At 42.8% G+C, this 487587-nt stretch overlaps 5 protein-coding genes across 64 annotated transcripts; 1 reads left to right on the plus strand and 4 right to left on the minus strand.

Annotated features, from left to right (window-relative positions):
• Positions 1-37632: 37632 nt before the first annotated feature.
• On the minus strand, positions 37633-57200 carry LOC135965165 (cytochrome P450 2C3-like). Of its 3 annotated transcripts, none has more exons than XM_065521166.2 (9): positions 57012-57200; positions 52720-52882; positions 51134-51283; positions 48752-48912; positions 47312-47485; positions 46234-46375; positions 45000-45187; positions 40535-40676; positions 37633-38324 (listed from the first exon to the last, which is right to left on the minus strand). In XM_065521166.2, exons 1-9 carry the CDS (start codon positions 57177-57179, stop codon positions 38143-38145), a joined length of 1470 nt encoding a protein of 489 aa, XP_065377238.1. In that variant the 5' UTR covers positions 57180-57200; the 3' UTR covers positions 37633-38142. The 3 variants fall into 3 exon arrangements, with proteins under 3 accessions (XP_065377238.1, XP_073858351.1, XP_073858352.1); XM_074002250.1 differs by having other exon boundaries at positions 52703-52882; XM_074002251.1 differs by lacking the exon at positions 52720-52882.
• Positions 57201-80972: 23772 nt separating this feature from the next.
• CYP2C76 (cytochrome P450 family 2 subfamily C member 76) lies at positions 80973-140074 on the minus strand. 8 transcript variants are annotated; one of them, XM_065521165.2, is made up of 12 exons: positions 139699-140074; positions 117106-117196; positions 115257-115357; positions 101947-102046; positions 97634-97796; positions 94457-94606; positions 92075-92235; positions 90638-90811; positions 89560-89701; positions 88326-88513; positions 83859-84000; positions 80973-81649 (listed from the first exon to the last, which is right to left on the minus strand). In XM_065521165.2, the coding sequence occupies exons 4-12, from the start codon at positions 101947-101949 to the stop codon at positions 81468-81470; spliced, it is 1305 nt and encodes a 434-aa protein (XP_065377237.1). In that variant the 5' UTR covers positions 101950-102046; positions 115257-115357; positions 117106-117196; positions 139699-140074; the 3' UTR covers positions 80973-81467. The 8 variants fall into 8 exon arrangements, with proteins under 8 accessions (XP_065377237.1, XP_045217171.2, XP_045217172.2 ...); XM_045361236.3 differs by lacking the exon at positions 117106-117196; XM_045361237.3 differs by lacking the exons at positions 115257-115357; positions 117106-117196.
• LOC102118672 (histone H3.3A-like) lies at positions 139888-143595 on the plus strand. Its single transcript, XM_074002252.1, has one exon. It carries the CDS (start codon positions 142882-142884, stop codon positions 143290-143292), a length of 411 nt encoding a protein of 136 aa, XP_073858353.1. The 5' UTR covers positions 139888-142881; the 3' UTR covers positions 143293-143595.
• A 3295-nt stretch (positions 143596-146890) lies between these two features.
• PDLIM1 (PDZ and LIM domain 1) lies at positions 146891-203647 on the minus strand. Of its 2 annotated transcripts, none has more exons than XR_012417992.1 (7): positions 203441-203647; positions 181011-181162; positions 178376-178463; positions 173410-173609; positions 156794-157019; positions 147869-147986; positions 146891-147430 (listed from the first exon to the last, which is right to left on the minus strand). XR_012417992.1 is itself a non-coding variant. In XM_005566017.4 (7 exons), exons 1-7 carry the CDS (start codon positions 203534-203536, stop codon positions 147244-147246), a joined length of 993 nt encoding a protein of 330 aa, XP_005566074.2. In that variant the 5' UTR covers positions 203537-203647; the 3' UTR covers positions 146891-147243. The 2 variants fall into 2 exon arrangements, 1 of the variants encoding a protein (XP_005566074.2); XM_005566017.4 differs by having other exon boundaries at positions 156868-157019.
• A 21121-nt stretch (positions 203648-224768) lies between these two features.
• Positions 224769-477488, minus strand: SORBS1 (sorbin and SH3 domain containing 1). 50 transcript variants are annotated; one of them, XM_065521179.1, is made up of 33 exons: positions 477435-477488; positions 405854-405939; positions 355644-355698; positions 351995-352060; positions 349125-349220; positions 346967-347095; positions 336751-336777; positions 336521-336633; positions 329334-329702; positions 325490-325634; positions 320981-321010; positions 313520-313692; positions 311711-311774; positions 309494-309568; positions 298717-298764; positions 298466-298595; positions 295991-296105; positions 290109-290192; positions 286123-286188; positions 285447-285548; positions 281770-281819; positions 271484-271656; positions 268754-268839; positions 265001-265168; positions 260123-260169; positions 255234-255348; positions 254955-255080; positions 252765-252959; positions 250150-250923; positions 236392-236451; positions 235604-235662; positions 231648-231760; positions 224769-228139 (listed from the first exon to the last, which is right to left on the minus strand). In XM_065521179.1, exons 3-33 carry the CDS (start codon positions 355651-355653, stop codon positions 228072-228074), a joined length of 3876 nt encoding a protein of 1291 aa, XP_065377251.1. In that variant the 5' UTR covers positions 355654-355698; positions 405854-405939; positions 477435-477488; the 3' UTR covers positions 224769-228071. The 50 variants fall into 50 exon arrangements, with proteins under 50 accessions (XP_065377251.1, XP_065377252.1, XP_073858354.1 ...); XM_065521180.1 differs by lacking the exon at positions 309494-309568; XM_074002253.1 differs by lacking the exons at positions 236392-236451; positions 250150-250923; positions 309494-309568.
• Between the last annotated feature and the right edge of the window lie 10099 nt (positions 477489-487587).

Below are 487587 nucleotides of genomic sequence, written 5' to 3' on the forward strand. Positions count from 1 at the left end.
ACCCAAATGTCCATCAATGATAGACTGGATAAAGAAAATGTAGCACATATAAACCATGGAATACTATGCAGCCATTAAAAAGATGAGTTCATGTCCTTTGCAGGGACGTGGATGAGGCTGGAAAACATCATTCTCAGCAGACTAACACAAGAACAGAAAACCACACACCACATGTTCTCACTCATAAGTGGGAGCTGAACATTGAGAACAGATGGATTCAAGGAGGGGAACATCACACACGGATGCCTCTCAGGGGATGGGTTATTATGGGAGGGAGAGCATTAGGAGAATTACCTAATGTAGATGATGGGTTGATCGATGCAGCAAACCACCATGGGATGGGTATACCGATTTAACAAACCTGTACTTTCTGCCCATGTATCCCAGAACTTATGGTTTAATTTTTTTAAAAAAAATTAAGTTTTAATTTTTGTGGGCACAAGTAGATATATTTTAACCAAAACAGTGTGGTATTGGTACAGAAACAGACACATAGGCCAGTGGAAAAGAATGGAGAACCCAGAAATAAAGCCACACACCTACAGTCATCTGTTCTTTGACAATGTTCACAAACCTTAAGCAATGAGAAATGTCCTCCCTATTGCATAAATTGTACTGGGACAGCTGGCTAACCATATGCAGAAAAATAAAACTAGACCACTTCCTTTCACCATGTACAAAATTAATTCAAGACAGATTAAATATTTAAATGTAACAACAGAAATTATAAGAATCCTAGGGGGAAAAAAAACCCGTAGGGAACACTATTTTAAACGTAAGTGTTGGCAAAGAATGTATGACTAAGTCCTCAAAAGTAATTGCAACAAAAAATAGACAGTGGGTCCTAAATAAACTAAAAAGATTTTGCGCAGAAAAAGAAACTATCAACAGAGTAAACACACAACCTACAAAGTGGGAGAATATGTTCATATACAACACATCTCACAATGGTCTATTATTGCAGAATCTGTAAGGAATTTAACAAGCAAAAAACAACTCATTCCATCAAAAAATATTCAAAAGACATGGGCACTTCTCAAAAGAAAACATATAAGCAGCCAATAAACATATGAAAAAGTATTCCACATCACTAATTATCAGGAAATGCAAATCAAAACCACAATGAGGTATTATCTCACACCAGTCCGAATGGCTACTATTAAAAAGTGAGAAAAAAATAACAGATGCTGGAGAAAAAACCATGCTTATACACGGCTGGGGGTGATGTAAATTTGTTCACCCACTATGGAAAGCAGTTTGGAGATTTTTCGAAGAACTTAAAACAGAACTACTATATGGCCTAGCAATCCTATTTCTGGGTATACATCCAAAATAAAACAAATCCGCTGCCAAAAGACACATGCACTCACATGTTGATCACAGCACTGGTCACAATAGCAAAGACACAGAATCAACCCAGGTGCTCGATGGTAAATTGCATAAAGAAAATATGGTACATATACACCTTGGTTATATATTATGCAGCCATAAAAAGAATGAAATCATATTCTTTGAAGAAACATGGGTACAGCTGAAGGCCATTATTCTAAGCAAACTAATGCAGGAACAGAAAACCAAACACTACATGTTCTCATTTATAAGTGGGAGCTAAACGTCACATACTAATCGACATAGAAATGGCAACAATAGAAACTGGGGACTACCAGACAGGGGAGGGAGGAAATGGGGCAAGTGTTGAGAAACTAACTACTGGGAAGTATATTCAGTACCTTGGTGATGGGATCATTTTTACTCTCAGTATCATGCAATATAGGAAACAATCCTGCATATGCACCTCCTGAATCTAAAACAAAAGGTGTGGAAAAAACAAAAAACCATTCAGGTACCAAGAAAAAACAAACAAAGAAGATATACAAATGGACAACAGATATATAAGAAAACGTTCAACATCCCTAATTATCAGAGGAACACAAATTAAAATCATAGTAAGCTATCACGTTACACATGATAGATTTGAGTATGATCAAAAAGGTGAATGACCTCAAATGTTGGTGAGAATGTGGAGAAAATAAAAACCTTGTACACTGCTGGCTGTGTTGTATATCAGTGCCAGCCATTTGAAAAACAGTGTGGAGACTCTCAAAAACCTAAAAATAGAATTAATACCTGATCCAGCATTCCTAATTCTGGTTATAAACTCAAATGAACTGAAATCAATATGTTTAAGAGATATATACACCTTTATGTTTATTGCAGTATTATTCTTATAACGATGATACAGAAACCACCTCAGTTTCCATCAATGGATGAATGTATTTTTAAAATGTGGTATATAATCCAGGTCTCTGATAAAACAGATTTTAAACCATCAAAGAGCAAAAGAGACAAAGGACGCCATTACATGACAGTGAAGGGATCAATTCATCAGGAAGAGCTATTATTTTTATATAATATATAGGATATATTTAGCTATCCTAAATATATATGCACCCAATACAGGAGCACCCAGATTCACAAAGCATGTCCTTAGAGACTTACAAAGAGACTTAGACTCCCAAGCAATAATAATGGGAGACTTTAACACCCCACTGTCAACATTAGACACATCAACCAGACAGAAAGTTAACAAGGATATCCAGGAATTGAACTCAACTCTACACCAAGCGGACTGAATAGACATCTACAGAACTCTCTGCCACAAATCAACAGAATATACATTCTTCTCAGCACCACATCACACTTATTCCAAAATTGACCACATAGTTGGAAGTAAAGCACTCCTCAGTAAATGTCAAAGAACAGAAATTATAACAAACTCTCTCTCAGACCACAGTGCAATCAAACTAGAACTCAGGACTAAGAAACTCAATCAAAACCGCTCAACTACATGGAAACTGAACAACCTGTTCCTGAATGACTACCGGGTACATAATGAAATGAAGGCAGAAACAAAGATGTTCTTTGAAACCAATGGGAGAACAAAGATACAACATACCAGAATCTCTGGGACACATTTAAAGCAGTGTGTAGAGGGAAATTTATAGCACTAAATGCCCACAAGAGAAACCAGGAAAGATCTAAAATTGACACCCTAACATCACAATTAAAAGGACTAGAGAAGCAAGAGCAAACACATTCAAAAGCTAGCAGAAGGCAAGAAGTAACTAAAATCAGAGAAGAACTGAAGGAGATAGAGACACAAAAAACCCTTCAAAAAATCTATCCAGGAGCTGTTTTTTTGAAAAGATCAACAAAATTGATAGACCACTAGCAAGAATAATAAAGAAGAAAAGAGAGAAGAATCAAATAGATGCAATCAAAAATGATAAAGGGGATATCACCACCTACCCCACAGATATACAAACTACCATCAGAGAATACTATAAACACCTCTATGCAAATAAGCTAGAAAACCTAGAAGAAATGGATAATCTCCTGGACACTTACACTCTCCCAAGGCTAAACCAGGAAGAAATTGAATCCCAGAATAGACCAATAGCAGGTTCTGAAATTGAGGCCATAATTAATAACCTACCAACCAAAAAAAGTCCAGGACCAGATGTATTCACAGCCAAATTCTACTGGAGGTTCAAGGAGGAGCTGGCACAATTCCTTCTGAAACTATTCCAATCAATAGAAAAAGAGGGAATCCTCCCTAACTCATTTTATGAAGCCAACATCATCCTGATACCAAAGCCTGGCAGAGACACAACAAGAAAAAGAGAATTTTAGACCAATATCCCTGATGAACATCCATGCAAAAATCCACAACAAAATACTGGCAAACCGAATCCAGCAGCACATCAAAAAGCTTATCCACCATGATCAAGTGGGCTTCATCCCTGGGATGCAAGGATGGTTCAATGTATACAAATCAATAAACATAATCTAGCATATAAACAGAACCAAAGACAAAAACCACATGATTATCTCAATAGATGCAGAAAAGGCCTTTGACAAAATTCAACAGCCCTTCATGATAAAAACTCTCCGTATTTATATCATATATATAATATCATATATTATATCATATAGCCAAAATTAGTTTGAACATATTTTTCTTCTTTTAATTTCTGGAATAATTTGGGAAGAGTTTGTATTAGTTCTTCTTTAAATGTTTGGCAGAATTCTCTAGTTAAGCTATCATGTCCTGGGCTGCCTTTTAATGACTACCTTTTTGTACTGATTTAATTTTCTCTATATATATTTATCTGTTATATTTTCTATTTCCTCATAGTTTAATATTAGAAAGTTGTATTCCTCCAGAAATGTTTCCATTTATTCTGTTATTCAATTTGATGACATATAGTTGTTAATAACAGCTTCTTATGATCCTTTGTATTTTTTTAATATCATCTGAAATGTCTCTTTGCTATCTCTGATTTTATTTATTTATGTCTTCTCACTTTTACATAGGTATTCTAGCTAAAAGTTCATTGACTTTTTTCTTCTTTTCAAATACCAACTCTTTTTTTATGTTTTGAATTACTTCTCAGTCTCTAGTGCATTTATTTATGTGCTGTGGTTTATTATTTTCTTCTATTAATTTTGATTTTATTATTTCTTGCTTTTAAAAAGTGAGAGTCATCATTTAGTTACAATTTTAGGTGAAACTTAAGAACTAATCAATATTAAACTAAAGTTTTGTTTTTACTTCTACTATCAGTTCAAGGTATACTAAAGATAAAAAAAATCAATCATCTAAAGTTCAAAGTCGCAGTACGTAATTGGTGAGAAGATAGCACTTGTGTTTACAAAATCTTTAGATACTTAACTTTCTTCTGCATTTTCACAGAACAGATCAATGGATTTCTATGTCATCCTGGCGATTTGTCTTTCTTGTCTGGTTCTTCTTTCTCTGTGGAATGAAAGCTATGCCAAAGGGAAGCTCCCACCTGGCCCAACTCCTCTCCCCATTATTGGAAATATTCTATAGTTACATACTAAGAACATTAGCAAATCCATAAGCATGGTAAGTATGCCTAATTTTCTTTTAGTTTTCTGCAATGAGTGAGTCAGATAACCCCATAAGTAAGCAATATATGTCCCCAGATACCAAGTTTTAAAGAGATGCCTTTATATAGATGTGTCTGTTGGACACCCAGATACGATTTTACAATGTAGGCAGATAGAAGAACATGACATCACTTCATCCAAAAGAAATGAAGAAATAAGCAAGTTCAGGGCAAATAAGTGTTTACTCCAGAATGGAGGTTTCAACTGGAAAGCAGGTATAGACTGCTTCACGTAAGAGAAATTTCACATAAGAGAAATGTTGGAGATAAATGCTTGGTGCTGCAAAGTGAAACAAGCACTCAGGCAAAATTTTCTCAGCAAGGCAATTTACGTTTTCAGAAGGGTGCTGCCTGCATCAATCAAGATCACAAGAGTACAATGAACAAAGGAGAGAAGGAATCTGTAACTCTAATGTGTAGTCTCTACTTCTGTATTACTCCCCTGATGGGCTAGGGTCAGACCACACAATCAAAGCTGACCTGATTGGCTATTTGTGAATATTTTCTTAAGAAAGGGAAGGGAGATGTGAGTTACAGTGGTGGGCCATGCAGTTGCAAAGGGAGGAATGTGTGCAGAGTGGATAACTAAGGGAACAGATGTGAGTTATTGATTGGAGGCGATGGGAAAATTGTTTACAGCAACTAGTGGCAAGGAGGCATGGAGAACAAAAAAGTTGAGTTTGAGAACAAAGAACAAGGAAGTTAGCAGGTTAAACTTTTGAAGAGAAAATTATTGTATCGTGCAAGGAATATGGGGGCTTCCATTTATATAGAAATTCATTTCGATTATATAAATTGTCGGTCAGATTACTTCATTTGTACATTAAACAAATAATGGATGATCAGTCATTAGTACAAGAGTGCATTTGCGTAAGTGAATCAGAAATAACATATACGAAGTTTCCTTCTACTGTGTATTGTTGAGAGCCTAGTTGTTGGTGAAGAAGATGGTTTTCACAATTCCTTATTGATGTCAAAGCTTATCAGAAGTCCAACATGGCAGCAGTTGCCCAAGAAGGGAGTCATTTTTGCCACCACTGGAACATTGCCAAGATTGTTGATCCATGTTATGATTGTTGACATTGCAAGGAGCAGAAATTTTTTGTTGATATTATTATTTTTTATTTTATTGTACTTTAAGTTCTAGGGTACATGTGCACAACGTGCAGGTTTGTTACATATCTATACATGAGCCATGTTGGTGTGCTGCGCCCATTAACTCGTCATTTACATTAGGTCTATCTCCTAATACTATCCCTCCCTCCGCTCCACTCCCCATGGTAGGCCCCGGTGTGTGATGTTCCCCTTCCTGTGTCCAAGTGATCTCATTGTTCAATTCCCACCTAGGAGTGAGAACATGCCGTGTTTAGTTTTCTGTTCTTGCAATAGTTTGCTGAGAATGACGGTTCCCAGCTGCATCCATGTCCCTACAAAGGATATGAACTCATCCTTTTTCATGGTTGCATAGTATTCCATGGTGTATATGAGCCACATTTTCTTAATCTAGTCTGTCACTGATGGACATTTGGGTTAATTTCAAGTCTTTCTATTGTGAATAGTGCTGCAATAAACATACGTGTGCATGTGTCTTTACAGCAGCATGATTTATAATCCTTTGGGTATATCCCCAGTAATGGGATGGCTAGGTCAAATGGTATTTCTAGTTCTAGATCCTTGAGGAATCACCACACTGTTTTCCACAATGGCTGAACTAGTTTACAGTCCGACTAACAGTGTAAAAGTGTTCCTTATTCTCCACATCCTCTCCAGCACCTGTTGTTTCCTGACTTTTTAATGATTGCCATTCTAACTGGTGTGAGATGGTATCTCATTGTGGTTTTGATTTGCATTTCTCTGATGGCCACTGATGATGAGCATTTTTTCATGTGTCTGTTGGCTGTATGAATGTCTTTTTTTGAGAAATGTCTGTTCATATCCTTTGCCCACTTTTTGATGGAGTTGTTTGTTTTTTTCTTGTAAATTTGTTTGAGTTCTTTGTAGGTTCTGGATATTAGCCCTTTGTCAGATGAGTAGATTGCAAAATTTTTCTCCCATTCTGTAGGTTGCCTGTTCACTCTGATGGTAGTTTCTTTTGCTGTGCAGAAGCTCTTTAGTTTAATGAGATCCAATTTGTCAATTTTGGCTTTTGTTGCCATTGCCTTTGGTGTTTTAGACATGAAGTCCTTGCCCATGCCTATGTCCTGAATGGTATTACCTAGGTTTTCTTCTAGGGTTTTTATGGTATTAGGTCTAACATTTCAGTCTCTAATCCATCTTGAATTAATTTTCGTATAAGGAGTAAGGAAAGGATCCAGTTTCAGCTTTCTACTTATGGCTAGCCAATTTTCCCAGCACCATTTATTAAATAGGGAATCCTTTCCCCATTTCTTGTTTTTCTCAGGTTTGTCAAAGATCAGATGGCTGTAGATGTGTGGTATTATTTCTGAGGGCTCTGTTCTGTTCCATTGGTCTATATCTCTGTTTTGGTACCAGTGGCATGGTGTTTTGGTTACTATAGCCTTGTAGTATAGTTTGAAGTCAGGTAGCATGATGCCTCCAGCTTTGTTCTGTTGACTTAGGATTGTCTTGGCAATGCGAGGTCATTTTTTGTTACATATGAACTTTAAAGCAGTTTTTCCAATTCTGTGAAGAAAGTCATTGGTAGCTTAATGGGGATGGCATTGAATCTATAAATTACCTTGGGCAGTATGGCCATTTTCACAATATTGATTCTTCCTATCCATAAGCATGGTGTATTCTTCCATTTGTTTGTGCCCTCTTTTATTTCACTGAGCAGTGGCTTGAAGTTCTCCTAGAAGAGGTCCTTTACATCCCTTGTAAGTTGGATTCCTAGGTATTTTATTCTCTTTGAAGCTATTGTGAATGGGAGTTCATTCATGAATTGGCTCTGTTTTTCTGTTACTGGTGTATAAGAATGCTTGTGATTTTTGCACATTAATTTTGTATCCTGAGACTTTGCTGAAGTTGCTTATCAGCTTAAGGAGATTTTTGACTGAGACAATAGGGTTTTCTAAATATATAATCATCTCATCTGCAAACAGGGACAATTTGACTTCTTCTTTTCCTAACTGAATACCCTTTATTTCTTTCTCTTGCACGAATGTCCTGGCCAGAACTTCCAACACTATGTTGAATAGGAGTGGTGAGAGAGGGCATCCCTGTCTTGTGCCAGTTTTCAAAGGGAATTTTTCCAGTTTTTGCCCATTCAGTATGATATTGGCTGTGGGTTTGTCATAAATAGCTCTAATTATTTTGAGATATGTTCCATCAATACCGAATTTATTGAGCGTTTTTAGCATGAAGGGCTGTTGAATTTTGCAAAGGCCTTTTCTGTATCTATTGAGATAATCATGCATCATGCTACCTGACTTCAAACTATACTACAAGGCTACAGTAACCAAAACACCATGCTACTGGTACCAAAACAGAGATATAGACCAATGGAACAGAACAGAGTCCTCAGAAATAATACCACACATCTACAGCCATCTGATCTTTGACCAACCTGAGAAAAACAAGAAATGGGGAAAGGATTCCCTATTTAATACATGGTGCTGGGAAAATTGGTTAGCCATAATTAGAAAGCTGAAACTGGATCCTTTCCTTACACCTTATACGAAAATTAATTCAAGATGGATTAGAGACTGAAATGTTAGACCTAATACCATAAAAACCCTAGAAGAAAACCTAGGTAATACCATTCAGGACATAGGCATGGGCAAGGACTTCATGTCTAAAACACCAAAGGCAATGGCAACAAAAGCCAAAATTGACAAATTGGATCTCATTAAACTAAAGAGCTTCTGCACAGCAAAAGAAACTACCATCAGAGTGAACAGGCAACCTACAGAATGGGAGAAAATTTTTGCAATCTACTCATCTGACAAAGGGCTAATATCCAGAACCTACAAAGAACTCAAACAAATTTACAAGAAAAAAACAAACAACTCCATCAAAAAGTGGGCAAAGGATATGAACAGACATTTCTCAAAAGAAGACATGCATGCAGCCAACAGACACATGAAAAAATGCTCATCATCAGTGGCCATCAGACAAATGCAAATCAAAACCACAATGAGATACCATCTCACACCAGTTAGAATGGCAATCATTAAAAAGTCAGGAAACAACAGGTGCTGGAGAGGATGTGGAGAAATAGGAACACTTTTATACTGTTGGTGGGATTGTAAACTAGTTCAACTATTGTGGAAAACAGTATGGCGATTCCTCAAGGATCCAGAACTAGAAGTACCATATGACCCAGCCATCCCATTACTGGGGATATACCCAAAGGATTATAAATCATGCTGCTATAAAGACACATGCACACGTATGTTCATTGAGGCACTATTCACAATAACAAAGACTTGGAATCAACCCAAATGCCTATCAGTGACAGACTGGATTAAGAAAATGTGGCACATATACACCATGGAATACTATGCATCCATAAAAAGGATGAGTTCGTGTCCTTTGTAGGGACATGGATGCAGCTGGAAACTATCATTCTCAGCAAACTATTGCAAGAACAGAAAACCAAACACCGCATGTTCTCACTCCTAGGTGGAACTGAACAATGAGATCACTTGGACTCGGGAAGGGGAACATAACACACCGGGGCCTATCATGGGGAGGGGGTCGGGGGAGGGATTGCATTGGGAGTTATACCTGATGTAAATGACGAGTTGATGGGTGCTGACGAGTTGACGGGCGCAGCACACCAACATGGCACAAGTATACGTATGTAACAAACCTGCACGTTATGCACATGTACCCTAGAACTTAAAGTATAATAATAATAATAAAATAATAACAATAATAATGTTGCTGTTAGAGGACAAAGAAAAAAAAAGAAAAAATACTCATCTGAAAAGGGCATATAACTACAGAGTTGAAAGTTCACAGGTGTTATAAAGAATTACACAATTGAAACTTCAAATAGCTTGCTAAAAACACTATGGCAGGAACAAAATCTCACATACAAATATTAATCTCAAATTGCAAATGGCCTAAACATCCCATCTAAAAAGTGTAGTGTGGTAGAGTTAATGAAAATAAGACACAATTATTTATTGCCTACAAAAGACACACCTAATGGCTAAAGACATCATCAGACTCAAAGGAAAAAAGTGGGAAAAGACATATCATGCAAATTGTAAGCAAATGTGAATAGAAGTATCCATTCTTATAACAGATAACACAGACTTTAAACAGACCACAGTTTATAAAGACACAAAAGGGCATTACATAATGACAAAGTTTTCAATACAAATGAAAAATTTAACTATCCTAAATATATTTGCACCCAACACTGGAGCACCAAGATTCATAAAACAAATACTAGTAGACCTAAGAAGAAAGACTGATAGACTGAGGAAAGATTACAGCCTTAAATGCCCACATCCAAAAGATAGAAAGATCCGAAATTGACAATTCAACTTGAACATCAAGCAAATAGAAAAACACAAACAAACCAAATCTAAAGATAGAAGAAGAAAAGAGATAACAAAGATTGGAGCAGAACGAAATAAGACTGAGATGAGAAAAAATAATACAAAAAATCAAAAAAATTAAGTTGGCTCTTTGAAAGAATAACAAAATGGTGAGACCCCTAAGTAGACTAACAAAAAATCAGAAGATTTAAGATAGGCTAATCAGAAATAATAAAAATGGCATTACAACTGATACCACAGAAACATAAAAGATCATCAGAGACTACTATGAACACTTCTATGGACACAAACTAGAAAACCCAGAGGGAACAGACAAATTCCTGGAAACATACAACATCCCAAGATTGAACCAGGATGAAATAGAAATCTTGACTAGACCTGTAACTAGAAATGCATGTGAATTAGTAAATGTAATTCTTAAAGAAAAAAGACCCAGGACCGGATAGATTCACAGCCAAATTTTACCAGGTGTACAAAGAAAAGCTCATGGAAATTCCTGGAAATGACTGGAAAAAATCTCCTGGAAATGACGGAAAATCTCATGGATATGACTGGAAATCTCATGAAAATGATTTTTAAAATCTCATTGAAATGACCAGAAAAAAATTGAAGAGGAGACATTCTTCCTAATTCTAAAAATCCAGTATCTCCCTGATACCCAAATCAGGAAAGGACAACCAAAGAAAGAAAACTACAGGCCAATATCCACAATGCACACATATATAAAAATTCTCAAGAAAACACTAGCAAATTGAATTCAACAACACATCACAAAGTAAATGCATCATGATCAACTGGGCTGTCTTTCAGGGATGCAAGGATGGTTCAATATATGCACATAAATAAACATGATTCACTGATTCACATAAATAGAACAAAGAACAAAATCACATGACATTCTCAATAGATGCACAAAAAGCATTCAATAAAATCTAACACTCCTTCATGATAAAAGCCCTCAACAAACTAAGAGCCATATATCATAAATACATGGCCAATTTCATATTAAATGAAAACATTTGAAAGCATTTTACCCAAGAAGCCAAACAAGACAAGGAAGTCTATGATCACCACTCTTACTCAACATAGTACTGGAAGTCTTGCCCAGAACAATCAGTCAAGAAAAATAAATATAAGTCATTCAAATTGAAAAAAGAAAGTCAAATTATCTATGTTCATTGATGACATAATTGCTAACCTGGAAAACCCTACAGACTCCTCCAACAGTCTCCTAGACGTGATAAATGACTTTAGTAACATCTCAGGACACAAAAATGAATGTACAACAATCAGTACCACTTTAATGCACCAATAACATTCAAGCTGTGAAAAACAAACAAACAAAAAGCACTCCAGTTCACAATAGCCACACAAAAAATATAATACCTAGAAATACATTTAACAAAGTAGGTGACAGATCTCCACAGGAGAAAAACAAAACTCTGATTTTAAAAAATCAGAGATGGCCTAAACAAATGGAAATAAACGTCCCACGCTTATGGTTCAGAATAATGCATATGGTTAAAATGAACATATTAATGAATTACAGATTGAGTGGAATATCAAATTACCAATGTCATTTTTCACAGAATTAGAAAAAAAATCCTTAATTCCATACAAAATCAAAAAAGCCCATATAGCCAATGCAATTCTATGGAAAAATAACAAAATTGGAGTCATCTCATTGCCTGAGTTCAAATTATACTACTAGAGTCAATAAAACAGCACAGTATTGGTACGAAAACAGACACCCAGATGAATGGGGCTCAATAGAATACTCAGAAATGAAGCCACATACCTACAACCAACTGATCTTTGGCAAAGTTGACAAAAATAAACAATGGGAAAAGGACATCCAATTCAAACAATGGTGCTGGGAATACTGGCTAAAAATAGGTTAAAAACATGAATGTGTACTCATCTCTCTCACGCTATACAAAAATTAACTCAAGAGAGATCAAAAACCTAAACATAGAACTTGAAACTCTAAGATTGCCAGAAGTAAACCTAAGAAAATCTCTTTCTGGACATTGGCAGAGGCAAATAATCCATAAAGAAAACCCCAAAGCAAATGCAATAAAAAAAAAAAAAACTAGACAAATGGGATCTAATTAAACTAAAAATACGATTCTGCACAGCAAAAGAAACTCTCAAGAGAGTACATAGACAACATACAACGTGGGAGAAACTAATTGTAAATTATTCATCTGACAAAGTAATAACATCTCGAATTCACAAGGAACATAAACAACTGAACAAGAAAAGAAACACAAAATCCCATTACAGATTGCACAAAACACATGAACAGATATTTCTCAAAAAAAGAAATACAACAGATGAGAAACACATGAAAAAATCCTCAACATTGCTAATCATCAGAGAAATGCAAATTAAATTCACAGTGACAACATTTTACACCAGTCAGAATGGCTACTAGTAATAAAATTTTTAGGAAAGAACATGTTGATGTGGATACAGAGAAAAGAGAACACCTGTACGCTGTAGGTGAGAATGAAAATTGGCTCAACCTCTATGGAAAACAGTATGAATATATTTCAAAAAAGTTAAAATAGAGCTACCATTCAATCCAGTAATCCCATTACTGGGTATCTATCCAAAGGAAAAGAAATTATTATATAAAAAAAAGACACCTGCACTTGTATATTTATTGCAGCACTGTTCACAATAGCAAAGTCATAGAAACAACCAGGGTCCATCAACAGTTGATCAAATAAAGAAAATGTAATATATATAAACCATTGAATATGAAACAGCCATAAAAATGAATGAAATCATATCCTCTGTAGCAACATAGAAGGAGCTGAGGCCATTATCCTAGGAAAACTCATTCAGAAGCAAAAAATAAAGTGTTGCATAATTTCATTTATAAGTAGAAGCTGAACAATGAGCATCCATAAAAGCAAAGATGAAAAAATAGACACTGAGGACTCCAGAAAAAGAAAGGAAGAAAGGAGGAAAGGGTGGAAAGATTAAAAATTGATACAGTGGTCATTATTTGGGGGACAGCTATACTAAAATCCCAATTTCCATTATTATACAATATACACCCAAGAAATAAATATGCACATGTACCCCCTGAATCTAAAATTAAAAAATAAGGAAAACTTCAGGCTAATATTTTTGATGAACAATTTATGCTAAAATCCTTAACTAAATACTGGCGAACTGAATCCAGTAGCATATGAAATAGCTTTCCACCACAATCAAATAGGCTTTGCTCCTGGGATGCAAGGTTGGTTCAACAGACACAAATCTACAAATGTGATTTGTCACATAAACTGCAGACAAAAACCACATGATTATCTAATAGATGCAGAAAAAAAACTGTTGATAAAATTCAACATCCTCTCATTTTAAAAATTCTAAATAAAGTAGGGATTGAAGGAATATGTTTCAAAATAGACACTGAGCCAGCTGCAGTTTTTTTGTTTTTGTTTTTGTTTTGTTTTGTTTTCATACCCCAGTGGTGCCTGGAATGGCAGCAAGACAGAACCATTCACTCCCCTGGAAAGGGGGTTGAAGCCAGGAGCCAAGTGGTCTAGCTCAGCTGATCCCACCCCCACAGAGCCCAGCAAGGTAAAATCCATTAACTTGAAATTCTTGCTGTCAGCACAGCAATCTGAAGTAGATGCAAGATGCCCAAGCTTGGTAGGGGGAAGGGCGTCCACCATTACTGAGGCTTGAGCAGGTGGTTTTCCCCTTACAGTGTAAACAAAGCTGCCAGGAACTTTGAACTGGGAGGAGCCCACTGCAGCTCAGCAAAGCCGCTGTAGCCAGACTGCCTCTCTAGACTCCTCCTCTTTGGGAAAGGCATCTCTAAAGGAAAGGCAGCAGCCCCAGGCAGGGGCTTACAAATAAAACCCTTATCTCCCTGGGACAGAGCACCTGGGGGAAAGGGCGGCAGGGGGCACATCTTCAGCAGACTTAAAAGTTCCTGCCTGCTGGCTCTGAAGAGAGCAGTGGATCTCCCAGCACAGTGCTCGAGCTCTGCTAGGGGACAGACTGCCTCTTCAAGTGGGACCCTGACCCCCATGTATCCTGACTCAGAGACACCTTCCAGCAAGGATTGACAGACACCTCATACAAGAGCTCTCTGGCTGGCATCTGGCGGGTGCCCCTCTAGGACAAAGCTTCCAAAGGATCAGGCAGCAATCTTTGCTGTTCTGTGGACTCTGCTAGTGATACAGGAAAACAGGGTCTGGAGTGGATCTCCAGCAAATTCTAGCAGACCTGTAGCAGAGGGGCCTGACTGTTAGAAGGAAAACTAACAAACAGAAAAGAATAGCATCAACATCAACCAAAAGGACATCCACACAGAAATGCCATCTGAAGCTCACCAACATCAAAGACCAAAGGTAGATAACTAAACAAAGATGAGGAAAGATCAGTGCAAAGAGGCTGAAAATTCCAAAAACCAGAACACCTCTTCTCCTCCAGACAGATAATGAGTTTGAGGAATTGACAGAAGTAGGCTCAGAAGATGGGTAATAACAAACTCCTCTGAGCTAAAGGAGCATATTTTAACCCAATGGAAGGAAACTGAGAACCTTTAAAAAAGTTAGACAAATTGCTAACTAGAATAACCAGTTTAGAGAAGAACATAAATGGCCTGATGGAGCTGAAACACACAGCACAAGAAATTCGTGAAGCATACACAAGTATCAATAGCTGAATCCATCAAGCAGAAAAAAGGATCTCAGAGATTGAAGATCAACTTAATGAAATAAAGTGTGAAGAAAAGATAACAGAAAAAAAGAACCAAAAAAAAATGAACAAAGGCTCCAAGAAATATGGGACTTTGTGAAAAGACCAAACCTACATTTGATTGGTATACCTGAAAGTGACAGGGAGAATGGAACCAAGTTGGAAAACACACTTCAAGTTATTATCCAGGAGAATTTCCTTACCTAGCGAGATGGGCCAACATTCAAATTCAGGAAATACAGACAACACCACAAAGATAGTCCTCGAGAAGAGCAACCACAAGACACATAATCATCAGATTCTAATATTCAACATTCTTAAAGAAAAGAATTTTCAACCCAGAATTTCATATCCAGCCAAACTAAGCTTCATAAGCAAAGGAGAAATAAAATCCCTTACACACAAGAAAATGCTGAGGGATTTTGTTACCATCAGACCTGCCTTACAAGAGCTCCTGAAGGAAGCACTAAACGTGGAAAGAAACAACAGGGACCAGCCACTGCAAAAACATACCAAACTGTAAAGACCATCCACACTGTGAAGAAACTGCATCAACTGATGGGCAAAATAACCAGCTAGCATCATAATGACAGGATCAAATTCACACATAACAATATTAACCTTAAATGTAAATGGCCTAAATGCCCCCAATTAAAAGACACAGACTGGGAAACTGGATAAAGCGTTAAGACCCATTGCTGTGCTGTAGCCAAGAGACCATCTCACATTTGCCAATGTGTGCAAAGACACACATTGGCTCAAAATAAAGGGAAGGAGAAATAGTTACCAAGCAAATGGAAAGCAAAAATGTAGGGGTTGCAATTCTAGTCTCTGATAAAACCGACTTTAAGCCAACAAAGATGAAAAGGGACAAAGAACAGCATTACACAATGGTAAAGGGATCACTGCAACAAGAAGAGCTAACTATCCTAAATATATATGCACCCAGTGTAGGAACACCCATGTTCATAAAGCAAGTTCTTAGAGATGTACAAAGACACTTAGACTCCCACACAATAATAGTGGGAGACTTTAACACCCCACTGACAGTATTAGATCAATGAGACAGAAAATCAACAAAGATATTCAGGAGTTGAAATCATCTCTGGACCAAGCCAACCTAATGGACTCCTACAGAACTCTATACCCCAAATCAACAGAAGATACATTCTTCTCAGCAACACAATGCACTTATTCTAAAATTGACCACATTTTGTAAGTAAAACACTCCTCAGCAAATGCAACAGAATGGAAGTCACAGCACACAGTCTCTCAGACCACAGTACAATCAAATTACAACTCAGGATTAAGAAACTCACTCAAAACCACACAACTATATGGAAACTGAACAACTTGCTCATCAATGACTACTGGGCAAATAAAGAAATTAAGGCAGAAATAAATAAGTTATTTGAAACCAATGAGAACAAAGACACAACGTGCCAGAATCTCTGGGACACAGCTAATGCAGTATTTAGAAATAAATTTATAGCACTAAATGCCCATAGGAGAAAGTGGCGAAGATCTAAAATTGACACCCTTACATTACAATTAAAAGAAGTAGAGAAGCAAGAACAAACAAATTCAAAAGCTAGCAGAAGACAAGAAATAACTAAGATCAGAGCAGAACTGAAGGAGACAGAAACATGAAAAACCCTTCAAAACATCAATGAATCCAGGAGGTGGTTTTCTGAAAAGATTAACAAAATTGATAGACTGCTAGCCAGACTAATAAAGTAGAGAAGAGAGAAGAATCAAATAGACACACAAAAAAATGATAAAGAGTATATCACCACTGATCCCACAGAAATACAAACTACCATCAGAGAATACTATTAACACCTCTATGCAAATATACTGGAAAATCTAGAAGAAATAGATAAATTCCTAAACACCCTCCCAAGACTAAATGAGGAAGAGGTTGAATCCCTGAATAGACCAATAATAAGTTCAAAAATTGAGGCAGTAATGAATAGCCTACCAAACAACAACAACAAAAAGCCCAGGACCAGACAAATTCACAGCCGAATTCTACCAGAGGTACAAAGAAGAGCTGGTACCATTCTTTCTGAAACTATTCCAAATAATAGAAAAGGAGGGATTCCTCCTTAACCCATTTTATAGCCAGCATCATCCTCATACCAAAACCTGGCAGAGACATAACAAAAATGAAAATTTTAGGCCAATATCCCTGATGAAAATTGATGTGAAAATCCTCAATGAAATACTGGCAAACCAAATCCAGAAGCACATCAAAAAGCTTATCCATCACGATCAAGTCAGTTTCATCACTAGGAGGCAAGGTCAGTTCAACATACACAAATTAATAGATGTAACCCATCACATAAAATGACAAAAACCACATGATTGTCTCAACAAATATACAAAAGGCTTTCAACAAAATTCAACCCCTCTTCATGCTAAAAACTCTCAAGAAACCAGGTATTGACAGAAGGTATCTCAAAATAGTAAAAGCTATATATGACAAACCCACAGCCAATATCATACTAAATGGGGAAAAGCTGGAAACATTCTTTTTGAAAACTGGCACAAGATGAAGATGCCCTCTTTCACTACTCCTATTCTACATAGTATTGGTAGTTCTGACCAGGGTAAACAGGCAAGTAAAAGAAATAATGGGAGCTCAAACAGGAAGAGAGGAAGTCAAATTGTCTCTGTTTGCAGATGACATGATTGTATGTTTAGAAAACCCCATCATCTCAGCCCAAAATCTCCTTAAGCTGATAAGCAGCTTCAGCAAAGTCTCAGGATACAAAATCAATGCGCAAAAATCACAAGCATTTTTATACACCAATAGTAGACAAACAGGAAACCAAATCATGAGTCAACTCACATTCACAATTGCTGCAAAGAGAATAAAATACCTAGGAGTACACCTCACAAGGAATGTGAAGGACCTCTTCAAGGAGAACTACAAACCACTGCTCAAAGAAATAAGAGAGGACACAAACAAATGGAAAAACATTCTATGTTCACGGGTAGGAAGAATCAATATTGTGAAAATGGCCATCCTGTCCAAAGTAATTAATACATTCAATGATATTGCCATCAAGCTACCACTGACTTTCTTCACAGAATTAGAAAAAGCTACTTTAAATTTCATATGGAACCAAAAAAGAGCCCACATAGCCAAGACAATCCTAAGCAAAAAAAAAAAAAAGAAAAAGAAAACGAAAGCTGGAGGCATCATGCTACCTGACTTCAATCTATACTACAAGGCCACTGTAAGTAAAACTGCATGGTACTGATGCCAAAACAGATATATATATATATACCAATGGAACAGAGCAGAGGCCTCAGAAATAGCCATCTGATCTTTGACATATCTGACAAAAACAAGCAATGAGGAAAAGATTCCCTATGTAATAAATGGTGTTGGGAAAACTGCCTAACCATATGAAGAAAACTGCCACTGGACATCTTAACTTTATACAAAAATTAACTCAAGATGGATTAAAGACTTAAATGTAAGACCTAAAACCATAAAACCCCTAGAAAAAAACCTAGGCAATACCATTCAGGACATGGGCATGGGCAAAGACTTCACGACTAAAACACCAAAAGCAAGGGCAACAAAAGCCAAAATTGACAAATGGAATCTAATTAAACAAAGAGCTTCTGCACAGAAAAAGAAACTATCATCAGAGTGAACAGGGAACCTAGAGAATGAGAGAATATTTTTGCAATCTATCCACCTGAAAAAGAGCTAATATCCAGAATCTACAAGGAACTTAAACAAATTTACAAGAAAAAAAACAACCCATGAAAAAGTAGGTGAAGGACATGAACAGACACTTCTCAAGAGAAGACATTTATGTGGCCAAAAAACTTATGAAAAAAAGCTCATCATCACTGGTTATTAGAGAAATGCAAATCAAAACCACAATGAGATACCATCTCACACCAGTTAGAATGGATCATTAAAAAGCCAGAAAACTACAGATGCTGGAGAGGATGTAGAGAAATAGCAATGCTCTTACACTGTTGGTGGGATTATTAATTAGTTCAACCATTGTGGAAGACAGTGTGGTGATTCCTCAAGGATCTAAAACCAGAAATACCACTTGACCCAGCAAACCCATTACTGGGTATATACCCAAAGGATTATAAATCATTCTACTATAAAGACATATGCATACATATGTTTAATGCAGCACTATTCACAATAGCAAAGACTTGGAACCAACCCGAATGCCCATAAATAATAGACTGGATAAAGAGAATGTGGCACATATACCCCATGGTATACTATGCAGCCATAAAAAAGAATGAGTTCGTGTCCTTTCTGAGGACATGGATGAAGCTGGGAACCATCATTCACAGAAAAGTGACACAGGAACAGAAAAGCAAACATCACATGTTCTCAATCATAAGTGGGAGTTGAACAATGAGAACACATGGACATAGGAAGGGGAACACAAAACACAGGGACCTGTTGGGAACTGGGGGCTATGGGAGGGATAGCATTAGGAGAAACACCTAATGTGCATGACGAGTTGATGGGTATAGCAAACCACCATGGCATGTGTATGTTTATATAACAAACCCGCACATTCTGCATACATATTCCAGAACTTCAAGTTAAATTTTTAAAAACAGTTTTACTTTTTGTGGGCACACAGTAGATATACAGAAACCAAAACAGTGTGGTGTTGGCACAGAAACAGACACATATGCCAGTGGAAAAGAGTGGAGAACCCAGAAATAAAGCCACACACCTACTATCATCTGATCTTTGACAAAGTTCTCAAAAATTAAGCGATGAGGAAAGGACTCCCTATTCAATAAATTGTGCTGGGACAGCTGGCTAGCCATATGCAGAAAAATAAAACTAGATCCCTTTCTTTCACCATATACAAAATTAATTCAAGATAGATTAAATGTTTAAATGTAAGAACTGAAACGATAAGAATCCTAGGGGGAAAAAAAAAAAAAAAACCCTAGGAAACACTATTGTGAATGTCAGTGTTGGCAAAGAATGTATGACTAAGTCCTCAAAAGTAATTGCAACAAAAAATTGACAAGTGACTCCTAGTTAAATCAAAAAAAATTCTTTTTCACAGCAAAAGAAAATCTCAACAGAGTAAACACACAACCTACAAAATGGCAGAATATGCTCACAAGCAACACATCTGACAAAGGTTTAGTATTCCAGAATTTATGAGGAACTGAACACGCAAAAAACTCATTCTATTAAAAAATAGGCAAAAGACACAGACACTTCTCAAAAGAAGACAGATAAGTAACCAACATATAAAAAAAACACTCCACATCACTAATTATCAGGAAATGCAAATCAAAACCACAATGAGGTATTATGTCACACCAGTCAGATTGGCTACTATTAAAAAGTCAAAAACAAAAAGACAAAAAAAACCAGATGCTTGAGAAAAAAGCATGTTTATGCACTGCTGGGTGGTAATGCAAACTAGTTCACCCGCTATGGAAAGTTCTTTGGAGATTTTTCAAAGAACTTAAAACAGAACTACTATTTAACCTAGCAATCCTATTGCTGGGTATATATCAAAAGAAAACAAATTCTCTTCCAAAAGACACATGCACTCACATGTTTATCGCAGCATGATTCACAATAGCAAAGACACGGAATCAACCCAAGTGCTCAATGTTACATTGGATTAAAAAAATATGGTACATACACACCTTGGAATATTATGCAGCTGTAAAATTAATGAAATCATGTTCTTTGAAGCAACATGGGTGCATCTGAAGGCCATGATTCTAAGCACAATAATACAGGAACAGAAAACCAAACACTACATGTTCTCATTTATAAGTGGAAGCTAAACGTCACATACTAATCGACATAGAAATGGCAAAAATAGAAGCTGGGTCTACTAGACAAGGGAGGGAGGAAATGGGCAAGTGTTGAAAACCTATTGGGAAGTATGCTCAGTACCTTGGTGATAGGATCAATTTCCCCTCAGCATCATGCAACATAAGTAACAATCCTGCACATGTACCTCTTGAATCTAAAATAAAAGTTATGGGGGGAAAAAAAAAGGATTCGAGTGCAGAGAAACAAGAAACAAAGAAGATATACAAATGGCCAATAGATACATAAGAAAATGTTCAGCATCCCTAAATATCAGAGTAACACAAATTAAAATCACAGTAAACTATCACCTTACACCTGATAGATTGGCTGTGATCAAAAAGACGAATGACCTCAAGTGTTGGTGAGAATGTGGAGTAAACAAAAAACTCGTACACTGTTGGTTGTGGGATATATCAGTGCCAGACATTTGAAAAACCATGTGGAGGCTCTCAAAAACCTAAAAATAGAATTACTATATGCTCCAGCATTCCTAATTCTGGTTATAAACTCAAATGAATTGAAATCAATATTTTTAAGAGATACATACACTTTTATGTTTATTGCAGTATTATTCTTATAACCAAGATAAAGAAACAACCTCAGTTTCCATCAATGAATGAATGTATTTTATAAATGTGGTATATATACACGATGGAATACTGTTCTGCATTTTAAAAAGACAAAATGTCCGTTTTTATGACAGAGTGGATTAACCTAGAGCACGTTATATTAAGATAAATAAGCCAAGCACAAAAGAGAAAAATACCATATAATCTCACTTACATGTGGAATCTGAAAAAGTCAAACTCATAAAAGCTTAGAGTACAATGGTGGCCCTAAAAGTCTAGAAGGGGGTGTGGATGGAGAAAGGGGAGATGTTGGTCAATGGGTACAAAGTTTCAGGTGTTAGGAGGAAAAGGTTCTGGTGTTCCACTGAACACCATAATGACTACAGTTAATAATAAGGAATCATATATTTCAAAATAGCTAAGGGAGAAAATTTTGAATGTTCTCACCACAAACAAATGATAAATATTTGAGTTAACAGATGTGCTAATTACTCTGGTTTGATCCTTTCACAATGTATACGTGTATGATAACATGACGTTGTACCCTACAAGTATATACAACTGTTATTTTTAATTACAAATATAAGATTTGCAGACACATACAACCACTGTTCTACTAAAACAATACACAGCTGACCCTTAAACAACACACATTTTAACTGTGCAGATCCACTTTTAGGCAGAGTTTTTTTTTTCAATAAAATTACACCAAGTGCCCCTGTCTCTCTTGACTTTCTATCCACCTCATCCATCTCTTCCATTTCTTCCAACCCTAGGACAACACCACCAATCTCCCCTTTTCCTCTTCCTCAGCCTACTCAATATAAACATGATGAATACAAAGACCTTTATGATGATTAACTTCCACTCAACGAATAGCAACTATATTTCCCTCATTATTTTAATAACATCGTCTTTTCTCTAGCCTACTTTATTGTAAGAATATAGTATATAAAACATATAGCATCAAAAATATAGGTTAATGAAGTGTTTATGTTATCAGTAAAGCTTCCAGTCAGTACTAAGCTATTTGCAGTTACGTTTTAGGAGAGACAAAACCTATATATAAAATGTTGACTGCACAGGCTTTGGGAGTCCCTACTGCATTATTTAAGGTCAATTGTATTTCTAAGAGATATGGATATAATTTTCTTTCTTGTAGTGTCTTTGTCTGATTTCAGTATCAGGGTAATGATGGCCTCATGCAATGAGTTTAAAACTGTTTTCTCCTCTTTAACTACTTGGAAGACTTTGAGAAGGATTTGTGCTAACTTCCCTTTACACGTTTGGTCGAATTCCTCAGAGAAGCCATCTGGCCCTAAGCTGTTTTTGGTAAGACTGTTTTTTGATTCATGTTCCAATTGCCTTATAAGTTACAGGTATATTCTAATTTTCTATTTGTTTGTGATTAGTCCTGGTAGGTTTCGTGGTTCTAGGAATTTTTCCATTTCATTGAGGTTATCCAATCTGTTGGAATACAATTTTCACCCTACTAATAAAGACATACCCAAGACAGGGTTATTTCACCCTAAGCCACTTAACAATGGCCTTACAAATACCCATTCACACATCCTGCCTATTTCACCCAAAGCTTTCTGCAAAGCAAAAGAAAAAATATTATAAGAGGCCACTCTTCTAAAGCTTTATACATAGTAATTACAGCTATCAGCACAGACTTATAGCTGCTTGCAAAGCCTAGAGACAGTTAAACGTTTGTAGAAAAAAATTAGATGCTAAGAATCATGAAGCCCTTTCACATACTGAGAAGTAAAAGTAACTGAGTGTAGGTCTAGAGAAACAGAGAGAGACAAAGGCGGCAGAGAATACGGTCAGATTATTTGAAAGATTACAGGCCGGGCGCGGTGGCTCAAGCCTGTAATCCCAGCACTTTGGGAGGCAGAGGCGGGCGGATCACGAGGTCAGGAGATCGAGACCATCCTGGCTGACACGGTGAAACCCCGTCTCTACTAAAAAATACAAAAAACTAGCCGGGCGAGGTGGCGGGCGCCTGTAGTCCCAGCTACTCGCGAGGCTGAGGCAGGAGAATGGAGTAAACCCAGGAGGCGGAGCTTGCAGTGAGCTGAGATCCGGCCACTGAACTCCAGCCTGGGCAACCGAGTGAGACTCCGTATCAAAAAAAAAAAAAGAAAGAAAGAAAGAAAGAAAGATTACAGGTGAAAAATTAAAAGTTGTCCATATTGTTTCAGGAGGAAAACTAAGACAAATGAGTAGACATTCCTAAAGGCAAGCATGTTTTGATTTTCATCTTTCCGTTACAGGAGAATAAAATAAGATATTTGTTTTCCAACTACAAGCATAGGTTTCAAATGAAGAAAGGTCGTGTTTCCTAGTTTTCATGAACCAAAGAGAAACTCTTGGGAAGTCTTGGTTAGGTCAAAGTTCTACTTTAAAGGGAATGCCTGCCATCTTGTGGCCTTTTAGGATATTGCCATGTAGAGCCTTTAACGAAAATAAAAGTGACCATAGTTTACTCAATTCCTTTATCTTACAGACGAACTTTCAAGGAATATGAAAATTTCTTTTGAAGAAGTGTACATATAAAGTAAAACTATTATGATTTTTCAGCCTGAATACTGATTTGCTATCGATCTCCATTCATTTAGATTAAAAGACCATCCTAAAAAAAGTGGAGATATTTTCAAATGTAAGATGACAGTCAGCCATTGTGTGAGTTTAAGCCCTTGCAGAGTCAAGCACCATATGGGTCATCAGAGCTGGTAGTGCGAGTTAAGTAATTACCACCAATGTTTTAACCCATTATCAACATTGCTATTGGAAGTTTGTCCTCTTCAAATCCCATGTTGACATTTAATCCCCATTGCGGCAGTGCTTGGACGTGGGGCCTTGTGGAAGGTGTTTGCCGAGTGGGGGTTAATCTCTCTGAACAGATCAATGCCACCCTGTGGAGGGAGGGGATGAGCTCCCCCTCTATTTCTTCCTAGGAGAGCTGGTTGTTAAAAAGAACCTGGCACCAAAGAACACGAACAGACACTCCTCAAAAGAAGACATTTATGCAGCCAACAAACATGAAAAAAGCTCAACATCACTGATCATTAGATAAATGCATGTCAAAACCACAATGAGATACCATCTCACGCCAGTCAGAATGGCGATTATTAAAAAGTCAAGAAACAACAGATGCTGTGGAGAAGTAGGAAAGCTTTTACACAGTTGATGGGAATGCAAATTAGTTCAACCATTGTGGAAGACAATATGGTGATTCCTCAATTTATTCCTCTATAAATTATTCTATTATAAAGCTACATGCACACATATGTTCACAATAGCAAAGACATGGAATCAACCCAAATGCCAATCAATGATAGACTGGATGAAGAAAGTGTGGTACGTATACACCATGGAACACTATGCAGCCACAAAAAGAAACGAGATCATGTCCTTTGCAGGGACATGGTTGGAGCTGGAAGCCATTATCCTCAGCAAACTAACACAGGCACAGAAAACCAAACACCACATGTTCTCATTCATAAATGGGAGCTGAACAATGAGAACACATGGACACAGGGAGGGAAACACCACAATCTGAGGTCTGTTAGGGGAGTGGGGGAGGGATAGCATCAGGATAAATAGCTGATGCATGCAGGGTTTAATACCTAGGTGAGGGACTGATAGGTGCAGCAAACCACCATGGCACATGCGTACCTATTTAACAAACATACACGTCCTCCACATGTATCCTGGAAGTTAAAATAAAGTTAATTTTAAAAAAATAGAAAAATTGCTACCTTATGGAAAATCAGAAAATTTAAATCTACATTTTAAACCCAAAAATAGCCTGGACCTCCTCCACTCTCTCATTTCCTTTCTTGCCATGTATTCTCTGCACAAGCTGTCTCCTTCCTGCCTCCAGCATGAGTGAAAGCAACCTGAGGCACTCACACCATGCAGATGCTTATGTCATGCTTCTTATGCAATCTGCAGAACTGTAAGCCAAATAAACCTTTTTTCTTTATCAATGACGCAGCCTCTGAAATTTCCTTATGGCAACATTATTGTTCTTTCCAATGAAAGCAGGTAGAATACAAAATGAAAAAATATATATAGAGAGAGAGAGAGCACCATTAAACAAACTAAGAAAATATAACTTACTTAAGATAAACAATGTTGAAAATAGAACAAAAGTATTTACAGTGAACAAAGAGGAAGCAATGATTTTAAATATACCCATTTAGTAGGTGGTATCTGTGTGAATTCCATAATTGTTCTGTGGTCTACTGTTTCTTAAAGTGTTTATGATGAAACACTAATTAATAAATAATGGAGGAAATTTATACTGTTAATTTTAATAAACTGTATGTTTAAAGAGAAACCACACTTAAAGAGAAACACTAAAAGATACTTAGACAACTAAATTCATTAAAACGTCCTTTAATTGATCCAGTTGCATCAAAGCACCATGTGGACCCAGGAAAAAAGAGTCAAATCTGTATCTGGCAATAAAAATACAGTCATATTAAGTGACAACTACATCTGTGCCTACAGTTGTTTTATATTCCATAGACACGAGATTATTTCATTCCAATAACACATGATATATTCACAGATAGCTAACACACAATTATTCTGTGAGAAAATATTGCCCTGTTACTGCTTGTGTAAATTCATTAAAATTGTTTCATCTTTGTGACATGCTGATTAAATTTTTAGAAAGCTTATTTGGGGAGAAAAATACTTGGGTCGGAATAGGACTAAAGAGTGAAATTTCACTTCTGGTTACATTGTAGATGGTCACAAAAGACCGTTGTTCCCATAGTGATATATCAAGAACACACTGGAGAGGCACCAAGATCTTAATGATCTAAAGGAGAGTTGAGGGTGCAACTCAACTCCAGAGGACGTTAAGTTCTTCCCTAGATAGGCCATTTTTACACCTAAAGAGTAAGAAGAATCAGCTGAATTTTCAATGACTGAGTGGCCTAGAGTAACAAAGAGTAATCTGTTGGGGCCCTAGACATAACACCATTCCTTACCGTCAGTGAGTTTCCCCCCAACAGACATTTACCATACACGCAGCAGAGTATAGCACACTGAGGATGGGCTGGAAGAAGAGGTCTCCTTAGTATGAAAAGCTGGAGCTCAACTGGAAAGCAAACAAAAAGCCTCAGGTGCTTATATCGCAAGCCCCGCTGAGGAAAGGGGCATGATCCTGCTCTCGTAACAATGAAGTGAATCAACTGAAACTAATTAAAATTGAATTCTAACACCAAAGGTACTCAATTTAGAATTAGTGCAAAGAGTTTAGCTTTTCATTCGGCCTGATACAGAAAAAGGTATGGCAAACCTTCAGTTTTTACTGTTGTTTTATCCAGTGTCTCTAGCATGCAATCAAAACTTATGAGGTATGAAACAAAGCAGAAAAATGTAACATATGATTCAAGTAAAAACTCGACAGAAGAAACAGACCCACAGATGATCAAGATGTTGAAATTAGCAGGAAAGGACATGAAATTATCTATTAAAAATATGTTAAAGAATTGAGAGACGGAATTGGAGACAATGAACAAATTTAGCAGAGAAAAAAGTCTAAAATAAACCAAAGAGGCATTTTAGTATTCAAAATTGCAATATCTAAAGTGAAGAATGCATTGGATGGGCATAACAGCAAATGGAACCAAGTAGAAAATGTCAACAAAAATTACGCAAATTGTGGCACAGAGAGAAAAAAGAATAAACAAAACTGAAAAGAAAAAAAGAGGACATTAGTTGACATCTGGTTTCATATTAAGCCTATATCTACTATACACCTAATTGGAGTCTCTAAAGGAGAAGAGAAGCAGAATGGAGAAAAGAAGATGTTGGAATAAATAATGTAGAAACCTTCACAAATGATTTTTAACTACATAAAATTATATACCCAAGGAAAACATTCTACAAAAGAAGGTGGCTATATAAAGAGATTTTCTGGATCCTAGTGCCCTTTCTACCCTGAAGTGCTGCTTTCTGAACCAGAGGCCTTTCTGAAAGACAGGACCCTTCTTCCAGGGTCTTTACTGTCTTTACCGTCCTAAGCTTTCAACATTTTATCCCAAATAAAAACAGGCATTTGGGTTTCCTCCCTGGATAGCCTTCTGCACGTGATGGATGTTTGGATTGAAATTTATCCTATTGTATTCAGTAAAAATTTAATTGTAAGTGCATCTTAAGAAGATAAGGAGAAACTACAAGATCTGTTGTCTCCCTCTCTTTTCTACAAAATATCAATTCTGTTCGTGGAAAGAAGACATTTACCCTAAGGGATAAAATATGTAAATATATCCCAGACTTTCATGCAACTACATATGGTCCTGTGACTAAATTGTGGTCAATAAAATGTAAATGGAAGAGTAGTGTGGCACTTCTTGGAAAGAGAAAGCTGGCTCATCTGAAATAGGGATTCCCCCAATAGCCATGTCTCCATTCCTCTTCCCTGCTTCCCTGATGCCTGGAAGTGTGTATGATTGCTGGAGCACCAGCTGTTAACTAAGACCACAAGGTAACCTTGGGAACAGAAGCCATGGGTATGGTTGCTGGAGCACACGATGGAAGGAGTCCAGATCATGATGCGCATGGAGCTGCCAACTCCATGCTCAGGTTTTTCTCTGTGAGCCTAGATGAGTTCTGCAGCACCTGTCTATGTCCTAGTTAGCTCTGCGATGAACTGACTGCCTCTCAGTGAAGGGTTTCACACCCACTCACACAGAGTGAAATAAGCTGTGGTTTCCCATATGTTTTAACAAAGCTGTCATCCTCAAGGGTTGATCCCCAAGATGTTCGGCAGGCAAAGCTAATACTGGAACTTGATACAAAGTGTGGCTCATTACTTCCCAGCTGCTCAGGTACTCCAAGCAAAGGAGGAAAGTGCTGGTAGAACAATATCATCTCAGCATGAAAGAAGCACTTTTTTCCCCTAATTTCCTATGGTTGTAAATTGCCACTCTCTCTAAAGAACCCACCCAAATAGGGAGGAAGCTCAGGTCTCAGGTGTTCGGAAAGGAACTTTCTACTCAGAAAGGGCTCCCAAGGAAGCTGAATCTTCAGCTGTGGACCGTGAGGAGGGAGTTTCTTCTTCCAGAAAGAAATAAACTCTCAGCCGACATATCAATTCCTTTACAAAGGCAGGTCTCACACACACATAATCACAAGGTGTACCCCCCACCACAGGGAGCACGAACTATCTCTTTGCAGGTGGGCCCATGAGAGAGGTAAAGAGAGCATAGAAAGCAAGACCCCTCTGAGATGCCAAGCCTCAAGAAAGGGAGAGAGTGTGGAGAGCTGGGCATCACAGAAACTAGGAAAGGATGCAAATCCAGCTGTCTGGAAAAGTCTGCCAATGAGTATCACGGGAGATGTTAATGAGGAACCACCAGGGAGGAGCAGAGCATGAGAACTGCTGATCAGGTTTATGAGCGGGGAAAAAGCATCCCTGATTCAATACATCCACCTGTCAGACTTTCTCACAATATGCCATTGTTGTTAAGTGAAGATACTTTTACTGCTATCTGCTTGAATATTATCATAATAAATATAGTGTATATACCATATACTATATACCATACACTGAGTATATGGTATATATACAGGACAGCCTCTTGAGATTTGAAACATCACAATAATAATGAAGCACCCAGTTGGTCTTGGCGATGAATGTTTCACACAATTTGTGACATTTGACATCCATAAAAATTGTAGGAGGAAGGATTTTTATCCTGATGGACAGACAAGAAAACAGGCCTCAGAAGGTTCAGAGATTTGCCTAAAGTCACATGGTAAGAACATGGCCACACTAGGGCTCTCAAGCTCTGAAGAGGACATTCCCCCAAGAGAAAAACCAAAGACATGGCCCCAGAGCAAAGTTGGCACCTGTCTTCACTGGGCACTGATTCAATCTCATTCTGCTTCTCATCACCCATGGTCTTCACCCACTCCCACTCCCACTCCTCAGCCACCACTAGAGTGTGGTTTGTGAGCTCAATCTCTCTCTTCCTCTCTCTCTCTCTCTCTCTCCCTCTCTCTCCCTTTGTTCATTTTAAAAGCCCGTGCCCTCCAAATCACACCGTGCTCTTTCCACCTAATCCAGGCTGTGTTCACCTGTTCTTCCACAATGGCTGACTCTTACACCTGACCTTGAATGACAGCCTGACTGCAGGTTTTCCAGACTCCAGAATTTCCTGCAAAGCCAGGAAAGACAGACTGTTTTCGTATCATTCAACTCCTGTTGCTTTCTCTTGAAGCATCTTGTAAAGTTCACATTCTTTGCCAATGATAAGGCTACTTGGAGGCTGAGCACGGTCTAAGTTGTAAAGAATGTTTGGAAATTCATTAGGAAATGTCTGAAGTTAGAAGAAACTTCATCAGGCACATCTTCCAGGCAAAGACATCCCTGATTCACAGGATTGACAGAAATTATCCCAATGAACAAAGCCCTATCCAAACTCAGCCACAGACCCGCCAGCACGGTGAAAATGAAGTATCTTTGAAGTTAGCTGCGTGCTGCTTCACTGCAATCGGGGGCTCTTGTTTCAAATAGCTTCAGTAATTTAATTATTGTGGCCTAACCCATCAGAATGGGAATGCATTCTTTCATTATAAATTACATAAACAATATTATGTTCTCAGAAAATTGAGAAGAAAAATGCCAACCATAACCTGTCCGCTAAAATCTCAGCTGGATCCTTTCCATTCCAGCCACATGCATTCCTTTCATGAGCAAGAATCACAGTGTTCTTCACTCCTGATTATCTCGAAGTGCTTTCTCTGTCTCTATAAATGCCTTCTAATTCTCATGACTAGGTGCTTGGGTCTCCTCACCTATAACACACAGGCAATAGTACCTTCCTTGCCTGGTTCACAGGGTTGGATGTGAGGATGGAACATGCAAGTACTTTGTGATCTGTCGATGTTCAGGCTCAGGGACTGGGCGAGCCAGGCCTTTCTTCTCACACTTTCCTTCTGTCATTCTGGGTGCTTCAGCATAGGATGAGATGTGCAGAGTGATGAGGCCTCTTTTACCCTGGGCTCCACTGTCTAAGCCATCCCATCCCTTACCAACACGGCTGACTAGCTGCCTATCTGGTTTCTTTGCTGTCATTCTTAGGCCCAGGACAGTCCTATTTTTAATCTGAAGGCAGAGTGATACTATGCTTTATTTTTTTTAATTTATTTTTTTTAGAGATGGATCTCAGTCTGGTGCCCAGGCTGGAATGCAGTGGCATGATCATGGCTCACTGCAGCCTCAAACTCCTGGGCTCAAGCAATGCTCCTGCCTCAGCCTCCCCAGTAGATAGAACTACAGGCACACACTACCATGTATCATTAATTTTTGCCATCATTTTTTGTAGAGACAGGATCTTGCTATGCTGCACAGGCTAATCTTAAACCACAGGCCTCAAGCAATTCTCCCTCCTTGGTTTCCCAAAACACTGGGATTACAGGCATGAGTAACCATGCCCAGTCCAGAGTAATATTTTAAACACACCAATCAGACCCTGTCGTGCTGTAACTCTATGTATTCTCAACTGATTTAGAATCAAATACAGTTTTAATAGCAAAATACAACTTTAATCAAATTCAACTATTTTGAAGTAAATGTTTATCACAAAATGGACAAAGGCCCTAAAGATGTGGCCTAGCTTCCGTCTCCAGAGATATCTCCTGCTATCCCTGACTCACCCTGCTCTACTTAGACTAGCCTTCCTGCTGGGCCCTGTGACAAAACAACCACATAGCTTTTGTGCTTACTGTTCCCTCGGCCTGCAATGCCCTTCCCAGGTGCTACTATGGCTCCCATGCTTCATCTAGGACTTAAAACAGTCTACCCTATCCCCATCTCTCTTTACCCCCTAGAGAAAGTGTGAGAAAGCTCACACTTCAATCAGGGCTTACCGCAGCCTCAACAGTTCCTCTCCATTAGCCTCTTGAGTAGCTTGGACTACAGGACCAAACCACCATACCTGGCTAATTTTGTCTTTTTTGTAGAGATGGAATCTCACTATCTTTCACAGGCTGGTATTGAACTCTTGGACTCAAGATATCCTCCCACCTCAGCCTCCAAAAGTGTGGGGATTAAAGGAATGAGCCACCATGACTGGCCTCCAGCCTTTCTTTGAGTTATATGTGTGACTCTTTCTTTGAGTCTTGTGTTTAGAACTTGCTTTATAGGAAGTGTAGTGCACTATTTTGATAAATCTTTTCTATTACACTTAGAACTATTTTCAAATCAAGGTCAGATCATGGAAAGTACTGGAGAAGTTTTCCTCTTCTTTGGTATAGGTTATATCTGGAACCCTTCAAGGGAACACTAAAAATCATGAAATCCAAACCACAAGGCCATCACACAGTCACCAAGCAAATGGCTTCGTAAAGTATTTCCATGCTAAAAAGAAGAAAACAATTTCTCTTTTATGTCATAAAGATATGATAATACTTTTATGCCACTGGACAATTTACAAGGCACTTTCAATATCTATTACCTACCAGATACAGCTGATTCAAAAATAACATCCTAAGAACCAAAGTCTAAGTCTTAAACATTAGACTATAAATATTGACATGACACCAGAATATATTTAAAAAGTAATTAGGACAAAAATATGAATAAAAATGGAGCAAAAATGTCTCATTTTATATTATTAAACAACAATAACAGAAATGAAAGAGTACTACGGTGCCATGGCTTCAGAAAACATAATGAACATGCTGGAGTCTCCACAGGAAAAAGTGTTGAGGGTGTAACACTGGAAGTAACACTTTCTTCTCAACACACTTTGCAAAAGTTTTAATAAGAAAATACAAGAGTTCAACCAAATACAACTCCTTTGGAGTAATGATACATTACACAAAGTGTCCTCATTCTTGTTTCTCACTTAGAGCTGATGTGTCACACTTAGAGCTGATGTGTACCAGTTTCCTAAAGGTTGAATATTTTCTCCCACTATTTTTGGCCCTGAGAGCCTGCCTCCCCAGGGATATTCTAGCCAAAACCTTCTGAGGCTGAAATAGCCAGGCAATAAGGATCCCAGTAGTCCTTAGAACATAAGAAGAAATCCTTCTTGAGCCCATCTCCCAGAGAGGGATTTTGGAGGTTGAACCTGAAGACTTTATGTGACTCTCAGGCTTGCTCCAGCCAAAAGAGCACCCAGGGTGAGGGTTAGAAGGTCAAGGACCAGGAAGTCAAGGGTGCAGTGAGCTATGATCATGCCACTGCACTCCAGCCTGGGTGATGAAGTGAGAATCTGTCTCAAAAAAAAAAAAAAAAAAAAAATAGGTCAAGAAGGACAGAAAAGAGCAAACCCATAACTCTGGGATGAGCTACTACAACCAAACAGGATGAAAGTCTACCTCCTCATAATCATAGAGTGACCAGAGTGAGGATAAAGGGTCTGTTTTTTTAACTTGAGCCATCATCTCTTGTGGAGGCAAATTTTCTGCATATAACTCCTAGCTAAACAAGAAAACCATAAAAAAAAATTTCCCACAGCTGATACAACCTTAATAGGGGCATTTTCTCTCATAGCAAATGAATTTTTATATTTTAGTAAAACTACCTATTTACTAAATAAAGATTAGTATGTTATGAAGCAAAGATTGGAACAGAAAGGGGGATGACTTGAATTATGGAAAGCATCCAGACAGGAGATGATGGTCTCTTCATAAAAATATTTTTCCCTGTTTTACTCACTCAATACAACTAAAAACCCTCAACTTTATATATAAAACAACGTGAGAAGACACTGACAGGGCAACAGAAGGCACACTGGCTAGGGACCCCGCATCCTGAGGACCATGGTGGTGAGCTCCCAGGGTGTTCCTGTTGCCTTGGACATCCCAGACCTGGAGCTGAGGGCAGCAACCTGGAAAGGGCAATGGGCACAGACGGAAAAAGTCTCAAGAGGAGCCTGCTGTCTCTGACCAAATGGCCAGAATGGGGCAGCCCAGCAAGGCAGAATACTTTGAAACAGTAACACCTTTCCCCAGCCAAATGCCTGAAAAGGCCAAGTGGGGAGTCCAGGCTTCCACACTCAAAATACTATAATGAGGTGCCCCAAATACCCTACTGAGTTGGGGACAGAAAAGGCCCAATAAGGAGCCCATATTTCATCCCTACCCAGATGTAATGAAGAAAGCCTAGTGGAGAGTCAAAGCTCTCACCACTACTCAGCAGTACGGAGGACATCCCCAGTTGTGTCCGTGGAGGCCATGTGTGGACCTAGATATCCCACCCCTGCCCAGCAGTAATGAGGAGCCCCCAATAACCTCAGATGTGAATGTAGGCTGAGTGAGCAAACTAGAGTTTTACCCCCACCTGCCAGTACTGAGGCAGCACTGCCACCTCTTCCTTGGCCATAGGGTTCTGAAAGGAAACCAGTGAAAGGAGGTTTTAGTAAGATCCAGAGTTTTATAACATCATAAAAAAATATATCCAGGATTCAACTGAAAATTACATGTCTTAGAAGAACCAGGAAGATTCAAACTGCAAATAAGACAATCAAAAGCTACCAATACCAAGATGACAAGAGATGTCAGAATTATCTGACAAAGCTATTAAAGCAGTCATCATAAAAATGTTTCAGTGAGCAATTATGAACACATTTGAAACAAATGAAAAATGTATAAAGTCTCAGCAAAGAAACAGAAAATAACAACAAATAAATAGAAGATATAAAGAATGAAATAGAAATTCTAGAATAGAGAAATAAATAACCAAAATAAAACTACAGTTGATGGGCTCAGTGGCATTAATGAAACAATGGAAAACTGACATTAATGAGACAAAGACAAAGTGAACTGGAAGACAGAACAATAGAAATAACCTAATATGAAAAACAGAGAGAAATGGACCAGAGAGAAAAAAGAAATGAGAAGAACCTCACAGACCTATGGGACTATATAAATGATCTAAAAATTATGTAAATGGAGTGCTGCCGGAAGAGAAGAAAATGTAGGGCTGAAAAAGTACCAGGAGAAATTTTGTCTGAAGATATCCCAAATTTGGAAAAAGACATAAACCTACAGATACAAGAATCATAGTGAACATCAATCTGGATAAATTTTTTGAAAATCCACACCAAACACTTCTGGGAAATTTTCCAAAAAGGAAAATAAATAATTTTCAAAGCAGCCAGAGAAAAATTACACCTTACCTAGTGGGGCAGACTTGTCATCAGCATCTACGGAGAAATAAAAATTAGCAGAGCATTTTTAAGTGCTGGATAAAAAAAATCTATCAGCCTAGCATTCTGTATCTATTGAAAGTGTTCTTCACAAATGAAGAGGAATTCAAGACATTCTTATATGAAGGGAGACAAAGATAATTTATCTCTAGCAAACCTACCATAAAATAGTGTTTAAAGAAAGTTCTCTAAAGTTCTTTTATAGGAAATTTTAAAAATTAAAAAAAACACACACACACACACAAAAAAACAAGCATGGGTAAGGACGTGGAGAAATCAGAATTCTCCTACCCTGACAGTGGGAATGTAAAGTAGTGAACCTATGGTGGAAAACAGTGTGGCAAGGTTTCTCAAAAAATTATAAGTAGAATGTCCATATGATCCAGCAATTACATTTCTGCATATATACACCAAAAAACTGAAAGCATCAAACTGATATTTGCACACCCATGTTCATTGCAGTATTATTCACAATAGCCAAAAAATGGAAGCAACCCATTTGTCCATCAGCAGATGAATGCATGAACAAAATGTGGTTTCTACAGACAACGGAATATATTCAGCCTTAAAAATGAAAGAAAAAGTTGGATACATGCTACAACATGGAAGATGGATGATCCTTGAAGATATGATGCTAAGTAAAATAAACCAGTCACAAAAGGACAAATATTTTATGATTCCTCTTCCATGTGGTACCTAGAATAGTGAAAAAAAAAAAAAAAAATCACCAAACAGAAAGTATAATGGTGGTTTCCAGGGGCTGGGAGGAGGAGGGAATGGGGAGGTAGTGTTTAATGGGTACAGACTTTCAGTTTTGCAAGGCGAAAATGTTGCTGTGCATGCTTGCTCCTGCCTGTAATCTCAGCACTTTGGGAGGCCAGATGGGAGGATTGTGTCAGGCCAGGAGTTGGAAAATAGCCTGGGCAACAAAGAGAGACCCCATCTCTGAAAAAAATTAAAAATTACTTAAGTGTGGTAGAGGCTGAAGCGGGAGAGTCATTTGAGCCCAGAAATTTGAGGCTGCAGTGAACTATGAAGATAATCATTTCCTCTGTCCATTCTGTTTCACCACCAGCAATGCAACTCCATTCAAATACACATTTGTACTCTCAGACCTAAATGACGCATTTTCACTCCAGTTTGCTTTGTGTTTTAGTGGTTTCTCTGAAATAATTCTGTAAAGTCTCTCTTCTTTCTTATGTCAGCTTAATAAAATCATTGTTCAATTAGCTTAATGCCCCACTATTAATGGGACAGAGATTTCCTTAGACATCAGAAACCAATAAATTTCCCAGTCTTTGCAAGAGGCTCTGTGTGCGTGTTGGGGAATGCCTTTAACACCTACCTGGGCACTTTAAAAATCTGCTAGCAAACTAAAAATCTTAAAAGAAGGAATTGAAAAATAAGATATTTATAGAAGGCTTTGAAGAGTGGTGACACATTTCTGGAACATAGAAGGCCACACAGGCTTAGGAAATATCTGAGAATGCCCTAAGCCCTCGCCTCTGACTAACTTTGAGGCTCTATGAGAGCGGAACATTATGTTTCTCTAGCAAAAAATGTCTGCAGAAATAAGAAAATGTATAGGAGTAGATTATTTAAAGCAAGACTATGGCCTTATAATGAGCCCTTTTCAACTGCAGGTTTATTCTAATCCTTGGTTGCAAACCTTCATATGGCCTTTAGGCTTCAACTGAAATAAAAGTGCTTACTTGGTCTTTCTCACTTGAAAAGTTCTGTACTGCATTTAATTTCCTCTAACTCTGAGAATTTGCCAGAAATTATTTCCAAATTCTAAAGTTTCTAAATGAAATTTTATAGCCAGAATTTCAGCCTTTCAGCTACTGATTTCAAATCAGCAATCATTTCAACAGATAAATTGCATAAAATATCAGGCTTGCCAAATGAATTTCCTAAACTGTCTGTTATTCTGTCTCTACAAATCTTTACAACTTTTATCAGTTTCTGTAAAAATACATATTTGCATGTCTATGTGAGAGAGAGATGGGTAACTGAGAGGAAACAGCAGAGACAGAAAGAGATATTGACAAAGATTTTCAGTAGGTGCTATTTCTTAAAACTTTTAGTTGTTACAGTGAAACATTATTTGCAGATGAAAGGATTTACTATTTGAAAACTCCATGAAAGGTAACCCAAAATTGCTAAAATTATCAAAGAATTCAATCTTCCGTATTTACACGGATTTGGGGAAATACTCTTTCTATTATACTCATGTTAGAAAAGTAAACACATATATAAGTTTAGTGAACTATATTCCAGTATTTATGAAAAGTAAAAGATTATATACATTATGGTGCAGCCATTTTTATCTATAAAACCACCTTAAAGAAATAATATAAGAATATAAGATGTATGCAGATAGCAGCACTTGTAGTAAACAACAGTTCAAAAATGATCTAAACATCATTGAAGCTGGAAATAATTCTGAAAATATGGAATAGCCATTAAATAGGACATTATGAGCTACATTTCTTTATGTTACTTTTTAAAATATCTATATGTTACTGTACAACTGTCACCTCCAAATCAGCTATATTCTACATATACACATAAACACACATACACACATATTTCTGTTTGTTTATATTCAAATACATGTTCCCCTTTTCTTTGCCTTAATATGTCTGTACATCTGTGTGTGTCCCTGTATGTGCGTATTTAACCACTGGGGGAGAAAAGAATAGATAACCTTGGACAGACTGGCTAATTCAAGTTTATATCATGTCATTCCCTTTGGCTAAAGTGACCTTCTTTTCTTTTCTAACTGCATTTATACACATGCACATACATGCTAAAATAAACACATACACAACATATATATCCAACACATGCATATATATACATGTAATTATATTTTAATAGCCACGGGGGAAAAAAGAAAGTATACAATCTAATCTGTCAAGAGATCATTTGCCTAGACAGGTAGATAGGAGTGTGAGATTAATAAAGCTCATGTTTTAATACTTTCAACATTTTTTAAAAATCTCACGCAATAATTTCTGATTTCTCATTTGAGGTAACAAAGCAAAATATGGCATTTATCGGGTGCTTTCCATTTCATATGACTACAGATAAAATGTAGCATATGATCTTAAGATTGTGTTACAAACATAATTTTATTGGAAATGAAACAATAAATTTTCTTTCATACAGAAAAAATTGGAATGGATTTTGAAGGATGCATACAATCAAAAGAGATAGGGCTCAGAGATGGCCTTCTTCCTATTAACATAGGAGGAGATAATGGTTGACACACAGGCAAGGAAACATCTGCATTTTTCACATGAGACTGAAGGACCTTGCTCTGCAATCTAGCAGCCAGACAATTCATCAGACTGGGATGAAACAAAGCTCATAGAAGGGTGGTATAGTGCCAAAGCCTTTGTGAACTGGGGTGGTGTCAATATCCTTTGGATCAACCAGAGGTTTCAAGGTAAAATTCTGCAAAATGGTGGTCAGGATTAAAAACAGCTCCATGCGGGCCAGGCCTTCTCCAGCACAAATTCTTTTTCCTAAAAATTACACACAAGATCATTACTCATTTAATTCTTTAGCTGAGTTAGTACACAGGGAGGCTGAAATTAATGTGGAATGAAGAAATATATTAATGAATGACTAATGAACCTACAACTTTTTCTATTTACACCCAAACCTGGTTTCTTTTCTATTCTTTAGTACATATTTCTGTGAATGTACTATATGAAAAAAATCTTTTCTGTCCATGCACATTGGAACTGCTGTGTTGCACCTTGCCAGTGACATCTTTACACACACACACACACACACATCTATCCCAACTGGCATGATACACAACACTGTATCTACTTCTCCATATACTTCTGACCCTGGACTTGACAAATAGATTTATTTGTCCTTATCTGGATTCTAAAGGATAATCAATCTTGCCACATATCTGCTCTAAAAAAAATAGTCAAGAGCTTATTATTCCCAGGTATAAAAAGAAATGTCACCAAGTGGCCACAGGCAATTCTTAGGGCATCATTTCTTTCCACATCTTCCATCCAGTTCCCCTCACCTCAGCCATTACTAATGATTCACCACTCCCCAAAGAGATTGGCAATTTCAAGATTCTTCTCAGATTGCAGGTATTCTTCTATCTGGAATGGCCTCCTACTCTGCTCTGCCTGCCAATAGTCCCCATATTCTTCCAGATTCAGCTCAGATGTTATTTATTCTATGCAATCTTCTTTGATACATCAGGACATACAATTCACGCTCTCATCTGTTTTCCACAATATTCATTAATGCTTCTAATACACTACATTTCACATGAACTGTAAATTATTCATCTGTTTTACAAACTGGAGTACAAACTCTTAAGGTAAACCCTTAGATCTTATAATACACACAGTAATACCCACTGTCAGGACAAAAGCTGGCCTGCAAGCCATGTGAAACAAATAGAAATGTTGAGCAGGCTCATGGTGCAATAGTGGACTCCAAAATACGAAAGGAGATAAGAAGTCATATAGCAACGGCTTTTTTGAGATTATCTCTGAGCAATGCACATAATCTTGAGAACACAACATCAAGGCTTGCTCTACACTTATTTACTTATATAATGAAACAGGAACAAATCTCTTATTTTTGTCTCTGTTTCAGTTATTTCTGTTGGAAACGTCTTCTACCCTCCTATCCTCCTCCTACTTCTTTGAAGTGTGCTGAATATTCTCCACTTCTTCCTCTTTCCAGATCCATTTTGTGTTTATCTCTTGTGCCTTTCTAGTCCCAGGAAACTGACCTCTAAGAACTGCATTAAACCAGGAGGTAGTACCTTTCTGGGTTCTGGATACATTCAGAGGCTCAAATGTTGAAAAGTTCAGAGTATTTGTTCCCTCCATCCTACCCTGTCAGGCTAGTTTAACAGTGGCAACATCCCTCTACCTAAAGACGCTTCTCTTGATGAGGAATCTGCTCATTATTCAGGTGCCAGCAACACTCTCCTTCTCTTGAATCTTTTGATCTAGGATTGTAACATCTTGCTGATGTTAGTCCTGAGTTCTTCCCCACATTTTGTTACTCCCCTTGTTTGGCCCACACCTCTCAAAACCATCTCTTTATTAAATTCTCTTTTATTAACTTTTTTGACATTGCTGCACGTCTCTTTCCAGGACCATCAAAAATTGAGGGAAGATACTCAAATGTGATTTATTGCAAGAAAATTTCACTTACTTTCCAACTATTCTGCCCCTATCCCTTTCAAATAAATCATCTGAATCTCTCTCTCTCTCTTTCTCTCTCTCTTGCTCTCGTTCTCTCTCTCTCCCTCCCTTTCTCTGGACTCCCAAAGAAACCTCAAGCATAGCATTTGGGATCTTGGAATTTCATTGCCTGTTCATTGGTTTTCCCTTCTCTTAGAGAAAAGATCTAATACTTACTCACATTTGTATGCCTGGACCTGAGCATAGCATTGCCATATATAAGGTACTCAGTGAAGTTTATTGAGTGAACTGGCTTCTCAGGGTAAATGAGAAAAGTTTTACTAGAACTGGACTTCTAGGAGGAAATTTTAATGACCTACATAGTGGACCAGGAAGCAGAATCTATGAACGCAGTCACCAATCCCATGAGAAATAACCGTCTTTGGGAGTGGTGCCTCTGACCTTATGCAAATGGCAAATTGTTCAGCCCAGAGCAGCCTCCATGCAGAGTCCTTCCTTATCTTACATGACCCCGATGTGCACATAAAAAGCTTGCTTGCCTGCTGAAAAAGCCATGAAATAATCACTCTTTTTAAAGTTGCCACTTTTGTCCAGGAAGTGGCCAGGGTCAAACTTCTCTGGATTGGGAAATTCCTTGTCATCGTACAGGACAGAAGTCAGATCTGTTAAGATTGTTGTGCCCTGAAAGAAAAAAGATAAACCAGATCAAAATACAGTGTTCATGGGATGCAAAAGCCATGGATAGGAAAGGCCAACATTTTGTATGCATGAATTCTGCAGGGCTGACTATGGGACTTGAGTATATGTGCATTTTAATATCTACAAGGAGTCCTGCAATCAATTCCCCATGAATACCAAGGGATGACTTTAAATTAAAACATGTATAAACAGACAAAGAAGGTGATCATATAACGATAAAGGGGAATTTCATCCAGTGGGTATAAAAATTATAAATGTACATGAACTCAACATCAAAGCACTTAAATATATGAAGCAAATATTAATAGACCTAAAGGAAGAAATAGACTTCAAAACAATAATAGTAGAGAACGTAATACCCTATTTTCAGCAATAGACAGATCAAACAACAAACAGTGGTGTTAAACTGTTCTTTTGACCTGACTTAGCAGGTATGCGCAGTACAGTCCACCCAACAGCTACAGAATACACATTCTTCTATACAGCATATGAAACATTCTCCAGGATAGATCGTATGGTAAGTCACCAAACAAGTTTTAACAGATTTTGAAATTTAAAATCAAATCAACTATTTTTTTCTGAAAATAGTACAATAAAACTAGCAATCATGAAGAACAGAAAATATACAAATACCTAAAAATTAATTAACATGTTTATAAAGATCCAATGAGGTAATGAAAAAATTAAGAGGAAATATTTAACAATTTCTTGCGACTAATGATAATGGAAGTACAACATACCAAAAATCTATGAAATACGGTAGAATCAGTACTAACAATGGAGTTTAAAACAATTAACCGTTACATCAAAAAAGAGAATAATCTCAATTAACAATCTAACATTGAAACTTAAGAAACTATAAAAACCAAAAACAAACCAAATCCAAAATAAGTAGCAGGACAAAAATTGTAAATATTATTGAGTAAATCAATAAAATACGAAATAGATATAGAAACTAAAATACGAAGAAGTCAATGAAAGAAAGTTTAGGTTTTCTTGAAATGATATACAAAACTGACAAGCCCTTAGCTAGACTATGAAGAAAGAGAGAAGACCAAAATAAGTAAAACGAGATATGAAAAAGAGGCCATTACAACTGTACCACAGAATTGCAAAGGATCATTAGAGACTATTATGAAGAAATATATGCTTACAAATTGGAAAATCTAGAAGGAATGGATAAATTTCTGGACTCATATAATGTCCAGATTGAATCATGAAGAAATAAAAAATCTGAAAATGATAATAGTTGAATAACAAATTAAATCAGTAATAAAAATCTCCCATCAAAGAAAAGCCAAAGACTATTATTTTTGGCTTCACTGCTGAATTCTACCAAACATTTAAAAACACTCCAAGAAAAATTCTTTTGAAATTCTTCTGAAAAATTGTAAAGGGGGAAATCCTTCCATAATCATTTTATGAGGTCATGATTCCCCTAATACCAAAGACAAAACAAGAAAAGAAAACTGCAGGCCATTATCTCTGAAGAACATAGATGCAATACAAGTAGGCCCAGGGTGGTGGCTCACGCCTGTAATCCTACCACTTTGAGAGGCCGAGGTGGATCACCTGAGGTTGGAAGTTCAAGATCAGCCTGACCAACATGGAGAAACCCCATCTCTTCTAAAATTAGCCAGGCATGGTGGTGCATGCCTGTAATCCCATCTACTCGGGAGGCTGAGCCAGGAGAGTAGCTTGAACCCAAGAGGCAGAGGTTGCAGTGAGATGAGATCATGTCATTGTACTCCAGCCTAGGTGACATAGCGAGAGTCCATCTCAAAAAAAAAAGTGACTTGGGTGCTGTTAAAGGCATTCAGTTCCAAATGCAAATGGAAAAAGTTTCAAAAATTTGCAGGCTGACAATGCAATAGAAAAGAAAATAAAGAAAATCCCATTTCTGGGGAGAAATTCAAGCTGGCTGCAGAAATTTGCATAAGTAACAAGGAGAAGAATGTTAATCACCAAGAAAATGGGGAAAATGTCTCCAGGGCATGTCAGAGATCTTTGTGGGAGCCCTTCCATCACAGGCCTGAAGGGCTAGAAGGAAAAAGTGGTTTCATGGGCTGGGCCCAGGGTCTCAGTGCTATGTGCAGCCTAGGGTCTTGATGTCCTGCATCCCACATGTGGCTGAAAGGGGTCAACATAGAACTTTGGCTATGGCTTCAGAGGGTGCAAGCCTCAAGCTTTGGAGACTTCCAAAGGGTGTTTAGCCAGAACTTCTACTAGGGCAGTGCAGAAAGGAGATGTGGGGTGGGAGTAACTATACAGAGTCCCTACTGGGGCACCAGCTAGTGGAGCTGTGAGAAGAGGGCCACCATCTTTCAGACTCCAGAATGGTAGATACACTGACAGCATGCACCATGTGCCTGGAAAAACTGCAGACACTCAACACCAGCCCATGAAGGCAGCTGGGAGGGAGACTGCACCCTGAGAAACTACAGGGGCAGAGCTGCCCAAGACTATGGGAACCTATGTTTTGCATCAGCATGACTGGAATGTGACACATGGAGTCAAAGGAGATCATTTTGGAGCCTTAAGATTTGACTGCCCTACTGGATTTCAGACTAGTGTGAGGCCTGAAGCCCTTTTGTTTTGGCCAATTTTCCCATTTGGAATGGCTGGATTTGCCCAGTGCCTGTACCCCCATTGTATCTAGGCAGTAACTAACTTGCTTTTGATTTTACAAGTTCATAGGCAAAGGGACTTGCCTTATCTCTTACGAGACTTTGGATTGTGGACTCTTGAGTTAATACTGAAATGAGTTAAGACTTTGTGGCACAGTTGGGAAGGCATGATTGCTTTTGAAATGTGAAGACATGAGATTTGGGAGGGGCCAGGGACAGAATGATATGGTTTGGCTCTGTATCCCCAGCAAAATCTCATCTTGTAGCTCCCACAATTCCCACGTTTCATGGGAGGGACCCGGTGGAAGATGACTGAATCCTGAGGGTAGGTCTTTCCCATGTTGTTTTTGTGATAGTGAGTGGGTCTCATATCTCATGGTTTTAAAAAGGAGATTCTCTGCACAAGCTTCCTCTTTGCCTGCTGCCATCCATGTAAGATGTAACTTGCTCCTCCTTGCCTTCCACCGTGATTGTGAGGCCTCTCCAGCAATGTGGAATTGTAAGTCCAATAAACCTCTTTCTTTTATAAATTGCCCAGTCTCAGGTATGTCTTTATCAGCAGCATGAAAACAGACTAATACAAATGGATTTCTAAATGCTAATAGAGAGGTTCTTGAACACTCTCATCACAAATAAATAATAAATGTTCAAAGTGATCGAGATACTAATTACCCTGATTTAATCATTACACAACTCATACATGTTTCTAAACATGATGTTCTTCTCCAAAAATATGAACAATTATTAAGTGTCAATCATAAATAAAAGAGAATTGATCATGCTCACAGGCTGATAAAAAGGAGCCAGGAAGAAGGGAGAAGATGAAGAGGAAGGAAGAAGAAATAATTACTTAAGGAGGATAATTGAAAAAGTAAGAGAGAAGGGATCCATGCCACAGTTAAAACAGCTTATAGTAGAACAAAAGAAAGCCCATCTGTCACAGCAACTGACATGAAAGAGAATCAAAGGTTGTAAATGTAGCCAAGTATGTAAATCTAATGGAAAGCATTAGAGGAGTCCACTTCCAGTGACTAATTTTTCTGTGAGATGGAAGAGCAGGTCACCTATTAAAAGTAAGATAATGAAAGGTTGAGAAGAGTTCAAGGTTGAAAGTCATTGTGGAGTATGGTGAAGCAAGTTGAGTTAGATTATAAAGCAGGATTGTTGGGTAAGATTGACAATACTTTTGGCATTGATAAAAATTAAACCACCACATTTGGCATTGATGATAACAATATCAACCTGCTGGGCTGCATGGTCCTTTCCAGCACAGGTCAGTAGCCAATAATCAGGCAGGGAGGAAGGAGACTTTTATGTTGGACTTTTCACAAGTAAGTCATAGGGACAGTAGAGAAGGGGTGGGATATAGGATACAGGTTAATTGGTAAGAGTAATAAAACATAAAATTGAAAGGAAGGGACAGGATAGCACACTGGGCTAATGGACAGGCAGGGTGTGGAGCTATCAAAGCATGGAAGATCCTGTGGGAGTCTAGGCACTATCACATTTAGAAACTTGTATCAAAAACTAGAGGGAAAGAAGAATATGGTTACAGGGTAGAATGCCTGAGTTATGAGTGTGCCATACCTGTAGAAGATTAGGCAATCTACAGTTCTACTGCTATGATATTTGATTGCCTAAGACACCTAAGGAAGGGTATAGACATAATATCTCTCACCTTTGGAATAAGATATTCTCTAAACCGAATGTCTTGAGTCACTGCATGGGGCAAACTGGTGGGGGTGAGGTCAATATATCTCTGGATCTCATGCACCACAGCATCCGTGTAGGGCATCCGGCTTCTGTCCTGCATGCAGACACTTCGGTTTTTGCCGACCACATGATCAATTTCTTCCCGCACTTTAGCTGGCAAGGCAGGAGTCAGAATTTATGAGAAGAAAAAAACTTGAAGTACCATTTGTAGGATCCCTTCATCATTGTCCCATTGTAGTTGGAGATAGGACAATGACGGAAAATTATGTGTCACTACCTCCATAAGAGAAAAAAAAGGACACACAGTTTACGTTTCTTGGGCAAACTGAAAGCGCATTAGACACAGGTATGCAGGTATGAAATACAACTGCACCATGACGTTCAATCCTCAACTTTGATTCCCTACTCTGTGTACTTTTTCTTGACAGACTCAGAGATCTGGGATCCTGAAGAATCACTGAAGACCTTGTAGTTTAACCATTTTGTGTATTTCAATTTTATCTTAAATATTTAAGTTTCAGTAATCTAAGAAGTACACAGTGCAGTTCAGGAAATGAGATATTAAATTGATTCAGCACAAAAACTTAACAAGTTAAAATTTATTCAGAAGGTATTCATAATATAGGACAGACACACTGCACTCTTCATTATATTACTTTATAATTCTTCAAAAAACTTCTATGTGGTAGGTATAATTTCATGTACTTTACAAAGAAACAAGTCCAGAGAAGTAAATAGTTTCCTAAGGATGCTCAGGGAATATGTGGTCTTTCCCATATTATCCCCCTTGAACAGATAAGGGATCACAGATATGGAGAGTAATCATGTGTCTGCAGGTCAAGCCAGCCATCTATTAGTAGAATCAGAATTCAAAACCACTGCTATTGAAGTCTACAGCTCATTGTTCAAAATAACAATGCCGCACTGCTGCATCTGTTCCAAACCAAATCAAGAATCCTATACCATCGCAGGGAGAATAATGGCCTCTGCTTTTCAAATCTCTATCATTATTTAAACATTTTATTCTCCTTTTATACTAGGAACTAATTTGAATTGAATCCACCCAGTGGTAGGTAGATGTACTAATGATGAGAAATTTTGTTGTACCTTGTGTTGGCAGGTAAACTGTGGGGTGGTTATCAGTATTTTCTGTCCGTTTCTACCTGAAATTTGATCCTGCCCATCATCTGTGATCATACCTGAGATCTCAGGGTGCTTCAGCAGGAGCAACAGTCCATATCTCATTGTGGTGCTTGTTGTCTCTGTTCCTGCACTAAACATATCCCATATAGTAGCAACCAAGTTGTCCATGGTAAATTCAGACTCTTTATTGTGTTTTTCCTAGCAATGACATGTTACAATTACTTAATAAAAAGCTTTTCAAGTAACACAATACTATTCAGTACAACATCAGTACCTGGCCAATTAAGCCAGACTTTAGAGTGTGCTATGGGTGAAGATAATATTAGGTGAACTGTTAGAATTGCTTCAAATTTAAAATAACATCGGACTCACAAATATTCAAGTACTTTCTGATTCTTCAATTTCTGACCCACTAGAGCCAGTCAGTTCCTTCGTAATTTTTTAAACATACTTTTGATTAAGTCATCACTGCTAATCACTGTCAACTCTAGCATCTATTGTCTATTTCATCATATCTAATTTTTCATTCAAGTTTCTTGAACTAATTACACCCAAACTACAGCAGTATTTACAACTCCATCAGTCATTACACCCAAGACTGCTCTTCAATTACAATCATTAGAGCCTCTTTGAAAATTTCACAAACTTGATTACTGTACTCATCATCTCCTGGATCTATTTTCTCCTCCCTGTTTAACTAAGTCAGAGTTTCTCAAACCTACCTCATCTGTAAATGAATATATCTTAGAGATTGCCCAAAAGTAAGCCTGTCTGGGTTTCTATCCATTCCTGTGTTCCCTCATTTGTTACATCTTCTCTTCATGGAACCATGATATGTTATCATCAGTCTTGAATGAATGTGTGCATGTGTGTGTTTGCATGTTTTGATCAGCCCCCAGATAAGGAATCAGCTTTAACATGGTAAACATAAAACCTAAGTCTCTTTGGGTGAGAACTTAGAAATATCCAGACACATGCAATATGGCTTACACAGGTAATATGTTGCATAAACAATTAATACACTTTAGGATATAGCATTTGTTTTCATATCTCAGTTTCACCGGGAAAATCAAAGCATATCAATGAGTCACGACACCCATAAAGATAAAGTAGCAAATCAGAATTACATTCTACCTTTTCCATTCGAATCAGAAAATAGTCAATAAAGTCTCGAGGGTTATTGATGTCCAGAGATTCCTGATGTTCTTTTACTTTCTCCAAAATAAAACTTCTTTGGAGAACAAAATTTTTAAATATCACATTATGACTTCCTGGGAGAACCCGTAAAAAGGGGAAAGCATTGTAGAGCTGAAAGGAGGAAGAATCCATCATTAATTCATTCACCAAACACTGGTCCTTATCATTTATCAGACACTGGTTATATGCTAAGTAGATAAAGATGAATAGACATGCTTCCTGCACAGGATTGCATTCTGAATCTGAAGGAGAGAGCACTGAAAAAGTAGGCAGAGACAGTATGCACAGGTTACAAAGCAACTTCAAGGCCAATCACGTTGATTTCCTAACCATAACTCTCTGAAGGAAGTCAAGAAATTACCCCTGTTGTCACCTCTCTTCAGATGAGCAAATTGAAGTTCATAAGGTTAATCAACAATTCGAAGACACCAAACTAGTGATCTCAGAGCTAATACCCTGTGTTTGCACCAGTATACACAATATATGTTTTACCAGGGGATAGTCTAAAAATTTTGAAGACTCATACTCGTTTGTTGTAATGAGGAAATAGTACATCTGAAAGATTAAGAAACTGCCCAAATCACTTAGCGTATACATATATATATAAAAAAACACAAACATACACATATACATATATATATATATAATTTAAATATTCCACCCCAAAGAATGTGCATATTTTCCTGACTCATGTTTTTGCTGGTCCTAGAGCTTACAGAACATGCTTTAATTTAGACAACACCCCAATGACCTAATACCTTTGGAACACGTCCACATAATATATTCAGGCTTGTAGCTTAAATCAAACTAGATACAGAATCAGGAATCAGGAATTCTAGATTCTAGATTTTGATGTTCATTTTCTTAGCTAGGCTATTTTGAAAAATATGCCTAATAGCTCTGGGTCAGTTTCCCATTCCAGTAAATAAGAGACATTAGACTATTTTTTCTCTAGGGTCCTTTGAAGGTATGTCACATCAGGAACTTATGATCAGTATAGAATTTTAGTTGTTAGTGATTGTAAAACATAGGTTACTGACATTTTCTGACAGTGTACTTTAATAAGAAATACATCTTAAATCACTACCCTCTATATCTGACGATCTAAAAACAAACAAAAAAAGTTTCATCTAAACAAATCTTACTATAAATGTAGCACTCTGAGATTATGTATTTTTTTTCTATTCTACCTTACTTCATGTTTTCAATTTTATTGTATCACATTAGATTGATTTGATAACTCACTAATGTGTTGCAAACGATAGTTTGATAAGCATTGCTTTGGACATTTTTAAATAGGGCAGAGAGATGGGGTAGGCATGAGCTATAGATGAGCTAGAAAACTATTACACATTCTAAAAAGAACCTTGGCCTTACCTGTATCCAGGGGCTGCTCACAGTTTCAAAGTTTTCATTAAAATACTTCATCAAGGTTAGAAATTTCTGATCCCTGTAATCAAAACGATTCTGGAAAATGATGGAGCTGATGACATTGCAGGGAACACAACCCAGAAGAAAAGTGGGATCACAGGGAGATGCTACAAACAATGCCAGTCAGAAGTTAAAACACAATTTTCATATAAATCTAAAATTGACTGCTTAAAATAATTGGAAATGATTGACTTCTAAGATCTTCTAGAAATAAAACCTACCTGGACATGCCACCATTACAATAAACTTCAAATGCTTAAAATAAAATTTGCTGTATTTATCCAAATAAAACTGTCTAATCCAGTCCATTTTATTTGATAATTTTGCCCCAAGAAGTCTCCTATTTATATCATTTTCCAAAATGTTCTAATTCACAAGAAGGAATACAAAATAAAAAGAGGCCATTTAAAATATTTTTTAATGTATGGAATTTAATTATCACTGTTGATACATCCTCATGATGCCAACAGAAAACTAAACAACTTAAAAAGAAAATCAAAATACTGAAGAAACTTGAAACACAACATGGAAAACAGAGTTGAAAAATTTGGTTGTCTTTTTTTGTAAAAGATAAAAATAATGAGAGAAATTGGAATTATAGTTACATATTTGAAAAACTACATTGTGGGTAGAAATAGACTTCGTATATGCAATAAAGAGCATGGCTCCATTTTTGGATGTTTGATTGCTAGAAGTTTTATAAGACTCACCCTGAACTCTTCCCCTTGTACCCACATCTGGAAATGCTTTAAAAAAAATATGTAACAGTTCCTTCCATTAACACAAATAGGCAGTTTAAGCCACACAAGCCCTGACCTGCACACAGGAAACTTCAACCCAGCCCTAAACCCTAATTGCCATGAAAACCTCATGCCACTATCCTCCTGCTGCTCTTTCAGTGTCATTTTGGACCTGGTTGGGTGTCAGCCTGCTCTTCATTGAAAGCAATATTATGTGAGTAATAAACCTCTCATATCCTATTGGTGTTTGTGTCGAATCTTTATTGTAATCATCTAAACCAGATTTTGGATGATAGGTAGGTCCCTCCTGCCTCTGTGTGGTGACAACCACAACACCATAACTCTAGAAGGACAATGCAAGCTCAGATCAAAAATTAGAAGTTACTATGTAAATTAGCTCTGCTCAACCTGTGGAAATAACTTCCAACTGTTAGTGTTATTAGTGATTAAATGGGCTTCCCCAAGAGTGTGAGGTCCCTACAAGGAAGTGGAATTAAGCAGATTTTGGACGACTAAAGGTCAGGGAGTTCAGAGAAGGCCATATTCGCCATGGGAAAAGTTGAACGAGTTAATAACAAGTTCTGCTTCAATACAAATTAAGGATACAAATAATTTCACAGATAATATGTGCCAAAATTCAATATTCATTGCTTGACTAATTCTATTTCCAAATTTTATTCAAAGAAAGTAGTCAGAGATTTACAATAATTAGTATGGGTTTCATTCTTGTATATTAAGAGCAGGAAAAACTAGAATCAACCTATCTGGCCAAAACAGAGGATTAGTTAAATAAACTCTGGTGTGTCCAAAATAATGGACTACTGTACTATCCAGCTAATAATGTTCTTGAAAAACATTTAGTTAAACACATAAAAATATTCATTCAATACACGACATTATAAAACCACATATATCTTATGATCTTACCCCTTGCTTGCCCTGCCTAGCCCTTTCTCTTCCACCTGCTCTCCCAGCCCTGCAGGTGCACACACACATCTACGCACCGCAGAGATCTGTGCTGCTGCAGTACCATCTCTTCATATCCACACTCCATTATGAGAGGTGAATGGCAGCCCCACACTTTGGGGGTAATTGGCAACCCCTGTATTGTTCTTAAACACTTTCCTAGAAAAGTTACCTAATTTTTTAAGTGTATGTGGCCAAGACTCATAGCTGATTGCCAAAATCCATGTTCTTTTCTTCCTGTGCACAGAGTAAACCACAGTTTCCAGCTTCTCTGGCAGTTAGGTGTGGCCTTGTTACTAAGTGGCACACATGAGAGAAGTTATGTGTGCCACTTCTATGCCTGGTCTAAAGTATTTGCTTTTTAACTTGCTCTTTTCTCCTTCCTGTATCACACAGAGATATGAACCATTGATGATATTCAAAGACATTTGCTGAAGATATCAAAGCCCAATTAACCTGGTACCTAAAAAGACTGTTATTCCAAACACTTCACCTCCTAATTCTGTTATGTGAGCAAAAAGTAAACTATGATACTTCAGCCATCATCATATTCTGTAGTCTATTTACAATACCATTTGTTCTACCCAAACTATTAGTGTTAGTTATATGAAGAAACAAACACCATTGGTTTTTTTTAATGCTTCCACCAGACACAAGGCCTCCTCTTGAATTCGGTCTTCAATTGTTTTCTTCCCCATCCCCATATTCCTCAAAACCATGAGAGAGAAACGCCGGATTTGCTTCCATCTTTCTCCATTGCTAAAAATAACTCCTATCAACACAAAAGAAAAAACAGAGAGAGAAAATATTCTTCATTGTCATGAATACGAGCTGACAGTTCTCATCTCAGGAGATGATATTGACATTTCAGCAGGGATGTAAATATAATGGTGTCAGCTTCAGGGATTCCCATTGAACTCTTCATCACACCTGCCTCCTCTTTGAACCTAAACTACTATTTAACTGTCAGGATTCTTAATTTTGCATATTGCTAAACTATTCTTAATCCACCAGCTGCACTAAACCTCAGAATAATTCTGTAAACTGAAGGCTTTGTCCTGTTTTACGGGATGCTAAAAATCATAAAGGCAAAATGCTTGCTCATGATCCTGCAGCAATAAACATGGTGAGTCCTGGTCATAGCTTAAATTTTCAGGGCTGGCTTTTCAAATTGTAAGTTAATTTTAAGAGAAATAACAAGAGGAGGGAATTATCAGGAGAATGTGAGACAGCACTTTTTCATTGGAAAATATCTCCTGGTAATCATTTCTCAGATAAGGGGTACAGTCATTAAACAGACAGCTAGTCTCATTTCAACATTTCCCCTCTATTTGTTAAATCTCTCCCATGAAATATGGAAGGAAACATCAAAGAAGTTCAATATTAGGCTGCCAGAGTCAAGACCAGATCAAGGGGAAAAAATAAGCTCATAGGAAACGTTTCCAGGGAGCCTCTTAGAGAACAGTGCAGAAGAGGTCAGGACCCCATTTAGGCCATATCTCCGTTTGCCAGAACCCTGTGATCCACCAGAAGACTTGACAGTTTAAGGCTAGCTCCAAAAACAAATAAAAGAAATTTCCAGCACTTAATCAAAAAAGCTTTTTCTAATATCAATTCTGATACATACTCATACTCTGATCATGTTTCTCCATGATCTTTTCAGAACATATGTTTACTTTATGCTTTGTCTTCTGTTGTATTCTAATAGTGCTCGTGCTTTTTTAGAATCCTATTTCAAGGGGAGGATAGAAATATTCCAAACTGATGTGGTTCCATGCACACCATTCAAGTTTCCTAAAATAATCTCTGGGTATCCATGACTAAGACCCGGCAGCAAAATATTTGGTGAATAAGATAACTCAGTAATATCCCTCCTCTCTCTCATCTCTCTATTGCTTTTCTATTTTTTTAACTGACCATAATTTATGATGAACTTCTCTTTGTAACAAATTCATAAAAAATTAGTAGCTAGATGGCTTGTTATCATTGAATTTAATGTTTAACAGGGACAGTGTGTCACTTTCACAGGTTTTAAATATAGATTATTTAAATGATCCTTTATAGAAAAATTATTCTTAGCCTCAGGTAGAAAATATGAAAAGTGTGTTTCATAAATTTTTCTAAACACTTATGATTTCTCAATTTCTTCAAATTTTTCAAGTTTTTACAACTTACAAACCCACACACATACCCTAAAGGGAAGCATACCGAATCCTTGTGTAATTTTTTCTATCACTGGAAAACTCCCTCGGCCAGAAAATACTTCTCCCTGATCAATCAGTGCTTCCTTAATTGCTTTGTATCCATGTAACACCACGGTGGGCTTCATGCCAAAATAAACAGTGAACACAGGGCCATAATATTTTGCTAGCTGCAAAAAGAATAGCAGATGCAAATAAAGTGTAAATTTCAAAAATAAAATGTAGATAGCTTAGGGAAATATTTTTAATATTGCGAGAAAGATGTTTTAATACTTATCCACCTATTATATAAAATTTAATACTTTAGAATCAATTATTTGATATGAAAAAAGTATTTGAATAGCAATTATCATCACTTTATTAGTAATAATTCTATTAGTGTTAGTATCAGCTTCAATATTTATTTCTTGTTCAGCCCCTACTATATCACAGGGGCTATATTATACATTTTGTTCCTATTATTTTATTAAATTTTTATGCCAAACTAATAATTATACCAACTTTCTCCCATCTTCTTACAATTACAGTAAATTCTGTGTTTCTTCTTTGGGTTAAGGGAAGTCCATCTACTTTGCTTCATGTGTAGTCTAATAATTGTCCCTCATTGCTCATTCTTGATCATTTTTTTTTAGCACAAGACACTGCCATATTTTTATAATGCATGATAACATAGGAGTGTGGTCATACATATTTCCCAGCTTCACTCAAAGCTACATGCAGCCATGTGACTCAGTTTCCATGAACTCATGTAAGCACAGTGTTGTGATAAAATTCGACATTTGTGCATAACAGACAATTGCTTCCCCTTCATTTCTGCCTCTGCCCATGGGTTGAAATAATAGCATGGAGATGCCCCTACTATGACTATGTAGATGAGAAAAATAGTCTAGAGGCAGAAGATACTAGAACTACAAAGATTTTAAAAAAAAACAAAACTGGTTCTCTTAATGACATCATGGAGGAGAGGCAAGCTGACAGCAAGCACCTAGACTTTCTTATGTGAGATAGAAATAATCTCCTATCTTCTTTCAGTATCATCTTCTGTAATATCAGCTAATGTGGTATCCTGAATGATATAGGACTTACAATATTTCAAATTTTCTATTGTAGAACTCCTTTTGCTGACCTAAAAATTCATACTACAAACTATAGTGACCTTTTCACAAGGAAGATGTTAACCTGACTGTCCTTTAAGCATGTTAATGGTATCACATTGCTCTTTTTTTCTTTCCATGTTTTTTGAGATGGAGTTTCACTCTTTTGCCCAGGCTGGACTGCAATGGCAGGATCTCTGCTCACTGCAACCTCCACCCCCCGAGTTCAAGCGATTCTCCTGCCTCAGTCTCCCAAGTAGCTGGGATTACAGGCATGTGCCACCATACCCTGCTAATTTTGTACTGTTAGTGGAGATGGGGTTTCTCCATGTTGGTCAGGCTGGTCTCGAACTCCCGACCTCAGGTGATCCTCCTGCCTCCACTTCCCAAAGTGCTGGGATTACAGGTGTGAGCCACCAGGCTCGGCCCATATTGATCTTATGATAAAAACAAGTGTTTTTTACATCCATGCAAGGCCTGCATGTCTTCTCCCCTGCTTCCCTCTCTACTCTCAGCTTGTACCATATTCTTACTTAGTCTCTGAACTACAAACACTTTTGTCCTCTTTTCAGGGTCTTAGGGAGAGAAGTGTAAACCAAAAATAAAATTCAAAGCACCCCTCTCACCGCCAGCTGGCCCCACTCCCTTACCACCAGCAATTTAAACAGACTTCCTCCTCTAGGCCAGGTCCCTCCAAATTTAACCTGAAAAACTGATTCATGCCATCATGGGAAGGGGGCATTGAACATGCCTCATTATGCCCTCTTCCGTTTTGGAATTCAACAAAAGCTGACCAACATTTAACATTAACACAGACCTTAACTCTGATAAGAAACAATTACCATCTATTCTCTCTGAAGACTGCTGCCTGGAAGCTTCATCTGCATGATAAAACCTTGGTCCCCACAACTCTTATCATAAACCAGACATTCCTTTCTATTAACAATAACTCTTTCAACCAATCGTCAATCACAAAATTTTAAACTCTGGATATCATGGAAGCAGCCCCTCTCCCACTGCTTCGAGTTGTCCCACCTTTCTGGGCCAAACCAATGTATATCTTAAATGTATTGACAGGAGTCTCATGTGTACATACTCAAACGTATAAATGTATAAAACCAAACTGTGCCCTGACCACCATGGGCACATATTCTCGGCGTCTCCTGACAGCTGTGTCGTGGGTCATAGTCACTCACATTTGCTCAGAATAAATCTCTTCAAGTATTTTGCAGTTTGACTCTTTTCATCAACAGAAGCAATTCTCCCCCAGATTGAAAACATGTGAAATTGGGTTTTGTTGATATCTGATATGTTTAATTCCTAATCATTCTTACGATTATCAGCTCCAACTTCAATTACTCAGAGAACCCTTTGCTGAATTCTCCTCTAACTGGTTAGTCCCTTGAAATTACATGGTCTCTTTCTACCATGTCCCTGTTACACAGTTTGTAATCATATCTTTACTTGCATTGTTGTTTCATAAATGTATTCCTATCCTCTAAACTGTAAGTTCCTTAATGATGGGGTCACTTTAAATTTTCTTTTGCCATTGAAACTCACATGCACCATGCAAGGAGGTATTTAATTACTTATAGAAAATGTGGTGTACTTAAGTAACCTGTGCAAAATCTTTCTTATTTACATCTTCAAGAAATGGAAATTAAAGCGAAGAGAGGTTTTAATCCTGCTTAAATCTGTGAATTTAAATAATCAATAGATGAGCTGGGGTGCTGACACAATCTCTTTCAATTCAAAGCCAAGGCATAGGAAGAATGAGCTTCTAGAAGCAGTATTCCAGTAACTGGCTTTCTTAAGAGAAAGACAGATTCCACATCATTCTTCAGGCTTTAGAGAGCAACTGCTATATAAACAACTTGGAGTAGAGAAGTTACTCATTTATTGAGAACTACAGTATGAAATATGAAAGATCTGAACCCTTAGTAATTCCCTTGATTTCAATTCATATATGCTTTATGAAAATGTGGTGCTGTGACACTGTAAATTAGTGCTTATTTAAAAAACTAAAAGCCGTTCCATTTTCACTAGCATTTACCAAAGAAGAGTTAAAGCAACCTGGATTACAATATCAACAAAGAATTTCTGCTCCTGGCAATGTCAACAATCATAACATGGATCAATGATCTTGGCAATGTTCCACTGGTGACAGGAATGACACATCTTGAGCAACTACTGCCATGTTGAACTGCTGATAAACTTTGATGTCAATAAGGAATTGTGAAAAACATTTTCTTCACAAACAACTGGGCTATCAACAATATACAATACAAGAAAACTTTGTATATAAGTTATATCTGATTCAAATATGCAAATGAACTCTTGTACTAATGACTGATGATGTATTGTTTAATCTACCAATGAAGAAATCTGACAATTTACATAATTGAAATGAGTTCCTATATAAATGGAAGCCCCCATATTCCTTGCATAAAATGAATTTCTCTTCAAAGGTTTAGCCTGTTAACTTCCTTGTTCTTTGTTCTCAAACTCAACTTTCTTGTTCTCCATGCCTCCTTGCCCGTAGTTACTTTCCCGTCAGCTCTAATCAATAACTCACCTCTGTTTACTTAGTTACCCACTCTGCACCCATTCCACTCTTTGAAACTTCATGGCCCACCACTGTAATTCCCATCTCCCTTCCCTTCCTTATTTAAGAAAATATTCACAAATAGCTAATCAGGTCAGCTTAGATTGTGTGGTCTGACCATAGTCCATGGGGTGAGTGATACAGAGGTAGAGACTACGTGGTAGAGATAAAACCTCCTTCTCTCCTTTGTTCAGTATACTCTTGTGATCGTGATTGATGCAGGCAGCACCCTTCTGAAGAAGTAAATTGCCTTGCTGAGAAAACTTTTTCCTGAGTGCTAGTTTCACTTTGTGGCACCAAGCATTTATCTCCAACATTTCTCTTAGGTGACACAGTCTATAATTGCTTTCCAGTTGAAACATCCGTTTGGAGTAAACACTTATTTGCCTCAAACTTGCTGATTTCTTCATTTCCTTTGGATGTACCAATTGCATGTTCTTCTATATGTCTACATTATAAAGGCATATCTGGGTGTCTAATGGACACATCTCTATAAAGGCATCTCTTTAAAACTTGGTATCTGGGGACATATATTGCTTAGTTATGGGGATATCTGACTTACTCACTGCAGAAAACTAAAGGAAAATTAGTCATACTTACCATGCTTATGGATTTGCTGATGTTCTTATTATTTAACTGTAGAATATTTCCAATAATGGGGAGAGGAGTTGGGCCAGGTGGAAGCTTCCCTTTGGCATAGCTTCGGTTCCACAGAGAAAGAAGAATCAGACAAGAAAGACAAATCACCAGGATGATGAAGAGATCCATTGCTGGGCTCTTTGAAAACGCAGTTGAAAGCTAAGAATCTAAAGATTTTGTAAACCAAAGTGCAAGCTCCTCACCAATTATGTACTAAGACTTTGAACTTTGGATGATTGATTTTTTTTATCTTTAGTACACCTTGAACTGCTGGTAGAAGTAAAAACAAAAATTAATTTAATATTGATTAGTTCTTAAGTTTAACCTAAAATTGTAACTAAATGATAACCCTCACTTCTGTAAAAGCAAGAAATAATAAAATCAAAATTAATAGAAAGAAGAAAATAATAAACCTCAGCACAGACATAAATGCAATAGAGACTGAGAAGTAATTCAAAACATAAAAAAAAAAATTGGTATTTGAAAAGAAAAAAGAAAATTGATGAACTTTTAGCAAGAATACTGAAGTAAAAAGTGAGAAGGCTCAAATAAATAAAATCAGAGGTAAAAAAGAGACATTTCAGATAATATTAAAGAAATACAAAGGATCATAAGAAGCTGTTATGAACAACTATATGTAACTAACTTTAATAAAAGAATAATTGGATAAATTTCCAGAGACATACAACCTTCTAATATTAAATTATGAGGAAATAGAAAATATAACAGATAAATATAGAGTGAGAAAATTAAATCAGTGCAGAAAGCTATTGCATCAAAAGAAAGCCTGTAAAGGATTTTATTTCTCCTTCACTTGGCTGGATGTGAAATTCTGGGTTGGAAATTCTTCTCTTTAAGAATATTGAATATTGGCCCCCACTCTCTTCTGGCTTGTAGACTGTGTGCCGAGAGATCTGCTGTTAGTCTGATAGGCTTCCCTTTGTGGGTAACCCGACCTTTCTCTCTGGCTGGCCTTAATATTTTTTCCTTCATTTCAACTTTGGTGAATCTGACAATTATGTGTGTTGGAGTTGCTATTCTCAAGGAGTATCTTTGTGGTGTTCTCTTATTTCCTGAATTTGAATGTTGGCCTGCCTTGCTAGGTTAGGGAAGTTCTTCTGGATAATATCCTGCAGAGTGTTTTCCAACTTGGTTCCATTCTTCCCGTCATTTTCAGGTACGCCAATCAGACGTAGATTTGGTCTTTTCACATAATCCCATATTTCTTGGAGGGTATGTTCATTTCTTTTTGCTTTTTTCTCTAAACTTGTCTTCTCACTTCATTTCATTCATTTGATCTTCAATCACTGATACCATTTCTTCCAGTTGATCTAGTCGGTGACTGAAGATTGTGCATTTGTCACATAGTTCTCGTGTTATGGTCTTCATCTCTATCGGGTCGTTTATGGACTTCTCTGCATTGGTTATTCTAGTTATCCATTCATCAAATCTTTTTTCAACGTTTTTAGTTTCTTTGTGCTGGGTTCATAGTTCCTCCTTTAGCTCTGAGAAGTTTGATTGTCTGAAGCCTTCTTCTCTCAACTCATCAAAGTCAGTCTCCATCCAGCTTTGATCCGTTGCTGGCAAGGGGCTGTGTTCCTTTGGATGGGGAGAGGCACTCTGATTTTTAGAATTTTTAGCTTTTCTGCACTGTTTTTTCCCCATCTTTGTTGTTTTATCTACCTTTGGTCTCTGATGATGGTGACGAACAGATGGGGTTTTGGTGAGGATGTCCTTCCTGTTTGTTAGGTTTCCTTCTAACACTCAGGACCCTCAGCTGCAGGTCTTTTGGAGTTTGCTTGCAGTCTACTCCAGACTCTCTTTGTCTGTGTATTAGTAGCAGAGGCTGCAGAAGAGAGAATATTGCTGAACAGCAAGTGTTGCTGACAGATTTTTCTTCTGGAAGCTTCAACTCAGAGGTATGCCCAGCCACGTGAGGTGTGAGGTGTCAGTCTGCCCCTAATTGGGGATGTCTCCCAGTTAGGCTACTCAGGGTCAGGGACCCACTTGAGCAGGCAGTCTGTCCCTTCTCAGATCTCAAACTCCATGCTGGGAGAATCACTACTCTTCAGAGCTGTCAGACAGGGACATTTCCATCTGCAGAGGTTTCTGCTGCTTTTTGTTTAGCTATGCCCGGTCCCCAGAGGTGGAGTCTACAGAGGCAGGCAGGCCTCCTTGAGCTGCGGTGGGCTCCACCCAGTTCGAGCTTCCAGGCTGCTTTGTTTACCTACTTAAGCCTCAGCAATGGCGGGCGCCCCTCCCTCAGCCTCGCAGCCGCCTTCCAGTTAGATCTCTAACTGCTGTGCTAGCAATGAGGGACACTGCGTGGGCATGGGACCCTCCTAGCCAGGTGTGGGATACAATCTCCTGGTGTGCCCTTTGCTAAGACCCTTGATAAAGCACAGTATTAAGGTGGGAGTTACCCGATTTTCCAGGTGTTGTGTGTCACATTTTCCCTTAGCTAGGAAAAGGAATTCCCTTCCCCCTTGCACTTCCCAGGTGAGGTGATGCCTCACCCTGCTTCGGCTCTCACTCATCGGGCTGCACCCACTGTCCTGCACTGACTGACACACCCCAGTGAGATGAACCCGGTACCTCAGTTGGAAATGCAGAAAACACCCGTCTTCTGTGTCGCTCACGCTGGGAGCTGGAGGCTGGAGCTCTTCCTATTAGGACATCTTGGCGCCCTCACCTGTATCTATTCTTTAGTGAAATTCCTGTTAAAGTCTGTTGCCCATTTCCTAATTGGATTTTCTTGCAGTTGAATTTTGAGTATTTTTCTTTTATCTATTCTAGACAGTAGGCCTTTGTCAGATAGGGGGCTTTCAGATGTTTTCTGCCATTCTGTAGCTTGTGAGGGGGAGTAGTAGAAGAATATTTCATTGCCACAAAGGATATTCAAGACATAATTTTAACAAAACACCAAATTACAAAACATGTAAAATGTGTTCGCATTCCATATGTACATATATACATACAAATATATATAATATATATACACATAGATTATATATTACACATATATTTATACATATATTATTACATATTATACATATATACACCTAACATATTGAAAGACTGCACGTCAAATATGAACTGGTTACATTTGAGTGGGGTGATAACCAGTATTATGTTTTTATTTTTGTTTATTCAAATTCCCTGTAGTGATTATTAGTTTCTTTTGAAACAAGGAAAAAGGAAATTGAAATTATGACTAAGAATATATACAAGTCCATAAGGAGCTATGAGGTCAATAGTGATTCCCATAGAAGTGTAGGACAATGGTCAAGGAAGGCTTCCAGAGGGAAAGGAAGGCACAAACTGAGGTGGTTCATGAAGGACAAGAGGACATTTGTTGTCACCGTATTTCCTCAGAGACCCTGTGACCTCAGAACACCCTAATTGGTGTTCTGCTTCTTCAGGACTCAGAGACAGAAATGCAATGTATAGGCTGGGTCCTTGAGAGGTCCTCTTGACTAGTCTTAACCTAGTGGCCTCCTGGCCTGCCCTTTGTGTATATCAAAGTGACTTTAAAAGCTTCCTTCCGCAGAAGACCCTAGAGAAGTTCACAATTCTGCATCACTAAGGGATGCATATAAAGGTGCTATGGACTGAATGCTTATTTTCCCCCAAAAGTCGTATGTTGAAGTCCTAATCCCCAATATGATGGTATTTGGAGAGGATGCTTCTGGAAAGTTTTTAGGTTTAGGTGAGGCCATGAGGGTGTAGCCCTTACAAGATTAGTGTCTTTATAAGAAGAGGATAGATTAACATCTCTCTTGTTCTATCCATCACAACTGAGGGGAAGCCACTTGCACACACAGCGAGAAGCCAGAAAGGGAGACCTTGCCAACAACAGATCTGCTGGCACCTTGATCTTGGATTTCTCAGTCTCCAGAACTGTGAAAAATACATTCCTATTGTTGAAGTCACCCAGTCTCTGGCATTTTGTTAGAGAAGCCTAAACAGACTCAGATACTAGGTGACCCCAGTGTCAGCATAAGCAATGATGTGGAGAACAGAATTCAGAGTGAAAGGAACAGGATGGATAACAAGTTCACCACTGATTAGCTGGGTGACCCTGCCTGATTCAGTGCAGTTCCGAGCTGAGATGCCTGCCTGTAAAATGGGGCAATGACTCTCTCCTAAGGCTTTTGTAAGGGACAACTGGCATAATTTTTGTGAAATTAATAAGAAAATAGGTGGGAAACGCCTTCTAGACAGTAATGATTTATAAAAGTTAACAAGTAATTGTTCCACAGAAATTCACCAGAAGGTGCAGCAGTCCAGTCCTGTCAGATGACAGAGAAGAAAGCTACAATGTAGACTCTGCCTTCAAGGGCATATCTCTACAAATCAGAAGGCCTGGACAGCAGATAATCAAATGATATTTGTAAGGATACACTGGGTAGGAAGTTACATGCTCCCAGCTCGCTCATCACAAAGAAAATCTCTCAGAGAAAGCATACTTCAACCAGAAGGGATGGACTGAAAGGAGCATCCCCCTGTGAAGCGGAAAGGAGCAGAAGGCACTTTAATACTGGGTACCCACTATGTGGTAGGAACCATATTATTTGTAATATAAGATCTTGCCAGGTAGCTATTATCACCCCCTTAGAAAGGCTCAGAGTGTTAAGTAACATGTCCAAGGTCACATAGTCAGAAAATGGCCTATCTTCACACTATGCACAGTGATTTACAGCTTACAGCAAAGCGGCTACCACCTAAAAAAGAGTTTTGTCACAGCCCCAATGGGGAGGTGGGGAGGGAACAAGGGGGAATTTCAGAAACTTTCTCAGCAACTCTACAGTAAGCCATTCTTGCACTGCTATAAAGAAATATTGGAGACTAGGTATAAGAAACGGGGTTTCATTGGCTCATGGTTCTCCAAGCTATACAAGAAATATAGTGACTTCTGCTTCTGGGGAGGCCTTAGGAAGCTTATAATCATGCTATAAGGCAAAGGGGGAGTAGGCATATTATGTAGTAAAGGCAGGAGCATGACAGAGATAGGGAGGGCCCACACACTTCTAAGCAGCCAGATCTCATAAGAACTCACTGTCATGAGGACGGCACCAAGGAGATGCTACTGGGTGAAGTGGTAAAAATAAGTACACCCTGCTGTAAAAGGGAGTCTATTATAGGTTCGATTCCACACTCCACATCTCATTACAGTGAGTACTTAGCTACCGATGGGAATGGCTTATTCCTTTTTCATGTAATGTCTACAGGTTCTGTACTCAGTACTAGTCCAACCTCATTTGCACATGAAGCCCAGAGACGAGCTGGGATATCTCTTAAGATTGTATCCTCTTTGGAGGAATAAATCAAGATGGGATTCCAAGAGAGAGAGTAGGAAGTTTGACATTTGGTCTAAAGGTAGAAAAATAAAAATACCTTCCTTATTACATTTTATGATGGAATTAAAAGTACAGAACAAGTCTCTACCTAAAAAGATTATTGGTGAGAACTTAGGAAGTAGAAAGGCATGGTGCTTGTTAAAAGGGCATAAGGGTTGAGGGGCCGAGGAGGGTGGATCATGATGTAAGGAGATCGAGACCATCCTGGCTAAGATGGTGAAATCCCATCTCTACTAAAAATACACAAAAATTAGTGAGGTATGCTGGCACACGCCTGTAGTCCCAGCTACTCAAGGGGATGAGGCAGGAGAATCACTTGAACTTGAGAGGCAGAGGTTGCAGTGAGTTAAGATCAAGCCACTGCACTCCAGCCTGGGTGACAGAGTGAGACTCTGTCTCAAAAAAAAAAAAAAAAAAAGGCATAAGGATATTGGGGTGGCTTGAGATATGTGCAATGAAATAGGTTTCCCAGAGACTCCAACAGCTTCAGTAGAATCAGAAGTGACAAGTGGAGATAACTCCTCTGAGAAAATCATACTGTTAAATCAAGTTTAGCCTAAAGCTGCCTCCTTACATATTTTAAGCTCAGCCTAAAGGTTTCTCTGTACATGGTGAACTACAACATAAGTGGACATGCAAACAGACTGTAACCTACTTCTCTGTCAATCAATGAGTTTGGCTAATCAAAGGGGGCCAATTGTTCAACCATGTTCAAATAAGCTAAATGCCAAGCTGTAACCAATTCGGCTGTTTCTGTACCTCACTTCCATTTTCTGAATGCACTTTTCTTTTTCTGTCTATAAATCTTCTTCACCACATGGCTGCACTGGAGTCTCTGAGCCTTCTCTGGCTTGGCCGACTTCTTGATTTGTGAACTGTTTTTTGCTCAATTAAACTCTGTTTAATTTAATTGGGCTATGAATTTTCTTGTATTAGATTATGTCAGAAGTGGGATTTGAAGTAGAGCTTCCAGTGACCCCCAGGAGTGCCAAGTGACCAAGCGAGGTACCTGCCAGGTCCATTGTGTTCACTGCTCTCTAGCAGCAACTGGGGATCATAGTAACTTATCTTTTAGATTCTGAAGCTCCAAGACTTGTGTTTTGAGCTCTCCAAATTTCTTCAAGCAAAGTTCTGATTGAAACTGGGTTTATAAGTCATGAGAGAAACTGGACTGGGTGCAGGATTGGGCTGGATTCAGTAGTTAATGGGCTTGGATCCAGTTACAGGCCTCTTATGTCTGACTGGATCAGAAAGAAACTGGTAATAAGTGGCAATATTACAGGGGGTATAACTTTTACGAGCCTTTTTTCATAGGTCCAGGACCTCAGCTACAGTAGTTCTGGAGCAAGCACTGTTCCAGCAAGTGAAGCAGAACCCCATATTTGGTGCATTTGGTGCCAGATTCAAAGGACTGCCAGAGATCTCCTCCAACGTCCCCTTAGTGCTTATAGGGGATCTTCAGCTGACTCTAGAAACCAAATTGACACCAAGCAGACTAACAAGAGAAAATGCATAAAAACTTTATTCGTTTTACATGTACATGGGAATCTTCATAACAGAGCTAAGTCCAAAGAAGTGGCCAAAGCAAGATGCTTTAATGGTATTTAGATAAAGAATGATAAATTTGTGAAGAAATGATTGGACAAAGGGAATCTACCTAGGGACAATCCATTTATAGGGACTCACTAGTGGATACACAATTTGCAGATAAGGAGAGATGCAGGGAATCTGGAACCCTCTATGCAGCACACATTTGTCAGTGCTCTATTTCTATAAGATGACACTGGAAATAGAATCAATATCATAGAAATGAGAAAGTTCCTAAGATAGCATGAAATCCAACTCCAGATGAAGAAACCATGGAGCACAGTAGTTAAATGATTTCTCAAAAATTACTCAGTTAATTAATAATTATTCAAAGTCCAAGGCATGTCAGGTCAGCACAGGGTAAAACTGTGATACATGGCTCTGATCCAAACACTTCCAATCATTTCAGTATTCCTAACTCAGCTAAATGGAAGCTGCCAAAGTCCTTACTTGGAGTATCCAAACTCAGACCTAGTTCAATTAAATAAGAGCAGTATCACTCACTGCAAAATTTGTACATCTCCAAAACCTAAAAGTACTTTGTTCCAGGGTGGTGCTTTCTGCTCTCCAGAGTAAAGTCAGCCACTTAGTCGGAGGACTGAGTCTCTGAAGTGTTGACTAGAGGGCAACCTCAAGGAATTGAAAGCATTTCAACAAGACCCTTCGGTCAGTGCTGACTGGTATGGGCAGTCATTTGAAAATACCACAATGCGTTACAGAAAACCAGCTAGAATACAGTGGAAAAAACCCTGCACAGGGAGCCAGTGGGCTTGCTTTATAGCCCTATTTTCTTTGCTTAGGTTCTAAGATTCTGAACAATCCTTAAAACTTTGCTTTCTATTTCTGAGAATTCCTTTCATCATCTACAAAATAAAGAATAGGACTATGTAATCACCAGGGTCTTTCCCGGATGGATGATTCTAAGCTCTAGGAAGGACTTCAGTGTTAAAACACTTGATGTCACAGATGGTCTAGGTAAATTTTAGACAAGAGCATAAATAATTGCTGAGGAAGACAGTATATTGGCCTCACATGAATTCCTGGTGAACTCAAAATCCTAATGTCTTCAGTTAATTTCTTCATCAAGTTAATAAAACGCTGATGTTTTTATTATTCTTGTGAAGGAAGTCTCACTTTGTCACATAGGCTGGAGAGCAGTGGTGCTCTTATGACTCACTGCAGCCTCAACCTCACAGAATCAAGCAATCCTCCCACCTTAGCCTCCCAGTAAGTTAGACTATCAGCATGCATCACCATATTCAGCTAATTGTTTTTTTTTTATTTTTTGTAAAGACAGCATGTTACTATGGTGCCCAGGCTTGTCTGGAGCACCTAGGATCAAGTGATTCTCCCACCTTGGCCTCCCAAAGTGCTGGGAATACAGATGCAAGCCCGTGACCCTGGCCTAAACTCTCATCTTTAAAATGAAAATGATTCTAGAAGCTATACAAGCATATCACATCGCAGGAAGCACAGCTAAGGCAGAAAGGCAGAATCAAAGAGTGAGGCTAAATGGTAGAAAATATGTTGTATTGCTTGTAATGTAGCATGTATTGCTTGCAATATAGCATATATTGCAAGTCTATCTTTGAGATTAAGGTCAAATTATCTTTGAAAAACTCTGAAGTAATATCCACCAAAAGAGTTTTACATCACCAAAAGTTACCATGTATAAAACCAGACATACCACCTTTCCTTCAAACTTGAATTAACTGTACCACCCTGAGTCACTTAACAATGGCCTTACAAATACCCATTCACACATCCTGCCTGTTTCACCCAAAGCTTTCTGTAAAGCAAAAGAAAAAATATACGAGGCTACTCTTCTAAAGCTTTATACATAGTAATTACAGCTATCAGCACAGACTGATAGCTGCTTGCAAAGCCTGGAGACAGTTAAACGTTGGTATAAAAAAGCAGGGTGCTAAGAATCATGAAACCCTTTTACATACTGAAAAGTAAAAGTAACTGAGCATAGGTCCAGAGAAACAGAGAAAGAGAAAGAGACAAAGAGGAGAGAGAATAAAGTCAGATACTTGAAAGATTACAGGTGAAAAATAAAAAGTTGTCCATATTGCTCTAGGAGAAAAACTAAGACAAATGAGTAGACATTCCTAAAGGCAAGCATGTTTTGATTTTCATCTTTGCATGAAAAGAGAATAAAAATAAGATATTTGTTTTCCAACTACAAGCATGGGTTTAAACTGAAGAAAGAAAGGTCGTGTTTCCTAGTTTTCATGAACCTAAGAGAAAATCTTGAAAGTCCTGGACATGTAGTTCAAAGTTCTACTTTAAAGGGAATGCATGCCATCTTGTGGCCTTTTAGGATATTGCCACATAGAACCTTTAACGAAAACAAAATGCATGTATTTCAAAATGTGACCATAGTTTACTCAATTCCTTTATCTTACAGATGAACTTTCAAGGAATATGAAAGTTTCTTTTGAAGAAGTGCACATGTAAAGTAAGACTATTATGATTTTCAGCCTGAATACTGATTTGCTATCGATCTCCATTCATTTAGATTAAAAGACCATCCTAAAAAAAGTGGAGACATTTTCAAATGCAAGATGACAATCAGCCATTGTGTGAGTTTAAGCCCTTGCAGAGTCAAGCACCATATGGGTCATCAGAACTGGTAGTGCGAGTTAAATAATTACCACCAATGTTTTAACCCATTATCAACATTGCTATTGGAAGTTTGTCCTCTTCAAATCTCATGTTGACATTTAATCCCCATTGCAGCAGTGTTTGGACGTGGGGCCTTGTGGAAGGTGTTTGCGGAGTGGGGGTTAATCTCTCTGAACAGATCAATGCCCACCCTGTGGAGGGAGGGGAGTGAGCTCCCCCTCTATTTCTTCCTAGGAGAGCTGCTTGTTAAAAAGAACCTGGCACCAAAGAACACGAACAGACACTCCTCAAAGGAAGACATTTATGCAGCCAACAAACATGAAAAAAGCTCAACATCACTGATCATTAGATAAATGCATGTCAAAACCACAATGAGATACCATCTCATGCCAGTCAGAATGGCGATTATTAAAAAGTCAAGAAACAACAGATGCTGTGGAGAAATAGGAAAGCTTTTACACTATTGGTAGGAATGCAAATTAGTTCAACCACTGTGGAAGACAGTGCAGTGATTCCTCAAGGCTCTAGAACCAGAAATACTATTTGACCAAGCAATCCCATTAATGGGTATATAAACAAAAGAATATAAATCATTGTATTATAAAGCACATGCACACATATGTTCACTGCAGCACTATTCACAATAGCAAAGACATGGAATCAACCCAAATGCCCATCAATGATAGAATGGATAAAGAAAACGTGGTACATATACACCATGGAATACTATGCAGCCATAAAAGGAAACGAGATCATGTCCTTTGCAGGGACAAGGTTGGAGCTGGAAGTCATTATCCTCAGTAAACGCAGGAACAGAAAACCAAACACTACATGTTCTAATTTATAAGTGGGAGCTGAACAATGAGAACACATGGACACAGGGAGGGCAACAACACACACTGGGGTCTGTCAGGGGGATGTGGACAGGGACAGCATCAGGATAAACAGCTGATGCATGCAGGGCTTAATACCTAGGTTAGGGATTGACAGGTGCAGCAAACCACCATGGTACACGTGTACCTATTTAACAAACCTGCACATCCTGCACATGCATCCTAGAAGTTAAAATAAATTTGAAAAAATAAACAATAGAAAAATTACTATGTTACAGAAAATCAGAAAATTAAAATCTACATTTTAAACCCAAAAAAAGAGCTTGGCACCTCCTCCACTCTCTCATTTCCTTTCTTGCCACGTGATCTCTGCACAAGCTGTCTCCTTCCTGCCTCCAGCATGAGTGAAAGCAACCTGAGGCATCAGGCCATGCAGATGCTAGTGTCATGCTTCTTGTGCAATCAGCAGAACTGTAAGCCAAATAAACCTTTTTTCTTTATCAATGGCGCAGCTTCTGGAATTTCTTTGTGGCAACATTATTGTTCTTTCCAATGAAAGCAGATAGAATACAAATTAAAAATATATATGTAGCAACATTGAACAAACTAAAAATATATAACTTATTTAAGATAAACAATGCTGAAAATAGAAAAAAAGTATTGACAGTGAACAAAGAGGAAGCAGTGATTGTTAAATATGTCCATTTATTTACTGGTATTTGTGTGTATTCCATAATTGTTCTGTGGTCTACTGTTTCTTAAAGGGTTTATGAAGAAACACTAATTAGTAAGTAATGGAGGAAATTTGTAGGAAATTTATATTGTTAATTTTAATAAACTATATAAAGAGTAACCACACTTAATGAAAAACGCTAAAACGTAATTAGAAAGCGAAATCCATTAAAAGGCCCTTTAATTGATCTGATGGCACCAAAGCACCACAAATATGGACCCAGGAAGAAAGAGTCAAATCTATGTCTGGCAATAAAAATACAGTCGAATTAAGCGACAAATACATCTGTGCCTATAGTTGTTTTATGTTCCATAGACACGAGATTATTTCATTCCAATAACACCTGATATATTCACAGACAGATAACACACAATTATTCTGTGAGAAAATATTGCCCTGTTGCTGATTGTGTAAATTCATTCAAATCATTTTACCTTCGTGAAATGCTGTTTAAATTTTTCGAAAGCTTATTTGGGGAGAAAAATACTTGGGTCAGAATAGGACTAAAGAGTGAAATTCACTTCTGGTTACATTGTAGATGGTCACGAAAGCCCATTGTTTCCATAGTAACATCAAGAACACACTGGAGAGGCACCATAATCTTACTGACCTAAAGGAGAGCTGAGGGGGCAACTCAACTCCAGAGGAGGTTAGATTCCTCCTAGATGGCCATTTTCACACCTAAAGAGTAAGAAGAATCAGATGAATTTTGAATGACTGAGGAGCCGAGAGTAACAAACAGTAAACTGAAGGAGCTCTAAACATAACACCATTCCTTACTGCCAGTGAGTTTCCCCCCAATAGTCATTTACCATACACACAGCAGAGTATAGCACACTGAGGATGGGCTGGAAGAAGAGGTCCCCTTAGTACAAAAAGCTAGAGCTCAGCGGCAAAGCAAACAAAAAGCCTCAGGTGCTTACATCTCAAGCCCCGCTGAGGAAAGGGGCATGATCCTGCCCTCGTAACAATGAAGTGAATCAACTGAAACCAATTAAAATTGAATTATAACACCAAAGGCACCCAACTTATGATTAATTCAAAGAGTTTAGCTTTCCATTCGGCCTGATAGGGAAAAAGGTATGGCAAACCTGCAGTTTTTACTCTTGTTTTATCCAGTGTCTTTAGCACGCAATAAAAACTTACGAGGTATGAAACAAAGCAGAAAAATGTAACACATGATTCAAAAATCCGTCAGAAGAAACAGACCCACAGATGACCAAGATGTTGAAATTAGCAGGAAAGGACATGAAATTATCTATTAAAAATATGTTAAAGAATTGAGAGATGGAATTTGAGATAATGAATAAAATTATGAACAAATTTAGCACAGAAAAAAACCCTAAAATGAACCAAATAGACATTTTAGAATTTAAAATTGCAATATCAAAAGTGAAGAATGCATTGGATGTACATAACAGCAAATGGAACCAAGTAGAAGGTGTCAATAAAAATTATACAAATTGCAGCACAGAGAGAAAAAGGAATGAACAAAATTGAAAATCAAAAAAGAGGACATTAGTTGACATCTGGTATCATATTAAGCCATCTGCTATATATCTAATTGGAGTCTCTACAGGAGAAGAGAAGCAGAATGGAGCAAAGAAAATGTTGGAAAAAATAATGTAGAAAACTTTGACAAATGATTTTTAACTACATAAAATTATATACCCAACTAAAACATTCTACAAAAGAAGTGGCTATATAAAGAGATATTCTGGATCCTAGTGCCCTTTCTACCCTGAAGTGCTGCTTTCTGAACCAGAGGCCTTTCTGAAAGACAGGACCCTTCTTCCAGGGTCTTTACTGCCTTTGCTGTCCTAAGCTTTCAACATTTTATCTCAAATAAAAACAGGCATTTGAGTTTCCTCCCTGGATAGCCTTCTGCAGGTGATGGATGTTTGGATTGAAATTTATCCTATTGTATTCAGTAAAAATTTAATTGCAAGTGCTTATTAAGAAATACAGGAGAAACTACAAGATCTGTTATCTCCCTCCTTGTTTTCAACAAAGTATCAATTCTCTTTGAGGGAAAGAAGGCATTCAGCCTAAGGGATAAAATATGTAAATATTTCCCAGACTTTCATGCAACTACATATGGTCCTGTGACTAAATTGTGGTCAATAAAATGTAAATGGAAGAGTAGTGTGGCACTTCTTGGAAGGAGAAAGCTGGCTCATCTGAAATAGGGATTCCCCCAATAGCCAGGTCTCCATTCCTCTTCCCTGCTTCCCTGATGCCTGGAAGTGTGTATGATTGCTGGAGCACCAGCTGTTAACTAAGACCACAAGGTAACCTTGGGAACAGAAGTCATGGGTATGGTTGCTGGAGCACACGATGGAAGGAGTCCAGATCATGATGCGCATGGAGCTGCCAACTCCATGCTCAGGTTTTTCTCTGTGAGCCTAGATGAGTTCTGCAGCACCTGTCTATGTCCTAGTTAGCTCTGTGATGAACTGACTGCCTCTCAGTGAAGGGTTTCACACCCACTCACACAGAGTGAAATAAGCTGTGGTTTCCCATATGTTTTAACAAAGCTGTCATCCTCAAGGGTTGATCCCCAAGATGTTCGGCAGGCAAAGCTAATACTGGAACTTGATACAAAGTGTGGCTCATTACTTCCCAGCTGCTCAGGTACTCCAAGCAAAGGAGGAAAGTGCTGGTAGAACAATATCATCTCAGCATGAAAGAAGCACTTTTTTCCCCTAATTTCCTATGGTTGTAAATTGCCACTCTCTCTAAAGAACCCACCCAAATAGGGAGGAAGCTCAGGTCTCAGGTGTTCGGAAAGGAACTTTCTACTCAGAAAGGGCTCCCAAGGAAGCTGAATCTTCAGCTGTGGACCGTGAGGAGGGAGTTTCTTCTTCCAGAAAGAAATAAACTCTCAGCCGACATATCAATTCCTTTACAAAGGCAGGTCTCACACACACATAATCACAAGGTGTACCCCCCACCACAGGGAGCACGAACTATCTCTTTGCAGGTGGGCCCATGAGAGAGGTAAAGAGAGCATAGAAAGCAAGACCCCTCTGAGATGCCAAGCCTCAAGAAAGGGAGAGAGTGTGGAGAGCTGGGCATCACAGAAACTAGGAAAGGATGCAAATCCAGCTGTCTGGAAAAGTCTGCCAATGAGTATCACGGGAGGTGTTAATGAGGAACCACCAGGGAGGAGCAGAGCATGAGAACTGCTGATCCACAGGTCAGGTTTATGAGCGGGGAAAAAGCATCCCTTCTTCAATACATCCACCTGTCAGACTTTCTCACAATATGCCATTGTTGTTAAGTGAAGATACTTTTACTGCTATCTGCTTGAATATTATCATAATAAATATATGGTATATAGTGTATATACCATATACTATATACCATACACTGAGTATATGGTATATATACAGGAGAGCCTCTTGAGATTTGAAACATCACAATAATAATGAAGCACCCAGTTGGTCTTGGTGATGGATGTTTCACACAATTTGTGACATTTGACATCCATAAAAATTGTAGGAGGAAGGATTTTTATCCTGATGGACAGACAAGAAAACAGGCCTCAGAAGGTTCAGAGATTTGCCTAAAGTCACATAGTAAGAACATGGCCACACTAGGGCTCTCAAGCTCTGAAGAGGACATTCCCCCAAGAGAAAAACCAGAGACATGGCCCCAGAGGAAAGTTGGCACCTTCTTCACTGGGCACTGATTCAATCTCATTCTGCTTCTCATCACCCATGGTCTTCACCCACTCCCACTCCCACTCCTCAGCCACCACTAGAGTGTGGTTTGTGAGCTCAATCTCTCTCTTCCTCTCTCTCTCTCTCTCTCTCTCTCTTTCTCTCCCTCTCTCTCACTTTCATTTTAAAAGCCCGTGCCCTCCAAATCACACCGTGCTCTTTCCACCTAATCCAGGCTGTGTTCACCTGTTCTTCCACAATGGCTGACTCTTACACCTGACCTTGAATGACAGCCTGACTGCAGGTTTTCCAGACTCCAGAACTTCCTGCAAAGCCAGGAAAGACAGACTGTTTTAGGAGCTCATTCAACTCCTGTTTCTCTTGAAGCATCTTGTAAAGTTCACATTCTTTGCCAATGATGAGGCTACTTGCAGGCTGAGCACGGTCTAAGTTGTAAAGAATGTTTGGAAATTCATTAGGAAATGTCTGAAGTTAGAAGACACTTCACCAGGCGCATCTTCCAGGCAAAGACATCCCTGATTCACAGGATTGACAGAAATTATCCCAATGAACGAAGCCCTATCCAAACTCAGCCACAACCTGCCAGCGTGGTGAAAATGAAGTGTCTTTGTAGTTAGCTGCGTGCTGCTTCACTGCAATCGGGGGCTCTTGTTTCAAATAGCTTCAGTAATTTAATTACTTTGTGGCCTAACCCAATAGAATGGGAATGCATTCTTTCATTAGAAATTACATAAACAACATTATGTTCACAGAAAATTGAGAAGAAAAATGCCAACCATAACCTGTCCGCTAAAATCTCAGCTGGATCCTTTCCATTCCAGCCACATGCATTCCTTTCATGAGCAAGAATCACAGTGTTCTTCACTCCTGATTATCTCGAAGTGCCTTCTCTGTCTCTATAAATGCCTTCTAATTCTCATGACTAGGTGCTTGGGTCTCCTCACCTATAACACACAGGCAATAGTACCTTCCTTGCCTGGTTCACAGGGTTGGATGTGAGGATGGAACATGTAAGTACTTTGTGATCTGTCGATGTTCAGGCTCAGGGACTGGGCGAGCCAGGCCTTGCCTCTCACACTTTCCTTCTGTCATTCTGGGTGCTTCAGCATAGGATGAGATGTGCAGAGTGATGAGGCCTCTTTTACCCTGGGCTCCACTGTCTAAGCCATCGCATCCCTTACCAACATGCTGACTAGCTGCCTATTTGGTTTTTTTGCTGTCATTCTTAGGCCCAGGACAGTCATATGTTTAATCTGAAGGCAGAGTGATACTTTATTTTTTTTTTTTTTTTTTTTTTTTTTTTTTTTTTTTTTTTTTTTGAGACGGAGTCTCACGCTGTTGCCCAGGCTGGAGTGCAGTGGCGCAATCTCGGCTCACTGCAAGCTCCGCCTCCCGGGTTCCCGCCATTCTCCTGCCTCAGCCTCCTGAGTAGCTGGGACTACAGGCGCCCGCCACCGCGCCCGGCTAATTTTTTGTATTTTTTTAGTAGAGACGGGGTTTCACTGTGGTCTCGATCTCCTGACCTTGTGATCCGCCCGCCTCGGCCTCCCAAAGTGCTGGGATTACAGGCTTGAGCCACCGCGCCCGGCCACTTTATTTTTTTTTAATTTATTTTTTTAGAGATGGAGTCTCAGTCTGGTGCCCAGGCTGGAATGCAGTGGCATGATCATGGCTCACTGCAGCCTCAAACTCCTGGGCTCAAGCAATGCTCCTGCCTCAGCCTCCCCAGTGGATAGAACTACAGGCACACACTACCATGTATCATTAATTTTGCCATCATTTTTTGTAGAGACAGGATCTTGCTATGCTGCATAGGCTAATCTTAAACCCCAGGCCTCAAGTAATTCTCCCTCCTTGGTTTCCCAAAACACTGGGATTACAGGCATGAGTAACCATGCCCAGTCCAGAGTAATATTTTAAACACACCAATCAGACCCTGTCATGCTGTAACTCTATGTATTCTCAACTGATTTAGAATCAAATACAGTTTTAATAGCAAAATACAACTTTAATCAAATTCAACTATTTTGAAGTAAATGTTTATCACAAAATGGACAAAGGCCCTAAAAGATGTGGCCTAGCTTCCGTCTCCAGAGATATCTCCTGCTATCCCTGACTCACCCTGCTCTACTTAGACTAGCCTTCCTGCTGGGCCTGTGACAAAACAACCACATAGCCTTTGTGCTTACTGTTTCCTCGGCCTGCAATGCCCTTCCCAGGTGCTACTATGGCTCCCATGCTTCATCTAGGACTTAAAACAGTCTACCCTATCCCCATCTCTCTTTACCCCCTAGAGAAAGTCTGAGAAAGCTCACACTTCAATCAGGGCTTACCGCAGCCTCAACAGTTCCTCTCCATTAGCCTCTTGAGTAGCTTGGACTACAGGACCAAACCACCATACCTGGCTAATTTTGTCTTTTTTGTAGAGATGGAATCTCACTATCTTTCACAGGCTGGTATTGAACTCTTGGACTCAAGATATCCTCCCACCTCAGCCTCCAAAAGTGTGGGGATTAAAGGAATGAGCCACCATGACTGGCCTCTAGCGTTTCTTTGAGTTATATGTGTGACTCTTTCTTTGAGTCTTATGTTTAGAACTTGCTTTATAGGAAGTGTAGTGTACTATTTTGATAAATCTTTTTTCTATTACACTTAGAACTATTTTCAAATCAAGGTCAGATCATGGAATGTACTGGAAAAATTTTCCTCTTCTTTGGTATAGGTTATATCTGGAACCCTTCAAGGGAACACCAAAAATCATGAAATCCAAACCACAAGGCCATCACACAGTCACCCAGCAAATGGCTTCGTAAAGTATTTCCATGCTAAAAAGAAGAAAACAATTTCTCTTTTATGTCATAAAGATATGACAATACTTTTACGCCACTGGACAATTTACAAGGCACTTTCAATATCTATTACCTTACCAGACGCAGCTGATTCAAAAATAACATCCTAAGAACCAAAGTCTAAGTCTTATACGTTAGACTATAAATATTGACCTGACACGAGAATATGTTTAAAAAGTAATTAGGACAAAAATATGAATGAAAAATGGAGCAAAAATGTCTCATTTTATATTATTAAATAATAATAACAACAATGAAAGAGTACTACAGTGCCATGGCTTCAGAAAACACAATGAACATGCTGGAGTCTCCACAGGAAAAAGTGTTGAGGGTGTAACACTGGAAGTAACACTTTCTTCTCAACCCACTTTGCAAAAGTTTTTGTTTTTGTTTTTGTTTTTTGAGACGGAGTCTCGCCCTGTCGCCCAAGCTGGAGTGCAGTGGCCGGATCTTAGCTCACTGCAAGCTCCGCCTCCCGGGTTCACGCCATTCTCCTGCCTCAGCCTCCTGAGTAGCTGGGACTACAGGCACCCGCCACCTTGCCCGGCTAGTTTTTTTTTTTTTTGTATTTTTTTAGTAGAGACGGGGTTTCACCATGTTAGCCAGGATGGTCTTGATCTCCTGACCTTGTTATCCGCCCATATCGGCCTCCCAAAGTGCTGGGATTACAGGCTTCAGCCACCGCGCCCGGCCCTGCAAAAGTTTTAATAAGAAAATACAAGAGTTTAACCAAATACAACTCCTTTGGAGTAAGGATACATTACACAAAGTGTCCTAGTTCTGGTTTCTCCCTGAGTCACACTTAGCGCTGATGTGTACCAGTTTCCTAAAGGTTTAATCTTTTCTCCCACTATTTTTAGCCCTGAGAGCCTGCCTCCCCAGGGATATTCCAGCCAAACCCCTCCCAGGCTGAAATAGCCAGGCAATAAGGATCCCAGTAGTCCTTAGAACGTAAGAAGAAATCCTTCTTGAGTCCATCTCCCAGAGAGGGGTTTTGGAGGCTGAACCTGCGGACTTTATGTAACTCTCAGGCTTGCTCCAGCCAAAAGAGCACCCGGGGTGAGGGTTAGAAGGTCAAGGACCAGGAAGTCAAGGGTGCAGTGAGCTATGATCATGCCACTGCACTCCAGCCTGGGTGATGAAGTGAGAATCTGTCTCAAAAAAAAAAAAAAAAATAGGTCAAGAAGGACAGAAAAGAGCAAACCCATAACTCTGGGATGAGCTACTACAACCAAACAGGATGAAAGTCTACCTCCTCATAATCATAGAGTGACCAGAGTGAGCATAAAGGGTCAGTTTTTTTTAACTTGAGCCATCATCTCTTGTGGAGGCAAATTTTCTGCATATAACTCCTAGCTAAACAAGAAAACCATAAAAAAAAAATTTCCCACAGCTGATACAACCTTAATAGGGGCATTTTCTCTCACAGTAAATGAATTTTTATATTTTAGTAAAACTACCTATTTACTAAATAAAGATTAGTATGTTATGAAGCAAAGATTGGAACAGAAAGGGGGATGACTTGAATTATGGAAAGCATCCAGACAGAAGATGGTTTCTTCATAAAAATATTTTTCAAGGCCGGGCGCGGTGGCTCAAGCCTGTAATCCCAGCACTTTGGGAGGCCGAGATGGGCGGATCACGAGGTCAGGAGATCGAGACCATCCTGGCTAACACAGTGAAACCCCGTCTCTACTAAAAATACAAAAACTTAGCCGGGCGAGGTGGCAGGCGCCTGTAGTCCCAGCTACTCGGGAGGCTGAGGCAGGAGAATGGCGTGAACCCGGGAGGCGGAGCTTGCAGTGAGCTGAGATCCGGCCACTGCACTCCAGCCTGGGTGACAGAGCGAGACTCCGTCTCAAAAAAAAAAAAAAAAAAAAAAAAAATATTTTTCCCTGTTTTACTCACTCAATACAACTAAAAACTCTCAACTTTATATATAAAACAACATGAGAAGTCTCTGACAGGGCAACAGAAGGCACACTGGCTAGGGACCCCGCAACCTGAGGACCATGGTGGTGAGCTCCCAGGGTGTTCCTGTTGCCTTGGACATCCCAGACCTGGAGCTGAGGGCAGCAACCTGGAAAGGGCAATGGGCACATACAGAAAAAGTCTCAAGAGGAGCCTGCTGTCTCTGACCAAATGGCCAGAAAGGGCAGCCCAGCAAGGCAGAATACTTTGAAACAGTAACACCTTTCCCCAGCCAAATGCCTGAAAAGGCCAAGTGGGGAGTCCAGGCTTCCACACTCAAAATACTATAATGAGGTGCCCCAAATACCCTACTGAGTTGGGGACAGAAAAGGCCCAATAAGGAGCCCATATTTCATCCCTACCCAGATGTAATGAAGAAAGCCTAGTGGAGAGTCAAAGCTCTCACCACTACTCAGCAGTACGGAGGACATCCCCAGTTGTGTCCGTGGAGGCCATGTGTGGAGCTAGATATCCCACCCCTGCCCAGCAGTAATGAGGAGCCCCCAATAACCTCAGATGTGAATGTAGGCTGAGTGAGTAAACTAGAGTTTTACCCCCACCTGCCAGTACTGAGGCAGCACTGCCACCTCTTCCTTGGCCATAGGGTTCTGAGAGGAAGCCAGTGAAAGGAGGTTTTAGTAAGATCCAGAGTTTTATAACATCATAAAAAAATATATCCAGGATTCAACTGAAAATTACATGTCTTAGAAGAACCAGGAAGATTCAAACTGCAAATAAGACAATCAAAAGCTACCAATACCAAGATGACAAGAGATGTCAGAATTATCTGACAAAGCTATTAAAGCAGTCATCATAAAAATGTTTCAGTGAGCAATTATGAACACATTTGAAACAAATGAAAAATGTATAAAGTCTCAGCAAAGAAACAGAAAATAACAAATAAATAGAAGATATAAAGAATGAAATAGAAATTCTAGAATAGAGAAATAAATAACCAAAATAAAACTACAGTTGATGGGCTCAGTGGCATTAATGAAACAATGGAAAACTGACATTAATGAGACAAAGACAAAGTGAACTGGAAGACAGAACAATAGAAATAACCTAATATGAAAAACAGAGAGAAATGGACCAGAGAGAAAAAAGAAATGAGAAGAACCTCACAGACCTATGGGACTATATAAATGATCTAAAAATTATGTAAATGGAGTGCTGCCAGAAGAGAAGAAAATGTAGGGCTGAAAAAGTACCAGGAGAAATTTTGTCTGAAGATATCCCAAATTTGGAAAAAGACATAAACCTACAGATTGAAGAATCATAGTGAACATCAATCTGGATAAATTTTTTTTAAATCCACACCGAACGCTTCTGGGAAATTTTCCAAAAAGGAAAACAAATAATTTTCAAAGCAGCCAGAGAAAAATTACACCTTACCTAGCGAGGCACTTGTCATCAGCATCCGTGGAGAAATAGGAATTAGCAGAACGTTTTTAAGTGCTGGGAAAAAAAAAATCTGCCAGCCTAGCATTCTATATCTATTAAAAAAGTATTCTTCACAAATGAAGACGAATTCAAGACATTCTTATATGAAGGGAGACAAAGATAATTTATCTCTAGCAAACCTACCATAAAATAGTGTTTAAAGAAAGTTCTCTAAAGTTCCTTTATAGGAATTTTTTTTTTTAATTTAAAAAAAAAAAAAACACAGAAAACAACACGCATGGGTACGGACGTGGAGGAATTAGAATTCTCCTACTCTGATGGTGGGAATGTAAAGTAGTGAACCTATGGTGGAAAACAGTGTGACAGAGTCTCTGAAAAAATTAAAAGTAGAATGTCCATACGATATAGCAATTACATTTCTGTGTATATACCCCAAAAAACTGAAAGCATCAAACTGATATTTGCACACCCATGTTCATTGCAATATTATTCACAATAGCCAAAAAATGGAAGCAACCCATTTGTCCATCAGCAGATGAATGCATGAACAAAATGTGGTTTCTACAGACAATGGAATATATTCAGCCTTAAAAACGAAAAAAAAAAAGTCGGATACATGCTACAACATGGAGGATGGATGAACCTTGAAGATATGATGCTAAGTACAATAAACCAGTCACAAAAGGACAAATATTTTATGATTCCTCTTCCATGTGGTACCTAGAATAGTGAAAAAAAAAAAAAATCACCAAACAGAAAGTATAATGGTGGTTTCCAGGGGCTGGGAGGAGGAGGGAATGGGGAGGTAGTGTTTAATGGGTACAGACTTTCAGTTTTGCAAGGCGAAAATGTTGCTGTGCGTGCTTGCTCCTGCCTGTAATCTCAGCACTTTGGGAGGCCAGGTGGGAGGATTGTGTCAGGCCAGGAGTTGGAAAATAGCTTGGGCAACAAAGAGAGACCCCATCTCTGAAAAACAATTAAAAATTACTTAAGTGTGGTAGAGGCTGAGGTGGGAGAGTCATTTGAGCCCAGAAGTTTGAGGCTGCAGTGAACTATGAAGATAATCATTTCCTCTGTCCATTCTGTTTCACCTCCGACAAAGCAATTCTATTCAATTATACATTTGTACTCTCAAGACCTAAATAAGGCATTTTTACTCCAGTTTGCTTTGTGTTTTAGTGGTTTCTCTGAAATAATTCTGTAAAGTCTCTCTTCTTTCTTATGTCAGCTTAATAAAGTCATTGTTCAATTAGCTTAATGCCCCACTATTAATGGGACAGAGATTTCCTTAGACATCAGAAACCAATAAATTTCCCAGTCTTTGCAAGAGGCTCTGTGTGCGTGTTGGGGAATGCCTTTAACACCTACCTGGGCAGTTTGTAAATCTGCTAGCTAACTAAAAATCTTAAAAGAAGGAATTGAAAAATAAGATGTTCATAGAAGGCTTTGAAGAGTGGTGACACATTTCTGGAACATAGAAGGCCACACAGGCTTAGGAAATATCTGAGAATGCCCTAAGCCCTCGCCTCTGACTAACTTTGAGGCTCTATGAGAGCGGAACATTACGTTTCTCTAGCGAAAAATGTCTGCAGAAATAAGAGAATGTATAGGAGTAGATTATTTAAAGCAAGACTATGGCCTTATAATGAGGCCTTTTCAACTGCAGGTTTATTCTAATCCTTGGTTGCAAACCTTCATAATGGCCTTTAGGCTTCAACTGAAATAAAAGTGCTTACTTGGTCTTTCTCACTTGAAAAGCTCTATACTCCATTTAATTTCCTCTAACTCTGAGAATTTGCCAGAAATTATTTCCCAATTCTAAAGTTTCTGAATGAAATTTTATAGCCAGAATTTCAGCCTTTCAGCTACTGATTTCAAATCAGCAATCATTTCAACAGATAAATTGCATAAAATATCAGGCTTGCCAAATGAATTTCCTAAACTGTTATGCTGTCTCCACGAATCTTTACAACTTTTATCAGTTTCTGTAAAAATACATATTTGCATGTCTATGTGAGAGACAGATGGGTAACTGAGAGGAAACAGCAGAGACAGAAAGAGATATTGACAAAGATTTGCAGTAGGTGCTATTTCTTAAAACTTCTGGTTGTTACAGTGAAACATTATTTGCAGATGAAAGGATTTACTATTTGAAAACTCCATGAAAGGTAACCCAAAATTGCTAAAATTATCAAAGAATTCAATCTTCCGTATTTACACGGATTTGGGGAAATAGTCTTTCCATTATACTCATGTTAGAAAAGTAAACACATATATAAGTTTTAGTGAACTATATTCCAGTATTTATGAAAAGTAAAAGATTATATACATTATGGTGCAGCCATTTTTATCTATAAAACCACCTTAAAGAAATAATATAAGATGTATGCAGATAGCAGCACTTGTAGTAAACAACAGTTCAAAAATAATCTAAACATCATTGAAGCTGGAAATAATTCTGAAAATATGGAATAGCCATTAAATAGGACAGTATGAGCTACATTTCTTTATGTTGCTTTTTAAAATATCTATATGTTACTATACAACTGTCGCCTCCAAATCACAGCTATATTCTACATATACACATAAACACACATATACACATATTTCTGTTTGTGTATATTCAAATACATGTTCCCCTTTTCTTTGCCTTAATATGTCTGTACATCTGTGTGTGTCCCTGTATGTGTGTATCTAACCACTGGGGGAGAAAAGAATGGATAACCTTGGACAGACTGGCTAATTCAAGTTTATATCATGTCATTCCCTTTGGCTAAAGTGACCTTTTCTTTTCTCCCTGCATTTATACACATGCATATACATGCTAAAATAAACACATATACAACATATATATCCAACACATGCATATATGTACATGTAATTATATTTTAATAGCCACGGGGGAAAAAAGAAAGTATACAAGCTAATCTGTCAAGAGATCATTTGCCTAGACAGGTAGATAGGAGTGAGAGATTAATAAAGCTCATGATTTAATACTTTCAACATTTTTTTAAAATCTCACGCAATAATTTCTGATTTCTCATTTGTGGTAGCAAAGCAAAATATGGCATTTATAGGGTGCTTTCTATTTCATATGACTACAGATAAAATGTAGCATATGATCTTAAGATTGTGTTACAAACATAATTTTATTGGAAATGAAACAATAAATTTTCTTTCATACAGGGAAAATTGGAATGGATTTTGAAGGAAGGATACAATCAAAAGAGATAGGGCTCAGAGATGGCCTTCTTCCTATTAACATAGGAGGAGATAATGGTTGACACACAGGCAAGGAAACATCTGCATTTTTCACATGGGACTGAACAGCCTTGCTCTGCAATCTAGCAGCTAGACACTTCATCAGACTGGGATGAAACAAAGCTCATAGAAGGGTGGTATAGTGCCAAAGCCTTTGTGAACTGGGGTGGTGTCAATATCCTTTGGATCAACCAGAGGTTTCAAGGTAAAATTCTGCAAAATGGTGGTCAGGATTAAAAACAGCTCCATGCGGGCCAGGCCTTCTCCAGCACAAATTCTTTTTCCTAAAAATTACACACAAGATCATTACTCATTTAATTCTTTAGCTGAGTTAGCACACAGGGAGGCTGAAATTAATGTGGAATGAAGAAATATATTAATGAATGACTAATGAACCTACAACTTTTTCTATTTACACCCAAACCTGGTTTCTTTTCTATTCTTTAGCACATATTTCTGTGAATGTACTATATGAAAAAAATCTTTTCTGTCCATGCACATTGGAACTGCTGTGTTGCAGCTTGCCAGTGACATCTTTACACACACACACACACACACACACCTATCCCAACTGGCATGATACACAACACTGTATCTACTTCTCCATATACTTCTGACCCTGGACTTGACAAATAGATTTATTTGTCCTTATCTGGATTCTAAAGGATAATCAATCTTGCCACATATCTGCTCTAAAAAAAATAGTCAAGAGCTTATTATTGCCAGGTATAAAAAGAAATGTCACCAAGTGGCCACAGGCAATTCTTAGGGCATCATTTCTTTCCACATCTTCCATCCAGTTCCCCTCACCCCAGCCATTACTAATGATTCACCACTCCCCAAAGAGATTGGCAATTTCAAGATTCCTCTCAGATTCCAGGTATTCTTCTACCTGGAATGGTCTCCTACTCTGCTTTGCCTGCCAATAGTCCCCATATTCTTTCAGATTCAGCTCAGATGTTATTTATTCTATGCAATCTTCTTTGATACATCAGGATATACAATTCACGCTCTCAAGTTTTCCACAATATTCATTAATGCTTCTAATACACTACATTTCACATGAACTGTAAATTATTCATCTGTTTTACAAACTGGAGTACAAACTCTTAAGGTAAACCCTTAGATCTGATAATGCACACAGTAATACCCACTGTCAGGACAAAAGCTGGCCTGCAAGCCATGTGAAATGAATAGAAATGTTGAGCAGGCTCATGGTACAACAGTGGACTCCAAAATATGAAAGGAGATAAGAAGTCACATAGCAACGGCTTTTTTGAGATTATCTCTGAGCAATGCACATAATCTTGAGAACACAACATCAAGGCTTGCTCTACACTTATTTTCTTATATAATTAAACAGGAACAAATCTCTTCTTTTTGTCTCTGTTTCAGTTATTTCTGTTGGAAACGTCTTCTACCCCCTTATCCGCCTCCTACTTCTTTGAAGTGTGCTGAATATTCTCCATTTCTTCCTCTTTCCAGAACCATTTTGTGTTTATCTCATGAGCCTTTCTATTCCCAGGAAACTGACCTCTCAGAACTGCATTAAACCAGGAGGTAGTTCCTTTCTGGGTTCTGGATACATTCAGAGGCTCAGATGTTGAAAAGTTCAGAGTATTTGTTCCCTCTATCCTACTCTGTCAGACTAGTTTAACAGTGCCAACATCCCTCTACCTAAAGACGCTTCTCTTGATGAGGAATCTGCTCATTATTCAGGTGCCAGCAACACTCTCCTTCTTTTGAATCTTTTGATCCAGGATTGTAACATCTTCTTGCTGATGTTAGTCCTGAGTTCTTCCCCACATTTTGTTACTCCCCTTGTTTGGCCCACACCTCTCAAAACCATCTCTTTATTAAACTCTCTTTTATTAACTTTATTGACATTGCTGCATGTTTCTTTCCAGGACTATCAAAAATTGAGGGAAGATACTCAAATGTGATTTATTGCAAGAAAATTTCACTTACTTTCCAACTATTCTGCCCCTGTCCCTCTCAAATAAATCATCTGAAGCGCTCTCTCTCTCTCTCTCTCTTGCTCACCTTCTCTCTCTCTCCCTCCCTTTCTCTGGACTCCCAAAGAAACCTCAAGCATAGCATTTGTGATCTTGGAATTTCATTGCCTCTTCATTTGTTTTCCTTTCTCTTAGAGAAAAGATCTAATACTTACTCACATTTGTATGCCTGACCTGAGCATTGCATTGCCATATGTAAGGTACTCAGTGAAGTTTATTGAGTGAACTGGCTTCTCAGGGTAAATGAGAAAAGTTTTACTAGAACTGGACTTCTAGGAGGAAATTTTAATGACCTACATAGTGGACCAGGAAGCAGAATCTATGAACGCAGTCACCAGTCCCATGAGAAATAACCGTCTTTGGGAGTGGTGCCTCTGACCTTATGCAAATGGCAAATTGTTCAGCCCAGAGCAGCCTCCATGCAGTGTCCTTCCTTATCTTACATGACCCCTGATGTGAACATAAAAAGCTTGCTTGCCTGCTGAAAAAGCCATGAAATAATCACTCTTTTTAAAGTTGCCACTTTCGTCCAGGAAGTGGCCAGGGTCAAACTTCTCTGGATTGGGAAATTCCTTGTCATCGTACAGGACAGAAGTCAGATCTGTTAAGATTGTTGTGCCCTGAAAGAAAAAAGATAAACCAGATCAAAATACAGTGTTCATGGGATGCAAAAGCCATGGATAGGAAAGGCCAACATTTTGTATGCATGAATTCTGCAGGGCTGACTATGGGACTTGAGTATATGTGCATTTTAATATCTACAAGGAGTCCTGCAACCAATTCCCCATGAATACCAAGGGATGACTTTAAATTAAAACCTGTATAAACAGACAAAGAAGGTGATCATATAACGATAAAGGGGAATTTCTTCAAGTGGGTACAAAAATTATAAATGTACATGAACTCAACATCAAAGCACTTAAATATATGAAGCAAATATTAATAGACCTAAAGGAAGAAATAGACTTCAAAACAATAATAGTAGAGAACGTAATACCCTATTTTCAGCAATAGACAGATCAAACAACAAACAGTGGTGTTAAACTGTTCTTTTGACCTGACTTAGCAGGTATGCGCAGTACAGTCCACCCAACAGCTACAGAATACACATTCTTCTATACAGCATATGAAACATTCTCCAGGATAGATCGTATGGTAAGTCACCAAACAAGTTTTAACAGAGTTTTAAACTTAAAATCAAATCAACTATTTTTTTCTGAAAATAGTACAATAAAACTAGCAATCATGAAGAACAGAAAATATACAAATACCTAAAAATTAATTAACATGCTTATAAAGATCCAATGAGGTAATGAACAAATTAAGAGGAAATATTTAACAATTTCTTGCGACTAATGATAATGGAAGTACAACATACCAAAAATCTAAGAAATACGGTAGAATCAGTACTAACAATGGAGTTTAAAACAATTAACCGTTACATCAAAAAAGAGAATAATCTCAATTAACAATCTAACATTGAAACTTAAGAAACTATAAAAACCAAAAACAAACCAAATCCAAAATAAGTAGAAGGACAAAAATTGTAAATATTATTGAATAAATCAATAAAATACGAAATAGATATAGAAACTAAAATACGAAGAAGTCAATGAAAGAAAGTTTAGGTTTTCTTGAAATGATATACAAAACTGACAAGCCCTTAGCTAGACTATGAAGAAAGAGAGAAGACCAAAATAAGTAAAACGAGATATGAAAAAGAGGCCATTACAACTGTACCACAGAATTGCAAAGGATCATTAGAGACTATTATGAAGAAATATATGCTTACAAATTGGAAAATCTAGAAGGAATGGATAAATTTCTGGACTCATATAATGTACCAAGATTGAATCATGAAGAAATAAAAAATCTGAAAATGATAATAGTTGAATAACAAATTAAATCAGTAATAAAAATCTCCCATCAAAGAAAAGCCAAAGACTATTATTTTTGGCTTCACTGCTGAATTCTACCAAACATTTAAAAACACTCCAAGAAAAATTCTTTTGAAATTCTTCTGAAAAATTGTAAAGGGGGAAATCCTTCCATAATCATTTTATGAGGTCATGATTCCCCTAATACCAAAGACAAAACAAGAAAAGAAAACTGCAGGCCATTATCTCTGAAGAACATAGATGCAATACAAGTAGGCCTAGTGTGGTGGCTCACGCCTGTAATCCTACCACTTTGAGAGGCCGAGGTGGATCACCTGAGGTTGGAAGTTCAAGATCAGCCTGACCAACATGGAGAAACCCCATCTCTTCTAAAATTAGCCAGGCATGGTGGTGCATGCCTGTAATCCCATCTACTCGGGAGGCTGAGCCAGGAGAGTAGCTTGAACCCAAGAGGCAGAGGTTGCAGTGAGCTGAGATCATGTCATTGTACTCCAGCCTAGGTGACATAGCGAGAGTCCATCTCAAAAAAAAAAGTGACTTAGGCGCTGTTAAAAGCATTCAGTTCCAAATGCAAATGGAAAAAGTTTCAAAAATTTGCAGCCTGACAATGCAATAGAAAAGAAAATAAAGAAAATCCCATTTCTGGGGAGAAATTCAAGCTGGCTGCAGAAATTTGCATAAGTAACAAGGAGAAGAATGTTAATCACCAAGAAAATGGGGAAAATGTCTCCAGGGCATGTCAGAGATCTTTGTGGGAGCCCTTCCATCACAGGCCTGAAGGGCTAGAAGGAAAAAGTGGTTTCATGGGCTGGGCCCAGGGTCTCAGTGCTATGTGCAGCCTAGGGTCTTGATGTCCTGCATCCCACATGTGGCTGAAAGGGGTCAACATAGAACTTTGGCTATGGCTTCAGAGGGTGCAAGCCTCAAGCTTTGGAGACTTCCAAAGGGTGTTTAGCCAGAACTTCTACTAGGGCAGTGAAGAAGGGAGATGTGGGGTGGGAGTAACTATACAGAGTCCCTACTGGGGCACCAGCTAGTGGAGCTGTGAGAAAAGGGCCACCATCTTTCAGACTCCAGAATGGTAGATACACTGACAGCGTGCACCATGTGCCTGGAAAAACTGCAGACACTCAACACCAGCCCATGAAGGCAGCTGGGAGGGAGACTGCACGCTGAGAAACTACAGGGGCAGAGCTGCCCAAGACTATGGGAACCTATGTTTTGCATCAGCATGACTGGAATGTGACACATGGAGTCAAAGGAGATCATTTTGGAGCCTTAAGATTTGACTGCCCTACTGGATTTCAGACTAGTGTGAGGCCTGAAGCCCTTTTGTTTTGGCCAATTTTCCCATTTGGAATGGCTGGATTTGCCCAGTGCCTGTACCCCCATTGTATCTAGGCAGTAACTAACTTGCTTTTGATTTTACAAGTTCATAGGCAAAGGGACTTGCCTTATCTCTTGCGAGACTTTGGATTGTGGACTCTTGAGTTAATACTGAAATGAGTTAAGACTTTGTGGCACAGTTGGGAAGGCATGATTGCTTTTGAAATGTGAAGACATGAGATTTGGGAGGGGCCAGGGACAGAATGATATGGTTTGGCTCTGTATCCCCAGCAAAATCTCATCTTGTAGCTCCCACAATTCCCACGTTTCATGGGAGGGACCCGGTGGAAGATGACTGAATCCTGAGGGTAGGTCTTTCCCATGTTGTTTTTGTGATAGTGAGTGGGTCTCATATCTCATGGTTTTAAAAAGGAGATTCTCTGCACAAGCTTCCTCTTTGCCTGCTGCCATCCATGTAAGATGTAACTTGCTCCTCCTTGCCTTCCACCGTGATTGTGAGGCCTCTCCAGCAATGTGGAATTGTAAGTCCAATAAACCTCTTTCTTTTACAAATTGCCCAGTCTCAGGTATGTCTTTATCAGCAGCATGAAAACAGACTAATACAAATGGATTTCAAAATGCTAACAGAGAGGTTCTTGAACACTCTCATCACAAATAAATAATAAATGTTCAAGGTGATCGAGATACTAATTACCCTGATTTAATCATTACACAACTCATACATGTTTCTAAACATGATGTTCTTCTCCAAAAATATGAACAATTATTAAGTGTCAATCATAAATAAAAGAGAATTGATCATGCTCACAGGCTGATAAAAAGGAGCCAGGAAGAAGGGAGAAGATGAAGAGGAAGGAAGAAGAAATAATTACTTAAGGAAGATAATTGAAAAAGTAAGAGAGAAGGGATCCATGCCACAGTTAAAACAGCTTATAGTAGAACAAAAGAAAGCCCATCTGTCACAGCAACTGACATGAAAGAGAATCAAAGGTTGTAAATGTAGCCACGTATGTAAATCTAATGGAAAGCATTAGAGGAGTCCACTTCCGGTGACTAATTTTTCTGTGAGATGGAAGAGCAGGTCACCTATTAAAAGTAAGATAATGAAAGGTTGAGAAGAGTTCAAGGTTGAAAGTCATTGTGGAGTATGGTGAAGCAAGTTGAGTTAGATTATAAAGCAGGATTGTTGGGTAAGATTGACAATACTTTTGGCATTGATAAAAATTAAACCACCACATTTGGCATTGATGATAACAATATCAACCTGCTGGGCTGCATGGTCCTTTCCAGCACAGGTCAGTAGCCAATAATCAGGCAGGGAGGAAGGAGACTTTTATGTTGGACTTTTCACAAGTAAGTCATAGGGACAGTAGAGAAGGGGTGGGATATAGGATACAGGTTAATTGGTAAGAGTAATAAAACATAAAATTGAAAGGAAGGGACAGGATAGCACACTGGGCTAATGGACAGGCAGAGTGTGGAGCTATCAAAGCATGGAAAATCCTGTGGGAGTCTAGGCACTATCATATTTAGAAACTTGTATCAAAAACTAGAGGGAAAGAAGAATGTGGTTACAGGGTAGAATGCCTGAGTTATGAGTGTGCCATACCTGTAGAAGATTAGGCAATCTACAGTTCTACTGCTATGATATTTGATTGCCTAAGACACCCAAGGAAGGGTATAGACATAATATCTCTCACCTTTGGAATAAGATATTCTCTAAACCGAATGTCTTGAGTCACTGCATGGGGCACACTGGTGGGGATGAGGTCAATATATCTCTGGATCTCATGCACCACAGCATCCGTGTAGGGCATCCGGCTTCTGTCCTGCATGCAGACACTTCGGTTTTTGCCGACCACATGATCAATTTCTTCCCGCACTTTAGCTGGCAAGGCAGGAGTCAGAATTTATGAGAAGAAAAAAACTTGAAGTACCATTTGTAGGATCCCTTCATCATTGTCCCATTGTAGTTGGAGATAGGACAATGACGGAAAATTATGTGTCACTACCTCCATAAGAGAAAAAAAAGGACACACAGTTTACGTTTCTTGGGCAAACTGAAAGCGCATTAGACACAGGTATGCAGGTATGAAATACAATTGCACCATGACGTTCAATCCTCAACTTTGATTCCCTACTCTGTGTACTTTTTCTTGACAGACTCAGAGATCTGGGATCCTGAAGAATCACTGAAGACCTTGTAGTTTAACCATTTTGTGTATTTCATTTTTATCTTAAATATTTAAGTTTCAGTAATCTAAGAAGTACACAGTGCAGTTCAGGAAATGAGATATTAACTTGATTCAGCACAAAAACTTAACAAGTTAAAATTTATTCAGAAGGTATTCATAATATAGGACAGACACACTGCACTCTTCATTATATTACTTTATAATTCTTCAAAAAACTTCTATGTGGTAGGTATAATTTCATGTACTTTACAAAGAAACAAGTCCAGAGAAGTAAATAGTTTCCTAAGGATGCTCAGGGAATATGTGGTCTTTCCCATATTATCCCCCTTGAACAGATAAGGGATCACAGATATGGAGAGTAATCATGTGTCTGCAGGTCAAGACAGCCACCTATTAGTAGAATCAGAATTCAAAACCACTGCTATTGAAGTCTACAGCTCATTGTTCAAAATAACAATGCCGCACTGCTGCATCTGTTCCAAACCAAATCAAGAATCCTATACCATCGCAGGGAGAATAATGGCCTCTGCTTTTCAAATCTCTATCATTATTTAAACATTTTATTCTCCTTTTATACTAGGAACTAATTTGAATTGAATCCAACCAGTAGTAGGTAGATGTACTAATGATGAGAAATTTTGTTGTACCTTGTGTTGGCAGGTAAACTGTGGGGTGGTTATCAGTATTTTCTGTCCGTTTCTACCTGAAATTTGATCCTGCCCATCATCTGTGATCATACCTGAGATCTCAGGGTGCTTCAGCAGGAGCAACAGTCCATATCTCATTGTGGTGCTTGTTGTCTCTGTTCCTGCACTAAACATATCCCATATAGTAGCAACCAAGTTGTCCATGGTAAATTCAGACTCTTTATTGTGTTTTTCCTAGCAATGACATGTTACAATTACTTAATAAAAAGCTTTTCAAGTAACACAATACTATTCAGTACAACATCAGTACCTGGCCAATTAAGCCAGACTTTAGAGTGTGCTATGGGTGAAGATAATATTAGGTGAACTGTTAGAATTGCTTCAAATTTAAAATAACATCGGACTCACAAATATTCAAGTACTTTCTGATTCTTCAATTTCTGACCCACTAGAGCCAGTCAGTTCCTTTGTAATTTTTTAAACATACTTTTGATTAAGTCATCACTGCTAATCACTGTCAACTCTAGCATCTATTGTCTATTTCATCATATCTAATTTTTCATTCAAGTTTCTTGAACTAATTACACCCAAACTACAGCAGTATTTACAACTCCATCAGTCATTACACCCAAGACTGCTCTTCAATTACAATCATTAGAGCCTCTTTGAAAATTTCACAAACTTGATTACTGTACTCATCATCTCCTGGATCTATTTTCTCCTCCCTGTTTAACTAAGTCAGAGTTTCTCAAACCTACCTCATCTGTAAATGAATATATCTTAGAGATTGCCCAAAAGTAACCCTGTCTGGGTTTCTATCCATTCCTGTGTTCCCTCATTTGTTACATCTTCTCTTCATGGAACCATGATATGTTATCATCAGTCTTGAATGAATGTGTGCATGTGTGTGTTTGCATGTTTTGATCAGCCCCCAGATAAGGAATCAGCTTTAACATGGTAAACATAAAACCTAAGTCTCTTTGGGTGAGAACTTAGAAATATCCAGACACATGCAATATGGCTTACACAGGTAATATGTTGCATAAACAATTAATACACTTTAGGATATAGCATTTGTTTTCATATCTCAGTTTCACCGGGAAAATCAAAGCATATCAATGAGTCACGACACCCATAAAGATAAAGTAGCAAATCAGAATTACATTCTACCTTTTCCATTCGAATCAGAAAATAGTCAATAAAGTCTCGAGGGTTATTGATGTCCAGAGATTCCTGATGTTCTTTTACTTTCTCCAAAATAAAACTTCTTTGGAGAGCAAAATTTTTAAATATCACATTATGACTTCCTGGGAGAACCCGTAAAAAGGGGAAAGCATTGTAGAGCTGAAAGGAGGAAGAATCCATCATTAATTCATTCACCAAACACTGGTCCTTATCATTTATCAGACACTGGTTATATGCTAAGTAGATAAAGATGAATAGACATGCTTCCTGCACAGGAATGCATTCTGAATCTGAAGGAGAGAGCACTGAAAAAGTAGGCAGAGACAGTATGCACAGGTTACAAAGCAACTTCAAGGCCAATCACGTTGATTTCCTAACCATAACTCTCTGAAGGAAGTCAAGAAATTACCCCTGTTGTCACCTCTCTTCAGATGAGCAAATTGAAGTTCATAAGGTTAATCAACAATTCGAAGACACCAAACTAGTGATCTCAGAGCTAATACCCTGTGTTTGCACCAGTATACACAATATATGTTTTACCAGGGGATAGTCTAAAAATTTTGAAGACTCATACTCGTTTGTTGTAATGAGGAAATAGTACATCTGAAAGATTAAGAAACTGCCCAAATCACTTAGCGTATACATATATATAAAAAAACACAAACATACACATATACATATATATATATATAATTTAAATATTACACCCCAAAGAATGTGCATATTTTCCTGACTCATGTTTTTGCTGGTCCTAGAGCTTACAGAACATGCTTTAATTTAGAAAACACCCCAATGACCTAATACCTTTGGAACACATCCACATAATATATTCAGGCTTGTAGCTTAAATCAAACTAGATACAGAATCAGGAATCAGGAATTCTAGATTCTAGATTTTGATGTTCATTTTCTTAGCTAGGCTATTTTGAAAAATATGCCTAATAGCTCTGCGTCAGTTTCCCATTCCAGTAAATAAGAGACATTAGACTATTTTTTCTCTAGGGTCCTTTGAAGGTATGTCACATCAGGAACTTATGATCAGTATAGAATTTTAGTTGTTAGTGATTGTAAAACATAGGTTACTGACATTTTCTGACAGTGTACTTTAATAAGAAATACATCTTAAATCACTACCCTCTATATCTGACGATCTAAAAACAAACAAAAAAAGTTTCATCTAAACAAATCTTACTATAAATGTAGCACTCTGAGATTATGTATTTTTTTCTATTCTACCTTACTTCATATTTTCAATTTTATTGTATCACATTAGATTGATTTGATAACTCACTAATGTGTTGCAAACGATAGTTTGATAAGCATTGCTTTGGACATTTTTAAATAGGGCAGAGAGATGGGGTAGGCATGAGCTATAGATGAGCTAGAAAACTATTACACATTCTAAAAAGAACCTTGGCCTTACCTGTATCCAGGGGCTGCTCACAGTTTCAAAGTTTTCATTAAAATACTTCATCAAGGTTAGAAATTTCTGATCCCTGTAATCAAAACGATTCTGGAAAATGATGGAGCTGATGACATTGCAGGGAACACAACCCAGAAGAAAAGTGGGATCACAGGGAGATGCTACAAACAATGCCAGTCAGAAGTTAAAACACAATTTTCATATAAATCTAAAATTGACTGCTTAAAATAATTGGAAATGATTGACTTCTAAGATCTTCTAGAAATAAAACCTACCTGGACATGCCACCATTACAATAAACTTCAAATGCTTAAAATAAAATTTGCTGTATTTATCCAAATAAAACTGTCTAATCCAGTCCATTTTATTTGATAATTTTGCCCCAAGAAGTCTCCTATTTATATCATTTTCCAAAATGTTCTAATTCACAAGAAGGAATACAAAATAAAAAGAGGCCATTTAAAATATTTTTTAATGTATGGAATTTAATTATCACTGTTGATACATCCTCATGATGCCAACAGAAAACTAAACAACTTAAAAAGAAAATCAAAATACTGAAGAAACTTGAAACACAACATGGAAAACAGAGTTGAAAAATTTGGTTGTCTTTTTTTGTAAAAGATAAAAATAATGAGAGAAATTGGAATTATAGTTACATATTTGAAAAACTACATTGTGGGTAGAAATAGACTTCGTATATGCAATAAAGAGCATGGCTCCATTTTTGGATGTTTGATTGCTAGAAGTTTTATAAGACTCACCCTGAACTCTTCCCCTTGTACCCACATCTGGAAATGCTTTAAAAAAAATATGTAACAGTTCCTTCCATTAACACAAATAGGCAGTTTAAGCCACACAAGCCCTGACCTGCACACAGGAAACTTCAACCCAGCCCTAAACCCTAATTGCCATGAAAACCTCATGCCACTATCCTCCTGCTGCTCTTTCAGTGTCATTTTGGACCTGGTTGGGTGTCAGCCTGATCTTCATTGAAAGCAATATTATGTGAGTAACAAACCTTTCATATCCTATTGGTGTTTGTGTGGCATCCCTATTGTAATCATCTAAACCAGATTTTGGATGATAGGTAGGTCCCTCCTGCCTCTGTGTGGTGACAACCACAACACCATAACTCTAGAAGGACAATGCAAGCTCAGATCAAAAATTAGAAGTTACTATGTAAATTAGCTCTGCTCAACCTGTGGAAATAACTTCCAACTGTTAGTGTTATTAGTGATTAAATGGGCTTCCCCAAGAGTGTGAGGTCCCTACAAGGAAGTGGAATTAAGCAGATTTTGGACGACTAAAGGTCAGGGAGTTCAGAGAAGGCCATATTCGCCATGGGAAAAGTTGAACGAGTTAATAACAAGTTCTGCTTCAATACAAATTAAGGATACAAATAATTTCACAGATAATATGTGCCAAAATTCAATATTCATTGCTTGACTAATTCTATTTCCAAATTTTATTCAAAGAAAGTAGTCAGAGATTTACAATAATTAGTATGGGTTTCATTCTTGTATATTAAGAGCAGGAAAAACTAGAATCAACCTATCTGGCCAAAACAGAGGATTCGTTAAATAAACTCTGGTGTGTCCAAAATAATGGACTACTGTACTATCCAGCTAATAATGTTCTTGAAAAACATTTAGTTAAACACATAAAAATATTCATTCAATACACGACATTATAAAACCACATATATCTTATGATCTTACCCCTTGCTTGCCCTGCCTAGCCCTTTCTCTTCCACCTGCTCTCCCAGCCCTGCAGGTGCACACACACATCTACGCACTGCAGAGATCTGTGCTGCTGCAGTACCATCTCTTCATATCCACACTCCATTATGAGAGGTGAATGGCAGCCCCACACTTTGGGGGTAATTGGCAACCCCTGTATTGTTCTTAAACACTTTCCTAGAAAAGTTACCTAATTTTTTAAGTGTATGTGGCCAAGACTCATAGCTGATTGCCAAAATCCATGTTCTTTTCTTCCTGTGCACAGAGTAAACCACAGTTTCCAGCTTCTCTGGCAGTTAGGTGTGGCCTTGTTACTAAGTGGCACACATGAGAGAAGTTATGTGTGCCACTTCTATGCCTGGTCTAAAGTATTTGCTTTTTAACTTGCTCTTTTCTCCTTCCTGTATCACACAGAGATATGAACCATTGATGATATTCAAAGACATTTGCTGAAGATATCAAAGCCCAATTAACCTGGTACCTAAAAAGACTGTTATTCCAAACACTTCACCTCCTAATTCTGTTATGTGAGCAAAAAGTAAACTATGATACTTCAGCCATCATCATATTCTGTAGTCTATTTACAATACCATTTGTTCTACCCAAACTATTAGTGTTAATTATATGAAGAAATAAACACCATTGGTTTTTTTTAATGCTTCCACCAGACACAAGGCTTCCTCTTGAATTCGGTCTTCAATTGTTTTCTTCCCCATTCCCATATTCCTCAAAACCATGAGAGAGAAACGCCGAATTTGCTTCCATCTTTCTCCATTGCTAAAAATAACTCCTATCAACACAAAAGAAAAAACAGAGAGAGAAAATATTCTTCATTGTCATGAATACGAGCTGACAGTTCTCATCTCAGGAGCTGATATTGACATTTCAGCAGGATGTAAATATAATGGTGTCAGCTTCAGTGATTCACGTTGAGCCCTTCATCACACCTGCCTCCTCTTTGAACCTAAACTACTATTTAACGGTCAGGATTCTTAATTTTGCATATTGCTAAACTATTCTTAATCCACCAGCTGCACTAAACCTCAGAATAATTCTGTAAACTGAAGGCTTTGTCCCGTTTTACGGGATGCTAAAAATCATAAAGGCAAAATGCTTGCTCATGATCCTGCAGCAATAAACATGGTGAGTCCTGGTCATAGCTTAAATTTTCAGGGCTGGCTTTTCAAATTGTAAGTTAATTTTAAGAGAAATAACAAGAAGAGGGAATTATCAGGAGAATGTGAGACAGCACTTTTTCATTGGAAGATATCTCCTGATAATCATTTCTCAGATAAGGGGTACAGTCATTAAACAGACAGCTAGTCTCATTTCAACATTTCCCCTCTATTTGTTAAATCTTACCCATGAAATATGGAAGGAAACATCAAAGAAGTTCAATATTAGGCTGCCAGAGTCAAGACCAGATCAAGGGGAAAAAATAGGCTCATAGGAAACATTTCCAGGGAGCCTCTTAGAAAACAGTGCAGAAGAACCCACATCTCCAAGACAATCCTAAGTCAAAAGAACAAAGCTGGAGGCATCACGCTACCTGACTTCAAACTATACTACAAGGCTACAGTAACCAAAACAGCATGCTACTGGTACCAAAACAGAGATATAGACCAACAGAACAGAACAGAGCCCTTAGAAATAATACCACAAATCTACAGCCATCTGATCTTTGACAAATCTGAGAGTAACAAGAAATGGGGAAAGGATTCCCTATTTAATAAATGGTGCTGGGAAAATTGGCTAGTCATAAGTAGAAAGCTGAAACTGGATCTTTTCCTTACTCCTTATATGAAAATTAATTCAAGATGGATTAGAGACTTAAATGTTAGACCTAATACCATAAAAACCCTAGAAGAAAACCTAGGTAGTACCATTCAGGACATAGGCATGGGCAAAGACTTCATGTGTAAAACACCAAAAGCAACGGCAGCAAAAGCCAAAATTGACAAATGGGATCTCATTAAACTAAAGAGCTTCTGCACAGCAAAAGAAACTACCATCAGACTGAACAGGCAACCTACAGAATAGGAGAAAATTTTTGCAATCTACTCATCTGACAAAGGGCTAATATCCAGAACCTACAAAGAACTCAATCAAATTTACAAGAAAAAAACAAACAACCCCATCAAAAAGTGGGCAAAGGATATGAACAGACATTTCTCATAAGAAGACATTCATACAGCCAACAGACACATGAAAAAATGCTCATCATCACTGGCCATCAGACAAATGCAAATCAAAACCACAATGAGATACCATCTCACACCAGTTAGAATGGCAATCATTAAAAAGTCAGGAAGCAACAGGTGCTGGAGAGGATGTGGAGAAATAGGAACACTTCTACACTGTTGGTGAGATTGTAAACTAGTTCAACCATTATGGAAAACCGTATGGCGATTCCTCAAGGATCTAGAACTAGATGTACCATATGACCCAGCCATCCCATTACTGGGTCTATACCCAAAGGATTATAAATCATGCTGCTATAAAGACACATTCACACGTATGTTTATTGCGGCACTATTCACAATAGCAAAGACGTGGAATCAACCCAAATGTCCATCAGTGACCAACTAGATGAAGAAAATGTGGCACATATACACCATGGAATACTATGCAGCCATAAAAAAGGATGAGTTTGTGTCCTTTGTAGGGACATGGATGTAGCTGGAAACCATCATTCTTAGCAAACTATCACAAGAACAGAAAACCAAACACCGCATGTTCTCACTCATAGGTGGGAACTGAACAACGAGATCACTTGGACTCGGGAAGGGGAACATCACACACCGGGGCCTATCATGGGGAGGGGGGAGGTGGGAGGGATTGCATTGGGAGTTATACCTGATGTAAATGATGAGTTGATGGGTGCTGACGAGTTGATGGGTGCAGTACACCAACGTGGCACAAGTATACATATGTAACAAACCTGTACGTTATGCACATGTACCCTAGAACTTAAAGTATAATAATAATAAAAAAATAAATAAATAAATTTAAAAATAAATAAATAAATAAAGGGGCTGACATGATTTAAAAAAAAAAGAAAGAAAAAAAAAAAGAAAACAGTTCAGAAGAAGTCAGAACCCCGTTCAGGTCATATCTCTGTTTGCCAGAACCCTGTGATCCACCAGAAGACTTGATAGTTTAAGGCTAGCTCCAAAAACAAATAAAAGAAATTTCCAGCACTTAATCAAAAAAACTTTTTCTAATATCAATTCTGATACATACTCATACTCTGATCATGTTTCTCCATGATGTTTTCAGAACATACGTTTGCTTTATGCTTTTTCTTCTGTTGTATTCTAATATTGCTCATGCTTTTTTAGAATCATATTTGAAGGTGAGGATAGAAATATTCCAAACTCATGTGGTTCCATGCACACTATTCAAGCTTCCTAAAATAATCTCTGGGTATCCATGACTAAGACCCGGCAGCAAAATATTTGGTGAATAAGATAACTAAGTAATATTCCTTCTCTCTCTCATCTCTCTATTGCTTTTCTATTTTTTCAACTGACCATAATTTATGATGAACTTCTCTTTGTAACAAATTCGTGAAAAATTAGTGACTAGATGGCTTGTTATCATGAATATAATGTTTAACAGGGACATTGTGTCACTTTCACAGATTTTAAATATAGATTAATGATCCTTTATAGAAAAATTATTCTTAGCCTCAGATAGAAAATACGAAAAGTGTGTTTCATAAATTTTTTTAATACTTACGATTTCTCAATTTCTTCAAATTTTTCAAATTTTTACAACTTACAGACCCACACACATACCCCAAAGGGAAGCATACCGAATCCTTGGGTAATTTTTTCTGCCACTGGAAAACTCCCTCGGCCAGAAAATACTTCTCCCTGATCAATCAGTGCTTCCTTAATTGCTTCGTATCCATGTAACACCACAGTTGGCTTCATGCCAAAATAAACAGTGAGCACAGGGCCATAATCTTTTGCTAGCTGCAAAAAGAATAGCAGATGCAAATAAAGTGTAAATTTCAAAAATAAAATGTAGATAGCTTAGGGAAACATTTTTAAACTTGCCAGAAAGATGTTTTAATACTTCTCCACCAAGTATATAAAATTTAATTCTTTAGAATCAATTATTTGATAAAAAGAAAGTATTTGAATAGTAATTATCATCATTTTATTAGTAACAATTCTATTAGTGTTAGTATCAGCTTCAATATTTATTTCTTGTTCAGCCCCTACTATATCACAGGGGCTATATTATACATTTTGTTCCTATTATTTTATTAAATTTTTATGCCAAATTAATAATTGTGCCAACTTTCTCCTATCTTCTTACAATTACAGTAAATTCTGTGTTTCTTCTTTGGGTTAAGAGAAGTCCATCTACTTTGCCTCATGTGTAGTCTCATAATTGTCCATCATTGTTCATTCTTGATAAATTTACTTTTAGCACAAGATACTGCCATATTTTTATAATGCATGATAACATAGCAATGTGGTCATACATATTTCCCAGCTTCACTCAAAGCTAGATGCAGCCATGTGACTCAGTTTCCATGAACTCACGTAAGCACGGTGTTGTGATAAAATTCGACATTTGTGCATAACAGACAATTGCTTCCCCTTCATTTCTGCCCCTACCCATGGGTTGAAATAATAGCATGGAGATGCCCCTACTATGACCATGCAAATGAGAAAAATAGTCTAGAGGCAGAAGATACTAGAACTACAAAGATTTAAAAAAAAACAAAACTGGTTCTCTTAATGGCATCATGGAGAGAGGCAAGCTGACAGCGAGCACCTAGAGTTTCTTGTGTGAGATAGAAATAATCTCCTATCTTCTTTCAGCATCATCTTTCTGTAATATCAGCTTATGTGGTATCCTAAATGATATAGGACTTACAATATTTCAACTTTTCTAGTGTAGAACTTTTTTTGCCAACCTAAAAATTCATTCTACAAACTATAGTGACCTTTTCACAAGGAAGATGTTAACCTGACTGTCCTTTAAGCATGTTAATGGTATCACATTGCTCTTTTTTTCTTTCCTTTTTTTTTGAGACAGAGTTTCACTCTTATTGCCCAGGCTAGACTGCAACGGTAGGATCTCTGCTCACCGCAACCTCCACCGCCCGAGTTCAAGTGATTCTCCTGTCTCAGTCTCCCAAGTAGCTGGGATTACAGGCATGTGCCACCATACCCTGCTAATTTTGTACTGTTAGTGGAGACGGGGTTTCTCCATGTTGGTCAGGCTGGTCTCGAACTCCCGACCTCAGGTGATCCTCCTGCCTCCACTTCCCAAAGTGCTGGGATTACAGGTGTGAGCCACCAGGCTCGGCCCATATTGATCTTATGACAAAAACAAGTGTTTTTTACATCCTTGCACAGCCTGCATATCTTGTCCCCTGCATCCCTCTCTACTCTCAGCTTGTACCATATTCTTACTTAGTCTCTGAACTACAAACACTTTTGTCCTCTTTTCAGGGTCTTAGGGAGAGAAGTATAAACCAAAAATAAAATTCAAAGCACCCCTCTCACCGCTAGCTGGCCCCACTCCCTTACCACCAGCAATTTAAACAGACTTCCTCTCTAGGCCAGGTCCCTCCAAATTTAACCTGAAAAACTGATTCATGCCATCATGGGAAGGGGGCATTGAACATGCCTCATTATGCCCTCTTCCCTTTTGCAATTCAGCAAAAGCTGACCAACATTTAACATTAAGGCAGACCTTAACTCTGATAAGAAACAATTACCATCTATTCTCTCTGAAGACTGCTGCCTGGAAGCTTCATCTGCATGATAAAACCTTGGTCCCCACAACTCTTATCATAAACCAGACATTCCTCTCTATTAACAATAACTCTTTCACCCAATCGTCAATCACAAAATTTTAAACTCTGGATATCATGGAAGCAACCCCTCTCCCACTGCTTCGAGTTATCCCACCTTTCTGGGCCAAACCAATGTATATCTTAAATGTATTGACAGGAGTCTCATGTGTACATACTCAAACGTATAAATGTATAAAACCAAACTGTGCCCTGACCACCATGGGCACATATTCTCGGGATCTCCTGACGGCTGTGTCATGGGTCATAGTCACTCACATTTGCTCAGAATAAATCTCTTCAAGTATTTTGCAGTTTGACTCTTTTCATCAACAGAAGCAATTCTCCCCCAGATTAAAAACATGTGAAATTGGGTTTTGTTGATATTTGATATGTTTAATTCCTAATCATTCTTACAATTATCAGCTCCAACTTCAATTACTCAGAGAACCCTTTGCTGAATGCCTGAATGCTCCTCTAACTGGTTAGTCCCTTGAAATTACATGGTCTCTTTCTACCATGTCCCTGTTACACAGTTTGTAATCATACCTTTACTTGCATTGTTGTTTCATAAATATATTCCTATCCTCTAAACTGTAAGTTCCTTAATGATGGGGTCACTTTAAATTTTCTTTTGCCATTGAAACTCACATGCACCATGCAAGGAGGTATTTAATTACTTATAGAAAATGTGGTGTACTTAAGTAACCTGTGCAAAATCTTTCTTATTTACATCTTCAAGAAATGGAAATTAAAGCGAAGAGAGGTTTTAATCCTGCTTAAATCTGTGAATTTAAATAATCAATAGATGAGCTGGGGTGCTGACACAATCTCTTTCAATTCAAAGCCAAGGCATAGGAAGAATGAGCTTCCAGAAGCAGTATTCCAGTAACTGGCTTTCTTAAGAGAAAGACAGATTCCACATCATTCTTCAGGCTTTAGAGAGCAACTGCTATGTAAACAACTTGGAGTAGAGAAGTTACTCATTTATTGAGAACTACAGTATGAAATATGAAAGATCTGAACCCTTAGTAATTCCCTTGACTTCAATTCATATATGCTTTATGAAAACGTGGTGCTGTGACACTGTAAATCGGTGCTTATTTAGAAAACTGAAAGCTGTTCCATTTTCACTAGCATTTACCAAAGAAGAGTTAAAGCAACCTGGATTACAATATTGACAAAGAATTTCTGCTCCTGGCAATGTCAACAATCATAACATGGATCAATGATCTTAGTAATGTTCCACGGGTGGCAGGAATGACTCACATCTTGAGCAACTACTGCCGTGTTGAACTGCTGATAAACTTTGACGTCAATAAGGAATTGTGAAAAACATTTTCTTCACAAATAACTGGGCTCTCAACAATATACAATACAAGAAAACTTTGTATATAAGTTACATCTGATTCAAATATGCAAATGCACTCTTGTACTAATGACTGATGATGCATTATTTGCTTAATCTACCAATGAAGAAATCTGACAATTTATATAATTGAAACGAGTTCCTATATAAATGGAAGCCCCCATATTCCTTGCATAAAATGAATTTCTCTTCAAAGGTTTAGCCTGTTAACTTCCTTGTTCTTTGTTCTCAAACTCAACTTTCTTGTTCTCCATGCCTCCTTGCCCGTAGTTACTTTCCTGTCAGCTCTAATCAATAACTCACCTCTGTTTACTTAGTTACCCACTCTGCACCCATTCCACCCTTTGAAACTTCATGGCCCACCAAAACCACTGTAATTCACATCTCCCTTCCCTTCCTTATTTAAGAAAATATTCACAAATAGCTAATCAGGTCAGCTTAGATTGTGTGGTCTGACCGTAGTCCATGGGGTGAGTGACACAGAGGTAGAGACTACATGGAAGAGATAAAACCTCCTTCTCTCCTTTGTTCACTATACTCTTGTGATCGTGATTGATGCAGGCAGCACCCCTCTGAAGAAGTAAATTGCCTTGCTGAGAAAACTTTTGCCTGAGTGCTAGTTTCACTTTGTGGCACCAAGCATTTATCTCCAACATTTCTCTTAGGTGATACAGTCTATAATTGCTTTCCAGTTGAAACATCCGTTCTGGAGTAAACACTTATTTGCCTCAAACTTGCTGATTTCTTCATTTCTTTTGGATGTACCAATTGCATGTTCTTCTATATGTCTACATTATAAAGGCATATCTGGGTGTCTAATGGACACATCTCTATAAAGGCATCTCTTTAAAACTTGGTATCTGGGGACATATATTGCTTAGTTATGGGGATATCTGACTTACTCACTGCAGAAAACTAAAGGAAAATTAGTCATACTTACCATGCTTATGGATTTGCTGATGTTCTTAGTATTTAACTGTAGAATATTTCCGATAACGGGGAGAGGAGTTGGGCCAGGTGGAAGCTTCCCTTTGGCATAGCTTCGGTTCCACAGAGAAAGAAGAATCAGACAAGAAAGACAAATCACCAGGATGATGAAGAGATCCATTGCTAGGCTCTTTGAAAACGCAGTTGAAAGCTAAGAATCTAAAGATTTTGTAAACCAAAGTGCAAGCTCCTCACCAATTATGTACTAAGACTTTGAACTTTGGATGATTGATTTTTTTTATCTTTAGTACACCTTGAACTGCTGGTAGAAGTAAAAACAAAAATTAATTTAATATTGATTAGTTCTTAAGTTTAACCTAAAATTGTAACTAAATGATAACCCTCACTTCTGTAAAAGCAAGAAATAATAAAATCAAAATTAATAGAAAGAAGAAAATAATAAACCTCAGCACAGAAATAAATGCAATAGAGACTGAGAAGCAATTCAAAACATAAAAAAAGAATTGGTATTTGAAAAGAAAAAAGAAAATTGATGAACTTTTAGCAAGAATACTGAAGTAAAAAGGGAGAACACTCAAATAAAATCAGAGGTAAAAAAGAGACATTTCAGATAATATTAAAGAAATACAAAGGATCATAAGAAGCTGTTATGAACAACTATATGTAACTAAATTTAATAAAAGAATAATTGGATAAATTTCCAGAGACATACAACCTTCTAATATTAAATTATGAGGAAATAGAAAATATAACAGATATAGAGTGAGAAGATTAAATCAGTACAGAAAGCTATTGCATCAAAAGAAAGCCCAGAATATGATAGCTTAACTACAGAATTCTGTCAAACATTTAAAGAAGAATTAATATTAACTCTACTCAAACTATTCCAGAATTAAAAGAAAAAATATTTCCAAACTAATTTTGCAAGGTTAGCATAACCTGATTCCAAAACCAAACAAGAACACACACATACACACAAACTACAGACCAATATATCTAATAAATATCGATATAAAAATCCTTAAAAGACACTAGCAAAGCAAATTCAACAACACACTGAAAAGAATATTCACTATGATCAAGGTGGATTCATGCCAGATATGCCACAATGGCTTATCATAGGGAAAAAAAATATGATACATCATACTGAAAGAAAGAAACACATATTAAAATTAAAATTAGAAAAAGACATATTAAAAGAAAGAAAGAAAGATTGCCCTAGCCAGAACTTCCAATACTATGATGAATAGGAGTGGTGAGAGAGGGCATCCTTTTCTTGTCTCAGTTTTCAAACAGAATGCTACAAGTTATTGCCCATTCAGTATGCTATTGGCTGTGTGTTTGTAATAATCAGCTCTTATTATTTTGAGATATGCTCCATCAATACCTAGTTTACTGAGTATTTTTAGCATGAAGGGCTGTTGATTTTGTCAAAGGCCTTTTCTGCATCTATTGAGATAACCTTGTGGTTTTTGTCATTTGTTCTGTTTATGTGATGGATTACGTTTATTGATTTGCATATGTTGAACCAGCCTTGCATCCCTGGGATGAAGCCAACTTGATCGTAGTGGATAAGTTTTTGACGTGCTGCTGGATTCAGTTTGCCAGTATTTTATTGAGGATTTTTACTTCAATGTTTATCAGGGATATTGGCCTATAATTCCTATTTTTTTGTTGTGTCTCTGCCAGGCTTAGGTATCAGGATGACACTAGCCTCATAAAATGAGTTAGGGAAGATTCCCTCTTTTTCTATTGATTGGAATAGTTTCAGAAGGAATGGTGCCAGCTCCTCCTTGTACCTCTGGTAGAATTCGGCTGTGAATTCATCTGATCCTGGACTTTTTCTGGTTGGTAGGCTACTAATTATTGTCTCAATTTTGGACCCTGCTATTGGTCTATTCAAAGGTTCAACTCCGGGAGTGTGCCCAAGATGGCCGAATAGGAACAGCCCCAGCCTCAAGCTCCCAGTGTGAGCGACACAGAAGACGGGAGATTTCTGCATTTTCAACTGAAGTACCGGGTTCATCTCACTGGGGCATGTCGGACAGTTGGTGCTGGTCCGCAGGTGCAGCCCAACCAGTGAGAGCTGAAGCAGGGTGAGGCATCACCTCACCTGAGAAGCACAAGGGGGAGGGGAATTCCTTTTCCTAGCCAAAGGAAATTGAGACACACAACACCTGGAAAATCGGGTAACTCCCACGCTAATATTGCACATAAGCAAGGCTCTTAGCAAATGGCACACCAGGAGATTATATCCCACACCTGGTGCAGAGAGTCCCACACCCACGGAGCCTCCCTCATTACTAGCACAGCAGTCTGTGATCTAACTGCAAGGAGCCCGCGAGGCTGGGTGATGGGCGCCTGCCATTGCTGAGGCTTAAGTAGGTAAACAAAGCAGCCTGGAAGCTCGAATTGGGTGGAGCCCACCACAGCTCAAGGAGGCCTGCCTGCCTCTGTAGACTCCACCTCTGGGGACAGGGCATAGCTAAATAAAAAGCAGGAGAAACCTCAGCAGAGGTAAATGTCCCTGTCTGACAGCTTTGAAGAGAGCAGTGGATCTCCCAGCATGGAGGTTGAGACCTGAGAACGGACACACTGCCTGCTAAGGTGGGTCCCTGACTCCTGAGTAGCCTAGCTGGGAGACATCCACCACTAGGTGCAGACTGAACCTCACACCTCACACGGCTGGGTACACCCTTGAAACGAAGCTTCCAGAGCAAGAATCAGACAGCAACACCTGCTGTTCAGCAATATTCTATCTTCTGCAGCCTCTGCTGCTGATACCCAGGCAAACAGTGTCTGGAGTGGACCTCAAGCAAACTCCAACAGACCTGAAGCTGAGGGTCCTGACTGTTAGAAGGAAAACTAACAAACAGAAAGGACACCCACACCAAAACCCCATCATATGTCACCATCATCAAAGACCAAAGGCAGATAAAACCACAAAGATGGGGAAGAAGCAGTGCAGAAAAGCTGGAAATTCAAACAATCAGAACACATCTCCTCCTCCAAAGGAATACAGCTCATCACTAGCAACAGAACAAAGCTGGATGGAGAATGACTTTGATGAGTTGACAGAAGAAGGCTTCAGTCAATTAAACTTCTCAGACCTAAAGGAGGAACTACGTAACCAGCGCAATGAAACTAAAAACCTTAAAGATTTGACAAATGGCTAACTAGAATAGCCAATGTAGAGAAGTACTTAAAAGAACTGATAGAGATGAAAATCATAACACGAGAACTATGTGACGAATGCACAAGCTTCAGTAACCAACTCGATCAACTGGAAGAAAGAGTGTCAGCGATACCAGATCAAATGAATGAAATGAAGTGAGAAGTGTAGAGAAAACAGTAAAAAGAAATGAACAAAGTCTCTAAGAAATATGGGATTATATGAAAAGACCAAACCTACATCTCATTGGTGTGCCTGAAAGTGACAGAGAAAATGGAACCAAGGTGGAAAACACTCTTCAGGATATCATCCGGGAGAACTTCCCCAACCAAGTAAGGCAGGCCAACATTCAAATTGAGGAAATACAGAGAACACCACAAAGATATTCCTCGAGAAGAGCAATTCCAAGACACATAATTGTCAGATTCACGAAAGTTGAAATGAAGGAAAAAATGTTAAGGGCAGCCAGAGAGAAAGGTCAGGTTACCCACAAAGGGAAGCCCATCAGACTAACAGCAGATCTCTCGGCAAAAACTCTCCAAGCCAGAAGAGAGTAGTGGCCAATATTCAAAATTCTTAAAGAAAAGAATTTTCAACCCAGAATTTCATATCCAGCCAAACAAAGTTGCATAAGTGAAGGAGAAATAAAATCCTTTAGAGACAAGCAAATGCTTAGCGATTTTGTCAGCACCAAGCCTGCCCTACAAGAGATCCTGAAGGAAACACTAAACATGGAAAGGAAAAATAGGTACCAGCCATTGCAAAAACATTTCAAAATGTAAAGTCCGTTGATGCTAGGAAAAAAACTGCATCAATTAACGAGCAAAATAAGCAGCTAATATCATAAAGACAGGATCAAGTTCACACTTAACAATATTAACCTTAAATGCAAATGGAATAAATGGTCCAATTAAAAGACACAGACTGGCAAATTGGATAAAGAGTCAAGACCCATCAGTTTACTGTATTCAGGAGACCCATCTCACATGCAGAGACACACATAGGCTCAAAATAAAGGGATGGAGGAAGATCTACCAAGCAAATGGAAAACAAAAAAAAAGCAGGGGTTGCAATCCTAGTCTCTGATAAAACAGACTTTAAACCATCAAAGATCAAAAGAGACAAAGAAGGCCATTACATAATGGTAAAGGGATCAATCATCAGGAAGAGCTAACTATCCTAAATATGTATGCACCCAATACAGGAGCACCCAGGTTCATAAAGCATGTCCTTAGAGACTTACAAAGAGACTTAGACCCCCATGCAATAATAATGGGAAATTTTAACACCCCACTGTCAACATTAGACAGATCAACCAGACAGAAAGATAACAAGGATATCCAGGAATTGAACTCAACTCTGTACCAAGTGGACCTAATAGACATCTACAGAACTCTCCACCCCAAATCAACAGAATATACATTCTTCTGAGCACCACATTGCACTTATTCCAAAATTGACCACATAGTTGGAAGTAAAGCACTCCTCAGCAAATGTCAAAGAACAGAAATTATAACAGACTGTCTCTCAGACCACAATGCAATCAAACTAGAACTCAGGACTAAGAAACTCAATCAAAACCGCTCAACTACATAGAAACTGAACAACCTGCTCCTGAGTGACTACTGGGTACATAACGAAATGAAGGCAGAAATAAAGATGTTCTTTGAAACCAATGAGAACAAAGATACAACATACCAGAATTTCTGGGACACATTTAAAGCAGTGTGTAGAGGGAAATTTATAGACTAAATGTCCACAAGAGAAACCAGTGAAGATCTAAAATTGACACCCTAACATCACAATTAAAAGAACTAGAAAAGCAAGAGCAAACACATTCAAAAGCTAGCAGAAGGCAAGAAATAACTAAGATCAGAGCAGAACCGAAGGAGATAGAGATACAAAAACCCTCCAAAAAAATCAATGAATCCAGGAGGTGGTTTTTTGAAAAGATCAACAAAATTGATAGATCCCTAGCAAGGCTAATAGAGATGAAAAGAGAAAAGAATCAAATAGATGCAATAAAAAATGATAAAAGGTATATCACCACTGACCCCACAGAAATACAAACTACCATCAGAGAATACTATAAACACCTCTACGCAAATAAACTAGAAAACCTAGAAGAAATGGATAATTTCCTGGACACTTACACTCTCCCAAGACTAAACAAGGAAGAAGTTGAATCCCTGAATAGACCAACAGCAGGCTCTGAAATTGAGGCAATAATGAATAGCCTACCAACCAAAAAAAGTCCAGGACCAGACGGATTCACAGCCGAATTCTACCAGAGGTACAAGGAGGAGCTGGTACCATTCCTTCTGAAACTATTTCAATCAATAGAAAAAGAGGGAATCCTCCCTAACTCATTTTACGAGGCCAACATCATTCGGATACTAAATCCTGGCAGAGATATAGCAAAAAAAGAGAATTTTAGACCAATATCCCTGATGAACATAAATGCAAACATCCTCAATAAAACACTGGCAAACTGAATTCAGCAGCACATCAAAAAGCTTATCCACCATGATCAAGTGGGCTTCATCCCTGGGATGCAAGGCTGATTCAACATATGCAAATTAATAAACATAATCCAGCATATAAACAGAACCAAAGACAAAAACCACATGATTATCTCAACAGATGCAGAAAAGGCCTTTGACAAAATCAACAGCCCTTCATGCTGAAAACTCTCAACAAACTAGGTGTTGATGGGACATATTTCAAAATAATAAGAGCTATTTATGACAAACCCACAGCCAATAGCATACTGAATGGGCAAAAACTGGAAGCATTATCTTTGAAAACTGGTACAAGACAGGGATGCCCTCTCTCACCTATTCAACATAGTGGTGGAAGTTCTGGCTAGGGCAATCAGGCAAGAGAAAGAAATCAAGGGTATTCAGTTAGGGAAAGAAGTCAAATTGTCCCTGCTTGCAGATGACATGATGGTATATTTAGAAACCCCATCGTCTCAGCCCAAAACCTCCTTAAGCTGATAAACAACTCCAGCAAAGTCTAAGGATACAAAATCAATGTGCAAAAATCACAAGCATTCTTATACTCCAATAACACACAAACAGAGAGCCAAATCACGAATGAACTCCCATTCACAATAGCTTCAAAGAGAATAAAACACCTAGGAATCCAACTTACAAGGGATATAAAAGACCTCTTCAAGGAGAACTACAAACCACTGCTCAGTGAAATAAAAGAGGACACAAACAAATGGAAGAACATTCCATGCCCATGGATAGGAAGAATCAATATTGTGAAAATGGCCATACTGCCCAAGGTAATCTATAGAGTCAATGCCATCCCTATTAAGCTACCAATGACTTTCTTCACAGAATTGGAAAAAACTGCTTTAAAGTTCATATGGAACCAAAAAAGACCCTGCATTGCTAAGACAATCCTAAGCCAAAAGAACAAAGTTGGAGGCATCATGCTACCTGACTTTAAACTATACTACAAGGCTACAGTAACCAAAACAGCATGGTACTGGTACCAAAACAGAGATATAGACCAATGCAACAGAACAGAGCCCTCAGAAATAATACCACACATCTACAGCCATCTGATCTTTGACAAATCTGACAAAAACAAGAAAAGGGGAAAGGATTCCCTATTTAATAAATGGTGCTGGGAAAAGTGGCTAGTCATAAGTAGAAAGCTGAAACTGGATCCTTTCCTTACTCCTTATACAAAAATTAATTCAAGATGGATTACAGACTTAAATGTTAGACCTAAAACCATAAAAACCCTCGAAGAAAACGTAGGCAACAACGTTCAGGACATAGGCATGGGCAAGGACTTCATGTCTAAAACACCAAAAGCAACGGCAACAAAAGCCAAAATTGCCAAATGGAGTCTAATTAAACTAAAGAGCTTCTGCACAGCAAAATAAACTACCATCAGAGTGAACAGGCAACCTACAGAATGGGAGAAAATTTTTGCAATCTACTCATCTGACAATGGGCTAATATCCAGAACCTACAAAGAACTCAATCAAATTTACCAGAAAACAACAAACAACCCCATCAAAAAGTGGGCAAAGGATAACAGACACTTCTCAAAAGAAGACATTCATACAGCCAACAGACACATGAAAAAATGCTCAGACAAATGCAAATCAAAACCACAATGAGATACCATCTCACACCAGTTAGAATGGCCATCATTAAAAAATCAGGAAACAACAGGTGCTGGAGAGGATGTGGAGAAATAGGAACACTTTTACACTGTTGGTGGGATTGTAAACTAGTTCAACCATTGTGGAAAACAGTGTGGCTATTCCTCAAGGACCTAGAACTGGAACTATCATTTGACCCAGCCATCCCATTACTGGGTATATACCCAAAGGATTATAAATCATGCTGCTATAAAGACACATTCACATGTATGTTTATTGCGGCACTATTCACAATAGCAAAGACTTGGAATCAACCCAAATGTCCATCAGTGACCGACTGGATGAAGAAAATGTGGTACATATACACCATGGAATACTATGCAACCATAAAAAGGGATGAGTTTGTGTCCTTTGTAGGGATATGGATGCAGCTGGAAACCATCATTCTTAGCAAACTATCACAAGAACAGAAAACCAAACACCGCATGTTCTCACTCAGAGGTGGGAATTGAACAATGAGATCACTTGGACACAGGAAGGGGAACATCACACACCAGGTCCTATTGTGGGGAGGGGGTAGGGGAGAGGGATATCATTAGGAGATATACCTAATGTAAATGACGAGTTAATGGGTGTAGCACACCAACATGGCACATGCATACATATGTAACAAACCTGCACGTTGTGCACATGTACCCTAGAACTTAAAGTATATTTAAAAAAAAAAAAAAAAAAAAGACTAAATGGACAACCTAAAGCATGGAAGAAACTAATTGTAAATTATTCAGCTGACAAAGTAATAACATCTAGAATCTACAAGGAACACAAACTAAACAAGAAAAGAAAGACAAAACCCCATTACAGATTGCACAAAACACATTAACAGATATTTCTCCAAAGAAATAATACAAGTAGACAAGAAACACATGAAAAAGTGCTAAACATTGCTAATTGCAGATAGATGCAAATTAAACTCACAATGACAACATTGTACACCCGTCAGAATGGCTACCCTCTTTTTTTTTTTTTTTTGAGATGGAGTCTCGATCTGTCACCCAGGCTGGAGTGCAGTGGCGCCATCTCCGCTCACTGCAAGCTCCACCTTCTGGGTCCATGCCATTCTCCTGCCTCAGCCTCCCCATTAGCTAGGACTACCAGCGCCTGACACCCCAGGCTAATTTTCTTTTGTATTTTTAGTAGAGATGGGGTTTAACTGTGTTAGCAAAGATGGTCTCCATCTCCTGACCTTGTGATCTGCCCACCTCAGCCTCCCAAAGTGCTGGGATTACAGACATGAGCCACTACACCCAGCCTGAAATGGCAACTATTAAAAAAATTTTTAATACAGATGTGATGGGGATGTAGAGAAATGAAAACACTTGTACACTATGGTGAGAATGTAAATTGGTTCAACCTCTATGGAAAACAGTATGAATATATTTCAAAAACAATTAAAATAGAGCTACCATTCAATCCAGTAATCCCACTACTGGGTATGTATCAAAAGGAAAAGAAATTATTAAATAAAAAAGACAGCTGCACTTGTATATTTGCTGCAGCACTATTCACAATAGCAAAGTCATGGAACCAACCAGGGTCCATCAACAGTTGATCAGATAAAGAAAATGGGGGTATATATACATCATGGAATACTATACAGCCATACAAACCAATGAAATCATATACTCTGTAGCAACATAGAAGAAGCTGGAGGCCATTATCCTAGGAAAACTCATTCAGGAGCAAAAAATAAAGTGTTGCATATTATTTTTAAGTAGAAGCTAAACAATGAGCATCCATAAAAATAAAAATGAAAAGCAGACACTGAGGACTCCAGAAAGGGAAAGGAAGAAAAGTGGACACAGTGAAATGATTAAAAATTGATACAGTGGTCATTATTTGGATGACAGGTACAATAGAAGCCCAATTCCCATTATTATACAATATACCCAAGAAACAAACATGCACATGTACTCCCTGAATCTAAAATTAAGCACATGTATGCTAGAACTTAAAGTATAATAATAAATAAATAAATAAATAAATAAAACAAAGAAAACTTCAGGCTAATATCTTTGATGAACAATTGATGCTAAAATTCTCAACAAAATACTGGCAAACTGAATCCAGCAGCATGTGAAATAGCTTTTCCACCACAATCAAGTAGGCTTTGTTCCTGGGACGCAAGGTTAGTTCAACATACACAAATCTATAAATGTGATTTATCACATAAACTTAACTAAAGACAAAAAATATGATTATCTCAACAGATACAAAAAAAGACCTTTGATAAAATTCAACACCCCTTCATTTTAAAAATTCTCAATAAAGCAGGTATTGAAGGATTATATTTCAAAATGATAAGAGCCAACTATAGCAAACCCACAGCCAACATTGCACTGAATGGGCAAAAACTGGAAGCATAGTCCTTGAAAACCAGCACAAGAAAAGAATGCCTTTTCTCACACTCTTATTCAACATCCGATCAAGCAGAAGAAAAAAAAGTCAACTTAAAGACAGACTACCTGAAAATACTCAAAAGAGCAGACAAAAGGGGGGGGGGGGAAGCACATACACAGGATGTAAAAAATACCTTCCAAAGGGCAAATCTAAGAGTTATTGACCTTAAAGAAAAGGGAGAGGAAGAGACAGGGGTAGAAAATTTACTCAAAAGGATATTAACAGGGAACTTTCCAAACCTAGAGAAAGATATAAATATCCAAATATAATAATGTTATAGAACACTAAGCTAATTTAACCAAAGAAGTCTACCTCAAGGAATTTCATAATCAAACTCCCCAAACTTAAGGATAAAGAAAGGATTCTAAAAGCAGCAAGATAAAAGAAACACATTGCATATAATGGAGCTCTAATACATTTCACAGCAGACTTTTCATAGGAAACCTTCCAGGCCAGAATGAGTGGCATGACATAGATAAAGTTCTGGAGGAAAAAACTTTTACCCTAAAATAGTATATCCAGCAAAAATACCCTTCAAACCTGAAGAAGAAATAAAGACTTTCTCAGGCAAACAAAAATGGAGGAATGTCATCAACACTAGACCTACCCTATAAGAAATGCTAAAGAGAGTACTTCAATCAGAAAGAAAAGTACAATGATGAGCAATAAGAAATCATCTGAAGATAGAAAACTTACTGGTAATAGTAGGTACAGAGTGAAACAGAGACTATTATAATAGTGTGAGTGTGGTATGTGAACTACTCTTATCCTGATTAGAAAGATTAAATGATAAACCTATCAAAAATAGTAACTACAGTAACTTTTCAAGTAATAATACAATAATATATAAATAGTAGCAACAAAAAGTTATAATGTGGAGAGATAAAAAGTCATAGATTATTAGGTTTTCTTTGTTTATAAAAACAGCATTAAGTGTTATCAATTAGAAAATTAGTTATAAGATAGTATTTCCAACCATCATGGTAACCTTGAACCAAATAACATACAAGGAAAAATAAAATATAATAAATAAAATTATAGCATCAGAGAAAATTACCATCACTGAAATGAAGACAGGAAGAAAAAAAAACAGAAGGAAGATAAGACCACAACACAACCACAAAGAAAAATAACAAAATGGTAGGAATTAGTCCATACTTAGCAGTAATAACATTGAATGTAAATGACTTAAACTCTCCATTGAAAAGACATGGAGCAGCTGAATGGATAAAAAAACAAGACCCAATGTTCTGTTCCCTATAAGAAACACACTTCACAGCTAAAGACACACACAGACTACAAATTAAATGATAAAAAAAAGCCCATGCCATTAAAAACCAAAAAAGAGCAGAAGTAGCCATGATAACATCAAACAAAATACATTTGAAGACAAAAACTAAATGAAGAGACAAAAAGGGTCACTATATAATGATAAAGAGGTCAATTCAGTAAGAGAATATAACAATTGTAAATATGTATGCACCCAACACTAAAGCACCAAGATATATAAAGTATATTACTCGAGCTAAAGTAAAATACAGGCCCCAATCCAATAATTGCTGGAGTCTCTTAACACTCCACACTCTAAACACTGGACAGATCTTCCAGACAGAAAATCTACAAAAAAACATCCAACTCAATCTGCACCGTAAACCAAATGGACCTACGAGATATTTACAGAATATTTCATCCAAGGGCTGCAGAATATACATTCTTTTCCTCAGCACATAATCATTCTCAATGACACACCATATGCCAGGTCACAAAACAAGTCTTAAAACATTTTTTTAATTGAAATAATATCAAGTATCCTCTCTGATCACAATGGAATAAAATTAGAAATTGACAACAAGAGGAATTTGGGAAACTATACAAATACATGGAACCTTAAAAATATGCTCCTAAATGACAAGTGGGTCAATGAAGAAATTAATAAGGAAATTGGAAAATGTCTTGAAACAAATGATAATGAAACAAAACAAACCAAAACCTATGGGATACAGCAAAAGCAGTGTTAAGAGTGAAGTTTACAGCTATAAATGATTACAAAAAAACTTCAAATAAACAACCTAATGATGAATCTTAAAGAACTAAAAAGCAAGAGCAAATCAAATCCAATATTAGTGCAGAAAACAAATAATAAAGATCAGAGAAAAATAAATGAAATTTAAATTTAAAAAAGAAAGATCAATAAAGCAGAGGTTTTTTCCTGAAAAGTTAAACAAAATTGACAAACCTTTAGCCAGAGTAACTAAAAAGGAGAGACAGAGAGACAGAGAGAGAGAGAGAGAGACTATTCAAATAAATAAAAGCAGAGATTAAAAAAAAAAAAAGACATTCCAACTGATATTGTAGAAATTTCAAAGGATTATTAGTGGTTATTATGAGCAACTATATGCCAATAAATTTGAAAATATAGAAGAAATGGACAGATTCCTAGACTCATACAACGAAACAAGATTAAACCATGAGGAAATACAAAACCTGAACAAACCAATAATGTTGTTTTCAGAATGTGGTTATAAAAATAAATAAATACATAAAGAGGCAACTAATAAGAAAAAAGAACAAAGCCATAAGAAAAATATGCCTTTGAAATAAGCTAACAAAAAACAAGAATTGTCAAATTTCTGCGAACGGGGTATCTTACTGCCAAACAAAGATTATTGATATTAATTCTCATCTTTGATTACATAGATAGATACAAACAACTACAATAGGCAATTTGTTAACTAAAAGTTTTATATATACCACCAAAACCTTAATACCTTTTTCACAGTAGAGAAAATGCAAAATTATATAAAGGAAAGTTAATCCTGAGGACAATATAAGAACATGAGCTCTAATAAGCATTAGATAAAATTCATCAGATGAGAAACTAAGATGTCTCATTTTCTGCTAAGATGAGATAAGCATTTACAGGCAGCACCTCCTGAATATACTGCTCAGTGACCACTATGGACCAAATAAAAGGAAAGACTAAAAGTAAATTCTATGTATCAAAAATTAAGTGCAAAATAACAATGACAAAAACTACAAAGTTTGGTAGAATTGACAATAGTTCTAGAAATTTCTTCATTGCTAGCGAGTATATCAATCATGTATAAATACAAAATAAATCCTTCAGAAGATTTAAGTAGCTTTATTTCATAATACAGCTACATGAAGAAATAGCACATAACCAGCATCACAATAGTAAATGAAGAAATATTTTAGTGGCTCTTTTGCACCAGTTAGGTTATATAATCCTATTAGATAGACCCTGTTAAATCACTGAATCTTTAAAAAACTGTATCTGATAGCAATGTTTACAGCTGAATTAACCTGAGAAAATTCAGATATTTCCCTAACCAAATAAGGAATAAAGCTGGAATTTGAACCCAGGAAGACACAGCTGACACAGCACATCTGCCGATTATACTTAAAGAAGCAATAGGCACCAACACAACAGCAGCAGAAAGGAAAAGGAGTCCCCAGACTAGCAGCCATGTATATGCAGAGTCCAACACAGGACTCTCAATGTTCCTTAGTCTCCTACCCTGTTTTTGAAGAGCTGTGCTCGGTGTTGCAGCAGGCAGGGGCAATCTAGAGGAAGTCAGCAGAAAAGTTTGGAGAGAATTTCCTTCACATCTTCTGTCGCTGCAGGGAAACAAGGCTAATAAGGAGTCGTCAAGTTTATAAGTTAAGAGAGGAGGGTGGGGAAATGACTAGATCAAAAATACCTCAGTCCAGAAATAATACCATGTCCAGATTCCACAGAAAAGTACATGATATATTTAGATCAGGATCTAAATGTAATAAGATAAATGTTTTTGGTTTTTGTTTTTATTTTTGTTTTTTTTACTTTTATTTCTTCAAAAAAGGGGAGGGATACATGTGCAGAACATGCAGGTTTGTTACATAGGTATATGTGTGCCATGGTGGTTTTCTGCACCTATTGAACTATACTCTAAGTTCTGTCCCCTTGCCCCCAAACCCCCAACACACCCTGGAGTGTGCTGTTTGCCTCTCTGTGTCCGTGGGTTCTCAATGTTCAGCTCCCACTTATGAGTGAGAACATATGGTGTTTGGTTTTCTGTTCCTGTGTTAGTTTGCTGAGAATGAGGGCCTCAAATTCCATCCATGTCACTGCAAATAACATAATCTCATTCCTTTTTCTGGCTGCATGGTATTCCATGGTGTATATGTACCACATTTTCTTTATCCAGTCTATCATTGATGGGTGTTTGGGTTGGTTCCATGTCTTCACTATTGTAAATAGTGCTGCAGTAACATATGTGTGCATGTGTCTTTATAGTAGAATGATTTATATTCCTTTGGGTATATACCCAGTAATGGGATTGCTTGGTCAAATGGTATTTCTGCTTCTAGATTCTTGAGTAATAACCACATTGTCTTCCACAATGGTTGAATTAATTTACATTCCCACCAACAATGTGAAAGCATTCCTATTGCTCCACAGCCTTGCCAGCATCTATTATGTCCTGACTTTTTAATAATCACCATTCTGACTAGTGTGAGATAGTATCTCACTGTGGTTTTCATTTGCATTTCTCTGATGATCAGTGATGTTGGGATTTTTTTCATATGTGCATTGGCTGTGTAAATGTCTTCTTTTAACAAGTGTCTGTTCATAGAGAGGACACAAACAAATAGAAAAACATTCCATCCTCATAGATAGGAAGAATCAATATTGTGAAAATGGGCATACTGTTCAAAGTAATTTATAGATTCGATGCTATTCCCATGAAACTACCATTGACATTCTTTACAGAATTAGAAAAAAGTATTTTAAATTTCATCTGGAATCAAAGAAGACCTTGTATAGCCAAGACAATCCTAAGTAAAAAGAACAAAGCTGGAGGCATCACGTTACCTGACTTCAAACTATACTACAAGGCTACAGTAACCAAAACAGCATGGTACTGGTACCAAAGCAGACAATATAGACCAATGGAGCAGAACAGAGACCTCAGAAATAACACCACACTTTTACAACTATCTGATCTTTGACAAGCTTGACAAAAACAAGCAATGGGGAAAGGACCTCCTATTCAGTAGCTGGTGCTGGGGAAACAAACTAACCATATACAGAAAATTGAAAGTGGACCCCTTCCTTACACCTTTAAAAAATTAACTCAAGATGGATTAAAAACTTAAATGGAAAACCCAAAACCATAAAAATCCTAGAAGAAAACCTAGGCAATACCACTCAGGAAATAGGCATGGGCAAAGAATTCATGACTAAAATGTCAAAAGCAATTGCAACAAAATCCAAAAATGACAAATGGGATCCAACTAAACTAAAGAGCTTCTGCACAGTAAAAGAAACTATCATCAGAGTAAACGGGCAACTTACATAATGAGAGAAAATTTTTGCAATCTACCTGCCATGCACATCCATGTGAAGAGACCACCAAACAGGCTTTGTGTGAGCAACATGGCTGTTTATTTCACCTTGGTGCAGGTGGGCTGAGTCTGAAAAGAGAGTCAGCGAAGGGAGATAAGGGTGGGGCCATTTTATAGGATTTGGGTAGGTAAAGGAAAATTACAGTCAAAGGGGGGTTGTTCTCTGGCGGGCAGGAGTGGGGGTCACAAGGTGCTCAGTGGCGGAGCTTTTTGAGCCAGGATGAGCCAGGAAAAGGAATTTCACAAGATAATATCATGGCAAGGACTGGCCATTTTCGCTTCTTTTGTGGTGGAATGTCATCAGTTAAGGCGGGGCAGGGCATTAGCAATTCTTTTGTGATTCATCAGTTACTTCAGGCCATCTGGGCATATACCTCAAGTCACAGAGGATTCGATGGCTTGGCTTGGGCTGAGAGGCTTGACACTACCAATCTGAAAAGGTCTAATACCCAGAATTTACAAGAAACATAAATATATTTACAAGAAAAAAATCAAACAACCTCATCAAAAAGTGGGCAAAGGATATAAAGAAAATCAAAATGCCACTCTTGATATCACTTCTGTAAGAGAACTTAATTTTATCATTATCTTCTTTAAAAGTAATATTAGGTTTTTAAATAAGTGCCTAGAATTTTAAAGTTCTTTTTAAAAAGAAAATGTTTTTCTTAGTTCAAAAACAATATTTATTTTTATTTGTAGAGTTCTGTGAAGCTTATGATGTACCTTTGTGAATACGTTATTATTTGACTCTCATAATCAGCCTATGACACAGGCAGGTAATTTTTATCCATTTTACAAAGGAGGAAAATGAGCTGATGAGATTCACCCAAATTTCTACTGCTAAGGCAGGAAAAGATACCAACTCTGGTTTAACAACTTGTGAACTCTGCATTGGGAAGAATCTCAATTCAATTACCCTCCATAAATATTTTTTGAATACCTATTATGTAACACATAGACTCACTTTGGACTTAAACAATTTATTTAAAATTGAACAATCACTAAGTCTATAACTTTTTCTACATAAATACAAATGAGAGTTCAGAAATGTTTGTCCCTTTATAATCTTTAGAATTTAGGAAAACCAAGATTCAAGGAATTGGTTTATTACAAAGAAATGCAGTGATTAGTTATCCAATTCCATACAACTGCCTCAGTACATTTATGTTGTTGAAAGAAGGGCAGATTTAAAAGTAAATGAAAAAACATATATGTGTGTGTGTGTGTGTGTATATATATATATCTATAAAAATATATAATATACTTGCTCCCTGTCTCATGTTTGGAGCAATCGCTTTGAAGTAAGAAATTAAGAAAATAACATAATAGCATAATAATAGTAAACATTATAGTAATAGTAAAAAAAAAATAACAATAGCTCATACAATGAATTGCTGTATTAACAAAGGCTAAAAAGAATTTAAGTAGCCCCTCTAAAGTTAAAGTTAAAGAGAATACTGTCTGTTTCAAGACAGATTGACCATATCTACCCTCCACATATTTTGCAAGCTCCATAAATTCCAGTTTCTTTCTTCCCTACACAGCTGCAAGGTCACAAAACAGATAAGCATAAGTTGCAAACCAAGTTTCCCAAAGATGTAAAATATGTTGCAAAAGAGACACAAAGGTCTTTGTTCTCACTTCTGCAAGCCTGCTTATTGCTTCACATAGCTCCTGCCTCAAGATGCTTAAAACGCACTGGTTTTCTTTGTTCAAGGCTCAGACTTTCAGGACGCATGTCTGCTGAGCAAGAGTATACCTAAAATAAAAGCTCTCCTGCCTCCGGATTGGTCTCTACAGTTTCTTAATTTTCTGCAACATTTTGGTGCCCAAACCTGGGACTGGGGATGGCAGGTTTCTATCTCTGCCTGTGGGACTGAGGCTCCTGGACAGGGAAGAACTGGGACGCTTGACACCAATGGGAGAGCTTCAACCCAAAAGGGGATCGGCCCTCCGTGTCCAGATGCCCTTTCTGACAGCGCAAATGGAACCAGTAAAGGGGATTGCTGGATAGTATCCGGAAACGAGAGCAGATATCTGAACCACGGTAAGGTTTGGGCCCTGAGGCACAACCGGTCCTTAAGGATGGAAGGGGAGCCTAATCACCTCCCAGGGTGTGAGGACTAATCCGACCCAGAAGGACTAGGAAAAACGGGAGTTGCTCATTGATTTGGATGAAACTTTCACCCTAACTGACAGGGCGCAAGAGAGGCTTGTGGGTCGGTCAGGAAAGGAAACTGTAAGTAGTGAGAGTGGTTCGCCCCTTTGACTAAAAGTAACCGACACAGGACAGGAGTGGCTCGCTAAGTTGGTTAGGATAAGAAACTGGAGGCGGTGAAAGTGGCTCACTGCCCCAACCAGGAAAGGGAACTAGGAGTGAGGACATGTGTGAGTGTGAGAGAGACAGTTCTGGGAAGAACCACTGCGAGGAGTCACGTGTAGGAGGCTGCAGGTTTCTTAGTAGAGGCTGTAAGCTCCCAGCAGTGTAGGACCAACCAGGTCCAATTATCCAGTGGGTCCAGAGTGAAAGGAAAGGTGAATGTGCTGCACCGTGATAGGAGAAAGAGCATCAAAACCCACCACATTAGAATTAGAATGTATGTTAACGAACTTTAAGAAAGGCTTTGCAGGAGATTAAGGAGTTAAACCCTCAGATGCTAAGAACTCTCTGTGAATTAGAATAGCCCTCTTTTAGTATTGGCTGGCCTGCCAGAGATACTATAGATAAGGAAACAATTGGGGGTGTATTTAAGGTAGTGACTGGAGTCAGAGGACAGTCAAGGCATTCAGACCAAATTTTCTTATATTGACTCATGGCTGGATGCAGTCTTGACTAGCAGCTTGTGGCAAAAATGCTCACAGCTTGAGCCAAAAGAAAGCAGCTTTGCGGGAAACCACAAAGTTAAAAAAGAAGTCCTAGATAAGTCAGCTGACTGTGCTGTCAGCTATGGAGAAAAAGAAAAGCTACAGGAAAAACCGTTTTGCAAGAACCACCAGAAGGAATGAAGACTCCTCCTCCATACTTTCCAATCTAGCCCCTTTTACCAAGGCTAACTGCCCCTGAGCAGCCAGGCTCAGATGGATATATACCCCAGGCTATAACCCAGAAGGAGAAATCTGAGCCTTCACTCCAGGAAGTTAAAGTGGAAGCTGAGACAGCCAGGCAGGCTGTCTGAAGTCTAGTCATGCCTGAGTTATGCCAATGCCTGCCTCTCAAGCAACAAGAAGACCCCCACTTCAACAGACCTTGAACTGAGGAACTATTAGAAGGAAAACTAACAAACAGAAATAGCAGAAAACTAACGAACAGAAATGTAGAATAGCATCTACATCAACAAAAAGGACATCCACAACAAAACGCCATCTGTAGGTCACCATCATCAAAGACCAAAGGTAAATAAAACCACAAAGATAAGGAGAAACCAGAGCAGAAAAGCCTAAAATTCTAAAAACCACAGCTCCTCTTCTCCTCCAAAGAATCGCAGCTCCTCACGAGCAAAGGAACAAAGCTGGACAATGAATGACTGACAAGCTGACAGAAGTAGGCTTCAGAAGGTCAGTAATAACAAACTTCTCCGAAGTAAAGGAGGTTGTTCGAACCCATCACAAGGAAGCTAAAAACCTTGAAAACAGATTAGATGAATTGCTAACTAGAATAAACAGTATAGAGAAGACCTTAAATAACCAGTTGAAGCTGAAAACCATGGCACAAGAACTACATGACACATGCACAAGCTTCAGTAGCCAATTCGATCAACTGGAAGAAAGGGTATCAGTGATTGAAAATCAAATGAATGAAATAAAGCAAGATGAGAACTTTAGGGGGAAAAAAAGTAAAAAGAAACGAACAAAGCCTCCAAGAAATACGGGACTATGTGAAAAGACCAAATCTACATTTGATTGCTGTACCTGAAAGGGACAGGGAGAATGGAACCAAGTTGGAAAACACTCTTCAGGATATTACCCAGGAGAACTTTCCCAAGGCCTCCCAACCTTGAATGTTGCCAGGCCAACATTCAAATTCAGGAAATACAGAGGACACCAAAAAGATACTCCTTGAGAAGAGCAACCCCAAGACACATAACTGTCAGATTCACCAAGGTTGAAATGAAGGAATAAATGTTAAGAGCAGCCAGAGAGAAAGGTTAGATTACCCACAAAGAGAAGCCCATCAGACTAACAGCAGATCTCTCGGCAGAAACTCTACAAGCCAGAAGAGGGGGGCCAATATTCAACATTATTAAAGAAAATAATTTTCAGCCCAGAATTTCACATCCAGCCAAATTAAGTTTCATAAATGAAGGAGAAAATCATTTACAGACAAGCAAATGCTGAGAGATTTTGTCACCACCAGGCCAACCTTTCAAGAGCTCCTGAAGGAAGCACTAAATATGGAAAGGAACAACCGGTACCAGTCACTGCAAAAACATGCAAAACTGTAAAGAACATCAATGCAAGAAAGAAATTGCATTAGCTAATGGGCAAAACAACCAGCTAGCATCATAATGACAGAATCAAATATATACACATAGCAATAATAACCTTAAATGTAAACGGGCTAAATGCCCCAATTAAAAGACAGACTGGCAAATAGGATAAAGAGTCAAGACCCATCAGTGTGCTGTATTCAGGAGACCCATCTCATGTGCAGACACACACATAGGCTCAAAAATAAACGGATGAAGGAAGATCTACCAAGCAAATGGAAAGCAAAAAAAGCAGGGGTTGCAATCCTAGTCTCTGATAAAACAGACTTTAAACCATCAAAGATCAAAAGAGACAAAGAAGGCCATTACATAATGGTAAAGGGATCAATGCAACAACAAGAGGTAACTATTCTAAATATAAATGCACCCAACACAGGAGCACCCAGATTCTTAAAGCAAGTCCTTAGAGACCCAAAAGAAACTTAGACTCCCACACAATAACAATGGGAGACTTTAACACCCCACTGTCAATATTAGATCAACGAAACAGAAGTTTAACAAGGATATCCAGGAATTGAACTCAGTTCTGAACCAAGCAGACCTAATAGACATCTATAGAACTCTCCACCCCAGATCAACAGGATATACATTCTTCTCAGCACCACATCGCACTTATTCTAAAATTGACCACATAGTTGGAAATAAAACACTCCTCAGCAAATGTAAAAGAACAGAAATCACAACAAACTGTCTCTCAGTGCAATTAGACAGTGCAATTAAATTAGAACTCAGGATTTTAAAACTCACTTAAAACCACACAACTACAGGGAAACTGAACAACATGTTCCTGAATGACTACTGGGTAAATAAAGAAATGAAGGCAGAAATAAACATGTTCTTTGAAACCAGTGAGAACAAAGACACAATGTACCAGAATCTCTGGGACACATTTAAAGCAGTGTGAAGAGGGAAATTTATAGCACTGAATGCCCACAAGAGAAAGAAGGAAATATCTAAAATCGACAACCTAACATCACAATTAGAAGAACTAGAGAAGCAAGAGCAAACACATTCAAAAGCTAACAGAAGGCAAGAAATAACTAAGATCAGAGAAGAACTGAAGGAGATAGAGACACAAAAAAAAAAACCCTTCAAAAAATCAATGAATCCAGGAGCTGGTTTTTTGAAAAGATCAACAGAATTGATAGACCGCTAGCAAGACTAGTAAGAAGAAAAGAGAGAAGAATCAAACAGACACAATAAAAAATGATATCGGGGATATCACCACTGATCCCACAGAAATACACATTACCATCAGAGAACTATAAATACCTCTACGCAAATAAACTAGAAAATCTGGAAGAAATGGATAAATTTCTGGACACAAACACCCTGCCAAGACTAAACCAGGAAGAAGCTGAATTTCTGAATAGACCAATAACAGGCTCTGGAATTAAGGCAATAATTAATAGCCTACCAACCAAAAAGAGTCCAGGACGAGAAGGAGTAACAGCCAAATTCTACCAGAGGTACAAAGAGGAACTGGTACCATTCCTTATGAAACTATTCAAATCAATAGAAAAAGAGGGAATTCTCTCTAACTCATTTTATGAGGCCAGCATCATCCTGATATCAAAGCCTGGCAGAGACACAATAAAAAAAGAGAATTTTAGACCAATATCCCTGATGCCCTGATGAACATGGATGCAAAAATCCTCAATACAATACTGGCAAATAGAATCCAGCAGCACACCAACAAGCTTATTCACCACGATCAACTCAGCTTCATCCCTGGGATGCAAGGCTGGTTCAACATACACAAATCAATAAACATAATCCACCACATAAACAGAACCATCAACAAAAACCACATGATTATCTCAATAGATGTAGAAAAGGCCTTTGACAAAATTCAACGCCCCTTCATGTTAAAAACTCTCAATAAACTAGGTACTGATGGAATGTATCTCAAAATAATACAAGCTATTTATGACAAACCCACAGCCAATATCATACTGAATGGGCAAAAACTGGAAGCATTCCTTTGAAAACTGGCACAAGATGGGGATGCCCTCTCTCAACACTCCTATTCAACATAGTGTTAGAAGTTCTGGCCAGAGCAATCAGGCAAGAGAAATAAAGGGTATTCAATTAGGAAAAGAGGAAGTCAAATTGTCCCTGTTTGCAGATGACATGATTGTATATTTAGAAAACCCTATCGTTTCAGCCCAAAATCTCCTTAAGCTGATAAGCAGCTTCAGCAAAGTCTCAGGATAAAAACCAATGGGCAAAAATCACAAGCATTCCTATATACCAATAACAGACAGAGAACCAAATCATGAGTGAACTTCCATTCACAATTGCTACAAAGAGAATGAAATAACTAGGAATTCAACTTACAAGGGATGTGAAGGACCTCTTCAAGGAGAACTACAAACCACTGCTCAAGGAAATAAAAGAGGACACAAACAAATGGAAGAACATTCCATGCTCATGGATAGGAAGAATCAATATTGTGAAAATGGCCATACTGCCCAAGGTAGTTTATAGATTCAACGCCATCCCCATCAAGCTACCACTGCCTTTCTTCACAGGATTGGGAAAAACTACTTTAAAGTTCATATGGAACCAACAAAGAGCTGGCTTTGCCAAGTCAATCCTAAGCAAAAGAAACAAAGCTGGAGGCATCATGCTACCTAACTTCAAACTATACTACAAGGCTACAGTAACCAAAACAGCATGGTACTGGTACCAAAACAGATACATAGAGCAATGGAACAGAACGGAGAAATACCACCACACAGCTACAACCATCTGATCTTTGACAAACCTGACACACAAAAGCAATGGGGAAAAGATTCCTTATTTAATAAGAATGCTTTTACACTGTTGGTGAAAGTGTAAATTAGTTCAACCATTGTGGAAGACAGTGTGGCAATTCCTAAAGGATCTAGAGCTAGAAATACCATTTGACCCAGTGATTCCATTACTGGGTATATAACCAAAGGATTATAAATCATGCTACTAGAAAGACACATGCAGCACTATTCACAATAGCAAAGACTTGGAACCAACCCAAATGTCAATCAATGATAGATTGGATTAAGAAAATGTGGCACATATACAGCATGGAGTACTATACAGCCATTAAAAAGGATGAGTTCATGTCCTTTGCAGGGACATGGATGAAGCTGGAAACCATCATCCAAATACCATCACAGTGAGTATTAGGGCTTTAGTACATACATTTTAAGGAGACACATGATACTTCCTGGAGATCAGGATCAAGGAAGGAAGAGACTGGGGGTAGGATGTAGGAGGCACTAGGGATGACAGTGGGACCTGGAGTCAAAGGAAAGATCATGAACATTATGCTGAAAGCTTTAATGGATAAGGAATGACAGAGAGGTTGGTAAATTATAACAACCAAGAGTGGTATAGGGTGGTAAAAGTAAGTGGCATGAATGTCAAAAAGACAAGGGGGTTGCACATAGCGTCAGAGAAGTAATAGTTAGAAGGTGGTATTGGGAGCTCAGAAGATGATGCCAAATCCAAGGAATATAAAAGGATCAACATCCCCCACTTGAAAAAAATAAGTAGAAACCTCTTCCCACGGAAGAGCCAGGTCTCTGGAAAGGCAACTGATGAAGACAACATCCAGTAAAGAGGATATAGATGTGGATGTAGAATAGTTCCTTAACCACTCAATTGATGTTCTATCTAGAGGGCACTGTGAAAAGTTTCTGGAGGGAGAGAAAGAGTCAGGAAACAAACAGTGCTGTTCCTGCAACATGAGGATGAGAATGCAGGAAAAGAGAAATAAGCAGAAAAGTTTACATGATGGAAACACCACAGATAGGAATGGAGAGCTGGTACCTTAGGCTGGTGGCCAAATTTTGACATGAATTGGTTTCAGTGTTTTCCAAGTAGATAGGAACAATAGAAAATAGGGAAGTGGGCCAGGAGCAGTGGCTCACGCCTGTAATCCCAGCACTTTGGGAGGCCAAGGTGGGCAAATCACAAGGTCAAGAGATCAAGACCATCCTGGCCAACATGTGAAACCCTGTATTTACTAAAAATACAAAAAATTAGCCAGGCGTGGTGGCACGCACCTGTAGTCCCAGCTATTCAGGAGGCTGAGGCAGGAGAATCACTTGAACCCAGGAGGCAGAGGTTGCAGTGAGCCGAGATCGCACCAATGCACTCCAGCCTGGCGACAGAGGGAGACTCCATCTCAAATAAAAAAAAAAAAAAAAAGAAAAGAAAGAAAAGAAAATAGGCAAGTGCTGCCTGGATTAACTGCATTCATGCTAGATGGTCCATAAAATAGGCTCTCTGAGAAGCAGAAACACAAAATATTTTTTAAAGAATTGAATATCCAATATTTTTAAAACATTCAAATAGTCAGCATGGGAAAAATAAGAATTTGGGGGTGGGGGGGCTGGCGTGTAGGGATTTCTTATATTTGTTTTATATATTACTACTGTTTTTTTGAATTATACTAAGAAGGGAATTCCATCATCTTGGTAACACCAAAGCCTTTTTATAGGACTTAGTCCTTATACTTTCAAAAGCATTCTTTGGTGACTAGGAAAACCTCAACCTGTGTGGGAGAAGATGAAACAGTCAAATTGATAGCCCAGGCTCTGGGGAGAGGTCTATAGTTTGAGGACCCTGGTGGAGCTATGTAGTTCCATACGGTTCAGGAAACACCCTCACTTAGAAAGTTAAAGAAAATTCATAACAAGGTTCAAATGTTTGAGACCTCACAGTCAAGCTCACACTTGGCAGGCAGGTTACAATTAAAAACTGTAAAAGAGGGAACTTGAGAAATGATCAAATTCTGTCTCAGAATCTGTCTATACCACACTCACAGATCCATTTAATTTCATCCAAAGAGTTGACACTTTCAGCACCCAGGACTCATTCATTGCATTATGTTTCCCCACTGATCTCAGGTTGTGAATGATTCTGTCTAGCAAGAAAACAGCACATCTTAGGCAACAATGATTTTGGCTTTATCCTTCTTTTTATGAAATACAAATATGACACTCAGAACATCTGAAATAAGCAAGGTTGATACACCAAGTTGATCTGATTCCAGCAACACTTAATAAACTTGGCATTTTTAGTCAGTTATACAGCCTGCATAGGAGAAAATGTACATCTTCCATTTAATTGTAATGTACTGGCAATAGCTAAGCAGCCTTGTGTTTTGTGAGCATTATTTAGGATGCAAGTGACAGAAACGTATTTCAAACAAGCCTGAGTGAAAGTAGAAATTATAAGTCCATTTTGCTGGGAACAGCTTCAAGGCTTATGGAATCAAGACTGGAGGGGTGAAAACGCCAGGACTAAAAAATATTAACTCCTAAAACATCAGCTCGCGCTCTCTCTCTCCCTCTCAATTGCTCCATCTGCTTTTTTCTCTGAGTTGTTCTCTGATGAGTTTCTTACACAAAGCAGACAAGAATAACACCAGTAACTCTGGAGTCATCTCTTCTTCAGACAAGGTCAAAATAGCCCTACTTCTACTTCTACTTTGGAAAATTCTTGGAACAGACTCTGATTGACCATGCTTCTGTCATATGCTTTTCCCTTGAACTGTAACTTAAGAGGCCTAACCTGAGATATTTGTTCATCCCAAAAAGTGGATCTACGGGACCATGGTTAATAGTCCCACCAGATTACATGGAAGGAAGGAGGAGTTCTTAAAGGAACCATAAAACTAGTTATCATAGTACACTAGAGAGAGATCACTATGGCCATCCTCAAAAACATTCAGAATCTGGGGGCTCCAATTTGTTAGCATGTAAACACAAGAAAATATTAAGTCTCTTTTCCGTGTTAAGACTTAGCAATAAGTACTGGAGAAATAACCATGTAGAAGACAGAAATAATTCCTGTTCTAGACTGGGAACAGTGGCTCATGCCTATAGTCCCAGCATTTTAGGGGTAAAATTTAATAAAAAAAATTTTCTCCATCCCATTACACCCATGGTTGACTCATTCAAGATCCAGTTCTCATGTCCTCCAAGGTAGACCTCTGTGCCCTCTTCGGGGTGCCCTACATGTATGCTGAAGTATTTCTCAGCATCCAACAATTACTTATTTTTGAGACATTTGTCATTGAAAATCTCAAAAGACATACAAAAATAGACAAAATTGTATATTGAATTCCCATGTATCCACTGCCCATTTCAACAATTATTACCTAATCCTGTTTTATCATTATTCCTCTTCAATCTCAAAAGCTACATTTTTTTCATAAATAGCTTTAGCATATATATCTTAAAAAAACAAGGACTCCAAAAACAAACATATTCTCCAATTACACTTAAAAGTTAACAATAATTGCCTTTTATCAACAAATTATCTACCATTGACATTTTCATCCATCATCTAAGTCATACATGTTTTCTTGCTACCGTTTGTTCCAATAAAGCTCACACATTGTGACTAGTTGATAAGTTTTTTGTATACCTTTTAATCTATGAATTCCCTCATTACCTTCTTTTTCCCTTGCAATTTCTTATTTTAAAAAACTGAGTTGTTGGTTCTTTTGAATATTTCACAGCCTGGATTTTGCTAATTGTAGTATGGTTTACATGTTCTTCTGTTCCCCTGAATTTCCTGTAAATTGATCTAGAGGTTAATTTAGTCACACTCTTGCTTGATCTTTTTTTTTTTTTTTTAATCAAGATTTTGTTAGGCTGTGTAATGTTGTTCTGTTAGGAGGCACATAATGTCTGGTTATGATCAATGACTAGATCCATTAATTTATTGCTTTTTTAAAGAAAAACTTGTCTTCATTTCTTTAAACAGGGTCTACTCTGTGCCACTTCCAAAGCAATAAAATTGAAGCCAGGCTCTCTGGGGAAGCCACTGCCACCTTATATTGTCCAGGTAGGAGATCATAGTAATGATTATGACAGCTATTATCAAGTGAGCTCTTGGAGTGGTTTATCTAAATTTCTAACATAAAGGTAGGCAACAAGGAAAGTAGAGCATTCTCTAAATGCACCCCAAGGATAATCTCACATTACTGCTTTTATTTCCCCCTCAATATCCTTTTGGAATACAGAGCCCAGACACAAGAATGAGGGAAAGAGATGGTGACAATTTTGCAGAATATCCCTTTAATGTAGTGCAAGTTTCAAACATGGAGAAAGCAAAGAAAAAAAATATTTGCTATTAGAAAGATACGTGCAAAATAAAGGCAAGTATTTTGAATGCACCATAATAAGCGTTCTGTACTTGAACTAAAAATACACTAAAGTGGGAAGTCTAAGCCACGAGTCAGCTGCTCAGGTGTTGATTATTATAAACACTGTAGTGTGATTCCCAAATGATGTAGGTGAGTCCACAGTATGGGCATAGGTAGCAATATTAAGATGATAGGGCAAATGCTGTGTCTAGGATTTTATTACATAAAAGCAGGCTCAAATTAGCAGCTGTTATAAAACTACCATTATTCATTTTAAGATAGTGCTTTGCTTTCACACCTGTCTTGCCTTTTTTTAACATTGGTCAAGAGAAAATAGTAAGTTATCCACCTGAATGAAACAAATATTAGTACTTACTTTAACTATTGTATCATTCTGAAACCGACCCAATTTTGTTAAAGATAATGTTTACTGTAGAGTTCTATTTTTTGTTCTTTGCTTGCCTATCCAGTTTTACTACATATTATTTAACAGGGTGTGGAAGTTAACCTAATACATTGAGGTCTACATGTTTGTTTTTTCCAATAATCATGAATAGGTACTACATTATATTGTGTGTTTTCTGATCCTGTTAAAAAGGTAAAACAGTTTTTCTCTATTAATATGTTAGAGTTAATTAAAGATATTTTCAAATGTTAAATTTTCGTTGCATTTCTTTCTTCTTTTTATTTTCTTGGATTGAATTTCGTAATTTTTATTTGTTTGGGCCTTTGCATTTAGAGACAAGAATAAAATGAGCATGTAATTTTCCTCTCAAAAAATAAGAAAAAATTAAAATGTTCCTTGCTTACTAAACAAAAATGAAATAAAAAAATAAAATGTTTCTTAGGATTTTCTTAGAAAAAAAATCTTCCCACAAAATCAACAAACCTTATAACTAAGAAAAACAAATAAGAAAAATACACAAAGAAATAAAATCTGGTGGCTCATGCCTGAAATCCCAACACTTTGGGAGGCCGAGGTGGGCGGATCACAAGGTCAGGAGATCGAGACCTTCCTGGCTAACACGGTGAAACCCCGACTCTACTAAAAATACAAAAAAAATTAGCCGGGCGTCGTGGCGGGCGCCTGTACTCGGGAGGCTGAGGCAGGAGAATGGCCTGAACCTGGGAGGCAGAGCTTGCAAGTGAGCCAAGATCTCGCCACTGCACTCTAGCCTGGGCAACAGAGTGACACTCAGTCTCAAAAAAAAAAAAAAAAGAAAGAAAATCAGAAGTGAAAGAGGAGACACTCCAACTCATGCCACAGAAATGTGAAGAATCCCTATAGAATCCCTACGAATAATTGCATGTCAACAAAGCCAGGTGTGGTGGCGTATGCCTGTAATCCCAGCACTTTCGGAGGCCAAGGCCGGTGGATCACTTGAGGTCAAGAGTTCAAGACCATCCTGGCCAACATGGTGAAACCCTGTCTCTACAAAAATACAAAAATTAGCCAGGCATGATGGCAAGTGCCTTTGATCTCGGCTATTCAGGAGGCTGAGGCAGAAGCATCGCTTGAACTCGGCAGGCGGGGGTTGCAGAGAGCCAAGATCATGCCACTGCACTCCAGCCTGGGTGACGAGCAAAACACCGTCTCAAAAAAAAGAAAGGAAAAAATATATATGTATCAACAAAATGGACAACTTAGAAAAAAAGGATAAAGTCCTAAAAACATACAACCTACCAGGATTGAATCATAAAAAATTAAAAAGTCTCAACACTCCAATAACTAATAAGGAGATTAATTTAGTAATCAAAAGCCTTCCAACAAAGAAAAGTCCAGCACCAAATGCCTTCACAGATGCATTCTACTAGAATGAGGGACAGAGATGACATGATAATCACAAAAGACACAGCAAAAGCATTCCACAAGATTCAACACCCTTTGATGATAAAAATTCTCAAAAAATTGGGTAGAGAAGGAATTTACCTCGACACAATAAAGGCCGTATATAAAAAACACACAGTTAACATCATACTCAATGGTCAAAAACTGAAAGCTTTTTCTCTCATATCTGGAACAAGGAAATGATGCACATTCTCACCACTTCTATCCGGCATAGTATTATAATTCCTAGCCACAGTAAGTAGAAAAGAAAAGGAAAAAAAAGTATTCAAATCAGAAAGGAAGAAGATTATCTCTGTTTGCACATTACATGATCTCATAGATGTGCAGAAAATTTTATTTCTTCACATGATACGTAGAAAATTCTAAAGATTAACCAAAAAAATTAAGATAAACAAATTTAACAAAGTTTCAGGATACAAGATCAATACACAAAAATCAGTTGTGGTTCTATACACTACAATAAATTATCAAAAAGGAAATTAAGAAAAAATCTTGGCTGGGCAAGGTGGCCCATGCCTGTAATCCCAGCACTTTGGGAGGCCAAGGCAGGTAGATCACTTGAGGCCAGGAGTTCGAGACCAGCCTGGCCAACATGGCAAAACCCCATCTCTACTAAAAATACAAAAATTAGCCAGGCATGGTGGCACACAACTGTAATCCAAGCTACTCAGGAGGCTCAGGCAGGAGAATCGCTTGAACGCGGGAGGCGCAGGTTGTAGCGAGCAGAGATCGCACCACTGCACTCCATCCTGGGCGACAGAGCAAGATCTGTCTCAAAAAAAAAAAAAAAAAGTCTAACTTATAGATCTGGAAAGTGAATTGGTGGTTGCCAGGACCTGGTGGAGAGGAGAAAACAGGAAGGTATTCACCAAGGGGTACAAAATTTCAGCTACACAGACAGTAACTGCTAGAGATCTACTGTATAGCATAATGCCAACAGTTAACAACACTGTATTACATACTTAAAATCTTGCTAAGGAGATATCTTATGTTAAGTGTTCTTATTTCCAAAATAATAATAATAATAAGTCAGAGGGTGGGAGGAAACTTTTGAAGATGATGAATAGATTTATGGCACAGATTGTGGTGACAGTTCCATGGTTGTTTACTTATCTTCAAACTCATCAAGTTGTACACATTAAATATGTATAGCTTTCTGCATGTCAACTGTACCTCATTAGAGGTTTTTTTCTTAAATTCAGGTGAGAAAGGGGGAAGGGGGAAGATGAAAGAGATATTTTTTAATTTGTCAAAATGAAGTATCATAACTTCATTCCTTACACTCCCCATCCAAAACACACATACACACACATACACACACACACACACACACACACACACACACATACACTTCCCACAAAGAAAAAGCCAGGCCCAAATGGCTTTGTGGTGAATTCTATCCAACGTTTAAGGAAGCATTAACATTAATCTTTCACAAACTCCCCAAAAACATGTAACACCAGGATTTTGGAGGCTGTGACTCAAAATGGGGTCATAGTATGAGCCAGGATCATCCTGATACCAAAACCAAAGACATCACAAGAAAAGAAAACCATAAATTAATATTTCTTATGACTATAGGTGCCAAAAAACTCAACAAAATACCAGCCAACCTAACAAGGAACATATAAATGGATTATATACCATAACCAAATGGGACTATTCCAGAAATACAAAGTTGGTTCAAACTATAAAAATCAATTAATATACTGTAAAACAAAGTACACAAATCACATGATCATCTCAACAGACACAGAAAAATCACTGACAAAATCTAACACCAACATCTATTTATGGTAACAACCCTCAACAAACTAGCAACGAAAGGGAACTTTCTCAACCTGACAAAGGGCATACAGAAACCCCACAGCTCACATCAGACTCAACAGTAAAAAACTGAAAGTGCTCCCACTAAGATCAAGACTTACAAGAATATTCACTCTTCCCACTTCTATTCAACATAGAGGTTCTATCCAAAGCAATTAGGCAAGAAAAAGAAATAGCATCCCAATTGGAAAGGAAGAAGTAAAACTATCTCTATTCAACATGACATGACCGTGTATACAGAAAATCCTAAGGAATACACACACACTATTAGAGCTAATAATTGAGGTCATTAAAGTTACAGGAAATAAGTTCAATATACAAAAAATTATTTTAATAGTATTTCTATATAGTATCAATAAACAATCAAAAGCTAAAATAGAACAATTTCATTGAAAATAAAATTTTTTAAATCTCATTTAAAAATGTATTCTCTAGATAATTCATCTAATTTACTAGACTTAGTACTAAATGCCACTTTTTTCCCCTAAAGTCTAAAGTTCATCATCAAAGTATAAAGATGTACTATCCCTGAAAACCCTCTGACCCTCAGGGCTGGTAGTTTCTACAGAAAAGTTTCAAAGTATTCAGCAAGGATAATAAATTCAAAATGAGTATGAATATTGCTTTTCAAGGTGAAAACTTAGAAGGTTGTAGCCCTCAAAATTGAGCTAGCATCTCAGTGTACTTTTTAACTCCTGTCACATTATTTCATGGTCATGCCTTCCATTTCAGGTCAATAAAGAAGCTACTCGGCTGAAATAATTCATTATTATCTTTCTTTTTTTTTTGAAACAGAGTTTTGCTCTTGTTGCCCAGGCTGGAGTGCAATGGCACAATCTCGGCCTCCCGGGTTCAAGCAATTCTCCTGCCTCAGCCTCCCGAGTAGCTGGGATTATAGGTATGCGTGACCATGCCCAGCTAATTTTGTATTTTTAGTAGAGATGGGGTTTCTCCATGTTGGTCAGGCTGGTCTCGAACTTCTGACCTCAGGTGATCTGCCCACCTCGACCTGCCAAAGTGCTGGGATTAGAGGCGTGAGCCACTGCACCCGGCCAATAACTCATTATTTTCAAACTGTATTTTATTTATTCCTAACCTGCCCTCTAATTCTTAATAGGAAAAAATAACACCACCTCCTAGACTGTTACAAAATCTGTTTTTAAATTTTCATGTTCTTTCTATTTCTTTTCTTATACATAAGATAGCTAATTAAGTTCCTTGTTTGAAAGGCCTTTCTGAGATGCTGGCTTTCTTAAAACTTTGTACTAACCAGGCAATGGAGCCCTTACCTGTATCATCTTATTTCATCCTTATAATAAAGCTGTGTAATAGGTGCATTTTTAAATCTCTGATTTTCTAGATAAGGAAACTGAGGTTCAGAGAAGTATTCAAGGTTCTCAGAGTCAGAAGGTGTCAAAGAGTGGACACGCAAACCCAAATATTTCCAGCTCTGGCACCCTCACACTGATGACTGAACCACACTGCCTCTTAGGTTGCCCAGTATCTAGGTATGCCAACCAAGCACTTTCCTGGCATCTTAAATGGGGGTAGAAAAGCTTAAGTTTAGATCTTGTGGTGTTTTAGGAAGAGCACAAATGGTTTGTAAGGAAAATTCCTTTAGTGATTATCTAATTTCAAATTGTGGATGAAAACTCAAATATCCTGCCTCCGGGGGAAGAAGGAAATATTGCAATCCGCATAAAACTAAACCAATCTGCTTCTCTGTACTGTCCACGCACGGTAAGAAAATTTTCTTTTTTCGGCCGGGCGCGGTGGCTCAAGCCTGTAATCCCAGCACTTTGGGAGGCCGAGACGGGCGGATCACGAGGTCAGGAGATCGAGACCATCCTGGCTAACACGGTGAAACCCCGTCTCTACTAAAAAGTACAAAAAACTAGCCAGGCGAGGTGGCGAGCGCCTGTAGTCCCAGCTACTCGGGAGGCTGAGCCAGGAGAATGGCATAAACCCGGGAGGCGGAGCTTGCAGTGAGCAGAGATCCGGCCACCGCACTCCAGCCTGGGTGACAGAGCGAGACTCCGTCTCAAAAAAAAAAAAAAAAAAAAAAAAAGAAAATTTTCTTTTTTCCCAAATACTTTCATTGTTGCTACTAATCATAGTGCCATTACTGTTGAGTACTTTATGATTTGCCAAATACTTTTGTCCCAACCTTTAATTTTGCAAATTTTTGAGTCTCCAAAAATGTTAAATAGTAGCACAATGAACACCTACCTGTACCTCTCTCACCTATATTCACTTCTTATTAAGATTTTGCCTCATTTACTTTATATTTGTACATTTTTGATGAGGCATTTGGGAGTAAGTGCAGACATTATGACACTTTGTCCTTAAATATTTCAGCAGCATTCTCCTAAGAATAAGGACTTTCTTCTTAAACACCACCACCATCAAATCTATGAAAATTAAAAATAATTATTTAATACTATTTAATATCTAGCCAATACTTAGTCTTTCTCAATTGTACTCAAATGTGTTCTACAGCTTTTGTAAATCCAGAATTCAATCAAGGTTCATGCATTTATTTGGTTCGCATATCTCTTTAGTTGTTTTTATCTGTAACTGTCCCACCACCACGTTTTTCATGACGTGGACATTTTGAAGAGCAGAGGACTGTTGTGTTAAAAAATGCCCCACTTTCTAGGCTTACCTATTTTGTTTCCTTATAACGAGATCCAGGATAAACATCTTTCTCAAGAATATTATGCAGATTATGTATATTTTTTATTTGCTTATAGAGGAGAAACATTAGGTTGTCTCATTTTGGGTGCTGATAATTTTGATCTTTTGATTAAGGAGGTGAGTGCCATTTCTCTCCATTATAAAGGTACATTTTCCTCTTTGTAATTAGTAATAATCTGTTGTGTAACAATTTGAGACTCTGTAATTATCCTATTCTCCAATTAACTTTCACCCAATCATTTTAGCATCCATAGATGATTCTTTTCTTTTCGGAAACAATTATTAAAATAGAGAGTGGCTGGGCACAGTGGCTCATGCCTGTAATCTCAGCACTTTGGGAAGCCAAGATGGACCAATCACTTGAGCCCAGGGGTTCAAGACTAGCCTGGGCAACATGGCAAAACGCCATCTCTACAAAAAAATATACAAAAATTATCCAGGCATGGTGGTGTGCACCTATAGTCCCAGCTACTCAGGAGGTGAGGTGGGAGGATAAACTGAGCAAAGGACGTCAAGGGTGTAATGAGCTGGGTGTGATGGCACAACTGTGCTACAGCCTGGGCAACAGAGCAATACCCTGTCTCAAAAACAAATAAATAAAATGGGGGGTGCAGAATGGTGATTTTCAAACAGCTATTTCTTATACATTAATTAGGTGGCATTATTCATAAAGATGAGCAGTCCATTTTATCTATAAAGGGGGGCTTTAATTAATTTTAAAATATTTATTTAGCCTTTCCTGATAATAAAACTCGTGTTCAATATAGACAACTTTCAAAAATATAGAAAAGACCAAAGAAAAGCGTATTAACTCATAATGCCACCATTCTTAGCCACTATTAACATGTGATGTGTATATATCCTTCATTCCTTTTCTATTTATATGTTTTTGTTTATTTGTTTTTGTTTGTTTTGAGAAGGAGTCTTGCTCTGTCGCCCAGGCTGGAGGGCAGTGGCACGATCTCGGCTCACTGCAAGCTCCGCCTCCCGGGTTCACGCCATTCTCCCACCTCAGCCTCCCCAATAGCTGGGACTATAGGCGCCCGCCACCACGCCCGGCTAATTCTTTTGTATTTTTAGTAGAAACGTGGTTTCACTGTGTTAGCCAGAATGGATGTGTATTGTTGTATAAAAGTGGGATTGTACTCTATCAGCTTTTGTGAAGCCTGTTTTTTTACTTATGATTTTCAGATATCACTGAAATCTTATATGACAACTGTTTTTTTTTTTTTTTGAGACAGGGCCTCACTCAGTCACCCAGTCTGGAGTGCAGTGACACAATCTTGGCTCACTGCAACTTCCACCTCTGGGGTTCAAGCAATTCTACTGCCTCAGCCTCATGAGTAGCTAGGATTACCAGCTGTCACCACCATGCCCAGCTAGTTTTTGTATTTTAAGTAAAGACCGGGTTTTACCATGTTGGCCAGGCTGGTCTGGAACTCCTGACTTCAAGTGATCTACCTGCCTCGGCCTCCCAAAGTGCTGACAGCCAATGCACCCACCCCTTATATGAAAACACTGTTAATAATTTTATAGAATCCTATATCAAGGAGAATGATCATGACCTATTTAACATATCTACTATTGTTACAAATTTTGGTTACTTCCAATGTTTTATATTGTAAATACTTCTTCAATGAGTATTCTTGTTAACTCTTTAAACCCTTTTTGAGTATTTCTTGTGGGGTTTTTGAGTTAAAGCCTAGGTAAAACAGTTTAAATATTTTAATATTGTGAATTTCTGTGAGAAAGTTTAGTATGTTCAAACTTTGATAAGACAACTTCAATACAGTGAGACTTTAAAATCATATTCTCACCCATAAGACAGATTCCAAAGAAGAGACCCAGATATCTCATGTACCTACTGGGATTATTGTGCTGTTTGAGAATGAGCTGCTTACACAGCATTTCACTAAAGTTTATTATAACTCTAATAAGCAGGTTGTCCATTAGATCTAAGAATCTGAACAAATTGGTGACATGGTCTCTACAGCAATGAGTCAGATGCTGTTAGAATCTGGTCAGGCGCAGTGGCTCATGCCTGTAATCCCAGCACTTTGGGAGGCCAAGGCAGGCGGATCACCTGGGGTCAGGAGTTTGAGAGCAGCCTGGCCAACATGGCGAAATCCCATCTCTACTAAAAATACAAAAAAAAATTAGCCAGGCGTGGTGGTCGGCACCTGTTATCCCAGCTACTTGGGAGGCTGAGACACAAGAATCGCTTGAACCTGGGCGGCAGATGTTGGCAGTGAGCCGAGATCATGCCACTGCACTCCAACTTGCATGACAGAGTCAGACTCTGTCTCAATAAAAAGAAAAAAAAATTATCTGTGAACACTCCACAGAACGATCCTGCAAAATGGGCCAGTCTCATGCAAAGGGACATTTTCACAATCACTCTCATTGTGTTTCTGGTGTAAGAACCTTAAGCTAAAATCACCTTTTTCTGATGGAATTTTGGTCATGGGCAGTACGAAAATTAAAGGCACAATTCAAAGACAGGGAGCGGTGACTGCATGTGATGGATGATAAGCCAGAGAAAATAGCAGCCAACAACCCTTACACATAGTGTACCTGGCCCTGTGCTAAATGCTGTGTCCATGTTGCCTCATTTAAGCCTCAGGACAAACTTCTGAGTGAAGTGCCATCATTACACCTGTTTCTAGCTGAGACAAAAAAAAAAAAAAAAAAAGTAGAAGTTAAAAGAAATGACCAAGGAAAGTTCTCCGTGTGCGTTAAGTTTTCTATGTGGGATCCCCTGGAGAGTGGGGATCCTGACTTATTTTTCTCAGTCTCCCCTGGCGCTAGCCAGAGTGCTCAATTCATATCACTAAATGATTGTGAAAGGGAAGTAAATGTAGATTTCTGGATTTTTCATTCTATCAGGTGAGCTTGGAGGAATATGCTTCAGCAAGAGGCCACATGCTTTTACCTCACAGGTGACAGAGGGATCATGCATGAAGACGGCTACTTCTGGTTGTCTGGTAGAGCTGATGATGTTGCCAATGCATTGGGTCAGAGATTGTGAATGCTGTGGTTATTGCTATTGAGCCTGGGGCTGTGGGAGTCTGGATAAGACTCTGGACTGCTTCCAATACATAGGAATATCTCTAAAGTGTAGAAAATGCAAACAACCAAAAAAAAAAAAAAAAAAAAAACCTCATCCACAATCTCATATTTTGGAGTATATTCTTCTAATCTTCTTTCTTCTTATATGTAACTTTTTTTTTTTTTTTCTTGGTAGAAGTGAGTTCAGGGAGAAATGCTCTAGCATAACTTGCCTTTTTCACTCAACGATGTAATAGAAACATTTTTCTGGGCAATTAAATATAAAAATTCACTTTTTAAATTAGTTTATCATGACCAATAAGTACACAGATCTTACATGAATAGCTCAATGGATGCCTACACACATACACACCCCTGTAACCATCTAGATCAAGATATAGGATACTTTTTGCCTCCTGGGCTCTCATTCATGTCCTCATACCTCTGTGCAAGCTATACTTCTTTCATGAACTTTGGACTGAATTTCTATGCCTAAAGACAGTTTCAGAGATTGAGAAAAGAAGACTAAATTCTAAGGAGCAATAAATTCCAAGGGCAGATGGTGGCAAGTAGATACCATGGGTCATCCTGATTCAGAGCTTGCTGACCACAAAAATCACAGGAATATTGAGAAATAGAAATCAAGATCTAGGCTTTATGGGCTCATTGCTATTACATGCCACTGCTCCTGGGACGTGAGTCAAAAAAGGTGCTTTCTCACCACTATTCCATTCTGATCCTTGACCCAATTAAACAATCCCAACTAAATTTTGCTCATGAAGTCTCTCTCCCTTGACCACTCCTTGTTGCAGCAGCAGTGAACGAAGTGCTTGCCTCTGCCTCTAACTGCTATCAATTTTTACTTTGAGCCCCTCCCCCATAAGTAGCCATTACTCTGACTTCTAAAGTGCAGGTCAAATTTGCCTGTTCCCGAACTTCATATAATGGAATCATACAGTTTGCACTCTTTTGTGTCCGTCTTCTCACAAAATAATGCCTGGACAATTCTTTTATGTTGTTGTATGGATCAACAGTCCATTCTTTTTCACTGCTATACAGAATTCCATTATATGAATACACGCAGAATTTATCCATTCTTACGTTAATGGTGACTGAGGTTGTTTCCAATTTAAGAATGCCTCCTTTGCCCAACACCGCTGCACGTGGGAAGTTAGGCATTTTCTCTCACCCTTGGGATTGAGTGTATGGGTGGTTGAGAGGCGTCGATTCCCAAGACCCTCTCACAGCTCTCACAGCAGGCGTCACAAAAGAGTTTGCACCACTCCAAACAGTCAAAACGGGTCATCCCCCCCACCCCACCCCCGCCTTCTCTGGATTTTAAAGACTGAGTAGGAGGAGAAAATGGGGACGGAGCTCCCCTGGTTAATTCATTTATCTTAAGTTCCCGTAACCAAACTAGGCCCTCAGTTGAGGCTTTTGACCCTCAAAGTTCTTTCCGCTTCGTACAGTGAGATCAGAATCCCTGAAAAGAAGCTGCTTGCCCTCCCCGGCTTACCATCCTTGGGCACTCGGCAGAGCGGGGGTGCGGCTGCCCTATTTCCCGCGTAGAAACAACTGCAGGTGGCGCCGCCCGCTGAAGAGTGCAGAACTGTGGCCCTGAGCCAAGCTGGGGCAAATATGGAAGACGCGGGATGAGAGAGGGTGGGGCAAAAGGACGCTATGAAGATTCCTGGAGGGAGGGACCAGAGCAGAGGCGGTGAGTGGCAAGAGGAGGCAAATGTTCCCGCGACCGGGAACTTTATCGAGTTGAAGTTTCCTCTGCCGTCGCCTCCTACTCGCGAGCAGAGCTGAGCCTGTTGTGCGGCCTTTCTGGAAAGCAGGTCGCCACTACCCTCGGCTTGGGACGCCGGCCCGCAAGGAGCCTCGAGGACCCACGCGTGGCCGCGCCTGAATCTGGCTACGCAGTGCGACTCTGCCGCGCATGCGCAGCTCCGTCCCCTTCAGAGGCGCGCGTGTGATCGTGGAGGGGGCGCTTCCTCCAAAAGGAAAGCCAGAGGCGCTCAGGCCGAGATTGCCTCGCCAACCCCCTGCGCCCTCTCCTACAGACTGGTGCATAGTATTTTTTAAACATCTGCGAGGACGACGTCTTTCTGCGAGCCTGAGGAAGGGGCAAAACCAGGGGAAGAGGTGAGATGTATCCAGTTAACCAGGTAGAAATTGTACCTCCGGGACTCATCAAGGCTAAATATAAAAGTTGCGTGCTTTTTTTTTTGTTTTTTTGAGACTGAGTCTCGCTATTGTCGCCCAGGCTGGAGTGTAATGGCGCAATATCGGCTCACTGCAACCTCTGCCTCCTGGGTTCAAGCGAGTCCCCTGCCTCAGCTACGATTGATTACAGGCGCCCGCCACCACGCCCGGCTTTTTTTTGTTTGTTTTTTTGTTTTTTTTAAGTAGAGATAGGGTTTCACCATGTTGGCCAGGCTGGTGTCTAACTCCAGACCTCAGGTGATCCGCCTGCCTCAGCCTCCTAAAGTGCTGGGATTACAGGCGTGAGCCACCATACCTGGCCAAAAGTTGTGTGTTTACCAGGGACAACCCTGTGCTTTGAGTTCTCCCTGAGCTGTCAATCTCCTGTTATTACTAATCTGTCTACAGATGAGAAAACTAAGGTTCAGAGAGATTACATGACTTATCCATGTTATACAGTGATCAAGAAGTGGAGCCAGGATTTGAACCCATGAAGTCCCACTCCCAATTCTTTCATATAAGTTTACACTGAAAAAAATTTAGATAAGATGTTCAGGTGCCCTCTTTCCTGCCTGCTTAAAAAAAAAAAAAAAAAAGCTGAAAGAATTTTTTAATTGTTTTTGTTTTCATAATTGATAATCGTGTGGGGAGTACTGATTCCCCAAGTGGGTCACAAGGAGTTATCCTCAGCAGGAATGCTCTTGCTGTCCCCCTTGCTCCTGTACTCAGTCTATCTCTTGAGGACACAGGACCAAGTAAATTTCACCGATTGAGTGCTCCTACGTTCTAGAAAATGGCGCTCTACACTCACAAGGGCACGTATATAAATTGGCATTTCAACTATGTCTTCAACAGGCCATACCATCGCTCTTTTATGTTGGCCATTTCTGGGTGGTGCAGAATGTGATAGATCCAGTGGACTCCGTGGTCATGTGCCCACTGCTGTGCCTCCTTTGCAGTAAAATGGGTCCTTGGTCCCACAAGGCCATGTGGGGTCCTGCGCTGGTGGATCTAAAGGTCTTTATGTCCTCAGAAAGTGTTGTGTTTGAGGCCCTGTGGACAGCAAAGGCAAACCCAACATACTATATGGGTCTATTTCTGACTAAATACATAAATCATTGCACTTTCCAAAATGGAAGGGATCCAAGCTAGTCAGCTTGCCACCAAGCGGCTTCGCTGGTGTCTTCAAAGATAGCACTGTTCAGTTGGTCATTCTTGCTGGAAGGTTAAACATTTGGCAGCAGCAATAGCTAGATTGGCCTTGAAATAGAAGCCCATCTTTACTGCAACCACGTAGAGCCTCTATCGCCGACAATCATGGCTACTCCACCCACGCACCCATTATGCCAACATAGGGGTGGCCAACAACAGGCTGGCTCATGTCCATTGGCTAATTCATTTCGTCAACCTGATCCCTTACTGTCTCTTCCATGGTTTATTCTAATGAGGGTTAACAGAGGTCCATCCACATTCCTCTACGCCAGACCTCCTCGTCCTGATCTTCTCATCTTTCCCCTCTGATCAGCCAACCACGTCATTCACCACTGTCCATAAGTCCAGACACATTTATACTGAAGCCACTCCTCTTGCCACAGAAAGTAGATCATTAGGAACACTACCGGAAGCTCTGCCCAGTGGGAGGACTTCTTTTCTTCTTACAAGGCCAGCTCAAAGAGTACAGCAGTGCAGCCACCATTTCAGCATGCCCCCACATGCCTAGCCAACTCATCCATGAATCAAGTGTGGGCTTCCTCTTCCACCATCTGCTGCTCATATGGGATCCCCTATCAGCCATGGGGAAGAGCTGAGGGAGGGGCACAGCAGTAGACAGCATGAGGATCCAGGCTTCTGTGCTCCTACAGTTCACGTATTTCCTTCAGCCCTGCTCAAGTCGTCCTTCCATCTCATGAGGGATTGCTCTTGGAGATGCCTGACCTTCTGACCTAATGAGAATGAGAGAACCCAAATCATGATGAGCAGTTCTGCCACCTGATGTCCCACGATCAGGGTTTTGTCTCTATCCAAGCTATGGAAGAATGCCAGGAGTTATTTTATGAAAAGCATAAAGTTCTGTACTGCAGATGGCAGTCTTGTTCTAGAACCCAAGGGGCTTGGGTTTTTATTCTCCCACTGGTTCACCATCTTGAAAACTCTGACATCATAGGATCTCCTAGATCATATGAACCAAGCACAGAGCCACTTCTACCACACAGCCTGCACCTGCTGCAGATCACTCTTCTGCTGTGGGCCAGATCAAAACTGGCAGCCTTGAAGGGAAGCAGAAATCCAAAATGTCTTTAAGATGAGTTTAAAGTTGTGTTGTTCAATACAGTAGCCACTACCCCCATGTGTCTACTGAGCACTTGAAATGTGGCTTATGACAAATGTTGAAATGGTAATACAATTGTGTTCGCAGCCGCCGCCGCGCTGCCTCTCGCTCCCCGAGCTCCAGCCGAAGGAGTAGGGGGGTAAGTAAGGAGGGCTCTGTACCATGGCTCGTACAAAGCAGACTGCCCGCAAATTGACCGGTGGTAAAGCACCCAGGAAGCAACTGGCTACAAAAGCCGATCGCTACTGTGCGCCCTCTACCGGAGGGGTGAAGAAACCTCATCGTTACAGCCCTGCTACTGTGGCGCTCTGTGAAATTAGACGTTATCAGAAGTCCACTGAACTTCTGATTCCCAAACTTCCCTTCCAGCGTCTGGTGCGAGAAATTGCTCAGGACTTTAAAACAGATCTGCGCTTCCAGAGCGCAGCTATGGGCACTTTGCAGGAGGCAAGTGAGGCCTATCTGGTTGGCCTTTTTGAAGACACCAACCTGTGTGCTATCCATGCCAAACGTGTAACAATTATGCCAAAAGACGTCCAGCTAGCACGCCGCATACGTGGAGAACGTGCTTAAAAATCCACTATGATAGGAAACATTTCATTCTTAAAAAAAAAAAAAAGATTTCTTCCTGTTACTGGTAGTTCTGAACGTTAGATTTTTTTTTTCCATGGGGTCAAAAGGTACCTAAGTATATGATTGCGAGTGGAAAAATAGGGGACAGAAATCAGGTATTGGCAGTTTTTCCATTTTCATTTGTGTGTGAATTTTTAATATAAATGCAGAGGCGTAAAGCATTAATGCAAGTTAAAATGTTTCAGTGAACAAGTTTCAGCGGTTCAACTTTATAATTATAAATAAACCTGTTAAATTTTTCTGGACAATGCCAGCATTTAGATTTTTTTAAAACAAGTACATTTCTTATTGACGGCAACTAAATGGTGTTTGTAGCATTTTTATCATACAGTAGATTCCATCCATTCACTATCCTTTTCTGAGTTGTCCCACATGCAAGTACATGTTTTTAATGTTGTCTGTCTTCTGTGCTGTTCCTGTAAGTTTGCTATTAAAATACTTTAAACTATAAAAAAAAAAAAGATAATACTTTGCATATATAGCATTATATAAAATGTATTATTGGCTGGGCATGGTGGCTCACACTTGTAATGTCAGCACTCTGAGAGGCTGAGGTGGGCTAATCGCTTGAGCCCAGGAGCTCAAGATCACCCTGGGCAACATAGCGAAACCCCACCTCTATTTAAAAATATAAAAATTATATTTTTTATATAATTTCCAAAATGGAAGGGATCCAAAATAAATAAAAATTATATATATTAAAAAATATATATATGTAACTGTTGAGAGCCATTTGTGATTTGGCCTATTTTTTGTGCATGTGTATAACTACAGGCATGGTGGCCTATTTTTTTTGTGCATGTGTATAACTACAGGCATGGTGGCTTGTGCCTGTAGTCCCAACTACTCAGGAGACTGAGGTGGGAGGATCACTTGAGACCAGGAGGTCAAGGAAGCCATGATTGTGCCACTGCACTCCAGCCTGGATGACAGAGCAAGACCTTGTCTCAAAAAAATAACAAAGAAAGTATTATTGGCCAGGCGTGGTGGCTCATACTTGTAATCCCAGCACTTTGGGAGGCCAAGGTGGGTGGATTACAAGGTCAGGAGTTCGAGACCAACCTGGCCAACACAGTGAAACCCCTTCCCTACTAAAAATACAAAAATTAGCTGGGCATAGTGGTGCGTGCCTGTAATCCCAGCTACTTGGGAGACTAAGGCAGGAGAATGGCTTGAACCTGGGAGGTGGAGGTTGCAGTGAGCCAAGATTGTGCCACTGTACTCCAGCCTGGGCAACAGAGCTAGATTCCATCTCAGAAAAAGAAAGTATTATTACAATTAATTTTACCTGCTTTTTTCTTTTCACAATGCTACTAGAGAATTTTAAATTACATTTATGCCTTGCATCATACTTCTATTTGACAGCAATGAAGCAGCAATCACCCATTTACAGATTTACCTAGCTTGTGGACTATCTGCCACTTGTGAGGTACTGAGCTGAGTGCCAAGGAGAAAAAGCTGAAAAAGACAAAGGATCAGCTCTCATGGAAGCTTCTTTCCTTTCAGGAGATGAGTGATTAGTGTCTTGTGTGATGCATGCCAAGAAGGAGGTGCCCCTGGGTATGGGAACATAGGAGAGTCGCATCCAAGTCATGCTGGGCAGTCAGGAAGCCTGTCTGGAGGAGGGGGTGGCTCAATCTCAAAAGACAACAGAACTTTATTAAACGTTAAGTAATCCAGAGGTGCAGGAAGAGCATACCAAGTCAGAGAAAACAGCTTGACCAAAGTCTGCATGACTCTGGCTGACTTTTTCCTTTTCAGGAAATTTTCTGAAAGCTTAGTAATTAAAGATGGCTATAGAGTTAGACTGTTCCTTCCAATCTTCTTTCCTTTTAGAGGAAGCATGAAAGGGAAACAATCAGATAAATATGGTAGGCATGAAGCACAAAAAAATAGGCCAAATCACAAATTGCTCTCAACAGTTTTTTGTGTATATATATATATACACACACATACATATACACACACACATATACACACACACACACATATATATATATATATATATTTTTTTTTTTTTTTTTTTTTTTGAGACAGAGTCTCACTCTGTTGCCCAGGCTGGAGTGCAGTGACGCGATCTCGCCTCACTGCAACCTCTACCTCCCAGGTTCAAGTGATTCTCCTGCCTCAGCCTCCGGAGTAGCTGGAACTGCAGGCATGCACCACTACGCCCAGCAAACTTTTGTATTTTTAGTAGAGACAGGGTTTCACCATGTTGGCCAAGCTGGTCTGAAACTCCTGACCTCAAGTGATCCACCCGCTTCAGCCTCCCAAAGTGCTGGGATTACAGGCGTGGGCCACCACACCTGGCAGAGCAGTAAATATTTGTATGTGCCAAATACTGGGGGCCAAAGGGAAGGGCTTCTTTGCCACATCACACAGCTTGCACTTAGGGGTGGTAATGCTGACAATTCTGTTTCATTTATTCAATCAGGAAATGAACTCCTCATACAGGCTATATTGAATAGTAATAATGGTCACCTGAAATTGTTAGTATTTGGCCTCCCCTGGAAGCCAAGATATCTGTATGAAAGACCCACACCTAAGAAGTAATACTGACAAATGTCAGACATTTGATTGGCACAGTATCTGAGGAGAGGGATTAGAGAAAGTTCTAAGAATCTATGACTCATCTATTCCATACAATCAAAATCCAAATCATAACTGTTAATGTCTTTGTAAATGAGTCAGACCTGCTGTGGTTCAGAGACTTTTCATTTTATGTTGATTTCTAAGAATTGCAAAGTTTAAGCCTCCTTGACTTTTACAAGCGTAGAAACAGATGGGGTTTAAAGAAAGAACTCATTAACTGCCAAAAAAAAAAAAAAAAATCGAGAGCTTTAACATGACATGATTTTCTGCCTGAACAGTTTAGTTCTGCTTGTTGTGGCACTAAAATGGCTCATGTGCATAAACTGTCCATCGTACATTCTGGCTTCAGAGTCTGTGGTATGAAATCCTGGTACTGATTAAAATTCTTATGCTTAGAGTATGTACCACGTTAGTGCATTCATAATTAAAGGTCATGAACGATTAGTGAGGGTGGTGGGCATGCTCAAGAATAGACGGTTGCTCCTTTGGAGGAAGGAGCGTTGCCTGGAGTACCCTGTCTGCCTCTCATATAACTTAGTCTCAGTGTCTGGAGGGATGGGGGCACCACTGTTTGCTCAACTGACCCTATGAGGGATTAGTCACCAGGAGATGAACCGTGGTGACCTCAGATCTTGACTCAGGACTCTTTCTTAGCAGCCAGGGTCCCCAGTCTCCTCTGTGAGGAGGACACAGTGGCCATGTCCTGGCCTCTCTGCTGCTGCGGGACACTTTCCTGAGGTTGCTGCCCCTCACAAAGGGGAGCAGCTGTGATGTCAGCAACCAGACTGAAGAGGGACTTACTAGGGAATGTTTCCAAGCCAACTGCTAACGCTCCCACCTATTATTTGAGAAGCAAGAAACCCAAAACAAGAAGACAGGCTTCAGAACTCTCATCAGGCTTGAGTAGGAAACGCCACACATGATCAGATAACAGACACCACACTGCTTTGGAGTCTATAAATTTATTGAGTAAAAACAAAATCAACGTCAGACACATTATATTTGATTGGGTTCAAATTTGGCTGATGTCCAAATGCAGCAGAGAAGAACAGAGGGGAGGAAGGGATATGGTGTTGCTGACAAGGGGACACTGAACAAAACAGTTTTCCTTTCATTGTAAAAGCAGGCATCGCACAGCTGGTGTGAGTCAATTAACCAAGGCGGGGAGGGAACTCAATGTTTTAGAAGCAGAGGGAAACCCAAAGTAAGCAGAGACTTTCAAGAGAGGAGAGGGCCAGAACACTGAGAGAAAAAGCTGCAGCAGAGGCCGGCTGGAGAACAGTGGCCAGATCTGCTGGGTCACTTGGGGAACACGGTGACCACTTCATAGCCCTCAGGTGGTGTGACTCGCTCCCGGGCATGCTTCTCACAGTAGATTTGATCCTCCACAAAGAAATGGCCCTTCTGTTTCAGGTTGGTGCCACAGTCAGTGCACACGTAACACTCTGGGTGGCGGTGATGGTCCCGCAGCTTCACGAACACACCGCTACAGAAGCAAGGCAGGGAAGGGACTCCATCAGTGACAAGCACCTGCAGGTGCACCCGAGCAGGTGGCACCATCCTTCCTGAGCAGGGGCCTGGGGCTTCACCCAGAAACCAGGGCCTTCCAACTGGCCTCCAATCATAAGGGACTTGCTTCTCCTTCCCAGGGTCCAGAGACATTTTTCCAAAAACCCCTCCTACTTCAACAGGGCAGCCCTGATTTTTCTCATTTTACATGTTCATAACCTAAGGGCTCCACAGTGAAGGAAAACCTTCACAACCTGGCTCTGGGACACGGGACTTTCCTGGTCTCTCTGCTGCATTTTTCTGGGACGGATTTGTCTCCTTCACAAGCAAAATGTGCAACATCCAGCACTTTCCACATTTTCATGGTTTACCCAACCTGCAGGGTCTACAAAGGCTGTGGGAAGCAGATACTCACACAATCCCAGTGCCACATTTGTCACACATAGGCAACTTCTGAGCATTTCCAATCGATGCAGCCACTTTAGTGACAGGAGCTTTAACACTTCTGAATCCTGAGGGCTTGTTGGGATCCCCTGAAATGAGGAAAACACACTCATTGGCCAGGAAGGGCAGAATTGCTTAAGTATCACTCAGCTCTTCAGAAGCAGTTATAAATATATGTTCAAGCAAGGCCATGGGAACTGGAGTGACTCTGCTGTGTGATTCTGGGCAAGTTACTTAACCTCTCTGGTCCCCAGTTTGTTTTTCTATAAAACAGGAGATTGACACCTGGCCAAAAAAAAAAAGCCCAATAAGCCAAGACAATCCTAAGCAAAAACAACAAAGCTGGAAGCATCATGCCACCCAACTTCAAACTATATTACAAGGCTACAGTAACCAAAACAACATGGTACTGATAGAAGAATAGACACGTACACCAATGGAACAGAATAGAGAACCCAGAAATGAGACCACACACCTACAACCATCTGATCTTTGACAAACCTGACAAAAAACAAGCAATGAGGAAAGGATTCCCTATTTAATAAATGGTGCTGGGAGACCTGGCTAACCATATGCAGAAAATTGAAACTGGATCCCTTCTTTACACCATATACAAAAATCAGCTCAAGATGGATTAAAGACTTAAATGTAAAGCCCAAAACTATAAAAACACTAGAAGAAAATCTAGGCAATACCATTCAGGACATGGGCATGAGCAAAGATTTCATGATGAAGACTCCAAAAGCAATTGTAACAAAAGCAAAAATTGACAAATGCGATCTAATTAAACTAAAGAGCTTCTGCACAGCAAAAGAAACTATCATCAGAATGAAGAGACAACCTACAGAATGGGAGAAAATTTTTGCAATCTATCCATCTGACAAAGATCTATTATCCAGCATCTACAAGGAACTTAAACAAATTTACAAGAAAAAAATAAGCCGGGCACAGTGGCTCACTTCTGTAATCCCAACACTTTGGGAGGCCAAGGTGGGTGGGTCACCTGAGGTCAGGAGTTTGAGAATAGCCTGGCCAACATAGTCAAACCCCCGCCTCTACTAAAATTACAAAAATTAGCCAGGTGTGGTGGCATGCACCTATAGTTCCAGCTACTCAGGAGGCTGAGGCAAGAGAATCACCCAGGAGGCGGAAGTTGCAGTGGGCCAAGATTGTGCCACTGCACTCCAGCCTGGGTGACAGGGCAAGACTCTGTCTCAAAAAAAAAAAAAAAAAAGGGCAAAGAACATGAACAGAACCCCATTAAAAAATGGGCAAAGAACAGAACTTTTCAAAAGAAGACATACATGCGGCCAACAAACATGAAAAAAAGTTCGACATCACTGATCATTAGAGAAATACAAATCAAAACCACAATGAGATACCAACTCATGCCAGTCCAAATGGCTATTATTAAAAAGTCAAAAAACAACAGATGCTGGCAAGGTTGTGGAGAAAAAAAGAACGCTTTTACACTGTTGGTGGGGTGTAAATTAGTTCAAACACTGTGGAAGACAGTGTGGTGATTCCTCCACGACCTAGAAGCACAAATACCATTCAACCCAGCAATCCCATTAATGGGTGTATACCTAAAGGAATGTAAATCATTCTATCATAAAGATATATGCCCTCTTATGTTCATCACAGCACCATTCACCATAGCAAAGACATAGAATCAACCTAAATTCCCATCAATGATAGATTGGATAAAGAAAATGTGACACATATACACCAGGGAATACTATGCAGCCATAAAAAGGAACGAGATCTTGTCCTTTGCAGGGACAAGGATGGAACTGGACGCCATTACCCTCAGCAAACTAACGCTGGAACACAAAACTATATACCACATGTTCTCACTTGCAAGTGGGGGCTGAATGATGAGAACACATGGACACATGGTCGGGGGACAAGACACACTGGGGCCTGTCAGATGGTGGGGAATAGGGGAGGGAGAGCATCTGGAAGAATGGCTGATGGATGCTGGGCTTAATATCTAGGTGATGGGATGATCTGTGCAGCAAACCATCATGGCACATCGTTACCTATGTAACAAACCTGCACATCCTGCACGTGTACCCCTGAACTTAAATGTTGGAAATTTAAAAATAAATAAAGTTTTTAAAAAAGAAAAGAAATCCACATCACAGAAAGAACAAAACCATCAGAGTACAGCATGCTACAGCAGCCAGATGACAATCATCTCCTACAGATCAGAGGAAGGAACCTTTCTGTAGACAGCCTGGTGCATGTAAAATAAGCCCCTAGTAGCTAGATGCTGAGCTGCCTAAGGCCCAGCTCATCACATCTTAGGTAACAAAGCCCTGTATCATGGTAGCTATTAATAATGGTAAAAATCACCTGGAGGCCTGGTTAACACACAGATTGCTGGGCCCCACCCCTAGAGTTTCCGATCCAGAAGGCCCAGGATGGGGCCTAAGACTTTGCATTTCCAACAAGTTCCCAGTTGCTGTTGATCCAAGAACCACTGAACAAGAGCAAAGAAACAGCTTCCTGTGCCAGGCGAGGGGATGAGGAGAGGGTCACCCTGTGACTGCAGTCACGCTGGGCAATCGTGGGGCTGACAGACAAGGGCCTTAGCTCTCTTGTCCTTTCAGAAAGAGTCCCTGTATGCTGACCAATACTTCCAAACCAAAAATTGAGACACATGTTCACACAATGGACATTTATTAATTTTTTTATTTTTACTGATTAGAGATAGCGTCTCGCTATGTTGTGTCTCAAAGTCCTGCCCTCCAGCGATCCTCCCACCACAGCTTCTCCAGTAGCTGCTGCACCTGGCAACAAGGGGTGTTTAGAATACATGGTTGACTGTATTTTGACCACAATTACCCCGCCCGTCTCTTGCCATGCTTACCTCCTGTCAGTGGTTCCCTATTGGGGGCAATTGTGTCTCCTAGAGAGCAGTTTCGATTGTCACACTGAAAGGGGGTGCCACTGGCGTCCAGTGGGCAGAGGTCAGGGATGCTGCTGAACATCCCAAAATACACAGGGCAGCCCCACAACAAGGACTCATATGGCCCAAAATGTCAATAGCACCAAGGCTGAGAAACCCTGCTGTCAATGGAGTAGACTTCCCCATCCCCAGCCTTTGGCCAGCGTGAGCACATGTGAGCTCTGTACCGGCAAAAGCACTAAGGGCTCTAGTGTGGTTTGGCCCTGTCCCCATAGAGCTATTGCCTCTGCCATGAAAACAGCAAGCACCAGAGTGCCTCTCCCTTCCCGGGGCTTGAATGAGAGGCCTCAGGGGGCCTGGTCCAGCCCTGCCAAGCCCAGCAGAGCCACAGTTGTCCGGTAGCCCTCAGAAATACAGGTTACCCACTGCTGACTAATACAATATGAGAGATGGTTTGGGGTACTTGGCTGGCTTATGGGGAACAACAAGAGGGTATATGTGAATGCAGCCTGAACTCTCAACAGCCCTATCATGGTGCCATGGCTCAGACTTAGGCTTCCCCCCTCAGAGCTGGGACTGTTCATCACTGGGAACCGATACACACAGATGTCCACCTGGCAGCACATGAGATGGGGCAGACATTAGGAGGCTCCGTAGTTTTAAGTGGTGAGCTCTACGGATGGGCTTGGGGAAGACTCAGTTCTGCCCCACCAGCAGGTGCATAAGGAGAAACCACCTTGGTACTTCTGTTCTCCCTGAGCCTAAGGCACCTTCTTGCCCTTCCCAAGCCTTCCTCCCTTCCTTTGGGAGGAGGCCAAAGCTCCAATTTTATTCATCACATATTTTACCTGTATTTTTTTTAATACTGCATTTAAATGTCGTTTTTGTCTTGATTATTGAGTTTTCCAGTGCCCCCTTAAATTCTGCACTCAAGGCCGGGCATGCTGGCTCATGCCTGTAATCCCAGCACTTTGGAAGGCCAAGGCGGGCAGATCACTTGAGGTCAGGAGTTCGAGACCAGCCTGGTCAACATGGTGAAACCCTATCTCTACTAAAAATACAAAAACTAGCCAGGCATTGTGGCACATGCCTGTAGTCCCAGCTACTTGGGAGGCTGAGGCAGGAGAATGGCTTGAACCCAGGAGGCGGAGGTTGCGGTGAGCTGAGATCACGCCACTGAACTCCAACATGGGCGACAGAGCGGCCTAAAAAAACAAAAATTTATGCACTCAAAGCAGTGCCTCCCTCACCTCACGCTGATCCTGGCCCTGCCTAAAGGGATCTCAGAAGGGCCTGGGGAGCATCTTGTCTAAGAATCATGCCTCCAGCATCCCAAACGGATTCCCTCATTTTCTGGCTGATGAAGACATCTGGCTGCCTGCCCACGACAAGAAGAAAATGGCAGCATCTCTACATACCTGGGCAGTTTGCAAAGGCACTGATTGGGCTGAGAACCAGCTCAGTGATGTGGGGCTCTCTTATCCAATGGGTTTTTTCACATTTCACACTTAAAGACCTGGAATCCACTCAATCCACAGAAAAATCACCAGGAAAGAAGAGAGGCTGCAAAAGGGTAGAATGAGAAAAAGCCAGGAGGGACATGAAATCTCCACTTGGTGGGAGAATCCACATCTGTTTCTAGAATGAAGAGACTTGACCTGGATAAAACTGAGCACAGCTGGGGCGGAGAAGGCTGCCTGCCCAACACAAGATTCACTATGGCCTGTTCAGCCCTACAGCGCCACCTGCTGGCTTCAAGGTTTTTTTCTCTCACATATCCAGCCAGCACTGCTAATCCAAAGAAATCTCTCTTCCTTTCTTCTCAACTAGCTTACAGTGAAAATACTAGCTTCCTTTGAACTCCAGGCAACTACAAAAATTTCCAAATTTCTCTTCTTCCAGTGAACGCTGTATCCCAAATATTTCTGGAAAAAAAGTGAAAATTAGCTAAATCACAGCTGTTTTTCTGTCCACTTCACTGCTCAACAACCTTGCATGGCTCCACACCCTTGCATGGCTCCACACCCTTGCATGGCTCCACACCCTTGCGTGGCTCCACACTGCCTTTAGAATCAAGTTCATGATTCTTAACCTTGCACCTGGTGGTCCCCCGTATCTAACTCGAGATCACCCAAGGATTCACCTGGAACCCTGGGCACCAGCCAAAACGAGCTTTGGTACTTGCTGAACAAGTCTCCAGCTTTCTCATCTCAGAGCCTCTGGCCACCACTGTTTTCTCAGCCTATGACTGCTCCTTCTAAACCTCCAATCATTAAAAGTCTCCTTCTATGGACACAGGAATGGATAAATAAAATGTAGTATACACAAACAATGGAATAATATTCTGCCTTAAAATGGAAAGAATTTCTGATACATGCTACATGGATGAACCTTGAGGATATTATGCTAAGTGAACTAAGCCAGGCCCAAAAGGACAACTACTGCATGACGCCACTTATATAAGAGATTTAGAGTAGTCAAATTCATAGAGACAAGCAGGAGGGTGGTTACCAGGAGTTGGGAAGAGGGAGGAGTGGGGAGATACTCTTTAATGAGAACAGTTTCAGTGTTGCAAAATAAAAGAGTTCTATGGATGGATGGTGGTGATAATAGCACAATCACATAAATGTACTTAATACCACTAAATTGTACGCTTAAAATTTGTTAAGATGGTAAATTTTATGTTAAGTATATTTCACCATTTTTTTTTTAATATAACGGCTTCTTCTGCCTGCAAGTTTTGGAATTTGATCCAGAACAAGATGAAGTTTGAGGAACCAAGAGCCCTTTATCCTAGAGGCTGAATTTTACCCAAAATGAGACAGCTGTGTTGGGTCTTCAAGGTTTATGACCAAATACTGTTGTAGCCAAGCTTCCTTCAGGGGCCTCACTCACTGTGCACCTGGCAGTTTACAGACGCGGCTTCACTTAACCCTGTAAACAATCCCGTCAGGTCCTGGCTATTAGCTTCATTGTAGCTGTGCAGAAATCACAGCAGGTCAGAGGCAGATCCTAGATGCCAGTCCTCTTTCTGCCCTGCAGCACTGCTTTCTAAACCAGAGGCCTTTCTGAATAACAGGACCCCTCATCAACTGCTTTTACTGCCTTAACCTTTCATCATTTTATCTCAAATAAAAACAGACATTTGGGGCCAGGTGCAGTGGCTCACATCTGTAATCCCAGCATTTTGGGAGGTCCAGGCGAGTGGATCACCTGAGGTCACAAGTTCAAGACCAGCCTGGCCAATATGAAGAAATCCCATCTCTACTAAAAATACAAAAATTATCTGGGCATGGTGGTGTACACCTGTAATCTCAGATACTTGGGAAGCTGAGGCAGGAGAATCGCTGCAACCTGGGAAGCAGAGGTTGTAGTGAGCCGAGATCGTGCCACTGCACTCCAGCCTGGGCAACAGAGCAAGACTCTGTCTCAAACAAACAAATAACAACAACAACAAAAAAAAACAGGCATTTGGGTTCCTTCCCCCAAGAGACTTCTGTATGTAAAGAATGTTTAGAATGGAATTTATCCTGTTACAGTCAGTAAAGATTTAATGCAGGTACACATTAAGAGATATAGGAGAAACTACAAGATTTGCTATCTCCCTCTTCCCTTCCAGCGGAATCTTGATTCTCTTTGGGACAAGAACCATCCAGACTAAGGGATAAAATTTTCTTAAAAAGAATCCTAATTCCCAGACTCTCATTTAACTAGGTGTAGCCAGGTGACTAAATCACGGTCAATAAAATTTAAATGGAAGAGTAGTGTCGAACTTCTAGGAAGGAGAAAGCTGGCTCATCTGAAATAGGGACTCCCGGTTAGCCTTATCTCCCTTCTTCCTCCCTGTCACCTGGAGGTAAGCATGATGGTTGGAACACCAGCTGCCAACCAGGACCACGAAGTAAACTTGGGAATGGAAGCCACAAATTTGGTTGCTGGCATGCAGGATAGAAGTCCAGATCTTGAAAAGCATGGAGCTTCCAAATCCATGCTCAGGTCCTTCTCTGTGAGTCCAGATGAGCCCTGCAGCATTTCTTTATTTGGGCATGGATGAACTTGACCTTGCCTCTCATTAAAGGGTTTCACATCCACATAAGAGTGAAATAAGCTGTGGTTTCCCACGTTTTAACAAAGCTGTCATCCTCAAGGGTTGGCCCCCAAGTTGTTTGTCAGGTGAAGCTAATACTGGAACTTGATACAAAGCATGGTTCACTACTTCCCAGCTGCTCAGCTACTCCAAGCAAAAGAGGAAAGCAGTGGTAGAACAGTATCATTTTAGCATAAAAGAAGCACATGCAAACACATGGCCCATGGTTTCCTGATTTCCTATGGTTGTAAATTGCCACCGTCTCTAAAGAAATCACACAAATGGGGAGGAAGCCCAGGTGTCGGGTGTGTTCAGAAGGGAACTTTCTTATCAGAAAGGGCTCCCCAGGAAGCTGAATCTTCAGCTGCGGACTTTGAGGGGGAGGTTCATCTTCCAGAGGACACTAGCCTCTCAGCCAACATGCCAATCCCTTTGCAGCCTGGCTGAGGCAGGTCCCACACTCACAATCACAAGGTGTCCCCTCACTGGGGCATCCACTGTCTCTTTGCAGATGGGTCCATGAGAGAGAGAAAGAGGGCATAGAAAGCAAGACCCCACTGAAGTGCCCAAGCCTCAAGAAAGGAAGAAAGTGTGGAGGACTGGGCATCACAGGGACTAGGAAGGGTACAAAACCCAGCTCTCTGGAAAAGGCAGCCCATGAGCATCACAGGAGGTGCTGATGAGGAACCACCCGGGAAGAAGCAGGTGTGAGGGCTGCTGATCCACAGTCACCTTTGTGAAGGGAATAAACCCTTCTTCAATACATGCACCTGTCACAATTTTTCAACGTATAGCATTGTTATTAAGTGAAGATAATTTTACAGCTATCCACTTAAACATGATCATAATAAGTATACGTTACATAATGTCTTCAGTGAGAAGCGTGTCTCCTGAGACCTGCAGAACCCTACGGGGTGACCCTGGGTGCCTCAACATCAAAGCTCACCCCAAGGACAAGAAAGCGTCTTCATGACATTTCAAACATCACAATAACTATGAAGCGAGCACTCAGTTACAATGATGGATGTTTTACACAACTTATGCCATTTCATGACTATGATAATCTTAGAGGAAAGGATTTTTATCCCTGATGGACAGATGAGAAAACAGGCCTGGGAAGGTTCAGAGATTTGCCACAGGTCACAAAGTAAGAACATGGCCACAAGGGGGTGCTCTCAGGCCCTCAAGAGGCCACCCTCCCTAGAGCAAATGCAAACACAAGCCCCCAAGCAAAGCCAGCCCCTGGCTTCACTGAGCGCTAATGCATTCTCATTCTGCTGCTCATTGCCCATGGCCTTCATCACTCGCCTTCCTCAGCCACCACCAAGGTATTGCTTCTGGGCTCAAAGCAAACGAATGGCCAAGGGACAGACCAACAGTCTCCCACAGCAGTCAGGCTCTCCCCAACCTCAGCATCCTCTTGTACATATGACAGGACACAGTTGGCCAGGCCTGGAGTTGCTTAAATACAGACCCAGATGAGAAAATGTGGTCAGCACCCTCTCTTCCTCTCTCTATCTCTTTTAAAGAATTTCAGCTTTTTTTTTTTTTTTTGAGACGGAGTCTTGCCCTGTCGCCCAGGCTGGAGTGCTGTGGCCGGATCTCAGCTCACTGCAACCTCCGCCTCCCGGGTTCACGCCATTCTCCTGCCTCAGCCTCCCGAGTAGCTGGGACTATAGGCGCCTGCCACCTCGCCCGGCTAGTTTTTTGTATTTTTTTAGTAGAGACGGGGTTTCACTGTGTTAGCCAGGATGGTCTCAATCTCCTGACCTCGTGATCCGCCCATCTCGGCCTCCCAAAGTGCTGGGATTACAGGCTTGAGCCACCGCGCCCGGCAAGAATTTCAGCATTTTAAAAGCCCATGCCCTCCAAAGCCGACTCCAGAGTGTGTTCACCTGTGCTTCCGCAATGACCGACTCTCACATCTGACCTTCAACAAGAGCCTCTGACTGCAGATGGAGCTGATTACCTTTTTCTTCAGACTCCAGGATCTCCTGCAAAACCAAGAAAGACGTGGACTGTTTCGGGGGCTCATTCAACTCCTGTTTCTCCTGAAGCATCTTGTAAACTTCAGATTCTTTGTCGATGACAAGGCTGCTTGGAGGCTGAGCATGGTCTAAGCTGTGAAGAATGTTTGAAAAATTGATTAGGACATGACAGAAGTTAAAAATAACTTCACCAGGAACCTCTTCCAGGCAAAGACACTGCTGATTTGAAGGATGGATAGAAATGATCTCAAAGCCCTCTCCTAAATCAGCCACAGACCTGCTGCCAGCGCAGTGAAACTGAGAAGTCTTTGTCGTCAGAGCTGGCTGCTGCTTCAATGCAATCAGAGGCTCTTCTTCTAAATAGCTTCAGTAGCTCAATTACTTTTGGGCCTAATCCCATGGAATGAGAATGCTCTATCTCTTTATAAATTCCATCAACAGCATTATGTCCAGAGAAAATTTAGAAGAAGAAAAAAAAAAAAAAGTCAACCACAGCCCGACCATGAAGAACTCAGCCGGGTCCCCCTTGTATGGGCCACAAACATTGCTTTCACGAGCAGGAATCACAGTGTTCTCCATTCCCGACGGTCTCACCGTGCTTTCCCTGTCTATAAATTCTTCCTAATTCTCAAGGCCAGGAGCTTGGGTCTCCTCACCTATAACACAGAGGTAACAGTACTTTCCTTGCCTGGTTCACAGGTTGGTAGTAAGGATGGGACATGTAAGTGCTTTGTGAAGTGTTCATGTTCAGGCCCAGGGACTGGGCAAGCCAGGCCTTGTCTTCCTCACCTTCCTCCTGTCATTCTGGGTGACCCAGAACAGGACAAGACAGGCAGAGCCTGCCTCTTTCCCCCGGGGCTCCACTTTCTAAGTGGTGGACGGTGACAGGACGGTAGTCTCTCATCAGCTATACCTGTAAATCTATCCTGCATCTGAGCCCTTCTCACCTCCCCCACTCCCCCAGGTCCAAGCCATGCCGTGCCTTACCAGCACAGCTGACAAGATGCGTGACTTGTCTCCGCTATCACTGATGGCCCAAGGACAGTCTTATTTTTGACTAGAGGCCAGAGTGATGGCCTGTATTCAAAATATCAGAGCGATGTTTTTCATGCTTTTTAGAGACAGGGACTCACTCTATCACCCAGGCTGGAGTACAGTGGTGCAATGAGAGATAACTGTAACCTCGAACTACTGGCCTCAATAGATAAATCCTCCTGCCTCAGCCTCCTGAGTGGCTAGGATTACAGGTGTGCCACCATCCACCGCTAATTTTGTCATTCTTTTTGTAGAGACAGGGTCTTGCTGTGTTGCCCAGGCTGGTCTCAAAGTCCTGGCCTCAAGTGATCCTCCAGCCTCAGACTCCCAAAGCGCTGGGATTAGAGGCATGGGCCAGAGTGTCTGGCCCAGAGTGATATTTTAAACATGAATCAGACTATGTCATGCTGTGGCTCAATGTATTCTCATTTGACTTAGCACAAAATATTTAGTTTTAATACTAAAATATGTTTAATCAAAATAAACTTTTTGGGAGTAAATGTTATCACAGAGGAAAAAGTCCCTCATATATGTGTCCCACGCTTCTCCTTCCATACACATACCCTGCGAGCCCTGGCTCACTTTACTGAGACCAGGCTTCCTGCTGTGCCTGGGAAACACTAGCTTCACAGCCTATGCACCTACTGTGCCCTCAGCTTGCAATGCCCTTCCCAGGTGTTGTCATGGCTCCCATGCTTCATCCAGGTCTTTGCTCAAGTGCACTCCTCAGAGAGGCCTTCCTGACCCCGACTCCAAACAGTCCGCCACATCCCCACCATCACTCTTAACTCCCTACCTGCTCTCTCCCCATGGATTCCACTTGCATTCCCTTATTTCTTTGTTGTCTGTCTCCCCCTGGAAAGTAAGCCCCAGGGGGGCAGGGACATGGCCTGTCTTGCTCCCCATCACACTCCCAGGCCTGGCTCAATGCCAGGCACAGGTCACAGTTCAGCAGGCATCAAGCAAGTGAATGTACACTGCAGAGTGGGTCCAGGGCCTCCTTCCTCCTTGCTGTGCTCCCCCTGTTCCTGTAGGCTCACAAAGTCCTCCAGGGCAGCCGGCCTCTGAGGGCTCTGCCAGGGACATGGGCAGCCACACCTCCTGGCCCCAAATCACCTCCTTCCGCACAGCCTGAGCTGCTAGGGAGGAAGGCTAGCGTGCCCAGTGGAACCAAAGAGCAAATATCAGATGGTGGGGCAATTTATTGATGCAGATGGATAGATTTGTATATAAACAAGTGATGCTTCCTGAGTAATAAAGCTATAAAGTCTCCAGCCCACCAGGCTGTCTCCCAGCTTTACAGATGCAGGCAGTGGCCAGGAGTGGTTTTATCCAGCAACTCTAACCAGTCTCTCTTTAGGGTTGGAGTCACTGAATTATATCAATTACGCTTACTCATTTCCAGGGTATATGTTTGCCCTGGGTAATTCTCTGCAAGTTACCTTTTCCTCTTCCTCTCTCCCTCTCCTTTCTTCCTTTCTCTTTTCTGAGACAACCTCTGGGGCATGTTCAGTACTCAGGTCCGCAGCTAAAGGCAGAGTCAATCACAGCAATCAAGATCCAGGTGTTTCCCTTCGACTCCAACCATGTTCTCACAATAAAGGAAAAGGCACCCAAAGAGTGACATATGCTTTGCGGCTGCCAAAGGTGGTCAGAATTTAAGTAGCAAGATTCATAGGTTGGTCACTCGGGCTGGCAGCATTTGGGGGAGGGAAAGCAGCTATCCCTGCCTGTCCTGCCCACTCCAGCTGCTCTCTGCTTGGCCTCTTCCCCCACCTGCAGGGACCTGTGGGTGCCTCCTAGGGCAGGCAATGGGGCCACCTGGGGGAGTTGTTTTAACCAAGGGTCTTTCTTTGTCTCACTTCCCAGCCCTTTCTTTGAGTTATATGCCTGACTCTTTTAGGAGTCCTGAGTTTGGAACTTGCCCCATAATAAGCATATTACATTATTTTTGGATAAATCTTTTTTCTATTACACTTAGGACTATTTTAAAATTGAGATCAGACTATGGAATGTTCTTGGGAAAGATTTTTTCCTCTTCTTTGGTGTATGTTATGTCTGGAAGCCACCAACAGAACACACCAAAAAAAATGACAGAACCCAGACCACAAGGCCATCAAATATTCTTCCAGCAAATCACCTTGTGAAGGATTTACATGATTTTTCTACTCCCACCTGTCAGTAATGAGTAATGATTAAAAAAAATAACTTACCATTTTTCCCCAATAATGATAGTATCTTTACACCATTGGATAATTTATAAAAGACTTTCTATATCTATTACCTTACTTAAGGTATTGATACACCTGAATCAAAAATAACATCCTAAGATCCAAAGTCTAAGTCTTAGACACTAGACTACAAGGTATTGACATGTTACCACAATACCTTAAAAAATAATGACAAAAATATGAAGGAGAAATGGAACAAAAAATTTCTCATTTTGATATTAATAACAGCAATGAGAGAAAGAATATTACAGTGATACGGCTTCAGAAAATATAACACACACCATTCAGTTTCCAGGAGAACAAGTTTTGAGGGTGGAACAGTGAAAATAAACACTTTCTTCTGAACCCACTCTGTACAGTTTTAATAACGAGTTTAAGGAAATTCAACTACTTTGGAGTAACAATACATTACACAAAGTTTCCTAGTTCTTGTTTCTCCCTGGGAGCTGATGTGTATCAGTTTCCTAAACGTTGAATATTTTCTCCCACTATTTTAGGACCTGACCTGAGGGCCCCAGGGTTATTCTAGCCACGCCACTCCCATCCCTGCCGAATCAGGTGGCTGACAAAGCCAGGTGTAGGAGGGTCCCAGTAGTCTTTAGAACATAAGAAGAAACTCCCCTTGAGCCCACCTCCCAGATTTTAATGTCTGCTGAGCCTGCAGACATTATGCGACTCTCACACCTGCTCCAGCCAAAAGGGCAGCTGGGGTGAGGGTCAGAAGGACAAGGAGGATGGAAAGCAGTATGTCCATGGCTGTGGAGCATGGGTCAGCACAGCAACCCTGGGATGAAAGTCTACTCCATCAGAACCATGAAGTGCCCAGAGTGAGGATATAAGGGGCTTTTTTTTTTTTTAACTTGGGCTGTCATCTGTGGCAGCAACTTAATTATCTGTATATAAATCTCAGCTAGGCCAGGCACAGTGGCTCACGCCTGTAATCCCAGAACTTTAGGAGGCCGAGGCAAGCGGATAGACTGAGCTCAGGAGTTTGAGATCAGCCTGGTCAACACGGTGAAACCCCATCTCTACTAAAATACAAAAAAAAACTAGCCAGGTGCTGTGGTGTGCGCCTGTAATCCCAGCTACTTGGGAGGCTGAGGCAGTAAAATCGCTTGAACCTAGGAGGCAGAGGTTGCTAAAACAAGACAGCCATAAGAAAAAAATCCTCACTGCTGATATAACCTTAGTAGGGTCATTTTCTCACATAGTAAGAACATTTTGATACTTTAATAAAACTGCCTGTGAGACAAAGATTGGAATAGAAAGGGGTATTACGTTAATTATTGAAAGCATCCAGACAGGAGAAGATGGTCTCCTCATAAAAATCTTTTTCCTGTCTGAGAAGATGAGGTAGACATATTTTTCCCTGTTTCACCCAGTACAACCAAAATCCCTGGGCATTACGTATAAAACAACATGAGAAGACTCTGACACGGCAACAGAAGTCAGACTGGCTAGGGACCCCGCGTCCTGAGGACCATGACGGTGAGCTCCCACGGTGTTTTTGTTTCCTTGGACATCCCAGACATGGAGCTGAGGGCAGCAACCTGGAAAGGGCAATGGGCACAGACAGAAGTCTCAAGAGGAGCCTGCTGTCTCTGACCAAATGGCCAGAGAGGGGCAGCCCAGCAAAACACAACACGTTGAAACAACAACCACTATTCTCCAGCCAAATGCCAGAAAAGGCCAAGTGGGGAGTCCAGACTTCCAGTCTCACCAGGCTATGATGTGGTTCCCCAACTACCTCACTGGGATAGGCTCAGAGAAAGCCCAATAGGGAGTCCATATTTCATCCTTACCCAGCTGTAATGAAGAAAACCTAGGAATCAGGACTCTCACCACTGCTCAGCAGTGTCTAGGCTACCACTCACCCATAAGGTGTCAGTGGAGGCCATGTGCAGAGCCAGAACTCCCACCCCATCCAGGAGTAATGAGTGGCCCCAATGACCTCAGGTGTGACATAGGCAGAGTGGGGAAATGAGACTTTCTACCCCCACCTGTCAGTAATGAGGCAACATCCCCAACCCCCTATCTGAGAGGAAGCCAGTGAAAACAGAAGGTTTTAATGAGATCCAGAATCTAATAACATAATAACAAGAATGTTCAAGAGTCAGTTGAAAAATCACATCTCTCAGAAGAATCAGGAAGATATCAAACTGTAAATAAGACAATAAAGAGATGCCAACACCAAGATGACAGAGATGTTGGGATTATCTAACAAAGATGGTAACACAGTCATCATAAAAATGTTTCAATGAACAATTATGAGCACACTTGAAACAAAAAAAGTGAAGTCTCAATAAACAGAAGATATAAAGAATGAAATGGAAATTCTAGAACTGACAAAATAACTGAAATAAAACCACAGTGGATACACTCAGCAGCAGCATGAAGAAGACGAAGGAAAGAATCAGTGAACTGGAAGGTAGAATATTAGAAATTATACAATTTCAGGAACATAGAAAAATAGAATGGGGAGGAAAAGAAAGAAATGAAGAGCCTCACAAACTTATGGGAATATATAAAAGATCAAAAATTCATGTCAATGGAGTCTTGGAAGAAGAGAAAAAAGGTGGGACTAGAAAAGTATTAGAAGAAATCATGTCTGAAGGTGTCCTAAATTTGGCAAAAGACATAAATAAGTGAAGTGAACAGGAAACAGGATAAACCTAAAAAAATCTACACCAAAACACAGCATAGTAAATTTCTGAAAACTACAACAAAGAAAGAATTTTCAAAGCAGTAAGAGAAAAATGACACCATATCTAGAGGGGAAAACCAATTCAAAGGACAGCAGATTTCTTATCAGAATCCAAAAAGAAAAGAAGGAAATAGCACAATGTTTTCAGCTGCTGAAAGAAAAAAAACTGCCAGCTTAGCATTTTGTATACAGTGGAAATATCCTTCAAGAATGAAGAAGAAATCAAGACATTCTCAGATACAGGGAAACTGAGAGCATTTATCTCTAGCAAAGCTACCCTAACAATGTTTAAAGGAAGTTATCTAAATAGACAAAAAAAAAAGAGAAGAAGGAACCAGCCAGGCACGGTGGCTCACCTGAGGTGAGGAGTTGAAGACCAGCCTGGACAACATGGCAAAAACCTGTCTCTACTAAAAATACAAAAATTAGCTGGGCGTGGAGGCGGACGCCTGTTAATTCCAGCTACTCAAGGAGCCGAGGCACGAGAATCACTTGAACCCGGGAGGTGGAGGTGGCAGTAAGCGGAGATCGCACCACGGTACTCCAGCCTGGGGGACAAGAGCGAGACTCTGTCTTTAAAAAAAAAAAAAAAAGGAACCTTGGAATATCGAGAATGAAAAAAGAACCCATAAGCAAAAACATGGGTTTAAAAACTGCTTTCCCTCTTAATGTATTCTAATTCTTGTTGACAAGTAAAGCAAAAATTGTAACACTGTCTGATGTGGTTCTAAGTGTATAAAAGGATCTGTTTTAACTATATTGTAAGCAGGGGAGGGCAAAGGTTCACAAAGAGAAGCAAAGTTTCAATACTTCTTTGAACTCCTGAAATGATGATACCAGTAAACTGTGATAAGTTATATATATATATACACAATGTAATACCCAGATAACTACTGAAAAGGTTATACAAACACATAGAATAAAAAACACTACAAATAAAAATGTTATTCTTAAAAAAAAAAAAAAAAAAAAAAAGATGTCAAATAACCCACAGGAAAGCAGGCAAAAGAAAACAGAGAAATGGAAAACAGAAAACAAAAAATAAAATACCAGACTTAAGCCCTAACATATCAATCATTGCATTAATGTTCATCATCTAAATAAACCAACTGAAAGACAGAAACCAACAGGGTAGATACAAAACAGTACATTTTAAAACATGACCCAAACATATGCTATCAACATAAAACTCATTTCCGATATTAATATATAAGCAGGCTAAAAGTAAAAGGGTAGAGAATAATATATCATGCCAATATTAATCAGAAGAAAACAGGAGTGGTTATATTATTAATAATATCTGATAAGTATACCTCTGAACAAGTAAATTTACCAGAGATGGAAAGGGACAGTATATAATCACAAAAGAGTTAACAACAGCTATAGCAATGCTAAATATGCGTGCATCAAACAACAGAGCTTCAAAATATGTAAAGCAAAAACTGACAGAACTGAAAGGAAAAGAGACACATTCACAATTTTAGCTGAAGACTTCTACACCCCTCTCTTAACAACTGATAGATCAACTAGACAGAAAATCAGAGAGGATACAGAAAAATTCAACAATACTATCATGCCAGGCACGGTGGCTCACGACTATAATCCCAGTACTTTGGGAGGTCAATGCAGGAGGATTGCTTGAGCTCAGAAGTTGGAGACCAGCCTGGGCAACATGGTGAAACCCCGTCTCTACAAAAATTACAAAAAAAATTAACCAGATATAGTGACACATACTTGTGTAGTCTCAGCTACTCAAGAAGCTGGAGTGAGAAGATCACTTGAACCCAGGAGGCAGAGGTTGCAGTGAGACACTGCACTCCAGCCTGGGCAAGAGAGACAGACTGTCTCTAAGTAAGTAAGTAAATAAATAAATAAATCAGAAATGAAAGAGACATTACAGCTGATACCACAGAAGGATAGTAAGAGACTACTATGAACAATTATATATTAACAAATTAGAAAACCTAGAAGAAATGGATAAATTCCCAAAAACACAATCTACCAAGATTGAGTCATAAAAAAAAAATTAAAAATTTCTAAACAGACCTATAACTAGTAAGGAGGTTGAATCAGTAATCAAAAACATTCCAACAAAGAAAAGCTCAGAACCAAATGGCTTCACTCGTGAATTCCATCAAACAATTTTAAAATAATTAAAACTAATGCTTCTCAAACTCTTCCAAAAAGCTGAAGAGGAGAGAATGCTTCCAAACTCATTCTATGAGGCCAGTATTACTCTGATGCCAAAACCAGACAAAGATACCACAAACAAAAAAAAAAAAACTATAGACTGATATTACTAATGAATATTGATGCAAAAATACTCAACAAAATACTAGCAAACCAAATTCAACAGCATATTAAAAGGATTAAACACCATGACCAAGTGGAATTTATTCCTGTAATGCAAGGATGTTTTAACATATAACAATCAATCAATGTAACACATCACATTAACAGAATGAAGGACAAAAACTACAGTCATCTGAATGCAGAAAAAGCATTTGACAAAATTTAACAAAGTTTCATGATAAAAATACTCAACAAAACAGGAATGGAAGGAAATTACCTCCACATAATAAAGTCCATGTATGAAAAGCCCACAGCTAACATCTCACTCAAAATGAAAAACCAAAAGCTTTTCCTCTTAAGATCAGCAGCAAGGCAAGAACGCCAACTTTTACCACCTCTTTTCAACATAGCATTGGAGGTCCTAATCAGAGACCTTAGGCAATACAAATAAATAAAAGGCATCCAAATTGGGAAGGAAGAAGTAAAATTGTATCTGTTCAAAGACGTGATGATCAAATACATAGAAAACTCTAAAGATCCCCCCACTACACACACACACATACACACACACACACACACACACACACACACACACACAAACTATTGGAACTAATAAATGAATTCACAGTTGCAAAACACAAAATCAACAAACAAAAAACAGTTGTTTCTATACACTACCAATGAATAATCCAAAAAGAAAACTAAGAAAACAATCTCATGTGTAATCATCAAAAAGAACAAAATACCTAATAAACTTAACCAAGGAGGTGAAAGACTTGTACACTGAATAGAGTACATTTTAAAATTATGAAACATTTTTAAATGTTTAAAAATATAAAACATTGTTGAAAGAAACCAAAGAATGCACAAATAAACAAAGACATCTCATGTTCATGGACTGGAAGACTTAAGATTGTTAAAATATCTGTACTACCCAAAGCATCTACATCTTCAATGCAATCACTATGAAAACCCTAATGGCATTTTTTACAGATAAAAAAACACCATTGTAAAATTATATAACATCTCCAAGGACCCTAAATAGTCAAAACAACCTTGAGAAGGAAAAGCAAAAATGGAGGCCTCATACATCCTTATTTCAAAACATTTTACAAAGCTACAGTAATCAAAACAGTATGGTACTAGCATAAGACAGATATAGAGACCAATGAAATAGAATAGAGAGCCCATGAATAAACCTTTGGACACACTGTCAAATGATCTTCGACAAGGGTGCCACAGCTATACAATGGTTAAAGAATAATTTCTTCAATGGTGTTGGGAAAACTGGATATTCACATGTAAAAGAATAAAGCTGGACCCTTACCTAACACCACATAAAAAATAATTTGGCCAGGGACCGTGGCTCATGCCTGTAATCCCAGCACTGTGGGAGGCTGAGGCAGGAGATAACTTGAGGTCAGGAATTCGAGACCAGCCTGGCCAACACAGTGAAACTCCATCTCTACCAAAAACTACAAAAAAATTAGCCGAGAGTGGCAACACAAGCCTATAGTTCTAGATACTCAGGAGGCTGAGACCGAAGAAACACTTGAACCCAGGAGGTAGAGGTTGCAGTGAGCCAAGATCATGCCACTGTACTCCAGCCCAGGCAACAGAATGAGACTTTGTCTCAATAATAATAATAATAACAATTCAAAATAGATTAAAGACCTAAACATAAGACCAGATACTATAAATATAAAACTTCTAAAAGAAAACATAGGGGGCCAGGTGCTGTGGCTGACACCTGTAATCCCAGCACTTTGGGACGCCAAGGTAAGGAGAATCACTTGAGCCCAGGAGTTCGAGACCAGCCTGAGACTCTGTCTCTATTAAAAAATAAAAATAAAGCTTCCTAACACTGAATTTGGCGATGGTTTCTTGAATATGACACAAAAACACAAGCAACAAAAGCAAAAATAAACAAATAGAACTAAAAACTTTAAAACTTCTGCACCACAAAGGAAACAACAGAGTGAAAAGGCAACTTACGAAATAGGAAAAATATTTGCAAAACATACGTATGATAAGGAATTAATATCTAGAATATATTTAAAAATCCTACAACTCAACAACAACAAAAAAATAGCTCGATTAAAAACTGATCAAATGATTTGAATAGACATTTAGCCAAAAATGATTAACAAGCATATGAAAAGATATTCAACATCACTAATCATTAAAGAAATGCAAATCAAAACCAAAATGAGATATCACCTCACATCTGTTAAGATGGCCACTATCAAAAAGACATAAAACAAATGTTGGTAAGGATGTGGAGAAATTGGAGCCCTTGCGTATTGATGGTGGGAATGTAAAATGGTACAGCTACTATGAAAACAGTATGGAGATTCCTCAAAAAATTAAAAATTTACCACATGATTCAGCAATCCCACTTTTGATTATATACAAAAGAAATGAAGAAGAATCTCAAAGAGATATTTGCACACCCACATTCATTACAGCATTACTCACAATAGCCAGGAGATGCACGCAACCTAAACATCCATAAAAACATGTGTATTAGTGAGTTTTCTTGCTGTAGATAAAGATATACCCAAGACTGGGCAATTTACAAAGAAAGAGGTTTAATTGAACTTACAGTTCCACATGGCTGGGGCAGCCTCACAATCATGGTGGAAGGAGGAGCAAGTCACATCTTACATGGATGGAGCAGGCAAAGAGAGAGAGAGAGAGCTTGTGCAGGGGAGCTCCTCTTTTTAAAACCATCAGATCTTGTGAGACTTATTCACTATCACGAGAACAACATGGGAAAGATTTGACCCCATGATTCAATTACCTCACACTGCGTCCCTCCCACAACACGTGGAATTCAAGATGGGATTTGGGTGGGGACACAGACAAACCATATCAACATGAATAAAGAAAATGCGAAAAAAAAAATGGGATACTATTCAGCCTTAAAAAAAAAAAGGAAATTCTGTCATATACTACAACATGGGAAAACCTTGAGGATATTACGCTAATTGAAAAAAGACAAATGCATGACTCCAATTATATAAGATATCTAAAGTAATCAAACTCTTAGAAAGTATTACAGTGGTTGCTAGGGGCTCAAGAGATGGAGAAAAGTGAGGTTGTTTTTTAATGGGTATAGAGTTTCAGTTTTGCAGGATAAAAAAGTTCTAGAGATGTGTTTCACAACAATGTACATACAATAAACATCACAATAGATTTAAAAACGATTAAGATCATAAATTCCATGTGTTAACACAATAAAAAAAGACAAACTCACAGAACAGAAGGAACAAACTATTGATACATAAACCTATTGATACAAAAACCTAAATAAATCTCCAATCATACTGAGTAAAAAGGCTAATCCCAGGTTACATACTGTATGATTCCATTAATATAACATTCTTGAAATAATAAAAATATAAAGAGTAGATGAGTAGGTTGCCAGGGGTTAAGGAGGGTGAGGGGACAGGAGGGAAGTGAGTGTGGCTATAAAAGAGCATCATGAGAAACCCTTGCAGAAATGGAAATGTTCAGTATCTTGAGTGTATTGATATCAATATCCTGGTTTTGTTACTATTGTGTTTTCAAGATGTTACCACTGAGGGAAATTGGTAAAGGGTATAGGGGATCTCTCTGTATTATTTCCTAAAACTGCAAGTGAATCTACAATTATCTCAAAATAAAAATTTTAATTAATTTTAAGAAATATTTTCCCCAAATGGTAGAAGTTATGTGCTAACTGGAAATAATGTAGAGGAATACTTGTTTTTTTATGTAGGTGGGGGTAAAGGAGGTAGAAGGACCCAGAAAAATCTTTCCTATCTCATATCGCAAAAAATGAAATGTCCCAGCCTGATTACCCCAATGTTCACACACAAACACCATTCTGGGAAACCCTATGTAATCATTTTCAGAAGGGAAGCCTGGCCTGTATGCTTCCTAAGTTTTGGTCTTCAAAGGCACACGTGTTGGTCCTGCAATAAGAAACCAGAGAGGTAATTGTGGGCACCAGAAAAAGAGAGAGGAACGTCCACACACCAGAGCCAGTTTTCTGTGGGTGGCAGGCAAGTTTAGCTAGAGGGGCAAGCAGCCTTCATCACAGAGGTGTACTTCTGATTCAGCTCTGAAGAAGCCAGGGTTAATATCATCCTTGTGATATCATTTGAATAGAAAATGATGCATCCCTTTATTTCCAGGGCAGCTGCTTATAAATCTCCCTCATGAGTGTTTGGGGGCAACATCTTACAACACAATTTGGAAGAGCTATTATCTAGGGCCTAGTATGTTGGTTATAGGAGCTCTCCAATCATTCCTTGAAGAGAACACCATCACCCCATCAGTAAGCTGATGAGCTGTGTGGGCTGGCTGAATTTAATGGGAAGGAAAGAAGTGTACCATAAGCCACAGCAAAGTCTTCTCCATTACATTTGTCTATGTGCTTCCACACTTCTGTAGCCGCCAGTTCTCAGAAGTGATGGGGATGGAGTTACTCATGGACACCAAAGTCAGCAATAATTAGCATTTACTGAGCACCTACCAGGGGCCAGGCACTGTGCTGAGTGTTCTGTGCATATCCCGTTGCATTGTCTCAACAATCTGGTGGTGAAGAAGTTAGTATTATTTCCACCTTAGATCTCAGGAGACTGAGTTTCAGATATGTTACATGGTTTTTCCAAGGTCACACAGCTAGTAAGAGGCAGAGCTGGAATTCAAGGCTCGGGCCCCTCTATCTACCAAGCCTTTAGGAAGTATCAGGCAGTGTCATATAAACAATGAAATCTGGGCTCTGAATTTTCTGATTTTGACCAGGTCCCCTCAACTCAATTAAAAGAGACCAGCGGAAAGGTGCTAGCTTTCTGCTGAACTGACATTTTCTTTGCCCACATGGTACACAGTAGGCACTCGATAAATGATTATTATGCTGAACTGACCTAGAGGAAAAAGGCCACTGAGGACCTCCCCCTCCACTGTGTGCACTGAGAGGAAGGGAAGCACCTGCCTTACCGGTTGGCAAGGCTATCTCTGTTCTTATCTGACTGGGACACAGCTCTGTAAAGACCTACAAGACAGATAGCCACAGACACACCATGATACCTTCAAGTGTGTAGGACAAAGAAATCCAGGGCAAGCCCCAGAGAATGGATGATGACCTCAGATGCAAAGTATGCAGTGAGCCAATTCTGGAACCTCAGCGAATTTCACAGACTAAACAGTGGGAGGGAACGAGCACTTGGGACTTGTGCTGACTGAGCAAGCAAAGTTACCGGGTGACTGCTGAGCTCACAGGAGAATCTTTCTTTGTGGGAAGGCACTAGAAATACACCAGCAAGCTGACACCCCGCCCCCCCATACAAGCAGCATGGCCAGTTAGGCAGCTCCTCTGCCTTAGGCTGTTGGTTTTCCCACTGTTTCTGGGTTCATCCTCAAAGAGTGTGGGATGGAACAGAAACGGGACCCTCTCTGCTGAGAAAACCTGCAAAGAGACAAATTTTGATACTCGGAAACTACTGCAGCCGAAGAGTCTGGGCCAGGGGCTAAAGGAAAGGCTTACACAGCCACCTGGTAGTTTCAGACTCGGGGGAGGGAGCATGCAAGGAACGTAAGAGAAGAAGAAAGACATTAATGAAGGAAAAATAGCCAAGGCCATACTAAAAATATTTCCCAGGCACATATTTCTCCCAATGCATAGCAGCTCTTTCAATTAAGGATGTGTCATTTCCTGGGTTATTAAGTCCAGGATCATGGAACATTCCACTCTGGGACAGTAAAAGAGGGTCACGTTCTCAGCCTCCCCAGCACCAAAGCAGCTAAAAACAAGGATCACAGCCCCTAGTGTTTCCACCACTCCTGAGCTGCTTGGAAGCTTCCCCTCAGGGTATGTCTGTGGAAAGCCTGGGGACCCAGTATGACACCTTTCTCAGGTGTCTCAAATGTCCCCACGGTCACCTGGAAGAGGATCATCATCTCAAGCCAGTAAGCCCTTGCAAGAACCAGAATTTGGGGAAGCAGCAGCACTGGCGGCGACTTTGCCTTGGTTACTATGATAAATGGCCAGTAACCTTTAACATCTTCTAAAGCCAAAGTCACACAGAAAAAAGTCTGCCCTACTAGACTCAAAGAAATGTTAAAAGAAATCTCAGTGTCAGCTGGGCACAGTGGCTCACACCTGTAAGCCCAGCACTTTGGGAGGCTGAGGCAGGCAGATCACCTGAGGTCGGGAGTCTGAGACCAGCCTGATCGACATGGAGAAACCCCATCTCTACTAAAAAAACAAAATTATCCGGGCATGGTGGCGCATGCCTGTAATCCCAGCTACTTGGGAGGCTAACACAGAAGAATCACTTGAACCCAGGTGGTGGAGGTTGCGGGGAGGTGGAGGTTGCGGTGAGCCGAAATCGCTCCATTGCACTCTAGCCTGGGCAACAAGAGTGAAACTCCGTCTCAAAAAAAAAAAAAAAGAAAGAAAGAAATCTTAGTGTCCTCTCAGTGTCGGGCACAGGGACGCGCATGCCATGGGTTTCCAATGACATCTGTGTCTCTGTGGGGAGGGGAGGGGTGACTATATGCACGGAATGGCCAAGGAGCCCTTGAGAGGTGTTCCAAACATTTAAGTAGTTTGGAACCGCTAGTATCTTCACATCTCTCAACCTGCATTTGAAGCCATTGGTTTGCAATTTAATTACCATAAGAGTTGAGCAGGTTCTTGTTAAAGGTGAATTGGGGAGAAACTGAATGGCAAAGCAGGCTTCAGAGGCAATACAAAAATTGAGAATTCCAAGTGGGAAAGGTTCTCAGAGCTCAGGCAAGTTTGGACCACACAGTGTTTTCCACCAAAATTTAAATGTCACCAATACTTAAAAATCAGGAGATTTCCGATAAAAAGAGGCTTTCCAACTTCTGTTTTAATGGAAATAATCAGCAGAAACGAGACCTGCATGTGGCACGCAGCTGGAGCCAAGGAGCAGCGGCCCCTCTGGACCAGGAATGCAGGCTCCAGCTGCCACCCCCAACCCCACCCCTACCCGGCACCCTTGTTTACTCAGAGCTCTGCCTCAGTTCCTCATCCTGCCTGCCACTTTTGGGTATTTGAGTGGGAAATTCCTAACCTAGTCCACCTCCTTTACACCTACGGAGAATTGGCCCCATCTCTAACCCATCCTCAAACCCAGTCCCTTTGCTGGGATTCCCAGTGTTTCTGGATTCATCCTCAAAGAGTCTGAGATGGAGCAGACTGGGCCCCTCTGCTGGGAAGATCCAGGAGACTCCAATAAAGACTCAAAGGGCTTGGTGGCTCATGCCTGTAATCCCGGAACTTTGGGAGTCTGAGGTGGGAGGATCACTTGAGCCCAGGAGTTCGAGACCAGCCTGGGCAACACAGTGAGACCCCAATCTCTACAAAACACAAAAATTAAAACTTAGCCAAGTGTGGTGGCACACACCTGTAGTACCAGATACTCAGGAGGCTGAGGCAGGAGGATCACTTGAACCCAGGAGGTTGAGGCTGCAGTGAGCCGTGATCAAACCACTGTACTCTAGCCTGAGTGACAGGGCAAAACTTTGTCTCAAAAAAAAAAAAAAAAAAAAAGACTCAAAGGCAGCTGCAGCCAAATGATCTGTGACAGAAGAGGACATACCTCCCCAGTCCCCAGCAAGGCACTTCCTCAGATACTTCTCCCCTTTCCACCTGCAGCCCTACCTCTCCCCCAGTTAAGCCTGCCTCTGTCCCCAGATCAGAACCTATTCTTAAGGACAAGCATTTATATCCTCAGGGACCTCTCTTCTTTTATGACTTCTGGTCCACTCTGGGGAAAAAGCAAATACTGCTTCACCAAAACTGTGCACCATGAAGTATTTCTCCCTTAGTTCAGATGGTGAACACAAGCACAGGCTACTCTAGATTCTCTCAAACACTCCCCGGCTAATAATACTGAAGAATTTCTCGGGAAGCAGCAGGCCTGTCAAGGAAGGACTGTGTTCAATTAGAAGATGATGATCACAGAAATCAAAACACAAATAAAAACAGTTCTGGAGGATTCACTGATTTGTTTGTGCTTGACACGATGCTGGGCATTTTACATGTTAATTCTTACTTTTACAGACACCCTATAAAGCAGGAGGTATTGCCCTCTTTGTGTAGATGAAGAAAATGAACACAGAAGTGTTCTGCTAATGTAGTCATTTTTCTCCCTGGAGTAGTGGCTCTTGCACCTGCCTGGGCAGCCCTGGGCCTGATGTGAAAGCCCCTACCAGGACCGGCTCAGAGGAGGACTACTTACGGTCTGCTGTTCGCTTCCACCCCGCTGGCAGCAGTCTTTGACTCCAGGGCATTGTTGAAGTTGGAGATATTTTCAGAAGAGTAGAGGCCAGCTGGGTTGTTGTACTGGTTTGTGATGACCCTGGCGGTAGTGCTGGAGGCAGGCGAGGCGGTAAAGGGCATGGCACTTCGGTTGTGGGCACTTCCTATGTGCAGGACCTCCTGCAGGCAGGGATCAGAGGACAAATCAAGGGGGGCATCCAATGCAAACCCCTTGATGGGCAGTGCAGGCTGAGTGCCAGGGAGAGGTGTTCCAGCTGCTAAGATGGCCCTAGTTCAACCCAAACTTTAGCTGAGGGGCACTGATACACCCACTGAGACACACGGGCAATGACTGGGGAAGTTTCCCACAATGGGCACCTTTGGGAGTTCACATCCTCTGAATCATCTCTGCCTTTTGATTCTTCCTTGAAGCCCAGCAAAGCCTGCCCTCTGGGCACCCTCGGGCCAGACAGCCCTTGATGCTTTGGGCTGTAAGATTGAAGTCAGAGCTAAAACACGCTTTCAGGGCACATACCAAAGGGATTAAAGCACTAGGTGGAGAGAAACATGCAGCCACTTTGGTCAGTGCAAAACAGGAGATGATAAAAGGTGGAGATAAATTCTCCAGAAGTGAGCAAGTTAGACAAGCAAGATAAGAGGGTGTGGTGTCACAGGGGAAGCAGCTGCTGACTAGGCAGAGATGGCCTCAGTCTCCTGCAGAACAAGGGTAAAGGGAATTAAGGATCTATCTATTGTTTCTTCTGGGAGAAAGACAAGGCTAATCAGATAGAAGGTCAGGGGATACCTGTTACAGGGGCGGTACCCAGCAGAGCTGCAGAAGAGGACTTTGAGTTCCTTGTATTCTCATTCCCCTTTCTGTAATTTGAGAAAGTTCCCTCCACCCCCACCCTAGACTTGCTAGGAGTCAGGTGAATAATTACTACAGCTACAACATCTCAGAGCTCCTTTACAAACCCCCAAAACCACTTTTGAAATGAACATTCCTGTTTTCCAAAACTACAACTTTTCTACTTTTTCTTTCCCCCCTGCCAGCATCACAGTTTTTCTGATAGCCCAGTTAGCAGGGTCTTTTCTATATGGGTGTCTGGATCAACCCATGGCTTCTAGGTGATGCATGCTCTGTGCAGCCTGCTGAACTCAAAATGTGTCTTACTGTCTGTGTTTTCCAGAAAAATCTTCCTGAACTCTAATCTCTTTCTTAAAACATGGAGGCCCAGAACAGCTGCCCCCAAAAGAGTTTCTGTCGTCTGTTGCACTTCCTTTTTTTCTCTCCTTTTTTGTTAAATCTTTAAGTATTTTATGCTTTCTTAAAAAAAAAAATATGAAAACAGGTTTATTGAGTACCTAATTTAAAATAAAATAAAACAAATTGAAAATATTTTTATGAAATTTTTTTTATGAAAATATTTTATATGAAAATATTTTTATGTTTAAGATTTCTCTTTTTGGCCAAGCGCGGTGGCTTACACCTGTAATCCCAGCACTTTGGGAGGCCGAGGTGGGTAGATCACCTGAGGTCGGGAGTTCAAGACCAGCCTGACCAATATGGAGAAACCTCATCTCTACTAAAAATACAATATTTAGCCAAGCGTGATGGCGCATATCTGTAATCCCAGCTACTCTCCTACTGAGGCAGGAGAATCTCTTGAACCCGGGAGGCGGAGGTTGAGGTGAGCCGAGATTGCACCATTGCACTCCAGCCTAGGCAACAAGAGTAGAACTCTGTCTCAAAAAAAAAAAAAAAAGATTTCTCTTTTGGCTGGGTGCAGTGGCTCATGCCTGTAATCCCAACACTTTGGGAGTCCAAAGCAGGAGGATTGCTTGAGCCCAGGAGTTCGAAACCAGTCTGGGCAACATAGTAAGACCCCAGTCCTAAAAAAAAAAAAGTTAGACAGGCATGATGGTGCATGCCTACAGACCCAGCTACTTGAGAGGGCTGAGGAAGGAGGATAGTGTAAGCCCAGGAGATGGAGGCTGCAGTGTGCCATATCGTGCCACTGCACATCAGCCTGGGTGACAGAGCAAGACTCATCTCTAAAAACACAAAACAGGCCAGGCACAGTGGCTCATTCCTGTAACTGCAGCACTTTGGGAAGCCAATGCAAGAGGATCACCTGAGGTCAGGAATTCAAGGCCACTCTGGGCAAAATGGTGAAACCTCGTTTCTACTAAAATACAAAAATTAGCTAGGCGTGGTGGCACCTGCCTGTAATCCCAGCTACTTGGAGGCTGAGGCAAGAAAATCACTTGAACTCAGGAGGCGGAGGTTGCAGTGAGCCGAGACTGCGCCACTGCATTCCAGCCTGGGCGACAGAGCAACTCTGTCTCAGAAAAAATAAAAATAAATAATAAAAAATAAAAAACACCACCACAAAATTTCAGCAGTTATCAAAGAGTAGTTAAGTAAATTTTTTGGCACAGCTACCCAAAGAAATCATATATAGTAATTAAAGGCTATGGTCATGAAGACAGGAGATTTACAGATTGGTGGCCGGGGACCCTTGCCTACATATGTCGCAGCCAGGATGGTCATGCTTTCTTCTTCTCTCCATCCCCACGCCAATTCCTAGGAGCAGCAGAGGATGCAGAGCCCCAGGGAAGGGTCTTTATTTTTCTGCCTTGGCTCAATTTTTCCCTGCAATTTCCTGTTTGGCCATGAGCAAGGAATACCCCTCTGAGCCCATTTTTCATCTTTAAAATGTAGAAGAAAAAGCCTTCTTCACAAGGATTTGTATGAGTTCCCAGAGTGTCAAGTACAGTGCCTGGCTCGTGGCACATATTCATCCAGGGTCTATTCCTTTCTCCCTCCCCAGATACACATTTCCAATTAGAATGGAAGTCAATGGAAAATTCAGGTTGAAAATTCGGATGATTTCACTTTATAAAGAATCTTTCAAGAATGCATCTGGTTTGTACATAAAAGGAATATCTCTACCCTCATCTGAATACTGACTGGTCTTTCCAGAAAGCAGGCAGATTCAGGGCTTGCCTTTTAGAAGGGATGACGTAATTGTTTGGGCTTTGTATTTATCAGTCTCCAAGGAAACTCAATAATGAGGAAATACAAACTAGGTGTGTAACTATGCTGACCTCAGATAAGCTGGGGTGTTGGTTGGCATTACATGAACCAACAGATCTTTTTATTACAGATGAACTCTGCTCTTACTCATTTATCCTCTGCTTTAGAATGGCTGAAAGTAAAAGACTTTGGAAAAATGATGGGTGGGAAGTTTTTCTTACAGTAATAAAGCATTACTGGAATCACAAGAAAAATACTAGGGTTGAAAGTATTTGAGAATTCTTGTACTCTGAAGAGAACTACCTTCAAATGATTAATACAGGTAACTAGTTTATAGATTTAAAATGAAAATTCAAATATACTACAAATGAAAACTATAACTGAAATTTACATAATTACCTTATTTACATGAAAATGAGGATTTCAGATAGACCAAGTTAAAACGAAATCATTCCTTGTGTGTTATAAAATACGTAAAAATTAAAATTTAACAGTTAAAATTTAACGTTTATGGTAAATTTAATGAAGTAGCTGAAAACTCCCAAGGAAACTGAAACTAACTGTGGCATGTTTTAAATTAGTTTGCACAACGGCCAGTGTATAGACCAAGTGCCATTTTACAAACTTTTCTGAGAGGAGTTGTAGAGAAGAATATGTTCACGTCAGTTTTGAAATGATGCAAAATGATCCTTAAAATGACTCTTGGGATTTTTAATCATTATTTTTACTATCTTAAAATGGCAAAAAATTTGTGTGACTTCATTTTTGAAATTTTAATGGATTCTATTTGAGAAAATATGACTTATATCGAACCACCCAATTAACGCACACTAATATACCAAGTGAGTTCAACGTCATACAAGTTTCTGTTTTATGTATATAAGATAGCTAGCTGTATATTGTATTTTAATTATATCTTAATTCACCATAAACACTAAATAGTATCCCCAATTTCAAAAAATAAATTAAATTTCAAATCTTCAACTTGGGTCAAATGCATAACCATCACAAACCAGTCTAAAATTTTCAAAAGGCATTATCAACATACTAGTTTATCATTACTAATTCATTAATGTATCCAACAGACACATACTTTATGACAAGTAGCATGTTGGGTGTGAGGAATTTTACAAAAGATGTTCTAAACATCTCTAAGTTTGTCTCTTATTTCAAAAACAATACCCATGCATGCAGATGTGTAGAAGACACACATAAGGCAGAAAGAAATAAAATCATCTATAATCTAACTTCTGAGAGATGTATTCACAAATATGGGATCTTAGGGCAGTCTACTGTCCTGAGAAATTCTGTCTGGGTGACAAATTGTGTACTACATACTGCTTTTTTTATATTAATTGCCACTTTGTTTTAGTAATTTTAAAGTCTCACTAGAAGTTTCACTGTAACAAAAATAGAGATTTCCACTCCATGGCTCACAGAAACATAACAGGGGCATAAGGTGGGGAGAAGCAGGGCTTCCTATTACATATCCCCCGATTTCTTCCAGGCTCTAGGCCTCCAGACCTAAACTTATTTCCATCTCTGTCATGATTCATTTGTTGCTAAAATCCATAACGAGCTGAATAGCTCCTTGACTTCACTGTGATCCTGCCAACCCTTCCCACGCAGGAAGGCTTCCACCGGCTTCCCTTATCGCCTTCCGACCCCCTGCTTCCAGCCGAGGACACAGCGTCACTGCCCTGGGATTTTCCAGCCGTTTCCTCCTGCAGTTCCCTTACGGGAAGAACTGAACAAGAGCCAGATACCAGCAGTGACAGTGCAGGGCTCTCCCTGCGGTCTCATCCTCAGGTCTCCAGGGCAGGAAAAACAGGAATGTGCTGAGCAGTGTCAGAAATGGCAAACTGCTGGGTGGTGAGAGTAGTGGCAGTGGTGAGCAAGAACTTACCTGGGGTTCAGAGGCTAAATTCATCTTGTATGGATGACGCTTCCCCCCTTCCTCCGTCACCAGAGGAGACCAGACTTTATGTTCAGATCTACAACAGATTAACAAAGCTGCTGTTTCACTCATGCAAAATAAATAATACATACCAAAGACAAACTGGAAAAATGCCCCCTCTTTCCTGCACCAGACTCTGAACTAGCACCCTCCCATCAGCCCTACCTTCCATTTGCCACCTGGTTGATCTTTTAAACACCCCCATCTGATAACATTCATAGCTGATGCCTCCCAACACTTTGAGAGGCCAAGGTGGGTGAATCACTTGAGGTCTGGAGTTCGACATCAGCCCGGCCAACATGGTGAAACCCCATCTCCACTAAAAATACAAAAATTAGCCGGGTGTGGTGGCATTAGCCTGTAATCCCAGCTACTCGGGAGGCTGAAGCAGGAGAATCGCTTAAACCCAGGAGGCAGAGGTTGCAGTGAGCCCAGAGAGTGCTACTGCACTTCAGCCTGAGTGACAGAGCGACTCCATCTCAAAAAAGAAAAAAAAAAAAAAAAAAAAAAAAGAGAGAGAGAAGAATGCCCCTCTTTTGTGCTTATAGACAATTTTCTTTGTACCAATCACAGAGCAATGATTTTACTTTAGTCTCAGTTTTCATTAGTGTAGTTGTTTCCTCTCTTGCAGGTAGAAAATATTTATACTTATCTTTACTTATTTTATTTTATTTATTAATTAATTTATTTATTTATTTATTTATTTTTTGAGACAGAGTCTCGCTCTGTCGCCCAGGCTGGAGTGCAATGAATGGCATGATCTCAACTAACTGCACCTCCCAGGCTCAAGCAATTCTCCCACCTCAGCCTCCCGAGTAGCTGGGATTATAGACACCTGCCATCATCCCTGGCTAATTTTTTTGTATTTTTGTAGAAACAGGGTTTCACCATGTTGGTCAGGCTGGTCTTGAACTCCTGACCTCAGGTGATCCACTCGCCTTGGCCTCCCAAAGTGCTGGGATTACAGGCATGAGCCACCACACCTGGCCATACTTAACTTTATATTTGTCACAATGTCTGTGCCAGATATATGCAAGATGTCCCTGTTTAACATGTCAGCAAATAAATTTAAAAATCAGTTAATCAATCAATGAAAGAATATCCTGAACTCAGGCTTGAAGGAGAAGATTTGGACTAAGATAGAAACGGAGATGAGAATGAAGGGCAGATGTGCTTTGGAGGGGGTAGTAATAACACGGTGTACCTTTCATGGGGTAGGTCTCTGAAATGTACAAAATATTTTGAGATACCAGTCCTGTGCCACAAGGCAAAAAAAAAAAAAAAAAAAAGCAAAAAACATACTTCACAGATGAGAATGTAAGCAAAGGGTTCATGACAAAGAGCTATGGCAGCTAAGGTTAGTGAAATAACAGATGATCAGAATGAAACATCTGAATCTGATGCAGTAGAAAATAGGGAGCCACTGAGGGTTGAACCAAATCACTTCTGAAATCCTGCCTTTGCAGGGCATGTTCCAAGGCTAAATGAAAGAAGAATGGAAATTCTACCCTAATTACAGCTCCCGAGGTACTGTCCTCACTCATCCTTTTATCCCCAGCACTCCCTGCTTGTCGTGTACTTAAAGTTACACTCAGCACTCTGCTGCTAATGTGTTGAAGCTTTTCTCTGTTATAGAAATCTCCTGGCATGGTACCCACTGCTCACTGCTCAGTACAGTGCAGTAGGAGCAGCATCCTAAGGACATTTTTTTTTTTCTTGAGACAGAGTTTCGCTCTGTTGCCCAGGCTGGAGTGCAGTGGTGCCATCTCGGCTCACTGCAACCTCCGCCTCCTGGGTTCAAGTGATTCTCCTGCCTCAGCCACCCAAGTAGCTGGAACTACAGGCGCCTGCCACCACGCCCTGCTAATTTTCTAATTTTTAGTGGAGATACGGTTTCACCGTGTTGACCAGGCTGGTCTCAAACTCCAAACCTCAAGTGATCTGCCTGCCTTGGCCTCCCAAAGTGCTGGAATTACAGGCAGAGCCACCGCACCTGGCCAGGACATTTTACTTACTCAAAATTTTGGTTAGTTAAGTTGAATCAAATGAAAATGCAGATATCTTACTGAAAGAAGCCCACATCATAAGAAGCACTGTGAAAATTAGAGGTGGGCTGGGCATGGTGGCTCACACCTGTAATTCTAGCACTTTGGGAGGCCAAGTCAGGTGGATCACCTGAGGTCAGGAGTTTGAGGCCAGCCTGGCCAACATGGTGAAACTCCATCTCTACAAAAAATACAAAAATTAGCTGGCTGTGGTGGTGCAACTCCATAATCCCAGCTACTCGGGAGGCTAAGGCAGGAGAATCACTTGAACCCGGGAGGCAGAGGTTGCAGTGAGCCGAGATTGCACCACTGCACTCCAGCCTGGGCAACAGAGTAAGAATCCGTCTCAAAAAAAAAAAAAAAAAGAGGGGAAATAAACAATCTGAAGTTCAAATTCCACAGATCTTTTGGCATGCCTATAGTATATACACAGCACTGAGCTAGAAGGTCTGGGGGATTCTGAGATAGGAAAAACAGTCCCTGCCCACAAACAGCTTCTACTCAATCAGAAATGAACAAAACGTTTCCATAGGCTTCACCTGGCGACAGTGAGAGTCATGTTGTCTGTGCAGCCTTTGATTCTGTTCTGAGCTTCCAAGTGCGTCATATTGCTAGTACTTTCCCCATCAATGGCTGTGATTACATCTCCGATACATAAATTAGCTAGAGCCGCCTTGCTTCCAGGAGTGACCTAGAAAAAAGGGGAGAGCAGGCTAGTTACTATTTGTCTCCAAACCACTAAGTTATCACCAACTATTCACTGATATGGAGCAAAGCCCTGAAAAACAAAAGAGGGCTGAAATCATAAGCTTAAATAATAACAATCATTTATATTATGTTATCATTGACAAAGAGTGCTTTTCTAATGTGATCTCATTGTATCCTTATAGCAACCTCGTGAGAAAGGAGGACAAATAGCAGTCCCCATTTCCGAGACAAGGAACTGAGGCTTAGAAAGACCTATGGCTTACCCAGGATCACCCAACTAGTATATTATTATATTACTAGTCCTCCGATTAGTGTATTACTGAGCCAGGACACAAACCCTGAACAGATCTGATGTCCTTCCCACTGAACCATGTTTGCTTCCTTAAAATTAGTTAACAATTACATTTTTAAAAAACCACAATTTAGAGAACATTATATACTATAACACCGTTTCTTTAAAAATCTTAATGTTATATATACAAAAGAAAGTAGAAACACTGCACACTAAATTGTTCACAGTTATACAGTTTTGCAATGTTTTTTACAATAATATTGAATTACTTTTTAATTTAAAAAATTATTGGCCAGGCATGGTGGCTCACACCTGTAATCCCCAGCACTTTGGGAGGCCAAGGCAGGCGGATCACCTGAGGTCGGGAGCTCAAGACCAGCCTGGCCAACATGGTGAAACCCTGTCTCTACCAAAAATACAAAAAAATTAGCCAGGTGTGATCTCAGCTACTCAGGAGGCTGAGGCAGGAGGATCGCTTGAACCCGGAAGGTGGAAGTTGCAGTGAGCCAAGATCACACCTCTGTACTCCAGCATGGGCAACAGAGTGAGATTTTGTCTCAAAAAATAATAATAAAATAAAAATTAAAAAAATAAAAAATTGTTAAAAGCAATCAAGGATATCCTAAAGTATGGTAGTATAGGTTTATACTGGTTTAATCTCCCAAAATGACCAGGGTCATTCCATATAGGCAGCTGGTTTTCTGCAGACTGATGCTTCTAAAACCAGTGGTTCCAAACTGACAGATCACTGATGCTTGGGGGAAGCCAATCAATTACTGCAATAGGTCCTTAAATTCACCTGCCTACAGAGCAATACATGTGGACTCAATACATATCACATCTCCTACACTGATGGACAACTATTTTTCAAGTGAATATAGATGCTATTAAAATGAACAAGATCCAAACTCATTTTGAAATAGTACTCACAGACCAATGGAACAGAACAGAGGCCTCAGAAATAATACCACACATCTACAGCCATCTGATCTTTGACAAACCTGAGAGAAACAAGAAATGGGGAAAGGATTCCCTATTTAATAAATGGTGCTGGGAAAATTGGCTAGTCATAAGTAGAAAGCTGAGACTGGATCCTTTCCTTACTCCTTATACGAAAATTAATTCAAGATGGATTAGAGACTTAAATGTTAGACCTAATACCATAAAAACCCTAGAGGAAAACCTAGGTAGTACCATTCAGGACATAGGCATGGGCAAAGACTTCATGTCTAAAACACCAAAAGCAACGGCAGCAAAAGCCAAAATTCACAAATGGGATCTCATTAAACTAAAGAGCTTCTGCACAGCAAAAGAAACTACCATCAGAGTGAACAGGCAACCTACAGAATAGGAGAAAATTTTTGCAATCTACTCATCTGACAAAGGGCTAATATCCAGAACCTACAAAGAACTCAATCAAATTTACAAGAAAAAAACAAACAACCCCATCAAAAAGTGGGCAAAGGATATGAACAGACATTTCTCATAAGAAGACATTCATACAGCCAACAGATACATGAAAAAATGCTCATCATCACTGGCCATCAGACAAATGCAAATCAAAACCACAATGAGATACCATCTCACACCAGTTAGAATGGCAATCATTAAAAAGTCAGGAAGCAACAGGTGCTGGAGAGGATGTGGAGAAATAGGAACACTTCTACACTGTTGGTGGGATTGTAAACTAGTTCAACCATTATGGAAAACCGTATGGCGATTCCTCAAGGATCTAGAACTAGATGTACCATATGACCCAGCCATCCCATTACTGGGTATATACCCAAAGGATTATAAATCATGCTGCTATAAAGACACATGCACACGTATGTTTATTACGGCACTATTCACAATAGCAAAGACTTGGAATCAACCCAAATGTCCATCAGTGACAGACTGGATTAAGAAAATGTGGCACATATACACCATGGAATACTATGCAGCCATAAAAAAGGATGAGTTTGTGTCCTTTGTAGGGACATGGATGCAGCTGGAAACCATCATTCTTAGCAAACTATCACAAGAACAGAAAACCAAACACCGCATGTTCTCACTCATAGGTGGGAACTGAACAATGAGATCACCTGGACTCGGGAAGGGGGACATCACACACCAGGGCCTATCATGGGGAGGGGGGAGGGGGGAGGGATTGCATTGGGAGTTATACCTGATGTAAATGACGAGTTGATGGGTGCTGACGAGTTGATGGGTGCAGCACAGCAACATCGCACAAGTATACATATGTAACAAACCTGCACGTTATGCACATGTACCCTAGAACTTAAAGTATAACAATAATAATAAATTAATTTAGGCCGGGCGCGGTGGCTCAAGCCTGTAATCCCAGCACTTTGGGAGGCCGAGGCGGGTGGATCACGAGGTCAGGAGATCGAGACTATCCTGGCTAACATGGTGAAACCCCGTCTCTACTAAAAATACAAAAAACTAGCCGGGCGTGGTGGCGGGCGCCTGTAGTCTCAGCTACTTGGGAGGCTGAGGCGGGAGAATGGCGTGAACCCGGGAGGCAGAGCTTGCAGTGAGCCGAGATCACGCCACTGCACTCCAGCCTGGGAGACACAGCGAGACTGTCTCAAAAAAAAAAAAAAAAAAAATTAATTAATTAATTTAAAAAAAAAAAAAAAAAAAGCCGGGCGCGGTGGCTCAAGCCTGTAATCCCAGCACTTTGGGAGGCCGAGACGGGCGGATCACAAGGTCAGGAGATCGAGACCATCCTGGCTAACATGGTGAAACCCCGTCTCTACTAAAAATACAAAAAACTAGCCGGGCGAGGTGGCGGGCGCCTGTAGTCCCAGCTACTCGGGAGGCTGAGGCAGGAGAATGGCGTGAACCCGGGAGGCGGAGCTTGCAGTGAGCTGAGATCCGGCCACTGCACTCCAGCCTGGGCGGCAGAGCGAGACTCCGTCTCAAAAAAAAAAAAAAAAAAAAAAAAAGAAATAGTACTCACCTCGGAGTACTATTTCTAACCAAGGTATTTGGTTAGATTTTCTAAACTAAGGTATACTAAAAATATTACTGTCATCATCCCAGGGTAAGTCCACAACTTTTTTTTTCCACATTACAAGACCTTCCTGGATGGGAATTCCAAGCCCGCAGGAGCAGGGTGGCAGTAACACCCCAGGCTCCCAGTGCCCACAGGGCTCTGGCCACCCTTTGGAGAAGGCCCTTGACTCTCGGGATCCAGTTGAGAAAGATCTTATGAACACCTGGGTGTCTCCTTATGGCTGAACCACAGGTAACAGGTTCTTCAAGGCACCAAACCAGGACACACAAGTTAGGCCCTAAACCTCAGTATCTGATGCAGTTTTTAGCAGCTACAGTTTCCAATTAGCCCTCAGCGCAGCTAGTGTGGTGCCGCTATTATGGTGCATTCCCCATCAGCACCCTGACCCCATAAAATGAGGACAAGACAAGCTGATCCTTGAGGTCCCTTCTGGCCCGCACATTCTATGACTTTATCAGGCAAAACTCTCCTGGAATGTGGCAGGATATGGAAACCAGTACCGAGATCCTGACCTCCTAACCTTCCTTTCTGGCTTTCCCATCATTTGTTTACCAGAGATCTGGGTTTTAGGAAATGAAAGCAGCCTCTTGATTCAAGGTTGAGATCTTCCCCTCATCCAGCCACTGGGACAGGACTTTTTTTTTTTTTTTTTTTTTTTTTTTTTTTTGAGACGGAGTCTCGCTCTGCCGCCCAGGCTGGAGTGCAGTGGCCGGATCTCAGCTCACTGCAAGCTCCGCCTCCCGGGTTCACGCCATTCTCCTGCCTCAGCCTCCCGAGTAGTTGGGACTACAGGCGCCCGCCACCTCGCCCGGCTAGTTTTTTGTATTTTTAGTAGAGACGGGGTTTCACCGGGTTAGCCAGGATGGTCTCGATCCCCTGACTTCGTGATCCGCCCGTCTCGGCCTCCCAAAGTGCTGGGATTACAGGCTTGAGCCACCGCGCCCGGCGGGACAGGACTTTTTATCCAGGCAAGCACAGGCCGCTCTCATTTCAGTGAACAATGGAGAGTTAGCTTCTGAGTCATCCAGTGCGTGCAAAAAAAAAAAAAAAAAAAAAATCCTCCATTTTCTGACCTATTGTCCTGAGAAGATTGATCTGGTGCATCCTCATATACATTTCACTGTTACTAAAGGACAACGTTGGCTTATTTTTTAAATGGCCCTAAGCATCACTTTATTTGGGATTGGCAAGGGTTCTTGACGGGCAAACTCTAACTCCAAGGAGAGTAACCTGAATCAAGGAGAATAATGCCTGATGGAACTCACTTATCATGGCTAAATCTAGCAGTTTCAAAGAGCAGTCCCCTTAGGACGAAATCCAAAATCTTTAACAAGGCCGCTAAAGCCAGTGCCTCCCTCCCCAGCCGCATCATGCCTCTTCCCCACTGGGCTCCAGCTACAGGGTCTCAGGACTTTCACACCTGCTTTTACCTCGGCCTGATTAACTTCTCATCTTCCAGGTGTCTGTGTAAACAACCCTTCTTCTCAAAGAGGCCTTCCCTCAACGTCCAATCTAAGCTATACCCGCACAGTCTTTTTTTTTTTTTTTTTTTTTTTTTGAGACTGAGTTTCATTCTTGTTGCCAGGCTGGAGTGCAGTGGCGCAATCTCAGCTCACTGCAACCTCCACCTCCCGGGTTCAAGCGATTCTCCTGTCTCAGCCTCCTGAGTAGCTGGCATTACAGGCTACGCCACCATGCCCAGCTAATTTTTTACATTTTTAGAAGAGATGGGGTTTTTCCACCATGTTGGCCAGGCTGGTCTCAAACTCCTGACCTCAGGTGATCCACCTGCCTAGGCCTCCCAAGTGCCGATATTACAGGCATGAGCCACCACTCCCAGTCATCCTTTTAATATACTTGGTTCTTCCTCATGGCACTGGTCACTTTATGTTTCCAAACCTCCTTGGTGGGTTAGTTTGTTTAATGTTGAAAGGCCTACTCAGCAGTAAGGAGCATGAGGACAGGATTTTGTCTGCCTTCTGTGCTGTGATATTGCAAAAATTTTAACAGTGAGAAAATTATGACAGTGAAAGAGATCTGGCCTAAGCAACTCCATCTTGCCTTTAATCTCCAAACTGTCCTTGATCATTCCTGGGCATCAGCAAAGCTAACTTTGGGAGAAATTTTAGTGTATAGTTTAAATGATGGTAGCACTTTCCAAAACTAAACTGTCTTTGAAAAACTAATGAAAGGCCACCAGGTTAGGAGGACGAGAGGGGCCTGAATTCTGCTAAGATGTAGGTATAGTTAAATGATTACCAGCCATTATTCCAGAGCTCACAATATTTGCAACTTCCCCAGTTACTCCTGTAAATAACACCCCTATTGTAGAACCTAAGACTGGCCTTTCACGATGTCCTTTCAGGCTTGTGCATTTCTGACTACCAGATGCCCCCCACCAACATGCAAACTCAACACACCATTTTCCATACCCCGGTGATGGCATGCCCAACCAATCAGCATTGACGTTCCCTAGCCCCCTGCCTGCCGAACTCCTAGCCTTCAACTTTCGTGGAGGCTGATTTGAGTAATAATAAAACTCAAGTCTTCCATTTAGTCAGCTCTATGTGTATTAAACTTTCTGTATCGCAAATCCTCTGTCTTGATAAATCAGCTCTATCTGGGCAATGGGCAAGAACCCATTGGGCAGTTACAGTATCCTCAGCACCCAATAACTGGAACATAGTAGGTGCTCAATAAATATCTGTATAATAAACAACTGGCTCTAAAACACTTAGTGTTGTTAAATATGTAATCAGGCTGCTTCTTTTTATCTTTAAAACGAGTTATTTCAAAAACATCAAAAATATTTTTATTTCAAAAATCAAATAATCATTTCCCTCTACATTGCTATCCTGAAGCATGACCACTCACAAAACTCAAATAATGAGATTGGAACTGGAGAGGTTGAGAAGATGAAAAAAAAGGTTCCTTTCACTTTTTTACACTGAACTGCTGAGAAGTCCAGAATGTCCAGCATTTGGTTCCAACTGTTTTGTGGGAGAGACATTTCTGCTAAGTATATCCCAACAGGTCCTGGACAAGCTAGAACCAGTCTTAGGAGCCCCAAGCCTGAGTAATTGAGGTCTGGTCATCCTATCTTTCAGTCTAATTTCTTTGTTGCTTTTTTTTTTAAAGCCAAACTGGTAAGATGCCAAAGGAAATCTCAGAAAGTCACAAGCAACATCAGATAGGACTTGAAAGAAATTACACATACAGATTAAGTTCACATTCTTTTATGAGATATCTTTTTTGGAGGAAAAAGTGGATTTAAACAAATTATGGGATTTGCCTTTCCAAAGCCCTTTCATATACAATCTCCTATTTGAGATAATAATATGATTACCTCACCACCAACATATTAGATAAACTTTACCATTGAGAAAATTGAGATTCAGAGAGATTATGAGGGGTTCAAGTTCACACAGCTAAAAGCTAAGTCTGAACTTGAAAGGCTCTCTCATTGCAAATTCCATTCCTTTTTGCTTTAGCACACCGCCACAAGCAGAGGCTCCAAACTCAACTGTCAAAGCCAAAAAAAAAAAAAAAGTCCAGGAGACTCATCTGCAGTGGCCTTCTACATAGGACCTGGAGTGTCACAAAGTCCTGCTGCTGGCTGAGTGCCTCCCCACCACGGGACAGTCACTCCCCCACCCTGTACTGATCTGGGGCCCAGTAACCCCACCCATTATAAAATTAACAAATCCTAACACAGAGTGACAAAGGTTACGAGACAGAAGGCCTGTGCCTCTAACACTGGATAGTTCCTGTCTTGAATGGTGGATTCCAATCCTTGCCAAACACTATAATCACAATCATAATCATAACAACAGCCATCAGTTAATGAGCGTTTAGGTACCAAGCATGACAAAGTCTTTAGCAAGGGTTAACTCACCAATATTCACGTGATGCTACCAGACAGGCAATGTTATCTGCATCATTACAGAAGAGGAAATGGAGGAACAGGGGTTAAGCAGTTTGCCTGAGGTTGCACAGCTGGTGAGCGGCAGGCCACAGCAGGCTCCAGAGTCCACCCACTTAACCAACTAGGCCACATTATCTGTTCTAATTTCCTTCTGACCATCAAGTTCATCAGAACCAGCTCCTAATGGAGTCAGCTTCAATTTCTTAAAAAAAAAAAAAACTTCGGGACCAGACATGGTGGCTCATGACTATAATCCCAGCACTGTGGAAGACCAAGGTAAGTGGCTCGCCTTGAGCTCAGGAGTTCGAGACCAGCCTGGGCGACACGGCAAAACGCTGTCGCTACAAAATACAAAAAAATTTTGAGGGAGTGGTGGCACATGCCGGTAGTCCCAGCTACTCAGGAGGCTGAGGTGGGAGGATGGCTTGTGCCCAGGAGGTAGAGGCTGCAGCGAGCTGAGACTGTGTCACTGAACTCCAGCCTGGGTGATAGAGTGAGACTTTGTCTCAGAAAAAGAAAAAAAGCCGGGCGCGGTGGCTCAAACCTGTAATCCCAGCACTTTGGGAGGCCAAGGCGGGTGGATCACGAGGTCAGGAGATCGAGACTATCCTGGCTAACATGGTGAAACCCCGTCTCTACTAAAAATACAAAAAACTAGCCGGGCGTCGTGGCGGGCGCCTGTAGTCTCAGCTACTTGGGAGGCTGAGGCGGGAGAATGGCGTGAACCCAGGAGGCGGAGCTTGCAGTGAGCCGAGATCACGCCACTGCACTCCAGCCTGGGAGACACAGCGAGACTCCGTCTCAAAAAAAAAAAAAAAATTGTATACTCACCCCCATTTGTTCAATGAACATGCCATTCATTGCCAGCCTTCTTCGCCAGAGACCATACAACTAGATCACACAACTCTTGCTGCATAAGAATAAATGGGGACAGGAATGGTGGCTCAGGCCTGTAATCCTAGCACTTTGGGAGGCCAAGCACTTTTGGGAGGTCAGATGGCCAGATGGCAGGCAGATCACATGAGCTCAGGAGTTCAAGACCAGCCTGGCCAACATGGTGAAACCCCGTCTCTACTAAAAATACAAAAATTAGCCAGCTGTGGTGATGCACACCACCTGTAATCCCAATTACGCAGGGAGCTGAGACAGCAGAATTGCTTGAACCCGGGAGGCGGAAGTTGCCGTGAACCAAGATCGCACCACTGCACTCCAGCCTGGGAGACAGAGTAAGACTGTCTAAAAAAAAAAAAGAGCAAATGGGTTTAGGCACAATTTCCACTAATGAACAATCTACCATTTTCTGCTCAATTCATTCTTGTGTCCCTCACTTTTTGTCCCCACCAGCACCCCCAGGTAGATACTGCTTGTTTAGAGGCCAACACGTTCTCTACTCCAAGTTCATAATGCATCTTTAAGACCTGTCCACTGCTGCCAGTCCTGAGCACATAAGAAGGCTTTTGAAGTTTAATTGCACTTCTAACTGGTGTAAATAAAATAGGATGACGATGTAGCTCTCCCACTTTCTTCAACTTACATTTAAATAACTGCATACCTAAATGACACTACTATCATACAGAACTGGATGCATACCCATGACAAATAAAAAGATAACTCTCCTCCTCCATGATAATGGCATGTTTCCACTTCATCCATCCCCTGTTCCCTCCTTCTCTCTCTGTTCATTCACTTATCAGACATCCTTATGCACATTCTGAAAGACAGTGTAACTTGTTCATTAAGATGTGGTTTCTGGAGTCAGACGGTCAGGGTTCAAGTCCTGCCTCGCTTGTGAGCTAAGTGTCCTTGGGCAGGATATTTTATCTCTGTATAAACAAGGATGCACCAAGGATGAAAAGAATAGCTTTGACATCAGAAGCCTGTTGCAAGGATTACATGAGGCAATGCAGGCAGAGCCCCCACTGTCAGGGCTCCAGAAATGTAAGCTATTGTTTGTAGATTCCAGGAACCACACAAGGCACTGGAATGCAGCTGTGAAAAGGGTGGTGCCTGCCATCAAGAAGCTCACAATCTCCTGGGGGAGACAAGCATGTACAACAGCTGATGAGTGTTGTGCTAGAACCAACAAGGCAGTAGGAGCCTAAAGGTGGAATCACGGAACACTCCCTGGAGCAGGTGCTGCTTAAAACTGTGTAAAGCCACAAAAGGAAAAAAGCAAAAGGAAAGAGCATGCCAAGTCTCAAGAAAGAAAGAAAAGAAAGAAAGAAAAGAAAGAAATGTAGCAAGTGAAGGGAGAGGACGGGGATGAGGCTGGAGATGTAAACACAGACTAGGAGACCAACAAAGAAGTTGAAATATAGCATCTGACATTGACTGCCCAGTTAACTGCCAAGAAACAACCACTGAGCCTTAGCTCTGCTGAGATTAAGCTGACTGCATTTGACAGATGCTCTCTAACAGCGGCTCAAAGCAGCAAACCCATTCAAGGGATCACCCGTTCGGCCTCTAGGTCAGCCATTCTGTGGCTGGCTTTCCCTAGTGGGTCTTTCAGAAGGCAGTCCTACTTAAAAATCACATGTTCTACTGACAGCTAGATGGGGTTCCTTTAACTCACTGGCTCAAGATTGAAACCTAGAGGCCCATGAAATGAACGCAGCCCGCAGTCTTGTTTTTTTCTTACATTTAAATTACATGCCAATATTCATATATCAGCAAATTTCACTCAAACCCCTAGATTCTCAGCTTCTTTTGAAAAATCAGAAAATCTGGCAATTCTGGGCCTAGATTCCCATATGGCAACAATCAGCACCAAATGAGGAGCCTCTGATCCTCTATATGAGACACATGCTCTCCATTTAGCCATAGGCTCTACTATGCTCTACTACCCCAGCCACAGAAACCCAGTACCTGTTAACATTTATCATCATTCTTGCAGCTATTAATTTTCTGACTACCTCACCTACTCAAAACTCACTTATTATGGTATATAAGTTTCTAGACATTTTTTCCCATTCTAATATATACATATGATTATACTTTATACCACCATATAACTACCTTCTTGACTCTTCTAATACAGTATGAGGAAAAAATAATTGAGTAGAGCTTGCTGGGTGAGGCAATTCAAACCTCAACTCTAATGCTTTTCCTCTCCACTGCCTTAAAGGATGTTAGTTTTTAGGGGAAACCATTTTGGAGGTCTGGTCCATCATCATTTGTTGATTCAACCAACATGCTGAGCTCTGTATGCTACACACTGGGCAGAGTCAGAGTTCACTGTGATTATTCAGGGGAGCAAAACATTGTCCCTGTGCTAAAAACGGTTTGGACTAGGGATTATAAGTTGCCTTCTGTAAAATTACTAAAGCAGAAATGAATGCAGCAAGAAAATATGATTCTAAAACAAGCCAAGCAACATTCTTATTTAATTCTCATAAGCAAAGAAACAGTGTTGGTGGGCAAAGACAAGACAGCAGAGATCCCATTGGGGGCCCACTGGGATTCAGAGATGAGGAAAAATATTATTTACCAGGCAACTTCCTGCTGCAAACAGGCCATATGCTTCAATTCTAGGCAACATAAACCCAATGCCAGCTTTTTTTTTTTTTTTTTTTGAGACAAAGTCTCGCTCTGTCACCGAGGCTGGAGTGCGGTGGCGTGATCTCGGCTCACTGCAACCTCCGCCTTCCAGATTCAAGCAATTCTCTATCTCAGCCTCCCGAGTAGCTGGGATTATAGGCAAGTGCCACCATGCCCGGCTAATTTTTGTATTTTTAGTAGAGACAGGGTTTCACCATCTTGGCCAGGCTGGTCTTGAACTCCTGACCTGTGACCCACCTGCCTCAGCCTCCCAAAGTGCTAGGATTACAGGCGTGAGCCACTGCGCCCGGCCCCAGCTTCTTAAAAGTTGCATTTTTTAAAATGTTCTTTTACATATATAACATACAGAATTTAACAAAAATGAGTAAGTATGAGCATATTAGTCCTTTTTAGTAAATTTTCTTTTAAAAAAAACAAATTTTAGGCCAGGCATGGTGGCTCACACCTGTAATCCCAGCTCTTTGGGAGGCCAGGGTGGGTGGATCACTAGAGGTCAGGAGCTCAAGACCAGCCTGGCCAACATGGCAAAACCCCATCTCTACTAAAAATACAAAAAATTAGCCGGGTGGTGGCAGGTGCCTGTAATCCCAGCTACTCATGAGGCTGAGGCAGGAGAATCACTTGAACCTGGGAGGCAGAGGTTACAATGAGCCACAATCACCCCACTGCACTCTAGCCTGGGCAACAGAGCGAGATTCCATCTCCAAAAAAAAAAAAAAAATTTAAAAAAAAACTCTTAGATTGCCTCCTAGCCCCTTGATACAAATGAGTTTGTGACCACTGACTCAGTTTAAAAGTTATAGAAAGCAGGATTATATGTAGAAATACTTTATGACTAGGATTACCAAACACCCTGATTTGCCCAAAACAGCAACCTATTTTCCCAGCTTAACTATCAAGACCACCCCATTTCATTCTCAGAAGTACTCCAGCCTGGATGATAAATGGTACTGCTGCCTTTTTGACAGAGGTGGGGGTTTTAACCAAATACTTGTCAAATGGTTTAAATGGTTCTAAGGCAGAGGTTTTTGTTTTATTTTTTTCTTTTTCTTGAGGGAAAAGCCGTGTCTATTCAGAAGGTTTATTTGTGGACAGGTCTACAGGTCAATTTCCTGACTCTTCATGGAACATTGTTAACCTTGCCCCTTGGAGTTGGCATCTAAACCTCATGCCAGAAATCAACCCCGCTCACTAACACTCAGCCAACTGTGATATTTGCAAGGATGAGGCAATGGTTTCCAAACAGGTTGGTGTTCAGATCCCATGGGGGCAGGGATTAAAAATATAGATAGAGCTCTACACCCCATCTCAGATCCACCAAAGATAGCCTATACAGTGAAATCCAAGAACCCATATATTTTTAAAGCTTCCCAGAAAATGTTAATGCTCATCAGGTTTGGAAACACCAAGGGAGATGATGACTATCTTTTCCCCTTAAACTCTCTCCCTGAGTGAATGTTAAAGTCAACAGGTAGACAAAAAGTAATTAGACCCTAAAATCTGAGCTCCTCCAGAAACGCCTTCAAGGGCAGAACTTATACTCCTATAAAATACATAGAAAGTCCTTGAAAGGAGTATCCATTAGAACAGTATTTATCTATCTCGTACCAAAACAGACTTAAAAAAAAAAAAAATAGGCCAGGCAGGGGTGGCTCATGCCCGTAATCCCAGCACTTTGGGAGGCCACAGCAGGAAGATTGCCTAAGCCCAGGAACTTGAAACTAGCCTGGGCAACATAGTGGGACCCTGTCTCTAAATAAATTAAAAATTAGCCAGGCATGCAGTCACAGCTACTCGAGGAGACTGAGGTGGGAGGATCGCTTAAGCTGGGAGGAGGTCGAGACTGCAGTTAGCTATGAGCACCACTACACTCCAGCTTGGGCGACAGAGCAGGACGCTGTCTCAAACAAAAAAATACAGCCCCTGTAATGTTGGTTAACACCCCTGAAAGTGCTATGCAAATGGAGCATTATATAAGTCATTTTGCTTTGTTTTTTTATTAAACAGAGATGGGGGTCTCGCTGTGTTGGCCAGGGTGGTCTTGAACTCCTGGCCTCAAGCAATCCTCACACCTCGGCCTTCCAAAGTGTTAGTTTCACAGGCATGAGCCACTGCGTCCATCCAGTAGAAGTATAATTAACTCCAAACAAGATTCTAAATAACTCGACGTGGGTCCTATTTTCCCTTGGCCAGAAAACTCACAGCTAAATGTAGTGTGCAATTACAGAACCAACTGATTCAAAGTTCCTGGCACTTCTCTCTCTTTCCTCTTCTATGTTCCAATTTTTTGTTAAATCTTATGTGTGTTCTTGTGTTTTAAATATTGTAAATATGTAAGTAAGTGAAAGACAAGCCTAAGACAAGCCTGCAAGTAAGTGAAAGAGACAGCCTAAATAATGATAGTATCAATAATAATAATATACAACTGGGATAGAGAAATGTGAGATTCAAGTTCAATCTCAATGCTACAAGCCTTTAAGCATAATCTCCACTGATTTAATAGTTGTGTCGAGGTATCTGGGTACAAATTTAACAGTTTCTAAACTGGGGATAAAGCAGGACCCAGCCCTGTAGGATGCCATTTAGATGTGGAATTTGAACTCTCTTTAGTCAGAATCTTCTGACGCAGTATGTTTGTAGGCCGAGGCTGTGGCACAGACTTCACAGTCACATTATAGCTGCAGAAGCTGTATGCACTTATACAGGGTGACCTGAAAACATAAGACTGTTTCAAAATGTTCTTGGTTAGTCTATGACCATTTTCTCAGGGAAGTGAGGCAATAAAATAGGGTAGGTGCTTGTAGATAAGTTGTGCCTTAATCCAGCTTCACACTGTGCATGATGCAAAAAGAAGTTATTAGTGCTAAGGGGTGACAGTTCAAAGAGATGTGCTCCTCTCTCAGTCTGAAAGACCAACAACCATTTCTCAGATAGGAATACAATAAAACAGGTAGCCAAATAGAATACCCTGACTAAATTCTTAAGAAGTCATCGAAGCCAGGCGCGGTGGCTCATGCCGGTAATCCCAGCACTTTGGGAGGCTAAGATGGGCGGATCACTTGAAGTCAGGAGTTCAAGGCCTGTTCACCAACATGGTGAAACTCCATCTCTACTAAAAACACAAAAATTAGTCAGGTATGATGGCGCATGCTTGTAATCCCAGCTACTTGGGAGGCTGAGGTGGAAGGATCACTTGAACCCAGGAGATGGAGGTTGCAATGAGCCGAGATCATGCCACTGCACTCCAGCCCAGGCGACAGAGCGAGACTCCATCATGAAGTCATCAAGTTCCTCAAAAGTTTCCAAACAAGCTCCTATGAGCCCTATGTGCTTTTAAATAGCTCCAACAGCTACCACCCATAACCCAAAGCCTAAACACTCACTAAACCTTGAGGGAATTACTCTCTCTGACTCAGTATCTTCATTTGTCAAATGAAATTCATAATACATCAACCTCATCAGGTTGTTGGAAGGGTTAAATGAGACTGCGTTTGTAAAGAGTTCAGAACAATGCCTGGCATGTAATAAACACTCAATATACAGTAGCTACCATTAATATTTGTTTAATAGTACCACTAGGCTCTCTCTATATATCATATTAATCCTCACCACAACCTTTGAAGACAAGAGCTATTATTCCTACATTGCAAATGAGGACACTGAATTTTCAGGGGTTAACCTGTCCAAGAACATACAAGCTAGTAAATGGACAAGATAAGGTTTGAGCCAGATCTAGCAGGTATCAAAAATGTATTTTTCCCTTGACATTAAGATATCTTTAATTCTTGATTTGTTACAGTAAAAATAAGGCAGAAAGCACAAAGCAATGAAGTCCAAATAGTTCACTGCGATATAGTAATTTGGTTTTAGAAATGCTATGTGTATGGAAAAAGTCTGGAAATGTTTGCAGCCAGCTGTTCACTGTGTTTACCTCTGTAAAGTAAGATTGGGAAAGCCTTTTACCTTATGCTTTCTGTAGGTTTATATTGTCCGATCTTTTAAACAATTACACGGGCTTCTATGTAACCTTTACTGAAGGATGACATGTATACAGCACAAATGCTAACTATACAGCTGATTGAATTCTCACATACAGAACACACCCAAGGAAACAGCATGAGATAAAGAAACAGAACATTACCTGAACTGCTAAACCTCCCTGTGCCCGCTTTCTGTCACTGACCTCCTAGCAAAGGTCTGCCACGATCCTGACTGCTAACACTGTAGATTAATTCTGTCTAATTTTATGTAACTGGAATCACACAGTATTCACTCTTTACTCTTAGGTATGGCCTTTTTCTCTCAATGTGTGTGTGTATGTGTGTGTGTGTGTGTGTGTGTGTCTCCTCCGTGTCACTGTGCATAGTTGTAATTTCTTCATTCTTGTTGCTGTGATGTTTTATATTATATTATTACACCCACTACTTATCTATTCTATTGCTGTTAGACATGTGAATCGTTTCAAATTTGGGGCTATTATGAAAAGTGTTGCTTGGAAAATTCTCAAACTTGTCCTTTAGCACTCATGTGGACCCAGTTTCTATTGAGTATTTAACTAGGAGAACTGTTGGGTTATATGGTATGGGTATGTTCAGCTTCAGAAGCATAAGGATTTTTTATTTTTTTTTTTAAAGAAATGAGTGCAAACTATTTGCTGTATCAACCACATTTAATCTATCTGTATTTTTTTTTTTTTTTAAGATGGAGTTTCGCTCTTGTTGCCCAGGCTGGAGTGCAGTGGCATGATTTCAGCTTACTGGAACCTCCACCTCCTGGGTTCAAGCGATTCTCCTGCCTCAGCCTCTTGAGCAGCTGGGACTACAGGTGCCTGCCACCACGCCCAGCTAATTTTTGAATTTTTAGTACAGACGGGGTTTCATCATGTTGGCCAGGCTGGCCTCAAACTCCTGACCTCAGGTGATTCGCCCACCTTGGCCTCCCCAAGTGTTGGGATTACAGGCATGAGCCACCGTGCCTGGCCTCCGTATGCACTTTCAATATCTTTATCCAAACTAGGTCCTATCTATGTTCTTATTGTGTTATTTGATATGAATGGTCACGTCTGTAAAAAGTAGTCCCTGAGTCTTCAGTCAGGAATCTGGCCTCCTACAAGACCACTGTGTTCTTCAGAAAATCATTTTTAGTATTTATGGCATCTACCAAGGAGACAGTGTACTACATATGGGAAAGTACACCACAGAACTCAGCCACGGATGAGCAGCCTGATTTACCCAGGATGAGACTAACAACAGTATCCATAATCACACAGGGTGCTAACAGCCATACAATATTCCTTTTTTGTCTTAGGTTTCATGGGTATATTCGGTTTTGGACTTAGCTTGGCTACCGGCAGGTGGAACTGTTCCCTGCCTGGTCATCTTCATCTACCATAAGAACCGTTCCCAAATGCCCTCCTACCCGCCAAAAACCGGTCTTTCTCTAGCCAATCCTTCCACTCCTCTGCTCTTCTGTTCTTCACTGTCCAAGTGGGCATGGAACCTCATAACTGGACTATAAATTCTCCCAGGTGGGGCCATGACTTCCAGCTTTTCAGGGGGTGCAGCGAAGGGAGGTGCTGCTTTGTGAGGTGCTCTGAGCTGAGGTTCTAAGGCAACCGGAGAGCTACCGCAGACAACCTCAGGGGCATGAGAGGCTCCAGGGTGTGGAGCCCAGGAGTGTCTCATCCCTCATGTTGAAGCCTGCACCACCCTTAGCACTTTTCAAAGCCGTGTGCTGGATTAACACCGTTAGCAATGAAATCTTGACAGTCATGGCTTATTAGGAGGCAGAACATAGTGGTTAAAGCTGGCCTGGAAGTGAGTCTGCCTGACTTCACTTCCCCGCTCTGCAATTGTCTAACTTTGTTTTCTGTGTCCCTCTGTGATGGGTTGTAGGGAATACAGAAGATAATGTAAGTGCATGCTTAGCACAGAGCAGGCACTCAAAAAATGTTAGCTGCTATTAATATATTACTATGGCATAGAGATTAAGACTACAGGCTTGGAAGCCGGACTCCCCAGCCAAACTCCAGCTCTACCACTCACTGGTATATGATGCAGGCTGTGTACTTAATGTCTCCACGCCTCAGTTCCCTCATCTGTAAAACGGGGATCTGAATCCTACCTCACAAAATACATGTGAAGATCACTGAATATATTATGGTCTTAGAATGGTGCCTGGCATATTAAAAGTCCTGTATATGTTTTAACTATGGTTATTATTGCAAGCAGATCAAATAAATATTTCTCACACAAATCTTTCAAATGTAAATGGATGCTGCTGTGATTAACAGAACACAAATTCATCTGAAACACTCCTGAATTCATAGTGTTTTCTAAATCAACTTATGACTGAAGGTACAACTAATGCCATGAGAGACTAGGACACTCTAACAATAAAAAAAAAGTGGGCTCTTGGTTCATGCCTGTAATCCCAGCACTTTGGGAGACCAAGGTGGCAGGTCACTTGAGGCCAGGAGTTTGAGACCAGCCTGGTCAACATGGCGAAACCCCATCTCTACTAAAAATACAAAAATTAGCCACGCGTGGTGGCCCATGCCTGTGATCCCAGCTACTCAGGAGGCTGAGGCACAAGAATTGCTTGAACCCGGGAGGTGGAGGTTGCAGTGAGCCAAGATCACACCACTGCACTCTAGCCTGGGCGACAGAGTGAGACCCTGTCTCAAAAAAAAAAAAAAAAAAAAGTACACTGTCATATTCAAAGGGTATGAAAACCTCTGGGTTTGCTTGCTTGTTTATTATTTTATCTTTACAGGGAATATTATTTTATCTTTATAGGGAACTGAACCCAAGAGAAGACATATGATTTTCCCACGATCACTCACCGAGGTGCTCAGGACTAGAACTCAGCTTGAGTCCCTGCCTTGGACATTGTACCAGGCCGCCAATTAAAGTCCTGGAAGCTTCCCCCAGGCTTTCCTCTGAGACCTACTGGAAGTAAAATAATCCTTTAAAAGTTAGTTTTCTAACACAACCACTTTTGCTCCAGTCTCTACTCTATCCTTTACAAGGAAGTTGAGTAGTAAGTTGGCCAGTGAGAAATTATGTAAATTCAAACAAATTACCTAACCTGTGGGCACCTGAGCTTTCCTATTTGCAAAAGGCAAAGAATGCTAGCTTTCCTCTCCTCTGTGGAGCAAGAGTAAGGCATGGCCTAAGAATGTGCCACTCCTATCCTGGTCCCAGCACACAGCAATTCCTTGGTGCTTTTCCCAGTCCTGGTCAGCCTAGGAGAATATGACCCAGATGGTTAGACGACACTGTCCTCTCAGTCATCTGCCTGGCTGCAATACCCTAAAGCCATTGTTCTTCCCTCTTACCTCCTCAAACAAACCAGCAAGGTTGGCATCAGGAGTTTGGGGAGGGGAGAGTATCTGGTCAGAGGGTGATAACGCAGTATGGGCTCAGGCATTCTCTTTGATTTGTCCTCTTCCCCCTCTCTCCTTAAGTCAACTGTGAGCAGCTGAAGTCGCTAATATTTCCCAGGTATCAACTTCACAGACTAAGGGCATGCAGCACAATGGCCATTAAAACATAATGAGCCTTTTTGGACATTTCTTGCTTTTCATAATTTGAGAGACAAACCCTTCTATCTTTAGGACATGATGTAAAATCTATCTGAATCCGGAAATACCACTCTTAAAAATCAGAAATGACCCTCTGGCCACAGCATCCATTATTAAGCACCCCTTGGGATACTTGAGAAAAGGCATAAGCATTGCATGTGCCACAAAACCGCTCAGTTCTTAGCAAAGGGTTCCCCAGGACTCCAGAGACAAATGAGCAACTCCTCCAACTAAGGGCATCCCTTGATCTTGGCCTCACCCCTTCCTGTCTTTTATCAGTTGCTGGGAGAGAAAAAGTCAACATAAACTGAGTTGCAATGTTGGCCTGAGTATTTCTCTGAAGGATTCCCTTGAAAGTAACTAGAGGGAATAAGAAATAGGCATGGAAAATTTTTTTAATTAAAAAAAAAAAACACCTCAAGGAAATGGGCAAGTGTTGATTTGAAGCAGGAATTGACAGAAAAAAATATCAGAGAACAGTAGCAAATGTGTGGCCAGATCATCAGGGAACACAAGGCAAGAGCACTAAACAAGAGTATGGGTAAAAGAAGAAAGCTAGCCTATGTCCACTTAAAGTTGGAAATCTAGATTGAAATTTTAAGTTGATCACGATACTAGATGAAAACATTAAGGAGCTAAAGAAGCTGTTCACAGACACACACACACACACACACACACACACACGTTCTGTATGAGTCTGTTCAGAAACAGGCAAAATTAAGCTATGGTATTTGGGATACCTCATTTAGGTGGTAAAACTAAGAAGAAAAGCAAGGATTACCATAGGTCAGGATAGCGTTACATTTAGGGAACTTTTGGTGCTACAATACTCTATTTCTTGACTTGGGTAGTGACTATACAGATGCTTGCTTTTTTTTTTTTTTTTTTTTTTTTTTTTGTTGTTGTTGAGACAGAGTCTCGCTTTGTCGCCCAGACTGGAGTGCAGTGGCCGGATCTCAGCTCACTGCAAGCTCCGCCTCCCGGGTTCACACCATTCTCCTGCCTCAGCCTCCCGAGTAGCTGGGACTACAGACGCCCGCCACCTCGCCCGGCTAGGTTTTTGTATTTTTTAGTAGAGACGGGGTTTCACCGTGTTAGCCAGGATGGTCTCGATCTCCTGACCTTGTGATCCACCCGTCTCGGCCTCCCAAAGTGCTGGGATTACAGGCTTGAGCCACCGCGCCCGGCCCACAGATGCTTGCTTTATAATCATTTGCTATGCATTTGTATTTTATGATATTTTTATTCCACAATAAAAAATAAGTTAAAAAATAAAAAAATTTCAAGTACATAAGATTAGCATTATATTAAGAAACTTTAGCAGTTTAGCAAAAGACTGGAGCCAATACCAGAATAATTCATGCAAGAGAAAGCAAACATGGTCATTTAAATAAAAGGCACTCCTCTCCAAGCCTAATTTTATGGTTTGCTTTGGTGTGGAGGCTCAAAGTCTATCATATACAAAATCATACCAGCAAACTGCCCAGGATGATAAATAATGTAGCATACCTACCAATCAGAAAGTGTGTACAGCTCTTTGTCAATGCTCACATTTCCTCACTATCACTATTTATGGAGCACTGTCACATACCTTAACTCACAGCCAGCGGCTGGTGCTATCCACACTGCAGAGATATTTTTTTTTTTTTTTTTTTTTTTAAGTAGCCTCAGACAGTGGAAGATTCACCCCAGGTACAGCTCAAGCAAGCAGACACTGGACCAGCACCAGATCTCAGATGGCCATCCCAGGGTCCCTTTATAACAATGACTTTCCCATTCCCATGAGGTGAACAGGCTCACAATTTTTCCATGTGTTAATAAGAAGCTGAAGAGAAACAAGTAAATTACTGTCAGTATGAAAAGGTTACCTCTTCTGAGTCACTTTCACTTTTCAATTAAAGCACCTGCCAAGGGCATTATAAAGATTAGCTTCCCTCACTAGACCATGAACACCTTGAGAATGGAGCTGTGCCCTCTCATTTCTGAAGAGTTTGTGTGGTTTCTGGAATATGATACCTGCTCATTAAACACGTGCACACGCCATCAATAAATAATATAAATAATAAATGAATTCATTAATATATGAAGGCAAAAACTGATGAATTCACAGTGTGGTGTTTTCCACCCCATTCCATCATTCATTCATGCATTAAGACTTTTAAAAGCAGCTAAAATGAAAGGCAGTAACTGCCCTTTTAACAGATTGCCAATACATCCTCCACTACTTAAAAAAGGGTTTCATGTCATATATAAATCTCAGAAGTGGAGAGGGCTGACAGGTTAATTATAGACACAAAGAACAGGGACAAATGGACTATGAGGTAAGCGAGTTGAAATGTGCAGAGGCAATGTCCTCCCTAGACAAGCATTTATTAATAAGCCTGCAAGGATTTACCCAGCCCGGCCAGGCACAGGTCTGCACCAAGCTTGGGGGCAATTTGGGGAACGCACAGTTCCTGCGCTTGAGGAATTAGGCTGGTGGCTGGAAAGTCAGTGTGTACCTTTGAGAATAATCAGAGATCTCTGTGGGACGAGGCAAACAGGTGGAAGACAAGGCCCAAAAACCGACCTGCCTACTCTTTTAGGGGGGTGAGATAGTCAGAGAAGATCTCCTCACTGGGCCAGGCCAACCGGGAAAGAAGCATGGGTAGGACTGTGGCTGGCAGACAAGTCAAGAGGAGGCCACCAATTCTTCTCCTGCAACTCCCACCAAACTCCTTCAGCTGCTGGAGGCAGGGGCTTGAGTCAAAAGGATCCATAAGGATCATTCCCTTCCTTCTCCACCCTTCCCCCAACCCCAAGCAAAAAGAAGGATGTTTAGAAGGCCTGGGAGACAAGCTGAAGGGCCCAAGAATGGAATGTGCCGCCTACAGGCAAGGAGTGGCCATGGTTGGAGAAAAAGGGGACTTCTTTTTCTCCCTTTCCTCATTCGAGGAACTTATTGAGTCTCTTCTTGGTGCCCAAGCACTGAATGTGACATTTCTCAGTGGGACATCAACCTGTGTTTGGCCAGATTAAATGGCCAAAGCCCAGACCTCTGAACACTGAGTCTGGGTCTCCCTGGGGGTTTCACTTTATCAGGGGGGCAATGGTTCTGGTGGCCCCTGATACAACGTAAGTCCCTCTAAAGATCCGAGGCCCCTCTAAGATTTCAAGCACCACCACCCCACCCCAGGTGGAAACCCCATCCCAGTATCTACTCATGCCCTGAGAAAAAAGGGCTGGTGTGGGGAGGGGAAGGAGATAATCTGGGAATGCTAGGAAGAATGACGGCGGGGCCACGTTCCGCAGAGGGGAGAAGAATGAACAAGAGGGTTTACTTGAGTTTGTTTGTTGTGTTTATTTCCCAAATCCAGCACATTCTTCAAAAGGCATTCAAGGGGCGAGCCTCGGCCGTGGATCAAGTCCAAAGAGCGTGTTTCGGTTGTTTTTTTTTTTAGGTTAACCCCACTTATCCCCCACCCCAGTAAACTTCCCACCCACCCCACCTCACTTTCCAGGTCTTTCCTGTTGCGTTCGGCTGCACTGCGATTTGGGAAGAAGTGCCATCTCCCAGCGCCCCGGTCCCCTCGCTGGTCGACAAAGAACTAACACCCGCCCCGCCGCGCTTCCGGGGCCAAGGAACGAAAACTGCCTTCTTTTTTCTGGCATACACGGAGCGCGCCCGCAGCTGGTCGGCCAGCCCGGGAGCGCAGCCTCCGCGAAGGTGCGGCGGGGAGCGGCGGGGCCCGGGCGCTAGGAGAGCGCTCAACGAACAGCGCACCTGGACGCGCCCCGCGGCGGTCCCGACTCCGTCCCCGACAGCGCCAGCGGGGCCCCAGTCTCCGCACATCCCCTCCCAGAGCGCCCCGCTTCCACGCGCGTCCCAGCTGCTCTTACCCGGGAAATGGCGAGAGGCTGCTCGAAGTCCTTGCCGCCCACGAGGCGGAAGCCCCACGGCCCCGGGCCCTGGAGGACGATCTGCTGGGTGGTCATGGCGCGGCTGTGGCGGGCGACTACCTGCGGGGACAGACGGGCAGGACGCGCGGCACGGCTTACAGGGCTCCACCGGCAGCTGTCGTAGAAAGAGAAGCGCGGCGCGGGCCCGGGTAGCCTGGGGCTGGCGGGGGCAGGGCAACCGCTAGGGCCAGGGCGGGGTGGGCTCCGCCCAGGCCGCGTAGCCGCCCGCCGCCCTCCGCCCCGCCCGTCCTCCCGCCCGCAGCCGCTCCCCGCCCTGCGCGCCTGCCTAGGGGCCCCGGCCCAGAGTCCCGCCAAGAGAACGCGAGTCAGATGCGGGGCCGGGGCTCTCGGCAGCTCTGCCGGGGACCCCACAGCGCCTCCCTCCCTCCTGTACGCACGGCCGCACCGCGGCTCTCAGGCCCGGGGCGGGTGCTAGGTGAGAGGGAAGCAGGTCCCAACAGCGAGACAAACTCGCGCCTGGTGCTTTGTAAAACGAGAACTTTTGAAGTGCTGTGCCAAATCAGCCCTCAGAGGTCAGCTCCGGCTTCCCATTTGCTTTTTGTAATCGGTAATGATGTTTAAAAGGTGCTTTCGAATGATCTCATTTGATGCTGAGGCAACCCGGGCGTTTAGTCCCATTTTACAGATGAAGTAACTGAGTCTGCTCAGTAGATGGGAAGACTTGCCCGAGGCTACACCACTCGTCAGCATCTGGACCACTGCCAGGTCCCAGTGCTACAGAACCCCATCCTGGAACTTTTATAATGCTAATGAGACCATCACACAGGTTATAACTGAACTTCAAGACCTTCCTAGAAATCTTTCCTCCAGGCTGGATGGAGTTCGTGGGTAGGTTCTAACCTCAACAGTTCAAACCTCAAGTTTGGGGCGGGCCAAGGGCTAAGTGCAAAAAAAGAGCTGAGTGCGGAGACCTGGATTCCCAGCCTCCCATCAGCCTCCTAGGCAGGCTCCCTGACGCTCTCCCGGTCGAGTGCATTCTCCATGCCGGACCAGATCATGTCTTATGCTGTCCATGGCGTCCCCACCTCACCACGGGTAAAAACCCAGATCCTTACAATGCCAACAGGGCCACACCTAGAATGGCCCCAACTCCCTCTCTGACCCCAACTCCTCCTGCCCTTTCCTCACCTGCCCGCCACTCTGCCAGGCTGTGCTCCTTGCTCCTGACTCAGGGCCTTGCCTCAGGACCCTGTCTGCAATGCTCTTCTACCAGACATCCCCACCACTCTCTGTGTTCACATGTCATTTTCTAGGGGCTGGACACGTGGCTCCAGCCTGGAATCCCAGCACTTTGGAAGGCTGAGGCAGGAGGATCAGTTGAGCCCAGGAATTCTAGACCAGCCCCAGCAACATGGCAAGACCCTGTCTCTACAAGAAAATTAAAACATTAAAATTAGCCGGGTTTGGTGGCGCACACCTGTCCCAGCTACTCGTGAGACTGAGGTGGGAGGATGGCTTGAGCCAGAGAGGTCAAGGCTGCAGTGAGCTGTGGTCGTGCAACTGTACTCCAGCCTGGGTGACAGAGTGAGACCCTATTTCAAAAAAATAAAAAATAAAAAAACATGCAAATGTGATTTTCTGAGGTCATCTCTAAGCATCATTTAAGATATCCTCTCTAGAATGCTCTATTACCTTCCCCTGCCTTATTTTTTTCCTTTGTATGTATCACCATCTGGCATACTCTACATTTTGCATATGTATTTGTTCCACCCCACTCTTAAGCATTAATTCCATGAGGACAGGGGTTTTTATCTGTTTAAATCATTGCTGTGCCCCAGTGCCTACAATAGTGCCTGGCACGTAGTACTTAATGGATGTAACACATTGGCCATCCTCAGGAGCACTCACTCTCTCTGGGCCCAGTTTCTTCGCAGTTTTCTTGGCACCCATTCATCCTGGCACCCAGGCCCCAGCACAGTGCTTGGCATAGAGCTCATGCTCCATGAGTTTGTTCAGTGCACAGCTCTGTCTCCCTGTGATCCTGGCCTACCTACTGAGGAGCCCTGTATACAGATTTACACATAAAAAGATTATCTTGCTCGTCCAATTGTGTGACAGCACAAATGCCTATGTTTGGGAATAGTTTGTTTGCTTTTAGAAATCAAAGTGGAGGGCCGGGCACAGTGGCTCACACCTGTAATCCCAACACTTTGGGAGGTGGAGGCGGGAGGATCACCTGAGGTCTGGAATTTGAGACCAGCCTAACCAACATAGAGAAACCCCATCTCTACTGAAAATACCAAAAATTAGTTGGGCGTGGTGGCACATGCCTGTAATCCCAGCTGCTCGGGAGGCTGAGGCAGAAGAATCACTTGAACCAGGGAGGTGGAGGTTGTGGTGAGCCTAGATCGTGCCATTACACTACAGCCTGTGCAACAAGAGCGAAACTCGGTCTCAAAAAAAAAAAAAAAAAGGAAATCAAAGTGGAGCTATATCATTATACATCCCTCTCAACCTCTTGCATCCTGATATTCTTTCCTGAACCTGAGACAAAGGAATGGTGTTATAGGTGTTATAGCCAGTAACCAGCCACCTGCTTTATGAACACCAAAAATACATTCTCTTTGTTCAAGACTCTGTTGATTAGAAAGCATGACTGTGTTTCAAGTCCCTGCAGAATTTGCAGGAATCACCAAATTCTGAATCTGTCCCTAGATGTGTAACCATCTTGAATATTTTCTGTCCTAGAAGGAGAAAAGGGTTGAAAAGCCACAGTTTCTGTGCTTCTGAGGGCAGAGACTGCCTTTCATTCATTCCAAGTGCCCTGCTAGCATGGACCTCAATCATAGTAGGTGTCGATAAGTGTTTATTCCATACAATAGTCTATACAGACATAGTGCACTAGTGTGTTAGCAAAATGTCTGTGAGACTTGAGTCCTCAGTTGCTTTGTTGTTAAATGTTCTCGGTTGTAGTCTAGCTCTACATAGCAAGAGCTATAAAACAGTCAACCCTTTGACCCAGTCATCCACTTTCTGGGCAACAATTCCAAGGACATAATTTTTAAAAAGAAAAATGCTATATGTATACAGATATTTATAGCTGCATTATTTATAATGACAAAAAACTGGAATCAACCAGTAAGAGAAAAGTGGCTAAATATGGTATGGCTGTAAGAGGGAAGAGTATGCAGCATGAAAATAACCATGAAAACTATGAAGAGACAGGGAAATGTGTTTTCAAAATATATAAAAAGAGTGCAACAAAATTATTTGTATACCATGTTAAAAAAAATAAAAGCTTATATACCTATTGAAATTAAGAGAAAGTAGGAAAACTACTGGCAGACAGAATGAGAATTTTTTTAATAATTGCCTCTAATGATGCAAAATTTTCATAATAAACATCAAAATGGTCCCAGCTCCTTGGATGGAGACTAAATGCTAGTCTTTCTCAGGATAGAGACCTGATCATTTAACTTTTTTTTTTTAGACAGAGTCTCACTCTATTGCCCAGGCTGGAGTGCAGTGCAGTGGCACCATCTCTGCTCACTGCAACCTCTGTCACCCAGGTTCAAGCGATTCTCCTGCCTCAGCCTTCCAAGTAGCTGGGATTACAGGCTCCTGCCACCACGCCTGGCTAATTTTTGGTTTTTTAGTAGAGATGGGGTTTCACCATGTTGGCTAGGCTGGTCTCAAACTCCTGACCTCAAGTGATCCACCCACCTCGGCCTCTGGAAGTGCTGGAATTGCAGGCGTGAGCTACCGCGCCCGGCCTCCATTTATCTTTTTTATCTCCTCTTCTCTCCCCCAGCCAGCTAGCTCTGAACTGGGCACATAGCATATAAACTCAGAAAATACCCAGAAACAGATTGACGGCTCTCACCCCAAAACGTAAACAATCTTCCCTTACTTTAAACACCATTACTTACTTATTCATGCTTTCCAGTTCCCTCAGACCCTCCACTCCTGCCCAGTGCTAGTTGAATGGCCTTAAGCAACCTCTCTGAACTTCAGTTTGCCTTATTTTTATTATTATAACACATTCCATGAAAGTTTGTTGACCTAAACAGCCTCCATTCAACATCTGGGTGTTCTAGGGCAGGCAGGGAGAATGAGAAGAGGAGGCAAGGCGGGTGGAAAATGCAAGGGTGGGACAGTGGTCTCTCCAGCTGTCAGTCCAGTTTTACAATGTGACGTGGGTGGGAAATGGTTGCTGACCTGGCTCCCCCAGCCTGGCCTCTGCAGAGCTGGCAACCCCCACACCCAGGGTGCAATTGCCAGGACCTTTTAGAGCCACTGTGTGGAGACTGCTTCCTGGAACAACAGCCCCATTTCTTAAAGGCAGTAAGTCTAAGATTGTGCTCAGCTTTACAGTAAGTCTCGTTGACTTTGCAGAACAAGTCCTGGACTTGCCCAGCTAACTCAAGAGCCCTCTGTGGGGCTAGGCTTCTAGCTGGGACCAAGCGAAAGCGAGTGACTCCTGACTGGGAGGTCCGCTCTGGTCTGTAAGTGAGGCCAGGCTCTGCGCAGCCAACCAAAGAACCGCCGGAAGCTCTGGTTTCACCGCGGCTGAGTGCAGATCGCGCACCGGTTCTCACGTCTCCAAAGTGGTGCAACTGGCTGCCGCGGGCGCCCTGATCAAACAAGCAACTTGCTTCTCTTTGCTGTGAAAAGAACCGAAACTCAGGCTCAGAGCCTCGCAAAACAAAGACATCTTTACCCGCCCGGAGCTATCCTGTGTCACCCCTGACTCAGGGTCTGCGCGTCTTTGATGGAGCCCCACGCGCAACTCGTCGCGGCGCTGCTCCAGGCAGCTGGCTGCGTGCGAGACCCGGCGGGCAGAGGCTCTCCCGGCGGCGCTAGCGACTGGACGGGGAATTGAGCTCCCAATCCTTTTCTCCCGCTTTCTGCTCCAGCTCGGGAAATCTTGAAGTGTCCACTGGCAATTGGGTGCCTCTCGGATTCCAGTTGCACAAAGCATGCTCCGTGGGCTTCTGGATATAAAGACCCCTACCTGGGCACAGACCTGGCTGGCGTTCCCTCGGGGCTGGTGAGGTGTGAGCAGATGAACTGCCAGATCTGAGGCCTGCCGAGTGCCTAGTAAACAAAGAACTGAGGGACGAGCCCAGGGACCACAGCTATGTCACCCACCTGCCTCGTGGTTCCCATTCCACCTGGACAGGTGGCACTAGTGTTCTCAAAAGCAGAGAGAAACTTGGGCGATAATGTCTCAAGCATCCTTGAATATCAAAACGAGAAGAAGAAATTCCAAAACAGGGTCATAAATACGGTGGCTCATATTAAATGTTTATATTGAAAAATTAAAACAAAAAGACAATGTAATATGTTAGTATTAATGAATTAGACGAGGCACGGTGGCTTACACCTGTAATCCCAACACGTTGGGAAGCCGAGGCAGGAGGATCGCTTGAGCTCTAGAGTTCGAGACCAGCCAGCACAACATAGCAAGACCCTGTTTCTACAAAAAATACAAAAGTAGCTGGGTGTGGTGGCACATGACCTTCTTTAAATAACATCCTGCCTGATAAACTGTCTCTGGGACCAGGGAATTCAGCCTGCAACAGATCCAGAGAGACTAAGAGACTTCCCTAAAATCACTCAGTAACCAAGGAACAGGGCAAAGGAGGCAGGAAAAGGGCTAGAGAGGCAGGCGAAGAGCTTTTGGATGTGAAGGGCCTTGTTAACAGGGCAGAAGGTTATTCAGAGGTTCCTGGTACCCCAGGAGACCCTTCAGGTCCACAATTCATGGAGTTCCAAAGAGCTAAATCTTCCTCCTGTGCTAACAGGGATGCCCACAGCCCAAGTGTCAGCATCTAGGAACTAGACTAGATCCTTTCAGGGATGGATTTTTCAGTTTCCTCCACGGAAGAAGTGGAATTTGAAACATACTTTAAAAGTACAAGCAACTATGGAGTCAGAAAGGCCATATGGGCAGCAGGGACAGAATGAACAAGGTAATGGGAAGGGAGTGGGATGGCCTGGTGGAATAACGTTATTGATGATACGCAGGCTGGAAATTTTGCTGGGGAGGGCTCTGAATGTCAGTGATCTGATGTGGATGCGGTGGGAACAGGCAAAGGCTTCCCGTCAGCCCCTCTCATTCCACCCATACACTCTGTCTCTATAACTCCATCCTCCCCCACCAATCCATTTCCTCTCAGGATTTGCCTGTGCTGCTGGCCTGGTCTGGCCATAGCTGATACTGAAGCTGACTATTTATAGTATTTGAGGACAGATAGAATGGCAGCGCCAGTTTCCATGACACCAGGGCTCCTAGAGGGCGACTTCCTCTCTGCTGGGTCCCCACCCACCTCCTCTAGGTCCACCTTCTCTGCAGTTACCTCCTACACTGCTTCCAGTGTCATTCCTTGGGTAGCATCAGGGCTGCTGCTAGGTGAGAACACAGCAGAAGACCAGCTAGCAGTGACAATGCTGGCTCCAGGTACCACCACCATTTCCCCCTCTCCTCCCGTCTTCACATTAGGGCACATACCAGGCTGGGGCTTAGCCATTACTACTGGGTAATGTGGGCCTGGGGTCCTCTTCTTCTACCCCCAGGCCTGCCCACTTAGCCTCTGCCTTCAACTCCTACCTACTGACCACCTGAAGTTATAAATCCCAGAGGGTAGGAAGAGAAGATACAAATGACAGAGGTCTGGAGATAGAAGAGGACAGAAAAACAATAATGGTGGGAAAATCACAATGAAGATTATCTGTTAATACTATCCTAGCCAAATTTAGCTCCTATTTGGAGTCTTCGAAGCATGGTTATAAAAAAAAGAGTTCTTCCATTTGTCAGCTATGAGGATTTGACAAGTCTTTCAGCCTACTAGAGCTGTTTCTTTATTGTCTTTTAGTCAACAACTATTTATTGAATTGGCTATACACTGTTCTATGTATTAGAATATCAACAGCAAACAACACTAACCAAAATGTCCTCCGTTGTGGAGCTGACATCTTAGTGTAAGGGGACACAATAAAATAAATAAGTAAACTATATGGTATGTTTTGTATATGTATGTTTATGTACGTGTGTATTTATATATGTATGTACATGAATATACATATGTATAGGTACTTGTATTTGCATGGATATGTTTTTCTGCCCCAAAGGCCTAAAAGCAAAAATACTCCAGAGCAATATACACACCCAGTACCCACACCTTGGTTTCTAAATGAAAAGGAACCATGATCCCTCAGAGAAATTCCAGAATAGGTTGCTGTGGCAGGATAGGTATAAGATGAGCCTGGAATAGCTTATTATGCATAAAGTAAAAAAGAACTTAAAAAAGTAAAAAGTGATGGGGGCATGTTAAAGGACACAGAAGCCTGCTTCAGGAGCTCCCACTGGCCACATGAGTGGCAATTTGAGCACTAAAATAATAAAGAATTGGCCGGGCGCGGTGGCTCACACCTGTAATCCCAGCACTTTGAGAGGCCAAGGCAGGCAGATCACCTGAGGTCAGGAGTTTGAGACCAGCCTGGTCAACATGGTGAAATCCTGTCTCTACCAAAAATACAAAAATTAGCTGGGTGTGGTGGGGCATGCCTGTAATTCCAGCTACTCGAGAAGCTGAGGCAAGAGAATTGCTTGAACCCTGGTTGGCAGAGGTTGCAGTGAGCGGAAATCATGCCACTGCACTCCAGCCTGGGCAACAGAGTGAGACTCCATCTCAAATAATAATAAGAACAACAAGAAGAAATTATAACCCATTGGAGAAAATAAGAATCCACAAGTCCACACAGATAATAAGTCAATGGATGGATGGATGAGTGAAAAGCAAGGGTTCTTGATTATAGTAGAACTAATATGCCAACTAATAAATGTAGGGGAGTGCAGGAGTTTCAAAAACATCATTCTGCAACCATAATAGTAAAGATTATTTAGGCAAGAATCATCACTGGATGCAAAATCTAGGGCGAGAGTTTGATGATGAGCCAGACTCTTATAAGTCTTAAATATCTCCCTGCAGACTGCTTATTCGATGCAAAGGAAAAAACAACAATGATGTGTCTTAGTCTGTTGGGGCTGCTCTAACAAAAATACCACAGACTCTTTAGCTTATAAACAAAAGAAATTTATTTTTCACAGTTCTGGAGGCTGAGAAGTCCAAGATCAAGGCACTAGGGGATTATCATGTAAGGGTTCCCTTTCTCATAGATAGCATCTTCTTGCTGTGTCCTCAAATGGTGGAAGAGGCAAACAAGCTCCCTTGGGCCTCTTTTACCAGGGCACTAATTCCATTATAAGGATGGAGCTGCCAGGCACGGTGGCTCACACCTGTAATCCCAGCACTTTCAGAGGCAGAAGCAGGCGGATCACGAGGTCAGGAGTTTGAGATCAACCTGACCAACATGGTGAAACCCCATCTCTACTAAAAATCCAAAAATTAGCCAGGTGTGGTGGTGCACACCTGTAATCCCAGCTCAGGAGGCTGAAGCAGGAGAATCGTTTAGACCCGGGAGATGGAGGTTGCAGTGAGCCGAGATCGTGCCACTGCACTCTAGCCTGGGCGACAGAGCGAGACTCCGTCTCAAAAAAAAAAAAAAGGCCAGGCGCGGTGGCTCAAGCCTGTAATCCCAGCACTTTGGGAGGCCGAGACGGGCAGATGAGGAGGTCAGGAGATCGAGACCATCCTGGCTAACACGGTGAAACCCTGTCTCTACTAAAAAATACAAAAAAAACTAGCCGGGCATGGTGGTGGGCGCCTGTAGTCCTAGCTATTCGGGAGGCTGAGGCAGGAGAATGGCGTAAACCCGGGAGGCAGAGCTTGCAGTGAGCTGAGATCCAGCCACTGCACTCCAGCCTGGGTGGCAGAGCGAGACTCCGTCTCAAAAAAAAAAAAAAAAAAAAAAATGGATGGAGCCTTTACAATCTAATCATCTCCCAAAGGCCCCACTTTGGGGGTTAGATTTCAACATATGTAATCTTTGAGGGGGGACACAAACATTCTTTCTTAATTTGTTTGTACTGCTATAGCACAATACCTGAGACTAGGTAATTTATAAAGAACAGACATTTATTTTCTCACAGTTCTGAAGGCTGAGGGGGAGAAACACTATGTCCTTACATGGCAGAAGGCCAAGAGAACCACACGCTGTGTGAAGCCTCTTTTATAATGGCCTTAATCTCATTGATGAGGGAAGGCTCCTCATAACCTAATCACTTCTTAAAGGCCCCATCTCTTAATACTATCACACTGGCCGTTAAGTTTTAACACCTGAATTTGGAAGGGGACACATTCAAACCATAGCATGGACTATAGCATGATACATGGCAAATTCCAACAATACCTTACCAGGAGATCAAAATTAACATCCCCGGTGAGGGGCAGAAGAACATTGTATAACTCAGATATGATACTTTGATAAGGACACACCTCATACATTACCTTCCAGGAAGGAATGCATAACCTGAATCTAATCATAGGGAAACATCACACAACCCCCTATTAAGAAAACTGAATGTGAGTGGAACTATGTCTTCAAAAAGGCAATATCCTAAGACAAAGAAAGGCTGTAGCTACGTTTCAGATTAAAGGAGAATAGGCTGGGCATAGTGGCTTAGGCCCGTGATCCCAGCACTTTGGGAGGCCAAGGCAAGCAGATCACTTGAGCCCAGGAGTTCAAGGCCAACCTGACCAACATGGCAAAACCCCATCTCCACTAAAAATACAAAAATTAGCTGAGTGTGGTGGCGCACACCTGTAGTCCCAGCTACTCAGGAGGCTGGGATGGGAGGATCACTTGAGCCTAGGAGGTTGAGGCAGCAATGAGCAGAAATCATGCCAAGGATTGCTTGAGGTCAAGAGTTTGAGACCAGCCTGGCCAACATGATGAAACCCTGACTCTACTGAAAAAACAAAAATTAGTTGGGCGTGGTAACAGGGGCTGTAATCCTGGCTACTCAGGAAGCTGAGGCAGGAGAATTGCTTGAACCTGTGAGATGGAGGTTGCAGTGAGCTGAGATCTCCCAACTGCACTCCAGCCTGGGTGACAGAGTGAGACTCCATCTCAAAAAAACAAAAACAAAAACAAAAACAAAAAAAGACAATATTGGATCAACTGATGAAATTGGATACAGATGGTGGATTAGATAAAAGTATTGTATCAATGTTAAATTTACTGGTTGATAACTGGACTGTGGTTATGTAAGATAGTATCTTTATCCTTAGGAAATGCACACGGAAGTATTTAGAGATAAAGTGCCACAATATGTATAATTTATTCTCAAATGGTTCAGAAAAATGTTATGTGTATGTGAGTGTGTGTGTTGAGGTCAGGACGGCTATAGGGAGTAAAAGAAGCAAATGGTATAAAATGTTAACAAAAGGGGGATCTGGGTAAAGGACATATGGATGCCCTTTGTACTGTCCTTATTCTTTGTTTTTTTTTTTTTTGTTTTTTGTTTTTTTGAGACGGAGTCTCGCTCTGTCGCCCAGGCTGGAGTGCTGTGGCCGGATCTCAGCTCACTGCAAGCTCCACCCTCCCGGGTTCACGCCATTCTCCTGCCTCAGCCTCCCTAGTAGCTGGGACTATAGACGCCCGCCACCTCGCCCGGCTAGTTTTTTGTATTTTTAGTAGAGACGGGGTTTCACCGTGTTAGCCAGGATGGTCTCGATCTCCTGACCTCGTGATCCGCCCGTCTCGGCCTCCCAAAGTGCTGGGATTACAGGCTTGAGCCACCGCGCCCGGCCTTGTACTGTCCTTATTCTTGTAACTTTTATGTAGTTTTGAATTTATTCCCAAACAAAATGTTTTTTATTATTTTTTATTTTTTTGAGGCACAGTCTCACTCTCTCCCATGCTGGAGTGCAGTGGTACAATCTCGGCTTACTGCAACCTCCACTTCCCAGGTTCAAGTAATTCTCATGCCTCAGCCTCCCAAGTAGCTGGGACCTACAGGTGTACACCACACCGCCTGGCTAATTTTTGTATTTTTAGTAGAGATAAGGTTTTGCCATGTTGGCCAGGCTGGCCTTGAACTCCTGACCTCAAGTGATCCACCTGCCTCATAGACACTGCGCCCAGCCCATTATTTATATACATATATATAATTATGAAAGGAATTATAACCCACTGGAGAAAATAAAAATGCACAATCCATACAGATAATAATAAATATATAGGCTAGGAGCGGTGGCTCACGCCTGTAATCCCAGCACTTTGGGAGGCCGAAGCAGGTGAATCACAAGGTCAGGAGATCGAGACCGAGACCATCCTGGCTAACATGATGAAACCCCGTCTCTACTAAAAATACAAAAAAATTAGCTGGGCGTGGTGCAACTCTGGAGGCTGAGGCAGGAGAATCACTTGAACCTGTGAGATGGAGGTTGCAGTGAGCCGAGATCATGCCACTGCACTCTAGCCTGGGTGACAGGGCAAGACTGTGTCTCAAAAAATATAAATAAATAAATAAATGGATGGATGCATGAGTGGGTGGATGGACGGTTGGATGGGTGGGAAGCAAGGGTTCTTGCTTACAGTAGAATTATAAATACCAACTGATAAATGTAAGGGAAGTGCAGCAGTCTCAAAAATACCATTTTGCAACCATGATACATTTATATATAATATATATTAAGTATACAATATATATGTATTGTATGGTATATGTTTTTATATATTTATATAATATACATTATATATAATATAGTTATAAAAGGAATTATATATAATATAATTATGAAAGGAATTATAACCCATTGGAGAAAATAAAAATCCACAATCCATACAGATAATAAATATTATTTACAGATAATACATATATATAAATATATATTTATATTTTTTATTTATATATATTTATATATATTTATTATATATTTATATAAATATATAAAAATATATTTATATATTATATATATTTATTATACATATTTATATATTTTATATATATATTTTTGAGACCGAGTCTCTCTCTGTTTCCCAGGCTGGAGTGTAGTGGCACAATCTTGGCTCACTGCAACCTCCGCCTCCCGGGTTCAAGCGATTCTGCTGCCTCAGCCTCCCAAGTAACTGGGATTACAGGCAAGTACCACCACGCCTAGCTAATTTTTGTAATTTTAGTAAAGACAGGGTTTCACCATATTGGTCAGGCTGCTCTCAAACTCCTGACCTCAGGTGATCCACCCGCTTTGGCCTCTTCCAAAGTGCTGAGATTACAGGCATGAGACACAGCGCTTGGTCAGTTTTATATATATATATATATTATATATAAAACATATACAATATTATATATAATTATTAGAGACAGAGTCTAGCTGTGTCACCCAGGCTGGATTGGCACAATCTTGGCTCGCTGCAGCTGCAGCCTCAACCTCCTAGGCTCAAGTGATCCTCCTGCCCCAGGTAGGACTGCAGGTGCATGCCACCATGCCTGGCTCAAATAAAATGTTTTCTAAAACAAACAACTCTGTGTGTGTGTATGTATGTGTGTGTGTGTGTGTGTATAAAACTATATGCATATATATATATGGTACAATAGATGCTGTTGTGTTCTACAGAAGCAGGGCCAAAAATAAAACAAATGCCAACAGTAAGAGTAATGAAAGAAGACTTCTCTGGGAAAGTGAATTGAGGAAAGTCTGAACAAGGCGAATGAGCAATCCATGGAGATATCTGGAGGACAAGCAGTCCATGTGCAGGAAATAATACACTCAAAGACAGGAACAAGCCTGGAGCGTTCACCGGCAAGATGGCCAGTGGGGCTGGAGCTGAGGGAGTGAGGGAAAGAGTGGGGAAGATGAAGTCAGAGAAATAACAGGGAGTCTGACTGGACAGCACCTCGTGGACATTTGAGAAGCACCAGGAGTAGGAGGGAAGGTCATGAGGGCTTTGTGCAGAAGATGAACATGGCCTGACTTATGTTTTCAGCACTCTGATTGCTGTGTTGAAAACAGATGGAGGAGGCAAGCCGCAGAAGCAGGGGAGCAGTAACCAGCTGTTGTTATCGTCCAGGCGAGAGCTGATGACTGGCTTGGGCCCAGGGTGGGAGTCGAGGAGTTTGTAGCAGCGCTTAGATTCTGGCTACATTTTAAAGCATCTGCTGAGAGATAGGAAGTAAGGTATAGGAGGGATGTTTGAGGATGAGTCATGTTTTTTGGCCTGAACAGCAGCTACAGGATGGAATTGCCATTAACTGAAAAGGGGAAGCAGCAGCTTTTGGGGATACTGCTGAGTTTAGGAATTTAGTTTTGGATATATTTAAGTTTCAGACACCCGTGAGATATTTCAGTGGAGATGTAAAGCAGGCAGTTGTATATAGGAGTCTGGATTCCAGGGGAGGGTCCAGGCAAGAGATCAGCATATAGAAGATATTCAGACGCAAGTGTGGATGAGGGCACCAGGGAGTAGGAAAGAAGATGGAGGCCAAGGATGGAGCCTGGGAAATGAGGAGGAACTAACAAAGGACACTGAGAAGGAGCAGGGAGAATCTAGAGAGGGTGCATCTGCAAGCAGGTGAAGAAAGCCTCTGCAGGAGGCAGGAAAGCTCAAGCATCCTAAATGCTGTTGAAAAGTCAAGGAAATTGAGAACTGAAAGTCAAGCATGGGGTTTAATACTGGGAAGGTCATTGAGGGTCCTAAGAGAATGGTTTTGTTAAGGCAAGAGGTCAAAATCCTAAACAGAGTGGTTCAAGAGAGGATGAGAGGACCAGAATTGGAGGTAGCAAGCATCCATAGCTTTTTTGAGGTGTTTTACCTTAAAGGGAACGAGAGAAATGAGGCAGGAGCTGGAGGAGGAGCAGGAACGAGAGAGGTTTTTCCTTAATTGAAAAAGAGGGGTATAGGCCTTCTCAGCAGGGTCATAGAAAGGCTGCTGTAATTGTATACAGGGCCCTTCATTGTTCTTAGGTAAATGGGGCACTATTGTTACTCTCCTTTCTGGTCTGACCCTGCCCTGGGTTGACCTTTCAATGCCCAGTGGATTAAAGCTTAACTTCCTACCTGTCACGTTTCTTTTTGCAGCTCTTCTGGAAAGCTTCTCTCTCTTCCTTGATTCCCCTTTCCCTGGTTCCATCTGGCCTTTTTCTGCCGTAATTTGCTAAGCACGCCCCCTTTACCACAGCTGCCTTCCTTGACTCCCAATGCCCTGTGTTAAGGACCCCCTCTTCAGTTCTCTGGAAACTTTTCAAAAATACTAAAGTCTGGTTCACCTGCAATTGGACTCCCAAACTGAAGGTGACAAGGGCACCTCTAAGTCCACAACCATTTTGTGGGTAGGAAGCATTTTATCATAGAAGAAGAGATTTCAGGCAATGGTACGAGTTGAGGTACGGTGTAAGGTGATGATTATTAGAGACAGAGAGGAAGGACAAACCCAAGATAATTTAAAAGGAAGAACCGACAGGTCTTGTCAACAGTCAGATGACAAATATGTACGTGTCGAAATTCTTAAATACAGCATACCCTTTGATCTAGCAATTCCACTCTAGGAATTTATCCAGAAAAAAGTAGCCATTCAAGGTGTCAAGAGTATGGAAAAGGATGTTCATTATAGAATTCTCCATAATTACAAAATACTGAAAACATCCCAAGTATCAATTATAGAGGGTTGCATGTTCATACTACAGAATATCATGTAACCATTACAGTGATGATGCAGACATGAATATATATTGTCAAGAAAGGACTTTTTAATCTAGTAAGTAAAAAAAGCAGTTTATACACATATCACCTATATATATATTTGGTAGAGCACTTTAAAGAGGTTATGTCTCAGCAGTGGTGATTATACAATTTATTTATTTATTTATTAGATGGAGTCTCACTGTCACCCAGGCTAGAGTGCAGTGGCACGATCTCAGCTCACTGCAACCTCTGCCTCCCAGGTTCAAGTGATTCTCCTATCTCAGCTTCCCGAATATCTGGGATTACAGACACGTGCCACCACACCCGGCTCATTTTTGTATTTTTAGTGGAGATGGGGTTTCACCGTGTTGGCCAGGCTGGTCTCAAACTCCTGACCTTAAGCGATCCACCCGCCTCGGCCTCCCAAAGTGCTGTGATTACAGACGTGAGCCCCCGCGCCCGGCTGATTATACAAGTTTTCGGTTTGTTTTACTTCTTAAAGTTTAGCTAACAACTTTGTTTTATTTAATTTAAAAAGTGGAAACAAGTAGTTTGCCGAGGGGTGATATTTGAAACAAAGGGAATAGATAAGATTGCCCAACTAACAGATTACAGAGAAAAACTTGGAAACATTCATATTTAGGGAATGAGAAGAAGGTGAGAAGCCAGGAAAGAACTCAAAGAAACTGAGGGAAAAGGCAGGAAGATCTCACAGAAACCTAAGAAAAAGATACAGCTCCCAAAAAGGGCTTGCTTACAAAACCCCCCCTGGTTGGCTACTTCAAGGCCACTCCCAGTCCTCTCTGCCTTGTCCACTTCCTGGAAGCAATTTCTTCGTAGTTAGGAGTAGCCACATGGTCACTTCTAGCCAATGAGATGCTGGGTGGGTTGCGGGGGGTGTGGACGGGCTGCTTTTGGAAAAGATTTTTCTTCCCCGATGAGGGAAACATGCAAAGAGAAAACGTCTGTCCTGTGTTGTTGCTCCCTGCTTCCAACCTTCAAACGCAGTTGTATGAGGATGTGATGCTTGGAGCTGCCATGGTAGCCAGACTGCCATTATGAGAGAAAGGCCAAGGGACGTACTAACCCAGAGCCGTCTTCTTTTCCACAAGATAATGAGACATATCTGCATCACATAAGCTGGCATTCGTTGGGCCGTATGTTATTGCAGCTGGAGTTATTCTTAATTGATACAGAAAATAAGAGTGCAAGTTTTTGTCCACTTTTAGCTTTGCAGATCTATTAACACCACATATGGGAGCTACAGTGCAGGTGACAAAGAGTTCAGACTGGTGGTCAGGAAATACAGGTTCGAGGCTGGACCACACTTCTGAGAGGTTTGTGAGTGCTGGAGAGTAAGATGACATGAAATTGGCAGATTTCTTCTATGCCATTACTGCTGTCTCGGCTCTGGCAGAAGACTGACTGAGGAGGGACATACACCTTTAATGCAACTTTCAGTGTTCAAGCACATAGTAGGCGCTCATCAAATGGTTATCACTATTATTCAGTGAGGTAGCTTTTGAAGATGTTATAGTCTTTTGGTAAAGTTTAGGTGATCCAGAGGTATACTGGTCCACAGTCTTGTCCCAGCTCTGTGCCTTGCAGGCAGTAGAGTGTGATCAATGGAAAGGACACTGGCTTTGGAGTCAGACTGAAGCCATGTACTTGCACATATACCCTGGGGCTGAACTCCTTTGAGTCTCAGTTCCCTCACCTGTCAATGGAGATAGGAATACTTTCCTCACCGAGGTGGTATTAAAAGATAATGCATGGAAAGTGCTGGTATACAGTAGGCAATAGAAGATTGGGGAGCTCCGATGTGGACATTGCAGGTTGCCTTCCAAATTTCCTTTTCTTCCTCCTTCCTAGAAGAACCTCACTTTGGTCCAGGCATCTTTCCCTCCTAAATGAAAAAACTCAGACTCAGACAGCCTATGTGGCATTTCTGAGGTCTCACAAAGTAGGTAAGCCTAAGAGGTCTTTGAACTCACGTCTTCAGACTGCCAGCCCATTGTTCTTTCCAATACCTCTCCTTTTTTCAAGAATTCGTGCGTTTATCCAAAACAACAAAATACCAGAACTTAGAAGTTCTATTTTTTTTTTTGAGACGGAATCTCTCTTTGTCGTCCAGGCTAGAGTGCAGTGGCACGATCTCGGCTCACTGCAAGCTCCACTTCCCGGGTTCACGCCATTCTCCTGCCTCTGCCTCCCAAGTAGCTGGGACTACAGGTGCCCGCCACCACACCCGGCTAATTTTTTGTATTTTTAGTAGAGACAGGGTTTAACCGTGTTAGCCAGGATGGTCTCGATCTCCTGACCTCATGATCTGCCTGCCTCGGCCTCCCAAAGTGCTAGGATTACAGGCGTGAGCCACCGCGCCCGGCCAGAAGTTCTAAACTGTAGTCCACTCCTCCCCAAGTGAGTGATCCAAGCATGAGACAAAAGCCACAAAGGTTTTTCTTTTTTCTTTTTTTCAGTGGCACAATCTCGGCTCACTGCAACCTCTGCCTCCAGGTTCAGGCGATTTTCCTGCCTCAGCCTCCCAAGTAGCTGGGATTACAGGCGCCCAACCACCATGCCCGGCTAATTTTTGTCTTTTTAGTAGAGACAGGTTTTCACCATGTTGGCCAGGCTGGTCTCGAACTCCTGACCTTGGGTGATCCACCCACCTTGGCCTCCCAGAGTGCTGGGATTACAGGCATGAGTCACCATGCCTGGCCAAAAGCCACAAAGGATTTTACAACCTTACCTTGGAAGTTGCACTTTTCTGCGACCTTCTACTGGTCACACAGACCAATCCTGATAGAATGGAGAAGGGGACCACACAAGGGCCTGAATACCAGGAGGTTACGGTGACTGGAGGCATCTTTGGACACTGACTACCACAAGTACCTTCACATGATTTGAAAATAGTTTTGACATTATGAATCTCTCAAAAGGGCTTGGAGATTCCAAAGGGACCATGAACCATGCTTTGAGATCATCAATTTACATTATGCTACTATTGAAGATGATTTGATCTCCCTTTTGCAGATTGGTCTGTTTGTCAGATATTACTTGAAAAACAAGTAAACCCTAAGGGTAGAGAGACTCTTAATCTACTCAGTATTTTGCCCCTGACAAGGCCAGAGTGAGGGTCCTGGAAGACCAGTGCAGTGGTCCTCCGGGACAGACTTCATAGTGTCACACGGTGGTTCACAACTTCTCATTATGGATTTTTGCATCTATGGATTTATCTTAAATGTTCTATAATATTTTCAATCTGAACCACTTTGTTGGCTAATTTGTTCCAAAAATTACCTGTATTAAGTGATAAGTTCTTTGATTTGTCCTAAAAGACCTTGGTTAAGTGTTCCTGAGACAGGTGTGGTGGTGTCTATGTGCTAAGACTTGGAAAAATACTCCCATGTACAACTCATCCAAACATCCTCTGTGACTTCTGAGACATTAACTTGGTTCCCTTCCATTAGAGTCCTGATATTTTTAGCATGAGATACGGTTGTGCTGTGCACCCCTGGTCACATTGGCCGCCTCCTCTGGGATTTCTCCTCCCACTCTATTCTTGTCAAGACCCTGGCTAGCAAAACTTCAGCACATAGCCTGCTTTCAGCTACACTGTAGTTTATACTGGGACAGGACAATAGTGTTCCATTTTCAAAGTGTGTTACAATAACTCTCCAAGTCCAGTGGACAATTGAGTTCTCTCTCCGGCTTCCTTTTCCCCTTCTTAGAGCAGACACCCCCTCCCCCGGCCATTCCTCTCCCTCATTCTTTGAGGTTTTGGTTGAGCTGCCAATCTACCCATCTCGGCCTCCCAGAGTGCTGGGATTACAGGTGTGAGTTGCCATGCCGAGCCAAAAGCCACAAAGGTTTTTACAACTAAAGTTGCCTCTTTAGTCAAAGTGATTGGTCTAGGGAAGGGTAAATATCCAGACTGGGCCTGCCAGCATCTGGAGTTGTTTTCAGGGAAAGCCAAATAGGAAAGTACTTTTGCCTTGAGAATTTGGAGTCAGAGAGCTGGAAGAAGGAGGCTGGAGCAGCCTGCAACCATGTTTCCCACTGGGGCATTCAGTAGGTGAAAATGTAGCCAAACAAAACGCCAAGAATAAGACAAATACTGATGAGAGTTTGAGTCTCTGGATTAACCCCTGACTGAGGCTAGTTCCAGCGCCTTTTGGTATGTCTCAGCCAATGCAGTAGTGTTAGGTTTTTGTTTTTTTGAGATGGAATGCAGTGGCGCGATCTCAGCTCACTGCAACCTTGGTTTTTGTTTTTTTGAGATGGAATGCAGTGGCGCGATCTCAGCTCACTGCAACCTTTGCCTCGTGGGTTCCTGCAATTCTGCCTTAGCCTCCCGAGTAGCTGGGATTACAGGCGCACAACCATGGCCGGCTAATTTTAGTATTTTTAGTAGAGATAGGTTTCACCATATTGGTCAGGCTGGTCTCGAACTCCTGACCTCAGGTGATCCACCTACCTCGGCCTCCCAGTGTTGAGATTACAGGAGTGAGCCACCATGCCCAGCCTAGGCGTCTACCATTTAATCACTGAAAGGGCCTTCCCACAATTGACTCTTTGGGCCATAATTATATTGGGAGAGATCTGCTCTCCGCAGGAGCATGTATTGAGAGAAAATAACAGAGGGCTGAGAATGCAGTGAAGATCTAGAAAGAGGATGAAGAAGGGGCTGGCCAGCCAAAAGCAGGTGAACCAAGGAGCAGCAATTCATGGAAGCAGACAATGTAGGAGTTTTAACTGGGTGGTGGGAAACACAGTTCCATGGACTTGATGGGAATATAATTGGAACTTTTGGGAAGGCAATTTGGAAATCTCTTAAGGTTTGAAATGTTCCTGCTCTATGAGCCAATAATTCTACTCAAAGCAGCATTGTTTGTTGTGGTAAAAAGCTGGCAATAACCTCAAATACTTGCATCATCAATAGAGGATGGGTTACGTAAGTTATGGAAATACATCCAAGTTCTACCAAAGGAAAGTAAAAGTGTATGAGACTACATAAAGCATTTTAGAGACATGTGTGTTTAGTATGTGTAGAGAAGCAAGCTGGGAGGACCATATATTGGAGTGATCTCTGTGAGGAGTGTTATTACGCAGAACTTTCACTTTCTATGTTTGTATGAAACCAGCATAATATGAAAGATTAATTCGTTGTTTCTGCCACTGTAAGAAAATGGTTTCCCTTCTTTCATTGTTGGTAGAACATATTCTGAGTTCTAGGATCTCTGGTCTCAAGGGCTTCTTTATCCGTTTGTTTGATCAACAAAGGATTGAGTGCCACATTAGACTCTCTTCTTGGTGCCAGGCATATATTAGCAAAGCAGAGTCACTAATCCCACCAAATTTACAGGATTGCTTGTGAAGACAAATCTCAGATGGTGGTAAGTGTTATGGAGAAACAGAGCAGGAAGAGGGGGATGGAACGCAGTGGGTGGGGACACTAGTTTCCTAAATGTATGTAAAGTAGTCACAGAAAGCCCCATTGAGAAGACAACAGGAAGACCTAAAGGAGGAAGAAAACCATGCAGCTCTTGGGGAAAGGGCCTTCCAGGGGATTGCAAACATGAAGACCCTAAACCTCAAATGTGCTTAATGAGTCTGAGGCCACAAAGAGGGCGGTGTGGCTGGAATGAAGGAGATAATTCAGGGGTCAGGGGGAGGGGAGGAGCAGTATGTCTACAGACTTGCCATTGTACCACATTAGCGAGATGAGAAGCCCCTAGAGGGTTTTGGACCAACATTTAGATGATCACTCTGGTTGCTCTGTCTAGACAAGACTAGAGGGGGCAAGAGCAGAAGCAGGGAAGCCAGTTAGAAAGTTATTGCAATGATCCAGGTGAGAGAAAACGGCTTGGGCTATGATGGTAGAAGTGGTTGGCTTCTAAAAGTAGTTAGGAGGTAAGCTGACGGATTTGTTGGAGACAAGGGTTCATAGGGCCTGTGATTCAGGGCCTAGTGTTAAAGACTGTCAGACCCTTGAAAGAAGAGACTGTTAGGCCCCTCTCCTACACATGTTTGAGGCCCAGGTACACCGAGTTACTCCAGAGGCAGCATTGCAAACTGGTGCATTTAGTTGGAGGTGGAGGACAGAACCCAGGGAGAGAGGGTAGAGGTGTGAGCTTTCCTATTAGGGGACAGATCCGTGCCTCATGTACAGCAGACCCCATCCCAGACTAAGATGGCGGTAGTTGTAGCCATGGGATGCCAGGGGAGACTGCATGCCTAGTGCCTTAACATATTTGGTTTGGAGGAGAAAAAGGACAGATTGCATTTTCGCCCACCCATACCAAGAGAGGACTCACAGCCAGATTAATTTTATTTAGAAAAACAAAGTGCTATGTCATTTCCCATACCCATGTTTTACACAGCAAATCTAGACCCGTTATACATATTTTATAATGTTTTACTTTTGTTTTTAAAGACATTTGTGCATTACTTTTGTTATCAGAACAAATACAAACATATTTTAGAAATAATGGCAAAATGGTCAACAGTAATCAATTAATTCAGAGGGTCAGGAGTTTGGTTATTCAGAAAAAAGGTAAGAAGTGGTGTCTTCAAGGAGGTGGCAGAAGGCAGATGGTAAATGATTAAGAATGGAAAGGACGGTATGAGAAATTGAAGCAGTGAATTTAAGCCTCATTTGAGAAGCTTGGCAAAGGAAGGAAAGAAACAATGAATGGCCAGAACAAACATATGCCACGCAATTCTGAATAAAGTTTATTAAATAATATGTACAGCAAATGTAGTAATTCAACACATCTATTTATCAAATCAATCCACTGCAATGAAGAAAAATAAACGAACAGAAAAATCTATGTCTGCATAGGACATGCTCTCAGTGTGTAATTTAAATGGCAATACTTTAAATTAATTGGTTATATATGTCAGTTATTTTTCTTTCAGAATATAATCTTTTTTGTAGTAACCTATTCTAGCAATAGGACTTAATATGACTGCAGATAAATAGGACTGCAAAAACCAAAAAACCAAAATAATGAAATTAAAAAGGAAAAAAAACTATAACTGAGATCATAGTTACCTTCCCTCCCCAATAGAATAATTATCATAAATTTTAACACTTTACAATGGCTATTTTTGTGCTAAAAATCTGTAGGTGGGTTATTTGGAATTCCTTCATTTAAATAAAAATGCAAAAAACTTCATGACTTCCTTACTTTACCCCCTTCCATTCAAATTTTTAAAATTATTTTTCTATACAAGGTAGGTACATGGGCTATACAAAGTTAAATATACATATTTACAGTCCCACTTCTTAAGCACATGATGTTTTTTTTTTTTCTTTTACTGATCCCAGAGAGACTGCAAAAGATAAGGAGTTTGGGGCTTGCCTTTACCCGGAAGCATGGCTAATATATCAAAATGTGTTGCAAGGCATGCCGCCAGTTAGTAGCACTTGCTATTAATAAACCTGTATAAACATTTCAGCATAAAAATAGGTACTTTATATTACTAAATGTCTGAAGACAAAAGAGCAATTGGAAACCTCTGTTCCTTGTTTCATCATACATAGGAAGGCGACGTGATGCAAATTTTAACACATGATTTCATTAAAGACGGGCAAATTGGTGAGGCATACCTGAATTTCTGGAGATATACAAATGCGTGAGGCTGGCATCATATGCAAATGTGGCTTTACGAATTGGTTTTATTTTCTAGCTGTATTTAAAGAGGTGTTCAAAATTACCTACTTAATCAAGAAGCACCCCTCAAAAAACTATTAGATAAGATAGTGTTATTAATCGTTTGCATCTAAAGACCAGGAAATACATTAGCCAATACATTCCAAAATCGGTGAAATGCTGCCGTGCAAATTGCACGTGCATATGCATTTTTACTATATTCCCTCAGAGACAGTAAAAAAAAAAAACACAACAACAACAACAACAAAAAACCAGTGCTCTTAGATGGTGGAGCAGACCTTCCAAAGCAAGACGTCTTACTCTTACTGGGTCTTAAGGAAAATCAGGACGTCTCCTTCTACCCAGAAAGCTCACCCCCTCCAGTGCCATAGCCTTTTCCCTTGGGATTAAGGCCCTGCTCTGTCATACTTAAAAACAAATGTCTGTGGGAAGAGGTAACTCATTCCTATTATCAATCACTTACACTTTAGTGTGAATGAATTAGTGGCAGTTTCTTTCCTGAGAACAGGATTTGAAAGAACAATAGGGAGAAAGTGAGGGTACTGCGGCTGTCTGGTGGAGGGTGGGAAGCTGGTGGGATCCTAAGATGGGTATTTGTGACAGCAGCTGAGCCACAGGCATTGAAAACAAATTTTGCCTACCTGTAAAGACTTTAGACTTTGGGACAATGGTCCTGGGGTAATTCTGAGCTATATGCAGACAGCCAGGGCTTCCTGTATACAACCCTACCACCTATAATTGTTACTCCTATTTGTGAGCTTGGATGTGTATCTGTGGGGGGAGATGACAGTTTGGAGACTCTGGAAAATATTCCAGGTATTTCCAGCTATGAACTACCCTCAGACAAAGGTTCTTCCAGCACCCTAGTTGTTTAAAAGTGAGCTAATGGAGATGGAAATATGACAATGCTTTCTAGGATTCCTCCAGGGAAAATTCATCTCTTCCTCCCTCACGCCCTTCTCAGCACTTATCACGGTCTCTCTTGATTAAGTTCATTTTCCTGTGTCTGTCTCCCCAATCACCTCGAGTTCCTGGTGGGCAGGGAATGGGTCATTTCTGCATTTGTCTCACTCGGGGGTCTAAGAGAGGCCGATAAACGTCCTTGAGTTGGACAGAGCTGTGACCACGCACCCCAGATGTCACAGGGGCCTCTCTCTTCTGATCTGGCCCCCACAAAGAACAGACGTCCTGGTTGCCGCTGGTAGTGGCAGAATTGCTGCTTCAGTCTGAAGAGAAGCCTTGCCAGGGTGTACTCAGATTCACAACCCTGGTTACTACATTTTGTGTGATCCTTGAACTCCTACAGGGAGTAGATCTGGAGCCACAGCAAACCCTGGGCATGTCTTGCTTTTGGTTGTCCCCCCAGCAGCCAGCGTATATTGCTGTATGTTAAATGAATGAATGAACATCATTTTTGGTTTTCTATGAGAATAGGCCTTCCAATTCCAAACTGTCCCAGGCAAACACAAGCCAGAAAAGAAAGGTTAGCAACAGTGCTCTGAAAAATGCAGCTGCGCTGTCCTGAAGGTAACCATTTCTAAAAGCCAAGGATATGGGAAAAGAATGAACCACAAGTGGCCTCCAGAGCCACAGGGCTTCCTGACTTCATCACTCAGAAAACAGACATAACCTATCTGCTTGGCCATCTGCTCCCCAGTTCTCATGGGCAAACCTTGTGTGCTTTTCTGTCTGAACACCAGGGCAGTCAACGGCACTGCTACACAGCAGGCTGAATGCATTGGGCGCCTAAGTTTTGCCTCCGTTTCCCCATCCACACCTCAGCAGGTTGAGTGAGGGATTTGGTCTTGGGGCAGTTTGGGGGACTCCACCTTTGTCTAGGGGACAGTATTGGCAGCCCAGACTGACCTCCAGCAGTTAGAGGATCAGCTGGCTCCAGGGGAGCTGGGAAATGTAGGTTGGGGGTCTTGGTGCATCCTTGGGCTTGAAGCCTTCAGGATCAATGATTCCTTTGAGATGGGAGCTCTCTAAGGCTGGGGCAGGAGGAGGCATTTCTGGCTAACTCTGATCCCAGACTATGCTTCAGGTCAGATTACCCAAGAGGTGGAGGGGAGGGGAAAGGCTGGAGTGGCTCCCAGAAGCGGCTAAGTAAATACAATTTGTCTCAATTCTTTTTGTTCAGCACACTAGTTCAGCCCTGTCTAATACACAGTAACCTTAGACAGGCTTGGGTTTTAAACACAACACTTCTCTGCCCCTGTCTTTTGCTTCTTACTTTATCCACTGTATTAATTTTCCTACTGACTCAACTAAAAAGATCGGTTCATGAATGATGCTTCATCCTCCAATAAAAATAATCTCCATGGTTTTCAGTCTTCTTATAGATACAAAGGTTTTACATAGTTGCCTGGAAAAGTACCAAACTGCCTTGTCCTTCTTGAAGTACCTACAAAAAAGCACACACATACGAAACGTGAGAAGACCCACTCACTTGAGTTGAGATAGCACGCTGCAGGGATGTCTGCTCAAACGCCCCTTGTTAACAGTCCTGCAGCTTAGAGAACACCATATGGTTTCCAAAGTCCTTTCCCCTACCTTATCTCACTTAGGCTGCCAAATAATGCTGGGTGGTAAGCAATGTAGGCATTTCTAGTACTCCTGTTTTTCAGAAGAAGGAACCCAGGTTCAGAGAGTGGAAGTAACATGTCTGAGGTTCCACCGCTTAGTAAGTATCAGAGGCAGAATCTGAACCGAGGTCTTCTGACTCCCAGTCCATTGCTCTTTCTAACACTTCTGCTTTCTGGAGGAATTCACACATTTATCTGACACAAGAAGATACCTGGGATTTAGATTTTCTAGACCATGCAGTTTCTGAAAGCCCACTGACTATGGCCACCCATCAAAAGGAAATTCCTATCAAGCTTGTGCCTAAGACCCCAGTTGAGTCCCCATCTTTGGTACTAACCTTGTTAGGGCTCCTGCTAAGCCAGGAGCACTGAGCCATCTGGGAACAAAGCCCTTCCTGGGCTGCTCCACAGGCAGCACTGCTGATCCTTAATCTAGTTCCTTCCCTTGGGATTCTCTCTCTAAAGCAGGAGTGGCAGATATATGTTGTGTCATCATTATCCTCTCTTTAGCAGACATCCCAATTTGATAATTGCACCCTTATCACAATTGGCTTAGATTTGGCTTCGGAATCCTGTTGCACACAACATCTCAAGCAGCCACTACCAGTGGGTTGGAATTAGTACCCAAAGTGAAACTTCTAAGCTAAAAAAAAATATATTAAAGCTTAGGACACCTAAAACATCTAGTTGAACTCCTACGGAGAATGGCTAAGAAGGCTAGAGAACTGAGATGGTAAGGTCCAGAGATAATAAGAAACTTGCCTAGGGCCACATAGCTAGTTAGCATCTTCCCTTATGGATGAGAAAAATGAGTTCCGCTAGGCTACTTTATTTGTAGTTTGAAAACGCTACTTTTCGAAGTGACCAAGGAGGCTGGGCATGGTGGCTCACGCCTACAATCCCAGCACTTTGGGAGGTTGAGGCAGGCAGATCACTTGAGGTCAGGAGTTTGAGACCAGCCTGGCCAAGATGGTAAAACCCCATCTCCATTAAAAATATAAAAATTAGCTAGGCGTGGTGATGCTGACCTGTAGTCCCAGCTACTTGGGAGGCTGACCCAGGAGAATCGCTTGAACCTGGGAGGCAGAGCCTGCAGTGAGCCAAGTTCATGCCACTGTACTTGAGCCTGGGTGACAAACCAAGACTCTATCTCAAAAAAAAAAAAAAAAAAAAAAAAAAAAAAAAAAAATAGTGAAGAGTTCAAGGATGCAAGGAAGATACTCATCCCAAAATACTTCCTTTACCCAGCTGCCTGGCAGGCCTTTGTTAGAGAACTGGTGCTCCTTCCCACACCTAAGTTCTCATAAAAAAAACATACTGCTGAACGAGTTTAACAGCTAGTGCTTACTAGCGCTGCACTCTCTAAAATGATAGCCATGTGTGACTACTGAGCACTTGAAATGCAGCTAGTCTGAAACGAGCGGCGCTGTTAACTATAAAATACACATTGGGTTTCAAAGACTTAGTATGAAAAGATGTCTGTAAAATAACTCACTAACAATTTTTAATATTGATTACATGTTCAGATGATAGCATTTTGAACGCACTGGGTTTACAAAATACATTAGAATTAATTTCACTGGTTTCTTTTTACTCTTTTCCATGGGGCTTCTAGAACATTTTAAATTTCATACACAGCTTACACTGTGTTTCTATTGGATTGTGCTGCCCTGGAGTGGTCATTGACTTCTCAGACCTGATTTCTTTTTTTTTTTTGAGACGGAGTCTCGCTTTGCCACCCAGGCTGGAGTGCAGCTGCGCGATCTTGGCTCACTGCAAGCTCCACCTCCCGGGTTCACGCCATTCTCCTGCCTCAGCCTCCCAGTAGCTGGGACTACAGGCGCCCGCCACCACGCCCGGCTAATTTTTTGTATTTTTAATAGAGACGGGGTTTCACCGTGTTAGCCAGGATGGTCTCAATCTCCTGACCTCGTGATCCACCCGCCTCGGCCTCCCAAAGTGCTGGGATTACAGGCTTGAGCCACCGCGCCCGGCCTCAGACCTGATTTCTAATGAACAGACGACTCAAGGTAGTGAGGGCTGTGGGCTTCTGTGGACCTTGGGAGGATGGGGTAGTTCTCTAAGAGGCTGGTGAGCACAAAGTAAATCTTTCTGACTTCTCATTCATGTTGAGGTCTTGCTGTCCTCACCACCCCAGTCCTGATACTACTTTGCTTTAACAAAGCTTTGCCAGAAAAATCAGGGAAGGGCTGGTCTTTGGAAAGAAGATGAAGGTAAAGTCACTTCTATGGGGAGAAACTGAGGCAAAGAGTGGGTCAATATCTCCCAACATTATATGCATGCCTGAGCAGAAAGAACACAGATTTTAGGAGAGATGGGTGGCCTGAGTTCAAATCCTGGCCCCACTATTTGCTACCTTGGTGATCTTCTTGTTCGGGCCTCAGTTTTCGAATCTGATAAATGAAGATAATTCTTATCTTACTGGGCTGTTTGTTGAGAGAACGTCAATAAAAGCATAACAAACACAGTGTCTGGTTTGTAACAGAATCTCAATAAGTTTGATCTCTCTCCTTCTTATACAGGCAAATCCTTTAATTAAGCAGGCTGCTTTGATTAATACTACTGAAAGCCTGGAGGAAACAAGGTCTTTAGAATGTCTACACATATGCCTGAGTTTCATGGTGGAGACACAGGGTCAGTCAAAAATTTTCTTGTGTTATTTCACAAGGGTTTTAAAGATAAAATTTCCAGATGCAAAATAGACACATGCACAATATAAATGTAAGTGGAAACTAGGGCCAGGCACAGTGGCTTACGCCTGTAATCCCAACACTTCGGGAGGTCGAGGCGGGTGGATCACCTGAGATCAGGAGTTCAAGACCAGCCTGACCAACAAGGTGAAACCCCATCTCTATCAAAAATACAAAAATTAGCCAGGCGTGGTAGCAGGTGCCTGTAGTCCCAGCTATTTGGGAGACTAAGACAGGAGAATTGCTTGAACCTGGGAGGCAGAGGTTGCAGTGAGCCAAGATCACGCCACTGCACTCCAGCCTGGGCGACAGAGCGAGATTCTGTCTCAATAAATAAATAAATAAAAATAAAAAAAATAAAACATAAATGGAAACCCAATTAATAAATTTGACTACTGCTCTTCTGTGCAGCAGATTTGGTTTCAGGTTCAACATAAGCAACATCCACACCATCCTAATAGCAACACAGACTGGTGGCCCAGAATTCCCAAGGTTGTAAAAAGCTCAGAAGGCTCTTCTTTCTGTGCAGAGAAGATTGCTTTGCTTTTTGCATGGCTCTTCGCCCCGTTATTCCCTCAATACACAACTAGTAAGAAAAGCATGATGAGATTCTTACCAACAAACCATCCATCGTCACATTTTTCCATGACATCAACGATATCTCCATCGCGGAGTTCCAACTCATCATCATTCTGTGGTATATAGCTATATAATGCTTGATAGCTAAATCTATACATGAAAAAAATGAATAGTAAGTGACTCAAATGTTGACAGGATTAAATAATGAATTTTTAAACTCCATTTCAAGTTCAATCAACATTTCAGTAGTGTTTCCTACTTATCAGTAGGGATAAAAGCATTTTATTGACTATTTCCCTAATAACTTAGCATTTGCGGAGATGCATTCCACATATAAGTTAATTAAGGCTGAAGGATGGAGAACTTCTGACAAGCAAGCCATGATCAGTCCTCTTACTTAGCTTCATTTGGTCACCACAGCCAAGCCTTTTTATCTAGAGCACCTCCCACTCTACCCCGACCTCTGCCTTTTTTTTTTTTTTTTTTGAGACGGAGTCTGGCTCTGTCGCCCAGGCTGGAGTGCAGTGGGCGATCTCGGCTCACTGCAAGCTCCGCCTCCCAGGTTCACGCCATTCTCCTGCCTCAGCCTCCCGAGTAGCTAGGACTACAGGCGCCCGCCACCTCGCCTGGCTAAGTTTTTGTATTTTTAGTAGAGACGGGGTTTCACGATGTTAGCCAAGATGGTCTTGATCTCCTGACCTCGTGATCCGCCCGCCTCGGCCTCCCAAAGTGCTGGGATTACAGGCGTGAGCCACCATGCCCGGCCGACCTCTGCCTTTAAAGCAGTGGTCCCCAACCTTTTAGGCACCAGGGACTGGTTTCGTGGGAGACAATTTTTCGACAGACGGGGTGAGGTCTGGGGGATGGTTTGGGGATGAAACTATCGGGACATTAGTTAGATTCTCATAAGGAGGGCATAACCTGGATCCCTCACATGTGCAGTTCACAATAGGGTTCATGCTCCTGTGAGAATCTAATGCACTGCTGATCTGACAGGAGGCAGAACTCAGGTGCTAATGCCTGGGGATTGGGGACCCCTGCTTTAAAGTAAACCAAGCCTTTTCCTTAACATAGGATAATCTATGTAGATTATGAAGCACAATCAGAAGTTATTTGGGCCCAGAGACATTACATTCTGGTCATACAAATGGAGAACATAAAACATTTGTTTTTTAAAAATGTGTGTGTGTATAATAGCCATATATAATACATATAATAGCTATATATATGCTATTAAAAGTACATTCCAATTGCTTCACTGCTTAGCAAAACCATCTTGAGTTTCTTTACATGCCTGAACACATTTCATTCACTGCTTTTAAATGTGGATGTCATTTTTCTGAAACCCTTGAAAGCTTTTTTTCTTTTTTCTATCCCAGTGAGCATTGAGGGCAAGATTTTTATTTACTTGCTAGTTGGCCTGAGGCATTGGGTCTATGCTGTTTTGTCTGTTCTAACAGCCACTGCTTGTGGTGAAATCTGATCCTTGCTTTGGCATCAAGGAAAAGCTTTGTTTTTATTTATTTCTTCAACAAATACATAAGAGGCACCTACTATGCACCAACTTCACAACTCTGTTTATTATTTTGAGACACAACAGTAGCAGGCAAAACTGTAAATGGGCCAATCATCTACCATTTCCAGTAGATGTCAATGAATTCCAGTGTGCGAGCAAGAAAGACTAGAAACAAGCAAGTGGAGTCACTTCCCAGGAATGAGAGGTTCATTCTTCTCTGCTAAAACCAAAGGGACAACTTTACTTTCCATATTTATCCAAACGTATTGATAATTTGGTGGATGGATCTGGTTGCCAGAAGGAAGGTCTCAAATGAGGAATTAAGAGATGAAGATCAATTTCCAATTGGTAAATACTTTTTTTTTTTTTTTCATGTTTCTGTATTTGCCTGCTGTCTCCTACTCAATTTGGAGTCCCCTACTGGCCTCCCAAAACATGCTCTTGCCAGTTTCTTAGAATGCCTGGGCCCTTTAACTCCCACCATGGCTGCTTTGCCAGCCTCAGCCCTGGGAAATAACTCCAATATCTGCTTCTCTGTTTTCACTCCCAGACAGTGGAGACTGGCTGGACAAAGTCCCACACTCTTGTTGCTTGGGTCCCCCAGTCAGTTCTAATTTGGGATGAACCTCATACTCCTCAGAACATTGTCCCATGGGGTCCTTCCCCCAGCTCTCCTGCCAATCCTGGTGTCCCCAGCTCAGCCAAGAGCTCTCACTCTACACCCACTTCTCGAGTTGGAAGCTTGCTGTGCGCAGCACCTTAATCCTCCTCCCCTCCAGATTTAAGTCTCTGTGCCTCCACTCACCTTCCTGCCTCTGCTCCCACACATGAGGAAAGAAAGGTCCCTTCTCCAAGCCATGTTGAACCCCCTTCCTGGGCTCTTCCTTCACTTACTTCTTTTTTTTTTCCTTTTTGTTTTAGACAGAGTCTTGATCTATCTCTAGGCTGGAGTGCAATGGTGCAATCTCAGCTCACTGCAACCTCTGCCTCCCGAGTTCAAGCGATTCTCCTGCCTCAGCCTCCGGAGTAGCTGGGACTACAGGCGCGCACCACCACGCCCAGCTAATTTTTGTATTTTTAGTAGAGACAGGGTTTCACCATGTTGGCCAGGACAGTCTCGATCTCTTGTCCTCGTGATCCACCCACCTTGTCCGCCCAAAGTGCTGGGATTACAGCTGTGAGCACCTGGCCTCACTTAGATCTTATTTGCGTTAATTGGCATTTTACTCTGGTACAAATGTGCTTGTCTCTGCACCCTAAAAACACCTCCCCTGCCTCTGCTATTCCCTTGATCTACAGCCCCCCGCCTTCCACTCACCATCGACCCTTCCTAACACAGCACCTGCTGCCACCCCTACTAACACCAACCCTGCCCTATCAGAGGTCACCAGGGATTTTTCCAATTGCCATGGAAAATGCCTGGTGGAAATTTCTCATTTCCCACTCTTGGCCTCTCTGGGCAGGTGACACTGCTGACCAGATGCTGCAGCTGTTCTGTGAAAGCGAACGTCTTTAGACCCTCACTGGCATCTCCTGTTGCCCCTTCTCTGTCTCTGTGGCTGGCTAGGCTTCTTCACCTGTATCTCTGTTGGTAATCATACTCACTTCGATGGTTACAAAATGCCCACTGTGTCCTGGCTCAGGCCCTCATGGCTTCTTAGCTGGATTGATGTCTTCTAACAAACATCTTTGTCCCTGGTCTATGAAATCTACCTTCCACTCTGTTGCCAGAGTTATCTCCCTAAAACAAAATATGATCAATATGTTCCTTACTTCAAAAACCTTCAGTGGCTCCCTAGTACCTACAGAATAAAATCCAAACTTACTTCAACTGCATTCTGGAATCTACCATCTGGTCCCATCCCACCTCTGAGCTTCATCTCTATCTCTTCCATGAAGCATATGCTGCAGCTACACGGGCTCTTTCAAGTTCTCCAAATACACCCACTCTATGCCCTTGCACATGTGGTCCTCACCTCTGGGAAGATATTTTCCTCCCTTTTCTAGCTCTCAGAAACCAATTTGTCTTTCAGTGCTTGGTCCAAATCTCTCTTTCTCTGTGCACAGAGTTTTCTCCTATGTGCTTAAAACATAGGAGGTATCCGATAATTTTTTATGAATGAATGAATGAAGCAACCCTTTCATTCATGGCTGGTCAGAATTAACCATTCCTTCCTCTAACTTCCTGCTACACTAGCACTGAAATCAGTCAGCACAGCTCTCATTTGCCATTCTACAGCAGTTAATCTTTACCTGTCTCTCTCCCCCAGCAGTCTATGATGGCCTTTATTTACCTGCCACCTGTTTTTACCTCGGCTGATGCGGAACATGTCCTTCACTAGAAATCCTTAGGAGAGAACCTGGGAGTAATTCACTCATTTCTGCAAACAACTGCCCCATATTCAGCCAGTGACCCGCTTTCTAAGACCAACAGTCCTCTGGGAACATGAGAACTGAAGTTCACCAGGAGTACTTACAAATCTTGTGAGGTTTGACTCCTGTCGGGGGTGACTCTTCGCTGCTGGGCTTGAGGTTGCTGAGAAATGATTAAAGATGATTTATTGTCAGAAGGGGATACCTTGTGATGAAAGTCAAGGGGATGAGAAACAGTGCCGCAGTAATGAACAGATTTTTCGGCAATGTTTATGATCTCATTGCAAACCGCTTCCTGTGAGGTGGCCCCAAGATATCCAGAAACCCCAATAAAACAGTCAACATGGGGACAAAAAAAAAGAAAGAGAGGAAGAGATGTAACATTCCAGACGAAGCACATAAGTCCAGGGAGAAAACAGAGTTGAAGATCCAGGTTAAAAAAATAGATATTCCAGTAGTGGAGTGCAGGAGGGATCCAGGCGTAAGCATGGAAAAACAGGTAAGATACAGAAGAATTTGGAATTTAGTAAGAATATTAAAAAAAAAAAAAAAAAAGGAAGCAGCATAAAAGCCTGTAATTAGTGAGTAACTGTTACAAATGGAATACTTTAGGGTAGAAATGCAAGTATGTATCCCCGATCATGCACTAATACATTAATTTAATCCCACATATAGGCAAAGTAGAAATATTGTCTCTAAATTCCTCTGCTCTTTACCAGGGGCTGGGGGTAAGGGAGTGGCCTAACATCTCGTTCTACTATAATAGCCACAGAATTCTTGTAAATAATGTTTCTGTGGGTTAACCAGGCATCATTCTAGTCTAGATTCCAAAAGCAGGATCAGTAAAAATTCTCTTTGGAAAGGCTGCAGTCTTATTCAACAGGCATCTTACCACATAGCTCTTTTCAGATTCTGTGAGATCAGGTCCTGCTCTCAATGAATGATGAGAAAGCTGTGATCACCAAGCAAATTATAAGGGAGACATTTTAGCAGATGTCACATTGGAAAGGATTCAAAATAAAAGCATGAGCAAATCCACGTACCACACCATCACGCTTGGATGACACCGGATACTGGCGGCCTATGGCCACCAAGTCTCCACAACAACACGGTGGGTGCACAGAAGAAAATGCAAATGTAGAGTTAGAAGCAAGCATCCGGGAAATGAAATGGGAAACTGGAAACATGGCTGCAGTGAGGTGAGGATGAACAACACAGGGTCCCCAGACTGGTAGGAGAGAGACTCAGAAAGGCCATCTTAGCCATGTCCCTTCACACATATTGGTCCCCTCACGCTCGGCTAGTAAGTATCTAGGGAAGGCTGCTGAACCCAAAGCCAGTTTTGGTTATTTTGTTGACAGGAAGGCCCCTCTAGCAGAGCAGGCCCGTAGAACCATCAGGTCTGCTGTATTTCAGAAACTTAGAAAAGGGAATAACATTTTGAAAACTTCCTTGGTAAGATTTGAAGTATCAACCAAGATCATTCCCCTGGAAAAATCTGCAAATGACACACTCCGGTGAGGTATGAGATGAGTTCAGATAGCTTGTAGGACAGAGCTTGCTTCCAGAAATAGGACTGTGTGTGACAAAACTGTCACTCTTCACTTACCAACCCAGGTACCACATGCTGACACAGAAACACATGGTCAAGCAGACCCGCCTTTTGAGTGGGGCTTCCATTGCAGGGGCCAGGCCTTCACTAGAAGAGTGTTTAGAACCATGTCCCCCAGAGAGGATTCAATTCTAAGCTCTAGGAAGTTTTTCTAAGTAAATACCCTGAAGAGCCAACCTTGAAAAAATCCTCCAGGTAACATGCAATAATAGCAACAGGCCAGCCAGGCATGGTGGCTCACGCCTGTAATCCCAGCACTTTGGGAGGACAAGGCAGGAGGACTGCTTGAGCCTGGGAGTTGGAGACCAGCCTGGGCAACAAAGCAAAACCCCGTCTCTACGAAAAAAATACAAAAATTAGCCAGGTGTGGCAGCATATACCTGTAGTCCCAGCTGCTTGGGATCAACTGAGCCAGGGAGATTCAGGCTGCAGTGAGCCATGATTGCAATACTGCACTCCAGCCTGGGTGACAAAGCAAGACCCTGTCTCAAAAAAAAAAAGCAATAGGCCACAATTCCAGGGCCTTCTAGACGCACACTTAGAAATCTTTTGTGTATGACCCACTTGTTTCACAGAGAGACAGAGAGAGTGAGAGCCTCCCCTGAGGTTACACAGCAAGTCAGTGGTAGGCTTTTCTCCTGGCTTCATCTATTGTCCCATCTGACCTTGTCTTTCATCCTTAGACCATCTTCTACTTTATAGAGTGTGCTCATTGACCTCATCTTCAGTGAGTCCCTCAGAAACCCTGGAGTCAGGAAAGACAGGGTTTGTCATTGTTTTCTTTAAAAACCAAGTAAGCTGATGCTCAAAGGGGTTTCGTGCATTCCTCAATATCACACAGCAAGTAAGAGGTAAAGTGGCTTGGCTGCTCTTTCCCCTCCACCAGACCACCCCCTCCTGTTCACCTCCACTGGAAATGTCTTCATCCGTTAGCAAGCCCTGCAGGACTAACTTCCATTGCAGGCATCATTTCAATACCACTGTCCTTTCAGGAAGCCTCTTCAAGTTCTCCAAACCCCCTCTAAACTGCAACCACTCAAACCAGTCACCCTGCACTCTGACAGGAGCAAAGGAAGAGGCACAACTAAAGGGGCCATGTCATGCTCCTTCTGCAATGACTCTGGATGTTAGGTCTTTGCCAGGTGACTGGGAGCCGACCTCGTGTGGCTCCACTTACCACCCACACTCCACTCACCGCCTCTGGATTAAGGTGTCCGTATCACAAAGGAAAGAAATGGACATTTCCAAGTAACTTCTATGTGGGCTTTCAGAAGAATGAAACTTACTCGGGGCACCTTGAGTGGGTGATAATGATATGCAGATTTTAACATGACAGAAGGGAGAACTTCCAAACAATCCAACAATACAAGGGGCTGCCACAAGAGGAAATGAGTTGGCTGCCATGGCAGCTGTTTAAGCTGAGGCTGCTGTGGACTATAACTAATTGGGATATTGTAGAGCCATCCTTCTTAAACTTTAATGTATATATACATATCACTTGGGACCCTGTTAAAATGTAGACTCTGACTTGATACACCTGGACTGTATTGTGAAATTCTGCATTTCTACTTGGTAGTACTGACGCTGCTGGTTCACAGACCAACTTTAGGCAGCAAGGGTGCAGAGGACCTCAACTGCCCTACACTGAGATTCTTTGGCTACAGTATGCCAAGACCGGTGGTCTGGGTCACACCTCATGAAAACAAAAGTTCTCATAAAAAATAAAATATTTCCAAATTCCAGCTGGTGGCCTCATGACCTCAGGTCAAATGCAGTACAAAAAAAAAAGAGAGGATATAGACAATCTCTTGGCAAGATCTCCATAGCTTACAGAAACCTAGCATCCTTCCACTCAGCTTCACTCATCCCAAAGGAGTGACTGGAATCAATTATCTGGCAAACAATTTGGTGCTGAAAAGAGGATCAGTGAATCAAATACAGTAAAAAGAACCTGATATTTTACAAGGATATATAGGTCCTTTACATACCTGACTTTTGTACTAACCCTCTGACTTGAGGAGTGCAGAATAAGGAATTTAAGGCTCAGAGGAGTTCCATCCCAGGCACTACTTTTTTTTTTTTTTTTTTGAGACGGAGTTTCACTCTGTCACCCAGGTGCAATCTGGGCTCACTGTAACCTCTGTTTCCCAGGTTCAAGCAATTCTCTTGCCTCAGCCTCCCAAGTAGCTGGGATTACAGGCATGGGCCACCACAGTCAGCTAATTTTTTTGTATTTTTAGTAGAGATGGTGTTTCACCATGTTAGTCAGGCTGGTCTCGAACCCCTGACCTCAAATGACCCACCTACCTCGGCCTCCCAAGGTGCTGGGATTACAGGCGTGAGCCACTGTGCCCGGCCCCACTTCTATACTCTTGTCCTTTTCGGAAGAGTCTTTGAGTTCGCTAAACTCCTTCTAAACTGCAGTCACTCAAACAAGTCACCTCAGACTCTGACAGAAGTAAAGGAAGGGATAAAATGAAAGGGGCCATTTCATGCTTCTTCTACAATGTCTCAGGACATTAAGGCCTTTGCCAGGTGGCTGGGACCTGACCTTGTGAGGTTTGCACAAAGTAGTGTGAGAGCTGAGCCCTTTGACGTCTAATCTCCATATACCACCTGCCACCTCCCTCTTGAATCATGATTCGATTGCTTGTGTAACTATGATAGCAATACCCAATTTCTGCCTTGTCTGAAAACAGGCACTATCTATCATTTCTCTTCTTGAATACTTTTTACTCTAGGTGTTCAAAGACATTTCCTTATATAAAAGATACGGTGTATGGCAATAGCATCCAATCATTAATTGTGAACTATAGTACTGAAAGGGATATTGATGGCCCACCTTGTACCTTCCTTGGTCTCAGGCCATACCCCAAGCTAAGGATAATCATCATCATAGCTTTAACATCTGTATAGTACAAACTTAACCCCATTCCTAAGAGGTAGGGATGACTGAGTGCCTCACTTAGCGTTTATTGAATAAATGAAGGAAGAAGTCAAGATAAACATTTATTCTATCAGCTAAGACTCAATTTCTCTCTGTTTAGATTTAAGTGAAATAGCTTACATAACTGAAATGTAAACCAGTTTTGTTTTGTTTTTTTTCAGGGGACGGAGACATGGCATGGGGGTAGACCCTCAGTGGAAACGGAAACCATCACTATCCATCACAAGAATCAGCCCTTCATTTTGCAGGCTGTTTATCCTCAGATTTTTTTTTCCCCTCTAGGTATGTTTTTTTTTTTTCCTGTCCCCATTTTCTAACCACTTTACAGCTTTGCATTGTGCTTCTTCTGGACCTGTCCTGTCCAAGATGGTAGCCAGTAGCCACAGGTGGCTGTTGGACACTTGAGATGTAGCAAGTATGAAGTGAAACGTGTTATGTGTAAAAATAGACACTGGATTTCAAAAACTTAGTACAAAATAAAGAATGTAAAATCTCAGTAATAATTTTTAGTTAAAATTTCAGTTGTTCCATTTTACTGTGTCTACTAGAACATTTTAAAATCACACATGTGGCTCACATTATATTTCTACTAGACAATGCTGCTCTGAACCCTCCCCAGGTCCTCAGGGTCTGCCCTTATTTAAGCCTAAAAGAAGATACAAATTCTAACAAGGACTTCATTAGGGTTAAGAATAAAGGGAGTATATCTCATGCGAAGGACATTGCCGACTCTGGCGATGGCATTCTAGTTTTTCACTTGTTTACAAAACAACGAGCCCAGCACATGCGCGCGCGCACACACTGCACTTCCCTCCTTTCCCCCATTAATAGTAAGCAGATGATAGTCCGTGATCTAGAAACTGCTTTCTTCTGTATTTGTACACAAGTCGCCTCTCCCGGCCTGGAGTGCTTGCTTCATTCTCCCCAGTTGGGTGAACCTGCATGCGTCCTTGCTGTTGCCCTTCTACTTTCAGTTCACAGAAATCCCCCAGAAATCAGATCTTAGCCTCCCTGGAGCTGTTAATCCCTTTGGATCCACAGAACACCTGGCGCTACTGTGGAGTTACTAAGCATCCGCTTCCAGCTTTGGGTGTGCGCCAAGGCCTTGTGGACCCAAATCAATTGCACACAGGCTACAGAACAGCAGGAAGTCCTGACGATGTGGACAGGACAGAGAAACTCAACTGCTCCCGGCCCCAAATCCCCTCTAGAAACAGCGCGAGGCTCTGCTGCTCCCCTAATCTGCCCAAGTCTCACAGAGACGGCACTCCTCTAGTCGTCTCACGTCCCAAGTCTTCTCAGACCCCACCCCACCTTTCTCATGACCTACCCTGACCTCCCAGTGGGACAGTGAGAAAATCCGGGTTCCAGGCCATGCTCTGTACTAACTGATTGTCTTGTGAACAAAATGCTTAATGTCTTAGGACTTCGAGTTCTAAAATACTTAAGAGGATTGGACATAATTTACATAAATGTCCTTTTTGGCTTTAACGCTCCATGATTGCAATGTGCCTGTCCTATGGGTTAAGAAGTAGGAGTGGCCAGGGGCTGAGCTGGCTTAAGGGAGGCAGCACTCTACTCATTGCTTACTGAAGACTGGCAGGGGGAAGGCTTTTGACTACAGCCTCCAGATATGGCTGGAGTGCTCACTTCTGGAAGCATCCCAAGTGACTGCCCCAGAATAGTCATAGAAGATTTGCACCTACTGGAACATCATGGGCAAACTCTTCCAGGGGAGTAGAAAGGCCCGAATGATTCAGTCTCCTGGGTTTGAGCTTCAGGAAATCACCAGAGCACCCTCTAAACAGCCTCTGACTCCACTGAGTTATCTTATTAAGTTTACTGAGAAAAAGATCACAGCTTAAATACAAAATGAATTACAAACAACTAGTTCAATTGCTTACCACCTAGATTTTATCTCCTTGCTAATCGCTCAATAGACAACACATTTACTTTGTTGTAATTTGAATCTGATTACAACACTAAACTTACATGCTCAGTAAATATTCACCCAGTGCTCAGACTTCTCTTCATAGACTATCATACAGTCTTCTCTTTCTTTCATAAGACAGTTAGGGGAGTAATGGCAGATACATACTCAAGTGTAAAGAAACCAAAGGCTTTCCAAGAATAGCTTATGCCTTTATACTGAAGGTAGAAGAAACTAATTTGGGGAGCACAAATTCCAAATTTTCTAAATTCTCGATTTGTGTAACCCAAAGTAAAATGATTTTCCCATTCTCTATTTTCTTCTCTTCCCCCCACCGTCCCCCGCCACCATTTTCTCTCTTAGGTGGAACAGGGTAAGGTGGATAAAGTAAACTACTTTTGTTTCATTTCCGTGGTACCTTGACATCACACAACAGGTTATTTATGATTCCATTACAGGCTCTGCGCTAGCTGCTTTCATCTCTATTATATTTCATTTAATTCTCATAGTAACCCAAGAAGGTGCTCAACATTGACCTCATTTTACAAATGAGAAAACGAAGACCTGCCATGTCTGAGTTGGGAATGTGAACAGTTAGTATTGGAACATCTGTCTCTCAGACTCCAAGTTCTGCACACTCCACCACACCCCAACCTTCGAGGTTTGTGTTCTGCCAGAGGAAGATATCAGAAGAGCTAGAGAGGGATGCTGACCAACAGGTCACCTTAATTTGTCCAGTACCCTGTGGCTGGCACTTTCTACTGACATGCCCCATTCTCCTAACACTTTCATAAGGGTACACACTTTAGCTTTGGGTCTTAGTCCCTTACCCTTTTTTTTTTTTTTTCCTGTTGTTCAGGTTAGACTGCAGTGGTGTGATCATGGCTCACTGTAGCCTTGACCTCCCAGACCCAAGCATTCTTTCCATCTCAGCTTCCCAAGTAACTGGAACCACAGGTACTCGCCACCACTCCTGGCTAATGTTTTTATTTTTGTAGAGACGTAGTCTCCCTGTGCTGCTCAGGCTGGTCTCGAACTCCTGAGCTTAAGAGATCTTCCTGTGTTGGCCCCCGAAAGTGTGAGCCACCATGCCCGGCCAGTTCCCTAACATTAGTGTTGAGAGAATACCTGCTGCTTATTTTTGTAAGTACTGCAGCCAACGTCTCTCCCCATCCCGTAAGCTGTTAAATGCCCTCTATTTAGAGATTTCCCTTCTGAGTGAGTCAAAGGAAAATGTCTCCTATATTTACTTGAGTATCTTAACATTTAAATTTTCTTTTTTCTTGCAGGTTACATCACAGCTTCCTCTTCTATTTCTGATTTCCATCCTCAAGGCAGGCCTATGCCTCTGTTCTTATCTTTCTGGGAATGAACTTAGTTTCCTTGTGTTGAGAAGTGTTCCCTCTGAAGTCACATCTTTCTGTCTTGAGTCACTTTGCCTCCTTCTCCCTTCTCTAAGCCTATAGTTTGTTCTCATGCTTCTCAGACAGATGCTTTGAGGACACACAGCTTTCCTGTATATTGAGATTTTATTTGATTAGCTTCCTTCCCTTTAGGAACCAAACTAACATCACAAAAGTTTTGTCACTTTCCTCAGGCCTTGGTTTTCTCATCTCATTGTAAAAGACTGGAGGCTCTTAACCTACTGGTCTGTCACAGATGGACTTGGGTGTGGGCCTCTTGAAACGATGCAAAACTGTGTGTCACTCTCCTCCCCAAACTACTGGCCTACAGTCCTCAGCTGATCTCAGATTCTCAAAGGTTCTTGATCTAGAAAAAGTTATCAGTTACTGGAGTAGATGGTCTCTAAATATTCTTTTTAATTCAAAAGTTCTAGGAGGTACTCTCACACATTGTAAAAACTCTTAAAAACCAAGGCTGGATGCCAGTCAACAAATAGTGCTTCTGTCATGGAGAAACTCCGTAAATATTTGATCATGCAAGTGATAGGCTTTTTCAAGATGATCTTCCCTTTGCTTTCTTTTTCTATTTTTTAGTGGAACAACCAATTTGATCTGTAACTGACTGTGAACAATGAATTGAGATAACTCACTACCATCAGACCTGTGCCCCTTACTTTCTTTTCCTTTGTTTACTTTTTAAAGTTTTTTTGAAGTAGAGTCTTGCTCTGTCACCCAGGCTGGAGTGCAGTGGCATGCTCTCAGCTCACTGCAACCTCCACCTCCTGGGTTCAAGCAATTCTCATGCCTCAGCCTCCCGAGTAGCTTGGATTACAGATGTCTACCACCATGCCTGGCTAATTTTTCTATTTTTAGTAGAGACAGGGTTTCGCCATGTTGGCCAGGCTGGTCTTAAACTCCTGGCCTCAAGTGATCTGCCTGCCTCGGCCTCCCAAGTGCTGGGATTACAGGCACGAGCCACCATGCCCAGCGTACCTTCTTGATTGTTCCAAATGTTGTTGGCCAAAATTGCGCTCAAGAAAATCCAAGAACTTCGGTGATAATTCTGAATGCTTGGGCATTTTGTATGCACATTTTTCATCCAATAAGTTGTCTCTCAAAAATTAAAAGGAAGAGCTTCTATTTTTCCATTGTGAAGGTCTGTAAATTGATTATAAACCCCTGACTTAAACTTTTGTATGTGTTCTTCTTTCTCATTTCAACTAAAATTCATGCAGGATTTTTACCTAATCAAAGGATATCAAAGCTAAAAGGAATGGCATTTTTCTTGTCTGAATCTTTTGTTTATGGACAGAGTAGCTGCCAGGAAAGAGAAGTGACTCAACCAAAGATACCTGGCAAACCAATGGCAGAGCTAGAGCTAGAACTTGGAACCCTGACTCTCAATCCAGTGCTCTTCCCACCCCTTCCTGATGTCCCTGAAGACCCTTGCATTCATTTCACTCACTCTCTTCTGCTGTTCAGATAAAAAACACACCTAAAAACATGGGCAACTGACCCAGTGTAAACCAGTTTAGGAGGGAAAAGTCAAACCATTTCACACGAAGTGTCCACACATTTGCAGAGTTGAAGGAGGTGGGCAGGTGACTGATTCAAAGGGTCACCGTGACTCCTGACGTAGGTTCTGGTCCCAGCCCCTTCTCCAGAAATCCCCTTTTCTATTCACATGTGGACACCAGAAGCCTCACCCAAACCAGGAATGCATCATTCTCCATGCATACCTTTCATGGTCCTACCTCTGGGCCTTTGCTTGAGCTATTTGCCTTGAGTCCCACCCTCCTGTTGTACACCTGTGAGAAAAACTCTTATTCTTTAAGGCTCAGATTAAATGCTACTTTTTTGAGGAGAGCAAAATCACCTGGTGACCATCCAGCAGGCCCCAGAGGCAAAAACTCCTTATCTGAGGAATTTAGAAGGGAGCAATGACCACCTGGTGACCATCAAACAGGCCAAATTCTTTATCTGGGAAAATCAGAAGTAATTAGACTTCCCTATCATTTAAAGCAGGCATCTGGTCCCAGATTTCTTTCCCTCCAAATTTATAAGTAACTAGAATTTCTACACATCTCTGGAATGGCATGCTGAAACTCATTGTGCAACCCTTGCTGACATTAAGGCACCAAAACATCTACAGATGTAATCATTTATGACCTATGTGGCCAGTATGGTCCAAATTGCCCCTAAGCTTCCGCCTTAAGGTCCATAAACACTCCTGAAGAAAATCCACCACAGTGCGCTCAGTCCTCTCTCACTGAGTGCCCTGCTGCACCCTTTTGCAGTATTCTTTCTTTCTAATAAACTTTCCTTCTTCAAACCTATACTGTTATCAGTCAATTTTTCTTACCAACACTCAAGTCAACCACCTCCTCGTGCTGGGGCTCTGACATCCTGCCCAGCATTTTTTTTCCTGAGGTTTCCAGACAACCACCTTCCTCCCTTGTTATTATTTCTCCCCATCTTGATCTTCCAGGGGGTGTAGTTTGTGACTCTCTTTCCTTATTTGCATTATAATTATTTGGGAACAGATCTTACTCCCCTGTTGGAGATCCTAAACTCCTTTAGTTGGGGTCAGTCATTGTTTGTCTTTTCTTTCTTTCTTCCTTTCTTTCTTTCTTTCTTTCTTTCTTTCTTTTTTTTTTTTTTGAGACGGGGTCTTGCTCTGTCACCCAGGCTGGAGTGCAGTGGCCCTATCTCTGCTCACTGCAATCTCTGCTTCCTGAGTTCAAGTGATTCTCCCACCTCAGCCTACCAAGTAGCTGGGATTACAGGCATGCACCACCACGCCCAGCTGATTTTTTTTATTTTTTAGAAGAGATTTTTGTATTTTTAGAAGAGATGGGGTTTCCCTATGCTGGCTGGTCTCAAACTCCTGACCTCAAGAGATCCGCCTGCCTCAGGCTCCCGAAGTGCTGGGATTACAGGTGTAAGCCACCTGTAATCCCAGATTACAGGTGTCTGGCTTGCCTTTTCTTTCATTCAACAAATATTCACTGAGTGCCTTCCATACATCAGGTATCATGGTCTTGCCCTTGGAGCACTGATACTTGATGGGAACACAGGGAAGCAAAGGGGGCTGAGAGAGGCTCACTCACTCAGACCATTGCAGGGGCTGTGGCAGCACAAAGTCAGAGCACTGAATCCACTCATGCAGGGGTGGGGGAGGCTGTCAGGAAAGGTGTTAAAGGAAATCAGAATATTTTACTCCAAAATATATTTTTTGACATATTTTGGGATGGCTGTCAGAGAGCCAGCAAAAACAGGTAGCTCTGCAAAGCTGTCTTTTGTGCAGGAGATTTGTATTTATAGAGAAAAATCTGCATTGATGCAGCCAGGTTTTCTCTGAGGCTTTCCCTTGTCTAGATCTAGAAAAGATGAACTGACAGGCTGACACCTTTAAAGGCCTAAAAGAAACATTTACCATCTATTCTCTCTGAGGCTGCTACCTGTGAGCTTTCATCTAAATAACAAGACCCCCTTTGCTAGCCAAGCCTTACTTTTCTCCCTCCCATAACGTGTCTTGCTGCTTAAAATCTGATTTACCACCATAACCTGTCTTTGGCCATCCTCTGAGCCCCCATTCTTCTGTAACCTCAAGATGGTATAAGCTTCTGCACTCCATTGGGGGATTGGGTCTTCATTCTGAAGGCTCCTATGTCACATAAAACTGTATGCCTTTTCTCCTATTAATTTGCTTCTTGGCCGGGTGTGGTGGCTCATGCCTGTAATCCAAGGAGGCCAAGGCGGGAGGATCACTTGAGGTCAGGAGTCTGAGACCAGCCTGACCAACATGGTGAAACCCCGTCTCTACCAAACAAAACAAAAATTACCTGGACATGGTGGCATGTGCCTGTAGTCCCAGCTACTCGAGGAGGCTGAGGTAGAAGAAGTCTTGAATCTGGGGGCAGAGGTTGCAATGAGATTGTGCCATTGCACTCCAGCCTGGATGACAGAGTGAGACCTTGACTCAAAAAAAAAAAAAAAAAAGAAAAAAAAAAGGAAAGAAAAGAAAAAAATTTTTTTGCTTCTTATCAGTAATTTTTAGGGAAACTTCAAAGGACAAAAGGGAAACTTTCCCTTGGCCCCAACAGCTTCCTAGAAGTTACATCTAAATGGAAGCCCTGATGATGTTCACCCCGCTCTGTCTCTTGCAGCAAACTGCCTGAAATATCCCAAATGCTTCAAAGAGTAAATGATCATAACATTTCAGAATGTCTTTTCATTTAAGGTTCTCAGGTAAAATTCCCTCTCATTGGTCAGATTCTCAACCTACCTCCCCAATACCTATAATAAAAGTGAACTTTTGTTTCAGCTCTTTAGTTCAGCAAGGATCATAATGGCTGACAGTTCTCTTGATACGCAAACTGGTCCGGAATGCATTTTTCCAAATAAGCAACAGCCTGTGGTCACGTCATTCTGATGGGGCTGCCAGAGAACGGTTGTCATATAAGTCCTTTCCATTTTTAGCATGTGTGTCACCCAAAGGGGGCCCAAGACACAGGAGCCTCTTCCGAAGGACCCCGTTTCCAGAGTTGTCAGCTCCTGCTCCAGCCACAGGAGGGGAAAGTGAGGTGGCTAAAGGGGAGGTGTGGGCGCAGCCCTTTTCACACAAATGCCAGCTCTCAAGGGGGAGCGAGCCCCAGGCCACAGCCTGGGCACACCCATGGAAAAGGGGCTTGTGCCAGGAGGTCAGAAGGAAGGGAGGGGACAGGAAGTGGTACACTTGGGGTCTGGAGGCCCACCAAGAAAGGAACACCAAGTTTCAACAAGCCTGACTTTCCAATCAACATAATCTTCAGTGTTGCCAGCTACTCCACTCCTATCCTGCCTTAGGAAGCAGGAAGCGTATACTCCTAACCTTACTCGGAGATCCGGCACCGTGCGCACTTCCTATACACACAGGATCTTGGAATTGGGCCGGGATGATGACTCAACACTGACGATAAGGATGTCCTCGGGTGCCTTGGGTTGACTTAGAACATTTATAGAATTATTCCTGTGTCAGAGACGTTTAATTCTTTTCAGCTAGCCACTTTACCACCTCTTCTATTTTTTCCTCAACCTGTTCCAGGGCCAGGCAAAGCCTTTGCCAGGTATTGCTGCTTTCCTACGGCCCCACACAGCAGCGGGAGATCCCACATATGGAGCCTTGGCACGTGCCAAGCACCAACTTCCATTAATTACCTCATTGAATCCTTGCCCTACAAGCGATGGACTGCCTCCACTCCTGTTTTGCATGTGAGAGGTTAAGTGGCTTTCTAGCAAAAGACTAAGCCTCATTTCTTATAAACTACCCCATCCTGGCTCACCCTCAGTGATCCCTACTCCTGATGTGCTGGCCCACCCATGGGCCCACATGTGCTTGGCTGGAGCTGGAAGTCTGGCCTAGTGTGTCTCAAGCCTCTGTGCTCCTGTGTCCCCCAAGCATGCCTCTATTATTGCCCTGGTGGTATTGCTATGTTTGTAGGCTCCTCCTTGTTTTGAGGAGGCTTGAACTTAGGGTCCTCAAGAGGAGAGACAAATGACCCTTGTATTCTGCCCAGAGGCTGGTACCTGCAGGTCTTATTCATAGACGGAATAACTACAGCCTCAAAGGGAAACTGAGGTTGCAAGCCTAAGGGTTAAGCACTATTTACTGTGGACATCATACATACTAGATACTTAATAAATGGCTTGCAGACATCTTCAGGAACTCGATCTGGGTCTAAGGCGGTTCTAAGAATATTCTCAGTTCTAGAAGCAGTTCTAGATCACCCAAGATGGTGGCTCTATAGCTTCCATTTATAAAGTGCTGACCATGTTCCCAGGATCATAAGCCCTTGTACTCAACCACTCTTTGACATAGGTGCTATCATCTCCATTTTACAGATGAGGAAACTGAGTCTCAGAGAGGGGAAGTAACTCCCAAGTCACTAGACAGTAAGAGGTGGAGCTGGCATTCAAACCTGGTTGCTTCAGAGGAGTTGCTTAAGTCTTTGACTTTAGCAGTAGTAAACAGCATAGCCAAAATCAGAATTGTGATTTGTTTAGTTGCTAATTTCATGTCTCCAAAAAAATTTTCAGGTCTCAAAACACCCTAAGGCTACCTTTGCCCAAATGCTGCACTCTTTGTAGCTGACCCAGAGAGAAGATGGGACACTCACCCAAAAACCTGGCATGCCTACTCAAGGATACCCCATGCCAGTCAGGGCCCCAGGAGGCCTGCATTCTCCTCTCCAGAACCAAAACACCTTTGTTGCGTGGCAAACAAAGGCCCCGCGTGCCCACACAAACACGAGACAGGACAAAGACCTGACAGAACCGAGCACTAGCAGAGCACCATGGGTTATGGAAACAAAGTGCATCTTACATAAAAGCAAACCACACCACCACACCAAAGCCTGGTGTTCTCAGCTGTATTAGTCAAAGCAAACCGAGGGTCATCTCCAAGGCATACATGGGACGTGAGGAAGGTCTGCCTTCTCAGAGGCCCTTGCAGCAGGCCAGGAGGCATTCAAAGTAGAGATAACTTCCGAATGACCTCAAGTGGTCAGATACAGCCTGTCCTTTCCCTCCAACTGTATCCAGCCCTGGCACCTGAATTCATGTCCCCCCATTCCCTCCGGGGCCATCTCTTTGCTCCCGAGGCAAGCAAATGGTCTCACCAGCATTCACTTGGCCTCCGTAGATGGACCGGGGCGAGACGTGCAGCCCACCCTGCCAAGTGAGACGCCAAGTGCACACGCGGCATGCTGCAGGCCTACCTGGCTCCCACCTCTCCGAGCAGCTTTCCTCCCCGCCTGCTCGCCACCTCTATGCCGCTCTGTCTGCTCAGCCTCACTTCCTGGAAAAGCGCTACCCAGGGGCTTGCCGGGCCGGCTCTCCTCAGGGGTGTTGAGATCTGAGAGTCTGTGTTCAGTACTCAGGCACCTGACCACGTCTGAAGGCTTCAAGCAGCTCTTCTTAGAGATCTCGGGTCCGCCAGGGCCTCTCTGGCCTGCCTCCCTCTCTGCTTTCCTCTCATATTGTCCACTCTCTTCGCGCCATGGCTGCCTCTTGCTCTGGCTGCTAAAGGCATCACTAAGCTGGGAGATGACACTATCAGAGCTCCCCAGTGGCAGCTGCGAGAAGCTATCTTGGTGGATGCCTGAAGATGGCGTGTGGACACCACCGTCTCCATTCATGTGAAGGGAGGCCTGGGAAGCGGGTGCTAGGGCGTAGGTTTTGTGTGGGGAAGGTAGGGCCAGTGGAGAAGCTACTGACCGTGGGGTGGGACGATCTGACCAACTCAAATGGGGGAGGCTGAGAGACAGGGAGGGACCGGCCCTTGGTGACAAGGCGAGGTGGTCAGTGTTATAGACAGAAGCCTCTGGCAGAGGAGGCAAGGGTGGGGTCAGGGCCAGAGAACGCCTGCCTGGGACCCCCACAGTCAGCGAGATCCACTCAGAGGTGACGGCGTGCATCTCGGGGGACAGGGCTCGGCGGGAGTGGGGCAGAGATGAGGGTGCTGGCGTGATGAGCTTGCTGTGACTGGAAAACTTAAAAAGAAGAAGAGAGAGGAAAACAAAAGAAAGAAGCAAAAGGTACAAGTGTCAGCATAAAGGAAAAAGAAGGAAAATAATCACAAGGGGTATATAAAGAGGAATGAAATGGAGAGGATGCGCAAGGACACTCTGGTGTCCAAAAAGGAAATCCTTGGGTTACATCTGGGGAGAAACCAGGATGGGTGAGTGTGCATGTGAGCATGTGCGAACATGAGCCTGATGTGTGCAGGCAGTGGGTGGAGGAAGCAGCCACAGGTGTGGAGATGGAGAGAGGTTCCCGTCAGAGTAGTGACGGATGAGGCCGGCCTGCTTTGCAGAATTGGAGTTTCAAAGGGACCCACTGGAAGCTCCCTATCCCAGCCCCCCAGCCCCTGTGCATCCAGATCCCTGACCCGGAACCATGGGGAAAGGTGGCCCCGCACTGCCATGGCCCTTCCCTGAGGTTTTATTTTCTCTGGGAGCTCAGCAGAGTCTTCCAGAGAGGAGTATGAGTAGTGTACTAGTTTTGTTTTACAATCATTCTTGGCTACAGTCAAGTGAAAAACGTAGCTGAGTTCTCTGCATCCTTACAAAGCAGAATGTCCCGCCCCAGTCACACACCCTGTCCTATAAGACAACAGGATGCGGCTGTCACTGTGCAGGAAGCCCTGGGTAAGCCTGTTTAATGCTTTCTGCCAAGAACCCTCTACTGGGGTCAGTGATGAGCAGGTGTCAGAGGAGGAAACAATTAGAGGACTAGACAAGAGGCATCGTCTCAGGGTCAACCTGGGCCCCCAGGTCCTACTCTTGTTCCTCTGCCAACCTCCTTACAACATACATGGTGGTTTGGCTGGACTTTTTCACAGGATGTCACCCCCACCATATCACCCTGAACTCAAGGTTCTGACATTTTCTTGGCTTTGGGAAAGTGGGGATCAGTTTGGAATAGTTTATATTTCTAAACAAGTTTATTCATAATTAATGTTTGGGAGAGCCAACATCTTACCATGCCTATAAACCTACATCCTTTCAGCCCACTGAGACTGAGATGCTATAAGTTACTTGTTCCAGTCAACCTGGTTCCGGTGAATGCAAACACTTTGGACCTGGTCTACGTGGCTGACAAGAAGAAGGTGTAAGTCTCTCTTTCAGCCTTTGTCTTCTGCAGGCCAACTTTGGCCAAGATGACTGAGGACCACATTTGGACCATGGGATTTATGACACAGTGGTGGTCCCCACACCAACAGCTTCACCCAGGAGGGACCAACTGATAGAGGCTCTTGTTTCTCTTTCCCTAGTCACTTTATTCCCAGAGCAATTATCTGACTCTTTCTTTTCCTCTGAGATAATATATCTTCAACCAAGCACTGGAAAAGGCCATTTGTATGCATGAAGACAAAGTCCAGTGTACAGTCTGCTTTCCTGCAGTTTTTTTTTTTTTTTTTTTTTTTTGAGACAGAGTCTCACTCTGTCGCCCAGGCTAGAGTGCAGTGGCGTGATCTCAGCTCACTGCAACCTCCGCCTCCCGGGTTCAAGCAATTCTCCTGCCTCAGCCTCCCGAGTAGCTGGGACTACGGGCGCCCGCCATCTTTTTTTGATTTTTGAATTTTTAGTAGAGACAGGGTTTCACCATGTTGGCCAGGCTGATCTCGAACTCCTGACCTCAGGTGATTCACCCACCTCAGCCTCCCAAAGTGCTGGGATTACAGGTGTGAGCTACCACACCCGGCCTCCTGCAGACAGTTTTTAATTGCAGTGCTCAAAAACCTCCCCAGAGAGGCTGTGTGCCAACAGCACTGTTGACTAAGAAAACTCACACGCTGAGTATGAAAACCAGTGACGAGAAGCTTAGATACCTGAGGGCTTGCAGTGGCACTGCGACTTGGGGAGGCAGAGAAAGGCAGGTCCATGTAATCCACAGGGTTTTTCACCAGTGGCCGCTTGATCACATCCACGTAGGTGATGGGGAAGATGCCTTGTCGGGATGTCCCTGGGATCCTCCCTTCGTACCAGTTCTCATCTACCTGCCGGAGCAGTGTTATCCTCTCACCCTGGAAGACACAGCAAAGACAGGGTCCTTGTCCTAGCATGCCTCTGCATGCCTGGGGCCTCTGCCTGCATGCTTCAATGTCCTGCATTGTTTACCACATTCTTAGCTCAGCAAAAACATTCCCTGCTGAACCCGAGGGAATTACCACCACTGGGATGAGGATGCTAATGGCAGAGGAGCTACCTTGATGCTGGGAAGTTTACCTTGGTTCTTTAAGTATTTTAGTAAAGGAGAACATCAGATTTGTGCCCCTAAGCCAGGGAACAAATATAGTGTTTTTGACTCATTTAATGTGAAACAGATATCCAATCTTCATCTCTAAGGCAAAGATTTTGGGGGGTTTCTCTTTTTCTTTCTTTTGTAGAATTATAAATACTTATAATGTATCATTATAGAAAAATCAGAACACAAACATAAAGCAGAAAACAATCTTCATCCATCACATAGTCATTTGGGGATAAACACTATTAATATTTGGCATATGGACTTCCCAGATTTACTTCTACGCATGTGAATTAAACCTCACATATTTTTTCTTATAAAAATTGAGTATAAACTGTATTTCCATACTTTTCCAACTTGCTTTTTAAAAAATACTTAATAGTACATAGTAAACCTCCTTCTTTATCAAAAAATAGAATTCTAGATTTTTAATGGCATTGCACAGCTTAATGGACCACTGCAGGGTATTCTGTTGCACACACATATAATGATTTAATTACTGATCCCCTGCTGTAGGGCAAATTGGGTTGCTTCCAGTGTTACATAAGATGGTTCATCTTTTTCTAACCCATGTGCTCACTTCCCTCAATCCTCAATAAAATCAGTAACTTAGTAACTTTAGGAAGCCAGAGAATTTTGCCAGGTAGAGTGTTTGGATTCTGGAAAGAAGAACTTCTCTGCACAGTGTAATTGCGTCTGAATAAGCATGACGGTGATGATAATGATACTGGCATCTCCTGTTTACTAAGCACAAACCAGATACCATGTGTCATGCTGGGGGCTTCACATAAGCTGTTTCACCTAAGTCTCTTACAACCACCTAGGGGAGAGCCATCTATCTTCATTATTTTCTATAAGAAAATGGTGGCTTGGAAAAAGTATTTAACTCCCACATTCTGCACAGCTGGTTTGTGCCTTTTGGGTTCAAAGCTTTTCAAACTTCTCCTGGTATCAATGCACCTGTTTCTTCCACTAGATCACACCAATATATTGTAAAACCCAGTCCCCAACACAGTGCATTATCACATCATTAGTTGGTAAGTGTTGGTTGAAAACAGCTTATAAAAGATGTCTAAGACTCCAGAAATACTATCTTTAATCAGTGAGCTCAATACAGTTAAACCCTGACATTAGCCTAGGGTTTATTTTAAAAATACCTTACCTCAGAAAATTCTCCAATTGCCCTTAATGCAATTCTTTTAGCTTTTTTCTTCAATAGAGATGGGGTCTTGCTATGTTGCTCAGGCTGGTCTTGAACCCCTGGCCTTAAGTGAGCCTCCTATCTTGGTTTCCCAAAGTGCTGGGATTACAAGCCTTAATGCAATTCTTTTTTTTTTTTTTTTTTTTTTTTGAGATAGAGTCTCACCCTATTGCCCAGGTTGGAGAGCAGTGGAGTAATCTCAGCTCACTGCAACCTCTGTCTCCCAGGTTCAAACGATTCTCCTGCCTCAGCCTCCTGAGTAGCTGGGATTACAGGAACCCACTACCATGCCCAGCTAATTTTTGTATTTTTAGTAGAGACGGGGTTTCACCGTGTTGGCCAGGCTAGTCTCAAACTGACCTCAAGTGATCTAACCACTTCGGCCTCCCAAAGTGCTGGGATTACAGGCGTGAGCCACCGTGCCCAGCCCTTAATGCAATTATTGATTAGCATACTTCTCTTAAGGGTACAGATAGCACCCCCAGACTGGGATGTGATAGCAACACCACACTTCCCCACATAGCTGTGCCATCCAAGAGAGCCCCAAAGCAAGGCATGAGAAGGGCAGCTTACCTTTCTGAAGGACATTTCTACCTGTGTATCACCATTAAAGTTAAACTTAGCAATAGCTTCTCCATATTCCAAAACCTGCACTGGTGTCAACTTTTTGGGCTGAGCCTTCTCAGCAGGAGGAAGAAGCTGAGAAAGGGAAACAGGTAAAAGAGAACAAGGGAAGAGAAGAAAGCAGGGAAACAAGAGGAAAAGGAGGAAACAAAACATAAGCATTTAGTAAATAAATGGTGCTTTGGGCACAGTCAGGCTTTTCCTTAGAAAGAAAAGGGGCTGCGGTACCTCAATATAGGTGCGTGGGAAGATTCCCACCCGGCCGTGGTGTTCTCCTTCATACCAGTTCTGATCAATTTGCTTATAAATGTAAACAATATCTCCCTTCTGCAGAGGAAGCTCCCTGTCGACAGAGGGTCAACGGCATTTTAGCAGATGTTTCAGTATGTGTAAGATTAAGACACTTCAGTTTTGTAGCAAAAGAAGACTTTTAAGTGGGGTCAAAGGGTACAAATTCCAGAGAGGGGACTCCATATTTGGAAGTAAGAACCCCACTATTCAGGAAATTACATCACGTTTGGCATTTTTCCAGTCTTTTGCAGGATGGATGTTAACATTCAAATTGACTAGCCCTTGAAAGTGCTCAGAGGCCTTATTAATTTGTTGTGGTTTTCTAAATGCATTTTTTGTGAATGCTGTCTTATGCTCAGAATATTTATGCAACACACAACAATGCACTCAGCTGCCTTAACTGATGTTTATTAAACGAAGAAAAGCGTCTCCTTCTGGATACCTTCACTATCCTCTACTATGCCCTAGCAGGACATGCTTTCGTTGCTTTAAATTGCCCTCAAATTATTTGTGATATATTGGCATCCTTCTATCATTCCATCAATTTCACCATTTGTCCACCCATCCATTTTACCATCCGTCTTTGTATCATCATGCAGTAGAAAGGTTCTGAAGTTAGGCAGATCTGGTCCAAAACCCAGTTCTGAAATTTAGTAGCTCTGGGACCAGGGACACAATACTTAATCTGAGACACTGTTTCTTTAGCTGAACTTGGAGCTAACTCAGAGTTGCTGGAGAATGCTTCAACAAACTAAAAATAAACAGCTAGGATGGTGCCTGTTGTACAGGTAGGTAACACTCAATAAATAAATGTTAATTCCATTACTTTTTTTCATGAGACAAGGTCTCATTCTGCTGCCCAGGCTGGAGTGCAAGTGGCATGATCACGGCTCATTGCAGCCTCAACCTCCTGGGCGCAAGTGATCCTCCTACTTCAGCCTCCTGAGTAGCTGGGACTACAGGCATGCACCACCATGCCTGGCCAATTGTTACATATATATTTTCGTAGAGATGGGGTTTTGCCATGCTGCCCGGGCTGGTCTTGAACTCCTGGGCTCAAGTGATCCTCCTGCCTCAGTCTCCCCCAAAATGCTGAGATTACAGGCATGTAGTCACTGCGCCCGGCCTAATTCCTTTGCTTTTTAACATGGAAAAGTGATGTTGGAAAGAAAAGTAGATTTTCCTTCAAATGCTCTTTGTGCCCCTTTGCAACTTTTCCATATCCATTCTTTTGTTTGCCTTAATAATGATGATGTTATTATTATTATTATTATTTTTTTTTTTGAGACAGTGTCTCACTCTGTCACCAGGCTGGAGTACAGTGGTGCAATCTCAGCTCACTGCAACCTCCACCTCCCAGGTTCAAGCAATTCTCCTGCCTTAGCTTCCCGAGCAGCTGGGACTACAGGCATGTACCACCATGCCCGGCTAATTTTTTTTTTGTAGAGACGGGGTTTCACCATGTTGGTCAGGCTGGTCTTGAACTCCTGACCTCATGATCCACTTGCCTTGACCTCCCAAAGTGCTGGGATTACAGGCGTGAGCCACCGCGCCTGGCCCAGATGATGTTAATTTTTAACCAGGACTCTTTTTTTAAAAAAGTTAGACAAAGGCAAATTTTAAACAAAATGAAAACTTAAGGATAAAAATTAGAACGTTTTCTTTTTTTTTTTTTTTTTTGAGACAAGAATTTTGCTCTTGTTGCCCAGGCTGGAGTGCAATGGTGTGATCTCAGCTCACGGCAACCTCTGCCTCCCGGGTTCAAGCTATTCTTCTGCCTCAGCCTCCCCAGTAGCTGGGATTACAGACATGGGCCACGAGGCCCAGTTAATTTTGTATTTTTAGTAGAGATGGGGTTTCTCCAAGTTGGTCAGGCTGGTCTCGAACTCCCAACCTGAGGTGATCTGCCCGCCTCGGCCTCCCAAAGTGCTGGGATTACAGGCGTGAGCTACTGCGCCTGGCCCTTACAACTTTTTCTTGAATTAAATAATTTTAAAATTGTAACATTTTCTTGAATTAAAAAAAATGACCTAGATCTTTTTCATTTGTGTCAAACCAATAGGATGGAAAAGTCTCCAATTGTAACTTGGAAGGGGTGTGCTCACTTTGCAGGATGCCAGGAAGTCCCATGGTATGTGAGGGGTGCTGGCCGAACAATGAGGGCACATCTGGAAAACTATAGAAAGTCAATTCTGTGCTGAATAAAAGCACAAGGCAGCCTTTGTGGGTCTCACATTAGCAGACAGGATTCTAACCCTCAAGAGGTCTGTAAAGGGGATGTGGGCATTTGTCTCTGTGAGAAGGAATGTCTCGGGCCACATTTTTGCCACAGCCCTCTTTGGGGGGCATTATGAATTCCCTCTTCCTTTACCCCCAACCACAGGCACATAGATGAGCAAGACCCTCAGCATATTCACTGCTGTGGAGACCTGCAGGCTCCTGACTCTACTATACTAAGTATCTTGCAGCTGTGGAGGGGGGCGGGAGCATAATGGTCCTACTGTTAAGCAAAGGATACACTTGTGTGTGAGAGAGGAACTGAGGGGTCAGTAGTTGTGGCTGATGGAAGTCTACCATGGGAAACCTGGGGCCCTATTCTGCCACTACTGTGGACTATACTCCTAGCTCCCAAAGAACCATGCGACCAGGTCTGCTGGTGAGAGGGTTTGAGAAATATGATTCGCTTTAGATCTTTTTTTGAGCATCACAGTGTACATCAGCACAGCAGAGGCTCTGAGAAGACCCAGGGGAAAGAAACTTGTTTAACTTTGTTGAACCAAGTATTCCATAACATGCTTTTTATTTTTTTTATTTTTTTTATTTGTTAAAATTTTTTAGACGGAGTCTTACTCTGTTCCCCAGGCTGGAATGCAGTGGCGTGATCTTAGCTTACCGCAACCTCCACCTCCTGGGTTCAAGCAATTCTCATGCCTTAGACTCTTGAGTAGCTGGAATTACAGGCACTTGCCACCACGCCCCGACTAATTTTTGTATTTTTTGGTAGAGACAGGGTTTTGTCATGTTGGTCAGGCTGGTCTTGAATTCCTGACCTCAAGTGATCTGCCAGCCTCGGCCTTCCAAAGTGCTGGGATTACAGGCATGAGCCACTACGCCTGGCCCCGGCAGCATGCTTTTTTGAGTAACTGACTGTGGGGAAATGTAAAACCAAGTGACTGAAGGGCTTAAAAGACCATGGAGCTAGAATTTACTTTTTTCACTAAATTTTGTGGACTTTTTTTGGAGGCAGCATGTCATGATGAAAACACGGAATCAGAAGGAAGGAAACCTCTCTCCGGCATTAGCAATGTTGATAAAAGGTGACAATTTCTGTGGATCTAAGCTTTCTCACCTGTTCTATTTGACGGGGTTGCTCTAAAAAAAAGTTGTTTTAAGACTCTTTATGAAATCTGGGAAAATGTACTATTATCATCACTAGACCATTTAATAAATCTTACATAGACCTTTCTCAATTCAAAGAAAAAGTGTATTAATTAAATTGCAAATTAATTTATATATCTCTGTTATCTTGTCTGGTTTAAAAAAAGGGGGGTAAGAGGATAACATATTTTGAGCACTAAATTTTGGTACACTACGCAAAATGTTTTACAGGTATTACCCCAGCTTCCCTGAAAGAGAGGCATTTTTACCCGTATCTTGCAGATAAAGAAAATTGAGTGGGGGAAAAGTTGATAACTTGACTACACTCACAGAGATAGTAAGTGGCATAGTCAGGATTTGAACACAGGACTTCCTGACTCTAAAGCTCGCAATCTTTGCAGTATGGTACGCAGCCACCTCCTTTAGCTGACCAACTAAAGGACTGGAGTAATACACACAAACCCAACTATACCAGATTTGTGCCTAGGTTCTAGACACTGTGGCCTGGTCACTCATTTTGTGGGATAGAGCAGATCAGAACCATGGTTGGTTAGCTCCACATAGCATTTCCCAGCATCTAAGGACAGGGAGCTCTCCCTCTGATCACCAGATGCATGACCGTCCATCTGCAGGACAATGGGGTGGCCACTGTCCATTGTACTTTTAGCTGCCAATGAGAACTCATGGACTATTTAAATCCATAATTAGATAAAAAGCCAGCTGTTTCCTTATGGAACCCAGTCTTTGGTAGCATTTCCCAAATCGTGTTTCAGGTTCTTTTCTTGAAAGACTTCTGGAGCTATTAACATGCCATCAACAAAGTATTTCTTCAAAGTGGGTGGGAGGTATAGATATAGCATGCACTGTTTCCCAACTCATTCTACAACAGAACTCCCTTTTTGAGAAAAATCTTATAGGGCTAGCACTCTGAGGAACACACTTAGAGAAACGCTAGTCTCTGGTGGGTTCATGTAAGCCTTTAATCTCTTGGGATGTTGTAGCAAAATGGGTAAAGTTATCTCCCTAGAGACTGGTCTAGATCCTTCCACAGAAAAGATGGGTCAGATCAAGCCACCACTTAAGCAAATAGAGCCCCTACATAGGAGGAGGCAGGGTGGGACAGGGTATAAGAGCCCAACCTCTGCCTAGGTTTGAATTCCAACTCTCTCACACCAGCTTGAGCAGGTTCCTTAACCTTATAGTCCCTTGGCCTTTTCATTTGAACAGTGGGGATCATCACAGCACCCACTCCATAATGAGTTAACATATGCAAAGTACTCTGAATAGTGTTTGGCACATAGCAAACTCTATGAACTACTGTTTTGTTCTTTTTTTTTTTTAACAACAATTTTGATAATTGTTATTTCTCCAACTCTTCTCTACAAACAAACTGTTGTGTTTCAAAGAGACAGCTAAAAAGACAAATAAATATAACTGGTAGCACTTACTTTAGTGTCTGAGCTTTAAAGTCAAATTTGGCTCTGGCAGGTCTCATCTGAACATAAGAAACAATGACAAGTTAAAATCAGGATTCAGGTACAACAAGGACACATTTTCACAAATTTCTAGAAAGCAAAGCAGAGAAATTCACTCTAGCCAGTTTGTTCTAGTGTAGAAATCTGGGCAAAATTGCATTTGTCTGACCTTAGTAGAATACTAGATAAATGTTTAGTTAACTATGTATGTCATGCATGAGAATCCCCTAAAAACAACCAGATCTGGGGAAGAGATGGTTAGAAAGGTCCCAAAGCTGAGGTACCAGTTCCTCAAAACATGCAGACCATGGCTATTAAAAAAACAAACAAACAAAAGACAAAGTCAGCCAGAAGTCCTAAGATGTTCCTTATCTACTGTCTTATTCCTTAGGTACATTTATTTGCTTAAATTATGATATGCAAGTAGATGAAACGCCGACTCACTTCTCACATCATCTCCAACTCCATATATTTCTTACGGTCTGTGACCTCATCCAAAAAGCCAGATAAAGTGGTCCCTGAGCTCAAATGACTCCTGCCAAGACTTCCAATCCTGTTGGGTAGTCCTCTCTTCCCAGATGCCCAGGTCCGAGTCAGCCTCCGCCCCTTCTCCACTTCCTGATCAAGTGTGTCATTAAGTCAGGAGGGACCTCCCTCCACACCTCCATCCCTCCGCAACCCTGTTGCTCAAAGCTGACGCCTAGTTTCCATTGACACAAAGCTTCCTTTGATTTCACATTCTCTTCACTCTAATCTGTCACCCGGGAGCACAAATAACATTCCTAACATTCTTCCTCACATCTCTTCCTTGCTTTGAAGTTGGCTGCTGCTCTCAACTTTCCCTCAGTTCAAATCTCAATTCCTGCCATAGGTGAAGGCCTCTGGGTAGTTTCTCCCTACTCTTAACCGAATTGCCTTTATCTCTACTACACTGTTCCTGTTCCAGTCAAATCTATTTGCTACACCTCAACTGAACCCCCTCCTATCCCCTCCTCTCTCTGAAATTTCTTTTTTCTTTTCTTTTTTTCCTTTTTTTTGAGACAGGGTCTTGCTCTGTCTCCCAGGCTGGAGTACAGTGGCACGGTCTCAGCAACCTCTGCCTCCCAGGTTCAAGCAATTCTTCTGCCTCAGCCTCCTGAGCAGCTGGGACTACAAGCATGTGCCACCATGTCTGGCTAACTTTTGTATTTCTCAGTAGAGACTGGGTTTTACCATGTTGGCCAGGGAGGTCTCTAACTCCTGGCCTCAAGTGATCCGCCCACTTTGGCCTCCCAAAGTACTGGGATTACAGGCGTGAGCCACTACGCCTGGCTGTGGAATTTCTTTCTTTTTTTTGAGACAGCATCTTGCCGTGTTGCCCAGGCTGGAGTGCAGTGGCACAATCATGGCTCACTGCAGTCTTGACTCCCCAGGCTCAGATGATCCTACCACCTCAGCCTCCTGAGTAGCCTGGACTACAGGCACACACCACCAAGCCTGGGTAATTTTTGTACAGATAGGGTCCACGATGTTGCCCAAGCTGGTCTCAGATTCCTGGGTTCAAGCAGTTCTCCTGCCTTGGCCTCCCAAAGTGCTGGGATTACAGGTGTGAGCCACTGTGCCTAGCCTTCCGCAGGTATTTTTAAAGTTTGCATTTTCACATTGATGTTTCCATCTATCTACCTATCTATACCATACATACTGGGGCCACACGAATGATCACCTTATAATCAAGTTAAAGCCACACAATTTCAATACCTGTGTTTGTGTCTGTAACCAAAGGGCATAATTTCACAGTTGCAGGTGAACAAGAAAAGAACGGATGTGGGGTTAATGATAAATGACAAGTTTACAAGAGAAAACTAAATGACCGAAATTATAAGGATACGAATTTTACAGTGATTCCAATAGAAAAACACAAGGAAGTAGGTTACCTCATGTCACCCAGCTGTAGAGCTGTGTGAACTTTAAAAAATTTATACCAAAGCAGCACCACATTCACACTCTGGTAACTGAGTTCTGTCAAAACAGTATCTCCTATCAATTAAATCAATATAATTATATAGATTTGTAGTTTATGATTAATTTGTAAGTGGACTTGGGTTAATAATGGGGGGTGGTGAGATTTTTTTCACTGAAGGCCTGTTAAAATTCACTGATTCCATTAAACTCTTGAGACGTGTATGTGAGTCACTGGTAGTTATACAAAGCAGCATCCTCTCCCTCTTTATCTCCCTGTAGCTCCAAGACTGAATCCATCTTTCCCTCCTCTGGCTTTCACAGTATTGTATTACTTACTATAGGACAGAGATAACTGTGTAAGAGGGAGACTCTTCCACTATCAGCTCCCCAAGGGCACACAGACAGAGTTCTTTCTGCCTCCCATAGGGTCTTACACAGAACCAGTGGTCACCCCAGTCCTACTGAATGGGACTGAAGTGCCTTGACACAGTGTGGTGCACCTGGGATGTGTTGGTCTCTACTTTTTCAAGTCCATCAGTCAACTTCTAGGGCAGTAATTCTCAAAATGTGATCTCTAAACTGGTATCACCAATATCACCTGGGAAACTGTTAAAAATGTAAATTTTCAGGCCCCACCGCAGAATCAGAAACTTTGCAGATAGGATCCAGGGTTTGTATTTTACCAAGCCCTCCGGGGGATGCTAACGCACTTGTCAGAGTTTGCTCTAGAAGGGAGGCAGGCTCACTGAGCAGAGTTTGCCTGCCTCTGTCCACGGTTATTCCACCCATGGTGCATTTCTGTTTGCATGTATCAAGTACATGTGTAAGTGTGCAGCCCTAGCGCCTTTACCTGTTCCCATCTTCTTCTACCTACAAGCAGGCAGGACTATCGGTGAGGACAAACCATGCTCAGAGCCTTCTGAGAAGGGCCATTTTGAGGAGGAGCTGGAACGTTGAGGACTCAAGGGCTATCTTTCCCTTGCAATTAACACTTGCTAACTTTTGCTTCTTCCTTGATAGATTTTCTTTTTCTCCATCACTTTAGAGTCTCCTTCTCTTCCCCAGCTTTCCTTTTTCTTTTAATTTGAGACAGGCTCAAATTTCTTTTAATTTGAGACAGGATCTTACTCTGCCACCCAGGTTGGAGGGATGTGTTCATAGCTCATTGCAGTCTTGAACTTTTGGGGTCAAGTGATCCTCCCACCTCAGCCTCCCAAGTGGCTATGACTACAGGCATGCACCACCAAGCCTGGCTAATTTTTCTATATATTTTATATATACATAAAATACAATATTATATATATTATAATATGTATATTATATGTATACACACATATTTTTAACTGTAAAGATGAGGTCTCCCTATGATGTGTAGGCTAGTTTCGAACTCCTGGCCGTGAGTGATCACCCTGGCTCAGCTTCTTATAGTGCTGGGACTATAGACTTGAGCCACTAAACCCAGCCAGCCTTCTTTCTTTTAATTTGGTTCCCTCTTTTCACTATCTCTTCTTCCCAGACACTTTTTTTTTTTTTTTTTGAGACAGGGTCTTGCTCCGTTGCTCAGGCTGGAGTGCAGTGGCATGACCGTGACTCACTGCCTTGACCTCCCAGGCTCAAGCAACCCTCTTGCCTCAGCCTCCCCAGTAGTTTGGACTACAGACACGTGCCATCACATCTGGCTATCTACCAATCTATCTACCTACTTAATTAATTAGAGATGGAGGTCTCACTATGTTGCCCAAGCTGGTCTCGAACTCCTGGGCTCAAGCAATTCTCCCACCCTGACTTCCCAAAGTACTGGGATTACAGGTGTAAGCCACTATGCCCAGTCATATTTCCAAAAAAAAAAAAAAAAAAAAAAGATGACTAGGCAATGATGCTTCTAGAGAGAAAAATAAAAATTAAAAAATAAATAAATAAACATAAATATTAAGCTACTGTATTGAAAGGATATAAAACAGTACATACTTTGGGTGTTATTCCCCCATTTCCCTAGCTCCCACCCCAAATCCCAGACACGCCCATTTTCCCTAAAAGAGATCATCTTCAGTGGGGCTACTTAAGGGTTACATGGCAAAGCATAAACTCTTACGCAAGATCCAGCATTTGGCTAGCATGAGAATTTCAACATGTTGACCTTAGTGTAGGAGGCCAAGATCTGGATAAAAATCACTTCAAAGTTTGTTCTTCTCTTTCCTTTTATAATATTAAGCTTTCATAACCTAGGCTTGGAAATGTCAAAACTAAAAGAACAAATGAAACATCCCTTGGAGAACTCTCTTACTCTCTGTGGGTTTATCCTAACTGCGAAAGTCTTTGGGCTTCCAAATTCTTCAGTGAGGCGCACTACTGCAGCACTACTGAACACTTCACACAGTTCATCCACCTACACGTGAGCAGCAGCATTGTTCTCTATTTCAAAATTAATGGCACTAAATTTGGAGGCCTTCGTAAATGGTACAAAGTATTGTTAAGCTAACTTTTGTAAAGTTTCATTAACCATCTCTTCAAAGAAGAATTGTGTAACTGTCCACACCATAGCTACCAATGCATATGGACTCAGGTATCAGGTTTCTAAGCAGAACGCACAGGCAACACAGTAGCATGATAAAATGCAGGATGTGGAGGGCTGGACTCACGAAGGCAGCCAATGCTCTAAGGCATGCAACAGGGGCATGTGCCAGCAGACCCCGGTCCCCCAGCCAGGCATGCTTGAACATACAGAGCACAGGACATAATGAGGTCATGTCTATTTACCAGCCACAAGAAGCCAAAGCAAGCCTAAGGGAGGCCAGGATGACAAATGCTGTTTGGAGAACTAAATTGGCCTACAGAGGGCAATGCTGAGGGGAGGCAAATAGGCAAATATTGCTTTGGGTCAAGCAGCAGATTGAGGTGACCAGAACAGACCTCTGACCCAGATTTCCTTTTGGCGGTATCGTCTATATTGAGGAGGTCCCCAAAGCGCTCATTAGTGATAAACTGATGGTGCGTCGGAATGACGCCTGTGTGGCGTCGAGCTGCAATATCAGCCTCTTCTTGCTCGCGCTTAAGTCGTCTCTGGTCCGCTAAAAGTTTCTGCCATAAAATTGCATAAAATGGGCAGTGAATCATCTGTTCCAGCGTATTAGAAAACTGCCAACAAAAGTAATTAGGGAAGGAGGTGCTGGGTGAATGGGGCAGAGGCTTTAAGGGTCAGCTGTCACAAGGGCCTTAGAGCCACAGCTACTACACTCCCATCGTAACCACCCTCCGAGCACTATAGAAAGGAGGCGGCACTTCACTGGGAAAGCCGGGATAGGGGAAGGATGGTTCCACATGATTACACTGTCCAGCAAACTACCTACCCCCAGCGCAGTCCAAAGCCTCCTGCTCCTGGCAGCGAAAGGCCAGGTGAGCCAGGGGCATTCCCATCCAGGGCATCTCCAACCATGCTGGGCTGGCAGCGGGAGGCTGGAAGTGCCATCTCTACCGTGTTTTTAGGCAAGGATATATTCCCACAGCATATTCCCCTGGCAGGACCAGGGCTGGCCAATTCCTGCTGCCCATCTCAGGCCTATTAAACCTGCTACAAGCTTTTGCTAGTGAAGTCTATGGCACCAGGTCGTTTTTGTGATTCCTGTATCTATTACTCTAATATGCTCTTGACAGAGTGGAGCAGCCCATTTTAGAAAAGATGAAGCCCCTTCTAGACAGCCAAGTCTTCCCCTAGGCACAATTTTTAGAAGGCCTTAGGATATACACCACAGGCTAATTATGTGGCTGACAGAGAGCATCAGTTGCTTTCTTACTGAATGATTTCTTCACTGGGTGAAATGAAGCTGAGTTAAAGGGAATGACAAAGAATATAAATATAAAAAAAAAAACCCTAAGAATAAAGGTACCTGAGATTAGAAGAAATATTCTCTCTTAGAGTAAGGAAAAAGTCATCTATTTCTATTTTTAAAGGCTTCTCTGAAAAATCAAACAATGTTGCTTTTTATCAAATGCCCTATTAAAATGACCCCATGGAACAGAATTTTAAATGTGTTTTCTGATACTAGACAATCTTAATTTCCTGGGATTAACTTTCCTTATAGGAAAGCATGAATTAGAACTGATTCTTAGCATTGGAAAACAGTAGGCTTCTTCCAGCAGGCAATTAAATGCCTCATGTGACATGCAACCCCAAAGGAGGGTGGGTCGATTCTCCAGAGACTACAAATAACAAAGTGACAACTCATCAAATGGCTGTGGGATTTCCAGTACTCAAGTAAGTTGTAAAGATAAATGAGAAAAGACATGAGAAAGTCCTCTGAGAAGCCCAGTGCTATAGAAAGAGTGCTGGTCCAGGCATCTGGAGCCCTGGTTTCTAGCTCTGCTATTGGTATAGGTTAACTTACTATGCAGCCCTGGGCAAGCTACTACCTTGCTGTGGTCCTTTCCTGGACTAAACCAGGGGCTTGGCTACATGACCACTAATGTTCCTGCCAAGTCTGATATGTTCTCATTTTCTGAAAATCCATGTTAATGATAAAGCATTTGCAATGGGGAGGGCCTGACTGACATCCCGCGAGCTGGGAAGTGTGAGCTGCTTCTGTAGCCATGGGAATGGAGTGATGCTTGAGACTGCCACAGTTCTTACTCACGGCCCCTTGTGTTCTGGCTGGAGTTAAACATAATCAGTGGAAGTGGACATCAAATGGGGCAAAGCTCCCAATCCAGTACTTTAATCTGACCTTAGTAAGTCCCTCAGCACTGTAGTTTAACCAGATAAGCCAAAAACCATGGATAAAGACACAAAACTTTTAAGGATCTATGAGCCAGTGTTATTCAGGAGACAACTGCTCGCCTTCTTATGTAACTTCTAATATATCCATTGCTAAGCCACTAGATAAACTACACCTCCCATGTGGTAGGCAAGAATTGTCCCATAGAACCTTCTAGGTCAGAGACTAGGGCTTATATTACTAACATGGAATTTCATCTTCCTTCATCATAGCAGCCCCGGCCTACATACATGGGAATCTTGTATCTTGTGGCAGGAAATATTTAACAAAGAGCTATAGAAATGAATCTGCTCTATGGCCTGATGGATACTCATCATTAGTGAGTTATTACAATAATAACTGTACATCAGATGCTTTATCTTGTTTCTTTCCATGGACAGGTGCAAGTTTCTTATTGAATACTGTTCAATTGTGCCCGGAGATGGGGAGAGGTACAGCGGTTTAACTTTCTTTCTTTCTTTTTTTTTTTTGTTGAGACAGAGTCTCGCACTGTCGCCTGGGCTGGTGCCCAGTGGTGCGATCTCAGCTCACTGCAACCTGTGCCTCCCGGATTCAAGCGATTCTCCTGCCTCAGCCTCCTGAGTAGCTAGGATTACAGGCGCCCGCCACCACGCCCGGCTAATTTTTTTGTATTTTTTTAGTGGAGATGGGGTTTCACCGTTTTGGCCAGGATGGTCTCAAACTCCTGCCCAAGTGATCCACCTGCCTTGGCCTCCCAAAGTGCTGGGATTACAGGCATGAGCCACCGCGCCTGGCCATGGTGCTTTTATTTTTGTCTTTTGTTTCGCCATCTGGTGGCAATAATTATCATCATCCCACTGGTCCCCAAGTCAGCCTTATCCTAAATCCTTCAGGAAACCCCACCTAAACTCTGGAACTACTCAACAAGGCATAACAACAGAGAAAAAGGGCTTCAGACTTGAACGTGAATGGGACAGAGTTGTGTACACATGCACTCCCTCCCCGACTCCTACCAGGTCAATGTGATTTTTCCATCTCTTAATTCATTTCAGGAATATGGGCTCGGGAGCTTGTTTAATCTCTAGGACTCTTTTTCTTGGGGATGTGAGGCCCAGAAAGCATGTATCATCACAATGCTTTATCCCAGCAGAAGCTTGTGATTTTGCCCATTTGACTGATACAAAGAATCACCTCTTCCCAAATCCCCGAGAAAAGGGGCTCTTTCCCAGGCCCTGCCAGTCACCCCATGGCAGGACAGGCATTTCAGTAGCTACCAGAAAATATCCACATTTTGAAGTTCTTGGCTGGGGTTTTCCAGCATTTCTTGGTGTATCTGCCTTCTTCTGAATTGAAGGCAACAGAGTTATAGGCAACTTCCTCAAATTGTTTTATAAAATGTATCAAGGTCATTACTATTTTTCATTTTCCTTTCTCCTATTGCACCCTTCTCAATTTGAACAATGCTTTGTGCCAACAGAGGGGTGGGCAGTATTGGAGAAATATGCAGGCGGATTTCCTTAGGGATTATCAAGCGTGGGGTTGAGGGGGGATGAAAGAGCGAACTCTGGTTTCCAGCTTACAGGGCATTAAGTACAGCAGTGGACAATCTCTTTCTGTATCTCCCATGCAGCAGTGCTGGCTGGACTTGGCACTTATAACCTAGTGCCTGTGGGGAAATCAGTCCTACTTTTTGGAAAAGTCGACCAAAAAAAAAATAATAATAATAATAAGTTGACAAAAATTGAGGCTTTCACAAGTGATTTTTTTTATATGACATTGAGCCTATGTCATATAAAAAAAATCACTTGTGAAAGCCTCAATTTTTGTCTCCAATTGCTAGACCATGTCACCTCTCTGACAGATGTCTAGAATCTTTATTTTCTTCATACATTTTTCCAAGCAAAAGCTAAGAGATTTAAAAGATGGGATTTACCTCTTTATCATCATGACGTCTTCGAATAAATTCTTCTGTGGATTCCAAGTAATCAGCTGGTATAAAATGTCTTGGCGATTCTGAATCTTTAAAACAATAAAGTAGAGTTAAAACAGGCAAAGATTTCGCTGGAAACCAGCTTGGGAAAATAGTTCACCTTTCATCTATTATAAATATCAAAATTTTAAAGTCATTCTTGATCAATGATCAATGGTCGAATTCTGAAGGAAAAAAAAAATTCCACCCCCTGCCCCATTTTTTGGATTTATTTGTCAACTACTTCAATGCAAAGAAAACTACTCAGAAGGCAAAAGGTGAGCAAAATGAGAGAACTTTCTTTGTAAAGTTTCCCTAACAAAGAGGCGTGCAGGACCTTATAGGGACAAGGCACACACTCACACACATATAGGGCCATTGAGAGAGGCTGCCTCTCAAAAAACCACGGGATATGTTGGGGATTGGTACAAACAGCAAGGGGTTCAAGAGTTCAAATGAACACATTTCTCAGTTGAGCTAAACGGCCAATTTTTCTTTCGAAACACAGTTTGGTGGTTAGTCTAAATGACATGGGGGCTTTGTTTTTAAAGAAGTGCAGCCACTATGAGCCATGATTAATTGCCAAGCAAAACAAACAGAAAACAAAGGACAGACCAGAAAATGAGCACCAAGGGCACAGAGGAGGAAGGGATAATGCAAGCAAAGTGGAGGGACGGGCAGGTGAGACTAGGCAAACACACAAAATGCCACCTCCGCGGGATGGTGCCAGTTCACTTTGTGGGTTGTTGTTCCTGTCCAGGCTGTGGTCTGAGTATGGCACGGAGTTTCCATTATTAACGGCCCTTGGGTAGTCCTCCAGGGCCGTGGGTCTCTCCTGAGAGGGCTCTGAGATGCGGCTAAGCCTGGCCATGGTGTGTCGGGAAGACAGGCGTGTGGGAACCACGGGCTTCCCCCCAGAAGGGGGCCGGTCCTGATGGGGCTGACTGGGGAGGTCTGGCTTCTGGCCTACCAGGAGGCCTGAGGAGTCACCAGGAGAAGGTTGTCTGGGGTGGTGGTGGAGGGGCTTTTTCAGCCGGAAAGGAAGGGGGCTCATTAGGTAGATGTTCCTGAGGAGGGTGCTCTTGTCCCCTCTGGAATCCAGGCGCCACTCGGGCTGTCTAGAGGTCTGCTGCTGCTCATGCTTCCGGATGGTGGTGAAGCGAGTGTATGAGGCCGGGCAGGTGCCCTTGCACTTGTTGAGGCGATGTTTGGGGAAATCTCCGTGAACGCTGCTGCTACTGCCTTCTCTGCTGTCAGTGGAGATATTTGAACAGCGGTCCAGGTCATCAGAGCAGGTGGAGAGGGGCTCAGAAGGCACAAGGCCCCTGAAGCTCAAGGCATGGTGCGCCATATTGCTACATGTTGGGGAGGCATAGACCCCACTGGAGTTCATCCCATCCATCTCCTTGGGACGGAGCTTGGTTGACTCAAGGAGGGACTCGGCCGAGCGGGCTGAGGTCAGGTTGCCCCGGGACAGCACAGGTGTGGGAGACTTGCTCAGCCTGCCGGACAGGTCCAGGGATGGCATGGAACGGGACCGCTGAATCAGCTGCTCAAAAGCGGTGATGCGGGAAGAGACGGTGTGCTTGGGGATGTGTTCCGAGCCCTCCTGGCTGGGGCCCAGCTCACCCCTGGACAATGCCAGGCTACTCTTTTCAAAGTGGGAGGCAAGATCCCGCACACTCGAGGAGGAGGAGATGGAGCCCAGGAAGAGGCCAGCTCGGTTGATCTGGTGCATGTCCCGATAAAGCATCGTGAACTGCATCCCAGCCTTTCTTGAGAGAGGGCAGGGCCTCCTGCCACTGGTGCTGTACTCCTGGAGGCTCATGGTACTGCTCGACTTGCTGTCATAATCCCGTCGGGAGCGCATGAGCAGGTTCTCAATGCTCCCTCCCACTTGGAGCGGGAGGCCTCTTTTGGAATCATTCAAAGAACCGGAAACACAAAGGTTCTCACAGCTTTGAGCCTTCTCTGAGGGCAAGAGGATACTCTTTTGTTCCTGCAAAAGAGTGCTGGGAGCCGAGAGCCTGGGTTTGAATTTGGAAGGAAGGATTTCCGAAATGCAGGCTTTCGCCGCTGACAGGGGCTTCTTGTGCTTACACACAGGGCCTAACGCATTGCTAGTGTTAAACGTTCGGCTATGGACTGAAGATGAAGAAATCATGTGAGCATTCCCACCTTTACGATCCACTGGTAAGCATGCAGAATAAAATAAATAGACCCATTAGGTTAAAGCTGAAAGCTGCTAAAAAGAAAAAGGAAAGGTAACATGCTCATTTGTCATAAGGGCTTTTAAAAAATTTCCAGTCGATGTCCGGAAGCAAAATAATCTGTGCTGCAAAGCAGGTGCAAGGATGCAACAACAAAAAATGCCTACCCTGCTAGAGTTAGGAATGGCTAAAGCTCAGCTAATTTCTAAGAAAAGGTAATTAGAATGAGAGAGAGAAACAGAGAGAGAGAAATCTTCAAGGAGAGCAAGGTTGGGGGTGTCAAAGGAACAGAAACTATTAAAACCAGAAAGAAAAATGGCCGGTAAGAAAATAGGGGAGGGAATTTAAGAGGGCTCTGAGGCCTGGATGTGGGTCTGAACAAGGCACGACTAATCCCCATTGCTGGAGGTTCACCACGGCCGACGCTCAGTGAATGGAGGTGGATGGGAGATGGAGGCCTTGCAGGCTTCACCCAGTTAATTACCTTTAGTGGAAGCCGAGCTGGATGGTCGCTTGAGCCCACTCAGGCCCTGAAGAGGGATGTCGCCACCTTCCAAGACACTTTTATAAATTTGTCTCTCATTCTCCAAGCTAGTGAGATCCCCAGGAGCCCCATCTGATTCCCTCTTCACTGCATGGAAGTTGGAAGAATATATACTATGAACAGGTAATTTTGAAAGAAAGAGAGAAAAGGGAAAAAATAAAGGTAAGAATAGGAGTTAGTGCTTTTAACATTTTTCAAACAGCACATTACCTGCTGAGGACAAGAAATACAGCCGGCATCCTAATCAACAACTGTCCTTTCTAAAGAGTGCTCTTTTTAGACACACATTTCTACAGACAGGCCCATGGAGCCCCGAATGCTCAGGAATCTTGCCCAAATAGCAAAGTTCTCTAACTGAAATGGCTGCATTTGCGCTTTAAAAGAAAAATTCTGTGGAACGCCGCCGCCTGGGGAAAAAGGGTTGGAGGAAGGATAGGGAAGAACAGGGGGAAGATCACACACAGGGGAGTGCAGGAGGACCCAATGGCTGCACGCAAGATGGTGCAGTCGAGGACATGAGGGGTGCCTCTGTCATGTAGCCAGGCAGTGCCAGCTACTCCAAGTCCACTACCTGGATTATTTTTCTGGGTTATTCTTCGTAAGCATTTGGAATATTAAAATCATCAATGAAAGGGGGAGGCCCAACTGTCTTGGGTATCCAGGAAAATCAGTGACCAAGTGAAATTGGAACCTGGGATTCTATGGGCTCTTAGTGTCACGGCCACATTTGCACTCACTTCTTTCAAAGTTTGTGTTCAGAAGATTATGACATGACATGCAGTATGAACATAAATGATTGCTCATTTATAGCCTCCATTTATTTTTATCTTGTTAAAATCAAGGTATTTCTGCAAGTTACCACAAATTCCTTTTGGAATGAGGTGAGGCACAGAAAAAAAAAATTAAGGGTACTTACTCACCGAGTCCCTCCCTTCTCCTAATCCCACTTTTCTATGCCTGCCACTAACACACTGTCATTCACACACACACACGCACACAAACAGACACGTACATGCACAGACATGCACATGCATACACACATACACACACACACACACACACACACACACACACACACACACACATATATTTCTCAGTTAAGTGAATGACTCCTGTCCCAGAGAACCACATAGGCTTCTGCTGGGCTTCTTTTATTCCTACTGAACTCAGGTTACTGGTATCAAAATAGATTTTTCAGCTCTGAAGACCCATTGCTAGGTGGAATTCCTTCATCCCTCTGTTTCATTGTGAACATCAACTAACATATAGAACAGCTTAAAGAATTACAGAGTGGCCGGGCGCGGTGGCTCAAGCCTGTAATCCCAGCACTTTGGGAGGCCGAGGCGGGCGGATCACAAGGTCAGGAGATCGAGACCACAGTGAAACCCCGTCTCTACTAAAAATACAAAAAATTAGCCGGGCGCGGTGGCGGGCGCCTGTAGTCCCAGCTACTCAGGAGGCTGAGGCAGGAGAATGGCGGGAACCCGGGAGGCGGAGCTTGCAGTGAGCCGAGATCGCGCCACTGCACTCCAGCCTGGGCAACAGCGTGAGACTCCGTCTCAAAAAAAAAAAAAAAAAAAAAAAAAAAAGAATTACAGAGTGAACACCCATATTCCCGCCACCTAGCTTCTACAGGGGCCACAAACTGTGACTGCTCGATCACACATCTGTCCAGCTATATTTCCCTCTACTCATCCAGCAATGATGAATAATGTGATGCTTTTACATTTCGGGAAACTGGCCTTTCTTTCTGTGCATAACTGCAGCCTCTGAGTCCCCATGGTCACTGATAATGACAACAAAAACAACTCTACACGCCTCTTGGTGAGCATCCTACATGGCAGGCACTGTGCCTATTGGTCATTCTCACTTCAATCCTAACAATCCTACTTCTGCCATTTTTCAGATGAGGAAACATGGCACTGAGAGATTCAGTAACGTATCAAAGTAGGCAGGTTAGCAGGATGGCAGGGCTGGAACTTGAACCAGGCCATTGAGTACTACACAGATAATATTCTCTCTCAGCTCCTGTTTTATTTCACTGCTTATTAATTTATTTTTTTGTAGGGACAGGGTCTCGCTATGTTGCCCAGGCTGGTCTTGAACTCCTAGCCTCAAGTGATCCTCCCACCTTGCCCTCCGAAAGTGCTGGGATTACAGGCATGAGCCACTGGGCCCAACCTTCAGCTCCTGTTTTATTGATAGATACAACATTTCCCTACAACTAAGAAGGCAGTGGCTTGCACACTACGGGAACCAGAGGGGAGCTGAGGGATGCGCCAGCTCCCTATACACCGTCACCGCTGAGTGTTACTCACCATATATACACCCCTAAGATGAGTGGCACCAGATGCAGAAGTCAGCAACGGAAACGAGGTGGGGACTCTGGTAGAATACCACATCTCCACCTTAGAATAATAAAGTTCCCTGAGCACTACTATTGCTTCTGGCACTGACAATCTCCTCACAGAGCTGCCACTTACTGAGTCTCACCTTGTACCCACCTCGGGCTTAGGGCTTTACCCACCCTATTTCAAGGGACTGCAGAGGATGGGGGTCAGGGCTCCCCCAGGGCCCTCTTCATTCACTCTGGCCTAGATGTGGGGGTCAAATGCTTTTCCTCTTTACTTAGAGGAGTTGGAAGAACCTGAGGGTAGCTTGCAAGGCTGCGGCACCATATGCCAATTTAAATAAATGTGAGTTGATTTAAACTGGCTTATAATTTTGAATTTCCTAATTAAAAATAAATATGTCCCTTTTCTAAATTTCCTATTCATTATCCACCCTCTTCCCTTTGGTTGCATTTTCTGATTTTGCCCTTCAGTTTAATGCTATGTTTCCTCTTTTTGTATAACCCCAACAGCAAAAACATCCATGAATAGATGTCCTTTATCCTTGCTGACCAACAGTTGTGGTGACTGAGGTCTCTTTTGAAGGTACGGTGTCTGAAGCCCCGCCCACCCTGGTTTGGGGCTACCACACCTCCTTCAGCATTGGAGAGCAGTAAACTAAAATGGGCTTGAGGCTGCCTCCATACTTTGAGTTCCTATTCTTCTGCAACCTAACTATGTAAACAAACTACAATCTAAAAGTATGCTCTTATAACAAGTAGCTGAGTCTCAGCCAATCACAGCAGCCAAGCTTCAGCCAATCCCAGGCTACCAACTGATCAGCCCATGTCTATATAAATGCCCAAACAGGCAACTGTGGAGCTGCAACCAATCCAGCTGTAGCTGTACTCACTGTCTTTTGTTGTTTATAAATGCTGCCTGCCCATGTTGCTGGGTGAAGCTCTCTGAACTGCCCCTGGTTCTGAGGGCTGCTGGAACATAAATCCTTCTATACCTTAAATAAATCTGCTAAATTTAATTTGTCTAAAGTTTTTCTTTTAACAGAGTGACTGACAACAGCTTCCATTCTGCTGTGCCTGCTATCCTTTGAATTGCCTCAGCTTTGGCCAGAACTTTTTTTTTGAGACAGAGTCTCACTCTGTCGCCCAGGCTGGAGTGCAGTTGCACCATCTTGGCTCACTACAACCTCTGCCTCCTGGGTTCAAGTGATTCTCCTGCCTCAGCCTCCCGAGTAGCTGGGACTACAGGCGTGCGCCACCACGCCCGGCTAATTTTTGTATTTTTAGTAGAGACGGGGTTTCGCCATGTTGGTCAGGCTGGTCTTGAACTCCTAACCTCAGGTGATCCACCCACCTCAACTTCCCAAAGTGCTGGGATTACAGGAGTGAGCCACCACACCTGGCCTGGCCAGAACTTCTAAGTCATCTTCCTAAGTTCCTAATAACTTTGTTCTGTCATGACTCTTGGCCATAACTGGCTGCCTGACCTCATACCTCTGCTCTACTTCACCAATGGTCAGATCTCACCCTACCCCAACCCCTCAGCCACCTCACTCTCTGGCCTTATTCCACCCATTATCACCATTTTTCCCTGCTTCCTACCAGAACGATAAACCAGCACTCAGGAAATCTCTCAGAATGGATTTGCCACAGCCAATTGTTTTTCTGATACCAAAGCTAACAAAACATGCTTTTTCCAGATGTGCAACATTTTGAAACCGAGGCACTCCTCATTTAAAAACAATACCTAAGAGCTCTACAACAATGCTGTGTCGCCCAGGCTGGAGTGCAGTAGCGTGATCTCGGCTCACTGCAACCTCTGCCTTCCGGGTTCAAGTGATTCTCCTGCCTCAGCCTCCCAAGTAGCTGGGACTACAGGCGCCTGCCACCACACCCGGCTAATTTTTTTTTTTTTTTTTTTTTTGTATTTTTAGTAGAGACGGGGTTTCATTATGTTGGCCAGGCTGGTCTTGAGCTCCTGACCTCATGATCTGCCCACCTTGGCCTCCCAAAGTGCTGGGATTACAGGCGTGAGCCACCGTGCCCGGCCACAACAATGTTTTTAAGTGTATCATATCCATCAGCACTTCTAATGTTGAAGAGAGACCATTTGTTTCGCCGTACAAAAGGGGAAACTGAAGACTAGAGTGTCAAAGTCATTTGCCCAAGGTCACAGAGTACTTGCTCTGTTCAAGGGTACCAGAGAGGATGAGAGAAGCCGCCTTATCCCCTCAGCTGGTTGAGAAAGGCCCAACCAGGAATAGCAGCTGAGTACTTAACCAAACAAGTTAAGTTCAGAAGCTCAGCTCTGAGCAGCCTTGATTAAGCCAGATTTTGGTTCAGGAAGAGCAAGCAAGAAGAGCTAGCACAGAGAATTCAGCCTCTGGCTAAGATGCAGAGCTGGCTGCTGAGTTTCAAGGGGATTCAACAAAAACACACTTGCTGGAAGAATAAAGTGAGAGAACAGAGCAATTATCCTAGGGCCAACTATTTCCAATTGTGCTAATGGGCAGGCTCTGGAGGCAGTGGACAGAGTCCTGGAGACTGGGATTCCCACTTGACTCCAGCAAGGAATGTGGATCAGTGGAGGCAAACCCATTCTTGTTGAAAAACTTGCAGTCTGTTTCTCTTGGCCTCAATTTCTTTCACTTGCAAAACTAATAGGCATGGGGAGATTGTACAAAAATCCACCTGCAAATCTGTTATGTACACAGACACTTCTTTTGAGCTCTAGACACATACATTCAACTGCCTTCTAGACATCCATCTGAATGTTTCTCAGGTATCCTAAACTCAACATGTCCCAAACCATCATCCATCGCCTAACCCAGAAAGCTCAGGAAATCGGTCCCCTTCTCCCTCTCCTTGCTCCTTAAGCCTAATCAGTTATCAAGTCCTGCTTCTTCCCTGTCCTGGACCCAGCTCACATTAATCCCTTTGCCCTCCACCTCCCGCCTTATCATCGCTCACCTACAACTGTACAACAAACACACATTGCTCCCCGAGTCTGCAGCCCTGACGCCCTCCAGTCATCTCTGTCTAGAAAAGATCTCATCATGTCATTCTACTGCTCATTTATTTGGTCAACAAATATTTACTGAGCATAAACAGGCAACAGAACAGACACAAAGTTCCAGCCTCACAAAGCTTACATTCACCATTCAAAATTATTTACTTATTTCAAGAAGAAGAAAAAAAAACCTAACTGTTGTTAACGGTGGCTTTGCAGGAGGGAGTCTAGATAATCCTCTAGAAGTTTCATTTTATAGTCTTTTGTACTGCATGAAAAACATTATATTTATGATGATATTGTTATTCACATTTGATTTGCAGCTTCTCTATAAAGTTTAACCTTTCTCCCTCCACAGAACAATAGGTGCTCACTCCTCCCTCCTGGGCTCCATCATTGCATTTACCCCACTGGACTCTGGTTATTTACAAATCTGTCTCCCCTATTACACCTGGAACCCCTTGAGGGCAGGAAGTTTATCTGCTTAATCTTTGCATGTCTGGTGCCTTGCGTGGTTGTTCAATAAATATTAGTAGAATAAATGATTCTATAAAATTAAATGCCTACATGCATACAGATTTCTGACACATTTGTAAAGAGCAGGAGGACCTCTGCTGTTTCATACAGTTCTTCAGGTTATTATCTGTGTTTTGTTCTCAAATCAGATTAAAGGGAAAAAGTGTTTGCTAGTCTACCCTCACCATGTAAAGAACTGCTTGTTCTTGAGTGCCACCTGCTGGTCAAATGGAGTAAAGCTCTTTGGTTAGGCAAAGAAGTTAACGCTGAAATACATTGAAATGAAAATAATGAGTAGTTAAGACTACTGATTTATAGATCTGAAATACTAGGAAAATAAAGTACAAAACTGGACACACACTGTGATGTTAACTATAAAAAATATATATATAGAAGGCAAGGACTTGTAGTTGTATTAGGATACTGGGACTATGGGTGAATTCCTCTCCATTCCCAGTTCTTTTAATATTATCATATGTAATCAGGGTTAATTAATAAAATTCTCAACTGAAGTCTGTCCAAGATATTAAAGTGGACTTAAAACAACGCCATCACTTCTCCAGTTGCCACAAAACGGTGAACCTGGGCCACCTGTGACTACTCCTTCTTCATTCTTTGGGTTAAGGTCAAGTCCTGCCAATGTTTCTGCCTACCCATCATTCCTGTCCAACCAGTGAAAACGGCTACATTCAACTTACAAGCTGCCTGCCTCAGTGCTAACCAAGTTGGATTTCGGTTAATTAAGATTTATAGATCCATCCATTCATTGAGCAAACATTTACTGTAAGCTTTCCTTTTTGTCAGGCGCCCCACTTAGGCTGGTTCCTCACCAATTTCAGATATAAGAAAATCTTACTCATTTGGATAAACTGGGGGAAAACCAAGCCCGATTACTGAAAAATCCCCAAATGGGAGAATAGTAGAAGGAAAAAACTCATTTATTCCTGCCAAGTATTTCATGAGAGCTGAAAAACAGAGACTTTGAAGACCTATTTTCAGTGATATAAATAAGAATTCTTGGTAAATTAACAGATTGAATGTCTTCATGCACATTCAGAGTGTCTGAAAACAATTTGCTCTTTTAATCAGCTTACATTAGTACCCTCCAATCCTGCTAACTCAATGTCATAAATAGTTTCTTAAATTGTTGGCAGGGGTTAAGGTTGTTTTTTGTTTCTTCTTGAGACAGAGTCTCACTCTATCACTCAGACTGGAGTGCAGTGGTGTGATCTTGGCTCACTGCAACCTCCGCTTCCCGGGCAAGCAGTCCTCCAGCTCGGCCTCCCGAGTAGCTGGGACTACAGGCATGCACCACAAAGCCCAGCTAATTTTTAAAGTATTTTTTGTAAAGAGGAAGTTTTGCCATGTTGCCCAGACTGGTCTTGAACTCTTGGCCTCAAGTGATCCCCCCACCCTGGCCTCCCAAAGTGTTGGGATTACAAGTGTGAGCCACCATGCCAGGTCTAAATTGTTTTTTAATAGCTCAAAAACATCAAACCTTAGTATATCTTCCGCTAACTTATTACCAAATTTTGAATCAGTATGGAGCACATGAGAGTTTACTGTCAACCCCAGTGCCTTGGTCTAGAGCTTCACTGTTCCTAACCTGGATATGGCTCTGCCCTGAACCTGCTGAGGAACTACGGCATTACACTGCTTTGATGTGCCTATTTCCTCATCTATAAAATGGGGATTAAAAATAATGCCTCATCTTGGAATGTTCAGAAGATTAAATGAGGTAAGGTAGATAAAATACCAAGCACAGGACCTGGCACATAGTAAATGCCTGATAAATTGTTAAAATGGTGTTATTCAACGCCTGTGCTCCTTTCTCCTGACTGCCTGTGGTAGCATTTGCCACTCTGCCTTTTCATTTACTAACCTTACTTGTGTGTGTGTGTGTTTTATCCCAAAACTATTAAGGGACTATATCTACATTCCTATTAGAATGCAGAGCTTAGTGCCTTGGATCCAGTAGAGCTAGGGAATTCCCTCAGCCAGCTGTCCCATGAAGCCCTTTCTGTCTTGTGTAGTTTTGGGGGATGGAGGTGAGGAGGTAAAGGAGGGGAGCAGGCAGCAGGGTTAATACAGGCAGTCGGGACTGCCAAAGTGACAAGCTGAGGACAAAGAGGTGGCCTGGGGGGACCAAGGAGAGTTTGCTTGGAGCTGTGGCCTTGAGGACATCCTTTATCTGCAGGTAGCCTAGGGTCATCTGGTGGGCTTCACCTCTGAAGGCACATCTCTAGGACCTAGAGGACCTGTGACTTATTGTCATTTTTAGAGCTGAAGGCCCGGCTCAATTGGAAGCTCTTTAAAAGGGAGCAAGCTGCAGAGCCAGAGTGGGGGACATGGGTCCCGATGCTACACATGAGCCCTGACACCTGTCATATTGGTGACTTAGTCACCAACCCCACAGTGAATGCAAGAGACTTTACACCAGTCCTTCTTCAAGGCGGGAACTGTCCCCTAAGGCAGTGCTTCTCTAGCTGCTATCTTAATATGTCTTCTTAATTTCTTCTTACGCTCCTGGGTATATTAATCATGAAACATACATATTTATAGAAGAAAAATTAACATGATGGATCTAGCTAGAGCTTTTGATCACTACCCTAAAAAGATGAGAGTTTTTCCATTTTTCCACCCAAATACCCAAATCCCTGCTGACTTTCAAATGAAACTCTTCCTGTAAAGCACGTTCTCCAGCAATGTAGGTAGGATATGTCCCAGAGACCACAGTATCTGTCAAAAAAAACTTAGACACTCAGCAACTCTGCTCATTGTGGATTTATCCAACCCTACTAGAATAGGTAATAGGGGTGTCTTCCCCTCACTGTCATATTTCAAAGAACAAGACACAGATGTGATGGTGACAAAACAAGAAAAGCTCCTACCAGAACAAGCTCCTTTCCTAAATTCATTGGGTGCACCAGGCACTGTGAAGACTGGGGCCTTGCCCTTGAGGAGTTTATAATACACTAGCAATTATAAAAATACAAGAGTATAACTCAGGTATACAGCAACAGAAGTAAGGGCCATAGAGGGACTAACGTGAGCCTGGGTACAGGAAGGCTCCACGAGGGCTTATCTATACAAGCTAAAATGTTTGCTATTTAACACGTGTAGAACAGGAGGTGAGGGTAGCACTGAACATTTTCAGCTGGGATAACAGCTTCATAGCAAAATGCTGAGAAAGGCTACAGGATTCTCTTCCTACTATAGGATTCAGGATGGTTTGGCAGGGGGAAGAGGCTGGTGGCACCCCACGAAGGAGCGGGGTATGCATGCATCATCCAGACAGAGTCCTAAGAACTGACACAGGAAAACAGATGCCCGTCTATGTGAGAATCAGGTAAATTAGCCCCCTCTCGGCCCCCTCTTGGCCCCTCCCTCCCCTGGTCTTTTTTTTTTTTTTTTTTTTTTAGATGGAATCTCACTCTGTCACCCAGGCTGGGGTGCAGTGGCGCAATCTTGGCTCACTGCAACTTCCGCCTCCCAGGTTCAAGTGATTCTCCTGCCTCAGCCTCCTGAGTAGCTGGGACCATGCCTGGCTAATTTTGGTATTTTTAGTAGACAGGGTTTCACCATGTTGGCCAGGCTGGTCTCAAACTCCCGACCTCAGGTGATCCACTTGCCTCGGCCTCCCAAAATGCTGGGATTACAGGAGTGAGCCACTGCACCTGGCCCCCTCCCCCAGTCTTTACACCAGATGTGGCCTGTCTCAGTCACTCACCTCCCCACAAGAACCAGCAAATGAGATTTTTTTTTCTTTCTTTTTTGGGACACAGTCTAGCTCTTTCACTCAGACTGGAGTGCAGTGGTACGATCTCAGCTCACTGCAGCCTCAATGATCCTCCTGCCTCAGCCTCCTAAGTAGCTGGAACTACAGGTGCATACCACCATATCCAGCTTTTTTTTTTTTTTTTTTTTTTTTGGTACAGACAGCGTCTATGTTGCCCAGGCTGGTCTTGAACTCCTGGGCTCAAGTGATCCTCCTGCCTTAACCTCCCAAAGTGCTGAGATTACAGGCATGAGCCACCATGCCAGGCAAGAACTTTGATTCTAAACTTAGACAAATAAACTCCCATTCTAAAGGTAAAGATGCCGAAATGGGGAAAGTTCATGAAAGGTAATATAAATCATCACAAAATTAATTTGGAAGAGGAGAGAACAGAAGAAAAATAATTTGAAGACTACTATTAGATCTCTTCTTATCACCAAACTGTACATCATTCAGAGCCATTAGGCTGATACAAACAAAACACACTTTGGGTCCAAAACATAAGCTTCTCTCTTCCCATTTCTGACATTTAACATAGTAAGCAATGTAAACAAAATAAAATAGCAACTTACTATCCAGGAGTCTCTGAAGAAATTTCCGGAGTGGGGCTGATGGCTGAGCTCTGTAAATGTCCAAAAAAGAAAAAAAAGAAGAAAAAATAATAATGTAGATGATTTATTTTGACTCATATGTTTCAAGTCAAGAGGAAAAAGAGAGAGGTCAATTTATTTTCCTAGTTTAGATCAGGATCTCTGGAAGTCACGGGGGCTGGATGGAAAAGGTCTTCAGTGCTGGTGGAGGGTGGTGCTCTTTCTCTGGGAGGAGACTGTATGGGCAGGTGGACCTTCCTAATTTTTTGCCTTCCAGTGGATGCAGCCAAGGCCCTCTGGGTGGGTCAGGAGAAGGCCTCCTGGCTCATACTTATCTTCCGTCACAGGTCACTAGGTGACGGCCCACCGTGGGCCAACATGCTTTAGTGACATGGACAGCACATCCTCCACCAGCTTCTCCACAGCCCTCAGACCCCCCTCTGAGCCCACTGCAGATCCCTTCATGCACCCCAAATGCCACATCCAGAGAGAGGGTCACCCAACACTTTAGGTCCAGAATGTACAAAAGTGTATTTTAAAATACCACGCTGTATTTAGATAACTTGTGTATGCCTGCAAATTTAGGAGTGCAGAAATGGGGAGATTTGCAATTTCACCAACCCTATTAATGACCATTTCGGCATGAATAAGGGAATGTTTTATAAAATTACCAGGCACCACGCAAAACGAAGAAAACAACCAAGAGCTACATGCAGAGAAAAAGCAACATAATTCTGTAGTTTAGGGTTTCTGTTGTCTTTGAGAGAAAAATGCAAAGGCTTTGACATGCTTGTTTTTAAAAATAAGGTAGTAGTTGAATAAATCAATGCAAAGGTTAATTTTAAAGATACTTCTACCTTAAATAATGCCCTTATCTCTAATAATGACCATTTTAAGAAAAACTATTTGGAGAAGAGACATTTAAGGAAAGGAGAGAAAGAAAAGGAAGAGATTGTGAAAGAGAGAAAAGGAAATGACAGGGAAGAACAGGCAAACTCACCCACTAGCCCCCTGCCTGCTGAAACCTGGTGGGCTTGTGTGCTTTCATTTCTGAGGGCACCTCTGCTCCGCGATGAGGACTGTACCCCACGCCACCCCCATTATTCCTCAGAAAGCACACCCCTCTTACCTCCACATCCATCCTCCAGCCCTCATGGCTGCACTGTCTTGCCTGCCCATCCTCTCCTTCTTGAGTCTCCTACCTCTGAACACCTGTCCTGTCTGGTCTTCCACCTTGAAAAAACTTTGACCCTGTAGAATCCTCTGGGAACACTCCCCTCCCCTCCTTCCTCCCATGGCCACATCTTTTCACTCAGTGCTATACCTCTGCAGGCTCCCGATTCTTTGCCGTATACTCTAACTGCCATGAACTACTCACCCAGCAACCTCCAAAGCCTTTGGAAACATCTTAGTCAGCACATCCACTGACCTTCCTGGGAGTCCACCTTTCTGGATCTCTGGGAAGATCTCACACTTTCTCCTCTTGCTCCACCACTCGCTTTTCCCTCTGCTTCTGGGAACTCTCCTTTCTCTCCCTCTCCCCTTCTACTGTTCCACGTCACCCAACGTCCCCATGGGTAGTCCTTGGTTTCACATCCTTTCTCTCAACACAATTCCCTCTTCAGTCTTTCATCTACTCCATCTACTCCCTAGTTGGGTGTCTTCTTCTACTCCCAGAGTTTAACCATCGCCTCTCCTCAGGTGACTCCAATCCCCATCTTAAGCCCATGCCTCCTGCAAGAACCCCAGTCTTAAAGTTCCAACTGCCTACCGGATATTCCCTACATGTCACCCAACCAACACCTCAAAGGTCATTACCTAAAGCCAACTCCCTCACCTTGCCTCTGCCCTGATCTTCTTCCCGGCTTTCCTCTGTGACGTGCTCACATCCTCATTCTTCCAGCTGCCTGGCCAAAACCCTAACGTTGTCTTCGTCTGAATCCCATCCCTCAATTCTTTGCTCTTCACACCAGTTAAACTGTCCCACTGCAACATCCTCAGTGACCTGGCCTGCATCTGTCCGCCTCACTGCACGCTGGCACACCCAGCATGGGCTCTCACCACAGCCACAGTCACTATTCTCACTCCAGGACTAGTTGTGATCTCTTCTCACCTGGGACTTTCAGTTCCACAGTGGCTAATCTGGTCCCTTCACCCTAATTGGAAACTCAGCCCCTAACCCTCCCCCGCCGCCTGCCCCACCCATCACCTGTCTGCTTCACCCATGTGTGCAGTGCCTCTGGTGGCTCCTTCAAGTGCTGAGGGAGAGTATGAGCCTAACCCCTGGCCCTGCTGGCTTCCTCACGCTCTGCTGTCTCTGGATTCCCAATTCCTAACACCCTCAAGCAACCTGCAGCTCCTTGGCTCCTGACTCTCTTATCCCAGACCCCTTGGCCAAATCCCCGGTCTCTTCACCCCTTCCCTGGTTTGAGTCTCTGATGCTCTCATGACTTCTTTTGTGCCCAAGTCACTGGGGCTGGAGATCTGACTCCCCTCGTCTCCGTTCTGCTTAAGTGTGGTATGGGTCCATCAGCAGTTTCCACTTTTCCTGTCATGGTTTGTGGACCTTCCTGGCCTCCTCAGCTCCATATTCCTTCTGTATCTTTTTTTTTTGAGACAGAGTCTTGCTCTGTCACCCAGGCTGGAGTGCAGAGATGTGATCTCAGCTCACTGCAACCTCTGCCTCCCGAATTCAAGCGATTCTCCTGCCTCAGCCTCCCAAATAGCTGGGAATACAGGGGCCCGCCACCATGCCTGTCTAGTTTTTGTATTTTTAGTAGAGACAGGGTTTCACCATGTTGGCCAGGCTGGTCTCGAACTCCTGACCTCAAGTGATCCACTTGCCTCGGCCTCCCAAATTGCTGGCGTTGCAGGCGAAGCCACCTCCTTTTGTATCTTCTCTAAAGATATCTTTTCCTTTTAAGAGTCTCTTTTGTTTTGTCAGGGAGCCCTCCAGGCAATTCTATGAACATTTGGTTTTTTCCTGTTTGGAAACCTACTTGCCATGGTGTCTTTTTCTCTCTCTCTTACTCTGTCTCATATACCCTTTAATAAACCACATTTTGACATAGCTCCCTTTAAAATATCAATGCAGGCTCAGTTTCAAACACTCTTTTTGTGTGTCCAGGCCATCTGACCTCTGAGTGCATTTTTCATTGACAACTTTCTGACCTTTAAAATAACAAACACTACTACTCTGACAGCGCCATGCACAGAAAGGGTACCCAAAGCACTGCTGCTGAGTTTTTGAAACTGATCTCTGAGGTTGGTATCTCCCAGGGCTGCAAAAAAGACAAGGAAACTGCCAAAAATGGCTCCCTGAAAATTCAGAGAAGGCAGAGAGAGGCGAAGGAAGGGAACTTAAAAGGTCGCCCCTGGAAAGCAGAGGAAGAGAGTAAGGTAGAGTAGTTTAGCAGCCTCTCTGCATATATTTGAAGAATCCCCTTTAAGGAAGATGCCAAGCTCAAAAGAAAACCAAGCAAAAATGAACTGGGTAGGGGTGGGGGAAGGAGTCTAAAACAGGAGTCAGAAAGCCATGCAGCCTAAAATAGCCAGCATCACTGTCCGTCACCTCAACTACATCAACAACCATAGAACAAAGAAGAAAACAAAGCACAGCTTGAAAAGGAACTGATGGCATGAGAAAAACTAGGAAATACCTGTGGCACGTTTGCACTGGGTGCTTTATTAAGCGTCTCCATTTTTTCTAAATCTGCCTCTAACTCTGTCTGGCAGAGGCTGAGATCTTTGTCTAGATTAGTCTGGTTCAAGAAAGAAAAGATGGGAAAGAAGGTTTTAGTTTAGACGAAAGGGAGAAAGAATGGAAGGTTAAGTTAGAAAAAATGAATTTTTTTCTTAGTGTTATACTTTCATATGGCCAAGATAGCATGACTAAAACACGAGAGCTCACTGGAAATTAGTTGAAGACATGAAAACAGAGAATGTAACATTAGGCATATAAAACGGAAATCCTGAAGTCATCAGAGCTTCAAAAAGCCATTCTACTTGCCAAAGAGAACTATAAAAACCTACCTTTAAGGAAATGCCTATTTTCTCTTTTTTCAGAGTGTGGTGATGGTGACAAATACTATTGGTCAGAAGAACACATAATTGCTTTAAAAACCTCTAAACATTAGTATATGTCTTAGAGAATTTGTTAAAAGTTTTATTACCAAACCAAAAAAAAAAAAAAAAAAAAAAAAAGCATCAAGTTTTTAAAAAAGTGATTTAAGAAAAAAACAAAAACAAAAACCAAAAAACAAACCCACAACACACTCACACTAACCAAGGCTAGAGAGCACACACAGTCCAACGGAGGAGGCACAGCGGAATTACCTTTCTATCCTCTCTAGGAAGGATAGAGCAGTCTCCAGGAGTATAATCCCATATCTTTTTGGGAGGCTGACGGGAAGCAGAGGAGGAAATGAAGAAATGAGCATAAAGACATAAAGACAAACATGGAGACTGGCTCAAACAAGGAGGGGCACACTAGGAGAACTGTATCAACACAGAAAGGTGAACTCAAAAGTAAGGGGAGTGGGTGCTGCCTACAGACACAAGGCTGCCTGCTGGAGCGGAAGCCTGAGGACTTGGGAGCTGGGACCATGACCTAGGAAGTCTGTTTCTATGTCTACGTTTCAAGAGCAAATCATCATTGGATTCTAAATATTGAAAACTTAAAAAAAGAAAAGAAGGGGGAAAGAAAAGCATTAACACACATTTGAACAAAAATAGAAACTTTTAAATTCCTCATTGTTCTTTTCAAACTAAGATTGACACTGAAGATTCTACATTTTTGAGGCAGTCTTCTGCTGTAAAATTCATTGTGTATTAACACGTATGTGAATCTATGATCACTGGATTGATCAATGGACTGAACCAAATGTACTTTCCGTGGTTTGTAGCAACGAAATCCACGTATAAAATGAGTGTTAAATAGTGCACTAGGCAATTTCATACCAGTAGTTTTAAAATCTCCTTTTACAATTTAACTAGACCTTGATAGTGGTGGAGACATACTTTTCATCCCCTCTTAGAGAACAGAGTTTAAACCCAGAATTTAAAGAGGGGACTATAAGGTTATTTTTGTTTTGTCTTTTAACTCTTCAAGTCAGATTTAGAGCTGCATTCCTAAGACAGAAATTTGCCAAAAGATTGTTGTAAGTTTAATGAGGGAGGAGTCCAGAGGGTGGAACATTCAGAGGTTACAGGTGACTTTTAACTCTGGATCCTCTCTTCCACTTTTCTGCCTATTTAGACTTGAGTTTTCTTACATAATGACCTCTAGGGGGATAAGAAATAGGAGATCACTAACAGCTCCTAAACTTTTGTGCAAATTTCATTATAGCCAACTCTATGGAAGCATTCAAATTGGTTCACATTATGAAATTCTGACTTGCTCTTACATATAGAAATAACGTCAATTTCTATAGAAACTAGAGGAAAGCAACTTAGAAGAAAAAGCTGATTCCCAGGCTCTTTGTAATACATCTGCAAATGAGAAGTAATCTGATTCCAAGGTGTGTTCACCACTGACAGCAACAGGTCAGTAATGTCATCTCTGCACATGTATATTCTGCATTTCGTCAAGTAAGTGATATTAGCAATTACCATTCATCTTTAAGCACTTGATACACTTGGACTGTTCATCTGCAGAAGCAGACTTTTTAAAGTCTAATGACTTATGATCATTTCTTTCTTTACTGCAATAAACAGGACAGTGTTTACAAATTAAACTGGTTTTAAATAATCCATCCAAAAATGGTCCCTGGAGTCTTGAACTATTTGCTATTCTAACAACTTGTTGGAGCTAAAAAGGTATCTTTTTAGTGAGAATCCTGCTGAAATTTCAGTTCGTTTTGGGTGGTTTAAGCGAAGGGGTGGAGGAAGCAAGGAGTTCAGGGTAAATGTCTAGTGTCAAAGTTCTGACAGGCTTTACTGGGGGAAAGTGGTTCCCAGTTGGTGTGACAAAAAAAAAAAAAAGTAGAAATGCTAATTCCCATGATCTGGTAGTTTTGATTCTGCTTCTGAATGGCTGAAAAACTTTCCAAAACAACTTCCATGGTTTATGCCACTTTATTTATTTATGTCTCTTATTCTTTTGTGGCAGAGTGGTTTGAGTAGTAAGTGAAGAAAAAATTTTTCCTTACCACACCTTCCTCCCAAACCCTGTTGGTTCAACTAGGTCATAAGCCCACCATTAGGATGCCTCAGACCATAAAGAGCTGTTCATTTCAGGGCTATTCCTCAGGATATGGGCATTGATTTAGTTAATTTGGCAAGTCTTCACAAGTATTACCTTTTAAAATAAGACCTACACAAAAAGGAACAGTCTCATTAGAAGAACTCTGAGGCCTGTGCAAAGAATGCATGTGGCTTCAGAGAAAATGCTATTTTGAAAAAGCATCTCTGAGTCTTTAAATAATTAAGAGGCAATTAGAGCAATGGGGTAGGGATACAAGCTAGAGGAAGGCCCCAGTATACAACTGGACTGTGTTCTCAACATTTGTTTGAAGTTAGATGTGTGGTACCTGGAGTGAAGTTTTTGGCAGCAATACTGTTAATTTATCAAGCTATGCATGGAGACTATTTAATGTATGCTGGCATCAAAATACTATATATTATCCTCAAAAATTATTTGTAATGATAGATTTAGTAAAACATTCACAACTAATTAGGAAAAAGTTCCACCATGTTTCCTGAAAGCTAACATTTTAGACAAACCTGATTTAGCTGTTTGGCAGATGAGATAGGCAGAAATTTGTGGATTCTGAAACAGACTTCAAAAAGCAATGACATGGACTCTATGAAATGTAATTTAATAGCTTTTGCTCTCCTTGATTAAAGTGTGGAATTATTGTTTCATATACCAATCATGGTCTGTTTTGGGGGTGGGGAGACAACTACACATAGCAAAAGCTTTTCTTGGTGACATAATTGACCAGGTTTTAAGAAAAAGAAGAAAAGAGAAAGGGTTAGGAGACTGTTAAATACTGCACATGGAAAAGATTTCCTGAGGTAGACTTAACTGATGTCTGAATGGTGAACAGCAGAGGGGGGAAAAAAAGGAGAGGAAGGAGAAGAAATGAGGTGTGCACCAATGCTTTGGGAAGGGGAGAAGGAGGGTGCAGACTTTGGGTCAGATGCGTCCCTCTCCACTGGTCACTAGGTGGCGCTGTTCATCCAGGACAGCTCAGCTGCTATCGGGAGACAGTGTCTAGGAGGGACCAGAAGAGAGGAACAAGCAGGCTGTTTGCAAGACTGGTGCTCTTAACTCAGAAGATGCCTGAACTTTCAAAGCTCAGCACCGCCAAATCAAAGAGCAATTCCTAAGCACCAGCTTAATTTCTCTTTGTCTTTGTTTTAATAAAAAATCTTAAGACATTTTACTGAACTATAAAATTCATTCCTGTCTGCAAATAAAACTATCATCCAGACCATAGAAACTCAAAAGCTGGATCCAATGCTTAAAGTCTCATACAATCATTGAATAAAATGTGTTTATACACTTAACTCCTCTACCTGTAAATTCTTTTTGCAGCTATAATAATTAAGACTTTAAAGTAACTAGAGTTTTAAAGTCAGTTTCCAGTTATCTCTAGAGGAAGGATGAGCTCAATTCTCCCTTCTATTTTATATTCCTTTGGGTGCAAGGCTAAGAAAATCCTCCTTTAAGTGCCAAAAGTCAATTTGTACCAGAGCCGATTCAGAGAGATCATGGGGCAAGAGTAGGCTGAATACTAAATATGCTCAAATTTCTTACTCTCATTTCAAACTTTGGGAAATAGAAATCATCCCCTAAAAGTCACCTATAATGGGGTTGCATTTGTGGGTCACATCTGTGTAAAGAGGTCCTTGTTGGCCTGTTCTGGGACTTCATTTACATATGTGCTTTTACAAATGCTATTTAAAGCAGAGACAATGCTGGTCTTCTCAGTGTGTAATGCATTTTCAGCTTGTCTTTCACAGGCCATAAAGACTTTGGTCAAGGAAGTGAACCAATGACTGAAATAATGCCATCCACAAGGCATGTGATACTTGTTGTTAGTCGGGGGAGGTCTAAGACAAGCAATGATTATTATTTGTGTTTCTCTGGGATATTCCAGCAAGATATACTTCCAGAGCTCACTATCCTTTCTCAGTGAAGTAAGGCAAAGGAAAGCTTAGAGGTTGTAGTGAGAATAGACAATCCCACTACGGACAACTAACATGACTGCTCCCTGCTTTCTGAATTCCTTACAAACATCTGATTCTTTAGCAGCAACAATGCATCCACAGCATTAGTTTAAAAGGTGTATAACCACTGAAGCTATTAAACTTACCGGTTTCCCAAACTCCAATTCCGAAAAGAATTTATACCAAGGTTCATTCTTTAAATCTATCTCTTCTGGGCTTATATCCCGACTCTATAGGGGTTGGTGATAGGGAAATGGAAGAAAGAGAAGGATAACATTATGCAAAGATTACATAGGAACAGGCCAGTAGAGATGCAGTGGTTTCCAGGTATATACAGCAGCTGCATTCAACAGCAGCAATCATCTGTTTTTACTGACAACAGCAAAAACAGGAGGGAGAGGACAGGTTTACAAAAACAGGGAAATTGAGGCAGGGGACAGTGAGTGAATCATTCTCAGCCCTAAGGCAGAAGAAAATGGACTACAGATGGACAACTCTGTACCACACTGCTGCCTACACAACAAGTCTGAATCTGGGCATAACAGCATTCCGCAATAATCTTCAGTAATGTCGAAGAAAAGAAAGCCCTTTACAAAGAACTATTAGTTATGAGCAAATTACCTGGTGAGCACACCAAACATTTAGCCATCTATGCCAGTTGAGTAGAGCAGATTTTTATGGGCTAGTACAACTTTAGTACTTATTTGCAAAGCCACCTTAAGGTTTTCGAAATAAACGCAAATATTGACACTTTATAAAAGCCAATTGGTTAATACTGCATCTTTAATGGCACATGAGTAGGTAGGAAACCATGTCCCATACATAGTAAAGTGAAAGTGAAAAATGATATAAGTAAAGACAGAGGACACAGTGAAAAAAACATTTTAAACAAGCATCCATGGTGGATGAATACAGACAGAATATACTTCGTATTTTAACAAATAAATGTTAAAGAATTGGGAAAAAATAAAGTAAAAGAAAAGCTAGACAAGACAGATAACAGAACAAAGGGGAAAAAACTTCTGAGTTATGTGACAAAAATAAGTTAGATTTCTCACTTTATATAACACTATGAGGTATCAATAGACTGATAATTTGATTCCATGGGATATAATATTTAACCAAATAAAGTTCTGGCACCTATTTCATGGAGTAACACGTGTTTCTGGAAGAAACTCGTTGGAAAACGAACACGTGCAAAGCAAATCAGGTTTTCCCCTTAATAAATTGGAGAAATGTTTACATCAGGCAAAAGTGTTTGAGGTTCATGACTAATTAAATATGTATATATGTTTCAAAAAAGTTTGGTAATCACGAAAAGAGAGTTGGGGTGATTTTCTACAATAACCTGAAATATAAAATGCATACACTTTCTACTGAGATTGAAAACACTGCACAACAAACTTCACTACTTCTGGGCTATAACATCTGAGGTAGGGGGTTGCCATGTCTGGTGTGCAGGTCTTTAATGCTAGTGCTTCACAAACCAGCTCTTCTTGACTATACTTTTCTCACAACATAGTTAGCATCCCCTTTGCAGCTTGTAGAAATGGCTGCTAACTTTCTTAGTGACCTTTACCAATCCCTTTTTCTAAGATCTTTAAAAGAATCTTTAGCATTACTTTCACTTTTGCTACAGGTAGAGGATGATATGGACATACAGCAGGGAACCTTCCTTTAACTGAAATCAAGCTAGGTTGAAATCGGAGGGAAATACATACTGAAACACAAGGCCTGTCCTCCTGCATGCAGATAAAACCTCCTCCAGTTGTCTTTAGGGACTTAGGGTTTAAATCCTGAAGGAGAAGGCTTGCTCTCTCTGTAGTAAATGGATTCTATATTTATTCAATTCAGCGAAAGGAGGTATGATATGTACAAAAACACAACTATTCAGGAGTGGCAATTTAGACACTGGGACTTTCTAGATCCTACTATGATGGGGTTTCATGAAATCTATTTCATGTTTGTTATTTTTACAAAGATTATTTATAAACTGCCCTCTGGGGATGGTTAGGCTTTTTTTCTCTTTTCTTAAATAAAATGTACCAACTCTTTTGGGAAACTGCCTGAAAGTTTTGGTACTCATGATCCCGAAGTAATTAACTCATTTTATTCCCAAAGGTTGTCTGCAGATTGTTTTACTGTGGAGGTTAATGCTGTGCCCATAATAGAATCAGGAGGTTATGTCAAACAGCGATGGGTGAGAGCAACCAGCCTCAGTCCTTTGAGCTGCCCAGAGATAAAGCTAAAAAGGTGATACCACACAGCCCTCACATCTGCATTTGATTCTGCCAAGTATAGCTCAGCTGTGGATCCTGTTATGGAACAGACCAATAGAAAAACATCCTTCTGGACACAGAGCAGGAACTCTGGCCTGGCAGACAAGGAAAATTCCATAACGCCTGGGGAAGTTCCTTAGTACCACAGGCTATTCTCCCAGCTCAAAAAAAAAAAAAAAAAAAAAAAAATCCTTGGAAAAGGGCAGGTAACTCACCAGAAAATTGCCAGCTTCTCCTCAAAGACAGTTTTGCTTCTTGAATAGAAGCCAGAGACCAGCTTCAAATTCCAATTAAATAAATCACCTGAATGTGGTATGTCTGTGTAGTACTTTATTAATATTCATAGTTACTGTACCCATGTTATCACATTTGACCCACCCGATCTTCCAATTCCTAGTCCAGTGTTCTTTACACTATACCACATTCCCCTTTTCATATTCCACATCACAGGGGGACAGGCCCACTAAGTTTGCGATGACACCAAGCTAAAGCAGGGCTAAATGACCACGCTGAAAAGTCAGGGAAGGAACTCAAAGTGAGGGTGAACTGGGAAGAAACCAAGCTGCATAAATCCCCTTGTTTTACACTTCCAAATGTATACTGTGTCTGTAATCACTCTTTTAATATCTATCTGTCCTACTACACACACACACACACACACGTATATATATATATGTATTTAACTGAGCTGAACTTCTGTAAGAGACTTAGAGGAAGGTATGATGAAGAATGAGTCCTGAAAAAGGTCATTTTTAACAAAGCAAGGACTGACCAATAGATCTCCAATTCCAAGGCTAGAAGAGAAAAAGGTATCCTACTATGATAAGAGGGGACCAAGCAGAGATAAAGACCCTCATACGTGCCAGGCTTGGTGGCTCAAGTCTATAGTCCCAGCATTTTGGGAGGCCAAGAGGGGTAGATTGCTTGAGCCGAGGAGTTTGAGACCAGCCTGGACAACATGGTGAGACCCCATCTCTACCAAAAAAAAAAAAAATTAGCTGGGGCCAGGCACGGTGGCTCACGGCTGTAATCCCACATTTTGGGAGGCAGAGGTGGGCGGATCATTTGAGGCCAGGAGTTTAAGACCAGCCTGGCCAACATGGTGAAACCTCATCTCTACTAAAAATACAAAAATTAGCCGGGCGTGGTGGTGCATGCCTGTAATCCCATCTACTCGGGAGGCTGAGGCAGGAGAATAGCATGAACCCGGGATGCAGAGATTGCAGTAAGCTGAGATTACACCACTGCACTCCAACCTGGGCAACAGGGCGAGACTCCGTCTCAAAAAAACAAAGAAAGAAATTAGCTGGGGATGGTGGTGCATGCCTGTAGCCCCGGCTGCTTGGGAGGCTGAGAGTGAGAGGATTGCCTGAGCCTGGGAGGTCAAGGCTTCAGTGAGCCATGATCACATCACTGCACTCCAGCCTGGGTGATAGAGTGAGACCCTATAGCAAAAAAAAAAAAAAAAAAAAAAGACCTTCATATGAGTCTTTCAAATAGATGACTAGGTCATCAAGGTTGTAAGTCTTCTGTAGGGAGTTTTGAAGGCAGTACAGTGTTTCTTCCATCTTTCTGGAATGATTTGAGTATGCTCCAGGGGCAAGGTGAGCTCCAGGGCAACCTCTCCTGCTAACCATGCATAGATGTGCCTATGAAGTCACAATTTAAATTGCCAGAGTCAAGCAGACATCAGTACCTCAAATGGAAAAAGCAGTTTTTCTCCCAAAATGAGGTAGTGCGTATCTGAGAGCAGGCTTAGATTCTACATCTGTCACTAGTGAGTATACTTACCCACAGTTAACAATGCAAGTGTGTGTTTTGGGGGCGTATGCTCAGATTCTGGCAAACCAGATACTAGATACCAAAAGCCAAGACTCGCATGCTGAAACTCACACTTCACCTTTTCTGTCCATGTGATAAAAATAGCAGGAAATGAAATCAAACATAAAGGATGAATTCGACTACTGTGAAGGGCAGACTGTCAAAAGATTAAGATTCAACTAAAACTTCTCTTTGGAGGAACAGAGCTAAATTGGGTGAAACTATTGGACATTCCTACTCCGCCCTGGCCTGCCTTTGGTGTTCAAGCCCCATTAGTGGCTTGGCCTAGGGCTTGGTACTACACAGAGCAGCTTTGCAATCCATGTGCATGCTCACCACCATTCTCCAAGAGGGCCCCGTGGGGCACTATGTGTTACTTTTCAGGGTCTGTAAAAACAACGTAAATGATCCCAAGAAGTGTGGTATGGAAGATTCTCATAAACTACTGCAGTATCAATGAGAAAAACAAAACTATGTTGTCTTTCCTAGTTCTCAGTAGTGGTTAAATGACTAAGAACCAGGGAAAGGAGCTGGAAACAAAGGAGAAATTGAGAAAAGGGAGCCTTCAGTAAGAGCCATGAAAAACTATAAACGGTGATACTGCCAAGACAAAAACACCCAAAGGTCTACAGAGTCCCTGAAATCATTTAAATGTATTCATATGTAATGGTGGGTCCCAGACTTATTATTAATGTTGGAAATAAACCCAAGGAGCATGACTTTCTTTGCAGGGGCACCTGGGTGCAAGGTTACCTTCCACGTTTCTTACGTACGGTATCTTCTAACAGCAGAGAACCTCCAAAGAAGGGCAGTGGTAAAATTCTGTGCTCCTCTCTGAACTTTCTGCTTGAAATAACTGTGGTGGATGGTGAACGCTACAGAACGACAACTCCAAGTATGTCTGTGACCTGTTGACCTTTTTTCCTAATTAAAATGAGTTATCGTTCAGTTCTTTTAGAGATGTCACATTTTTATCTCAGTAGAAGTCAAATCGATTCTTCTTTCAAAACATGTAGAGCCGAAGAGGCAAAGGGAACATAATTGGAGCCTGCATTCCAGAGGCCTGATTATTCTGCACACATTGTGGTGACCATATTTTAATAAAAACCAACCCCCAGCATAATAATTCCATCCTGCTGTCCCGCTGGAGGACTGCAATGTTTATGAAGCTTCGGAGAACCCCTTAACTAGGATCACAATTCCAAACCAGCTTTTCCTAAGGAAGGGTGAATAAAAGGACGCGTGATTGGCAGGTATGAAACTACTGAATGTGTAAGAATTCTCCCTGCTTCACAGAAGAGGCTGCTTTTCCAGGGGGGTCTGCTATATGCATACACACCATTTCCCCCACTCAAAATTGCTTAGGGATGTGAACTGTTATAGGGAATCATAAACCAGGTCGAATATGAAATTAGTCCGCAATATCGCACTTGTCAGAAAAGGAAGACCTAAAAGATAGATTCTAACAGCCTGGGGCCTTTTTTCCAAGTCACAACATCCTATTAGTTATGTAGCTTTTAATGATGTTCTAGCAACTTGTACAAAATTTATGCCTGTTCAGAGTCACTTAAAAAAAACTGGACTTCAGTCCACTTAATGACAAGCCTGATAAATGAACACTTAGACATTTAAAAAAAGACAGCAGCAAAATCAATCTTTATGTTAGTAGAAAAATTAATATTAGTTAAAACCATGCACAAAAAGAGCAACAGAGCCACAGTAAGAGGATTTTTTAAAAGCAGACTCGCGGGACTTGTTTTATGAACACCTGCAAAAATGAAAATGGTAAAAGTATTTCATTTTTGTCATTATCTTCAAAACAAAGCAAGTCTGTCTCAAGGGGGAAAGAATGTAATCCAACTGCACAATGCATTCTGATTAAAGAACATGGGCAAGGTGAGACAAAAGAACTTTAATATGCACATTACCATCTTTTCGTTGGTCAAAACGGAAGACTTGCCCGGCTGATATTCGTAAATGCTTTTGGGCTCTGCACGGTATTTTCTTGTATCTACTTTCTTATCTGGGGGTTCCCAGTCATTTCTGTAGAAAGAAAATTCTATTAGAGCTATTTTCATGACAACTGGCATTCGCTTCTGACACAGTCTGACTTTGGATGGCTGCAGTGTAATCAAAGAACTTTATATCCAAAGCATAAAATCGGAGTCAGGGTGAACAATTTAGTTGTGCTGGTTTGCTTCTCAAAACAACCAGTTAAACTTTGGTGTTCGCTTCACAAAAGGTTTGAGATGTCCTGTGCTCAAAACCAGGCACCAGGAAGGGGAGAGGAGAAAGCAACAGGAAAGGAGGTGGCAGCAGCATCAAAGCTGGCTCTGGAAAAATCTTTCACCTTGCTTCACTCTCATGGGCTTTTCATTCCACAGACATGCCTGTACTTCCCACTCACACTAGCGCAGTGAGAAAGAACACAGGTCCTGGAGCCAGTTGACTGTGGTTCAAATCCTGCCACACCCCTTGCTAGCGAGGTGATCTTAGACAAGTATTTCACCTCTTGGTATCTCAGTTTCCTCATCTGAAAAATGGGGTTGTTGTAAAGACTAAACAATTTACATGAGACAGCGCATGTAAATCACTGGGCAGAGTACCAGGCCCATGGTAACCACACAATAAATGTTAGCTGCTACCATAACTGCATTCTTCCCTGTTCCATACTGGAATAGGGAAGAGGTAACTGGGTTACCTCTTCACATTGTTGACTGTATCCTTGGCTGTACAAACACTTTTTAACTTGATATGATCCCATCTGTCCATTTTTGCTTTGGTTGCCTGTGCTTGTGAAGTATTACTCAGGAGATTTTTGCCCAGACCAATGTCCTGGAGATTTTCCCTAATGTTTTCTCATAGCAGTTTCATAGTTTGAGACCTTAGATTCAAGTCAGTAACCGATTTTGATATATGGTGAGAGACGGGGGTCTAGCTTCAGTCTTCTGCATAGCCAGTTTTCCCAGCACCACTTACTGAAGGGACTGTCTCTCCCCCAGTGTGTGTTCTTGGCACCTTTGTGGAAAATGAGTTCACAATAAGTGTGTGGATTTGTTCCTGGGTTCTCTATTCTGTTCCATTGGTCTACATGTCTGCTTTTATGCTAGTACCAAGCTGTTTTGGTTACTATAAGCTCTATTTTGCAAATTTTTTATTTGTGCATTACTGTATTTGCTCTGTGATTATATTAAGTTTTTCATGCAAGGCTGTAAACTTCTTGAAGGCAGATAATGATTTTTATATACCTATATCCTTCCATAATACATCTGCAGAGAACACACCCAGTGGGTTCCGGATGAAGGCACCTATAAGGGATTTGCAGGTATACCCAGCTTTCTTTTCAAATTAATTATCAAACCCCTCAGGCAGATGCCACTTAAGTTTGTGTGGTGCTTTTAAAACAGCCATTAATTTGTCTATGAGATTGGAAAAGGTACAGAGGTATGAAATTGGATGTGTATTTAAGGAAGAAGTAAATAATTTTGTTTGGCCAGAGCCCTTTGTGAGTTGAGAAGTGGTGTAAGTTGGGGCTGGAATATGCATGGAACACCTGTCCAAATAGCATGAGAAAGTTGCTTCAGAGGGCATTTTTAGGGATAAGAACTCAAGTCAGGTGTTTGGGACCAGCATAGCCAACATGGTGAAACCCTGTCTCTACTAAAAAAACACAAAAATTAACCGCAAGTGGTGGTGCCCACCTGTAGTCCCAGCTACTTGGGAGCCTGAGGCATGAGAACTGCTCGAACCCAGGAGGCAGAGTGTTGCAGTGAGCAGAGATCGCACCACTGTACTCCAGCCTGGGCAACACAGCAAAACTCCATCTCAAAAAAAAAAAAACCAAACAAACAAACAAGCAAAAAAAACTCAAGAAAAAGAAAACTGTGTTGTTTGGTGCTGGTGTTTTAAGAGATTTATTAATGTCGCCACTAGAACAAGTCCAAGGCTTATGTCTCAATAATACATGTTGTATGAGTAAATGGACATTAAAAAGTGTGGCTTCTTTTTAAAGTTATAGTCATTGCTATGAATATGTGAACACAGTATGCACAAAGAATGTGACAACATGTGACAAATCTTGCAGTTAAGATTTCTCTTGTGAAAATGTAAAAAGTGATGATAATGATAGTCAATATTAATTAAGCCCATACTCTGAGCCAAGGGCTACCAGGAATGTTTACATGCATTATCTCATTTTATCCTCGCACTATCCTTACTAGGAACCACGCTATTTTTATCCCCATTTGACAGAGGAGGACATTGAGGCTAAGAAATAAGAAGTAACTGCTACAGGTGACAGGGGACAGACTCAAATTCCACATTCCTAAGAATGGAGGCTCCTAGGTCTCAATGAACACTGACGAGGCCCAGGCTGGATGAATGAGAGACAAGCGGGCACTTACCTTTCTGGGCTTGACTTCAGTGAGGAAGAGCGGGCTGGGAGGGGTAGCGTGGCCGACCTCTTGACTACCTTCTCACCATCAATGTAGCTCATCTCACTTTTTGAGCGAGGCACAGAAAGGGGAGATTTTGCTGGAGAAAGAGTGCAGATAAAAGACTTAAAACTCACGAAAACTGAAAACAGGGTGATTATCTTCCTTCATCCACCACTTTCCCTTCCTCCCCCACAACCAGGTTATTCGAAGTCACTTACTGTCTTCAGAAAACGAGTATCTGGGAGAGTACAGATCTGAATCATCATCTATTGAACAAAACAAAACGTAATCAGGAGAAGTCTGGCGAAGGTAAGAGAACCAAGTTGTATGTTCCCCATTTCCACAGTCCGGTACAAGCATCCAGCCCCACTAGGGATCCCAGCAGAGAGAGGTAGAGTGAAGCGCCGGAAGCTACACCACGGCAGCGCACGTTTGAGAGGAGCAAGGTTTGTAGAGCACATCCAACCAAACCTGTAGTCCAGGCAGGGCAGTCACAACTGGCGGATGCTGCTGCCTGACATCAAGAAATGCATGGGGACAAACAGCCAAGGGTCCTCCTCCAGAGGATCCACACAACCAAGCTGGAATGCAGGGTCTGGGTCTGGCTGAATGGGAAGTAGGGGCTGAGATGGATCCCCAGCTGCGCCAGCTCAGTGTATGGTTAAGCCCACCAAGTTCAACAATGTCTTGAAAGGCCTCTTAGCAGGGCCTCGGGCTGCTACTGGATGGGAAGGAGATGCCCAGAGGGTGGGTTTTCTAGCTCCTTGCCTCAGCTTTGACCTGTTTTATATGGTAAGCTTTCATACACATCATTAACAAAGAAGTTCTGCAGCTAAGGGAAGAATTTAAGAAAATCCTCATCAAAATTTGTTTTGATTCCACCTCAATCTGGTTCCCTGAGTAGATTTGTTTCCTTGGAACACAAGAGACCCATGGTTAAACGGCTTCCTCTGCAAAGGTACTACTCAGAGTGAGTATCTAAACTGCAACTCTGGAACAAATCAAACTCACACGTGTCTCTATGGTGGGAGGTGGCTCTCCAAAGGCATGACACACATCCCTATGTAGGCTTGACACTGGGTTCTAAAACTTGCAGAATGTATAAAGATCTGAACCCCTTGTGGAAGTGGTTGTACTTTCTGAACTAAAAATCAGACCACAGGCACATCGATGGGAACAGGTTTTTAAAGTGGGACTGTCCCGAAAATGCATTCTATCTAGTCACTACATCCATGATGATCCCTCCAAAGCACTACTCCAAAATGAGTTAGTCTGAAATAGCCTTTCCCGTGTTCTAACATCTTGCTAATCTGGATTCAAAATTCACATACATGGAATGAAGACCCAACTCCTTCCCTAAAGTTCATGACAACTTTAGCAAAGCACATGAACTAACCCGCAAAGACAAGTCAAAGAGTTCACTGTATGGAGGTGACTTCGTGTTAATCAAGTCCTTGTTTCTATACAAATCATTTGAAGTTTCAGAAGAGACAAGGCCAGAATATTTTGTAAAATATAAATAAGCTAACATTGCTATTAGTTCAGACAGCCTCTCTAACAATCACTACTTCTTGTCCCCTCTTTTCCCCATTTTTATTTGTCTCAGGTCTCCCTTGGCCCAAATAAGGGACAGGCATCAGGTACCAAAGTGCCTTTTCCCCTACTTCCTTCCCTCACTTTTAAGAATTTATCAATATCAAGGTTGAACAGGGCTTAAGGTTTTTTTCCTACCAATAAGCCTTTCACTATTTTAAAGTGAGTGTGTAAGCTTATTTATCTTCTAAAAATAGAACAGGGGAAGGAGATAAAGTGGGATCCAGAAAAAGATTTTTTGAAAGATTATTCTGAAAAATTGTGTGTTTCCAGTTTTTTGTTTTTTTAAACAGAACGTCTGATTATACTGACAAAATGCCATGATGTCAAAGAAAACTAAAAATGAGCTTTGATTACAGGGACTTGATTAGAAAAAGTGCTGTAATGAAAATGCCCGAATGAAAAGTTAGCTTAGTTAGAAGCTGATGTATGCACTGCTTAAAATGTAGCCTAGCATTTTAGCTCAAAACCCTGCACATCTCACGGAGAAATTACAGCTTATTAGTAGATGATGAGATGAAGGTTAATTTATAACTATTACCTGGTTCATGAAGTAAGAATCAAAGTTTTCACTGGGTGGAGAGGAGTGGCATTTAAATATTCAGAGGTTTTTTTTTCGTCGTTTTGTTTTTTAAGCCTGAGCTCTTTAAAAAATGTTTCTCTCTAGAGCTTTCTAACGTGGAACTCTAGAAGGTTTATTAGAAGAAAATAAGAAATACTGGTTGAGTGTGGTGGCACACGCCTGTAACCCCAGCACTTTGGGAGGCTGAGGTGGGTGTATTGCTTGAGGTCAGGAGTTTGAGATCAGCCTGCCCAACATGGTAAAACCCCATCTCTATTACAAATACAAAAATTAGCCAGGCGTGGTGGCATGCGCCTGTAGTCCCAGCTACTTGGGAGGCTGAGGCAGAAGAATTGCTTGAACCCCAGAGGCGGAGGCTGGGGTGAGCCAAGATCATGCCCCTGCACTCCAGCCTGGGTGATGGAGTGAGATTCTCTCTCAAAAAGAAAAAAACAAAAAAAAAAGGATGAAGAAAATGAGAAATAGTTCTTGTAAGATGGGGAAAAAAATAGCACTACTTGGGAAGTTTAACAGTGTATGTACTTTGAAAAGGAGAAGGAGAAGCAGGAAAGTTGGAGTTGGGGGATGCAGGTAACAGAGGCGTCTGAAGAACTGAATGGGCTTAAAGCTCCTTTCTTGGACGGGACTGGTGGCTCACACCTGTAACCCCAATGCTTTGGGAAGCTGGGGAGGGAGGATGTCTTGAGGCCAGAAATCCAAGACCAGCCTGGGCAACATAGCGAGATCCCATCTCTACAAAAAATTTTTAAAAATTAGCCACGCATGGTGGCGCACAGCTGCAGTCCTAGCTACTTGGGATGCTGAGGTGGGAAGATGGCTTGAGTCTAGGAGTTTGAGGCTGCAGTGAGCTACGACTGTACCATTGCACTCCAGCCTGGGTGACATGACAGAGCAAGAGTTTCTCTCTAAAAAAAAAAAAAAAAAAGCCACTTGTTTCTTATTCAGTGTCGGTAGAGAAATCTTACCCACGCCAGGTTAAAACGGAGCAGGGGAGTCTCTGTGAACAAGTTTTCATTTCTCTCAAAGATCCACAGGTTCTGATATGTGGATTTCAGCTCATGAACTTTTAACAGGACAAACTGAAGTCATATAGATTCATCTGAACAACTATAACGCAGGACAAGTTCTAGGGCATGTAAAATCTATTCTTTTAATTTTTGATGCTTGTCTTGTAAATCTAATGCAAGAATATTTTACCTCAGCTTATGAATAAAAATAATAATTATAGCTCCCATTGTTAAGTGACTAACAATGGCTGGTAATTTACTAATGTCATCTCACTTAAACCTTGCAAAAAACTCAAAGTTCCTCATTTTACAGACAAGGAAACTAAAGCCCAAGTAGGTTGTGAAGATTTGCCCTTGGCTGCAGGGTGAGAAAGACAAAGTAGAAATGGATTCAAGGTCTTTCAGATTCCACTTCCCTATGTCATCTCGTAGCTCCGGGACAGAGATGCCCACTGTGTTCTTTCACCCCAGCTTCATCTGCCCAATCCTGGGAAAACTGAAAGACTGGCTACTCTATTACCATGTTCTTATAGAAGAGGTAGAGAAAGATGCTGTCTTGAAACTCAAGGCATGCACTGCACTGTTGGCTGAGCCAATTTCCGGCCCCTGAAGCCTTTGCCCGATTTTTGCATCCCCCCCGCCCTCAGTGATGTTTAAGCAAGTTTTCTGAGTTGCCTCACATTTCTAGTTTTCCTCTTGCTGGTCTCCAGGGACAATGGGTAACACTGAGTCACTCTTGCTACATCTGTTTCTTTTTTTTTTTTTTTTTTTTTGAGACAGAGTCTTGCTCTGCTGCCCAGGCTGGTGGGCAGTGGCGCGATCTTGGCTCACTGCAAGCTCCGCCTCCTGGGTTTAAGCAGTTCTCCTGTCGCAGCCTCCCAAGTAGCTGGGACTACAAGCGCCCGCCACCATGCCCAGCTAATTTTTGCATTTTTAGTAGAGACAGGGTTTCACCATATTGGTCAGGCTGGTCTCGAACTCCTGACCTCAGGTGATCCACCTGCCTCAGCCTCCCAAAGTGCTGGGATTACAGGCATGAGCTACCGCACCTGGCCTGTACACCTTTTATTAATAGTTGCTGCTCCTTGCTGCCTTTTCCTGGGAGGCTAAGTCCACAATGGGGAAGATGGGTATGCAGTTAGAAATACCAAGGAATGGGAAAACAGTGTAAGGAGCATGTCTGCATTTCTCCACACTAGAGCCAGCCAAATGAGACAAGTGTGCTTAACATAGTTAAGACACGTTAAATGAAATGTTTCTCAAATTGTCTATTACCTAGCACCTGAAGCTCTGCCTTCAGTATTTCTCCAAGGGCCTTTAAAACAATGCCAGAGTGGGCTCAGCTGTGCAGAAATCTTGTGGTTCCTGCTCATGGTGGAACCACGTGCTAATTGTGCTCCTCAGAGCTCCAGGCAGCAGACATCAAACCTTGGCAGCAACACTTGGACCTTCCTATGCCAGTGATTTCCAGGAAGCTGTAACACTGCATGGGATTTACACAGGGCAAACAACTCACTTAGGCCTCTGAAGGTCCTGCTGGGCTCTAATGTTTACACAATGATTCTTCTCTGGGCTTTGGCAATCTGTCCTTGGTAGCTCAATTTGGGGACAGCCACTCTCCTACAACTGCCAGGAGCCACATAATTGCTTTTTCAAGCACAGTGACTTTAAATGAGCTTCCAAATCACTTTTTTTTTCTGTTGCTTTTTCTTTAATTTATAAAAATCTCAAAGACAACTGAAGAAAGTACTGGTTGAAAGTTGTTCTGAAAAACTACATAACTAACTAAAATGGGAGGATGGACAAAAATCATTTGCATAACCACTTGCCTGTATCAATTAAATTTCAATTTTATGCATTTCTCAGGCTTTTAAACTTAAAACAATTTTCCAAATATTAATGGCTCATTTTTGACACAATCTTTCTTCCACTGCTCAACTTAAATCCTCCTCTGGCTTTACCCCTCACACTTAGGAAGAGAAAGGATAAAAGGGTAAAGATAGTCATACATGACCCCCATGAACAAAAATAGTAGTCAAGGGAAAAGACACAGATGTAGAGTTGGGTACTGAGTCTGGGTGGGGTGGGAAGGGAAGAACAAACAAAAGGGCAAGGACGTCAGGAAGCCCAGCTTGGGGGAAAGCGTTACAAAGCTGTCTACATTTTAGCTAAAGGCCATCAAGTTATTTTCTTTTTCTTTCTTTTTTTTTTTTTTTTTAAGAGACAGGGTTTCGCTTTGTCGCCCAGACTGGAGGGAGTAACTCACTGCAGCCTCAAAATCCTGGGCTCAGGGGGTCCCCCTGCCCTGACCTCCTGAGTAGCTGGGATTACAGATGTGGCATCAAGTTCTAAAGAATGCAAAAAAAGATCAGGCTAGGGTGTACAGTAGTTATAGAAGACATAGTCAGAGAAAAAACAGAACTCTGAAGAAGAGAATGAGGTGGAGCAAAAAATAAGTTAAAGGAGAAAGTTTGGGAGAACCATAGGGTTAGAAGAAGACTCACCGTCTTCATCTGCTATTGAACTCCTGGGCTGTGAAGGTGCAAAGGGAGTAACTGCTACGTTTCTTAACTATCCCGCAGGCCAGTCAATGGCTTTTGCACTTGCTAGGCAGAGATCTCCCGGGAGGCTCTCGTTAGGAGAGCAACTCGGCCCCTCCCCTGGGCAGTACTGGCTGGAGTCTGGGGCAGGAGGCACAGATCCTGGCCAAGCATCTTCACAATAGAATTATTTGCTTGAAATCAAGCAAAACAAAACTATTCTTGCAAATCCTGTAAGGCCAGTAGAGAATTATTTTAACTCAACTACAGCTGTGCCTAAGAAGATGAGCATCTTTAAATCATTGCCTTAGTGCAATCTCTTCTAGGAATGAGGAAGAAGCACTGAGACAGACCATTTTGACACCACAACCTGGGGATGCCTAGAGGTGGTGTCTTGAGGGACATCACTGAGAGGTGGCAGTGGCCACCACCAGCCAGAAGTGGTAGAAGAGGGATCCGAAAGCACAGGAAAAAAGCTGGTCTCGGGGCTTCACCCGGACTCACCTTCTTGCTGACATGGTCCAGCGGGTCCTCACAGGCCGTGGAAAGTCAGGAGAGACCACGGACCATGAAGTAACATACCAGTTATTTGGTTTTGCTGCAAATTCTGAGCCATTATTTGAAAATATTTTCCCTCTTCTTGACATCAAATGTGCCAAGTGAGCCAACATCATTTGGGCATGTTCAGAGTAGGGGGCGCTAATTCTTTAAAATCTGCATTCTCCATTCTCATCCTATATCCATATTCCCAAAATTGCATCTGGCCAATTTTCTTCACCTCTTTTTGCGGGCTGGGAAAGACTAGTATTTCCCCATCCCCGTGGTTCTCAATCCTGTCTGTCAATCACTTGGGGAGTTTTCCTAACTATATATTCTTTCTTTCTTTCTTTCTTTTTTTTTTTTTTGAGACAGAGACTCACTCTGTCGCCCATGGTGGAGTGCAGTGGTGCAATCTTGGCTCACTGCAACCTCTGCATCCCAGATTCAAGTGATTCTCTTGCCTCGGCCTCCCAAGTAGCTAGGATTACAGGCGCCTGCCACCACACACACTGGCTAATTTTTTTTTTTATTTTTTAGTAAAGACAGGGTTTCACTATGTTGGCCAGGCTAGTCTCGAACTCCTGACCTCAGGTGATCCGCCCACCTCAGCCTCCCAAAGTGCTGAGATTACAGGCATGAGCCACTGTGCCTGGTCCCTATTTATAAATTCCCGGGCACCATGTGGGAGGTACTGGCTTAGCAGACTGAGGCAGGACTGACTCAGGGGAAGCTGAATGCCTGTAGTCGGGTACCAGAGAGCCTCTGGGCAAGAAGAGGACAACCAAGAACACAGAGTCAGGAGGGGGAAAGGAATCCGCAGGGCAGTATAGCAGCGTGAGTAAAAGCCTATGTTTATAGAGCCCCAAACACCTAGGTTTGAATCCTGGTTCTGCTACTTACTGTGTAATCTTGCATATATTACTTAATCTCTCTGAGCCTAATACTCCTCATTGATAAAATGAAGAGTTACTTCATGGGGCTGCTGGGAGAATGAAAATGAGATAACAATAGTGATATATTCAGCAGAGAACCTTGTATGTGGCAAGGGCTCAATTAATGACAGCCACATAGTCACTGAGGTGGTGGTGATGTCATTATAAGACTATTATTATTAACAGGATTACCACTCTGGGCTGCTGAGATGTTGGCCACCACACTGCTGTTCCTTAAAGCAGCAGGGGAGAAGGTAGGGGCTGCATTTCTGAAGCTGTTTCTGCACAGTTTGCCCCTCTGCCTTCTGCTAACATCTCTTCCATCCCACAGACAACAGTCTCCAAGATTACAAAATGACTAAAAGTGACTGCCCCTTCTTGGAATTTACAGTTTTCTTTTTTAAAAAAGAACAGTTCAACCCTCATTGACTGAGACATGATAACTCTATTTATAGTCTAAAAGTCTGGCCAGAAGTTTGCTTTTTCACTGTAGCTGGGGGAAAAAAGAAGGTTGCTAAGCCAGCATAAACAAACTTTCACACGGTCGCTTACTACTGAGGAGAATCAGCTTCAAGATCTTCAGAAATGTGTTTTATACCGCATAAACAACTAGAATTTAGACAGGGAGGGCAGCCCTTAGGCTAGGCTTTGATAGGTCTATCATAAATAATTCTAGTTCCAAATCCTGAATTAAAACCAAACAAACAAACAAAAAACCCAGCGGTAAAAACAAACTTCTCCCCAGGAGAGACACTCTGGAATGATGGCTCAGATTTCTCAGTAACGTTGTTTCTTAATGCACATTAACATCTATGGGTAGAGCCTCCACTCGGTGCCAATCTGTCTTGAATGGCTTTCTTTGAAAGGCATACATCTTTCCTATGTTAAGAAGGATGTGCACAGAGCGCAGGGCCACCTACTGAGGAGCACAGGGCTGGAGCAGCACCACGGACAGGGCTGATGAGGACCTGCCGGAGCTCACAGACAACATGAAAACCACAAATCAAGGATTAAGAAATCCAGAGACTCTCTTGAAATGGTTTAAAAAAAAAAAAAAAAAAACCCTCAAAACCAAAACCCTGTGATTATTTAAAATGATCTAGCTCAAATGTTTCCTTCACTTGTAAGAAGCCTTGATCTAATTGAACACATCAGTGATCTATGCCTGGATATGTCATCTAGGCAGGAGTGGGGGCGTGAGATGGAATTTACCCTATTTTTAAAAGATCTCCAGGGAGGATGTCTTTTTAGAAACTTGTGTTAAAGTCTAATCATCTTTGCTATTAATTTTTTTATGTTCAATCTAATTTTTTCCTTTTTATTTTTTAAGACTATTTCTTCCTTTCGGTCTCTGCAAATTAAAAAATAGTAAGGTTTGCTTCTAAATTATATGTGACAAGTTATCATGACATCCCTTACTGTTTATGCCTCTATGAAAAGAAATTCAGTTCCTTCATATGCTGGACTCGATGCATGCCAAAAATCAGACACGATCATCAGCAGCGGTTACTAGGTGTGGTGGCTGATGACACGGGAGCTCTGGCTGTGCAGCCATGAAACCTTGTCTTTGGACCAACAGCCAAGCTGACTGTGGAAGCTGTGGGTGCTGCCTGTGGCAGGCCTAAGGCAGTCTTCTAGTCCGATGGGAGCCACTGCTCCCTTCCACAGGACTTCTTCAAGTGGGCCTTCCTTTGCCTGTGTCCGTGGGATACTGTGCCTTCTGCATGCTCTGTGCTTTTTGCCTTAAACGAAACTCTTATCTTACGAGTTTGGCTGGGTTCACAAGTCCAAATGAAGCACAAATCAAAAACTGCAACTAGTCAAAATTATTCTGAAAAAACTCCCTAACTCAACTCAGTCAGTTGTTTTTTCACCAATGCTTGTGTGTGGTAATCAGTACCATGAGACAGAAAGACTGGGCTCTCTACACCAAATAGACTCTTCTTGGCCTTGAGGAAGTCACTGATCAGAATTAAATTATCAGCTTTTAGTTCTGCAAGTCTGGGTTTATTTGGTAGACCTTTCTTTTCATTCAAAATAGGCCCCAGGCATGCAATGGTTGGAAACCAATTACTGGGGCATATGAGAGACCAAAAATGGACTATGGTATTTTAACTGTATCCAACACATCCCAGTGTGTCATCTCATATATGACTGATCAATAAGAGTTTGGTGAATGATCAAATGAATAACTTTACCAATGATGAGAAGGGCTGAGAGGGATGGTCTGCTGAGCTGATCAGAGTGGAGAAGTATCAAGATTATGGCACCAGCATTCATCCCTAAGAAAGAACTCTGGCTCCATAGTCCAGAGCCTTCACTCATCAGTGTTTCCAGGTATTACTGAGGACCCACTGTGTGCCGGCAAGGTTTTCTGTGGCATTCTGGACACATGCTGTCACAACTGCCCCCACACTGGACACAGTAAGCTGAAGTGGCCTTGCTGAACTCTCTACCAGATGGGAACTTCTGAGGACAGGGTACCTGTCCTATTCATGGCATTACTTCCAACGACAGCGCCTGGCACACAGCAAGTGTTCAATACTACTTGAATGAATGAAGTTCAGAGCACTCAATGTCTCATCCTAGAACAGTATTTAACAAAACTTCCTCCTCCATACCATATCTATTCACCCTGTTCTGGGTTACTCATCCAAAGATCAGATAAGCCCTGCTATTAGGATAATTCTTAAGATGTTGCCCCTAACTCACCTTTTAGAAACTTCCTTGACACTTAGACTTTTTGCCCCCAAAATAATATTTCTTAGACACAAATGTGGCTGTCTTCTCCAGCAGGTACAAATTCCCATCCAGCTCTTTCATAAAATGTTTTCCAGCTTAGCTAAAACCCTTGTTTTCAAGAAATGTCATCTCCCACTATGACTGAATCTTATACCTGGATACCTCTTTAGGAATTCCCTACCAAAGAGACATACCCTGAGGGCCCATGAAAAGAGGGCCCCAGCAATGAGTTAGTTGCAGGCATGAGAACCGGGTAATTTTCCTGTTGATGGTTGCCGATCTACCTCCTGCCCACCCACTATAATGACTCAGCTTCCCTGAGTCACTGCTCAACCACCAGCATCAGGTGACCACCTCAGGTACAAAGCCGTGGGTAGTTGGGTAAAGGCAGCTTTTACCAGAGCCCCACATGTTCAAAGCGTTATAACTAAGCTAACACTGGCTACCCTGTTAATCATGTAAACCCTAAGGGAATAGGACTAAAATACCATCTGGATAGACACCGGTGATACAGTCAGCAAGGAGTGAGACAACACCACAAAACACAAGGTTAGAGGGAAGCAAATGACTGAGAAGCAGCCCTTAGCCACCAGAAAAAACCCCAAGGTAAAAAAGAAAGTAGCAGCACCAGTACAAAGAGAGGCACACAGTTTTCCTTTAATTACCTTCGGACTTAGGACTAGGAGTAGATGCAGGAAACTGGTAGGTGGGAGTGTAAGGATTGTCCTCTGTAGCAGAGAAAAGCAGTGGATTTTGAAACTATCCACCAGGAAGTAGAGGAAGTGACAAATCCCAATCGACTCTTTTGAATGACTGATTACCTAATATTTTAGTGTTATTAAAGCACACGGGCATCACACTTAAAAACAGATTAATGAATTAGGAAGGATTTAGTTATTTTCACATAGCACATCATGCAAATGAGTGAAATAAAATTTTCACCAGCCAAAAACGACTATGAAAACAAAATCTAAAAGCCCAAATCTTATGCCTACAATGGAACTATAAGAATTAATTTAAAGCTCGGACAACAGATATGCTGTCTAAGTTTATGGTACCTTCAGAAGTTTGCCGGATTTCAGGAAGTTCAGGGAATTTGTACGTAGGGAAATAAGGGTTTTCTTCAGGAGTGTCTAGGCAGAGGAGCAGGTTTGGGAGAGAGAATAGAGGAAGATACAAATGGAGAGAATAAACGAGTAGGAATCCACATACAAGTTAGGCTCCTTGAATTCTGGAACGTACTAAGCTTCACTAGTGATATGAAAGAAATTCAAACTGCTTTTAAAAATCCAGTCCTTTTGCCTGAATTACCAAGACACATCGAAAGAGACAATACCATTACTCTTCTTGGACAAAGAATTCCCATGAACAGGCTCCAATGGGCAAGAAACATTTAACATAAAGCTTCAGGTTCTTACTTTTGATAGGCAAGAAATATTAAGTATGATAATAAATAGTATGTAATAAACAAGCTATCCTAAAACGTTTTTTTAAATCAAAGCTTGTGTTGTGGACATTCGGCAAACAAGTAGATCATTAATTTTTCAAATACCTCTGCCTACCATTAAGGCACGTAGTTTTGTTTAGCACCTACAATTTAGATTAAGAACTATAACATGAGAAGACCAAAGCTGCCTGTGGGGCAAAATTACATATTTTGTACATTTACATGCATTCATGTCTCTGCAATTAGGCTTCCAAAGCAGGGTCTAAAGGTGAGAGAGTCACAGATTGCAAGAGGAAATGGGCAGTGACTGCAGGAAGTGATGAGTGGAGATGACCCCATCTGATCACAGAAATCCAAGCATTTAGTTTCACCACTGTGACCACGCTCATCCACCCAACCACAGTGGATTTACTCTTGACTTGGAAATGCTAAACGCCTCAATATTTGGAGCACTTCGATATTGAGAAATAGTTTGAACAGGGGCACACCCAGGTTCACTTTGAACCCAGAGGGAGTTAATTAACAGTGATGTTAGCTGGCATCTGCAGCTCATCAGACAGACTGGGCTTAGGTGGGAACACTGACCAGAACATTTCTCTTTGCCTTCATGTGTCATCCATGCCAGGCAGCCAGACTGGATTTGGGTAAGGGGAAGGGCAGGATGCCCTGCCCGTGGGAGGAGTGGTACCCTTCCCATGGTGCAGGTACATCCCGCCTATCAGCTGACTGGCGGCACAGGCAGCGATGGGAGCCGGTAGGGTCATGTCCTGCCCAAGCACTGGCCTGCGATTCTCCATGCTGGGTCACCTGCTGATAGCCCAGCCGGCATCTGATTTGGAAGCGCTGCTCTTTCAGCTTGAGCGGGCTCTGGTGTGTCAGCTCCTGACTGACTCTCAGGGCTACCTGCCAAAGGCTGGCTCTCAGCTGGGGAAGATTGTTGTTCATATGAACACAGCCTGAGAAGCGTACTATAAATTCTACCTCATAAGGCCAAATGTGTTCTCCTTTAGACCCTGTGACATCCTCTGGAGGAAGGGAAGCAGAACAAACACAGAAAGGTACATGATTGGTCCAAGGTTACCTGAGTGCTTGGGGAACTCAATCCAGGGGAGAACTTTTTTTTTTTTTTTTGAGACAGTTTCACTCTTGTTGCCTAGGCTGGAGTGCAATGGCGCGATCTTGGCTCACCGCAACCTCCGCCTCCTGGGTTCAAGTGATTCTCCTGCCTCAGTCTCCAAATAGCTGGGATTACAGGCATGCGCCACCACGCCTGGCTAATTTTGTATTTTTAGTCGAGATAGGGTTTCTCCATGTTGGTCAGACTGGTCTCAAACTCCCAACCTCAGGTGATCCACCCGCCTCAGCCTCCCAAAGTGCTGGGATTACAGGCTTGAGCCACCGCGCCCGGCCAGAGAACAGTGTTCTTAATTCCCAGTTTGGTGCGTTCTCAACTCACTCTGCCCACAAGGCAGTCATGGGCTGACACAGGGAGATGTACCTAAAGCTGGAAGCAGGTGGGAGATGGAGCTGCTCACATCCCAGGCAGACAGATGCTGGAGCACAGGCACAGTGCTGGGCTCAGTCTGCTGCACTCCACATCTGGGAGGGAGGATTTGAGAGCAGATCTCAAATTCCAGCTCTGAGGCAGGCACACAAGTGCTTCCTCCCTGCGCTCTGAAGGTGCATGGCTGGGCTCAGGCAGACCAGCACCTAATGAGGTCCAACTGCAGGACCCAGTCTTCTGGGATCCTAGCAAAGTGAGTTCAGGCCCACAAAACAGTGTCTTGGCACATAGCACAGCACAGCTTCTACAAATGAAAATCAGTACCTCTGTTTAGTTTGTGGATCTGTTTAAACATAGTCTTGTACCAGTCTTTTGATCTCTCAGTGTTCTGTAGAAAAATAAAGGCAAAGAGAAAAAGTAAATGAATATCTTGACACATTTCAGACCTCCTATGATTTCAAAATCAAAATGGAAAGTAATGATATCTGAATTCAAAACTCAGCCACATTTATCTTTTTTAAAAAGGCAAAACTTTTTAGAAAGAGAAAACCAAGCGTCCCAAACCTCAGTCTACAGAGTAATATTTGACTGAAAGGATACAGAGTGTGAAAACAGTGGATGAGGATACACTTGAAAGGTATCCATTTTTAAATTTTTTAAATTTCATTTTTAGAGAGAATCTCGCTATATATAGACTGTGCTAAACTGAAGGAAAGTCTCCTAGAAATATAAGAGACAAAGGATATTTGCTCATCATGCTGTGCCCCCACCCATTCTAGATTATTCAATAGCAACGTATCCGAGTCACCTTGCATAGGGCCAGATTTAGAATGCATACATTAAAACATAACTCATTACAGCATCCACTGCCAGAGTTTTCACCCTAACCACAAAGTTGGAATGGCTGGGTTTTTTTGTTCTTCTTTTTTAAGATAAAAATAAAACAAGGAAGGTGACAGACAGGTGGCTAGATATTTTCACTCCCACTTTACAGAAGAGAAAATGAGATACAGAATGACAAAGCAAACTGCCCAAAGTCACAGAGCTAATGAGAAGGTGAGTGGAAGGGCCATCCAACACGATGGTTAGTGGGTAAGGGTTTGGGAGTCAGACAGACCATTCTGTCACCCACAAGCTGTGTAATCTTGGATGAGTAACAAATCCCTCTGAGTCCCTGTTTCCTCATCTATAAGATGGAAATGATATTAGTATCCATTATTCACTCGGGTGAGTGATGCTTAAATGAGATAATGTACTCAGCAAATGGTAGCTGCGATTTCTCTTAGGAATAACTCTCCTTCTATATTACTGCTTAGGACCAGAGAAGAGTTATTTTGAGGCTTAGCCCAGTGTGGTTTCTATTGGCCTCCTCCAAAAGGACACATTTATTAAATGGAATTCACAGCGGAACATATTGCAGGCAATGGTCTGATAGACACACGGAAAAGAACGGAATTCACCCAAATCCAGTTCCAAAAGTTGCCCAGCTTTAGGTTAAATGTTTCTTGCCCATCGGAGCCTGTTCCCTGGAATTCCTTAGGGCCTGCAGGACTGGCAGGCCTGTGTTACTGGGGAGAGCTGGGTCAGGGATGCCACGAGACCTGCTCTGTCCTGGAGGCTTGGCTGGTGGAATCCATTCTGAGGTTCCCTTAGTGTTCCCTACTCACTAGGGATGACACGTGATCTCCCATCCAGGGAGATCTTCTTCCTGAACCTGTCAATAGGGACCTTGGGCCTCCCACTCTCCCCAGGACTGTCTAACCCTAGACCAGGAATTTCTCAACATACATCACACAAAACAATAATGAAGGAAGACTGCCCATAACATTGTCCCTAGAACACTCAGATATTCAAAGCCTCTGAAAAGTTCTATAGCAGAGAAATCTCTCTGACTTGGTCCCACTCAGCTTTTCCTCACATTTACTTGACCACGAAATGCTTTATTCATAGGACTTATAACATCCAACACCCACTTTGGGAAAAGCTGTTGTACACCAAGTCTGGAGCACAGCTCCTGGGGGCTCTGGCACTCATGGGGCTTATAGAGATGATGGTGTGATGGGGTTCACATGTACTCAGGGTGTACACTTGTCACAGCTTAAGATGAAGCCTAAGAAGGACCTCTAAGTGTACCCGGAGTGGGATGCCCACTTCATCCATGGAAACATCACTTAGGTCCTGAGCGCTCTTCACCACCCGCCTACTGTCATCCTTTGCTCTTTTTTCAGCAGCCCTGCCAGGTGAGGTGGGTTTTTCCTGGGTTGGTGCTGAGTCCTGCTCTCCCACTCTTCTTTCTGAGACAGGATCTGGAAATGAAAAGCAATTGTTAGCTGAAGCTCTTTTGGTAGCGGCAAAGCAAAACACTCCTGAACAGGCTAGCTGGGGGGAAGTGTATCTGCTAATTCTCAACTGGAATTAGTTCTGCTTAGAGCAGGGGTCAGCAAACTTTGGCCCATGGGCTGGTTTTACTGGAACATAACCATGCCGATTCCCTTACATATTATTTATGGATGCTTTTGCACTACTATGGCCGAGCTGAGTAGCTGTGACAGAAACCATATGGCCTGCAAAGTCTAAAATATTTATTATCTGGTCCTTTAAAAAAAAAAAAAAAAAAAAAAGGCTTGCCAACAGTGTGATCAGAGCTTTGCAGAGAAGTATGCACGTCGTGCTCTGGTCAACTGAGTAGTTCTGACTGTTCTAGAAATTCAGGAACAGGTAGAACCACAGGAGGGGGCTAAACATTACTTGAAAGTTTTTGATTCCTCTTGAGGAAGTCACTTAACTTTTCTGTGCCTCAGTTTTCCCATCCAAAAACAGGGATAATACTTCTATTGGCAAACTCACAGCAATGTGGTGAGAGGAGTTATCAGGGTAACTTATGCCAAAGTGTTCAGGAAGCTGTACATTTCTAAGTGTATATTATAGATTATTTTTGTTCAAGATTGGAAGTTATAGAGCACTAATAAAGATACCAGATATGATCTACAGATTATAAAATTACTTAATAGAATCTGGCTTCCAAGCTATGACATTTATTTATTGGGCAGACATTGCGCTCTGCCTTGTGGACATGAAGGTGAGCATTCCAGAATCTTAGCCTCAGGGAGCTTACAGTCTAGTGGGCAGAAAACCAAGGGAGCCAGCAATGAGAATGCAAGGGTGACAAGGCCTGACTCTCAGAAGAGAAGCCAACCAGACCCACAGGAAATGAAGGGTGCTCCAGAGGAACAGCTTAAATAAATGCTTGAGGGCCTCTGGACTACTGGGCTAATTATGTGCCAAGCAATGCACTAAACTCTTCATAGACATTCTCTCATTTTATCCTCCCAAAGATCCATGAGGAAGAAACTATTACACCTCTTTTTTTTTTTTTTTTTTTTTTTAAATAATTAAAGGATCAATACACAGAGAAGTTAAAGTACCCTGCCTGGGGCCACATAACCAGCTCGTGGCCAAGCTGTGATGTGGCCTAATGTCCACCTGACTCTAGCAGTCCTCTCTGAACCACATCCTGTCTTGCCTCCTTCAAAGATAGTACCAAGGTTTCAAGTCTGGGAGCCTGGCCTAATTCAAGGAGAAGTTAGAATTGGGTTGGGAAAGGGAGGGAGAAATGGCTGCTTCCATTTGGACCATGGTAACTCTGAGAAGACAGCAAGATACTCAAGTAGGAATGCCCTAGAGACCCCTAGAGGAAATATGGAGGGGCCCAGGTGAGACACCCTGACAGCAGTACAACTTTGGAGGCATCAGCCCAAAAGTGATGGCTGATGCCAGGGAGATGGCAGAGCTCAGCGGGGGACAGAAGCAAGGGCAGAATGAAGCGCTAAAGTCATGCATGGAAGGACACCACAGTTACAGCTGCAAGGCAAAACAATCCCCAAAGGGATGCAAAGTCATCCGAGGGACAGGAGATGAACCAGGAAAGTACACAAGGTACCAGTGAACCAGGAAAGACAGAACTCCAAGAAGTGGGTGGTTAAATGTCTCAAAAAAAAAAAAAAAAAAAAAACCCAGAAATTGAAGCAGAGGAGGAGGCGGCATTAGATTAGGCAAGAGAGAAGTCACAGGAACACTCAGAGAGAGCAACTTCAGGAGGGCAGTGGGGGTGGGTGCCAGATTGCAGGGAAAGGGTTGAAGGTATGAGCAGGAAGTTGGGGGAGTGAGTGGGGAGTTCAGCACAGAGGAAGGAGTGTGCTAGATGGTAATTCAAGAGTTCAAAAGATTAGGGGCAAAAAGGTTTAAGCCGGCTGGGTGCCGTGGCTCATGCCTCTCAACACATTGGGAGGCTAAGGCAGGAGGATTCCTTGAACCTAGGAGTTCAAGACCAACCTGGGTAACATAGCGAGACCCCATCACTACAAAAAATTAAAAAATTAGCGAGGCACATGCCTGTTGTTCCAGTTCTTGGGAGGCTGAGTTGGGAGGATCTCCTGAGCCTGGGAGTTCGAAGCTGCAGTAAGCCATGATCATGCCACTACACTCCAGCCTCAGCAATAAAGCAAGACTCTGTCTCAAAAATAAATAATAATAAAAAAGTTTAGGCCAAGGGAGCCTAAAATCCTATCAGTGAGAGTGAGGCCCATGAGGTAGGGATGAAGGGCATCAAGACGTGCTGTGGCAATTAGTAAGTGCTCAGTTAAAACCTGCTTATTGATTGACTGCGGACAGGTTCTCATCTTTGAAAAAGGAAAAGGTGCAGACTGCTGACTGGGGGGACTACACTTGGGTGAAAAGGAAGAACATGAGGACACAGGCAAAGCTGTGAGAAAGTCAGATGTCTGTGAGTGGAGGAGACGCTGGAGAAGTGGGGGAAACAATGACTTCAGTATGCTAAGGTTTTACAACTTTCAGTCTCCTCCATGGGGAGACTGCCTACAGCCAAATGATTTCTAAGCTTAGTAAGTGCTTCAGAAAGCCTGATCCCTGGCATTATCACCGTCAATGTCAAACGATGTTAAGACCAGATTGGCTTTATGGAATGAATTCTCATGCTCCCAGAAAATTCCAACGTGAAGCCAAGGATTTGGCAGGAAGCCTGGAAGTGTAGAGGGATTTCAAGTCACCCAAGTCTACCCTTAATACGGCTCTGCTGAGCATTCTCCTCCCACCTGGAAGGGCCTTCTGTTGAACGTGAGCAGAAAAGAGGCTGAGTTCAAGCTCAATCTTACATGGTGATTCAAGATCATGGTGAGGATCACAGACATGCCATTCTCAGGGTCAGGGCAGGTGGCTCTAATAACAATCACATTTGAGTGCAAAAATCAGGCTGATAGTTCATGGATTTCTCCTAAAGCTGTCAGAGTCCTTTTGATCTACAAAATTTAGCCCTGAATTGTTTTACTTGAGAAGCTTGTGGTCATGTGACTCATCATTGAGTGGATTTCAATATACAGAGAGTCCCTGAAGAAAAAGTGTCACTTTATATCATGAAAACCCAAAGTGACACTTAACTGTACCATGCAGGTGACAGGATCAGGCGTTGCCATCCGTATTACAATGAGGGCTTGCTGTTTTCTCAGTAGGAAAATGCCGATCCTTCACATGACATCCTGGGGGCATTTCCTTCTAGTCTTTTTTTTTTTTCTAATTACACAGGGTCTTGTTCTCTTACCCAGGCTGAAGTGCAGTGACATGATCACGGCTCACTGCAGCCTCGACCTCCCTGAGCTCAGGTGATCCTCCCACCTTTGCCTCCCAAGTAGCTGGGACTACAGGTGTGCACCACCACACCTGGCTAGTATTTTGTGTTTTTTTGTGGAGACGAGGTTTTGCCATATTGCCCAGGCTGGTCTCAAACTCCTGGGCTCAAGGAATCTGCCCATCTCTGCCTCCTAACTGCCCACCTCTGCCTCCAGAAGTGTTGGGATTACACATATGAGTCACTGCACCTGGCCCCAGCTAATTTTTTGTATTTTTTTTTTTTTTTTTTGAGATGGAGTCTTGCTCTGTCACCCAGGCTGGAGTGCAGTGGCGCAATCTCGGCTCACTGCAAGCTCTGCCCCCCGGGTTCACGCCATTCTCCTGCCTCAGCCTCCCAAGTAGCTGGGACTACAGGTGCCCAACACCACACCCGGCTAGTTTTTTGTATTTTTTTAGTAGAGACGGGTTTTCACGGTGTTAGCCAGGATGGTCTCGATCTCCTGACCTTGTGATCCGCCCGCCTCGGCCTCCCAAAGTGCTGGGATTACAGGCTTGAGCCACCGCGCCCGGCCTGTATTTTTTTTTTTTATAGAGACGGGGTTTCACCATGTTGCCCAGGCTGGTCTCAAACTCCTGAGCTCAGGCAATCTGCCCACCTTGGCCTCCCAAAATGTTAGGATTACAGGTGTGAGGCACTGCAAATCTAGCCTCCTTCTAGGTTTATACTGTGCTTTAAAAAGGAAGGTTCTAGGCCACTAAATAAATGACAATACTGACAACCTCAGATGGGGCCTCTGTTTGTAGGAGGTGGGATAGCCTCCCTTTTCTTCACGCTGAGAGCTGATGACTGAAGATTATAGCAATGTTCATACTTCTCTGCAGAAGAATCATGGCCTCTCTACACCCTACGCCAGCCTCTCTCTCCTAGCCCTTATCTTATTATCCCATCTGTCTCCCCAAGGGGACGGAGAGGTACCTGAGAACACCATGTAGGCTTCATTCCCAGATGACTCTCCCTGAACATCAAGCCCCATGGAGCCTCAACAAAAATCTGCTACAGAGAGGGAGGCTGGCAGCCCTGGAGTCCCATCCCCGCAGGTGATGGCTAAGCCTTACTTGATCTAAGAGACTAGAGAGTGCCAACCCAGCCAGCCCTCTCTCTTTCAGGAGCTCCTGAACACAGCAGTACTACTTCTTTTAAAGCATAAACTAATATTTAGTGAGCACCTACTTTAGGCCCTACTCTTTCAAACATCATCAGTGGATCTGTCCCAAAACTCAGGGAAAGCGATGGCATCAGGCTTGTTTTAGAGCCAAGGAATAAGCCTGAGCTACCAGCACAGTGGAGCCACCCTGGTTTTTTTTTTGTTTGTTTTGAGACAGAGTCTCACTCTGTCACCAGGCAGGGGTGTAGTGGCGCGATCTCAGCTCACTGCAACCGCTGCCTCCTGGGTTCAAGCAATTCTCCTGCCTCAGCCTCCTGAGTAGCTGGGACTACAGGTGCGCACCACCACACCCGGCTAATTTTTGTATTTTTAGTAGAGATGGGTTTTCACCATGTTGGCCAGGATGGTCTCCATCTCTTGACCTCATGATCCACCCGCCTCAGCCTCCCTAAGTGCTGGGATTACAGGCGTGAGCCACTGTGTCCGGCCCACCCTCACATTTTTACTGTCTTTTCTCAATGCACAAAACATCCTCCCACTTCCTATCACAATAACACCTCCTCCAGGCTGAGCAAAGGATTACCACCCTTGTTTCCCATATGAGGAAACTGGCTTAGAGGGATGAAGTCACTCACACAGACACACAGCTCCAAGAAGAAGGAGCTAGGACCAAACTCTGTATCTCCCAATGTGTGGCTGGAGGCCTTTTTCAGCTATTCTACCCTTCTTTCAAATTCCCACCAGCAGGAAGGAGCCCACAGGAGCCACCTTTTTTTTTTATTTTTTTTCAGAGCCACCACTCTTAGCACCTTGGCTGGGACCAAGGAATGAAGTGGGCTGGAGAGTGGCAGCTGAAGGAGGGGCAGCCAAGGACACCTTGAGGTCAACCACAGACTGTCTTGGTCTCACAGCCAAGTCCTGACAAGGCTGCGAGGTGTGAGAACCCCATGTCCTCCCCATCCAGGCTGGCCACCAATCACAGAACAGCAGTGGCATGAAGTTGCACAGAAACCATGTAGCAGCTGTTCAGAAAACAGTAGCTCTTGTTATCTACCAATCAGGGATTCTTAACCCTGAAGTTCATGAGTGTGTGCAAATCCATAGAAATCATGTGCACATGTTTACATGTGTGTGGCTTTTTTTTTTTTTTTTTTTTTTTTTTTTTTGAGAATCAATCTATTGCCTTCAATAGTTTCTCTCAAAGAGTCCATTAACAAAGAAAAGTTACACCACACTATTAGCAGCTCAAGGGCAGCACAGTTCCCTGATGTAGCCTCAGAGTCCGGGGCAGTGCAGGATACAAAGGAGGCCCTGAATACAAGGGTAAGTGAACCCACAGAGCGCCGCCTGGTAACAGGAATGCACACCTATTAAGCCACGCATCTATTAAGCAGCAGCTCAGGGCTGAGCTGTTAATGAGCAGAATCTCATTTGATCATCATACAACCTGGGAGGCACTGCTGCTTTCCTCACTTGACAGTAAGAAAATTGAAGCCCAGAGACATTAGATAACCTGCATGAGGCAGCACCAGACCCAGGATTCAAAGCAGAATGGCTACAGGAAGCCACAAGGAAATAGCTACACATTCCCCTTCCTGGGTTCCCTCCCCGCTCTGACATGGTCCCAATCCTCCACACTTTATCAAGGGTGAGCTAATTATATTTGTATATGTCTGATTATATTTGCAGTCACTCCCCACCGTCGACTCTTGCCACCTGCCACATTCTAGTGTGGTCAGCACAGAGGGCAGCACTGGCATCACCAGGGAGCTGGGCAGAAATGCACATTCTCTTGGCTAGGCACAGTAGCTGGTGCCTGTAATCCCAGAACTTTAGGAGGCTGAGGGGGGAGGATTGCTTGAGGTCAGGATTTGAGACCAGCCTTGGCAACATAGTGAGACTCCAGCTCTACTAAAAAAAAAGAAACTTTAAAAAAACTAGCTTGGCATGGTGGAGCACACCTGTAGTCCCAGCTACTCAGGAGGCTGAGGTAGGAGGATCGCATGAGCCCAGGAGTTCAAGACTGCAGTAAGCTATGACTATGCCACTGCACTCCAGCCTGGGTGACAGAGCAAGACCCTGTATCTACAAAAAAAAAAAAAAAAAAAAAAAAGAAAAAGAAAGAAAGAAAAGGAAAGGAAAGGAAAGGAAAAGAAATGCAAATTCTTACCCATACCCATTAAATCCAAATCTCTAGGGGGATGGCCCAGGAATCTGAGTTTTGACAAGCTCTCCAGGAATTTCTGTATGCCAGATCAAGCTCAAGAAGCAGTTTTCTCACACTGTCTTCTGGGCACTGCTGGTCTAAAGGTTCTCACCTGGACCCACCACCCCATGGGCATCTACTGGCATTTGGGCTTGGCACCCAAAAAGGAGAGAACTTGCCCACATCTCCTAACCCCTGACTCCTCACATCCCAGAAGGGAGATAGAAGCAGCAGAAAGATGACCTCTTCAGAGAGGCCTGCCATGAACACTGCATCTAAAGCTGGACTCCTGGTTCTTTTTAACCCAGAACATCCTGTTCTTACCCATCAAGGCTCTTATCACAGTTCCATGGGACATGTTTATTAGTGTGGCTCACTGGTCTGGTCTGTCCACCACCCTGCAAGCTCCAGGGAGGCAGGAACTATGCCTATTTTCATCATCTTGGTAGTCCATCAACAAAGAGTCTCCCAAGACATCAGAGGATCTCGGAAGATATTGCTGATTGAACATCGGGCGGTGACCGGAAGACGATTTCAACAGGAATGGGGTTAACACATAAATAAATATTTCTCACCTACCTGAAAGGCTACTGAGTCGTTTTTGCTGTTCTGTGATAAAAGAACACACAGTATAAGTAAGATTTATACAGCACATAGTAAGACCAAGAAGCCCTGGCATAACTCGTTAGGATCTCAACCCTGAGTCCTCACTGTCCTCTGGACTTAGATGGTACAATGTGCATGCAGCCAGCTGACTGCTGGGGTATTAGTGTGGCTCCCATTATGCCAGTGTGGTGTCTCCCAGCCCGCCCCGCTTCCAGATCTGCACCAGGATTCAGGGGACTGCCACAATTTTCTAGTTGTTTACATATTTCAAGAGGATTCCATAATAGAAGGGAATCCACCCAACCCTCCAACTTCAAGTGAGCAAGACCTTATATGACCCCAGTCTTCGTACCTTTTGAGGGAAATGTAATTATAAACACAACCATGGCAGTGACTGTCTCCTGAGAGCTTGCTAAATGCCAGACGCTGTTTTAGGGCTTTTACAAATAACACTTGTAAACTTTGCAACAACTCTAGTCGTTGGGTACGATTATTCTTTCCCATTGTACAGAGGAGGAAACGAAGGCCTAGCCTTAGTCACGATAGTAATCTGGCTTGTCCAGAGTATAAGAGAAGTCCTTAAAAAATCAGCAATGGCCAAGAAACTTCAGATGAGGGGCACAAATCGCCCAAGAGAACACTGAAAATCAGTTGGATCTAGAACCTGGGTCCCTGACTCCTAGTCCACAGTTCATTCCAATTCTAGTCATCAAGACCTTGCTGGTCCTTGGCATTGAAGGGCTATTGGTTTCTCGCCATCCTGGGCACTCGCATGGAAGGTAAGCCACTATCTCCTTTGTGGAGTCCTATGTGTACGTGCTATGAGATGACAGCACAAAAATGACCTTTACCTTCCACAGCTGCTAAATATAAAGCAGCCACATAGATAAAAATAGAACGCTTGCCAACCCACGGGTACTGTCATCATTCCCCTTGGCTACATTTCCACCCTCCTGCTACAATCAGTGTGAACCAGAAGTAAACAGCGGACAGCCCAGGAGCTCACAGCCTGGGAAGCGGTGCCTGGCCACCTCTGCCATGTGGATGAGGTTCGTACTAGCTGAATATGCAGAAGCCCAGTGCAGCTCTGGCCTCAGCTCTGCCAGCAACTTTCAGATGACAATGGTCAATCCACTAAATCTCTCGGCCTCAGTTTCCTTGTGTTATGTCAAAGGGCCGTATTGGTACTAAGGGAACCTATGGTTCCCACACACTATTCTGAAGGCTGCTGAGCTCCAGCTGGCAGAAGTGAATGTACTCCACTTAAAAGACCATGTTGCCAACACAGCGAAACCCCATTTCTACTAAAAAATACAAAAATTAGCCAGGCGTGGTGGCACACACCTGTAATCCCAGCTACTCCAGAGGCTGAGGCACAAGAATTACCTGAACCTGGGAGGCAGAGGTTGCAGTGAGCCAAGATCGTGCCACTGAACTCCAGCCTGGGTGACAGAGAAAGACTTTGTCTCAAAAAAAAATAAATGAATGAATGAAAAAGACCACGTTGGCCAGGCATGGTGGCTCATGCCTGTAATCCCAGCAATTTGGGAGGCTGAGGCAGGCAGATCCCTTGAGCCCAGGGGTTCAGGACTAGCCTAGGCAACATGGTAAAACCCCGTCTCTACAAAAAATATTTAAAAATTAGCCAGGTGTGTTGGTACACGCCTGTGGTCCCAGCTACTGGCATCGAGAGGCTGAGATGGGAAAATCACCTGAACCTGGGAGGTTGAGGATGCAGTGAGCCATGACTGCACCACTGCACTCTAGCCTCAACAACAGAGTGAGACCTTGTCTCAAAAAAAAAAAAAAAAAAAAAAAAAAAAGACTATGTTGTCTCCAGTTTTGAGGTGTGAAACGGCCTTTCTTTCATAGCATGACACGCAACACAGATAACAGTAGCCACTTTCCAGTGGTGTTATTTTAAAGCATTAGAATGAAAAGCCCTAGGGTGATCCCTAGACTGCTTCATGTATCCATAAGTCTGGGAACCTCTGAGCTCTAGTTCTCAAAGTGGTTTGTGGGCCGATGGCACTGGCTTGCCCAGCAAGCTCGCTGAAAACGTAGAATCTCGTCTCCTCCACCCCAAACCTCTTGAGGTTGAACCTGCAGGTTAACAAGACTCTCAGGATCCGATGCACATAGACGGAGAAGCCCTAAGCAAGGGGACCCATGCACCTCTTTTCATCCTGACAGCTTTCCGATTCAAAGCCTCCCTCCCAGACAGATGGTAAGTGACTGGCCTTCAAACCCATGCGGTGTGAAAACTCAGGAAAGAGGGGGAAAGGGCTGTGTTGTTCACAACCATGAGCGCCAGGCCAGAGGCTCAGTGCCCCTCTGTTTCCAGCAGGGGGAAGCTGGCCGGGAAAGACAGGATTATTGCCACACTATGCCCTGGGACAGTCTAGGCAAAAAAAAAAAAAAAAAAAAAAAAAAAAAAAAAAAGGGCAGGGAGGGAGGCATTTTTTAGGATGACAAAACTAGAATTCCAGAAGTGGAGTAAAGTTATTCCCTCAGGAGACTTTGCAATAGTTAAGAAATTATTTTTATGGGGACTGTTTATGAAGCAAAGCAGAGCTGCCAGGTTAGGCAAATTCCAAAGCAATGCCAAAAACACTTGACCTAAACCCCATTTATGATTAGTAATACAGGGCTGGGCCAGTGAGGCTCTCCTATTCTTCTCGACTCTTCCTGCCCTACCTGCTTAGTGAACATATGGTTTTGCTCTTTATGGAAATCTATCATTTAATTCCAAAAAATGAATGCCATTACTTGTATCCTTTTCTGAAGGATGTGTGTCTCAGGCTGCACAATTCTGATTTTTAAACCCAAGGGCAGGACTTGGACAAAAGAGAAAGGCAAGAACCAAAGGCATTTGGGTAAATAAAAGGTATCCATCTATTCAAGGAAGAAACAAAAAGGAACTATAGGCATTTCTGTGCCCAAAGATGTCTCACTAGGTGTCATCAGAGGGGAACCAGCTGACATTACACTTGGCATTTCCCAAAAACCAAGTTGCCTTGAGAATAAATCCCATTTTTAAAGAAACTGCCTGTCCTTCTGGGAACTAACTTAATTCTGTTTGACTGAATTTTTTTTTTTCAAATATGAGTCACAAGGAAGTTCAGAGAAACAAAATTTCACTTTGTCCCGCATTACAGACACTTTCTGGGCAAGGAGAGCCACTGCCAGGAAGGGGCATGGCACCGCTGAAGCAGAATGGGCTCCTGCATGGTTCCGTGTGGGAGCTGGGACCCTTTTTTTCTTTTCAAGAACCCAAATTCATGCGTGAAAATTAATGCAGGAGCCATACATAGTGAAAAAAATAACAAAACTACTAAAACAACCTTAAGATTTTAGTGGAAAGATCTGAAGTGAAAGAAAATGTTTTATTCATCTGCTTTTCAAGTTAGAAGCAGGAAACAGAAAAACTCTATTTAGTATGGAAAACAATTAAAAATAGACTCCAGTCCCATTCTCATTCAAATTAATGCAGAGAGGAAGGAGGAGGGGGGAGGAGTGGAGGAAAACTATGAAGTCAGAGAGCACAGTGTCAAAAGGAAGATGTGAGCTCTGAACAAAATAATTAAACCTCCACTGTTATCGGAAATTCAGACAAACGAGCCCTTTCTACGTGAGGAAACAGCTTGAAAACCTTACACTTCATGCTGCAAAGGACTTTTGTAAAGAGAAAATTTATTCCTGTATGGAATTCCAAAAAGGAAAGCTTGGGATTTAGAATCATCATCTGGAATTTTAAAGCAGAAGAGTCAATATATACCCAAAGAACTTCCGCTTCACCCCACCTCAAAGCTTCTCTGCTTTTCAGAGAAGCAGAAAAACCAACCGGAAGCAGTCAGACGCTACAGAAAACAAACGCGAAAACTCTAAGCAGGGCTGCCTAGAGCCACATAGTACAGAGACAAACAGCTGGCAAGAATGAAGGCCAGTGAGTCGTCAAGAAAAATTCAATAGTCTCTGTTTTCAAGGCACAAAAACATGTTTTACATTCCACAAAATTTTCTACACAATATGTTTTCTTTTCTAAATTTGATACTAAAAATTCTGCTCTCTCTAAATTTCATGTCAAAAAACTAAATCATTTAAGATACTACTTAAAAGAGGTATTATTGTACCTAGATTTTCGAAGCTAAATCTCTATTACCATCAAGAGACCAAACTTTTTCCTTTCTTCTTTTTTTGGTGTTACGATTTGAAGAAGACAACCATGAACACCCAAGGAGTGGAACGAACCCAGCTTACTTATTCAGACCCCTAACATCACCTCAAATCAGGGGCCTCTGTCTGTCTGCTGGGGTTTATTTTAGGGGCCACGAGAGTGAGTAAATGGGGGCAAATGACCTTGGGAAACAATGGGATTTGTGAACATTTCTGTGAAATAACAGAATTTTTGACCCAGACAGATGTCATGGAAGAGCTATGTTGATTCCAGTGGGCTGGGAGTGGGGCACAAGCCTCTCTTACCTCGATTGTGCTGCAAGAGCACAATAGTCGGATTGACAATCGTGGTGGAGGGATAGGCGGACGAAGGCTTGCTAACTGGTGGAAAGGCTTGGGAATCAGTTCCAATAAGGGAAGAAGAAACTTCGTTTAGTAGAGGACTGGAATCCTGAAACGAACAAACAAACAATGTAACTAACTGTAAATATAAAAAGCTAGTGCTAATGTTTTTTAAAAAGAAGAAATTTAAAGCTTTACAATGATCTTAATTATAAAAAGAAATGCAATCAATGAGATATATCATATCATTAATTCCAGTTAGAAGGTTCAGTTGGAATGCTTATTCTCTTTGTTGGTATTAGTATGGGGCGGAGGAGAGAGGGAAGGTGAATGTTACTGCAAGTCTCAGCAACATCATTCATTAGGTCCACCTGCTAACAGTTGTGGGTCAATCCGGTTACTGAAAAAACAAATTCAAATCCAAGTAGAATAACATGCAAAAACCATGCAATTCCAAATGCGATCCAAGAACAAGAGCTGGTTTAATTGGGAAAAATCAGGGAAGTTTAGTACTCTGTACAGAGAAATGTAAGACAATGTGAGGACAAGAAGACATCAAGTAAGAACAGGGAGGAGTTGAGCAACAGTTTTTTCAGAAAGCTACCCTTAGCATCAGCATCACTGAGCAATTTTACTGATGTTTGCTTCTGAGATTTGGATATTATCCTATCCTACTGTGACATTTTTTCACTCTCATATTAAAGTGACAAAGATCCCTAAGACTTGTGAGAATCCTGACTTTAAAAACCTGAGATCTCTGCCAGAAATACCAATAAAATTATTAATACTAAAATTATAAGCTGCATATTGGGGATAATACCAGTCTTTTAAAACAAAATAAGACCCCAAAAGGTACTAGGGATATTTAGATAGTTTCCTTCATGATATTTATACATTTCTATTTTTGAATTTATAACTCGTAAATTGAGGATGCTTTTCTTAAAGGGCTTTAAGAACAAGATTTTGATAGTTACTTTTAAAGCAATAATTATCTGGAAGCAATAATCAGAGATCAACTCCTGTGAACATACCCACAGGATGAGGGCCACCCCCTCATTCACACCTAGCTCAATGCCCTGCAGATAGCAGGTGCTAGTAAATGCTACGTGAATGACAGGCGGCATCTTTCAGCAATGGTGTGTCTGAGCAAATGTTTGTAGCAAGAAAACAAATGCTTATCAAAAGAGGATATAGGCATCAGCACCCAGGACAGCTCCTGACACACAGTAGGAACTTCACAACACTGCCTAGGTCAGTCTATCTCTTCTGATAGTCTGCTAAATAGCCGCCACTATTTAGTTATGAGGGGCAGCTCAATTTCATGAATAAAACCTTTTCTCAAGACTTGAGAAGCACAGTATGATTTTATACAAAAGTGCCTCACCTTGATTCCTCCATTTAGAAAGTGGAAAATAATTACACTTTTCCTAATTTATCTCCAAAGTGATATAATTATGATAAATGACATATCATTAAAAACTGCCTGAATGCATCCAAGAAACACAAAATATCAGGCATACAGCTCTTTAAAGTATAAATGCCTAATGTGATGTTTGGGTGGATCATAGGAGCATTAAGCTCTTTACAAATTTTACTTTGTGTCTTATTTCTGGAACATCACAAAAACAGCTATTGACTAAAATAACTCAAATCAATTAACATGACTTTTATTCTTCCTTCTTTCTCTCAACTAGCTACAGATGGAGCAGGCATCAGCTCACAGCTCAGACACCATCCACAGGGGTTCCTCCTCTGTCAAGAGGAATCCAAGGAGTTTCCTTTTTCACCTCTGTTTCCCAGGGCCAAACCCGAAGCTATCAGGCCAACTGAGGTCCTTCTGGGAGCTCTACAACAGGCTGATTAGTCAGGTTTGAGACATCGAGGACACTGTCCCAACTAATCTGTCCTGGTACACCTAAAACCAACTTGATATGAAAACCTAGGTCTACACAAATGATAAATTATAGGATACACAATTAAACTATTCACAACGGTCTATGAAGACACTAAACATAAGACTCACTTTACCCTACTCCAGACAAACATAATCCATGTCAAAGGGAAGATGCCTGCAGTCCCCAAAACAAGAATGGCTTCTAAATTCTAAGTTTGGCTGAAGGTAGAGGGGAATAGATCAGGGAACAATCTAGCATTTTTCTCCAATGGGGCTGAGCTGCAAAATTCAAAGCTAGAAGGATATCCAAGCCCATGGGCCACACTGGGCCTGGTGCTGACCTAACTACATTGCACAGCACTAGAGATTTCAGAACAGGCCGCAGCTCAGGACCTAACAGTTCCCAGCTTTGATGTGCTTGATGCCTCATTATAATTTATCTAATAAGCCAAATAAAAAGTTTCCTTCCTGCTTTCTGCATGACTGGCTTCAGCTTAACAAGCCATTTGGAACAGTTTTGCAGGCATCCATCTTTACACGAAGGGATGTCAGTAAACGCTTAGTTCCATCAGCCAATTAATTGCATGACCCACTAGATGACTGTATCTCAAAGTGTAGTGTGTGGACCCCAGCATCTGAAAGCCCTGAGCACTTGCTCCCAAGAGAGATTCCCAGGCTCTTCTCTAGACCCACTCAGTCAGAAATTCTAGGAGTATAACCTGAGGGTGACGATTTAAACAAGCCTCCCTGACCCTCAGATGATCCCATGTACGCAAAGCTTGAGAAGTGACCTCCTACTCCAAAAATTCCTTTGGAACAAGGCCCTGACTCATGGTTGTGCCCGGGTACTTAGCAGAATGCCTAGACCACGGTAGAAACTCAATGATGAACTGTTAACTAACCAGTTACTTGCTTTTGAGTGACCCTGGCCCTCATTTGCCAGGGCAAGTCCTCAGCAACATAGCTAACATTCACTAGGCACCTTCTCTATGTCAAGCCCCATAACAGGAACTTTTACTACTCGGTCCCACTGAACCCGCAGCCCTGTGAGTAGATTCACGTATCCCCATATTACAACTCGCACTGAAGTTCTCAGATTCTCTCAATTCCCAGGGCTCCTAAGGAAAAAAGAGACCCAAGCACTTTGACTCAGCTTTTACTCTAAAGCAGCTGGGCTTTCTTGGCTGTGACGGGAACTCATTCCCTCACCCGCAGGATGGGACCTGAGGCATCAGGGCCCTTTGACTTCCTGGGGCCACTGGTGCACTGTTTTGCCACAAAGGCTCCTGGGGCCTCCTCCTCAGGGGCCCTAGCAATTGCCTGCCTTTTGAGGTAAAAGTCCTAACATCTGTACAGGGCTTTCAGACCCACTTGCTCACTTAAACCCAACTCTCTCACTTAAAAAAAAAAAAAAAAAAAAAATCTAGTCTCTGTCATTTCTGCATAGTACAGAGAGTTTATTTGTTTATTTACTCACTAGGTCAACATAAGAATCTCTTCCTCCCGAGATCTCCCCACTCCCTGGCAAGTAGCACCCACCACACCTGCCGTTCCTTTTCCCCATAATTCTTCAGCTTTCCTCAGCTCTCTACATGACCCCCCGACCTGGCCTGTGGAGAGCATGGCCAGTCAACATAAAGGCCACAGATGTTGTCTTCAGAGGGAGAAAGATGTGCATTCCCAACAGGACAGAGCAGACGAGGCACTGCAGAGATGGGGAACAACCCGAGAGACCCAGGGAAGACACACGGGAAGCATGCACGCTAGTGACAGGGGACACGGCTCCAGTCATCACGCAGGCACAGCGGCAGCCAGTGCTGTCCTCAGAGCTCAGAGCTTCAGTGAGAAAGGGAATGTGACTGCTGGGAGGAGACATTCAGAAAAGCCGTGAGGAGGGGAGTCCGGCAAGCTTACGGTACTCGAAACAGCTCCCGTGAGGTCAGGCTCCGAGACTCTGCGGAGGTCCTCCGGGGCAGGAGGGACCAGTGGAGGTGGTGGTGAGAAGGATGGTGGCGTCTGGCTAATGGGGGCAAAGGAGCCAGAGGCGCGGGCTGGCTGGCTGTGGTGGGACCACCTCTGCAGATGAGGGGGAATGAAATCATCTAGAGTCGGGAAGGTCAGAGGTGAGGCGGCAGAGGCGGTCGCTGGGATTGTGGGGACGCAGCCAAGAGGCCCCAGAGGTGCTGGAGGTCTGGCAGTGCCTTCTTGCCCTCTGTCAGTATTAACCAGGTAGAGAGGGACAACTATTACCTCCGGCTGGGCTGCACTGGAGGAAGTGGCACCCTGTGGAAATAAGTGGGTCGTTATGGAAAGGGGTATGATACGAGGAAAGAATTCCATATTTAAACGGTTGAGAGTGGGCATGCAGTGAGGTACTCTGAGAAACATTTAATCAGTGCCCTTTCCTCAGAGTACATGAGACAGTTGGAGCTGGCCAGCTGGCCTTCTGACACTCCATGACACAGAGAGAACCCCATCCAACTCCGCTTTTCATCCATCTATTTTTGAATCCTTTTAACACTTTATGAGAGAGAAAGAGAGAACAACAGAACAGGCAGGCAGGCTGTGTTTAACCCCACAACACCACCATAGAGCCTGAAAGCTTGGAAGTAAATACAATTTCTTTGGCACCTTGTAATAAAACATGAACAATGAGTATCTCACCATGTTATTAGTCTCTGGATTCCACGCTCCGGCATACTTACACATTTACAGAAAAGAGAGACAGACAAAGAGAGTACTGTGCTGAGAGGTTCAGACTGAAGAATTCAGGATTCAAGCCACAACAATATTAATGAGGAAAGGGAGGGTAGGGCAGCCCAGTGAACAATGAGCTGCTCGCAACAGTTTTGAAAGAGACAGTGGAGAAGACACACAAACATTCCTAATTTCTTGCCTTGGCTGGATAACTCGGCTGCAAAAGGTAAGATTCTTTGCTCTTCCGGTTTTCGGGATCAGAGGTAACCCGGGGGCCTAGCACAGGTGGTCTCACATCTGGGAACGAAGCCCGAGTCCCCAGGGAAGGACTCTCGCCACGGTTAACGGCATCTTTACGGATGTCAAAGAATAGCTTGGGAGGGTCAGGAGGAGGAGCAGGGGGTGGTTTTCCTGTGCCGGCTGTGCGGGAGACAAGGCTGGGAGCCGGTGCTCGGGTGCCCGCAGCCTCCGAGGGAGTGCCTTTGGCAGGGTCACGTGCAACACGAGAGGAGTTTTCTGACGCCGCCAGGCAAATGTTATTGGATAAACAAGGTACATATAAGCTGCTGACCTTTTTAATCCCAACTGCCTCATGACATGGGTTAGAGCTCACATTCTTATGATAAACTGTCCTGGTGGCTGCATAGCGCTGCTGGGGTTGGGATGAAGCACTGGGGAACGTGGAGTCCGGAAGCAAGGAACCAGGGCACACCACACCTTTGGGAGCCGATCCAGCTGCCAGGAGGACAGAGATGGGCTGGGGTTGTGAGGGGTTCTGCTGGCTGGGGGTGCTGAGTGGGACGTAAGGCTTTGGTGAGCTCAGGTAGAGGGAATCCTTGTAGGTATTGTGGATGGTGGGGGACTGCCATGCAAAGCGGTCCTTTTGAGGGAGAGGAGGGCGTGGGGGAGAGAAAACCTTTAGCAATATTTTCAAGATATGTTATCAAACAGGGAAAAAAGAAAGAGGAGGGAAATGGAAAGAAGGACGATCATTAGAAACGACAGCATAACATGATCTAAGCAAAAACAATTCTTAACACGTTTTTCAGCACATCCTCAGGTTAGACTCCTCCTAGTATCCACAGTTCTCTCTGAGCGAAGCCAAAGACTGAATCCCACTCACCTGGAGAGGTAGGCCTGACTCTCCTTTGCATCCAGGGAGGCTGAGCCTAGCCCATAGCAGGCCACATGCTACATCAATTTTGACACCAATCCTTGGCTGACTGCATCTTTATGAGACGTCCTGACTCAAGAAGGGCGCCAAGTGAACTAAACACCAGTGGGAGAGGCCCCAAAGCCCCCAACTCCCTCTCAAACCTCCTTCCCTCAAGATTTATCTTTGAGCCTTTGGCCTTAGAAGTTTATGTTCACTGGAACTCTTTTGAGTGCCTTTCATTCTTTTCCCTTAGGAAAAGGAGAATTGGAAGAGCCATCCTTATTTGTGTTCACAGGAGACAGATGTCTTAACTGAGTCACTGAGATTTAGCACTCAATTCCGTAAGCATAACAAATTAAAGCGCCCTAAGAAGAGAATGCCAAGGATTTTTGAATACACATGTGCTCTTTTCTCAGAGGAAAGAATCTGATGAAGCTAATTATTAGAAGGAAGACAAGCATGAGATTAAAAGCACACAGTCTCCCATTTTTGATGTACACAAAAGAGGGGACCAGGCAATGAAGGACTGAATTGGCCTTTACCAGATTGGACTGTGCCTAGTTTATCAAAATCCAGCCCCATGCCCATCTCACCCAGCCCACCACCACACAAAGGGAATCAGCCCCAGAGGTCAATGATCAGCCTCAGATTCACAGCTTAAGCCCAAAGCTCTGGTTGCAGGTCCAGAGGCTCACATAGCATCCCTCTCTTCTCAACACTGCTCCCCTTTGGGTCTCAGTGGAGAAGAGGGTCAGGAAATGGGATAACCCTCTAGTCTGATCCTCACATCAACAAGAGTCATCTGCCAACCTGTGGCTCAACTGGGAATTAGACTATAAGATGAGGAAACTTCATTTTGCTAGATTTTCTTTTTTGTTTTGTTTTGTTTCGAGATGGAGTCTCGCTCTGTCGCCCAGGCTGGAGCGCAGTGATGTGACCTCAGCTCACTGCAACCTCTGCCTCCTGGGTTCAAGTGATTCTCCTGTCTCAGCCTCCCAAGTAGCTGGGACTACAGGCACAAGACACCACACCCGGCCAATTTTTTGTATTTTTAGTAGAGACGGGGTTTCACCACGTTAGCCAGGATGGTCTCATTTTTCCTGACTTCGTGATCTGCCCACCTCGGCCTCCCAAAGTGCTGGGATTACAGACATGAGCCACTGCACACGGCCTAGATTTTCTTTAACGGCTCCTTTTTTTTTTTTTTTTTTTGAGATGGAGTCTCACTCTGTCGCCCAGGCTGGAGTGCAGTGGCATGATCTCGGCTAACTGCAGCCTCCGCCTCCCAGGTATAAGCAATTCTCCTGCCTCAGCCTCCCAAGTAGCTGGGACTAAAAGCACATGCCACCTCACCTGGCTAATTTTTTGTATTTTTAGTAGAGACGGGGTTTCACCATGTTGGCCAGGATGGTCTCAAGCTCCTGGCTTTGTGATCCACCTGCCCTGGCCTCCCAAAGTGCTGGGATTACAGACGTGAGTGGCTCCTATTTTTAAAGATATCCCAATTCTAGAAGAAAACCAGAACTTTCCTTCAAATTACACAAGTGAAGTATATTAGAGTTTGGTCAATATCTGGTAAGTGAATTTTGACCAAAAATGAGGAGGGTGCAAGACCTGGGTCTATTTTGATTTTATTTTTAATTTTATTTCATTCTTTTTTTTTTTCTTTTTTGAGACACAGTCTCGCCCTGTTGCCCAGGCTGGAGTGCAATGGTGTGATCTCAGCTCACTGCAACCTCCACCTCCTGGGTTCAAGCGATTCTCCTGCTTCAGCCTCCTGAGTAGCTAGGATTATAGGTGCCTGCCATCACAACTGGCTAATTTTTGTATTTTTTTTTAGTAAAGACAGGGTTTCACCATGTTGGCCAGACTGGTCTCAAACTCCTGACCTCCGGCGATCCACCCACCTCAGCCTCCCAAAGTGCTGGAATTACAGGCATGAGCCACTGTGTCTGGCCTATTTCATTCTTATATTTGTGGCATACAGGTGGCAAAAAGAAAGAATGTTAGAAAGGGTGAATAGGTGAAAAATATTTAAAAGTTTTATGGGTTGGGCACTGTGGCTTAAGCCTGTAATCCCAGCACTTTGGAAAACCAAGGCAGAAGGACCACTTGAGCTCAGGAGTTTGAGACCAGCCTGGGCAATACAGTGAGACTCTGTCTCTACAAAACATTTAAAAAAGAAATAGCCAGGTGTGGTGGCACACACCTGTAGCCCCAGCTACTAAGGAGGCTGAGGAGGGAGGATTGCTTGAGCCCAGGAGGTCAAGGCTGCAGTGAGCTGTGATGGCACCTCTGCACTCCAGCCTAGGTGACAGAGCAAGACTATCAAAAAAAAAAAAAAAAAAAAGTTTTTGAGTGCGGATTAGACCATCAACCCAGAAACAGTAAATAACCTGTTCCTTAAACTCAGTTTTCAAGGTACAAATAAGCTCATTGGAGAAGCAGCTCACTTGGATACCCTTGGCTAATCCAATGCCTATCCTTTCCACAGGGCACCCATGGCAGTGCTAGTGAATATGTACCAGACAAAAAAAACAAAATGAATAGCCCCTCTCTAGTAGTAAGCAACAGCAAAAACTTTCAGGTGAACTCACTTGGTTTCAGTGAACATGTTTACAGACTAAACGATTCTAGAAACAAAACACTGGAGCTAGCACGCACCAAAGGGACTGGCGGGTATGCTGATAATGGCAGTAGGGAGGTAAGCAAAAGACCATTTTGATTTGAGCTCAGATTTACTTTTACTTTCAGCTCAAATGTCCCATATGTGATTTCTTGTTGTCCAAAGATAGAAATCAGCTTCAGTGAGTTTCTAACTTATTTCGGCTCTCACCATATATGGTGCCAGGGATGCATTACATCAGGCATGAGCCTTCCCAGGGCTTTGACCCTGTAGAGAGGACGCTTCCCCAGAGCATCAACAGTGCACTCAGATCCAAAGGTCTCCTGCCCTGGGGCTTCTTTTAGTCCTGAAGAAGAAAGGGGATAGGCACAGTGACTTTACATGCAGGGAACTACTTTTTGTTGTAAACATTGTAGGAACCACACAGGCAGTCTGCATTCTGCCCAGTTGGCTACAAATGAAATTCTATTTATCTTTTTAGAAGGTGGGTCAGTAAAAATATGAGGCTTCTGGAAAATCATGGTATGTTTATAGTTTATACAGTTCTGTAAACTACCAATTCCCTTGTCTAAGCCACTGCATACTTAAAGCTTTGGCAATCACTATACAGACAAGAAGTCACGTTTCCATTTAGAAAACACATCTAAGAGGTAATGCGTGACCTAAAGATCCCTGAAATTTGAATGGCTGATTTTACATTGAATATGCAGGATAAAAACCTCTTTATCAACAATTTACCAGGTTCCCTTAAAGGGAACCCCAATAAAAGGAAAATTCTTGGATAGTGACAGATAAGAAAACATACTTTGTAAAAGATATTATAGGGTGTTCACCCTTATCAACCTCTTGAGGGCAATGCTTTACACAGTGATCTGAACACCACGGAGATGCTCAATAAAGCTGTGTTAAATAAATCTATTTTAAAAGAATTTTTATTTACTTCACATGCTTTTAAAATTATCTTTTCAAAAGAGCTGCTTAAGAAGCCAAAAAGAATTACTGAGTTACCCTTTGAACTAAGTCACTGATAGTAGAAGAGGACATGCTTCCACATTTGCTCTGAATTAATCAGCACTGTTTCTCAATCTGCATAGAGCTGATGGCATCCGTTCTTGAGATGGTTGAAAAGTAGTATGTCTGCCACAGGCAGCACATTTATACACCGTGAGAGGGTTTAGGAATGGGAAAACCATGGCAAGTCCTTTACCGGACAAGTGACCTCCCCAGTCCCTGTGTCTAATGAGGACTTCAAAAAGCCAGGCTCATTTACAGCTCCTGGTTCTAACCGGTGACCTAGGATGCATATGGCTGTACCTAGAGAGGCAAGTGATGGCAGGTGGCAGAAAGGCTAAATGTGTTTGTTGCTCAGCATACAAGGCAGATAGTTAAGCAACCAATTCCACGCTGGGGAAGATAAGCATCTGTAGGGAGGGAGAAAAACATCATCTCTGATTCTGCTTCATTTCAGCAGCAAATGCAATTTTACATCCTCAGGAGCAGGAACCAGAGGATCATTGGAGAAGTGGGGTGGGAACTAGGAAGGACCTGCAGAATTTCCAGACCCCTTGTGAGTTCAGGGAACACCTTCACAGAAGGAAGGCACAGGGAAGTGGACCACATAAGGAACACATTTCTGCAATAGTTTTTGAGCAGTACAGCTTCCTTTAAGAGAAAAGACTAGGCTAGGTGTGGTGTCTCACACCTGTAATCCCAACACTTTGGGAAGCCAAGGTGGGAGAATGGCTTGAGGCCAGCCATCGGAGGCTTCAGTGAGCTACGATGACACCATTGCACTCTGGCCTGGGCAACAGATAGAGACCCTGACTCCAAAAAAGAGAGAGGAAGACAGAAAGAGAGAGAGGGGAGACAGAGAGAGAGAGAGAAAGGAGTAGTAGTCAATTCCACAGATGTGGCTCCTGTATGCAAAAATGTTCATCACAGATCACCTAAATTAAAACATAGTCTATTCCCTTTATCAAAATGACAAAGTAACAACAGGAGAGGGAAGGAAGAAAGATCAAGAAAGCCACCTAGGGGGAAAGACTTAAGCAAAAGTATCCTTATTCCAATTTGTACAGCTTTGGGGGATTTTCTTTTGTAGGATACAGCTGGGCTGTACTGTCATTTTGCCTGTTCCTGGGTTGCTGGACTTAGAGCCTGGCCACAGCTACCTGATCTTAATCTGTAAGGATACTGTTGCTGGAGTTCTTACAGCCCCATCTCCAGAAAACAATTGGAATAAACACAAGATGCATTCTTCTCTCAAATATTACACTCTAAAGAATTAAAAAAAAAAAAAAAATCTCAGACCTTTTTCCTACGTATCCAAGGCTAAATGAATTCCCTCTTTCAGAACACTTCTACATACATAACAAACCTAAATAGGCATCAAGGCCTATTTCCAACACCCAGGTACAGACCAACCTCATTCCATGCCTCTGCTTCCCTTGACCCCAACTTTCCCTTAGCTCGGTCCTTGCAGAGCTTATCTGGAGTTGTCCGAAAGCTTGAAACCTACTCCATTATCCAGTTGGGGAAGCAGGAAGTCACCAGTCTAAGTTAAGAGACTCAAGAACAGGTACCACTCACCAGTCCCCACCCTGCCCTTGGGCACATTCCTACCTGGGACTTGTCGGAAGGAAGATTGGGATGCACACTCCTGTAGCCCTTGGCAGCAAGTGAAGATGGCTGGGCATTTCCATTGGCATCAGCACTGGAAGAAAGCCTCCACTCATCTGAGAAATAGGGAGGAAAAAAAGCTCTCACTCACAGGGAATAACTCCCTGGTTCCCCTGTAACTCCGGGGTCCTTAGTAGAAGGCCAGAAAGGTGAGAATGCAAGAGAAGCCATACCTGCTGAAGAAGGCTCTGGCTCCAGACCTACACGTGGTGCAGAAAGGATGGAAACAAGAAAAGGGGAAAAACAGAAATGGTTACATTTGCAGGAAACAAGCATGAACTGCATAGAAGGTTGAAAATCCAGCACCCCGTTGTCTGACACAAAATGCCCTCAGTCACGATGGCCTGATTACCATAGGAACCCACTCAAAACCATGATGTGCTCACAGGCACTGACCTTTGAAAACACAAGGCTCACATTCACAGGGATGAAGAAACAATTGTTACTTGACATTCTTATTTTACAGACAAAAAGGCAACAGAATTCTCTACTGTCCAGTCCCTCCTCACTGCCTCTCATTCCCCTTCCTCGAGCCTGCTGTGGGCTCAGAATGACCACTGCCAACCAACTAACAAGCCCAGGAGAGAGAGAAGTGTATCAACACTTTTTCCAGGGGTGAAGGTGCTGGGCTAAGGGACAGAACATGACTTAAGCCAGGAGGTATCTGCTGCGATAAAGACTTTTTTCTCCCTGCCTGCTTTTCTTCTTTCCATTAAATGAGCCACATAAACATTTCAAAATCTAATCACCCTTCTTGAGTGTTCATCACATCACAAAGCACCCTTGTCTCCCTTCAGCCTTCCCAGCCACTGCCTGATGCATTTCAGAGACCCTAAACTTCTCCTAGTTTGATCCACATAGCACATAGCACCATAAGGCAGCAGACTGCAGTGGTTACGAACCTGACTGGAAAGGCAGCTGGGCCTCAATTCATATCCTGGGTCTACCACCTAAGGGTTCTATGACCCTGAGCAAGTTATAAGCCTCAGTTTGCCCATCTGAAAAATGGAGATAATGATATGCCTGTTTTATAAGTGTTGTTAATAAGAATATATATGCATGCGAAATGCTTACCACAGTGCCTGGCAAAGTTCAGAAAATGTTTGCTATTTATCATCTACTGTATCATCTCTTGTCTCTACTCTCTATCCTTGATCTAACCCAGGGGTCCAGAGACTTTTTTCTATAGAGGACCAGATAGTAAATATTTTAGGTTTTATGGGCCATATGGTCTCAGATGCAACTACTTGGCTCTGCTATTGTAGGACAAAGGCAGCCACAGATGATATGTAAATGAATGAGCATGGCTGTGTTCCAATAAACCTTTATTTATGGACACTAAAATCTGAATTTCATAAAATTTTCATGTGGCATACAATACCATTCTTCTTTTGATTTTTCTTTCAACCATTAAAAAATGTAAAAGCCATTCTTAGCTCGAGGGCTGTACAAAAAAAGGCACAGGCCAGATTCCGCTCACAGCCATGGTTTGCCAATCCCTAATCTAGCCAAGCCTTAACCCCTTCCTCTCCCAGGCTGTCTCCTCTTGCCTTATCATGTAGAAAAAGAGGGACTAATACTGCAGTCTCACTGCCCAAGCCTCCATTTCAATGTGGGTCCCTCAGGGGCTAGACACGGGCTTTCCAGATGCCAAGTTAAGATTTACAGACATTTACTGAACACCTCTCTAAGTGCCACTGTGAGTCACTGTTACCCCCACTTAGTTTTAGTTCAGTGTACACAACAACTCTGTGAAGTAGGTAATCACTCTCCTTCATGGATGAGGAAACAGAGAGGCCAACTGACTTGCCCAAAGTCACACAGCCAGGAAGTGACAAAGCAGTCAGCCCAAGTCTCCAGAATCCAAACCTAGCACCCTGCCTACCACCTCCACAGCCACCAGCCTCCCCATCAGCCAGGAAGAGGATGCTATGCTTCAGAGAGGTGGTGGGAGCCAAAAACAGCTGGAGCAAAAGGCAAGGTAGGGTAAAGGTTCTGAGTGATTGGCATTCACATATAGCAGTGGTGTGGCTGCATCAGGGCTTGCTGAAACACAGGTGGCTGGGCCTGGCTCCCGCAGCTTCTGATGCAGTAAGTGTGAGGTGAGGCCCAAGAATTTGCATTTCCAACAAGTTTGCAGGTGATGCTGAGACTGCCAGTCCATAACCTACACCAGGAGAACCACCGATGAGAGGTACACTCAAAAACTTCCTTATTCTGGAAAACTAGCTGTATCCATTTTATTTTTCCGCCTTTAAAACAGTTTTTAAATTCAGCTACATATTCTTTTAGCAAGTTGCCTGTTACATTTCTGCCACTTCCTTATGGACAATTCACTGCTATTTGTCTTCTCCACCCCACAAAAACCGCATGCGGTCGGCCCTCGATACCCACGGATTCCACATCTGTGAATTCAACCAACTGTGGATCAAATATTGGCGGAGAAAACAAAGAATAAGAAAACAATAATAATATAACATTAAAAAATACAGAATAACAACTATTTACATAGCACTTACATTATATTAGGTGTTATAAGTAATCTAGAGATTATTTAAAATATACAGGAGAATGTGCATAGGTTATATACAAATACAATGTCATTTTATATAAGGGACTTGAGCATCCTCAGATTTTGGTACCTGTGAAGGTCCTGGAACCAATCACTGGCAGATACCGAGGGACAACCATAGTTGGGAAAGGTACAGGACATATGTTTTGCTCACATACTGCAATGTACCGGCTTGTATGACCAGGAGCAAGTTCACCAGCCATGCTAAATTTTACTTTTCTCATCTACAAAATGTAATCCTTACCCCATACTCCTCACAGGGAGTATGATTCTTTGATTCTCTACAATCGAAGAACTGGAGAATCTTTGAGAATCAAAGATCAGGTTCGTGAAAGTACCTCTGAGGGCACCACACTCCCTGTCGCATCCAGACGGCTCCCTGGCCCAGAGCTCCCCTCACACCTGGCAGGCCCTTAAACACCTGGTGACATGCCGTGACAATGGTCCACTTCCTCCCTCACAGCTATCACTTGTACTGTTCCACCTTCTTTTCTAAGTTGCTATTTCTAGTCCACCTTTGTCAAATAAGTCTATCAAATTTATTAGATTTTTGCATATACTAACATCAACAGGTTTTGAATGAAGGGCTATCTAATGAAGCATGTAAACTTTGTACATGGAACTGGGGACACATTATTTTGCCCACTTTCTGGTTCTCAGTTGGGTTGGTTCTATTCAAGTGATGCTAGCAAACAGCTATGCCATGGAAAGCTGAGATGTGAACTATTCTTCCAAACCTCCAGGTATCACTGTGACATCAGATTGCCTAGTTTCAGCCCTGAGTCTCTATCTTGCTAATTGCATATCCTGTGGCAAATGACCTGGCCACATCTGTGAAATGGAGATAATATCTACCTCTTTTGAATCAAGAGGACTAAATGAAAGTATCTGGCATAAAGCATGTGCTTTGCAAAATCAGAATTCAAAGCATAAGGGGGGAAAATAACCATGGACAAGAATGAGCATTGTTGATCTCTGCCATGTGACAAATAGCTTTAAGAACATAAGATCCTTACGGATACATCCACTTTTTCCTCTCACTCCAAGTCTTTAAAACTGTTCCCCTTCCCCTATCCCAAAAAGGCAGTTCCCAGGACCTCTTAAATGTTCCTTTCTTCCTTGTTAAAGGAGAGCTGTATTTCTGACATCTTACTATCCTTCATCTATTACCTCATCTTCTGAACCTGGAAGGTTGGTAGCAGCCTGGGGCCATCTGTGCCAGTGTGCAGCAGTATGAAATTTTGCACACACAGTCATCCATTATTAACTCCTGATTGAAGAGACTGTCAAAATGCTGCTTTCAATAAATGTTACCTTACAGCTCCCAAGGTGGGGGGAGTGCCTTGGAAAGTTGGATCCTAGAGAGCTTTCGCAGTCCTGAGAGATCTACCCCTTCTGCAAGACGCATAATTTACTTTGCCTTATCTTTTCCTCCAGCTGTTCTTTATTTCAATCTTTTCTGGCCTGTGGCTGTAGCCTCCTGATATTTTATTTTATCTCATTCTATGCTAATTTCATTTTGACCTGTTTTAAAGTCTTTTGCTGATCAGTCAATTCTTCTCGGGATCTTAGGATAATTTTCACTGACTGAGTCTTGATGTGTTCTGGTAAGAGTATTTAAGAGGTAGATGATAGATGTTAATAGTGAGTCTAAGGGTGTTCCAAATCTTATTTGTGTTTATTTTGTATTCATGCTGTATAGCAGAGAATTTCACTTTATCCAAAAGGAAGTCTGGCCGTGGCCCTCAGCTTCTGGGATGTAATCTCTGAGCTCCTGGGAAGTCCTGCCTGATAGGAGTGATTTTGTTTATCTGGGACTTTGAGTCACACCAACTATGTGACTTGGGGTGGGGCCTTTGAGCCACTAGGAGCTCGATCGATTAGGAAGTTGGACTGGAGACTGAGATCTGCCCTGTGGGCAGTGGATCATGCCTATGTAATGGAGCCACGGTAAAAATGCTGAACACAAAGGCTCGGGTACATTTCCTGGTCGAAAATGCTCTGAGAACACTGTCACACATCACTGCTGGGAAATAATATGTCCTGACTCCACGCAGAGTGGGCAACAGAAGCTCCGCATTTGGTACCTTTTCCAGACTCCACCCTATGTGCATCTTCTCTTGCCTTTTAAAATCTGCATCCTTTCCCTATAAATAAACCATAACCCGGAGCGTAGCAGCTTTCAATACGTTATGTGAGTCCCTCTAGCATTGCACCAAATCTGATAGTTGTTTTGGGAATCCCCTGAACTTGCAATTGGCGTCAGAAGGGAGGGTGCACTCTCGTGAGGACTTTTCCCTCCAACTTCTCAGTTGGCCCTAATGTTCACACGTGTACTCATCAAAAACACTCAAATTTAATGGAGGTATGGGGTACCTTTAACTGCTTCAATGTTAACCTTCCTATGGTACCTTTTTGCTGCTGCCATTTCTGGAGAGCAAATGTGAGAGTCAAACCAGAGGAAATAATTTGAATGTGGGTCCAAGAATCTTTATGTCCAAAGCTAACTTTGCATTCAAGAATCAGGCAGTAAGGACTGGAGCCAACTGGTACAGAATTAACAAAATATAAGGGCTGAACTGGACCCTGGCACCTAAGTCAGAACACAGGAATTGATACATCAAGCCACAAGATCTTTAGACTATACCAAACAGGAAGCTTGGTATCACACCCACCACCAGCTCAGGCTCCCTGTCTGGAGTGAAAACACCCTGACCTGGGACATGATCAAGTCACTCTGAACCAATATGGCCAACGCTCAGACCTGGTGTGGCAATGAGGTCAGGAGGCAGGGATAAGGTGATGAGGTTTCTCCTGGGGGCAGGGAGTCGGTACTAAGATTACTGCTATTCCTTTCAGATGGTTCTGATCCAGAATCCAAGGTCCACATTCAGAGATGAGGAGGCTGATCAGGAAGCTGTGGTCAGGGATCTTGAGTTAAGCCACCACTTGAATGGAGGAGTCTGGAGAATGAGTGTCAACTGGGCAATTTCCAGGGCTCTCTCTGTCACTCCACCCCCAAGAATGTCTCCATTCTCTCAAAGTTCACGTGGATGCAGATGGCTTCCAAATCCACACACTAGACTCCAAATTTCCAAATTCCCATTAGAAACATTCTCCTGGAAGTCCTTCCCTTGCCAAGAAACTCAACATGTCAAAAGATGGAATTCAACATTCTTTTCAGCACTCTTCACAAATCCCTCCATCTCCATGAGTGCCACAGTTACTCTCCTAGACAACCAGGGAAGACATCTCCTGGGCCACATGGAGTCTTACTCTCTGTGGTCCGTAAATACACCACAAGGAGCCCTGCTCATTTCATTCTCCAAAAGGCACTTTGATCCTCAGCCTCTGCTCTTCACTCCCATTGACACCATGCTAGGGTAAGACCCTCATGACTTCAAACTGAACGCATTTCAAATCTTTAACAAGCCTCTTGACCTGCAGGAACTAGAATGGTTACCCTTAAAGAGCACTTGCTTTGGGCCTGTGCCAAATGCTTGACATGAAAGAGCTCATTTAGCTGGGTGCAGTGGCTCATGCCTGTAATCCCAGCATTTTGGGAGGCCAAGGCAGGTGGATCATGAGGTCAGGAGTTTGAGACCAGCCTGGTCAACATAGTGAAACCCCATCTCTACTAAAAATACAAAAAAAAAAAAAAAAAAAAAAAAAAGGTAGCCAGGTGTGGTGGCGGGCGCCTGTAGTCCCAGCTACTTGGGAGGCTGAGACAAAAGAATCGTTTGAACCCAGGAGGCAGAGGTTGCAGTGAGCTGAGATCGTACCACTGCACTCCAGCCTGGGTGACAGAGTGAGACTCCATCTCAAAAAAAAAAAAAAAAAAAAAGAGCTCATTTAATCTCAACAACTCTGTTATGGTCATCTCCAATTTATAAATAAGGCAACTGAAGCCCTGTAAGGTGGAGTAATTTGTCCATATCACAAAGACAGTAAGTGGCAGTGCTCAGCCTCAGTAGAGAACTGTGTGAAACCAAAACTATATCAACTCTCCCAGGTGAGGGGGTTGGGACAAGGACTAGAAATAGGGGGCACTGCTGAAATGTGGGTATCAGAGGGCCAGGTAGGGACTAGAGCTTCCAGTCCAGGCAAATAATCAGCAACCTGGACACCTATAGGCATTGAAGAAGGTAGCAAACAGGGAGCAAGTCAGTGAGGAAGCAGAGAGAGCAGCTGGGGGACAAATGCTGTCCCTGGTGAGAAAGGAGGGAGCCAGACGCCATCTGACATTAGCTATCCGCAAAGGCATTGGGAGTAGGAAGCAATCCTTGGCAAGAGCCATCCACCGCCTCACACTTGGGCTCCCAGTCCAGACTGGGCATGGCTGTCTGCAAATACTGCTGAAAACTGTTATAATGAAGCCAGGGAAGGCCCAGGAGCTCCCAGGCCCCAGGATGGGATAATAGACTGGTATAGGCCAGCAAGTTGTCAATCTGGAGGTTGACATGGACACTGTCACAGTCAAGAGCCAGCAGGATGCTAGCCAATAGGTAGCATAGTAAGGGGACAAGATTTCCATTCCTGAATTGTCTATACTCACATTCTCTCTTTTTTTTTTTTTTTTCTTTTTGAGATAGAATCGTGCTCTGTCTTCCAGGTTGGAGTGCAGTGGCGTGATCTCACTCACTGCAACTTTGCCTCCTAGGTTCAAGCAATTCTTCTGCCTCAGCCTCCCGAGTAGCTGGGATTACAGGCATGCACCACCATGCTTGGCTGATTTTTGTATTTTTAGTAGAGATGGGGTTTCACCATGTTGGCCAGGCTGGTCTTGAACTTCTGGTCTCAAGTGATCCGCCCACCTCAGCCTCCCAAAGTGCTGGGATTACAGGTGTGAGCCACTGCGCCCGGCTTACTGACATCCTCTTTTAAGCCCACTCCCCAGTGTTAACCCATTCTAGCCTGCTTCGTACGCATCAATGAGCATGTGGGGTTTTCTTGTTTCCTCTACTCAAACCCAGCTTATTCCTTTTCATCCAAACTGCCCTTCTGTACCATCTTAAATTTATCGCCAATCAAAAGGATTCCATTTGTGTCAGGCTAACTTCCAAACTTCCTAAGGTCACAGAGCATTCTGGAGCTAGAAAGGCTTGGAAAGCATCTGGCCCAAGTTCCTCATACTTGATATGGGCTCAAAGACACTAGGACTTACCCACAGCCTGAAAGCAAGATGGCTGACTACAAGTCCACACCTGACTCCTGTTGCAACATAGTGCCTTTTTCCTTACCTAATGCACCTAGAATTGCTCTCTTTTCCTCCTTTCTCATCACAATTCCAAGTGACTTACTCAGCACCTGGCACATAGATAATGCTGAATGAATGTATGCTTATTTGGATTCGATGATCTCAATTTACAAAGATGAACTTACTGTAAGGTGTGAATGACTGACAGCTATCCCTTAATTCTTCCGAGTATAGTATTTGCATTTTAAAACAATCTGGTGATGGTTTGGTGAAAAAGATTTGGTGAAGTTTCTTTTCACCACATTAGTTGGTAGAAATTTGTAAGACACAAACGTATTTTAGGACAAGAGAGTGTTTCCAAAAGTGCCTCAAATCCACACACAGGGCCGGGCATGGTGGCTCACACCTGTAATCCCAGCACTTTGCCAGGCCGAGGCAGGTGAATCACTTGAGCCTACAAGTTCGACACCAGCCTGGGCAACATGGAGAAACTCTGTCTCTACAAAAAATATAAAAATTAGCCAAGTGTGGTGGCGTGCACCTCAGCTACTTGGGAGGCTGAGGTGGGAGGACAGATTGAGCCTGGGAGGTCGAGGCTGCAGCGAGCAATGATTGCATCACTGTACTCCAGGGCTGGGCAACAGAGTGAGACCCTGTCAAAAAAACAAAAGAAAAGAAAAGAAAAAACAAATCCACACATGGTACTGGTAGCACAGGCGTGCACCTGGTAGGCATATTTGTGTTCTACGTCAATGCCACACTGTAACCACTAGAGGGAGCCCCAGGCTCCCTCTCCACCACCTCCATTTACTGCCAGAGGATGGGACAGCTGGTTTGTAAGGTCATTTGACTGCACATAAGGCCTTTCTCTTTGCATCATCCCTTAGGATTCTCTTTTCTCCAAACGTTCTCTAGCTTGGGAGCTGGGTCTTCCCAGTTAGGCTTGGAGAGGCTGGATGAGGTTAGCCTTAGAATAAAATAACTTTGCCTTCTCTCCTCAACCCCACCTTTCCAGTGAGTTAGGAATCAGGGCTGGACTCAGGGATGCAGGACCAAGAAGCTACTCTGTTGACTTTCAGGGCTGTGGGCTGCTCGGGCCTGCTGTCAGTCTAAGGATAAAGAAGCCCTCACAGGGACCAACATCACCAGAAAGGGGTTTGTGCTCAAACCCTAGCCTGGCCTCATCCGCCAGCATGTGACCCGGCACCTGTTATGGGTGGCTGGGCAGGAAGAAAGTCAGTTTCCAGGACGCTAGGTCTGGCCATTTCCATGCTACATATCATATCTGTCTTATCACAACACACCACTCTCGCTGCCCCAGAGGGGTCTGCGTACCCTACTGCCTATCTTCTCTGGTCCCAAGGGAGTGGTCCTCCCCTCCATTCAATTTCTCCCTCCCTTTCCTTCAAGAAAGCAAGCTCCCATCCCCTACAGCAGCAGCTCTCAGATGCGGTCCTTGCACTAGCTGCATCAGCATGACCTAAGAACCTGTCAGAAACGCGAACCTTCAGACCCTATCTCAGACCTGCAAGCAGGAACCCTACATTCTACAACTCCGGGCTGGGGCCCAGCAACCTACCTTTTTACTCTAAGTGATTCTGATGCAGCTAAAGCGTGAAAGACACTGCCCTACAGAGTGGAGAGGTGCTGTCTCACCCTAAACTAACTGTGCCTGATCTCAAAGTCAGCATTTGCCAACTCCCAGAATACTTGGGCTGTGCAAAGTCGTCTCTGGAGAGGCCAAAATAATCTAATGATAATCAAATAGCAGCTAACATCTAACAGTCTATTCCATGCCACCAGGCATGACACACAGCACTTCATACACTTCTTCCTCACAATAATCCTATGAGGCAGGTGCTATTATCAACCCCATTCTACAGTTCATTAGGGTTGAGAGAGAGTGAATAACTCAACCAAAGTCGCACAGCCGACATGTGGTGGGGGCAGGGTGTGCACAGAGATCTGTCAGGTTCTGAAGTCCCAATTCTAAAACTCAATACCTCAGGTTTCCCAAGTGATGGGTTAAGGTGGGGAGATGGGCTTCATGTGGCTTCTTTGATCTCCCTTTGCTCCTAGTTTACACTGGGCCTTTGAACTACTCTCCTGATCCTGCTCCTGCAGCTGGCTGGTGATCATCCCAGGCCTGAGCCCTGCCCACCTCTGCTTTTCTGGGAGCAAGGTCATCGAGTCATCAACACTTCTCAGTCTCCCCTGGCTGCACCTCCAGCCCAGCCTGGACAGGTCACAGTGAAGCTCTAGGAAGCAGGGATGAGCTCTAAGAAGCCCAACCTCTAGCCCATCCCACTGCTTATCCCCTATGCCCTAAGCTATTTCAGTCTGCTTGAGTGCAGTCTGCAGAGTACTGGCTCTTGTCACAGGATGACCTGCTCCGTCAAAGCTAACATAAAGTGGTGGTCATTGCTGTGCCTTCACCCGCAGCACGTGACTGTCAGTTTGAAGCTTTGACCACTACCCATCCAAAGGAGCTGACTGTCCCAGGGGTCCCTAAGAGAACCCAGAGTTATCTGATGAACTCACACCCTCCTGAGCAAAAACACCAGAGCCTCCTCCCGCCCTTCCCACGTGGCTCTGAACATCTTCCCCAGCCTCAGCGCACCTGGTTTGCTTTCGTGTTGCGGGGTTTCCTGAGGGCTCACAGGGCTACTGCTTGGGGTTTCCCTGTAGGAAGACGAGGCCCGGAGAGTCACCGCTCCCTTCCCAGTGCAGATTTTTGTAGGATCCATGTCTGAAAAGAAAAGGTCCAAAATTGAAGACTGAATCCAAGACTCCTGAAGGATTAAAGGACAGTTGGTTAGCAAATTGTTACAGCTGGGGAATGAGATGAACCTGGTTACAGCCACGCGAAGTCTTTGAACACTTGTGGTCAATGAAATTAATCTGTGGGTGGTGGAGAGGGGCAAGTTTTCAGAGGTTTACTGTGCATCAGGAAGTTAGGGGAACATGGCGGCAATGGTGAGTTCTGAGTAAATGGATGAGTTACAATATCAGCTGAAAACATTTCAGAATGAAAGCAGGTTTATTCCTTTTATTAAATGAAGTTTAGGTTGGTGAGCAGACTTCTGACCAGTTAGTAAGGCACAGTTCAAGAAAGAGTTTATGAAAGACGTTTCAAGCTTCCAGACCATTCTTCTCATTGAAGACCAAGTTGGCAACTAAGGAAGTTGGGGGGCGGGGGCAGTTCCATGGAGAACAACTACTCCTTGCAGTTTTCCAGTGGGAAAAGGAAAAGCAAATCTCCTTGGATTAGCAAGTCAAGACTCCCGAAATGCTGAGACAGAAGGATATGCTACCTGGCAAGAAAGCTCATGAGTGACAGCCTCACTTTTCAAACATAACAAAGAAAACTCACAGCAACAAAAACGACCTGGAAGGCTAAATCCTTCAATGAGCAGTGTCCACTGAGCCTCAGCTGTCTTCACAGGGTCCTGGCGTCTCCTACAGTTTCACTAGGGCCTAATAACAGACGCGGGTCAACTTCGAGAGTTTCCTTGAGAAAGATTTCAAAATACGCTTCAAAAGATCTGAATGCCATCCTGCAGGAAATCAGTCACGGAGGCAGGGAACCGGGGCAGACCACACAGTTCTGGGAGGCACACGCACTGAGTGTTTCTTTTTGTGCAGCTGAGCTATGCAGAACGCCACAGTTTTGTTTTGTTTTCAGACTGCTCACAGCCTAGATCCCTGACCTAAAATTGTCACAATTAGGATTACAGGTTGATGTTCAGGGTGTGCGTTTGGGCAGGATGTGAGTTCAGACACCGGACTCATCCCATTCCTGTTTGAGGGCAGAGAGAAGCAAAGCCTCTTCTCTCCTTGCTTTCCACGCCAGCAGCCCACTTCCAACAACTCAGGGAGAATGATCATTAACGTTAGACAAGAGAATGGACCTGCCTCGTCAGCACCTCTTGTATTGAACGCAATGCACAAAACGCACGATGTGTGGCAGGGCAAGTGTCAGCCTTGGAGAGCATCTGACTTATCCAACTCTATCAAGAGGCTAAGTGACTGATGTCACCAAACTATTGGGAAAACTGGTTCATAGTCACTTCAAAAGGATGAGGGGCACACTGATGGATGCAGCCCATCCATAGGTTCCTGGACACACAGCCCAGTTACTTCTGAAAGCACCATTGGATAAAGTACTGTGTAGGCCTCGTGTGTCCCACTTTGTACAGAAGGAAGCGATGAGCCGGAGCTGACATCTGAACCGTACTCCCCCACCCCCTGGAGGGGAGAGGCAGGAAGGGGCTGCAGGTAAAATTGGGGAAGGCATGGGGGATGCTCTGGGATGGCCCGGTGAGCATCAGAGGCAAGTCTAGGTTGGGCACCTAAGGCAGCTGCTTCAAATTCAGTCGTTCAGAGGTTCTCTGTGACACCAGGTTAATTCTCAGGGAGACTGCAGTTTTTGCTAAAGTACTGGGAGTTGGAAACCTCTAGGGAGAGCCTAGGATGTCCATGCACCTCAGACTCGTCCCAAAGGGAAAGCTGAGCCTCCAGACTGACCCTTCTCCTAAAGAAAAGAGGGGCGAGCCCTCTGTCCTCAGTTCTTCCCCACATTCACTGGCTCCCAGGAAAACGCACACAGACATTCACGTACGCAGAGGAAGTAAGGAAGCAAGCTGAGGAAGTGAGACGGAATGCCTACTAAACATGCAACGATTCAACTCAAAGTGCGTGTTAGAAGAAAAGAAGAAATGAAAACCATGCCATGATCCGCTCACAATTACAGAAAATAAACCGACCCAAGGAGATACCTGTAGGGAGAACTAGGCCTGAGGCGTTTTTCACTGTCTTCACAGGAATGATTTTAACAGCAGAAATAGAGCGTGCACGTAAAGGGTCGGCAGTTGCTGAAAACACAAAAGGGTAAATGGTGCATCCAGAAAGAACATTTGGGAAACACTCAGGCAGTTGAGGAACTGGGCAGGGACAATAGGAGGAAGTCGCCCACACAACAAGAACAATACAAAGGGCAGTAGATGCAGTAATTAAAAATAACCTGCTTTCTCTCTTTAGAGTTCTAGGCCAAGACAACAGACCCCTCCCCTCCAACCATCACCCAAATACAGCTGGTCAGTGTTGATCGGTGCCTCCTGCCACACCAGGAGCTTGCCAAGGCTCTGGACAATGATTTACAGAGGCACACAGATGGCCTGGCAAACAGAGGAAGGGGAGAGCACTCAGGGTCCACAGGGCCTCCTGGGAGCATGCTGGGGAGGGGGTTCCGAGGAGGAGGGCGGTGGCCCATGGGCTGCAGATGAGTGCAAGAACGAAGGAACAAGATCGTGAGTTGCCTGGTCCCTTCAGCCATCAGAGCTACTTCCGCCATAGCATAACTTCTGGGGTCTTGTGCCTGCTCCGACAATTGTAGCCCTCTGGCCCCAAGCAAATCAGAACCTCCATCTGTTAAACAGCAGATGGCCTTGCCCAAACCCACCCTTTCCTGGTCAGGAGGTGCCAAGTGTCCAAGTGCATATGTAGTCTCTGGGGCAGCACCCAAGTGCACAGCCCAGGACCCCGATGCCCGGCTGAGCTAAGGCAGAGCAGGGATGCCTGTCTGGGACACAGTGAAGGCCACCGCTCAAACATCCTGGGTGCTCAAACTTATCTATCGGCAGAGTCTCTGGGCTCCCTGCCTGCCCAGATTCTGGAATCTCATGGTAGGCACGTCCCCTAACTCTCCTGACACGGAGCCTGTTGTGAGGCCTCCCTCATCCTCTCCTTTAAGGGCAGCACATAAAGAGGGATGGGAGCTCTGTGTGAAGGTGCCAGAGTCAACTGTGGCCGCATATCTACAGAAACACAGCGGGTGGGGCTGTCTGGGAACAAGACCACCACTGCAGAGTCAGCATTGGTGAGCCTGTCAAGGCAACAGAAGGGAGGCATGTCGGCCAGGGACAGTGCGCCTTCCAGTCCATCCTGCTGTCAGCTCACCTCCTGAGGCATGAGGCAGTCACACGGCGCCTGGTCATTAATGACTAGGTTGCTAACGACGCTACTGCATGGATTAAGACACACATGTGCTCTCACAGCATCTTCCTGTCTGCTCCACCTGGGAGATGGGCTTGGGGGAGACTTTTGTAACCATTTTCAGAGGAAGAAGCAAGAGGCTCAGTGAACTGCTCAGGCTCATTCAGTTCTCAAGCAGAGAGGCTGAGACTGGAGCTCGGCTATCCCAGCTCTGGTTCAGTGACCTCAGGCCACCCTGATGCCCTTCAGGTCACCCCTGCCTGCTTGTTTGCAGACAAAAGTGAGTCTCACCAAGGAGAGGGTGGGACCCACTCCACCTGCCACCCTCCCCCACATGCCTTAAGTCTCTTGTATAAATGAGTTCACATGGATGGGGTCGATGACTCCACAGGTTTTAAACTAATAGGGCCCCCACCCCTCTCCATGCTCCTCACTGGATGCTAAACACATGCCTGCAGCCACTCCACAGGCACTGCCCCTCAGTTCCCTAAGTGCAACTTGGTCGAGACTGTCCAGGGCCCCACACCATGGGTGCAGACGGGCGACCAGGCAGGGAGGCAAGAACAGGAGCATGGCAGGTCCCCTCCGGCCACCAAGGAACCCACCCCCATACCACCTGGGCCCTGTACCCCAGCCCCTCCTAGTCTCTGGGCATACCCTCTACGGCTGGTTCCTCTTAGTTCACACTTTGCCTTGTCTTAAAAGGAACACTCTGTTGACCCAGATGGAAATTACACAGATCAAAATGCCAAGTTGTTTGAAATTATTCTTTGAGATGCATCTTGACTTAAATGCCCAATGCGAGGATTCTGGCCCTTCCTCTTGTATACCATAAAATTTAGCTGGATGAGCATTCATTCCAATTCTGAATTTGAAGCAGAAATAAATATGGCAGAGCATAAATTCCCTCATCTTGTAGATAAGGGAACCCACACCCACAAAGATAAAGGGCCTCTCAAGATGTCCTGTTCATGGTGGCAGAGCTGGGACTTGAACCCATGCCTTGTCACTCCAGCTTGAGTGTCCATCACACCACTCAGTAAAAGTGGTACCGCGAGCCCCGTCGCCAGGCTATCTGCACAGCCACACTGAGGTCAGGATGAAAGTCTCCAGGCCAAGCAGGACCTCAAAGGTCATTCATCACATCCATCATTCATTTCACATTTAAATCTTTTATCCTAAAATTTTTAAAAACTGAAACTATGAGAGGATGTGCATTAAATTAATGCCACTGAAATGATTTATTTTAATGATTTAGGCTCTTACCTTAGGGTCAGGACTGTGAACACATCACTGTTTATTATAGGTGAAGGTGAAAGGCTGAGCAAGGGATATTTCAGGCTGATAAATGCCATCTGTACCAGGCATGAAGTATGCATTGGTCCACGTGCCTGATCTGTCATTCACAGCATCCTTGTGTGCTAGGGAAAGTTTTTAATACCTCACAGTGGGAAAATGGCAGCCTCAGACTCCCGAAATGCAAGAACAGGCTCCAGGTCTCAGCAAATCAGTGTAGGGACCAGGTCCCCAGTTTAGGGCTTGGTTAGGCCAATGGTGTTCGCACCAGGCAGATGGGATGGCCCCGGCCTGACATACTCCACACCTTTAGAAATGCTTTCCAGTACCAATCCAGACTTCTCTCCAAGAACCTTACCTTTGTCTTGACCATTGCTGCCAGGTGCCAAGCCATTCACCACAGCTTTGGAACTACCATCACATTCTGCAAGAAAGAAAGAGAGCATGAAGTTTGTGAGTAAACTGCCCCAGCACTTACTGAGTCCTGCATGGCAGAAGGTGCTGGGGTCAGAGTCAGGAGGAAGCAGAGGGGTCCTGCCCAGATACCTTCAGACCTCTAGGCCTCGGTTCCTAAGAGGCCCTCTGCCGAGAATGCCTCATCCTCCCTTCTCACCTGATGGAAATTCCACGCATCCCTGGGGCTCCCCTCAGATGTCATGTCCTCTGGGTTGGCTGAGACTTTCCTGAGTTCTGCTCAGTCACAGAAGCTGAGACCATCCCTGCTCACCTGCAGCCTAAGCCCCACCCAGGTCCCCATCCCAAAATAGATAGAGGCAGGCCGAGGAAGGCAGGCCGGCAGGCCCTGTCGCCCTAGGACATGTGTGCTTGGAGGAACCCCTCCAAGCCCAGAGTTAACCAAGCTACAAACATAATCACGACTAGCTATGGGTTTTTAAACACTGACTTGCCCAGGTCTGAGGATCCATGCTTAGCACTGCATAATTAGCATCTCATTTTATCCTTAACACCCAGACCTCCAGAACTAGGAGTTAGGAATGCCTATTTTATAGATAAGAAAATTGAGGCAGAGAGGATTCCAGGCCTGCCCGAGATCACTAAGCTGAAATTTGAACTCGGGTCTGCCCATCTCACAGCTCATCTTCTTCCTCCCCAAATAGGATAAACATTTGGGTTTCCTAATATATACATACATACATATGTATACACATATATTCTGTTTCTCCAAATGCTGGGACTGAAGCTTAGTCCCACACCCCTGTAATTCATTAGGCTGAGACCTAAGTCACCTTACCTAGGCCCTTAACAATCAGCCTCCCAAAATGGGGGTCGCCTGCTATAAGCCACACTGACAGGCCAGTCTGGATGCTGCCAGTGGCCATACACGAGCAGGGCCACTGCCCCACCCAGTGCCTGGACTTCCCCATGCTGGCCTCACAGGCTGTGGCCTGTTAATTGCCCACACCCACCTATAGGTGAAGGCTAATTCTTCTAGATGTCAGAGTCTTCCTTGAGCTCTGATTTCTGAGATGAGTGGAAGAAGGGTGCTGGTGAGAAGGCCAGAAATCCAAGTACCTGCTCTAGTTCCTTCTGTGATTGTAGGCCTTGCTCCAGGCCTCCCCAGGCTAGTGTGGGGCAGCCTCTGAGCTACCAGCAGGCCCAGCCCCATGTTCTTCCTTTTTTTTAATTAAATGTAACAACCCAACTTGAAATTTTGGAAAGGTATTTAAAAATTAGTAACTCCATCTCCCGAAACTCAAACCCCTGCAGCATAATGTTGGTGTCCAGCTTCCTGAGTTTGATTCAGCCACAGCACACACTAGGTGAGTGATCCCAGCCATATTATTAACCCCTCAGGGCCTCAGTTTTCCCATCTGTGTAATGAGGGTGGCAAACCACGCCCCACCTGTGAGGGTTTTCCAGGAGAATGTAACAAGATCGCACAGGTAAAGCACTTCACCTGGTGACTGGCAGCCCAGCCCAAACTTGGAATAAAAAGAATCCACCATTTTTACACTGCTCTTTCCACCAGCATTAAAACAAATATTTCCCATGTAGCTACTTTTCTCCTAATGACCATTTTAATAGCGGTGTAATATTCCATCAAGTAAATACACATAACGTACTTACTCGTATCCCCCACTTCATGTGGGTGATATTTTTGTTTCCTTGGAATTAAGATAGAAATTCCCAAGAGTGGGATCATCGGGTCAAAGGCTCCAGAGTTTCTGAACTCTTCCTAGGCAATGCCTCTTTCCAATCCCCCACGTTGAGAGAGAGATTCTGGGGAGAAGTCTCCTGGGCTTTTCCACACCCATACCCTTCTTCCAGGCCTCTCCCTTCCTCCTTCTCTGGCCCTTAATGCCAAGAGGAGTAAACCAAAGTTAGGCCAGTTCTGCCACTGGACGAGAAAGTAGCTTTAGGCTACAGAGAAAAAGTTTAAAACAAAATAAAGCCAAACACCATGGCCTATTTTAAATGACAACAAAAGCAAAAAGCCAAAGAGACAAAAATGAGTTATGAAGCAGGAGCTACTGGCAGTACCTGAGCCTGCTTAGAGGGGAAAAGGTGCACGGCCTCTTCGCACACAGCAAAAGCACTCAAGGAATTGCTGAGAAGCCAAGTCCCTGGCTTTGCAGGGAGGAACTCTGAACTCATAACAGTACGAGCCCAAAGATGAAGCCCTTGCCATGCCTTGGACACAGAGCCCAGCACTTTAAAAGCACTGCCTCAGGCCAGGCACGGTAGCGGAGAGGGGCGGATCACCTGAGGTCAGAAGTTCGAGACCAGCCTGGTCAACACGGTGAAACCCCATCTCTATTAAAAATACAAAAAAATTAGCCAGGCGTGGTGGTGGGCACCTGTAATCCCAGCTACTCAGGAGGCTGAGGCAGGAAAATCACTTGAACTCAGGAGGCAGAGACTGAAGTGAGCCAAGATCATGCCACTGCACTCCAGCCTGGATGACAGAGCGAGACTCGTCTCAAAAAAAATAAATGAAAGCATTGCCTCACTTAATCCTCACTAAATCCCAATGAACTAGGGCTTTTATTATGTCCATTTTGCAGAGGAAAATGCAGAGAAGGGTCCACCACAGGCCCAAGACTATGCAGCCAGTAAGCAAAGAGGTCAGGGTGTGGGCCTCAGCTATTCCACCCAGAGCCTTCCTAGGTCTTAACTACATACTGTCCTGCTCAGAACTTGGCTAAAAGGATATTGTATGCAAATAAATGGAAAAGGATGATTTTTAATCCACAAAGGTCACTGACAACACTCACGAAATACTGCAGGATTGGGAGACCCCTGAATGAGATAGCCACATGGTCATATTCCCACCCCACAGCCTGCCCCACCTGCAGGTCTCAGGAGGCTCCAGGGTATGCTCAGTAGCCTAGGTGGGGCTTAATCTCCAGATGGAAACTTCTCTGCTCCAATTCTGGGTTGGAAAGCTGACAGCTCTTGGCTGCATGATGAGCAGGGATCTGTTCCCATCTCTGTCTTCCCTAACCCACGTTTTCTACCTCAGCTCAAAACTAAAAATACTCAAAACTGATTATTTCTTTAGGTCTTGACTTTTACTACCAAAGGCAAAGCAAAAGAGAGAGCAGACTGCTCTACTAGCCTGGATGAAGGAAGCATTAGATTAGTTCACATCCTGGGGCAATTATGGCCACTCAGTTTACTTTTGCTGCAGTCACTCAGATTAAGAAATGCCATGGAGGTGTACACATATGTCAAATTTTATCAAATTGTATACTTAAAATATCTGTGGTTTATAGTATGCCAGTTACATCTCAATAAAGAGAGGGCTAATGTGCATGTAAAGTGTATAGCACAGTTCTTTGGCAATAGTAGTAGGCACTCAAAAAATCATTAACCATGAAGGTGATGATAGTCATGATGACAACTTATGACAAAGCTTTGGCATTCACCCAGTTTGCAAAAAGTAAAAAATATAATGCCAGAGTGGGGCCTTCGGGGTGCGTGGGAAATCTGGGTAAACAGCCCAGTCTGGTAGATGAGAGAAAGATGAGTTTAAAATGACTTACCAGAGCTCATGGTGGTGGCAGGACAAGTCGTCTGCAACTGGGGCTCTGAACTGCTCTGTAGAAAAACAAACACCACACAATGCAATTGATGAATGGCAGGTTCGCGATAAATCCCAATGGTTAGTATTAAAAATGCAAACACTGTAACCCTTGATAAAACAGAGCTGAACCAGGAGTCACCTGGCCAGGCTTCTGGTTCATGGTCACCCACATATTACTGTGACCTTGGGCACATCACTCAACCTCACTGGTTTCAGTTTTGTTGCCCATACTTGATGCTAATGTTATCCGAGATCCCTTTCAGCTCTAACATTCTATAAAAAAACCTCAAGCTACATGAGTGCACGTGGTTTAAAGAGAGGGTAAAGGAAAGGGAAAAAACACATTTTAGGAGAAAGAGGTAAAATCACGACACAAACTGATTTGAGAACTTACTGATCATACTGAATGCTTATACATAGCTTACTATGCACAAGGAAATGTTCTAAATGCTTTAAATATATTAATGCATTTGACCTCACAACCCTAGAAGGTAAGCACTAATGTCATGTTAGTTTACACAGATGAGGAAACCGAGACACAGACAGGTGAAGCTGTGTGCTTGCCGCAGTGGAGGAGCTGATACTGGAACCCAGACAGCCTGACTTTCTGGCCCACGTTCCTATGCACTGTGCTCTACCACCTGGAGCTGGGAACCAATGCCTGATGTTCAAATAGATAACCCCTTAATTTAGTAGGGTCTCAAAGAAAGCTTAAATTGTACTGACAATGCCCTAATATATATCTAGATCTTTTACTGAGTTATCGTTTGCATACAACCGAATATATCCATTTTAATTTTACAATTCGATGAGTTTTGACAAATATATACATCCTATAACCACCACTGCAATCACAATATACAGCCTTTCCATCACCCCAAAAAGTTCCCATGTGTATCTCTACAGCCAAGTACCATCTCAGGTCCCTGTTAACAACTGATCTGCTTTCTGTTACTATTGTTTTACCTTTTCCAGGATTTTATATAAATGGTATCATAGTATAGGTAATTCTTTGCGTCTGGCTTCTCTTGTTTAGCATAACACTTCTGAAAAGCGACTGGTTAGATATGGCTGGGTCAGTTTCTGGACTCTTCTATTTCAGTGAGCTGTCTTTATCTAATAACTCACTGTCTTGATTACTATAGTTTTACATAGCCTTGAAATCAGGCAATGTGAGTGATAGAGTTTGGATATTTGTCCCTGCCCAAATCTCATGTTCAAATGTAATCCCCGATGTTGGAGGTGGGCCTGGTGGGAGGTGTTTGAATCATGGGGGTGGATCCCTCATGGCCTGGTGCTATCTTTGCAATAGCGAGTTCTCACAAGACCTGGTCATTTAAAAGTATGTGGCACCTCCCCCACCCTTACTTATGCTCTTGTCGTGTGACACTCCTGCTCCCCCTTTGCCTTGCACCATGATGGGAAGCTTCCTGAGGCTTCCCAGAAGCCGAGCAGATGCCAGCACCATGCTTCCCGTACAGCTAGCTTACAGAACTGTGAGCCAATTAAACCTCTTTTCTTTATAAATGACCCAGTATCTGGTATTTCTTTACAGCTGTGCAAGAATGGCCTAATACAGTGAGTCTTCCAACTTGAGTTTTTTTTCCAAAATCATTTTGGCTATTTCAGGTCCTTTGCATTTTCATATAAAGTTTAAAACCACCTTATCAATTTCTACCAAAAAAAGTCTGTTCAGATTTTAACTGGAATCGTGTTGAATCTGTGAAAAACTAACATTTTTAACAATATCGAGTCTTCCAGTTCATGAGTATGACCTATCTCTCCCTTTATCCAGGTCTTCTTTAATTTCTCTTGGTAATGTTTTATAGTTTTTTCAAAGTACAAGTCTTGTACATACTTCAACTAATAAAGTCTTACTGAACACATCTGAAGGTCACACAATCTGAAAAACAAGTCCTTGGGATACGCAGAACCTTGATACTTCAAGTGTGGTCCACAGGCCAGCAGCATTCGCATTAGCTGGGAGCTTACTGAAAATGCAGAAGCGGCCAGGCGTGGTGAGTCATGCCTATAATTCCAGCACTTTGGAAGGCCAAGTTGGGCAGTTCACCTGAGGTCAGGAGTTCGAGACCACCCTGGGCAACATGGTGAAACCCTGTCTCTACTAAAATACAAAATCAGCTGGGTGTGGTGGTGGGTGCCTGTAATCCTAGCTACTCGGGAGGCTGAGGCTGGAGAATTGCTTGAACCTGGGAGGCAGAAGTTGCAGTGAGCCTAGTCCGTGTGTGCCACTGCACTCCAGCCTGAGTGACAGAGTGAGACTCCATCTCCAAAAAAAAAAAAAAGTAAAGAATATGCAGAAGCTCAGACTCCATCCTGTACCTACTGAATCAGAATGGGCATTTTAACAAAATTCCAGGTGCTCTCTTTGCATTTTAAGGTGTGAGAAGCAATGATGCAGAGGAAAGCTCCCGTTCACCAAATCTGTAATAGGGATGTGAAGATACGGTATGAAGGTCTGCAAAAGGAGACATGCTTTAGCTTCTTTTTTAAAAAAAGCTGAAGTTGGACACTGATTTCCTTTCTGGATGGTTGCTTTGCTTACTGTCCTTGTAATTAACAGAGTAGAATGCTAAGGATGAAAAGGAAATCATCCTAAGCCCATCTCTGCAGCCCAAATCAGCAGTAACTTTGCCTCTGTCACTGGCAAATACATCTGAGACTATCTATGACCTTCAGTAGCTGTCCACACAGCCAGTTTTCTAAGCTGTGGAAACATCTGTTCTTTCAATTGAGAAACACACAACCTGCTGTTATCTGTATGTCCTCATGTTTTCCAATCCTAATTTTTTGATACCTTAGTTTGTCTCCCAGGATCAAAAGTGTTGTTGTGATACCATCCAAATGCTTTTATTTTATAAATAATTTTCATGAGCAATTGTATTATGTTAAGGTTTTTATTCCTTATTTTTTCTTTTCTTTTTTTTTTTTTTTTGAGACAGGATCTTGCACTATCACCCAGGCTGGAGTGCACTGGTGTGATCACGGTTCACTACAGCCTCAACCTCCTGGGCTCAAGCAGTCCTCCCACCTCAGCCTCCCAAGTAGCTGGGACTAGTTGTGCACCACCACATGTGGCTAATTTTTAAAATTTTTATTTTTTGGAGATGGGGTCTCTCTATTGCCCAGGCTGGCCTCAACTCCTGACCTCAAGCGATCCTCCTGCCTCAGTCTCTAAAAGTGCTGGGATTACAGGTGTGAGCCACTGCACCTGGCCTTTCCTCAATTTTTAAAGCAGTATTGAAGAAATCTTCTTGATTCAACTGTGAAGCTATCTTAACTGAAACTATTTTCATTCTTTTAGGAGTCCTTTCTAGCCTCTAGATACATAAATAGCATGTACACTGCTGTAAACATGCTATCTGGACAGCTTTGTGTTCTAATTTTTAAATCAAATATTTCATGAACATTTTTCTAGGATTCTACATAGTCAGCATATCCATCATTTTAATGGCTGTATTTCATTGTAATAACACTCCATAATCCATTTACCAATTTCCTTTGTATAGCTTAATTCATCTTAATTTAAAAAACAAGTACAAAGCACACAGCATTCTTAGGCTGGAGAAGGAATGAATGGAGATGTCTTATGAACCAAACAAAAAGGGATACCTCAACTCATACATGATGAGTAATCACTGTCATATGCAGGTAGCCCTTTGCACATTTCACATTTCTCAATATAGAAACTACTAACTTCTAAGTGTCAGCCCCTCTTACTTACAAACTGACCTAAAATAGACATGGTCAGAGATAATCTTCAAAATATTTAACCATCATTTTGCCACAAATGTCTACCAACTGGAGCAGACACCAGTTGTAGCACTCTCTGGGAGGCCCCTCCCTGTGCCTGCTATTAACCATTTAATGGCTGGATGGTTAGAGGGTAGAAGGCGAATGGATCCTGGGTGTTAACAGACTACTTTGATATTTTAAGACCTAGTATGATGATAGTACGTGACAATGACAATGCACAGGTGAGTACCAGCTCTTGCACACGAGGACTTTTTGAGTAGCAGGTTCTGTTGTGTGTTCACTCTGGCGATTAAATCTCCAGCAGTTGATACTAACAAACAAGGACATTTTAAAATAAAATTAAAAGTGCTGAGGATGAACGGGCTGATTGAAGAAAAGGAACTGCAGCAATGGCAGCAGTGCCAAGGACAGTGCCCCGTGTCCAGTCCTCCCCTGTGGTGGCAACAGCAGCAACGTCCTATCCAGACTATTCCAGGGCCTGATTCTGGCTCTGATCCCAGCCAGCTCAGCCTCCTGGAATTCCTGCCCCAGTTCTGAGTGCAGTTCTCCAACCTTCCATAAACTCCGTGAACTACCCAAGATCTTGCCAATAAATCCCTTCTCAGTTTGAGTTCACCAGAGGTGGTTTCTGGTTATCTGCCACCCAAGAACTTTGACCAGTAGAAGATGGGAGGGAGAAGTCTCCAAGATTTCATCTGAAGAGGAGAATCTTCATTCCTGTCTCCTGACATGAGGCTGACCAGATCTGAATCCCAAGTGGCTTGGCAGTGGTTGTGTCTCTACAACCTTAAGTGCTCAGAGCCTGGGAAGTGAGGATGCATCCATGAAACTACACAAACTGAGCTTGACCAGAACACTGAAAGCTTTGAAAATCATAGTCTAGTCCCTGCTGTTTATTTAGAGGTAATAAGGGTCATTACAGTCAGATGAGAACTTGAGAGTTTATTTTACATAAAAAACCTCTAACACTTAATATTTATTTAAAAACTAAGCTGTAAAGAGCCTGATTTGGTTGAGTACATGATGGCATGACTTTGGAATGTCTCTTACAAGTCCCCCCTCCAAATGAGCCAGGCACCGTTGGGTAAAAGCCAAAAGGACGAACAGTGTACCATCTAGTGGCAAAATCAGACAACTACAAGTGGGCAGTTAATTCCCTTAGTGAGTTGCAGGAGCCTATGCAGTGTTACAGCTTGGGTGTGCCAGCGGGGGGTCAAACCGCCATTCCATGCTTTGAGCTGCTTGGACCTGCCGTACTTGGTCCAAGTACCACAGCATCAACACAGACATTCCATGAGAAGAACAAGATGTGAAGTGGCCAGAGTCGTTAAGAAAGCATCCAGATAATTAATCTTTCCATATTGTCCACCTACCCCGCCAATTCCAGTACCCTATACTAAGACAAGTTTTGATGACACAAAGTGATTAATTACTAAAAAGTCAAATTTATACTCATGCTTCCAGCTGAAAAACAATCAACTAAATATGGGTTGGTTACTGGGAAAGGAAAGAAGGTCCTTATATGGATAGTTTAGGGATATATGACTAGGGAGAAATTGAGTATGTCTGTAAAAATGAATTCAAGGTCCTGCAAAGGTTCTTGGAAAACAGAGCCTTTAAATCTCCCAGCCAGCATGCTCCAGCTTCTCCTATGCTCTATGGTGTTTTGCCTCCATAGCTCCCCCATCCCCAACAATAGAGTGTAAATATCTGGAAAGGAAAAACTACATCATCCTCAGCACTGGGCATGCAGGAGGTGCTCAGTCATGGCCTTTCTCGCCCCTGTTTAACCTTCAGAACCTAACTTCAGAGTCTTACCTTCAAGATAGCCAAGAGCCTCCTTAACTCCACTGTGGCTCCTTAAAAGGGAGCCAGCTCCCGACTTGTACAAAATGCTGGTTATGCCTTAGCTTTAAAATCCAATCTTGGGCCGGGTGCAATGACTCACGCCTATAATCCCAGCACCTTGGGTGGCCGAGGTGGGAAGATCACTTGAGGTCAGGAGTTCAAGACCAGCCCGGCCAACAGGGTGAAACCCATCTCTACTAAAAATACAAAAATTAACCAGGCATGGTGGTGGACGCCTGTAGTCCCAGCTACTCTGGAGGCAGAGGCAGGAGAATCACTTGAACTTGGGAGGAGGTTGCAGTGAGCTGAGCTCACACCACTGCACTCCAAACTGGGTGACAGAACAAGACTCTGTCTCCAAAAAAAAAAAAAAAAAAGAAAACCCAGTCTGATACTGGGCGCCGTGGCTCACACCTGTAATCCCAGCACTTGGGAGGCCGAGGCAGGCAGACTGCTTGAGTCTGGAGTTCAAGACCAGCCTGGGTAACATGATGGGGATGCCCTGTCTCCACCAAAAATACAAAAATTAGCCGCACGTGGTGGTGCACACCTGTAGTCCCAGCTACTCTGGAGGCTGAGGTGGGAGGGTCGCTTGGACCCAGGAGGCAGAGGTTGCAGTGAGCCAAGATCGCGTCACTGCACTCTAGCCTGGGGAACAGAGTGAGACCCTGTATTTAAAAAAAAAAAAAAATCTAATCTGGGACTTGATTTTATATATGTACAGCTACTTCCAACAGCTTGAAAAGAATAGAGACAGCGCACAGAGCCCCAGAATAAATGCTTGGCCTTATTTCTTTGTACTTTGCAGATCCACTAGCAGAGCCACATTTCTCCAATTTTTCAACAGTGCCTTCTCTTCTCAATCTCTATTAATGTCATTTCTCTTCAAATGCACCCTCTACATTATTGCAAAGGGTGCAGAAGGTTCTTCAGAAGCCAGAAAGGATAAACACTGAGTCGCTGATACTTCCTTTCAAGGGGAAGAAAGTGGGATAAACTTGACCCTGACATTAACTTCAGTCTAGAATCCCATGACACTCCTGGGAGCTCAGAACACAACAAGCACGAAGTTTCTGTAAAAAGACCAATGTTTCTGGAGAGGGAGCAATAGGAAAACACATCAGAAAGGCCATCCTCCACATCCTCTCATTTCCTCCTGGAGTCCCTCCAACTCGGTTTCCGTTCTAACCAATTATCTGAAATGGCCTTCAGAAAGGTTTCCAGTGCACATGCATGGCCAAGTCCAACGGTTTCTGCACTGGTCCGGGCTTCACTGATCTTTCCACTGCATTTAAGACAGTTAACTCCTTCCTCCTCCCCACACTTTCCGGTCTTGATTTCTAAGTGTCACTGTGAACTGATTTACATTGGGCCATGAGGATCCTTCTAGAACAGGGCCGCTGTAGTTCTTCAGGAGTTTAGGGAGCCAGAGGGCCCTAAGCTGGTCTTTATTCTGTTTCAACTACATGCTCACTTCTTTAGAACCAGAAGCATCTATGTAGGTTACCCAGACCATTTTCCTGGTTTTCCAGCTGTGTTGGAAGGAGGTTCCATGAGCCCCCTCCAGCCACTGTGCTGGCACCCACCTATGTACTCCCCAGCTTTCACTTCAACGTGGGTCAAATTTCAACGGGGAAAAAAAATCCACAGGGCTCCTACACACTCAGAGGGGTTGGCTGGGCAGTATGGCGGGCAAGGGAAAGGCAGCAAAGCTTCCGGGAAAGAGTTTTATATCTAAAACACAGGCCTGATGATACCATTCAAAAACAATTCTTTAGTACCTACTTTGCATCCAGGAAAGTGCTTGGCCCAGTGGGGGCCAACAGGATTGTAGGGTGTCTTTGAGGCCATCACAGGGTTGTAGGGTGGCAGACATGGCCCTTTTAAATGTAACACAATGAGATAACCCTTCTGCTAGCAATCTGGCTTAAGTGTCATGGGAGCACAATGAGAGAGAGAATCAAGGAATGAGTAAATACCAAAATGTCCCAATGTTCATGGACATACCTTCTAAAATCACCTCAAATGTCACACTTTTGGAAACACTGATCTAAAAATTCAAGTCCAAATTTAATGTGCCATAAGGCCCTGCAGGATCACGTCCCAGTTATTTTTCCAGTCTCATCTCCCTCACATCCTCCCATGAGTCCTAAACTGTACATGTACCATACTTGCTATTCCTACTGATTTATGATAAGAGTTCCCATTTCTAAGCCTTTAATCTTGTTGCTTCCCACTAATGCCCTTTCCCTCATCTCCCCAAATTTAAGGCCAATCCCAATAGCCAGATGCACTGGTTCAACAAAAACTAAAAGTTTTTATTTTCATCTAGTTTTTATTTTATTTTATTTTATTTTATTTTATTTTATTTTATTTTATTTTCTGTAGTTACACTGGCCGGAAATAGTTTTGGTTTTGATCCCCATATAAAGTCATGAAGATGAAGAACTTTTTTATTTTGGAGACAGAGTCTCACCTCTCATCCAGGCTGGAGTGCAGTGGCACAATCTCGGTTCACTGCAACCTCCGCCCCCTGGGTTCAAGTGAGTCTCGTGCCTCAGTCTCCCAAATAGCTGGGATTACAAGCACGTGCCACCTTGCCTAATTTTTGTATTTTTAGTAAAGATGGGGTTTCACGGCCGGGCGCGGTGGCTCAAGCCTGTAATCCCAGCACTTTGGGAGGCCGAGACGGGCGGATCACAAGGTTAGGAGATCGAGACCATCCTGGCGAACACGGTGAAACCCCGTCTCTACTAAAAAAATACAAAAAATTAGCCGGGCCCGGTGGCGGGCGCCTGTAGCCCCAGCTACTTGGGAGGCTGAGGCAGGAGAATGGCATAAACCCGGGAGGCGGAGCTTGCAGTGAGCTGAGATCTGGCCACTGCACTCCAGCCTGGGTGACAGAGCAAGACTCCATCTCAAAAAAAAAAAAAAAAAAAAAAAAGATGGGGTTTCACCATGTTGGCCAGGCTGGTCTTGAACTCCTGACCTCAAGTGATCCACCCACCTCGGCCTCCCAAAGTGCTGGGATTACAGGCATGAGCCACTGCACCTAGCCAAGAACTCATTTTAATAAAACCTATTTATGATCACAATATTCAGAAAGCCCATGCCCAAACTCCACTATCAACATCAAACTTTCGTTCCAGGTTCATGCCAGAGAAGGGGCAGATTTGGAGCTAGAACATTCACCACCAATAAATCTGCAATCATTTTAAAATACTTGAGTGGAGCCTTTAAATAAATATAAAATGTTGACTTCCATCCCAATAAGCAAATTCAGCCCCCCAAACAGTTTCAAGTCTTATAAATGCAGTATTCTTTGAGCTTCAAACAACAGAATTTAGGAGATAATTTGTAATGATATATTACATTGTCTAACGTATTAAAATGCATGGCTTGCAGCAAACAAAATGATGGGTTAATATCCTTAATCTAATGTAATCATACTAATTGCCAAGAAAAATATTTTTAGACACATGAAGAAATGATTCCCAGAAGACAAAATGCAAATAATAAACAAATCTATGAGAAAATGTTTACTTAACCCAACCAGTTAAAAAACATAGGCCGGGCGGGGTGGCTCACGCCTGTAATCCCAGCACTTTGGGAGGCCGAGGCAGGCGGATCACGAGGTCAGGAGATGGAGACCATCTGGGCCAACACAGTGAAACCCCGTCTCTACTAAAAAAATACAAAGAAATTAGCCGGGCGTGGTGGTGGGTGCCTGTAGTCCCAGCTACTCAGGAGGCTGAGGCAGAATAGCGTGAACCCGGGAAGCAGAGCTTGCAGTTAGCTGAGATCGCGCCACTGCACTCCAGCCTGGGCGACAGAGCAACACTCCATCTCAAAACAAACAAACAAACTATATATATATTTATATATATAAATAATGACTAACCATTTTTTCTGCTTCTTATATTAGTCCAAAATTTTTTTAAAACTAATAATGTGGGCAAATGCAAAGACATTGGCTTTTTCCTACACGGCCAATGACACTACATTTTTATCATTATCTTCAGCAATACACACCAAGAGCTATGCACCTCATACCCCTGTGCTTTAGGAGAACCTAGTCTAAAGAAAGAACCTTGAATGACAATAATGCTATACATACAGAGACATTTACCATAGCTTTATTAGTAATAGTGAAAGCCTTGAAACCCTCTGGTGTTCAATAACAGAGGGGCTAATTACCTGACCACATACCCACTGGGGGGACTGTTGAACAGTTATGAGAAAAACTAACATTGACCATACAACATGGGAAAAGACTTCTCATAAGATTAGGTGACTAAAGCAGGGTATAAGTCTGTGTGACATATGTGATTACAATGTTTTTTTTTTTTTGAGATGGAGTCTCACTCTGTTGCCTAGGCTGAAGTGCAATGGCACGATCTGTACTCACTGCAACCTCCACCGTCTGGGTTCAAACGATTCTCCTGCCTCAGCCTCCTGAGCAGCTGGGACTACAGGCACCCACTACCACGCCCAGCTAATTTTTGTATTTTTAGTAGAGACAGGGTTTCACTATGTTGGCCAGGCTGGTCTCGAACTCTTGACCTCAGGTGATCTGCCCACCTCGGCCTCCCAAAGTACTGGAATTACAAGCATAAGCCACTGTGCCCGGCTCTGTTATTATAATTACATAATAGGCAAAACACATGTATACAGTTAAAAGAAAATATGTCCAAATTCTAATAGTGATTGTGGTAGCATGGAATTATGGGTAACTTTTTTTTTCTATTTTCCAAACTGTTTATAATGTGGTTATAATACATTTCTTTTCTAATGACAAGTATCTTTTTTAGCTCCTACATGACATTTGATATGCAATTGTGTAATATTTAGAACTTGAAAGAAAAAATTCTAGGAGAGAAGTTAAAAATGCCACTGACAGTCATGTCCATTAGAACATGGCAGAGCCACCTGATGCCATCTTCCACAGAACTTGTGGGATTCTAACATTCATCATCAGTGATTGCTTTTGTTTAATGAAGCCAAACTACTCCCATGAAGCTCCTTAGGAGGATGAAGGGGCAATAAACGGACTCGACTGTTCAGCTAGATTTCCTAAAGAAGCAATCGCACCAAAACATTTTATCTTAAAATAGTCAGCAGGAGCTGCCAGGTGACAACACACAAACCACCCCCATTGCTCCCAGTGCCTGCTCACTGCCAAGTCCCTGCTTCTAACCCCACTTCATGGCATTCCAGAGCCCTGAGCTCCTTCTCAAATCCTTTATATGTAAAACTCCGGGCACACACAGTTTCTAAAACACGCGTTGTTAACCAAGACAAGTCTTAAAAGCAAAAACTGGCCTATTTGTGTTTCCCAAATATGGTTGTGTCTACAGAACCAAAACAAAGCTGTCTAACTGTGGCATTCAGCACATTTGGAGCCTTCTCCTTAGACAATCCAGATAACTCAAAATAGGGCAGATTCCCAAATTCATGAGATAAAAGCAAGACATCTTAACTCTGTTTAAATCATAAATACATAACCTCAAAAGAATAAAGGCAAGCCCAGAACACAGAAGCCATTTTTCTTCTGTAGCAGTGGCTATACAATGTCTGCCAGTGAGAGGTCATGAATGAAAGCATTTTGGATTCTCAGGAGAATCCAGGTTGGGCCATAGTCCACAATATAGGTAAACGAGATGAAGAAGTACTGTGTATGGCTGGGGAAAAAAATGTTAAAAAGCTGAAAAGCAGTCTGTTAAGAGCTTGAAAATGGGAAAGCAGGGTGGGTTTGATATGGCAGGAGAGGGCTCTGCTCTTACAGACAATCCACAGTTCCCTCTCAACTTTTCTTTTAAACCACAAAATCCCTGAGGCTATGTATTTACCACATCATATATTATACAGACATCTGCAGTACAGACCCATACCATGCTCAGGAAAGAGGGAACAGAGGCTCCATTCAGTAAAAAGACCTTGGGTCTTTCGCAAACACATAACTTAAATACTTCAGTTCATAACACTGGCTTGTTCAGGAATTGCTTATTTTCCTTAAGAAGTTTTGAACTTGTAACTGAATATATACTAACCTACCAAAAAGGTAACACGAAACACTGTAAACACCGTCTTTTCTGAGAAAAGCTCTCTTCTCGGTGGCATTTGTTTAATAACTGAGGTGGAACACATATACACAGGCCCAAAATCAATAATCCCTGAGCACAGGCTCTGGGGCCATGGACCACGTCAGATCATTAGCACCTCACTGTAATAAATGCAAGACCTTGGCTCCCATCACTCATCCGGTGAATGTATCATGTTAGCTACTTTTACCTATCCTCATTTATTTTTACCCTAATTTTAGGCAACTTTTGAATATATCAGTTATAAAAGCAACGACATCCAACCACTGAAATTACAATACAAATTTCTGTAATGAGTTTTCTTCAAACCAAGATAAAACCACTAAAACATTCAACATAATAACAAGCTCACAGCAAAAATTCAATGAAAGTATTTTTTTAAAATCTATATTGTCTCCCAGACTACTTAGAAATAGGTTGGCATTATACATTTATATATTAATATATAAAAATTAGTATCTCTGTGTTTATATTTATACAAACACACATACACACACACATACATACAATTTACCTATATTATAGGCTTACAAGGACTCTGCCTCAGTCGGCATCTGGCACACACTTCTGACTTGAGTTGTATATGTGCCTGGTGGCTGCGGGAAAGCAGCAAAAAGCTGGGTAAGAAGAACTCAATTAGAATCCAAACTTTGGCAGGGCTGTGCAAATTGAGAAGTCCCTTAATTTGTCAGTCTCGGTTTACTCATCCATAAAAGGGAATTTAAAATACTACTTTAATCTGGGTATGGTGGCTCACACCTATAATCCCAGCACTATGAGAGGCCAAGGCGGGTGGAATACTTGAGGTCAGGAGTTCGAGACCAGCCTGGCCAACATGGTGAAACCCTGTCTCTACTAAAAATACAAAAATTAGCCAGGTGTTGTGGTGCACGCCTGTAGTCCCAGCTACTTGGGAGGCTGAGGCATGAGAATCTCTTGAATCTAGGAGGCAGAGGTTGCAGTAAACCAAGATTGTGCTACTGTACTCCAGCCTGGGTGACAGAGTAAGACTGTCTCAAAAAAACAAAAACAAAATTAAAAACCCTACTTACATTAAGTGTGTTTTGTTTGTTTGTTTTGTTTTGTTTTTTTGAGATGGAGTCTCACTCTGTTGCCCAGGCTGGAGTGCAGTGGCACAATCTTGGCTCACAGCAACCTCTACCTCCCAGGTGGAAGCAATTCTCCTGCCTCAGCCTCCCTAGTAGCTGGGATTACAGGCACGCGCCACCACACCTGGCTAGTTTTTGTATTTTTAGTAGAGACAGGGTTTCGCCATATTGGCCAGGCTGGTCTCGAACTCCTGACCTCAGGTGATCCACCCACCTGGGCCTCCCAAAGTGCTGGGATTGCAGGCATGAGCCACTGTGCCCGGCCCATTAAGTGGTTCTTAAGATTAAATTTTAAAATACAGTTGACCCTTGAACAACACACATTTCAGCTGTGAGGGTCCACTTATATGTAGATTTCTTTCAACCAAACTCGGATCGACACAGCATTGTAGGATGTGCAAGCTGCATATATGGACGGCCAATTTTTCCTGTGAGTACTGCAGGGCCCACTGCAGGACAAAAGTCTGCTCAGATTTGGGTATGCATGGGGTCCTGGACCAACCTCTGTTGCATACTGAGAGATAACTGTATATAAGAAACACTGTAAATTGTTGTGTTATAAAAGGAAAAGTATTCTAGCAAAGGTATTGGGTCTATTCTTTGTTATCCTTTGTTTATTATTTTAACAGACTAATGAATGTGATCATTGAATATCTGATTATGAGGTTGATATTACTAATACTTACCTGTACCAAACGTCAGGTTTTATGAACTGAAGCAGGATTCAAGAACCAAACAGTCAAAAGTTTCCAGGTCTGCCTTCCTATGCCAAGTCTGGCAATGAAGGACATTCTTGATAAAAAGCATCATATTTTAAAAGACTTCACAGTTGCTCCCTCCTTAGGTTCAGGTGCCAAAGAACCAAACCATTATTATCAAGACACACTGAGTGTGTATGCATTCTGCGCAAGGCCCTGTGCTCACACGACAGAAACAGAGGTGAACCGTCTCTTCATTTCCTAAATGCTCACTGTGAACCAGCCACTTGACACATCACGTTATTTTTAATCCTCAGAACACCTAGTAAGGTTTCTGCACCTATTCTGCAAATGGAGAAACTGAGCTTCAATAAAAGTTGGAAGGCTCATTGAAAAGTCTTGCGGAAGCAAGCGGGAAAGCTGGAATACAGGTCCTGGCTCCGGCTCCTCAACCCAGGCTCCTTCCACTTTGCCACATGACCTCAGCCAAGGAGGCACAAAACAGTCCCTGCCTGCAGCAAGATGCTCTTGTGTACAAAGGTTGCTTGGAGAATATACAGACTTAAAGATAAATGGATTGTCTTTGGGGGCTTTTTCATCCAGCTGTGGCAATTAAATTATCAACGTTATCAATCAAGATAAGAGATGGTGCTTGCCCTCAGAGACTTTATATTCTAATTGGAGAGATAAGACTAACCCTTAAAACCCTGATGAGTTACTACAAACAGCATGGAAGAGTATCCATGGACTGCCCTCTGCTGCAGGAATCTTCTAGCTAAGAGAATGCCAAGCTTCACAACTTACCTGGGAAACACCCAAGCACATGCTGACAAAAGCACAAAATAGCCCGTACTTCTCATGGTATCAATTTCTTCATAGAAAGTCTTCATTAGGGGAAGTTAAAAGGGAATAAGATCACATACAGCATTTTCTAACAGATTTTAGGAAGCAACAACACCCATCAACATCCCTAGACTTAGTATAACGTGGATTTGAGCTGCTATTCTGACGCTTACTACATGCAGTTAGTCAGTTAACCTTGCTAAGTCTCAGTTTCCTCATCTATAAAGCGGGAATAATAGCAGCCATCAATATCATAGCATTATGGTGAAAGATTGAATAAGGTTCAGTACATCCAGTGCCTATTACAACGTTGGAAAATGATTAATAAATTTTAGCTGTGTTCAGCATAATGATCATCATCAATAGCATCTGGGGCGGGGGTCTGAACCACTTTCTCCTCATCTGGTTTCTCTGAGTAGCAGCAGATGTTCTATGTCCAACATAGAGAGGTGAGTCTTTTCAAGCTAATTAAAAGAATAGTCTCGGTCAGTGCTCCTTTTAAGAGCTTACAGCACCTTTCTCTCCCTCATGAGGTGACATATCCCGTCTTTCCCCAACAGCACAATCTTCTCATAACTTTCCATAAGAAGTAAAGTAACTAGTCTCCTCTTTCTCCCCACAGTTAATACTCATGGATGTTACTGGCTAGGTATTATTTGATTTACATATAAAACTTTTTTTTAACTTTACCACTTCTTCCAGGATATATAAAACCTGTCTTCCACACTGCTTGTGGCAGCTCATGCCTGTAATCCCAGTACTTTGGGAGATCAAGGTGGGTGGATCGCTTGAGCCCAGGAGTTTGAGACCAGCCTAAGCAACAAGGTGAAACCCCATTTGTGCAAAAAATATAAAAATTAGCCAGGCATGGTGCCATGTACCTGTAGTCCCAGCTACTCAGGAGGCTTATGCCTGTCATCCCAGCTACTCAGGAGGCTGACGCAGGAGGACTGATTTTGAACCTGGGTGGTCGAGGCTGCAGTGAGCCATGATTCTGCCATTGCACTCCAGCATGGGTGGCAGAATGAGACCCTGTCTCAAAACAAACAAACAAAAACTTGTGTACCATGTCTTTTGCTTTTAACAAACTATTTTCCTCACAAAGTGTCTAGAGTTTCCAAAGCAGTTCTCACATAGGTAATGTTTGGAACATAGCACAGAACACACAAAGGGTTTCTATTGCAGAGTATATGGAAATAACATTAGGAATATGGTGTACACAGACCATAAAATGGCCTTGAATGCCAGGCAATGACATTCTGTTGGGCCATGAAACCAAGGAGAGTTCTGCAGAAGAGAAGTTTCCAAATTCAAGATTGCAAAGGTTTGAAGGTCTCCTCCAAGGCTCATGTTGAAATCTAGTTGTCATTGTGATAATATTAACAGGTAGACCTTTAAGAGGTGATTAGTTCATAAAGGTTCTGCCCTCATGCATAGATTACTGTCATTATCAAGAGAGTGGGTTAGTTATTGCCAGAGTGGGCTCCTGATAAAAGGATGAGTCCACCATGTTATGATGCAGCAAGAGGGCCCTCACCAGATGCAACCCCTCCATGATCTAGGACTTCCCAGCCTCCAGAACTGTGAGCCAAACAAACTTCTACTCTTCATAAATTACCCAGTCTGTGGTATCCTGTTATATAGCAAGAAACAAGTTGAGACAATGATTGATCCAGCTGAAGCAGGCAGAATGCACTGTAGAGGCGGGGCCCTGGGGCAGAGAGGGCATGCAGGCTAACTGCCTGTGAGCTGGCTGGGCCACAGGAGGGGCAATGGTGCCCAGTGCTTTTTATGAGACCAAAAAAAAAAAAAATGAAATATGCCTCAACCATATACACCCTCTCTGCCCAGGAGAGGAGTTCCCAGCAAACTTGTTCTGCTCATTTGGCTGTGAAAACTCCATAGAAGCCTCGATGGCAGCAAACATAGGTGACAGTTTCTACATTTGTCTTCTCTTGCTTATGGGTAGAAAAAACTGCTGCTAAGAGAGAATCTGATTTTCTGAGTAAACTCCCTAAATCTCATTTTGCCACTTTTGTCCACAGTGAAGCTTTTTTTCTGCCCAATTGCCTTGGTGTATGACAAGATAAAATTATCAGAAAATAAAAGGTGTCGAAAAATCCTTTAGAACTCAAAGAAGCTTATTAACTAAATGAAGACACTATGATATCAACCACTACAATGGAATAAAAGGTGACAGAGTTAGGGATGTTTAGATCATTTCCAAACTAATAAATGTTAAAGAGAATGGTTCTCAATACAAAATGGCCTTGTCATCACAATTCACAACTTGTATCAATAGAACACACCATGTTGGAAGAAAAGAACTATGTATTCTATTCCAATCAGTGTAGGATGTTTACAGCAGGGGCCAGGGAGGGAGTGTGTTGAGATCTTAAGAGACTAATTAAATTATTCACACACAACCCTGTTAGCAAAGAATTCTAGGTGCTCAGGCAGTGACATTACCACTGTACAGTTTCCCTACATGAAAAACAGGAATAAAAGCAGCACTAACCTCCCTGTTGTGAGGATTAATCGAGATAACCATTTACCCACATAGCACAGTGCTTGACACACAGGAAGAACTCAGTAAATGGTCACCTATTGACATAATTGGTTTATTTATCCTGTTCTAACTCCAAAAATGAAGTGTGAGGAGAGTCAGAAGTAGGAATCCTGGTTAATAAAAGGCTCCAGTTAGTCACTGTTTTACTTTAACAACAATGTACTGAACCCTGCATGGAGACAAGGGCATTGCCAGGAATGAAGGCTTTTTGCCTTGGGCAGAGAAAACTCAACACAAATCTTGTAGTGACCCCATCCAACACCTTGCATTTGTGCAGAACTCTGCAGGTTACAGGACAGCATTGCCCTTGGCTGCCTGCAAAACAAGCCAGTAATTGAGTTCAATCTCAAAAAAACAAGACCAAAAACAAGGCACTATCATCTTTAAGAATGTTTCATGAGGCCAAAGGTCTCAGAGCGTCATAGAATTTCAAGGCTGGAGACTTCACCACTATGTAATATATCCATGTAATACAACTGTACTTGCACCCCTAAGTCTATTAAAAAATATATATATATATCCCTACCAAAAAAGAAAAAAAGCATTTCAGGGCTAGAAAAAACCACAGTTTCCAAATGTCATGGGCTTTACAGTCCTGATCAATCCACTGAGATGAGAAAATGCAATGTCCAGGTACGCGTCCTCCCTAAAACAAAGAACTCTCATCCTGCCAAGCCCTTCCAACAGGACAAGGAGCAAGCCATGTCAGCAGCAGATGTTATAATTACTATGTCTGTAGTCCTGCTCTGCTTTCTAGATGTTACACTCCCTAAAGACAGTCATCTGTGTTTAGCTGTATGATGTTTCTTCAGTCACGAGGGCACTAAAATATTTCTAAATTGCTTTTAAAATTTCATTGTGGCATTCCCTTCCTCTCTTGAAAAGGAAAAGCCAGCAGTTGAGAATTAAAATCTAAGGTTTCTTAACATTTATACAGGTCCAAGTGTCTCTAAAACTAAAGTCATATATACAAGTACTGAGTTGGAGCATAAATGGCTATCTAGCTATGTCTGTCTATCTAGAGAAAGGGCTTTGTTATGTTGCCCAGGTTAGCCTTGAACTCCTGGTCTCAAGTGATCCTCCCGTCACAGCCTCCCAAGTAGCTGGGACTACAGGCATGCACCACCTTGCTCAGGTCAGCTTTCTCCTAAAAATTAAAAAAAAAAAGAAAAAGAAAAAGAAAAAAATCCTTAACTTAAAGCAAGTCCACAAACAAATGTCCTTTGGTGCTTCTGAGCTCATTCATTCAGTAAAAGCTCACTAATTGTGAACTAAATATGGGGCACTGAATAGTGGATCTCACTGTTTAAATTTACGTCTTGAATATCTAGAGAGCAAACCATCAAAAAGTCTGACAGAGGGCATTTTAAGAAGACTATAGAGATGTGGGAAAGGATAAAGGTCCCATACAAGAATCCCCACCTCACCTCCCCTGCACCTTTTTTTTTTTTCCCCTAAGTATTCAACAAAAATCCTTCAGGAAAATCGTAACTTTAGAACTCTTGGGTTGGTTCCCAATATGCTTAAAGGGAGCTTTGGTATTTGTGGAGTTTGGTGAATATATTACACTTGTGGAGGAAATCCAGCTTAAGAGGCATATAATTGTAGACTTTTTTCCTATCTGTTTAATAATAAAAGTACAAAAATAAATAAGCTTTTTCTTCTGTAAGAATATAAAGCCTAAGTTAAAAAGATTTTTATACACTAGATTGTAAGGGAAAAAAACTAAAATATGTGTTTTAAGCACTTACTAAAAACAGAAATAAAAAGCACTTGAACTCTCAGAATGGCAACGAAGCATTTCAAATTCCCCTCTGCTAATATCGCAGCTCTAACAACTAACCAGCAAGCTCGAATGCAGAGAATCAGGTGCAGGGAGGCCTTTGGTAGCATGAAATCCTGGATGGTTACACGAGTTTGCCAACAGGCTTTGATAAATTGTCTGACCAGTGGATAGGGACAGAAAATCCCAGCGACTCCAAAAGTTACATCTACATGTGATCTAAAATACATTCCTGCTCACTGCTGGTTACACTAAAGTCCAAAGAGAAGAAAAGGAGGAGCAGGCAGGCTCAGGAATGTGCACTAGACACTGACCACATAGAAACTGGCTGGAAAAGCCCTTCCTTGGAGTCACCCAGCAGTGAGCATTTACTCTTTTAATAGGGACAAGCAGCAGAGTCCTTCCAACGGGGGAAACCCTTCCGTGGCCCCTCAGCTCTGCAACCTCATTAAGTTCAGAGTGAAGCCAGCTGCCGGGAAAGCAAAGGGTGACCCAGCCATGGCTCTAGAAATTCCTAGCAAAGAAAATAAATTGAGTTCCTGAGAGCTCATAGATCACAGTGCGAGAAGGGAGATTTCAGGCAACTGTCAGGAAGATAAGGAAATCATCCTCAAAGTGTGCCTCTTCCAATGTGAGGATGCCTTTGCAGCATCGGTGTTGCCTGGGAGCTGCAAAACCAAAATGCTGCCTAGTCAAGTACTTCTGATCTTGCCTGATCTCTGTAGGATGTGTCAGGTCCACATTCAGTCTCCTTGACCCCATTGCTGCCAAGCAGGGACAGGAGATGGAGGAAGATGAGACATGGGGGTAAGGAGTCCCCAGAGACAAGCAAAACAGAGCGGATGAAAAAGAGACCAATGTTTCCCAGCCCAAACACTATTTCAGCAGGGGATAAAGAAAGGCCAATTCATTATAAGAATCATTAAATTATGAAGATAAAAATATATATAAATTTATTCGCTAAACGGAGGGTTAAAGTTTATTTAAATCTTATTTATTTCTTCTATCACTGAAGTCTACACAAGTGACATTAAGAAATTATATTTAAGCACAGATACATTATGTGAGATCACTTTTAAACTCAAAGAAGTTTTAAGATATTCAAAGTGATTGCTTCTCTCTAATCCCAATTGTCAATCCCTTAAAAACATCTTTAGGCAGTTGTGGTGGCTCATTCCTATAATCCCAGCACTTTGGGAGGACAAAGCAGGTGAACTGCTTGAGCTCAGGAGTTTGCGAGCAGCCTGGGCAACATGGAAAAACCCCATCTCTACAAAAAATACAAAAGTTAGTCGGGCATGGTGGTGAGTGCCTGTAGTCCTACCTACTCAGGAGGCTAAAGTGGGAGGATTGCTTGAGCCCAGGACATCGAGGCTGCAGTGAGCTGTGATCACACCACTGCACTCCAGCCTGGGAGACAGAGAAAGACCCTGTCTCCAAAAAAAATAAAAATAAAAATTAATAACTTTATACAGAGTATAGCCAGATACAAACCGACCCCTTTTTGGCTTTGATTTCTTTACTTTAAAAGCCAAAAATGCTGCCTAATGTAAGTATGTGGTTGGAAGACCCTAATAAAACCATCATCATCTCTTTTGCAGATAACTGAATATTCTCTTTACATTTACCCTCAATTATATTTATTGAACTAAATATTAGTTACAATCCTTGATATAACATTGGGTCTCTGTCTTCATCCCTTTTTCTCCAAATTTGCTGTTTTATGAATTCACAAATGATTTAATAATCAGAGATTTTCTCAAATGCAAGTTTTCTTATTGATATTGAGAAAGCATTTTAAATGACCACTTGCAATGCTGTTCCAAGTCAACTCTGATGAATTGGAGAATTTGGAAAAACAGCAAGAACATTTTTAAATTATTCTCACATGTGCCCTTCAACTAAATTTCTAACTTGTACTTTGAAAATTAATTGTATTGCACAAATTGAAGACACTATTCACAGTGCCTTGAAGTCTCAAATCTCACTTATAAGTAGAAATATGGACCCAAAATAAGTCAGCTTTGCTCTCAAACTTTCATTATACATTTGTATTCTCTGGATTTAAAACTAAATATCTTAAATTGATATAACAAATAATCTTTGCAAACGTTCCCACTGTACTAGAGGGCCTCAACAAAACTGCTTTACGTGGATCATCTGGGGAGGAACTTATTTAAAATGCAGATTACAAGTTCTGCAGCCAGATATGCTGATTCTGAAGTTCCAAGGGGCCCTGGAATCTGCATTTCTGGCAGATGTCATTTAGGGCTATATTTTGAGAAATGTTGGTCAATACAACCAAGTGACTGCAACACCAAGTATTAAACAATGATGCTCAACCCTAAACTGTCACACAAAGCTGGAAATGTTCATTAATTTGTACCATCACTTTAAATGTAATTTATAATTTGTACTGATCATGTCAGAATTGCATTAAGCAGGGAGACAGTTTTTCCTTTTTTTCCTGCAAAAATGTTCACAGTGAATAAAACAATGTGCAAATGTGATTCTACTTGCTGGGCCTGCCAGTCATGACTGCTGCCCCATCTGCACACAGTCTGGCACAGGGTTTCCAAGTGAGAAGTTTACTAGGAGTATACTCATCCATTAACTTAAATATTTCTAAGACTGGACGTTTAGGAAAGCAAAGAATTGAAAGGCACCCTACCTTTAAGACTGTTTCATATCATAATCTACAAAATGACTATAACTTTAAAAATGGATATATTTGACACATCTGTGATGCCATCTAAAGAGTGTTTACTTTTTAATTAGACAGGCTTTGATTTCTAATAGTCCATTAATACTTTATCCTATCATATTATTTTCAAAGGAAAATTTCCATTTTGCATCAAACTCTTAAATTCCCAACTTCTCGATGTGTTTTCACTAAGTATAGTCTTTATTAATTATTCTGCAATAGAAAAAGTTTCTTAAAGAAAACAATTGGAAAAGCAATAAAAACCAAAAAATTCAAAAGCGGCCATTCAAGTATCAAACTTTTTTTAAGAAGACTCTTTTTCATTTCATTTCAAGAGTGAAGCTTTTTTTTGAATAGGTTTGTTTTATTTTTGAAAGCATTTTTTAAACTACAAAAGAAATATAAGCACACAACTAAACATCTGAAAATGAAATAAAAAGATAATGTCACTACCCTAACACAATCTCATTATTTGCTGAATTTCCCTGTAATCTTTCTTTATATTATCTGGTTATGTTCACAGTATATGAATAGTATTATCTCATAAGTATTTTTCTTCCTGCTATAAAAGCTTTGAAATATGGTTCTAATTCTGCATGTTTTCTATATAAAGAGTTTTCCAGACTTCAGAAATCTGTTGAACTACATTTCCACAACGACCACTCATATCCTGCTGAATTTGCCTCTGATCCAGATAATTGCAAAATATTCAGTACTATACCACTCTGTAACATGCAAACTTTTTTTCTTTGGTCAGGGAGGTAGCATATACACAAGTTCTGCTTCCCACTTCTTTTGAATGGCAGCTAAATTTGATGTATTTTATTTATTGCTAGGGGAAAAAAACCCTATTGTTATCATCAAGAACCTCACCTCATGCTTAGCACATTACATACAATATCTCATTTAATCTTAGTAGCCTTACTGAGTAGGCACTGTTACCAATTTAGAAAGGAGGCAATGATCCAGTGTCTTCTCTAGGGTCACCCTACCAGTAAATGGTGGAATTGTGATGTATAACCCAATCTATCTGACCCTAAATCCCAGGGCGCTTAAGAACTATTATGCCTCATACTACAAAGCTGTGCCTTGCAATGCATTTCCCTTCCTTGCACTCACCTCATTTTAAAAACATCTTTCCATTGCATTTGTTTGTATGGTGATTAAAACAATGTGCTCAACAAATAATTTGCCAAGTGCTTATGGAGTGTCTCCTTGGTACCACATGCTGTGCTCAGTGCCAGGCTATGGAGATGAACATTATCACTGCCCCTCAAGGAGGCAGTACTCTTTTTTCTTTTTCTTTTTCTTTTTCTTTTTTTTTGAGATGGAGTCTTGCTCTGTCGCCCAGGCTGGAGTGCAGTGGTGTGATTTTGGCTCACTGCAAGCTCTGCCTCCCAGGTTCATGCCATTCTCTTGCCTCAGCCTCCAGAGTAGCTAGGACTGCAGGCACCTGCCACTGCGCCCCGCTAATTTTTTGTATATTTAGTAAGACGGGGTTTCACCGTGGTCTTGATCTCCTGACCTCGTGATCCACCTGCCTCGGCCTCCCAAAGTGCTGAGACTACAGGCATGAGCCAGTGTGCCCAGCCAGCAGTGGTCTTATAATCCAAGGCACAGAGGGTGCTTAAAAGCAAGACACTGGTTTTTTGTTTTTTTTTTTAAGCCATGTGATGCCTGGCCAGTGTCCCACTGATGATGGCTGCTGAGAGAGTGACAGTGAACAGAAGTTTGTCCTGAGCCCCCTGAGCAGATACAAGTGATCCCTTCCATCCAAGAAATAAACTGAAAGCTAATGAGGATGCTTCGCATTGTTCACTCTGACCGACCCTTTCACAGCACAAATTCCAGAACTGGGAGTTTTTGGTTCTGCAAATGGAGGCATTAAAAGGAAAATATCAGTTTAAAGTAAAACCAAGTTTTGGAAAATTTGGAAAGGGGTTTTTAAAGTCTTTGCATAGTTATACTATTGGGGTCACCCTCCAATCCCAAGTGGCTGTTTCAGTCCAGCTCTTTATTCCCTTGACTTGGCTCTGGCCAACTCAAGTGGAAAAGATATCCCAAGTTCCAGTAAACACAAGGCTCTTTTTAGCACTGGCAGAGTGCTGGAGGGGGCTGGCAGGAGGTTTTTCTGGCCAAGCTTGAGCCAGAGTCTTAATAGACAGGCAGTACCCCCCAGGGCCCACAAGGCAGTGACAGGTAACCAAGGTGAGAGGACCCTCAGGAAATGGGTCCACCTAAATAGCCCATGGTCACAAATGTCCCGATTCTCCTGCCATTGTTAACCCCTGGCAATTCCATGCTTTCCTTTAATGAGACAGTCTTTTTTCTTCTCTCTATCCATGCCTCCATCTTCTCTTAGAGGCAAGGCAATTAAGAATGTAGGCTCAGGCCAGGGCAGTGGGTCACACCCGTAATCCCAGCACTTTGGGAGGCTGAGGTGGGAGGATCACTATAGACCAGGAGTTGAAGACCAGCCTGGCCAACATGGCAAAACCCCACCTCTACTAAAAATACAAAAATTAGCCAGGCAAGGTGGCACGTGCCTGTAATCTCAGCTACCTGGGAAACTGAGGAACGGGAATCACCCGAACCTGGGAGGTGGAGGATGAAGTGAGCAGAGATTGCATCATGGCACTCCAGCCTGGGAGACAGAGCGAGACTCTGTCTTTAAAAAAAAAAAAAAAAAAAAAAGTAGGCTCAAATTCAAGTACCAGCTCCACCACTTGCTGGCTATGGAAACTTGGGCAAATTATCTTGGTGTCTTCGTCTGTAAGAAAGGGTAAACACAGCACTCCTCTCATGTGGTTACTACGAGGCTTGATTAGGATATTATAGGTAAAGCAATTAAAAGCACCTGGAAGAGTCGGGTATGGTGCAAGTGTTTGATAAACGACAGCTGTCACTCAGGGCACTCGCTGTCTAGCCTACCCTCTGTCCCACGTATGTGACAGGTCCTGTATTATTTATTCTTCTCCAAGCCACACATAACTCTCTGGAGGGGCTGAATACTCTGCACACTCTGGCATTCTCTCTGCTCTTGCAGGATGACCAACAAACATGTTTTCTTGGTTTACTTATCTATGAGGGACCTTTGAAAATACCCAGGTGTGACATGCTCTCTTACAGTTGGAACTATTTCAGGACCCTGCGAAGTGGAAAGTAGTCAATAAAAAACATTGTTGGGTTTACTGTGTTGTGAAAGACCTTAGAAATGATCTAGTTTGACATCTTCACTGTATAGAAGAGGAAGCAGTCCAGGTGGAAAAGGAGAAAGTCTATCCACAAAGTCACAATGAGCTTGGGACCTGGACAGGAATGAAACAAGGGCTGTAACTTTCAACACAGCGCTGCTTCCCCCAAAGGATGCTGTCCTGAGTTAAGTTGCAGATAACTGACTTTGCTTTCCTACAGACCAAACGGTAAGGAGAATGTCATGCTAGTGTCATGTTTAAAGAGGAGCAAAATTCTTTAGTCACTGCAAATATGCCTTCTGAATTTTAACACGGTGCCTTGGATGAAGTAAAGGGGCAAGAGACATTTTGTTGCTTTGATTTCACATAAAAAGGCAAAAGAAGCCAGTCTTGGCGGCTCACGCCTGGAATCCCAGCACTTTGGGAGGCCGAGGCGGGCGGATCACGAGGTCAGAAGATCGAGACCATCCTGGCTAACACAGTGAAACCCCGTCTCTACTAAAAATACAAAAAATTAGCTGGGCGTGGTGACGGGTGCCTGTAGTCCCAGCTACTCAGGAGGCTGAGGCAGGAAAATGGTGTGAACCCAGGAGGCAGAGCTTGCAGTGAGCCGAGATCACGCCACAGCACTCCAGCCTGGGCGACAGAGCGAGACTCCTTCTCAAAAAAAAAAAAAAAAAAAAAAAAGACAAAAATATCCTAGGACGTATACCCTCACTTTTGAAATTTCTAGTCAATTCAAACACTTGCCAAATACAGAGTTAATGGAATGTTCTAGATAATGAAATATACTGGTAAATTAGCAAGTTCAATTTTTAAAGAATGAGGAATATCACGAAATGAAGTATGCTAGCATCTAAATATCATTGACTCTTCCTATGGACAAAAGGCATCTATGCAGCATCACTTTGGGCACTGATGACCATGACTCTGTGATGTAGCACATATTCCAGACTTGTTATGACAGTCCCAGCTCAAATTATCTACCTCTGTCCCAATAATTAAAAATTCTGGAGCAGGCGTGGTGGCTCACACCTGTAATCCCAGCACTTTGGGAGGCCGAGGCAGGCAGATCACGAGGTCAGGAGTTTGAGACCAGCCTGGCCAACATAGTGAAACCCCATCTCTACTAAAAATACAAAAAAATTAGCTGGGCGTGGTGGTGGGCGCCTGTAATCCTAGCTACTTGGGAGGCTGAGGCAGGAGAACTGCTTGAACCCAGGAGGCAGAGGTTGCAGTGAGCCAAGATCGTGCCACTGTACTCCAGCCTGGGCAACAGTGCAAGACTCAAAAAAAAAAAAAAATTATGGCTGGGCACAGTGGCTCATGCCTGTAATCCCAGCACATTGGGAGGCTGAGGTGGGCTAATCACGAGGTCAGGAGTTCGACCAGGCTGGTCTCAGAAGGAGACCAGCCTGGCCAACATGATGAAACCCCGTCTCTACTAAAAATACAAAAAATTAGCTGGCTGTAGTGGCAGGCGCCTGTAATCCCAGCTACTCAGGAGGCTGAGGCAGGAGAATCGCTTGAACCCTGGAGGTGGAGGTGGAGGTGGCAGGGAGCCAAGATCACGCCACTGCACTCCAGCCTGGCAAGAGAGCAAGACTCCATCTCAAAAAAAAAAAAAAAAAAATTCTTCCTAAATTCCAACTTTTCAGGAACTAGTAACTGAATAAATCAAGACAGTAAGCATTATAAATAGAAATAAATCTAAGCCACAACACTGAAAAACCACAAAAGGAAGGAAGGCTCACAGGCTCATGTACAGAAGCATGTGCACACGAAAAAGAGCTCGTTAGAACTGCAGCTATAGATGTGACACATATTTGTAAGAGCCCCAATGTGGAGCCAATGTGACAGCAGACACAGCTTGAGCAACAATGCAAATTCTGCAACCAGAATCTTTAATTACCTATATTCATGAGAAAGAAGCAAATGGCAAGAAAGGTGGATATCACAGATTTCTTTTTTTTTTCCCCCCTAAGGAAATAAAATCAACTTTATAGGTATATTCTGGTCAGAAAACACTGAACTCCAACTCCTATACTTCCTACATTATTATCAGTTTGAACCATTTCAAATAACCTTTTTAAAGTAAAAAATGGTCAAATATTGGAATATCATGTTGTTCAAAGTAACATATAGCATTATGAAGAAACATAAGACTTCAGTCATCAAAGACAGCCTCCAACATGGGTTCAGAAAAATCATCTCTATTTTTAAATTATTGTCTTCAACGAGTTCTGGGGTAGAAAAGGTAGGGTGATTTGGGGTTAACAGTTGTATAAGTTACCAAAAACTCCATTGACTAGAACTCTTCGTTTTCTAAGAATTCCTATGAAAGTTTTACTGCAGAATAATTTATGAGATGTCTGAGGCATGTTGTGAAAAAAAAAAATATGTCTGACATTTAAGACTATTTTAAAACATCTCTCTTGCAAAAAGAGCCAGAGGTGTGGCAAGTTTGGGCCTTGCTCGAGCCTGGGGGAGAGCTGGGGTTTCAGCAGTTTGGGGCAGGGAGCTGGCCCAGCTTCAAAGGCCGAGCGAGGCTGGCTCTCCACGCACCCTGAGGCGCTATTGGGCAAAGACAGCAACTGTGTTCCTATCTGGGGCCCCAGCCCTCTGTTTGCCCTTCAAGGTTCCCTGCTGCCTGAGGAAACATGTGAAATATTTCCGTGAAGGGCCGGCTGTGTGGAAGCAACAGGAAATAAAGGTTTACCCCAGTGACTTCCCACTAACCAAGAGGCGGGGGTCCATCTGAGAATCACAGTTTTCCAAGTGACTTGTTATTTTTACCAGATGTTTTCAAAGGCAGGTCTTGTGCAGAGGATTTGAGAGGTGTTTTTGTTTTTTGGAATAGAAAGTACTTAACCATAAGAAGTATTCTAATTGAGCATTAAAAGCCAACCCAAATTTAAACTCACATGGGGAAAAGAAACCTCCACAGAAACATGACTTCTAAATTGTCTTTGGGCTTAAGAGAAATTGAGCACTGATACACTCTGAAACTTCCCAAAGGAAGAAAAATCACTTCTTAGAAAATTCAGTCTTTACCGTCTCCTAACAAAGGTGTTAGGCTAAAGAGACTTCACTGGAACAGCATGGCCCAGATGTAAAAACTGGTGGTCAGCAGCACCCTCAGATCCCACGGTGACCCCTTCTCCAAACCGCCCACACTGCCATTTGGTTAAGGCACCCGCGCAAGGAGAACCCTTGCCTTCCACTCTCACTGCCAGGCTTTCCCCAGCAGCACCCCCTTGTCTGAAAAATTTTCCCTCTCCCTCTTCCCAGCCCCTACAAGCTAAGCTGCCACATCATGTCCTTTACATGGCTCCTACCTCCTCCAGAAAGATTTTTCTAGGATGGATGGATCCTAGGAAAGAATGGATGACAGATTTCCACAGCTCCAACTCGGCCAGACATGAAAATTCGTGTTTACGATCTTTCTTTCCCACGTATGGAACCTGCACGCTTTTATTATTAATGTACATATTTGCCTAAGGTGCTATTTTCTCCTGTCTACTGATTGCTCAGTGCAACGCACCTAGCTCCAAACATGAGCTTCTACAAAGCAATGTTTTTAGCCTCATTACATAGAGAAAGATTGAAGGAAATAAGGGGGCTCAGCCTAAAGAAATGTGAACCAGGAGGCGCAGGCTGGGGGCCTGGTAGAGCAGAATGGAGTTCTGTCTCCTCCATCTCAGGTCCTATCTAAGGGCATTTTGCTTTGCCTCTTTGGGCTTCACTCCTCTTCTGCAAGGTATGAAATAATAAGACCTGCTTTGGGGCTATGACGATGACAATGTGCTACATGTAAAACCTTGGGTACACAGAGGAATCAAGTCCTGCATCATTGCCGATGCTTTTCCCAAGCTCTGCCCACATCCTTTATAAATAGTTCCTTCATTAAAATCGCATTAAATTACCGATTTAAATGTGCCATATGTTTTCTGCCAGGCCTCCCAAACGCTCAGTAAATGACATTTTCCCTTCCTTATCTTCCCCACCTTGACCCTAATACGCCATTTTCTACCTAAGAAAAACTCACTTCTTTTAAAAATATAACCCTTTACTCTCTAATGTTTAATTACTTCCATATCATCTCAATTTTCAACTTGCTGTATAAGCCTGGTTTACCCAAATTATAGATTCTGGCACCGGGTCTGACTAAACCTGTATTTGAAGTTTCTAAATGTCTCACTGATTTACAAGGTCATAAAATCTCGAGGCTCAAAGCACCCTTAGATTAGCTAAGCCAACATTTCCCAAAATGTGTTCCACAAAACACTGTGTATTCCCGGAAAAAGCAGGTATGCAGCAGAAAATGTGTTCCAGGGGCTCGCAAGTTTGCAACATCCATGGAGACTCTGAGACCTTCAGTGACATACTGAGGCATCTGAAAAGTTTTGCCCAAAAGAATCCTGCTTAAATTAGCCACAGCAGCATTTCACCAACTTATTTGGCCACAGGACCCCTCACCCACCCCTACCCTTTGGGTACCCATTAACATCCCGCATCATAAATGTTCACAAAATACCTCTAGAAGGGGAGAGAAGACAGACAAATTCACTTTCCCAAAGTCAGAGAGTAAATGGTGAAGCTGGCTTCAAACTCAGGTCTCTTAGACCCTCAGTCCCCTGCTCGTACCACTACACTAGAGGTTCTCAAAAGTCAGCATACAGCAGAGTCACCAGCAGGGCTTGTTAAAGGGCAGACTGAGCTCTGGCCCCAGACTTTCTATCTGGGGCCAGACTTTCTATCTACTTCAGTGGGTATGAGCACATTTCTAACTAGTTCCCAGGTGATCCTGATGCTAGGAGGCCCCTGTTGAGAACCACTGAACTACATCCATCGGCAGGGGTACAGGAGATGGGTAGCACCTTGCCCTAAAGAGTAAAGACCTAGTGGGTGACCAAGGCATAAACACGTGAAAACACCTAAATGACAACAGGTTTAAGGAACTACTCTTCAACATAAAATGCCATATCTAACTAACTGCCAAAAATTCCAGAGTCAAAGAACTACAAAAGTTAGACAGTGAGAACTGAGCTAGACCTTAAAGGATAGAAAGGTCAGTATAAGGAAGAGATGAAGAATGGGAAGAGCATTCCAAGTGGAAACAGTGGTTCCTATTATCCCAATATTTGTGTTTGTAAAATCATAGCTTTTGGAGCTGGAAGAGACCTGGCCTGTATGTCTTTGGAAAACACACTGGTTCTTACATTTAAATATGGGTGTGACTGCTATCTCAAAAATTCACAGCAAAACACTTAATGCAAAATAGAGTAGTTCCTCTACAAATAAGTGATTTGGAGGAGCTAGCAAAGGTCTTCCTGCTCCCTTTCCATCTGCAGCTTTACTTCCCCAGGTCACCACCCCCACTGCCTTGTAGCCCATCCCCAACAACCTAAACTAAGGACCACTAAATCTGCAAGCCAACAGTTCATGCTTTCTTTTGAAAGTGGAGAGCAAAGGAGTCAAAGTAGTTCTCATGCAAGTGCGATTCTAATAGAGCTTTGATGAGATGAAACCGTTTCTTGACATTGCCTCTACGTCCTGCCACATTCCCCAACAACAACCAATAGAATCTGGGGAAAGGGTTGGGCGTGGTGGCTCAAACCTGTAATCCCAGCACTTTGGGAGACCAAGGCGGACGGATCACCTGAATTCAGGAGTTTGAGACCAGCCTGGCCAACATGGCAAAACCCTGCCTCTACTAAAAATACAAAAAATTAGCTAGGCGTAGTGGCAGGTGCCTGTAATCCCAGCTACTAGGGAGGCTGAGGCAGGAGAATTGCTTGAACCCAGGAGGCGGAGGTTGCAGTGATCCAAGATCACGCCATTGCACTCCAGCCTGGGTGACAGAGCAAGACTCTGTCTCGAAAAAAAAAAAAAAAAAAAATCTGGGGAAAGGATTTTGTGAGTGGGCCATGGCAAAATGCTTCAAAGGAATAATCAAGGTCGAAACTACCATTCTCTATTATCACTTCAGGGGCTACCATACATCACTGTGCCCCCAATTCTCATTTCACAATGCCACTGCTAGTTACTGCTGTCAGAGAAATAGTAATGACCTCCTTGGAGTAGGGAGATGATAAGCCTGCCTCTAATTCACTCATGTACAGGCATTCATTCATTGAACATTTGGTTAACGTTTAAGGTAGGATGCTATTGACAACAATTGAGCTGTAAACTGCCCTCCCAGTAAAGGCAGAAAAAGCACACTGGTAAATCATAGGGCATGAGTCAGGAGGAGAGTGGAGAGGAAGAACACTGAGGTTAAGATGGAGTAGGGGTCAGGTGCAGTGGCTCACACCTGTAATCCCAGCACTTTGGGAGGCCAGGTGGGAGGACTGCTTGAGCCCAGGAGTTTGAGATCGGCCTGGGCAACATAGTGAGACTCCATCTCTATGAAAAATAAAAATAAAAATTAGCTGAGCATGGTGGTGTACGCCTGTAGTCCAAGCTACTTGGGAGGCTGAGCAGGAAGATCAGTTGAGCCTGGGAGGGTGAGGCTGCAGTGAGCTCTGATCACACCATTGCACTCCAGCCTGGGTGACAGAGCAAGATCCTGTCTCAAAAAGAAAAGGTGAAGGAGGGTACTTCCAGGCAACCGTGGGGCAGTGACAGGAGGAAGTGGAAGGCAGAAGAGGGAAGGGAAGAACAGATGGCCCTTGAGCACCTGCCCTCTGTTGCACACTGCTGAGTCCTTCGCCTGCTCTCTCCTGTTATCCTCATAAAGCTCCATGAGGTGGAACCATTTGTAAATGAAGAACCAAAGCTTTGGAAGCTTAAGTGACTTGCCCACAGTCTGACAGCTAACAAACCCCGCTGTGGCAATTTTAGCTCTGGTTTGTCTGAATCCAACTGGTAGTCTTTTAAGGTGATGTAAGGCCCTGGAACATCCACCTCCAAAGTCGGCTAAAGCAGGGTAAGGACACTGAGCAGTCTTTTCCAAAGATTCAACTTATAACTTAAAACTTGATGAAATGATTTACTAAGTATTGAGTCATACATACACATGAGCTATATATTTGCCTAAATGTAAATATTTAAGTATTGTAAGGTTCTAAATTAACTATGAATGGAGCGGGGGGGAGTCAGACAATTTGTTTAAAATTATCACCATTGACAATACATTTTATACCTCTAAAGGGGTTTGAACACATGAGTACAGTGGCCTGAAAAACCATCTTCCCTATTCTCCTCCAGGATGTTACACAAAAGTTACAAGGGAATGATGAAGGACAGGAGGACAAACGTGACATCTGAACAAATCAAGGAAACAGATATAACCCAGAGACCCAACAATTGTGGTATGGCTTCTGAAAGCCACTGAGATGGTTCAGAAACATGCAGAGATAAGAACAGCTTAGGATTCGTATGTTTCCAGATCATATGAAATAACACTAGTAAATACAAACAGGCCTGTCTACATGTCCAGCACAGGTCTATAAGCTTTAGATAGACTAGTGTTTTTAACCATTACATCCTGCCTACAAGAAAAATTCTATCTTACAAATGAGGACACTGAGACACAGAGAGATAAAGTAACTGGCCAAGACCACATACTTCAATAGTAAATGAAGAAACTAGGGTTTAAACCCAGGTCCTTGGGCTCCAGAGCCCTGCTTGTAACCACTGAGACAGACCACCTATCCTACAGCAGATGTATAAGATTATTCATTGTATCATGACTTTACGGGCACAAGATTAAGACAGCCTAACTACCGTTCGTAGGCAATTGTTTATGTATTATGGCACATCTACTTAATGGAAAATTAGACAGCTGTTAAAGAGAATGAAGTATCTTAATGTGTGATGTGGAATGATCTCCAAGATTAGAGTTAAATAAAAATGGTTCAAAATATTGTAGCTCGCCGGGCGCAGTGGCTCACGCCTGTAATCCCAGCACTTTGGGAGGCCGAGGTGGATGGATCACCTGAAGTCAGGAGTTCAAGACCAGCCTGACCAATACGGTGAAACCCTGTCTCTATTAAATACAAAAATTAGCTGGGCGTGATGGTGGGCACCTGTAATCCCAGCTACTCGGGGGGCTGAGGCAGGAGAACCGCTTGACCTGGGAGGTGGAGGCTGCAGTGAGCCGAGATCACACCATTGCACTCCAGCCTGGGCAACAGTGAGACTCCATCTCAAAAAAAAAAAAAAATTGTAGATAATATGTGTCATTTATATGAACTATATGCATAATATATACACACACACATACATATTTATAAATATCTAGAAAATCTCCAGAATAGTATAGAATAAAATGGTGCTCAGGATTTCTTCCAAAGAGAGTACCTAGATCCTAGATAAGAGAGAGGTAGAAGATTTACTTTTCACTGAAAATGTTTTTACTAATTTTTACATTTTGCACATGGTCAATTTCGTATATCACCTACTTATTTAAAGCAAATTCAAAAACAAATTAAAACTGTTTTCCAACCTAATGCACAGTTTTGGGGAAGATGGATAGAATAAAAGTAATCAGAACGGTCTCTTTTGACAGACATCCTCTATTCATTCCTTAGAGAGAAGTGAATAACTTCCTGCAATTTTTCACAGTAGAGATTCTGAAATGCTTAGGAAAAAGGAAAAAAAAGCCATTCACTTCCCTCAGCCCAGACATTTGTTTCTTAAAAATGCAGTGGACAGATAGCAGGAAAGAACTCCCTGTATAGATTATAGGAAAAGGAGTTCAATGTTTGTGCGTGGGGTATATGTGAGAGATCATAAAAAATCCTTAAAAAAGAATAAAGATGGCAGGTAATGAACCAGCACCACCGCTGTGTGGCTGAAATAGAAATGGGTATGTCACCTCCATGCCACCAAAGAAACGGAGTCTCTCATGTCCCACAAAGCATGCAAGGCATCTTGCCTTGCCAAATTTAAACAGGGATATTATTTTTAAGTTACTATAATTAGTTTCCATTTGTCTGTGAATCAGCCTTTATGAGGCAATAGCATCTAAAGCCCTATCAGATGAAACATGAAGCCACATCATGTCTGTTTATTATTTTGAAGAGAGAGGGTGCCAAGTTTCCTGTAACACCCAATTCAAACACTGAAATTTGGAGGACAGAATGTCCTGTTGTCCATGTTTGAAGATAGGAATATATTTTCATCTAATACATCAGAGTCCCAGGTTCAGCTGGCAACAGGAAGGAATTGAATTCCACAGCTCAAAAATAGGACTTAAGTACTAAAGCACCTTTCGTTGCTCATATAGGATAATATTTGTTTTAACCCCTCATGTGGCAGCATGTGTTAAAGTGCCCATGTTTGGGAACAAATATGAGAATGTTTTAATCTAAAGATAACTGCCTAGGTGACAAGAGATTGGCAAGTGTTTTAAAGCTATGTTTACACTCCCTGATAATATGGCTCTCCTAATTAAGTTTCTCAAGACCAGTGAAGAGTTTCTATCGCAAATAGAAAGGCAGGGGGACGGGAGCGTTCCTATTTAAGCCTGAGCTTCCAGCAAATGACATGGCTCCTCTAAGGGGTTCTGAAATCAGGTATTGGAATATAGTAGAATCTTCTGGTCTCCAAAGGAAGTCCAGCCAGAGAGCAGGTAACACGAACTTTGATGCAGTTAGAATCTGGAAGAGGTTTAAACTGGCTGCCTTAGTAAGCCCCAGAGACCCAATGAGAGGGCACAAGCTCAATGCCATCATTCACAAAGAACATCAGTGAGCAGTATGCCAGCAGATCTGGCACATGGTGGTGGGGGCGGTGGTGCAGAAGAGGGAGATACACTAGTCACTTGTCTTCAGATTTATTACAGTAAAGCCTTAATATCTTCACGCCCTCGATAAATGTGTACAGGTGCACCTGTATCTTTTATAGCAAGTACCATGGGTTCTGGTTCTAGTTATAACATATACTAGCCAGGTTCCCTTCAGCAAACCACTTTAACCTTTCAGAACTTCATTTTTCCCCCTCCAATACAAAACAAGCAATAACAACAAACAGGGAATGAGGCAGTGGGGAGTAATACTTGCCCTGTATCTAACCTCACAGGATTTCTATAAGAATCAAAATGAAATAATTAATAATAGTTTCACAGTCTTTAAGGTTCAGCAAACATGTATATAATGTTTTCTTATGGCTGGGATGAGGTGCTTGACAATTCTCACATCTAACAACCCTCTGATAAGGGTACTATTATTATCCTTGTTTTGTAGATAAGAAAATTAAGGCCCAGAGAGGTTTAATAACTTGCTGGAAGTTATGACACTAGTAAGGGAGATTTGAACTTTAGCAGCCTGACTCGAGTTTGTGGTACTATATACCACAATATGCAGCCTGTCATAATTATCATATGAACATTAATATTATATAATAACTAAAGTTATGTTTATCTCAATTTCACAAATGAAGAAAAGGAGGCTCAGAGAGGTAAGTCACAAGCTAAGATCGTGGAGCAAGCAAATGGCAGAGCCAGGATTTGAAACTAAGTCTATGTGACTGCAGACCCTGAACTCTCAACCACAAAGTTAATAAACTTCACTCCACAAATATTGACTCTGCATCTACTGCGCTCCGGGCTCCGTGTTCTAAAACACAATTCTTTTTTTAAAAAAGATAAGGTAGCAGTTGTTCGCCCAGGAGCTAAAAGGTTTTCACATCATCTCCAGGCCAGATCAGCCCCACCCCCGCTCTCCAGGGCAAAGTCCCGGCCTCAAACAGCAGGTGCCCAGTGATAGCTGATGCCAATAACGACAATTACAACAGAAATATTTTAAATGTTAGACTCTTGCTTCAAAAGGGAATTAGACTACTCAATTTCCAGGGCAAAAACATCCTTCAGGGCAAAATGCTGTTTCTAAAACAATGTGAACAGGTGTGGCCTATCTCAACAGGTGAAATATTTGAGGAACACTGCTCATTCCTGCCAGCCTTTCAACTCCCAAGGTAGGTTTTGCCCAACTCAACCTGGTTCTTCTCAGGCTTTCCTGATAGTCTTTTATCCCAGGGAAACCCCTCAGTTGGTCGCCCTAGAGGGCAAGGGCTAGGTTTTATACTCTTGACCAATACAAACACACAAAGTGGTTCTAGCACAGTGCCTTGCAAATAAAAGGACCTAATGTCTTAGTGGATTCAATGGGTGGAACAATATTTTATTATTTTCAAAGTACACTCATTTCCACTTCATAAGTGTTGCCAAGCAGCAGTCCCTGCACTGCTAAAATGACGATGTGAGAATCATTTTAATTAGCACTTTCATTGTTTGTATGCAAATGCACATTCCTAAAGTGGGTTCTTTAGAAAGTTTTCCTAAATCGACATCCCTCACAGTGATTTTTCTCCTTAAATCCTTTCCCATAGACACTAAAGAGATAAATTTCAATCCAGCCTGAGTCTTAATGATCCTGAATCTTTAATAATGGAATTAAGCTGCTTTTCTCTATAGGAATAGCAAACCTAAAACGAGGAAATGTGAGGCACTTCCAGGCACCAAGATAGAGCTACCCCTTTGACTCAGTCATCCCAAAATAGGATGGGTGACTCCAAGAGAAAGCACACTCCCAGCACCGAGCTGCAGAAAAGTGAACAGTTTGGTGGACTGAGTCCCCCTGGGACAAACCCGAGAGTCTTCAGAGTCATCACAAACTTTCCAACCTCTTCCTCTTTTCCCTTCCCCAAATACTCTACTCCCAGCTCGGGGAGCCCGAACTCTCGGCCAGCCCACCCCTAGCCTGTTCCTTCCTTTAGTCTCTGACCTAGGGGCTGGGCAGCCTTGGTCTTATGCCTCAGCTCAGGGAGAGGCCCAGATGCTCCTGGAGAACTCAACCCTGGCAGAGGCATTGGTGGACCCAGCCCAGCCCTGCCCTGGGTGGGAGTCCTGAAGAGCTGGTCTCTTGGGGAGTAGGAGTGGGAATAAGTTCTGGGTGGTCAGCACAGCTGAATCCTGACCTGAGTCACTAACTCAGCCCTGTATGGTTATGCGTGGCAGCCCAGAGGGCCAGTCACAGCTTAAAATGAGAGAGAACACCATGGTGAGAAGCAGTTTTTGGAAGGGCAAATGAGGAGTCAGAGGTTATCTGAGCTTGGAGAAAAACTCTGTGGTCCAAAGAGGGTGGGGAAAGTCGGGAGCCAGGAAAGCACTAGAAAATCCTTTAAGGGGCTGCAAAGCACACCTAACGTTGGAATGCCCTATCTGCATGTCTGGGCTACAGGAAGAAGGAATGGAGTCAAAGCTGACCAAAGAACAGCAGCATTTATGGTCACAGGAAAGTCCAAAAGGCTAAGGCAGGGGTGTCCAATCTTTTGGCTTCCCTGGGCCATGTTGGAAGAAAAAGAATTGTTTTGGGCCACACATAAAATACACTAACACTAGTGATAGTTGATGAGCTAAAACAAAACAAAACGCACACAGACACACACATCCCATAATGTTTTAAGGAAGTTTACAAATTTGTGCTGGGCCACATTCAAAGCCATCCTGGGCCACATACAGCCCGCAGGCCTTGGGTTGGACAAGCTTGGTCTAAGGTCCAGGAAGAGTTAAAACAGGAGAAATCAAAATAACCATCAGGGTTTTTGTTTTGGAGGTTGTTTTTAAAAAAATCTATGATCACCAAGAAGAAAAGCAAAGCGTATGATAACAGACCTGCTTGAAGAAGCCCTCGTCATATTATAAAAGAAGCCATTTCTCCCCGTGTTGCTTCCACCTCCTCCAACGATGAGAATGATCTTACTGGAAAGGGAGACTCTGGTAAGAGGTGACTGAGGCAGAAGACAGGTGTGGAGCTAGGAGAGTCACAGCCCCTTTGAGTGACAGCTACTCCTTTTCAGGTTTTCAGGCTCAAGTGAACCACATCCATAGACACCTGAAAGAATCTGAACTGTCACTGATGAATCACTATCAGTAATCTTTCAGAAACCTCTGAGAGGAGGAAAGGTGATAAAAATTGAGGAACTAAATAATTAACACTAAGAAGGGTCTAGAAGTATACACTGAGAAGCCTGGCGTCAACATCCTGAAGAATTCTAGCCTGGAATATTAAATAGATGAATAGCTAAGAAAAGAAAGTGGTGACTCTTTTGGTGTCACTCCAAGAACTGACACAGGCTCACCGTGAAAAGGTATCAATTAATTTCCCTTTTAAAAATAGAATTATTAGACCAACAGCTCAGATGAGCATAACTTTACAGACAGGATCCCAACACATTTCTGGGACCCCCACACAGCCCCTTCTCTCTCATTTATAACCACAGTTCCCTGGCACCACACGGGAAAATGATGCACACCTGGAGGAGAGCTTGAGGTTAGGGCGCAAGGAAGGACACCACTGAGGATATCCCCTAAAGGTCACAGCCAAGCAGTGTGATGGCTGACACCTTAGAAATACATGATTGTTAAGGCCTGCTAGTCCAAGCTGGATCTGTCTCCGGACTGTCATTCTCAAAACTAGCCAGCATAAAGACCACTGCAGGCAGGAGGGGACCGGGGATGTCAAGAACATTTTAAGTGTAGTGACACCCTTCTCACTCAGTGACCTGTGACTGCCAAGCCAAGATCCCTGAATGGAAACGCCTGGTTGGAACTCCTTCTTAGCTCATCAGTCAGACAAGCATCTTTGGAACTATTTTTTCCAAGGAAGGGGACGTCCCTGAAGGAAATGAGTAGATGCCAAGCAGAGAATATAGCAAATCAAAATACTTCCTGACACAGCCAAATCCTTGGCTGATGTACTTCCAGCTCAATGCCTGGAACTCAAGACCAGCCCAGGGAGGATCAGACACAGGCTCCCATGTGGCTGGAAGCCAAGAAGGTCCAAAGTGGCTTCAGAAATCTCTAAGACTGAAGACACTGGGCTTGTTCCAAGCCATAGGATTTCCGAGCTAATGGGAGGATTGAACATCATCTTACTTTAAAAAAAGAAAAAGAAAAAGGTGAGGGGAATATACAAGTACTCAGGGAAACAGTATTGCAGAGTTCCCTAAAGTAGCGAAGGATTTAAAGACTGGTCTCCAGAGTCCTTTTCCCCAAAATAGACACTTTTAGCCACGCACTGTTTAGTTAATTAACCGAGGAGACAAAAGGTTCAAACCAATCACCCCCACTCCCAGCACTCAGTCCTGGAACTGACCCTGAGGTACTTCGGGCCAGGGTGATGGGGAGAGAGGTCAGATGATCCGTGGCGATCTGGAACCAACCTCACAAAACTGCGTCATCCATGGACAGGCTGTAAGGGAACTAGCCACACCCCAGCCTCGGTCACGCTGCAAATTTAACCCTAAACAGAACATACTAAACATCAGTGTTGCTCAAAAGCTCAGAGACACACTTTGGAGAAGGGAGGTGTACACACAAGCCTTTCTAGATGGCCGTCTTGTATGCCATCTTCCAGGGATGGGTCCAGAAACCAGCAGATACACTTTGGTTTGTTTTTTTTAACTGACACAAAATGGTTCGGAGATGTGCCCGCTCTCTCTGTCTCAAAGATTCCCTTTTCAATGCTCTGTCCGTTCTTCTGCTTGCCTCAAGCAAGAAACCTCCATCATGCACTATCAGTCTTCAACACATGCTAAATCGGGGCAATGTGAAGACAGGGGAGGCAGTGATGGCAGCCAGGAGGGGACAGGCCGAAGCAAAAGACACTGAATACTTGAAACCACAAATCCTGAATCTGCAATTCCTCTGTTTACTTAGAAACAGTTGCTGATGCTTACCCGGCCCAAAGATAAACTAGGACAAACCGGAAAGGGAAGGGGAAGCAGTGAGGTAAGGGCTGTTGTAAACCTGGCACCACGCATGCAGAGGAAAAGCTCCCCGCGTGGTCAGGACATAGTTTTCCTCCCGATGAGAAAAGTTAGATAACAGTATGAATAGTGATGTTAGGCTGAATCCAGGCGCTAAGCAGAGGCAGAGGGCTGCTGTCTTCACACACATACAAAGCATTTGGAGACCACTGTGGTGTGGTGGAAAGAGCATGGCATTTGGAGTCAGAGGGGGTGAACTTGAGTCCTGGCTCTGCCTAGAACAAGCTGTGTGACCTCAGGCTAGGCATTCAACCCCTCTGGGTTTCAATTCTCTGTGAACTATGAAACGAATGACTTAGACTAGCTGATCTTGTAGGTGTCTTTCAGTTCTATCATTCTGTTATGTCACTCATGATGCAACAAAAGCGTTAATGCATCCACTCAGCAAGCATTTCCTGAACGCATTCTGCATGCCAGCAACTCCGCGCTTGGTATGAGGGACAATCTTGCACCCAAGGAACCTTCCAATCCACACATGCGAGAGACTTGTCAATGAGCCTGTACAGTACAAAGGGAGAGATGTGTGGACAGGGTGAAGGGTTCTAGCAGTGGACGGGGCAGACAGCAATCGGAAACAGTTGCCCAGGAGTAATTCCTGGGCTAACACTTGAGGTAGGAGGTAATTAGGCAAAAGGAAAGAAAAAAAGGAATAGTATGTATGCATGATAGTATGCACTCAGGAATGGCCCAGTAGGACATGCAGGGTGGGAGGAGTGCTAAGAGATCAAAGGCCTTATAAGCTAAACTAAGAAGAGCTACTGCCAAGCACCTCCAGGCCCCTGTACCTCCCCTGCTGTTCACCTCAACAACTCCCTATATGGCCACATCAGGGTCAGAAACAGCTCCTCCAAGTCCCCTTATGTCGACAGTCAAGCAACCATCCCACCCCTGCCCCCAGCCATCTCCTTTTGTCCCCGAGTCTCATCTAGCTCCACCTGCCGCCCTGCACATCCAGGCCACACCTGCTGACACAGAAGCTTCCTCTCAGTCACCCAGCAGGCCTTGCTTTCAGCTCTTGCTCAGCCCTCAGTGCCCAACCCATGTCAGCTGTTCCAAATAGTTTCCATCTTCCTCAAAGCCACAACCACATCCCTCCCACCCACCCCACTCTCATACTTAGTCGATGACTCCCACCTCCTCTGTTCCTGGGAATGACTGTCCAGCACAACTCCCATAGCAACCCTCCTGCCCACCTGTCCTAAGTTCCTTCCTAAATGGTGCAGACAAAACCATGGGTATCTCTGCTTACAAACACAAAAGAAAGCAAAGAGAAAAACTCTAGGAAGAAATAGAGATTGCATTCATCAACCAATGCAGGCTGTTGCCCATGCATGTGACTGGGCTCTGAAACAAGCACACTTAGGTGGGATAAGGTATATGAATGTACTCTGCATGGCAAAAGGCCCTGTGTAAATATTAGAGCTATTCCATATGTGTTGGTTGAATAAATGAATAAACAAATCAATGAATTTGAGGCAATCTAAAGAGCTGCAAAATACTCAGTATCATCAGCACGGGGACCAGGAATGCAGTCTAGAATTCGGCCAAGAGGATCCTTTCTAAAACCAGAGTTTTCAAAACTCTGATGCCTCCTTTGCTCCTACACACACAGCCCACTTAATGCCAACCTGAGCAGTGCTGAATCATTTTAATGATGTATTTTGGCTATTTTGGAAATAACTTCCTAAAACAATATATTTAGTATAAAATATAAGCACAACAGGTTTAGTATATTGCACACATAGTACACTATACTTTGTGGGTGTATATATACATTTGTGCCATGCTCTAAGTGCCATTATAAGCTCTTAGCCAATGACTGCTGACATAGGCCCACCGCAAGACACCCACTGCAGCCTCCATTACACCATCCTGTGCTGAGCATGTTCTACAAAATGTTTTGTTTCCTCTGCTAAAGCTCTGTACCATTTATTTTTTGTACTGGTCACAATTTTGACTCATCACGGCCAAGAGATGGTGTTCAACTGGCTTTGGACCCACCACAAAAAAAAAAAAAAATCAAGAAAAAATATAACCTAGGATTGTAAAATCCAATTATTAGAGTAGTCCAAGTGTCATGAGCACCGGTGAACACGGGTAGGCTCACAGACGTCAGAGCTCTAGTCATCAGAAATACTCTGTGGGATGACAAGAAGATGAAAAGCCTTCTTCCTGGTTTACTCTGTACCATCTACTGAACGGAGCTCCAGACTTTCCTCCCAGTGCTGCAAGTTCAGGATGATCCCATGAGCTGGTGAGTATATAATTCACTGTATTCAGTTCTTCTTTGGTGTTTATTACAGGCAGCCATGAGAAATAAATGATGACATTAGGAACCCATCTCTACTGAGACTCTGCCCTTTGAACCCCACAGAAGTTGTTACATGGCCAGTACCCCAGGTTTCCCCAGCACTGAGTGTGTGCGGCATGGGACAGGATAGCGGAATTCTAGAATGTCTGAGCTTGAGGAAGGCCCAGACATGATCTCATTTATATCAGAAACAACTAAAGCTCAGAGACAGCAGGTTGTTGTAGGGTTGGTGGCAAGGCACGTATACCAACAGTCTGATGAACTCTCACCCTAAAACCAAGAAGCTAAAAATGAAAAACATTGAAATTCAGTCTCCATCTGGGCTAGCATTTAGTCTTCAGCAGTCTAGAAGAATGATTTCAGAAAGGCAATGGTGATATGAGAAGAAACAGAAAATGTGGATCATGATGGCTCATAAAATAGGAATAACTCGGATTAAGTTCAGTTATTCAAGGTTTGGGTTCATTGGGCTTTTTTGTTGGTGGTAGTGGTGTGAAGTTCCTTTTCTAGAATCTATAGATGCTTTAGAAGGTACCAGACCCAAAAACGAATTCTTTCTTTTGTTAAAACACTGGCGACTTCTATTATCCAGTTTTATATTTTTGTCTGACTATTAAAAGGAAAAAAAACTAAGAAATGTTCAACTCCTTTGAGTTCAGTAGTTCACTTCTATTTGAAAAATAAAACGAAAATATTTAAGAGCAAATGTAATGAGTAAATTTGTATAAATGTTCCCAACATGGTATTTTTATGAGTAAATCACATTATACAAAGGACATTATATGTTTCAAAACTAATATAATGACTTGATTTTTGTAAAGAATACTTTTTAAAAATTATATTATTGCTTTCTTTCCTTCCCTTTAGTTAAAAACACACAAATTTCTTTCTTTCTTTCTTTCTTTCTTTAGACGTAGTTTCGCTCTTGTTGCCCAGGCTGGAGTGCAATGCAATGGCGCCATCTCGGCTCACTGCAACCTTCGCCTCCCAGGTTCAAGCAATTCTCCTTCCTCAGCCTCCCAAATAGCTGGGATTATCGGTGCCCGCCACCATGCCTGGGTCTTGAACTCCTGATCTCAGGTGATCCACCCACCTCAGCCTCCCAAAGTGTTGGGATTACAGGCATGAGCCACCAGGCCCAGCCATAAAACACACAAATTTCTTTAAAGAAAAAAATATTTGGTTTACCCTACTGTCCCAACATTTTTTTCCCTATCATTTACATTTTAGTTTTGTTATTTAAAAAGAGAGGTATCAGGCCGGGCGCGGTGGCTCACACCTGTAATCCCAGCACTTTGGGAGGAAGAGGTGGGTGCACAGCTTGAGCCTAGGAGTTCAAGACCAGCCTAGCCAACATGGTGAAATCCTGTCTCTACAAAAAATACAAAAATTAGGTGGGCATGGTGGCACACACCTGTAGTCCCAGTTACTAATGGGGCTGAACGGGAAGATTGTTTGAGCCTGGGAGGTCGAGGCTGCAGTGAGCCATAATCGCACCACTGCGCTCCAGTCGGGACAACAGTGTGAGACCCTGTCTCAAATAGAAAGAAAACAAAAAGTGTAAAGGTGCTTCTGCCTCCTTTTTTAATTAAAAGAATTAGCAACTTATATAAGAGACTATTTCCAGCTTCTGAGTCCATGCTGGGACAATTCTGGAAATTGTAAATTTTATTGAAGTTAGGCTGCCTTGAACATAGCTATCTTCCCCAATCTTTCACCTAGATCTAATCAGAAAAGCCATCCTTTACAGCAGGCACCTACCTGCCACACAGAGCTATCCAGAAGCAGACACACTTAGAATGGGATGTGTGACTAAGCATGATAACTGGGCAGGGGAATGTCATCTCCTAAAAATGTAGAAGTGTTATATATGGAAATTGTGTATGTGCACATGTACCTTAAAGGGGTTCCTGACCCTTTACCCGAAAAGCCTAAAAACCAGTACCTTACTGATTATGATAGGGAATGCTGAATTATCCAAAGTTCAACAAGCACAAATAATAGTCATTTTTTTCAAGCATACCTCTGCTGGAACCATTTTTTATTTAATCACTGCTGTAATCAGCAGACTAGAGAAATTCTCTCTGAGTGAGGAAAACATGGAGTGAGTCATCTCTATGTTGATAAGGAGACAGCAGGATGAGGGCACTGCTGTGAAGTAGGCATCAGATGGTGCCTTGTCTAAATTAGTCAGTGGAACAATCAGAATGATTTCTTCCCATGACGTGCAGTAATCACCGGAGATGATGCTGATCTCCTTGTTTTAGTGACGACCCCAACACAATTTCATGTTTACTTCTCCAAACCAGGGCAAAAAAAAAAAGGAAAGACAAAAAATGTATTCCACTCAGTATTTGTAGTCACTAGATGGAAAAAGAGAAAGTATCTTGTTTTTACATGTGGCTGGCAAATGTGCTACAACTTCCTGTTTGTTTAAAAAGTACAAGTTCAAATGTGTAAAGCTCTTGGAGAAACACCAACACCTAAGAGATGTCGCTCTTGCATGAAATGGATATGATGTCATTGTAGGTCACGATAACTTTGGCCAGAAAGTGGCCTTATGAACCTCTGGTGACATAAAGCAATATGGCAGCCCAGGGAGATACTTCTAGACAATGACCCCTGAGAAGCTGCCCCCAAAAGCACACAATCCAAACAGCAGTGTGGTGACTGGTATCATTGGTTCTGGACACTGAATTCTACCCTACTCTTTCAGAGAGGTGGCAACTTATACCAATTCTATTTTGAGCATTTTCCTAGGGAAGCTGGGATTCTTAAGAGAAAGAAAATGGGTTTGAATTGCTTTTTAATGTGTCTGAACTCTGCAGTTAGAAACTATCAATCACAAAGGATTCCAAATCCTGTTCTGTTCCACAATGCAAGAAGACCTTTCCCTAAAGGGCAGCAGTGAGATGTTCAGTTGAAATGGCAATAATCTGTGGCTCAACTCATGGCAACCACCTCATTTCAAATCCATATTTGTCTAAAGCTGCTGAATAAAGAAAATATTGAGCACAAACAGCTTTAAATCCTTTATAGAAATAAGGGAGCCGGGCACGGTGGCTCAAGCCTGTAATCCCAGCACTTTGGGAGGCTGAGACGGGCGGATCACAAGGTCAGGAGATCGAGACCATCCTGGCTAACACGGTGAAACCCCGTCTCTACTAAAAAATACAAAAAACTAGCCGGGCGAGGTGGCGGGCGCCTGTGGTCCCAGCTACTCCGGAGGCTGAGGCAGGAGAATGGCGTAAACCCGGGAGGCGGAGCTTGCAGTGAGCTGAGATCCGGCCACTGCACTCCAGCCTGGGCGACAGAGCCAGACTCAGTCTCAAAAAAAAAAAAAAAAAAAAAAAAAGAAATAAGGGAAAGGATGGAAGAAAGAAATTGGCCTGACTGACATATCCCCATACATGCAAAATTTGAAACTCAAGTCAAAGTACTCAAGTCCCAAGTTGTTAATAAATGTGAAGCCTCAGACCAATTAAAGGCCCTGTGAACAGGCAATGCCCTTAATCAAAACACATTGAGCAAGAGGAGTTATAAAGCCAACTGGTGAGGAAACTTTCAATGTTTCTAGATCATTTATAAAGAATAAAAGGGATACTATTATTATCCTTTTTAAAGATAATACATAAACATACCACAAAAAAAATTTTAAATAGCTACTCATCTCAGGCATCTCCTCCTGAGATGGTCTACAAATATACAAGCACTGAAGACTATTCTACAGCCTCAGCAGTTTGTGTGTGTGTGTGTGTGTGTGTGTGTGTGTGTGTTTAACTTAAGAAGGATACCACCAGTTTTTAAATGTCCAACCACTCTAAGTCTCCAGGGGCATGGGAAGGTCCTATACCTTTTTAATTCCTGAAATCACTTACTGAAGGAGGAAGCAGAAGGAAAAATCCTCCCCCTGTAATTACCAGTAAGTTTCACTCTTTTTAATTTTATTTACGTTCCATTCTATGAGAAAAGACAACAAATGAAAACCAGGGTTGATGCCATTCGTCATAAATACCATTCCACTGAAACCCTCATTTGCCATAAACCATTGGTCATAGACAGAGAACACTACATAATCAATGCTCATTTTTCTAGAGATTCCAAGTTCCGGAAGTACCACTCAGAGTGTTTTCACTCAAGCTGGGGAGTCTTTAAACACATGTAGAAGCAAGTCAGCACTGCCCATGCCCACGGGAGGGAGAGACCCCATTCTAGAATGCTGCTGATCATCCTGTCCTCTCTTTTGTCATCATTTCCACAAAAGGCCTGAGAAGACCACATGGGGTTGGGGTTGAGGGAAGGAGTGAAAATGTTTTCAAAGAAGGAAATCTTGAGGCTATTAAAAAGCTTTGGAGGCAGGGGGATTGGGGGGGATCCTAATCTGAAAGGCTTACAAAGGCAGTCAGAGGGAGGAGGAGGCAAATAGGCTTTGGAGCCAGTGATGGTGGGAAGAGGCAAAAATGTCTATGGCAGCTGGAGACTGCAAGACTAAAGGAACTCACTAGGAGCCTCAAAATGGGAAAACTCAGGCGCCCAGTGAGAAGATGGAAGAAGCTCAATAGGACGATTTGTCTGGGAAACAGACAAAGCAAATATGGAGCAGCTGCATTTTATGCCAGAAGCCCACAAATAGATGAAGATGTGTGTGAGTCAGAACTGATTTTCGCATATCAGTCAATGGTGGTTGAGGGGTACAGGTGGGATGCATACATCTACCACAACCACCACAGTATACTTTTTTTTTGAGACGGAGTCTCACTGTCGCCCAGGCTGGAGTGCAGTGGCCGGATCTCAGCTCACTGCAAGCTCCGCCTCCCGGGTTTACACCATTCTCCTGCCTCAGCCTCCCGAATAGCTGGGACTACAGGCACCCGCCACCTCACCCGGCTAGTTTTTTGTATTTTTTAGTAGAGACGGGGTTTCACCGTGTTGGCCAGGATGGTCTCGATCTCCTGACCTCGTGATCCGCCCTTCTCGGCCTCCCAAACACAGTATACTTTTTATCTTGTAGCATTTATCCTTGATATTTTGAAGATAATCATAAATATCTTCTAACTTGTAGCCCTGTAAGTCATGGTGCCTGTTTGGCTTTCTTCAGAAAATTTTATCATATCTAACTTTTCATTGCAAAATTACTGATTTTCAGGTATGTTTTCACTTAGTGAGCCCTCAAGTAATGAACTTTTGGATGATATAACTATTGAATGAGAAAAATACCTGAAATGTAATAACAGTAAATTAAACTTAGTCATTGAAATGGCTTGTAGAAGTTCCAGTGCCCAAGATGTAGCTTACAGGTTATTGGCAAAGGCTGCTGGATGTTCCTGCTTGCTAATAATTCACTCAGCTGACCAGATTTATAATTATGCAATCCTGAAACTAATTTTCTTGATTTGGGGAAGTCATAGCACTTGAAATTTTTTACATAAGGTGAGACTTTATGACTGCTTTTATATCACATTATCTCATTTGTATAATTCATATTTGCATACAGTAGAAACCATATTCATTAGCATGTCTTCATTTACTTCTTAGTAGGGACTTGATATGGAAAATCTACCCTTTGCCTTCGCCTTCCCTCTTTCCTCTGTCAAAAATCCTATGTATCTCTTCCTTTCTCTCCCTAGATGATCTCATTCAGTCACATGGCTTTAAATATCATCTATATGCCGATGACTCTGAGAGATACCATTTCCAGCCCCAGCCAACTCTACATCTCTATGGGAATATCGAACGGGCGTCTCAAACCTAAGAGGACACAACAGAACCCTTAGGGTCCCTCTTTGCTCCTTATCTCAGTGAACAGCAACGTCATTCACCTAGCCAAAAACACGGGACTAACCCTTGACTCTTGTGTTTACTTATACCCCACATGCAACCTACAAGGCTCTACCTTCAAAATATATCCTGAGTCTGTCCACTTCTTCCATTCAATCATCACTACTCTAATCCAAGTCACACCCTAATCTCCTGCCTGGATCACTGGAAGGACCAGTGATATAGGTTATACAGATTCTACTCTTGCCCCTAGAATCTATTCTGCACTCAGGATCCAGAGAAAAAATGTTAAAGCACAAAGAAGATCACATGGACTATGGAATCCAATCACTCTCAGAGTAAAAATCAAACTCCTGGCCAGGTGTGGTGGCTCACGCCTGTAATCCCAGCACTTTGAGAGGCCGAGGCGGGCGCATCATGAGGTCAGGAGATCAAGACCATCCTGGCTAACACAGTGAAACTCTGTCTCTACTAAAACTACAAAAAATTAGCCAGGCGTGGTGGCGGGTGCCTGTAGTCCCAGCTACTTGGGAAGGCTGAGGCAGGAGAATGGCATGAACCCGGGAGGCGGAGCTTATAGTGAGCGGAGATCCTGCCACTGCACTCCAGCCTGGGCGACAGAGCAAGACTCCGTCTCAAAAAAAAAAGGAAAGAAATCAAACTCCTTACCATAGCCTACAGGGTCTGGCTCCCACCTACCACTCTCATTTCACATCACTCTCCCTCCCTATCAACACCCCCAGACCAAGACCAGACAAACTGGCTGCCTTCCTGTTCCCCTACCAAGCCAACCTTATCCTATGTCAACGGCCTTTCTTTTCACTTGCTATTCCCTCTGCCTGAACACTCCTCCTCCTCCCCTGATTCCTTTACTCCACTCAGGTCTCTACACAAAGTCAATCTTCTTTTTCTCTCTCACACACATAGAACCCTTTTTGGACCATTCTTTCAAAAAGAGCCCCGTCAGCCCCTCACCTTGTTCTACTGTTTTCATACCACACATTACCACCTGAAATTATATTGTCTATTTAGTTATTCATTGGCTTCCTTCATAGTATTGCTCACAATACTTAGTGAACACCCATCAGGTGTGAGGTGCTCTTCTAAGAGCTGAGGATACAACAGTAAACAAGACAAGACACGCAAAGACCCCTGCACTCATGGAGCTCACATTCTTATCATTCCCACTCAAATCTAAGGTCCAGGGAGGCACAGACACGGTCTGTCTTATGACCACTGAATCCCCAGAACAGTGCCTTGGCACAGAGCAGGCATTAATACATATTTGTTGAACGCATTAAGTGTCCTGCTACCTGATGCCATTTGCTTCCCTGAGGACTTCCACTACAGAGCTCTTCCTGCCTACCAGATGGAATTCAGGTTCTGGGACTCAGAATGTCACTATGTCCCCTTGGACAGGGCAGTCTGGACAGCCAGCCTCCTGTGGCTGAGCTGGTTTCCTAATCCTGGGCCTGCTTATCCTGACTGCCCTTCCTTCCTGTTCCAACCCCCAGCACCCTGCAAACTCACCAGGTGACCATCCCACTGGGATCTGTCTTAGTGGGTCACGAGAGCACCTGATCTACATCATAGGAGCTGACCAGGTAGTCAGTGTTAACCAGGCCAGCTTTTCTCTACAAAGAGTAGCTGAAATAAAGATGCAAGCATTGTTCAGCGTCCCTGGCCCACGGTGGTCCTTACCCTCAGTATCTCACCTAAGACCTCCAGCACCAACTAGCTATCATACCTGGAGGCACTCTCACCTCAGCACTGGAACACACTGTTATTAAGGACATATTTTTGCCTCTTTCAACTGTCATAGAAGCAAGACGTGTACCTGCTGTGATAAGTAATTAAGTTTCTTTCAGAAAAAGAAGAACATTTGTTAACTGTGAAATTCTCTGATCTCAAATAAAAATGAAAGTAATTGTGAAATGTCGTTAATTCATCTTTCAAGAAAATGGTAGCTATACTGGTAGGAAGGGAAAAAAAAAGAGAGAGAGAATGGAAATCTGTTGAAGAACCACTCTGGAAGTCTCAGAAAATAAGTATTTAAACCCCATTGTTTCCAACATATCAGTTTTCACACTTTAATGTATCTGTTGGCTCAGAAGTGCCCTGCTTGAATACCCCTATGAGACTAGCAGATGAAGATGTCTATGACCATCACAAAAGTCAAGGTAGAAAGCCCCAAACTGGTGATCAGTTGAATTGGGCTGAGTATGGCAGCTACACTGTAACACTTACATCTGGAACTCCAACTTGAAAAAGTGTGTTAATAAAGTTAATAAATGTAGCAGGTAGGGCGAGAATTGCCTTGCTCTACATCTCAGAGCCAAACAGTATTACCTTCTATTTGCCTAGGACTTTATTCTCCCTGGGCAAATATAAGCATTTGTGCATACATTACTTCTTGCATAGATTATCTCTTTTAGTCTGCAAAGCAAACATATCCTTAAACAGCAGGATATATTTCTCTGTCTGGGGCCTGGGAGGTCAAAGAATTCACCTACAATCCCACAGTAAAAATGGCAGAACCAAGTAAGTACCAAAACCCAGATATGCCTAGGCCCAGCTCAGTATCCTTCCTTCTCTAATAGAAAGGACAAATTACATTCTACAGTTAACAAAGTATTTCCCTTCACTGAGAAGAAGGAAAAAAACACATATATTCACCAGTGGTTTAAGGTGGTGGGAAGACGCATTGGTCCAGGAGCTCTGGGCAGAAAGGTTTCACGAACTCTTCCAAACGATGCCAACTCCTGCAATCACAAATGTACAAAACACCTGGTGTGAATCACAGGCACCCTGTGGCCTCTCCCCAAGGGGACTCATTTAAACACCATTTGCCAGGCAATTTAGGCCTAAACCCCTCTCTCTTTTAGCCCAATTTCCTTCCCCACTCTGACTTCCCAAAGCAGAACAAGAATCTTTAATTCACCAGCTGAAATGGTACTCATTAGAATCACAGGATCTTGCGCAGAAGGCAGCTTCACAGATCATCTTTAATGGAGATCACAAACCGAAAGCACAAGGGGTGACATCCAGGGTGGAAGTGTTACATTTCATCTGTGGATATGTTTAGAAAATCTGAGCCAAACATAAAAATCAGAGCTATCACACAAAAACTCAGATTTCTGGCTTCTCTTAAAGAAAGAAAAAAAAAATCAGACCTGTCAACATGGCCCACATTTATGTCTGAAAATGATCAGGTGTTGCTAAGCATTAAAAGCAGTCACACTTCATAGGCAGGCTTGGCTGCTCCAACATACCACAGTTCCCACCACTCGCTACTGTCTCCTCAACACAGAGAAGAACTGGGGTTGTCATTAGTCATTACCCTTGCATTATTGTTTTTCTTGTGGTACAGAAATATTTTCTACTTATAATTCTAACAAAAGTGGGGAAACAAAACGGGCCTAGTTCCAAGAAAAAAAAATGGTACAGCACATACAGTAACTCAAGTTGGTGGCCTCACTCCTGCAGACATTTGCAACCCCCAAACAAGTACAACACTCCCACTTTACATGAATTAAATGAAAGCAGGAAACTGACTTGCCCGCTCCCATAGTTAGGTGCAGAGGTCAACCTAGGTCTCTCGATTGCCTAATCCAGGACTATTTCACTATGCTGGACTACATACTAGTGTTATACTATTTTATAAGCAAAAAAATTAATACAATAAACAAATACACACAATTAACTAATTAAAAATAATTATCAAAAATAATACTTTCAGAGAAGTATCAAAGTCAAGGAAATACAGTTGAAGCACCCCACTTTCCACTAAAATGCTTGCCATACATCAAAAGTGCTCAGTGTCCCAAACTGTCTGGAATACTTTGTCTGCTAGGAAAATCTCCCTTAGTATGCATCTTGAATACAAGACTGTAAATAAGTTTATGTACAAGGTAACAGCACTGTAATAAGAAAGCAATGTTCAACAATAAGATCTTGATAGTACTTATTTATATCACTCCCACAAAGAATTTATTGATTCATTCACTTAAATATTTATTGAGCCCCATTACACTCCAGGAAGTATGAAAGGTGATGGAGATACAAAAGTGAACAAGACCCTCAAGTTGCTCTATCTGCATAAAAGATAGATCCAGACACTCAAAATGAATTATAAAATAATGGGTAAGTGTAGTGATCTGCAGTCAAATGCTTTGCCCCAGAGCTAAACCCTCTACGGTAAGTGTAGTGATCTCAGTATGCACCTGTGTTACGGGAGCACTGAGCAGGGGCACCTGATATAGTGGAGGTGAAAAGATACTTCCTAGCATGGACAGAGGCCTCAGGAAATCCCAACGCTTGGATGGGAGTGGACCAGGCACAGGGAGAAATGGAGGACAATGGAGGCAAAAGCAAGGAGGTGAGAACAGCCCCTACAATTTGGTCTTGTCCAGATCTCTTATTAGCCTTGGGTCTTAAAAGCTCCTGCCTAATGCCACGTGACCCAACATCTGCTGGAACTTGATCCACAGCCCTACATATGCACTTACAGAAGTTTATCTTGACAAGTGCCCATAACAAAAATGTCACCGATTCAGCCCTGCTTCCTGGCAGTGCCTACCTATGACTCCCTGGAGTCTGCTGTCCCAGAGTCTGCAGGACGTAAGAAACATGGTGGTAGAAATACTAAGCCTTCAGGTGCAGTGGCTCCCACCTGTAATCCCAGCACTTTGGGAGGCCGAGGCGGGTGGATCACGAGTTCAGGAGTTTGAGACCAGTCCGACCAACATGGTGAAACCCCATCTCTACTAAAAATAAAAAATTAGCTAAGCATGGTGGTACACGCCTGTAATCCCAACTACTCAGGAGGCTGAGGCAGGAGAATTGCTTGAACCCAGGAAGCGGAGGTTGCAGTAAGCCAAGATCGCGCCACTGACGCCAGCCTGGGTGACGGAGTGAGACTCCGTCTCAAAAAAAAAAAAGAAAAAAGAAATAAAGAAATACTAAGCCTTTCATGATGGACAGAAGACAGTAAATAAAGATGTTTTTCTCATACCAGTCAAGGCTGCCCTGTCTATCTCCACCCCAGGGCCTGGATTTCCACAGCAAGAAGCTACTATGCATTTGAGCCTCAAGCAGGAAGCTTTGTGAAAAAATGTTCCAGAATATCTGCCCATCAAAATCCGCACATAGAGTCCTCCTTTTCTTCATAGATAAGAAAGAAGTGAGTCGCCAGCCCTGATCTAGACTGAGGCAAAGCTGGGGAAAAGCGCTCCAAAACACAGGCTGGAAAGAAGCACACAGAGGAGTAAAGACCGAACAGGTAGTCAAGGGTAGGGTTCCAGTTCAAGGCCCGTATGAGGAAACAAAGAGGCAGAATTCACCTGAAGAATCGGAAGAGCCTCCCTGGATCAGTAACTAGTGGGCACGTTCCCGAGTATGGCTGAAAATTGGAAACACCTGCAGAACTACAGCAACAAAATAATCCCCTACGTACCAGAGCCATTAAATCAGAATCTATGGTCTGGAGGTCCAAGCACTGTCCAGAACCTCCTCACACGTGATGGTGATGTCCAATATCAAAAGAGTGTATTTCACCTAGAGGTCTCAGAAGCTCCAAAACCTCTTCAAGGACATGAATTCAGCATCCTCCAGGAAGGAGCCAAGGATCCAGATCTTTAGGGGAGTAGCACATCCCTGGTATGTTTACCCACTCTCTGCATCACACTATGACAACAATCACAACTTCTTTTAAGGAAATGTAAAAAAAAAAAAAGGAATGCCAGCAGCCGGAATAGCAAATGGGTAGTGAAGTGGCCTTCCTCTTTGCCCCATCCCTTGTACACCATGACCCAATGTCAGTGCCTCTTGATAAACGAATGGAGGTGTCCAATCTCAGCAGCAGATCTGAGCCTTCATACACCTGTGTGGGTTCACTGCTCTGGCAGAACAAAGGATGTGAGAGTATCCAGTTATGCAGATGGCCTTCGAGGAATAGCTCCAAAGCACTCTGATCAGGTCCTTCCTGCCCACCAAAGGGCAGAACTCTACCGATCAATGCAGCACCTGCAAACCTGCCAAGCCCGGCTGAGCACTTCTCTTTCCAGATTTCCACTTTGTGGTCATGTAACAACCTGAGTAATCTCAAGCTAAGACTGGCAAAGTAAATGCCGTGTACCGCAAAGATGATGGACGGATCAGAGTAAACTGGCTCCCTGAATGCACCAGCCTGCAGAAATCTCTTCCCCCAACATTACAAGGTGCCACTAGGTGACCTTCAGGCAGCAGCCAGCACCAGAGAAACCCACAGCTGACCAAGGTCAACCTTCCTGATTGCAAGGCCCAGCAGCAATCCATACTATCCTTCCAAGGAACAAGGAGACAGGCAGGTGTTCCCATCAACCTAAGGATCCTCCATGTGAGCCATAATGCAAACTTGGAAGAGCATGGTAGAAGAGGAAGTTTAGGAAAAGCTCAAGATCATAATTTGCCCCTTCTTGGTGGCCTTTAATTTTTATTTTTATTTATTTATTTATTTGTGTTTTTTTGAGAAGTAGTCTTGCTCTGTCTCCCAGGCTGGATCTCGGAACACTGCAAGCCCCACCTCCCAGGTTCACGCCATTCTCCTGCCTCAGCCACCTGAGTAGCTGGGGATACAGGCGCCCGCCGCCAAGCCCGGCTAATATTTTGTATTTTTAGTAGAGACAGGGTTTCACCGTGTTAGCCAGGATGGTCTCGATCTCCTGACCTCGTGATCCGCCTGCCTCGGCCTCCCAACATGCTGGGATTACAGGCGTGAGCCACCACGCCAGGTGGTGGTCCTCAATTTTTAAAAGATTCACTAATTTTCCCTGCAGTACTGTTATATTCTGGCCTAAAACAAGACCTTTCTCTGTCCCAGCTCTCCAAAAGACCTCACAAGAGTCATCCCAGGCCCTGCCAAAGACCTCGAACCATCATCTCCCTTATTCGTCCCCCATCCCAAGAATACAGATCAATGCCAACCATTGTGAAAGTTGCCTCTGCCACCCTCATTCCTACCAAACATCAATCCAGACCACCCAACCCACTCTGGACCACTCTGGCCTCTCCTGTTACAAGTTCTCATAGCCCATGTATCTCTCCTTCCTAGCATGAATCACTTATATTTTCACATTGTTGTCCCACTAGCCTATATATGGACAGGGATCCATATAATCATTTCTGCTTTGCCTTGTTACTGCTGTTGTTTTAAAATTTTAAGGGGTCTTTGTTTGACTGGCTCACTGTATCCCAATATAGCACCTTGGAGCCCTCAGGTTTCCTTCAAAATACACCTCAAATTTCATGCCACTCAGCTCAGACTTGGTCCCTCTCTTCTTGTTCCAAATCCAAGGCCCAAGCTGCTTTCTGAGCTCACGACATATTCTCTTCTCCTTCTCCCTCCACAAATTCCAACTCTTCCATCAACAAACACGGGCAGTCCAAGGGAGAAAATACCCAACTGGCCCTGAGGCTGACTAACTTGGGAAGGAAACAAATCAGAAGTCATCTATTTCATGTTTGGGCAGTGTTTTTTTGTTCTTTGTTTTTTGTTTGTTTGTTTTTTGAGACAGAGTCTCACCCTGTCACCCAGGCTGGAGTGCAATGGCATGATTTCAGCTCACAGCAACCTCAGTCTTCCAGGTTCAAGCAATCCTCCTGCCTCAGCCTCCTGAGTAGCTGGGACTACAAGCACGCACCACCATGCCCAGCTAATTTTTGTATTTTTAGTAGAGACGGGGTGTCGCCATGTTGGCCAGGCTGGTCTCGAACTCTTGACCTTGTGATCTGCCTGCCTCGGCCTCCCAAAGTGCTGGGATTACAAGCGTGAGCCACTGTGCCCCGCCATGGGCAGTGTTTTTTTAAATCACACTGCATTATTTTATTTAAGATGATGTTCTAATATGCAAAATGAATCCCTTTTCTGACCTTGAAAAAGACTTCTCTCTTTTCCATAACAAAACCCACTGGGGCCATAACCGGTGCCAACATCTCCAGGATGTGAACCCCACTGAAGCTTCCCGGGTCCTCAGTGCTGAGGTGGCTCCCACTTCCCAACCACCTCCTGGCTGTGTTCCCATTGCCCAGCTGTCCTCCTCCTGCATCCATTGGCAAAGGAAGATGAATCCTCAAGAGCTTTTTAAAGCTCTTCCACCTACTCCACTGATTTAGTAGGAGGGAGAATGAATGTTTCCAAGTTCTCTGAATGACACAAAGCTCATAAAGTATAACGAAATTAGTTGAAAAATAGCAAAATGAGTTTAGCTCCCCCTTCAAAAAAAAAAAAAAAAAGGAAAGCATGCCTACTTTCAATGATTCACAATGACTTCACAATTTTTCCTCCACTAGGATATGTATTCTTCCTCCCAAAGCTAATGGTTCTCTCTCCTCCCCCTCCCTAAGACAGTGTAGGGCCAGATCTCCAGAAACCTCTTCTATCTGATTTGAGACCCCCTGAAAAAATCTCGACGAAGCCCAGGGTACCCCATGCCAGAGGGTCCTTCCCCACTAGGGTCTTTGCATTTGCTGTTCTCTCTGCCTGCAAAGCTCTTCCCCTTTTTCTCACCAGGGAAAGAGAGCGTTCCCACTTTTGAGAGCTCAGATCAAATATGCTTTTTCACTGGGGCCAGCCCAGACTCCCTAACCTTACTCTCGCCAGCAAAAGCCGCTTTCCTTGTAGACCCTCTCACAATCTGTAATTATCTTATTTATCCATATTTCCCTTTAGGCGGTAAGAATCTTGCCCAACTTGTTTACTGCTGTACCCCCAGCAACACAACACATAGCAAGTACTCAGTAAAATGTTGCTGAGTGGGTGGGCGGGTAAACAAGGAGGCGGCGGCAGGCCGGTGGGAACAGGCCTAAGAGCCCTTTAAAGATGCCCCGTGGCATCTTCATCATGGCATGAAGCATGGGCAGGACTTCACCATGGCCTCTCTTGGGTCTCTTGGTTTCTCTTGCCTTGATTCTTCTCAAGTCTGTTGCTACTTAGATACTGGTTCCACCACCATATACCCCCAGTTCCACCCCAATTGTTCAGACCTGGGTATTTCCCAGGAAACCTAGTTCCCATGTTTGGCTTCTCTTACTCTGCTCCCATTCAGCCATCCTCAGCTTGAAAAATTCAGACATCCACAGGGATGTCTGACCTTTTATGACTTCAAGAGCTTCAAGACTCTAACCCAAGCCCACCCCTCGAACCATATCTCCAATACCCCATTTCGCCCTCCATCACCACCAATGAGCTCATGGCTCAGCTCTCTGGATCCCATGCCTAAACCTTTGCTCAGGTCTCTACTGCTTAAAACATCTTTCTGCTACCTCATTACCTGGTAGCTTCCTTCCACCCCTTAAGTCATCCCTCACCACCACCACCACCCCACCCCCAGGCTAGAACTGATACCCTTTCCCTCTGCCCCACAGTCATATTTGCCCTCAACATCTGGAAATTATCTTTAATCTCTTTGTTTGCCCCAAATGACTGCTCCTTGATGGTTGGGACCCATCCAATTCATCCCTGTTGGCCCAGAGCCTGGCACATAGTAGGCACTCAATAAACACACACGGAACTAAACTATCTTGTTTGCTCCTTGACAATTCCCATTTCCAAAGTGACTCTTTGCAGAATATTAATACTCAGTACAAGTAACAGAACTATTGTTATTATGCATGCTTACTTAAGCCAACTGATAAGAAATAGCTGGGGTGGTAGTTTCACCATCATCATCATCAAACTGAAGACCTGAATGCTAACAGGCAGAAAGGTATGGTACAAAGAGTACTGGTTCTGGGTTCAAGTCCAGACTAGGGTGCTTGCCAGCAGTATAATTATGGGCATGACACCTTCCTTCTCTGGCCCTAAGTCTCTTCCTCTGTAAGATAAAAGGCCCAGTCAGACACGAATGGTCACATACTATATGATTCCATTTACATGAAATGTCCAGAATAGATAAATCTATAGAGACAGAAAGTAGATTGTTGGTTGTCAGGGAAAGGGGTAGAGGGGAATGGAGTGAAAATGCTAAATGGAGTGTCTTTTTGGGGTGACAAAAATGTTCTGGAATTAGTAGTGATGGTTGCAAACCTTTGTGAATATACTAAAAAAAAATGTCTACTTAAATGGTTAAAACAATGAATTTTGTGTTATGTGAATTTTATCTGAATAAAATAAAGAAAGGGCTAGACTAGAACAGAGGTTGAAAATTGGAGGTCCAGCAGGCCACACCAGGCCCATGGCATGTTCTTTAGACCTAAACAAAGTTTTCAATATGTTATATTTGCACAAATAATTCAAAAGCCAAAGATTTTCTTTTTAACTATTATTTTTTTTTACAGAGATATTGTCTCATGATGTTGCCCAGGCTGGTTTCAAGCTCCTGGGCTCAAGCAATCCTCCCGCCTGGCCTCCCAAAGTGCTGGGATTACAGGCATGAGCCACAGTGCCCAGCCTCAAAGGTTTTCTTGATTATGGTGGTGACTACACAAATCTGCATAGGATTACATACATGTGTGCACACACACAAATGAGTACATACAACACAAGTGATATCTGAATTAGAACTATAGATTGCAGCATGTCAATTTCCTGGTTTTCATGTCATACTATACCTACCTAAAATATTAACACTGGGGAAGTGGGGTGAAGGACACACAGGATCCCTCTGTACCATTTGTTGCCACTTTCTGTGAGTCTATAATGATTTTTTTTTTTTTTTTTTTTTGAGACAGAGTCTTGCTCTGCCGCCCAGGCTAGAGTGCAGTGCCATAATCTTGGCTCACTGCAACCTCCACCTCCCAGGTTCAAGAGATTCTCCTGCCTCAGCCTCCCCAGTAGCTGGGATTACAGGCAGCCGCCACCACGCTCAGCTAATTTTTGTATTTTTAGTAGAGATACGGTTTCACCATGTTGGCCAGGCTGGTCTCGAACTCCTGACCTCAAGTGATCTGCCAGCCTCAGCCTCCCAAAGTGCTGGGATTACAGCCACGAGCCACCATGCCTGGCCTTATAATGATTTTTAAATTATGATAAAATTTATAAAGCCAAACCTTTTATAATTCCAAAATGTGGCTTCTCCTTAAAAATAACAGGATCTGGCAACACTGGGCCTCAAGGAGAACAACTGGATGGAGCCGGGTAGTAGCTGCTGCCCTGTAAACGGCCATGGCTCTCCGATTCATCTCCCTAACACCAAAGCTGACTGTTGGCTGCCATTGATCCCAACTGCACGCACCGGGTTTTCTCTTACAAAAGATAAATATTTATCTATCCAAAACAGGAAAACGAAAGGTCAAGAGTCTTATGTTTCCAGAAAAAAGGAAGACCACAACATGTTTGTGAGACAGGAGAACATTCCTAACAGTTTGGTCTTCAATCTCTTACCCTTCATCTCGTGCTACCTGCCTGACCTCTGAAGCATTTGAGGTTTAGACTCCTGGACCCAATTTCTTACTCTAAGTCAGCAAATAAACTTTAAAATCAAACTACTGGAAAAGAATACAGCTTAAGTACACAATATCTCATTCTCCCCTAAGTATGTTGGTTCTTTCATCTCGCCTTTCCTGAGAACACAGGATCCTGCTCTCAGCCATCAAAAGGAAAGGTTCCACCCCTTATGCAAGATCACATTCAGAAAAATAAATAGGATTTCTTTTCTCCACTGAAACTATAGTTCTATTTAGTAAGGTAGGGAAAAGACCCTCAGGGTGTGCATTCCCCCACCTTTCTTACCACCCCACCACCCCCCCACTCCTAGAGAACGTGCTTGGAATGCAACTGTCCCTGAAAAGGGGGCGGGCATAGTCACAGACAACCCAAGTAAATTGCCAGTGAATGTTTTTAGCACAGCCATTTCCAACCAGGTTACACAAAAAGATCACCTGGGGCTCCAGCCTGATGGATGAATTTTAATATCCTCTCCTCAGGTGACACGCAAGCAGTCTGCCCAGCATGAATCCATCCTGGGGTGCCTGGAAATCAGTGATCTAGAAAACTCTGATCCCTGGCTACCTGGACAGCAGGGTGGGACATACGTCGCCAGCCACCAGCCACAGGTGGCAATTGAGCCCTTGAAATATGGTTAATGTAGGCCGGGCGCGGTGGCTCAAGCCTGTAATCCCAGCACTTTGGGAGGCCGAGACGGGCGGATCACGAGGTCAGGAGATCGAGACCATCCTGGCTAACATGGTGAAACGCCGTCTCTACTAAAAATACAAAAAAAACTAGCCGGGCGAGGTGGCAGGCGCCTGTAGTCCCAGCAAAGTAGTCCCAGCTACTCGGGAGGCTGAGGCAGGAGAATGGCGTGAACCTGGGAGGCGGAGCTTGCAGTGAGCTGAGATCCGGCCACTGCACTCTAGCCTGGGTGACAAAGCAAAAAAAAAAAAAAAAAAAAAGAAAAAAGAAATATGGTTAATGTGACTTGAGATGTGCTGTAAGAGTCATGCACACATTGGATTTTGAAGACTCAGAATTTTTAAAAAGAATGTAAAATATCTGAGAGTTTTTTTATACAATTACATATGGAAATGATGATAATATTTTGGATATACTGAGTTAGAAAAAAGTGTTGTTAAAATTAATTTTGTCTGTTTCTACTTTTTTAACGTGGCTACTAGAAAGTCTTAAATTACCTATGTAGCTCATATCATATGTCTACTGCACAGCCAGACTCAAGGAGGCACTCATCATTCTAGAGTGGGGATTACAGTCATAACTGAAAAGGCAAGAAGGTTGGCCACACTGGTTTCCACCTACCAACTGTGTGATGTTAAACGAGTTCTCAATCTCTGATGTCCAGTTTCCTCCCCTGTACACAGGCACGATAACATCCACACCCTGGGCTGCTGCTGAGCGCACATAAAAGAAGAGAGCTGGAAGCACTAACCACACATCTTCTCCCAGCTGGTACTCAACACCTGCACACCGCCGGCCCTTCTTCCTTCCCCGCCTTCCTTAAGGACACAAAATTTGAGTTCAGGATCATCTGGCTTCAAACTTACTCACCACAATGTCCAGTTCTGCACAGTGGCAGGAAGTAGGACAGTGGTTCTCCATCTACAGGGTAAAAGGAATCATCCGGGATGCCCGAACCCCCCAGAGGTTCTGACTCTGTCCAGCCGGTATGGGTCCAGGCACACACATTTCCCACGAGCGCCTCAGAACATCCTGATGCCTGGGGTCTAGAAGTCACTTTGAGAAACACGGACACAGCTGAGAAATAGTGACCAATATCAGCAAGACTCCCTGGGGACTTCCCCAGCCAGTCAGACAGACCAGCCTGAACAAGGCAGGTGTGGCCCACGGAGAGACCAGGAACTGGTCACAGGCCTTTTGCCAGCATAGGGCTGCTCTCCTGAGATCTTTCAAACCTAGGCAGGCAATCACCGTCTGCCCTGGGCACTGCTTCAAACATCAGAAGGCAGCTGACACTTCCTGCCCTCACACAGGGCCCCTTACGGGGGTCAAAAAATATGGACAATTTCAAGGTACCCAACAGCTTGGCCAATGGGCTAAAAAGACCTTGCTGAAGCCAGGCATGGTGGTGTGGGTCTGTAGTCCCACCTCCTCGGGAGGCTGAGGCAGGAAAATGGCTTGAGGCCAAAATTTCAAGGCTGCAATGTGCTATGATCGCACCTGTGAACAGCCACTGCACTCCAGCCTGGGCAGCATAGCATGACCCTGTCTCTAAAAAAATAAATAAATAAGTAAATAAGACTGTGATGCTTATTTACTTACCAGCAGTACCAGGCGGGTCTTTTTTCCTGCTCTTGCCTGGTACTCTTGCCTGAAATCTGAGTGTCAGTCTTCTGGATGTCACTCTTCCGCAGAAGCATTGCTCTGCCCTCCTAGGAGGCAACAGAAAGAAGCTCCATGCGCAGACCTGCAAGTCCCAGCAGCCTGTTTGTTCTGGGGCCTTTAGCCACTCAAAGAAGTCATCTCACTGAACGTGAATGTTGGACAGGCAGCTCACACAGATCGATTCGACCCCACGAGGCACAGACAGAAGAAAGCACTCTCTTTATCTAAGCTAAACAGTCACTGCTCCTTGCCTTGGTCTAAAAATCTACTCTGTGCTAAACCACCTCCACCTCAAAGCAGAACAAAAGAGCAATTTCTTGGAGAACAAAAATTAAAATATCCTTCCCCAATAATATTTCTTTCAGCAAAATGTGGCCTAGAAACTCAACCTATTCTTTCTTCTCAAAGCAAATTTCCTTTCTATTTATGGAAAAAATACAGTCTGAATGAATTGCCACATTTCCCCACTAAATTCAAACTGCCTCAAATTATTTTTGAAGAGAGGGTATGAAGTAAATAAGCACTGAATCTGAGAACTCTGACATATTTCTTTATTTTTAACACAGGAAAATGATCTGGGATTTGTGCAGAATGAAGTAATAAGCTGACTTCAGCAAATCAGCCTGAGGCCCCCCCGCCACAGAGCACTTCCGCCATCACCCACCTTCCAGAATGTGCTTCTCACACTCTACTGCCTCACCATCAGCCCCAGATAGAACAGACCAGTGTCGCCTGAACATAACTGGGTCTCCATGTAGCCCAGCGTCCATTTGGTGGCCATACAAGGAAGCAATCCAACTCAAACATAATAAAAATTAACTTAAAATGTTAGGGGATCTCTTGTGGAGCACCAAAAGAAGGGAATTAAATTATTAATGCACAGGAAAGTATCTTCAAAGTCCTTTCTCCTTCTCTACCACTTGATATCCTAAACACAGACAGCTCCTCTAGAAACTTCCTTTTACTTTTCATCTCCTCACTCTCCCTAAACCCCAGTTGATAAACACTTTCCTCTCCCTCCTCCTTTCCTTTGGCCTTCATTCTCTCCTCTCACCTACAAGTATTGGCCCTTTCAGATGCCAGTAGCTGCTTACACACATACACACACACAAACACACACACACAAACACTCTGACCATCCCTACTTCCTAGTTCTCTAATTCAGCCTCTACTCATTGCCCTGACTCCACATGAAAAAGGCCCAGGCACTAAACTAACCAAGAGAAACTTCTCCTTAGAAGGTAGTGTTACTAGGAAAGTTGAGTAATAGACAATAGAATTCTCTTTCGCAGACAGAAGAGGAGAAAGTCCATGAATACTCACAGTGGCATGTGGCAAGAGGTGGGAGATGCTAGAAGCTAATGCCTAGTAGTGCTGAATGTCACCGCTCAGATCAGCTGGACCCAGCTTCAGAAAAGATGCTCTTTATATCCAATTTAGACCTCTGCTGCAGAGAGAACTCCAGCACAGCCATTAATAAACCACACCACCCTGACCTCCAAAAGTCTCTCAACACACCGCCTGGCTATATCTATCTCTACATTACCTGGGATAACACAGTAAATAGACAGGGATATTTCCCAGGTCTCTGTCTACAGCAGAGATTCATCTTGGTGCTTAGAGAAGTTTAACAATGACCTGAAAGTGAGGAACTGTGGGCCTAGCGCCGTGAAGAACTTCTAAAATGGCTCTGCTTGTACAAATAGTTTGTTCCTCCATTCTCCATGCACTGAGGAAGTTTGAGAGGCAGTGAGGACGAAAACAGAGAAACTATGATGAATATGACCCAGCCTCTACTCCTATGGATTAGCTGTGTGGCCCTGGGCAAGTTTCTGCACCTCTCTGAGCCTATTTCCATTTCTGCACAATGGCATGGCTGGCCATAGGTGATCAAGTTCCTTTCCAGCACTGACATTTCACAGCTCTGTGATTTTAAGGATACCTGCCATGGGGGTCATGGCCAAACGGGTGGGAAGAAGGGCAGACAGAAGAGGGGGTACAAGCTATTATAAAATCTTAATTATTACTAATCATTGATTGGAGCTCTAAGAAAACATTCACTGCAACTCCAAAACCTGCAGATGCCAAGTGTGGTCAGCAGTCACGGGTCAGTTTCTGGGAGCCCTAATCTTAATAAGAAAAAGATGTGCACACTATTTCTAACAGGCCACTTATGGGCCACAGGAAGATGCACTAAAGGCAGTGACTTCCTCTCACTGTAGCAAGACCCTCCCAATCCAGTGAAGTCCAGAGTTCATTCTCCCTGGTCTGCAGATGAGCGCACAGGGTCTGAATGACTCCCCAAGTCGCACAGTCTGGTGGTAGCAAAACCAAGAGAGAAGCCCAGATTGTCTGACTTCCCAGCTCACATTAAATGCCAATTAGATAACTGTGTGGGATCGCTGCAAAGCATAGACACTTAGAAACCCACACACAGATTCACCTAATTGGTCGAAGAGGACGGGGGAGGACTCTGCAAATGGGGAGCCAAGAGCAGCCTTTCCCTTCCTTCTCCACCCTGCCAAGCAGGTTGGTCACCAGCCCTGGGGGTTAGTATCCACCTGCTACCCTGTTACATGTACAGACATCTGTCTTTAAGTCATTGCAGGTGGTGGCTCATAATCTAGAGCTGAAGATCTTAACCTGAGCCCCAACTAAAATTATATGCAAAGACTCCACAACTTTTTATACGTGTATCCCTGCACAAATCTTTTAACATCTCAGTGGCTCAGTGTTCCCATCTGCAGAACAGAGATAACAGTGCCTACACCTCACAGGGTTGTGATGAGCATCAAAAGAGATAATACACCTAAGTGCTTAGCACAATGTCTACAACATAAATGTTAGTTATTTTCATATAATTTTTCTGGAAAAAGTGTCCAAAGCTTTCATCAGATTCTCAAAGGGGTCCATGTTCCAATAAAAACTAAAAACTCTTGTTCTATACCCTATCCTTGGAATGGAACTGAGGTCATCCTGTAAGAACACAAATGCCCCCTCTAGCTTCGGGACCTGTCCAGATGAAAGGGATGGGAGGCTTTCTACGCCCCCCTATTCCTGGAGGGCTGTGGAGAGTGAGGAGATGAAAAGTAAAAGGGAGTTTCTAGAAGAGCAGCTGCCATCGTGTACGAGATACCAAGTGGTAGAGACGGAGAAAGAATTTCATTTTCCTAGGCATTAATAATTTAATTCTCTCCCGTTGGTGTTCAACAAGAGATCCACTAACATTTTAAATTAATTTTTATGATGTTTGAGTTGGATTGCTTCCTTGTATGGTTACCATTCTTTGTTTTCACAGTTCCCCAGCAGAAGCGTCAGAAAGGGTGACCAGAAAACTGGAGTACAGGGCTGGGAAACGGTGCCAGAAGCTCCTCCTCCCGTGTTCTGCGGGACTCCACGGGAGTGGGTTTAAACCCGAGTATGTGGACACTGGAGTTGGGGAATTTGGCTCTCTTCTTTCTCATTTAGATTAGGACCAAAATGGATTGGAGGAGGCATTTCCCAGCCACAAAAAATGCCTATTTCTGGCCTCCAGTGTCAGAAGGAATACGGGGATCCTAGGTCCAAAACACAGAAGAGCCCTAACCGCAGAGCCTCAGCCTTGGGTCCACAGCCCAGAAAACTCCACTCAGGTAGAAATGAGTGTAGAGGACATAGATGAATGTCTAACACGAGAGTCAATTCAAACATCACACATCTTTACTCTCAGCTGGAACAGTAGCAACTCCATAAAGGCTCGGGTAACTCTAATAGGCAGTTAAGTCTATCTTCGACTGATCAAGAGTGGGGAAATATATTATTACTTAATAAACATGGTGTTGGGTTGGATGAAATTTTTCAGAGCAAGGGGTATTTAGAAGAAAAATAAATAAGTATAAAAACAAAAGAAGGGCGTCTCTGATGACAAAAAGGCTGGGAACAACAGTTCCCATGGCAGCCCCGGCTCCCGACGTCCCTAAGCTCCAATCTGTCATCCCTCCTGTATTCTCTACCTTGTTATCCCATCGGCAGACTGAGAATGAATTTCAAAGCAACCATGCTTTTTTACAAATCATTTTCTCTAATATAAAAGTAATACATGTTAATCATAGAAAGCTGGGAAAACAAAGGAAGTCTCAGAGAAAACACAAGAATCTGTCCACCAATGTTAACATGTTAATTTATCGCTGCCAGTCTCTCTCTTTCTCTCTTTCTTTTTCTTGGTTTAAAGCAAATTATTTTTATCTTTATTTAAAGACTTAATATCATACTAAATTTCCTAAGATAGCAAGCATCCTGAAGATTCAGTAAAAGCAGAAAGTCCAGAAAAGCTTAAAACTTGTCGGCAAAATGAAGACAGTGCAAATGTGAGTGTATGTTCACATGTGTGCACACACACACTCACACACACACACACATGCAGGTCTTGCTTCTCAGAGGCCTCTTAAACTCTCACAACACAGGACGGTCACTGGCCACCCCGAACTAAAAAGTTTAAACTTAGAAGATCAAAAAAGAACTCCACCCACTAAAACAATGGTCTTTAAGTATCAAAAAGCCTAGCATTTCCAATTTTCAAAAACCTAAAACCTATTATGTGTACCTTGGCACCAATCTGGGTCAGTTCCTGGTGGGGTTCCAGGACAGAATTTCAAAAGATGCTGTAATTATTCCTCATGTCACTGATACCATTCTATCAGACTCAAATAAATCAAAATCATAAGAAAAACAAAACTGAACCTCTGGCAATACACTCACTACTTAGAAAACAAGAGTTTTCTAAATACTGAGAAAACCAGCTCCTTTTACGGTTGCCTCATAAAATCATTTCTAATGAGACTTATGCCAGACCTATGGAAACAATAATTTGCTGACCAGTTTCAACAAACTGCACCCAAGTGATTTTTCCAAAGAGAAAGCATTTAAGGGTGAAGGTAAGAGAAGTCCTAGGGCAGGTGGGAGAACGTGTAACACTGCATGGTTTCTTTGTTGTTGTTGTTTTGAGAGGGAGTCTCCCTCTGTCACCCAGGCTAGAGTGCAGTGGCATGATCTTGGCTCACTGCAACCTCCACCTCCCGGGTTCAAGTGATTCTCCTGCCTCAGCCTCCTAAGTAGCTGAGATTACAGGCACCCACCACCACGCCCGGCTAAGTTTTGCATTTTTAGTAGAGACGGGGTTTCACCATGTTGGCCAGGCTGGTCTCGAACTCCTGACCTTAGGGGATCCGCCCACCTCGGCCTCCCAAAGAACTAGGATTATAGGCGTGAGCCACCGCACCCGGACAACAGCTGCGTGTTAGACTCATTTTTATCAAGACTCAAATACAGTTAGAAGATACTTGTTCTGGTATGTACAAAACTGGTCCTCCTCCCTAACCATATCTAGTCACAGGTGGGTGAGGACTTGGGAAGGAATACAGGCACCTAGAAGTGAGGGATGGGTAGGCCCTGGAATTACAGAGCCGCCACCACTCAAAAAGCCTGTTCTTAACCTTCTGATATCCCTTCCTGAAAAGCAGCCTGATCTTCCCTTGCACAAAACAGGATACTTTCTTCCTGGAAAGTATCAATTAATAAAATGTATAAGTAATTTAATCTTCAACTTCCAAATTTCATTTTTAAAGGTACCATAGTTAGCTCTTACTTAATATCTTTCTTCTCTAAAAAAAAACCCAGAATTTTAAAACTAAACATACACACACATTCACATAGAGGGAGATATGTGAAAAACAAAATGGGACACACAGAAATTAAAGGGCTACCAGGCACGGTGGCTCACGCCTGTAATCCCAGCACTTTGGGAGGCCAAGGAGGGTGGATCACCTGAGATCAGGAGTTCAAGACCAGCCTGGCCAACATGGCAAAACCCTATCTGTACTAAAAACACAAAAATTAGCTAGGTGTGGTGGCACACGCCTGTAATCTCAGCTACTCAGGAGGCTGAGGTAGGAGAATCACTTGAATCCAGGAGGCAGAGGTTGCATTGAGCCAAGATCACACCACTGCACTCCAGCCTGGGTAAGAGAGCGAGACTCCATCAAAAAAAAAAAAAAAAAAGGAAAGGGAAAGGGAAAGGAAGAAATTAAAGGGCATCTAAGTCAAAACAGTAGTGGCCCAGACTTTTTTTTTTTTTTTAGACAGAGTCTCACTCTGTCATCCGGGCTGGAGTGCAGTGGCGTGATCATACCTCACTGCAGCCTCAAACTTCTGGATGCAAGAGAACGTCCTGCCTCCACCTCCCAAGTAGTTGGACTGTAGGCGTGCAACACCATGCCCAGTTAATTTTTTAGTATTTTGTAGAGACGGGATCTTGACGTTTTGCCCACGCTGGTCTTGAACTCCTGGGCTCAAGCAATCCTCATACCTTAGCCTCCCAAACTGCTGGGATTATAGGTGTGGGCTGGCACACCCAGCCCAGACTATTCAGACATATAAATATGTGACACTTTTGTGGAATAAAGGCTGAATATGGTATTTTTCTATACTGACTAAATCTCCAGGAAACTGTTTCCTAAAAAAGGTCACTGCAATGTTCTCAACTAATGGAGTATATGATGCTGAAAGTTCAAGTCAGACTCATCTAAGCCATAAAAGCCAATCAATAATGTTTCTTGCATTTGTATGGTGCCATTACTTTTTCCAAAATGCATCTATTACCTCATTTTATACCACTTATGTAAGAACAAAAGGAAGAGTAATATGTTGACTGGTTGGACAAACTGTACCGTCAAGAATGCTCCTATCCTCTGAAATGGATGAAAGTTCCAGACAAGAATGTCAGATGAGCGGGAAAGAGCTTTCCAATGAGAAGAGCTATCCAACATTAGAAAGAGTGGCTCCTAGACAGTGAGTTGCTCATTACCAGAGGTACACAAGTAGAGCTGTTAAAACCATGTGGCTTCCAACTGCTCTAATAACTTTAAGATTCAGAGTCTTCAAGTTTCTTACAGTGGAAGCCATGGGGGCATTGCCCTGTTGCCTTCTCTCATTCCTCATTCATGAGAAAGATGTTAAGCTCACTGACGTCAGTCCCAGTGAAGTCTTCTCCAGAACTCAGAAGGGCCATAAATAGAGAGACAAAGGGCAGGAGGTGGGAGTTATTCACTAGCGTGGAGGAAGCAGGATAAACCCAGAGGAATGGCCTCTGGAATTATACAAAGAATTTGGAGGTGACTGGGGGTGGCCCTGGGAACAAAGTAAAACTGTCAGAACTCAGATAACAGTCCACATTCCAGAGATTGGATTGTAGCAGCCCTTCTGGAAAAGGGGCACTTCTTGGGACTTTATAGAAATCCAGCTGGGTCCCCCAGACACAGGCATCTCCACCGCTGCCCCACAAACCCTGTACATCACCAAACATGAACAGAAGACATCTTCTGAGAGTTTTCTGAAACTGAGAGCTCAAGGAAGGTGCCTTCTAGGAACCCCACCCCACCCCCGCCAAGTTTTCCAGAGTCTAGCAAACAATTTACTAGGGTTGTATATTTTCTCTACACTCTACTTTTATGACCAAAGGATAATAAAATAATTGGTAATCTGTAATTTGGTCCAAAAAATAACCTCCAGGAGATGCCTTAAATTCAATCCAGATTCTGACAATCCCCTGGTTTTATTTGGTCTACAGAGCTCATAGCAACACATGGCCCAATTCAAGCCAATAACTTAGAGTTTTGGAGCAGACTTTAAAAGTCTTACTGGCAAAATCACAAAAGGCCAAAGAATGCTCACGTTATTCCAAATAAGGAAAGCTTGTCCCTCTCGGATAAGGCCTGACACCCAAGATTTTCAGAGAAGAAGACAGGATTTTTCTTCCAAAAAAAAAAAAAATGAGGATGGAAAGGGAAGGAAAAGAGAACCAAATCTTCATCTTACATGGTGATAAGTTAACAGATGATGTCCAAAAGACAGATTTACTACCAAAAGGAAGTAAAACATACAGGTTACTATCAAATGTGGAAGTAAATATCAAAAGAATCAGTTAAGAGTTTAAAGTGGCTGCCACCCGGGCAGCAGGGGGCTAAAGGTGACGGTGCCGGAGACTGTGGTCCTATAGAAATATTTGATTCTTGAAACTCTATGCCTGTGTAACTTTGGTAAAAACTACAAATTTTAAAAGCTAGAAGAAAGCAGGGGAAGGGCTAATATACACTAAATGCATGCATTTCCAAACTTTAGCTATAAAAAGTAAATAATACTTTTGGTAAATGATAATACTGTATGTAAATATTGTTTATCCATATGTTTCAACCAGAGCATTACATCTTAATAACTCCTTTTCTGATTAAAGTAATACTGTTCACTGTTTTTAAAAAGATAAAAAATAACTCACCCTTCCCCCACAAAAAAAGAAAAAATAGTCATAAAATTACCACCCAGAAAAAAACTGCTGGATGATATGAAGGTATTTCCTTTTCTCTTTATATATATGTGTATATGTATATTCATGTATCAATACAGACAATTTTCTTTAACTCTTTGGGCTCATCCAAAGACAAAAAGGTTTTTGTTTAGGGGAAAGAAAGCTTTTTTTTTTTTTTTTTTTTTGAGACAGAGTCTCACTCTCCCACCCAGGCTAGAGTGCAGTGGTGCAATCTCAGTTCACTGCAACCTCCGCCTCCCAGGTTCAAGGGATCTCCTGTCTCAGCCTCCCAAGTAGCTGGGATAACAGGCACCTGCCACCACGCCCAGCTAATTTTTGCATTTTTAGTAGAGACAGGATTTCACCATGTTGGCCAGGCTGGTCTTGAACTCCTGAGAAAAAGCATTTTATTTGGAAGATTATTAAATAAATTGCGTCTTTGCTTCTTACAGCACCATCGGTCAATATCAAGCGTTCATTCTAAAAGGACAGGTAGGTATGTCAGGTTGTCAAAAGTTTTTGAAAAGTGAAGGTATTAACAGGCATGGTGGCTCACACCTGTAGTCTCAGCTACTGGGGAGGATCACTCGAGCCTAGGAGGTTTGAGACCAGCCTGGACAACATAGAGACCCTGTCAAAATTTTTTTTTAAGTGGGAAAAAAATGAAAGCGAAGATGTAATTTTTCAGAATTTCTGGACATAAATTACAGCATTAAAGAGAGGACCCTTATGAGGATGGGAAGGGAAAGGAAAAGAGAACCAAATCTGGTTCCCCCTCAAATTGTGCTGTTTTCTAACTCTGCTCACAAGCCCGCTCATGCACGTTTATTTCATTCCATGCAAGCCTGTCTTTGCTTTCTCCTCCCTACAACCCTACTTGTCACTAGCTTTCCTCTCCACCCCAACTTCCTGTTTTATTCCACTCTCTCACACCTGTACCTTTTCCGTGCCACCTGTAACCTGATGCAATGTGGAACTAAGATCACATCCTTACTACATTTGCAAAATCAAATTAAATGCTGCTTATTTGTAAGTTATAAACTGAAATACAAAGCCTTCTGTTTATAACTTTTTCTTTTTCTTTTTCTTTTCCTGAGCAACAGGATCTCACTCTGTTGCTCAGGCTGGAGTGCAGTGGCAAGATCAGGACTCGCTGCAGCCTCGACACTCCAGGCTCAAGGGAGGCTCCATGCTCCCACCTCAGCCTCCTAAGTAACTCCAACTACAGGCATGCACCACTACATCCAGCTAATTCTACTTTATTTTTGCAGGGATGGGGTCATGCTATGTTGCCCAACCTGGTCTCGAACTCCTGGCCTTAATCAATCGATCTTGGCTTCCCAAAGTGCGGGAATTACAGGCTTGAGTCACCATGCCCGGCCTGTTGATATGTCTCCTAAAGCCTATGTTGCTGCCTTGTTTCTTGCTTGTTTTTGTTGTTGTTTCTCAACATCAAAGGCAGCTGCAGCCTTTGGGACTGAGTTAGAAACCCTCAGAAATGAGAAAAGCCCTGGCTCCTGCCTGGAGAAGCCAGTGTAGACACGGAAGAGGCCTTGCATCAGGGAGAGGGTAGTTTTCTAGAGGAGAGACAGCTAGTGGGAAGACGGCTAGTGTCAAGAGCCAACTTACTCTGCTCCTGAAGTACGAGCCCAGCATCACCCCATTCAGGAGAGTCAACTGCCCCAGAAGACAAACCCAAAGCTATCAGAGCACGCTGCTAAAGAACCACCTCTTCCTCCAGCCCTCTAAGGAGGGCCTTCTTTTTCTGGTCATCCAAAATGGCTAAGTCTTTCTTCACAAGAGCTTCTTTTAAAATCAGGTCACCCCCATCCTATACATATAGGATTTTTTTGTAACCTAGATGCTAGACACATGTTAAAAGAGCTGTTAGGTGCTGATCACTCTTTGAAGTGTAAGCTCTCTCTCCCAGCTCTGAGAGATCTGCCCACTTCACAGGGCTGCCCTCCAGAGCTCCAGTATCTGATCAAAAATGATCAGGGCCAGGCATGGTGGCTCACGCTTATAATCGCAGCACTTTGGGAGGCCAAGGCAGGCAGATCACTTGAGATCAGGAGTTCGAGACCAGCCTGGGCAACAGAGCAGAACCCCATCTCTACTAAAAGTACAAAAATTAGCCAGGCATGGTGGCACATACATGTAGTCCCAGCTATTCGGGAGGCTGAAGGCACGAGAATTGCTTGAACCCAGGAGGTGGAAGTTGCAGTGAGCCAAGATCGTACCACTGCACTCCAGCCTGGGCAACCGACCGAGACTGTCTCAAAAAAAAAAAAAAAAAAAAAAAAAGACCAGAACAGGTCCAGGCACAATTCTAAGCACCATAAGAAGCCTCCTGAATCGAGGATGTAAATCTGATCTAATAATTCAGCCAACAGTGCATCTACCTGTAGCCTTATCATCCAGCGCCCACATCCTATTTCAGCCACAGGTTTCTGGTTAGATGCTTCCCTGAATTCAGCCCACCTGCTGCTGTATCTGCAGCACATCCCTGAGTCCATGTCAAAAACAGAATCCGAGCCCTCTGACACAGCTCACGCTCCAGGAAATCAGACTGGAGTACACAGCTGCATTCTTCTTGGTAACTATTTCCAAGCCATCTCCTTATGAAGACACACGGGGGAAAAAGAAAGGAAGACTAGGAGCGCCAAAAAGGCAGTTCAACTTTCTCTAAAAGAAACTCAGGCAAATAGCTCCTGTTCTGGGAAACCAGTAAATTTCCAAACAGTAAGTTTTCCGCGAATGATATTGGCAACTTGGGGGGTCAGGGAGAAGTAGTGGACCAGTTCTCATCGAAGAGCAGCAAGATGAGACAAGTTTCATACAGTGGCAAATGTTCCTTTTGGATTTGCTTCAAACCTGTGTGTGGGCTGATTCTCCGAAATAAACAAATTCTCTTGTATAAGGTTATGGGGTGACTGAGAGGGTGAGGATTCTGACGGAAAGAAATCGCCCACAAGTCACCTTTGCCTAAGCAGGAGGGTCAGTTCTGCCTGCCCTGGGTCTTGACGCAGTGAAACCTCAACAGGGATGTGGGGAGCATCAAAGTGTCCATGTAACCCAGATGGACAGGTATATGCTACAGTTAAGTTCAACTGCACCCTTGACTGGTATGGCATTTCAGAGCATTGAGACACCTTTCGATCCAGCAAAGAGCCAATCCTGGCTTCAATCAGCACCCATGAGCCGCTGAGGGAGGCACAATGTCCCGAGTAGCAGTTGGCCAAACACATGTGAGGGAGGTGCAGCTGCCGAGCCCTTCATGTTTAGCAGGAAGAAAGAGTGTTGATTTTGCAGATTTTTGATAATGTTTTCACAGCCAGTGTTATTCCCAACCCATTTTTAAATGCAATCTGAACAACACCCCTTTCCACACCGGATTCCTTGTACTTAAATGGTTCCATCTACCTCAGGCCTGAGAAACCTATTTCTCTCTATAGGCCAGACTTCAGTTTGGTTGAGGGAAGAGCAGAGGGAAAGCAGGATTGCAAAGATGGCAGGTACAGGGCTGGGAGAAGAAAATTAAATTCACCAGACATGGGACAACTGGGCTTAGGACCCTGACACCAAGGAGCTCAAGATCTCTGTGGGCCAGATGGGACCATCTAGAAAAGACTCTTGCAAGTCTAACCATCTTTGGGTCTGTGGTTGTGCTGTATTGATTCCATGTTCTCAATTTAAGTGAGCTAACAAAATGCAGCAAGCCATGAAAATTTAAAAGGACTAGAATGAATTGAGAAGTTATTTAGACTGAGAGCAAAGAACAGGCAAAGCAAATGGCAATCTTGTTGGATGGATCTGGCACGCCACCACACAAGCAACCCAGGCTAGAAAGCACCATTGACAAAATGTTGACAGTTTGCCCAGGCCCTTTTGAATATTGGGTTCTTGGATTATTTCCTAATTTTTTTTTTTTTTTTTACAAAATCTTGAACATTGACTATTATGTAGAAAAAAAGAAACATCTGAGGGGAAAAAAAATACATCCTCAGGAGACACGGGAAGAATGCTGTTTGAAGTAAGGATCTTTTTTCTCTGTGTCTCTCTGACACACACACACTCATACACACACATTCAACTAGCCTTATGAGTCATCTTCTGCTGTGACTGATGCCAGCTAACTCTGTCCTGCCAGCAGCCTCTGCCACCCACTGATGCAGTGGAACAGTGTTTGACCAGCTCTCTTCCTGATGCTGGTTTATTTCTGGCTAAAACCTCTGGTTTCAGTTAGGACCAAGACTTGCCTGGGGTTCCCCCTGGAAGTACTATTTGATGGCACTGATACTCAAAGTCCTGTGCCTAAAATGTCTTTGCATCTAAGAGATACTGTGGAGATCAGGCCAATTCTAGACCCTTATTGCCATGGTTTTGATATCTGTCAAACCAGGTATCAAACAGAGGTCACTCCATCCCAGAAACATCATGGTGAACCAAGTTATCCATAATCACTGATAACTGCATGCCCAACACCATGCAAACCCCATAATCTCCATGACGCTTACAATATAATTTCAGAAATAAAATCAGTCCAATGGAAGCTAATCAGACAGCCATACAAGGCAAAAGAAAAACCAAAAGACCCATCATCATTCAGAGAAGTTGTGAGAAGGAACCAAGTATGGGCTACAAAAGTCACTGTGACTTCAGAGTCATACTGGGCCTTGAGGCAGAAATAGCGTGTATACGAGGCAGAATATCGATGGAAGATACTGCAGGTAAAAAGACCTCTTTAGAGGCCATAATGGAAACTCTGAAGCTAGCTGACCAAGAAAGCAACCTTAAGCAAGCCCCACTCCCCTCCCACTCTGCGGCTTCGTCTCTCAAATATGGGGTATAGGCTTTCAGGCAGAGACTCTAAAGAGGACAGATGTCCAAGCAGGGGCTCGTGGGCACTGGGTAGCTGGAGTAAAGTGGTATCCACATGTCAGCAGACTGAAAAGCAAATCCAATTCTCTTGGATTATCTCCCTAAGTATGGTTCTCAGACCCCTGCATCAGAATTTCTGAGATCTCTCCAGACCTGAGAAATCAAAACATTTGAGGGGATAGCCAGGGAATCTGCATCTTTAACAAGCCACTCAATATGATCCCAAAAGTGCGAAAATTGCTACTAGCCTGCTCCAGCCTGTCCTCTTCTGAAATAGGGGGTAATTTTGTAAAAAGTTGTCTATCTCAATTAAGAAAGAGATTTAAGAAGAAATCACACATGGGCTGGGGGGCAGGAAGGAGTGTGGCTGGAGCAGGAAGTAGGAAATCTCTTAGGATGAGAGACAGGATATGATGATCAGTCACCCAGCCTCACAGGGAAACTCTCCCTTCACTGCACCCTTGGAAAATCATTAGAAAGAAGGTGATTTCTTTACAGAAGCCCAAGGGGGCTTGAGTTTGGATGGATCAGAGTTAGCCTCAAGAAGGAAGGAGTTCACCAATGTGGATAGGTCTATCTAAGTTTGGCCTAAAGCACCTTATGAGAGAGGTACCTTCTGCACCACACACCATAGCCCCAAGAAATGGTGATTGCCAGTGGCCATATTAAGTCCTGAGGGACCCAAGGGAGCAGAGAAGCTGCCTCCACCCTGCTCCAGACATCACAGTCCCTGACCTAGGCTCGCCAATGCCAACTCAGCTCTGTCTGGCCACACGATAGCCCTGAATTGACATCCACACCCACCCTCCACCACGGTCAGTGGGTTTTACCTGTCACTCTCTAGGCCTGAGGCACCAACTGGGCCTGGCAGCTCCAGATCTGGGTGGTGTAGTTCTCCAGGTGTGGTCACCAGCCCAGCAGCATTGCCTGGGAACCTGTTAGAAATAAAAATCCTCTGGCCCCACCCTATAGCTTCTGAATCAGAAATTCTGGAGGAGGGGCCCAGCAATCTGTGTCTTAACAAGCCTTCCAGGTCATTCTAATATAGCTCAAGTTTAAGAACCAGTGTGTTGTGCTATTAATAATAATATGAACCATGGTGGTAAATCAATAAAAGTAGCATCGTATACACAGGCCTACAAAACACTTTCAAATGTATTATCTTCTAATCCTAAGGCTCTGTAGTTCATTTGAATCTCACAGCAATGCTGAAGCAGATAAGCTGTATTATCCCAATTTACAGAGGAGACTGAGGCTCAGATAGATGAAGTAACTGGCATAGATTACCCCTACCCAGAGCCCACTCATTAACAAAGCGCATGAAAATGAGAGACTTAACTCTAAATAATTAAAAGTTACCAGCCCACACCCATTTCTTTTTCCCATGGTCCATGGGGATACTGGCCACAACAGGGGTGAAATTGACTTTCTTTTTATCTGGTCCATTGTTACTCACCTCAGGTGACTATTTCCAAGACCATCTTCCATTAATTATGGATTTGAACTGAAAAGGTGATTTTAAAACCACCGCGAGACAGATCCACTTAGTCTCAATGCCAGTCTGACACAGAATTAAGACAACAGCCCTCAACTGATAAACAGGTCATGCGCCAAAAGTTCATGCTCATGTTGGAGGGTTGGAACTCAGATTGCATTTTCCCTCGGACGTGACATGGAGATAGTGGTTGGATCCCAAGGTCAAGCCACAAAGCTGTCTGTGAGAGGGAGAGGCAGAGGACACAAGAGTGTTTGGCAATGGGCCAAAGGGTTAAAATCCCAGCTTTCTAATCAGTAACCAACTTGAGACAAAAGCCCAAGTTACTTAGCCTTTCTCCGAGCCTCAGTTTGTTCACCTGGGAATCCTTATACTGACCTTCCAGGGTTGAGAGGATTCAATGAAAATGCATACTGTGTCTGGCACGCAGTTGATATCCAACAAGTGGCTGCAGTTTATATTGCTGAACTCCTAAAGTAGAGGCCATACTTTATTTTTGCCCTGAAAACTATGCAATTAAAAAGAAGTAGCATACATCTGAAGACTGACTGCAAGACTGATTGCAAGAGGATTAACTGCCTCCTAAAGGACCAAGAAAATGAAGGAAGGGTATTGGGCTCAGGGGACAGCACAAGAGTCAGGTCCTGCCCTCACCCACTCCTCACCACTTTGGCCTTCCTTCAGCTCACTTGCCGCTTCTTTGGGAACCTTCCGTGGACTTCCAGCTTAGGTCAAATCTCTCTAGTACCTGCTTCAGTAGCCCCATGTACTTGCTCTTCATAGCCTTGCACTGATTATAATGTTACCCTCATTTGCTTAATGCCTGTTTTCTCCACAACCTCACAAACTCCATGAAGTCAGGGCTCAGGTCTGTTTCCGCTCATCAACGTGTCTTCCCCTGGTACTTTGTCCTGTGCCTGGAACACAGTAGGTACTCAAATATTTGTAGAATGAATCACACCAGAGCAGCCGGGCAGGGAAGGGGAGGTTGTGCGCAGCTGACTATGCATACGTGCAGATAACAAATTGGCGGTCTGTGACTCAGGGCTACTCGGAGAAGTACACAGCTCTTTTTCTGCCCCAGTAAAATCAATCTGCTGCTGCCATATCACTCAGCCAAAAAGGCTGATTATTAAACGCACAAGTTATTAAACCCAAAGGCATCTTCTTCCAATGGGTGCGCATGCCCCAGGCTGCTCAAAGGGCATGTGCTGAATGAAGCAAAGATGGCACAGGAATCCAGGCAGGTCTGGGACGTGCCGCAGTTCTCCCTACCTCAATCTCAAAGTGGAGGGATGCCAGCCTCACCACAGCTGGCAGCCTCACTACACTTTGGAGCTCTACAGCAAGGTATGGAAAATAATGCTGCCAGCTGCAATGTACTGAGTGTCTACATGCACCAAGCAATAGTCCTGGGTGATCCTCAAAACCTAATGAGGTAGTTATTGTCCCCTTTCTACAGATGAAGAAACTGAGACTCAGGGAGACCAGGAACATACTCATGATCACATAGTGAATAAGTAGCACAGCCAGAACTATTAACAGAACCCAAATCAGATTGCAAAGTCTGTGCTCTTAGCCATATTCCCATATTCAGCTATCCATCACCATATTACGTATAAGTTTCTCTAAGAGTCTGTGAAGGATGTACAGACCTTGGAGACTCAATGCAACATGATATAAAACAGAAAAGAGATACAATTCTAGTGTGGGTTCTTCCACTACTATGTGACCCGGAGTAAGTCATTTCACCTCCCTGGGCCCCAGGGAGGCTTCCTCCCCAGTAACGTTAAAGGATGAACTAGATGGCCATTAAGAGAAGAGATAGGATGCTGTTGAGCACATAAAAACACCTGCCAGTCAGAACCTATCATGAAACCACATCTGCCTGGCCTTTTACCCAGGACCCAGCCACACTGCCTGTCAGCTCTCTCTCTCATCCAAACTGGAGGCTAGCCGGAAACTTGGAGCTTTCTGGTAGGGAGGGAACGACAGAGGACACTTACTTTTCTACTAGGCCCCCGAAACTGGCTTGGAATGAACCAAGGATAAGTAATAAAGGAAAGGAGACTGTTTGCCATACATTTAAATACCCAAACCTCCCTCCCTCCTGCGGAGAACTGAAAAAATGCCATATGCTGCCAAAGAAGCAGGTGTCAGTCTCCAAATCTCCCATGGGCTCACGCCCTCGGCAGTCTTCTGTGCGCCCCACCTCCCTCTGGGATGTGTTCAACACACACCCAAGACCAACTGCAGGGACTGCCTTCAGAGGCCAAGGCCATCCGTCTGAGTAACAGATCTTCCCTCACTTCAACCCCTGCACTGCTGTACAGAGTGATCTGGAATTTACAGTCTCTTCTACAAAGCCTTACAAGGTCAAAAATGCTCAAGTTGTGTGATTCCTCGGATGAAAAGGCTATGAAACAGAACAGGCTAAATGGCCGATACAAACGACACTTCAGAAAGCCAAAACCCAACAGCCAAATGCAGTTAGCAACAGGCAGAGCTGCAACCAAGGCACCTGGTGCTGGCCAGGCTTCAGCAGCACACAGGCCTGCGCTGCCACCAGCACCTGTGGATATCACCACCTCCTGCTGGTCCCCTCCAGCACACAGACCAGTCCTGCCACCAGCGCCTGTGAATGTTACCACCTCCTGCTTGTCCCCACTAAGAGTGAGCACAGTCACCCCAGAACCAAAATAGGAGTCACAAAAGAACTGACATCCATTTTTAGATGACTCCTGAGCTCCATACTCTGCAAAACCCATGCTGACTTTTACAGGTATGGCAGGGTATGGAGGAAATGGCCAAAGATACTTTGTAAAATGTTCCTCAAAATCAAACCTGAATTTTAAGCAAGAGCAGAAGGGGAGGAGTGGAGGAAGGAAGGAAAATCCCTCTTCTTTACCATAATCCTAGATGCACTAAATCCAGCAATGTATATGAAATATTTCAGGAGCAGGAAAGTAGGGAGAAACAAGGGAAAGAAGAGGGGCAGAATGGAAAATACAGAAAGGGGAACAGGGTAAAGACAAAGTCCCATGCTAAGTCATCCCAACCTGAAGCTGCCTCGTAGCCTTGCTCCTGCTCTCCTCTCCCCCTACTTACCAAGGCCTTTCAAAAGGGAGTTCTGCAATTCCACTCTAACCATCACACACCAAAGACACAACAAACCCTGACAAAATAATTGTACTAAGTCAGCACCCAATCTCCTGCAAAATCAGAAAAGCAAACTGACAAATATTAAGTGGACCACCATAAATACCAGACACAGAATTTGAAGACATTTCCAGCTTCTTAAAAAAAGCTGTGCACGGTGGCTCACACCTGTAATCCCAGCACTTTGGGAGGCCGAGGCAAGTTGATCCTCTGAGGTCAGGAGTTCGAGACCAGCCTGACCAAAATGGAGAAACCCCATCTCTACATACAAAATTAGCCAGGCATGGTGGTGCATGCCTGTAATCCCAGCTACTCGGGAGGCTGAGGCAGGAAAATCGCTTTAACCCAGGAGGTGGAGTTTGCAGTGAGCCCGGACCACGCCATTGCACTCCAGCCTGGGCAACAAGAGCAAAACTCCGTCTCAAAAAAAAAAAAAAAAAAAGCTTCTAGGCTGGGCATGGTGGCTCAGGCCTATAATCCCAGTACTTTGGAAGGCCGAGGTGGGCTGATTGCCTGAGGTCAGGAGTTTGAGACCAGCCTGGCTAACATGGTGAAACCCCATCCCTACTAAAAATACAAAAATTAGCCAGGCGTGGTGGCGCATGCATGTAGTCCCAGCTACTAGCTACTTGGGAGACAGAGGCAGGAGAATCGCTTGAACCAGAAGGCGGAGGTTGTAGTGAGCCGAGATCTCACCACTGCACTCCAGCCCGCGTGACAGAGCAAGACTCCATCTCCAAAAAAAAAAAGTTTGTAAATGCCTAAATATACTTAAGTAAACCCCTTCAAATTAAATAGTAAAATGCAACTTTATGAAATTAAAATTTTAAGGTATTTAAAAATAAAGGAAGTGTTATGCATGCATACTCAAAGGGCACAAAATGCTCCCACAATCTGGCAATAAATGCCTGGGGGCCTAAGAGGATGCAGAAAGACTGAGAAACTAATCTATTAGATCTAGCTATGGTTCTCCAAATTAGGGAAAAGGGTAGTTGGCAGCTAAACTGAAATCAACAGACTTTTACTCTCTGTAAAATTTGCTAAAATGGACATTTCTACAAAAAGATGTTTAAAGTGTTTTTTTATATATTAACTTCAGTACTCTCAATACCATCTGTCCTACTGCTCAAATATATTTTAAAAACAATACACACACAAAGAATGGTTCCAGTTCTATCCAAGCCCTGAATTCAAAGTAATTACCACAGATGGATTCTGAACCAGGAAACCAGACAGACAAGTGTTTATTAAACACCTACTATGTGCCAGACCTCAGTGCTAATAGGATACCCCCTTTGCCTGACCCTTTGTCTTCCCAGTCCCCAACGGCCATGATAGGTTAAGAATGAAGAGGGACTGAATGCCATACCACACCTTCAGACACAGCTGATATTTACCAGCAGGCAGAGGTGAACGGCACACAGAGAGCTAGGTGCTCAGTGCAACCGAGGAGCATGTCAGCCTAAGTTATGTTTTTCACCTTAAGAGGCTGACAAAAGTAACTCTTTCATCTTCCTTTCTCTCTCAGCATTTTTTGTTTTTGTTTTGTTTTGTTTTGTTTTTTTGTTGTTGAGATGGAGTCTTGCTCTGTAGCCCAGGCTGGAGTGCAGTGGTGCGATCTCAGCTCACTGCAACCTCCGCCTCCCGGGTTCAAGGGATTCTCCTGCCTCAGCCTCCCAACTAGCTGGGATTCAGGTGTGAGCCACCATGCCTAACATTCTCTCTTAACTTATAAGCCTATCTTCCCACCCTTTAGGCCTTCCTGATTGAGGACAGAGCTTCCTCCCATAATTTTTTTTCTTCTTCTTTGAGACAGGGTTTCATCTCTGTCACCCAGGTTGGAGTGCAGTGGCATGATCACAGCTCACTGCAGCTCAACCTCTGGGGCTCAAGCCATCCTCCCGCCTCAGTTTCCTGAGTAGCTGGGACTACAGGCACCCACCACCATGCCCAGCTAATTTTTGTATGTTTTGTAGAGACAGGGTTTCGATACGCGTTGCCCAGGCTGGTCTTGAACTGCTAAGCTCAAGTGATCCCCTTGCCTCAGCCTCCCAAAGTGCTGGGATTACAGGTGTGAGCCACCACACCTGGCCTTCCTTCTCTAATTTTATCTTGTTTCTGGTCACCAATAAGACTGAATCTGGAATTTAGTAGAATCTCAGAGTGGCAGAAAAGTGAAAATGGGGGCGTCTGGAAAAAGGATGAAGACACATCACTAACTTCAACAACACAAGTTTGCCAGGCCTCATAAAGCTCACAGCCAGGTCCCAGTGTGGTTATAGGTTAAAGAGAGACAGGAAGGGTGCAGAAGCTCTGACAGGGTCCCACCGCCCAACTGAAAGGCGCCTCCTTTTCTCCCTTTCCTTCCCCTTGTTGCTGATTATTTCCCTTTTGTTCTTCTATTCAACCCGTACTTACTTCTCGAGTCCCTACTTAACACATGCAGTTTAACACTGCCTTCATCAATATAATGCCATCACACACATAGCACCTGACATTTCATGAACACAACCCTTCAGCAATCTTACAGAAAGTCTTTTGTGGGCCGGGCGCGGCGGCTCAAGCCTGTAATCCCAGCACTTTGGGAGGCCGAGACGGGCGGATCACGAGGTCAGGAGATCGAGATCATCCTAGCTAACACGGTGAAACTCCGTCTCTACTAAAAAATACCAAAAAACTAGCCGGGCGAGGTGGCGGGCGCCTGTAGTCCCAGCTACTCGGGAGGCTGAGGCAGAAGAATGGCATAAACCCGGGAGGCGGAGCTTGCAGTGAGCTGAGATCCGGCCACTGCACTCCAGCCCGGGCAACAGAGCAAGACTTCCGTCTCAAAAAAAAAAAGAAAAAGAAAAAAGAAAGTCTTTTGTGAAAAATAATCTCTGAAGAGAAATGTCATTGAACATTATTTTGTGTTGCTGGACCACAAATCCCACTAGTGCTCCACATCCCGCTAGTGCTCCACAGCTCACCAACTTCAAGTCAACATTCAGAACCATGGGGCAGATCATTCATATGGGTGCAAAATACTGATAATGAATGCTTGGCAAGGGTTCTTTCTGCATGACCACTTAGGGGACACACAAGAGCCGATTTCCAAGGCTGGCACTAACAATCAAACAGCAATAATGAATAAAAGCAGGCATGCTGTATTAGGTACCTGTTTACAGGTCAGGCATTAAGCTGGTGCTTACATACACTATCCAGTTCAATCAATCCTTACAACTGAGGCCAATTTTATCATCCCAATTTAATAGCGAAGAAAAGCTGAGCGCCAAGACTTTGCCCACAGTCACACAGCAAGTTAAGAAGCAGCACTAAAGTCTGGACCCTAGACAATGCAACAACTACACTTCTCCTTTCTCCAGAGGTGGACAGGAGTGAGACAGGACTTCAGAATGTCTGGAGACCCTCCTCAGTTCTGGGTGCCCTCTCTTCTGCCTGTGGATAAGGCAGGTGGAAACGAATGCTGGGGATGGGAAATCTGTGCGTCAGAAATAAACGTGTAAACAGTTTCTCTATGCCCTGAATAATGTCACTTACCTCCCGAACCAATACCTCACGCTTCTGCAGTTGAACATTTTTAAAGCAAGTAATTCTTGCTAAGTAAAATACTTCAGCATGGAAAAGCAAGGTCTCACCTATTCAGACTGGGTTTCAAAGAAGCAATCTGCACTATTGTATTCGAGTTTTATTCCAAGATTTGTCTAAAACTTTCAGGTTCCAAGCCTAAGACTAGACTACTCCCAGGGCTGGGCTACCACAGAAGTATTCGATTCTCTACTTCATCCTCAGCTACCACTAATGAAAAAGACAGGGGTGCATGGAACACGGCTCCAAGCTCCCTGACCCTGCAGCAGACTGCAGCCAAGCTCTGCGGCCCTGAGTTCCCGAGGACAGGGACATGCATGTGTTGCATTAAGAAAAATAATTATAAGAGGCAATAGACTCCCATTTGGAAACGCAGAGAAAATAAAACCACATTCATCAACATTCCAACCACAATATTCCAACCACAGTATTATTTTAGGACAGTTCCCTGCAGTTTTTAAAGAATACATTTAGCACATGGTTGTAACCATAGCTCGTATGCAATTCTGTTTTGTTTCAGCTACTTCTACTTGATTATCAAGGGTCATCAGTTCCACGGAGCCTTTCCCAGACATCCACTTGTTCAGGTGAAACAAACCCCTTTCTCCTCTCTGCCTTCACTATCCCCTAAACACATATGAATTGTGCCCCTCTAAAAGGTTAAGTAGCTTACACATCAGGCTCCCCCTATAAGCCATACCCCTTCCACAGCAATATGATTGTGAGCTTTGATGACTTCTCATATATTTGGCAAAAGCAACACCAACATGTTAGCAGGGATAACACTGGAGCAGCAAGGCCATGGCTGATTTCCACTTTTTGATGTGGCTCCGATTTTTCTTTTGAGAACATATAATTTCTTGCATGCATATTTAGCTGATTATAAGTTTCTTTTTTTTTTTTTTTTTTTTGAGATGGAGTCTTGCTCATTGCCCAGGCTGGAGGGCAGTGACGCGATCTCGGCTCACTGCAAGCTCCGCCTCCCGGGTTCACGCCATTCTCCTGCCTCAGCCTCCCAAGTAGCTGGGCCTACAGGTGACCGCCACCATGCCCGGTTAATTTTTTTTTGTATTTTTAGCAGAGACGGGGTTTCACCGTGTTAGCCAGGATGGTCTCAATCTCCTGACTTCGTGATCCACCCGCCTCGGCCTCCCAAAGTGCTAAGATTACAGGCATGAGCCACCGCGCCCAGCCTATAAGTTTCTTAGAACTGCTATTGATCAACTTCAAAGTCACACAAAGTTCGGGGTCTAAGGGTAGGAGACACAGGCCAATGTCTCAATTTTAAAGCAGGAAAGTGGGTGATCATGACATCCACAAATGAATAAGCCTGGACAACTACAGACTAATGGCTCCTGGCAAAATTGTAGAACCAATGGTTTGGGAACATTTCGGAAAAAATGTGAATGTTGGGAAAAGGCAATGTGCGTCCACAATGACAAAGGCATGCCAAAAACCAATCTATTTTTCTCTTGTGGTTACCAAGTTGGTAGATCAGGTGAGATGCCAAAGATATCATGCACCTAGATTTCAGCAAAGCATCTAGAAAAACCTCTTACGATTCACTTGTGAAATAGAGTGAAGTGAAATAGAGTGAAGCTGCTTGCACTACTGTCTATGTAGCCAGACGGTTACTACCCCACTGACCATACATCACTCCCTCCTTTGGGCCACCATTGTGCCCTGTGCATATGCTCTCAGAGCACTTATTAAACTTGATTGAGTTACTTGTCTTTCTACTAGAACAGGTGTCAGCAAACAATCACCCACAGGCCTAACCCAGCCCATCGCCTGTTTTTGCAGTTTTATAGGAACAGCCACGCCACTTGTCTCCATCTTGTCTATGGCTACTTTGGTGCCACAACGGCAGAGCTGACTAGTTACAACAGAGAATGTATGGCCCGCAAAGCTGACAATATTTACCATCTAGCCCTTTAGAGAAAAACTGCGTCAATCATGACCTCTTTTCAAGCTGATGATCTCTTTCCAAGCAGGACAGTTGTCTTATTCCTTTGTACCTTCGGCACTGGCATAGTGCCTAGCACATAATGGGCACATAATAAACATCTGGTGAGTAAATGCGTACACTGGCATCACTAATGGCTTGATGACAAGCTAGAGAAGGGTCACTGGTGGCATGATGCAGGGTTCAATTCTTAGGCACACACTGTCTACTGTCTTTTTAACAATGACTTGACTAGAGATAGACATGAAGGGTAGGCTTATCAAACCCTTAGATGGCACAAAACTGGGAAGAAGAGCTAATGCTATAGATGCCAGAATCAAGATTCAAATGACCCTAATAACCCAGCATTCTGGGCCAAAAACAAAGGCGATTGTGCAAGTACAGGCTGGGGGCAGGTCTAAACTTCCTGAAGTCCACGAGACCTGCCCTGGCAACCATTCATGGGAAACAGAGAAGGGTGCCATCCTGACCACAAGGTTCATCAGAGCCCACAGTGCCCAGGGTAATGCAATCTTCAATGGCATTAAAAGTAGGACAGCATCCGGTTCACAGAAAAAATAGTAATACTCACACTGTACCCTGCTGTGGTCAGGCCACAAGCAGAGGATTCAGCTCGGGGCATCACACTTCTTTTAATGTATTGTTTTTAATAGATTCCAATCACATGGTTTAAAAGACACCCCATGGTTTATAGTGAAAAGTCCCTATTCCACCCTGAAGTCAAAAGCAACCAACATTACCCATTTCCTTCGTACCCTTCCAGGCGTAGTATATGCACATACAAGCAAATGTCCTGTCCTGTTTTTGCACAAATGGTAGCACACCATACAGTTGCACATTATTTTTTCACATAAAAATATATGCTACAGAGTCCCATGTCAGTACTTAAAAAGCTGCCTCATTTCTTTCTGTGACTGCACAGTCTTCAATTGCAAGAAGACGCTATACTGATGGACATTTAGGTTTTCCAGTCTTTTGCTACCACAAACAATGCTGTCAGAAAGACATACATCTTTTTTCACATATGCAGGTATATCTGTAGGACAGATTCCATAAAGTGGAATTATAGGATAAAGTGGGTATCTTTGTAATTTTGATAGATACTGTCTGTCAAATTGGATACCACCTTTTAAAGAGAGAAATGGACAAAATGGAGTTTTCTAAAAAAGGGGACTGGAATTTATGTCCCAGATGGAAAAGCTAAAGAGGCTTAGTATGGAGCAAAGAGGGCTGCAGGGAAAGGTGAGCACCATCACCCTCAGATACCCACAGCTACCATCAATAAGTTCAGTCCTCCTTCACCAATCCTGTGCCTGACACATGCTTGCGGGCTTGCATACATCATTTGATCGACTGTCACAACAACCCTGAGAGATGGACATTTTTATCCTCACTATGCAGATAAGGAAACACAGGCCAGAGTCCTCCTGCCAAAGGCCGCAGAGCCAGGAAGGGGCAGAGCTCAGACTCAAACCAAACCAGGTAACTCCAAGGCTGCCGCACCTTACCTTAAGCCCCTGTCCCTCCGGGCTGGGCCCTGTGGCCACAGCAGCATTCTCAGACCTGGCGCATCTACAGATGACCCAGCAGCCTCTGCACAGGCCCCACCCCAGATTCTGATCTAACTTTTGGGGGGAGTTGGGGGGAACAGACATAGTTTTGAAAGCACACCGGCCCCCCGCCCCCCTCAGGCAAATCCAATGTGCGGGCAAGGCTGAGAATTATTGCTCTAACCCACAGCAGTAGTCCTCCAGCTAGGAAAGGCATCAAATTCACCTGGATTACTTGTAAAAAAGATTTTGGGGCCCCCACCCTGTGAGTTTCTGAATCAGTAGGTCTGGGGTGGGGCTGGAGAATTTGCACAAGTTTCCAGGTGATGCTGATGCTAGTGATCCAAGGACCATGCTTTAAGAACTACTCTATAGAAGCAAGAGCTATTATTCCTCCTCTTAGTAATACATAGCAATTAACATTTGTCAAGGTACATTATCCCAGCGAGCCTTCCCTGTTCTGGAAGGTTCAATGGGATAATGTCCTCCGTTAAGTGAAGTGAAAACTGATACTCAAGTGTCTTAGCCAAGTTTATAAGTGTTATATAACCTTCATATCTTCTTTTCTTTCTTTCTGTAAAATTCTTTGACTGATACTTAGGTTTTGCGACATATAGTTCAATCTTCTTTCCACTGTACTAATACCAGGCTCTGAATTCCAAGAGAGAAAAAGCCTTATCTATCTTGTTTACTCTTATTCCTCCTGAACCTAAAACAGTCGCTGCTCAATACATATGCTTGAATGGCGGAATGAATCATGGGGTGTAAAAACTAGTGTGACATGAGTCCTAAATGAGAAAACTGTATTACAGGATGATTTCAGCTCATATGAAATAATTTTAACAATTAGCCGGGCACAGGGGCTCATGCCTGTAATCCCAGTACTCTGGGATGCCAAGGCAGGCGGATCATTTGAGGTCAGGAGTTCGAGACCAGCCTGGCCAACATGCGGAAACCCTGACTTTACTTAAAAAAAAAAATACAAAAATTAGCCAGGCATGCTGGCAGGTGCCTGTAATCCCAGCTACTCCGGAGGCTGAGGCAGGAGAATCACTTGAACCCTGGAAGCGGAGGTTGCAGTGAGCCGAGATCACGCCACTGCACTCCAGCCTGAGCAACAGGGTGAGACTCTGTCTCAAAAAATTAATTAATTAATTAATTAAGAATTTTAACAATTAAAATAATTCAAAAATAAAATGAACTGACTCAATAAGTAGTGAGCTCCCCGTCCTTGGAAAGATGCAAGCAGAGGCCAAATAGCCATGTAACAGAATTGTCACAAAGCAACTACACACCCCAAGACAGTGTATAGTTGACCTCCATCACCTCTAACATTTTTCACAAAGCCAAATTTAATTCCTGTGTGATCCAGTAGAGAGCCGGCGCTCTATGAATCCTTGACTACTGATCAGCAAGCCTGCCAACAGCTTCACTACGTAAGTTTACACCAATTGTTGCACTTCTCAGCCTCAGTTTCCCTGGACACAAAATGAAGGGGTTTCTCAATCTCTTGGGATTGTATAACAAAGTGACTGGCAAATAATAAACAACTAACAGATGTACCAAAGAACTTAAAATGCATACAGCGTCTGCCTTTTCCCCTCTCTGCCATTCTGTATCGCCACTAATCCTGCATCTAATTGGTATCTCCATGAAAATTAAACTTGAGGAAGAACCAAGGGCAAATGCAAAACCACACTGAGCTACCCTTTGAATTGCATACCTTTGCCAGTTTAATTATCAGTCCATTACTTTTTAAAAGTCCATTCTTCTAACAGCCACTTTCTGGGCACCTCCTGTGGGCAGAACACTATGCAAGACCCTTGTAGAATACAGAGAAGGCTCACGCCCTGCTCTGCCTTCTTGGGTGTGTACCTGCATCTACCACATTGTTTAAAGATAGCTCTGAATTTCCCCGACCAGGGTAATGTCGAGGGATTCATTAAAATTTACTAGTGTAGAGTTCTGTGTTTACAGATTGATTTCATCAAGGAAAACCAAAACACAGAATAATAGAATGAGGAGTGAACCAAGACCCAGAGGAAAACTTTTAATTTTTAAGATCTAGGATACCAGTTGTCAAGGTTTACCTCTTCATAACGCGTCAGAATACAGTGCTGTGCCTGGTCCAGCCCTTGTCTGAAATCCATTTCACTCACACCTGAATGATATAAAGGGGTCATCCTGAGAGTGGTTCTTAGGCAACAGCTTCTCAACATCACCAACACTGTGAAGTCTTAGAAGCAACTAGGAGATTTCCAAGCGGAAAGGATAAGAAACTGGGGAAGACTCCCAGCCAGCTATATAAAGCTTAAGAGTCTTTTTTTACATACTTTGTACATTAAAAACTGTTTCTAGCTGGGCACAGTGGCTCACACCTGTAATCCCAGCACTTTGGGAGGCTGAGGTGGGTGGATCACCTGAGGTCAGGAGTTCCAGACTAGCCTGGACAACATGGTGAAATCCCATCCCTATTAAAAATACAAAAATTAGCCGGGTGTGGTGGTGGGTGCCTGTAATCCCAACTACTTGAGAGGTTGAGGCAGGAGAATTGCTTGAACCGGGAGGCAGAGGTTGCAGTGACCCGAGTTCTCACCACTGCACTCCAGCCTGGGTAACAGAACAAGACTCTGTCTCAATTAAAAAAAAAAAAAAAAAAACTGTTTCCACAGACATGGTACCAACAAATGAGAACCCACGCAGCAGCTATTAAAACACTGAGAACCTTCCTGGAGGACCCTACAAAGATGGTCAGGTTGGAACCAAAGCGGAGATTCCATTTGTCAGAGAAGTTGAAACCTTTGGCTCCAATGTTAGACAATGCAAATGACCTCCTCAGAATGCAGGAGGCCAAGAGAGAATGACTCAGAAAAGGGAAGCAAGTCATATACTCCAAAGCCAGACATGAAAGGCCGAGATGAGTGTTTGCTGTCATGATTCAGCTCTTAAACAGATTCTGACAGCCACATTCGGGTGCCTGTTAACAAGGCTTTTCTTCCTTAAGGAATATCAAAAACAGCCTGCAGAAACAGCTCATAAGCACACATTGTCAAGATTCTGGACACTTAAACTACGAAGCAGTTTGCCGAGGGCATCATTGCAACAATAAAACATTCAAAAAGCTAACATTTTATTTGTCCAGTTCCTGTAGACACACAGCTGAGGAGATTAGGGAGGAAAAGATTGCAGGTTGAAATGTTGTAGCCCAGAGGTCCCAAAACTCTGAGATGTTTAAGAATCACCTGGAGTGCCGGATAAATGCAGAACCCCAGGACCAGCCCCTAAAGAGGCTAACTGTATGAATGCAAAAAAGGCATTGCCCATAAGGACTCTATATTTCAGTAAGCACCCCATGCCATTCAAAGGTAGGTAGTCCCTAGACAACTCTTGAAACATTGACCTGGTCCAATGGGCTATTTTTGTAAGAAAAATGAAGCCCAAAGTAGTGAAGTGACTGCCCAAGTCCAACTTTCTAAGTCCAATAATGGCTCCACAAGGAAGAAAGCTAGAAATAAGAATAGATGCCTCACAGTATAACCCAAATTGTTGAAGGGCATGGTCAACCCCTAGGGCAGCAGACAGCAAGCTAGGTCCTTAAACAGAGCCTCTCCCCAATGAGAGAACCTGCAAAAGAGGTCCCCTGGGAGGAAGATTGATAAGCAAATAGCAATAACTGGATTCAGCAGGGCCCCTGTGTTTCTTGCCACAGACCTCTGTCTACACCCCAAACACTGTCACCTGCACCGCCGTTTCCTATTCACCTGACTGTGAACACCTGCATGGCAGGGACTGGGTCCCATCCATCTCTGCATCACCACTGTCACATATGAAGTCTTAATGAACTCTTTTATTCCAAGAATGAATGCTGTTACCACCCTCTGCATAGAATGCCTTCCAAGAAGCTGGTTCACCTGCCGCATTTCCCGTCATCCCAGCTCCAGCTCAGGTGTCACCTCCTCCCACCAGACACAACCAGGTGTTCCTTCCTACCTCTCCCAGAGGACCCTGTACTTACCTGTTAGCACTTATCACACAGCTTTGTGGTCACCTTGTTTACCTATGAGACGACGCCTTGAGAGTGATGATTTTGTCTTTGAAACCTCAGCCCCTAGCTCAGCTTGCCATGCAGAAGTTGCCCAACAAATGTTTAGAAAGTGTTCAATAAAGGGAGGGAGGCAGGAAGAATGAAAGGGAGAAAGTAATCTAAAATATCTCACTACAGACTCAAAACCCTACAAAGCTGTAGATGTGCTCTGCTGGGGGAAAGAAATACTTTAGCATTTCCTCTGCTCAAATCTGGAAAGTCAAGTCACCTTCTCTTCAGGCCACCATGATCAGAGAGTTGTTCTGGCAGCACTTGGAAAGGTCCTCCCCTGTCAATACCCCCACACACCTGTGGTCCACCCTCAACACATTCCTTCAACTCCCACCTCCCAGTTTAGCCAGAGCATCCCGAGCCTCAGACCCTCCCACAGCTGCCACAGTCTGTACCTTCTGTACTGAGAACTGGGCACTTATCTCTGCCCACCCTGTACATGTTACCTGCCCTAGGGCATCTGTAGAGGCAGCGGTCCCCATACAATACTCCCTGGTGCCAGGCAAAGCACCAAGGGAGGTTCTCCAAATGTCCAGAGCTAGAGAGGGGCTTTTCAGACAAAGATGATTTCTCTTTGAGAGGTCGAAGCCAGACTTTTGCCCTCAGCCCGCTCTGCCATGCTCTGCCACACCCCTGTGCTCTAGGCAACTACCAGCTCGCAGCCAGGTAGAGCAGCCACTAAACTTCCAACTCAGAGGTGCCAGGTCTGTGGTTTACACCTGCTACTGCCTCACCTTTGCAAGGCCTTGTGCAGCTGGCCAGCCTCCCTCTGCCCACCAAACTGCCCGCCAGAGCCCCATTTCACATGTGCAGAAACTGCCCTGAAAGGCTAAGCGACTTGCCAGAGGTCACACAGCTCAAAAGCAGCAATACTGGGGCTCACAGCGAGGTGTGCAGACTTTCCACTCATTGCTGCCACAGTGGCCACAAGTATCAGTCGCCTCCTGGACCCAGTATGGTTTTCTCACCATCTTAACAGGGGCCTTCTACTTTAAAGCCAATAGCCCTTGAAGCCTTTTTGAGAGTTTTCCCTATTTGTATTTTAGCTGCCATATAACAAACCAGATTTCCTGATTCTTTCATGTGTTTATTATGTTCAGGATATTTTTTCCTAATGCTCTGAGACTTATTCCCATAGGAAACATTCAGCTCATTTGGAACTCTTTTGACATGAAACCTCTTTCCCTGAGAACCTGCCTTCAGGGGCAAAACAAGGCTGGCTGCAGCTGGTAAGCCACAGTGTGGCATGGAGAAGCAGCATGGACTTTCAACCAGGTAGGACCCCGCTCCAGGTCCACTCCCGACGACGAGCTATGTAACCCACCACAGTCAACTTCACCTTCCCAAGTCTCGGTTTCCCCACCCACACAACACAAATAATAAAACCTAACCTAAGGGACTGTTGTTAGGATTTAAGATAACATGCACAGGGGCCAACATGTGCATTGTGTGATCTTAAATCCTAACAACGACCTCTTAAGTTACGTTTTATTATTTTAACTCCCCCCAGAATAGGAACTGATATTATTTCAATTACTTTCAGGCAAAGTCAACTTGGAGGGGAAAACACAGTATATATATTTTTCTCATGACCTGAGATTTCGTACCATAGGAAATACTCAGGAAGGCCTCCTGCCACAAATAAATGCAGTCATGGAGGAGAAATCAGAAATGAAGGGGGCAGCTTGGACACTTTAGGAAGGCAAAAGGGGATGGTTACTCTCTTGGGGCTAAAAAGGCCTCTCAAATGCCCCAGTTCCCTCAGTCCCAACCTCCACAACCTACAAGGCCTGTTATCTAAGACAAGCCACTAACCCTCACTGAGCCTCACTTCCTCATCTGCACAACACAGATAACCTCACCAACAACCCCCAACTGTCCAGGATGGTGGAAGGAAGGGTTTCTCCGAGTGTGGCCTGCACACCACCTGCAGCTCAGGCCCTGCTGGGGACCTTCCCAGCCTCTGGTTCCTGCTCCTTCCTTCCTGACAGAGCCTCCACTCTGTTTGGGTACCTGCCCCTCCTCCAGATGGCTCAGGAAATAGGATCCCCTTTCAGTCAACAGTGATTGATTCAGGGGAAGACATGTGACCCAACTCCAGCCAAGAGGGCATGATGAGAAGAGTGCTGATGGTGCCTCCAAAAGCTTCCTGACTCCTGAGAAGCGCCAGAATCCATTTATACCCTTCTTCCCAAGAATGTTGTGTCTGAGATGCTTGGAAATGCTGTGGCCGTCTTATTCCCAGCTTGCAAATGAAGATAATGCCAAGGATGACAGAGATGGGAAGAAGCTGGAGCCTCGTTGACATCACCAAGTCACTGAAACAATCAATCCCAAACCTGCCCTGTGTCTGGATTAAGAATGGCCCCATTGCACAACTCCAGGGGGCATGATTCACACTGCAGTCCACATGAAACCACTCCTGTTTGAAAGACAATGAATTTCCCTATTGTCTTCCTGTGCGGCCTAGACAATTCCATCTTGGATATTAATCCGTCACGTTGACTTCTGATTAACCACTGTGCATGGAAGGCCTCTAAGATTTCCAGTGTATCGGTTCTTCTTTGTCTAAGAGCACATACATAAATCCTGCCCTTAGGTAAACAACCTTGATGTTATCATGCTTCAAATGTCCTACACATCCCTTCGTAAGTCACTCCCTCCCTATGGTACAGTACATAAACAGCGGGTCTAGCGGGTAATGGCGCAGGGATCCACCATGTTGTCTCGCCACCATCCAAAACACAGACATGGTTTCTGTTCACAAGTCCCTATTGAATGTTTCTGAGAAACCAGATATGTCAGCCTCCTTCTTCAGCCTCTCAGCATCCTTGAACTTTGGGGGTAGGTTCGCATAGGCCTGCCCACTGCAGGACATAGCCAATCTGACTTAGGGTTTCTGACTTGCAGCTGAAAAAATCTGGGTCTGACCTGCATAACCTAGGGAATATGTTATAAATCACGATTTTGGGGTCCCACCAGAGAGTAATATACATTTTTCACAAGCACCCCAGGGGATTCTTACACTCCTCAAGTTTAAGAACCAGTGATTTAATGGAATGTAGAGATGTCCAGTGCAATTCCAGGCACACAGACAACACTATGCCACAGTCCAAAATGGACTTACCAGAGAAACACCATCTCACTTTTTCACTTCCTGTGAAAAACTGCAGAAAGAACAGATGAGGACAACCGAACGGGGAGTGTGAGCTGTCAAAAACAAATAGCACCTCTTCCCCTAAAAGGCTGCTTCTGCATGGTTTTAGGAAACCGTCTGCTAACATTCAGCCAAAATTATCTTCCAGGACAACCCATTGCTGCTGGTTGCCTCCACAGCCGCATAGCTGGAGTCTACCTGGACCTCTGTTCTTGTGGACCCCAGCACACAGCACAGCAAAGAGGCTCGTGGCCACATGACTGGCCGCCCCGCTCTCCCAGTAGCCCTTTCAACTTTATTAAAAGGTCATTTTCCTGGCCTGGTTATCTCTTATCCTGGGCAGATCACCCCCTGTGGCACCAGGAAATGGCAAAGGAAGCTGGATTTATTAGAAGAAGATAAAAGAAGGAGCTGGCTGAGCCACAAGGCTGTCTAGAAATCATTGTTTTTGAAATGTCAAAAATCCAGAAATCCTAAGGAGTCACAGCTATGCCCCTAATTCCAAGGGGGAAACCAAGACAAGACAGGGGGTATGACTTGAGGCCCCCAATCATGCAGCTATTTTTTTTTTTTTTTTGAGACAGAATCTAGCTCTGTTGCCTAGGCTAGAGTGCAGTGGCGCGATCTTGGCTCACTGTAACCTCCTCCGCCTCCCGGGTTCAGGTGATTCTCCTGCCTCAGCCTCCCTAGTAGCTGGGATTACAGGCGCCTGCCACCACGCCCAGCTAATTTTTGTATTTTTAGTAGAAACGGGGTTTCACTGTGTGGGCCAAGCTGGTCTGGAACTCCTGACCTCGTGATCCACCCAACTCAGCCTCCCAAAGTCCTGGGATTACAAGCATGAGCCACCACGCCCAGCCCATGCAGCTCCTTCAACACTAATCAGAGTCATACGGGTTTCCTACAACGGCAATGCTAAGGGATGATCAATGGGCAGAGACTGTGTGGCATGGATAAAAGGAGACTGGAAGGAGGCCCCAGCACCAATTTAGAGAAGCCCTTTTCAGGACGTGAGTTACATCAATAAACCGTGAAGGCCAAGGGCAGCAAAGAACATCTCACCTGCTCTTTCTGACGTTAAGATCCTATTTAATTCATTTTGGCTTTTTTCTCCATTCAATAAGTATTTGAGTGACTATTAAATGAAGAAGACTACACTAGGGGTTGCAGTGACAAGGGTGGGGGCCAGAGTTGAAGAAAGCATGAAGCATCTCAGTCTAACGGTGAGGATAAAGCAAACACAGTGTAGAAAGTGAAAAGCAAGTCCCATTAGGGGAAGTGTCTTCTTCAGAAGACCTCTCTACCCTCCCAAGCTCAGTGATCAGGAATCCTCCACTCTGTGCTTCCCCAACACCCTGGACGTATCACTATCATTGCAGCTACCACACTGCACTGTATCTGTCTCTGTCTCCTGTAGCAAGAAGCTCACCATCTTGTTCATCCTCCTTATCTAGCACAAGTCCTGACACAAGGAGGGACTCTGTAAGCACTGGTTGATGACATGGATAAATGAATGGATGGATGATGGGGTGGAGAAATGGATGGATGAGTGGATGGATACAGATGCCAAGGAATTCTGGTCAGCAAATCAGGGACAGCTTCACGAGGGCTCAAACATCTGAGCTAGGCTTTGAAGGATGTAAACAAGTAAAGATGAAGAAGAGACCACTTCACCCAAAGTGCTTAGTACCATGTTAGGGAGACATAAAGTTGGTGCTTCATAAATACATCCTGGATGGGTTTACTACTGAACTCAGTTTTCCTAAGTAAAGGAATCTGCCTTCACTTCCCATAGCCTGTCATTTCTCTCTAGGTAAAGAGAAGCAAGCCCTAAACAGCAATTAAACTGATAAACCAAGGGAACAGCAACTATCAGTCTCTACAAACATGACTCTCCAAAGACAGTTTAGCAGAATGAGGACACTCCATTTGTACTAATAAGAGTTTTCTAGGATACACTGTTAAGAGGCAAAAGCAATATATATATTATATACATATATATATCTACATATAGAAATCTTGGAAGGATACACAAGAAATTAATAAAACTAATTACCTATCTGTTGGATAATATATAATTCATCACCTAAACTGGGACGCTTTTGAAAATGAAAGAGGGTGTGATTGATCATTCACTGGAACGAAGAAGGTAAACTGGAACTGCTCTGGACAAACTGCTTCATTCCAGCTAATGGGGGCGGGGTGAGGGAGGGAGTATAGTGGACCCAGCAGGGATAAAAATGAAATTTTTCAACATATACATTTTTATAGTGCCTTAATTTCCAAACCATGTGTATGTATCAAACTATTTTTACATTTAATAATCTTTTAATGGAAAGGAAAAGGCAAAAGAATTTAGCCTTCCAACTTGCTTAGACAAGGAAGCTCATTTGCGGGCACCACTGAACAGCCACCCTGAAGAGAACCCCTAGATATGAAATGAAATCACTGCTCACCGCACAGCCCTTTGGCAGCACCCAAGAAAACAGCCTCAAGAAGAGAGCCGCACATGGCCTAAAAAGGCTGGGACTCTGCAGGGCCGGCTGAGACAGGGAACATCAGGGGAATATAAACATTGTAAGACAGACGTAAAGCAGTTCAGGTTTTACACAATCATGGCAACAAAGTGAGATTGATTCAGGGCTGAATTAAGCTCTTTATATTGTTTCTACTTAAAAAGGAAATGTATTGACTACAGTCCTCCTCACAGATTTATCTTTCCTGACATCAAGCACATTCATAACCTATTTTGAATTCCAAGGAACAATGCCGGGGTTTAGGAAAGTGAATACCAGTGAGTTCCACCAGGCCATTTTGGAGTCTGGGCAGAAGCTTCTCTTAACTGCTAATTGCTCAGGAAGCGGGCACAATGTTTTTTCGTTTTGTTTTTTGTTTTTTCTTTTTAATCAGTCATAACCTCAAGTTAGAAAAATGCCTGTCTGGGATCCCTGAACTTTAGAATGGGTCTATCTTGGAAGAGCCACTTTGGAGCCTTTTTAGAGACCATGTGTGGGTGTCACTTGGATTTTCAGTCTCGTTTGTAACCACCTCCTCCTTTCAGAAGTCACTACAGCTCCTCCAGCTCAGGCCTGAAGTGCCTAGACCAGGGGACATCTCATCTCCTGCCCCTAGGCTCCAGCAGGTACTGTGGACACTGACCTTCCTAAGGCCAGCTTGACCATGGCCCACTGTGTAACCTTCAGGCGTGCCAAACAACCTTGAGGATGGCAAGATCATGTAATTTATCATCCAAGCAAGGACACTTGAGAGGGAAAGAGGGCGCTAGTAATAGTCACACTGGGACGAAGCACCCTGGGAAACTGGACCACAAGGTCATCCTACTATACAGAATAAATCCAATCCCTCTAACGGCTTGAATTCAAGATTCTCCACCATCTGGGCCTGACTTACTTCACAGTCTTTTTGCATTCTGACTGTGCCACATGGTCTAATCACAGTGGGCCTGCAGGTGCCCAGCATGCCTTGGGCTTCACTGCCTCTGTCCCTTTGCTCGCGCCAGTCCCTCCTCCTGCCTCCATCCATCCCCATCCCCCACCAGTCTGTAATGCCCCCTTACCCATCTAGGTAGGTCTAAATCTCATCATGCATTCAAAACGCAATTTAACTAGTACTATTCGTTACTGCAGTCATCCAACAAATATGTACTGCCTGCCTATTATGGCACATGGTGAATAAGACTGAAAATATTCCATCTCCCCGGAACTTTAATTCAAGTGTTGGGGGTGGGGGTGCAGGTACATTCACCTAACAGTGATAACTGGTCCTAAGGAAGACACAGAGTGACATGCTGGAGAGGCTACCCTGTTATGGTTTTGAACAGACACAACCACCACCCCACAAGGCTGTAAGCTCCTTGAAGGCAAGGCCAAAAAGGTCTATTTCCCACCCCTGCTGAACCTACCACACGCCCCTGGGTGGAGCACGTATTCAACAAACATTTGCTAGGTGAAGAATTAATATTAAAGAAGCTTACTTACTTAATCTGAAGAGAATTTGCTAACAACCAGTTCTCAATTCTCCATTAATCTGTATGAGATCAGAGGAGAACCTGAATTTCCACTGACCTGAGAGGAACACCACCCCAGGTCCCACAACTATGACTCTCATTCCACCCCGATGCTGGAAGGGAAGTGATTCAGTGCTATGCTGCTTCCCCTGTGGTCACATAGCTAGCGAGTGGCTGGGCCACTGGAGAGGTCAGAAGGTGATCCAGGAAAGACTCAGAATTTAACGACTGGGTAAAAAGCCAAAAGAGGCCGGTGCAGGGGCTCACACTTGTAACCCCAGCATTTTGCAAGGCCAAGGCAGGCGGATCACTTGAGCCCACGAGTTCCAGATCAGCCTTGGCAATATGGCGAAACCCCATCTCTCCAAAAAAAATTGGCCAAGCATGGTGGCTCACACCTACAGTCCAGTGACTTGGGAGGCTGAGGTGTGAGTATCACTTGAGCCCGGGAGGTTGAGGCTGCAGTGAGCCATGACTGCACCACTACACTGCAGCCTGGGGGACAGAGTGAGACTTTGCCTCCAAAAAAAAAAAAAAAAGAGCAAAGAAGTCACTGGAGCAGAGAGTGCCTGAGAACGGACACTGTTAGTTGGAATGATCAGAGAGCTTCGTGAAAGAGGCCTCGGGGTGAGTCCCAGGTGATAGAAAGGAAGTGGCCGGCAGGGTGAAGGCAGGGCCATAAGTATGTGTCTGTGGCCAGAGCAGTCGCTTGGCAAGGCAGTGCTAGCACTCAACCAGTGTTACAGAGGGAGGGGCTGCTGCTGGGCCAGAAATTAGGCCTGGGGAGGTCACCATCTGAGACATGCCCACAGAGCCACCTTTCCATGTCTGACTTGGAAGAGGGAAAGGAACGCAACAGCAGTCAGGGTAACGCAGTGGCCCCTTTCCTCGGCACTGCCCTCAGGAGAGAGGCTGCTCTGACTGACGGGTTCAGCATGGGAAGCTCCAGTAAAAGCCAAGGGTCCTGGGGCTCCCCACATTTGTGCGCAGTTCTCCAAGTGGATAGGGGCTGACTAGCATTAGATTAAACAGTACCTGGTAACAGAGGAATTTGGCAAGCAGCATACTTGTATCTGAGTGTATCTGCAACATGTAACCCTTCCTCAGAGGTTTCTGATGCTGAGCAGTCAGAGCAATAATTTAATTTTTTAAAAACCAGCACAATTACAGCACTTTGGGAAGCCAAGGCAGGAGGATCACTTGAGCCCAGGAGGTTGAGGCTGCAATGAGCTGTGATTGCGCCACTAAACTCCAGGCTGGGTGACAAAGCGAGACCCTGTCTCACAAAAAAATAAAAATAAATTTTACAAAAGCACAATTAGCTGCATCTGGATTCTTATTTCAGTTACACATGAAGTAAGCAAATCAATTATCAGTGGCCTGGAGTGGACCCCAACCACCTCTCACCTGCTACAACTAAGATGCTGCCCTGGGCCACCATGGCTGGTCACACCTTGCTAGAATTTTTCTTTCTAGCCTCCACACACCACTCCCACCACCTTGGCCCATCAAGGCGCAGTCAGTGACAAACCCAAACTATAAATATTCAGTAAGGTACAATGTAAGTCTCTAGAGCTAAAGCAAGAACTCACGTTCCTCAGATGGGACTTTCCGCTAGCACTGTGCTCTGAGTGGTAACGATACAACCAGGTTCCCAAAGGCCAGAGTTTCTCAACCTCAGCACTACTGACATTCTGCTTGGGGTAACTCTGTTACAAGGAGCTATCTTGTGCACTCTAAGATGTTCAGAAGCATGCTTGGCCTCTACCTATTATATGCCAGTAACATTTGTGACAAACAAAAATGACTCTAGACACTGCCAAATGTCTCCCGGGGGTAAAATCTGCGTCCCCATGAGAACTATTGCCAAAGGATGACCTCCTTAAGTTTGCTATTTCATATATCCTCATATGCTCAGGCACCTGGGAGCACCTAGTCCAATAAAATGCCTTGGGAGTTAAAGGGAGAGCTTAGGATCTGGCGAGTTGGAGTCCTGGTTCTACACTGTACTAATTCTATGACTTTAAATAGGTCACTTAGACTCTTGGAACCTCAGTTGCTTCATCTGCAAAATGGGAACAATTAAACAGCACCTACCTCATGGGGAAGCGATGGCAGTTACATAAAAGGACATGTAAAGACTGCCTGGCACAGTGGGTGTTCAATAAATGTTAGTGATTATTTACAGGCTTGGAAAATCCCTTTTATCCAAGCCTGGAGTTTAGTCTTCTATTTCTGTGGCTTCTGATCTTCCCCCTCCTTCCTATGCTCTTTCCACCTGTTAAATGCCTTTAGTCTTAACCTTTGGTCTGAAAGAATCCTTCCTGCTAGTTCAAAGGCATCTGAGGTTAAAGCAAAGGAAAGAAACACACACATACACACACACACACACACACCCCCTTTCATATTCAACCCTGGTCAGACCAACTCTCCAGACAAAGGTTCCCATTGTTGTCTAAAAACAAACTTTTACACAGGGAGCCTAGGAAGCCTTTAAACAACCACAAAAGCCAAAGTCTCCAGACTCTTCTAGTTCTAGAACATTCCCATTCTGCCCCTGACCTTGGCACATTCTCTTCTCCTTTGTGGGCCTCAGTTTCCTCATCTATAAATGAGGGTTTCAGACTCCAAGGAGCTCTAAGGGCCTCCCATCACTGCTCTCTAAGATTTGCACAGTACTGCAAAGCTGCAGCAGGGGTGGCAGCCGCAGCCGCATTTTAGGTAACTGTTTAACTTGGGAGTAAAGTCATGTAGACAAATCACTATCTGTTTTTCCTATATTACCAGAGAGCCAGCAGAATATAGTGGCATGGCGGGTGCGGTGGCTCAAGCCTGTAATCCCAGCACTTTGGGAGGCCGAGACGGGCAGATCACGAGGTCAGGAGATCGAGACCATCCTGGCTAACACGGTGAAACCCCGTCTCTACTAAAAAATACAAAAAACTAGCCGGGCGAGGTGGCGGGCGCCTGTAGTCCCAGCTACTCGGGAGGCTGAGGCAGGAGAATGGCGTAAACCCGGGAGGTGGAGCTTACAGTGAGCCGACATCCGGCCACTGCACTCCAGCCTGGGCGACAGAGCGAGACTCCATCTCAAAAAAAAAAAAAAGAAAAAGAATATAGTGGCATGGGTATTTGTTGCCATTGGAGTCAGAAATCTGAATAAAATGAAATCTCACCCTACCACTGAGACCCTGGGCAAAGTAGCTCACCCCTCTAATCCTACTGCCTTATCTGTAACATGGGCTAATAATAAGAAAGGCAGAAATGATGTAAAGATAACGAGACAAAGATCATGAAAGCACCTGGCAAACAGAGCTGGTAGGCATACTAGGTATTCAAAAAACGTATGCCTTCCTTTCTGGAATCTATTCTGTGAATTTTGTACTATAACTCCATGTCATTCTGGAAAGTTCTTTCTTCTCTCCTTTCCAACATACTATTCATCCTTCATGGCTCTGTCCAAGTCCTCCTCTGCCAGGAAGCCCTCCCTGTAGACCCTGTCTCTAAAGACCCAAGGCCTTAAGTTTCCCAAAGACTAGCTTTGTGGAGATTGGGTAGGAGTCCACAAGCTACTCGTTCCCTACCCTGAGAATTTCCTTTCTGCAAATTCAGGAAGATTAACCCCTTCCCTGCTGTGCCCCCAGAATACTGCACGTACCTCAACATCTGCATAAGCTTAGAATTCATACACCCCTTCATCAAAGAGTCTCAAAACCACCCTGAGATGGGCTGGTTAAGTCAGGACAGCCCCTTCTTCCCCACAACTCCTCATCCAAGCTGGTCAGCCAGAGACCCTCCCCCAGGCTCCTGCTCACTCCAGAACAAGGAACAGGACAATGTGTTTCTTCTCTCACTCTAAGGGATGGCCTCACAAATCCCCAGCCTAGACCATTCCCCTTGCCTGAGCCCAGGACTGCAACTACTGCACTGAGGTGAGATGGAACCATAAAGGCAGCAACTCCTGCTGACAATGAAATGGAGCTCAGGAGATGAAGGGACTGGCCTGAGGTCTCTCCACTAGATCACAACCAGGGGTTAGAACAGGGCTCTTAAGGCTCTCAATATACCAAGTCCCCACTCACGCCCTCTTTCCCCAATAGCTGGTACCCCTCCTGTCTCAAGTATCTCCATTCTCCCAGGCTGGGACCTTGCAAACACCTCCAGCTCTTCCCTTGCCTTCTCGCATCCTCTCAGCAACAAGACCAGAACCCTTCCATGATAAGAAATTGCAGATGGCCCCAACCTCCCAAGCCTGGTCCCTACCACCTCATGCCCAGGAGCTGAGGCTGAGCTCCCCAGAGCCCATCCCACCAACAGGGCCGGATTCTTCTGGCCCTAACATGCCTTTTTCATGCCACTCACCTGTCCAACAATCTACCATGGCTCCTCTATCCCACTGGATCAATCCTGCCCAACACACCCAACCCCCAGAAACCAGTCTTACCCACCCCCGCCAAGCTGGTTTCACCCTGCTCCTGTATGTGCCCCTCACCTCTTGCGGGGATGATCTCCTCTCTAATCCCTCTCTAGGTACCCATGTCATTCCCCTCCTTTGGAGGGTCCTCCCTTCTCCCTTTTCCTCCCTCCTATTGATCCTTCAAGGCTCTGTCCAAGTTTCCCTCCACACGGAGGCCTCCCATGACCTCCACAGTGCTCTCTGACTCCTCTGCACACAATCCCCACTGCACAGTCAGCGCCCAAGCCTGCTGGCCTCCTGGCTCTGAGTTGTCACTACACTGTCTGAGCTGTACAAACTTGACCCCATCACCAAACTGCAAAATGACCATCCATCGATATGGCCATGTTCCTTCCACCTCCAGCCTCAGCCTGGCATTCATTCCACAAATATTCTCTGAGTGTCTCTAACAGACCCAGAAAGTTCTTGTCCATGTTCTTGAAACCCTCCTTATGTTTCAAAGCACAAGTTAAATGCCACCTGTTCTATGAATCCTTCCCCACACCGCCCCCCACCCCGTCCCTAGGAGTCATCTCTTCACTTTATGCTCAGGCCCTATTCCCCCATTCCCTCCCTGAGATCTAGGACTTCTGTTCCTTACTCATAGCTGGGCCTCCCACAATACCGTATACCAAAAGGATGCTCAATGAGTGGCTTTCACAGTGAACTGAAACCGAATCTGTCCAATTCTGAGGCCAGTCTGGGCTCTGGGGTGGCCTCAAGCTCCCTACATCCAAATGACCTCTCACTGTTCTTCCAAGATTGGATTTGGGCCCAGACTGAGTCAAATGACCTCTTATCATTCTTCCAAAATTAGGCTTTCCTCTTTAATTACACCTTATCTAGCCACACTCTTTGTGGATTCTAATTACGTAATTACTTCAAGCCCTGGGACTTGAAAACAAAAAAAGAAAAGAAGGGAGTGTGCATGATTACACAGGTAAGTAAACACACCAAATATGCTTATTTATATATACCATATGCCATTTTCTTGTTCCTATACAATGTTGTAACCTGCAAAATAAAACCTGAGGAGGGGTCTAAATCACATTACGATAAAAATCCCCCTGGGTAGAAGGAGACCAAGGAGAATGTCATTCTCCTGAGATGGGCTTTAAAGAGCCTTGAAGTCAACCTCCAGCGCCCTCCTCTTCCCCTTCTACAATGAACAGAGGGGCCTCTGTGATCTTGAGCATGTTCCATTTTTAAAGCATGACCAGGCCCGATCCCTCCTAAGCAAAATATCTACCCTCTTCTGAATGCCAAGTATTCCGCATGCTGTGTCTCTCCTAAGGCACATTTGCACCACTGCTAGACTATGCCCGTGCTGCAGGCAGGGGCCCAGTCTCATCTCTCTTGGTATTCCTAACTCTTAACCCCTCCCAATCCCAGTAGCAAGCCCTCCTCCTGCCTTACTAAAGTATGTGCCCTTCTCCCAATCCACTAAGCCTGCATGTGCTGGTCCATTTGTCCTCTGGTTGGATTCCAGCTCACCCCCCAGCCCACATGCCCTCATGGTACCCTGTACTTGCCCTAACATATTGTTCATCACACTTTGGCATAAAAACCCTTTCGACTACAATCCCAGCTACTCGGGCGGCTGAGCCAGGAGAATTACTTGAACCTGGGAGGCGAAGGTTGCAGTGAGCTGAGATCATACTCCAGCCTGGGCAACAAGAGAGAAACTTCGTCTCAAAAAAAAAAACTACCCTTTCATTTGCCTGCCTCTCCCTTCAGACCAGTAGTCTCCAAACTTTTTGATCACACCTTCCTATTTGTGAAATAGTTTTGAGGATACTTACAAAGTAATTATAAAATCTGTACTCCTATACATAGGAAAGCTAAGTCTTTCCTTTAGTTAAAGCATAAACAGAACTCCGACTGATAAAGCTTTCTTCCTGCCCTCCATGGCTATCTTGGGCACGGCTTATCCACTGCTCTGGTTTAGGAACTTGGTGAGGACAGCAGGGGTGTTCTGTTCTCCTTGTATTCCCAGGATCTCTACCGAACCCAAAACACAATAAATGAAACAATGAATTAATTTACTTAATAGATAGCGGGGCCCCTCTGTACGCCAGGCCCATGCTAGTTACTGGGGACATACCAGTGACAAGAAAGAGCCCTGACCACTGTCGTCATAATCCTACAGGCTGGTAGGGTGGGCAAACAATGATTTTCCAAACAAGTGTAACAAAGACCACTGAACCATAAGAGCCCTCAAACAGGAGAGTGTCACCTAGGAAGCAGGACCAGAGATAATTTCCCCAGAACATATGCTCCAGGTGAGATCTGAGGGGTAAGAGGCCCTAACCAGGTAAGGGAGGAAGGCTGCCTTCACACTCCAGGCTAAGGAAACCACACGTGCAAAAGTCCTGAGGCTGGACGGAGAATGGTAGGCACCAGGGACTAACAGAGGCCAGCAAAACAAAACAAATGCATAAACTCAGCAAGCCAAGAAGGACGGCGAGCTTTCCCTCTCCCCTTCACTCCTCTCCACTTGTCAAAACAGACCACACTCGACTACTACCCTCTGAGGGAGTGGCTCAGCCCCGCTACTGCCCAGCCTCTAAGCCAGGCAGAACAGGCAGGCTCTTGGCCTCCCAGACAGCCCTCCCAAGACTGGACCCCACATCACCCCTAACCCATGGACCCCCACATCACCCCTCTGAGGAGCCCAGGGACTCTGAGAAGACACTCCTGCAAACCACGCATGTTGCCACAGGCACTACTAATCAAAGACTCCTGGACAGTTAATTTTTTAAAGAGAGTGTTAAATATTTTACATCTTCTAACAACACTGTTTCTTCCTTGCCTACAACAAAAGGGAACACCCTATACTCCCCAAATGAAGGACTCACTCAAAATAAATGCCAATCTGCAAGACAGCCCAGGGCGGTCTGCACCCTACTGTCAAGGGCATGTTACGATGTCCTCATGACATCCTTGCATCCTTGAGGGAAGCACCTGGAGAACCCAGAACCATAGGCCACCAAATCCCTTCCCTGCTGGAGCATCTTTGACCCCAGGAAGGGAAAATTACTCACAATGACGCTTCAGGTGAGTATTTAAATAGCCCATGCCTTTAATAATTAAAGACAAAACCAAGAACATAAACTGTAATGCAGGCTGGCGGCTGCAGAGCCTCCTCCCGGAGCAGCTGTCTTGATGAGAAGCCGTATCCTCTATCAGTGCTCAGGCATGACTAATATTTCCCAGTTCCTAGGGGCCCTCGCCCCCTTACACCTGCCATTGCTGGCTCTCTAATGTACCACGTCCAACATAGAGGCCCTGTGAAGCAGACACAGAATAGTCCTAAAAGGCCTAACATTGCGTTGGCCTCGGTTCATGGACCTGGCAACTTGACTTTCAGCAACCACCACCAAACCCTGCTTAGGCCCTCAGCTCTCCCAAGCCCCAGCTTTCTCCAGCTACTCTCATTTCTGTCCCTGTTGGGATTTTGCTTTCTTTCTCCAGAGCCTCTTTTCACTTTGTCCTGCTTAAAAGCAGTTCCCACTCCTACCTCACCTCTCCACCCACATTCCCCACTGGCCAGGCCACTGGGGCAGCGACTCAGATCTCCCAGCTCCAGTTCCAGCCTTTCTTACCTCATCCCTGGCTTCTACACTCTGCCCAGTCTCCTATCACCAGCCTCCTGTGTGCACTGTCTACAAAGAAAGGCCCTGTGGTGGCTCACACCTATAATCCCAGCACTTTGGAAGGCCGAGGTGGGCAGATCACCTGAGATCAAGAGTTCAAGACCAGCCTGGTCAACATGATGAAACCCCGTCTCTACTAAAAACACAAAAAATTAGCCACGAGTGGTGGCAGGTGCCTGTAGTCCCAGCTACTCAGGAGGCTGAGGCAGGAGAATCACTTGAACCCAGGAGGCAGAGGCTACAGTGAGCCGAGACCGTGCCACTGTACTCCAGCCTAGGTGGCAAAGTGAAACTCCATCTCAAAAAAAAAAAAGGGAGAGAAAGAAAGGCCCAAGCCCCGAAGAGTCAGCATTGTATATCTTACAGCAGCACTGGAAAGACTCCCTCACATCAATGTACCAGGCAAATAGTTCCATTTTCCTCCCTGTCAATTTGTTAAAAGCAATTACAACCCCTGGCCATAATTCTATGCTCACAGAAAACAGTCACCCAACACTGGATCTGCCCCAACTAAAGACAAATTCTAAGTGGAGAAAAGCAATATGCAAATGAATTATCTTTTTACATGTCAGACATACTGCTTGTATGCTCAGCCACCAGGTTTCACAGACTCCAGGCAATAAGAGAAACTGAATTTCACAAGGTATGTCCTAGTGGCCTTTCATACCAGGAAACCGAGGTCAGCCCACAGGCTGATGTTAATAATCAATGCATGAGCCATTATATAAATGTGTAATGAGCTTTCACACTGACATGTAAACAGAAGGACAATTCCGGGATCTACTAAGCACCCACTCCTATCATAACTGTTATAAGCTAGACCACCACCCAAGATGATGGAAGGTCAAGGCCCAAACAGGAATGAACTGGCAAAGCCAGTTACAGGCTGTATCAGTCCTTTCTTGTATTGCTATAAAGAAATACCTGAGACTGGGTAGTTTATAAACAGAGAGGTTTAATTGGTTCATGATTCTGCAGGCTGTACGGGAAGCATGATGCTGGCATCTGCTCGGCTTCTAGGGAGGCCTCAGGAAACTGACAATCAAGGCGGAAGGTGAAGGAGGAGCAGGCGAGGAGCAGGCATGGAGCAGGCATGGAGCAGGCATGGCACATGGCCACAGCAGGAGCAAGAGAGCAAAGAGGGAGGTGCTGCGCACTGTTAAATGACCAGGTCTCACAAGAACTCACTCACTATCGTGAGGACAGTACCAAAGGGATGATACTAAACCACTCATGAGAAACAGCCCCTACAATCCCATCCCCTCCCATCAGGCCCCTCCAACACTAGGAATTATGTTTCAATATGAGATTTGGGTGGGGACACACATCCAAACTGTACCATAGGTGAAGCCTCAAGCACTCAATACTTCTTTTTTGTTTGTTTTTGAGACAGAGTCTTGCTCTGTCTCCCAGGCTAGAGTGCAGTGGCATGATCTCTGCTCACTGCAACATCTGTCTCCTGGGTTCAAGTGATTCTTGTGCCTCAGCCTCCTGGGTCCAAGCAATTCTCATGCCTCAGCCTCCCGAATAGCTGGGACTACAGGCGCATGCCACCATACCTGGCTATTTTTTTTTATTTTATTAGAGACAGAGTTTCACCATATTGCCCAGGCTGGTCTCAAACTCCTGAGCTCACACAATCCATTCACCTCAGCCTCCCAAAGTGCTAGGATTACAGGCGTGAGCCACCGCACCCAGCCAAGCACTCAATACTCCTGATCACTGGTAATCAGGGAGAACCTGTATTTCTATGTCATGCTGAGAATCAGGCTTGCTAGGAACAGTCTCCTCACAGGTCAGCCCAGGGTCTGTCACTACTAGACACCTGACCTCAGATACATCTCTGGCCTATAGTACTTTCCCTGTGTGCCTCCCCTGAGTGAGGCAAGCTGCCACATCCATTATGTACCTCTAGAGCACCCTCACTACCTGCACCTCCACAGACACTGTATCATACTAGAACCTTCCTATTTCATAGCCTGAAATGCACTGTTGATGTCTGTTGGGGAAGACGAGAGCCCTGCCCTCTGGGTGTTCACAAAGAAATAAACTCCTGCAGGGCGGGGGCCATGTCTACACTGTTGATGAGACTGCTCTGTTAAAGTACTTCTTGGCTGGGCGCGGTGGCTCACACCTGTAATCCCAGCACTTTGGGAGGCCTAGGCAGGTGTATCACCTGAGGCCAGGAATTCGAGACCAGCATGGCTAACATGGTGAAACCCCACCTCTACTAAAAATACAAAAAATTCTTTGGGAGGCCGAGACGGGCGGATCACAAGGTCAGGAGATCGAGACCATCCTGGCTAACCCGGTGAAACCTCGTCTCTACTAAAAAATACAAAAAACTAGCCGGGCGTGGTGGCGGGCGCCTGTAGTCCCAGCTACTCGGGAGGCTGAGGCAGGAGAATGGTGTGAACCCGGGAGGCGGAGCTTGCAGTGAGCTGAGATAGCGCCACCGCACTCCAGCCCGGGTGACAGAGCGAGACTCCGTCTCAAAAAAAAAAAATACAAAAAATTAGCTGGGTGCGGTGGCAGGCACCTGTAAGCCCAGCTACTCGGGAGGCTGAGGTTGAACCCGGGAGGCAGAGGTTGCAGTAAGCTGAGATCATGCCATTGCACTCCAGCGTAGGCGACAAGAGCAAAATGCTGTCTCAAAAAAATAAATAAATAAATAATTTCTTAAGCCAAAGTTCCACATATAAGCAGAGATTTACCTACCCAATGGGCACCCTCCCATCCCTGGGGCTAACATCAGAGCTTTCTGTCTCTTCATCCAGCAAAATGGAGCACCCCTAGAACACTGTGAAAGACTGAGCAACAGAGGGAATGACACCAACAAGAGATAGAAACCTCCAAGAAAATACCAGGGCCCAGCTGGGCTTCTGTCCCTGCTCTCTTCTGCATTCCTTCAATGCAGCCCTCTGCTCCACAGGGGTGATGGTAAATGTCCCACCCATTCCATGATGGAGATGTAGTGAGGGGAGAAAAAAATGTATGGGGACAGGGGAAAGGGCTGTGGGGACCAGCCTGAGTGCAGGCAAGCCAGGAGAAAAGAGACACTGAAAGGATCCTTATTCAGAGGACCAGTGACCCGTTGTGACACTCAGAGGGCTTCGTGGACATACTGGCATTTTCACATCAGCTTGCATGACTAAAGCAGCCCCTGGCTGAGAAACATTCCATTACATATCCCTCCCCAGGTAGTCAGTCAGCTCTAAAAGCATAGCCTTTCCTGACAACAGTCTTTCTCCCCTCCACTCTGCTGTTTGAAAATGCCTCCTTGGCTCTCCCTATACCTTCTGTCCCCTTCTCAGTCTCAATAATAGTAATCAGAATTCACTGAGTGATTACTATTTATGTGTCAGGCATAGTTCTTTTCTTTCCTTTTTTTTTTTTTTTTTGTTGTTGTTGTTGTTGAGATGGAGTCTTGCTCTGTTGCCCAGGCTGGAGTGGTATAGTGCTGTGATCATGGCTCACTGCAGGCTCAATCTCCCAGGCTCAAGAGATCCTCCCACCTCAGCCTCCCAAGTAGCTGGGACTACAGGCTTGCACCACCACACCCAGCTAATTTTTCAAGTTTTTGTAGAGATGGGGGTCTCCCCTATGTTGCCCCGGCTGGTCTGGAACTCCTGGCTCAAGTGATTCTCCCACCTCGACCTCCAAAATGCTGGGATTACAGGTGTGAGCCACCACGCCCAGCCCACAGTTCTAAAGACTGGAATGACTGGATCATCTAAACCTCCCTGCAATCCTGTGAGGCAGGTGCTATTGCTATTACTTCCTCCATTTCACAGGTGACACAACTGAGGCACACAGGGCAGTGACTTGCCCTAAGACCCAAATCCAGGAAGTAGCAAAGCCAGGAATTGAACCCAGGCAGCCTGAGTGCAAAGACTACACTCTCAGTTGCCCTACCTCACCTCAGGGAGAGAAGAGCCACACTCACAGAAGAGACCTGTTCCTAGCTCAGTCCCATCCAGCCACATAACCTCAAGCAAATGGCTTTTCTGTGCCTCAGTTGCCTCCACCATGAAATGCTAATCATAAATGTGATCTAGAAACACAGAATCTTAGCTCTATGATCAGCCTGCCTAAGAGATCCTCCTGAGATTACAGAAACACTCTACAACTGCCCATGCTGACCACAGGGCAGTCACTAGCCACACGTGCCTATTGAGCATTCAAAATGTGGCTAGCATGACTGAGAAGCTGAATTTGTAATGGTATTTCAAACTAATTAATTTCAATAGCCACATGTGGCTAGTAGCTACTATGCTGGACAGCTCAGCTCTAGGCTATAAATTCCAAGAGGGTAGGTGCCATTTCTCTTTGTTCGCTGCTATATTCCCAGAGCCCAGCATGGACGCTGGTCTATAACTGGTGCTCAATAACTATTTGATGAACAAATCAAAAGCAAAGGACTTTACAGGTGCTCTAATAGTACCTCATCTCCCACACAGGCATCAATTCTTCATGTTCCCTGGCGAGTGGACATTTAGCCTCGGCTTGACACAGAATTCAGGGCTTCCTAATGCAGTCTGGTAGGGAGTTGCTCTTACAATAAAAAATGTCTTCCACTGAACTAAATCAATCTCCCTAAAATTTCTAGTCACTAGTCCTGGCACATAAACTCACAAGTGTGGGAAAACCAAAAGAAGTTATGAAAAAACACTTAAATGTTTTTAAACACCTTAATGCAGGGATACATCTATAATTCATTTTCATGGTTAAGATGAATCTGATCTCAACTGGTAACAACAGTCTTCCTCCACTCCACTGTGCTGTTTGAAACAAATATATGACTACTATCTGTTTGGGAGAAAACAATCCTCTAGTGTCAGGGCTGGGGTCCAGAACTGCTGTCTCCATTGATTTTAATACTAATGCATTTGAGTCCCCCAACTCCATAAGTGGGCCAGGGACTGTGCAGCTAGGCCCTCAACAAGCTAGCCTTGTTCTCCAAGCCCATAGTTCTTTTCCACTCCTCAGTGGAAAAATCCAGTATTTCCTACATACCCCCTCTGTACCAACCACGGTGGCAGACACAGGAGATACAGAGGATGGCGATGTGGTGCTCACAAGGAGCCCTCGGTTTAGAAAAAGGGAGAGTCAAAATGTGCAGAGGAGTTACTCTGTACAAGGCGCTGAACTAAGCCAGGAGAAAGACATAGAAACCAAACACAATCAACTCAGTGTGGCCCATGCCAAAACAAATACACATACAAACCACCACACTGGCTGCCTTAGAAGAGACACGTGGAGAATCCCATCACCATGGCTTGCACACAGCAGGTGCTCAATGCACAGAACCGAATCAAACCCTGACCAACATCTCATTGTAAGGCTGGGAAAACCAAGGTCCAGATAGGTTAAGGGACTTCTCAAAGTGACTCGTGGTAGTTACTGACAGGGCTGAAGACAGCAACACTCTGGAACACTGTCTCCCTCCCAATGTGTCTTATCCTCCACTGCATGGGGAGAATAGGCAGGATCTGCTGCCTGTTATTATGTCTATCTCAGAATAAGCAACGGATTTATTTTTGTAACACTCTATGTTTGGGTCTCTTGAAATCTGATGACTAAACGTACGCATATCATCTTAGGAACAGGCATTCAATCATTTAACAAACATTTCTTGAGAATATACCCTATATCAGGCACAAATTTAAGTGTGTGAATGAAGAAATGAAATAAACTTTTGGTCAAATCAGAGAGCTGAACACCCATGTTTATCTCTGCTCTCTTCTGGACTCCCACTAAAAGGACAATAGATGGATACGTTTCTTAATGAAAAAGAGACCCCAGCAGATGAGCTATGTCAACAGCAGTGGAGAGCTAACCACCATGCAGTAGCTGATTTAGGTTTCTGCGTTGTCTGCTCTGCTAAGTGCAAGCAGGGCAGGAGCCACTAAACAAGTACCCAACTCATGGCACAGAATCCAGAGACGGCTCAGGAACTGGAGGCACCAAGGACTCTAAAGGGAAACAGGGTGGGGCTAAAAAGAAGGGTGCCTACTTGCCTGCAAGTTGGTACAAAGAGCAGTCAGACCCAGGGTCCCTCTTGCAATCTTCTCAGCCTGGTGATTTCCCTGCCTTAGCCAGCAGAAGGTGGAGATCCACTGATCAGGTAACTTACACCAGAGACACAGCGGAGGGAGGGACACAGCTGAGGGAGGCAGAGAGATGGGAGAGAGGGATGGTGGGTGGGGGCAACTTTCAAAAGACCCAGGGATTGAGTGAAAGTCTGCATATCAAACAGACTAATACCTAGCCCCTTTCCCCATGGAGGCTCCCAGAATCCAAGAAGGCCAGGCTGTTACTCACCCCACCCCACCCTACCCACACCCAGGTAAAATCCTCTCCAAGAAAGCCCTATCCAGGAAAGCCCCAGAGAAAAGATCTACTGGCGCTGATATCTAGGTTGCTCCAGTAGAGAAAAAGGGGGCTCTCTGCTGGATCACTCTACAATGAAGTTAACAAGTCCCTTCCTTGTGGCACTGATGCCCAATCAGCATTTCGGTGTCCATTCTTAAAATATACATAGACAATCAAGGATCAGCATGCATGGAAGGATAGCTGCAATGGAAGATACAGTAACCAAAACAAGTGGAAAAAGGGACTTAGAGGAAACAACATCTTCCAAGGGACAGCAGGGAACAGCAGAAAACCATCCAAAAAAAAAACGCTAATATAAAGGAATTTACTGCACCCATGAAACAAGAATAGAATGCCATCTAAAAAAGAAAAGCAAGTGTTCAGAGAACTAGGGAGCTCTTAGAAAGTAAAACATGCAAATATGTTTCATATAAATACATGAAAGCACAAAGTTTAAAATGGAAAAGGGTTGAAGATAAAGCTGAAGATAGCTCTCTGAAAGTAAGACAAAAATATAATAAAATGAAAAAAGGAAATAAAACATTTTAAAATTATAAACTTGATACAGGAAGTCCAACATTCAACTAATAGGCATTCCAAAGACAAAACACAGAAAATGGAGAAAATGAAATTATTAAAAGATATCTATTTAAGAAAATTTCCCCAAACTGAAAGACGTCAATCTTCAGATCAAAAAGGCACACACTGGCCAGATGCAATGGCTCACACCTGTAATTGCAGCACTTTGGGAGGCCGCAGCGGATCACCTGACGTCTGGAGTTCAAGACCAGCCTGGCCAATGTGGTGAAACCCCTGTCTCTACTAACAATGGGAAAACTAGCCGGGCGTGGTGGCACGCGCCTGTAATCCCAGATACTTGAGAGGCCAAGGCACGAGAATCGCTTGAACCTGGTAAGCGGAGGTTGCAGTGAGCCGGGACTGCACCACTGCACTCTAGCCTGGCCAACAGAGTGAGACTCCGTCTCAAAAAAAAAAAAAAAAAAAAAAAGGCACACACCAAAGACCCAGGCCCATCATTTTTAAAGCAAGGAAATTTCAAATACAGGAAAAGAAAGAAGATCCTAAAAACTTTCAGTGAAAAAGCAGGTTATCCATAAATGATCAAGAATTAGAATGGTATCCAAATTTTGATAGTAATATTGGAACCTAGATGACAGTGGAATGATGGCTTCAAAATTCTAACGGAAATGGCTTTCAACTTCAAATTCTAGATGAATCAAATCACCAATCAAATATGAATGTAGAATACGAACATTTTCAGACCTGCAAGCTTAAAATGATCAACTTCCACAGATCCTCTCTCAGAAACTTGTGGAGGAATAAATCAACAGAGGAAACAGGATTTCACCCAGGATAAGGTGAGGAAATTCCCAGAATGAGTCATGCCACAGACCTAGAGGTCAACGGGCAAGGACAAAGGAGAGAGAATGGAGACCCATAGGAGGGAAGTCTCCAAAGGGGTGTAAAAAAAAAAAAAAAAAAAACAGTAATAAAATAAAAAGGAACAAGCCCAGGCACAGTGGCTCATGCCTGTAATCCTAGCACTTTGAGAAGTTGAGGAGGGAGGATTGTTTGAGGGCAGGAGTTAGAGACCAGCCTGGGCAATCTAGCGAAACTCCACTTCTACCAAAAAACTTTAAAAATTAGCTGGACATGGTGGTGCCTGTAGTCTTAGCTATTCAGGAGGGTGAGGCAGGAGGATCACTTGATCCCAGGAGGTCAAGGCTGCAGTGAGCTACAATCACACCACTGCACTCTAGCCTGGGGGACAGGGCAAGGCCCCATCTCAATAAATAAATAAACAGGAACACATGTTATAAAACAAATGTTTTAAGATGCTGTCAGATACTTTGCAAATCAGCAACAAGTACATAGAAACTAAGTAAACAGAAAATGTAAGATAATTATTAATTCAAAAAATGTACAAGAAAGAAAATATTATAGTATACTATATGGCTCTGTCATGAACACTATTTACACAACCAAAATAATGTCAGCACCAAATATCAATGTAATCAAAAATTGTGATTTATCTATAATGAAAGAATAGGGCAAAAGGGAAGTATTGGGGAGCAGAGGAGAGGCTCCAATCCATAGTAAGACATCAAGACAAAACATCTAAAAGTAACCTCTAGGCTCAAACCTGTAATCGTTCTTGAGGCCAGGAGTTAAAAGTCCACCCTGGCCTCAAGCAAAGTCTCAACAGAGCAAGACCCTGTCTCTACAAAAACAAAAATAAGGAAAATCAAAAATAACATCTAAAATGAACAATCAGAAAACAGCGTTGTAAACAGGTAACAATAAATACGACAGTAATTTCAGGAGAAATAGCTCAGTGCATTAGAAGTAACTGTTGTAAACAGAGTAACAGCAGCCCCTCAAAGATGTCTACATCCTAACCACCATGCCTGGCTAATTCTTTGTATTTTGTGTAGAGATGAGGTTTTACTATGTTGGCCAGGCTAATCTTGAACTCCTGGCCTCAAGTGATCCACCGGCCTCAGCCTCCCAAACTGCTAGGATTACAGGCATGAGCCACTGCGCCCAGCCAGCCTTTATATATTTTATAGTAGTATTATTTGACTTTTTTTTTTCTTTTTTTGAGACGGAGTATGGCTCTGTTGCCCAGGCTGGAGTGCAGTGGCACGATCTCAGCTCACTGCACTCCCTGGTTCCCTCACTGCACTCCCTTGAACTTCCGCCTCCCTGGTTCAAGCGATTCTCCTGCCTCAGCCTCCAGAGTAGCTGGGATTACCAGCGCCCACCACCATGCCTGGCTAATTTTTGTGTTTTTTTAGTAGATACGGGGTTCTGCCATGTTGGCCAGGCTGGTCTCAAACTCCTGACTTCAGGTGATCTGCCCACCTGAGCCTCCCAATAGATTACAGGCATGAGCCACCACACCCAGCCTATTTGACTTTCAAAACTCTGTGTGGGGCAGGGGTGCACGGTGGCTCATGCCTGTAATCCCAGCACTTAGGGAGGCCGAGATAGGCAGATCACTTGAGGTCAGGAATTCGAGACCAGCCTGGCCAACATTGTGAAACCCTGTCTCTACTAACAATAAAAAAATTAGCCGGGGGTGGTGGTGCTCTCCTGTAGTCCCAGACACTCGGGAGGCTGAGGCAGGAGAATCACTTGAACCCAGGAGGCGGAGGTTGCAGTGAGCTGAGATCACGCCACTGCACTCCAGCCTTAGTGACAGAGGGAGACTCCGTCTCAAAACAAACAAAAAAGAAACTCTCTGTGTACACACACACATACATATATATGCGAAATTTTTATACAAATTAAAATTTAATTTAAAAAGAGAAGAAACACAGACTCACTCTATTCCTAGAACTCACAATATGGGGGAGGAAACAGACAAGAGAACCAGCAATAACAACAGAAGTAGAAAGCTGAACGCAAGAAGAAAGGCATCTCTTTTTTTTTGAGACGGAGTTTCGCTCTTGTTACCCAGGTTGGAGTGCAATGGCGTGATCTCAGCTCACTGCAACCTCCACTTTCTGGGTTCAAGCGATTCTCCTGCCTCAGCCTCCTGAGTAGCTGGGACTACAGGCGTGCGCCACCATGCCCAGCTACTTTTTTGTAATTTTAGTAGAGATGGGGTTTCACCATGTTGGCCAGGCTGGTTGTGAACTCCTGCCCTCAGGTGATCCACCTGCCTCGGCCTCCCAAAGTGCTGGGATTACAGGCATGAGCTACCATGCCCGGCTGAAAGGCATCTCTTTAAGATGTGAGGGGAGTCTGAGGGAAGAAGGCATCAGCCAGGAAACGCAGAAAAAAGCCTTCTGGTGAGGGAACCAGTCCTGGTGGGAGGGGCAGGGGGGCCTGGCCTTTGGGGACGTGTAGTAGGGAATGACTGGGCATCTGGTGGTTTGGCAGAGCCGGCAGGAAAGCATGGAGGCTCAGCACCAGCAGGTTTGATGCCTACCCTATCCCTGGCTTCTTCAGCTGGGGTATGGGACTGATACACATATTTAGGGAGGGCTGGGACAAATGAGGGCCCACGATAAACACATTTTCCTAGAACATCAATTGTCTTCAACAGTAAAGCAACTTAAATACTTTTATACTAAAACCAGCACAGATATATTACAGAGAATACAAAACTCATGTGATTTTTTAATACAAAACTGCAAACTTCAAGGTGACTTCTTGTTTGCGGGGCCCACTTTAGATTCTAAAGTACTTGCTGACCACTGAGCATCAAGAGTCAATCCTCTCTGTAACTAATTAGAGTCAGAAGAAAAGCATAAAGCGGTACAGCATCCATCCATCAAAGCATCTGGGGACTTTACACCAGCAACTGCTGGTGGGTGCCCACCCTCCCAAGGTGGGCAGAAGGCATACCTTGGGTCCCACTCAACACTAATCAGAAAGTTAACAAGCATCTCATTCTTTTCCAAAAGGGTCTGGGTCCTGCTACAGCCAGTTAGGTTAGCTCAGCCTGAGGAAACAGAGAAAACAATGATGCTAATTCTTCCTAGATGTGCTCTCTAGGCCATAGCCTGCCAGCCCCTATTCTAAGCAATACAGCAGTCACTGAGAAGAGCCCCACCTCTGCCATCAGCAGCCCTAGCCCTTACAGTACAGGCCTCTGTTACAGAATGCATTAAAGACACTTTTTCCATGGAAGGAAGCCTAGAAACAGGGTACACCCCTTGAGAGAGGGTGTCCCTTGTGGTCCACAATACAAGGGTGGAAACTTTTTTCTATTGTTGTAAAAACAATAACCGCATGACAGAGACCTGGGAACTTTTTTTTCTATAAAAAGCCACTGCTGACCACAGAAGAAGTGGGGGGGATAAATCAATGGAAGGCCACACAGAAGTAAAAAGCAATTTAGTTGGATTTGGTTCATTTGCCTCTTTTTTGTTTTGTGTGTAAAACACATACACATTCGAAAAAGACTGAACTCAATTGATTTTATTTATTTATTTATTTATTTATTTATTTATTTATTTGGATGCAGTTTCACTCTGCAATCTCAGCTCACTGCAACCTCCACCTCCCAGGCTCAAGCAATTCTCTCTGCCTCAGCCTCCTGAGTAGTTGGGATTATAGGCACCCACCACCACACCCAGCTAATTTTTGTATTTTTAGTAGAGACGGGGTTTCACCATGTTGACCAGGCTGGTCTCGAACTCCTGGCGTCAGGTGATCCACCCGCTTCGGCCTCCCAAAGTGCTGGGATTACAGGTGTGAGCCACCGTGCCTGGCCCTCAACTGATTTGAAATGAAGAACAGAGAACATTAAATTTTAATGGCAAGAGATTAAAAGAAACTGCAAAGATATATTGTTGACAATAAGGAAAGAATGAGGGAGGAGGGCAAGGAGAAAGAGGTAAGAAAAAGAAATGGATAGAGGAGGGAGACGTAGGAAAAGAAGAATGGGGGACAGCAAGATTCAAGGACGGGCCCACATGCCTAACCGCACACAAAAACGGGCAGCCACCAAAGGACCCACAGAGATACTTCCTTGGGCTTGAAGAGTTAGCCAAAGTCAATTACATTGTTCATGGCCAGCTGTTGGCTATAGCTCCAGACCTTGAACTATTATCACCCTTTATCCTTGCCTTCGAATGGTTAATGCTCTAGTCAACCACTGTTCGCAGCTCTTTAATTGCTCATTGAAAATTCTGAGGCTTAGCTTAGGTCACAAGCCAGAAGCTCCCCCAAATGAGCCACAATTCAGTAGATCATTCATCTCCAAGTATCTCCTCTGAAAAGGGAGTATGTGAAACACCATCTCATAAAACGTTCAAAGCAAATGTTGAAAATCCAAGGAGAAAATGCCGCTTGCACGGAAAAGAAATCCACGGAAAAGTGTTTTGAGTTTTGCATTTACAAAAAAACCGGGACTTCAGCAGAACTGAGTCCCACCTCAGCATCAGCCAGCATCACCACCCACACACCTGACTTTCCACATGTCCACGTTCTGCATGCTCCCATGGATCTAAAGGCCTCAGTTGGCCCTGAAACTGAGCAGCCTCCACGACACTCTGCAATCTGAGGGTCAACAGCAGCAATCCCAAGGAGATTCCAAGTGAGTCTCAGGTTGAGGCTGAACTCTCAGTCCACTCCCCCACCCCCCATTCTAGTCTACCAAACCTCTCCTCACTTCAGCCCAAGGGCTGCAGAAGAGCTCAGCTGTTTCAGAGACAATAGAGCCTCCCCCTTTCAAGCTCCATCCTTTTCTCCTCCAAGCTTGGTTTCTGTGTTTTTCCCTTCCCCACATAACCTGTCCCCAGCCTCCTCCTTTCTCTTGTCTGTTTCTTCAATCTCTCTCTTCTTGTGCTCCTATTTATTCCTCATGTTTTCCTATTCCATCTTAGGATCCTTTCTCTCAGAGGAAGAGGGGGCTTAACAGATACATACAGGCCAGCGCAGTGGCCCAAGCCTATAACCCCAGCATGCTGGAAGGCTGATGCAGGCGGATAGCTTGAGTCCAGGAGTTTGAGACCAGCCTGGGCAACACAGCAAAACCCTGTCTCTACAAAAAGCACAAAAATTAGCTGGGTGTGGTAGTGTGTGCCTGTGGTCCCAGTTCCCCGGAGGCTGAGGTAGGAGGACTGCCGGGGCCCAGGAGGTCGAGGCTGCAGTGAGCTGTGACTGTGCCACTGCGCTCCAGCCTGGGTGACAGGTGAGACCCAGTCTCAAAACAACCACCACCACCAAAACGCAAAAACAAACAAACAAAACAAAACAAAAAAACCCAGATACATGTGGAAACAAGATCTACAATCTCTCCACCTGAGTTCCCACCCCAGCTCCACGTCTTGCTAGCTGTGCGACCTTGGAAAAATGGCCAAACCTCCCAACCCCTCAAATTCCTCAGTTTGGCAGAGGAGGGGGCGGAACATGGCAATCACAGAGGTCTTTTATAACTCTCATCTTCTAGATAAGTAAACGTTCACCTGTAGAACCATAAATAAACCAGCAAGTTAAACATCCACAGGGAAAGAGAACAAATTACAAAAACTCCCTTTCCTCAGCAATCTATCATCGCATCCTCATCTCCCACAGACAACCGCTCACTCTGGGGTCTCTCTCTGTGCCTCTCACTCTGGGCCATTCTAGCTCTGAATTATTTATGTACTTCCAGTAAAACCTCACCAATCACACTAATCAAGGAAAAGGTAGATGTGAATCCAACAGAAGCCTGCGTCCTAGAATGCTTCTTTCACGCCATTGTGCAATACTTTGAATTTATTATCAGTTTAGCAAACAGGAAAGAACCTGAAAATGCCATCACAAACTGTGACTCTAAGAACAGGGGAGTTGTCAGGAACCCTGGAAGACCCTCTGCCCTATCATCCTCCACTTCACCAGCAAGGACACAGGCCCAGAGAGCAGAAGCCCAAACCCCAAAGATTGGTGGCCAGGACCAAAGCCAGCTGTCCTGCCTCTGGCCCAGAGCTCCTCCACCAAAGCTTTTTGAGACCATCCACGCCTTTCTCCTAGAGACAGGTCAAATCCTAAATTACCATAGAGTGCCCTCTACAGCAAATCTATCTCCACATCCAGGGAGGGGTCAGGAGATAAGTTTGGATGACCCGATGATTATCAATGCTGAACAATAAAAACTTTCTTTCCTGGCCCTGCCCTTTCATTCTTTGCAAAGAAAGCCCTAGACTCTGCTATCTGTTTTGAACTCTATTTTAGAGAAGGGGAGAGACGGGAATAGCTGAGCAGTGCTTTGTTCTACCAGGAAGAAGAATTTGCTCATCCTTTCCCATAACTCCTACCCACTCCCCAATATGCCCAATCTCTTCTGAAAAGTTTACAGAAACTCTCCAACTACAACAAATGAAAGCAGGCAGGCAGAAGGAAAGGGCCAACAAGGTGGGTATAGTCCACAAGATGACAATACCCCCCCAACTCTTTACCCCAGAGGGTAGACAGCACTTCATTTCAGTTGCTAATTCCCTGCAGGGAAGTCACTAGAGGAGTGGTCTCAGGGCCCTCCAGCTGAGAAATGTGCTCTCTGCAACCCCTGGAGAACTAACCGTTTCCTAACCATCTGCTCCAACAGTGCCTAGGGCAAAGGTGCCAACAGACCAACCCTTCCCTTCTTTCCCCTCAGGCCAAGAAGGAGACATCAGAGCTTGGTTGGCAAGGGGCTATTTAAGGCAGCATCCAGAGGGCGGGGCAGAAAACTGCTGGGGGCATCCTCCTCCCCCACCCCTCCCCCTCACAGCCCAAACACATGCCCCTCGCTCTGTAGACAGCCATCTACCTCATGGGTGTCTGAAGGCTGTAGATATGTCCATCATCTGTTTTCTGTCATCGATGCTGCTGACCCCTCTGCTGCCCACCCCACTTTTAATCCAACCCTCCTTTCTTCGATCACCACCAAGATACCTTTTCAACCAAAAACACAGAATTGAATCTAAGCAGAGGAGCTCAAAACACAAGGAGAGTGAAGACATTCCCCGCCTCCACTTAAGAGAGGAAAAAGGGCGCGGGGGGCTGGGCAGGGGCGGGGGGTTGAGGGGAGAGATGGAATCAGAGGCCTGACATGCCAGATAGGTTCCATGATGTCTCTAGATGAACCTCCCTCCTATTGACGGTGAAACCAATTCCAGCAATTTCAGCAGGTCGACCCTGTGACAACAGGGGCATCCCAACGCTCAGTGTTTAAAACAAAAATCCAAAGGCTCGCCCAGAACATGCTGGGAAAACCCAAGGACTGGATAAAACGAGCCACGCTCAGTGGGATCCCTTCTGCTTTTATGTAGCAATGTAATAGCGTAATAAATTCTTGTCTGCCTGGAGAAAGCAGGCACTGGTGAATTTCAAAGCCATCTTACGACAGCGGATGTATGGGGATGCAGAATTCGACAGCACATTCCCCCATGAAGGAAACATAATGACTTCAAGTCTCTTTCCCCCTCTATCTTGAATGGCGCTACCACGTATCAAGGAAGCCACGTCGGAAAGCAGCGAGGTGGGAGCAGGGGATGCCCGGGGAATTCGGAGAAAGGAGTTGCTTGCTGTACATGTCGGTGATGAGCTGCCTAGCAAGATGCTGTCAGCCACTCGGGGAGAAAAAGGGGCACGGGCGGCACGGGCAGGCGCGGTGTCCTCGGCGCATACTCGTCCCCGTTCATTCAGGCGGGTCCGGCCAGCCGCGTCGTCCTTGCGCCCCTCCCGCCGCCCTCTCCAGGGGATGCTGATGAATGAACACACCTGAGATGCCTCCATCCTGCCGCTCGCTCCCTCCGCCTTCCTCTGGCTGCTGCAGAGGTGCCCCTCCTTGGTAGTTTCACTTTACAGCACAAACCCATCCGGGCTTTGATGTCTCCTCCACCCACCCATATTGCAGCCACCCTGAGACGGGCGGACATTCTCTCCTAGCAGAGGCCACGATCGCACTACCCCCCACCCACCAAAAAAGGAAATTAAAAAAAAAACCCAACCCTGGAAGCCCCCAGATCCTCCGCACCCTGGGGAACTTCCCTTGAAAGACTGGGGATCCGCCGAGCAGGCAGGATGGACGGTTCGACCGCGGGGGACCACCGCTTTCCCTGTGCCCATAGGGAGATGCTCTGGGGGAGGGGGTCCCCCAAGTCCTTCCAACAGCTGGTCCTTTAAATGCGCCTCCTCCGAGGGCTGAACAAAGGCGCCGCCCGCGGGGGCCGGGCCGCGCACACCCCCGGCGCCGCCGCTGCCGAGCGGGCAAGCGCGGCCGGGCGGGCGGGCGCGGGCTTACCTTGCTGGTCGCCGGGCAGGCGGGCTGCGCGCGTCCGCCCCACTCGCACTACACGCTGCAGCTGGCCCCGCTCTGTTTTTCTGGGACTCAGCGCTGACTTCACCGACACTCCGCGGACAACCAATGGGCTGCGGTGCCCGCCCCCTCATTAGCATGCCTCTGGAACCGTCCACTCTGGCAGCGCCTGGCCAGCGGGCGGAGCCAGGGGCGGGGCCGGGCCCGGCAGTGACAGGAAGGGGCGTGTGCGTGGATGGGAGGCGAGAAAGCGTCCGGCGCCTGGCTCCTGGCATTGTGAGCCCGCCGGCCTCCTCCGGTAACTGGTGCGCGGGCCGACTGACCCTTTCAGTCCTGGCCGGGCCGGACGCTGGCCTGGCGTGCCTTCTGGTTCTTCAGAAGGGTCGCCCACGGGGAGCTTGGAAGGAACCTTAGACGTAAAATAACAGTGATAAATTATTTAACCCCAGGGCCTCAGTTTACCCATCTGTAAAATGGCATAATAGTACCGATTTCGTAAAATCTAGTGAAGATTAACATAGTTAACATAGGCGATGCATTTAGATCAGTGCCTGCTGGCCGTCGTGCTACATAAACGTTTGCTGTTATCATTCGTGTGCTCTGTACCAACCAGTATGCTTAATACTTGCTGGATATTTCCTCATTTGATCCTCTTAGCCTGATAAGAGAGGAACGATTACTAATCCATATTTTTCTAGTGAGAAAACTGAAAATAATTACTATTTTTATGCGGGAAAACTGAGGTGTAGTTTAGGTGACTTGTCCGAGGTCACACAGCAAGTGGTGCAACCAGGATTGGAACCCAGGCTCTGAGATTTCACTCATGCAACACACATATATTTAGAGGCTCTGTGGCATTGCTGGACCCCGGTGTTAACTGCAGAGAACAAGACAGGCAAGGCCTTTTCCCTCAGGAAGTTTCCATTTTAGTGGAGACAAGTAAATAAATAAGATCCTCTGCAATGTGAAAAGTAGAGTGCATACAGTGCAACAGGGTCATTGCAAGTGGAGGGAAGGCATTGTGTTAGATGGGGTTCAGAGCTAACCACTGTGCTATACCATTCTCCTAACCTCCTCTAGTCCCCCTCAGAGTTACAGAGACAGGGATCAGAGTGGGGAAACTGCTGGCCCAAGGTCACAGAGCCAGCAAGTACTGGTGTGGAACTTGCTCCCTCCATGCCCAGCTTCCCACATCCCTGAAGATAAGACAGTCGCCCCTTGGGCTGAGCACAACTGATTTTTGTCAACTGCCCTTGCAAGAATATTCAGCCAGCCAGAACACGTTCCCAGTGAACAGGCTGTGGGTGGTGGGGAAAAGACTGGCCTTGATGACTGCACAGACTGATCAGAAGCTCATCAGCAAAGATTCTTAGATGTCAGGGAATGGTGACCCTTTGTCTTTGGTGACCACCTGGTGTCCTCTGCTGTGTATTAAAAAAAAAAAAAGAAGAAGAAGAAGACTCCTAGCCGTCTGGAAGCTTACTGTACAAATGAGAAAACACTGGGGAACTACTCAACCTAGGGAGCCCCCAGCCCACACCTTCCCCTACCTGCACCTTATCCTGCAGCTTTTCAAAGAACACTTCCCAGGCTCTCCTATTTACTCCACGATCTGTGTAAAGACAGCTCTCTCTGGGCTATAAAGTAATAAAACAGCTAATACTTACTAAGCACATCTAGGCTGCTATGCACTGTACTGTACTTGTGCTAAGAGCTTCACATGCGTTAACTCACATCCACCACACAACCCCAGGTGGGAACAGTATTGTTATCCTGAGGTTATCCACAGAGGTGGAAAACAAAGGGTAGAGTTATCCAGCAAATTCAGGGCAACACCATTTTAGAATAGCCAAAAAAAAAAAAAATCAAAGCAATCCAAATATCCAATTTGAGTGCATTGGTTAATGAGAGTACAACCATATGACAGAAGATCATATATTAATAGCTACAAAAAATGAAGAGGTTTATTGACACATAAAGATGCTCCTAATAGGCTGGGTGTGGTGGCTCATGCCTGTAATCCCAACACTCTGGGAGGCCAAGGTGGGCAGGGGCGGATCGCCTGAGCTCAGGAGTTCGAGACCAGCCTGGGAAACATGGTGAAACCCCATCTCTACTAAAAAATCCAAAGTTAGCTGGGCATGGCAGCATGCACCTATGGTCCTAGCTACTTGGGAGGCTGAGGCAAGAGAATTGCTTGAGCCAGGGAGGCAGAGGTTGCAGTGAGCCAAGATCGTGCCACTGCACTCCAGCCTGGGCAACAGAACGAGACTCCATCTCAAAAAAATAAAAAAAAAAAAGATGCTCAGATTATTGAATGGAAAAATAGATTGAAAACTAGTTTTATACTGCAATCCCATTAGAACTATTCTTATGGGACTGCAAGTAATTATTTTTGCTCATCTATAGTTTTCTGATTTTTTTCTTCACAAACATCTACCAACTTGTCCAATGAAAATAAAACAAAATAATTCTAAGATGAAAGACCAGACTCTATCAATGAAGATTTCAACTATACCATCTCAAAGAATCAACTATACCATCTAAGGCTTCAAGTCATCCCTCAAATATTTAACCTTTCTGCTGTTTCCAGTCTGTGTCACTGTTGCTTGTCTCACTGTAAGGCATAACATTGCCATTAGGATTTATGAAAGAAATGGAAAAATAGTGGAAAGTCAAGAAGAAGGAAAGTGGAGAAAACAGAAAGAAAAATCCTACTGGTGACTCACGCAATAATCCCAGCACTTTGAGAGGCCGAGGCAGGCGGATCACAAGGTCAAGAGTTCGAGACCAGCCTGGCCAACATGGTGAAACCCTGTCTCTACTAAAACTACAAAAAATTAGCTGGGCGTGGTGGCACACGCCTGTAATCCCAGCTACTCAGGATGCTGAGGCAGGACAATCGCTTGAACCCAGGAGGTGGAGGTTGCAGTGAGCCGAGACCACGCCACTGCATTCCAGCCTGGCGACAGAGCAAGACTCCATCTCAAAAAAAAAAAAAAGAAGAAAAGAAAAATCCTACTGTCCTTCAGGACTCATCTCAGGTGTTTCCTCCAAGAAATGTTCAAAGTCACTGTCTTTTGACGGATTGTGTTTCTGTTTTTGAGACAGGGTTTCACTCACTCCTGTCACGCAGGCTGGAATGCCAATGGTGCAATCTCGGCTCACTGCAGCCTTGAACTTCTAAGCTCAAGGCATCCTCCTGCCTCACCCTCCCAAGTAGCTGGGACTACAGGCACAGGCCACTGTGGCCAGCTAATTTTTTGTATTTTTGGTAGAGACAGAGTTTCACCATTTTGCCAGGCTGGTCTCGAACTCCTGAACTCAAGCAATCTGCCCACCTCAGCCTCCCCAAGTGCTGGGATTACAGGCGTGAGCCACTGCGCCTGGCCAGTCTTTCAATGTCTTAACACTGAAAGCAACCCAAGAAATCATCAGGTGTAATCGTGTTAGTTCATCCTATCTCCAGTCATTCACGGATTCATCTGGCCCTGAGATGAATGGCTAGGTGCTGGCTACAGGGTGGTGAGGGACATACTTGCTCCCTACTTCCCAAAGGTAAGCCCTAAGGAACCAGAGGCCCAGGGAGGTTCGTTTGGGCAGGGCCAGCCCTGTGGGGATGCAGCCTGTGCTGAGGAGGGCCCCACACTTGATTACATGCTCTGCCGTCACCATCTTGAAATTCTTCATTTTTGAACAAAGGGCCCTGCCTTTAATTTTTGAACTGAGCCCTGTAAATTATGTAACTTGTCCTGGGGAGGCCTTGTCAGTGCATCAGTGACTGAGCCTTGAGTAAAACTTCCCGTTCTCCAGTCTCAGTCTCCACAGTTTCTCTTAAACCTGGGTCCCCAGGGAAACGGGAGGACTCCTGCCTTCCAGCCCTACACTGCTTCATTTCTTCCTTTCTCATGGAACTTGCCATATTTGGCATAAACTCCTGTATATTTGTGTGTAGTCTTATCCCTCATTTCCTCTCCCCAGCAGATTGTAAATTCCATGAGGTCGTGCCTTGTGTCTGCTCATCTCAAACAGTGCTTAGTCCTGTGTTTTACACGCTGTTTAAAATGTGCTTAAGTTTAATTTAATCTTATTAGTGACTCCTCGTTTTCTCTTCATGTGTATCAGATTATTCCCAGCAGTCCTTCCACTGTTGGAGAAAAATAAAAATATCAGGCAGAGAGTCATGCACACAAACCAGGATCATAAACGTGCTGTGGGAAGCATCCCCCAAGCAAGTCATAAGTGTGAGGAATGAGGAGAGGAGGGAGCAGGATTTTTCAGAGGACAGTCCAGAGTCATCAGCCTTTACTTCATCTTCAGAGCCACACAGACTGGGAGAGAGGGAAATAAACTAGAGGCCCTGGAGCTGGCAGTAGCATAACAGTAAAGGCTGCGGGCTCCAGAGACACCTGGCAGAATCCTAGCTCAGTGCCTAGTGTGCAGACTTCCCTCGTCTGTAACCTGGAGAAAACACAACCCTCCATAGGTTTACTTGCAAGCTGAAGATGAGATCATGCATGGATAGTGCCTACACTGCCTGACACACATAAGCATCAATAAGTGAATATTATTTTAACATTACTAGGAGGCAGTGTTGAGAAAGACACCTTCTTAGAATACGTTGGTTTTGGTAAGCTGTTTTCCCAGTTACCCAAAATATTGACCATAGTCGTTTTCAGAGATGTCATGCTGGAGAACGCCAGGAGAAAAGAAGAAAATCAAATGAGAGAAAGGGAGTTATGAATCAGAGTTTTGCTGCTGTATCACCAAAAACCCCTTGAATACGTTTCTCTAATGCCTTCTGTAGCATCTTACAGAAAGCAAAGCAAGTAGTGGAAAGAGCAAAACTCCTTAAATAACTGATTGTCTTGTTTCTTACTAATTAATTACTGATAAAAAAGCAAATCTACACACACGTGCCTCAGGGCACGGAACTGATTTGAAGATGATGGAATGCCTGAGCCAAGAATTCCACATTCCTTAGAGGTTAATGCTGGTGGACGATGCTTTAGGGAAGTTTGGTGAAATGGTGGAGTAGGTCAAGAGAGGTCTATGGGGCCAGGCAGAAAACCAGAGGAGCGGCCGGGCGCGGTGGCTCAAGCTTGTAATCCCAGCACTTTGGGAGGCCGAGGCGGGTGGATCACGAGGTCAGGAGATCGAGACCATCCTGGCTAACATGATGAAACCCCGTCTCTACTAAAAATACAAAAAAAAAAACTAGCCGGGCGTGGTGGCGGGCGCCTGTAGTCCCAGCTACTCGGAGGCTGAGGCGGGAGAATGGCGTGAACCCAGGAGGTGGAGCTTGCAGTGAGCCGATATCGTGCCACTGCACTCCAGCCTGGGCGACAGAGCAAGACTCCGTCTCAAAAAAAAAAAAAAAAAAAAAAAAAGAAAACCAGAGGAGCAGGAGGGATTACTGTGCTTGGGAAGCAGGGCTAGGATGAGTATGAGTAACCCCAGGACTCTGTTCACAGGGCCTCTGTTTACCAATCTATAAACACTGACTGGCTGGCACACCGGTGCACGCCTGTAATCCCAGTGCTTTGGGAGGCTGAGTTGGGAGGTCACTTGATCTTAGGAGTTTGAGGTTACAGTGAGCTATGATTGCACCACTGCACTCCAGCCTGGGTAACAGGGCAAGACGCTGTATCTAAAAGAAAATAAAAATAAAAACACTTGCTCCAGTGTGTCTTGTGTTGTTGCTTGAGAGAAAACTTGTACACATAATAGCACCCCAAATATTTTGTATTATATTTTTGTATTATATTTGTATTATATTTGACCAAATATCCAAGGTTTGGCTTGGAGATTATTTTATTCTATTAGATAGCCAAAGACATTTAAAATATTGGCCTGGCAAGACACAGTGGCTCATTCCTATAATCTCAGTGCTTTGGGAGACTGAGGCATGAGTGCACTTGAGGCCAGGAGTTTGAGACTAGCCTGGGCAACAGAGGAAGACGTTATCTCTACAAATAAATTTTTTAAAATTAACTGAGCAAGACCAGGCACGGTGGCTCACACCTATAATCTCAGCACTTTGGGAGGGTGAGGTGGGTGAATCACTTGAGGCCAGGACTTTGAGACCAGCCTGGCCAACATGGCGAAAATCCATCTCTACTAAAAATACAAAAATTATCCAGGCATTGAGGCAGGTGCCTGTAATCCCAGCTACTCAGGAGGCTGAGGCAAGAGAATTGCTGGAACCCAGGAAGTGGAGGTTGCAGTGAGCCAAGATCATGCCACTGCACTCCAGCCTGGGCAACAGAGTGAGACTGTGTCTTGAAGAAAAAAAAAAAAATGCATAGATATTAGCTGGGCATGGTGGTGTGTACCTGTAGTCTTAGCTACTCAGGAGGCTCAGACAGGAGGATCACTTGAGCCCAGAAGTTCCAGCCTCCAGTGAGCCATGATCACATCACTGCACTCCAGCCTGGGCAACAGAGCAAAATCCTGTAAAAAAAGAAGAAAAGAGGGAGGGAGAGAGGAAGGGAGGGAGGGAGGGAGGAAGGAAGGAAGGCAGGCGGGCAGGCAAGCAAAATCCTGTAAAAAAAGAAGAAAAGAAGAAGGAAGGAAGGAAGGGGATGGGAAAGGAGAGGAGGGGTGGGTAGAGGAGGGGGGGAGCGGAGGGGAGGGAACAAGAAGGGAGGAGAGGGGAGGGGAGGAAGGAAGGAAGGAAGGAAGGAAGGAAGGAAGGAAGGAAGGAAGGAAGGAAGGAAAGAGGGAGGGGGAAAGAAGGAAGTTGACCTTGATGGACTTTTGAGAGAAATTACAAGTACAGAATGCACTTCTCTCAACTTCTACTGTGTCAGTGGAAGGTTGGGGTTTGGGAGAGGGTAAGACAAGGTGCCAATCTGAAGACAGCTGCTGAGAGATCAGTTTTTTTTCTGACTGGGGCAGGGGATTTATTGGTCAGAACATGTTGCGTTTACCTTAGAAGACTTCCTACTTTAAAGTAATTACATTAATGAAGTGTTTACTTGAGAAAACCGTTTTTAGGTTGGGGGATACAGCTGATAACTCTAGGAGAGGCATTGTGATCGAGGCTGGAGAGATGAGGAGAGGTGTCAGGAAGGAGGAATAAGGAGGGAGAGAGGAGGAAGAAGAAGGTGGCACAGGGAAATTGGGAGAGAGCCCGAGAAAGTAAGAGAGAAAGTGAGATCATCTTGATAGACTGAGAAAAAAACACTGCAACTTCAGAAACCGAGCAACTAGCGTCACTAATATAACCCTAACAAGGTTAAAAAATCAACAACAATGGTGTTAAGAGAATAACTGATGTTCTGGAAGCTGCTGGAAGCTTGTCAGAGGTGATTGGAAGAGTTCACTGAGGGAACTCATTACACAGAACCAAATCAAGTCACAGGGGTGCCCTGGGAAAATTAATTCCACTTCTTCAGCATTTCTCGAGTGGAGATGCGGAGTGCCTGGGGGAGTGGGGCAGGGCAGAAGGGAAGGTGGCTGGACCGCGCGTTGGGTATCAGCCCCTTCTCCATTACCTCAGCAAGTCTGTCCTGTCGCTGAACTTGCTTTCCCTGCCCCCTCTCAGCAAAGCCCAAACCTTGAGTTACCTCGACCCACTTTCTTGAAGGGCAGTTTAGTAACCATCTCTGGTCACCTGGCCATGCCCCGTAGGGATCTTACCACCTGCTCGCCCAACTGTCTGAACCAAGTGGTTCACTCAAGTGTACATGTCTCTCAGAGGAGGCCTGGGAAAGTCCTCTGTTTCCAGGGATGTTTGGAGCCCTCTTTCAATGGACAAATCTAAGCCATGCTTGCATGACCTACCTGTTTCTGTGGCTCAGTTTGTAAAAAGGAGATATTCTGAAAGAACCATGTCCTACAGCCAAAGGGAGTGAGGGCAACTGGACTTTGTTGACGGGAGAACTGGACAGAGATACCTATCTCCTCCCTTAGGCCAAAAGAACCAAGGACTTCTTCATTTGACCTTGAAGAGGAAGTAGAGCAGAAATAGACAGCATGCTAGAACCAGGTTTCCAGAACCTGTTGCAGCCCAGGCTGCCTCCTCCAGAGAAGAAGGGTTATTCATGGTGAATCCTCCAACAGGAGCAGAGTAAGGACTCCCAAGGGGTCAGTGGCAGCCCCTTTACTTGGGTTCAGTGTGGCCGCTATTGACAAGGCTCAATACGTTAAACTACGTGGTTCCCCCAGTTGGTATACAAACCACAGGCCACTGGGTGGATGAGCCCTACTCTTTGATTCCAGAGGATGCTATACCTGAACTAGGGCTGCTAACTCTCATATAGTTCTCAGAGGGTGGGGAGCAACCAGACAGGTGGCCCTGGGATTGTAGAAAGAGAACTCTCAAACTGTTCAGTTAACTAACATCATGTGCCTACTGTGTTCCAGGTCTCAGTGTTGGAGAACCAGAAAATAAGGATCCTGTCCGGAAGACACAACTGAGTGGAAAGACCAATAAATACACAGTGAATCACAAGACAATGTGACACACACACTCTTCTCTTTTTTTGAGATAAAATTCACATACATGAAATTTGCTGTTTTAAAGTGTATAATCCAGTGATTTTTAGTATAGTCATAATGTTGTGCAGACATCACCACAATCAAATTCTAGAATAGTTCATCACCACATGCACAAAAAGTTGTATCTATTAGCAGTCACTCCCCATTTTCCTTCTCCCCAATCCCTGGTGATAACTAATATACTTTCCATCTCTATAGATTTGCCTATTCTGGACATCTCATATAAATGGAACCATATTATATATGGCCTTTTGCATCTGGCCTCATTTAGCATAATGTTTTCAAGTTTCATCCTTGTTGTAGCATGTATCAGTATTTTGTCCCTTTTTATGGCTGAATACTATTCCATTGTACGTCTATACCACAGTTTATTTATCCATTCCTCAGCTGATAGACATTTGAAGTTGTTTCCACTTTTCTGCTGCTGTGAATAATGCTGCTATGAACATTTATGTACAAGTTTTTGTATGAACATATGTTTTCAAGTTTCTTGTGTATATACCTACGAGTGGAGTTGCTGACTCATATGGGAACTCTATGTTTAAGTTTTGGAGAAACTGCCAGACTGTTTTCCAAAGCAGCTGCACCATTTTACATTCACACCAGTAATGTATGAGTTGCAGTTTCTCCAAATCCCCACCAATACCTGTTATTGTGTGTAATTTTTACTATAGCCATCTCAGCAGGTATAAAGTAGTATCTCATTCTGGTTGGTTGGTTGATTTTTATTTTTCTTTTATTTTGATTAGAGACAGAGTCTCTCTATGCTGCCCAGGCTACAGTGCAGTGGCTATTCACAGATCTAATCATAGCACATTGCAACCTCAAACTCCTGGCCTCAAGTGATCCTCCCACCTAAGCCTTCTGAGTAGTTGGGACTACAAGCACTCACCACCCTGCCTGGCTTCTTATTGTGGTTTTGATTTGCATTTCTCTAATGACCAGTGATGATGAGAATCTTTTCATGTATTTATTGGCCACTTGTATATCTTCTCTGAAGATATGTCCACTCAAATATTTTGCCTTTTTAGCTGGATTATTCATCTTTTGATTGTTGAGTTGCATGAGTCTCAGTGAAGATCATTTATTCAAGAATGAGGGTAGAAATGATGAATAAAGGGGTGGTTGCTTAGAGAAGACTTCCTGGAAGAGATAATATCTGAGCCAAAACTAGAAAGATAATTAGGAAGAAGTAGAACCATCATTCCTGTATTCTAAAATATTTACTGAATTTCTCCTCCACCGGGCACTAAGGCTAGTACAAATTGATTCAGTCTTCACTCTCAAGGAGAGAGTCAATGATTTCACATTCCCCACAGGTTCTACAGGACCCCAGGATGGCCCCACCCTGTGTCTTCTTTGTTAGGCTGGGCCTTGGATCTCAAACCTCAGTTTGCTGGCCATCCTTGGGTTTAATCTGATGACCCCATAGGGGAAGGTGGGTGGACATTTATCCCCAGTGGTTGTGGTAGAGCTAGCTGACTGATTAGGCCTGTCAGACTTAGCTCCTTGCCTGGAACCCAGTTTCAGCAGGACACCCCTTATCCAGGATCAGACTTGGTGTTTCCTGATTCCTTCCCTACTTTTCTGAGCCAAACCATCTATTCTAATTAGGCCTCTCAAGAAGCAAGTG

This window comes from Macaca fascicularis, chromosome 9 (assembly GCF_037993035.2).
Source record: "Macaca fascicularis isolate 582-1 chromosome 9, T2T-MFA8v1.1".
NCBI lineage: Eukaryota > Metazoa > Chordata > Mammalia > Primates > Cercopithecidae > Macaca > Macaca fascicularis.

What these genes read in the sequence shown, in the direction of transcription:
- PDLIM1 (XM_005566017.4), bottom strand. Translation starts at nt 203,536, where the DNA reads ATGACCACCCAGCAGATCGTCCTCCAGGGCCCGGGGCCGTGGGGCTTC. An exon ending in AGCCTCTCGCCATTTCCCGG is followed by an intron (nt 181,163 to 203,440) that starts GTAAGAGCAGCT and finishes CCTTTTTTCTAG; the next exon opens with GTCACTCCTGGAAGCAAGGC. An exon ending in ATTTAGCCTCTGAACCCCAG is followed by an intron (nt 173,610 to 178,375) that starts GTAAGTTCTTGC and finishes CCCTGCCTGCAG; the next exon opens with GAGGTCCTGCACATAGGAAG.
- SORBS1 (XM_065521179.1), bottom strand. An exon ending in CGGGAGCTGTTTCGAGTACC is followed by an intron (nt 325,635 to 329,333) that starts GTAAGCTTGCCG and finishes TGTTCGTTTCAG; the next exon opens with GATTCCAGTCCTCTACTAAA. An exon ending in AAGTGGGCATCCCACTCCGG is followed by an intron (nt 311,775 to 313,519) that starts GTACACTTAGAG and finishes ATTTTTCTACAG; the next exon opens with AACACTGAGAGATCAAAAGA.
- LOC102118672 (XM_074002252.1), top strand. Translation starts at nt 142,882, where the DNA reads ATGGCTCGTACAAAGCAGACTGCCCGCAAATTGACCGGTGGTAAAGCA.
- LOC135965165 (XM_065521166.2), bottom strand. Translation starts at nt 57,179, where the DNA reads ATGGATCTCTTCATCATCCTGGTGATTTGTCTTTCTTGTCTGATTCTT. An exon ending in AGCATTAAAAAAAACCAATG is followed by an intron (nt 48,913 to 51,133) that starts GTGTTTGTTTCT and finishes CATTGTTTGTAG; the next exon opens with CATCTCCCTGTGATCCCACT. An exon ending in GAGAATATCTTATTCCAAAG is followed by an intron (nt 40,677 to 44,999) that starts GTGAGAGATATT and finishes TTTTTCTTTCAG; the next exon opens with GGCACAACAATCTTAACAGA.
- CYP2C76 (XM_045361234.3), bottom strand. Translation starts at nt 102,114, where the DNA reads ATGGATCTCTTCATCATCCTGGTGATTTGTCTTTCTTGTCTGATTCTT. An exon ending in GAAGCACCCTGAGATCTCAG is followed by an intron (nt 88,514 to 89,559) that starts GTATGATCACAG and finishes CTGCCTTGCCAG; the next exon opens with CTAAAGTGCGGGAAGAAATT. An exon ending in TTTCATGGCTTTTTCAGCAG is followed by an intron (nt 81,650 to 83,858) that starts GCAAGCAAGCTT and finishes TGTAATTTTTAG; the next exon opens with GAAAAAGAATTTGTGCTGGA.